Raw genomic sequence first — 576,716 nt, forward strand, 5'->3', positions numbered from 1 at the left:
GGCTTTGCAGATCAGAGTTCAGCCATCTGGGGAACTTGCTCAACTCTGCTCTCATTTCCAAAACTGCAGCATCAATTAAGTACACATCTGAAATTTTTTGGGATTTTTCTTGAAGCACTATGTCAAGGGGCTGATAAAAGAGACACTGTATTTTCTGATGCAGTAGAATCTTTTTCCTTCATATTCCACCACTGCTTGCTTGAATAGCAAATGGAAACAGGCTGAGAAAGATGTCTGAAATGACTCAGGGATGGTATTGCAGCTCTTGGGAGGATGCACTAACTTCTTGTGAGTGGGAGCATTAAATTTGCTTTCATGTCAGGGAAAGAATTGTGATCTATTATGGCCAGTGGTTGGAGTGGGAATGGTGTTTGGAAATTTTTAACATGAGCTCAATCCAAGAGGCAGAGAAGCTGAAGTTCAGGTGAAAATGGCTGACTGCCATATCAAACAGGCAGCCAAGGCAAGGGCATGATGAGAAAGAACCCACACTGCAAGATCCAAAATTCTTGCTGAAAATGGGTGCCTGCAATGAGGGCTGTGTAGACATGGGACAGATTAGAGCAGGTTTGTCAAGAGGGGAGGGTGAGCTGGGCAAGGGGAAGGCAGCATGAGGCGGGAATAAGAATGATGGAACCATAGACCTATGTATGGGCTGGGGCTAGTGGAAGGAATGGCACTGGGGCTAGAGGAAAAGACAGGAGTCAAAACTAAGCAATTGTCTGCAGTTGCTTGCTGCAGCTAAGAAATACGTTCACCTGTTGAGAGACTAGAGGATGTTTGATGGACAAACAAGCCATCAAGCTGGTGGTGCTATGCCGTTGTGGTTTATCTAGGACCTTTGGTCCTGGAACTATGCACTGGAGGGGGACAATAAGCCTGGAGGAGGCAATGCTTGAGGTTGTTTTCTTCTGGTTTGCCTTTGCTGGTGCTGTGGGGAGACGGCTTCAGTCCCTAGAGCTAGTGCTAGGCCTTCAAAGATCAACAGCCAGACCCCGAATATTAAAATATGCCTGATGCGACAAAGTCACTCTGGTTTCTGGTGCTGGTGCCTTTGAGGATCTAGGTTGCCTGTTTTGTCTGTGATCCCAAGACCTAAGCACAGATTTTTCAAGTGAGGAGTTTGAGGGATTTTTTTTTTTTCCACATAGTGCCCAAGGTGTGACACAGCTGCAGCTGCCTCCAGCATGTCAGGGGCTGGTGTTGGTTGGCTTGCAGGTAGTCCTTGCTAGCCAGGCTTATGAATGTGCTGCTGTTCCCTAATGAGACATCCTAACCACATTCCTAACTGGGAGGCATGACTGAACAGAATTAAGTAAGTCCTTGATTACAGGAATTTAGGACTTCTTCAAGGAAAATGTTCCATGTGAGACCTGTGGCATTTAACAAGCTTCCAAAACTTCAGAATGGCTTTCAGACAAACAACAAGAACAACAAAACAATAGCTAAGGTGTTTCATCACTTTAAAAAAAATTTTGTTTATGCAAATGCATTTTTAGTGCAAACACTCAAAACTGGGGTATGTCCCAGTTACTGGAGCCTTCTGACAGTGTTTTTCTTGTCTCAGTTAACTGAGGAAACATCAATGAACTGAACCTGGAGCAGCAAGAATCCATGCCTGCCTCCCCTGCAGGCAAGGGTAGGCTTAGATGCAGCCCCGGGAAACCAAAAGGCAGCCTTTGTGCTTTGTGTTGGTTTGTGCTAAGGGAGCAGGACAGAGATGTGTGACAGACCTTGTCCTAATAAAATATTGTTAAGGACTTGCTTTTTTCTTAGAAATTTTTTCTTCCTCCCTTGGGAAGCCTATAATTAGGAGTTGGAGGGGAAAGAAAAAATAAGCTGTTTATTTAGATGTAGAGGAATATTTCCAGTTCTCCACTGTAGCACTTAATTTTTTTTTTAGATATATCTATACACACACACACACACACACGTATGAGGCATGTCTGTGAATAGCTTTATAAAGCTCCTCAGGTAGAAGTAACAGATGAAATCTTTACCACCTAGAACTGGAGCATCTGTGTGTTAGTCTTCTGTGTGCTCTGCCTGCTGCTTAAAGTGAGTGTGATGAATCACATAGTGTCTGCAAATCACAGTATGGCTTAGGAGCCTGTGTCTCCAGTGAAAAGACAGTTGGACTTTGTTATCCAAGTTTTCTGGGCTTTCTTGTATTTTTATTACTAATCACGTGTTGAGAATTCCCTATTGTATTTTGTTATAAGCATTTCTTTGATAAACGTCCTGAGTCTTACCTAAGTGAATCCTGTGTTCTAGGAAAAATGGTTGCTTGATCATTTTAAAAAGATGCTAGAATTGATAATCAGCCAGAGTCTGAGACTAGCCCAAGTCATGAGAGCTTGGCAAACAGGCCAATTTTTCAGCAGAATGTAATGAGTGTTGAACAACATTGTTGGGATCAGTGCTGTGCTGTTAGAGATACAAAGTCTGATGCCAAGAAATGGTGCTTTTAGGCAGTGAAAGATGATGTATGCTGAATTTTAAGCACTTCTGCTGACCTACTGGGGAGAAAAAAAAATTTAAAAGCTGCCATAAATCCCTGTTCAGCAGAATAAAACTCAGCTATGAATTCATAGTTTGCATCGTGTTTCTGACTAGGGTTTAGGTCTTTGGGGCATGTAAATTGTGCTGTCAGTTTAGCTGTCCAGGATGTTCATATGTTAGGGAAAACCACTAAAACTCGTTAACATGAAAGTGTTTAACTATTGGGGGGGGGGGGGGGGGGGGGGGGGGTGCGAAGAAAAAAGGCAGCTCAAGGCACTACCAGTATGTTCCTTCAGCTATTTGAACATGGGAATGGTTAATGCCTCTGAAGTATGAGTGTAAGCAATCAGCTGTTTGCATACCCCAAAAATAATGCCTGACAGCACTAATTTATATTAACAATTAGCTATTACACTCTATAAAAGATAGAAGTTGATCTTAACATGTTAATCTCTATTTCAGAGATTTTTGTTTTCCAATACTCAGTTGGATTAGGAGGTACTATGCTGAGTTAGTCCTGGGGACACTTGGACAAAGACTAAAGGGATATTTTAAAAGGGAGAGTTTTGTATAGGTAATGTTCATTACAACAGATTTAGAAGCCAGGATTTGGTTTCTGCTCCTACTGAGTAGGAGTAGAAAGGAGGTAATGATAGCCCACTTTTGCAGGCTCTTCACAAGGTTTGCTGCTGCTTGAGCAGCTCACTGGTGCCTGTGTGGGCACTGCCTGTTTCAAAGGCATTCATCAGAACGGTCAAGCATTAACAGCTTCCACACTGTGCTGAAGCTCAGGTGCGTGTTTGGAAAGTAATTTTTTAATCTGTATGTCCTCCTACTATGTGATCAGTGTAATTACACAGGCAAAAACCTGTGTAAAGATTTTCTATATGGAAAAGGATTGACCTATTTAACAGCAGCATTGGGATTAATGACTACTATCAGGGTGAAGCAGAGGCTTGGAAGGATTTGATGGGGAAAGCCCATTAGTAATGAGCTTGCCAAGACTGCTGGAATATGATGGCTTCTCTTTCTCCACCAAAGCTCAGGTTGAGACCTGTGGTAATTCAGCCTCTAAACTGTGTTTTGGTGGACTTAATTTTCCCTCTCTCTTTTTTGGTAAAGGTAGCATTACAGAAGGCACCCTCAGCTCCTCAGGCAGAAAGACAGTTTTGAAACGGAAGCAGCAGTCTGAGCCACAGGACAAGTTCCAGAAGGGCGGTGGTCTGCAGGGCATTAATTCTTCATTTGAGGAAAGACAAGTAAACTCTACAAAGCAGTTGATAGTATAGACCTTTGGTAGGCTTCTTCCCAGCTCTCAAACATGGGTAACACTTGATTGTTCTTTCAGTCTTCAAAGATCAATGCAAACCTTTATTTTCTATAAATAATTTAATAAATACTTTTGTTTTACAATGATACAACAAATAACAAATTCATAGCAAATGAGTCACAAAGAATTTAGGATCAGTATACTTTAATAAGGTATCAGTGTCAAAATACATTTCCTTATCAAGTTAAAGTTCCCATACAGTTACAATATTGTCAATAAGAATTCAGCAATATAGATTATGAAATAATTATGATAAAAAGTATGATTAATATTAAGACATGGAATATTTTTTCAGAGTGTTTTAGTAAACTGTTAGGGTATAACATTTTTAATGCTGAAACTACACAAATAAGAAAGAGAAGAGCAGTATTCAAGTGTATTTAATCCTTTAAGCCTTAAGTCTGTGCCACTGCAAATCTGTCAAATCTGGATGGCCAATTTTCATCAGATGTTAATGCTTACAATTAATTTATTCACACAGTAATAATTTCACTTTATGAGTAGATTATTTTTGGTAATAAACTCTTTAAAGATTGCCTACAATAGGGAGTATATTTTTTTTACATCATGTACCCATAACAAAAGGTCTTCAGCTTTTCTACTGTGGTTAAGACTTGCTTTACACAGTGAAGTGCTCTATGAACCCAAGGCTCTCTCAATGCAAGTGTCAGTGCATGATATAAAGCAATTTTATACACCAGGCTTCAGCAGAGTCAGAAGTCTCCAAAAAACATTTTTGTTCCAAGTTCCTGGGCCAGATTTTTACCTTAGTACTTTGCCACTGTTTCATTTTCTTCAGTGAACATACAGTGATTTATACCAGTGGAGGAAACAAGATTGATCCCAACACAGATCTAAGTCCGTACATATTTTAAACTCAGAACTGCTCACCTGCCTTTTATTGTAATACTTTTTGCTGTTCAGAGACATAATTTAAACTTTGAAAGCATTCAAAGCCCTATTTTTCAAATATGTGCATGATAATTAATGATAGTTGGAAAGGAGCTCTGAAAATGTCTGGCTGCCTTTTAATGAATTTTTAGCTACTGATTAATGTAAGGCAAGTAAAAATGAGAGACCTCCCTGCTGGCTATTCATCTCACTATGCAATTCCTAATTCTTTTTGTTTAATTACAACTGAATTATCTTAATACACTGGGAAGTACTATTTTGAGATTTGTGGATTCAATATTGCAATTACATTGCCAGCTAACATATAAAATGAAAAAGGGTAACATTAATTAATCAGAGGTGTTAGTATGAGCCACTGCTCCAATTCCTGAAATATCAGCAACATCATAACAAATACTACAAGTTTCTAGCAGAAACAGCTCTTAAAGTAGTTGTGTCATAGATACAGCAAAAGTACCAAGAGATGATGAACAACTGACCCAGAGACAGATACTATTTAAAAAACAAATCTGTTTTTTTGTAAAAAATAAAGGCAACAACAAAGAACAAAACAAGAAACCTCAATGCAAACAAAAACACAGGTCTAAATCCTCCACTGGGGTAAATCTGTAGGACTCCCTTGGCTGTAGAGTTAAGCCAGGTTAAGGCAGCTGAGAATGTGGCTTGCTTCTGAGGGAAAAAAGCTTAAAACGTGCAACTTTCACAGATACCCACAAACATTGCATTTCACCATTCACATTTCTTTCAATGAAGTGTATAAAAATGAAGGAAAGGGATGGAAGGCAGAAGGCTGGGATTTTTCCTTAGTATGCTTTTCCAAAAGTTGTTAAAGTTACAATAAAATAAATGCTGGAAAATAGAAAGACTCAAAGGATTTTAATTTGGCAGATCAACAAAAAACGGTGGTTGGAGATCAAATTTGTTTCATTCATCTTTGGCAATAAAAATATATCTTTGCAGTACTGCAGCCAAAGTATCACATGATGAGGCATTTTATACCACAGCTTTTTATTAGCATGAAATTTGAAAAAAAAATTCAGAATATAAATTACAGGTAATGAGATAAGGGGAGGGTAATCAAACTCTCTAAACACCACTTTAATTGCAATAGAGAAAATACAGTAGATGTATTTCTTTAATATGAATAATAAAGTGAGTAACTTCAAAAGGCCACTATTTGGTAACGTGGACAGGTTCGATATCTAAGTAAAATCCTGTAAAAGTGTACTGGTATTAGAAATTGTCTACTTGCAAAAATATATTTAAAAACTGAAGCTGTTTTGGACAGTACAGGCCACGGAATCTCGCGGGGTCGCTCAGGTCGCCTGGTCCAGCGCTCGGAGCAGCGCGCTGCCCTGCAGCAGCGTCGAGCTGCCCAGCACAGGCACGTTCACCTCACAGTCATATCTTGTCAGCTCGGGCAGCAGGTAGGGCTCAAAGGAGGGCCCCAGCAGGCGACTGGTCATACCTGGAACACAGCAGTGAAGTGGGTTAAAGGTGCCGAGACCAGAAAGGGCACTTGCTTCCTCCCACCTCTTCTGTTTACGCCAGTTCCATTCTGTTTTTATGTCAATATGCCTTAAACCACCAGCAGTTCCAGGCGTCAGAGCAAGCTAGTGCTCTGTCCCTCAGTGAACTGCTGCAAGGGTGTCATACAAACAAGTGCAGTTTTTAACCTCCCTCCCCAAACTGAGATTGCTCTGAGAAAAACTGCGTTGGTGCAGATGAGGAAAGCGTTAGTAAAAGACATGGTTTCTGAATTGACACCACTCCTCTCATGTATTATAAAGAACAGACACACCCCTTTAACCCACAGACTTCCATATCAATGCTGCAGCAAAGTTGTTTAGTACAATGTAATAATCAGTTCCATTACAAGACAAGAGTATGGATGGAGGGCAACAGGACCTTCAAGATGAAAAAGTGTTAAGTTTAACTGAAATGAAGGGTAAAAATATTATAGTTTCACACTAAACCATAAAACTATTTTTTTTTGTGCTGTATTTTGACTTTTATCATCCTCCTTCCTTTCTTTTTCCATGAAAAAGAAATGTGGGCTTTTTTTCATTGAATCAGTATTGGAACAAAATGCCAACATTTTCCAATCTCTGTGTTGACAACTCTTACCTGATGCTTTATGAGCTGGCTGGGCACTGTAGTCCTGACAATGGGAACTGTAAAACAGAGGGGGAAATGCTCCTGCTTTCAAATTCTCACCCGGACCGTCACAGGTGGGTAGATGCTGCTGCTGCTGCTGCAGTTGATTCATTGGTTGGCTCAGACCTCTCGAGTTACAGAAAAACTCATCTGTTATTCCAATAGTAGGGAAAAAAAAGTTAAATTAAGCCAGTGTAATAATTATAGTAGATAATACTGATCCAAAACAAAGTGAACCTTGGTGTGATGGTGTTACAGCATGGGCAAATCTGCATCCATCACAAAGGAAGTCTAGAAGCAGCCCCAGCTCTAGCAGTAGTACTGCAGTCAAGATATGCTTGTGTAAGGAAAACACAGTGTTGTAGAGAAACAGTAGCTCTTCAGGCTCTGAGATATTCACACCTTGGACCAGCAGGAGGTAAACACAGCTCCATTAAGCTGATTTTTTTTTCCCTCCGAAGTGTGAGAACATACGTGAAACCAACTAAATGGTATTTACCAAATGTACCTTTAAATTGTTCAGCTTTTAGTGATACTTGATCTTTAATTTTACCTTAGTATAATATTTACAGAGCTTATTTGCATTTCCTTTTGAAAGAGCTTTTTTCCCTATTCAACCTGTCTTAAAATGGTGTTTCAATATGTAACATTGCAAAACCACTTTCTTTTGTCTTACCGGTAAGAACACTTGTGCTGAGAGACTTCTTTTCTGTTACCAAGGAATAGTTTTCCCCCTTGAGAAATTTCATTCTCTTCCACATTAAGTGAGATGGGTTAATGACAGATGGATCTCCCTAGAATGAGAAGGGAAGCAAAACAAACAATTACACTAATGACCATGGTGAGTCCAAAGCTGTGAAGGGGATGCATTTGTTGTGATTACCCCACTCAGCTGTTGCAAGGCTTGTTCTTCATAATCCAGTTGTCGCTTCAGTTTCAAACTGTTAGACAGAGCAAGTCTTGCTGGGTTTACATCTATGCCTCGTTGTCCAAAAGCATCCAGGGGCCTGTGGAGAGAGGAGATCTTTGTGAGTGCACAGGAAGGCAAATAGAAATAAGCTGGTTCATTTATACAGATTCTTCTTTCATTTAAAGACATTTAAGGTATCTGAGACTTGGCAGTGGACAGATCTCAAACATCAAATGTTTTTATTTCCTTTTATTAGTCATCCCACCATCTTTAGAAACTTCTGACATTTGGGATCAAAGACTTATGAAAGTTTAGCATAAACAGCCTCCAGGGATCTCCAGGCAGACAAAAAAAATACCGTGGAAAAGAAAATAATGTAATTCTTAAGAACTGGATTTGACAGCCATGCATGTCCCCTTGCCTTACATACTATGTATGAACACACGAGTTGTTGACCAGGGACAAACCCTTTCTTTGTCCCTATTCAGACACTGGCATTTCTACCAACAAGTAATCCCAAAAAGCAAACTGTACACTTCTGTGTTTTAAAACGACCATTGGTATTTCATGTAATTCCTGAACATGTCACTGTGAGCAACATTGAAAACTCAAGAACTGCAGAGAAATGTCTAGCTATGAGGCAACTTCTAGGACTGTGACCTCTGATATACATCTCATCACATACTGTTAGCATGTGCAAGAAAGCAAACAATAAGGTTGTTGAAAAAGACCCTGCAATTTAAGTCTTGACTGTAGTATTTATATATGCCAGCAATAATGTACTTTTATTTCTCTCTCTTCCCCATTTTCTGTTGTGCAGAAAATATATGCAAGGGAAGAAAGTACATGTGTGTCCCTGCTACTGCTACACCAGTGAGTCTTTTTGGTACTGCTCCTATATTGCATGAAGTCAAACATGCTTTGCAAAATTACTGGTGTAATTTTAACCAGACCAGCAGGAAATTCATTTGTGTATCCTTACAGGCAAAGAAAAATTATCCCACTTCTGCTTCCTCCAGACTCACTGCCACTGGGAGAGCACCACATTGATTTCCCCAGTGCCATAGTCTGATGCCTATCGCAACAAATTATTTCAGCTGAACTGAGAAAAATTAATTTTCAAGACTGCAACCCTTCTCATTTCCCAAAATATTTTCTGGGTAAATATACATAGTTATACCACAGAAACACATACCTTTTTTTATATATGGGCACCCTTTGAGAAGTTATTGGTGGGCCTGAGGGGGAACTTGATAGGGATCCTGAGTATTTATCCATGAGTCTCCATTTTGCAGGAACATATTCTAATGGGGGATCAGGTGGCCACTGGGTATTTGGTCTTCCTCCCATCGAAGACAGGGGAGTGCTGGCTTGGTTATGGTATGGTGGCAGTGATGACCTACTCATATTGTTGAAAAACACTGATGACAAGGACCCATGACCAGAGTTAATTTTTTCATTTGATAGCTGTGGGCAATATTTCTCTGGAAGGAACTGATTCTGTGAAGTAGGAGCGAGAGGCTGGAAGATGGTACTCATGCTACTTAGACTCTGCTGGGTATTTTGTGCACTTTCAGAGAGAGGACTTTCTTCTTGGCAGATGGGGCTGAGTTGGAAATCTTCTCCCTCCATAGGAATGTAAGGAGCCAATGTTTCAAGGTCCAGTTCATTAAAGTCAGTCTGTGCAAAGATAAAGTAAGTTCATAAAGAAAATGTAAGTTAGTAACAGCTGTGGCAGTTAGTGTGATATGGAATACTATTATATGCAAAGCTGAAAAAACACTGTAGGCCAAATTTACCTAATGAAACTGGCCAACTCTTGTGTAAAGACGTCTAATTTCTGTGCTAGCATACATGTTCATCATAACATCAGCAGCAAAATTAAGACAACAAACTGAAGGAAAAAACCTCCCAAAGGAGCAATATTTGTTAAAGCAGCTTGCATGCAGCCTCCAGCATCACTGTGATCTGAAGTAGATGTTGTTTCACTAAGCTTTGAATAACTTGTCTGCCAAGACTCTACAACATGTGGTGTGTAGTTCAACCTCAGGCTTTTTCATGTTAAAATAGAAAACACAGCTTTCTTATAATCCAGCTACATAAAAAAGGTGTCTAAAAATGTGAGGGTTGAAAAAATTTTGCCAGAAAGACACTATCACACTTGAATCTGTGGGTTTTTTCCCTTGGAGGACTAGTTATGCCCACATTCACTTCCCTTGGCATTTGACTGAACAGAGCTGAAAAGAAAGGATAATCGATGCTGGCTCCCCCAGTCAGCTCATAACACCCCTGCAACACTTTTATAACACTTGTTTTTCCCACCAAAGCAGCTGATGCAGTGGGACACATCTGAGCAAGCAGATGCTGAATCTGACAATACTGAAGTTTGCATGTGTAAAGTCTTGTAGTGAGTTTCATCCTGTGCCACACTTGTCTCCTATCTGTCCACTCTTTCTCTTGCTTTCATTTCTATGTCCAGACTTAGATGAAATTTCTTCAGAACACGGATTACAGCCTACGTAAGCCTGCAAACTGTGTTGGAAAATTGAAGTACCTAATTTGGGCCCCAGCACCCCAAACCTTCTGTAGGGTTAATATAAATGAGTGTCAGGTCTGTGCTTCCAATCAGTAGTGCCTGTTCCTTTCTCTCGACTATGAAGTATAAGCTTTTCACAAAGGCATTTTGATTAAGTATCTGAAGTTAAGTAGGCTGAATCAGGCCCACACCTTTTATTCACTAGGTCACTTGCTGTAATGTTGTAATAGTAGGTTTATTTATTTATAGGGGAAATTTCTACACTGTCATCATTATTAGAATGCAGGAGATGGAAACTGTGTGTTACTTTCTGTGCACATAATTTTCAAGTCTCTCTGAAAACATCCAAGAGGCAAAATAGGAAGCATATATCTGAGTTTTCATTTTGTAGTTAAAGGAGATATGTGCTATTAGGGGCATTCCTCCCTCGTTTGGTTGTTTTGCAAGAATTAGTTTATTTTGTTCTAGGAAGGATGTTTACTCATTAGTCATTTGGCTGGATTTAAAAACAAATTGCTGCTTATATTCCTTATCCCATCTACAGAAACCTCCAAGTTTTAAAAGGTCTCTGATGATCCTTTCTTCTTAGCAGTGCTACCACACTCCAAACTTTGTGTTTCAGAGAGTTAGGGACAGAGAATGACATGGCAGCTTTTGGAAGTGCACTGTTTTTTTATTATGCATCAAGGACTTGGTGTGCATGTGCAAATGCAGTTTAAATGCTGTATCCCAGTATCTGCACACACAACATGCAGCTGTACTGCCTACTAGCAGGAGACTGATCTTGGTCGCTTTTGGAAGAGATAGTTCATTACCTGGGAGGTGCACTGACTTTTTGATTCTGTGTCCATGGCAAAAAGTTTTTCTATCACCTCGATCTTAAGATCTTCATCCACAGAACTGTAATAATCTCCTGGACTGCTGGGCTGCATGGAAATAACAATTTGTTATAAGCAGGAAGACAACCACAGTATTGGCTTATCATCATGTCATTTACACCATGCTCTCAATCACTAACAGATCTGCCTACGAAAAGTGAATGGGCAGACAGTACATTTAGTGTGCTCACAACCCAAAACTGTCCACTACTATCAGAAGGTTTTCTCTGACACAAAATTGTCCGTACAAAACATAGGCACCCATTACAGGAACCTAGTTGTCATCCTATTTTAAATGTTTTTTGGCAACTTAGACCAGGAACAAGAAATGTACACCACTAAATACTTTTGTCAGTAAAGATGCTTAGCAATGCCTCCATGCTTTTGTTAAGACTGGATGACCTCTGGTAAGAGTGGTTCCAGCTCTTGGGCACTGCCATGGAAGCATGTTCATTTCTTCACTGGGAACTCCAAGGAGCTGCTCTCAAAAGCCTGACTTGGCTAAGCTTCCTGAAAGCTACAGCTTCTGCTTAACAAAAGGAGGATGGATCTGGGGCACACAATTTTACATTGGCTTTTTATATAAGGCTAACTCCATGAAAGGTGGTAGCATGTTCTCCTACTGGTTGTTTTACATGTTACAGTAATTACTGAGGGACAGCAGGGAGACAATGAGGACTGTAATGTGAAGCCAGGATATTGTTCCCATTTGATAGTTTTGCTATTAACTCTTAAAGCATGATGCAGTATAGGAAGAATAGAGATACGCTGGGCCTTGCTAATAAGCAGTGAGACAGGAGTGCCAACACAAAAATGTTGTCTACATATTTTGATGGGATTTTCATATAAAACATAGCATTTTTAAATGCTTTTTAAGCTCTTCTTACCGTGGAACAGCTACTGTTGCTGCTTGCACTTGGAGTACTGCTGCCAGGTGCAATCTGAGGCATCGTAAAGGATGGTATTGTCAATGTTTCACCTTGAGCAGGGTGGCTTTTCACTTCCACCGGCCATGCTTTGTTCGGTGTCAAAACAGCATTGGTGAAGGCAGGGGCTTCCTCAAACTTCTGTGTTCCTGGATGGGGTTTTTAACAATATTAATTGAATACTTTTAGCTGGTGCAGTGTTATGATGTAACTGCAGCTATTCATTAAAAGTAAACACTGCTCCTAGTTGCCATGACAATAAGTTGGCATAGACTTAATGAACGTTATTTAGTCAGCAAGAAAGCCTGATTCTGCTCTCATTCACAGAAATTTTCCACTGGTGTGAGCATGTGGGCTCTTTTAGCCATTACTCCCAGTTTGTACTCACAGCAAACAGACCTTGTCTATTAAGTTTCTAAATGTAGGCTCACATGTGGTTCTTTGTTGCACAAAAATAATTTATACAAATACTAACCAAAATCCAGGGAAATAATGGCATCACCAGGTGTTGGTGCCAGCTGAGCAAGTTCCTCTGGTTCTTCCTTTAGCTTAGTAAACAAGAAGTCACTCTTGTCTGTCGCAGGGATGCCGCTGTCATAGGCAGTGTTCATTGTCAGCAGGTGAGGCTTGAAGAGTGATTCTGTTTGGTCCATGGAGAACACAACATCGTTCTTCTCAATTTCACTAACGAGAGAATAGGTTTTAAGCATTTTGTACCATAGAGATGAAAGATGTGGATAAAGTAGGCAGGACGAACTCTCTGAAGCTGGGGCTACAGGAGCATTTTGGCCTCTGGGTTGCATGCCAGGCTCTTGAGAGGCGAGGCACAGTTCCAGCGTTGCTGAGCACCACTATTTCGGATGACGCAGAGAGTGTGGACAGGACTTCTGTGGGAATACTCAGGGCTTTGTTGCTCTGCTTTTTAAAGGGATGTAGTCAAGGCTGTAATGACCCAGACTATCACTCAAATAAGTATTTCCTATTTTGGCCCCAACTAGGACCAAAACAGCTTGAGTTTTGCCAAATGAAGGCAAAACTTCTGATTGGTCCCGATTTTTAAGGCTGTAAACAGCTTCTCCTAGCAACATACGATACAGTTACTACTTAGTTTTATCTCTTGGTCACAGCATTAGAAAAACAAAACACATTAGCAGTTGTGTTACACAAAAAAATCTTTGGTGCAGACCTTACACTCTGTTGGATGAACACAGCAGCCGCTCTGCAGAGGAGAAAGGCTGCGGTGTATTTCAACAGCACGGGTGGGAAGAGGCATGTCACATTGTTCATCGATGTCTAACATCAGTAAACAAGACTGAACAAACATGACTAAACTGATTTCAGAACAGCAACGCTGAATAAATAGACCCTTGAAAAGTTCCTCCGAATACTGTGATTCTCCAGCACGTGAATGCACACGCATTGTGGTGTGTCCCCTGAACCCACCTCAGCACGTAGTTGACGCAGACGATGCACTGGGGCTGCAGGTTTCGGGTATTGTAAATCACTGTTCCTTGGGTCTCCAGCCATACGTATCCCCCATGCTTGGCAAGCATCCGGTACTGGCCCGTCACTACTTGACCTTTTGTGCACACTGAGAAAAGGGGGCAGAGGTATAAATAATGCATCAGGACAGGAACGTGCAACATGTAATAATTGTTTTAAATACACCCACTTCTGAGTTTTAATTATGCGGAAGTGCATAAGGCATTTGTGGACAAGGGATTTGCTTAACTCTGGGGAAATTCAGCCATTTTAAAAACTAAAGGGGCTGTTCATTCGAGGCTTCTACTCAAGATTGAAAATTTGAATTCTGGCATTTGAGTTATTGAGATGGTCTGAATCTTCAGATCAGAATGAGGAATTAAAAAATTAAACACAGTATCTCAAATCCCAAAAGAATGCCTGCTGACTGCATGTTTCTTGAGTCCCTGTTGTAAAAGTGTCTCAGTCTGAGCTCTCAAAATTATGTGTAGAAAAGTGAATTTATTGAGGAAACTACAGTATCCTTATTTAGGTAATCAACAAATATAAAAATTAAGATGATTTAAAAGATATATTCACTAAGATTTTTTTTTTTAATTAACATCTTATGGTAGTAATATCACTCTTAAAAAGGTATAAAAATTAAGAATAGTAAACAGGACTGCTTTGTCTAGATAAAAATAAAAGCTGAACCACTACATTTCTCCCTCTGGTTGAATTATGTAGTTCCTCTGCAAGAGCTTGGAATTAGCAGCCTAGAAGAAACCAAGAAACAGGTTGCCATATCAAACAATATTTATTTAACTCTTTTTTTTTGAACTAGCCCATGTTTCTCAAATAATAAACTAACAATAGTAACAGCTTGGGTTTAAAGCTTCTAACTGTTTAAAGGGTCAAATCTGTAGCCCTGCTACCCTCCAGTATTTTTCAGTATTTGCAGAGAATGAGTTTTCAGTGTGGAGCTTTCAACTCCTGAGATGCAAGGTTTTATGATGTCCTGTCTGTTGTAATTCAAAACTGTGACTGAAGGAAAAATAATGTCAATCAATAACAAAAAAATTAGGGCTGGAGTAGACAAGCAGTACTTGCACTAACAAGAGTTTGTACTTGTAAGCAGACACAGTCACACTGAGTAGCAGCAGAAGTGGGAACTGGCTGAACTAAACCTTTGACTACACATTGGCGACCTTTCCTTTTAAACAGCTTTTACATCCAAAAGAACTGTGCCATCAAACTAATGCCCTAGAAATAATGCAATTTGACTCAGGAGGACTGGAAAATTGATACTGTGGTCTTTTTACAGAAAAACTCCTTGTGAATGTGGCCATTAAAGGAAGCTATTTATTGTCAGCCATACAAATGTACAAATCCAGGCCTGTGAAATACAACAACTGCTTTGCAGATAATTGTTGCTGTGTTTATCTTTCTATTTCTGAAGTTTGTTTGTTTTCTTCCTAGGAGTATTTAATCATCCTTCATTTAATTTATTTAGACAAAGTAGAACATTACTTTTATTGATTAAATACTTCTGGTGGAACAAAATCAAAAGACTTTCATTTCAAAGTGTTTTAGTGACTGGACTGTTCTGCTCTGCTTGTGAAACATAATTACACTGCTTCCTAATCATCAGCTCATCAATAAGAGTCACAGTGCAGGCGCCTGTTACGTTACAAAGAAGCTTTTTACTGCTTTAATCTTTATTATTATTATTATTCAAAGCATGTCATGTTCTGATATAATAAAGTACAGCAGAATCCCTCCATGGGGTAATCTCATAAATTACTAATACACTTGTAACTGCTGACTTCATTAACAATGCTACATTTAAGGTTCTGCCTTCAGAGTGAACTTCTCACTTCTCTCTTTATTTTTTTTACTTTTTATAAGGTATACTTTACCTATATCTGTACAGAACTTGTTACATGTCAGTGAAATGTGAATTTCCAATTATATTCTTTGTGTGGAGAGAAGGGGAAGGCGGGGATGAATTTAACAGAACACAAAACCATGATTCCCCTGGAAGGCTTGCTGAACTTCTGCTAACTGGTGGGCACTGTCAGAGTTGATAACTGCATTATTGTAAGGAGATACACGCTATACAAAGCATATTTCTAATAAAAATTACTGTTTAATAAATGCAAGTCTGCTGAACATTAATTTTAAGGTGGCTATTTCCACGTACAAAAGGACAATGGGAAAATGAGTAAGTTCTGTATAGTCACCAACATGGAAGAAAAAGTAAAATCAGCATTAAGCTCTATACCTGCTTGGTTACCCTGCATTGCACAGCATCTCAAGGGCACACATAATGGAATCCAGGCATCTTCTATTTGAAGGGTTTACCTGTGTTTTGTCAAGTCACAGCTTGCTGTCACTTTGTCTTTGTGGTTGTTCCCTGACTTGGTAAGAAGCCTGATGGTCCCAGAAGACATGGGAACTATTTATCTTAGGAAAAACTAAAGGGGTCGAATTTGCTGGCAATTTAAACTGATGGTTCTCTTGTAGGAAATCACATTTAGCACAGCAATAGACATTGGTCCTGTGCTTCCAGCAGTAAAAACTTAATCCATGCTGACCCTGTGCTATTATAAATCCTTGAACAGTTTGATCCTAAACATTTATAACCTGTGCAGTGCCTCGAGGACTTTTGCTGATGTAACACCACCCCTCTAAGACTTACTCTTGCCCTCATTCTGCTTCTTGATGAGACCCTGTAGCAAGTTTGTAGGACATGGTCCTTTTCCGTGGGCACAAATGGTATCTGGACAAACACCCTGCACTACAGGAGGGTAAGTGAATTGCTAGAATGAAGAGCAACATCTCTTAACGCCTGGTCACAGAAGGTACTAGAAACTCTCCAGAAATCTCTACATGGACAAGTAACTCAGTGCTCCCATTTCATTAACTAGATGGGGATAACCAGCACGTCTTGCTCACCCTCCGTTTCCTCTTACCAAATGGATTGCCAGCTTCCATTTTATTCCCTCCCTGGTAGTGTCCCATTCTTAGAAATCCAACTCAGTGATTCTAAAGCACCAGTGCAGCACACCCCCTGATTTCACAGGATGACTTTCAATAGCCCAGCACAGGATATTAACATCCTACCTATAAATATTACTCATCCATTTTTACTGGTACAAACACTAACATATTACCTAAGAAAAAAAATTAAAAATTACATTCCCAGGTAACTGTCACTGAGTATGGGCTGTCCTATTTTTTTCTTTTAAGCAGCTTTGGAAACAGAATGATTCATATGAACACTGTTTTACAGCATACAACTTTCATCACTGCCAAACACATTTTCAAAAGCATTTCAATTTAAAACTGTCCTGAATTTTTGCCATTGGAGCTAACCCCTTAAGGTCAGACAGCTATTCTTTACTGTAACCTTTCTCTGGGAAGTACAGAAATATTTGGTGGCCAATTCCCTATAGGCATGACCTAAGTCATGGGCTTTTGCCCGATGACAGAGGCCTTCATCACAGCAACTGCAAGGTGCATGTGGTTTGTTTTTTGATCTTGTATGTTCCAGTCTAGCTGCTTTGCTTTGTTTCTATTAAAAGAGCATCTGCAGAGGTTTTAGTGACATGCTGGTTAGAACTCTCCAATAAACTGGTTCAGGGGCCGTAACAGTCAAGGGTGATAAATGTCATTTGTACATTAATGTACTACCTTGTCTCCAGCCAAAGCACTAACTCTTAAGGACAGAGACTGAAGATTTAAATCCAATTATTTTAAGACACCTGATGTGAAAGAGATGGAAATTGTAACTGTGTGGCCTGCTGAAGAGAGGGATTTTGGATCTGATCTCTGCTCCTAGAATAATTCAGATACTTTAAGAATAGTTAAACTGGCACTTCCCATAGGTGTAACAATAACAAGAAGCAGCTGTTCCTGGCAATAGGTATTATTTGTATAATGAATATGCCTTTAAGAAAATCTCCTTGCACATCTACTTTGGATAGGGAAGATAGTTGTTATTTGGTAGCAAAAGAGAGACATTCAAAAAAACACTGCAATAAGCTCTTCCTATTTCCCTTCAGCTCTGTCTGCTGAATCCAGCAGCACATTAGAAGATAATCACAGAATGGCTTGGGATCTTTAAGGGACCTTAGAGATCACATAGTTCCAGTTCCTGTCATAGGCAGGGACACCTTCCACTAGACCAGGTTGCTCTGAGCCCTCTCCAACCTGGCCTGGAGCTCTTCCAGGAATGGGGCAGCCAAGCCTCTCTGGGCAACATGTTCCAGTGTCTCACCAACCTGACACTAAAGACTTTATTCCTAATATCTCACACAAACCCACCCTCTGTCAGTTTGAAGCCACTCCTCCTTGTCCTGTCACTACATGCTCTTGTAAATAGTCCCTTTCCATTTTTCCTGTAGGCTCCCTTCAGCTACAGAAGGGCACATTTAGGTCACCCCAATACCTTCTCTTTACTTTTTGAACAATCCCAGTTCACTTAACCACCAGGAACTGCCCTTCTCACCAGGCTAGAACTGCCTAACTCAGCTTTTCAAATTTTCAGCTGAACCTTGCACTATACCTTTGAGTGATTCTCCTCTTTAACATCCAAGTTTAGTTTTAATTATGGTGAAACCTAGACCCTGCTGGAAGGACCAGCAGCAGATTTCAGCTAAAAAAGCACAGTAACCTGGTGCAAACACTGCTCTTGGAGAGTATATGCACACAAAATGCACTTGTATTTTTAACTATGTATTGAGGCACCCACAATTTATGCTTTACATGCACACAAAAAAGAAAAATAAGAATGTGACTTACAGTTCTGATGACTCTTGGTCATACTCTCTGAGTCTAAGGCATGGTAGAACTCATATGCTGAACGACCCAGCAGCTCCTCTGGATGGTATCCAATCAACTCTGTTATTCTTGTTCAAAAAAAAAAACAGTAAGTATTTAAAATTCAGGTCACTGTAGCCTTATGCTTACATGTGCAGGGCAGCTATCAGCTCAAGTCCTTCAACTAACAGAATTTAAAAAGCAAAACATGAAATTCTAAGCTTCCAAACACATGAGGAGCTATAGATTACTTCTGATCACATTCTGAAATATCTCCACGTTCAGAATACACTGCCTTGTCCTACTACTGGAGTAAAAATTCCTAAGGATGTCAGTGTGTGCACTGCAAATTTTCCTATGCCTATTGCATACTATCTCTAAGAGAAGGTATTGATTTCTGTTACTGACAAAGTTTTCAAGATGCCCACTACATGCAGGAGCTCCCAACAACCACCATTCAGAATCAAATATGTGTGAGGGGTGTAGTGGTTGGTGGCACCAGGTTTAAAAGTATGTGTACATTTTAAAAACATACTCAAAAGGGTAAAATCACTACTTTGGGCACTCCATTTAATCAAATAAAAATGGCAGGTGAGAAACTCGGGGCAGTTAAAAGAAACAAAAATGCTCATCTACTTAAGTCTTTGCTCAATCATTTGAAAACTTTGGCATACAGATTAGGTTACCTGGGTGACTAATCCACAAACTAAGTAGGATTTTACACAAAGAAAGCTATGATCTCAAAAAGTAGACCTTTTTTCAGTCTTTTTGAGGCGAGGCAGGATTTCTCAAGTTCCTGAATCAAAGAAAATAGGTCATCAAACTGTGCAGATGATTTTCTCTAATGAGGGGGTGGAAGGAAAACACTCTATTTCAATTGAAAATACCATCACACACAGCTTTACAGGAAACTTGCTAAGTTTAAAACAGTACAATTCAAAAGCAAATACTATCTTCTGGTTTACAAGACAGTGACACTCTTGGATGAATCTTCCTACCTCTGAAATTTTTATAATAACCTGTAATAGAGAGAACAGCAGCAGAAAGGACATAAAGTGATTGTGAAGCTGTCATAAACTTTTAAAAGCTGGGAGGTTTAAAAGGAATGGTCACATCTTGCAGCACCTCACAGCCATCAGCAGAGGTGCCCAAGTTTTACACCATGTCATTAATTCACTCAAAATGGATTTATCTGCCACCACCATTTGATCTGTGGTGTTGCTACTTTTAAGAGGCATCCCCTTAAATACTCTTAAGAGGCATCAGATTTGTGTACTCCCTGGAAGGACAGCTTTGGCCCAGCCCTCTAGACACAAGCACATCTTTACAAGACAGACCTGTAAATACTGTAAAACATTCAGAGCAAGACCATGGCATTCATCTCCTGGGTCCCCCTCCAGCAAGGAAGGTGGGACTATTTTGTGTATGGCTTGAAAACCAAGGGATTGAGTCAGCTTTTCCCTGCCTCCACCTCCACAGAACTCTATAGCTTGTAGCCCCAGGACACCCTGGTTTTGTCACTCTGAAAACTATTCTCTGTCCTGATTTCCATGGAACAAACCTAGGTTTATAATTCTTTAGTTAAACAAAAGCTGTAGCTTGTATTGGGTTTCCCTCAAAAACTTACTCTTCTGTTTATGTTTCCAGTTTTATTTACATTTAAAATTAGATCAACAAAGGGGAAATGTTTGAATCCAGGTTTCAAAGAATTTTTTTACTCTCTTCGCTGACAAGCTTCTGAGCTTTTAAACTGCATCCCACTCAAATCTTTTTTTTCTGAAACCACAATTGTTTTTTCTTTATTATTGAAAAGTACTTCTCATAATGAATTGGTCGCCAAAGCTGAATCATCAGGAGAAAACAACAAATACTGAAGGAGCCCTAATAACATTAAGGCTCACAAAATACAGTTGCTGCTTGCCTTTACACGGCCAGCTGGGACACACCGGTGTAAGTGACCAGAGGCTTTTGCCAGTACCAGTGTAAATACACATGATCTTTAAAATCAGAAACTATGGCCTTCGGCCATATAATGGCACAATACCATAAAGCCATTTCAGTTAGTTTGGAGCTCACTGCAAGGGGAGGGATTTTAAAATTCAAGAATTTAAGTATTTATTCTTAATCCAGTCATTGGGGGCTGAGAGCCAAGTGGGAATTGAGCAGAGAGAAGAAAAACAAAATGAAGATAATGGGGAAAAAACCAGAAGCACCATGCACCCAGCAGCACCAGTGCAAATCCAAACTCACGTTACAGCCTTCGTGGAAGTCAGCAGTGGAACTGAGATCTCAGACAAAAAATACATGATACAGCAGGCTGAGGGACTGACTGTTCTCATACGGGAATTGTAATCTCTATGCAAAATTTATGTATTCCAGTCCTGTAATTCCCCTTCTCAAACTGCTCCTTGCTGTTCATAATGAGAACCCTCACTATAAAATTACTCTTCTTGTCATTCCATGGCACAGAATGACTTCTGGTGCAATCCTGCTGTGACAATATCAAATCTAATTAGATCTAATGTAATCTTGGATGGAAGTTAGCAAGTGGTGGGTTGATAGTGTCTTTTTGCTACAAGGAAACATGTACTACATGAAAAGATAAAAATAAGATATCAAAAAATTACCCACAAACCCCACAACACTGGCTAAGCTCTAAACCTATGCCTGGTAACAGTTAAATACTAATGAAGAGTAATTGTTTTAAAATAGTTACTTTAAAAAATAATGGTAAGTGGCTGAACAGCCTCTGTGCTCTCATTGATTGATCATCTGTTAACACTATTCAGATTCATTCCACTTCTCTCTGAAGACTCCTTGGGTTGACATGATTTTTTTAAAAAAATTGTAGAATGTACCATTTTCCCACTCACAAAACCCCCCTGAAACTGGCTGACAGTGTTTCCTAAAGACATTATTAAATACCACTATTAAATAAAAAACAGTCCCTCTCCAATAGTTGTTATCCCTACCCATTTTGGGTGCATAAATTGGCAGTTCAGAGCCTCCTTTATTCCTCCTGTGCTGCTGTGACCCTGAAAAGCTTAAAAAAATAATCTTGTAGGCTGCAGGCTGTGCAGGGCTGGAAATCATGTTAGTGTCTTTCATGTCACATTATGCACCAGGGTTGAAGTGGGCAGCTATCCCTATATCCATCACATCCATCCTGTGGCTCCTCTCCCAAGATGTTCATGGAAGAAGAATGGGCAAAGCCAAGAGCCTGACCAGCCCCTGGGCCAGGAGGCAGCGAGTGCTTTAGCACAGGTCCTTGCACTGACATCACCTGAGCATTACTTTGACGTTTGCCAGTGAGGTGCATCTTCTAAACTCTGTGTGTTCTCCACAGGAGCCTCTTAGCAACACAAAATGCCAAATGAGCACACAGAGGACTAAATGCAAAGGAAAAGGCATCCCATGGAGCTATGAGAAGGAGTACACAGCTAAGAAAGTCAGGGAAATGTCTACATCCCATAATACCAAAGGATGATTTACAAAACTAAGTTCAGGCACAAGACTTCTACTTTTGTTTAGGCACCAGACAGAAAATTGCTCTTTGTGCAAGCTGTGGAATGACAAAATTAGAAAACAAACTGTATGGTGGTTTTGGTTGGCATTCCTGTCATGGTAGGTTTTGTGTTTCCTTTGCATCTGTAGAATGCTAATTAGCAAGATAATAATAATTTTTTGTTGAAGATGACAGGTGGGCTGTGAGGCTGTTTATTCTCCTGTTACCAACTAGTTTCTGAGAACACAAATACCTTTGGGGGAATCTTAATTCTTTGCCAGACTAGCACTTCAGTTTTCAGAGCTAAACTTGTCATCATGATCTACAAAGGTCAAAATCTCAGAAAACACAGTGAAGAGGTAGGCAATAGCCATCTGCAGTAAGAGATCTGTCCTAAGTGCCAAGTGCCACCACTCAAGAGTGTTTTGAGCACTATTTTGGTTTCCCTTAAATATACAATATATATAAAGTATCTTAATATTGAATTTTTGGGACATGGAATAAAGGCAAATTTTGTGCTAAGGGTACACAATTATGAAACAAGCAATCAGAATCCTATTTCTAGGTTTGTACAACTTTGCCCTATTTCATCTCTTTGAGACATGGCAAAGCAATCAAAACTCACTGCTTTGAGGCTGCATGTCCTACAAGATGAGCTAGTTCAAGTATTTTTGTTTTTCTTAACAATTGTGCTTTTCTGTCCCTTTATAGGAGCACAAAGCTTTTTATTGTACACCATTTCTGGAGTTAAAATTGTATGGTAAGAACCATCAGGACTGAGAAGTCATGCTCTGTGAAAGACTGCTCTAATGTTTACTGCTTATAAAAAATAGCTGGGTCTATATTCATCAGGCCCTGTGTGGACTGTGTGAGTGAGGGTGTGTATCTCATAACAAAGTCTTTCTGTATTCAAACTGTTACCAAGTTATTGAAGTTAAATTGGTCTTGAGGGGAACAAACAAAACAAAGTTATACTTAAAGCAGAATGAGTTTTAAAAAAAGAGACAAAAAATAATAAAACCTAACACAGACACTATGCCTGGGGTAAAGCACGCTGTCAGCCTGCTAGAGCAGGCAGTGGGGCAGTCTTGCCAACTAACCACATTTCCTCTCAAAAATATTCAAGGCTGCTTCTACTCTAATCGTGGCCAATGGGAAAAAAAAAAACCAAAATGCAAAAAATCCTGTGACCCCTGGCCACCACTACTGAGCAGAATGGATGGCCTGATTAGGTCTATCTGCCCTGCACGGCAAAAAACACTACAAGTCTACATGAAAATCTTCACCAGGACCACCACTCCCACTCATTTTGTCTACCCAAATCAAGTTTTTGTTTTTAACAAAAGAACGAGGTCATGTTTTACTCTTAAATATGACATATACCAAAAATCTGTTTTGTCAAATATGGATTTTTGGCTTCAGATATCACCACTTCACTTGTCTCCATACTGCATTCCCCGAGCAGGAATTGAAAGGACAGGAGGTCCATTCAAATGCCTGTGTTCTCATTTAACTTAATAGTATTCCCCAAGTATAGGTGAAACAGCAAACTGACTTAAATCCTCCTCCAAAGTCCCTTCCCTGCATATTTCTTATTTACTGAGACATAACTGGAAACACAAAAAAACTCAAGTTTCCTCTCAGCTGGGCGCAGCCTGGATCCCACATGAATACTCATATGGGAAATCTAACTGGGTCCAACAGTATGGCATTGCATCTTCCTGCACTGTCCTATTCTGATTTACCATATATCCTCCACTGCTCCTTTTGTCTTCTTCAACTCTATCATTAAAATGTCCCAGTCAAGAAGAGGAAGAAAAGGATATATAACTAACTGTGTTTTGACTGATCAGGGAAATATGATCCCCCACGGCAAGCCATGCCTTCAAAGTAGGTGCAGATGACACCAAGGTAACAAAATTTCCCTTGTACAAATACATACCTTTTCTTCTGACTAAAACACCCTCACTGGCAATCCTTCCTGACAAAAAAAGCATTGTGCAGCTGAACTAAACCCCCACTTGGATTATTAAATTGTACCACTGATCAGCATTTCTGTATTACAGCTAAAACAATCCTTCCTGTAAACCACTTAGCCAAGGTAAGTAGAGCAAGGGAACAGCTTTAAATCACTCTCCAGGAATGGCTGAAGCAGATATTTAAGAAAACAACCCTTATTTATTACACATATCCATGAACCTTTCTCTACAGGCTCATCACCTTGCAAAAACTGTTTTAAGAATACAAACATATCCCACCTAACCACTGGCAAGTCATAGGCCCACATACATAATTTATTTTTGGAAGGCAAATTATATGGGCTAGTGTCTCACATGTTTTAAATGATGGCCAGTCTTGCCTGCTTCATATTACATCTACCCTATACCCTCCTAAGGAAAAGCCAACTAGTTTTTGCCACAAAATACTGTAAGGTACCAGCCTGTATTTTGCATGTTGCTTTGTGACAGAGAGAGACCGTGAGCTTTTCTAAGGAGATAATGCTCAGCAATCTGAGAGTTTCTTTGACTGAGTGCTTTGAAAAATAAAAACCTAATGCTCCCTGGAAGCAGACCTTTCCACACCAGCTGAACTGCAAGGAGGATACCAGGGTCTCTGCAGAAGCTTGGCAGAGGAGGCACACTGCCCTCAAATGATACCAGCCCTGTACTGGAAAGACACTGTCCCTTATGGAGCAATGAGCTGTGTCAGCCCTGCTGCATCCTGCAGAAAGGACAGAGGATGTAGAAAAGAGTTTTGGCACCTGACTGGCACATGCTGCCTTCCCTCCTCCGCTCCCCAGCATGGATTTACATTCTTGGCATGAGCTGCTCCTTCAATGCAATTTGTCTAGCAGCACCGAATTTGATAAGAACAGCTGAGTGTTCTGCATTTTTATATATCTAGTGATGTGTTGCCTGCTGGAGAGAAATCAACATCCCTCTTGAGACGGAAGCGACGGCCAGGTGGATCTGCTGTGAAGAACCTGAAAGGGTTGTGAGGTTTCCTCCTTCCCTGCCCTGGCTATCTTTTTTCAGCTTTACCACAATCTGAGTAACACAGGAATGAAACATCCAACCAAAACTATCTAGTAAAAGGTGTGCTACTTTGTAGTCTGGTTTTAGAGAAAAAAAAAATCTCAAAAATCCCTACAAGTTCAATCCTCCAGGGCAAGCTGTTGTATTTCACTGCCATGTGAAATATGTTCCCTGTAAATCAAATGCCCATTATTTAAGACAAGGCATAATATATCATTATTTTTAAAATAAGTATGGCTATATTTAATGGGATAGCATCAGTCCCTCTAATTCTCATTTATATTGGTTTATACATTAAGTCTTGCACAGCCATGTAAATGCTGCAATAAAGAAAAACCCTCTGCTATTCTCCTGTAGCCTGCCACTGAATGCCCCCAGTAATGCAGAGCACATTGAGTCACTACCATATAGTTGTTTCTCCCTCCAGCAGCAAAATCCTATTGATATCTCAATATTTTCATGAAAATATTAACAAGGGAAAAAGTCTGATTGCATCAGACTGATTACATCAGACACCATTTCTAGTTACTTGCTGCACTATTCTCAGAGAGGTCAGAAGGTCAGTCACAAGTTTCACACTTGCAATCTTGCTTTCATCCGCAGCTGCTAACACTCCAAGTTTATATGGCTGCTTCATCACATTGTTTAAAAAGATAATGTTACTCAGCAAAGTTTAAAAAATCCTCGGAAGGTTGAAGAAATCAACTAACATATTGGTCCTGTGAGTTTCTGCCTAAGTTGCAAGCATGCGTATAATCTCACTGATAACCGTCCAGGCCTCAGAGGTTGCTAGCATCTCTGAATTTCAGGAGACCAATTTCTTTGGCAGAAAATTTCATCTTAAATTCAGGGATGACCTCATAAACTTAAAACAAAACAAAACAAACCCCAAAGCCACAGCAGTTAAGGCAGGATTTTCTGGGCAAATGGAGGACAGGAGGACACTTCATGGGAAGGGATTTCTTGACTCGCTCGCATGCACAGAAGATGGTTATTGCAGTACATAGACAGGGAGAAGAGACAGATGGCATGAAATGCCATGGAGATCCCAGGACAAGTCAGGCAGGTGGAGACTAGAGGGATCTCCATTTATCTCCACTCAAGAGTGAAGTGTGGGCAGCAGAGAATCAGCCCCTTGCCTGATCCAAAGCCCTCCCCTCCCGTTCATTTGGTCACTAAAAGGTTCAGGGAGATAACCAATAAAGGCTGTTTGCTTTTCACTGAGCAAGAGGCTGCAACTCCATTTCAGAGCAGCAGGCACTCTGGATGCCTTGGCAATTCTTGGTTAATGTAGAGCATAAGGTACTTGCCAGCTGATAACTGCATCCTGGGCCAAGCCAACTGTGAAACAGTCCTTGACTAAGGTCCGTATGGCCATGGGACACGCTCTCTAAAACACGGGAACAAGTGTTGTGGCTCCAAGTTGCCTCATCTTCTGCCAGTAAAACTGAATTCCTCACTTGGCAGGACAAGGAAATACAGCAGGAATACAGTTTCACCCAAACTGAAATTTTGAGGTGGATTAAGTGAGCCACTAAATAGCCATTTTGGCAACAGGCAGCATTTCCTTCTAGTCCTTGCTTACCAGATCCACACAAGACATTTGGAAGAACTGCTTATTTTGTTCAAGAAGATATATAAACACCTCTGGAAATGAAAAACCAGTGGAGCATACCTGTCATCACAGTAGGTGAATTTCATGTCCATGCTATGGCGACTCAGGAAGGTCTTGCTGTCCAGGGGGATATCGATGTTTGAAGGGTGCTGAATAGGCTCGCACATTATTATAAGGCAGGTGAGAAGAGGCTCCTTATACCCACACAGAGTGTGAGGAGGGCAAGTGTTATACACTTTAACTTGTCCAGTGCAGTGCAAAACCTGAAATAACAAGAAACAAACTTAGGATGCACTTTCTCTCCACATCAAAATGTCTGTTAAAATCAAACCCACTTAATTTGGCTTAAATGTTGTACCTTCCATGTGGCAGACTTGAGGTTAACAGTTCTGCCTCTGTTGGTAACAGTGCATTTCATCCTCATGAAGAAGTCACGCTCAGTTGACATTTCTTTGCTTTTCTTTCCAAAGCCTGGCCCTGTATAAGGAAAAGCCGAATTAATTTTCTCATTTTCCTTCTTGATTTCTTCTACTGATAAGCATGAAGGATTCAACAGAATTAACAAACTAATTCTCAAGTAATTTACCAGCAGAGACCATCAAAGATGCAATGACCCTTGCAGAGCAGTTTGTAGAGCTCAGACCTTAAACTTTAAGTGGAACTTAAATAGGACTTTGTGTATTTTAAAGTTTATGTTTAGCTTGCAGCATGACTCTTTCCACAGCATTACAACTGAAAACATTATGCCTGTCTAAACTTGATGAAAGGAAAATACTAAACAAAGTTCCTTAGTACTATCATATTTAAGCAATATTTGGCAAAACAAAATGAATCCGCAAAACACTGAATAACAGTTAATGATTACTGTAGGAATGAAAATTCCTTTTACCAAACAGATCTCTACTGCTATCCATTTACTTCATTTGGTTATTTCAAAAACAAACAGGAACTTTTGTCATTATTACCATTTTTCAGACTCAGATTCTCTCTAATTTCTTCATGGTCACATGGATGAGTGAAGTCAAAAATGCTGTGTCCAGTGAGTTCCACCTGTGTGGAAGTAAGAGCTACACATAGCCAAATCAAAGCAGTAGCCAAATGAAAGCAACTGAAAGTATTTATCTGTTTTTAACTACAATTGAAATGGAACCAGTCACCGGTCATCGACAGGATGCTCACAGACACAAATCCCACGATGACCCTCCCTTTGTTTATCCTATACGTAACTCCTCATTTTCTCCCCAGAACAATTCTCTTATCTCTGAATTTGCACAGCGCAGCTAACAGTCAACACCACATTATTTTTGACACAGGAGAAAACTCCCAATCCACAGAGCAGAAAAGGGGGACCCAAAAGAGCAGCTCTATCCTCTCTGTCCTATAGTCTAAGGCACAAGTAGAATAAATGCCTTCTCATCTCCCCAGTAAGATCAAGGAAGGCAACTTTGCAGTCACCAAAGACACGACAACTTGATAGGAAGGGAGAGGGAACCTGCAACCTGTGATGTCTGCTGTGCAGGGTACCTGCCTGAGAAATAAGACATTTTATTTCCAGTCTTTTTTGCAGTGACACACAGCTGGGTTTTCTGCATTTAGATGTAAGAGTTTTTTCTATGAACTGTATTACAAAGATAGGAAAGTGTAAAGAAACAAGTTACCTGGGTAAGACCCATGTATTTGTTGACATTCTCTGACAAAAAGATCATGTCTCCATCCTGTGTCACCACGGCAATAAATCCCTCCAAAGCTTTCAGGTACAAGTTGTCCATCTGCTGGTCTGCCTCTAGTTCATTCTCATTGTCAGCACATACTGAGAAAAAAAAAAAAAGCAAAAAAAAGTATTGAAAGCTTTCAGCATCCCAGCCAGCGTTTTAAATGCAAGCATATCCGGTTATAAGGCGACAAAGTATTTTTCTGCTGTTAAAATTTCCTTTCAATAAACTTCTTCTGGTAGGGCCTTTTGAACAGCATATGAAAAGGATGCCCTAGGAAAGGCAGGAGATACTTCTAAATGTGCTGGCAAATGCAAGACCCTCTCTTCACCTTCAGCATGTCTCCGCAAGACGTGTTTCCAGTCACTAACACCTGCAGATGCAAATGACTGAAGTGCATCTTTATTTGTGCACGTTCTCTTGGCCCCTTGCAACATTTGTACCTCCTAACAGGCACAAGGTAGAGGGCAAGCCTTACAGAAGGTACATAAGTCTGTGCATCCCTAACAAAGACCTAACAGGACTCTTCCATCAGGTCAGGCTTTCTAAGAAGTTCAAATACAGCTCCTACAAAACATGCCTAAATAGATCTCTTCACTCAGTACAGACACACCTGTTAACATTGCTTTGAATAAAAAAAGTAGAAAACTCCCTTGACGTCATTCTGGGTAAATCTCTTTGTCACCCCCATAAATCTCAGTATTCCTTGGAAAACCACAGACGCATTTCACTGATTGATACCTACTTTTTCATTTGCAGACCTCAGAACTTCCTTTGCTCCACTCCACCAAAGTCTGACAAGTTTCATCACCTATCCACACTTCCCCTGTCTTGCAAGGAGAGCCTCAGACTCTCCGTCTGTCCTAGATGTTTGTCTATGCAGATTCATGAACACAGTGCACCTCACTAATTCCTGGGAGAGATATGCCACTGTTCAGCTGAAACCTAAGGCCATGCTAGAATATTAATTACAGCTATTTATTTTCTTGGTTACACATCTTCCTGGTACATTTTGGCTGCAGTGTGGCTACAGTCATTGTCACCGTGATGCCCTTGTCATGTGTGCTCCACATGGCCCATCTCATGCCATGGGAGGCAGCACCTGGCAAAACTGCAGGTGGGGAGGAAGGGGCAGGCACTGCTCCTCCTGATGCCAGTCACACAAATGCCCGTTTCCCTTCTATGCTTTTAAGCATGTCTCCGCTCCATGAATAATAAGCTGTCAGGGAATGACATGCAGACAGCTAGTATAGAAAAATTTCTATTTGTGTAGGAGCTGGCCAATTAATTTCTTGTTATGTTTTATGTGAAACTTCTGGAATTGTATTTTACAAAACCACTTATAGATATTGCATCCGGTCTGTGTACCTCAGACATGCTGTGGTGAGCTTATCTTTACAGTGTTGTCAGTTAGCCTGCACATTTGTGATCCATCATTGCAAATGCCATAGTAAGGCTCTGATCCTGAAGGGAAAAAGCACGTAGAAGAAGAAACACCCCCCCCCCCCCCCTTTATTATCTCAGAATAAGGAACAACCAACTCCAAGATACAGGGCCATGGGTAAGACCCATCTAGATCAAAGGTGCCCATGGAAGCACAGATGATGACAGAAGAGCTGAAGTGATTCTGCTCTCTGTGCTCCTTCCTGGTGGCACAAGAGCTCTCCAGGCTGGGCCCATCACCAATTTTGCTGTCCAAAGGCTCCAGCCATAATTGCATCAGCCTTACTTGCAAGAACAGCGGGACACCAACAAATTTCTTGGAGAAGTTGCTCCTCTTTGATGGTTTAATGTTGCAATTTCAGCTTACAGTTTTTGTTCTGTAGTACACATACTGTTAGCACTTGAGGAAAGTAATTACTTTGTTATTTTCCTCAATGAAAGAGCAGACTGATCATATTCCTTCATGTTTCTTGTTGAAATACTCATTTTGCTAGAAGTCTAGAAGCAGGAATAGGGCATTGCTTTGTAAAACATTACATGATTTGGGTTTGTTGCTTTTTTGAATAGGGAAGAGGCTGAGCCAAACTAGTGCAGTTTTTACTCTGAAGCACTGAAGAATGATGATTAAAGGATAAGTTTGATCTATACAGCTCCTGGAACTGCATCTGCTAGCACCTGAGGATGGACTGCAAGCAAACCACAAGAGGAATGAACATTCACAATGCAGAGCCTAGCAAGCACTGTTTGGAACAGGAAAGTGGTGACAAAAACGATGCTGGCTGCTGCTGCTGCATCCTCTTGCTCTTCAAAACACCCCTCCCTGGCAGTAGCCCATCATGCATCATCCAAACATGGGAAGAAATGGACTCAGCCCCAGAGCTATGGAGAGCACTTGGTTTATCACCCTTTGCCTCTCAACAAGACTGGTAGCAGGGAAGAGAAGATGCTCTCTGGGGATGGTCAGCACAGGCTGGGGATTTATCATTTCACGTCCCTGCACTGCAGTTCTGGTACACATGCAGGGGCCAGTTCCTCCTCAGTACAAAGCAAATGACTTCAGGAAATTACATCAGGACTACAATTTAAAATTCAGAAAATATACAATAATATATTTGAATAGTATGCACTTTGACCAAAATGACATTTAGGAAAGGAAAAAGAGGTAAGTGACCATCTGCTCCCAAGCTTGTTTCTGCTGTGTAAAGAATGTCAAGGGTCTTTTTTTACTTTTCCGGAAGCAAACAAACGGTTTATTCAGCAGGGATCATGGCTATAGCCCAAGACAATCAGCCAAGTGTGGGTTCAGAGAAAAAATGACTTTTCAGCTCTAACCCCAGACCCTCCTTTCCATTTTTTTTCCCAGCTCATTAAGTTTGCATAACAAAACATGACCATTCAAAGGCAGGAAGGCTATTCAAAGCATTTGTATTCTTAAATGCCTCCAACAGTGAAAGACAAACACTTTACTTGTATTATCAGATGATTAAATTTGCTTTTCCATGTATATAAATTATATTACTTATACAAACACACACAGAGAACATGGATCACTCACATCAGGGCTGCAGGTTCAAACCCTTAAGGTCTGAGCTGAGCACAGCGCTTAAAGATATAGTCAGCTTTAAAGCATGTGGTTACAGGGGTTTGTGGGATCAGAGTTCACTGTTTTTATTAAAATTATCTCCGTCCAGCTGGAGGCATCTGTGATGTGAATAGGGAGGATGGAGAGAAGATTGTTTGTGCTGCTGTGCAGCCCATCTAACCTAACCCAAAAGCACGACCAAGGTGTTTTGCAGACACACTCCACTGGTAACTCAATAAACCCCACTGCACCCCCTCCTTTTTCCTCAGCAGCCCGGCTACAGCAAGAAAGGGAAGCTGGCAGATACGAGTTTCTTGTAGTGCTTAATAGGGCATGCTCAGATTTCAAAGACGAGGAAACTGCGGGTGCTATCAGGCACATAAAGATGGGTGCCAAGTACCTCCAGAGCCACTCTGCTGCTGTTGCCCATCTATTCCTTGCCTGTCCCCCCTCAGCAGCTCCAGCACTGGGGAACACACCAAAGGTGCTCATGTCTTCCACTGTTCCCAGGTTCTTTGCAAACACAGCCCCAGAAGGTGTCACCTGTGCTAACCAGCTGAAGCAGATTAGCTACCTGAGGATCCTGAGTCTGCAGCAAAGAAATATGCTGGGCTGCACTGTGACAGCCCTGGTATGCCCTGTATCAGGTAACTTGGTATAATTATAGTAATACAAATAATTAATAGGGGTCCCTCCTATGGCTGCAGTGTCAGCATTAGAGCACATTCCCTTTCTCTTGTGGAAACCACTAGCTACTAATACACAGAAGATATACAAACTTTAGGAGACTGATGCACCAGTCATTGCCACTAGCAAAAAATTTTGCTTCAAAAAGAATGTATTTTGCAGATGCAAAACGAATAATGGCATGGCTACTGCAAACTCCTCCCTGAAATTCCTGTTGTGTTTCACTTCGCTTGAAATTGTCTTTGTTAATTTACCTTGGTGCTGAACTGGAGCATTAGCATAAGAAAATTCAGCTTCAGATGGAAAATATTTGAGAAAGCTGAGACCAAATGGAAGTGGGAAGTTAGCATGAGTAGGTGAGAGCAGAACTTCAACCCTGGGTTTCCAATAGGTCTGAGGTCACTTTACCAAGACAGCAGCACCTCATGTAGACTTGCCAGATTTTTGCAGGTCTTCAGGAATGGTAACAGTGGGACTCAGTTTATACTGGTTTTTAGGGGTTGGGGTTTTTTTTGTTTGTTTTTTTTGTTAACATTGCATTTCAAATAGCTGATAGCTAAATTTTGAAATAAGGATGTGTTTCTTGTTTTTTTCCTACAACTTTTTCCACCTACCCTCAGCTAAAGGGAGTACCTCAGTTCAGGCGCCATGACAGTGTAGCAGGGAGACCTGGCTGCAAATATGCCAGTTTAAATTAACAGCACACTCAGCAGAATGAAGTGCTGTAATATTGTTTTATTTATAATTAATAATATATATATTTTTATATATTATATATAATATATTTATATACATATTTTTATATATTATATAAAAATAATTTATCATTTGTAATATTAATTTAATAGTGTTGCTCATATTATGGCTACTTGATGGACCCCAGCCGAGATTCTGTTCATGAAATGCTGGAAAGCCTATACAGGAGGAGAATCCCTGTCTAGGGGAGACTGGGAGATGTCGAAACATGTCAAAAAGCCTTGTAAAACTGCTGCTGTGGCCTTCCTGGGATGACTGTCAGAGCTACAGGAGAACCAGGAACAGAGCAGTGGTGTCCCATGTCCCAACATTTGATGGGTCATCCACTGCTCACTTTGCCCCAAGTAAGTATTTCTTGAATTTTGATACAGTATTTTTCGGTCCATGCCTCAGTCTGTAGTAAATTTTGGTAAGTATTTGTTTTGACAAATTTTCTAATCACCAAATAGAATTTATTCATTGACAAAAAACTTTGAACTGTAATGGCAAATGCTTATTGCAGTGTTTATGATAGCCTTTTATGCTAAAAATAACTTTTGTAAACAAGCTTTGATTAATTCTCACTGTCAGGATGTGCACTGTTCCCAAGTTTAAGAACACTTTTTCCGTAGATGCTTGCTCATTTCCTTCAGTCCAACCTCTTGGAACGAGTCTGACGACTCAAAAATCAGGCTTCTCCTTAAAAGAAATAACTGTGCAGGTATAAACAACCTCCTAGAAAACATCCTGTAACTCCTCTCAACACCTTTGAGCTGACTCAAAGTGGTCTTTCTGGTCAGTTCAGAGGTAGACAATGATAAAAGGTGTTTCTACTGGAGGTCACATCATCACCCGAACAGAATTTTCCTGGGTTTGTCTCTTATCCTGGTTCCTATAAGTACCAGTAAATTGCTTGCATACTGTGCATAACTGATACCAGGCTACAGTTGCCATTCCAGAGGAGGGTTGTAAAACCTGCCTGACACCAGCAGGCAAAAGTTAGGGAAGATGTAACAGCAGCTTAATCCTGCATCAGAGAAGCTTTAAGACAAACTTGTCTCTTCCTGGTTTCTTGTTTTCCATCAAAGGAAAGTGACTGATTTTTCCCCCTTTTTTTCTGTCTTGACAGGGCAGTACATTCTGTTCAAGGGGATATTTTCAATGTGTTCAATAAAAACTTTCAATTTAGGGACATCAAGAAAAAGCTACTCTTAAACTTGAAGCTTCCTGAAGTGCTCTTATCTCCAAGTGCACAAGCAATCTTGGATAAAGAAAACACTTATGTTCGTGTTGTTTTGATTGCAGAGTTTGTATCTAGCCAAATCATTCAGATGTTGCTCCCAGGAACTTGGAGTCCTGCAGCCATCGGTGTTGAACATTGGGAATACAGCACCCCATCAGACCAGGTGTCAAGTCCCACAGGACCGACCTTTTGGTTCACCTTCCCTGAGAGGGGACATCACTTCAAGCAGCTGAAGCACTCAGCACCCAACTCACTCTCATTCCTAGCAGCATGGTTGGCATAAAACTATTTTTCCAATTCAATAAAAGCAACCAAGTAGACATGCTATTTTTAAAGCACTGTTTTATGCCACAATGGTCTGACATTAGAGGCAGCTTGTCCAGACATTCAAAAACAATGCCCACATGAGTTCTCCCTACAGTCTGTCCTCTCTCTTAAAAGCCTAGAGAAAAGCTATTTTTTCCCCTTCTGCTCCCTGCTGGCTTTCCGGCCCTGTTGTCTCCCTCCCTTGAAACCTTCACACTGGCTTCCTTGTGGCCTCCCTTCTCCCAAACAGCTTCCTGTCTGTATCCCTGTTCCCTCCCCATTTCTGCAGTCTGCCTGCACAAGAACAACTCCCAGCCAGTTTCCTTTGCTGGATTTCTGCACAGAAGAGACACTCGGGTGAGCACACAATTGGGACGGGATTAAGGCAAGCCCATAAAATCATCTTTGCCTGATTAGCCTGACTAAAAAGTCCATAGTTCTGGCACAGAGAAACTCACTGCACTAAAGAGTTCTGGTTCCTGTAACACATTTAGCATCAGCATGGTTCAAATAAACACTTAAAATTATTGGCACTGTGCATACAGGCTTCCTAAAATGGATTCCCCTCCTCATATTCAGACAAAAAGAGAACATCTGAGGCAGCCTTAGCAACTATCACAATTTTAGCTATTAACCAAGGCAGCCATTCTTCAGCAAAAGCCATTATTTCTCTTTTGCCATCTGTTAGCTCCCCAAAAAAGCATTAGCCTTATTTACTAGCTATACTATAAAATAATAGGGGAAGGTACTGCTAACAGTTTTTCTGACCACACTAAAGAATGTAAGATCCCAAATCCAAAAACTCCACTACTGATAAGCATCAGAATGTCTATTTTCAGCAGCAACTTTATGGGATCAAAACCTTTACTAGAAATGAGCAAAGAGCAGTTCTACATTTATCCCAAACATCTGAATGTGACGATGGCAAAATGTAATACGCCAACAGAATTAGGAGACATCTTGAAAAATATTTAAGATTATCATAATTGAATATTCCTACTTAGCATTCCAATTATACCGCGTACTGTTCTGTGCACAACATGGAAACAGTATTATAAAGCTATTGTTTCAGTTTGCTTCCTGTGATACTAATCTCAATCAGGCCGTCAGACGAACAGCCTGCATTTCTAAATGTTAAAGGCTTCCTCTCCAACATTCCCACACAGAATTGCCTACTGTGAAAATCAAAGGGAAACGTGTTACTAAGTAAAGAAGCAACTTTTATAAAGCAAAACCTGGTATTTTTTACCCTTTTGAACTCTGAGATATACAACCAGCTATTTCCTATTATGATAGGATACAAGGGCCAAGCTCAGGCCCTGCAACGCCTGCATGAGACGTGCACTCTGCGATCCAGAAATCGGGATTTTTCAAGGCACGTAGCAGGAGAGCTCTCAATGAGGGCTCAGATTCAGGGGCTCTGCCATTCACCTGCTGGAAGAATGTGGGCATAGATTTCCCTAGGTCTTGGCTTCCCAACAGATAAATGATCATTATGCAGACACAGCTAACAAAACAGCCTGAGTTACACATGTGAAAAGCCCTATTCCAACTCAGGGAATAATAGGAAAGGGCATGAGACACTTAATGCCAGTGGAGTGAGACTGGCAATTTGCCTATGGCAGTCTCCAAAATCCCCAAAATCCCACCTGGAGCATCAGCTTGCAGAAAGATGAGGGTACAGTCCTGGGAAAGGCTTTGTTCTCTCTGCCTCAGGCAAAATTGCCTTAAAACAGAGAGATATGTTTGAGAACCGTGCCCACAAACAGTAACACAAAATAAAATGTGGTGTGCTAGTAGGTTTTGATAAACTAAATAAGAAACAAGAAAAATGGTAATCAAGCAGTAGTTTTTTCTCCACCACATTTTGAAGCTTTTTTCCAAGCTGCAGCAAATGTCATCTCAGTGTCCAAATTACTGACAGAACAAGTACACCCACTTAACTCCAGTTTACAATTAGGTGTCCAGCCCAAATAATCAAAGCCATTTCAATAAGGACAACATAAAGCAAAGAGGGGATTTTCAGGCTGGAGTGAGCATTTGGTTCTATGCACTTCCACCTCCCCATTTCCCAGTTCATCCATTGAGAGATGACACAGTGTTCCCCACTCTCCCTGTCAGTCAAACCAGGCTTCTCAAATGCAACAGTGTATTTATGGTCAAATTCTTGGCTGCTAAACAGGCACACAAAACCCTTGCTGCAGCTTTGCTTGGGGCTCAGAAAGGGTCCAAAGCAAAAGCAAGAACAGAACAAGCATAAACATCACCCAAGCCCATTTTCCATCTTGTTTCACACTCGTCAAAACAGCACAAGCAGCAAATCTCTTGATCTGTGAGCCTCCAGCTGCATCAAAACCTACCACTCTGAATTAAACTGGACAGCCTTCTAGTGAAAGCCAGTGTCCTTATAAAGACTGACATTATTCAGAGGTCCACCAAGATTGGGACTTTAACTTATATGTTAGCTAAACCTAGAATAGTAGATGAGCAGCAGCCAAGGTTTACTGACTTGAGTTCTTTAATTATAATGTATTTTCATGATCAGAAAATAATATCCAAAATTTCCAGAAAATCCATCCTTTTAAAGTTCAGTTCCTCAGAATAGAAGCATCTGAGATTTTGAAAGCCTTATCTTTACCTCTGGTGCCTAAAGATGCAGTCATGGACAAATCTGCATTTTACTAACAACACAAATTTTAATGAGAGGATTTACTCCAAGTTAATATGTGGACTGAGGAAATGAGTGCATCAGATTTAAGGCTGAACAAATAATTAATATAGAGAAAGCATGAAATATTAAAGCACAGCTATCGCTACTGTAACATTTTATTTCCATATTCTTTTCTGCTGGGTACTGGGGGTACTTAAAGAAAATGCAAATTGTCTACATGAATCACATAATTTTTCAAACACCGTCACAGAAATATGTCTCAGAAATATCCTATCTTTATGTATATGTACAAATATTATACACATATACTGAACTGTCCACACTATCAAAGGAGTCTGAGCCTTAACACCATAGAAGCATCAAAATAAATGTACTAGTCAGTAGATTTTTTTCCTCACTGAGAAATGCAAATTCATTTGAAAAGTTCACTTTAATCTTAGCAGGTTAGCAAATATATTTTTCTGATGATGACTGCATCCAACTGTTTTGTCAATTTTCACAGGCACGCACATTACTTATATTATTGGTTACAGCCTCTCAGAAGTTTACTTTTCCTGTGGTGTTTCAGTCTCCAGTTCATGCCATATAAATATTTGAAAATTTGAGGCTGTGTTTTTATGATAAAGTTACTAACAAATTGTCTTTGTTTAAAGACATTTACCTATTTACGCAACTTTTTCAAGTATTAGTTACATGACACAATCAGAGATGATTTCCAAACACTGTTCAGCACATAAACTTTTCTTCCCACAGATGTACCTAAGAGCACATTCTAAAAGATAAAAATACCTACATTTTATACAGTAGGCTTCAGCAAAAGCCAAAAGTGCTACAAGAAATGACAAAGTGCACAGAAGCAGAACTGAATTTGCCATTATTTTTCAGACCAACCAACAACAAATTCGACTACAAAATGGGATGCTTCCTAATAACATTTTTTAAAATAATTGGTCTCATATGACTCAACTTTTCTGTTTAGAGGAAGTGCAATCGTGACCTTATTGGGAGTCTTGCCATTAATGAAGGAAAAGACAAAATTCTGGGGTTACCATTCATAAACAATGAAGGCATTGTTTTCTTAACGTATTCTCAACACTCATAGGTCACCGTGTGAAAGTTCTGGAAACATCAGTTGTTTTCATTGATCTTATGGGCTACTCAAGTCATGTATTTCCATCAAAGTGGTTATTCAAGCATAGGGGCAAAATAAGAATATTCCTAATTTTATCAGTTTGCACAGGCTATGAAAATTATGCTTTTTTCCTACTAATCCAACACAAGCAAAACTGATTGCATAGAATCCAGTCAAATCAAGTATTCAGAAGTTGTTTTAGCTATCTTAGTATATGTTTCAAACAAGGTTGTTTTCAAGTATGCTTGTTTCAAACAACCTACCTACTACTCTCTGCCAGTGGGTAACACAGTAACAATTACTTCTTTCAAACAAAGTACTGGACCTTCAGAGCATCCCAGCTGCTGTTCGAATGTGCAGGCACAAACACGCTTGCCACGCCAAATCAAAAATTGTTTCAGCACGGAAGCTTAAGGCGTATGTTTTAATGCTGATTAAACTCTTAAAAGCTCAAAATCTCGTAACTGAGATTAACAAACCGCGTTAAAGAGTTCTCAGAGGTTTTATTTAGAGAGGCAGAAAACCTGCACTAATTGTTATTTTGGTAACCCTGCAGTCAGAGAAGAGCATACATAATCTTACCAAGCTGCCATCAGCCAGACTGGACAATTAACTTCTTTTAGCCAGACCTTACCTGAAGACAAAAGCTTATGAGTCCGTAGGAAACTGATTGCCAGGCGCATTATGGATGCCTTGTCCAGGTGGGAACTGATGTTGTGAGGCAGGGGCAGCTCATGTGCCAGTTCATAGAAAACCTCGGTCTCTTTGCTTCTTCTGCATCTTGCTGCATCTCTTGATTTCTCCTTCCTCCGTTCGGAACTGCTCCTGATAGGTAAAGAAGAGAAAGGAAAAAGCATTTCTTGAAATGCAATTCACAACTTGTGAGGCATTTACAAGAGTGCACCTTCTCAGCAATGAATCCATTCTGTCAAGTGTTTGAAATCAATTGGCCAGGCTTTAACACCTACTTATGCCCTTTGAATGGGAATTAGGAGAGGACTGCCACAGCTGGAAAGGGCTCCCAATGTACATGAGTCAGCCTTGAACATGAAACAGCAAACTATTTCTGGCATTAAGGAGACATTAAAAGTAATTTTTTTTGTTTTTTTCATCTAAATTTACTTATTCTGGGACAGGGTGGCAATCCATTTTAAAGCTAGAATAATTATAGACATAGATACAACAATGTTGCAGAGTTTCAATGGCTGTACTCCACATTAAAATAAAAGCAGTAGTAGTAGAGTATCAAATTATGTTGGTCTAGAGAACTGTCTCAGGTCTTAATCCAGAAAACTTGTCCAGAAAGCCATCTTTCTTTGACCATGAAGGGCACAAAATAGAAAATACTGTTGCTTGCAAGATGGCCCTGACAGCCCTTCTTTGGAGAAGCTGTTCTAATTAAATCACCATCTCTCCACTGTCTATGAACATAGATTCCTTCTTGAGTAAAATAACACAACCAATAGAGCCAACTTTCTTCAAACTCCATGGAGAACAGAAGGGCAGGAAATAACAAAGGGGAAGACATTTTATGAAGCAAGTATGCAACTTAAAGCCACCAAGGGACATAAAGCTAAATTTAACATGTGAGAAGCACAAGGAATACATTTATAATGGCTCTGGGATAGGGCATTTTAAGAGTGAACTCTACTGACTCTAAGGTTCTTTAATGAAATACAATTCTTATTTCAGAACATGAAGCATCTGAATCCATTTAAAACCATGAGCCATTTCAACCCCACATGGCTCTGCTGATGCTCCAAGTTCCTACACTTGCACGACTTGAGGTTTTGCAGTTGAGGATCACACACCAACACAAAATACATTTCTTTCCAGGCCAACTCTTGCAGCAGTCCACCAGTACCAATTGACTGAGCACAGAACAGGGTGCTAAGTAGAACAGTTCCACTGTTTTTGCTGTTTTGGCTGCACGTTCATTTCTAGAATCACCAGCAGCACCTGTCTCCACTCTCAAGGCTCCCAAAAATGAAGCAGCTTATAACTTGATTTTTCCCAACATCAATATAAAGTAATGAGCCTATAAACTAAAAATGGAGCAACCAAAAAAACCCCACCCTATAAAGGAGTTTCAATAAATATATTTTGTCGCCTGAAGATTATGAGGAAAACAAGTATTAATTGCATTACTTAATTCTAGAAACTGTTTCAATCATATTTGGTCTCATGCAAAACTGCCTAAAATAGAAAAAAAGAGTATTAATCCATAGTAGAGTATTCTAAAGAAGATTACTGTTTCTTGAAGACCTAGACAGTCTGCAAAAGCTGCTAGCATTGAAACCACAGGAGGCTTCATAAATTAGTAAGAAGGAAGAACAGCCAGGACGTGCATTAAATGCCAAAAGTAAAGTCACAATAAGGTGTTTGCTGGGGCTCAACAAGGCTGGACACTCAACATCATCATTCAAAGCAGGAGGGAGCACACAACACACCAGCAGAACCCTTGTGCTGAAAAACACAAGAAGCTGGGCACATATGTGGGATCAGATAGGTGCTCACTAGTGGGTGTGCTAACAGGGCAAGGGGGCTCAAATTCTTACAGTATCTTCTCAAGATCAGTGATCAGCTGATCAGCCCTCAGCAAACCTCTTTCACAATTATTTTGCCCAAGGTGAATGTTTTATAACATTGTCTCTGTTACAGGAAGTGTGTTCTGGAGGAGATCTACACACATTTCAGTACACAATGTCAGGATCCAACTTCAATAATTATTTCAGGGGTATTGCTGAAGTGAACACCACCTAAGTTTGACTCTAAAGAAAATTCACAAGGTGACACTAACTCATTACTCTTCTCCTTGCCAAGTAAGTCATACTACATCCATGTGAAAAAAAAAAAAAAAGTCCCTTCTTACAACTACCTGAGAAGATACAAGAAAAAATACCCTGTGTTCTCCTGGGGCAGGTGGTGGCCACAGGAGAGCCATGTATAATACTTACACTGATGGTATTTTCAGAAACACATCTTGCTTTCTAAAGAAAAATGTGCCTACACAGATGCTAGATTGGAAACAAATCTCAGTTTCTAATTATACCAAGAAAATAAAAAGAGTTTAAGCAAAACAAAACCAAACAGTACAAGAACTATTTAGTATTTGTGAGCATTTCCCATTGTCGCTTGAAATGTATAACTTCAACCATAAATGTTTGAGCTCTGTTCTAAATCTAGAGGCCACAATTTTCACATTAGAACCAACTTGGGCAAAACAAGATCCAATCCCTCATTTTATTACGAAACCTTGGGAACCAAGGCCAAAGCCAGGTCACAATTTATACAGTAAAAACAGGTTGTATAAGACAGGGTCTCACAAGACACCACTGCAGCCACAAAGAAAAATATTTAGTTTTCTAACCTCTGTAAATATAATTTTGAAGTGTGGTTAATGAGACAAGCTGGTTTCAATAACCATGGGTTGCTCATGGCTTCTAATAGCTAACACTATGAGCAGAGAAAGATTTTCTATCTCTTACAGGTACTTTCCCTCAACACCACTTCTGACTGTCCTGCTGAGGTCCTCTGCAGAGAGACATCTCTGTTCATTACACACCTCACATGAGCTTTCTCACATCAGAAAACAAGGGGAGGAATCAGCCTGCCTGCTGCTTTCCTTTCTGCTCATCCATTATAATTTTAAATAAACAAACAACTTGCCCATTAACTGTTTCCCCTTGTGGCTTCCTGCACCTAAATCTTCCTCCCCATATCCCCTCACACAGCACACCCTTGAGTCCTGTTGCTATTGTAGCCATGGCAGTGTAAGCCCACCAAGACCCAAAATGCCCCATGCCATTTCCCCACTCAAGACCTCCATCTACGCTTGCTTGCTGTGCCTCCCAGGGATGTCCATGTCAAAGATGGTCATTCTGTGCTTACTTGCCCTGGTTGCAAAAAGACTCCCAAAATTGCAGCTGAGTGACAGAATTCTGCAAAAAGCAGTATTTTAATGGTTTTTGTTTGCAGACTGTAGGCCATATAATAATTCTCTCTGCAGTTACCCCCACATGATTAGCATTTCACCCTGGGTGAGGTTGGACAACCCATAGTTGGAGTGGTAAAGTGACTGCTCAGCAACCTGCGTGACTGAAGGCCAGGAAGAAAGAAAGGCTGACACTGAATCCTCTTCACACATTACCCAGGCAATAGAGAAGGGGCCTGGGCTCTAGCTAATTTATGAATCATTCCCTCCTAGCACATCAACCACCCACTTATGTGGCAGAAAGAGAGCACATGCGTACATCACCGCTTGGAGAAAGCAACGCAAGCAGAAACCTCGCTCACTCTGACAGATTTCTAAAAGTGCAGCGGGAAGAGCAGAGAAAGCCACCATAATTCAAGCCACCCATACGCTGGCCCAAAGCCCCAGGGTATTCCAAGGTAAGCCTCTGGGGAGCTCCTGGACACCTGCTCCTTCTGGAGTCCCAGTATCGGGCAGGATAAGACTCGACTAAGCTGCACATGCACCTTCACAATGCAATCACAGCATAACTGGTCCCAGTAAACCAAGAAAGGAATGGAGAAGCTTGAATTTCTTTTGGATATGGGAAAGCCAAGCTGAGGAATGGGCCTGGTGACTCCATTCAGGACTTGGCTACATAAAAGGTGGTGAGGAGACTTGAGAAGTAACAAGGGAGGTGCTGCCTCCCAACAAGGACTCTCCCAGGGCTTCTGGATGATGTGCTGGTGCTGCACTGCTTATGGGTGTGCAAGCCATTGGGAATGAAAGAGTTCTGGAGGCACAGACAGTTCTGTGACACAGAACACAAGTACAGCACTGTACCCTCCAGACAGCTGTTTACATGATTTCCCACTCCCTCCTGGTGGGTTTAGTTTGCACTCTGAAAATAGAATTTATGGGCCAACGCACATGAGAAAAGATGACAAACAACTGGCAACTGTTAGCGCTCCCAGGTGAAGCTTCCATATTTTAATGAGCAGTTCTCCATGCTCCTTCCTAGAATCCAAACACCAAACTAGTCCCAAGGGTACACCCATGCCCAGGAACAGAGCTCTTGATCCCACTGGGTGCAAACACTCCAGGTGATGCAGGAATGCCTTGCATGGATCCCAGGAGCCAGATTCCTATCTCTTTGCTCATGTTCGGCAGGCCCTTGCAACACAGCTTACTGAAATCAGCAGGAATGCCTGCAGACAAAGGTCTTGCACACCAGGGTGAAGATCATAATCTGACTTTCTGAAGCCTCTCTCACTGCAGGACTGGAAACTTCAGGGACAGCAATTTATCGGCAAAACCTGAAGCCCCACATAATCCATCTGGTTTAAACAATCCTGCACAACTACCATGTCACTTTAGGAATTACCTTCCCAGTGCCCACTGCTGTGACAGCTCTGGGCTCCAGCAGCCAGGAAAACAGCTGAAGCAGCCAGCCTCAGCCAGGGGCTGCACTGCTGCCACTGTCCTGCTGCAGCAACCTCAGAAGGTACCTGTGACCCAGCGACAGGAAGGATCAGCCCCACAAATAATGGGGCACACAGATCATCCCCCGCCTGGGAGCTTCAGCACACGGAGTCACTCACTGATCCCAAGTTTGCTTAGGCACCCACACGATCCTCCTCGGCTCAGCAGCCAGGGACTGAGCTGAGGTTTCAGTCCTGCTTCCACTGACTGTGACTGTATTCACTCTCTGCGGTTTCAACCCCACCAGTAATCCCTGCCCACCACCTCCACCCGTACACCTGCCTGTCCTTCCCACAGGCTGTTCCAACCCCCTCAAAGCCCTCGGTACCCACTCAGCTGATGAGGGTGCCAGGCAGTCAGCGTCAAGGGTCTTCCCTTCTGTCAAAGACATTGGTGGCCTCCTCTAAGCTGATGGAGGGGACTTGCCAGGACAGCAATCTTCTGCTTGGGGTTTTGCTGCTCTTCACAAGTCCATGTGGGTCGAAACTCAGGTTGTGTACACACATACACACACGCACGCTTGTTTAAGATTCAGCAGTGCAGCAACTGCACTGAATTACATTCCCACTGTGCAGGCTCCAGATCACAGAAGCTTTCAGAGAAACTGAAATGCACACCTTGCAGAAAAATATCTTGCAAGTAACCCGGTAGCTTTCAGTCGTACCTACACTCTGTGTGACACATCCAGACAGCACTTTGAATTATGCAGTTCAGACAGACCCGCTTGAGTTTACTTCATGATTTTGGTGACCCTTGGACTTTGCTTCAAACTGCCATGTGTGCAAGCCAGTAAAACAACAAGCATATTACTTTATATCCAATGGCTGGTTATTAATTGTTTCTAGCTTCAGCACTTTAAAGGTCAAGAATCCACAGTTAATTAAGTTGTCACATGAAATTTCTCTAGCAAATGCTCATTTTGAATGGTTTAGAGTTAAAGCATCAAATGCTAACTTGCAGAACAAGAAAAATACATTCTGTGACTGCAAAGATTAGAAAATTCTTTACTGATAAATGAAAAATCAGAGGCTTAGCATAAAAAAATTCAAACTAAAACCTGTAAAAACTCAATAAAATATTTCAACAGGCCGTACTACCTTAGATAACAAAAAATATTTATTTAAAACTATATAATCCATTTTTTGCTGAGTTTATATTTTGCATTACTTTCTATCTGCAAATCCCTAGTTGATTTGAACCAGAATAATAAAAAGGGAGTTTTGCTGACTGTGAGGTACTCCACAGCTATCTCAGAACCACACCACTTGACTGCTCCAGAGATGTACCTGCAGACACCAAGCAGCCAGCAGTCATGCTTACTTAGCCTTAAAATTCCTTTAAAAAGTATTTGTAACCATTCTACCTGACAAGCAGTTTATTCTGGAGGGCATGTTGTGCTTTTGAAAGCTCCCTCCCGTAAAGTAATAAAAGTGACCATCAGTAAATAAAAAGTGCTAGAAGCAGCAATTTACTCCCTCCCCATGAACTCAGGCCAAACTAGGAAAGCTGTGAAGGAAACCCATACACAGTGCCAGGCAGATCCCTCCTTATACCTCTTTCCAGTGAAAATAACTATTTCTAAAGCCTAAGAAGACACGAGATGCCCAGCTTCAGCAGAGCAGCAAGAGCAAAAGGAAGGGAAAGGACACAGAGTTATTTTTCAGGCAGATGCAAAAAACCCAAAACCAGTTTGAAATATGTGGAGTGCTCATGGAGGGCAAGTGCTAAAGCAGCATTGCTGCCCACTGGGATACAGTACCCAGTACACAGACAAAACAAACTCAAAGGACACCAAAATGGGGAATTTGTTAATAAAGGAAATGAAAGTTCGAAGGTAACAAGAAAGGCAACTAACAGAAAGGGCTATTACAAAAAAAAGGAAATTAAGTATCTTCCACCCTTCCTTTAAAGCTGACCTAACTTACATTAAGTCACCACAAGTTCTTTATCTTGTTTGAGGAATTTGTGTTTCTGTACATGTGAATTAAATAACAAATCCCTGCTAGTTCAGCAAAGCTTGGCACCTACTGCCATAGCAATATTGAGGCAATTCCTTCACCAAAGTTTAAAACCAACGGTGAGATGATAGGAAAATGAGAAAGCTGAGTGTCTCAGTGACAGAGAAGGGAAGAGTCTGCATTACGAGTGAGGAACGCCCATTCTCATTAGGATGCTTGGCACAACAATAGAGGATTTGGCTACTATACTTACAGTATCAAGAGATGAGACCTAAATGAATACCAAAAGTTTTCGTGCCTTCGAACATATTTATGATTCACTAAGTCCACATCACTCCAAGACCCTCACAGATGACAGTAACACAGCCAGGAGCAGGTTTTCTTTACAGGGGGTGAATTTATATGTACTTTAAAAACACACATAAGACTACCACTTCTCCAGTATCTGAACCTCTGATTGTACCTTTAGTCATAATAGTTAAAATGTATTGGGTTTGTATTTTATTTATTTTCATTAACATTCTTGGCACCGATTTCTGAAACAAAAATAAAAAAAACCCCAAAAAATGGTGTCACTAACACAAAAAGCATTACAGTTACACAGTTTTTAACTGTTTATTGCACTGGCATCTTTTTATAACACTAACTGTATTTAATGCAGCTACTAAAAGAAAAACACTTTGCAAGTGCAATTTAAGGTATCACTGTAAATACTGAAGTTATCACAGGGACTATATAGCACTTTGGAAGTTCAGTGTTGCAAACCTCACTGAGGCTGCAGAAGCACTGACATTTTTGAAAGCATTTAGGTTCACAATATGTCAACAGAGTCTGATAAATTTAATCATAGTAAGCAAAACAATGTCAAAGGATTTATGTTCTTCCTTTTTTCTCCAGTTTTATGAGTACCTTGAACAGAAAGATAAGTATTAGGATTTCGGCAGCCATTAATCTCTTCCTGGATTATTTTACGATGCTGAGAGTGCCAGCCTGTCCCGCAGTTGCCACGCCAGCACAAGCCTGGTACCTCAGAAGATGTGTCAAACACTTTGTGTCCGGGGCAAGGCACAGCCCCATGGAACCACCTGAGGCCCACAGCCTGCAGAGAAGATGCCAGGCTGCTGATCAGCTCTTAGAGCAGATAGTGGCACTGCCTTTTTGTCTATATTAGGGCTAGGTGACTTCAGTCTGGCTTCCTTTTCAGGAAGTGCAGTATCCTTCTCCAAGTCACTGCATGCTCAGAAAGCACCAATGCTGCTCACAGAGGGTCAAAACAGCTCTGGGTCACCTTCATAATGCTACAGCCCACATTTAAAACAGATCAGTGAAATACATCCTCCATCTTCTCAAATGTTAGGGACGTCTGGAAAGAAACATTTGACAGCTCAGTGGCCCTGCCAATCATCTCAGCTTAGGTCTTCCCTCCCCAGACTGGTTTTGTACTGCTCTGCTCCATCAAGACCATGGATTCCTCCCCTGTGGCAATCAACTCTGACACCAGCCAAAACAAGGCAAGCTTCAGGCCCAGCATCAAGCATTCTAAACAACACAACAGAAATGACTGTTTCAACACTGGCCAAAACTGAACCTGCTTTTAAATCAGTCAATTTTTTTTTTTTTTGTGGGTGATATCACGCTGCTTTTCTCTCCTGGAATCACACTGCAGCGGTGGGGATAAGGTTGGTTATGACAGTGCACAAACCCAGATGTCTATCAATTATCTGTGTTTGAGAGACTGCAGATCCTTATCTTGGGGCATTACTTGTAGCAATCAGTCAATTTTGACAGCTAATCCAGAGGTCCATACACATTGTTGCTCAAAGGCTCAGCAGGTATTGCTAAGATCTGTTTTCAGATAACCCAACTATTTACCTACTCTAAAAAACATATATGAAAGGATGTGCTTTATCTCTTCACCAGCGGGTTAAACCCCAAAGGTGAATGAAGCGCAGTTTGCAGGCTGGGGGAGGGCAGGTGGGCCCGAAGTTAAATTCAAATCCAGCCCCGTTTTTCGATGAGGCACTGACTGCATCCCCAGCCCATACCCAACCACAACCGGCATTATTTAAGATGGCACGACTGCAGGTAAACAGGGACAATTCTTCAATTAAGCTTTATTTCAAGCCTAAGGGACAATCATTGCCATTGCATTTCTTTGCTATCGGCGGTATGCTTCGGCCCCAAACCCACTCAACCATAAGCAGTTCAGAGAGCGCTGTTGACAAACCCCAAGTTTTATGATCTGACTTTGTGTTGTGCCTTGGGCAATACCCACCAACATTCATGGGGGCAAACCCTGGGGCTTCAGCAGGCTTGGACCAATAACTCAGGACATTTTAGCTCGTTGTGCTGGCACATTTGCTGACAGGTTCACACAAGGGGCCTTTGTGGGTAGAAACAATGAAAGAGGCCTGCACAGCACAGGAAAATGGGTGGTGACCACCAAGGGCTGGAAAAAAGCCTCTTTCAAAGAAAGGTCTTTGAAAACATTCATTATACCCCACCCAGCTATTTTCACTACAATATTTCAGTACATAAAAACAACACAGGGAAAATAAATAGCCCACCCTTCAATATGTTGTAGGTTGTCCAACCCCTGAAAAGAAATCAGCAAGCCATAAAGACGTAGAAATCTTCACCAAAAAGAGCCATGTAAGAGGCCATCCACCAAAATCTCTCCACACCACCTTTCTTCTCTCATGCATCTCCAGGCTCTCTATGTAAGCTGACTCAAATAGACATCCTCATTTCCAGTGTAAAATTGAAATTTAAAAGTGTATTGGCTAGTAAATACATGACAGTAAGCATTTATAGGGATTGAAAAGTAAACTGTATTGACACAATCAAAAACATTGCTATACAGTCCACTACAGTGCATTTCAGCTCCGATTTTTTCCCTACCAAATTTCAGCTAGAACTAATAAAATATTTCAGGTAAAACAACAGCCAGAGAGAAAGAAGCAATAAATAATCCTTAATTAAATGTGTCTCTGAAACCAGCAGACAGCTGCAAACTGGAAGCCAGTCTTTAGAGACCATGCTCTCACAGAGGCTTGTCTCCACCACAATCAGCAAAGTTTCCAACAGAGCAAAGATTGAGCAGGTGAAGGCCCCAGCCTTGGGAATACAGAAATAGCTCCTTCGCCTAAGGCTTTGGGCTGCTCTCTGATGATGCTCACTACAGCATCCTTACTCCTAAAGTTCTGTACGGGCAGCAGAGCACCGACAACAGAAATTCAGACACTTTGTGTCACTCTGTTTGAAGTATGAAGTCTCTGTGCTGGATGCTCTAAAGTTTGCAGTGGGGGCACATGCCAACACTGAATAAAATGTTTTGTCTCCCTTAGAGAACATTCAAAACACTCACTAAGATTATTTTGCAGCACTGTCTGTTACTAAGTCATGCTTTGTCCTCCCAAAGTGTCAAATCTTCAAATACTAAAGTTAAGAAAACAGATCTTGCAATAAAATCTGTATTAAATAATGCTGACCCTTCTTTACTTTTTGGATCTTAAACCCTTTTAACGTGCACTTGGTAATGATGGAAGTTAACGATTTCTCCTTCTCTATCTCTTGGCAATTTATCCATGGTAAGACGACGGATATCCAGAAAGACAGATTAAACAGCCATTTCTTTGGCAAGCAGGGAATAATAATTCCTGAAAATAACAATACAGATGCTCTAAATTTTGATCATTCCTTGTAACACAGCTTCCTCCACTTCCTGAAACCATGATCAAGTGCAGATTCTGAGGGCCAGACTACATTTTTCTCCCTCTGAGGTGTGGGTTTTGTCTGTACAAACATCCCAGGACACATCTCATTCTCAGCCCCTGCTTTCTCTTCGGAGGGCTGTTATTTTACACAGTAGCTCTTTAATTGTCTCTCTCCTCCTAACTAAGTCTTTGGGTAAAATGGAGCAGTGAGATAACTTTGCATGCTGTGATTTTGAGTTCTCATTAGTATTCAAAAGCCTGCCACTAGTTTAAGTCAATAAAAATCGAAATTTAGTAGCTTGAGCTCAGGTAAATTTTGTTCTTTGCTTACTACAAGGTAAAAGGATTGATACCAAAGGGTCAGACTACTTCAGCTACCTGGCCAGAAAAGCAGCAGTCACTTCAGCCAAGTTAGGCAATTCCTCTAAATTTACAGCTAAAATCAGAACCTGGAGTGATGTAACCCAGGGGCAATCAGTAACCCCAAAACACACACCTGGAAAAGTCCTGAGGAGTCTTCTCACTGCTGACCTGCCCCTCCCCACCCATGGTCGTGGCAGAAGCCAGAGGGACATCGAAACTCCAGTACTTGAGGAGGAAACAGTTGTGGCCTCTCAACACTCAACTGGAGTATTTCAAATATTTTAAAAATTAAGGCTTGGTTCTGTCGGGAATCAGCCGCTAGCTCCTCTGACACATCACCCTGAATAATTACTCACTGAACACTAACTTTCAAAGGGAACTGATATAAAGGCAGTCTGTATTGTAACACAAAGTAAATAACTAGATGCAGTCTCTTTTGGTGTTTCTTGCTTTATTGCTTCCCTGCTCCTACTGTCTACTAACTCCTAAACCACTATGTAGTTACAATTAAAAAAAAAAAACCAAAAAACAGTTACTCTGGGAAAAGGAAAAAAAATATATTACTAACATGAGAATCAGCAAAGCTAGGAAGCAATTCTGTACATATACAAAGGTAAATTCATATGGCCACATTTCTTTGTATTTTCTGGGTTTTACTTCAGAACTACAAATTAACATATGTGTATTTTGGCGTTATTCCTGTTGGAACTTTTAAGCAAACAAGGAACATATGCATACACTGTGCCTGATTCTCATCTCCACCATGGTCCCATCACCCCAAGAGGGAAAGGAGCAGGAGTTAGCTGTAATAAATTCTGTTTATGAAAAACATAGGTAAGAAGAACTCAATTCTTCCAGAAAAGAAACAAGACATTTTGTTTCATATGATGCCATCCATAATTGTCAGCTTACTTAACAACACATTACAACGAGGGAGGTCCTGGAGATCTATCAGAACTGTGCATCTGTCAGGGTGTGGTACCTCAATATTCACTGTTTTAATTCTAACTATACAGCAACCAAATTTCTGATGAGAATGTCCAAGATGCACATACTGAAATGCATGCAACTGGATCAGTACACACAGAAGTGGCTACAAGAGTTGTACAAAACAGATGGCATCTCCCAAGTCAGGAGTGAGGGTGCTCTCATCCCAGTAACTACCAACACTGTTTTGTAAACAGACTTTGTGCCTTCTTACAGTGGTTCTTGGAAAATAGTTTTTATTCTTCTCATCCTTTCCCTAAATTATGTAACTTAATCAACTGAACAGCACAATTTTCCAAAACCTAACTGCTTTCTCAGAAAAAGCAAAAATAAAAAAAAAAATGAAGGGAAAAAAATAAGAGAAGCTGCACTCGATGCCAAAAGTCATGGTTATTAGAAAACACAACTGGGATGGCACAGGGGCCAAAGCTGAGGTAGGCTGAGAAAGAACTGTATCACCACTTCTGCTGAAGTGCAGGGGAGGGCTGAGGCAGGCACAGAGAGAGCACCACGTCCGTATGTTGATACAAGCTGAATCCAAAAGGGAACACTGCTTCTCGTGCTAATGTATTCTTTTGAACTGTGTGTGTCTGCCAGTGCAGTTATAAAAATGTATTTACCCCTTCACAGACTTGGGAACAAAAAGTCCTTTAATACAGAATACAGAACATGAATAAATACTTAACTCTTTTACTGGTACAGCTTTATGCTACTGTGAAATACATTTAAGACTAAGGCATATGGAAAGCAAGAGTCATAATTAGAGAGCAAGGCACAGTAGATCTAATGCAGACAATCTAAGTTGTACAAATATGACTTAACTTGAGTCAATGGCCTATTTATAAAGTAACAAGCCTTGGAGAAATACACTTCATGTACACACTCCTTGTTTTAGTATACATTTTAAACAATTTTAAAAGCCGTTTTATTCATGACTGTATATAAAGATTATCTACATAAATTGCTCTCCCTTGCTCTGATTATCATTTCTTCATATAGATAATGGATTTTTACCAATTTCTGTTGATTTTGAAGAAAACTTGAAAACACTGGGAAAAATCTTCAAGGACTGTAAGACAACAGCCATTACCAGAACAAACCCATGTGGATGAATACTTTAACCACAGTTTCTCCACTTAAAAGGAAACCAATCTCTCAGATCACTAAGAATCAAACAGGCGATTTTCATGACTGATACTAAATAAAGTTTCGTTATCTACCAATAAATGTCTATCACAGCTGAGAACAGGCTGTTTAGCTTTAACGAACAAAAGCCTGGCAAAACCTTTCTAAAAACACAGTGAACAAAACCAATCTACAATGTAAGAAGAAAGAAGCTCTCCTCTAGCTGCTATATTTTCAATTAAGCTCCAACTCACATGAGGTAAGGCACAGATCTGCGCCTCTGCAGACACAGGGATTTTGTTCATTGTGATCACAGCATGTTTTATTAAAAACCTGAATGAAGATTCATTTCCCTGAAGCTTTAGCTTGCTAACAGCTCTGAGAGAAGGATGAATGACAGCATCAAACCTCATCAGCCCAGAAATGAAGAATGCCAACAACTCGTCTAGCCTGTAGATCAGAAATTGCAGGATTGACTTGAATTAATACAATTTAAATTGGAGCATTTCTTTAAAACAACAGTCTGACCAACTTAAGCAACTTTCAAGGATGGAGAACCACAGCCAACCCACTGCAACACTTAGAAACTTGCTCTACTGGTCAGTCACTTCCATTGTCAAAATATTTGTAGAGATTTTCTTTTTCCACCATTGTAATTTTTTTCTTACTGCCTATTTTTAAAGGCCTGAAGTTATTTTGGGCACACAGGTATACCAGCCCAATACCACTTCACTTCCAGTCTCTGTTTCATACTGTGAAAAACCTCCTAAGCAACAGCTCTTGCATCACTGCTATGTTCTGTGCAGAAACTAGGTGCAAATTCAAACCCAACATTTAACATGAGAAAACATCAGGCCAAGCAGGAAAGAGCAAAGAATTACAAAGTCGAGTTTGGCCAGAGGGGAGAGGAGAAGCAGAGAAACAAGCAAGATAAGCTGTGGGGTTTTGGGAGAAAAAAAACACACACACACACACACACACACACACACACACTCCCCACCCCAGTTCCCAGCAAATCCAGCATTTGCCTCTGGTGAAGGCTATTTCCCCTTCTGCCTTCCTCAGGTAGCAGCCACAGCAAGTCACTGCTCAGGTGCTCCCAGAGCCACTGCGCTCACTCGTGCTCACTGTCAGCACTCGCTGTGCTGGGCACAGACATTTCTACAGACTACAGGATTGTTCTGGACAGTAAAGACCAGGCAGCAGCTGAAAAGCCTGTTTCTGTGACCTCCCCCTTGCTAGTGTTTACATGGGAAGGATGGAATGCCATAGAGCATACCCTCTGAGGTACAGTTGACTAAAACAGCTTTGTAAAGCCAGTCTCAAAATATCTTTCTCACGTTTTTGGGAGATGCAGCTATTTAAATTATCATATTGAAATACTGAACTCCTCACTTCCTCGTTTTAGCATTAAAAACAAAACAGCAACGAAACAACAGAGAAAAACATGCTTGACATGACATGTCCCATGTCTGACCCATCTGATTCCTGCTCAGAGCAGGGATCCAATACTGACCCTCATCCCCACACACAAACAGGGGATCCAGGGAGAGGAGGGACAGCAAGAAACATCTGAAACTCCATCCAAACAGCTTGTACAAAGGAAGAGGACACAGAGGGAACACAGCAGAGTTCAGGATGAAGGACTAGCCCGTGATACTACACAGGCAAGGTCTCCCCTCCCAAGTGTTTCTCTGAGGAATCACATCACACCTGTCCCTGTGATAAATTCTTACCTCATCACACTAATTTAAATGGAGTTATCCTGACTTTCACCAATGGGAGACTGGAACACAACTGTTCAAAGTTTTATGTTTTCTTGTGTTGTTTTAATGCCAATAAACAGGAAATACTTTTCTCTCAGACTCTCTTGGGACATATGTCACTTCTTACATCAGATCAGCTATTAAGAAGCAGCGACTATTCTGCATGGGAAGGAACATCTAGATATCCACATCAGCTCTGGTTCTTGGCTACCGAGAAAGAAGGATGAAGGTTTAAAAGAGAAAGTAGGTGCAAAACTGTAGAAACAGTTTTAGGAAAAGTTTAAAAAAACCAAGGGCTCTGCAAGGGAAAAAAAGTAACTCTTTCTATAAGTCTATTACAGAAAACAATAGGAGGTTCACATAATTCCAGAGGCCATGAGAGAATGAATCTGTAACTAGACTGTGATATAGCATTTACAATGCCTCAACACAAATCTATTTCAGTAGAGAAAAAGAAATAAAACATTTAGGTGCATTTGAAATGAATACCATATTAAAAAGCAAGAAAGACCACAAACAGAGGTTCATTAAATGATGTTCTCTTCCACACAGAAGCCTGAAACACGGAGAGAACTGGAAACCAGATTTTTATCAAACCATCTCTGGAGGAAGTAGATAACACAAATCAGAAAATGGGATAAAGATTTGGGAGTGCCGTCAGCAGATTTAGGGAGAGGAAAGGGAAAGCACACAACCAAAAAAAAAAAATCCCATGAGTGTAGAAAGACTTCAAGAATATGGAAAACGTTTCCAAGTGCAGACCTAGAATTAGATAGAGAGGAGTCAAGAACTTTTCACCCTAAGTGTCTTGCTTCACAGAGGGGAAAAGGTGCAGGTGTGCCTGAAATACAGGAACATCTGGACTTTGTTAAATCCTAGTAATGCGAGCACTGATCATCTTAATTAACCAGGCTTTGAGAACTGTCAGGAGGACAAAGATTAATTCTGGTTAACTCCATGAATAACACTTTTTAAGAACAAAAGGGCTCAGCCTGCTCGGCAGCTTCATCAAGAAAGATACACTTCTTATTCCCACAGGCATACAGTAAAGAAGAGGAAAAGCAACTGCAGAAAAACTTTCTTTTAAAGATTAAAATGCACCTTCATACAAATATACATGACTGCAACTGTGCAGATACAACTCAGCCCTCAAAAAAACACCAAAACAACTCCACAACCCAAAACAACTAAAACTAGAATAAACCTCATGTCAGGATCTATTTTCTGTATGCTCAAGTATTTTTTTCCCATGTTTCTGCTCACAAGAATTCTTGCTGTATCCTCACCCATGGCAAGCTGCCATGGCTATCTGCTCAGTGAGCCCCAAGCATGGCATCCCTTGTGCATGGCAAGGCCACTGCCAGCCCTCTTCAGAAAGGTAAGTGCTCCCTGAGTGAGAACACCTGTCCTGTGAAACACAGTCCATTTCATTTATTGAAAAGTCTTTTCCAATCTGGCCTGAGTAAACTTCTTTTCATGGCCATCTGCCCAAATAACTCAGGTCTTACATGCTTTACCCCTGATCCAACTGCTCACCTAAACTACCTGAATCAGCTCATTTTCTAGTGTGCTTCTGGAACTCACATCACAGGCCAGGAGAAGTTAAGCCCTTGCATCCTCCTCCCTGGAGGTGAATTGGAAGTTCAAACTAGAGCTTACTCTGAGACTAGCTCTCAGCTGCCCTGAGGATTTCATTCTGTGTCTCCATCTGTATTACACACCGAGTTTTCATTAGAGATGCTGTTTTCCTATTTCCTTTCATGCTGCTGTTTCAGTAGTTTTGGGAGCTACCTCTCTATTTCACTCTGTCATCAGGGAACTGGGGACCATTTTCTGTAGTGGAACTGCTTTGTTCAACATCTATTCATACCTACAAGATCACAAATAAAGAAGCAAATATGCCAAACAGCAGAGTTTCCCCTGCATCTGCTTTGTACATTGGGATTCACACTCCTCAGTTTTGCTACTCCATTTCGCTCTCTCTCAGGAGTAAACACAGTGCCAACACATTACACTGCTTTGTTATCCAGCTGTAGTAATAGAGCTTTGATGTTACTCAAAGTCTAACGTCGTTGAAGCTGTGTTTAACACCCCATGAACAGAATCACCTTGTGTATCACATCCTGCCTGTCAGAAGCCAGAGCACACCTCGTACTCTACACTGCAAACAGACCTCTGCCACCATACCTTCAGGTTATTGCCCCAAATTTACACTTATATCAGTCAACTAGAATTTAGGGTTTCTTACGCTATGACATTGTCAGTACTCCTTTGTATTGCTATCTAAGTGTTATGCCACTAAGTTCACCTTTGAAGACAACTTTCACGTATTTGACCAGTATTGACCAAAAAAAATTTAGTTACTTGCTCTGCCATAAACACATTTTTAATAGCACACTACCCTTTTTTTCTAAGCACTTTGAAGCTGCAGAGGGAATAAAGCATTACCCACAGAATAGGCATAATACAGAAGCAATGCTCAAAGTATTATAACATTACACATTTCTAAAAACTGCATCGCCCCCAAAATATGCTAAGGCACTACACTACAATACAGACCCATATCGCTTACAAGAGTAACACAAAGGTTTTTGTCAGATAAAAGTACTTTAGAAAGTTCATACGTGTGATATTTTCTCCTCCATTACACATGAAAATATCATGACTTTAATGCATAGTAAAGTACTATAACAATACTACTTTTGCACATTGTATAAGCCTGGGCCTCTAAGGAATTATCTGACCATGACCAGCAACATTAGTTACTCTAGCCAATAATCTGCACAGCTACACACATGAAAATACTTTCCCCAGCTTTTCAGGTGCCACTGCCTTAGTTTTCAGGGTAAAGAGAGGGATACTTTACAGACTGTCTGGACCAACAAGACCTAGCCTTCCCAAGGATTACAGTCCTTGCAGTCACATAGCAGAACAGAAATTGGCAGCAATAGCTGGAGAAGGAGCTGGAGAAAGGGCAGGTATTTTGAAGGATAGTCAGAAGCAAGTCATTTAGGAATGTGAGAGGGTAACTGTCCTTGACATTTGCAAACTGGCAAGCACTGTACAGCAGTGCCCAGGCTGCAACTATAAAATACTTTAGGTACTGCAGCTAGAGTTTAGCAGTGGTTCCCTATTTGGTCAGTCAGAACTCAACGTCTTTAAATAAATACTTTTACAAACTATAAATGTACCAGAGAGCATGTGCAGCTTTTGCAAGACACTAAACATCCTTCACATACCCTGTGGCTAATATTTTATCCTGGACCCTGGCTACCAATTGTCAACGTGAAAAGAAGTCCAAGCATTCAAAAAATGGTGAGAGGTAAGTCTGGTTAACAAGAAAATTAGAAAATTTAAATGTCTGTAGATGTGCGTGCATTCACATACGTACACGTTAGAATCACCATGCACACACAAACACATGGGATTCAGAAGTCCTTGCCTTCCCATTTCTAAATTTTGTGAGCAACTGGGATACAACTTCAAACTTCTCTATCTTAAAACATTAAATAAAAAAAATAATAAAAAAAGAAGACACAGACATATAGAAAGACAAAGTATGTGTCTCACATCTGAAGATCAAGAATTAAGACCTTCACAGTAACATTTGTGTAACTCATGGTAGGAGCTACCAGTGCTGCAATGACAGAAATAATTTTCTCAGTTTTTGTTATTAGCAGACATATTCCTCAAGGTGAGATGGATAAAATTATACTGATAACTGCACTTCAAACTGTGCACAAACTTTGACTTTGTGATACTGTAGTAGAGAAAAAGAAGAGGAAAAAGTAGGAGTTGTCCCTCAGAAATTTACCAATGCCAGGATTCAGTATACCCATAATTTTATTGCCTGAAGCCTCTACTGAAAAGGTCCTTACTCTCCCGGGAAGGGGGAGAAGACAATAAAAACCAGAGGACAGAAGTAGGTTACAAGTAAACATTATCCATTTAAACTGCTAATGGCAAGCTCTGTTGTTATATTTTTATCAATGCTTTTTTTCAAATTACTTTTATCAGTGATAATTTAGCTTTTACTTCATTATCTGGCAGAGCAGACAAAAGGAAAACAGATTTGTTTTACAACAGCTCCAGCACTTGCTCTGTCCATTAACACTGACAGACGAAGGTAAATTAAAGCTCTTAGACCACATTTTCAGCATATGAGGCACTGAGTTCTGTGTCTAACCAATGTATTTCTAAAGGAGAACAGATTTAATGCTAATGTTTTTATTCTCTCCACACAGTTAATGCAAGTTTCTGTACTTTTTCATATTTCATATTTTTTTCTCCATTCAGTTCTGTGTGCTTCAAAAAAAACCATCTCAGAACAATCAGGGATATTTTAAACAAGGAAAATACTACATTTCAGTCAACTGAAGAGTGAAATAGCACTTTCCCTCCTTCCAGTTTTCTTAAGACCACAAAACCACAGAGAAGTTGTTCTTGATAAAAATAATAAATAAGTATAAAGAACCCTTGGAGGACTTAATTTTGTTCCAATGGTCTTCATCCTTTTTTTAGCAATGTTTTCAGCTATTCTACTTACTTCAGTAGAAGTAAACAGATTGCTTTATAACTTTCATCTAAAATAATAAACTTATTTATAGAAGCTAATGTAGCAAGCCAGCTGTTCCGGGCAAACAGTGGACTCTCCATTTAAATGATAGTTTAATGGCTTTGATTACAAACAATTTTGCAAGAAAAACAACAAAATATTACTGACTGCTGTAAAAGTGCAAGTCATTAGTAATAGCCATTCTAACTAAATAATACAGTCATTTTTTTATGAAATAGCCTTTCACTTGGACTTAACAAAAAAAGTCGTAATAGAAAACCAGAATTTCAAAGTCTGACCTGACAGTCAGATATTCTGGAATACTCTGAAGACTTCTTGTGTTTCCATTAATATATATATATATTCTTTAATTTTGGATATTTGGGATACACAACCCTCATCTCAAAGGCAATACATAATGTCAATACCAGTCGTTCAGTCTGAAACTGCTGCCAGAACCCGAGCATAAACATTTTCTAACATATAATGCAAAATTAAAAGCTAGTAACAAAGTATTTCAAAGAAAGAATATTCTACTTTGTGGAAGCAAAATAAAAGGAGTTCTGCGACCATAATTTATTGACTATTCAGGTTTGTGACAAATTACCCCAGTACTGTCAAATGTCTTTTCATTTTCTAATAAATCCCTCATTTTTCTCAGAATGAGATTTTTAAAAGTCTCAGATAGATTTAATTTAGTTTTTATGTCCCTTCAGCAAACATTACATGACCAATGACAAACAAATGTTACTGCTGGGGCAGGTCACATTGATGAAAATAGATTGATACTAGAGCACATGGAAATTTGAAAGACCAAGAAAATACTTCTTGGACTACCACCAAGGCAATTTTCAAGCACAAACATGAATATAATTTAATCTTTTTCATAGAAGCAGCCTTCACTACAGGGCTCCCAAAGAAATGACAAAAATGAAGCGTCAGAGTATGTATTTTTAAGGGGACCTTTACTGAGATGGGGGAGGAGGAAGAACGTGGTAGTTGAATATTTTTAACCAGCTTTCCAGAGATGAGTCTAAATCAAGCTCTTACGAATCTTCCCTGTCATAACCCACTACAGAGGTCAAAGGCTGAAGCTTTCCCAGAGGTTCACTGTGCACAACAAACACTAGAAGTTCCTTAAATTTAGTTTATATATAACAGCAAAAGTGCTGTGGCCAGTGACATCACATACAGTCCCATTAGTACTGAACAAGGCATAAGCAGGGCAGGTTAAAGCAGAAAATGGCCATGTTTTCAACTAGTCCTAGTACTCATGTCTGCACCAGTTAGTGCTCTTATACTCTTTAAAATGTGCTGTGAAAGGCTGACAAAACCAATCCCTTACTGCAGACACTGGACATGTTTTGCCACAAATAGTGTATTTTATTTCCTAATGTATTGCGATTATTTGTGAACTATTTTTAAGCTTTACAAAAGCACTTGGGGGTGCTCACTTTTGTTTTGTTTTGAGCAGAGATCCAGCGAATAATTTTGAGTAATTTGAGATTGTGAGCTCTGCAAGCTGGACTGGAGCAGTGAGTTCAACACCCTGCAGCTAACCTGGGGTATGCCTGGTGCGAGCTTGGTCACTTGGCCAGAGCTGAAGCCCTTGGCTCTCGTGCCAGGCATCTGACCTGTACACTATTTCATGCCTATAATTTATCTTCAAACAACATCGGGGAAATCGGTGGGAGAAGGAAGGCTGCTGGATGTGGGTGCTGAACTGTCTAGGAACCTGCCATTCCAACTGTGCTTAGGGCTCGCTCTTCTAATACTGTCTCCAGTCAACCAATAAAAGAAAATTAAAATGAAAGAAACCCAAACAAAAAGCCAACAAAACACTTCTCCTTGAACTTTTTGAAACACTTTAAAAAAATAAAAGAGTCAATATAATGGAGGTAGCTCCAGAAGAAGCTATCAGCGCAATCAAAAAGGCAAAGAGAAACTACTGAGTTTCAAGAGACATTGTCATCATCAGCAAGCTCAACATAAGGAGATATTTTTTTGCCCCAAGCTGTTCATACAGCACACACTGCTGGCGAAGAACAAAGTGACATTAATGATGCTGTTGCACGTACTGCGCAGCCTGACCAGCATCAGAAAAGTGTTGAAGAGCCTGAGGCCACCAGTCTCTTGCTCCACCAGGCGCTCTGTCTACAGCCACCCACCGCCTGCAACATCTGCTACAGGTTCTGCAGGAGCCAGCATCAAATACTTGAAGAAAGCTGAGTTTTCACAACATGATGCAAATGAGAATTTAGCTTCAGCTGGTTTGTGAATACAGCTGCTACCCATAAAGCTATCTTTTTTGTACTCAGGTCATCTGACATTACCATGCCCTACAAATATCTACAACTTGTTTGGCACATGATGTTTCAAAAACAAGAACAGCTTTGTAATTATGGTTTTGCTTTGCATATAAGTAGTGGTAACCATGAAATGTATTTAAGGTGATTTGCTGTATATGCAATTCTATCAAGCACATAAACATCCCTCTCCTAAACAGAGCCTACTTGCCTTCATTAACCATTCTGGTCTCCCCCCAGCTTTTTGGAGGGCTCATAACCATCTCTTCTCTTTGTCACTCCCTGCCTATGCTGGCACCCTCCTCTCTGTCAGTGCCTCACTCCTTCTCCTTTGATATCTCAAAAGTCTCCATCACAGACATTATGCTTTTAAAACAGTAACAGATGTGTAGAAGAGTTTCAGCATCTGAATATGCTAAGTGCCTTCAGTTCCTCAGTGAAGTCACCCTGCAGGAAGCAAATGCAAATTACTGACTTCTAGACATAAGGCACGGTCCTGAGGACCTTGTTATTAAATCATTAACCTTCACCTTTCATTTTACCTATGTTTTCAGTATTCAAATATTGCTTGAAATAGACAACCTTAGTACTTCCCCATGCTGCAATTTGTTACCAAATGCTTCACTCCAATGATTGAAAAGTGTCAAACAAATGAGAGTACCAGTTCTCAAGCAAAGAGAAAGCAGTTCAATAATTACTGCAAAAGTTAACAACGGTGTCCCCATAAAACCTTGCAAGAATCTGTTTATCATTCCTATGCAATCTCTAAACCAAGATTTTCAAAGAGCCCTAAATACCATTTTCTGTGCCTTCAAGGCTATGGCTCTGCACCCTACTGATGCTCCAGTTTATCAGAAGATGATGCTAACCAAGGCTGGTATCTTATCTCTGTAATCCCCCAGAGTTAGGCCAAGGCTAGTGTTGTGCTACAGGTATGTAAAAATGTGGTTTGCTGTGGAAACAACTAATGTAATTTGGTGAAAAGCCTGAATAACTGGTATGTAATAATTACAGTTGCTAGTATCAAATGTTTTCCTGAAAAAAAAAAGAAAAAAAAAAGAAAAAAGAAAAAAAGCAAACCATAATTGCCTAAGAGCCCCTATCTATTAAACATCAGGCTAAAACTTGGTTGATACATATATTAACATATTAGATATAAAACCATGAGACGTCTGGTCAAAAAGCATGTATAGCTACAGTGGGAGGGAGTTTCACTGTTGATTTGGATAGAAGGAAAGAAAATCTGGTTTGCCCCTTCATCAACCCTTTCTGTCCCCTTGGTGTACCCTTGCCTACCGAGGAATACACAGCAATATCCCTAGCAGGCAAGGTGAGAGGGTGATGTAGCCCAGCATCTTCCCATCAGCCCACTTCAATCAGCACACACTTCAAGGAGGACACAGAAAGCATTGACCCCAAGAAAGTCTGTTTGGTCAAACATCCACAGGGGCTACGGGTGGCTCTTGATGACTGAAGTCCAGCACACACCCCAGGCTCAGCAGAACCCTCTGAAACTGCAGAAAGCCAGCATGACGCTCAAGTGCCCAGAACTGCTCATCAGCCTTCACAGCTCCTGGTCCTGTCCTGCCAGCCCTCCCTTTGGGTCAGCAGCCTAAGCAGTCTCCTCAGGAGAAAGCCAAGCTGCTGAACAGAGCTCCCTCTCCAGGAAGGGCAGAGCCCCTTGGCTCCTTCCCAGCTCCCAGGCAGCATTGGTGCTGCAAATGCCACCTCCACCCAAAACACAGCCTCACCAAGCCTACAGGAGCTCTAGTAACAGCAAAAGGAAGCGCCTCTTGTCCTCTCTTAAAGCTCCCTTTGCATTAAGCTCTTCTTTCAAAAGTGCTCCCATACTTATTAAAGCAAACAAAAAAAAATTGTCGGTTTTTTTTTTTTCCTATTTAGAGAAACTGAAGTGTGAACACTGTGTAAGATGTTATCATTCTTTCTGGAACTTTTGCGTTAACATTTTGAAAAGGTGCATTGTCATAATTTTTATTGCACAGCACCATATACCCATCATACCCTAAGGCTTTGAAAAACTCAAACAAAAAAGCCAACAACAATTTTTTGCTATTCTGCTTGTTCTGACAGATCTGTCAACCAGGAACCTTTTCGGATCTCTATTTTCTGCAGTATGGCTAAAACTATACTTCCTCACCATAGCATATGCTGGAATTTAATGTTAATTTTACTGTTCTTTCATTTCACTTTTTCAAACCACACCTATTTAAGCTTTTTAAGCATACTTAAACATATAAACGAACTGTTGTTATTATACCTATCCTCTAAGAGGCTAGGTTTACTGAATTACTACATCAGGCAGTAGAAGAAGCTCTTCTAAAACTCCTGAGGTCCTCAGTGCTTAATGAGACTGGATTTTATAACATACATTAAAATTGTTGCTACACACCTACAGCATTCCCTCATGTGCACAGGTCCCTAATGACAGCATGCAAGTTACATTGCATGAAACACAGCGCGTAGTGTCACAAGGTTGGCTTTCCCTGCTGACAGACTACAACTTCTGGGCAAGTGCCATTAAAAAACTTTAAATCGTAAGAATAAACTAAAACAAATATTGGCAACTCTCTCAACAACAGTACCTGTATGAGAAGTCTCTCATTCCCCCCCTGCACACTGCCTGTGAAAGAGGTTCAAAGGTGTTGCCACTTTGCCAGCTACAGCATGCAGCTCACGAAAAGCACTCTAATGCTCTTTGGCACTGTGAGCGCAGCTGCATTTCTGCTGTTCCCAGTTAGCCTTTATACAGACTCTTCCCTGGATGAGAAGTCTATTCCTGCTCCTGTAAAAGTTCAGCCTGAGAAACACAAAGCAAGCTCTTCAGCTTCAGAAGGACCAGGCATGCAGGCTGAAAACGCTCTGTGTTAGGCGAGCTGCTCCCTTCTGCTTTATCTGTGAGCACAGGCATTTTGGCAGTGTGTATCTGCCCTAACACATCCTTCAGAGGAGAGCAGTATCTCCGCGCACCAAAAGCCGGGTGACGGAGGCTGCCGTAGCCCCAGAGATACCTATCGCCCCTCTCCTGTGGCAGGACACACATTGGATGGGCCATCGGTGTCCTTAACACAAGCCTACACGAAGCTCCAGGTGTGGCCACGTCCCCAGTGACGCGAGGGACACGGCGTTCCCGGCTCTGAACGCAGATTAGCGCGTACAGCTACACGTGCGTTTACTCGACCGAGATCCACGTTTAGAAACGGACACAAGGGAGCAACCTCAAGCTCTTTACTGGCAAAACTCCCACTGAATGCAGTGGGTATCTATCTGCCTGTACAGCTGAGGACTAAACCCTCAAACCTTTTCTGCAGTACCCATTTGCACATTTCTAAATCATCAAAGACAAAGCAAATATGCCCAGGTGACCATGGATCTCTCCAACACTTGGCTACATTTGAATTCAGAGAGCACACGTGCCTCTTTAACACTGCCAAAAGAAGGACTAAGGCTTAGCCCATCTTTTTTGAACAAGAGTTTCTATATTTTGTTATTCTACATGCAGAATAAATCTCTAAGTCTGACTTTATAAGGTAAAACAATTTTCCTGAGATCACTCAAAATGATGTACACAGGAGGAACATATACTTATTTTAAAAAAATGGACTGTCAGGTCCTAAAATATCTCTCTAACTGTTCCACCTGGAGAGAAAATCCATCTTTATTGAAGTGAACTGTTTTCTCCATCTGGCTGAGCAGTGCTCAGCCCAACACCTTTAGCAATTCTTACATGCCTTCCCCAATCTTAGGGCCAACTCCAGCATCAGCTTGCTTCTACCACACAATTCATATTTGTATGGCTTATCCAGGACTCCAAACCCATCACTGAGGAGCAAGCTTGTTGCTTTTCTCCATCACTGGCCAAAACACACGGGGGTTAACGTGGTTTATCTGGCAACCATGCTGCCAGACCTGTTTGGTCAAGCCATACTAGGATTTCTGGTTTTGCATCCATCGGTCAAAAATGCAGTATACATAACACACGTCCCCAAGAAGTGTTTGTATTCCCAATGCTATAAAATGGTTTGCTCAACATCAGTAGTATCACCACTCTATTACTCTGACAATTCTCCAAGTACGGTATTAATCGGACTTCAGCCACTAAAATGTTCCTGAGAACACAAGGTAAGAAAGGCTTTAGGCTGTAGTCTAGTTTAAGTGACCAGGAAAGCTCTAATAACACACATTAACCAGTAGAAGTTTATTTTCCACTAAATTAATCAGATTCAAAGACAGTGTTGCAAAAAGTCATGTGTAGGCAGTATGACATTTTATATGACAACTGGATAACCTGGATTCATGGAAAAGATGATGGTATGAGATAATTTAAACAGAATCTCACATAACTGTGATGACTAAGTCAATTCTAATGCTTTCCCTGTAAAAAGATTATTCTGTTTCTTCAAAGCAGATAGTATTTAACTGGAAGATGATACATGACCTGGGAACTATAACAGAAAAAAATCAGTACAGTCTATTGAGTAAATTTACAAACATATTGAAGTGATTATTTTATCATCTCTACTCTTCAGCTTTTCAAAGCCATGCCAGGAACCAGTTTGCCAAAGAAGATGGGTAACAGTTTGAAAATAGTGTTTAAACTTTGTATAAAGTGTCAAATTAGACAAATATCTTTCCAAAAACGAGTTACTGACAAAGCTCTGTAAATACACATAGTGTTTTACGTATAACTGCATGTGCAAACACCAATGCTTAGAAACAATCAGCACAGATGCAGTAACATGGCACAAGCTGCTATGAAATATACTTTCAAAACACAAATAATCTAGGCTAGTAAATAGTAAGCATTATTAAATACACTTGCTTCAACAGTAATGCAAAACTAATGTGTATTTAAACCACAGACAATTGCAGAAACAACTTGTGTGGAAGCATTAAAAAGCATCAGCATGAAAATACTGTTTTCTGAAACTCCTTCCTCAAACTCCTAGCACAGTCTTTAACACTCTGGATACCTGGAGCACGTTTTCAAGGCAAATGTAAGGACTTTTAACTGAGGGACTATTAGCAATAGAAAAATTTCAGAGCACTCTGAAAATTCGCTTTCATTGTGTGCTGCCACCCCACTCCTTAATTAGCACCAAAATTTGTTACAGAAATTGGAGTGACAGTGGCACGTATTTCAAAGGTGCAGTCAATCTGAAGTCGTGCCTCACACGCTTATCTCGTCACGAGGCTGCAGCAGCCAACTTTATTGCCTTCAGACATGTCGGCACTGACACACGCCCCTGCTGCCGGCGGTTTCCCCGTGGAAGGGTGCTTCCACTGGCGTCACCACCGGGACACCTCCCGCCACTGACATGGCTCGGCCGCACGTTTGCAGGACTGGCCTTTTAAAAAGTCGACCGTATAAACCAGGCAGTGACCAGAACGAGCCGCAGTTATACAAGAAGCAAGGAAATATTATGCAAGACCACAGGAAGTCAGAGGAGACAGCATTCTGGGCAGGCCTGGCAAGGAGTCTGTGTGAACTTCAGCTAACAAGCAAAGCTCGGTCATTGGCGCCAAATTCAGCAGAGAACATTCCCAGTGCTGCAGAGGATAACACTCCCCATGCTTTTGCCAGTGGGCTGCCTTCCAGGACGCCATGTACCTGATGAAATGCAGATAAACCCGGCTCTTACTTTTCGCCAAGTTTTCACTTATTTTTAAAATCTGAGGCATATTTTGGTGAAACACTTGTTAGAAGTGGCAAATGGTTTATTTTCATGGCTTTGCTGATAGATCACTTGCTCTTACACTCCCTGTAATTTCAACTACAGTAAGTGACCTACAAAGAAAATTATTGGCAGAAGCCTCATTTTTTCCACACATCTTGCCCATCTCTACCTCAAGGATCTCTGCTAATAGGATATGTGAGGATTATGGATTCCTTTTCCCTTGGCATTTTGGAATGACCTCTGAAAATACACTTGCTGCAAAAGGATGACACCCACCTTGGACATGACGCTACTATTTTAGTCTGTTCCAACGTCAAAAGTAATTGTTTTGGGGGTTTGTTTTGGCTGGGTTTTTTTTTTTCAGTTTTGAAAGCAATCTCACACAGGTCCTAATTGGAGAAGAAATCCATTAAAATGCAGCAAACTTAATTTCCCAAATGACTGAAAACATTTGCCTTAATTTGGTAAGCATTCATCATCTAGCAATACATGAATTCAGAGAGGTATTATGCTTTGTTCCAGGATTCACCTTTAAAACATCAGTGATAAAATGCTGGAGGTGAAAATCCAGTTCTAGGTTCACACATGCATACTGCCAAATAAGAAGCACAGCATGCAGAGTCTTACACAACACAAAACAATTACCAATTGTGATGAGATTAGACAAAGTGTTCTCAAGAGAATCTATTTTATGTTTGTAATCACCCTCAAAAAACACACAATAGCACTCTCCTTCCAGCAAATACGTAATACAAACAAAAACCAAACAGTAGTACTGCCTCGACTGGGGGAAGCGATTCTGAGAAGTATAACAGATCTTCAGTAGATACTGATTGCCAAAGCTAATGAACCAATTTTAAAAGTTTTCATCATTACCTTTGCTTATGGGAACAACAAAAATACAGCTCTTAACAGGAGATTCCCACCTCCAACACGGTTTGACATAAAAAGGTTCCCATAACCTACTGCTCTTGCAAAAATAATTAAACAAGCACTGCAACAACACAGGAAAGTGAAAATGTTATTGGTGACAATGCCTTCATTGTTACTGCCAGTATAACAATGCCCAAAATTAATCATAACCCTGACAATCAACACCAATGCACACACAGTTGGGCCTCTCCAGCCAAAACAGATCTTTCTACAGCCGGATCCAGAGTTAAAGCTGTTGAGAAATGCAGTTGTTTCTCCAGCTGAAGTCAGAGATTCTTGTCCAGCAGAAACAAGTCTAGCTGCACTTCCCAAGGCCTGAGTGAAGTATATGCATTGGTGGCTTTTAATGTGGCCAGTCTACAATAGCCCACAGTACTGAGTGTTAGTATTAATCACAGTAGCACAGCAGTTTCTTCATCCAAAACCAGTAAGCTGTAAGCACACTGAAAGGCTCAGAAACGCCCAGAGTAAGGAACAGCATTTTATCTGCATCTATTTCTGCCAAGTAGCAAGGCAAATAGCTGACAGTAAACTTTCAGAACACCACAAGGGTTAACTAGTGGAACACGCTACAAAAGCAACAAGATGCTATGCCAACAAGGGCACTAGCAAAAAAAGCACTTCTCCAGATTCCTCCAACTCCTGGTGTACCCTGGAACATGCGGCACAGCAAGCTGCAAGCATGTAGCTAGTAGCTGGCACCTGGACTTCTTCAGCCATAGGAAGTCTTTTGTCTCTACAGGGAAACAGACTTGCGACCAAAACTTTTCCCTGTAGCCATTACAACACCTACTCCCAGTTATTTAATACCCTTGAGATCTCTACAGCTCTATCAGAAATGGAGGTAGACACACTTACAACCATGTAAACCTTGATCCCTTAAGGAAACAAACTAGAAGAGGATAATTCATCTAATCACTGTCTCATAATCTATTAACATTTCTTTTGATTTCCAAGTAGTTCACTGAGCCATAATCCTTCTCCAAACTTCCTATATGCAATTCATATTCAGTTACAGCAAATTATAATATATTTACAACCACGAGCACAATGAGGTATTCACTTCCTCTTAGGTAGAGGGGGAGATGTTTTGACTCTCAGTAGCAAGCATACCTCTAGGTTGAGGCCTTTGATTTGTTTTCCTTCAGTACACTGATTTCATATTCCACAGCTTCACTAAAACATCTCCTGGTATGTGGGCAAACAGGGTGCACTGAAATACACTTTCCCACCAAATGTTCATTCTTACAAGTGTAAATCGGAACTGACTTCCTATACAAGTAAGAGTAAGAACAGATGCTTGTTTTACTTTCCTCACACCTGACAAAGTTATTTAATTTGCTTAATACACCAGGTAAGACCTGAAGTAAAATGAACATGAAACTCACTTTTAAGAGGGATGAAGGTTTATATCACACAGAGCTGAGATTTTATTTTCCTTAAAGGCATTTTCACAAAACAGTACCCAGAGGTCTAAGGCAGGAACTAAACTCAATTTTGATAGGAGGTCTAGACATTCTGGACATGGAATTTTTTTGGTACAAAAGCCAAAGCACTCCAACTGTTAATTAAGGCACAAAGAGAAACTTAGGAAACCAAACCAACAGGAGTGCACAGCTCAACAAATGACTCAGTAGGCTCTTTCCATGGCTGTAACCTACTCAATATGCAATATAACATGAAATCATTTTGTATTTGCACTGTATTCATCACATGACTCCCTCTGAAGGAATGCTCTGTAATGACTTCACCTTGGCAGTATTTCTTCTTAAAAGGTTTTAACAGGTCAGCTGGCAGACGGTCTTCTTTCAGCTCTGCCTTTAGGTGGACTTCTGTTCCACATTAGCCGTCACCACAACCAAAATCCCTGCTGTGACCTGCAACACAGACTTGTTCCCTGCTCTTTTTATTCCTCAGGTCAGAAGAGCTCTGAAAAGTTCCTATTTAAATAAGCACCACTTGCTGTCATCCGCTGCCCTTAAAATACTTAAGTGTCAGAAAGCAATAGTACTAGTCACTGTGGTTCATTGCTTCATATCTGCCGTTTGAGAAGCTGGAATTTAGTTACACCATGTTTACAGTGGCATTTGGGTTTGAGGGGTGGGGGATGTTGTCCTAAGATTTGGCAGGCAAAGGGAAAGAAGTGTTATACAGATAACATGGCTTCTTGCACTATCTTCTTCAGGGCCTGCGCACACAGTGTGCAAAGCTGCCAAGTCAGTCTAAAATGTTAGGCTTGTCTCACTGTCTCTTCTTTACACTAAACACTGTGTGGGCTCTGTCTTCAGGCCCACCCCAGGACCCGTACACAAGAGAAGCCTTAACTGAATGAAGATCCACAGGCTTCAGTCTCTGTGAATGAGATTGCATATGCTGACCTCTAAAACCATGTCACATTACCCCTGTGTGCCAGCACTCTTCTACTTTCTTACAGCTCTCAGTTCAAAGAAACTGAGAGCAAAAGATTGGTGGCTGAAACCCTGCTGAACTCCCCATCTGCAGAAAAGACAGGTTTTGTTGTGACTGTCAACCCTCTTTTTCACTCTTATTGCCCTGTGGGTTGCTCACCTCCCTGCCCCGTGATGAAATCTGAAAGAATAAGGGATTTTATCATCTCCGAGATGCTTTCAGGGTGTTGCAATCTCCTGTTGCCACCACCAACACCCCCACCTTCTCAATTGCTTGGGGCGTCTAAATTGCACCTGGATCTTATATGACAGGAGGACAAATTCAAAGGTGAAGTAAACGAAGGCTTAGGTCACCCATCAGCACGTGGGTGTAACCTACATATTGAGGGATAATATGGAGTCGTGCAGTAAAGAAAGCAATTAACTAGGTAATACAGGAGTGAGAGATAACCAAACTCCTTCCATCTGACAACCTCCTATTTAAGCATTTTCAAGTCAGGTTTATTCTACAAGCTTCTTGCCAACATATCTACTGCATTGTGTTAGGCATAGAAATAGAAAGTCCCTATTTTAAAAAGTTTACGGTTTAAATAAATAAGACACACAAAGGGTGGAAGGAAGGATGTACTACCATCCCAGTTTTCCAAACTGGGGAGCTAGGATAACTACAGCAACCAGTCACACCACATTGTCCAGGCTACATTATCAATGCAATGCCCAGCAGAACAAAGAGCTCAGCCAAGCAAGGGGATTTCAGAGAGGGTGTGGAAGGGAAAGGAGACAGAAGAAGCAACTGCAGAGACCAGACCCACTTGCTGAAGCTGTTGTTCAGCAGCCAGGTCAGCAAGAAGACACTACTTTCACAGCCAGCTCTACTGAGAGTGGTGAACAAGCTCAAGAGACTGAACCTAAAACATTATTTTATTCAGCTTCACTGCACTTTGGCCCAGTCTCCATGCCAGAGAGGCTTTGTTTGGGCCAGTCATGCAGCTGACAAACAAAAGTAGGGTTGGGGGGTTGGTTTTTCTTAAATGGGAAATAATGGCTGTTTCGAAACACCAGCATTAAGTTTCCCTCAAGATATCTGCACTTGCTTCTAGTTCATTTTCAAGCCAGCACATGCCTAAGCAAACGAGATAGTCCCCTTTTGTGAATCACTGGGAACATAAATACGGCTTTGCTGTTACGTAAAAAAGCCAATAGAAGCATTAAGACAACTTGAGCACAGAAAGGATGTTCCCATAAAACCGTCCCTCTGATTAGTAATGGCAATAAACACATCCTTTAAATCATTCACAAGGGAAAAAAACCCAAGAACCAGATTTATTAACACAAACTGATAATCTTACAGCTGCAGCACAAAAACAGCCCACCCGCAGCTGAACCAAGCTATGTTCCCTCAGTGAAATGTGACATCTTTCACCTAAACATGCACATAAAAGCGCTGCATTAAGCAATAGAGGGGGTCAACACCCCCAAATATCTGCCTTCCCTTAAAAGAGTAAATAACACTGTTTTCTTAAGACCAAGCATAATTATCTGTCTTGAGGCACTGGTTTCCTCCTCTGCAAGCAGAAGTCAGCCATCCCACATGCAAGTACTGGCAAATTCCAACTCTCTGCATTCTTCAATATGCAAGACAATCTTACAGGACAACGGGAATTGTGTCTCCCAGGTCAATATGGGGATAACTGGCAAAAGTAAACCAAGAGCCACTTTTGTCACGGTTTTCCTTTGTGACAGAGGAGGAATGAGAAAAAACAGCTGTAGGCAAAGCCTTGCTGTTCTTCCAAAGACTATATGGAGAAGGCAATACGCAGAGGCTATTCCAAAATACTCTCTACCTTCACTGAATCAGACAAATGCAGCTTTTCCAGAAAAATCATCAGGCAAAAACTATAGAAAAATACCAAAAGCACTTTCACCAATTTGCAGTCTTCTCTCACAGGTTATGAAACACAGTGTAGGCAACTGAGACCTTTAAAAAAAAAATAAAATCTAGGACTGGTGTATAGCTGTAACTGGCCACTGGATTTGTATTCCACAGAAATGCTGCCTAAAGAATCGTGGCATGACAAAGCCATTTAATGTTGAATTTCTTCTCACACATCCATGTAGGATGCTGACATTCCACAGATCACTCAAAAGCCATTTTTGTTCTAAGCAAACTTCCTACCAGCTTTAAGTCAATACTGGCCATAAATACCTAAGAGACTGAAGACACCTTGCCATCAGCTAATGAGTTTGTTATTTCATCATAAAGGCACACAAAAATCTAACCAGGAACAACAATGCTCACCATCTCAGAAGATACTCTGCTATTTGCAATGATTTTTGCAATACAAATTGCACAGACAGCTAAAACCTGGGCACATTCCTAGCAACATTCCCCATTTACAAGTGTAGAAATACTGAGTGGGGCGGTTTCTTAATGTCTGAAAAATCTTCGAAGTATTTTGACAATAAGTACCCAATAATACCTAGAATTTACTGGCAAAGAGAGTGATACAATTGTGAATGAACAGACAGGGCCTGAAGACCAACAGCAGCCAGAGAGTGTCCCAAACACAATGGGTGAATAGGACTGCTTTGTAGTTTATCATAGAAATGCAAGTACAAACAACTACAGCTGTGATACTAAGAGTTTAAGCACCTTTTTATGGCAGTAAATACCTTATATATGCTAATGGTGAAACAAAACACAAGGAATGTTCTTTAGAGCATACTTCCACCACCTTTATAAAAGCTGCCTAATAACCATCCCACTTCATACTTATTCCAGCTTATCACCTAAGCAAATTTTCATCTTACAAGAGCATGAATGTATGAAAAATATTATACAGTAAATTTTGACAACTTGCACCAAAATTATGAGCCCTTAATGTATTTCTTCCCATGCAGACTTAAAAAGGTTCATAAGGCTCCTTACACAAGAAATGAACACCAGCTTTCCCTTTCAAGAAGGGAAAAATAGGGCACATTTTTAAGATTTCATGAAACTTACTCAGGCCACTGAACTGGGTTTGTGAACTGAAACCATTCAGCAAACCACCATCTGTGTATGAAAGAATATATAAGGGATTCATAAGCTGACTACGTAAAGAAAACACGTGTACTAGGCCAAAGGTGGATATCACCTGGTATGACTATATTATTGTATCTGCTACTTAAAGCAATAGCTTTCCTGGGAAAGGCAAACATGTCTATCTCTCAGCATATGCAGGCAGGTTTTCAAGAATATGGCTCTGAAATTATCAGTCCTTTGAGAACAAGTTAGGAATTCTGTAAACATGCAGTTTTCATCTCTTCCATATTTTGACACGACATATTTGTCGTGACAGGAGCCAGTGAGGTGTTATGGAGGGCCTTCACTGCTATGTTTTCAATTATACTACAGTCTTTAAAAAGCTGTTCACATAACCAAAGCTGGAGAAGGAAGACCTTTGTCATTGCCAACTCAGACTTCCTGCCTAACCCAACCAAAGACGACTAAGTATTTTCATCAGACCTGGTAACTTGTCTAAGCAATTGCAGTTTTTGAAAGACTGGGACTGTTTTGAATTCAAGGCTTTAAGTAGTGAGGGCCTTGTAAATACTGTAAAAGGAATACCTAATGTTTTGGTTTAGCAGATAAACTTGAAGATTTCTCCTGAAAGGAAGACAGGAATCTGATTGAGGTCAAGCCACCAAACCAGACACATGTATGTGTGTGGTAGACTTTGGTACAGCTAAGATCCGGGAAAAAACCCTATTAAGTCTAACACCAAAAAAGAAAGACAAAGAAAAAAAAAATATTTAAATTAACAAGAGACTAATAATTACTTAAGTCTCATTCAAACAAATTTAAAACATCTAGTTTTCAATTAACAACATAGTGCAACACAAGAAACCTTATGAAAATTAAGCCAAATCTAAATGTTTCAGCAGTCTCCAATATGTCTTGAAAATTTCTCAACCCAATACTTTAATTTTAGTCTAGCTAAAACTAGAACACTAGCTTTTGTTTCCCTTTTGCTCTGGAAAATTATTTCCCAAGAAAATATTGGTTTTTACAGAAAATATTCACCAACTGCATCTGCAGCTTTCCCAGCAATGGGCTTGGTATCCCATTGTTCAAAATTTGCACTTCATATCTTACCTTCATTTGCCTAACTCTAACCAAATATATTCTGAAATATTAGATAATAAGCAACAAATATTTACAATAGATTAGGTTCATGTTTCAGTAGTTACAAATAATTTCTAAATTATCCCAGTAATCTTATTACACATACACCTTGCTTGCTATCAAGTGCTATAAGTTACACCCACATGATTCACCCATTAGGGGAGCTGCTCTGTTAAAAAAAAACCAAAAAAAACCCAAAACAAACAAACAAACAAAAAAAAACCCAACAAAACCCCAAAACCCAACCACACCGCCCTCCCAAAACAGTCACCATGCGCAATGGTCCCCATATCACTTCTAATTTTAGCTTTTCCTTAGATAACACAATTTCCTGAAACAAGAGACTGATCACACTCTTCTAGCTCCAAAATGTTGTTTTAAAAGTATTGTTATTTGTACAAGTAGTTCAAGGCGCACAATATTTCATATCCAGATATAAAGGGATGTTTCAGTGCTTCAGCCTTCTGTTCTGCCAGGACTGTGGGGAAGGAGGTGGAAACAACCAGGATTAACTTTGCACGGGGTGTGTTCAAGAATAAAAGAGGCAACAGAGAGCAGTGTAGGACCCTGCACTTACCACTGTTCACTCATATATATGAAAAAAACAAGCAAACAAATCCCAGCCAAATCCCATAAAAGTCCCGTTGTTCTCTCCACCAAATTCCTGCTTTATAGTCTGCCCAAATTCTGGCCTGAAGGTTTCATTCATTCAGGTCACAGCTGGGATTTAGGGACATAGCTCAAGAAGTAGGGACTGGAGGAATAGCCAGGCACAGGCAAGAAGCAGTTTGAGAGATGTTTCTTGTTGGAAACACCAATATGCTGCTGAAATCTATTTGACCAAACAGTCAGTTTGGTTCTACAGATTCTCCACAAATACTTGAGATTAAAACACACGCTACAAAATGTTTGTCTGAAAGCAAATCAGTGCATAAATACAAACAAGGCAGAGCAAAGCAGCATTTGTAACATGGGGAGTGGTTCAATATAATTATGTTAGGAAATACGAGGGGTTTCATCCCAGTTTTGTCCCACTTAAGAGCACAAACAAAATAAGAAAGTGTTTTTTTTTCTCCTGCCCAAATGCACTGAATTTGTTCATAAAGCTGCAATAAGCCAGTATTAATCATCCATCCACAGGTTAACATAAAGTAGGTGTAAAGTTTCTGAATTTTCCAGACAATCTTCTTGGAGGCAACACCCTAAACATTCCCCGAAGTCAAAAAAAATTGCTGATTCCACATATTAGCACACAGAGTGAGGGTCAAGACCAGGGCACCTCTTTGACTGAAGATCAGACATAAAAATCCAATGAAAGCAACTTTGCTTCTTGTCTGGCAAAACATTTGATAAGTTTCTATAGAATAAATATTAAATATTTCCTGGGTCATATAAAGCAATGGATAGAGAAGCATAATAGAGATGCTATCCAACTCCAAATGCTTTCTGATAACAGTCAAATAAATTAAATTACAAGTCTAACTGTTTTCAGGCCCAAATATGCCCATTTAATCAAAATTTATTATGGCAGATCTTGTTTCAGGTGAATTTTCTAGACCTAAATAAAGTCACAGAGGAAAGAACCAAAACCATAATTAGATTTGAGCTGAAGAAGTAAAGAGCATAATTAAGTGAGTTACTTTGGAACACTACTTATTTATTGGCCAACTGGCTTACTGTACTTCATTAAACTACTTTCCAAATACACAGTAAAATTTTTTCCCATTTAACAGACTTCAGAAAGAGTCTTCATGAAAAGCTCTGTAAATGTAAGAAAGAAGTTTATTTTTTTAATATAAGCAGTCAAGGTTTTATCCTCTCTAGATAGCTCTTTATTATATTGCGTCTCAAGCAAATTAAGCACAAGAATGATAAATGAGAAAAAAACCTGCCAGATGCATAATATTCATACTTGCACTTTCTCTTAATTTAAGAGAAGGGCTCTGTCAACTTTGTGCCAGCTACTAGGAGCAGAACTATTTATAACTATTAAGACATACACGTCACTACAAATATTGGAGTAATTAACACAATAGCATTGCACAAATAGCTTTAGCAGAATAAAACCATTCCATGTATTTAAATTATTTTTAAATACAATCTGCCTTTGCATTGCTCATTTCCTTACTCTAATGTTTATCCTAATAATACCAAAAAGTTGAACGATTGAAGAGTTCTGTCCCCACCACAACTAACAGCAGCTCCTGCTTGGAGCCTGAACACAAAAATACTTAATGTTTATGAATCCATCATAGCAAAAAATATTAGAGAAAGATATAGAGAGATCCATTTTTGATACTCACGATGGATCTCCTGAATTTGCAGCATAAATGCAAAACTGGTAATTAGCAGAGTACCTCAAATATGCAAAACATTCCTAATGACCTACAGAAGATAAATGTGACAGAAGATGCTGAGAAAAGGACATGACACAAAGATTGCATTATGAAGGGCCGACGGATTTTTAGCTTGCTCTAGGGCTAAATGCTAAACACAAGCAGAGCAAGCCCTTGGAGCATCTCTGTGAAACCCAAATCCTCAGATGCCCAGATCACTCTGGGAGGATAGTACAACACTGGGAGGCACTCACACTGCACACCATTCCCAAAGCAAAAGCCATTCAGTCTTCATCAAGCTGCAATACTTTGGCTCTATCAAGGTGAAACCGCAGGAGCTGGGCAGCAGAAGTCGAGAGCTCCCAACCAGGCCTGGTGGCGCAGCCAGAGCTCAGCCCAACCTCTGCTCCAGGTCCCTGCAGGCAAAGGCAGAGCTTTTGCCTCATCCCTGCACCCTTGGGCCACCCTCTGGTAGAAAAGCCAGCCAGTTGTAGAAATGCAGAAGGGGTATTTCCAAACAGAAGGGGCAAAACCAAACTAGGAGGGGTATGAGTGGCCAGGATCACTCCAAGACGACCTGCAAGCTATGAAGGGCCTGAATTTGTGGTGCTGAAAAGTAAATAGAAATTGCCTAATGTTAACACACCATAAGCATGTGCTAAACAGCCAATTTCAACAGACTGTTCACCAGGAATTCAGGAGATCACATTTCCTTTTGATAACTCCAAATAAGAAAAACAGCAAGGGCAGATGTAAACACAGAAGCAAATAAAATATGTGGGCTATGCATGGGGAGATGTTGAGAAATAATAAAACTTGAACAATCTGTTTTTACGAAGCTGGGTAACCTATTAAATAGTTTGCAAAGGAAAGTGTTCAAAGCTCCATCAGCTGAAGTACATAAAGTGAGGTTTAAAAGAATATAAGGACCAATCTGGGATGGCAAGAGAATTGACAAGATCATTGTCACCACCATCACGAAATAACAGGCAATAGGGAGCATACCTAGCAAAAGTGACACACAGAAAACATACTGGGGAGAACAAAACTGAGACTGAGTGTTTCTTGAAATCTGCAGTTTAAGACCTTGGCACATCCAAATGCTCACATTTCCTGACATCCAAATTATATCCATTACGAGAGAGCAACTACCTGAGCTCTGAGGAGCTGTGCCATGAGGGCAGTTTCCTCCTCCCGAGGAGGAGCAGCCAAGAGTGACCTCAGCTTGGCAAAACTACTCTCCTAAAGGAAAAGGGCAGTGAAAATTGAGGCACAAAACATCTCATTAGAGGGGCTCAACATCAAATAAAGCCCTAAGTAAAAGGGTAAATGAAAGCAGTCTATTACCTAGACAATAACTGGGGGCAATCCCATTTCTTTACTATCTGGACCAGAAGAAGTTAAACATGTTTATGTAACATTAGATGGTTATGGTCACAAAACATATTGTGTAATTACATGGGGACCAGTAGCTCAGAAACACCCTGAGCTGCAAAATTAGTTTATTTTCATACAACTTGAAAATAAACACAGAATTCCCCAAGTAACAACACAACTGAACAGGTGAAGCTAAATGATGCATACTTCTCAGTGGTACTTGACTTGTCCTGAGCCTGGTTTCAAACTTTTCTCAGACACCACAGTCCATCCAGAACCCTTCATTTAACACAGCATCCATTCCTAACAAAATAACTGTGTTATTAAAGACGTTAAGAAGAATAATCATATTAATCTCAGCTCTGTATCCTGGACTAACTTTGAATGTGGGAAATCAACCTACTGGAAGTGCCATAACATTCGTTCCAAATAAAGCAACTGCTCTTTTCAGCTGGCAAACAGAGCTTCAAATGAGGACCTGAGGATGTTCTTCAACTTAAGTGGACCATAAAGAGAGTTAAAGATTATCTTCCTTAGAACATTTAATTAACAGTAAGAGAACTGCTCCTCGACATAGTTTCAGAGCTGCCTGGAAATCTGGTAACACCGCCCCACCTTTTCTCCGTGAAAGTGATTTAAAAATGCTATTAGCAAGTTAGGTTAGAGATCCTAGCTGCATATCTGGATAGAGATCAAGCAAACAATACAGTGACTGTCGAACTCGAGGCAATAAACCTACTCTATAATAGTACCGGAAAATTAAGAAATCAAAACTACCTTGTTTCAACAGGCTACATAGGTACACCCCAGTAGGGATATCCACAGCACATGGACAGGGAGGCACAAGCCAGCTATCTGAATGCTCTCATATGACACTCTTCCCCGCTCTTCCACAAGCATTAATTTATGCAACAAGCCCATGAACCAGATAACAATTAGCCTACTTCTGAGAGAAACAGAAAAATTGTCACTGAATGTCACAATATTTAAAACTAGCGACAGAGTCAGGATCAGGGTTCAGACTTCAGTCCTGAGAAGCCTGTGTTGTAGCTGAAGAGTATTTCTACAAACCACTTCAGTGTGCTGTCCTGCAAGATTAGACAGCGCTCAATCCCTCACTGTGCTTGAAAGTAAGAGGTTAAAACTAAAGAGATTAAGAGTGCCCCATTAAAAAGAGGTGAGACAATGAATGCAGTGTATTTCCAATATATACACTATTTCGTCCTCTTGCCTTATAAACTAATAGAACACATTTTTATAACTACAGTGTACTACACTGTAAATTTTCATTTTTTCAGCAAAGACACAAAACATACGTATATTCTGTACACTGCACCCTATCTAGAAGAAAATACATTTAAGGTAACTGTTTAACCTTAATATGTTGGTGTCTGATAAAGTGAGGGAAACAGAACTATATGGAAAAGGTATGGTTTACAACACTATACCACCCCTATTACATCGTCATAGGGTGACTCAATAAAAAAAAGAAGCTATTACACAAACAAAAACCTAGAGTTTAAAGTTTACTGCAGCATCAACTGGAGAGTACGCATGACAAATAACAACATAAAATTCTTAAGTCTGTAAACCACATTGCTTATAAAGTGAATATATATAGCCAGAAAAGTAACCTGCGCTGATAATCGACGGATCCTTGTGACTGCCTGCTGTATAAAACAGACTGAATACATATCCTTTTACAAGGCTTCTCAGACCTTTAGTCACTTGCTTAGTTTTCCCCATGTTCATGCCCTCACTCATCCATAGGAATTGTTTATAGCTTTGGAGTAAAAGGCAGATAAACTCTTCTCTTAATCTCCACCTGTAACTTCTGGGTTATGGACAGCTGAGTTTTATTTTGACGTTTGTTTTCAAGAACCAACAAGAAAACACACTCTTTGATGAACTACAAAATCACCAGCGCGTTACTTTGATTCCCTCTGGAAGGGTGGCTCCGGCAGTGTAGGAATGTCCGGCTTTACATCCCTCTCGAAGGGCAGCAACAAACAAAGCGCTGGGCACTGCTGCTGGGGTTCTCGGCCCTCCGGGAAAACCCGCTGACAGCGGCGGAGCTCCACGAACCGCGGGAGATGCACCGCGGCCAGCGTCTCGGACTGGAGCGAGGAGGTGTCGACATATTTACACAGCCTGGCATTTTCATCCACACGACTTTAATTGTGAAACGCATTTTGCTAAGAGTGCTGCTACCTTCAAAACCCTCTTCCTCAGCTGAAGAACAGTCTCCTACTACCTCTGTCCTCGCTGACACCAAGCCCTGCCATGGCGTACATGGCAGTGGCCGCACACGGGCTGGCTGCCCTGCCTGCCAGGTGCACCTGCCCGCAGCCCGGCACGGCCGGGGGCCGCCTTGGCGGGGGCGGCTCCCGGGACAGGGGCTGCCCAGCTGGGCTCCCGGGACAGGGGCTGCCCAGCTGGGCTCCCGGCCGCCCGGAGCGCGGGTGACCCCACGGGGGCGCGGCGCTGCTCCCCTTTCCCTCTCCCCGCCCGGGCTGGGCGAACTCACTCACTCCCAACGCAGCCGGTCCGCGCTAAGGCTGCGGGTCGAGCCCTCGCACAAGAGCCTTGGCGGGGGAGGCGAGGCCGCGCCGTCCCGCCGGCACTGCCCCCTCGGCCCCTGCTCGGGGGCAGTCCCGCGGCCGAAGGGGGCAGCCGCAGGAGGAGAACGCAGCGGTCCGAGCAGCCCGGCGCCTCGCCCGCGGCCCCTCACCTTTTCTTCTCCTTGTCAGCTGTCATCGCGGCGGCTGCTGCCGGCTCCTGCGCCGCCTCTCGGGCCGGGGCGCGCTCAGCACCTGCCCGCGGGACGCGGGGCTCCGCGGGAGGCGGCGGTCGGGGAGCGGGCTCCGGTTCTGCCGGGTCGCCCCCGAGGCGGGCGTACAGTCTCAGGACACTGCCGAGGATTGTACGGCCCGCCCGGGGGAGGCGGTGGCGGCGGCGGCGGCTGCTGCGGCGGGACAGGAGCGACGCGGCGACGGGGCTGTGCAGCTCGGCGCCGCCCGCAGAAAGTTCTCACTTTAAACCTCGGGCCGCCGCTGGCCGCGGGGGCAGGGCCGGCCCCCTCCGCCCGGGACCCGGCCCGGCACGGCCCGGCCCCGCCGCCGCCGCCGCGCCCGCCAATGAGGGCCGGCGGGGCGCCCCGGGCTCCCCGCCCCCGGCACCGGCCCGGCCGGGGGTCAGCGGGGCCGCTCCGCTCCGCCAGCGCCGCTGCGGCGGCGGCGGGGCTCCCGCACACGGGCACCGGCCCTTCCGCCGCTCGCTTATGTTGTAGTTATTGAACTTTGTGGTTATTAAACTTTCTCGTCGTTCGTTCTTTCTTTCTTTTTTTTTTTTTTTTTTTTTTTCCCCCAAAAGCCGTATCTCCCCGCCGGTGCGGTCCGAGGGCCACCGCGGCACCTGCCCGGCGGCGGCGGAGCTGCCCGGGCACCGAGCGCTGCTCCCGCAAGCGGGGAGCCGCCCCGCCCTCGCCCCCTGGAGCGCCCCCCGTTCAGCCCGGGGCAGGGGGTGTTGGAAATACAAGTCTAAAATTACGACAATAAAAGCCGCAAGGACGGTGCGAGTCGCCGGAGCCATCGTAAGGGCGTGCGGGGCCGCCCCGCTCCGGCCCGGCTGAGCTCGGCCCGGGTCGCGCACGGAGGACAGGGAGTGTGGCGGCGGCTGGGTGCAGAGGGATGTGCAAGGAAGCAAGGGCTGTACTTTTGCCTCCCTGATGGGACTTCCTTCCTTTCTCTGTTTTTTTCGATTTTGTTTTCTGTATCGCGATGTATATTTCAATTCAGGTACTTTTAAAACTCGTGGTTTGATGACACATGGTGAAGCGAGTCTGTGGGAAGTGCCAAAGCTCATCTCATGCTAGCACCTGCTATGGCTTGCTGCAGTTAAGATAAATGTAAATAATAATAAAAAAAACCCTCTTGCTTTGATTTTCTGTTTATTTTACACCAAAGCAACTAACTTTCATAGACAAGGGATTATGAGAATTTTTCCCGATATTGCCTTTCAGCACAGTAGAAACTTCAGCCTTATCCTCATAGTCTCTAGGGCTTCCCTTACATTTTTATATCATGAACCAAATGCACATCTTTGCGTTAGGCTGCACGAGGTTTTCTTTATTTCTGGAAAATGGAAGTACTTTGGGCCACATGAGCCAAACAAGACTTATTTCTTGCTAATTCAAATTTGAGCCATTTCCCTATGCCATTTCAGAGGCTGGTTTGTATACAATGGGTCAGAGGGCGTTTTTCTTTTATACAGTATGAAAGTTTAAAGACATGCATTTGGGTTTGAATTTGCATATTCTGCTCTCAAGACTGAAAAGAGCTACACTTGCTTACACAGCAACAGCCTAATTATGTGGTAACAGTTGGGTTTTCTTCTTGTTATACGAGAGAACCTAAACAAAAGAAACCCACAAATATTTAAAACCTAAGTAAACTTAGTCAAACAGAATTTGTGTATGCAGGACTAAATTTAACCTTCTGGGAATACGAGAATGCAATAGGATCAAAGAACCAAGTCACTCATTTCCTAGATTAAATAGACCTCTTCGTCCTTCATTGATCTCTGCTGATGTCAATGCTCCTTGCTATATCTTAAAGCACTTCACTTGGATAAACAACTTGCCTTCAAAAATCAGACAAGAAAAGCACTCAAACTGACTAAATCTAAACTACCTAGTAAATTTCAATTATTTCACATCTACCTCATTGGCCAGACTCCTGTTGGCTGTGCCTACATGGACACGGTGTAGTTGGTTAACAGTGTAAATCTCTCACTCTGCAGGGCCTGAAGGTGCTTTGACAATGGGAGAATTCACATCTGAGAACCTCCACCCGTCCTGCCCTCCTCTGCACAGACAGGTTGGTGGGCTTCAGCACAGGTCAGTGCCCAGAAAAACGGGGATCTTGCTGCTGCATCAGGAAGGTGAAGCAAGCAAGACTGAGTGATTCTTACAACTCCCTTACAGCTTGAGTTCTTGAAGCTGTCTATACTATTAGTTCTGGCAAATGAGCTTCCCATCTTGAACGTGAAGAAAAATAGTCTCCTCTAGAGCTTACTCTAGTTATTAATTCACTCTCTTACCCAGGACTGTTCAGGGAGGAGAAGATCCAATGTATCTCTAATACCACTCTCAATTTATTAGATGTATTCTGTGGTGATAAGGGACCCCACAGCACCTTCAGGGAGTCTTGCTGGAGTTTCTCCTTGCTGAAGAACAATAGAGAGAATCACATAATTTAATTTTCAAATGCATCTCATTACTACTTTAATTTCCTTTGTGATGAGTCAGTATTTATTAACAGCAGTACCCACAGTAACGTGGACTTTCTCTAATCTTACACTACTCAGAAGCTTCGATAGCAACTACACCATTAGCGAGCACGTTTACTCTACAAATGTGCACTATTTAACCACAGAAGATACAGCTGCCAGAAAAGCCAAACAAAGCCTTAAAGTGGCAGTAAGCACACTTGGTCCTCTTGATTACTATCACCCTTTTCAAGGCTCTTTCCATTTCATATTCCTATGTTACTCCCTACATTTTACCTTGCATTTTCTACATTTTACACTTTGCTTAGTAGATAAAACTCAGATAAAATCTCATGGAAGGGGAGAAAGTGATCAAGAAACTTCATAAGCTGAACTTAGCAGGGGTTAAGTCCTTTTTTTCCTCCCCCATCAAAGATTTCAGCAATATCAACAGATGAGACTTCTTTACTTTTACTGGACAGAGAAAATACAAGCTGCTGTGTCTTATCCATTCCACTTTGGAAAATACTGGAGAAGATGACCCATGTTGTTCCTATGTGAATTATTCTAGAGATGCTATAGGGACACAAACTTTTTAATTTCTAAAAGCAGCCTGCAGGTTATGTATTTGAAAAGTCATTGACATCTGCCTTGATGTATCAGATGGGTTCTTGAAGGATCCTTCAAATCTAGAGGGGACCAGTTTATGTCAGCTGTGTCTGGACTAAACTCTGGGGAAAAGAGAGACTTACAAAAAAACCCCGGTGGTGTGAGAGTAACTTTAACGGCCCACACTGAAGTTTAAACTACACTGACAATCTAGGAAATCTGCACCAGGTAGTGACAGGGCCCCTGGTGCTCATGGGGAACACCCAAACAAGATGCTGGCAAGCTGCTGATTACTGCCACTTATTCTGAAACACACCGATGATTTAGGACCAGTTATACTGCATTGTTTTTTCCAAGGATATGCATATGTATGTAATCAACCATCCAAATCAGCACTTACACCAGTTTGAATGCGCATAGCCCTCATCAGCCAAGTGAAAGCACTTCTAGTACTCCGGTTTATGTATGCATGCTACTGGCACCTGTACTGACTGAAGAGTCTGGTAAAACAGAAGTTTAACACTGCTCAGCAATTAATGCTCCTGAGCAGTCAGTCAGAAGAAATTATGGATACTCCATCTCTTGCAAGGGAGGCATACTTTTTAAAATTAAAAGCAGCTCTTAAAAACAGATTATTGAGAGGATAAAGTGTTTTAGCTTCATTAATAATCCCTGTCTGATTTCTTTTTTTTCTGGCTCCTCAATACTGCAAAAGCAAAAAGTTGATATTTGTAATAACAAATAATGACATAATGGGAAAGGAAAGGGAGAAAAGAGAGCCCTGTTACTCAACACAGCTGATCCTTTGGAGGAAGGAGGCAGGATTCTTCACTTACTCACACCAGAGTAAGTTAAAGCCACAGAACATTTATTAAGCACGATACCAAACAAGACAGTGAAATTTCAAACTTCGAGTTAATTTGTTAGCAGGGGAAATGGGAAGCTTATGAAGAAGCATAGGTAGAATACAGAAGATCTACGAGAGGAAGCAGGGACTACTTGGGCTGAAATATTAAAAAAATATGCCTGACCCATGGGGGAAAATAATAATAATGAAGAAAAATAGAAACATACATATACATACAGGACACATAGAAATAAATGCCCTTACATACAAACAGATATTAAGAGTATCATATAGCAGCACTGCCTGTTGTCCTAGGCAGAAAGCAATACACATTCTATACTATACCATGGACTGGCCAGTCTAAAATGTAGTTTCGAGGGAATTAGATGTTAAGATGTTTTTGAGAGCTTCCAAATGCTGAGTACACCCCTTCAAGCAAGGCTTACAGATAAGCCCCAGCATTTTGAGACATTGATTACTTACAGACACATTCCAGACGTTTCAGCCATCATCACACTCTCATGAAAAAAAAGACACGATGTCCAAAATGTTGGGAATGTACCTGTAAATATTAAATGGCTTAAAATAACTCTGCTTATCTCTCTGCCTTTTTCAAAATGACATACTGAGGATGTCTTAGGCCTAACCCAAGGAAAGGTGGTCAAACAAAGTCTAATTAACACAGCAGTGTGTTGCAATTCAATCAGATTAAAAAGAAAACTCATGAAGTACACAGAAGCATGATATTGGAAAATATAATTTTGAAATTTTGGGAAACTTCAACCAAGAAACCAGGGAGAAAACAGATACAATCCAGCTTGTTAAATGGGGAAGGGTTTTGTTTTGTGTTTTCTTCTTGGCCTTCAATACCTTAGTATTTAGAAATATTATGGTTCCAAAGTGGTGTTTTCATTTAATTGCTCTGTACACAGTAAAAGCTGAACACATTTGCTAAACAGGACCCTGTCTCATCATGTAGAATGCTTACAAGATCCCAGCATATTAAGAAAAATCCTGAAGAGGAGTGAGGTTAATCTAGAAATATAGTTATTAATGGATGCATTTTGGTATAAAATGCAGTAAATTCCAATGTAATAACAATGAAGTATGAAGTGGATGCAGCCTTCACTTAATTTTTATAAATTCCTTTGCAATGTTTCTGAAAGTCAGGCACCCTACAGGAGTAATATTGATGATTGCCCCCTGTACCATTTCAACCTATTTACATCACCCTCTGCATCACCCACACGAGCTGTCAGCACTAGCGCTGGGCAGAAAAGGTCTGCAGCCTCTTGCTGCTCTCTGACAGCAGCTCGGAGGAGGAAATGTGGATGCAAGGTCAGAAGAACCATGTTTTACTCAAAGCCAGCAACGTTATCAGGAACATTTAGAAGGTGGGAAAGGTAAACGTGCTAGGTGGATTTTAAAAGCCAAATTTTGTAGCAATGTTTTTAGTACTAATTATCACCTATCCCCAAATCACCACAGAGGAGGAAGAGGAACCATATTAATAAGAGCAAAATCACTGCGTGTTGGATGATCGTTCAGAGAGAAGGGAAACTGTGATTGAAGATTTTTGCAATACTGAAGCTGATACCAATGCCTAGTAGTTAACATTCAGTCACTCATCAAATATTTATTTAGAGACTGTGTAATATGCCCTTTGCAGAACTTTGAGTTTTTAAAGAGAGCCAAGAGATTGTGGTTTTGGGGTGGTTTTTTTTTTTTTTTTTTTTTTTTTGGGTTTTTTTGGTTAGGTTCTTATTTTATTTTACAAACCTTAATACTACAGCACAGCTCTTAAATAATTTTAATCTCTGCCAATTACCTCTAGAGGGTTTGCATGGCACCTAAGTGATGCTCAATCTTATGGTGTCATTCTGTAGAGCACTGAATTTCCATCATAATCCCAATGAAAACTCAGTTTGGGGTGAAACTAAAGCAATAAGATCTCTTCATAATCCCAGCACTAAATTCTAATTTAAGACTAAACCAGGTAATTATATTTCAGATCTGGTTTTATTCTTATACAAGGACTAATTTACTTTTAAAAAGGTCATGAAAAATGTGTTTTTTAACAGTTCTTAAATTACCAATGTTCAACAAAGCCACTGAACCCATTAACCCTATGGACACTAGCTACCTGAAGAAGGTAACAAATTATTGCAAATATGCAAAGTAATCCTAAATTCTTCAGCCACTGCAATACTAAATGCCAAATCCCTGCCAAGGATATGACCTTTCTAGGGGCAGAAAATTTTCAGAAAAAGATAATGTCCTTATCACTACATCCTTTGAAATAATCACACATTACTGCTGAAGCTCTCTAACTTCTAGATACTTGTTTTTTTCTCCTAAAGGAAGGTTAGTTTTTAGGTAGGCGAGGTTCTTGGTAGTTAAAATTGCAGCCCAAAGGTGCTGCTGTACCACTCCCAAATATATCCTTGGTGCTCAGAAACCTTAAGTGACCTGAGGCAGTCATAGATCCTCACAGTGGATAACTGTAACCAAGTCTTCCTTTGCTCCCTCCAAGTCAGCGATGAAAACAAAATTTCCCTAAGGGTGTGACCTGTAGCAATGAGTCTAACTCAGTCCTCAGAGGCATCTGGGACAGCCTCCACCCACCCAGCACACTCCTGCTGTTCACCCGTGGCCTCCTAAAGGGCCCAGAGGTTACAGAAATCTGACTACCTATGGTACTAGTGAAGTTCACCTTTTGCCCTCTTTGCCTTGAAACTTGTGCTGTTTCTCAGAACCAGTCTAAAATTCATTTGGAACAGAGAGATGTGCTCCTGGGAGTATTTATAGGCTCTCAAGTAGAGAAAAGATGCAATATTGGTAACAGTACAGTAATTCACATACAGAAAAGGGGTTGGATAGCCATCCCCATTTTTCCCTCAAAGCCATTGTTGTGCTTTGTGTTTTCCTTCCGTGTCTATGGGCTCCATGCTTTGCATGAGGCATCTGTTATCCACAATGGCCCTGGCTGTGCATACTAAGGGATACTTCTTGTCATTACACTGTAATACATAATTTATGATGTGTCATTTCACCAAGGAAAAAGAAGTAGGAATAGGAGGAAACTGCAACTATTACATCCCAAGTAATTTACTTATGTGAAGAAATAGATTTAATTTAATTGCAAGTTGCTTTGATATGGGAATGGTTTAATATTCTCCAAACCCTTCACCCTTGGGTTTCAGTAGTCATAAGAATTAAAACAAGAAGGACCATTACAGCTTGCTCCAAATTAACATTAATGATGAACTCAAGACAATTTAATCTAGTAGTGAGTTTGCTCACAACACATACATTCAAATAAGAGTGCAACATCCTATTTTTGCATATTCAAAACCAATATTAAGCAGCAGCACACTAACAACGATAGTAAATTTTCACAAAGTGAGAGTTGGGGGCTATATAAATACCTTTACATAGTCACTGATTCCAAATTACTCTTCACATTGCTTCAGACAGCTACAGCCAAATTACAAATATCTGAAAATCCTGTTCAGCAACATGGTATCTGAGACACGGTTATAGATAGCTGGGGTTTTTTTTCTTCTTTCATTACCAGGGACAAAGGAGCTGGTCCAAATTTTCACACTGCCTTTCCAAAGTCTAAATTTATTTCAGAAAGTGCTGAAACCTCTTAATCTCCATCTCTAGCAAGTTTATTAAAGCTCCACATCTACCCACTATTTCAGAACAATTGTAAAACAGTGTTTGCTCAAGCTATGCGAGTTGTTGACTTACTGATTTTATGTGATGTGTCCTATAGACAAGGCAAGGGCAGCAGCCAAAGGAGAGAACAGTGTTTAGAACTTTTTATCCTCAGAGAGCAAGGCTTCGGGAAGATGGCTAAAACCTCCAATTACATTTTTCAAACAGCGGAGCATGTTAGACCAGTAAGGCCCAAAATCTCCGCCAGCCTGACAGGCTCAGCAGGTTTTCACCCTGAATTGTGTCACCAACTCAGAGACAAGAACAGCAGAGTCCCAGACAAGCCCTGCATCAGAAATGAATGACACATGAACCCCCCGTTCAAATTTTCAGAGATGCAGGTGGAAGTTTTGCTGCAAGAGTCCTCCAGAGCACCCATGCAAATTATGAAACTGAGAACAGGCCCTCCTGCCTACTCTCCCAATCAACACTAAAGGTATCTACAGCAGTCAATTTGAGAAATTTCTCATCATCAGCACAAGTTGCTTTCATTATGCTTAATGATCACTGATGGGATTTTCCACCAGTGATCCTTGAGTGTCCACAGTGACACCAGATTTCAATAAAATCATCTAGACACCAATTGCTGTTATAACAACAATTCAGCTCAAAACCATCCTGGATATTAAAGTTTCCTGGAAACTACCCATTTCCAAACACTGATTGCACAGAGACTCATCTAGTTACCCAGTTATATCCTTTATTAAAGTCTTTTGAGTTGTGTGATGTAATGCACCTGATCCTCAGCACAGCGTTGGAAAATCTGCACATATCACATTGTCAGAAAAATATAAAGGAATGAATAATTTGTAGCAATGTCCAAAGGCAAGGTAACAAAAAGGAATCAGTGTCCTACTTAAATAAATCATGCTTTGTCCTGAACACAGTAAAGAACTTAAGTTTCTAAGTCCTTCATTGACTGGATACTCATGATTTGGCTTAACACAGGATGCTGGCATTTTTCCATAGTTACACACACATAAATGACTTCAGCAGAGCTCTCCAACAAGCTAGATTAACTCAGTGTCCACACTGCTAATACTGCATTTACCTTGTACATAAATATTTTTTTTTACAATTTTTATCTACTTTTCATTTCTCTGTTTATGTTCTGTAGTTTTATCTCCTAAAAATGTTCTGGAAGCAAAGGTGCTTTGTGAATGGATGCTTTGTGATAGAAATAGTAATTTTTGCAATCTAAGTGCATGCAAATTCAACAGGAGCTTCTATTGAAATTAAAAGCTAGTTCACATTTAAAAAGTGATTCTTACCAGAAAATGCCCAATACCCCTACCATGCAACTTAAAAGAATGAAAACAGAGACAAGCCTGAACTATGAGTTCTGTCAGGAAGCTTTGAATTCTCTTCTGGTAAAACCTGGCAAACAAAAGAGAGAATTAATCTCCTGAGAGATAAGTAATTTAATTTTTTTTAAATAAATAACAGAGACAGATTATGAAGCACTGAAATGAAAAAGAGGTTGGAAACTGTGCTGCTCAGCTGCTGTCATGAAGCATGTAGTGTTACAGGCAAGTGTCAGAATCAAAGCAGGACTGGCAAGTACCAAGCTCAAAGGTTACTCTGTTTTCCTCTCACACTTATTTAGAATATCTTTCACTTTCTATCTGAGCTTTTTGGTCTGTGAACAGCAACAGGAATGGTTAGCTCCTATTAGCTTCAAACAGAAAGTGGGCTGTGAAATACTGGTTTTGTGATATGAAAAGTTCAGTCACAAAGAGGAAGAGGACGGGGCAAAAGAAAAGAGAAACACAAAGTACTGTTCAGGCTGAAAAAATATTCCATACCTTATAAATGGGTTTGGGATTATTTTTTCTATTGGAATTTCCCTTTTTTGCCCTGTGAAGTCAGAGTTAATTTTAATCTTCATGCTTTAGAAGATGTCCATGGAAATATCCTTCAAAAGATTTAGTTCTGCAATTCTGGGAAGTGTCTAACATGTCTCTTCCGGAGTAAGAGAGAATCAAGTGGGATTTTCAGCAGTTTGGGGTTATACCCAAGCTGGGAGGAAGCAAAGTGCTCTTTCCGCCCTTTCAGTCAAACTGAAAGGCTCCCATGGTTTTTGTCTGCTATCTGACACTGTCAGCGTTGTTTCCTTACTACTTGTTCTGCAGGAGTCTGCTGATTAAATTCTAGCTCCTTTCCCACTCCCAATTCTCACTGTTTGTCCTCCTTCCCTCCTTCTTCTCTCACAGACCCACCCCGGACTCCCCATCCACAGCTTTTTCCCCATGTCACTCTTCATCCATTTCTGAAACTGACAGTTCACTTTTACTCAAAATGCTCCATTTAAAGAGAGCCATTAAATCTAGTTGCCATAAATCCATAGATATAAGCCAATAAACCAGCATCACAGAGAAGTTTTATAGCATCTTTTAGATATTTCTTGGCGAGAATCCATCACAACTCATTAAATGCTCTCACTTCTTATCCTCTCAGTTAAAAGCCTACAATAAACATGAAATGTCCTGACTTCTATTTCCTATAACATGTTACACGTTTTTCAAAATCAATAGGAACTTTTTCAATTTCATTTCCTTTTGCCTGGGAGATATTCATGACCTGCAGTCTAGTTAGCTTCAATCCTTCTGACTGATTCTTCTGGCAGGTGTTTTCTCCCTGTGGCACAATACAAGCTGGTTTTTTGTGGCTTTTAATTTTTCCCAAATGGATCTCCTGGACCAACTGGAAAGTGCCATAAAAGTATCTCCTATGTAAAATACAGGGCAAGAGAGGTTCTATGCACATTGCCTGAAACACTTTACTTCATAAATTTAAGGATCACATTAGTCTTTACAGTTACAAACATACCTGATACTGAGGTTTGGTTTTAAACCTGTCTGTCACATGGGTTTAGTACACTCAGCATATTTTGCATTAAATCAGATTATTCTAGGTCCTAGTGCAAATAGTATATGGCATCAATTGAAATGTTCAGAAAATACTGCTTGAACACCCCTGATTTCTGGAAGAAAACTTCCAGAAAGGTTTTGGGTGGTGGGGACTATAGTGTGGTACCATATTCACCTGTTCATTCTTTACCAGTTTTTGTGTTAGTTGTTCTGTTTTCTTCCCCAGGATTAGACTATAATTTATCTTTCTAAAATTGCTAAGTCTAGGTCAAATCTCTTCATCTCTCTTTCATGGTTTCAAATACTTGTTTGTGGAGGAAATTACTATCTAAGAGACCCATCCAGCCAGTTATTCTGAAACTCTTAGATGCAAATCATTTCAGCCTGTCAATATGCAAGTCAAGAAACTCCTCTTCAGCATCCTGCTTTCTTATGAGTGATACTGAAACACTTGATTTCATCCTGCAATTTCTATATCACTGGACTTCTCTCAAATGCAACGCACAAATGTAAGTGTTCAGCCCTTTAGCATTACTGCTTATTCTTCTCTTTTTACATTCAAGTTAACTTATAACATTTTCTTAATTTGTATTTTTAAATCCCTTTCAGTCTGGACTCTACCATTCACAGTTCCATCAATGGCCATTTTTATTTGCTTTTGTTGCATGTTCTCGATCATTTACAGCCTTATCTGCATCAGTCATTAATTCTGCCTGCACTGGCAGCTTCATTACTGCAGATACCTGCAGTAGATTTTGAACAGCTATTGAGACTTCTTTTAAGAAAGTCTGAAGGAAAAAACAAGTGATGACTTCAGATCATCAATATCAACTGATCAAATGCCAAGGAATGCCTAAACATCAGAAAGCTTCTGCAAAAACAAAAGTAATCATCTGGTAATCATCATCTGCTGGGCAGAGGGCAAAACTGAGACTAAGATTTCTAGAGCAAAAGTCTTTCAAAGAGTGGCTGAGGGAGCTGAGGGGTTGTTTAGTCTGGAGAAAAGGAGGCTCAGGAGAGGCCTTATCACACTCTACAACTATCTAGAAGGAGGGTATAGCCAGGTGGGGGTTGGTGTCTTCTCCCAAACAAGATGCAATAGGGCAAGAGCAAATGGCCTCAAGCTGCAGCAGGGAAGGTTTAGATTGAATAATAGGAAAAATTTCTTTGTCAGAAGTGTTGCCGAACAGTGGAACAGGCTGCCCAGGGTAGAGGTGGAGTCACCATCCCTGCAGGTATCTGAAAGTCATTCACATGTGGCACTTGGGGACGTGGTTTAGTAGTAGATTTGGCAGTGTTAGATCTGTGGCTGGACTCAGTCATAATGGTCCTTTCCAACCTGAATGATTCTGTAATTCTATGAGACTTAAATTATATGGACTTAGATTTTAGTAATAATTAATAGGAGGAGTGAGCTGAGGATCCTTTCTTGAGGAGCTGCCTTTGGTCCTGGTTTTTCCCTTGCAGTTGGTAGGGGAAGGCAGAGATTCAGCAGTATGAAACTGGCAAGAGGTGTATAGGGCACTGCTCACAGACTTGTGTGAATGTAATAAAGTTAAAACATAATCAACAAACTTTTTTTTTTCCTCTATTAATCTTATAGTCAAAGAAGAATTACTGATATTATAATTACAAATATATCAGTATTTTCAAAGTTGCATCATCTCTCCTCCCTAGTGGTAGGTATCCACCTGGAAAAATGTGCTCAGTCCCTGGAGAAGTAACAACTTAAATAGCTCTGTAGCAAAAGGATTTGGCAAGAGACATCCAAACAGTTTACATATATCACTTGGTAAGTTTTCAAAAAGATGTTATGACATTCACGTAGAGTAACAAAGAGTAGTTCAGGTAAGTCAAGAGGTCTCTTTCCATCTATGCCCCTATGAAGTCAAGAACACTGAAATGTTTAGTTCTAATGTTAATATATTTACCGTTGATAAATTTTGCTTTAGAAGTAATTAAAATCTCAGTTTTCATTAAAACATATTTCTAAACCTCACTATTTCAGAGGAAAACTTGCAAAGATGACACAAGTGAAATACCACGAGTCAGGGAAAAAACAGCAGAGAGGAGAGACAAGAAAAGAAAATCCCAATGAACAGCAAAATAAGAAACCAGAGTGCGCCCTAATACACTTCAGAAAAACTGAATCAATTATCATGGCTCTTCACACACTTACTGGCAAAAATCTCTCCACCTGTGTTTTTCTGAAAGTAAGCAAATATGTTGAAGGAAGCCTTTTCCCCCTATTGTTTTCCAAGCAGCAATTTATGGAGAGAATTTCTTGGGCTACAGACCTGTGGAATCTAAAAATAATGTAAATATAATTCAGCTTATTTTTGCTACATGAAATGCACTATTGTATGGAGACAGTTTGTTAAAAGAAGAGGTTTCTGAGGCATTGAACTGGTGCTGGAACATCAGAAGAGCTATGCTCTTTTGTGCTTGTTGAAACAGGTGCTTGACAACTTCTAGCTTCTCTTCGAGTGAGCTGTGTGGTGGAGAACTGTACACACAGACAGGATGATCTGTCAGTGTTCTTTGCAGCCTTATCAAGGAATCTGGTTGTGTGTGTTGGAGTGGGCAAGCAGGCGAATTTCAAAGAGAGAATAATGCCAGAAATAACTGCATTAGATAACCCAACATTGAAATTATACCAACCCATGAATAACCAAGTTGAAATTGCCTGGTTTGCTGTGCTAGGGGTGTCAGTCAGGAGCCTGCCTACTTTATTGCTTACTCTTCTTTAGCATGCAATATTGGAAAAACAGTTTCCAAGGAAAGCAGCATGTGTCAGTGGATTATTTACGTAGGTGTAATGTCAACACCACTGAGGGGACCTTGCCTCCTGGTGATAGAACACCAGCCTTTGAGACCTCACAACTGGTTTCAGAGCGCCTTTGCCACAAAACTCCCAATGATGATTTTCCAGCTATGACTAATCTCATTACCAGCCACCACAGCAGGGAGCACATCTCTCTGTACTGTTGTAATGTGGCATGTTCTGGTCTCCTTTCAGGCTATTATTTATGATTTATTTTTGAATTCAGTGTATTTTGGGTCTTTATATTACTGCTGTCTCTTAATAATTATTACTGTCTCTTAATAATTATTACTGTCTCTTAATAAACATTTCTGTTCTCAAGTGTAAAAGATTTGAGATCTGGGAAGCAAAAATTCCATAACATTTTGCCGGAAGAAGAGCATTAAAGCTTTGATGTAAATAGCCACAGCCCCAGACTCCACCTGGTCCTGGATGCACAAGGAGCAGAGCCAGCGGAGGGAGGAAGCCTCTACAGCTGGGTTGAGAGGAGAATCCAAGGGAAGAAAAGGCAGCAGTTGTGCTCAATTGAAATGCACACTGCCTGCCAAGTTTTCTAACTGCACCAGGAAGTATTTTTTAATCAGTTAAAAAAAAAATAAATAAAAGGAGGGGGGAGGAGAATGGTTATTAGAAACAGGGTGACTTTATTATCTGGCATTTTCCTAGAAAGATAGATTTTCACTTAGAATATTGTTTTTAATACTTCCATTAGTAAGAAAAATTCTCAGGAGCAATATAATGCAGGTGTCTCATGGAAGGTTATCTCTTGTTTACAGTACATTTTGGTACTGTCTTTTAGGTGCTGAAACAGAGACAAACAGGCATCTAAATACGTGGTACTAGAGTTTGCAGAAGCTGTGAATTATTAACAATTTCCTGTCAACATTTACATTGTATTAATATGATTCATGTTGCACATCTGTCACACACATCCATTCAAAATAAGAAAAAAAAAATAGATTTATGGAGACTTACCTATGCTTACATGTCATCTTAGCTACTGTTAAGATGCAACAGGTGATATATTCACATATTACACCAGTTACTCTGCCTGAGGAACAGGTCCTCAGTCTCTGCAAGTTGTCTTGTAATCCTCAGCTACTAAAATGATCTTCATCACCCTATCACCTTTTTAAAAAGCCAATTTAATTTAGGTTTAAAAAGCCCAAATAGATGGAAAAAAAATTAAACTGATGCTTTATGACAATAATACTTTGTTCTTTTGATTTGTCTAATTTAGGACTATCTTTGAGTTTGTTTCCTTCCACAATCACCCAGTTATCATGGCAAGAGAAAGAGAATGCAGCTTTAACCACTTATTGAATGAAAATAATAGGTCAGAACATTCTTGTTGACTGCAGTGGGAGTAGATCAAACCTAAGTACTACACTGCAGGAACACAAATTCCACAAGCAGGCAGCAGTGGAATGCTGCCTGTTTGATGGGGCATACAGACAGTACTGGTCTGTATGCTCCATTAGCAGATACAGTTTTACACAAGACTTTTATTAATATGAGAGATTCTGACAGAGATATGGATTAATTCCATCATAACACTTTATTTCCAACTTTATAAATACAGAGGCTTTATCTAAAAGCAATGGCTTCCAATGGCAATACAGACTAAACCTTTGTTCATGTAAAGCATTAACACAAAGGTACAAATTAAGTTAGGTGTCTAGTGCATATGGCTACAGTATAAGAAGGCATTTTCTTCTTTATTTATTTCCATAAGTCTCCTTTGCAGAGGAAGGCTGAATGTATGCAGCTACTCAATTGCTGTAGATCAGGTGCCTCATTTAAAGTCAACAACCTCATGATAAATGAACTCAGTTCATTTACAATAGGTCAGAATTCCCTGCTATGGAAGAATTCAATTTAAATAACTTATACCTCAGTAAGTAAGACTGCTGTACAAACATGCATCTTCTTTCTCTACACCTCTTTGAACAAGTACCATAGGTTTCAGTTGTTTGTGGTGTTATAGGAAGGTTTGGGTTGGAAGGGACCTTAAAAATCATCTTGTTCCAGCACCACTGCCATTGGCAAGGACACCTTCCGCTAGACCAGGTTGTTCAAAGACCCATCCAACCTGACCTCAAACGCTCCCAGGGATGGGACATCCACAGCTTCTCCAAGCAACCCATTCCTGTGCCTCACCACTGTCATTAGGAATTTCTTCCTAATATGTAATCTAAACCTATGCTCTTCCAGTTTGATATGTAACCCAAGAAATCAATGGAAATCCCACAAGTATGCCTCAATATTATTTCTTTTGTATATCAATAATTTTATTTTTGCCCTATGTTTTATTTCAGTCTTCATTTGTGTTCATTAGACATATTTACCCTGGCTTACTTGTAGCAATGCCAAAAAAAGCATTACAATGTACCAGAGAGGTACATTGAACCAGAGTCTGCCTCCCACCAAAATGCCAAACTTTCTGCTTTTCAAAATGCACAAGTCTAAAATGCTGTTAGCAAGTTGGAGTCACACAAAGATACTTCAGGCAGAGGATCACCATATTTGGTAACTTTTATAGTTTATCCCAAAGCTTGGGGTATTTTGGCTGAAGAGGGACACTGACATTGGGTACTTATCTTATTCCCACCAATAGTAATTTATATCAACTAACTCCAAGAGCACCAAAATATCAGAGTTCTTACAAATACACTGATACTGTAAAAAGCTAATTGTGGGGTTTTATTTTTGGTTGCCTTTTTTGTTGTTGTTTTGTTTAAATCATGTGAATACATGGCAAAGAACAAAAAGACAGCACCCTTACAAAAATAGGAAGTGCACACACATTCTCCAGTAAAAATATGCACATTCTCCAATAAAAATCCACCTCCTAGAATTGTTGTCTTCTGTGTCATGAATCCTTTCTCTGGGGTCAACCATGGTTTGATTCAGTTATCTTCAAACCTTAATGCATGGAAGAAATTGTCAATTAAACTTTTTAAAGAATCTTTAATTCAACCACATTAGTCAAGGGAATGTCCTTTTAGGGCATGTGCCCACGGCAGATCAAAAGACTCAAAAAATCAATGAGATTTTTTAATGAATACTTTTAAAAATGTTAGTGAAGGGCTTATGGTGTGTAGCTATTCATCAGCAGTTTAAGAGACGGACTATCAGGCAGTAAAGTTAACAAGAGCTCTGGTGTGAGGCTGTCAGAAGAAGAGATTTGATAGTTCTGATGGGGGATAACCAATATGCTTGTGACTAGATAAGAGTATTGGCTGCTGTTAAATATTTTTACTACACCACAGGGGATTTTCTTTTATGGTGGGGTGTCTCTCACTCATCCATAGGAAAAGAAGCCCTTTTACCTCTTTGGAAGTACCTATCATTGCACACAGCAGAAACAACAGAATGAGGAATGTGCATGTATGAAAGTGTAAGGAATTAAAAAGGCCAGAGTTCTGTTCATCCCAACACCACCACACTTCTCAGCAAAGAGGGAGGTCCTTCCCTAGACCTCTTAACACCAGCAGCAAGGCAAACCAGCACACTTTACAGTACTTTTGAGATAGAAGAGCTGCCATCGGCTTCCATGCTTTCCAGGAGGTCCCAAATCTTAACCCAGCAAGGTGGTTTTGCTGCTTTCCAGGGAGCGCACATGAACCCCATTGGCAGACCCCTATCAGACTGACAAGACCTTGGTGGGGCAGCCACAGAGAAGGATTGCTCCTGAACAGATGCCAGCATCATCTCAGTCCTTTACATTCCATGATGGGATCTGTATTCACTTTTGGCCAGATCATTAACCAGACATGAAGAGGTAATACCTTCTTTATCCCTACATGAACAGAACAAGTAAGGGGCAATATATGGAGCATTTGGGGTAAAGATTACATTTTGGGTAGACCTATTCCTCATTTTCACAAGAATGTTCAGGGTCATCTGCACACAGGAGCTTGTGTATGTGTCTGCATTAGTATGTATGGTTGTGCTAGTTAAGTCAGGGTCATAAGCAACTATTTCACATTATAAGAGGAGAAAAAAATCACCACAAGAAAAGAAAAAATAAATACAGTTTTGAATTTAGAAAGGCCAGCTCACTTTGCTCTGCAGCATAAAGCACATGCTTCATCTTAAGTACATGAGCAATTCCAGTAACAACTCCTGCTGGAACACAAGTGTGCACTTCAGTGCTTGCACTTGGCTGGATCCTTAATTTCCAACTATTTCTCTAAAGACATTCCTTAAGCAAAGGGAAGTTGTAGGAAATCACCCGGTTTTTCATTACTGGGAAAAGTAAACAAGTGTAATTTCCCATTCTCTTATACATCTGGTTTTAAGAAAGTCTTGCTCTGATTCATGACATTTATTTCAAAAGAAATGCTTTCAGGCAAAGCAAAAACAATCTTTGTTTTAAAGAGGGAACAATACAAAATGGTATATTCACCTCTCTTTCAATAATAATTATTATTATTTTCAATAAGAATATTTTTATAAGAGTAAATAACCATATAATCAGTAACACTAGAATTCTAGGATCTCAGATTCTGTGTCAAGTCGTGTATGCAGCTGAAACTACAAGTGCCCTGAATGTCTCACGACCATGTGACATCCTTTCACAGGCCAACAGCTTCCTTTTCTGCCAGAAAAACACACTAAAGATTCATTTGGAGTGAGGAGCTTAATTCAAAGCTTTCCTTCCATGCTCCTGTGTGAGAGAGTGTACTTGCTACGAGGCAAGGCAGTAAGATATCTACATTTAAGAAGAGCATTTCAAATTTCAAATTTCAAAATGTGTATACCCTGAGCACTTCTAAGATGAATATAGAAGCTAGTTGGTAGGATGAAGCCCTGAAAATGATTAGGAGATAAGTTTTTTTAAAAAAACTATAAGGTAAGAAATGTAATAGCTGAGGTTCCAACACCAATTATCATCACTACTGTTACTTTCAAAAATCGTTTCTGAAAAATATATCACACTGACTGCCTACTGTGGGAACTGCTGAAGCCTCTGGAACTTTGGGAGCAGTGAGGGGGTGGATTGCTGCTAGTTACAGGACTGAGAATAAGTAATCAAACTGTGAGTGTGCCCAGGCTTTGTTATCAGCCCATGATTTCATGGTGACCCTTTATCCTTTCCTGTCTCTTTCCTTCTCCTCCCTTGATTAGCATATCACCCAATGTCAGGTTATGGACTCTTCAAGGGTGGAATACACCTTGCCATATTTTTTTTCCTGCAAGATGCCCAAAAGCATTTCCCAGAGAGATGAAGAGAACTCCCAGGGACTTCAGCTAGGTGGGATGCAGTCATTAGGCAGGAGACTCACATGCCTCAGTATTTGCTAAATATGTGCCATAAAATTGATTGGATATGCTGCTGTACTAATGTAGGTTTCCAGCTGGGTTACATGGGTTGGTTCTGCAACTTCCAGATGTATAGTCTTAGCCTTGCACTACCCTAAACTGGACCTTGTCTATAATTCATTAGCACTATTACTGTAGTATTTCAAAGCACATAGTTGGGCCTGCAAGTTATATTTTGAGTTCCTTGAGTACATAGCATTTAATAGTAATTATTCTGTAATAATTCTGTTTAAAATTATGCCGGCAATTCCTTACAAGCTGCTTTTTTTAATACCTTTTATTAAAAACTATGTGGTAAACTGATTCTCTCAGGACAGTCATAGGTAACTTTGGAAAAAGAACTGAATTCTAGGAACTCTGAGTTAAACAACATTCACTCAAGTGGCTAATGCTTTTTGAAAAAAAAAACAAAACACAGTGTCCACCCCTCCATATTTCTTCAAGCATAATTTGGTAACACTTTCTAGCACTACAGGAGAACTGCAGGGCCAGCACAGGAGAGGTACTGGAGGTCCAAAGGGGCTGAGATTGGTGTGGACCAGTCTTTTCCTCCTAGCCTCCCTCCCCTGTTACAAGAGCTGTCCCAAGAAGTAAGGCCTTGCTGCAGGAAAAATACTGTAGCTCCAAGGGACTAAATGTGATTATCTTACTGCTCATTACAGATGAGAAGTATTGTCTCCATCCAGTTTCCCACACCCATTCCTCTCTTACATTAAACTATTTCTATCAGCCACTTTAGCTTTCCTATGAAGACAGGCTGAGAGAGTTTGGAGCTGTTCAGCCTGGAGAAGGTTTTGGGGAAACCTTATAGCACCTTCCAGTACCTAAGGGGGAGAGCTGGAGAGGAACTTTTTACAAGGAAACATAGCAATAAGACAAGGGGAATGGCTTCAAACCAAAAGAGAATAAATTTAGATTAGATATTAGGAAAGAATTCTTTACTGTGAGGGTAGTGAGGCATTGGAGCAGCTTGCCCAGAGAAACTGTGGATGCTCCATCCCTGGGAGTGTTCAAGGCCAGGTTGGATAGGGCTTTAAGCAACCTGGTCTAGTGGAAGGTAGCCCTTGGAATTAGATGATCTTTAGGTCTCTTCCAACTCAAAACATTCTATGATTCACCCAGGAGGAAGCAAACTGAGAAAAAAAAAGCATGTGAAGTACATAAATTTGTGCTAGTATTGAAGCTGACTCATCTCTAAGAGCCCAAGCAGCCTGCAGCTGGTGCAGAGGAATGAGACAGACGTGTTCTTCTTTGTGGTTAAAGGATGCATCTGCTTATTCCACCCAGCTTCTCACCTACCTGAATGAAGGCACTCAAGGACTGTAGTTTGATTACTCCTAGGGCAGATATTGTGGGATCAAGGCTAAAACCCAACAACTGGCTAGTAATTCCATCTATTGCAACAAGAGCAGTACCAGAAGTTCCTGATGCTTGAGAGCATCTGTCTGCAGTTGCCTCCTCCACAGAAAGAGAAATAAACAGCCTTCTCTAAAGCTGAATGCTGGGGGGGAAAACATCACCACTTCTGTTAATTTTCTTAAGATCTTGCTTTTTTGAGCTCCCTGGGATACCTCAGGAAATGTGGGTTTCCTCATCCAAACCAGTCAGTCTTGTAAATTGGTACTGTAGAAACCAGCAGCGGGTGTGGTTAGCTCATAAAACCACTGGAGAAATAAACTGCGGAGGCTCTCTAGCAATGGGATCAGCGTTTAGGGCATGGGAGTAGCCACAGGCACCACAACCAATTCCCTTCTCTCCGAGGGGAAAACGATACCATCCCTGATCTCTAATCTAAATTGTCATACATCAACTACAAGCTGATCCCATACTAGCTAGCTGCCTTTCCAGCACTTGCCTGGAATTGCAGGCACATGGGACCACCACCCTGTGCCCCATGTCTCTCCCAAAAGGGGCAGAGAATCAGGGGACAGATGCCCTTTGTCCTGACAGGTAGTGCTGGGATTCAGTATCTATTTGAGCACACTTCAAGCCAGAGGAACAGTGCAAGAGCAGCAGCCTTGTCAAAGGGCACAACACTATTCCACCAGGCACACTGGAATAGAAAAGGTGGTTTTTTGTACATAAATCCTGAGACTGAAAAGGAGGATAGTTGTTGATAAGCTTTTGAAATTCAAAAGTGATCTTACCACAGAAAATCTGCACTGCTATGTAGTAGAATAGACATCTTGGGAGTTTCCCCTTGGGATCTTCTGCTAATGGGTGTGTGCTATAGATGGGCTGCCTCTAAGACTATAAAAAGGCTTGAGAAAGCTTGCTGCACCCTTGCTGGTACCTCAGTACACTTTGTCTGCTGACAAGCAGTAATGCAGCACAGGGCCTCTTCCACCATCACCTGCAAGTTTACTTCATTGCTTTGTGCTGCATTCATTCCTGGTCCTAAAGCATTTTCCACTTTGGACACTCTATCTATAAAACAGATTCTCATAAAACCCAAATATCTGAATGTGCTTCTATACAGAATTGGCTGAATGAATGAACTGAGAGTAGGTGAAAAAATCTAAAGGTACTCTATCTCAACAAGTCAAGCGTAAGAATTAACTGAAACCACAGTAAAAAAAGTTCACTTTTAGCGATTTACTGAATGCTATTTAATAGCTAAATTCACTTTCACACTGATTTAATAATGCAGTTATCACCTCTCTCTAAACAATGCTGTCACATACCTGAGAATAGGAGGTATTCAACTAGATTGTTGAGGCTGAAGACCACAGAACAGTTTGTCAATAGTTGTATAATTATTCCATCCTAACAAAAAAACTTTGTGTAGTTCAGTTTGAGCAGAAGGAAAAAAAAATAGCAGGACTCAGAAATGTCCTCATAGAACTCTGAGCCCCAGCTGGTATAAATCAATGAAGATCAGGATGCTTAATTTACACTTTTGCTGAGCAATACTGTAAGGATATGTCTAGAACAAAGCCAATGGCTTTAGTTAAGCCATACAGTATATGTGCAAGAAATGATGCTTCAGCTTCTCAAGTTTTTTTTGTTGAATGATCTCTTTGGGATCCATGGCAATATCATAATGTGTTTCCAGAAAAGGGATGAAGTTATGAAATACCAAATTTTGTCAGTATTTTTTTTAAAATTATATTGAAATCAGGTTTGAATGGCATCTTAACCATCGTTCACAGATATGTTGAACAGAAGAGAGCCAGAAAAGGGTTAGGAATAAGGACAACGTTAAATGGAATCAAACCTGGGAAAATATCAGCTGTACTCAGTGTTTGGAAGGAAAATAATTTGATAAATGTTTGTTAAAACACAGTAACATGGAAGTGTGAAATTCAGAGCTGGTCCTGTTTTATCCTGCAAAGATGTGTAATTTAAATTAAATTCCAGCAAGAGCCAATTTATCCCATGCAGTGAGATGAGGCACCACAACATGAGAACAAAATAATCAACAAGTTTAGTCTTTAGAAATCCTCATTCAGAAAGGGCAAGAAGTGTTTCTTTGCAAGGCCTGTGACAATCCAGCAGTGTTTTCATCTGAACTTTAGAAAGATGTAAACAAACATGAAGGACTTTGGACAAGAGTTTCAAAACAATAATGAGGTTGCAGGAACTGACTGAGACTTCTTCACAAGGGTAAACAAATGTATTCCAGTTGAGCAGTCTCCAGCAGCAGTGGAAGACAGACCTGGGAATTTTTGAGAGTCTACATCTAAAGTCCAAAGCATGAAGGTATTTACAGAAATACAAATCAAACCATGGGATAAAACTAATCACCAGAAAGTAAGGTCACAGGGAAAAGTATACCCCATAAAAAAGTGATTCTGATGTGAGACAAGTAGCCGGGAAAGCAGCTGCAGATCAGTTCAGATTAGCAGGTACTAACAACCAAATCTGATGGGGGCTATTTAATGGAATCACACATGGGTCCCGGGGAGCAGCACAACTAGCAAACTAAAAAGGACCTAAAGACAGACGTCTTGGTGTTCTTCAAATTAAAAGTATAAAGCATCTCCCTTCCTAAGTTTGTGACATAACAGCACCTTGATTATTTCAAACATCTAAATGCTTCACTAAATTTTTTGATCCACTAGTTTATGCAGAAGGCTCTTCCTCCTAGGAAAAACAAAAGGTTTGCTATGACTGATAAGGGAAAAACCTTTTGAGTTTATTAGTTCAGTTGCAAATCTATATAATTTAAGAATGAAGAAATCATTGGAATACAGCCGTCAGAGCATATCAATCACACTGTCAGCATCTAAGGCTTTTTGGGTTCACAGAAAGAGCAGACAAACACAGGGGAGAGGAGAACCTGTAATTTTGCTTTTTGCTATTCCTATGTCTATAAAACTGACTGAAGCAAACATCCACTTTTACTTGTTTTTGCATTTAATTACATTAGCACACATAGGCATATTACTGGATTGGTGTCTCATAGGGGAGTCACATCTTGGCAGGAACAAGAGACAACAAGTGTTTTCCAACTCTTAGATTTATGTCTTAGTGAAAACTGGCAATTTAATTCCTGCATCTTATTCTAGGTTAAAGCAAGCCCTAACTGTGGTCTAAATCTTGTTGTCTGTCAACTTTATGATGCACAAATACAACGTTTATTTTCTATATCCTTCCATTCATATTGGTGAGAACCATTTTACATCAAATCTTCCTCCAGTTTCTCTGTCCACTCCTAAACTTCATGTCCTTATCTATTTTCACTTTTGCTCTATTTTTTTCCTTCTCCTTAGGGAACAAACAGTAACTGAGGCACAGAAACTTTCCAGTTAAAGTTGTTTTCCCTTAGAAATTAAAATGATAGGGATTGGTAGGGGAAAAGGACCGCACAGTAGCAATTACGCTCATGTTGAGTACATCATTTGGTCTGTGTATTTTGGTTGCCTTCTGAAGGTCCTTTTATTTTAGCCCCAGGCCTACTTGGCTGCAGTAGGTCACTTGTTTCCGACAGCAATAAAAATAAAAAAAGAAGCGTCCCTGAAAGCAGCATTCTTTTTTTTTCCCCCCTGAGGATGTTGTTTTCTAGCCCATCTCAGTTTCCGGTTCCCATGAATCAGCTTGTCGCTGTTGTGTTTGGATTCACTGTGCCATAGGGAAATGTTAAAAGGCTTGCTTTCTTTGAAGGCAAAAGCAAGACAGCTGCTAATGGAAAGCCACCTTGATTTCCATGCTTTTGAAAAAACAAATCTTATTTTCCAACTTTTTTCTCCACTTGTACTTATTCCAGAAAAAACCCTGTTATCTTTTCTAAGATTTGAGAGGTATGGAAGGGCCAGGATTTGCTTTCTGCAGCATCTCACTTTCCCTATGGATGGTGCTGCTTTGCCAGGAGATCCTCACAAGGGTTTTGTCCATTGCAACCAGGATTTTGAGTAGTATGGTCCTGCCATGTCTAGGTAAGAGTGAGAGCTGGGCCAGACCATTTGCATCTTTGGATCCAACCCATCCCTCTCTGCTTCAAAGAGGGAGGTAAGGGCATAAGAGTACAAGTGGTAATAAAAGCCCATAGAATTGTTTCTCTGTGGCAACCATGGCTTGTGGAAAACACACAAATATATATAGTTACTCCATAGTCTTCAGTCATTACTCCAGGACATGAAATAAAAGGGATTTTTGTGCTTTTGTTTTGTTTTAGTATAGCCTCATTTAATAAGCTGAAATACCTGACCTTACTTCTGTTAGTCAACTGGAGTGGATGATCCAGTGAAGCCCCTTCCAAACTGACCCTAAAAAGCACCTGAAGTCTCAGTCCCCCATCTCAAATACCTTTGGGGCTTGGCTGATTTCTTTCCAGCTTGGCAAAGCAGTATTAAAAGGCAATAAAAGTCTTGGGAGTTATTTTTATTTGAGGGTTGGTTTGTTTGTGTGGGGTTTTTTTTTTTTTTTTGTTAGTATGTTTATGGGGGAGGGGCTTTGATTTGTTTGGGTTTTTTTGGTTTTTTATGTTTTCTTTTTTTTTTGTTTTTTTGGTTTTTTTTTAATTATGGCAGGATAGAGAAGAAAGATGAAAAGCAGATTCCTCCCTCCTCCGCTTTCCTGGGAAAAGCAGACAGATTTCTCATTTTTGAATGCTCTTTAGCAACAGCGCATATATCAACCAGCCTATTTCCTTCAGCTGTTTATGTCTGTGACTAAGATAAGTCAAAGACAGCAACTCTCACGCAACAGCCCCATTTTCCCCTCCTCAAGATGCCACCCTTTCTCCAGAGGGGCTCACACCCTGATCTAGCAGATTCCATGGGGAAGTAATGGCACTCCATAGCCACAGCTCCAAGCTTTGGAGCTCTCTGGAGCAACCAAAGATACACCCCATATTCCAAAGGAACCACAAAATCCACCCCCTTCTCCCCCTGAGAAATGGCTTAGATGAAACCTGGGAGAGCTACCACATACTTTGTGTTACTGGCATAGATAAGTTGCATTTTTTGCTGTAGTTTCATGCCAGAGACAGCTATTACAAGCTCTGGCAATCTTCCTCTCAAAAACAGCCACACGTAGTTCAGACTTCACAGGAACTCCACAGTGCTGTCATGCCCCAGAAGGTTTTCAACCCCGAGGACAGGTACAAGATTTAAAAGCAAGATTGGGCCCCAGTCAGCGGAATATCCAGGTTTCTAAGGGCACTATCTCACCCTGGGATGGCTTCTATGGACAGTTGGAGACACCCAGCCTGAGCTGCCCTCGGGGTGACAGGTGAGGAGCCCCAACTGCTGTGGCTGGCTCAGGATGCCTCCCCAGGGCTGTACTTAGTGTCAGCATCAGCCAGGCACCAAGCTGCCCCCCAGGTAAGTGGGTCAGAGATAGTGGGATCCCTCACCATAAGCCGATGTGCATTTCCACAAAGGAGCCACAGGTCCCACTTTGTATCTCTTTGCTTCCCCCTCCTTCCCCTGATGTGGGTTAAAACACAGCAGAGACTGAAAGGTTTAAGGTAGTTCTGCGTATTTATTCATGTACACATTTATCATTCAGGCAAAGCCCAATCCCTAAAAAAGTTCTTTCCCCTGACAGGCTGCACATGAGCATGGCACATTTAAGTGTGCTGTGCATTTGACTCACAGCAGCCCAGAGACTTTGGCTATCCTCTTAAATAATAGGCACTGTAGTGGCTGTGTATGTCTGGGACACTGTCCCTCTCCCATCTCAGTATCACAAAGCAGTATCACAGCTTATTTCACAGCTCCTTAACCTCATGTGCCAGGACTGAGTGACTTGCACGCTGCAGGTGTGCAGGGGAGCAGGGCTGTGGTGCAGCATGTCAGCTCAGAGCACATGGAATTCAGTGCCATCAGGTAGCTTAGGGGCAGGCAGGAAAAAAAAATCCAGGAGGTATTCTTCATGTTCCATCATTCACAGAAAGACTATGAATGCCTATTCTAAGAAAAATCCTATTTGTGCCCGTTCTGGGATCTCAATTTCCTCAGTCCTGCCTGCTTTCTCCTTAAAAAAAAAAAAAAGCCCCAAAACAAAAGTCGGCAGACTAGTGGCTGTACTGAGAAATAGTAAAAGGACAAACTGACACCTGGTTTCACAGAGTAGTATTTCATCGATCCCACACCAAAAAACCACACGTTGCACAAGGGCACAACTCTGCATGCAACGGAGGGCAGCACCACCAGGCTCACGCAGGCTGGCGCTGCTCCACAGAATTCCTGTAACCACTTGGAAAGGTTCAGAGCTGGTCCAGGACCCAACCAGGAGGTGCTTGCTTTGCCATGCAGCCAGTTTCGTGTGACAGGACTGCAGAAAAGCTGCACACCCTGCCCTGCTTCCTCTGCACGTGCAATTTTTTTGGGTGCTCTGCTGCTGGTCTGTGAGAAGAGCCCTGTCCTGGGCCATTGCATAGATCCTGCACAGAATCTGGTACTCCTGAGCTTGGGATGGCACCCCCAATGAAGGGTCTTGCTCCCAGCTGTGGCAGCAGCACCCTGCCAGCACTTACGGCATCTTCCAGTTCCAGCCTGCTGCATCACATACATGGCAGTATCCAACCCCTGCAGCCCTACCTGCAGACCCCTCAGACAAGGAAAGGCATCACCTTCTGGGTTGCAGGAAGCACAGGCTGGCCACACACTCTCCTTGTGAATTTCAGTTTATCTCCAGACCAGTGCTAATTACAATTTCTTTGTATGAGTACTCTCACACAGGCAGCATTTTGCTTATGAAAAATCAACAGAACCCAAATAACTGCAAAAATAGAATCAGATGCAATAACATCTTACATAAGCTTTAGTTAATAATAAACCCAATTCTACTCAAATCCTAGTGACTCTAGTCCTAATAGTGACAAGGTAGGAGACAACTATGGGAGTATAGTGAACCATTTCCCATGAAGTGATGAGATTATCCTTCTTGCATTTTGTGAATTGTTGATGAAGGAAAGGACATATTTGTGGTTTCTCTGTCCCATTAATTGGAATTGTTTTGGTAGCTTTAATCAAATATCTGATTTATCTGACTAATTGTATTACAGCACAGACTGATAAATTGTGTTTTACTGGGACTCAAAAGTTATAAATACAAACCAAGTAAAATTCTCAGCTGTCTTTCTCTAAAATAAATGATAAGACCCTTAAAAAAAAGTAGCATTACTACTATTGTTTGGCTAAATTGGGTCTGTTCTGGCTATCCTCATGCTTCTTGATTAGGCAAACTGGCCTTTATAAACAGTGTTTACTTCTGCCAAAGCACAACCTGTTTGATCAGAGAATAATCTGAACTTCTGATAAACTGGATTACCCATTTTGGAGCCCTTTGAACTAAGAAAATAGTAGTCTTCCCTCCTGCCCTTTAGTGATTGCAAGGGCCTGAAATACCCTCATAGAAGTTTAAAAAAGCTATTCAAGAGCAAGCTCTGGTCTGCCTGTTCCTCCTATTCAGGAGACATTATTTGAAGAAAGTGTTAAATGGATAATATTATCAGCCATACCTATCCTCTTCTGCTATGGAGACAGTCATGTTTCAGGGCAGGTTAGAGACAAAAAGGCACCCAAGTCTTCAATAGCTAAGTGACTAAGGACACACATTCCAGGAGCAAACAAAGGAAAGGAATTTAGATGCATTGAAATGCAATAGTCTCAACCTCAGTGATATCAACAAAGAACAAGCCCTATAAAGGAATTTGCAAGGTCATAACCTGGTAAGAAAATTCTTATTCCTTCTAGACACTGCCAGCTAGATTTTCAAGCTTCTCTAAAGCCTGTTGTGAATTAGACGTTGCTTCAAGTTTTTGGTGTCAGTAATACTATATGTGTGTTGATGCATCAGTTATACCTGTGTCTAATGCAAGTTATTTAGATATGTTTGTTAAAAGCAAAAACCCCCATCCACTTGTATATATCAGATCATCTGTTTCTCCTCAGTTTGATGACAGGTGTCCAACCTAGATGTTAACTACAGAGAATATTTCAAAAGCAAAGGCACTTTTTAGGGTAACTTTGAAGAGAGAAAGTAGTGTTCACTTTTCAATTGCAAGCAGAATTTCCATTAACATATTTGACCACATCTCTATTTTTATCTACTTCTACCTTTTCTGTTGTCTGCATACTTGGCGAGGCAAGGAGGATTTGTAGAAAGATAAAATTGAAGCATATGCTCTGACATAATGAGATACTCCCCTAATGTATGAAAATGTTAAAATTTATAACCTGTCTTAATAGTGACTTTTTTATTCGACATATCAAATTTCTTAGCTTTAACAACATTCTAACAGTTTTTTAGTGCTTTTTTAAACAAAAGAATGGGAATGCACTCATATAATGGGAAGAGCTACTGTCTAAAAGCCATTGCAGAGGAAGTGTCCAGATTCAGATGTGAGCAGTAGTGCTGCCATGGACATCCAGCAGAGTGGGAGCATGTATCACTGCATCCCAGCATGACCCTGAAAAAAGATATTTGACTGCTCAGGCCCAGTTTCTCAGTTTATGAAACAGGAATATTAATGTTTAACTACATTAATAAACCAACACCTATGCATTAATACCGAAAAGGCCATGGTGCTTCCATGTTAGAAATACAAATTAGTACATGGCAGCTCCTTTTAGAGTTTGACCATTTGATGTTCCCATTTAAAAAAAAAGTGTTTAAGAATGATACAAAACTGACACATGGCCTCACATGGAGGGTTATTTGGGGATCTAACATATCAAGGAGAAGGTCAGAAGTTAACTTGATTACAATCTACAGGTATTTATACAAAGAGAATAACTGTAACCAGAGGGCTCCGTCACCTAGACAAAGGCAAAACAGCCACTGCAAATTCTAAACACCCAAGGCTTCAAGGAACCAGCTGGAAGTAACAATGTTCAGATCAGGGCTGGAGAGAGTAAAGTTCTGAGACACACATTAGGTCACCGGGTTGCCTGCAGGCATCACTGGCCGAGGTCCCACATGCTTTATTTGCAGAGGGGTCAGATTAGACTTAATCTGAATGCATTCTTTCAGCCTCCATCTGGAATTTTTTTTTTTTTAAATGCACAAATTGAATTAAATATCCAAGTGGGCATCCTTATCCGAGGGCTGGCAATAACTCAAGATAAACTGAGATTGAAGCAATAACATATAATGTTACTGAAGTTTTCATTGCAAACACTTAAGTTGATAGCTTGAAAACATCAGCTCAACCTTTTAAAAAAGGTTTTCTTGGGGGTATGCGGGGGAAATAGGATGGCAATTTTTGCCAGAAAGGGCAGCAAGGATAGGAAACAGTCAAGGGCAGCCCCACAGTGCTCCAGTTGCTATGAGGGAGAGAGGGACAGGTAGGAAAAAGTTATTGTGAAGTCAAAAAACCTCAGGAACAGGAAGAAAGATTTCGTGTCAGCTATCTCACTGTGGAATTCTGCTTCTTTCACCTGTAAGCAGTCTGTCTTTCCTGATTTGGGACCTTTGTGTGGGAATGCATGAGAGCCTATTTGTTGTCCCTTGTCCTCTCATTTTGAGTAAAGATGGGTGATCAGGACTCACCAAATTTGAACAGACCAGTCTTTTTAGTAATTAATTAAGCTAGAAATAACTGCATGAGGTCAATAGCAGCAGGAAAAGACAATTGTTTTGGATCCATAATTGTTCCAAACAAAGTTTACCAAGCCTAGGAAATCAAAGCTCTGTACTGTCAGAAGATGCACTTATCTTTCCCAATCTCCTTTATCAAGACTCCAGCAACTACAAGGCAGCATCACCCTATACTGTAGGCAACTCTGAGAGGGTCTAGAAAATTTAAATCACAGCTGTAAGCAGGGATGAATTTGGATATTTACACCTTGCCTGTTATTTCTTCACATATCCCAAAACTGCAGCTAAGAACCATCTTCTAGATGTATATCCCCTTCTTCACACAGATAGTAATAATTCAAAAAAACCCAACCAAACAAAAAAATATCCTAAATATCAGAATCTCTCTCCTTTGAAGTTATATGTCTAAACAGATTGCCTTTCCATGAAAAGAAAACATTCAGACTTCAAATTAACCGGGGTTAAAGGAGTGCTCTGTTGGCATACAGGAAACTTGGGTTTAACCTCTCTTCTGTGTGATCTAGAACTTAAAACATGAACCTCTATCTTCTACATTCTGGAGGCCCAGGAGGTTGCCAGAACAGGCTAAAAGTAGTCTGGAGCAAATATTGGTAAAGATTATGTTGAAATTATGCACTGCCTGCAGTATCACATTCCCAAATGTCACATTATTTACTGTAAGCACCCATGAACTACATGTACTCTTATCTCCTGATTCAAAGGTAATTGGCTGCAGACACCAACAGAAACAAACCCAGAAATACAACATTATGTGATTTGCTGTTTACTTTCCATTGTTTACCAACACAGATCCATACCCAGCTGGCAAAGGATCTAGTTTGGGTTGTGCCTTTTTTTTTTTTTTTTTAATTTGTAGAAAAATTTAAGTTTGCAAAATCATATAACTTTTTGCTAAACCAGCAATAAATAAAAACATATTTAAACACTGAAATAATTCCCACTTAGAAGTCCAATTGACTCTGTAGCTATAAAAGCTATTAAATCAACCTTTTTTACATATTGCAATTACAACACCACTCCATGAAGAGTTTGGATGGAATCCTGGTGAGGGACGTGAGTGTCCCCACAGCATGTTTAGTCCCATTAAAAAGTTCTAGGAACTATTTCAGATGACATTTATGATACCAGGCCTCTTGTCAAAAATATCTCTTTCTAAATATTTCACAGAAATCAGTAGAACACCATTTCCAGGAGGTGTTTCAAATCAGCTTCAGTGGAAGCTGAGCACCTACTGGTCACTAGAAGACAAATCATTATCCACCTGAGAATCTCTCAGGTACAGGCTATTTGTGTTTCTACCACTGAAGGAAAAGGGCTTTCCTTGTTTTGGGGAGCACATTCATGTGTCCTATGAGTTTAGTAAAGCACAGACCAAGGCCTGTATTTTTTACTGTCCCTGCGCAACACATCCAAGATTGTCAGGACTCCAGAGGAACATAAATCTCATTCCTTAAAAGTGAAGTATACTTTACCTGAAAAAGGTGTTCTTGGTCTGTTGTGTACTTATTATTATGTGTAAAAAAGAGAGGAAGACAGATTGCAGGTTTTCTGTCACCCCTCTCCTTAGGCATCCAAGAGATACTGTTCTGCAGCAGCCCCAGGTCAGAAGGAACCAGGCATTTATCTCATCTGGCCCCAACTTCCCTGGTTCTGCTTTTCATCCACTCAGATGCCCAGTCCAACCATCTTGCTCTACTACACTAATGCAAAATCCCAAAATACATTTAGGACTGTTGAGTAGGGATGAACCCTACAGTTTCCCATTCAAATGGTTTAACTACAGAGGCCCATTCCCATTTGTTGTTGTGGTGGCAGGATTTTGACATGCAACACTTGTCAGGAGACATCCAGGGCTTTGTCCTTGGTAGCATGAGATGCCTGTTTGATCCCTGTAACACAGGGATGCAACGAAACTGGTTTTCATCACTTTATCCAAGACTATTCCTAACTCTCAGCTACTAAAAATGGATCAGAATTACTCCCACCACTTCTTCCACCACAGACCATATTGTAAGAGGAATCTCATCTCAATGGATGGCCAAATTTCTTTGCAGCTCTAGCTTTAATTGACCAGATGTCCTAGGATGAGTTTATGATGCTTGAATCCCCAACTGTCTGTTCTATTTATGCTGGACATTGAGTTCTGCACCTTCAAGTCTGGTTTCAAGAGGGAAGGGGAGGAAAAAAAGCCCAAAGTTTGTTTGCAGAAACTGGACTTGCTACCCCAAATCCTCCTCATGGACTGTGCAGCAGGGGTGGACAGTGGGAGAGAGCTCTCCTTTGCTGTTTAGTTGGTATTTTTTTTAGCTAGCTGAGGCAGAGGAGTTCCCCAGACTGTAGCTTTTCTTTTTCTTGGAACTGATTAGCCCTGCTCTGGACTGAAACCCCAAAAAGACCCACTGAGAGCTCACACCTGTGGCCCACTGGGGCTGGGACATGGTATTTTCCAGCACAGGAGGGACTGATAAGGGACTGAGAAAACTGAGCTACACTCCATGAAAAGGACTTTCTGAATTTGCCATCTCTTCTGAACAGCAAGAGGTTTTATTGTTTAATATTATTCTTTTTTCTTTTTTATTCTTGTGAATACTTTGCTTATTAAATAAACAGGTTTTTTTCCACTTTTCTCCAAGGAAATCTTTTCCTGAACCAGTTGGGGGAGGAGCCACTTGAATCTGCTTTCTAGAGGAACCCGTTTGGAAGCTTCCTCCCAAATTTGTCCTAAACCAGTACACCATATTTTGTGATTGGTAGGATTATGGACACACCCTGACACAGCATTTCTTAGCGACTGGATTTGCTAGGGAGATCACATTTAACAAGAGTTTATCTGTTCAGAGCTGAACACCCTCTGTGCTGAGCTGTGGCTACCAAAATACCTGGCACAGATATTTGGATTGCAGATAAAAAATTACAGAAGGTGGACATTAGAACACACAGTAGCCAAATGCCGTTGTTACTCAGTTGTGTTCCTTATCTTCCTTGTACCTTGACTAGTCCTAAAAGGAGCAGTTATTAGAAGAAATCACTCTCTTACCCAGTAGGGCTGCATTTCTGAGAGGGCAATGACATTTTGCAGCTGTTAAAAAAACCACTCTTGCCTTTGTCCAGTCAGATGAAGATAAAGAAATTCTCATGTTCTTGACAAAGCACGCTAACAAGCCTTGACAAGGGAGGAGAGTTGCCTTTCCAGACATTCAAGAGACACACTTGGTGAGTTTCTAGCATGACACAGACTGCTCTGCTGCTGTGATCACACCTCTGCGCTGAGATGTGACAGGCACATCTCTCAGCAGTGATACCGACTTCAGCAGCCTCTTGTCTCTTTTCCTCACTTTTTCATTTGCTCTTTGTTGCTCTCATTCCCATTACGGTGGTACATTTGCCCAAGCGGTTGTGCATCCAGCCAGGTGAGAACTGACTCGGGTTTAAAAGAGCCCATCAGAAAGGTCTGGCTTTAATGTGGGAGCATTTATAGATTGGCCTAGCCACCATCATTTAACTCTGTACCAGCAAAATGGGAACAGAAAATAAATGGGAGGATAAACAAGCTATCTCTGGGAAAGGTATGCCCAGTCTCTTTCCACAGCTTGCACCTTGCCCTCTGACTCTTGCTGCCACCCAGCCCTAAATGGTGTCAAATACCAGACAAGAAAAGGAGGAGATGTAGGTGGTGAGCTCTGGGTTATAAAGCTCTCAGTTATTCCCATCTCAGTTATTCCCATCAATAACTTCCAATCAGAAGTTATTCCCATCTTCCCATCCGAGAGGCAGAGCCCTCCTGCCTCTCAGTAGAGAAGACACACGGAGACTGTGAGCAGAGAACCTCTCTGTCTCCCCTCAGAGCCCCAGGGCCCCACCAAGTCCCTCTCCCTCTCATGCCACTCCAGTCCTATTTTGCAGAACCACACGAAGGGGCAATAAAGACAATCATTAAGATCTTCTTACCTCTGAATTTGTTCTCTACTTTACCTACTAATATTTTTTAATTCATCGAACAATGGACAAAGGTGGAGAGAGAGGAGTGAAGGGGCCCTGGTTCAGAAAAGTGTGTACATACCAAAATGAAGACTGCAAGTGACAAACCAAAGGTTCAAATGCATAATTAAAGAAAGTTCTCCTTATATCTCCAATCACCACATATGAACTTCCTGGTTTCAGGAGTGTTCACACTACAAATGAGCCACCCTTGCTCTTAAGTCACAGAAATACAGTCGTGTACCTTGAGACTAAGATAGAAAAGAAAATAAAATAAATGCATCACCAAGTGGCCCAAGAATCACTGAGAAAGCAGTTTGGAGTTTTAACTTTTTTTACACTTTTGATGTTTAGAAGGTGGGAAAAAAATGCAAGAGAAAAACCAGGCTGCTTAAAAGAGAAAGGAAATGAAAAGAGGTAGTATATAAAGCAAAGGATTGAATAAAAGATGAAACAAGGAAAGGAAAAAGACAATTCACAAGCCTCTCAGTAAAGCAATCAAAACCCACAAAGCTGAGTAAACATAAGCAATATTTAAAATGCAGTCTAGCATTTAGTTTGCATTTGAAATAAGGATGTCTGCGGAGTTTTCTTCTCAAATAATTTTGAGAAGTCTTACCTTAGGGGACTGGAATGTTTTAAATCTTAAAATCTTAATAAAGAATTTCAGGTGATACAAACAAAAAAAAAAAAAAACCAAACCAACAACCCAAACCACTAAAAGACTAAAAAGGCCCCAAAACAACCTGAACTAAGGAACAAAAAGAGTCCCTCAAGGAATAAGATGTTGTTACATCATTCTTCCAAAAGATAATCTCAAAGACTGTCAGAATGACAAAGACACACAGCTGAGATGTTTATTGACATTTAGTAAATGCTACTGCTCAGCTATATCTTCCTTTGAGTTAATTCTGTTTCATGAGCACAAGAATAGACAGAATTGACTTATAAAGAATAGTAAGAAGCTGAACATTTACATAGGCATAGACCAAGAAAAATAAATCTAAGTTGTTTTGCCTTTTAAATTCTCACTTCCTTGTATTTCGGTAGGGAGTTAAACTTGGAGGAAGTGGTGTGACTGTAAGAGAGGCTGCATCCATAAGCTCTCCATGACTCAGGGCACAGGAGTGCAAATCCTCTCTCACAGACTCCGATTTTACAGGCACTTTTGCAGCTGGAATAAGCCACCATCACCAGTTATAGAAGCCCTCCTCCCAGTGTCCTGCACAGCATCCCAGTGTAAGAGAACCGCTGGCCTCGGCCAGGTTGGGAAGTTGGCCTCTGTGTCACTGCCCAGTGACAGTACAGCACAAATTCCCTGGGTCACTGTGACGTGGATTCCTACACAGAGACATCCACATCTTCTCAAGTGCCAATCACCTCTAGAAGAAACTCAAGCAGTAAAAAGAAAAACATACAGGCAAAGAGGGCAGACTGAAACCCAGGTCCTGGCTTTTTCCTATGCTCCAGCTGATGGCAGCTTAGAACACTGGCTACTAAACCCCATTAACAGCAACTGCATGGGCAGACAACAAACAACCCAAGACAGGTCCATGAGAAGAGTTTCATTTATGTCTTGATGACTGTCTCTCCCACCCCAAGAACTATCACAGGCAATCCTATTAATTTCCTTATCCTTTCCACAGGCTCTCTGAGAAGGAGTGAAGCCCCTTGTTATTCAAATTAGTGACCCCTCACAAGTGCCTTCCTAGATCAGGAGCAAGCCCAGGCTTTAGTCATTTAGTCTTTTCTCATTGCAAATACTTCAGGGCAATCTACCACAGGTGCTACACCCACTCTGAGGACAACCACAGAGGCACAATCAAACATTTCACCTCCTCTTACAAGAGGGAAACCGTTGCAGTTAAACTAAGGATAAACCAAACAGAAATGAACCTTTGTTCATTCATTATATTTCAATCCTCCAAAGAGACAGAGAACTATCGGTAATAAATGTTTTTTCCAAATAGTTATGATGAAACACAGCCCTGCACATCCCACTTGTCTTTGCTTCTAACCTCCCCAGCCACCCTTTGCCTCTGTGGAACTGCTAAAACCCACAAAATCCTCATCTACCACCCTTTCCTCTGCTTTCTCATTATCTCCATGAGAAAGGGGCAAGAATAGGATTACTTTAGTGTCAGATCCCACCCCATAGGTTTTGCCCCTTTACAACTGAATTCATACAAAACAGCCTGACTTGCAGGGCTCAGTCTGGTTCAAAACACACAAAGGAATTTACCCAAGTTTTCCAGCCAACCAGAAGCCAAGATCAAGGAACAGATCTTCATAATTTACTATAAGGTCTATTTCTTGAAATGCAATTCAGTCTTCACCAGCTTCCCTTAATTTCACTTTTCAAATAAAAAGAACAGTTAAAAATAACCCTATGTGTCAACACATACTGAAATGAAATAGGAAGCCAGTTGCCTGTAACTAGGGTGAGAGACTGAAGGTTGTACATGCAGTAAAGCCTTCACACATTTGAGCTTTTTAGTACCACATGAGATTTCTTTATTACATATCAGTAAATTAATTTCATGACATAGCAATAAAGTAACTTTCCTTATTTTTACCATATTTTATCCCACCACAGAGCTCACAAAGCACAAGGCACCTTGTGCGTAACAATGATAACTACAATTTATTTTGGTTTTTGGAAATATGCACACAGCTGGCTCTTCAACAAAATCCAACACAACAGAAGCCTAAGATTTCTACAAGAAACAGTTGTGTTACAGACAGACCTGAACCCTCATACTTACTATTTCAGAAAAGCATTGGAAATCCTGAATGCTCATATAGACTATATGCAGTAGCAAGGAAATACCTCACACTTCAGGACTTTTACAGGGGAACGCAGATTTCTCCTGGCAGGTTCCAAAATTAAGCCATTTTTCCCAACAAAGGATGGATTTTACCAGATCCTGCATGAAGTATTCGTGTGTCCAAACGACATTTTTCCTCACCTTAAACTCATCCCTGACACCACCACCACCACCACCACTACAAAGACCAGCTGTAATTCTTGCTGCCTTACCTATATTCCTGCTGCAGACAGTCCCAGCACAGGGATGAGATGACACCATACCTCCTTCTGCCAAAGGACCTGACCACAGGACTTGGTCAGGGACACCACATCCCTCATTATCCACAGCTGCTGCTGGGGGCTTTGGCACAGCTCCTCCTGGCCCTGCAATCTCCACACTGCTGCTTAACACCCTGCATCTGAGACAAGAGCAAGGTTTCAGCCCTCCCTACCTGCCTCTTCAGGCCTGGAAACAAAAACCTCCCAAGCACAAGTGTAGGGAGAGGTGTCACCTCCGCAAGGAAAATTGCTACAGGTAGTAAAAATACTGAGTAGGGCAGTGATGTGTAAGGAGGGAAACAGCTTTAATTTGTAGAGGTTGAATGAGTCAATCACTAAGGGATTGAATGTAAAACCAGGAACACAACTTTTCCTTAGCATACAGGATGGTGGTGGTGGTGGTGAGATAGGCTGGAGAGCACCATATGCTCAGGTGATGTGGAATGCAGGGCATTTTGGGAGAAAATTAAACAGGGAGGGAAATAGAAGTGGAACCTCATTTCTGTTTTTTTCTCTGAAAGCTCTTCATCTCTCAGCTTCCCTCACCTGTTGTGATCTTTCTTCTATCAGAAAACCAGCCCGACTCTGCCAAAATCTGATTCCTGTACTGATGCTTTATCTTCCCAGATTACCTCTTACAGGAGGAATCAACTCTTGTTTTGTAAACACCACCTTCAAGATCCCTCTCAGCTCTGTGCAATGCACATTGAGCACTGCAGTGCACTGACAGTTCCTGGCTTTGAATCTACATTTACAATTACAGCCCCTCTATGCCTTCACCTTCTTTTTCTCTTCTACCTGCCTGCTCTTCTTTTGAGATTAGAAATAGACTTTGGGTAACTACCACGTTACCTAAAAATTTTGATCCCCCTCATGGTGGGATCCTGAGCTGCTGGGAAATATGGCTATCAGAGAATACAGACTACTGTTTCAAGGAGGCTGTGGTACTCTATTACCCATCAATCATATCTGGACTTGCAGCAGTTTTTTGTATTTTGACTTGTATTGGGAATAAGAGTCAAGTTCAGCAGAGATGTAAAGATTATTCTTCAGTTACAGGTTAGTCATTGAATAGTCAGTACAGTATTGTAGTTTTACTGCCCCTGTATTATGTGGGCATGAAACATCACAGGAAGCTCATGCCAGAGTAAAAGCCTGGAGAGAGAAAACTGAGGGCATGGAGAATTAACCTCAGGTTATTTCCAGGGTGGATGATACTGTGGACATTTCATGGACAGAATTGAAGCATCTGGAGCTGGCCTAAGTAAGGACTGCTAGATTTTGGCTCATATAACCAGCAGTTCCTTTGCTGTCTTTGTACACTACTTCAGAAATAGAAAGATGTGGTTTCTGAAGACACTCACTGCAGTGTCAGACACTGGAGGGTAATGATACAGACTGTGGAGCAGCAACTCTGAATCACTGAGAAGCAGCTGAATGGATGCTCACTTTGCCACTCCTAATTATCATTGCATACCACAAAAAAGAAAGAGATGACAACACATGCTTTTGAAAACATATCACCATAACTGTTGCCAGTCCTTCCTTTCCATTGTACTTACGCCTATGGTACACCTAACAATGAAATCATCTGTCACTTCAGCTATCCTCAGGAAAGAGAGTTGTATATATTCACACTGACATGTCAAGCAGCAAGCAAATTTGATGGATATCAGCAATGCTAATACTCACAATGAGAGGAAAAACCATGAACTTCTAGATCCTAGTAAAAAATTCCTTCTTTTTATAGCTTTCAAATTTCAATTGTCCAGAGAAAAGCACAGGAAGGTGAGAAAAATAAAAAGGTACATGACCAAGAACTCAATGGATAAGACACAATTAAGTCTTGGCAGAATGCCCCCAGGTACTGCAGTGCAGTACCATTGTTGAGGGCCACACTTACTCAGACAACTGAGCTCGCAGGTCTCGAGCAAGCACACCTCTTCTTTACTCTTCCCAGTGCAGGAATGTCACCAGTATTTTGAGTAGTGGCCCTGCTGCCCAGCTCTGCTGGGGACCTGCCCCTGTGAAGCAGGGACGTACTTGCCCTCACTCCGCTCAGGGCACGAGAGACGGGTTCATACACAGGGAAGGCAGACCTAAACACTCAAACCCTGCAAAGGAAGCAGCTGCTGGGCTTCCACCAGCAGCACAAACTGGCAGAAGGTGTAGCATGAATGACCCCTCAGGAAAACAGCCACCAGTCACTTATAAACAGCAGACCAAGTGCCAGAGTGCTCCTCATCCTCCTTTGAGCTGGGATAATAAATCAGTATTTTCCTCTTCTCATGGTTCCGAGAAAAAGGGAGAATTGTTGTGGAGTCTTGACCTTACTTCAGGAGCTGTGGGGAGGAGGGGTTGAAACAGTCCCTTTTCATCAAGTTCAGCTGCTTTTTGAGGGTTCTGGAGTGTATACAGCACAAGTACGTGAGGACTTGGGGCATGTGTATTTGAGACTTTCTGGTCATAAGTTTGAGGAATCACCTTAGAAGGACACTTTATCTGGCCTGTTCTTTATTTCCATGATATACAATACCATCAGGGGAACAAAGTCTTCACAATATGTTTTTTTTATTAGTAGTTGCAGTATCAATACAGATTTCTTAATTTAGAGGGAAGTTTGCAAGGCCAGTTTATCTCTTTCTACTGTGAATCTCAAAACACATCTCTCATCTCCAAAGAACAGCAGAGGACTGATCAGTAGTCACAGCAGCTACCAACAAAACCACAAGTATTTGGAGTAATTTTTTTTTCCCTCCTGTTTGCATAGATCTACTTTGAAAAAGATTTCAAAGACTTGATTAGTGTTTGGTCATTGGGCATCTGTGACAGAAGATGACTAAGTGAATCAGTAGTTCCTTTCACTTATAATCACTCATTGTGGGTGTTGGGTAGCATTTGCACAAACTGCTCTGAATTGTACATGGAAATCCTTTTATTGTACATGGAAACGAGCTTTCAAAGCAAACCGAGGGACAAATGCTGCTACTCAGAACACCCCTTAGCCTTCTCATCAAATCCCTCTTTGATATCCAAAGTGGTGTGTTCCAAGAGCACATGCTATTGGCTGGCTCACATGCAGGATTGTAATTTGGGTAAATCTGTTTTCCTTTAATGTACGTACTTTTTGCAGGGAAGAGGAAAAGGGGTTGTGGGGAAGAAAATGGGTGCAAGGTAGCAACACAAGGCAGAATGCCAGCATTTGCTTTCTTTACATGTTTGTACCTATTAAAACGTTTTGCCAAATCAAAGAGATGAATTACTGTACTGTTTTTGGAGGCTGATGCAACTCTTTTTGCTCTGAGTCTGCAGTCAGCTGGTATCATTTTGCAGGCTAGAAGAGCTGTGATTTACAGTCTGGGGGATATTAACAGTTGGATCACAAGTTTTGAAACTTTCAAAGCACAGCATTGAATGTTCTTTCAGGGTGTGTTTTGGCAGATGATGGTAGCCAAGAAAATTCATCCTGCCTTTCACCTCCATTAAATGTTGGCTGGTGGGTAACTAGTGCTCTGTGTTTACATTTATTCGGTTTTGGTTGTATCATCATTGTTCTGTGCTCCTGGAATGAAACAATTTCTTCTCTGCTCCTACTGTGAATCACACTGAATGAATTGTATTATCTCAGCCAAAGTCACAGCAGGCACTGGGTCAATGGGTAAAACTGCCCAACATAGGATGAAATCTCACTCAACAGCTCAATCTCCAGATGTCAACAAGAACTGGAGGGAAAAAAATAGAAGGACAAGGAAGGGACAAAATTAGGTTGAAGGGAAAAGAAATTAATAATCTCAGTGGTAAAACGGCCAGAAATGGACAAAACCCAACGCAAGGAACACACAGAACACTCAGAAAGTGTTTCTTACTTGAGTTTACACATTATTGAGGAGAATGGGCTGTAAATAGCTTAGTACTTCTGCAGAGCTCCTTGAAGCATTGAATTTCTCATCTTGTTTGCCTCCACTCCAGTGAATTTGAACTATAGTTTCTCCTCAAACCTGGGGATGCTGTGCACCTAATAGAGCAGGCTCTCAATTCTCTTGCTTGAAACAATTGGACCCAATTGTTTGGGATATTGCTTCCATCATCATACCAACCAAGGCTGTAGTTGAACTTTGGGCTGATGGCTTGCAAAGGGCTAGTAAATCCCCACGCCAGCCCATGGGTATTACAGAAGCATGCTCAGTTCTTTCAATATTGCTGCAGAGGTACAAACTGATCTATGACATCTGCCTGGAATCTCAAACTTTGAAAATTAATCAAAGAATGTCTGTTTGTTGAAAACAAACAAACAAAAACAACCACAAATCTCCTTTACTAAAATGCTATAGTTTTGTTTCCCCCATAATTTACTATTTCCACAGCCAACAGGTAGGATAGTGGGTCCTGATCTGAGCCACTTCTGCAAGTCTGTAAGATGCCTTTGGGAGACTGGCTAGGGCAGCAGTGATGTGCGTCTGTGGTCCCTAGCATAATTCTAGATTCTGGTCCCACTGTGAAGGCTATAGGGACTACACTGGCAGGTCACACCCAGTTGGGTGGGGTCATCAAGTGGGAAAAGAGTGGTTACTTCCCTGGAGGTAATCAAGGCTGCTTGCCTGAGGACAAGAGACTCTTTTCTGCAGCCACTGGAAATCTGGAATTCTTTCCTCACTTTTGTTAGGTGAATAGTTTTAACTTTCATATTTTAACTTAATTTACTATTGAATTTCCCCAAAAACTGGGTTTTCTTACTAGTTTTGTTGTTGTTGTTGTTTCTTTAACCTGCCTTTCAAGAACTGGATTTTACATCTCATTTCAATTGCTGTATTTGATCCACTACATTTTCAGCAACTGCATCCTATAATCCATCAGGCCAGCACTGATTTCAAGGACAACACCCCACTGATTCATCAGCATGGTTTCCTGCTGCACAGGATTGTCCCTTAGCTATTTCTCACCTTTGCAATGGTATCCCCTGAGCGTGTTTAGTTAAGGAATGGTAAGATGACTTGAGATGAAGTGCCTACTTCTGTCACCCCAATGAACAGTCCTTCTTCCTTCTACCACTTTGGCATTCCCAGTTTCATAACCGTACCACTTGCCTTCAGTTGTCTGGCATGCACTTGACCCTTTAATGAACTAATTTAGTCTTCTAAACTGGCAGAGTCCTGATTAATGAAAAAAGTGAATGGTCTCCTACTGGGTTAGTGAGCTGGAATGCCTCAAAAGAGACAGGGAATTGCCAGAGCCAGCACAAAGCCAGCAGTGCAAACAGGAAGCTCCAAGAGGCAGGAAGGGTGACTGCCCTCTGTGCAGGGAGTGTTAGATAGGCTCTACTGTAAATTGTAAATATGAGAGTGGGTGCAGATCTATACCATTTCCCTTAAGGGAATTTCAGGGACCTGATAAGCAAAGAGGAGGAATAGAATACAGCACTTTGCACATTTGGCAGACTTGAATCCCAACTCACAGTGCCCACAAAGTTGGGATCACATGGCTGAGAGCAGGGAGAGATCCCCACCTCTTTCAGCCATCATGGGCTGACAGGCTGGATTAGCTGTCACAGCACACTGCAACTACTAAGACCTTCTGGACTAAAAAACAAGATTTTGCCAAGTACCCCTTTTGTCAGCTTGATCCACCAGTAACATTATGCAGATTTTTTATTCTGAAAAACTGACCACTCAGAGAGAAGCCTGAATGTCAATAAATCATAATATACTCTAAATACTTGTTTTAGCCTTTATTTATATCATCTACCTAGAAATAAATTAGTTATTATATGGATCCCATATTTGGAGGGTTTTTTTCTTGTTTTGCTTTATTGCCTTTAATAGATTAAAAGCTTTTCTTGCATTGCTAAATGCACATGAAGGACAACACTGAAAAAACCCAGTGTGTCCATCTGGGGCAGCAACATGATGGCAGTGGGCTAACAGCCATAAACTGGTATTCTAAGTCTTTACCTGATAATATCTCTACCTTTTGTTGACATACGCAACACCAACATACACCACCAATAGCAGATTAATTCTATTTTATGCTAGAAGAATCCACCTCCACTTTTTTTTTTTGAGAAAACCCTGCTGTGCTCTCTGCCCTACATTTTTATCACATAGGCTATGAAACTTAGGTTTTCTACAGTGCTTCAAAAACATTGTGCTAGATTAAAAAATGATGCCCTCCTCCTGAAAAAGCTGAATGCAAGAGCTCAATGAACATACTTTTGGAAAGAAGATGGTGGCAGGGTTGTAATCCTCATGGAATAGACCATGTGGTCTATTCTCCATGGACATGAGAACCTTTGGGGTTTTATTTAGATGTGCCTCCAGTATAAGTCAAAGTGTGACCTATATGTGACCTTGGATGAGCTTTAAAGCAGATCACTCTTTACTCCTGGCTATGCAATCAGCAGCCACAATTCTCAGCTGATTTCCAGCTCCCTCCCTCAACTGCCAGGTTGATACCTGAACATGAAGCTGCCTTGCTGAAGTAAGAAGACCTATGCTAGTTATTCTAAAAGTAGTTTGCACTTCACATCCTTGAATCACAGTCATCCACTTTGAATGTTTCTTGTTCCCTCCTTCACATTTCCTCCTCCATCACCTTTCAGCAATCTTCTCTTTGATCACTGGAAACCACTCCAGACACAAGGCCACTATTCATTTTGGACGGCTACTGTGTCTTCTGTCTTTCCCATTCTCACCTACTTGCTTCTTCATCTTCCTCCAGTCATTAAAATATACATCCTGCTGTCCCACTCAGTTTTTTGAATTCCTCTGCTGATTTCCCATTTCATGCCAGAGGCAGCTTTGATGGCGTGTGTGCTCACCCCTGGCACTGCACAGCTGCCTGTGCTGGCCTGATAGCATGTTAACGAGGTGCTCATGCAAAACAGTCATGTCTGGTTTACAGATTTTCACCCGGAGCTCCGCACGGATGGGTGTTTTCCCAGCTGCTAGGCAGGAGATGGCCTCAGCTGTTTCCCCACAATCAGCAGCGCATCTCAAGGTCTTGCATTCTTCCACTTCCAGATTCTTTCACTGAGGGAAACATGTTTACTGCTAAGTACAATTTTGCCTTAGTAATGTATGGTTTCCAGCAGAATTCCTGGAATCTACTGTTTACAAGCAGGGTCAGAGGTTATAGAAATACTTTCAGTTTGCATGAGTAATATACCAGAAGGTTTTTGCCCATGCATAGTGTCTAAACTACATGACAACGGCATTTTTATTGGTGTTGATAACCTCCCTGGCTCTGAAATCTACTTGTTCAGCTGTGTGGGTGGTTCAAATTATTTCTAGACAGCTTAGTAATGAAAATTAGTACTCTCCACTCCTCTTCATCACCCAGACTTTTATTCCAATACAGGCAGGAATATTAACAAGAACAAAAACATCTCACATTTGAAGTCTTGCAGCTGGAGATCATCTCTCAGTGTATCAACCAAATAGATGATGGCAGCAATATCACCCAGTGCAAAATGCTCCTGCAGTGTGCTGTTTATATCACTGAGCAAGAACATCAGAAAGAGGATAATGTCAGTGAGCTGAGCCTCTTGGCAGCTCACCACTTGGTGCGGGCTTCCTTGAAGGCTAATGGCTGATAGTACAAAGGGGTGTATCGACAGGATGCTGTATGTAAATTGATGCCTTCTGGAGAAAGGAGATTCTGTCTGGCGGTGTTAAAAACTGATAGTTTAATGCTGCTTTTGTAGCCCTTCACCTTGTCAGAATATTGGTGTTTTGCACAGTTTTCTGTTTCTTCTTCCACCAAAGTCAGTACCTGTGCAGCTGCTGCCTGACCAAGGCAGCACTGGTGGCATGCAATGGGATGTATGGTCACAGCAATCTCGTATCTGTAGTGCAAGATGACAAATGCAATCAACAAGAGAAACTCACTGTAACATGACTTTGGGTCAGCACTTCTTGGCCCATGTTTGGTAGCCTGAACACACTGATGAATTTAGAAGGCTCTTTCTCCCAGCAGAAATGCTTTCAATGGGAACACACACCATAGACTGTATTTGAGAGTGCCCAAATGTAGAGTTTCATGATGACAGCTGCTTAGAATGCTGCCCCTATATTTGAAATTGGAGAAATGTGGTATAAACCCTGCTCTAGAACACCAATTCACCAGCGAGACAACTCAAGGAGGATGGATCTTGGGAATACCCAGGGGTGCAGGTCAGCAGCTAGAAGGCAGTGTTTGAGGGATTTTGTACAACCCTGTACTCTGGTAAAGCAGCATTATAAACCATGAACAGACATCAATCCAGCAGAATTTAAGATCTAGGAAGTCAAGCTTCTATCCTTTACAGAAGGATAATGAGAGTGCAGCTGCAATTTACTAGCATGCAAGGGGTTAGCATATAATTTAATAATAGAAAAATGTCTACACATTATTCCAGCAAGCAAAGATTAAAGGTCTTAAGTTAGCTTCTAAACAAGACAGCGATCCCCGCCCTAACATAAACATTTACCTATGTGAGATTTGCATAATCCCTTTGACCCTCAATCTCCTCATCTTTATCAACCATTATCATTATTTAGAAAAATGTGCCTCCACGGGCCTGATACCTTTGCCTACTTCTCACTGCTCATTAACCAAAAAATCAAGAGAAAATGTTTTTTTGATGTACCAAGATTCCAAGTAAATAGCTTTCCTAGAAAACAGAGGTTCTCAAGCTTTGCCTGGGTGTGCCCATTTCCATAAAAAGCTTATCCTATTGTAAAACAAAACTCCCTTATGCACAGAATCATAGAATGGCCTAGGTAGGAAGGTACCTCAAAGAAAATTTAATTCCAGATCCCCTGCCATGGGCAGGGACACTTTCCATGAGAACAGGTTGCTCAGGGTCCCATCCAACCTGGCCCTGAACACTTCCAGGGATGGGGCATCCAGAACTTCTCCAGGCAAGCTTTTTCAGTGACTCACCACTCTCACAGTAAAGAATTTCTTCCTAATATCAAATCTAAACCTGCTCTCTGTTAGCTGAAAGCCCTTAATCAACTGCTGTACCATAGTGGACATCACTGTTGACTGCAAAGAGGAAAGAAGGGGACTCCAAACCCTTTCACAGGAGACCACCAGCAGGTATTTACCAAAGCACAGTTTTGAAAACACCCTGTGCTTAGAAACACCAGGACAACTGGGGCACAGATGAGCTTCACCCATACTCTTTTCTTAGCATTTCTGCTGACTTTATACTAGCATAATAAGCAGCAAAACACCATTATGGCACCTAATTTCAGTTTGCTGATTAGCAAAATGGCCATAATAGCATTTGTCCCTTTGCACAATTTTGAAGCATCAAGCTCCAAACCATTTGTGTCAAAGAAAACCAGGAAGGTTGCCTAGGCAACTGTACTCATTTTTTTTGCTATGGGAAAGTGCAAGTAATAAGTGCACTTCTGACATTTAGACACATTTCTTCATATTGATGTTCCAGTCTCTTCATCTCTGGAACAGTCACCATCTAATGTCTGAGCAGAGGTGCATTTACTGTCACTCGAGGAGTATCTGGCCTATTCCTAAAAGGTTTCCAAGGGTACAGCTACATAAGATGACACAATTAACCTAATAGCTTGTGCAGTCCAAAAGCAGGACTTCCTTACTTTCCTCTCTGTGGCACCAATCCTAGATGCATGGCACCCCATGACAACATTTTGTCTTAAGAGGTCTGGAGGAATGAGAGTGTCCATCTGCACAGATGAGCTTCAGCCCAGCACTGACTCTTGATGTGACTACAAGTCTTATCTTCAAGCTGCTTCCTTCAGTGCACAAGTCACTAGATCAAACTGGTAGTGTTGAGCGGTGATGACAAGTGTATGCAATGCTTCAGTTCAGTTCCCAATCCAGTGCCCAGATCAGCAGTAGACTCCAGGTCAATGACTTTATTCCTAATAGATTTTTTTCCAAGGATTAAACATCTGTGTACAAAAGCTGAAGTTCTTTAATGCTTTTCCAAATTTTGGACAGTCTTGCATAATCGTTTCACAATATTTATAGTGGCAATTTGAGTTTCAACTTAAGCTGTTGCTCTTATCTCCTGATTCTACAGCAATGATGAGGTAAAAGGAAAGACAGAGTGGAAACTATTTTGGCACATAAGTGCACTTTCCCAATGTGTTAGGAAAACCTTTATCTTTCTCCCCTTCACTGTAGCTAACAGGTCAAAAGAAGGGATATTGTGTACTCCAGAACACAGTAGGAGCTTGTATTGATAGACGGGGAGTAGAGCATGTCCTGTATCTTGATTTTGGAAAAATATTTGTTGCGCACAATATAAGCAAGCTAGGGAAAGACAGTCTAAATATAGTTATTTATAGGGAGTATGAGAACAGCAGGAAAACCATACTGAGGTGATCATCAAAGCTTTACTGCTAAAAGGGAAGCCTGCACCAAGGAGCATTTTGCAAGCTGCTAAATTCCCAATTAACATATTTTCATTGTGTCCTGGACAGAACCTGTTTTGATTATGACTGGATGGTCAGACAGAAAATATGCACATTAGATTTACAACTGACACTAATCTGGGACAGCCTGTGAAATAATTGAGAGCAAACTTGGATTAAGAAAAAAAATGCAAAAAATGTAACAGAAAACAAAACAGAACACAGTACTCATTGTAACAATCCACACTGCATCCACAACTGAAAATTACATGTAATTCTACTCCCTGTGTTCGAAAGGGATACAGTAGAACTAGAAAAGACTCAGTGAAAGTTGATACAGATGACCAAAAATATGGGATGTGTCTTCATGAAGCTTGTTTTGACAGACAGGGCAATACTTTTCAGTCTGAAAGAGAAATGGCTGAGGGAGGACGTATCAGTGACCTATAAAATTGTGAGTGGCACGAAACAACGTGAATAGCAAAAAATGATTTATCCTCTTTCAAATAAAGACCCAGGCAGCATAAAATGGACTTGTGATATGATCAGAATAAACAAATAGAGGTAATTTTTAACATAATTGCTAGTTGAGCTCTGTAGCTTTCCCACAGAATGTTTTGCATGCCAGAAGTTGAGATTGTTCAAAAGTGATCATCAAAATTAATCAAAAGAAACTTTCGTATTGATTTCATCATGTGACTGACTAGACAACCAGGAGGCTAAAAATCTTTTTGATTATAAATGATCTGACAGCCCCTGTGTCTGGATGGTCACAGAAGCAGACAGATACTTCCTCCTGAGACTCCTTTCATGAACATTTAGTACCACATTTACAGCACGGATAGCCAATGAGACTGCAACTCTAAAGACTGTTGTCTTCCTAAATTCTGCAGTCCATCAGCAAGGATAAAAACTGTTCTTAATAAACATCAGTTTTACAGCATTACAAGAAAACATGATATGAATTGATCTGTTTGGAGACCAGTGATGCTTATTATTTGTGACATTAAGTTAAGCCTTCATATGCTTCTAAGGCTGCAACACACAGCTAGAACATCCAAGTTACACGATTGTTTAGCTGGTAAAATCTGTGTGATAATTATTATGCTAATGCTGTCAACACACAGGAACTGGAATATGCTCATGGGCACCAAACTTTGAGAAGACTCAGCATAAAGAAAAAAAGTGGATGTTTATGCCATAGCTGCAATTTGAACAGAAGACACAACTAAAAATTTTAATTTTTTTTTAAAGCTAGTTAGTATATCTACTACTTAGGTATACTAACTGGATGTGGTTAACTGGATTTACCGCCACAGTATGCTGATGGCTGATCTACCAAAGTTAAGAATTTCAGACCATGGAACTGGAAAATATTTAAGGTGCAAACTGAAAAATGATAAAATAATAAAATATTTCAGTCAGTGTCATATTGACAGATTAAGTTAAATAAATAATTTAATAAGCTCTATGACCTTTAACTAAATTTATGCATACGATTAATCCCTCTAAATCAATCCAATGAGAGACTAAAGCAGTGCAATGTATTTGTACTCAAAGTGCCCTACTGAAATGAGTTTTAACAATGCAGCTAAGCAGAATGCTGTGACTGGTCAGAACTCAGTGACTATAATGTAGCCAGTAAGCAGAAAAAAATATGTAAACTCACCTGCATGGGGTTTTTGAGGTAAATATTGTATTACCCAAGAAAAATAGTGATCATACACTGTTACCTGTGTTTTTCTTGGGAGTGTTTAGTGCTTCAAAGGTGAGGCTCTTGTTAGTAAATCCTTCCTTTGCAAAGTGTCCACTGCTAAAAGACAAGCTCATAAAATATTGTACAACACACTACATGAAAAATATTCATCCTTCATCTTTCTTTCTACCTCATTAGGAAATACTCAGGAAAACTTTGGGGGAAAAAATAAGATTTAACATCATTGTATTTATTAGGTTCCAAAACAATACACATTCACATCCTTTTGAATACAGTACATTTGGCACAGTAATAATGTTTACGATGAAATAACACTAATGAGTGGCAAGAGATTCAAATTACATCCATAAGAAAGAAATTCTGTACAAATAAATCCTCACAATAAAAAAAAAACCCCTACCCCCCAACTGAATACATTTTATATTTAGCCAGAACTATTCTGCACATAATTTAAAAAGAGGTAATTTTTAAGCCTTTTTGGAGAGAATTATTTTTCACCCTATGGAGAAAAATATATTTCCATTTTTAAAGTCTGTTTGGGAGGAAAACCAAGAAACAATGTATTCTTTATAATTAATTATTATTATTAATAATATTTTTGGCATTTTGTACTCATTTTACAAAGAAGGAACAGAAAAGATTCTACAGAACAGGCAGAAATGTAACAGAATGTCCTTTTTTAAGAGTTATGTTTAAAAAATGTTCAAGGTAACAGACAGACCACCTGATGTAAACCCGAGGCAGAGGATGTAACCATTTATAGGGAAGAAATATCTGCCCATGCAATATTTTCTATCCTTCACTTTTCTCTTAGCATCCTACCCAACACTGCAGGCACTGAGGCCTCTTGACATATGAACATTTGCTAATTATCTTCACGTTAGAAAGGGGAATACAGACTACATAGCTTGTGCACAATAGCTTTATGGGATGCTTTTATTCCTTCAAAATAAATGCTCAGAGTTCTGTGTAAAGGCCCCTTGTTGGACAAACAGTAGTGCACAATCCCATAACTTGCCTTCCAAGCAGTCTATTCACCCATGGGAAAGAGCGCCTTAGCATTGTGATCAGTTCTTGCCTGGATGTCAAAAGCTAACTGTGATGAGAAATAAACAGAGCCAGTGGCGAGACACAAATTGATGGGCAGCTCTACAATATATTTCTAACAGAGAAAGAAATTTAAACATTGAGATGATGCAATCATTAAGATGTTTCTGTGCTGGTACTCAGCTCCAGAAGTTAGTCTTTTCCCAGTACAAAAGATTACTGAAGATAAATTAAATTAAACTAAAGGCTTGATCCTTATTACACTTGTAGGCCAGACAACACATTAATTGATATATCATAATATTCAATATTTTGAAATAATCATAAGAATATATATAATAATTACACCTGAGTTTTAAAAACAAAACAAAATGGAACTGAATGGTGTCATCAGTAACAGGCTATGAGCAGCCAGACGCAAAACTGACACAAATGAACTCATCTGCTTGAGACCAAGATTATCTCTTAAAGACAATGATTCACACTTTGTCCACCACGATTTGTAACATTCCTTTCTCTTTCCCAGCTCTATCACGTCATAATAGAGTTGAAGAGAACTATACAAGAGATTTAGTATAGCTTAATATATGTCTACATCTTTTATAACAAAAACCTCATCTTTCTGACAGTAACTTGAACCAATACACATACAAGAGTATTGCACATGGACATTATTATAATTATTCTTTCATAGACTAACATTTTAATAGTATGCCTGAACATGCAGCAGTTGATACCTCTATATTCAATGAATTCCACAGGCCTTGCAGCAAACACTATATACAAAATCTCACCTGTACAAAAGGCAAAAAAGCTTCTTTAGTGCCACTTTGCCAATCACAAGTATATATATTTTTGTGCAGCTGGAAATCCATGTGCAACAATTAAAATGGATTCCAATGACCGCTCACTCAGTCCAGTAAAATATATAATAAAATGACCTCAGCAATACATGTACAAAAAAAGAAAATTAAAAAAAAAATTAAAACCAAACCAAATCACAGGGTACTCCTGGAAATATAGGTACATAACACTGTTAGCATATCTACAGGAGGTAACTTCACATTAGTAATATTGTCCACATGAGTTACCATTTCAATTCATACACAAAAAAAGGTATTAATTTACAACTTTCAATAATGTCAGTTTGTGAATGTCTGATCTTCAGTTTTTTTAACACATCTCCACATAATGCACGTGTAGCCTTATTTTGTGTCTTCTAAAAGCAGATTTCTCTTTAGATTTTAAACATAAAACTCAACAAACACAGTAGTATTATGGTTTTGTAGAAGTGTGCAAAAGTAACACACTGCTGAGAAAATAAATATAAATAAGAAATTATTTACCAACTTAGCTACTATGGAAAAGGCAAATTTATAATGTTTATAATTAATTTTTAATGTAAAATTAACTGTAAACATTTGCAAGCTTGCCATCACATTAATGGTTCATTTAAAAAGATATTAAATTTGGTAACATGGCTAGTACACCAAATTGTCTGAAAAACAGTAAAATGGCTTTATGTAGCTGAGTTAAAGTACTGTAGGGTTTTTATTCTTTAGCCCTTTAATATCTTTAATATCCATGTAGCATGTTTCTTGCTTTAAATAAAATTTCAGTTATCTTTTTGTCTCTTATTTCTAAGAGATTCCTGTATATTGTATGAGGAAATTCACTGAAAGCCTTAATTGATTTGCTTCTTTTTCTGGACAACTTCATAGTTTTTACCTCTCCACAACAAATTAATAATTGAGGATTACACCTCCATGAAGGCAGACTCTGCTTTCCAAAGAGCATCTGAGTACAGATCTCACCATAACCACTACTGCAGAAGAAACAGTTCTCACCTTCTTAGCTTATTTATATATGGTGATTACAGAATGTGGTCTGCTAAATTGCCTTCAATAGCATAGCTTCATTTTCTATGGGAAAGATGCAATTCCTCTGTGAATTCCTATGCTTAGGAATAAAAGAAAAGTTGCAAATATACGGCAGTGTGTTACATCCACAATTTCTGGTACAAGATTATTTTGCATTGCTTTGTGAAACAGAAATTAAGAGTGCTTTCAGGTCAGAAGACTAAAGGAAAAAAACAATAAATATATACTTTAACTTGGGATATGGGCTCAGGGTAAAAGAAGTAGTTCTTGATCTACTGAGTCTCAGTAATTTGACGATGTCTTCAGAATCACTTCTTGTAGCATCATTCATCCTTCAGCCTAATGTTGTCTATGGCAGTAGCTCTTCTCCAAAATAAGAGAAACCTTTAAATTCTTCTTGATTGATTTGTTTTATAATTGTCTCATCCACTAGTGTTAATACTGGTTCTTCTCGTGTAAAGTCTTGATCAAAGTTATTTACATCCCTTTTGGTTTTCTGAGAAGGAAAATATAAATAGGGTGAATGGTAAAACAGCACAATGAAATAAAAGGTGCTTCCCTCCTCTCCAACCCCCTGGAAAGGCTGAATTTTCTGGAATGATTGAAATAAAAGAGGAGCTACTTTACACAAATAATAACAGACATATGAGAGAAGCTACAGGAGCAAGAAATATAAATGAGTTTAGGAGAGGCCACAGAAGCAGTACTATAAATGAGGTCCCAGAGACTTGTGGTCTCTGACAGGTGAAGGAATAGCAGTATGATGATAAAGCAGGAAGCTGAGATCAGGTCTAGTTATAAAAAGGCTTTGGCATAGTAGGTGGTATGGCTGTTTCCTTTTGAATTTGAACACATTCATATCTCATTTCAGAGTCACAGAGTGAACTGATTTAATTGATTTCCCCCAAACACAGCTCAGTGCTTCAAATCTAAGTTAACCATTTCTTTACAACATTAAAAGTGATATAGGCTATACTCATGTTTAAAAATCTGAGGTAAAGCTTCCAGCAGCTCTCAATCCAAAACCTTGAGGTCAACATCGGCAACTCAGACTTCCTAATGCAGCCATATGTAATTTAGAGCACCATGCAAAATGTGAAATCCCATCTCCAGAAAAATCCAGCTCAGAACTCTTCTTTATTCCAATGGCATCAGGATTTTCCCATTCAAGCCTAAAGCACCTCACTCCTTCAGCAAAGTTGGGCCAACAAAGTGCAGCTGTGCATGTTCTGGGACAAGAGGTATTAAGAAAGACAGTCTTGGGGAGCCTGATTTGCTGTCCTCATGACACTCACAACAGTGACTGTATGTGACCACTTACTAGAAAAAAACACTCTAGGCTACAGCAGAAAATGTCCTCATGGTCATTCCTTTGAACCTTCAGTGTTCATGTTTTCCATGTTAGCAGCACATTTCAGACATGTACAGGTTCAAGGAATTGGAACAAACGTTTTTCTTTGTGATGTCTCTTTTGTCTTTGTGTCATGAAAACCAGTAATTACCTGGGTGATCCCTAATGGAGGCACACTGACACATTGAAAATGAGCTTTGTATTCCTCCTGCCCATGTCTGAGATTAAATGATACTGGAAATAGAACAGCTATTTCACTTGCAAAGTAAAACAATAAAATGACAAACTCATACTTCATCACAAAGTACATTAATATATTGCAAATGGGATATATACCACCTTTCAATGTAGGTAAACTTTTCTATAACATACATACATATATATATATATGTATATATATATATGCATATAAATGTATTTCATTCATCAGCTCTACTCAGACACTAAACAGTTTTCTTTCTCCCCATGTAAAACAGCCACAGCAACCTTCACCTACACTGTTTGTAAGAACTTTATAGATACAGGGAAAGAAATGTCTCTGTAAATGCAAGAGACTGTCATTGTAAACCAAGTACTTTCTAAGTGCAGAGAAACAAAATTCCACAACCTCTATCCACAGAATTTCATTAAAAGGAAAGAGATATGGACTTAACAAACATATGTATACATTTTTAAAAATATTGTTTACATTCCAATATTTACTTGGTACATAAAGACCAGACATGAAATGTATGACTCATGTAACTCTGAATTGCATAAGAGGCATGAGGGACATGGCTTTATGAGGTTTTTTCCAAGTAATTTGGGCAAACCCACCAAAATAAGAATGAAATTCTATCTCAGTTTTTTAAAAACATGACATTGCAACTGCATCTACATTCTTCTTGCTCTCCATGTCCTACCATGGTATTTTCACACACTCACACAGTTAATTTGTCACAGGAATACTCACTAAAGCAGAAGAAGGTAAGTGAGCATTTGCAAAAAGTAGAATTCAAATTCAGAACTGTAGCTACATGCAAAAGAAGTGAGACCCCCACACTTCTACCAGTAGCTATCAAGGGCAAATAAACTCCCGAGTAGCTGAAAACAAATAGAATATATATTATCCTCAGGTTTTCATACTGAACATATTTGTGAAAAGTATTCTCTCCTTGCTTAAGTTAAAAGAGTAAGATGAGAAACTTCTCAAAACCTATCAGGGGGAATTAATTCCCCATAGCTACTTATTCCAGAAATCACCAAGACTTGTGAAGGTGTTGGACAAAAAAGAGCACAGAAGAGTAGGTCTGAAACCAACATACACCAACATTGGTGTATGTAAATTCTATTGATTAAAAATAATTGTGCTGCCAGCAGGGAATCCCAAACACTTCTGAAACAACAACCAAAGGTATTTGCTTAGATTTAAAAGCCTACTGCATCTTAAAATATTACTTCAGGACCAAAGGATGAAAGAGAAGTTTTTACTTTCTCCGATTTATAAACAATTCCATGTAGTTTTGGCATAAATGTAAATCACCCAATTTATTAACAGGACAAGCATGGAGCAATCTACGATTGCAAGGATATGCTAACAGGTCTCTAACTAACCAGTTGATGAAGAGAGATTAAACAAATGAGAGAGAACGAAAGTGAGCAGATTAAGCCAAGGTAGCACTCATAACAAATGCTTCTTTTCAACAGAAAGATTTATTTGAGAAGCCCTCCTTAGCAACCTTCTTAGGCACTTTCTTCCTGAAGTTACGACTATTTTGCAAGGCTCCATTTGCTAAAACAAAACAGGTCTGGCCACATTTCTGCTACTATTGCTATTTTAATGTACTTGCACTGTGAATACTCTGCAGGCCAAGAGCATGAACCAACACACAGTTGCATCATGAGGGCTCAGGATGAAGGTATGAAGGGCTGTGCCTTTCTCCTAGCAGAGAAGCTGAGAAAAGAAGGAAGATCTGCAAGATAAGGAGAATATATGAAAGAAATAGAGTGGAGCTATTACCCGACTTTGAACATTTAAAAATCATGAAGATAAAAGGAAAAAATGTTTAGATTGGCTGCTAAATGCATAATTTAAAATGCAGTAATTAAATGGGTGGGATTATGTTTATTTAGCCTGCAGCTCCTAAGACTCTGGGACACATTATTTTAAACATTTCAAACTTTTTTCCAGGTAAGACTTTTCAATTTCAGATGACTGAGGAAACAACAGTAATAGGAAAGAAGAACACCCAAAACTACAGCTATTCTGCCAAACACACAGAAATTCCAGGAATTAGGTTTCAGATGCTCCTTTTTTTCTCTCTGGACTACCCAAGCATTTTGTCTTTAGCTACATGAGAGCAGGGGCACAGCAGCTACCCAAGAGCTTCCGACAGTAGGTGCCAAACTCCACACTGCACTGGCAATGACCAAAAATGACATAATTGCAACTCTAAATCTCATGAGAAAGATGGCTGCTCCACCAGAAGAACATCTCTGGTACTGAGAAGGAATAGTGACTGCCTCTCGTGCAGGACACGTGCTGACCATTTGATCTTTTGTTTTTCCCAGCAGTGTCAATGCTTCAGAGGTTTCCTGTCTGAGCAGTGACTGTGTGACTTAGGAGACGTGATCTGATTAGAAGTAACACTTGAACTAATAAACCCATATGACTACTACCCATCAAGGATGACAATTTTTAAGTCCAAATCATGTTTTATTCTATTCAAAGAGATAAAGATATCAGAAACTATAAAAGATTATCTCTTTTGTAGTTGGCCTGTACAATTTTGGGCAAAGAGCTATCAGGTTTTTGAGTCAAAATGCTTTTTATTCCTCAGATTTCTTCACATATTTATTAAAAGATGCTGTTAATAAACACACATTAAACAGTGGTTTTCTGAGCTGGTTTTGTTTCCACTGCCATTTCAATAAAACATTCAATTTCTACCTGCAGTTACAAACTGAAGCTTAAGAAAACCCCACTAAAATCTCTCTATTAAGCTTTCCAGTGTTGAGGATTACCAACCTTGTCTGTCAGTGATTATTAAATGACTTTATATCAATTTCAACAGTGAAAAAAGAAATTTAAGCTGATGTTCTTATCACTGAAAATACATTCAGAAAGTTAAAACTTGCCATTCCTTCCATTAATGACATGACCCAAATGTGAATGATGGGAGCCTTTGGTATTGAAAAGCCACAGAAATCCTTGCAAGAAGGCCCCTGACAGAGGGATGTTCCAAACCAGGGGACTCAGCAAAGTTTGGACAACTCATCAGATGTGTCATGAGACCAAGAAGCTCGGTGGACTCTCTTTGGCCTAATAAAGATTAAATTAACTCTCCAGTTTGGAGACATTAAGAAGTCTCTCTCTTTAGTCTGTTACTTATTTTCATTCAATTTGCAGAAAATCACTGAAACCCTTTCAAGTCCTTTGAAAGCTCTACAGCTCCCATAACTGTGCTGGCATTGTCTAGCAGCTTCAAAGGCTACTCAGAGGAGGTAAAAAACAGATGGAGGTGGTGGCTAGGAAGCAACCCTGCCATAAAGGACTGGGTTTTGTGTTTTAGTCTCACTGGCCTACAAATTCACAATATGCTGTTTAAACGTAACTATAGGAGTCTGCTGCAGCTTTTGGTGTGCACCTCCAGAGGCACAGGGTAGCAGGAATGGGACATGCAACATGAGTCACACCTTCTCATATGTATTACATAGTATCACTTAATTTTATCCAGAATTTTGCTTCAGTAAGTAATAAGTGATTCCCATGTTTGACACAGTATCATCAAGAAGAAATTCTTCAATCAGGATGATAAGAGCTCAAACATTTTGTATTTACCTCATCGCTGATAACATTTTCAGATTATATTTATCAAGACAAATGGAAACTCAGACATCAAACCAGTTGGTTTGAAGCGCAAGGTTATGTGGCTAACCTCACGTCACCATCCTCTCATTCACCTCTCCTCATTATGGTAACAAAAACCACAGCACATGCAGAGATCACTTTGCATCACTGATTGGATCTCTCTTCGTAAAGGTGTAGTAGTTTCTAAATATTTGTGACCAACTATCATGAGCACTCACTTTTGCACATAACTCATGCTATTTATAAAAAAATTCAGTATGCTATATTATTCAGAATATTTTAAAGGAAAGGTGCTAAGAAGCACAATACTTCAGGCCCGTCTTTCAGTTTATCCTCAGTATACCTCTTCACAGCTTCTTTCGCATGTCCTGAGAATCTGTATCAGTATTAGAAGTATTTCCTAGCTTGTCTGATTTCAGAAGATAAGAAATACATGTTATCAAAATAGCTTTATAAGTTCTTAAATTTTCTCAGCATGTTAATTGCTCTATTTGCATGTGGAAGAGTGACAACACATTTGCCATGAGCTGCAATATATTCAACTGAAGCTTATGATGACAAGAAGGCTTTTGAATCCAAGTAGCTTCTATAAGTATACCAACATTCATTACTTCCAAGCAGAGGCTGAGATCTCATTCTCTTAGGTTATGCTTTCATTAGAGGTAAAGGACACCACATTAGGTTAAAGTAGTGGGAAACCCCTCCACTCAATAAAGGTGTTAATAGTAAAGGTGAAGCAGTATTTGAAAAGCATGTCAACCTATGCAGTATGTATTTTAATCTGTTATGGAAGTACACAGATATTTAATAGACACCAAGCAAATTCACAAAACAGTGGATTTTAAAAGGAATCATTTGTGATGCACTAAACTGAAACCACATTTATATTGAAATGATATTCTCTTTCTTAGGAATGTGAAATGGGGAATAACCTAAACAATTGGGGGCATAAACATTTAATGACTCCATGGCCAGAATGCCAGCCTTTGTATTTCACTTTTACACAGACTTCCTCAAAACCAGAGCCTCCTTGAACCACCACCACCACAAAACAAACAGCAAAGCAAACAAAATCAAAGCTCTGCAGGTTCCCTGACAACCACCCTGTGTTTGTGGTCTGGGCAATGAACCTCTCCCAGCAGTCACTGTGACTCTTTGTCCTCTATGGACCTACTTGGGAATACTCATCACCATGAGTACACAGGATTTCACAGGAGCTTTGGGGGAGCTAAGCACCAGCTTTCCATCTGTGGTTAGTCCTTTGCTCTCAAAATCCATCATGTTCATCTTCACAGGGCTTGCTTCCATGAGGACTCAATTGTGACATAGAGCTATTGCACATTAGCTATGCTATGGTAGAATACATGGATTTTTTGAAGTGAAAAAGTGAATTCCTACAATACATCTTCTCCTTAAGGTAGGCTTCTTTGAGAGATTTAACCTCATGAGAAACAATTTAATATTTCTTCTTGAAGAGGGGAAGAAAGACAAGAAGAGAAAGTAATGGAACTATCATATGAAAATATCCTTCACATGCACAATGTGATTCCTATTGCAAACCTTATGATCTACTCTGCAGCGTAGATTTTATAAGTGTGTCTCTCTAATTCACATTATACTGGGAAGCTTCCACTGATATTCCCAGCTGCTCTAAGGTCATGAACAGCCATGTCACCTCCCCTCTTACATCCTGGCACACATTCAAGATGTGCCCATTTTCAGTTGTGTTTTCCTGAAACTGCATTTCCACCACTGTTATAGCAGCGTGACAGGAACCAGGGCTGGTGCATCTGTGACAATGTCCTGAACCACCTGCTGGTGAGTCCTCAAATACATGTGTAGAAGCCTTTTGGTCTTCCCGATCCCTAGCACTTTGGCACAGAGGACTATCCAGACAATGGAGCTGACTCGCAAAGAAGAGGAAAAACCGATCCAGGTTGGTAAGTTTAGGGCACGTATTCCTAGAATTTCAGTGGCTTCCAGGAGACATCCACAAAATCACTGATCCAAATATATATCCAAATATAAAATAACTGTGTACTGGCATGTAACCAGATACATTCTGTAAAAGATCGATAGATTTACTTTACTTTCCAGTCTTTAAGAAATCAGAAAGACAAGAAATAAATTGACTGTGATGTTAGTAAACCGATGAATGATGTAATGAGATATTTCAAGACACTCCATGTGTCCTGAATAAATACTGACTTTCCAATGTTTTATTCTGTCTACAGTCACCTATGCATTTATTTACAGGAAAGTACTACATTATGGAAACTTCCCTGATGATGACATGAAATTATATAGTAGTATCATGCAATTCTGAGCCATCCTCTATCAAGGAACCTTGACACGTGCACTGTGATGCTGGATGCAAAGAAACATCACAGCTTGAGAGGTAAGAGCAACACTTACAGTGGGAGCACAATTCCAAGACTCAGTTACACACTAAAATATTTCGCATGACAGGCCATAGAGTAGAATGCTACACAGTTTTTGGCAAGACTGCCTGCAGTTCTGGAAACTCATGCTCTTTGATGCTCTAGCTAATTAGTTTGACATGGATGATGCATATGACAGGCTTTCATACAGCAAAATGGTATAGCAGGTCTTACCTAAGACAAATGGAGAAAGCTACACAATGATGGCTGATTGCTAAGACTACTGAATTGTTAGAGATTGTATTTTTAAGTGCAATGTTCATTTTCAAGCCTTTGCAAAGACAGAGTAAAATAAAGATGTATGAGACTTTAGAAAGCAGCCGAGGATGCTGCCTTTTTTCTTTAACTAATCCACATACAAATCATAGGCTAAATAAAAGGCATTGAAGAACTATGCATGAATGCCTACTACTTCTGCATCTCAATACATCTTCTTTCCACCTTTTTTTCAGACCCTGTAACTGCTTCTTTTGGAACACAGTTTTATTCAAATAGTACAGTATGACACAGCAGAGTTTGTAGTGACATGACTTTAATTCTTGGTTTTGCTACTGATTTGCTTTGAGCTTGAGTAATTTTTCTCTTCATCATTCATCTAGTTTTCTTCCTATTTTTGTTCTTCTATCATTGTCTGCAATCTTCTGACTGTCTTTCACTTATGTGGCTTTTTGCACAGTGGGAACCCCATCTTGCTGGGAATTTGAGCTGTTAATGCAGACATGACGGCACAAACTCCCTTTCTTCTTGTTCTTGTCAGATATAAGCACAGTCTTCCAAAGAGTCATGGGCAGTCATGGTCTTCAAATCCTTCTTTTATGCACTCAATAATTAAGCCAAGAGAACAGTTGTTCTGTAGGTCCTTCACAAACATGAATATAGCATGCAAGGAACAAGATCTGTGATCAAGGCTTTTCTGTAAATATTTAGGCTGAGTGCTCCTCTCATCCCATGGGATTTAAGTATATGACTTCTGGAGCATGCTGTTGAGAGGACCAGTACAAGGTCTGTGCCTCCACAGTAACAAAATCTCTTATACCAGCACAGCAGCATAAAAAGAGGAAAGCAGCAGCTAATGAAATGCGAGGATTCCTTACCATGTGAAGGTGTCCTCCCTGTCCTACTACTGCAGGTAGGTAGCTACACATCAGCTGCTTCAGTCCTCCATCTGCCTAGTAGTGCATATGTCAAAGGAATTAAGTTTTGCACTAGTGTGCTGAGCTGTGAATACACGCACTGACAAATTTACTGCCCGTTTTGGGTGAACACCTTTGTAAGACCTAATGCTTGCATTAGCATAGTGTACTGCTAGTACAGAAAGTCCTGCATGAGAAATAAACCCAAAGCCAAAGCTCTTTTTCTACTGAGTGTTTACTGGACTCCAGCTGGGATGGGACTAGTCAGAAAAGGCCAGTCTTCAATGAGTCTTGACTTTTTTTTTTATAAATTCCACCTTCTGATAAAGAGACAGATGCTACTGCTTCTTAATCACCTGGTGTTTTTCCACTGGCTTTTACTGACATCAGAAACAGACCCTACTCAGGAATATTATATAATATCTACATGAATATAAAACCAAAATATTTCTGTGTGAATTCTTGAGAATGTACATAAGAATGCAAGTGAACATAATAAGATTATTTCACCTAATGGTTTTAATAACTTTATGAAAATTGCCCTGGAGATTAAAGTAGTCAGAAAGTGGAACAGAATTTGTGTTTTTCTGGGGAAGCCCAAAAAGAAAGCAAATACATTCTGGTTGCTTATCACGCTATCCCAAAGGGCACCACTTAACAATGTACACTTAACAGACAGTTATATGGACTTAATTATCCAGTATGAAAATATTTTAGTGCTATAAAATCAGGACTTAACAAAACCAAACAAATACTGATGGGTCCCCAGTACAGAATCAAAAGAAGCATAATATAAGTTGTTTAACTTATAAATATTTGGGAACCTGCAGTGCTGGGAAGTAGCCTTCAAACTTCAGTAATTCTAGTGTTATGGTAATCACATCTAAAAACAGCTGCTGGAGGCACTGACACTGAATATAATGAATAAAAAAAAAAACGAACAAAATCAGACTAACTGAATGAGAAATTCTGGGAAAAAAACACCTTGTACATTGAAAAAAAGCCAACACTGAAATCCCTTAAAAATACCAGGTCACTTACTTCTGATTACTCTAAGCTGCACATAGGCTCCTCAAAAGCTACACCTACATCTTGGGCAAACTTAGATGCTGCACAAAGTGCCAAGCTAGTTGAAGCTTTGAAAACCAAGATCCTTTACTTTGTTGAGGGAAGAGGCAGGAGTGTTCCAGGCTTCTCTGTCCTGCCCAGCCACTGGACTGATTGATCTGAGCTACGCTGCAGGCATAACTATGGTAATATTTGTTGTTCAAAGCTGCCTACAGCAAGAGCAGATGAGATCTTGAACTTCATTGCCTTAAAACAACCAATGCTCCTCAATCAGAAGCCACCTGGTTAACACTCAAACCCAGCAGCAGAAAAGTGTAACTTCTAGGAACTATCCGAAATTCAATATTCTGATTTTTGATACCCTGTGACAGGGGTAGCATGCAAAAAAAGTGTAGGAGTTTCACCATTAGACTGTCAGCAATAAAAAGTCTATCTCAAAAGTCCACATCCATTTTTCTTTAGTTTTTTTAAAGGATGTATGTTAACCATTTTGACAGTCTACCCCGTTTCTAAACTTTTTTTTTTTTTTGTATATCAGTATTAATCAACGCGGTCTCACTCTCAGAAGAAAGCCCAGTGTTTTCCTATGCCTGAAATGTCTGCAGCAAGTGGGAAACATCATGTGCAACGTGTAATAATGGTACATGAGGGTCTGAGGTCTCAAGATCACTCCCCAGTGTTTTGTCTAAGCAGTAACACTTCATGCAAAGGCATGCAGTATAGCCCCTTGCGTGCCCATCTGCTAAATGCTCATTGCCATGCACTGATGACTGAATGGAAATATATTATGAAACTGAAGGGACACCTCAAGGTTATTAGGCCTAAAAGTGGACCTACCTTGACATTTTCCCCATATTGAAGGCCTTACCTTAAAGAGGGACATTCACACTGAAGCAAACTTGAAAAGAGAGAACATTTATACAAAAAAGAAATTTACTTGGCCTGTAATTTCCTATGTTCCTTCTGGTGCTATTGAATGATACTGCATTTTACAGGATTTCTTCCCCACAGCGTAAAGGCAAAGTCATAATTCTGCATGGATGACGATACAATCTATTGTCACAAAAAAGTAGAGGCGTGCCAAAGAACCCCCACCAAAACAGTATCATGACTTCCCAACACCAGGTTAAAAATCTCTCATTTAAAAATAATAATAAAAAAATCTTTGCCTGTTATCACTCATGAAAATGAATCTGCAATTATAGAACTTATGTTTCAGGCTAACACACTGGAAAGTTTTCTCCAGAAACGTGGTCCCTCTTTAAGGATTCCAGCCATATTTCACAGTAAGCAGATGGTTGCTGCAGCAATTTGAACACACACCTCTCTAATTGAAGACATTTTTCGGAAGCCATTCAGTGCAGCACCTACCCATGGGGCAGGCGTGGCCTCTGCCTGTTTGCCTGTGCAAACAGCCCAGCTGCACTCTCCAGAGGTGCTGATTTGTATTTGCTACTTATTACCCAGCTTCTCATTTAGTCATAGGCAAAGGATTGCCAAAATTTTGCCAGTTTTTCATTCATTCAGCGGGGAGGGGGAAAAGAAAATTCATGGTACTCAGCAACTCCAGTTGTAACCCACAATCATTGGCTACGACTAGAATTTCATATTTGGGAATGACTTTATTTCAAACCTTTGCTGCAGTGCAAAACTGAAAGAGGACACATTGCTGGCATCCTTAAGTCAAGACTTAACAAGGGAGTTCAGGTTCACAAAGGAAACTGCATACAGACAATGTGGCTCAGATAGTGATAACTAAGGGGGGAGGGACTTCCATAATGGTTTATCATTATCTTAGAGCTACTGGAGCTGAGAAAGGTATAATTTGAGGCTGAGAGGAAATCTAACACTGAGGTCTGGTATAGCATGAGAACACTCTTCCAAGGGAAGTCCTAAGAATTCAGTCAATTTAAAAGCAGGCTGATCTTTAGCACTTGTTTTTGGACATTTCTCAGTTGTATTTTTTCACTGGCCCTTAACTTTGCTTGTGATTACCACAGAGGGGAAATGGAAGTGAGAAAAGATTAGGTGATGCAGCCTGGACCACATCATAGTTTCTAGAATATCTGGTGGAGGAAATTCTGTATTTTGCAATTCTTGGGTCTCTGGTTTTAGCTGCTAGACCAACTCTCTACCCTAGGAAGTCAGAACTGAAGAAGGAACATAGAATTATTCAGAAAATATTCTCAGTGATGTAACAACAGAAAGAAGCTGCAAAATGAATGGAGTCATATTAGATGAATAGGCCAGCAGCAGCTGTTGCTCCATAGTGCAAGATACAATTCTGCAATAGACTATTCCATTCATTTTGTCTCTAATGCTCTTGAGGAAAGTGAGCTTTTAGAATGGAAAACCAAAAAAATTATGAATGCATTGAGAAAATTAAAATAATGAATTGTTCTGTGAAAGCTGCATGTTGACAGTGAATCATTGTAATATGATTATTTTGTTAACTTTATCTCCATAAAGCCACACTATTAATGGATTGCCACAGGCACTGATAAAGCCATTAGTGATGAAACTTTGGCTTAATTGCTAGAAAGAAATACATATGGCAAACATCTGCTTTACCAGGCTTTGTATTACACTCTGGCTGACAGTTCTTCAGCTTTTTCATTTTGAGGGCATTTTAGATAGTGTCTCAAATTTTCCCAATCCTGACATGGACAACAGGGTAGATGAACGTGTCTAGTCTGTCTGTTTGAATGCACATTTGCAAGGGTTGACAGGGAAAAGTCAGTCTGGAAGGACAGGAGTGTGCCTGAAATAAGACTGTTCTTGATGCACAGTGCCTAAGAGCTTCCTCTGTCTCACAGCTCCTTGAAGCACATGGAGCCAGTGACCAAGGAATAAGAGAGTGATTTTACTCAGCCGGTCTAATTCTACAAAATCAAAAAGAAAGCCTTTGGGTGCACTGGAGCACGTCTCCCGTGAGGAAGGGCAAAGAGAGTTGAGGCTGTAAAGCCTGGAGAAGACTCCAGGGAGACCCTGTACTGTGGACTTTCAGTACTCAAAGGGGGCTTATAAGAAAGAAGAGGACAAACATTTTAGTAGGGCCTGTTACCATAGGAGAGGGTAATAGTTTTAAACTGAAAGTTGGTAGATTTAAACTAGATATAGGAAAGAAATTGCATACAGTGAGGACAGTGAAACATTGAACAGGTTGTTCAGATTGGTGAGAGAAGCCCCATTCCTGGAAATATTCAAGGACAGCCTGGATATGGCTCTGAGCAACCTGATATGACTGATTAGGCTTGCTGCAGAGGAGTTGGACTAGCTGACCTTTAAAGGTCCTTTCCAACCCACACTATTCTATGATTCTATTAAATTGATGCTCATATGAAGCTACCACTGACTTCAGCCAAATGAGTAACAAATCTGGGGCAGTGATTTTCCTCATTCCCTGACAAGAGGGACTGTGATACTGCACATCCTTTTGCCACTTGTGCACTTGTTTCTGGGCTTGACTGGCTGATGTTGCTGACCTGTCAGCAGGCCACAGGTTTACTCTGGAAAACCTACAGCTGGCCAGCTCTGCTCTCAGAAACAGCACAAAGAATTTCTTGGAGGGAACAGTAACAACATAAAATTAATTAATACATCAAAAAAAAAACCATCAAAGCCGAAGCAGTAATCTGCTTCAATGACTGTTTTTAATGCAGAGTTTGTATTTGGTATGGATAGACACAATCACCCCATCCTGCCACTAAGCAGGATCTACCACACTTACCACCACATTAATAACTTAGCTAAGAAATTGATTTACTGCACCATTGTTTTAATTTTGAAGATGGCAAATCCGATTTGAAAATGGAAATAACCAACTCAACCAGGCCAGGAATATAGCCATGGAAACAAAGAAAGATAGGGAGCAGAGAATCACTGAATGTTGCCAAGATATTTGTGGTTCTTGGGCAATAAATTATATTGCAAACCATAGCCTGGCCTTATGGCTAGGGATCGTGGATATTTCATTCTCCAAACGGGATAAAATTCCAGGAAGAATACATGCAAAAAATAGCTCAACAGAGGAATAAAATGCCTCAAAGGGTTTTCTGTCTCACAACAGTTGCTTTGGAGAAGAGATATATATCTATCTGCACTAAAATGGTACTTACTGCATATGCAATTGTATATTCATGACTGCATTCAGGGAAGAATAATATTACTCCGAGATTTTCAAGACAGGCTGTGAAGCACTAAGAATTAGGTTTTAAGAACAGTAAAAATGAACTTCAAAAGACACTGCAAAGTCACTGGAGCTTAGATGTAACCCGTATCTTCTGCCTAGCTGCTCAAAAGTTTGCTTGATTTCTAATGAGCTTGGTTTCCAGAGCTATGACTTTTTTTCTCCACTAGTTTAACGTTTAGAATAGCTCTACATGGAACACACTCTCAGTATAGTAAACCACAGTGTATATATATATATATATATGTAAAATTAATTTTACTGCTGAAAAGCCTCATGATCCTAGATTTATGAGAGGAAGAGTTGGTAGATAACATGCATCACAGGACTGAGCCCCAGTGCATTTTAACCCCTCTATATTGTCTATTCCAAGTCTTTAACTGCAGAAGCAAAGACCCTTCACAGCAGGTTTCAGAGCCACCAGATCTGCTTCCACTGTCTCTACCTAGGACAGCCTAGGATGGCACTTTTGTTACTGTTTAGCAATCTAAACCTCAGCTACTTGTGTGAGTCCTCTGCTCAGGGCACTCTTGCAAGCCTTCAAAAAAACATAGTCAGTTTTTCAAAATCCTTTTGGTAATTTTCACTCTAATGCTGGAGACAGGAAGAATTTTCAGCTTCCAAAGCATCATTAGAATAACCAAATCATGTACAAACTAGAAAGACATTAATGGTAGATTTCTGGTGTAATAAGGAACATAATTACATCCATCCACTGTGTGAATGAGATTTAAAAAAAACCAAAAAAACAAAAAAAGCCCACCCAAACAAACACCAAAAGAAAACCTTAAAAAGTCTGGCTAAAAAATAGCCATGCAGTGTTTTTTACCAAGCCCAGTTGAAAAATTCAGACTTAAGGCTGGCAGAGCTGAAGTCATGTACCCGAACCTTGGAGAAGCACAGGCCTGACAGTACCATGCAATATAGCTCCTCAGAACATTTATTATGACACAAAAAGGATGGCAGATAACAAAAGCAAACCATATGTTTGAGCAGAGTGAGGCAGAACAGAAGCAAAGCTTTTTCCACAGTAGCACCTCCATGACCTCCCTTGGCAGATTATTCCATTGTCTGATGGGACCTCAGTGTTTGACCATTTTCCCTAAAGACTTTATTTGCTCAGTGTCATCGCTTTACATCGCCTGGAGCTCTCCTCAACAAATTTTATGTATTCTTATATTTTGAAAATGTTTATGATATAATCATAAATATTCCCCCCTTAGTCATCTTACTGGTTGGTCAGAAAATAGAAGACTACCTGTGTAAATAAATGCATTCTTGCATGAGCAGAATTCTGTATGTGCATGCAAAACTCAGTTTAAAGGCACAGATGACTATATATGCATTGTACACTTATTTCCCCCAACACATATGTACACTCATATCACATGCAAGAATGTCTATTTTCTGACTAATAATCTGGCCTCTCTTTTCATAGGTCTTTTCATAGAACTAAGCCTTCCTCAAAACAAGAGTAAAATAATTTTTTTAATCCTCTCTTAACATTACAAGTCATTTTTAAATAATCGACAACCCTTTACTAATACTAGAAGATGTTAAAAAACATAAAACATTCCAAACACAGGCATTAGTTATGTTTTTTCCATTGTTATTCCACAGCTATGGAATAGTTACTTTTGTCAATATGAATCAATGAATCTCAATACTACACCCACAAGTGAATTTAGAGAAGAACTCTATATGTATATTCTAAAGTAGGTCTTATTTCATTAGTATTCACCTTCTTCCCTCTTCTCACAATTTTTCAAAGTGAGTGCAATCTGGTCTAGCTTGGCAAGTATACAAAATTACCTTTACAGCACTTGAAAATTACTGCCCTTAATTTCTTTGCCATTTCTGAAGTTGAATAATTAATAACATTTCATTCTTGTGATCTTCCCTCCAGCTTAGATCTATATCACACTTTACTTTCCAACTAATACATCATTCAGTTTTAAGAGGAAAAATAAAAATTTCAAGTATGAACTTGCTCAAAGATTGCTATACAACAATGAAATCCAAGCAACTGTAAAATTTATACACTTGGCACAAAACAGCTGATGGATCATAAACATGGATCATGAGGTATGCTCAAAGTTATCAGTAAAAGCTGATAGGACCCAGTCACTGGGGAAGATACTTTAGCGAGAGCAGACTGAGAACATGAAAATAATAAGAGATGCTTGTAACATGGAGTACATATTATCTGAATTTATCACTATTAAAAAAAATAAAAATAAAGCATTTATAAAAAAATAAATCCAAGCATACAGAACTACAAGACTGAAGAATCAAATCCGGTAGAATAAAGAAAGTTGGTAGATACAATATAGAAAGAAATAATAAGAAAATCCAACATTGGAGAAGTAGCCTGAAGAAAAATGAGCAGTAGTGTAAATAAAGATGTATAAAACCACCCAAACAATTACTAAGGAGCAAAGAGATGTCCTAAAATTATATGAATTTCAGACTACTCTGAAATAATCTGCAATCGCTGCTACTACTGGAACTGAAGGATTCAACTAAAATACCATTGAAGAAAGCAGAAAAGAGGAAAAGGAACAGAACAACAGGAATTAATGAAATAGGATTGGCTTTACAATATAACAGCAGTAAAATAATTACCAGAAAGAGAAAGAAACCCCACTGAGAAGGCATTTATATCAGCAATGAATAAAAATACCTGATATATGAAATGCCTCCTGACTTTTAAGGACTGCCACAGTGGGAGTACTTACAAAAATAATAAAAGCCTCATAAAAACACCTATTGTCAAAGGGACTGTGCATCTTGATCATGGAAGGAAAACAGCCAATAAACAGACTAGATGAAAGGAAACTGGAAATTAGATGTAGGCATAAAGTGAAAATAATTCTGCAGTAGCTCATCTTGATTTAAAAACAAAACATGGATGAATACTGAGGAAAGCAACAAAAATTACAGTGAGATGAAAGGCCAAATTCTTGTGAAAACAAGAAAAGACCTATACAGATGTAACTCAGCTGAACATAGACTTTGTCCAAGTGCTGCTATCTGAGAGCTGTGGAACCTGGCTGGAAAACTGTTAGGCACAGTACTGAACAGGTTCAGAGAGATACCAAAGGAGTTAATTTACACTTCCTGCAGCAGTGCAGAGACTTGTACATCAGCTCAGGCACCAGCTGCAACCTTGCCACACTTCCAGAGCAGGGTAAGGGACTGGCTGCACCCCCTCCAGCAGTGGGGCTGGCTCAGGCCTCCCTCTGCCTGGACACATGGCATTATAAGGTTTCCATTCCCCAACAAATCCATTAAGAAAACCTTCCTCGTGTGATAACATTACATCTCACTATTACTCCTAGAAAGGTGTTCACAAGGGCTTTCACTCACAGCTATCAATCCCTCTGTGCTTTTTCTGCACAGCTACAGAGAGAGAGAGAGATTTCCCCAAGAGTGGACTCAGAGGAGCTGCCTTGGGCTCCTGTTCCGGACTGTCAGCCCTGCTTTCACCAACTACACAAGGAACCTGGGAAATGCATCTCACTGCACTCAAAGCAAAGGTGTTACATGGAACATACAGCAATTCTTCAGAAACAGAGGGGACTTCTTCACCACTGAATTTAATTCAGGATTCAGAGTTGAGACCTAATGTTTCTTTTTGTTCATTTGTTTTGCTTTTTTGTTCATTTGTTTTTGCTTTGTAAACTATCTAAAGAAAAAAAGCAAACAAGTACCTTGACCATATTCACAGGCAAATCAAGCACTGTAATTAGGAAAGTACGAAATCAAAAGATGCAAATCAGTCTCAGAGGATTTATCATAAAGTTAGCCTCTTGCACTGTGTAAGCACAAAAATGACCACACAAATTCTGTGACATTTGGTTAATTGTAAGTATTTTTATCCAGAGGAAAACCAGAATAAGTAAAATATTTTTGAATGGTTTTCGTACTTTCTGCAGGTGGGGCTGCATTTAACAGATTTTTGTACTTTAAAATAGAAATACTTGGTTATTATCCAGGAAAATGTTAGTACATAAATTTATCTAATTATAATGTGTATTTCTTTCCCCCAAGAAGCTGTTATTTTTCAAGTTTCTTCACTTAAAATATTATTCCTTTTAAATTCTTGTCTGTGTTTTACTACAAAATCCAGTGGCCGTCAGCAACACAGAACTGTAAAGAATTCACACAGAAAGTATAGACAGTAGATATCAACTGAAATAAACTTTTCTTGCTATGGCATTTTTGAGAACACAGAATATAATTAGAACAGTGCCTTGAACTCTCTCATGGTTTATGTGGCTGAACATGAACATTTTTCTGTGCATTAGATTTATTCCTGACACTTACCTTCACAGAAAAAATGACAAAGAAATCTTCTCAGTGCTATTGTTACTATTTCGGCACTCAAAATACTGCATTAGGAAAATCTCATTTCTCAGAAAAGCCAGCAAGCAGAATTGCCAAACCGAGTTTTCTCTGAATGTTATACAAACTGTTACTTACAATCCGAGGTTTGAAGGGTGGCTTAATTTTCCTTTGTTCTAGGAGAACCCAGTCAATTTCCTTGAAAAATGGATGCTGCTTAATCGCATCTTCCCCATTTTGTGACGCCACACAGCCAAGTCTCTTGTTGGGATTTTTTGTCATGAACTACAGGGTGGGGAGGAAGAAGTGGGAAGGAGAAGTGGGAAAAGGTAAAACATGAATGGCAATACCTGGAAATCGTCAATTACAGACTGTAATTATTAAAGCCAAGTTTTTAGAGACAGTCCCCTTTCAAAAGATTATTTCTTCTGGCTCTCCAAATTTCAGAGGTTTCAGCCAAACTATAAGATTCTGAGACTCCAAACTGTAAATTTACTGCAAGAAACTCTTTCAGTTTATTGTTGAGACCTCTTAATTTCATCTGACTGGGAGTGCTAAAGGAATAGCTTCTCTTTCAGTGTATCTAGTTCCTGCATTAGTCAAAAATACTGAAGGAAAGAAATACAATCTTAAACCCTCCAGAGACAGAGTGATCAGTACCTGCAGAAAGCTTCCCCTGAGAATGGGAATGACATAACTTACACATTCTCTTTCATTTTTTTATATGATTAGTGTCAGCAAGTGAAACTAACTGGTCTCCCATGGTGTGGTAATTTATAAACTTCTCATGTTTCAACTATTACTACTCCTGTCAGGAAAAAGCTGTACAAATGGTGTAAGACATTGATATCAACTGATGGCAGATCATAATACTTTACCTGAATTTTCTCTGTTATTTTTTCCTTCTTTTATTAGCAATTGCTCTACTTATTTTCTAATTCGTGTGGACACAGAATCCTTGCAATTCAAGTAGCAGCAAATGCTGTTCTTATACACACAAACACATTATAGAATTAGCTCAATAGCTTTGATGTAACTTCATATTCAGCCATTATATAGCATTTTTAGATTTAGAAAAAAGCATACAAAGTAAACAAAATGTAATAATTGTTCAGTGCCTTTTCAACTCACATATCACATTAGTGTATACTTCAGTAGAAAAAAGAACCCGTAGAAAAAAAGCAGATCACTGTAATGTATGCCCTTGTTTTAGTAGTCCAGCTATTAGGTAAGTAGCTACTTAAGACCTTAGAATGACTTTAGATATCTAGGTCAACAATCCACAGAAGAATACTCTTGCTGTCATTTCAAAGGTACAACATAGAACAGCAAGGCAATTCTGTCTGTGGTTTCTGACACACACGCGCTGTTCTGAAGATGATCCTTCTCTTTGGTCTTGAGTTCAACTGCTCTGCAAGTTCTTCTGCAAGTGGGCAAGTCATATCTAAACTACAGGCAGTATTTTCTATAAGCAGGAGAAATAAAGGTTTTGAAAGGATTATTGTGCTTTGCTGAGGTCTCTTGAAAAACCACAAAATGCATTCCTACATTCCTCTGCTTTATTTCATCTCCAGGACTGGAGCAAGCAGGCCAGGAACCAGCAGCCACATGTATTGCAGAAACAGAACATGGAAACTACAGGATACGCTTTTTGTATCATATAATCCAGGTATCAAAGAAGTAAAATATGATCCTAGTATCTGCCATGTTTTATCTTTGTTTTAAACTGGAGACAGGGAAAGCATCTGGACATGTAATTTTTTAAGAAGCCCATGACATGAATTTGTGACTGGACAGTCCAGTTTAGTGCTCTACCTCACAAACTTCATGCAGCTTTGAAATGAATGAAAGAGAATGTATGTTAATAATGAATACTTAAAACAAAAATATCATATGCATATATAACGAAAAAAACCCAAACTTCTAAAGCAGACATTTAGTTCCATTAATTTAATCCCTTTCTATTTCTGAAGCAAAAGCTGACATTTATTCCTTGTTTATCACCAGCATCAATGCTGATGCAACTGTCAGGACAGATACAGCTGTTAACTGCACTCTGCTGAAGAGATGGTAGCAAATGGAGCTGACAGCCATAGCCATAAACCTTTTTATTTTCCCATGCTGAGACAGGAACCTTCTTCTCTGAAAGAAGAAGCCTTTTAGGATCAGCATTCCTACTGACTTAAGTGACAACAGGACAAAATGTTGCTTAGAGCCTGAATCAAGGATCATTTGGCTCCCAAAATTTTGCTTCTTGAAATAAATCACACAGCTTAAAAATAGAGTTCTGCTTCTGTAGCCAGAGATTGCCATCCCGGTACACAGGGAACACACACTGTAGAGACAACATTGCCTGGGAAGAAGCAGAGAGCCAATTTCAATGAAGAATTGTTTTCCTTATTGCACAGGAAAGAATTTAAATAGCAATTCCTGTCAATTCACAGAAACAGGACTAATAAGATGCGTGGATTTTCATGGGATAAACAACATGCTGCCTTGTAAAAATGAGCTTTAATATCATCCTCCGTGTTTTGTTGGAAATAACAGGAAAAGTGTTCCTTCAGAAAATAGGAAAATATTGTTACTTAATACAAGAGAATGTCTTCTTATTAAACTTTCCTTACATGGTGTTTGAAGGAGTGTAAAAATACAGTTTCAAAAGAATAAAACTCATGCCTCAAAGCACAATGTGAGGAAACGAAGTGTTCCAAAGTTAATCCCTTGCTACCATTCAGCACTAAAATACATAGACGTCTCTTTCTTCCCTCTGTTTTTCCTGTTCTTCATATGGACAAGCATCAGAAGAAGAACACAAGTTTCAAGCAGGTTTCACACCATAGATGTGTAGGCATCAGGTTGCTAACCATAAGGAAATGTGTTTTATTTGAGGTGTAAATTGCCACAGCTCCATTAAATTCTATCAATTGATGCCTAAAAGGCTATGACTACAGCAAGATACAGATCACCATTCTTACTATCAAAATGCAGGTCTAGGAAAAGAGTCTCAGAAAATTCTGTAGAAAAGCCAGCTTTAAAAGAGAATCCCCTGGACTACAAGGAAAATCAGGTGTAGGTACGAAAACTGACAACAGCCCTTCCTTTACAATGTACCAAAATAACCCCTGAGCTCTGGATATAAGCCTGAACTCTGCAGCTCAAGTCCATATATTTTAATTGCTGAAGTAAAATAATCAAAGGGTCTGGAAACAGAAATGGATGCAGGAAAGTATCATATGAACTAACAAAAAGTAGTCAGAAAGCTATTTGGGGGAGAAGGGAGAATAAGTATGGATAAATTATTACCAGCAGCAAAAAAATCCTCCATGTTCTCAATACAGTATCAAAAGAGATACTTTAGCAAACATCAGAGGTTAACTTTGACTTCTGCTTTGAATCACTGCTAGAGCACCTCTCTTGCTCACCTTGAAGGAGCCTGAAGACATTATAATCAAAAGGTCAAGATGAGAATTTCTGCAGAATGTGCTGTCCACTGGTGTTAAAAATCACCATTTGTTTATATTTAATATATATTTTCAAAATAACCTTGTATGAAGATCTCTGCAGGATTTTATACTACCAACTGCCTTCTTAATTGAAAGTCTCCCTTATTCTAGATGCTGAAAGTAAAATATGTGGAAAGGTAGAAATTTTCGAGTTTCAAAGATGGTGGCAAAATGGAATAAATAAAAACCAAGTTATTTTTTTAAACCAAAAAGCCTCCTCAGGTTTTCAAACTATGGGGATTGGCATACTGCTTCTGCATTGTTTTGCTTTTATTTTAGGATGATAGAATTTATGTCAGTGCCACAGTAATGAATGAAAACCTGACTTATAAACCTGACTTAATAAAAATATATATTCTTATATATGTTTAGATTTATAGTCTAAAAACTGAATTTGCCCAGTAGCACATACTGACTGATTTAAAAAACTGTGGCATTTGGTTGCTGACAAGTTGCTGTCAAGTCACCACTCATACTGAAAAATCCCAACGAGAACAGAAACAATCCCACTAAATTAAGACTGCCTATCACGTGAATTATAAAATAGAACATGCAGCTGTAAGTAAAGGACCTTCAACCCTTCTTGATGACAGGGGAAGAAAGGCAAAGAACAGGACATTTTGTAAGCAGGTAAAATAAAAAACATTGTTTCTTTAATTACGGAGTGCTTCTCCCATTCTGGTGATGGGAGTATGCAGCATATAAAGTGTCAAAGTGATAGCACAGTTCTAGCTGGTTGGATTTTCCCTGAAACATGAGTCTGCAGTACACAGATTTATACAGTGTACAACTGCATGGAATACAAACATTCTGTTCCTTTCCCACAAGCGGTGTAATTTATCCCAGGCCCCATTATCCTAATAGTGGCATTCTGAACTGTGCTTGAACTCCCAGTGGTGACTGCTCTCAACAACTTTCAGCAAATTCAGTTTTAATTAAGGAAAAAAAAAAAAAAAGCAACAACAAACCAACCCCTCAAAAACCCATGAGGAGGAAAGCAAATAATGGAAGACTCACTGCTTTTAAAATGCTGACAGCTTCTTTACTGAGCCAGACTGGATACAATACATCGTCATGAAGGATGGATTCAAAGAGATCATCTTCATTGTCAGCTTCAAAGGGGGGTTGTCCAGCCATCATTTCGTACATGAGAACACCCAGAGCCCACCAGTCCACAGATGGACCGTATTCTAGCTCCTGGAGGATCTAGCACAGAAAAAGAGATTGGATTGAAGAGACAAGTGAGACAACTGTCTCAGCTGCACGTTCTCTGTTTGAACATGATACAGCCCTTCTATGCCCCAGTGCCTAAGCAGGACAGAATCACACACTGACTTCAGTAACAGCAGGCAGGGATTCTTACCCATGCAATTTGCACTAACACAGCTAAGTGTCAATGAAATGTTGCTCTCAGAAGTACTGACAGAGTTTATCAGTCCCCTGAGTAAAACAGTTTGGCTTGTTAGCAAAAGAGCTGCATATCCTTCCAAGATGTTTAAAGCAGGTCACACTATAGGGGAAAAAAGATCACACATACAAAACAGACTGGTGGAAAATGTGAAACACTTCCTTGTCTCTATCTCGAACAAAACAAACTGTACCAGCTTCTAATGCTGCACAGAGATCATCTGAGAGATTTATTCTTGTCCTTTAGGCAGAGCTGAAGGAAGCCAAAAGCATTTTTGTTCAAGTTCCTTTTATAGCATTAAACTAGTGTACAATACATGGCTGTAGAACTCACTTTAATTGCACTTGCTTTCAGGAAAATCTGGCTACAACTTCTAAGGTGGCACAAGTTCAACCTTGTAGCAAATACCTTTAGTGGCAAGTAACAGGTTAGCACCATGGAGTTTCACAGTAGCACTTGGTGTTACAGAACCACTGTTGTGCCAGGAACAAGTTTAGTTCTTGTCTCCCTTTCACTGGAAAGAAGCTTGCAGCTTGGCTGCATTGGTTCAGCATGACAGGGAACCAGGGAAAGGGGAGTGGATGCTTGCTTAAGGTGAAGCTGGCTGCCTTAAAATGACTTAGAACAGCAACAAATCCACGAGCGCCTTACACAACACTTAACAGTGCAGTGAGAAATCCTCTGGTGAACTGCTTGGGCTTATAGTGCTGTAGTTGGGAATCAAGACCAATATAAAACCAAATCCAGTCTTAACATAAAAACAGAAATGAGTTTAACATTTGGATGCACAGGTCTGGATCCTAACAACATTCTTCACTGAAAGGAAATTGTATTTTATACCCAACGAATACAGAAAATTAGATGTATACTTTTCAAGTATTCTGGACATTCTTTGGAAATCAGATCCTGCTAAAGAAAAAGAAATTAAAACATATCACCATGGTGCAAGAGAGAAATGGAAGTGGGAGCTAAACTCCTGCAATTAAGATGACAAATTGGAAGCCTGAGTAGAAGTTCCTGGGTTCTTATTACTGCTTTATTTTCAGTAATAATGTTAAAAAAAATTTGTCAAAGGACTCAATTAGTGTACCAAATCAGAAAAAAATCAATACAAAGCAAAAACTAGCACCACACTGCTATTTATCTTCTTTCAATGCTGGAATAATTTTCAACCTGTGTAAGACACACATTTATGTTATGATAATTTCAAGATGATTCACACCTTATCAGTTGTGCTACCAAAGGTGGACAGCCATGAACACTAACAGTATGGGTTTATGATTTATTTTCTCTAATGAATAACATTTTCACCACTGCAAATTTATGTTTGATGAAAGACAAACCAACAACACTTTTCCATTAAACCTGCACACTGAATCTTCAAGATGCAGAGGTTACTAACTCAACTGAGCAAAGTCTGCCTAGCAGAATAACTGTCCAAATTGGTTCATTTAAGTCACTTTGAAATGCACCTCATATAATATTAAAATCCAGGATGTGTAAAAGCCACACAGCTCCCAGATATTTCATTTATCCAATGAACACCCTGAAATGTTGCCAACTAATATGCAGCATCTGTATCTAGTTTCCCTCTTTCTGTGCAAGTCTATGAAGCAGAACAAGCATAGTATCTTTCATTCACAGATATTTTAAAAAAGCAAAAATTATATTCCCACAAAGGCTGTAGGCAAAATGACACCAAACACATGGTTTCTTTGGTATAAAATATGTTCTTTTAAACCCCACTAAAAAATAACAATCACTTTTATAACTACTAAAGATTACTAAAATTGTAATGCTCAGTTGCATCTAGCACTTTAAAGGCTGCTGAAAATCATCATAATGATGCTGAGTCAGAAATGAGCAAATTGAGAAGAATAATTTTAATTTCAGGAAAAAAATACTAGAAAAACCACTCCTATCATCAAGGAATATGTGAGCAATAGAGTAACCATTTTCTGCAAGACTACCTAAGCACAACTGCAGCAGAGCCTAGTCTGCATCTTAAATGTTTTTATCTACATGCAAAGAGTGTCTAAAATTACACATGTAGCAGTCAGATGAATAAGAATATCTGTACTCTTAGTGCAGTGCAAAAAAATACCTCTGGAGCTATATAGTCAGGTGTGCCACAAAACGTCGTGGTGGTCACTCCATTCAGAATCCCTTCTTTGCACATCCCAAAGTCAGCCAGTTTACAGTGGCCTTCTGCATCCAGAAGAATATTGTCCAGTTTCAGGTCCCTGAAATACAAAGGCCTCAAATTAAATCAACTCTCAAATTTTGATCATGTGCTCTTGAATTTCATAATAAGCTATAGAATTTGACAAATAAATGGTTTCCCAAACATCACTGAAAAACTATCCTTCATTTGTGTGCATGAAAAATTGGTAGCAGTCACCAAACAGACCTAGTTAAAGGCAACAAAATAAAGAAGCAGGCAATTACAAGCATTTTTTAAGACCAAGCTTTTACTCTCTTTAGCTGCATGAAAGCAGAGCTTCTGTGTATTCAAGGCAGCATCAGTAAAGCCAGGGGAAGATCTCAATTTCTTATTTCTTACGGATTTATCATTCTGTCAATGAGAAATAGGTCAGTGAACCCATTCTGTATTTTTTGCATTAGCACTAAGCAAGGACTACCAATTTATCCATACTCAAGCATATGGGTTCAGTGAAGAGGTATTTTCAAACTTGGGTAACTTTGAATTTGATTCTTAATGTATAGTAACAATTCAAAGTTCAAATTGCAATGAGAGGGATGAAAAATGAAATTCCCATCCTTGGGAGCACTATTTTCTGTAGCTTAAGCCTGCTCAAAAATATCTTCACAGCAATATTTTGCATTCATTGTTAAATCACGTATCTTAGCAGCTGTTTCTGATCACTTGTTGTACAAATGTCTTTGTGTCAAAACCACACAATTGTCTGCTTATTAAATTGAGTCAGGTCAAAAAAAGGTTGAGAAAAGAATACCCACCTTTCCTGTCTTGCCCTCTGTGCATTTTCTATATATACCACTGATAGTTATTGCATGTTCCAGCACAATAGGTTCACCATTTAACTTACCTGCCACTTGCCTTAGACTTAATTGCAAAATTGCAAAAGGATCTGGAAAGTCAGGGTAGAAAAGAACTTTCACTTGCATGAACTCCACCCCCCCTGCCCAATTTAAAACCTCTTCATCATGTAGAAGTAATTACACAAACATAAAGCAAAGGGAAAAAAAAATCACACTTAAACTGCATGTATATCAAAAAAACATTTATTATTATATTTCTGTCTAAAAATAGACATTCTGTCAAGAAATTTCTCTTTTACGTATCTCTAATGTGTATTATGTATATATATATATAAATATATATATACCGTATTGTATGTATGAATGCAAAGAGATTTGAGAATCAAAAGCAGAACACATGCCTTTGGGTGAACTTGTCAACACTTTCTGATCAGAATTCTTTCTCCTTGAATAATTAGAGAAATTTCCTTCAGTTGAACTGATGAGGAAAAAAAATAGTCCGTGTATGTGTAGGCAAGTTCTAAATCAGAGAAGAGGAATAAAATCCCATGCCAGCCTCTGTAAATGAATTTCACCCCAAAAGCCTATGAAAAGACACAAGGTTTTTTCAAAAATCCTTTATGCCAACAAATTTGATCTGAGTGAGGGATGAGAAGCCCTCACCTTACTCAGATAATTTTTTCCAGAGAAATGTCTCCCTGTCAGATCCCTGCTTTCAGAACCACAGGTACCAAACATGGTGGAAGCATTTATGCACATTAATAGATTAAACAGCCCTTCAAAGCCTACAGTATGTTAAGAGTTTTTGTAGACATGTCCAAGGCTACAGTATGCTGGGATTTCCCCAGAAATGTTCTTTTCTGCCTCTCACACCAATTTCAGTTGGAGGATTTTAGGGGTTTTTTGGTTTTTTTTTTTTTTCCTTTTGATGCTTGTTAAACATCTTTTAACTTGCTGGCCCATATATTCCTCAAGCAGGTACATGGGCCAACATAAAAATCAGCTATTTCTGGGACACAGTGGACTTGCTACCCAAGGTCTGCATAATCTTTGCACATCTGCAATGATACATGTACAAATCAGATACTGAGAAACACTGGAGGAAGGACTTACTGTGCAAGTAGAGATAGGTTGTGTAATGTGCACGTTACAAAGTGGTTTGTGTGTGAAAGAAGTCTGACATGGCACAACAAAGTCATATTTACCTCAGGAACAGCAAAACCACTGCCTCCTACATAAACTAGTTTTGTCAGATAGGGTTTATGTGGCTGAAGTATACTCTGGCTGTAGAAATGTTCATTGCAAGCAATATCCCCTACATCACACTTTGCTATCTCTGGATCAGCTACGCTGCTCTTGCAGGTCCCCAGTGGTCACCCACGTATGGCCCCTTGGAGCAGACTACATATTTTATCATTCCTTAAAGTCATGAATTTCAGCAGTTCCTAAACAATCCAAGATCCAGCTGGCTGTAACATAACCCCCTATATATAACCATTCAAACCCTCAAGTAACCGTCCCTTCCTGCCTCTGGAAAGTGACTTGAAAGAATTGTCCAACATAATGCCAGGGCAAACATATCCACAGCTCTGCGTCCCCCCAGAAGAGGTCAAAGAAATGAAACAAAGCTCAAAAATCATGTGCCTTCCCAAAACTGCTCCTTCGGTGAACTGCCAGTGCTACAAAAAAAAAAAAGACCTGCATTCAAACATGACTACAAGAACATCAAATAGAATGTGATCATCAGGGTAAGGCTCTTGCAGATTCAAGAAAGAAACAAGATTGTAGCTGTAGCTTTGAACTTTCCAAGTGCAGTGTTATCTTGGATGTTCCTTAACTAAGGAAGAATACAAGCTATATTTCAAGAAGTCAAGATGTTCAGATAAAGAAATCAAAGTATAATTATATATGACATAATCTTGGAACCCCACTTACAGCCACCATCACAACAGACTGTTAGAAAGAAGTTCATAATACATGTAATTATGATAGGAACAGAAGAAATTCAAGAAGCTGCTTAGAAAAATGGATCCACCTTTATTAATTATTTTCAGTATTGTTTATGAGAAGACTCTTAAATTATTTCCCAGCTCTCATTGCAGGACTTCCCCATGCGGGTAGGTGACACACTGGAATTGTTAGGACCTAAAGTCATTTAACTTTCATTTAATGCCACCCATATGGGTAGCCATGGACTTGAATGGAGATACAGTCAATAATCTAGGAAACTCCTAAGCTAAGAAAAACCTCAACAGCAATAAAACACTAACAATAAGGCATCACATAATGGACAAGGACAAGATACCATTCTCTTTATTTCCTTAAGGATTTGTATAAGACAGAAAAATAGCAATAAAAAATTAACTTGACAGTGGAGAAACAGAACAAACAAACAGAGCCAAGAGAAAAACTAGGAAGAGTCTAATTGTTAAATTCCGACTACCTGTAAAGAATGACAATGAAATTGTAAGCCTGTCTGTAAAAGCACAAGTCAATTTAACTTCTTTACCATTTACCAATCTATAACCTTACTTGATAGAAGAAAAACATCTGAGACCCATTTATCAAGCCAAAGCAATGCAGTGAAGCCTATAAACCTCTTCAAAACTCTACTGAAGGCACTGAGGACATCAGCTTAATTACTCATGCATTAATGAAATGCAATACCAGTAGATTTGTGCTATCACAAAGTGCACCAGAATTTCAAAAGAAATTTGGAAGAGGCTAAAACAACAGTAGTATGACTCCCATCAAAGTACATATGGAAGGTTAAAAGGTAAGCTGGGAGTCTGCCAAAGTGCCAAATTCATAGCTAGACCACAAGATTATCATAGTCTATAAAAGTTGCAGCAAAAATCATTCTGTCAATTTACAGTTGTCATATTAAAAAAAAAAATAAACCAGGAAAAATACTCGTCAAACAAAAAAACCTCACCAAATCCCTCTAATTCTGCAACTTTGGAAAAATAAATCTTAGTTAACTAAATAAATATCAGAGTAGGAATAGATAATGTGCCATTTAACACCTCACAGGAAAAAAACCAAAACAAAACACAACAATCAAAACATACAGAGAAAAGAAAACAAATGAAACATTAAGAGAAAAAGAGTTGTCAGGGAAGCTTGTCCTTCCAGAGCATCAACCTCGTTGAAAAAATTTAAAACTTTAACTTTTAGACCTGTATTTCCCCAGAACTGTTCCAAGAAACAGCCATCTCTCCTACTCCTTCAAACATAAAGTACAGAGCCTTATCTGGAATGTAAAATAATTGTCTGTACAGATTGTTCCATTCTGATCCATTCTGTCTTTTATTTGTTTCTCGGATTTAGCGCCAGTTGTCTACCTCTGAATCGGAACATACCAAATAATAGTGTCAGATAGCTCAATGACAAAAAAGTCCATTAAATTCTTCTTTTTCTCATTTTACGTTCTCTTTGTAGCAAGTAAGAAAGCCATCTGTGTCTGACAAAATTAATTCCTACAACCTGAGTAATTAATTATGTGCAATTGCAAACAACCTAACCAGTTAAGCCAGGAGAGTCCTCAGATTTCTTGAATGCAGCAATGCGACATTAAGTTGTTTCTCTCCTTTGTTTTTTTGCCAAGATCCTTTTTAGAGTCACTTCAGTTGACTTAAGCAGTCATTGGATGAAATGTTGTGGGTTGGTGTTTTTTTTCTTTTTTTTTGGAGGCGGGGTAGGTTTCGTTCTGAGAAAGCTTTAAACAGAAATTTAAACCTTTAAACCTTGGTCCTTACTTCTGCATACCTGCCAGCATCACAATCACATCATAAGTTAGAATGATTGGCAGTATCTCAAGAAAGAATCAGGATTAGGAGTTAGGTTTGTGCAAGTTGGAACAGAAGAGGAGGCTAACTACAGGTAACCTGTGCGAAAACTTCTGAAATGTTCACTCCTTCCTCCACAGGCGAGTGCCAAGAGACACTGAGTGCCTTGGCTTCCTCCAAAGGCTCAGTGGATGAGTATTTCATAGGACTGGGTACTTAAAGTCCAAATCCCACTAGTAGCCAGAGAGATAAGCATCTGGTGTGAGTGGCACTGTGTGTCACAAGTGTCGTTTAGATAACACACCATTTTCTTGTTGAAAGTAAGGCAGTTAAACCATCAAGATGGGTTTGGACCAGTAAAATCAGAACGTCTGCCAAACATTAGTAACAGTAGTCTTTCAACACAGTAAATAGCAGTGACTAAATAAATACATATTTGAAGAACAAGATCACGCAGCTGAGAAATATGATCACAAGTTGGCAAGCAACCACATTACAGTGACGACTTTGCCACTTCTACTCTGACTGTTGTTTGAGCAACATTTCACAGAATGAAGCATAATAATTATTATGTACAAATAACAAGATTGGAAGCAGGAATATTTGTAAGGTAAAAGTTAAATTAAGCATTGTACCTTACTAAACATTTATAGAACATCAACATTCAGAAAGATGTGGAAGCAACAAAATCCTAAAGTATGGAACTACTGAACAACCACTTCTTTTTGGTGATTTTCAACTGCAATAAGCCCTTTCAATTGTGTATTTGAAACCACTGCCATTGTTCCCCTGCATGGAAAAATCACATCCTCTCTGCAGGCTTTAAATAGACAAACTGTTCACACAAGAAACCACAGAAGGTAAAAAGGAAACTTTGTACAACAACATGGAAAACCATCAGAATCATCCCCCAGTGTTACTGAAATTCATAACTGAAGACAATACGATCATAGCAATTATAATTTCAACAAGATTAGTTTTTTTATCTGTTTACTTAAGGTAAGACTTCTACATTCCTAGAAGTACTTTATTAGTTGCTCAGTGATATCCAAGTTGCTTTTGAGACAAAGATGCTTACCTACAATGTCTCATGTAGGTCTCTCATGTACCCAGCACAGATTTCCTCTGGTGTCCTTCAAATACTGATTACTGATGTATTAGGTTACAATTCTAACCAAGGTGAAATTATATATGGAACTAATCAGAAAACATAAAGGAAGGTCAAAAATTTAAAAGTTCTGATGTTAGCTTTTTTAGTGATTAGATCTCACTAAGTCTCAGTTTCCATACATAAACAGAACAGGACAGATATATTAGGGGACTGTACTTGCAGAGTAGATTCTTTTGTTGCTCTTTTAGTCACAACCCATCGGCAACCCTCTGCAACAGATCAGAGATAAATCGAAAAATTCAAACCATACCTACTAAGAAAACACAAACAAATAATATTTTTTTCCCCATCTGAAAACCTCTAAGGGCAAGAAGGAGCCCACACATTCTGAGGTTACTGAGTATAAACAGGCAATAATTGCAGTGTCACTGGGTATTAGGTCCTACAAGTGACCTCCCTTATCTATGGAGTAAAGAATAGGGGACACACTGGACTGTTCATGGCTGTGAGTGAATTCATGACTGTAGAACAGTTTGTGTTAGCAGAGAGGAAGTAGGGGGCTACCTGAGTGAGTCTAACAGTGAGAAAAAGATGGTGGAGCTGCTTTCGTTGTAGGATATCTCAGTTTTACCCGGGATTAATTGAAAGTCTTGGAATTTCTCTGCTTTGTTTTTGCATTGATGCATTAAGCAATTACTGAATTTATGATACAGTTTTTGTTACTGTTACATCACTTGATATCATCAAAGAATAAAGATAATGTAAAACACAAACATTGTAGTAGAATTGTGCTCAGTAATATACAGAAAAATCTGCTGTGCAGACTTGAAAATTTCTACTTTCCAGTGTCAAGTTTGGAATAAAGTGAATCCACCTTATTCTGATGTGTATCAGGGTGCATAATTGCTAATGGCAGATGAATTACTACCACAGACTTGGTTTCAAATAAAGCCAGAGATACTGTAATTCATTTTCATTGAGGAAAACAGTGATAGTTCAGACAGAAGGCTAGACATAAATGTGAAGTGTTGACTTTTAATGTGACCATAGTGACATTCTCTTGTCAGACACGTTCACTTTAAAAAAGACACACCTTTACCATCCTTATATAACAGTACATCCACCACCATGCCATTTGCATAAATGATTTGTGGACTAAGGGATGGCAGAGATGGGAGGAGGGATGTACAAGAAAGTTTTCCATCTACCCACCAAAGACATCAGAGGGAGACAAACACATGATCACTGTCTATGGCTCTGTAAACCCTCACAGCTACAAAACAAAAGAGAGGCTTGCAGATGTAAAACATCACCTCTCCAGCTGTGCTCACCATTGAGAAACCTTGCAGGTCAGCAAGGTCCCAAAACGGAAAAGAAGGCTGTATGTATTTACATGGTCTTAACTGTTTACTGATGTCTTAATGACATATTGAACAAGGGTTTAATATTCATTTCCAGCAGCTTAAGGAAATAAATTACTTTTATAATAGCAGAAAAACATTTTCTTTAAAATAATTTCTTTATATGGCTTTCTACTGGCTTTGACCATAACTTTATTACAATTGTCGGTAGCAGCTTAGGACATTACTGTGCCTGATCTGCTTATCTTTTTATGCTGGGTTTCCTTTAAATAATGTGCAGGCAAATAAATACATTGTACTTAACAGCTTTCCTTTGTATGACTTTTCCTTTTTTATTATTTTCACATTTTTATTTGTGAGCCTAAGTGAAATATATACAAGTTCAAATATGCATTATGTAAAACATTCTCTAAAATTGGCTAAACACAGAAGGGAGCGGTCTCTATTTCTCTTTCAAGAGAAGGTTGCCTTAGCATTCACATCATGTTACTTTATAAACCTCATCCTTCATGACTCCCACACCTGGGAATGCAACAATTTTTCCATGGGTCTGAGATAGGAATGTGATATAACACTACAATGCTGCCTCTTGACTTAGCTTATTGCCAAAGACTTGATTTAGACAAGCTTTTTGTAGGATCCTAGTGGCAACTCTCCCTTCCCATGGCCCACAGGCCTGGAATTTTTATACCAAATAAGAACTGCCACAAATGGACCTGGCTTCATATTAAGTCTATTGCACAGGACAACCAACCTGCCCCAGAAACTTGCAGTTGAACCAGATACCAAATTGTTTTCCCATTTTGTGAGATTTTACAAAACCTTTGTGGTTCTCTCTGGGTGAAAACTGTTCAGAGTTTTTTGTGAAAGTTAAGGGAAACAGCCCCCAGCCTGGTGCTCCAGCAAGGGACTGGCTCTGCATGGGGGCTGAGCTTCTTGCAGGTCCTGGTCCCCACCAACCCTGCAGAGTGGCCCAACAATAAGACTACCAGTAGTTCCCTCAAGGATTTTCTTCCTTCATTCTCACTCTCTCTACTTCAGTTTAAACCACCATTTTCTTACACTTTCCTTAAAAATTTCACCTGAAAAATTCTAAACTGGCTCTGCATATTCAGGGTGGGAACAAAAGAAATCTGTCCTAGTGCTAATGATATTTCATGTTTCAGCCTCCACTACAAAGCCCATGTGTTAAGTCATTGCTTAAAATGTAATGTGATAAACCTTGTCCTCACTGGCACCTTGGTGATCTCACTGAAGATGAAAGGTCCCCAGGCTTAGACAAGGACTGACTCAAACTGTGGTATGCTACTCTGTGAGGTTCAGTGCTCTTATTTTTGTATCTCAAATAACATAAAAATAAGATTGTGTATTGTAACAATAAGTTAGGTGGAGCGCAAACTAAAAGTGCCTACTATGTATGTCCATAATCCTTTTAAAGAAAACAATACTTAATCATTATTTGATAAAACCACTTGATGGAAGACAGTGAAAGGACAGTGTGGAGCTAGAAAAGCTTGTTAGATCAAGTTTTGAAAGCGCAGTTCTGAAAAAGTGTTACCAGAACCTTAGAGAGCAAATTTATCAGTAGACACCCTAATGAAGTTTGGATCTGCTCAAAAGTTTTTCTTTGAGCAAAAGCAGTGTTGTTTTTCTTCTTTTTTTTTTTCCTCAGTGACCTTAGTAGGTAGGATGACAAAATCATTACCATTTGAACAACAATAGAATACAAATCATACAAGCAGAAAGAAAAGAGCACTTGCATTTCAGGCACACAGTTTCTGTGTCTAGCCAAAAAGACTGAAATCCTTTCTTCTCTTTCCAACTTTTGACTGAAGCTTTCTTACACAGAGTAGGAAAACATGCACCAAATAAATGCATGCATATCTAGGTAGCACTTCACATTTCTGTAGCAGTTCTCATTGAGCTATCTCAGCAGTGAATCCTTGTAACTTAATAACCTACAACAAGGATCTTCTATCTTACACAGGTATCAGAAAAATCAGAATTAAAATATATATTGTAATCAACTCTGATTCCATTTACCTTAAGCACAAATGTAACTAGAGCTCTGAAACATTTTGCTCTGGTTTGAATTTTCTACCACATATTTTACAGGATTCTGACTAGATTTGTGACACCAGTCATAGGAGCTTAATTGAAGTACCATGATTTATTCCAGGTCCCTCCATGTCCATCTCCACAGACATCTTCCAGCAGATGATACAGAGAACATGTGGGCTGCACAGCTACCTAAAGCGTTCTGTCCTTCTCCACTGACTGTATATGTTCTCTAGGAGAAGCAGGATCCTAACTTGGAAGCTTCAGTTGTGCTCCTAAAGTTAGGTGAGATGAATCTGAGCCTTTGTGTACATTCAGTATAAGCTGTTTCCTGGCTTCCTTTATTCCAGATAGAGATTTCATTCAAATCAGTTGTAAAACTTCCATTTTTATAGTTAAAAGTCAAACAAAGGCAGGTTTCTTAAAAAGACCAACCTGCATTTATTTGTCTTGTCAGTCATGGCAGAATTGCCACAGACACAATTTTCTAGGCTTTTAAGTAATTCCCTCTACTAATTATTATTTTTTCTCCCTTAGGTCACATGGAGCTCTCCTGTGCAAAAACTCCCTACATGCATATCCATCAAAAAGCCAGACATCTAACTGCTCTGCTTTGACACACCAAATAAAGGGCTCCAAAGTATTATTCTACATTGTTTCAGGCACACAGAGAGAGTATTCCGAAAAAAAAAAAAAAAAAAACAACAATCCAGAAGAAAAGCTGCTACTGTAATCAGGCATGATTGAAGGCATTTCCTGTATTTTGCTATCAAACCAGTTGTTTTTTCCATTACATACTATAAGTGAACTTAGCAAGGTCAAGACACCAGAGAAAAACAGGATCAGAATATTTTTAATCAACTAAAGTTGAGTGCTTTAGTCTCTCTCTTTCAGTTGTTCAGCCCTGGATCTTATTCGACATCTCCCAACAAATTTCTTCCTTAAATCAGAAATACATAAAGCAGGTCAGTATGAATTTATGATTTAGCCAGTTGTTTTCAATGGCATTTAACTTGTTAGCCTTACACTTTCCCTAGCCTTAAGGTCAATCAACCTCATGCTGTGTAACAAGACCAATATTATTTTAATATAAGTCCAGCTGGGGAGATGGGCTTTCATTCCCAATCACAATACTGAGCAAAAAAACTTCCCTTGCTGGAAGCCTATAATTTCCACCATGATGACTATTAAGATTAAGTGAAAGTTCTGAAATTACTATTAAATGAAAGTTAAAGCTGCAATAGTATAGATAAATTTGATCCAATCTTATATATTGTTATCCTGCTGTCACAATAAACACAGATCTTTTTAAGGTGTATTGAACCCCCTGTCCTGGGCTCTGACCCTATTATTTTTGGAAAGAAAACGTCTTTATCTACCATGAATGCCAGATGACATTTTCCTTGTTAATGTAATACAAATGTCAACACCTGCCTTGGAAATGACCAATACCAAGCATATTGTTGAAGAAGGGAAAACCAGGCTGTGCTAAACCCAGCAATTCTACAGAGAAAGCTTCTGATGCTTCCAGCCATACGGAATTAGTAAGGAAAGAGACTTCAATATGGGTGGTAAATTGCAACAAGAGCCTAGACCTTTCTCCCAGAGAAAAGTTAACCTATGAAAGATGAGCACAGGCTGATGATCTGTTGCACCAGGAGTGCCAGGAACAGTTAAAAGGCTGTGCAGCATTAGAGATGCTGAAACGGAGCTAGTCAGGCAGTTTCTGTGGTGGACACCATAGACAAGGAGGCACCTTGGACCCTGGTGATGACCAAAAGCAGGGCTCTGCTTCATTCCCCACCCTCCAGCATTCCCATCAAAAACACATATGAAGTTTTAACAACTGTAGACACCTATGAGGAGCAAGGTCTACAAGGAGAAGCAGTACCAGCAGCATGCAGTGAAAAGAAATGAAGAAGACTCATAGTGGGTGACTCTCTGTTAAGGGGCACTGAGGTGCCCACCTGCCAGCCACTGGAGATGTGCTGCATGCAGGAACTAAGGCCTGGGATGCTGCCAAGAGGGTGCCATGAGTTGTCACGAACACACAGTACTCTCCCACTGCTACTGTCTTTCATGTAGGCACAAATGACATGGCAGGCTGGAACCTGGGCCACAATCAGGGAAGACTACAGAACCCTGAGAGGGCAAACAAAAGGTATTGGTGTAGACAAGTTATCCCTCCTTCTGTTTTAACATTTGGAGAAAAAGATTAAGCCAAAAATAGATGCATAATGCAAATCAACTTCTGGCTTTGTGTGTGGTACAGTGGTGAGGGTTTTGGTTTATGACAAATGGACACAGTTTAATGACTTTTAGTGTGTCAGGGAGAAATGGAACCCACCTGTCTAGAAGAGGCAAGGGAATCTTTGGTAGCGGGCTGGCTACTCTGGTGAGGTGGGCTGTAAACTGAAGGACTTAGCAGGTGGGGTCCAAAGTGGCAATACTCATGCCATTGCAGTGGGGAATAAACCACGCTAACCAGAGCAGAGACAAACATTCCTTAGCTGTCATCCAAGATGAGAAACAAAAGACCAGCCAACCATTTCAACTTTATGTACACCAGTGAATGCAGCCTGGGGAACAAACAGAACAAACACAAGGAACCAGAGCTCTGTGCCCAGTCAGAAAGTAGAAATAACTAAAACATGGGACAACTCACATGACTGGAGGACCATGATGGATGGGTACAGGCTGTCATATAAAGACAGGCAGGGAAGAAAAGGAGGAGGCATCCTGCTCTGCGTTAAGCAGAAGCCTGAATGTATAGAAGTCAGCTTCGGTGATTGTGGAAGCCCTATTGAATTCCTTTGGGGCAAGATCAAAATGGTTGTCTCCAATGGGGATCACAGAGTAGGCACCTGCTACTGACCTCCTAATCAAGAAAATAAGGCCAAAAAAGCAGTATTTGTGTTATTTAAAGCAAGCTTTAGGTCAACAGAACCTGACTCTCATGGATGACTTCAACTACCCATACATTTTTTTGAGAAACAATTTAGCAGCTTACATATCATCCATCCAACTCCTGGAATGCACAGAGAACTTCTTCCTCATACAAACATTAGACGCGCCAATCAGGAATGAGGCACTGCTGGGCTCACTACTCACAAACCAAGAAAACCTGGTTTGTAATATCTTCATCAGCGACAGCCTTGGCTGCAGTCATCACCATTTTATTGGACTTCGCAATCTGGCTGAGCACGCTGAAGCTTAGCACTAAAGGAAAAGTCTTAGGTTTTAGAAGAGCAAAATTCAGCTTGCACAGAGGTCGGTCAGTCAGGATTCCATGGGAAGCTTCCATTGACAAGAAAGGAACTAAGCTAGAGTGTTTCAAGCATGCTCTCCTGGAAATACAAAACCAGTTAATCTCCTTTAAAGGTAAGGAAAGTTGGCAGAGTTTCCCTTGGCTTAACTGTGAGCTTCTGAGTCTGCTCAGAAATCAAAAGAGATGTGTACCAGAGTTGGAAAAGGGGATGAATATCCATTAAGAAATACAAGGGCACTGCCAGGGTGTGCAGAGATGAAGTTTAAAAAGCAAAAACTGAGACTGAGTTTCGGACTGAGCTGAAACTGGACAGAGATGTCAAAAAACACAAGAAAGGGTTCTTCACGTACCTAAACAGCAAGCAGATATAGAAGCCAAAAATTCTTCTGTTAAAAAGGAAATGTTAATTAGTCATCAACAATACTGAAAATGCAGCGGTTCCCAAAACTTTCTTCACCTCTGTCTTCACCAGCACTGCTGGGCACCTGGTCTTGGGAACAAGAATCCACATTGATGAAAACACCCACCCACCGTCAGCAAAGGAGGAGTTGGTGTATAAAGCATTATAGGAGCTTGACCCCTACAAATCACTGGGCCCTGGCAATATTCACCCAAGGGTGTCAAGGAAGCTGGCTGGCATTGCTGCAAGGCTCTTCTCCATAATCTTTGAGAAGTCACGGAGATCCCAGAAGACTGGAAGAAGTCTAATGTCAACCCCATCTACAAGAAGGGCTAAAAGGAGGATCCAGAAAACTACAGGTTCATCAGTCTTAACTTTCAGGTCCTGGGAAAGTTATGGAACATATCCTCCTGGGACTATCACAAATCAGATGAAGTACATGATTGGAAAAGCTGTAATGGATTAGCCAAAAGCAGATTGTATGTGACACACCTGATGGCATTCAATGACAGAGCAATCTGCTCAGTTGAAGTGGGGCAAGTGGTGGACATTGTCAACCTGCATTTTGACAAGGCTTTGAATATGGCTTCCCACAGCTTTCTCCTAGAGAAACTGATTTGCTACAGCCAGGATGAGTCTGTGTGGCTCATGGGGAACTGGATGGCAGGACACACCCAGAGTGGTGGCAAATAGTTCCTTTTAGAACTGGAAGCTTGTCACAAGTGAGGTCCCCCCAGGGATCAATCCTGGTCTCGAGGCTGTTTAATATTTTCACAAGTGATCTGTGTGATGGGATCAAGTGTACCGTGATGAAGATTGATGTCCATACCAAGCTGAGTGGGGAAGTGGACACACTGGAAAAAGAACCACCCTGCAGGACGGTGGGTAGGCTGGTAGAGTGAGCTAACATTACAAAACTCAACAAAGACAAGTGTAAGGTTTTGCATCTAGGGAAACATAATCCAGGAGTGGAGCATAAACCAATATCTACCCAGCAAGGGAGCTGGCAGTCCTGTGAACAACAAGCTCAGTGTGAGAGAACAACGTGCTGCTGCAGCAAAGAAAGCAAACAGGACACTCAGCTGCATCAACAAGGGCACCACTATAAAGATTAGCAAAGGACTGAAAATCCTGCCATATGATGAAAGGCTCAGAGAACTGGGCTCTTCAGCCTTCAGAAGAGAAGGCTCAGTGGGGACCTTATCACCATGTCCCAGTATTTAAAAGGAACAAAGAAGTTAGATACTCACTTTTTACAAGAAATCACCATACATTACTCCTGGAGAGATTTCCATTAGACACAAGACGAACATTTTTCACAATGGGAAAAATCAGGCATTAACATAATCTCCCTGGTAAAGGGCAGGATCCCCCAACACTCTTAAGATTCAGCAGGAGAAGGTGCTGGGCCATCTTGTTTAGACAGTGCTTTTACCAAGAAAGTTTGGTTCAGATGATCCTTGGTTCCCCTTCCCACCTGACATGCCATCATTCTATGATTCCCAGCAGCTATGAAGAAAATTTGTGCTTTGGTCCAGTTCTGTTACCTAAATGAGAAGTCCAGGCTGCCTGAACACTGTAACAAGACTTAGAGGAACCTTATTATCCACCTGCTGAACACAGAAGGAAGCAATGAAAGCTATTCAGTGCTAATACAGACTATCTTCTTAATTCCAATATGGCTGTTTATTAAAAGGAAACTAATGCAAAGAAATCACCATTTCTCAGGGAAGGAACCAGACTGTCAGACTACTCAAGATGAGAACACACGGCAAACATGAAGAGCTTGTGAAATATTACTGTAAAATATTGTAAAATTTGCTGGCAAAAGTTACCACAAATCTTTTACATCCTCAATAATGCCTATTTTGTGCTTTTATCTGGAATAAATAGAACCACTATTAGACTCGGGGGAAAAGTGAAAACACAGGAGAGCAGGGAACCTATGTTACAACTTGAATTGGTCTTTTTCTTTCATTCCTTTGAATAAACATTATATACACTCTGCAAATTTTAAGGAAGGTGTTAAAAAAAAGGAAATATTTTAGTCTGGAAACCACAACACAGGACATACAATAAAATTGCCAAACTCAGGTGATTGGGAGCATATCCTGAGGAAGCCACTGATGCACCAGCATAAGACAACATTTCAGTACCTTTTCTAAACTAGCCAATACCCTCTGTACCTTAATGAAGCCAAGAAAGTATAAACGAGAAGGGTTGCTGAAGGCTTTTACATAAAATGTTTCTTTTTATAAAAGAAGCCAATTGATAGGAATCCTCTTCCCTATGTTCCCAAGGGTGTCCTTAGCAGGGAACAAACATAGCTCCCAGCAGTAAGTAGACTCTTGTTAAGCTACATATCATGTTTCCATGGAGAAAAATGCTTTCTTATTCAGAAAACAAAAACTCTGCAGTGAACTTTTGTACAGACGCTGATTTTTTTCCAGCCTCACTTTGGTCTTTTTATGGAAAGCATTTCCACAGTGGTGCCTGAAATATTACACAGAAAGGACTAAATAAATTATATAGTATAAATGAAATGATGTAACACATCAAGAATGTTGCTTCCAACAAAATATTTACTTATATGGAATCACTAGAAGAAAGATTTTAGTAATTTTTGCTTCTATTCTGATTTCAGTAGCATGGTTCACATGCCTAAACATGTTTTTAACCTATCACGTGGTCTGAACTTGGGAAGGGTACGTAGCCTCTTCATTTAAAACCTTTTCTAACCCTTTATTTGGGATCAAAACAGCAGCAGTCAACAGCAGTTTAACAGATCTCTGCAGAAATTCTTGTAAAAAACTGTGAGTTAAATTTCCTTTGTCCTTTAATTTTCTAAAAGAATTCTATTATACAGAGAAATTGTCTGCTCCAAAATTCTGTAGAGTTAACAATTTTCTATTATGTTTGATGGAAGATCACTGCAGTGGAGGGATTCTGGCAATTTAGAAGAATATTATTTGTCCATAAAGCATGAAGAAAATGCCTGAAACAATGGGAGTTACTTGCCCTTATATGTTGATCTATGCATAAATGAACTCGTAATGCTGCTTCTGGACAGAGGTCCTAGAATCTGATGGCTCAAAACCCAATTCTTGCTTTGATATGTAATTAAAAAGGCTATGTATGTTAATGCAGAAAACTATATTTTGTAAGATACTGTTTTAAAATTACAGTTGTGTAGCAAAATGAAATTACTTTTGCCCCCAACTTCTCCCAGAAAGCTGCACAAACATTTCTAGACAATCCTTTTATGTACAGGAAGTTTCAGCTCCAGCATTGTTTCCAATGTAGCTGCTGCAGCCTTCCCCCATCTCCTCCAGCAGAAAATGTACTTGGGAAAGATACTTTGGCTGTAGTGCCAACTTGTAACGTCACCACTTCAAATCTACTTATACAAGGCACCCCACGATTTTTAATTAATATGAATGCAATGGAAAGATGACTCATGGGTTACTCATGTGAAATAAAACATAGCATGACTTAGGAAATTTACAGTGTACTCACTTTTGCCAACATCAAGGTTAGGAGAGTGCGATTGCATTTTACCATCAGCTGTGAAGACAAGAGAGACTAACTACCAAGAGAAGCCAATAGTCCAGCCCAAATGCAAGAGAAATGCACTTCTGAATAAAGATTTGAGAGGCAAAAATATGATTTTAATCTCTAACATTTGGCACTTACTGGCTAGCCACTGCATGTAAATACTAACTTCAGTAGGATTATAATATTAACTATTGGTCAGTGGGGGCTGTTCTTGAACAGTTTTGTGAGCATGAAAAAAATTATTTTGGGCCTGATTAATTATGTTTGTAACTTCTGTATGCCCAGGCTCTTCTGAGATCTGCTAACCAGACTCTGTGTTCTGACAAGATCAGAAATTATCCCACAAAGCTCCCAGATAGCTATGTGGGCAAAGACTAGCAAGGAACCTAATTATAGAGCTTACACGTAAAGTTTAATTAAATTACAATGCACAATAAAGTATCTTTGCATACTTCTGACAGCCTTAAACTGAGCACACTGAGCACAATTTAACTCCATGGTAAAATTGGTTTTTCTTCTGTTATCAGAAAGAGGTTTTACCATAAATAAGAGACTTTTAAAGAAACAGTCTCTTATACACCAGATGGCGGCTTCTCTCCTGTCATAGTCATATTTACAACATATTTTTATTATATATATTCACATTTTGAATTTCAACTAAAAATGCATGAACAAATGAACCTCTGAGAAAGATAATGAAAATACTTTTCAAACTGAATGAGAGATGTAGGCTGCTAGGAGGGAGAGAAGTTATCTCTAAGCCATATATATAGGATACATTAAACTCACCATTGCCCAGCCTTGAAACAAATAAGGGTATTAGTTTACAGTCTCTGTAGCCAATTTACAGTACTGTGCTAAGACTTAATAGTGCAGAAAAAAAATATATTATGGGGCACTGTGATTCTCAGCTCATTAAATGATGACACAAAATACCCCATTAGCAATGATACTGCTCCACCTTTTCATCCTTTACTTTTCAGCCCCACACATCAATCCTTCCACTGTCTTCCTACCCCCATAATTCGGTTGCTGTAATTAGGCAAACATAGCTATGTTTTACTGCTTTTTAAATAGATTCTATTACATAAGGTGTATAAAAAAGAAACCCTATTATTATACATGTTATGGGCATAATTTTTTTTTATTTTAGTATAATCTCTCTTGGATTTGGTATATACAGACAATTGTTTTGCTCTAATTAAGAGCACACATATCTGAGCCAGGGAGAAAAGTCTGTAGTGGTAATGTGTTATATCAGATTTGTCATTGAATTGTTTCTGGCTTTATAAGCAATAGCTCACTGATATCAGTCAATTTTTTGTTGTTATTACTACACAGAGAATTTCCAGGATGCTGTTTCAAAATTTCTTCAAACCTCTTGCTCATGGACAAAACAACTACTCAATCTGCAGATGTTTTAGAAATTATGGTGAAATCCTCTTCCTCTTGGGACATCCACAGAAACCCCAAACCTTTGTCCTACTTTATGTGCAAGCATACCACTACCTCTGATCTAGAGCAGACAAAGTATTCCCTTCTTTTTCCCTTGTGAATTTTCAAAAGGTGAAAAGAGAACCTGCCTAAAACCCAAGCTTGTCCAAAGGGTTTCTTTCCCCTCTGCTTGGGGTGTTTCTCACTCAGTGTCTGTGGAAATTAGCTTAGAGGGTTTTGGCAGAGGCAGCTTCAACAAGCTTGCAGCAGAGTGCCTGTAGCCTTGTGCAAGGCATTTGCTGCTGAGCTGCTCTCTACTTCCCTCACGCACAATCTGAGGATCTTTTTATGCTAGGAGATATTTAAACACTTTGATATAAACGAGAATCAGAGCCTCTTGATAATAGTTATGGCCTCTCTGGACCCATTACAGATTATCATCAAATGAACTGGCAGGCATTTGGTATGCCTTTTATACCCTCAGCATACAGTACCATAAACACTTGCTGTCCTCTCACTGGTAGTTAAGTTCACACAGATACACACTCAGGCAGTTTCTTAAGTGCCAATTATTTTTGTTCTACAAGTACTCTGTTAGAGCTCTTTCAGCTTTATTGATATTTGAAAGCTTTTAAATATCCATTACCCTCTTAACTGACCATAGCAATTCCATCTGACTCTTTATTTGTGTTAGAATATATTTAGACATTTTTTAAAATGGGTCTTCATAGACCACAGGATCTCCCTTGGAAACCCTGTAATAAATCAAGTAAATACCTGGTGAAGTGCTATAATGTTTATATGTGACCATTCAATTTTATACTTTACAGCCCATGTTTTGAACACATAAAGTTCCTCTGTTCAGGTTAGTAGTGACTAAGCTTTCTTCAGTCAAGTTTTTGGGCACTGTTTCTGTATTACTCAGTTTCATACCACAGTGCACCCATAGTGACTGCTATACTGGCAACCTACTGTTGCCATCCCATCCTCCCCTTCCCTTGAAGGGGCAATCACATGCTCTAATACTGGAATACCTGTGAAGAATACTTTTACAATCACCACTGCCAAATCTACGCCAAAAAAGAAAAAAAAAATGCACACCACTGCATGTACTGTGTGTATTTGACAATGGCATTTTCTATGTCTCCCATACATCAGGAGAAGGAAATTGAAGCCTGGAGGAAAAAAGCATACATATGTCAATAACACCATTATTTTTGGCCTCTTACATTTATTTGCACTGTCTCTGTGTCTGCTGTTTTGTACAACTGACTATTGGAAAAAAATTCTTGAAGCAGGAAGTAAGAAGTGAAGACCCATGGGGTATATACATTGCAAGAAGTGCTGCTTGGGCTTCTCATAAGCCTCTCTTCTCAAAAGCTGGATGCCACTGTAAAAATGGCTTTTAATCTAAAACATTATACCCCCATCATAAGTGGTCTCGGGGGATTAAAATTCAGCTTGGTGGTGGGAGAAATTGTCTGTCCCTGGAGCCATTCACTGCTGGGTATATAACAGTGCAGAAACCACACAACCTCCCATCTCGGTAAAAGCTGGTCTTGGCATCACTGCTATTCCTGCTCCACATCTGCCTCCTCCACATGTACTCAATGCTGCTGAGATGATGAAGTCTCCTACTTATGATTACTTCTCCTACTGTTTGCTGCTCTGGGGAGCTGCTTGTTCAGGCTCTGTGACACAGTGGCAGCCAAGGAGAGTGACACGCATTACTGCTGGCACAAGAAAGGATTTATTATCACTCTGGCCTTGTTACCCCTCACCTTTCTGCTCATTTTCAGCACTGCCAGGGCCACCAGAACCATCTTGATCCACTTTCTGATTCCTTTGGTTAGATTGCACCTGGTCTTTCTTATGTAATCCTACCACTATTTATTTTGGTATCAGTAGAGATTTTGGTGCACTCCCCAAAATGCTTGGCTGTATTTGCTCTGTTTTAGTTTTTTAGGCCTAGTTACTTAGCCTCCTAGTGAACAATATTATTTCTGTTTTCTTCCATTTGAGTACAAACTGTCAGCTCAACAGACATTTTTGAAATTTTCAAAGGATTCCACGATAACTCAGTTATGTCAGCTTTTGGATTGGCTAAATTTTCATTTTCCATTGCCTTTTGCAGTGTTAAGCAAAAGAACATATGGTTTTTAAGAACATTGCCTTCTCAAATGTGATGATTTGCTTTTTTAAAATAAACATATTTTCTATCTAAGAAGTCAAACCAAGGTCCCAAATCACTCAGGAAGCTGCACATATCATTCACATGAACAGTCTCACAATCAAAATCAGCCTTTGAGAGTGATCTGCATGCAGGAACATTTTCTGGAGCAGTGTTTAAGTGATAAGCTCTTATACAAAAAGGAGGTGGATAAAAGGGGGGGTGGGAAGACGGGCAAAGAGAATAAACGTAAACCTTGAGCCAAAAATAGCAAAGTACTGGCCAAAAAAAAGAAGTTAAATGCAAATGTCTTTACTGAAGGGCATAATTTAAATTTTCCTTTAAGGTTGTTCATCATTTTTGTCATCACTATTAAAAAAACCCCAACTAAATATAGTTCCTTACTTGTTTTTATCTAATATTTTGCATTACTTCCCAACTTCACAGCTCAGAAAGCAGATTGTATCCTGGGCTGTGCCCAAAGCACTGTGGGCAGCAGGACAAGGAAGGGGATTTTGTCCCTTTACACCCCTCTGGTGAAACCCCACCTGCAGTGCTGCATCTGGCTCTTGGGTCCCCAACACAGGGAGGACATGGACCTGTTGGAGAGAGCCCACAGGAGGGCCACCAAGATGGTTAGAGGCACGGAGCATCTCTCCTGTGAGGAAAGGATGAGAGAATTACGATTGTGCAGCCTGGAAAAGAGAAGGCTTCAAAACGACATGACTGTGGCTTTCCAGTACCTGAAGGGAGCCTACAAGAAGGATGGGGAAAGACTATTTACAAGAGCACGTAATGACAGGACAAGGGGGAATGACTTTAAACTGCCAGTATTTTTAGATATTAGTAAGAAATTTTTTTACCATGAAGACAGTGAATCACTAGAATGAGTTGCCCAGTGAAGCTGTGGATGCCTCATGCCTGGAAGTTTTTAAGGCCAGGTTGGATGGGGCTCTGAGCAATCTGGTATAGGGGGAGGTGTCCCTGCCTATGGCAGGGAGTTGAAACTAGATGATCTTTAAGCACCCTTCCAACCCAAACGATTCTGTGGTTCCATTATTCAGTGATTCTTTGTTGAGTGAAGCATTTCAAGAGCACAACAAGATCTTTGGTAAAAGCCTATCACCTCAGAACCCCGTTTGCTGTGCACTTCTCTGCATTATTATGAAACTTCGGTAGGTGCATTCAATAGCACGCAAAAAAGGCAAAGCCTCACCCTTAACGTGACATCATTTCAACACCACTGCAACTGGGTTATAGAAATATTTTTCATTGTTTGAAGACAAATATGACTGAGGGGCACAGTAAAATTCAATCCTAAGTTTTGTCTGTTAGCAGCAGAATTACATGTAGGAAGCACCTTTAGATTTTTAATGCATTATGAGATAGAAAGCATTCCCTTTCTTCTGTTGGAAAATTGTTTGCAGAGTATGGTTTTGTTTGGAGCTAGTGTACATGATTCTACAGAAACAGCTCTGTGTCACAGCAATTTAGGAAAACTAATGGGTTTGTTCTGCACCAGTACAGCTCAGTTTCACATGTGCTGCAGCTCTACTGGATTTTTATTTTGTGTATGTTTCTCTGAGTTAAAATCTTCTTATCAAATGCTGAGAGATAACACACATTTCTTCCTGTTATAAAATAAAGACACAAACATCAATCATCTAAAATCAGTGACATTCACGCAGAAATAAATACAAATATGTTCTGTAACATTTCACTGCTATTATCTGTTGAGAGGCACTGTTGCCCTTTCTATAGAGGGTACCGGAACATGGCTGCCCTCAGAGGAATGTAAACTTGGCACTAACCCTGGCAGATTCCCACTCCCTGCTCATTCTCATTTAACATTAACTCACTCCTATACTGTTATCAGAAGGTAAAGGTCATAGCTTTATTTACACAATACAGCACTATACAAACGGTCATTAAACAAGAAAATCTTGCACCAAATAAACATGAAGCAAAAAAACAATGCTGACCTCTCTACCAAGAACTCCCCCTGGAAGTCATTCCCCAAATAAGGTCGATGGTGCTGGTCTATCCTTCTAAATATTAACTGCTCAGCACTGCCCCCCCACATACCCAACTCCCACGCAACAGCCAACTAAGGACGTTTTTATGTTCCAAACCCAGGAGAAATTTAGAAAGCATTCTACTGCTGGCAAGACCATGTGGCTCATATCCTATTCCCACAGCCTTTACTCATCCTTCCACAGCTGGAAACCTTGTCAAAGGCTCTCCTATACGACAGAGCCTTTAGCACAATACATAAGCTGGGCGGATGGCAGGGTGGACTCCCTTGGTCCGAATGCCAGAAGCCTGGGAACCAACTCTCCTTCCTGCTTCTCATCTCCCTCAGCTCCGCTGCTCTCCACCCCGGCCCACTGCCTTTTCCTGCGGGGAAGACATCCTGCTTATTTATGCATTTCATGACTGCTTCTCTGCCTAGATCCAGCAAGAAAAAGTGCAAAGAGGGCAGGAGGCCACTGACTAAAATCCCGTTGGAGTTCACGTTCACGTTTTAGAAACTAGACCAGGCAGAGCAGAGAGAGTGTGGATGTAGTCCAGGGCTCAAATCCGGCCAGGAGCATGGGTCAGGTGGCGTGGCTTGGGCAGCAGTCCCCGGAGACACAGGGACTCCAGACACACCTGCACAACTCACTCCTTGCTTCCTATTTTTACTGAAGGTGATGAAAATAGCTTGTTGCTCGCTTGGGCCAGAAGGAAACTGTGCCTTCTCTGTAGCAGACTGCTGCAACAGGCAGCTCATGTGGAGAGGACTTTGTGTTCATATTCCTATGCTTAGGTGTGAATATGCCAGTAAGGGTACAAGGTCTTGCCCTCTTTCATGGACCATAGCTAAAGCATCAATTCAACCTTTAACTATTTAGAGTTGCAATAAGATGATCTTTACATACTTAAATCAAAATTCTCCATGTCTAGTTTTGCTTAAAAAAAAAAATAATAGGGGGAGGGGAATTTTATTTGGCTGCTGCTGCCACTCAGAAATAACACAGTAAGGTAACTTGGGAGAATGATGACTTTTAACATGTTAACCACTGACCATGCAACATTTTCATCAGCATAAATATAACTCCTCATTACTCTGCCAAGGTTGCACTGAATCACACAACCACCAATGAAGTCACACTTTCTAAATAAATATTCTTATTTCACATAAAAACACACTAATGAAAGTGCTTTTAATTTTAGGTAGTTCTTCTTTCTGAAACACTGGTGTGTGCTGCCCTGATAAACAGGAATGCTGGGAAAATTGATCATCCAGGGAAAATTTCAGTTAGTGTTCAAACAAGTTCTTAGGGTAGTTGTGTATGGAAAAAGCCCAGAGGAACTCAAGGATTGGCATCAGTATATTTACATCCACATTTGCCTCAATTCAGTGTTAATAAATCCTTCATCATGACCAACATATTAATTACAGAGTGTAGAGAGCCTCAGAAAGCTCCAGCAAGTTATAGGTTGGGTTATTACTTCATATTGCTGAGGAACATAATAACCCACAGTTATGAATAAGGACTCCATCTTGACCAGGTGCTGCATGATTTGAAGGCAACATCTCACAGATCTTACACTTGAAAGCAAAATTAGTCAACATTAGTCAACCCAAAGCAGGTGACACTAATTTCCCAGTTAAGATATTTTTCATGCTTTCAGGTGAACTGAAATTGATACATTCAGTTTTTTTCTTTTGTATTTCAGAGAGAGCACTTGAATGATTCTGGAGAATAACACAGACCAAGCCACATGCAACTACTGAAACAGTGCTTATAGCTCACACAGTTATTTCCTAAATCGTGTATGAACTGGGGACACCGTCATTTATGTTCCTGAAGTGGTACCCCATTCCAGTGCTGACCTTCCTGCCTGGGGGGACAACAGTTCTTTGTAGGTATTTCAGGTCACAGCAGGTCACTTGTGTCACCTCACTTGAACTCCTACACTGCGAGCAGAGACAGCCACCCAGGTACTCCTGACCTCAGCCCAACAACTGCAAGTGAAACAAGAACATGCCACATTTACATGTATCTGCAGGAAGAGCACAGGAATGTCAAAATTCAGTACAAGAGGGGAGTACAGAACTTACTTAACACACAGTTTGTTGCACTTTCCCTACATGAAAATATATACAAATTTACATAGATATAATATATATTAATATATTATGGCTGACTTTAAGTACACTAGACTTAAGGGGCAGGTGACACTGAAGATAGTCAACGACCTTTCATCACCAAGTTCAAACTCCAGTCCAGCCCACAAGAAAAATCAAAATGAAATCCCTAGTCCTTAATTCCTGAATCTTGGATACATTTTTTCAAAGTGGTGCAATTGCAATTGCATAACACAAACAAGGACAAGTGCCAGAAAATGGGATTGAAACTTCTCTAGTGTCTGATTAATTCTACTTGTACTATCAGGCCCCAGCCTGACATGTGACTGAATAGCTGAATGCCAGATGAGAGAGGAAGGTGGCAGGGATAATGTAAATATTTTTATTAAGCTGTTGACGTGTTTTTGACACAACAGAAACATCACACCTTTAAAAATTCCACATTAAAATCATCCTAAAGTTTAACTATCACAGAAGACACATTTAGTTATGGGAATACCTTTACATATAAGAGTTGCGAGGTTCATCTTTACTTCCAACTTAAACTCAATAAGCATAAGGAGGATAAACATAAGGAAGATATATGTAATTCCAGTGAGCACGCTGGTTATTGGACAAGTCTGGGAACAACTGTTGGGACAGCTGCAAAGATGTGAACTCAGAGAATAATTTCTATTGCCAAACAGGGAGCTGCCTTTCTCTTTGAACTTCAGGGGAAATGAGGATAAACCAGTTATTACAAAAGATGATCATTTAGTATCATCATAGCACTTTCTAAAAACCTAACCAACAAGCCAAAGCATGAGCTAAAGCTAGTTATTTACTTCCAAAAATATAACTTTGTTTAGCTGCAAACAAATACTTCCACATACAAGACTGAAAAAAGATCAGAAGGTATAGCAGCTATTTTGAAACCTACATTTCCATCAAACATCTTAGTTTATTTATATATTCCCCACTTTCCTTGAAGTAGTGCCCACACAAGCAGCATTTCCCACTTTGGAGAATAACCATTAATTTCACACCACAATGTTTTTTCTAGAAATATAATTACACAGAAGACAAGTATTCTTTATTAAAATATCTGAAGGCATGTTAGGTAGTTATGACTGGTAGCTATTCAGGAGCAAAGGTTGTTTTCTTTTCCTTTTTTCTTTCCCTTTTCTTTCCTTGTTTGCCAACTAATAAGAGCCTTGGAGATGTAAAGGAGTGACTTGATCCCAATGCATTTTTAACATTGTAGTAAATAATGCAGAGAGGTATGGAATAATTAGGCTGAAACTGTTCTGTGCAAGACAACTATTCTTACACATGGTTGACATCAACAAATGCATTCTCCCAAGGCCTGACATATTGTGAAAGAATTGTGACATTTTACTGTGATTAATTATTTTAAAATAATTTCTAACTTCTTTCTTCTACTTGTATTTTACAGCGTAACTGGGATGCACATTTCACAAATATTTGAACTAGTATCTCACAGTCTGGAAAATGAGTTATTCTTACAGACATAGCTATGTCAAGATTCAAAAGCCTATGTCAAAACAAAATACAACTGAATCTGTTCCTAATTTCTTCCTGTTGCCTTCAATAGTTTATACTTCCATCCTACAACTCATGTTCTCCTGCGTCTTCTGATCATACACTCAGCATAAATGCTATTTACAAGTTCAGTGTCATATTCCAGCATGCATGTCAGACATGTCAGCATGTCTGATTCAAAAGTTGTGGGTACACTGTGAAGTTTAAATTATGAAACTTTGTCCCAGAATGACATTTCTCCTGTGATGGAAGCGTTCTGCTGACAAAGTCGTAGAAAGAACCCAGCACATGAAGTAATTGCTTTAAGCAATCCAGCTAGGAGCCAGTACCCAGCAGAAGGTACATACAGGGCAAGGGAAAAGAGAAAAGAAAGAATAGGGAGAGAAGATGATGTGAGTTGGGGCAGGATGGAAGCAGTAGATGGGGGTGAATGAATGCACATTCATATTAAGCAGGGAGATGTAATTCTATACCAATTCTTTCTTGCTGGTTCACAGAATACATTAAAATGACTGCTAATTACAAGGTGTCTAACTCCAGTTTCCAGGAGGAGCAAATTAGCTCTAGTATTTTATGGAAACAAATCCTCAAAATCCTTCACTTTTCAAAGTGACCAGCTTGTCTGTTTCCCTTATGACAGATCCTTATAAATTCTAAAGTTGCCACATTCTGTTATGTGAATGTACAAATACCTAGCTTTGGAAATAAATGCAGACAATGAATAGGAAATATGATATGGGCAGGCAAGGTAAGAAATGTGTTGGATCTTCAGCACTTGAAAACAAACCCATGTGAAGTGTCAGGACCAAAGGTACAACCCAGTATGCAAACATCATACCAGCTTTAATAAAAGACGGAGATTAAGAGCTGCAGCTAGCAAAGAGATTCATAAAGAAAACCAAAGTTTTGATGAAAAGACCACTTTCAAAGAGATTTACTTTCCTCAGAAGCTGTGATGTTCTGCTGTTTGCTATGTCTCTGGAAAGGAGACACCTTTAAGAAATTTGCCTTTGAATCCATTTGTATGTGGGAAAGCCAATTGTTTCTAATGGAACTTATCACTCAGCGCTGGTTACTAAACATTTAATATTTCCTTCTCAATTTCTAGTACTCTCAAGACCTGCCTTTAGATGAATCCAGGGATGTGACAAATTCTATATCCTTATCTTGATGTTTCTGCTCATTAAATCTGAGACTGCCTATCCCTGACATGAATACCTCAAATCAAAACTGATAACCTGAAAGAGGGTAGGAATATTAAGGGAAAAACAGAGCTCAGCTAGATCTGAAGAACTCAAGAGTTTTTACTAGACAGGACAGATTTATATTACAAAAACCTGTTAAATATGTTGCTTGTGAAAGCCTGAATTTATCTCAAGTTATAACAGGCTGCTAAAAACAAATAAAAACAGAAAGGAAGTGTGAAATGACAAGATAAAGGATTTAATAAACACATTAACATCAGGGTGAAATTTTTCAAAGCGAATCCTTGCTTTTAATAATAAAGCCTATCCCTAAATGCATTCTTCATCCCAGCACAACAATAATCACTTTTTTGTGTGTGTGCATGGGTGTTGAAGATTAGAGACTGGGGCCAGTGGGGGAGGTTCAAATAGATGCAGGGCACTTGAAAGCAAATCAGAATTGTCTCCAAAGAACCACTTCCTGCTAGTGACTGAGCCTTCACCCAAACAGGCAAGAGGAAGGGGCATAAGCAAAGCATTGCAAACGACCATCCCGATGGTATCGGAGTGGAGACAACTAAGACAAACAAACTCAGGAAGTGGCAGGGGGTTAGAAACTGAGAGGAAGTCTATGGCACAGAGAGGAAAGTGAAGAGATTGCACTGATTTGCAGAAAGGTCTCCTCTGGGTTGCACTGTGCCAAGCTTTTTCAAACCCACTTTATTTGGACTAGAACACAAAACTGGCACACACAGCTGGCGACTGCTGCAGAAGCTATTCAAATGTTAACATTCACAATGATAAACAGCTAAAAAAAAAGTTCTGTGTAAGCAAATTGGAACAAACAGCTAATCTAAAACTGGTTGCTAAGAGATGGAGGATTTCAGCCAAAACCATCCCAAAGCCCCAAGGATACTTTATTTTTGACCAAAAATGTACCTGTAGATGACGCCATGTTGGTGAAGAAACATGAGTGCTGATGTGACCTCTGCAGCATAAAAGCGGGATCGAGGTTCGTCAAATTTTCGTGAGCGCTGGATTTGAAACATTAGGTCTCCTCCATTTACATACTCCATGACGAAAAAGAGGCGGTCCTGAAATTAATTAAACGGTGCTATTTAGCTAATTTCTTTTAGTGACATAAAGGACTGTTTGAAGCTACACTTTAAATGACTGGAACATTTACATCAAGAAATAAAAGAAACTAATGCTATGATTCTGAAAAAGGAGAAAGCTGACAGCCCAAACCTACCAAACCTAAAGAAAATGAGGAGTCCCAAAGTGAGAAAAGAGAAAGAGGCAATCAAAATACTGTACTGAACAACACACTCACACTCTACCATCAACAAATACATATGAAATTATAATCAAGTTCATATAATAACTGAGATAGTTTAGTGATGTTATTTCTTTTATAATTCAGCCATGAAAACCATAGTTTTAGAAAATTTAGCTGTAATAACCCATGAAATGATAAGTCAATTTTTCCAACTACTGACAGGCTGCTGGGCAATTTTCAGTCTTTCTCCACTTCTCTCTTACCAGTTATTTTGCCTGCAAAGCATCTTCCCCATATAATGTAAAAATTATTTACAATTGTTAAGCTATAGAAACCAGTGCTGCTAATCTCAAACACGTATTTTTTTTAATTGATTCAAACCCTCATAATGAAATAGGATTGCATTATTAGAATACATATCAGGTTATTTCTATATTCTTCTAATGCTTATCACTTCCCTATTCAAGCTTTCAAACTTATTTCCACGTTGGAGGACTAGAAATGAATGCTCCTTGAGAATAGCAACTGAGATTCTCAGGCAGTCACACTATTAACCCAAAAGTTAAACATGTGTTGAAATAGAGCTGAAAATATCAGTAAATTAAACCCATGCTTGGCATCTTGAACCATTTATTATCAAAACTGGCAATGCAGGTAAAGGCATAAGGAAAGAAATTACATCTACTTGATACAATTTAGATAATTTTTTTAAGTGTTTCTTACAATTTTTCAGATTTTTCCCCAGTCTGTACAAATACCCCTACATCTTCCAACTTCTTGCCTGTTCACCCTTGGTGAATGCCTAGTCCACATTCCTTATTTCCTTACTCTTAATTATCTACAGCTATATGCACATGAGTTTAGTTAGAGGTGGATGTAATCCTGATGTGATGTGACAGACATTTCTTTCCCTGGTCACAAGATTGACAGGTGTGTGAGCATGGGACTTCACCTCTCTGCAGCTCTGATGTCACACTGCAGTTTGGCTCTAGCTCCTAGTGCCTGGTGTGCTGGGTTGAAGAAAAGGAGACAAGATATGACATTGCTTTGGACAAGGAAAAACAGCAGAAAGACCAAAGTTAATTAACCTCCCCCAAGTAAATCCAAGCCTGCAGATTACAAAGTTTATATATGTGAATCCAGAAATTCATAAATGTTTGTCATTTGTCTTTAATAATCTACTGTACAACTCAGAATCAGAGCACTGAAAAATACCCTTGAACTTAAGTGTGTGCGTTAATGCTGCTCATTAAGTGCCTAAAAGTTATACTTATCAGGGATGCTTCCTGGAGGAGGCTAGAAATGTTTGTCTGACATTTTTCTGATTACAGAAAGAGGATGCAGAAAAAAAACTTTATGCCTTTCCTCTTGTATCTTGGGAGCACAGACACTGCTGGACTGGATGAAATTTGGAAAGCCAGATGAACTGGCGTTCTTGGTAAGACATTGTTTAAGACTTCGGTACATTTTACAACATTTTTCTTACCATTCCCTAGGAAGGAAAACCCCCTGAAGAATAGCATCAAAGTTTCTGGCTGCATCACACACTCCAAAGAGCATTAATTCAGAGCCATGCCTTTGCTCTTTTTGTAATGCTCAGTACTGCTGATAGGAAATGTTCAAAATCATAGTGCAGACCTTCTGACATTAGCGTAGGGTTTAAGTATCACTCTCTTTGCCTCTTTAAGCAAAAATATGGGTCCTTGTGCTTTCTGTCTGATTTATCTTTGGAACCAGTAAGAATTATAGCCTTGCTTTTAAAAGAGAATCTGGTAGCTCTCAGATGGTCTTAGGATTTCGGAAGCTAGAGCTTAAGGATAACACCAATACAGTCAGGTTTGTGATGAAGTCAGTCAAAAGCACAGCTGTACTGCTCCTGGAACATAACGTAAGAGGATACAACATCTCTACAAAGAAGATGTGGGCACTGTCCTTTGTTAGGCTTCTCACTACTGCACCACAGACTGAGTATCTCTTAAGAGCATTTTCAAGTGCCCCTTTGCAGGTCTTTCCCTAAGATTATCTCACATGGTTACAGTTCAGGTATTCAAGCACAAAACCCTGGACTGCGGGCTGAAGAGATTACGACTAACACTTGGCTAAAGTAACTTCTGCTAACATTTCCTGAAATTGAACTTTCTTACACTGCTATTTTAACCTTTCTAAAGTCAACAGTCTGAACTTGAGTGGGATGAACAAGGAAAAACAAAGCTGCAATTCCCATTCTCCTGAGCAGCCATATTCATTCCCAATGTTGCTATCATTTTGCTGCACCCAAGACAAGGGGAAAACAAACAATGCTGATAGGAAGTGATGGTGCTGTGCCTTACAGCTGTGACTCCCAAATGGTGACCCTCAACTTGCCATTGAGCAGGGAGCTGCTGCTCCCAACAGGGATAACACCAGAAAAAGACTGATTTACACTATTGCATAGATGAGAGCCATTTCCTAACATGTCAGGATAGATAGATAGATAGATAGATAGATAGATAGATAGATAGATAGACAGACACGTTTCATTTTTTTCTCATATTAAATACTCAGTGTTTGATCCAAATGCATTTTGTGACATTCACTAAATGCCTAATTGCCAATTATTAATGTCAGAAACTGAGTTTAGTTAAAACTTCAAGTTCTTTTACTGTAGTTCAGTCTTTTTTAGGTTACTAACAGTTTAGCTAATTGAAATTTTAACCTGGACTCTTTAGCAGAGTATCATATCACCAGACAATCTGAACAAAAGGTTTAGCAGTATTCTCTGACCTGGACACTGATACCTATCAATCATCTCTCTCTTTCCTTTAAATATTCCTTTTTGTACACATCCCATCCTTAATTTGAAAGGGTATTTCTGACAGATTCTGCAGCTTACTTGACAATCTCATTAAAAATATACCTACTAAAAGCAGAATTAACAACTCAGTAATTGAATTTGTTCTGCTATTGAATTTTTCTGCTACATATCTATATTTCAAGTCACTTTTCCAGCTTTCCTCAATAAACATTTCAGTTTTCTGCTGGGAATTCACAGGTAAAAAAGTTTGAAAGTTCTGTTTTCTGTTTACAGTGAGTCTTGGAAAGCCCACTAGCATGGAGTAAACAGTAAGATGCACAACATGCACAAGTACACCAGACCAGAATCTCAATATCAGAAGGTATCTTTTTTTTTTGGATGAAATATATTCAGTCCCTATGGAAACTACCTTCTTAAAAGCACTCTCTGGTCCTCCTTTTTGGTCAGGACAATGATGTGATCAGCTGAGACTCATATTTACTTGAAAAGAAGATGCAGGAGAAGAGGGAATATTTTATGAAGAGGACCTGAGATTGACAAGTCCATATTTTTATTTCCATAACCTCCACAACAAACAACAGACACACAATTTTGATTTTTGCACTCAAACCTTTTTCGATATCTTTCATCAAAGGTTAATGTTCAAAATCCAGGTTGCCAACCCTCTGACTCCTTCCTTTCTGTCACAATGTAAGCACACACACAGACTGACCCAGTGAGACCTCTGGGCTCAATGCAGAGAGGATGAAACCCTCCCATTAGCAGTGAAATATCTGTATTGCCCTTGATTATATGTACCTTGTTACATGTACCACCAGGAGTTATTCAAACACTGAAGTGTGAGAGTATAAAGTAAACGCCCTTAAGAATTATACATTAAAGGACAACACAGTGTTTATTCAGTTAAAAATGAGATACAAGGTATGACTTTATTATCAATTGTGTTCCAAGAAAAAATTGAAAAGAAAAGGTTTGGTTTGGACTGCATGATTTTTGAACTTTGTTTTCTTAGCATTTGGGAAATATGTTTTGATGAATAAAATAAATGTAAAGCAGTCCTGGGAACTCTTTAATTATATAAACTGAAATAAAAGGCAAAATCACAAACAAAGACTTTACAGATTAATCCTCTCTTGGCACCAATAAAGCAAAAAAGTACTGCAAAGTAAGCTAATATGTTTTCTGAAGTAAAGTAAACTAATATGTTTTCTGAAGTAATTTGATTCTTTTTCAGAGTTTATTTTAGCCCTTAATCATACTGCTTTTCCTTGAATATCTCAAAAGATATGGTTGAATGAGAATACTTAAAATAACAAATGGAAACAAAAGCAGAGCACAGTGCATGAATAAGCGATTTTAAAAGAAAACTGGATATGAAATAAACAGGCTAGAACTAAAAAAAGGAGAAGTATGTTTAACTCTGTACTTCTGCAGTATTTTCTAACCATAAATGTAACTCTTATACTGGAATGCATAACAGTTACCTTAATATATCTATGATTTGAGTCTCACCTCTCAACTTTCTTAATTGAGAGTGTCCTACATGCTTTGTGTCATTTAAAATGGACACCAAAAGCAACTTTTTTCTAGTCTTTGTCCTTATCACTAAATGGAGGAGCTTACTAGTTAAACCAGAAATCTTGTTTCATCTCTCTCATTCCACTCCTTTAATTTTGTCCCAGTTTAATTTTTCATCCTTCTTGATATTTGAAATGGCCACCCCCTGCTTTACAGCAAATCCTTCTAACACTTCATGCTTTATTGTGTTTATTGCCATTCTCTGATTGTTAGTTTTATTTATAGGTTTTTTGTTTATAGCTGGCTATGTATTATGTGCACTCCCTGCCATTTTATATTTGCTTTGGTTTAGATGTTCTGTGTGTCACTAGACAGAAATGCTACCTTTTCTATTTGGAATATGGTACATGTTTTTAATTGGGAAAATGGGAGATTTCCAGAGACATCACTAGCAACAAAAATCTAAGGACATAACAGATTCAATCCAGCTCCTCTTTGTGGAGGTGTGATTAATGACCAAGACCTTCATGCTAGTAAGACCAGATAATCTTGCCAATCAGTTCTGATTTAACAGATGACACTATACAGCCTATTTGTTGTTTAGATGTGGAATAATACCATTGTTAAGGAACAAGCTTCTACGTAAACCCTGTATGAAAGGTTAGACATGGAGAGACTTTGATGTATTGTTTACATTAATTATTGTGTAGCTCTTAAGAGACTTTTAAAAAACTGCTATCAGTCATTAACCCATCTGTCCTTCATTTGTTTTCTAATTAAAATCTCATTAACATTAAATTGAAGTCTAAAGATAGACATAAACCCATGTACAATTATCACTTCAATCTGAAGAACACAAACTTTTTTTGCCTCTTTCAAATGAGTCCTAACAGCTGGGGGACCCAATATGCAGTTCAACACAGCCTCATTACTGAAACATTACAAAACATTAGAAAAATAAATACTGCAATCTATCTACCAGTTTCAAAACTGAGATGTGCATCCATGGCACAAGTCTGAGAACAAATATTTTCACTACTGTTTTTTGTCTCCCAGTTCAACTTTTATAGTACTTAAAATCATTCAGGAAAGGCAGTGAGCATGGACTCAAGCAAAATTCACAACTGATAAATCTTAGCAGCCTACTCCAACAACCCTTTTTTCTTTCATTTATGTTTTCATACAATTGGCTGTGAATAAATTCTTCCTGATTCTTACTAGTTCCCTAAATTAAGTTTTTTTGTATGAATACAGATTTTTCTCCCAATTTCAGAATATTACATTTGAATGAGATTTCTTCAGAGGCCCCTGAAAGTATCAAGGAAACCAACATATATCAAATACAGGTAAACATAAATATAATATAGTTCACATTCTAGTAGAGTACTACTACATAATGGAATATGTTTAGCCACTAAACTTGTTGCAAAACAAAAGTCAAACATACAACTTCTATTGCTCAAGAAGTCAGGTAAATATATCACCTTGGTATGCTCTGTAAGATGATATTTTATTCATGTCTTGCATGTATGGAATTCTTCTTCAACTAATATAAAACTGTGATTACTTAATTCTATTTAAACAGGATGCTCAAACAGTTTGTTTAAAATTACCTAAAACTACAGCAACTGTCCCACCCCTCAGAACTTAAATAAACATTTCCTGCTTCTGATGGAAATTGCACAGGCATACTGTATACAAAACTATGTGCAAACCTTCACCACCTTGTGACAAAGACTAACCAGGATGGCAGATTCATTTTCCACAATCCCAGCATTAGGAAGGACAAATACAAATCCAAGAGAAAAACCAGGTACAATACTAAAGAAAACAGTAAGAATCTCTCTCCTGTTCTTGTGATTCCTTTTTGAAGTTCACAGTAACAATCCCCAACAGGACACTATGACATCTTATCTGTCTCTGATTTCAGTGTTTATACTCAAGGTTAATTGTGTTGTTTTTCCTGTTTTGTACCAGGGCTTTCAAGGAATTCTAAATAAGAAGGGAACAATTTCTGTGAATCCTATATTTCTTGGAATAAATGACCTGTACATAGGAACTGCTATCTTAAATTTCACATGAGATATTTGCATCTTTCACTTAGCACAAAATTCACACGTTCAGATTTTGTATTAGAGGATTTTTTTTGTCAGCCTGACACTCCAAATTTCTCTCAAGCTGGTGAGTACTGTTATACTTAGGGTTTGTTGATCAGTTTTACTCATCTTTTCCCAGTAATTTCAAATTCTTTTTTTTTTGCCCTTGCAAGGATGGCCTCAAAGTTAAAACACAGACCAGAGAGAATCACAGAACCACACAAAACTGGATAAGGATGTCTTGGAAGATCATCTAGCTCATCCCACAGCTGACAGGCAGGATCAGTTGCACCTAACCTAAGGGGAACTAACCTTTTCGATGACTGCGAAGCAGTCTCTGGACACTGTAAGCCAGAGATGTAAAACTGTGAACCTGAACAGCCCTGCTGAATGGACTCAATTTGGCCCACAAGGTCCTAGAAGCATGAGCCTCTGCTAATCTGGTCTGCCAGAGGGCAAGTGGGTTTGTCTGCATTTCACTGCAGCGGAGTCTCATTTCTGCCAGAAATTCCCTGCTCCCTCTCAGTCCTCTTGTCACCAGCAAAAGCCAGTAGTGAATGATATTCCTCCTAGAACATACTCTGCCTTGCAGGTCAAAAAATTGTATCAGTTACTGAAAATAAACTGATCTTCTCTTAAAAATTACCACTGATAAGCACTCCTTCACCTCCTCTGGAAGTCTGTTTCAGTACTTGTAGAAGACACCACTGGGAACTCTTCCATGCTACAAACCATTTGCATTACTTCTAACCTTCCTCAGAGTTTCAATTCCTAGTTGTGCTGGAAGGTATATAGTACCTTTAGAGAAACAATTCTGTGTTTTCCACCTTTGTTTCTTATAAAAAGAAACAATTACTGTTTTTTCTCCATTTTACAAAACTGATTACAGAATATTCCTATTCCATTTATAGAAACCTCAGATATTATGTTAGTTGAGAGCCTGTGGGATAAAAACCACTTCTAAAGCCTTGAGAATGGTTTCAAGAATAGGCTGGCCTTTCTTGAGACTCTCAAAAATCTCTCTGTAGCTTATAATACCATACCATGTGAATGGCCAGAGAAAGCCACAAATCAAATGCAGGTAGTCTTCAAACATTGCTTTCAGAATCAGTATGGAGATTCTCAAATCCTTTACAGCATGTAAAGATTCTCAAATCCTCTACAGCGTTACTGTAAAGGCCTGTCTTGCACCATTTACTCAGCTATAATGTGAGTAGCTGGAAAGGGATTTTTTTTTTAAAGATGTTTGTCTGAGATCTCTGCCATAAAGCAGTCATGGAAAGTCACATTTGTCATGGGACATTTATGTTGTCTCCTTACGGAATACCTGTGGGTTCTGGAACAAAATGGGGTTCTTAACATGTTTTTCATGCCCATAACACATCCCATAGTACTAATCAACAAGGAAAATGGGGCTAGTGTTACGTATCTTGAGAGACATTGGCTGGCTTGGGTGAAGGACTTACTATGTGCAAGAAGTAGGTCACAGAGCCATGGAAGCAGCAAGTTAATGATTCAAAGCAGGAAATGTTATCCAGGACCCACCTATTCTTTGCAAAAAGTTCAAAGGACCATTAAATTTTACCTAGACCGCACTCAAGAAAAAAGTTTTAATGATGGCAGTTCCAAAGACATACCCAGCAATACTCTAAAACTGTCCAAAGTGAAGCCAGCCTGCTCTGAATTCACTGAGAGTGAAAACATGTGCCCTTTGTTTGTCACCCCAGCAATAATACTTCTAGAAAAGTTTAGTTGAAATGCTTCAATTATTGAAAGAGTCTAATACCACATTGCTGTGGCAAGCAAAATTCCCTGTTGTTGGCATCATTTTTGAGATGTACAGGTCTTCAACTGTACCATAAATGCTGGAATATGAGAAAGCATGGTTATGAATAAAATCTATATCCTAGACTCTGCAGCCAGACATAATCACAGATGAACAGACCTTTTTCCTATGCAATTTATGAACACCTGATCATGAACACAGTCTTCCTAATGTTTTCTCAGATAATGAATTTTGTCAGATTATTATCTGGACCAAATTTACTATGCATTGGATTAGCTGGTGTATCAGGCTCATACTAGGTCTAGTAAAAAGAAAATACCATCCAAAATTTAATTAATCCTGTTTTTTAAAAAAGATGAAATTTAGAGTAATTCAAGGTCACACAGAAACAGAAGGTGGAGATTTGCTGTCAGCCTGCTCTCCTCCACGGAGCTTTCATTTTACTCACTGAGAATATGACATAAAATTCTAGCTCTGAGTTGCCTGAATAGACAAAATTTTGTATTAAGATCCTAAAATATTATCATGTGAGAGCAAAAACGTTAATTTTTAAATTTTTTTTTTTACTTCCTTCCTCCTTTAAATTAAGAATTACAATTTTGGTTTTTGTTCTTCTTGGTGACTGAAGGATATTATACATTCTCCCCATGTGAATGTTTTCTATGTGACTAATATAATATAATATAATATAATATAATATAATAAATATAATATATCTCATTTTCTGACAGAGTACCTACAGAACTTAGTGGTGAGACTCTCTTTAGCTTAAACGGGGCTGAGATCAGGATTAAATGTTTAATACTGTAATATGCTGAATTTATTAGACAAGGGCATGCAATGAAAATGCTGAACAAATTATGTGCATTAACATTTCATCAGTTCAATCCCCTACCTTGTAACCTCAGAAATGAACGAAAATACTTCTGAACTTGGGAAGATCTTCAACCCCAAATTATCCTGGATGGAATATGTATTGTGTTGTCACTGGATTTTTCTGGGAGCTGGGGCAAACTTTTCAGTGTGCCCCCAGCTGCAGTGCTGGTAGCTGTGAGCTCCACACTGAGCCCAGGGAAGGGGCACTCCCTGGGTAGGAACCCTGCTCCCTGCCTGCCCCCTGAAAGAACAAGCAAGCTGCAAGAGCAAGAACCCCAGAAGGGTCCCAGCTGGTGGAATATGGTTCTTATGCCCTTCCTCTCATGTAAGGGAGAAACACAACTGGAATCCTCTGCAGAAATGGCATGTTTTGTAGTTCTAGTCACTTCAAAAGGGGTATCAAGTAGGAAAAGCTTCTCAGGCCATTTCCCTAATACCTCCATTTGATGACAGATAAGCTGTGAAAAGCGTCTCGTATGAAATTCTTTGATCTCATCTTCTTTTGGTGTTGTTTGGAAAAAAGAACTGTTCTGGTGAGATAATTTTAAAGACCTCTCATTTAATGGCCTGATGCACATGGCAGAAAATTATATCAAGCCTGTAAAATGTCATTATGCAGAAAATGTTACAATGTGCAGGCAGCTATTAATATTCCTTTGTTCTGATGCTTATAGGAAAAATATAAATACTGTCTTCCAAACAGGACTAACTATGAAGTTTGTGAAGCCACCTCAAAGCTCCTAGAACAACTTCTAACCTGTTTATATTCTGCCAAGGGGCTTAGAGATGGCACATGTCCTAGGTGTCTCCTCAGCTCCTACACTGGCTCTGGTACCTTCCTTGTCTTTGCAAATCCTGTTTTCTTACACTGTTTGAGCATCTAGTTTATGTCTTTGAGCACACAGAGCAAACATACCAGATGCTACAAAACTACTAGGCAACACTGGGGAATGCAGCCAGTTGGTCCAGCAGCATTGATATCAGAAGGAAAAGGAACACAGTTAAGGAAGACAATGAAAATGACAGGACAAATGAGTTTCCAGCAACGAGTTTCTCACAAATTATCCAGTATTGAAAAAAAACAAACCAAAAAACAAACAAACAAACAAACAAAAAAAACAAAAACCAACCAACCAACCAAAAAAAAACAAAAACCCAGAAAAACCCCAACCCAATCAGAAGTAACCAGCTGAGTGGACAAGTTCTTATATCACGCTCGTGACACAATGGCAACAGTGCTCTTTGTTTCTAGGAATTCAATCAGCTGCCTGAAAGGCAGAATTTGTCTTCTCAGATTTATACAATTGCCACTTGTGATCCTGCATAAATCTACAATGACTTTAGCAATGAGTTATTTGCATACAAGCTATCAAAAGTTGTCTGTTGAGAAATTACTTATAGTCACATATATCAGGACCAGGCATACTGAACCAAAATGGGCAGACTACAGCAGAAAGACACGAGGACATTTTATATTTAAATTTCTCAATTCACATTTTCAGAATTTGTTAAAAAAGAAAGCATAAATGCATAGGTATTTCCTCTCTCCCCATGCAAGAACAAATTCTTGCCATTGCACCAGACTATGAAAGAAGAGTTTCCTTGCATTACCGAATTTAGCACTGGGAATACCTGCTCCTCTTCCTAGCTCAGAATTCTACTTGCCCATGAGCAGAGTACTGAACAATGCAGAAGGAAAGAAGGCAAACAGGTGCAAAAAGTTATTCAAACATTTGTTATGTTATTCTGCATTTTAACTTGCCTAACAGGAGCTTGATATGAACACCAGTTAAGTTATTAAGTTATTAAGAAAGGAGTAAACCAGAATTCTCCAATAGCTTTCGAACTTCTTTCCTTGTAATGTGTAATGAGTGTTGGAAAAACTGTGATGCAGCAGGGCCAGCTTCTTCACATACTGCCTAGCTACTCCATTTATGATGCTCTATGTTTTACAGACATTTACTAGCAGATATTCTTTACTGGTTTTAAATTGTTATTTACATCCAAGTAAAAAAAGAGGGATGATGAAAAGAATGGTACTTCCTCCAAAGATTTTTTTTTTTTCCTGAAAAAGTGTAACTAAATGAAACTAGGAAAACAAAGTATGAGCATTAAAGTGATAGCTTTTACCAATTTCACTGTACAAGCTTCTTATTCTGATAATTTCACAGTCTGTACAAGTCGCTAATAATTAATGTTTCCATCAGAGTGCTCCTTTGCATGTTGCTCCTCATACTTCCTTACTCTTGCAACCAACTCACTTTGCACTAAGGAAAGAAAACCACCATGATCATTCACTGATGCACCTAGAAAAACACCGTATTTTGTATTCAGTGATTTTACACGAGTCAGAGCACAATAAAACATTCTCTGGCCCTTGTTTTAGGACTTGATTTTCTAATTTTTGTATATTAGACCAGGCCACTGACTCCTATGGGACCCTTTGTGAGATTAAGTGTTAAGGAACTGACTTACACTTTTAGAAAGTTTGTGACAGGGGAGGACAGGGAATCCTGTGCTCCATTCTAAAGAAGATGAATGAAGTATTTGGCAACATAAAGATACTCAGTACAGAGAAACAGCTCTTTGCATTATGTGAAGCATTTCAGTAATGTTCCCACGTACTTAAAAACGAAGGTCAGCCAGTGACAACAGTTGGTTCTAGCTTGACAACACAGCAAGAAACTTGTATTGCACTGTGATCATCCAGATGGAAAAATTTATATGAGATACTGTCATATCAGTTCACAAACTATGCCCTGGATGCCAGAAATAACTAAAAGTCTAGAGTTTACTTGAACATGATGTTCTGAATAGAAAAAGTAGTTGCATTTGTACTAACAAAACCTTCCTGAGGATTTTAATTTCCTTAAAATGAGACATTAGCATTGAGTAACTGTGTCCCTGCTCACATGAAAAAACCCAGCAGAGTTTGTTTTGTTGTTTTTACTAAAGAGACTTTCTTTCTGGGAACTTGGCTAAACCAAAACAAAATAATTATGACAGCAAAAATAAAGGTGTTGCTTTTCTGATGTAAGTTAAGAAATGTTTCCATTCAGAAATGTCTCATTCCAGATTTTTATTCAGGGCCTCTCTTTTCTTACAGGTATTGACTCACAGTACTCTGACAGGCACATTATCATACTGATGCTTATTTCCTCAAATTCAAGCTCAGTTCTTTATACTGGACACATAAAAAAAAATTCATCTTGAATATATATTATTGCTACCCGCCATAAAATGCCATAACAAGACAAATAAAATACCAACCTTCTGCTGATACTGCACTTAGTAACACAGACTAAAAGCTTCTCTGCACAAGTACTTGGTATATGCCAAGAAGGAATGGAATTAGGATGCACAGGGAGAAATAGAACAGCAAATAGACAAAGAAACATTACAAAAAGTGTTTGCAGGGTATCTGCTGCCTAACCTGAGTGAGTTGCAGCCTTTGCTGAATGCTGGAGCCACTGATGAAGTCTCAGGAACCAACCCCCTTTACTAAGCTCCAGGGGTTGCATGTTACATGACTTTTTACAGATGCCCAGCTTCCCACAGAGCAAGATTCAGCACACTGACTGCAGCAATGGAAGAAGAGATAGTCATCCACACTTTGGGAAGTGTGACCTTAGTTGAGACAGGATAACACAAAACTATCACTGAATCAAAACATGTAGGAAAAGAGAGACTCAAAGTTCCTAACTCCATGGCAACTGCAATGCCAGACACAAAACTATCCACTCTTTGTCTCCTCGTACATCACCTTTTTTCATTCCTAGGCTGTCCTAGATAACTAAACAGAGGTTAACATTAATTTAGTCATTAAATAATGATAATAATTAATTTAATCATTAAATAGTGGTAATATATAATAGTTTCTCAAGCTTTTCAGTGCTCTTACTGAAACCTTGCTGTGGAAACACGGCATCATCAAAATTCCCTTGTCATGGGGAGACAGAGATCAGTATGAAGAGCAGATCAGACAGAGCTTCTGTCCTGGGTAAATGTTCTGAGAAAATCCCTGTACAGCCTCTGTTGCTAAGCAGAAACCAGATAACCTGCTCTGCTAGAGAGCAGCTGCCAGAGAAGGAAAGTTAACCTTCATATGCACTCTCCCGTGCCTGTTGTACACACCACTGTTCCATCCACAGACTCAGTGTTTCATGCAGGAGAAATCCACGCAACACAAAGGGAGAATGAAATTATGACAATGAATAAAGACCAACAAAGTTAACATTAAACATGATTAATGCAAATTCAAATAGATACGTCTACTTCAAAATAACTAATATATGGAGAGCTTCTCCTATTTATTCAGAAGATGGTAAGATCAAAACATGGAGTGCTCCTGCATGAACTGCCACAAAGAGATGAGGACCATGACAGACTACCTCAATAAAGGACCCTCAGCTCTGCAGCCTCCAAAGTAGCACTTATATCCTTGCACTTACAGAATTGCTAACGATACAGTTCAGGGCCCTGAGGGCACTGCCAGGCCCCAGTGGCCCTGTCCAGTCTTCCCTGGGGAGGGACATCCCCTTAACATTGCATTTTGGACCAGCCCAGGGCTGTAGATGTACACTTGTGGCATCGGCTCTGTTCCATCCCCCAGCCTGCTGGGGGCTGTCACTGGACGCCCTGGCCAGCAGACAGCTCTGCTTGTCACATCTGGACCCCGTAGCTAGGTCTGCATTAGCTGGTGAGGGTGGCCTCTGCTGGGTCACACTCAGCCCCCAGTGCTCAGGCTTACTCTCACTGACAGGCTGTACCTATTTCCAAAGGCATGAATAAGTTTAAACCAATGGTGATTAAACACCCAAAAGAAAGCAATTATTGCTGGCACAACTTGATGCCCAGGAGCTTCAGGTACAGAAATATTTTCTCTCTGAAGCACAAGTGGTCCCCTGCATGACTTAATTACCAGCCAAGCTGCTTTTGGGCAAGACAGTGGAGGGACAGTGAGATTACTGTGTAGATGGCAAGTCCCTTTGAGGTTACAGATGAGAACTTTGGTCCAGATTGAGGAAGGCTGATCTCCCCTTAAAGACTCAGTAAAATGTTAGTAGCTTTAAAAAACAGATCAGCAAGTTTCCCCTGAAGCAAGGAGCAGGGACACACACAGTAAGGGATGCCATGAGGACATCACAAGTCACTGACCTCTGATTTGGGCAAAGCTTTTTGTGAGATCAGATTTACACCTGCTTCTTGGATCAGTGTGTGTATGGAGGCTTTGGGTTGCAAGTATTCACCAGGCAAATTCAGTGCATGCTGAAGCATGGCTAACTGAAATCATCAGTCCTGTGAATACATGCTTTCACCTTTTGAATATACATTTATTTTATTGATGAGGTCTCCAAATTGAGTTAAGTTTGCTAGCTGCTCAATGAATATCTATCTTCCTTTGTAGGAAAAGTCTTTTGATACACAGCGAACACAGACTTCAACTTATCTACTGCGTCTATAGTCTTTTTAAATTATCTAGAAACTGCTTCTTTGATTTGTTCTTTAGCTTGGTTAAAGGTTAAAAAGCTTTAGAGAACACAGCATTTATTGCAACATCAAAGATGATTACAGAATAGCCTGGCAGTTTACTTCTCTGCAGAATGCCCATAAAAATGAAAGATGTGTGCATAGGGAATTTGCAGAATGTGTTGCACTATAAGATAAACTGAAAAAGGAATTTGTATGTGCATGAATGCAATAAAGTTTCTAGTTTGACATTTACCGAAAAAAAAGTAATTGGTACCACTTCTTCTGTAAATCTAGAAGGAAAGATGTTTTTGAAAAATACTTAAAGAGATGACAGAATGGATCTAAGACAGAAAAGTTTCATTCCAGGTTAAATAGAAGATGCAACATGCTTCAAATCACAAGAGAGAACAATTACAAGGTGGAAACATTAAATTTACACTAGACTCTTGCTATTTCTACCATCACAAAGTTTTCGACAATCTGGTGCCATTACAAGCAGAGAATGCAACCAAACAGATGGGGCAAATTAACCTCAGAATCTGTCCATGGTTCATGAAGTTTACAAACATACCCTGCTCAACAATTTCAGTAAATAATAGAATTAAAGTCCCCTCAAAAATACCTTTTATTTATTTATCTCCAAGGAATGAAATGTAAACTTGCATAATGCAAACTCCAGTCCACTCTAAAGCTAAGTTACAGTGATATGTGCAGGACTCCTAGAGCAGAAAGTCCACTGCACAAAGGAGTGCAACAATATGAGTGAGATTAAATGCATCACAAAATGGTGAGATGAATGTGAAACTGCTATTTATCAAATCCTGCAATATTAGAACTGGGACCCTGTTAAGCAGCAAAATGGGCAAAAGAAGTGTTTCTTCATAGGAATTTGCTGCTGTAGCTGTGGAGGCAGACTGTACCAGCTGCTCCACATGTGAATTAGAAACATTTATGGACAACAGGTATGTAAGCAGATACTAAAAGGGATAAGATAGAATAGCACATTTTAACATCCTTCTACAACTCTGGATGCTGCTGGATTATGAAGGGAATAGACTACAGAGAGCAGCACATCCATGCCCACTCTAAATAATGTCTTTTACTGCATTGTGTCAGTACCAACAAAATGGATTAGACAGACCACTGCTCTTACTTGGTAGACACTTTTTATTCTCATGGGCTGCAAAACAAATTAAGTGATTTACATCCATTTACAAAGACATTCAGAAAATTGAACTTTTAAAATTATCATTATCCTAGCAAAGGCAGTAATGTACCTGAAGAGTAACTATATTACTATAATAATTATTTTAATAGAATCTGAAGGAGGATTCAAATTATGATTGCAGCAGCTTGAAAGAAGAATGACAGCCTAAAACATAAGGGTCATTTTTATTCTGGAAAAAAGAGTGAAGATTACCTTGTTTTGGGCTGTCAGGCTCTGAATATTTTTCATTTAGGATTCAAGGACTAATATCAAAGTGTGAAAATATTAAAACAAAAAGAATGAACAGAAGCTGTGTGTTTCAAGCCTTCAAACCCTGTAAAAGAATTACAAAGCCTTCTCCTCTACATCTATCAATGAACTGTCACATCTGCTAATGTGCAACAATTCAGATCAAATGTAAACATCGTGAAAAAACTTCACTGATCAAGCACAAGCTTTCATTAAAAGCCTGGGCTTTGAAGAATATAGTGGGATAATAAAAAAATAATAATCTCTTTTAGAATATCATGTTGTGAATAAAACTAATTATTGTTTCAAGCCTCCAATCAGATGGATTTATAGACTCTGCACCAATTGTAATGACAATTTGAATAGATTCACCTGCATAATGGGACCTTATATTTTTTCCCTGTACATATTTTCTGATCACACTGGAATACTAGGAACAAAGCCAGGGATGTACACCTAGGTATAGATTGATTTCAATCTGCAGGTTGAAATAAACAAACTATCCTGCCCCCAAAACCAGCTAACCAACCAAAAAAACCCCATCAGAAAATCCAGTTTACAAAAAAAAACCCAAAACCAAACAAAACCAACTAGTCTTTCAAAGTACAGTTATTCATTCAGATGGGAATTTTACACAGATTCATATGATGACATATTGAAACATTAGGGTTGCAAAAGATTATCCTCTGAAGAGAATACTTGAAACTGAAAAAAAACCAAACAAAACAAAACAAACAAAAAAACCAAAACCAAATAAAACCACCTTTGTTTCTGAAGTATTTTTTTAAATGCATGTATTTTGCTTTTCTAACATGGGATCACCATTAGCCACTTATTGTTCAGTGAAAAAAGTTGATGCTGACTCATAAAAAATGCTTCCATTCCCACATTTGGTGGGGTTTTTTTTGGGGTTTTTTTTTCATTATAAGTTTAAAGCCAAACACAACATATTTGTAACAAAACAACAAAATTTATTTCAGCTGCCAGAATTTAAGAAGTAAAACGAAAACACAGTGCCAGAGTAAGATCATAGCTTTCCATCTCTTTTTTTCTCTCATTATGTTTATTACCCCACTGCTAGAAACAGCTATTTCTGGCTATTACTTAGCTAGGAACCATTTCATTACTATATAACAAGTTTTTCTTAGGATGGTTTTGCTTTTCTGGCTTCAAAGTGTTTTCTGGTCCAATCACTCTGGTCTTGTTGTTATGGGTGTGAAGCAAGTCTGGGAGCAAGCACAGACAGCACTTAGGGATGTGCATTTTCTGAGGATATGTGCAGTGGTTCACATGTTGCATTAATGCTGGAATTCTACAAAATGTGAAAAGATTTTAAAAGTTCTTCAAGAGCAAAGCAGCACGGAAAATCTTCCCTATCTGGCAAGTCCAGTCGTAAGATGCCCTTTGCAGCAAAGCTGCCATCAGAATGAAGATGGTCCCTCTGCTCAAAGCAGGAAATAATTCCTTTATTTGAGTGTCATTTTAAGCACCACTTTTATGTCCTGTCTACTTATAAGTTTAACACGCAATTTACTATTACTGTAGAACCTGTTTTAGACTATTCATTTTCCAAGTCGTTTTCGTTTCTGGAATCAGTGCAGCACAGGGGTCAATTTCCCATTTAGTGTAAGTTACCAAGGATTCAGAGTCATCATAATCAGCTTCTTTTGCACTTTCTATATTATCCTTATTGGTGAGACAGCAGTCTTACTCTTACCAAGACAATAGTGAAAAAACAACTACTTTTACTAAACATGTTAAACTTTAAATTCCATAAACTCTACATCAATAAACCATAAAAACTGCAAAGTAGTTGATTTTGACCAAGTCTCAACAATATAATGCTCCACAAGTGACTGAAAGCAGATGCCCTTCTCTTCCAGCCACCAAACTTCAGTTAAATCCACCCTGCCAGAAAGAAAGTCTAAGTGTAATATCAAAGGTTTCCCCAAGAGCCCTAAAGGCAGTCTGGCAAAAATCACTAAGGGTCCATTCACCACCTGGTGATTGCAGGAGTGTGTTATTCTTCATCCTGCTCCTTCTAATGCCTCAAAGCAACCTCTTCACAGCAAGCAAAATAGGGATCTCGGACCTCCTCAAGGTCTGCTACATGAGATTCTACTACAGCATGGAAATAAAACCCAACCTAGGAAGATGCTATTTAGGCTTACTGTTACTAAATAATGAAAAAAGAAAAAAAAAAAAGAAAAAAAAAGGACAGGGGAAAAAGGACAGGACAGGACAGGACAGGACAGGACAGGACAGGAAAGGAAAGGACAGGAAAGGACAGGAAAGGACAGGAAAGGACAGGAAAGGACAGGAAAGGACAGGAAAGGACAGGAAAGGACAGGAAAGGACAGGAAAGGACAGGAAAGGACAGGAAAGGACAGGAAAGGACAGGAAAGGACAGGAAAGGACAGGAAAGGAAAGGACAGGAAAGGAAAGGACAGGAAAGGAAAGGAAAGGAAAGGACAGGAAAGGAAAGGAAAGGAAAGGAAAGGAAAGGAAAGGAAAGGAAAGGAAAGGAAAGGAAAGGAAAGGAAAGGAAAGGAAAGGAAAGGAAAGGAAAGGAAAGGAAAGGAAAGGAAAGGAAAGGAAAGGAAAGGAAAGGAAAGGAAAGGAAAGGAAAGGAAAGGGGAAAAGGAAAAGAAAAAAAGAAAAGGAAAAGAAAAAAAAGAAAAGAAAAAAAGAAGCCACTTAATTTTAATTATACAGAAAGTAGAGTATGTGATGGTTTAACAGAATGAGACAGGCTCAACCTGGCTTAAGTAATCATTTTTGCTAAACTCTGTGTCAGCCAGCAAAACAGGTCTTACCACTTTTTTCCCTGGTAAGGCTTGGAAGTTACCTCTTTTACTTTACTTAAATTTAGTCTTGTTTTATTGAAAAAAAATATTTATCATCCTGGACAGTGAATTGGTTGCTTCCAAGCGTTTCTTTCCATCACAACACAACGAGCTGCTGGACTTCTGCCAGGGTTCTTGGCTTATTGAAGGGACAAGGCGCTTAACCTTCCGAAAGGGGTGGCCATGGAAGTGTCCTGAGTTGCACTGTGCTCTCTGCAGCTTCATAGTGTTCCAGTGCTGGTTTATTTATGTCTTACCAGAGTAGAAAACATGCAAGTTTAAGTAAATTGAGGTCACAAGATGTAGTAAGCTTCTACAAATCTAACCCCAACATGGTATTAAGTTCTTGGCAAGCTTTTAGTGGTATGACCTCATATAAAAAAATAACCTATTCACTGGTATGAGCAAGTCAAAACTCTCTTGAATCAATGGATCTGTGATTACATGGACCTGCCATGAAGCTGATATATTGTGTTTAACAGCACTGGACACTGAACAAGTGAACTGCTATAGTACTGCTACTTGATACTATTGTCTATGTGCAAACATTAAGCTGAATAGGACAAAATACTGACTCAAGCCTTTATACAATACATAAATTGAAACTTCCTTTGAAGGTTAAGAAAATTATTTTCTCTGTTTTCTTTCATGCTTGCGATTTTATTACATTGATGAGGACTGGCAGCAAAACTGTCAAGATAACGAATAATTCTTTTTACTCTAACTAGACAGAGAAAATACTCTGACATGATTTGTTCTTTGGATGGAGAACGAGAACATTTCTATTCTATGCTAAATCAATCACTCCTTGTTTTTTCCACCTGTTTAAAACTTCACAAAGCTCTAAAAGCCTTTCAGTCTCATTGAATCCAAAAGAGAAAGAAAACCTTACTTCAAAAAAAACCCCATAAAATTACAAAAAAGTGAATTGTGTGAAACCTATAAGATTAGAAACAATAAGTTGAAACTAAGCACTCTGACAACACGACACTTACTTTCATTTTCTTCATCGGAGCACATTCAATTTCTTCTAATTCTATGACACTTTACTGAGATTCATATGATCAGTTATAAAGTTATGCCTACTTAGTATTTGCTCAGCTAGGAGAACACTAGATGATTCTTTTACTATAAATTCTTTCTCCTGGTACAAAAGGATAGTTGAGTTGCTGAAAGGATGGTAACCTTGTGATATTATTTATTTGGGGAGAGCTGCAGGCAGTAACAGGTTTACTCTCCAAGTGGAGTTACATTTTGAGGCAGGCTTTTTGTCATCTCAAATGAAGGAGAGAAGTGGCTTAGGAATAAACTTGTAGTACAGTATTTTCCACACCCAAGAAATTTCACTAATTATACAGTTAGACGTGGCATTACTGATTTCTTCGTGAACAGAAAATAACTTTCTTCTGTGTAGCAGAAGAAAACTAATATGTAAGGTTCAACAGCTACTACAGAGAGTAGTGTGGTGATGTGGTGCAGAGATGTGTGGTGAGACTACGCATCTCATCACTATCAGCTTAAACTGCAGAAATAAGAAAAGCACACAAAAATTTAAGTGAAATTTTATCCTGATTGCTGCTTTTCTTCTCAGTAGGCAGTATGCTTCAAGAATCACATATTTGGGGATCTAATCCCAAAGTGTCACACACTCTCTGAACAGTCCTGATTAAGCTACCAAATGCTCTGCAGCATTCTGGCAAGGTGAACCAACTTTTCTTCCATATGGAAAAACCAGGCAAATATTTTTCCTAACAAGTTATGTCATTCATTCCTACTTGCAGACTATCTCACAGGTGAGAGCCAGAGGAGTTCACTCTGATTTCCTGGTCTTGGCTCTCCTACAGTTAGCACATAGATTTGAACTATATTTCAATATTTCTAGATCATGCTTGATACAGCATTCTGGCAATTGGAAACTATTAACTTGATAGCTTCTATTTATGAATAGGCATCATCACTTAATTGACTGTGTTTCAAGAGTGATTTTGAGATTAAATAGAAAATGGGGATTTTTTTTTTTTCCTTTAAACTTTGCTTGCAAAGCTATCCTCTCATTTCTGGAAGTGTTCATGACACAGTCACTTGCTGTGCTGCCTTTCTTCTGGAGAGTTTAGTAGGTAAATTTTGAGAACTATTTATCTCTGAGATAATACATCACAGCAAACCTTTTTTTTAGAAACTATTTCTTTCTTACTGATTTTCACAGTTCTTTTCTTCCTAGATTTATTCCTCCCCGCCCCCCCCACCCCCCCCCCCCCCGCCCTTGTGAAACAGTTGGGGGAATGGCTAAAGAAAATAATATCAACACTTGTACCATCCATATATTTTATCACTGACCACAACATCAAGATGGTAGGTACTGATGAATTTGCACCTGGATTTGCCTCGTTTGGACAACTGACTTCAAATTATCAATGCTATAATGCAATATTAATCTGACAAAACCTTCTGTATAAAATAACTCCCAGTTATATAAAATAATACTTACATTTCTGTCATGCTGGATGCAAACACTGGAATTTTCATGACTTTTCAATCCCTTGTGCATTTGCTTAACTATCTTTTAGGAACTTGGCTTTAGGAAACAAAGTTTTAAAAATTTTCAAGTACAGCTCATATACAGCTCAAGAAATATTTTAAGAAAATCAGATCAGCAACATTAAAATACAGTGATTTCAAAATTAACAGATTGTTGGACAGGGCATTTTGGTTTATTTTTAGCCTTTGAGGAATATCAGAAAGACTTAAACATGGCTTCACTCCCCTCCCGTTTCAATGACAGTGCAACAGAGATGCACTTTAAATGGTAGCTCTGCACCCTATTTCCCACTGGCCAGGTGGGAACACCTTTCAGAAGTTTAGAAAAAGCAAGCTTGTTTTTTCATTTGGTTTGGCTTTTCGTTTTGTTCTGTTTTCTACAGATAAAGTTAAACTAACACTTTAGACAGCATTCTCAGGATTCCATGGGAGATACGAAGGAGGTCCTGTTGTGATTCTCTAGGAGAGATGTGAATTTAGAAACAGTGTCCTCAGGAGAAGATACAAACCCAACAGATGCCAGGACTGCGAACAATACTGTAAAGGACATGTGCTACAAATTTACAGCAAGCTCTCCTCCACACAAGTTTCTCATGTTACATATTATTAATTAAGAAAACACATAGAATGATGTCCCTCTTGAAAACACACAGAATGGTGGATATAATGAAACATCACATAAATATAAGATAAAATATATGTTTCTACACTGGAAACAACCACTTAAAAGATCTGGGAAAAGCCTTTAATTTTACCTCTCAGTTCCCTTGTCTCTAGATGTGATGATGTGACTAGGATGTGACAATAACACTTAAACTCTTCTGTCATCACATCATGAGCCATTAATCACACAACAGCACACACATTACTGAAATCACTCTGATAAAGAAATATATGGGAGGCTTCTGATATTGCTGTAGATTTCACTTTACTTGAGACTTACAACAGATTTAGCAAATCCAGTCAAGGTAAGCCAAGGAATAGCTTTCCCTGGAGAAAACAAACAGTATATCTATATGTGAAACTACTTAAAGACAAGAAGCAAATAAAGTAAGGGCCACATTATGTACCTCCCTGAAGTAAGTAAAATTGCATGCAGCAGTAAAGGCTGGATTCAGAGCTGAAGGACTAAGCTTGATTTACCACCACTGTTAATATACATATGCATACAAAAGGACATGGATCCCTCATAAATAAAAAACCCACACAACAATATGGAAAAGAGCATTACAGAAGCAAAGATTCAAAACCCAAGAAATTCCAGATTTAGGAATGTTTTATACCCTGATCTATTCCCCATCTGCCTCTTTAGACTGCAGCTTGATAGTGTTTACTTTTATGATGACTACATTTTCTTCTGAAGCCCCAGTTTATTAATACAGGAAAGCTTAAAGAAATAATGCAAAATACTGATTTTTAGATAAAGTATCCTAAACAAGGTATTGCACTGAGTATCACAGACACAGAAAAAGAGACCTCCTCTTTTACCACAGCAATCATCTGGAACAAAAATGCACATAATCATGGAATTAGGGAATGAACCATACTCCATACTCAGAAAGCTGAATTTTACAGGAAACTCAGTATAGCAGTGAATTTTCCAAAACTTGTGTTTGGCTGTGTGATCTTATCTTAGTGTTGCACAACACACTTTTGCAAACAGGTTATAGAGTTCATCTTTCTAAGCTGAGCATTTTAAGGCTTTAGTGATCAGCTTCTTTAAAAGTAGCTGCTTGAATATAGGAGGAAGCTATTAATATATTCTTTGCCAATAATTTCCTACTGGCTATATGTGTGGGTTAATCACAGGCCTAAAAACTTCTTGGGAGGTACCATGCAAATTCTCATATTAAAAATTCTAAAGTACAATATTTTTATACAGAATCTTCAGAGGCTTATATGGAGGAAGGAAAAATATTGCATGTTACAGTAGCAATGAAGGCAAGAGTAGGAAAGCTACAATTAATACCTTCCTAAAATTCCTCAGCACCTGAATTTCACCTTGCACTGCTCTGGGGATAGGAAAAAACCTCCAAAGGAAGGGAAACTGATCTTGGTGTGGCTGGCTAACATTAAGTCAACTTTAAAAGCTGTTGTCTATCATTTTGCCTCGTCAGCAGGTAGCTTGGTAGGGACTAGGTTTATGTCCTTGAAGGCATGCCCACCAATATCTGGGGACACATTACACTGGAGGTGCTGACGGAGAAGGGACATGTTTAACCTTGGCAGGGGGAAGAAGAGGAACTTAACAATAAGCAGTTTTCTTTTAAGCAGCAGCTGGTTTCTTGAACTTCACTTAAGCAGAGGAAGTAGCATCCAGCTGGGCTATTGCTATAACAAAGGCCCTCACTAGCACAGAAAAGGGGCTGGGCAGAAGAGGGAGGAAGAAAAAAAACAAGCCCAAGATGTGACTTGTTCTATAAGATATTTGTATGCCAGCTTAGTTTCTAGAAACTATTCATTACTGGAATCCCTTGCACTCTAAACTTTTTGCTGCAGAAATATGGAGAGTTTAAGCAATTTCAAAGTGTTGCAAAAATTGCTCCTGAGAAATAAAAAGCAACTAAATATCATGATGCTGCCTCATAGAAGAGGAATGTTTTTAGCACAAGCACCATTGTGGTGCCATGTAAGGAGATACACTCAGAGAAACTGCCTCCCCACCCCAGCTCCCCTGGATTCTTGGATATCTCAGCAACATTTATTTTATGTCGATCAAAAACAGAAGGAAAAAAATCAGGAGGGCTGGAGGGGACAAAAATTAATGCTCTGGCAGCTTTGAAGAGCTCAGAAGTCACTCTCTCCACCCAGAGGCAGTAATTCAGACACAACTGTTGGCTAGAAATTCGAACTCCTGAGTGATCTTCCCAAATATTGCTACATGTTACTCCTACATAGTCTAAGCCAAATCAAACCTACTAAGAGAGTAAAAAAAAAAATACTGAAAGATTGCCCGCTAAGAAATAGTCCTCGTATGAGAAGATAAAGTGTACATACATTCTAAAAATAAATGAAGATGATCTTTGCAGCCTGAAAGCAGCAGCCAAACCCCTGGCAGTCCCTGTCCAACAAAGTTCTTAAAAATCCATTGCAGAGGAGACTGCCAACTGTGCAGACAGGGTTTCATGTTTGAATGGAGCCTCTTCACAGATGGACACTGATCACTAATGGAAAAAGGATTACAAACTGAAGCACAGTTGGAGAACTGGCCAGGAAAGTCCCCTGAAGAAGAAATCTTGAAGCTCCTGGGCTCCTGTGGCAGCTTCTGTTGGTGATACAGGGATGTGATTTGTACTGCAGGTCACTATCACTAATTACACACGGGTGACTTTTAAAGCTCTAACAAAGGGGAAATAAAACAATGGTTTTCTGTGTTACTGTGATCTTCAATAAAACTCTGACGTAGCAACCATCAAAGTCAAGAAGTAACACAAGCAGTTCCCATTATCAAAATGAAAATGAGACATACCCCTCAAAATGCCCAGATTATTCTTGACTGTAATCCAGAAACTTCAAAGACAAAACACACAAGGACTGGAAGTCTGGATATCTACTAAAATAACCAATATAACCATTCAAGCAGGCTGCTCCCAAATATCAACAAGTTTTGTGTCCTGTGCATTGTAAGTGTGGAGTTCATATTCACATAATAGATTTTACAAGAGTTACAAATTAATGTGACATTGGTGGTGGCTTAATGACAGCTCTGACATTTATCTTTTGAGTCCAATTTCTCAGGTTGTAAAACATGTGTTATTCACCAAGAATGACTGGTCTGGTCTAACACATGTGCCATATTTTTCTGTAGTTCTGATGGCCTAAACACCAGTAAAAATTCTTATATATGGGTTTCATTTTGACACTCCTGCCTGTGATATTGATGTTAACACAAATATCTACAGTTACATACCATTTCTGTGAAATTATTCAGCAGCCAACGTGTCTGATACACAATGAGATTTCTCAGAACACTTTAACATACCTCTTAAGGCTAACCCTACATAAACTGCTTTTGCTATGCTCCCAAAAAAGGGTTTTGCAAATGCCCTGACTAATTCTCACATTAAGATTTGTTGGTGCTATCAAGGTAAGAGACTTTGTGGCTCTGGGCAGACTGATCAAGCTGATCAGTCACTGCTTTTCAGCATCTATGTGTCTGTGTGTGTTGTGCACATGAATGCATGATGGGTGGAATGGTCCCTTCTAAGCCTAAATTTTACTATGATTTTATGACCTGCTATTTGACATTAAAAAAAAGTTAAAATATGACAGATTTAAAATAAAACTGAGTCTGAGGACATAGAAAAAGCATGTGCAAATCAACAAGGGAACTTACAAATAGAGTTAATGAACAATTTAAAAGGTCAGTAAGTTTTACAAAAGTGCCATTATAGACCTTCAATACGCACACACAAAGAATTTGTTAACTGAAACTAAAAAACAGTTGTTCCTGTTTCTTCTCGCCTTTTGCATTATGGCAACATTAATGACAAACCTTTCCTTCTTTCACAGACCCCACAAAAGGAAATTCAAACACCCTTTACAAAGTGAAAAGACAGAAAGCAATTCTGACTCTAGCTGAGCAACGTGTGCGCACACAGATTTTTACAACATGCATAAATCCTAAATGGTTTTTAGCTCTATGAACTGACAATTTTCTAAATTACAGATAACGAATTCTGCAAGTCATATTTTGGCATACACATTTAATCTGTTAGACCCTGACCACATAAGAAAAAAACCAGAAAGTTTACAATAACTTCAATTTGACAAAGGGAAATTTACACAACTCCAGTTTTTGGAAGTCTATTTTTCAGAGAACTATACTGAAACTATTCTTTGTGTGTTTCTTGTCCACAGAGTATCTCTGCAAGTTTCTTTTCAGAGAATCAGATCCTAATTTTTGCTTGCATGACCCTATGCCACGGTTGGACTGCATAATGTTTTTCCTGCCACATAAGCATGTCTATAAGAAGCCCAAACAAGTTCAGAAATAGTTATATAACATTTTTTGCATTTTTGGGGACTATAATTAAAGCGATAAGATTATGGCAGAGATCCTAGAACAGATTAAGCACAGAATTCTATGATGAATGAAAGTTTGGGTCATTAAAAGTGCAAACCTAGATTTTTTTTTTCTTTAAACCACACTCAGTTCAACATGTACAACACAAAATTTTGCTCTTAACAAGCACCTTTAACAGGGATCAGCAAGAGTACTGAGGTACACATAAAGTTAAAACAAAAAATGGATCAAGAAAAAGACAAAAAAGACAAAATTTCTATTAGCAAGCCTGACTCAAAATGCCTGTGGTGTATCTAAAGTAGTTACATGCAAGGACATAGATCTAAGAAATTTACAGGAATCCTTAGGGAAAAAAAAAAATTCTAAGAAACTTCTTATGGAGATAACTTTGATGTACACAAGACCTCATCCACACTGAATTAATGTGAATCAATAGTTTCATAGATCTTGAAAGTTGTCTGAAGATAGAGCTTAATATTTACTTTAACATACCGAGTGCTGGAAATAGGAAGCTAAAAGACTCTGTGGTTGAAAAACTGGATGAAAACTCAAGCCATCTAGCCTCCAGCACGTACAGTGTTGGTTTCCAGCAAAAGGAAAGGAGCCTTTCTGCTGAAATGAACTACTCACAGATATAACATATCGACATATTTCTCTTAATACCGATAATTTCTCTGTGTTTTAAAAATCTGCCAGTGCTGTAACATAGAAAAGTAGCCCCATGACACCTGTGGTGACACTCCTCTTGCTGCATGATGACCAACAGGTATCATTTCCATGCATCATCAATCATAAGCCTTCAACACTGAGCCATCTTCTTCCCAGTGCCAAAGAGATTCAGTGGGGTTTATTGCAGTCCAAAGCACTTTTATGTGGGATTTGAACTATTTCTCTAGTACTTGGTTAAACAGGACCATTTAAAAAAATTCTTATATTAGTACCTATTAATGAATTTAAGTAGAACCCACATTTAAAATCATTGCCATGGATCTAGCTTTCATCTGATATGTGAATGTAGTCTTAATCAGAAAGATATATATGTGAAAATTCAAATTAACAAGATAAGTCAAGCTTTTGGGGAAAGTTAAAAAAATAGAAGGGCAAACTTCTTTAAGTAGTTCCTAATTTTAAAATCACAGCAGACATATTAAAAAAAAAAAGGTTTATGAAAATAACTAATATGTACATAGGTGAAGCTGGATGAACACTGTACTACCAGGACAGAAATATGTTCCAGAAAAAGCATATGGGCTTTGAGTGCACAAGTACACAAACAGGTTGCTGCACATGTTTTATACACACGGTTTGGCCAAAAAACCAGTGACAGATGAACTGGTTTCTGTCTCCTGAAACAAACTGTCCTGAATCCTTTTTTCTGATTTAGAACAGGAAGCAGAAATAATTTCAAAAATTTGTCAAGAGCGTGCACAAATACAACCTCATGATACATCGTCTAAACAGCCATTGCAAACTCTCCTGAGCATGCCTTTCAAATAACTTTGTCTATGCAACTTTCCTGTTTCACCCATTTCATCCCACAAACTACTGTAGCAGTGAGTAAGGCACCAAGTAAGTGTAGCCAGCAGGTTAAGACTTGTATCCATCTGACTGAGCCAGGTCTTGTTCAAACACAGGATGTCAAGACTGCAGACTTTAAACCAGCAGCTATGCACTTGGCAGTGATGCAAAGCAGAGCAGTGGTCAGAGAGCAGGGCTGATCCTGCCTAGAGAGCTCGCAGCCCTGTGAGAAGATAGTGACAGGCAGTCACAGGGGCTATCTCAGAAAGTTCAGGAAAAATTGCCTGAAGAAAAGAGAAGACACAAGGATGCGCAAGTTCCCAAAAGATCCATGTGTCTGGAGAGTGCTAACACCAGGCTACATTATTCTACAAATGCTCTGTGATCTCAAGCTGTTCTTCAAATTAAATGCAGCGTTTGATACACAGAAATCTACTGGCCATTTTTTCCCCTGTCCTTTAAAAATGCATGTTCAGATATTTTACATTCCATTTGGGATCAACCATTATAAACCCTCCACTGAATAGGTAACATACCACCTAATCCACATAATCTAACGCTGTGCAGAAGTGAAACAATTACTTCCAAAGACAGACATGGAAAATAACAGCATGTCACCTTAAGACTCTAATCAATTTATGTGTAACAGCTACTACTGAGGCTCCACTGACTACAAACACTAGACGAACAAACAAAATTTAAAAATCTACAAAAACCCAGAAATGAAACAGCAACTGCACATGCTGCTTGCATAGCTGGTGTGCCAAAAGCTGAATTTCTAACAGATGACAAAATGACACATCTCATCTGCAACACATACTTCTTTCTGGACACAGCAAAAAAATAAGAAGGCTAATGTTTCTGACCCTTCTGAAGTCAGGAGGAATATAACCACTATCTTCAAAAGGATCAAAACTGACCCACAAATCTTGTTTTCCATTCTCATGAGCAACTTAATAGCAATCATGAGAATAAAGAGTTTAGGATCACTTATAGCTGTAATCACCTTAGAAAACACCACTGTGAAAAACCTGCAGTTCGAATTTTCTTTTTACTCTTTTAAGAAGAAAATCCATTGCTGTCTGGATAGGCAGGGCTACACGGGATTTCTCAGCTGGATTACTGTCCCAGCAGTGAACTGCCACTGAGCAAAGTGACAGCCACCTCCACGCTTGCTGCCTCACAGGCACCACTGAGTATCAGGCAGGTTAGAGATCCTCAATGACACACAGATTATTTTTTGCTACTTCAGTTTTCAGCTCTAGCAGAAAACCGACTCAACTGGAATCAGATACAATGGACAGACTGGAAAGACCCAGCAAGGGGAAGAAGAGGGCAAGACATTCTCATCCTCCAGCAGCAACCCAGGCTCAGATCAGTGTGCACAGACCACTGCACTGCACTATTAATTGGTCAGAGTTCCAACCGCCTGGAATAAAAAATGTTTCATTTCTGTACAAACAGATCAACATTCTTTGCCTTTCAATTTTCCACCCCTCAACAGTTAATTTCACTTTTCAGCTTTACTGAATTAAAGGACATCACTAGTAAAACATACAAACAAAACCTGATTTCTCCATGCTATACAGCTTGGGCAATATCCTGAGAAAAGTTTTCAATGACTTCTACCTGCCTGTCAGATACAGGCTGAGTACACTTTCAGTATTCTTTCCATAAATATTCTCACCAGGTGACACACTGCATCTGTAAAATATTACAGCGCAGTCTAAAATCTATACAGTATCATCACACAGTATCCCACCTTCATCTTTGTGAGCCTAATCAAAAGCAAACTTAGTTCTATGACTTTTGGATCAAATCACAATTCCAGCGTAAAATTCTGTAGCATCAATTTACTATTCCATGCAAATGAGAATAATGTAAGGAATGTGAACTTTACTTTTAATATATGGCTTTAAAGACAGAACTTTCAGCACCCTTTTCTCAGTATCAAGGCTGGATGTAAGAAACATAAATTTTGCATTTTTGCAAACATGCAAAAATAATTGCATGTTTTGACAAGCAGTAAGTAAAAATGAAGAATATCTATAGACTCAGTTTTGTTTCTTACCTGTCAAAAAACCTCATCTGTAGAACAACAGTAAGTTTTAAAGTAGGTTCAATGGCATTTTATACTAAGAAAATAAGCAGAAATGGCTGGTGCCTTAGTGAGATCACAAGCATCAGCTATGAAAATGTCAATGGTATTTACAAACAGGGAAGTGATGGCAGCTTCATAATAGTCAAGAAGACATGGGAAACTCCTTTCAGGAATTTTTTTACAACACACATGCAAAGTTAAGGCAAAATTCCTTAAATAATGCATGAATAATGCATTCTCTTTAGATAATTCAAACAGGATTGTAATAAAAAAATGTATAAGAGCACCTGTAACAGGTATTTGGCAAATTTCTAAAAAAAACCCCTAGTAGTATCTAAGATTGCTGACACATATTCTCTCTTTATCCTTTCTGGAGGACAAATGTATTTAAATTTGAGGTTTTATAAAAATAAACAGGCTGTTTTTCTTTCCACTGTTAAGTGATTTTACTCTGAGCATCAGAAAGAAGTTTTTCAGGTAAGAAGTAATTTCAGGTTTTTCAATTTATTTATTTGCAATTAGATTTCAAACTGGAGTGTTCTGTCTGAAGCAGCAAAAATTTTCAGCATATTGAATAACGTAATACATAAACAACCTGTTGCTCACAGTTGTCAGTATCAAGAAAACAATAATTAGCAAACTGCAATTCTATAAAATCATAAAAGAAAAAAAATGGGCTGGAAAGGACCTTACAGATGATCTAGTTCTGATCCCTGTGCCAGGAACAGGGACACCTCCCACTAGACCAGGCTGCTCGATTAAAAAAAATTATGTCAAAGGATCACATAATTATTTTAAAAATAAGTAACAACCACCCCATGCAGTAATTTTTATTGCAGTTGTGGGGTTATGTGAAGGCAAAGAGAGGGCAAAGTCCCTATCTTTCTTAGTTCAGGATCAAAACCCACACAGAGGCCACAAGAGCTGAACTTAGACTCACACAGCAAGCCAGTAAAGAATGATGCAACCAGTGTCCGACAACTGACCAGATTTAAAAAGAAATCTCATGTTTTAGGAGAACAGGAACACCAGTGGGATATATTTTTCTTCATATGATTACAACATGTTGAACTCATAGTTTATATTTGCCCTACTGGTTTTACGTTGCACTTCTACAACTGTTCCTGGACTAAAACATGTCCAGGGAATAAAATATGCTGTAACCAAGGCCCAGGGTAATATTTCATTCTAAGAAAAAGTATATTAATCATTAAAAAATGTTCTCTGGAATTAGGAACAAAAGAGCAGTGGGAACAATTTGCACGAACTTAGCCTTTGTGATTCAGTAAATACACCAGCAGTGATTTGAACCTTCCCATTCAGTACTTTGTGGTTGTGCTAACCCAGCATTTCAAAGCAAACTTCAGTCCCACTGACACAATTTCCCATGTCTTTAGTTCCACAGGGGAGAGAAAGACTTTTTGAAAATTTCACCTACTTTCACCTCGAGGCTTCGTGAGACTCCTTTGAAGTTTATAACCTAAGGTTTCTACAGGACGAGGATTTACACAATTCAAAGGAGAGCTTTGAGGAATGCTCATGAATTACTACTTTTTAAATTAACAGACATCTATTCTTACAGGGAAAAGAAGGAAAAGCAAAAATAATTAAAAACCTCAGATTTTTTTTTTCCCTCAACAGATTATCACATTTTCAACCTTTTAAGTATTCTACTTCAACCATCCAATAATTTTACTTGTACTCTGCTTATCTTTCTGAGACCATCAGTAACTTGACAAAGGCAGTAACTTGCAAGCAAAACTTATGGGTAGGACCAAAAAATTATATAATCCTTCATTGTATCATGATAAGATCTGACAAACTTTTTTCCCCCCAGAGTTTCTTTATTCAAATATAACAGAATAAATTCAGCTTGCCAAGACATTATGTTCTCTCTGCTATTACTTGAATAATTTAATTTAGCATTTGTTTCAAGAACATTTTCAAAAAGAACCCATAAACTCATATGTCCTCTAACCTCTTCAAGCAGTAGCTTCCGCATTTCCTCAAAGAATGTAAACAACTTTAAAAACAACACACTACTAATGGATAAAACATTACTCTTCTCTGTACAAGGCCAGTAAATACACCCCCTTTCTGTCAATGATATTTACAGAAGGATGGTAACTGTGCAATCAGATAATGGTTAACAAATTTTAATGAAGTCTGCATTGGCTATCATATCTGAACTTGGTGGTATTTAGGTTCTGGGGAGCTTCCTGTGGCTTCTTAGACCCAAATCATCAGTCTAAATCCAGTTAAAAAGCAGAGTGAAACAATACTCTGATATTGGGTTACATATGTGGCTGAGATTACATGTTAGCCTAAGGGATATTTGAACCACTTCAAGTGTTTTATATAATAATACCACATTGAAGAGCACTGTAGAAAGCAGTTAATCTCCTTGGGCATATCACCCAGCAACAATTCTTTCCTAACTTTTCCCACAGATTCATGGCAAATTTCCAAAAGTTCAGAGGTTTGGTGAGTTTAAGCCTCTTTAGATTCAGATTCCTATCTAAAACTCCCTCATTTCTGATCCAGAAATTTCATTAGATATGATCTTCCCCTTTCTCATTATGCTAGAAAAGCTTTGCAAGCTTCCTTTCCTATTGCTGTTGCAGTACAGCAGTTGCCATTAAAGGACTTGTTCTTGAATACTGCAAGCATGAGAACATGTGGCACCAGGCTGAATGGGTGAGACTTCAGGAACATGACCACCAAGCTTCTCACATCTCAGTGCAACCAAAAAGGACCTACCAGGAGCTAATTACACCACAGAGCTATACAGAATTTTAAAGTCCTGAAGACAGACCCTCTTCCTGGCCAAATCTTATTTTTACTCTTTGATCATCTAAAAATACAATAAAGATTTCTTTCTAATTAACTTATCTTATAAAATTTGTCCTGTGCTGTACAGATCCATAAATAAATAATGTGTTGTATCCCTAAGTATAGCCAACACACTTGTTTTCCCTTCTGAAAGTTGCCTATACTCAATAATTTCTTCAAGAAATGCTCAGATAAATGTATTAAAAAGTGGCTGAATTAGGTTTTAAAAAGCTTTATTTCATTTTGGACTTGAAGATCCTTGTGGGTCCCTTCCATCTCAACACAGTCTGTGATACTGTGATTTCTACTTCAGAAATGCAACAAACACTGCAGACTGAAAATCTGAAAGAGGATGGCATCACTCTTTGGCATGCTTCTTAATTAAGTCTAATGCATTATGCATGATGCCCTTTTGGCTCTGGCATGGCATTGCCAGCTGTGGTTCACTGCTTATATTCCTGATTGGAAAGCACAAGATAGTGTAACACTTCTTTCTTTCTTTCAGTACCTTTCCTCTCAGCAATGGAAAAAGCAACTTGAGAAGTGTTCTATCAAATTTACTATGTACTGTTTACCTGCATTACAACATATAATACTTTTTCTATGTAATGTATGGATAACAAAACATTATGGACACGCATATTGAAATACTTGCAGAAAATCCCGAGTTATTTTTGATGCTTTGGGTTTCAGCTTTTATTTTTTTTTCAGAATCTCTGCTGCTTAGTGTGTAACTCTGAAACTTCATGTTAGGTGTCAGCAAGTTCTCTTCACAGGGTAATTAGACAAAACAATCCCTTCCTAGCTAGAGAAGCAAGGACAACTGATACCCAAAAAGCATAAATAATGGCTAAGGGAAAGGGGGCAAACCAGGGGGCTGAGACTTCATAGCCTGGGGCTGTGGTTGGATAATTGACCTCAATATGTAGACGAACCAAAACTCATAAAAGTGTAAAAACTCATGACCAGGATCCATCTTGGATTTGATTTGGGTATAGCCCTGGCCAGGCTCTTGCACTGCCCAAAGTGTATCCTTTCAATAAATACCTATACTATTCCTTTTGCTCTGTCTAGTCTTTGTTCCAGGTCAGCCTTTCCAGGCATCAGTTCTATCTGACAAACCTCAATCATTATTATAGTTGGCATTTCCAGGTGCTCAGACATATTATTTCACTACTCTAGAAGATGATGAAAATATAGCGCAGCTACCTTAGTTTTGAGATTTTTAATGGCATAGACAATACTTTCAGAAATATCACTGAAAAGAAAAAGTGCAAATATTTATACAGCATTGTAGGGCTGTCTGTTTGCAGGTGTGGTCTTAAGAGGATTTCTCCACTCCATGCGGGTGAACAAAATGCAACATTCACTAGCAGTTACATTTCCAAATAGCTTCTCACTTTTAACACCTACCACAAAAAGTATTATGTGCAAAGTGCCATCTGATTACATACAGACCTGCCATCTTTGGCTCAGAGAATGCCCAAGTTGTCTATCTCATGATATTGGGATAGTATTCTGGAAAAATGTCACGATATGCTTGACATTCTTCCTGGACATCTGCTTTGGCACTGTTAGAGACTGGGCCAGACATGCCATTGGTTGCTCTGCTCATTTGTCTTCATATGAGAACAGAACCACATTTGAACAGATTTTGGTTTTGTCTTTTCTTTGGCCCTTTATGCAAAACAGTTCTCAAAAGGGGATGAAAGGAATCGTGTAAGAGGTTTAAAATTCACATTTCAAGAGAAAAATACATGAGCACACAGAATTAATGAAAACCTATAAATAAATGCAAAAACCCTAGTCTACATATAACATTCCCTATTCAACATGTTTTCAGAACCCTTCCTGAAAATGAAGACCTTTATGAATATCCATTGATCTGTGTGAGTCCCATATACTACCTTATTTTGTTCTTAAAACGTGAGTTACCTGAGCCAGGCTTTTCCAATACCTATTGAAAGTCATCATTCATACACCTCTCTTCACTGTCTGGATTTCTGCACTTCTATAAATGCAACAGTGACCTTTAAATGCATTAATTGTATCTGCTTTGTTTTCCATACTTTCCTGTTTCCAGAACTTGATTAAGTTTTGGCAAAGTATATGCTTCACAAAGCTGAAAACACTGGCAATTCACAAGTATAAATTAATCAGACAACAGGAAACACTGTCCAAAATTCTGCTACCATTTAAACCATCTTAAACCCTCTGAAATGAGTAAAGCAGCACAGAAGAAAATAGTGTGTTTTATTTTCAGGTCATAGGGTTTTTTCTACAGCTCAGGAAGCAGTTTTTAGCAGAAAAATTCTGTGTGATTTTAATAAAGGGTTTCTGAAAACAGACAAGAGAAAATAAGTACCACCACAGACTTTACAAGAAACTACTTACCAGTAAGATCATTCCAAGTTAGTTATTTTGTGTGATTCTGTGAAGCTTCTTGGAAAAACTTATTTATAGAAGTTTATGAAATGGATCCCGTTCATCCTTCTATAGGCTGAAAGTTAAATACCTAAAAGGACAATTTGCCTTCTTGTGAACTTGGCAAGGTGCCCATACTCTGTAAAAAAGAGTTGCAACTGGGTCTTTCTTGGTTGTATTAAGGGTAAAATGGGGTGATCTCTCTAGATCACAACTTAAGATTATGGAAATGTGCAGACTTACTACCAGCTGGTTTATCCTCTACACTATCAAAGTAGCTAAGTCTGTATGTTAACCTTCAGAATGCATTCCATAAACACTCTTTGCATTGCTATGAACTACGTATGAATAAGCACAGCCAAGACTTGGAAGGAGTCTTTATTATTCAAGTTTCCTCAGTTCTGAACAATTACTTTTTAATGACTGATGAGTTTACAAGAAGAGAACAGAAAGCCTTAATGGTGAGATTCATTTTACCTATACATATTGTATAAATTTATGTTTACTGTTTCTTACTGTTTATGGAAATTGTATATACACTTCACACAGTATTTCAGCCCTGGTGAAGAGACTGTGGACTCACAGGCCCACAAGTGACACATCCCTCATTCTCCTCCAGAAAGACACTTCTCTTAAAGGCTGAGCTGACCTTACAGATCATCTTTGTCATTACTTTATGGAGATAGAACCCCCTGCTGAATACTTCTCAGCTTACAGAATGGCCTAGGGCTCCACTTATGTGGGAACACCAAGAGGTTCCCTACATGCTTCCCTATACCCAAGCATGAGATTGTGGACTGGGCATGGCTACTCTCGCACAGCCCACAGTAACTATGGGAGAAAATACCCTGCATCAAAAAGTTTTAGAAAAACTACTCACCCACAAGTGAGATAAAATGGCATGAACAGTAAAAAAAATAATCTGATGGCATGGTTTTGAGAAGAGGAGATAAAGCATACTTTAAGCTATACCCTAGCCAGGCTTGTCCCATTTGTCGTGTATGGAGCAAAAGACATGTTATGCCAAAACTACTCTGTGTAGATGCTAAAAAAAATATATGAAAATTTTACTGAAGTTGCAAAATGAAATGTTTTGTAAATTCCGCTTCATTCCCATGGTGAAATTCTCTTGGGTACAATTATAACTTACTAAGCTTACTGTTGTTACAAGAAAAAGTCATATTAAAGTGCCCAAATGAATTCCAAAGAGAATAATTTCCTGCATTTAGAAAAGAAGCAGTAGAAGAATCAAATTTTCTATGCAGTTTCCTTTTCCCTGACACTTCCTTTGGGGTGTGTTAGTTGCTTACTTGGAAGAGCGACACCTAACAAACACAATATAAAATGTCTCCCCACAATCTCTTGTGTGTCATGGGCTTTCTTTAAATAGCATTTAAAACAGTCAACTGGCATAAACAGGCATCCCAACAGCTACCCATGTGAGCATTACATTTTCACTTATTTTAAAGATAGGTATTGTTGCAAATTTATTTTTATCTTGAGTCCACTCAACTCAAATTGTGAATGGTGTTTTACGGCCATAAAATACAAGTAAAACCACAAAGGGTGCTTGGACAAGTGACCAGTGGGTCATGTACTTGGGTCTCTTTTGTCTAAATGAGGGAACCTACAACATCTGTGAGAATGGTCTCAGGATGTTGGTGCAGAGGAAGGACAGAAAGAAGATCACAGCACATGTCTGCAGAATGACAGATTCTGTTACAAATCAGTTAGGCACATTCCTTCCAAGCAATGCTGCCACAAGTGATAGTACCCTTATCCATCCCACTCTCCCAAAACAAAACTAAACTGAAAGCCACAGTACAGCTTTAACACAAAGGATTTCATTTAAAGCAGCAATATTGAATTATCCTGCTGGATACGGAACAGTACTGTGTTTCCACAAGAGCTGTAAGATTAAGAATGCCAGATCAGAAACCAACCAGAATGATGTTAACACAGCCATATCAGAAGATTATACAGAGATTTCATGGATCCAGTAAGTCAGGGGACTACTCCAGCTTGAAAGTCTGCTACCCCTTCATCCTGTTTGGATGACAGTATTCCTGTCTCCTCTAATCTCTGCTAAAAGACAGTGTACAAGACAGACAGATGTTCCAGGGAACTTACTGGCAAAGCATCTGGGTAGATGCTCTGAAAATTTCTCCCCTCGAGCATACCTCAACTGGAGAAACACACTTTTCCCAAGATCAGAAGTGTTTAATATGTAATTCCTGTCCAAGAGATATGAAAACAGAGCACCTTAAAGGCCTTTTAGCTCTACCTGTTATCCCAAAAACCTCCTGTCTGCACATGACCAGATCAGGATTAAAATCCTGACGTTGACTTTTATGCTTGGCTGCACTAAGATGTCATTAACACAGTGAACTACTGACATAGGTAACTCTAAAGCCCTAACATGCAGGCATGAGGACCAAGGTTATTAAAAAAAAAAAAAAAACAAAACAAATAAACAAACAAACAAAAAACAAAAAACCAAACAAACAAAACAAACAAACAAAAAAAAACAAACAAAAAAAACCACCCCAAAACAAAACCTCCAGCTTGCCCTACCTATTTCATGACGGCTGTTGCAGTGAATTCTGGCCACTATTCCAGGGATTGTCGAGACCTCAGCTGGTCACAGCAAAGCAATCCATGGAGCTGCAGCTGCAGCACTCACTTGCATACATGCAAACTAGGAACAAGCCCTAGCTTTGAGAGGGTGTGAAAGAGTCCTGTTCAGTTTGGGTGCTATATCACAAAAGAAAAATCCTTACTGTATGAAAGAGGAGCATTTAGACTCTTCTGACTGATGCTGGAGGAGCAATTTCTCCTGCAGGCTCTTGATAAGCCTGGCTGCTCTGCTAGCCTGACTTGAAGTTTAACACTAAAGGGACTAATGTGAACAATAAATCTTCAGTGAGCTAACCAGGCTTTAATAATCCTTCAAGAGCAGCTAGCAATAACTGAGCTGCATAATAGCAAGTTTCCCAAAATGGGGTCATCATGCTGGAAACAGGGCCTTGTGTGTGAGAGAGACAATGACTACAGTACTGAATCATCAGCTTCACTATTCCAACTATTCTTGACCATAGTGTCTACTTTCAGACAATGCACTGATCGTGGTCAGTGCATTCACACTGGGTCGTAGTCGCCAGTAAAGCCAAATTTAACATATACACAACATAAATTTCTGAAAAACCTTATTCTGCCAAGATTTTGTATATTTAAATAACTTATTAACTGTATGATAAATGAAACAACACCAGATACTATTCTACCTTGTAGTGCTTCAGAAAATACTCTGAAGAAAAAGTCAAAATCAGTATATTTTAATTTCTTATTATATGAACTGCCTGCATAAACCAGGATTTGGGAATACAAAAACACCTATTATTGTACATATTCTGTGTGTGTGCATATGTAGCAACATAGGTAAATAAAATACTTAAATTAGGTTTGAATGTAAATGTGTATAAATGTATATAAAAAGGTACCACAATAGAAACAGTATAAATAACATCACTCTATGCTGACCTACAATTTTATTCTACCTTTTTACCATAGTTAACATGTATATTTAAGGAACCTTTGTCAATAATTTTATATTTAAATTATATTAAATTATTTTAGTATTAAAATAGCTAAAAATATAGGGATTCATTTAGTGTTTTGTCTCACACGTACAAATCCACTGAAGCAGGGATAATAATGAACAGAATTGGACCCTAAAAAGTTCTAATTTGACACTAATCAGTAATAAAAGGCAATGCAAACTTGCGTTAAACTGATTACACCCATATAGCAATATCTGTATAATGGCTTTAGCTGCTTAGCAACAAAAGTACAAGAATACCAGATAAAATGGATTATAAAATCTGATTAGTCCCAGATGAATGTAACAGTGGCAAGTCATCTAGGTTAATTTGCACTGTATATCATGAATGACACTCCTCTGAGCTATAATGGCAGAAGACTTTTTTTTTTCTTGTACAAATACACATAAAAGAAACAAGACTTTATTTAACCTTACCAATGACAGTTTTGGTCACATACTACAGGGATTCTTCCTAAATTAACTTAGAAAACAAGAAGACTTAATAGAAATCGTAAGCACAACGATTCTCTTTCCCTTCTATCTTTTACACTTTATTACAAAATAAACCACTTTTAAAATGGAACTCCATTTTACACTTTTCCACTGGACTTGCAAATCGTTTTCAGAAATATTTAAATACAAGCCATAGTGGAAGGAAGACTAATTACTCTTGGTTTTTAGAGGGGTCTGATGCAGGAAGAGGTTCAGGGATTTTTCAGAGTAACAAAGGGACATCATGACAGCTGAAACAGAATAAAACATCCTGAATTACAGCTTCATAAACACCAGACTTCTAGCATTACTCTGAGTGTGCTAGGTACAGTGCAAACACCAGAAGGGAATATCACCTGAACCACAGAACTCGCAATCCAGGACAAAGCAGCAGTAAGCCACTAGGTAGCATACAACAGTTAAGGGACAAACATAAGTCACACCAGGGTCACCACAGCCCCTTCCTGATGTCCTGATGCCCTCCTGCCACCTCACGTGGCTGATCTCTACCTTACAACACCAGAACACAGGAAAGAAGTGAATGGTCTTGCAGGTCAGCCCCAGAGCTATGCTATGGATAGATACACTGATTTTAACACTGTAGGGAAGAGTAATGTTTCTATGGGTGGCATAAGTTTATTTACCTGTAGTAATTGACTTTCTCTACCCTTTATTTAACTCCTTGTTTCCTCTAAGAGAAAGAGCTATAATGTTGACTAAGGGTCCTAGAGTTCAGCAACTCAATCATTCAACAGGAACATTTCTGTGCACTAAAAATACTGTCTACTACATCTGTTGAACATAGTGTTATGAAAAGAGAAGGTGAGCACTATCTCCAAATATATCTGATTTTATGAAGTTGGATAAAAAAAATCAAATGGCAGATGTTAAAAAGCAGCAGCTCTCTACTCTTCTAGTTTTGAACCGAATTATCATAATAAAGCTTTCATTGACTTAAATAATTTAAACCTCATTTTATTTCTTAAGTATTTATTAGAATAATTCATTATAAATTACAGGGTGGGCACACACATGTGTATGCATCTCATAGGGAACAGGTCTAGAAAATTTCAAGTACTTATGAAGAAAGTTGACAGGGGTATAGGAGGAATGAAGCTACTTATATTTTCTAGACTTTTTCATAAAAAGCACTTTAATTCTCACAGAACATCCAACTGAATGAACACAAGGATGTCTTCAGAGAAAACATGTCTAGAAGCATTTAAATCCCCTTTGTCAGCCACCTGACTGAAGCATTATCCATAAAACCTCAGGTGTATACTGTTCCATAGCTGATCCCTGAAGCAGGGTATGAGCTTGGAGGCAAGAGGACACTGAAAAGGGGAACTGGGCAGCATCAGATTATTATCAGGTAAGATACTCCTTACTGTAAAATCAAGGGACCAACACATAGAAAAAGAGAAGATATGAGGAAAAGTGGAAACAAAATTAAACCCTGAAAAATGCCCTATGTTTCCTCAATGCCTTTATTGAGAAAACAATGCCTACACAATGAAGTCCTGAATAAACCAAAGATGATGATCAGCAAAGCTCAGTTATTACAAAAATGCTGCACCCTGTATATGAGGCCTTGGGCAGGTTTGACCATACCCTGGCAAAACAAGAAGGGAAATGCTGCCATAGCATAAAGAGTGTTGAAAAATAATATCCAAGGGTGACACAGTTTTACAAGATATGCTACACTAAAAGAGTTAAGTTCCTTCCACATACAAATCCAGATCAGCTGAGGCCCTGTCTGTAGATTTTACCTTCTTTCTGATGCGTAGGACTGGGTTGAGGAGCTCATTCCTCAAACTACTGCAGACAAAACACCCTGTGTCAGCTTTGCACACTTTATCCCAAGCTTTGGAACTCTCTCAACTTCAAGATCACTGAAAAATATTTCAAAACTATTCCTGAAGTACAATACTTGAAGATATTTTTTTTTAATAGATCTAAAATGTTGATGAGAGCAGGGGGCAGTGGTAGCTCATTTTTTGATGGGCTTAAAGCAAATTGGTTTGACAGAAGTTTGCTTTTGTATTAAGCAGGAACATAAAAAATATCAGTCCCAAGAATATTTCTTTAAAGAAAGGAAGCTAGATGGAATTGCTAAAAGAAATTAGATATATAAGGCTAAAACCACACTAGTGTATAATGTATGCTGCTGGTAGGCATTATTCAGCACAATTTCTGAATTCCAAAGTAATTTAAAATATTAACCCTTACTTGTCATGATAATTATAGATTCATTTAATAAGTGACACTAATGAAAAGTCTGCTCCATGTAAAAAATAAATAATACTGAAACACACTTACTGTAAAAAGCATATTAGGCAACTTTTCTGCAGTGTCTTCAGCTGATTACTGCAGGAAAACACTGCAGCATATAAAGTCAAACTTCTACATCTGCATTTTTGTGGAAGAGGAACAAAGCAAGTAATCTCATTACATAAAGACAGCCTCTGAGTGCTTTGACAATGAATACTGAGTCAATCGTCCCATTAAGTCAGGGTGTATACTACAAATATGCTCTACTTGAAATGTAAAATGTAATTCCAGCACGATAACTTCAGGGACCAGTTCTGCAAAGTACAGCTGCCATGCCATGGCACACAATAGCAGTGTCAGTAACTATATACTACTGTGGAACACACTTAAAACCTTTTGTACTACTGCCTTTGTCTCAATGAAGCTATTTTAACCACAGATTATGTTTGTTCAAGCAAGTTTTTCTGCCTGTTTTCCTCCTGAACCTGAGAAAGCCATTCAGTGACTAATTTACTTGGTACATTTTCATTTGTTGCCATTTATAAGTAACATGTACTTTTAGCAGGCCTACTGCTTTTGCTTTTTCATGTATTTTGGTATTTGGTATTTTCGTTCCTTTAGAAAGAGTTCTTTGTAAATTTTTCATAGGACACGCTCAAGAAAACCCTTCAATTTTTAAACTATGGCTGTTTAATTTCAATAGGTATCACTAGGTATAGTTTTGATTGTTTGATAAGAGACACTAGCCTAAGACTTTCAACTGTAAACCACTTCAGTATTAATTCCTCTGAGCTCAAGAAAAGTCAGAAACTACAGTTTCTCTCTGCTAAGAAGTCTGGGAAAAGAGAAGACAGTGAGAAGAACTTCTGAGTATCTTTGATGAATGCCTTTGGAGAGCAGGGAGGAAGGCAGAAAGTGTGGTACAAAAAGAGGGAAGCACAGACCAAAAACACAAAAGGAAAGGAATCTCCAGGAAATCAGAGGAGTAGCAGAAGAATCTTCAGTCATAATTTACTTAATGTACAACTGATCTTTACCAATGCTCTGACTATGAGTCACATCAGGCTGTTGATACATTTATTTATGCTCCAAGGAGTGCACTCAGTCCTAAAGGTCCCTTTTCTGTTCACAGAGTTTATACCTCACTCCATTACAATCTTTTAATCACTTCTTTCATCTGAAACAACATGCTTAATTCTAGTTATAAATTTTAAAATAATATGTTAAAACATTTTAAGAGTATGTTCACACATAACAAAAGTCTGAATGTGAAACACCCTCCACAGACCAATGTGGATGCCATCCTGCTTTGTGTGAACTTCAAAGCATATAAAATGCTAGCACATTTTGACTATTTTAAGAACTGCATAACCCTGTTAATTGCTTGCTGTTTCCAAATTCAGACCACTGTAATCTTGATCCTACTAGCCATTTTCTACGGCTTTCCCACTGCACTATTTATCTTTGCTGACAACTTTGCTAGGAGATGTTTTAGTCACAGCTTTTCTGCAATGCTACACCCAAGTACTGCACACTGGATGTTAAAAACACTTGTACTTAATTCAACAAATGATACACCCTATTAATGTACCAAAGAAACAGAAAATGGCACCTCAGTAGGTGCCAAACCTCCTCAGTAGGGGCCATTTTTGTGCATTTTATGCATGTGGGTTTTTAAATTTTTTTAACTCATTTACTGCCATCTCCTGGTACTTACAAGGTAATAGTAGTTATGCTTTTTAACAGCAGCCAGTACTCCTGTACACTACCAATAAAACGCTGAAAACTTACCAGAAATATTTTCAAAATATTGCTGTACTTTTTATGCTGTTTTCTTTCAGGCTGGAAATAGTAAATGTTATTCCTTGGGCAGAAGCTGGTAAAAGAGTCATATAGCTTACCTTTGTCTGGAAGCAGCAGTAAAGTTGTGTTAAATATGGATGTTTCCGTGCCAATGCCAGGATTCTCTTTTCTGTCATTGTACAGTCTACATCATCATCTTGGAGTATGACATCTTTCTTCAAGACTTTCACTGCATATACTTCATCTTTTCCTTTTAGCTCAGCTAACATTACCTAAACCAAAGAAAAATTCTTTTTACATATGAACAAGAGATGCCATAAATGCAGGGTTTCTTTTGAGTTTGCCTGCACTGAAAGCAGAAAGACAGTTGCATAAATGAAGGGTGGCATAACAATTGCCTAAATGAAGCTGCAGTTCAGAAAATAAAAAGTACAATAATTTTAGAAGCATATACCTCTGGTATTCTTCAAATTTGAAACAGAAGGTATCTGTTCTGTTTGTTAGTAAAGAATCTTAATGAGTACCTATCAGTGAGGTCTCAAAAACTAAACAAGGAAGGAAGTTGATGTAAAACATAATTTTATTTCCCACTTTTAACTCCCAATTCTGGTAGTGATATTTGAGTGTGATGGACTTTGTATACAATCCAAAGTTACCATTCCAGCTGCTTTCAAGTTGTTGATTTTAACTACTACTATTGTTTAAGGTTCAGGCCCTATACTCTGTTTAAGGTCAGTTCTGGCTAGGAGCCAGGATAATCTTCAGAGAAAGAATTAGAAAACAGGGACACAAAAGAACTGCTTCAGCCCTGTTCCCCTGCATGTGAAGTTCCCGTAATATCAAGGAAGGAAGAGTGTACTTCTGAAACAGATTCATATTTCAGTCCACCTCTTTGATTCCATGGTGCACAATAGTGTGGAAAAAAAAAAAAACAAAAAACTTACGAGCCCTGTAGACACAGCAATGCCCCTTCCACCCTCACCAATTCCCTACTGTGTGGAGGCATCAGGTGAGTCACATCTCTGCTGCTTACACTGTATTTTGGGCAGCTGTCTAAGCCCTGTCATATCTGAGTGGAAATGCTTTAGTTCTGCTTCCTCCAGTACTGAACACACCCACTGAGGAAAAACAAGTACATACAATGTTCTGTGAAGTAAGTAAACTTGAACTGAGAATTATCGGGAAAATGAATTAACCCCACAGCATTACTCCTGACCTGATTTTTCCTGCTTGACCACAAGCAATTTTGTTGAACAGTATGTAACTGCATGTCTGTGTGTCTTCATCAGCCATATCCAAAAATAATGAAACACCGACGTTTTGTTTCAAAAGGCTTGAACCTAGTCAACAAAATGAGCTACAGCACAGACAGGGCCAGCTCATCAGGAGACTGATACTTTTGATCTGTTGGGTAGAAGAAAGCCCCTAGGCTGGAAGCACTTTCTAAACGTCAATATAAACACTTCCAAATCAGTACAGTCAAAACCACTCCTGAAAACTAGCTTAAAAAAAGATAAAAGAAGAAAAGGGGAAAAAAAAGCTACCCACCTTGCCAAAGCTGCCTTTTCCTAATACTTTGATGAAGTTGAACTCTTCAAGACCTATTCGCTTGCTCTGGGCCTGTTTGACCTCCCCGTTTTCACCATTCTCCCCAGGTTTGTTAAGCTGGTTGTCTGTCGACGTGGTAGCTGCTGCTCTGTGCTCCTCTCCCCGGTTGTCAAAAGATAATGCTTTCCTAATGTTGTTTTCCAGCTCTTTGATTTCTGCAGAAATGTGAGGAAAAGTTAGTATTAACCAACCCTCAGACAACCAGCCTTCATTACTCTGTATCAATGTTGAGGGACAGTCATCATCTCTGAATGCTGTATTTAAGAGCATTCTGTGGTTAAGAATACATATTTAGTAAACTGCTTCTCTACCTTACAGTAACCAGCCAAACCCCTGCTCTAACAGGAAGGGTGGCCTTTTAAAATGAACTTAAGAGAACGACATATCCAAAACTTGAAAAATAAGTCAGAATAGTAGCCAAATAGTTGTTCTAGTGACTTTGGGTGTTCCTGTACCACAGAGAAGTACTTTGTTTTGAGTATCCCTATCTTCCTGTAGCACTTACTCATCTTCCCGCTTTAGTATTTTAAAGCTGTGTCTTCAAATGTTCAAAGCATAGTTGGGCGTCCCAGTCCTTGAAGTCAACATGAATGGAGCATCTTATTCGGCTCCAGCTGTTATCACACGCCTGCCAATAAAGTGTTTGACCACTTCCTAGTGCTGCTTCAAGCAGCAATTGTTCAGGTCTGCTAAATGGTTCTGAAGGTTTCTCAGTACTAAAATACAGAGAGTCCTGGTGACAAAAAGTCCTCAGGGTCTGCCCCGAGCTCCTGTATGGTACTTCTGCCTGATGGCCTTGGAAGCAACAACTTGACTGGGCAGCTAAAAAAGCCAAATTAAGAAAGAATTTGGACACATTATTTGTTCTTATTGTTTTAAGCAAAACATCAGATACTTTTAAAAATAATGATCTGATGAAAAAAATGTTTGTGAAACCAAAAGGTTGACAAATTTAAATCAGTTCTGGATTCAGATGTCACAGATTTCTGATTTTTATAAACAATTAGATCAGACTCAAAAAATGCTGCTGACATATACATTCTGTCAATCAGCTGCTCAGCTCAATGAAATCAGGCCACATCAGTGAAGATTAAAATGCCTGTGTCCAAATCTATGGATAAAATAAATTGCTGAAAGGAAACACCATTTTAAGAAGCCTCTAGAGACCACATGGACATGCTAGCACAGTCCGTCTGGATAGCAGTTTTCATTATTACAAATGTTCAACATAGAATTACAAGGAGCCAATTTTATCTCAAAAACTTATTAAAATATGGGCTTTCAGGTAAATAAAGGCTCTCTCTCAACCTCTCTCTCTCTGTGATACTACTTAAAATATCTTCCAGTATTACAACAGAATATATAACTTGCATAAATATATTTCGTTGAAAACGGCCCATGTACTAAACTTGAAAATATCTTAAGATGACTGCTTTATAATTTTCCCTTTAAATGCCACCTAATTTGACAGATTTAAATTAAATGAGAAGCAGGCCATTTTAAAAAAGATTTTACAGTTCATAACTTTAAATGCTTCCATTTCTAGTGGTAACTGCTTTGTTGATTTGCATCTACAGATGCTCACGATCATAGATTTATTTTTTATGAAAATGTATGACAAAATATGTTAGATAGGAAATAGAAAGATTTGTTTGACCTTGATCACATGGAGATGTTGGCGCTGATTTTGACCTATCTTCTTCTGATGATGCGCATCCCGGAACTGGTGGTTGAGTCTCTGCACCTGCAATTAGCTAAGAAAAATTCCAAAAGGGGTACTCAGCTCTGATCTTCCTGTGCCATGAGGAAATTTAATTCAACAACTTTAGTTCAAAAGCAGAATTATGAAGGAAAGTGGAGATCTTCTATCCCTATGGATTCTCACTGGCAGAACCTCAGCCATACAGCAGATGGCATCGCACGAAATGGAAGCCACAATACAAACAGAGAAAAAACAGGCAACTGAAAGACAAAGAGGTTCTTAAGATGAAATATACATAGTGTACATACCCAGTGAGTGGGAAAATTTTCAGAAGCCACTATAAGTCTATCTTCAAATTTATCCAGTAAATACATTCAACTATAACATATATCAGCACGCACTGCAAACTACACCTCACGTAGTGACAACATAACAACACCTTTTCCCAGGAGTGTCAGATCAATTAATTAATTCTCGAGTTTCCTAAGTTTATGTAACATTTTAAAACAGCATACAGGGGATCCCAGTGTGCAATAAGCCAGGAAAAGAACAGAAGCAACTGTCAATGTTTAAAGAAATTATGGCACAAATTGCCTATTTCTGAGAGACCGATGGGTCTGTTGTGACAATCATGCAAACAGAGATACAATGTGGGCCCATAATATGTGGGTCCATTCTCATCCAGGATACACATCATCACTTTAGGTATAACTCCATCAGTTTTGGATGTTCTTGGGGTGACCTATGCTTTTTATTTCTAGAACAGCCTGGTTATTCCCATAACAGGCATGATAACTCCAGAACAGTCATCTGGCAAACATTTCCTCTTCATGAGAATCAGCACATTGCTTGTTTATCAACATTTGCAACACTATGGAGGAGTAGTGCTGTCTGCCAATCAATCAATCAATTACTCAATGCCAATTCTAAGCCATAACAGGCATTTATGTTTTTAACTGTTGCCAGACATTGTCTCTCTGTCAAATTTCCTTCCTCAAAATTACAAAGGGGAAATCCTTCCAGAAATTACAGACTCCAGATCTGCAACATTGTACCAGGTCAGAAAAGTTCAGAACAGATGATTTACACTCACAAAACAAAACTCTAAGTCTTAGGTTTGTACTGAGGTATAAAAAAAATTACTGTGCAAGTCATTGGAGTAGGACTGCACCCCAACTAATAAAGTTATAATACAGTCATAATTATCTGAATTTTTTAATGTGACAATACATAGTAAAATTACCTTTTTCCTCCTCTGCCCACTATTAGTGATCTTATCTGGAGTGACTCCAAGATCTGCAAGAACTTTAGCTATGCCTCTAGCATCCACTCCACAGTTTGGTGCCACATTTGTTTCACAGCGTCGATGTACATTCATCTTGCAAACTGAAATGAAATGCAGAGCAATACAGTAAATTAAATACTATCTTGGCATGCATTTGCCTTACCTAAATCAGATCTTATTGGACCTATCAATAACTTTTTCAAATAAATACAAACTCAGTAGGAAAATGCTTAGCTGGATTTGAAGGGACACCTGAATGCTAATACAAAATTATTAACTTGATTATCATTCTTCTGATGTGATGATGTAGAACAGTACTTTCACACAGTGCCCAGAACAGACATGGGAACAAATGAAATTATTGAATGATCCTATAACTCTTAATTTAATTTGAATTAGAAGGAAAGTTGTTCAGAGCTTGGATTTTAACTATCCACTGTGGAAAGCAAAACATTAAATCCTTATGAATTATTACTTCTTACATTATTTTACTGAAGTAGATTAACTTCTAATGTAGGCAGCCATAAAACTGACAGTGCTTTAAGTTTTAATAAAAATTAAGGGTTGAACACCTACTTTATTTAGAAGGCAATCCTGTTACTAAGCTCTTTCCCCTAAATCTCCTATTATATTATTACAAGGAGAAAAGAAAAGGTTACTTTGCTTCCAGATTAAAGGGAAGAGGCAAGAGTACAGACCCATTAAAACTCGTGGAGGACGGATTTGTTAGGAGCAAATGACATATTTTATCTGAGACTTCAGTGCCCTCTTGTGGAGCAAGGTATAAAGAGAACACAGGTGCACGTGTGATTAAATCCTAGATTATTCTTCCATGGTTCAAATTCCTCACTTCTTTATTTTTTAGAGAAAAGGAAATTATAAAAATATATATTTATAAAGGTACATTTCACTATATTTTCAACAACAGCACTTTTATTTTACAGCCCTTTAAACAGAAAACAAACACATTTGCCTCTGAGACTATAACCAGACACTGTATCTGACCATAACCAGGTGCTTTAGAAAGTTGGTGACCTTCCTTTTTAAGTATGTTTCAGATCATAAGAAGAGAAAAAAGAAATTGCTAAACATGTTATTTTCAATGAATATATATTCAGTGACAAAACCTCAGCAGCAAGCAAAACGTTTGAGCTAGGATCCATAAAAGTGGACATGGAGGAGCCAAACTGCTTGAAATAGCAGGAAAATTTTGTACAGCCCAACTTCATTAATATATTTTGTAAGAAGATGCACAGGAACAAACAGTGCAAAAAACAAAAACTGGAAAAGAACAAAACTGTTACATGCTTCTCATGGTGTTAATAACCACATTAGGCAAGGAAGTACATCTCTGAAGAAGGGAGTCACTCAGCATTTGTTAAAGAGAGAAAGCCAAGCACAGAGAAAACAACATTTTCAGTTCAGATAAGTTCTAGATTTCATGCAGAAAACACTGCGTTTTTACAGGCAATAATTTTATGAACACGGAGACAGACGCTTTGCAATATTGTTTCTACACATCTGCTACACAGTATGAGATATAACAGTTATTTATTTATTTATTTATTTTTATTTATTATCCAGAAATAACCAAATAAGCAGTATGGTACTTGAGTTAGAATATGAAAGAGAACTCATGTATGCCTGGATCAGGTAGAAAGATATTATAGTTCTGGTTATAAAGAAGAAAAAAAGCCCAGATTTAATTGAAAAGTCTTCACTGAATGCATCTCCACCATAATTGAGACAGCATTTGAGCAAAATCTTCAACTGCTGCAAAGTAGCAGCATTTAGAGCCTAACATTTCCTCACTGTTCACTAGCTGGAACCAAAAGGGAAGTCTAACTGTATATAACTTTGCCATTAAAGAAATTTTCTTCCTTCCCTTGCTGCTCAGCAACCTGTGACATGAAACATCAGGTCTGACCTTCACCTACAGTTATGTGCCATCCTAAATACTGCAAAGGATGTGTTTTTATAGATAAGTTATTTATACATATATGCGCGACCCCATGTTTCTGCTGTTGAGAAGTGTACACAACATGATTTTTGTATTTATGAAGATGGATCTATCTATGCTTAAGGCATAACAAAATGGAAATGCTTATCATTCCACTAGGCACTACTTCCTAAGAACCTGATAATAATTTCCTTCATGGCATCATTTCCTTCCACCCCCAAATTGAAGTATTTTATTAACTATTTCTAAAATATTAATTTACTTTGCAATTGTTCATACTCTTTTCTCACCCATTATATAAATCTGCTTGAAACAATGAGATATGGAACCAAACATTTTTGACAACTAAAATGACACAAATGCACCTTCCAGCCATATTTTCCCATACATTTCCTGTACAGAGTACATAGTTCCTAAGTGGCAGAACATAGTGAAACCTTTATTTTCTGGAATAGAGGGGCTAAGCAGACCATTACAAAGGACAATTTAGCTGGGTATCAGAATACCTCATATTCTGGACATGGGCATACAGGACTGGTTCTACCTACTCTAACCAATACAGAATAGCAATTTTTGAAAATTGTATTAAAGGGAAAAGTAGCTGAAATACTGATGTGTGAAAAGTTTAACAAACCTGAAAACACAAAAGGCATATAAACTGAAGGTATGTAAATTGTCATGCTCCTAATTTTCTGTTAACTTCTAATATTCTGTGTGGCAATAAACCTACACAGGAGTGAGTGTAAAACATGTTTCTTAATGTCTGACTGCTGCATCTCTTAGTGACTGGTGTTGCCAAAAGGGTAAGGACCATGTTCTAACCATGATGGAAATCCTTACATTGCTCCACTACTTATTTTCTATTAATTTCTGTACATGCTGACACAGTGACTTGAAGTCTTTCCAAGTCTACAAGTCACACAAAGAAAAAGAAAAACTCTGAAGTGGTTGCCTTACCTTTGCATTGTAAACCTTGTCTCAAAAGACCCCAGAGCAAAGAACCACAGTGGTCACAGAAGGTGGGCACTTTGTAATTGTGAATGCTGAACTTGTGAGGCATGTTGACACTGAAACGCTGGGATCCCACTTGCTGAAAAAGGACAGCACAGCATATTTCATTTTAATTAATTTCCTTCCAATCGGTGTATCCTGAGGGCCTGTTGCATTTTGAAACCACACAGAATTCAAATGAGATGGAATAGATCTGTGCTCAGATGATGACCATTGCATTTGATATATTCCAACCCCAGAATTCTTTTCACTACTTTATCTGGGGAAAAGAGGGGGAAGGGCTGCTGTTGTCCAACAGATAAAGACCCAAGTCTACTTCCTAGTACTTTTGGGAACAACAAATACATAGCTATCAGTAAAGATCTCAATGTGGAAGGCAAGGAAGTCACTCCCAATTGTTTTAGGAACACGAGGCCAAACTAATACAGGACTAGAAAAAGAAATATATCATAAACCTTTACCTTTTCATATCCCACTCTTCTTTGGATTATGACAATGACAATGATAACCTGTTGTGTTCAGGGATTTCAAGGTATGATTACCTACTAATTAAAGGATGTCATTGATACATTTTCATAGCGACCAATGTACTGCAGGAGATTTATTTTTATGTTTTTCCTTCCCTTTTCTATTACCGCTGGCTTTTCTCCAGTGATCTAGTACCCCTTCTAAACAATGAGACCATCAGCAAAGTATGCAAGTCTCCACCAGTCTGGAGCCTGGGAATATAAACCTGCACAAGATTTTGTATATTCCTGTGAGTACTACACAAAACCAGCACTAGCCCCAACACAGTCCTTTATCACAATTTTATGCATGTGATCAGATTTTGGAGGTAATATACTGGTTGTGGACCAGACATTACAGAAAGATTCCAGTAAGGAAAATGCTAGTGAATTGCACAGAAAAAATGAGATCATGAGTTAGTGCCTCATTCATACTCATGTTGAAGATGAAAAAATAGATTACAACTCCCCTGTTACATACAACTCCAATTGTGACTTAAAGTTAGGCTTTACCAATCATATGAATGTAGATTTTTAACAAATGAAATTAAGAAATGTAGTTTTTCTGTGTGGCCAAGGAACTGTGATTACCCAAAGACCACCTCATCCAAGCCCGCGGTGGAAGAGAAAAGGCCCTTGCTGTTGCACAAAACAGGACAGTCAGAATACGTTTGCTTTTCTGTTGAAGCAAAAACTTCTGTGTGAAAAAAAAAAAAGGCATTCACTGTTTATACTCAAGGGCTAAAACTGAAAAGCGTAACTATATTTTGACAATTTGGATGTAGTCTTTGTTAAGGTGAGACTTTGCAAGCAAATTCTGGTCAATCTCTTACGTTGGTGCCAGATACCCACCCAAGCATCCCAGCTCTCCTATCAGCTGCTGATGGCTCAGCCACACAAAATGCAGCCAGGGGGATGAGGGATCCCAGCCTGTTTCTTCTGAATTAAACTGACAAGACTTTTATTAACTCAGAAATGAAGAGAATGTTAAAAATTAAAAGGAGTGGAAAGAGCCCTTGAAAACTTTGAGCTCAGATGTTACAAGAAGTAAAATAATTAGAAATAAATTTGTGTATGATAATTCCTATATAAATGAAACTGTGACAGCAATGTAGCATTCCAAAACAAAAGCTACACCACAAAATGACCAGAAGGGCACACAAAAGTCTGTAGCATCTATTGATTAAACAGAGGAGATGTCATTACTTTGAAGAGATCAAAGACAGGATTTTATATAGGAAAATTAATTTATAAACATTTACCTCATCATGAGTTTCCTGCTTTTTTAAGCCAGCACATTTTGTTATTATAAGTTCATGGCATCTCTTGTGAACTACACAAGTGCAAACTAGAATGACAAAAGCAGATAAAATAATTAGTTTTCATGAAGACGAATTTTAAAGCAGAAGTCTGATCTCAGAAGACTAGAACCACTGTGACTTGAAAGTGTGCAAGTGACTGGTGGTGATTTGGTGTAAACCAAAAAAGTTGGTTTACAAAGGCAGAAGATAATGGACTTTCAAAAGACCAAAGAATTTTAAGATAACTAAAGCATATCTGCTAAGTATTTAATCTGTAAAATGAAATGTTAACCTTCTGAAATGTTAACCATAATTTTTCTCGATTTTTATGTGATTTATTTATCTGATGAAGTCCATTATCTCCACATTACATGAGACACGACAGCAAGAACAATTCCTGCTTAAAAAGCTTCCAAAGGAAAACAGATATAAAGATAATTCATTGTAAAAGTCAAAAGAAAAGAAAAAAAGAGAACTCAGAATATTCTTTCTGTAACACATTATTGTAAGTTGACAGCAGTAAAAGGTTTCAGGAGGCAAAATCGTTTTCCTGATACATCCTGATACAAGAATACATCCTGATGACTTAATCAATGAATAACATTTGCAGATCTGACATAAGATAAACAATTATTAGGTCTATCATAATGTAAAATTCAAGGTCACTCAACAAAATAAAGCGCTCATAGTGAAGTAATGAATTTTACTTTCTCCAGTTTTGGTCATTGTTGTAAGAAAAAAACATTAGAACAGAAGCCAAGGTACCTCTCCAGGTACGTCTGTGTGTTAATACAGTAATTCTTATTATACCATGTAAAGCTCTATTTAAAAATTGGCATTTACTTATTTACTATGAGATTTCATCAAGTCTTTTGTAACTGAAAAATCATCACTAACTTGATAGTTTCTACTTGTTAGATGAGAATTAAGCACAAACACATCATCCCAAGAGGTGATTGCATAAAGAAGTAGGAGTACGAGAAATTGAGTTGAAAAATGGGAGAGGAAAATGAAGCACTTGTGCAGTCTTCGCTATAACTTTCTCAAATGATGACCTCTATAATTATCTCATCTATTTAAATTACAGTCTTCAGAATTACCTGCAATTTTTAAACACAGAATCTTAAGCAGAATAAAGAGCTCTCAATTTTAAAATGCAAGAACTGAAAAATGAAGAAGCTAACATCTGTAGATCTGGTTCCCTAGATGGATATACATGAAGAGATGTCTGGGATCTGATATTCAGGGCTATTAGATGAGGTCTTATTACATATATAATGCTAAAGACCAACAGTTTTGAAAAAAATTACTGTGACTTGGTGCAAAGACTGTATAACTTGTTGAGACAAACTTTATTCTGATCATCATGTGCTAAATTCTTATACAATTCATATACAATACCTGATAAAAATACCTTACTTCTTATAATAAATCTATTTAAACTGTCCTTATGTAGAATTTCTCTTACCTTGACACTGGTATCCCTGTTTTCCTATTACACCCCTGAAAAACAATAAAGTGTTTTAGAAAATGAAGAGGAAATACTTTTAAAAACACAAACATTTTTTCTTTCCCTTTACTGGATGTGCACATGTTTAAAGAAAAGCTCCTTATAACCAACTATCTGACAATTGCATGCCTGGACTAAGAACATTCCAGCTGCTGAGAGGTAGCAGGAAGGATGAGAGACCAATGAAGGCAGTCAGAAGTACAGACACATTTACTACACTGAAACAAAGCCAAAGGGTGCACAGAAAGGGGACAAACATCCAAGAGACCTCTAAATAGACAGATTGCATTTGTCAATATTGCTTGAAATCACCTTAGCCAACATAAAGCCTAACCCACAGGCACTTCTTAGAGGAATGCAGTTGAGTTCATGCACATTTCATATACATTTTACATTAAGAAAGACTGATTCATTACACACTCTTAAGAAATATTTACTGTCAATTACATCAGCTCTAACATGTAAATCAGTATCTCTAGGTCCCTTTGGAAAATATCCAGAGCTGCTAAAAAACAACTGAAAACTGAATGTCTGTACCCCTTCTCCCTATCTGAAAATTGAAAATACTCAAAATAATGTAAATAATTTCTAAAAGGGAGTTCTTGGTATACATCATAATAATAAAGACCGTGTACACTGAGCACCAAAATCTCTGTGTCATTAGAAGCATAATATACCCATATTCCATTAACTTTAGTTGGATGTAAAGGAGCTCTGCATTTCTTAGAAGAAAGATGGCGATTCTTAGTCACGTAACAAAGAATCCTGTCACTGTGACAAAATGTAAAGGTCTAATATTAAGTCTAAATCTCCACTTAGGCACTTACATAATAGTGGACTGGTTGTCTACCTGGAATTTAGTGCGCATTAGATAGGGAAATAAGGAACTTTGCAGCTCAAGGGAGAAGAACCACAAAGACAACCAATTCTAATACTTGTGATGGGAGTTTAACAGCCTTCTATTATCACCTGCAACACTGTTGACAGGTTAATGTCAAAATAAGGAGGAAAAGAACCACTGCTAGGCACCATTTCCACTTCAGCGAAACAGGAATGTTTCTAACCAACCTCCTGCTTGCTCCCCAACTCGAAGTTGCAAAGAAAGCAAAGCCAAAGTTACTCCATACCATATAAAGTCTCTGCAGTGTGAGCAATATGTTGGCTGTCTAAGGTAGGTGGCCATAAACTTGTGTCCATTAACCTGATGCACCCTGCGCCGCACGGCACCCTGGCGCTTCCTGGGGCGCATCCGTTCCCGGAACACACGCTCTTCATTGTCCTTGGGTGCTGAAACACAGGGAAAAACAATAAGCACTGGCTGTCATGGACACAAGTCCAGGGAAACTCAAATGCTACGCATAGGTAGACATTCTTCAAAAATAAAAATAGTCCTCTGTACCCTGCAGTGCAAAATAACTTCCTGAAGTTTTGGGTAATTTTAATTAATTTTCAGCATCAATTACCAGAGGGCAAAGGTTTTCATTGCCTAGTACAGGAACTTCTAGTTCTTCTAAAGCTTCATCTGTAAACTCAAGGTAAATTGGGATTAAGTCCTCTACACTTTATCAAGCACACACAACCTCTTAACAGTAATTATAGTTAGATTCTCCTAACAGCTCAGACTTTCACCTCACTTGATTTTTAGGAGAAGAAAAAGATCTCAACATGCCCATGTTCCTGTACACTCAGAAAATGTTGATACAAGTGCAAGATAGCTGACTAAAAGTGTGTATTATCAAGCAGAACAAAAAATTCCATCCAGAATTGACTACTTTGTAGAATTCCTGATTAAGATCTGAGCTTCAGACTCTAATAACTCACTGTGATACTAATACAGGCTCAGCAAAATGTTCAAGAGAAGGAAATAGTTCTTCTTAACAAATTCCTATTCTAACTGTATGTGAGATTTAATGACAGAGGAAGTATAAAATGAAGTTTATATAATTCAGAGTGAAAACATTTGGAAAAAAAATTCTTCAGAGTGTATTTGCTTTTTTTTGAGTTGTTTTTTTTTTTTTTTGAGAAGTATCATGAACAGCATCCTAATATTCTGTATGCATTAAGAAAAAGCTGAAGCTGAATTAACAACAAAGAACAGTTCACAATTATTAATGGAAGACAGATTTTACAAACATTCCCTGAGCCACTCATGCCTTGGCAAACTAGAATATAAGACTTGGAGGGGACCATATTCAGTCATCCATTGCCAACTGCATCTATGCACTCAATACTTTGCTGCATGTAACACTTGGATCTCTAGTTAACACTTGTCATTCTTTCAATTTCAGCTACTGTGAATCACTACAATGGCCTAAAAACACCAGCTTCAGTCTGATCCAATTTTTTCTGTACATGATTGAGTTATCCACACAACAGTATACAGTACCTAACAATAACACATATAAAATGCAAATGAGAACAACGAGAACAACTCAAGGTATAAAAGTCTCAAATTCTTTTACAAGCATTGAAATAAATCCGGGTTTTGAGGGTTGTGAATATAAAAGGCATTGATTAAAGAATTTCCAGAAAATTGTCTTAAATTAAGCCAATGGATTGTCATCTTGGGAAAAATAAAAGAGCACAGATGAACAAACGGAGACCAATGTGTTTCACTGCAGAGCAAAGGCTAAACTCCTTCACACCAGCAAATTTATTTATGCACAGAAGAGCCTAAGCTCCATACACATTAATGTTTTACAAACACTTCATACTCTGAGTCAGTTTTTGCCCTAAGATGACACATCTGTGGGATGGCCAGAGTGGCACTCCTCCATTCTAAAGTGAGCCCTGAGTAAATAAACACCACCTCATACACAGAGCTACCCCTTTATTTATGCTGAAGAACAACCAAAAAGCAATGGTTGTAGGTCGCCCTTCAATACAGAGATAAGAAATACCAAACAGTTTCCAATTATGTTTCTTTTTATGTTGTCAATTTTTTTTATTTTTAACTATTAAGCAAAACTAACATCTAATAAGCATCACAGCTCCTTAAGAGAATGTTTTTCAACTACTTGTTACATATTATTTGTCTTCCACAAAGAATATGCAACAAGTACTTGTAAATCCAACAAAAGATTTATTTTTCTAGCTTCTTGAACGATTTACTGACTTTACAGAGCTTCTGGAAGTCTTTTAAAAGCTATTACAGGAAATAATTCTATATTAACACATACCTGCTCTTTTGGTTATCATACAGATTGTAGACTTTGCTACAGTATGCACAGCCTGGATGTGAGAAAGTTAAAATCCAACTCATCTGGAAAGGTTTCCCCAAAAAATCCAACTCTTCTGGAAAGGTTTCCCAAAAAGTTGCCTCCTTACATGAAATGAGCAAGATCTTCTGACAGTGCACAATACACATCTGGTATGATATTCAGTCTACAGTACTGTTTTTTTCTGTTCTTTTCATCTTAAGTGCAATTCTTCACAGATAAAGCATTTGTAACTCCACAGAGCATGAAAATCCTCCTATTGTTTTGGCTACATAAACGCTACCATGACACTGGGGTTTTTTTGCTTGTCTGCTTTGTTTCTACCAACAAAGACTTAAAACTAATTTCACTGCATTAGTTTCAATTCTATATTTAATGCTTTAATGAAATTCCATTTTTCCCTTCTAGTACCTACAGGTACTAGGTAGGACAATCAAACATAATCCTTTTCAAAAATGCACTGACTTGAAAACAGACACAAGCAATACATCTGAAAGTATCAGATTAAGCTGCAGCCTCAATTATCAAAAAATCACTTCCACACAAACAGCATCACTGTGTGAGCAGGAACCTCTAACAGCACAAGAAAATGTAGTTTTCTTGGTCTATCTTGTCTAATGCTGGAGGTCCATTATCCAGCTGGCCTCAAACAGTCTCTGCAGTCACTAAAGACCAGCACTTGGCCAAATCCATGCACCATGCCCTGCTTTAGAGTTGAAATGCACAGATGATCTGCACGTTCCAGAGCACTGACTCTGCCACCACTTCACCTCCCATTATATCCTGTGGACAATCCCCACCTTGTCAGTCAGCAGAAGTATTCATTTAGAGGGCTTGGAGCAGCATAGAAGCATAGAATCATGGAATCATTACGATTGGAAAAGATCTCTAAGGTCTGTTGGTCCAGCCACTAACTCAGCACTGCCGAGGCCATGACTAAACCATGTCCCTAACTGCCACACCTACATGATGTCTTTTAAATATCTCCAAGGATGGTGATTTCCCCAGGCAGCCTGTTCTAAAGCATGACTACACAATTTGTTGAGAAATTTTTCCAAACTAGACCACCCCTGGTACAACTTGATAGCATTTCCTCTTCTACCAGTAGTTATTTGTGAGAAGACACCAACTCCCACATCACTCCACCCTCCTAGAGAGCAGAAAAGGTCTTTTCTTAGGCTCCTTTTCCCCAGGCTAAACAAGCATTTGACATTACAGTGCATCTGTAATGCCCACTGGATAACTAGACATGAGCCTTTCAACACAGGAGATGAAGTCACAAGAGAAATCAGCTCAAGCTTAACATTAACTTCAAGTTAACATTAAGTTCAGTCAAAACATCTTGCATAAGACTGGATTTTAGGAAAAAACCACCTTTTTACTGAAAAGCTGGTCAGGCATTGGAACAGGCAGCCAATGATGTGGTGGAGTCACCATTCCTGGAAGTGTTCAGAAAAAGTTCATATGGCACTTAAGTACATGGTTAAGTGCTGAACATGGAGGTGCTGGGTTAACAGGCAGACTTGATGACCTCAGAGGTCTTTTCCAACCTTAACAATCCTGTGATTCACACTGCTGTTTTGGGCCACAGGCATAAAATCAGGCAGGAACTGTCCCAGGTGACTCAGAAGCAGATGATCACATCTGTTCTGGCTCATACCCAGGGTTGTGAAGCACTTATTTCTAGCAGAAATCACAGTAGTCTATATTTAAATTAAAATCCATTTATCTCATACTGAACAGCCACACTAGAGATGTTAATTTATCTGTCTGAAGACACCTACTTCTGAAGGGAGCAACAGTGCTCTTCCCAAATATCATTTACAAGCAGAAAAGCAAAGATTAGAAACTGCTACCAGAAATCAGGGAATATTTGGGAAAACCCTCAAAATCTGTATGATATAGAAGACTAGTGTTTTCAATGCATTATTTTGAAAATACTAGCATTGCAAACAAAATTGGCCTTTTAAATATATTTGAAAAAGTCTTACAGACTAAGGTTCTAGAAAATACCATTAGCATACTGCCTACTGTACATGGTATTTCTATTCTTAGCAGAACAGTTAAAATTAAGTGAATTTTTCATAGTTAGAATATTAGCAAGTTTCAATATAAACAATTTCTCATGGTATTTCTACTAAATAGTCACAGAGGGATGTCGTTTCCTCAATAAAGGCTGTTTCTTTATGTAATGTACATTGTGTTCCTTGTTTTGGAGTCCTTCTGCCTTCTATACTATTCAGTTTATCTTTTTGAAATGCATTTCTTCCATTTTATTTTCAAAAGATGCAGTAAGAAATTATAATTTCCAACATGCTGTCGATGGAGCACATTGAGTTTCGTCTTCATATGATTGTACTTGAGAACTGGCAAATTTAGAACTAATTTTATTTCAAAACCATACCCAGCAATGCCACTGCTTCTTTTCACTGTAGCCAAGAGTAACTCTTGAGTTATTTGAAAAACAATAGCATATAATTGCTTTTATATACTCATATGTACATACATATGTAATGCCTACAATTTTAAAGGCTCAAAAGACTTGCAGGCTTAACTCCAAGCTCCAAGGGAAGTGCTATAAAAGTCACAACTATCTGGCATGAAAAATTGCACAAAACTCATAAATACATGCAAAATGAAACTGTCTGAACTACATTTAACACTGTTCATTGTGTAGTATCCATTAAGTATGAATTTTAAGTCATAACTTAAAAGTAATTTCTCAAAATTTAAAAGAAAGGAAAGTGATGCATAAGGCTTAGCAACCTTCTAAGGAAACAAGACTGGGGGAGGAAGACCTGTACACCAAATAACAAAGGCTCAACTGTGTCAGGTCTTGTTGCATGCTAAAACAGTTTCAGTATAAATGAGAAGGGCTCAACCTGGAGCACTAACTGCAACAAGATTACCTTGCATAGCCATTTCCATGTCTCAGCTTCAATGTTCTGAGTACTCACACAATTCTGACAACAACCAAAAAATGTGAAAAAAGTAAGGCAGAAAAAGAGCAGGAGAGCTTACACACAAATAGAGGGGATAGCCACCATTCTTCATTGCTGTTGAGGCTGATTTCTAAATGGGAACAATGCTGATCCCTTCTCTGAATCTGGAGGTGATTATTACCAGTCAGCATTTGTGGAAGAAAAACAAACAATGAATCTCTAGCTAAATGGCTTCTGCCCTATCAAAACCAAAGTGTGGGCCATGTACATCAGTAATGGGGCAACTGGTGGAGCTGCCATGTAACCCCTTGCAAGAGAACACTGACCCCCCTCAGGGCACTTCTGGAATAGGGGGATTTTCACCCATGGCATCTCCTGGCTGTCACACTGCTGTCATCCCTACCTTACAAGCACCATTCAGAAAGCTAGCTGGTTTAAGAACAACCTTGAGTAATTACACCTGAGTTTAACTGAACACCAAATGCAAAGGAACAATATTCGTACTAATCTCTCATTGCTGAAGATGAAAAATAACAGATTTTGTATCATATTTTAAGCCTGATCACTTTAACTAGTATGTATGTACTGAAATAGAGCTTTTTTTTTTTTTTAGCACTATATAGTGCCTAAACAGAGAAATAGATATTGATTGAAGCAGGAGAGGCAATTTGTCTAAAAATATGTTGGAAAGTGAGAAGGGGCAGAAATATCCAGGACTTCTCAGGATTCAGGATGGAGTGCAACCAGATCATTATGCATCAAAATAAGAACTCAAAGAATTATTCCCAAACTCTATTCTGGGCTTTACAGTAGAAGTATATATACTGTCATTGATATTTGTCCAGGCAGAAATCATTACAGGATTTTGCCTTTAAGACTTTAATCTATTTTAAAGGAAAAATAAAAAAAAAAAGTGAACCCAAACCAACAAAAACACGCCATGAACAAAAAGCTAAACACCCCCAAATATTTGAATTTCTATACCTGTTCTTTTGAAAGAGACTTGTTTAGTAGAAACACATGCAACAAAATTCTGTACCTTTTAGAGAAAAAAATAGTAAGGTAAAATGATATGATTTCATAAAGCTGTTACTGATGAGCACAGAAATTATGTAGATAGTTTACCAGTCATAGAAAGAGCATGAAATTTTTCAGTGTCCTTTTCTAGAAGAATTATTTACATCTAGATAATATTATTATATTAGTTTCCAGACTATTTCTTAAGGAACATACAGGTTTTCCTTACTGTATCTCAAATCTGCTTTAAGAGACCTGACAGGAAATTTCTTGCTTAATAGGAGAATCAAATCTTTCAACAACATCATATTGTTAACAAAAACAAAGATGCTGATTGCTACTAAAGAAATGAAAAATATGCTCACAGAATGGGTGAGTTTTAAAAGAGATATGTGTCTAGACATGTCTGCTAACACCAGCTATTTACTAAATTCACTGAAGAATAAATTCCATTTTAAAGTATATCAAGCCCAAATATGGTGGGTGGCTTTGTAGCATGGGCTGAGGCTCAAACGTATTTGCCTTCAAACACATGCTTACCTTCAAATGCCTAAATGCTTGTCTAAAAGACAAATTCTGCCTGTATGTATTTTAAAATTTCCCTTGACATGCACATAGATAGAGTTGATTTGGGCTGTGACAGGCACTTATTTTTGTTAGAGAACTCCAGTTACTTTCCTTTTCTTAAAAAAGAGCCCAAACCAAAACACCAATAGCACCATAAAGCTACATGATGATTACTTATACACGAATCAAAGGTTTTTTACATAATGATTATCGGGAGCACCTTCATAAGCACACCAAAAGCTGAAGGGACAACAGTAACTCCCCACATCTTTTCAAACAGAAATACTTCCTCATTCAATACACTTAATAAAGGAGAATTTAATGTCCCTAATTACTAAAGAGTCTCATAGATACTGATGGTCCAATTGCAATTTCAGTATACACAGAAGTCCAATTTAGTTTTCAGAAACATCCCAGCCTTGGTGGCTGGCAACAATTTGGACCAAGTGCTCAAAACCAGGAGTGAGGTACCTGAAGAGACTGGGTGAACCCCCAGGGTTGCCCCAGCTGCAGCCCATCCACTCAGCTGCAGCAGGGGCTGGGGTGAGGAGGGATTAGTTTCCATACCTGCTGGGACAAAATTTTCCTTTAAATAACTCAGACTTTTTGTAAGAAAGTCTTCACAATAAGCCCTCAAGTTTCTGCACTTTATCTCCATAATGCCCACGTAATTATTGACAATTTACACAAGACAAAAGTATTAACAACATGGAATTACAGATGGTCATCTCCAGTGACCATACAACACAGTTTAATAAATCTAATATTTAACTGACAGAATTCTGTTTTATAGGAACTGGACCACTGGTAGGGGGTGGATATAAATATGTGGTCCATTTCTTAGATCCCTGGGAGCTCACATGGATGATGGGGTACTGATCTCATTTTGGAAGGTGGATATAGCAATTTCTGTACTTAAACAGCTGTCAGACGCACAAAGAAAGCAAACCAGAGGCTGATCCCTCCTACTTCCTCTCAATTTCTTTATTGGTGACATTAATGATTTTAAGAAAAACGGTATTCCTGAAACAATGGAACAACTTGTAACTACAATTTACATATTACAATTTATTTGACAAAGGAAGTTATATCACTAGAAATACCACAGGGAATTTATCGCTGCATGGCAGGTTTTCTGAAAAGTGAATTTCACGTCTCAAAGCTTTTAGAACAAAGTTTCAACTTCTGAACCTTTTTCCACAACCCAAACATTAGTGCTTTTTCAGTTGTAAAGGAGATGTCGCAGGCAACAGGACCAAAAAAACCAAAAATTAATGCTAACTAAGGTTATTTCAGTCTTCAAGTCTTATTTTTCAGGAGGAACAAACAGCCTCACTCTAAACACAATGCCCTTATGTCAACAAATCTGCAATTGAAATTAAAGAACTGGAAATGCATTCTACATATGGCAAATACTAAAGCTATTATTCAGGAGAAAAAGCTTAGTCCATGACATTTAATGTGTCTATTCATGTCCTAACTAGTAATGTAAAGTAGTAATTTACAAAATGTAGAACAATTTTTGTGCCTTGACTTGATAAATTTGCAGGCAGAAAATTAAATTAGTTTGTGTCAGTAAGAATGAGATCATGCTGCTACAGTGTTAGTAAAGAGCAGTATTAGCAGCCTGGTGTTAGCATTGTTAGTGTAAAGCCCCTGACAGAACTAACAAGATGAAATACCTCACACTAAATCAACTACTTTCTAGAGCTAAAAAACCCCATCTTCTAAATTAAGGAACTACATATATAATACGACAGATTATTATTATAAGTTTCTTGTAACTGATCAAATGATTGTATTGATCAGAAAAGCTATCTTTGGGACTTCACGTCTCTGCCACCACTGCTGCAAGTCTCCCAACACATCCTGCAATTCCACTGCACCGCGCTCCTCGGAGCACGGCCAGCCCCTCGTGGTGGCAGTGGTGGTGGTGGGTGCTCTGGTGACACACACTCATAGACTGTGCTTTGTCTTCAGTGAAAGGAGGGGGGATGAGACAAACCATCACAGTCAGGGCTGCTGTGGGAGGTGAACTTCCACAGTGCTACACAGCCACAGCTTGTTCTAACAGAGCTCCAGGCTATGGAAGTATCCGCGGGGCCAAATGACCTCTCTGCAGGGTCAACACCTGAGCTGCTGGCCTTTGTCAGCTCCCTGGAAAGGAAACGGTGTTGTGATGTGAAGAAGGAAAACAAGCATTGTAAAAACTTCAGGACAAAGCTCTTTTCCCAGAGGTAACTATTAAACCAGACAGATCCCAAATGACACTATTTTAAGCAAGTGTTTGTGATAGATTAGAGAAGTTCAGCAGCCTCTTTATAATATTTGCAAAAGCTACATACATTATGATGAAACAGAACCTTGCATGACTGGGATTTCTAGTCTTTCAGAAGTTGTTTCTTAAATATTTGCTCAACCCCAGCTCTGTTCCTTTCCCACAGAATAACAGAAGCCCAAGTGACAGGCACTGAGAAGATTCCTGAGCTCAGTCCCCTGCACTAGGGAAGCGTCCCATGTACCTCAGGCATCCTCAGCTTTCATTTTTTTGATGGTTCTCAAAAATCTCCACTGAGGGAAATTCCACAACACACTCGTGTTTCTTGTTTCACTACTCTGGCAGGCAGGCTATTTTTCTAATATTCAACCTCAATCCTTTTGCAGTAAGTTATACTGGATGACTGATGGCACCCTGAAAAAGCAAGTTTTTTCCAGCACGGACACCACTGAAGTACCTGTAGCAAGACATCCATTACCCTGTGGATACCATGCAAAAGGCCAGAGACACAGCAAGATCTCACAGAAAAGAGGGCTGCAAAAATTTTGTATAATTCTCAGGCCACAGCAAGACAGAACTGCTTTGCACCACACAGGACCCTGTGGATATTCCAGTCACATGCTAGCTACAGAAAAGTCATGGTATCTGAAGACAAAAAAGGGAATGAAAATCACTTACTGCCTTAAGCTACTAAATCTCAAGGTTTTCTTTCTGATTCCATTTTCAAGATCCCCATCCTAATAGCAACAATTTGTTTCCATCCAAGCTTTGAAAAGTGTGTTACAAAGCACTCTTGTACTTAAATTTTCTGTATTAAAATTCCATATAACCACGTAAAGGATCTATGGGGCATAGCCAACATAGGTCTGAGAAGATGGCTTTCAAATCATGGTTTTATAGTGGCTGTACCCTCAGCAAGCTCAAGCCTGTGATATACATTACACAGATTCAAAGTACTTCGCAGTGGCAGTGAAGTCTTTCCTACAATTAGACAAGTGTTTTTGCTTTTTAAATTTTTTCTTTGTTTCTCAACTGCTTGCCCGTATCTTCCACAGGGCAGGGGAAGCCCACTGCAGAATTGACTGTGATTCAGAGAACCTCCCACAGCACCTACAGAATAACTGACACAGCCAGAGATTATATAGCAGCTTCCTTATCCCAAGCAGGAAGAATCCTTTCAGTTTGACTGATTTTGGTATAAAGTAAAAAGCACAGAATCCTCAATACTCTGCTCAAAATATGCTCATGAAAGTCGGAGGAAGCTTCACGGCAAGGGGAATAGCAGCGATTTATTAATATTTTATTTATGCAGACTTTTCTTCTTATACTTTCAGGTAGCTATAACACTATTCTTCAACTAATTAAAATAAAGACTTTAAAATTTGGAAATTACTTCTCCCTTACAAAAGTACTACAGCAGTAAGACACAAAGTAGCTGTACCTTCACGTAGGTAAACCCACTGATGAGACTGTAAAGGTTCTAATAAACAAAAGAGAATTTGACCCCAAGCAGCATGGCTTATTAAAACAAGGCAATCAAACCTTTGGATTCAATTTTTCACAACTCTACTGATGAATGGAACAAAACAAGTGAGAGATGGTACTGTTATGCCTCAAAAGGACTGTTCTCCAAAGCAGCTGTCACCAAAAAATAACATCTGACACAATTTTTCCATTTCTGGCCCAATATACAACCCATAACGCACTTCTTCCAGTGTTCCAACATGTCACTACTCTTCCTAGTTGACCTATTAGTAAGGACTATGTTATGACTATCTTGTCATCATCTACCAACAACCTCATCTTGCCTGCGTCGTAAGTGGGCAGTTCTTGCAATCAATTGCAAGAGACAAAACTCAGCAGCAAAAGAACTCCTTCCCTTTTTCCACTGTCTTTCTTGCAAACGTGGGAGGAATTTTCCTTATTCTGATTTCCCCCCCAGCACATAACAAAAGCTTAATTAAGAACATCTCTGACTCACAAGCAGTGCTATTAAAGCAACTCTCACATCTGTATCTTTCAACATTACATACATTACTACAAATTTCCACTCAGAAAACAGTAATAAACATCTTACATAAATCTTGAAACACTTGATATGATTTATTATCAGCATACTACTTTCACACCCCAGCTCAACAAAGCATCTCTGGATGTGACAATAAGAAAGAGCATATTAACCCTGCCATGGATTGCAATGGCTATTTTCCCATATTTAAAACACTGTTTGCCTGCCCTGAATGATGTTAATCCTGTGTATTTAATGCATGGTAAAAATGGACACACATGCTAAATAGTATGCGCTTTCTCTTTGCCAGGTTTATGAGGGAATTGCAGATGATGAGTCTGCATGTTGTCAGCAGAACCTGAATGTATTATACAGGTTTTTACTGGGGAGGTGATTGACACATGACAGGAACAAGGAGATGACCCCTTGTTCCCATCACGTATCCCCTCTTAATCTATCATTCCTGTCATGATGTCCTCTCATAACCTATTTTTGGCAGAGGAACCATTTGTCAGTGACAAGATTAAATAAGAGAAGCTTTAATGTCTTTCTCATTTGCTTTGGGTTTCAATATACAGAGTATTTTATTGTTCAAACACTATACAACAACAAAAAATAGAGCAATGAGGGGACATCAGAGTGTTAACTCATTCTAACTTGTTCTAGAAGGAATTGGGGTCCAACCATGCAGCTCCTACCATATCTATCACGTCCTCTGATTTGTAACATCAAATTGCTACCTATAAATATAATGCTGTTTTTTTGCAGGTCTTAATACAAAAGAACAGTAAAGGCATTTCTCTCAAGGTTCATGGGATTCCCAGAAAAATTTTGCAGCATATGAGGTTTTGTATAGTGTGCTTGCTGAAACACACATTACATGAGAACCCTGGCTCTTGTTAAATTAAGCAACACATATCTACCCCTCAGGTTATGGAGGAACGCTTGAAAAACGTGATGCAAATACCCACCCCAAATATATTATGGGAAATTGTGCTTTTCTCTCTACATTGGAAACATGAGTACAAATCAGTATGGGGCTCACATGGCAAGGTTTTGGTGGTGGTGGTAAGCTACAGGGGCAGATTCTGTGAGAACCTGCTAGAAGCTTTGCCTGTATCCACAATTGCCAGCTAGGTGCATGATGGACCCATGCTAGCTGAGGCCAAGCCCATCAGTGACAGGGGTAGTGCCTCTGGCTCTAAGTATTTAAGAACCACAGAAAAAACCCCACTGTGCAACAGCAAACAGAGAAAGGAGTAAGAATATGCAGGAGAAACAACGCTGTAGACAGCAAGTTCAGTGAAGAAGGAAGGGGAGAAGGTGCTTTAAGTGCCACAGCAAAGACTCCCCAGCAGCCCACACTGAAGACCATGGTGAGACAGCCTACTTCCCTATAGCCCAGGGAGGTTCACAGTGGAGCACAGATCCTGCACCTGCAGCCTATGGACAACACCACACTGGAGCAGGTGGATGCCTAAAGGAGGCTGTCAGCTCGTAAGAAGCCTGTGCTCAAGCAGGACCTCAGTAGGATGTGAAGACCCAGGCAAAAGAAGCACATGCTGAAGCAGGTTTGCTGGCAGGACTTGTGACCCTGTGGAAGGGACACATGCTGGAGCATTTTGTGAAGAACTTCAGCCAGTGTAAAAGATTCATGCTCTGCAAGTTCATGACAATCTCCCATGAGAGTGGCCCCATACCGGAGCAGTGGAAGAGTGTGAGGAGCCCACCCCCTGTGTATAAAAGAGCCCAAGAGAAGGTGTGCGATGAACTGATGCAACCCCCATTCCCTGTCCTGCTGTGCCACTGAAGGAGAGGACATAGAGGATTTGGGTCTTAAGCTGAGCCTGGAAAAACAGGAAGAGTGGGGAGAAGGTGTTCCAAGATCTGGATTTTATTTCTCATTATGCTTCTCTGATTTGATTTGCAATAAATGTAATTAATTTGCCCAAGTTAAGCATGTTTTGCCCTGAAAATACTCTCCCCACAGAGTCATGTCTCCCTGTCCTTATCTCAATCCATGAGCCTTTCGTAGTACTCTTCTCCTCTGTCCTGTTACAGAGGGGAGTGTCAGAGTGACTCTGTGGGCACCTGGCTGGGGTCAAGCCGCTGCAGCTGGACTAACTTTGTGTCTTACTGCATAATACACACACAGATAAAAGACAAGGCTCTGAGCTAAGTTCGGAAAGCATGCTTATTTCTAACTTTTGCAATATGTCTTTATATTCCAAAAGTCCTAGCTGCAAAGTTCATTTAGCCCTTATTCTCCAACATTTGGTAAAACAGATGTATTGGTGTCTTTCTTGTTTTCATTGATTTGGTGAGCATCTGGTTCACACTTTCACATGAAGTGCAAAGTGCTTCTGGCTAATGAAAATATGATGAACTAGCCACCTAATTTCTAACTGAGTCAGAATTTCAGAAAAATGTTGAAGCATCATCTGTTTGAAGGAATCCAATGGGACCTGAGCTGTTTTACCTGACCTATGGCAGATTAAGTATCTAATAAGTATACTCACAGAGGAAAAGAATTGGCAAAGAGCCTTTGAAGAGGCAACAGATGAGTTGATTGAGATGTCTTTTGTTTTTCATAGTTCTCTAAAATTGATGCAAAATTCAGGAATGCTTAAAAACTTACTGATGGAAGCAGCTGGCAAGTGAGAAGAGTGGGATGTTGGATGATGAGGTGACTTAGCATGGGAATTGAGAGGAAAAAAAAAGACCAAAACGGAATCTGACAGAGTTTTAAACCTCTCACTTTGGAGAACAAAACTCAGAAAAATGGGACGGAGCAATAGAAGGGAACACAGGACTGATGATGAAAGAGAGCACATCAGAGAATTCTCGCTTTCCTCCCTCTAGGACAAACTGTGAGCAAAGCAGCTCACGTCTGTCAATGACTCAAACTCCAAGGGCAATCTGAATTTAGAATTATTGTTAATCAATTGCTTTCCTTTCTACTCATTTGCTGTACAGAAAAGTTAACTCTCCTTATTACAGAAAGCTCATACACAAGAACTAGCAGATACACACGTACAGAGTTAGCTACAGAAAAGCTCTCAAGATCCATGCCTTTTCCACAGGGATCTAAATACCTGTCCTTACAGTATTCTAACAGATTGGATATTCTCATGACAAAAGAAAATATGTTAGACTTGCTAAGGTTTTCCCAAAGATATTGTCAATCAAATTCACTGAAACAACTAACTTTATAAACCCCACCACAGATGCTGTGTCTTCAGGTTCATAATAGTTAAAGCCAATTTAAACTATATTTATGCAGAAGAGCAGGCACAGAAAGTCAGCTTTTCTAGTTCTTCTCCTTCCACAAGTCACCTTTTGCTACTTCCTCACACAAAAAGCAGTTCAGTACTAACAAATGCCCTCAGCACTCACTGAAGGTTGACTTCCAAAATATATGTGAAGACTTCATATAAGAAACGTCTGCAAGAGAAAACCTGCTTCTAACAGTTCTTAAAACTGTAAGTCTTTCAAGAAAAATGCTTGTTAAACTCTGGGCTGTCTATCTGTATCTTGTATCTGAGAGAGAAAATAGAACTTTAAAAGAAAAAAAGAAAAAAACAACCTCTGAATTAGTTTCTTTTCTTCTTCAGAACAAAGATCAAATAAAATATTTCTCTGAGGTCCAAACAACTTTTCTCCATACTCCAGAAACTAAATCAGGCAATAAAAACAGAGACAAAACAACTCTAGGAATTATTGTAGATTTAATTTTTCTCTTCTTATTCCAGTGCTGTATCTGTTTTCCATTTAGCACTGACCCTGCCTTCACACCAGTGGTACTACCTTTGAATATTCTAAGGTGTTAGTAAGTTCCCCTAACACTGACAGCACAAAACTCATCTAGAAACCTGTGCACAGCACAAGGAGGATTGGGTCCAACCAAAATCTGTGCAGAGCCAAGAGAAGAACAAGAAGACTGTCTGCAGCACAAAGGACAACTATTTGTACGACTTAATGCTTTAAATGCATAGCCACATGAGGATAAGATCTATCTTTGGTTACAGCTCTACACTTACGCCAGAGAACAGAGACACACATAAAATCCAGGAGAATTTGGCTCAGTTTACTTACAGTAGAGATAAAAAAAGAAACCTTAATTGTCTGTGTCCAAACTGGAAAGATACAAAATGTTCTAGCAACTGTAAAAAACTAACCTCTAAAACTTCATTCCATTTATTGTTTTATTTATTAACAAGTCAAGAGATAGCAGACACTAGAAAAAAACCTTTCCTTAAAAAATTCTGGTCATAGCCTTATCTCAAAACCTTTCTGTCCTCCTTGCTTTGCCAGCACCTCTGCTCACATTCAACCACTACATAATTCATTTTAACATAGCCTTATCAGGCTGCTGAATAAGAATGTGAAAGTCAGCTGGCTATGAGCTGAAAAAAATATATTCAGTGTCTTCTTATTGCTGCTGTCACTGATTTAGCTGTTCCCATGGTAAACTTAAATACCACCACAGGAAGCTGTATCATCTATCAATTCAAAAGTTGCAAAGTGTGGTGGATGAAGATTTCATTTAACAGATCCCAGAACTGTCTGGTTGAAGGATGTAGCAGTTGAAAGCTGGAGACTGATTTTTTTTTTTTTATTTCTTTTTTTCAAACAACTCTGTATAATCTCAAGAATAAGACATATGGCAACACTTCCAAGTTGGTTTCAAAGAGATTTTGATTTCCCACTCACTTTCTCTCAGTGTGAATTACCTAAGAAGGTGTCAGAAGTTCCTTGAGAAAATCCTTTTTACACTGGTTGTCTTTAGAAAAAGAACCTCTAGAGAGAAGCTCCTTTAAAAAAATAAAACGAACCAAAAAAACCACAAAATCTCAAACAATTTTGCCTTCTCTATAGCTGGAGCCTCTAACTTGACTCTCCATGACACATCACAGCAGTCATGAAATAGTTTATTACAATTATTTTAATTCAGAAAAAATGTGCTTCCTTCTTGAGAAGGAGACAAAAACATCCTAAGAAAGAGATTATCCAACACACTAAAAAGATATTTTCACCATCAGAAACTGCATAAATAAGAGCTAATGTACCCTATGAAAACTCTTCCTTTAGTAACTATTGAAAAACAAAAATATATTCTTACATGTTGAAAATATTTCTCTATTTTTTTAAATAAAAATATATCTTTGCCATTAGCATAGAGTAGCCAAATAAAAATACTGAATGCATTTTAAGAAATACAAATGAGGGATGAAAGAAAAGCTAATTTAAACTAAATAAAAGCCACATTTATAATCTGACCTCTTCTTTATTCCACTTCTGGAAAACCATAACCAAAAGACTTTAACAAAGAGAGACAACATATAATGATGTTTTTTAATAAGCAGAGAAGAAATGCAAGTTAATAAGTAGGAAAAAAATGCTAGAAAATGGAAACACAGCATTCAAGATTTGAGCACTCCAAAAATCTCTTAAAAATAAGAACCTTCATTATGAATCCTCAGGATTTTTTAAAGCTCCCAGTAACACCCCTTCCAACACATGAAACCAAACCTTACAATTTGATGTATTTGGAACACACCCCTGAATCTGAAAATTTGATATCACACAGTGGATCTCAACCAGTCAATTGTCAATTACCAATTTTGTGATCCTGTATTTTTGGAACCACTACAACAAACTTAGGCTAGAAAGTATAGATTTTATAGGATACAGTGAAATTGTCTGCACCCAGCTGCACTAAAAATGTCTTACATCCTACATCCAAACCCAAAGGTATTCAGAATAGCTGCCTGCCTCTATTTGGGAACTTGGACCACATTGTGGAATCAGTTTGCTTACTCTCCTACATGCAAGAACATCATCTTAGTATACCCAATGCCCCTTGTTCCACAGTGGGGGAAAAAGTCATAGAAATAGGCCAAGAAAATTAGATGTCACTAAGTGATTTTCAGTCAGCCCACACAGAACATTAAGGGGAAGAAAGCATTCCTCTGAGCAAGCACTAGCACTATTATTAGCAGAATCTAGACTTACTTAAAACGATTATTCCTGTATCTATTCCAGCAAGTAACATAGATTACACTTGTCCCTTAGATGGAAAGACGGACACAAAATCATGAATATGATCCTCCCTCTGCTTTGTATTTATCTTTACCAGAAGGAATTAAAACAGGATAGAAAGTATTCCTGGAAATCAAGGGCAAAAATAAATCTGAGTTTAAGAGAAGCCAACTGAAACATTACGATTTTCATGCCAGAGCTGTGGTTTTGATGAAAACAAATTGTAAATTATTTAGAAAGAAGTAGAAAGCTGCAGCACAAATCAAAAGTAGCAGGATTCCAGTTTGAGCGCAGATATATCAGCAGATCATTGCTGCCTGCCATCAGTAACACAGGATTTGTGTGGCTCTACCATTGCACCAGAGGCATGTTTTGAATCACCATCAAAATAAACTGACTTGGGCATCTACAAATTTTTAAAATAACAGGACAATGACTAGATGCAAGGAGCACTTGCCTTCTGACCAGTGAAGACTCCTAGTTTTATTTGTATCACATTTCCCCCTTCCTTTCCTTCTCACAAATGTGCAGCTTCCTGCTGACATTACAGAACATCATCTGTCTGGTCATATCTGCAACAAGAGGGTGAACTCCACTGAAATACTCCAGGTAAGTTATCCTTTCTAACATGGTGCTTTACCACTGGTCCTAACACAGGAACTCTTTCAGCCCTCCACTAATTTCTTGAAGGGGCACTACCTCTAAAAAAATCTGTTTCCCCCCTCAGACACAAACCACGCATGCTAAAATACAATGGTCTTGGTCAGGGACCAACTCTGATGAACTGCCAGGAGTTTTGAGTTATATTGCTGTAAACTCACACAAAAGTAATCTGTCTCTGCACACATGAAATAAAGAAATGGTTCTCAGAAGAGCAGTTCTTTGAAACAGGTTTTTAAGATGCTTTATAGTTAACGCATAACAAAACTAATGCAAAAATCTCTCAGCAAGCATGAGACTTCTTTAAAAAATTAAAACAGAATTTTTCCTCCTATTTAAGATGAAGTAGCAGGTTATACTAGACTACAGTAATAAAGACTCATTTGTTAATTTTAAGAAACGATTTCTTTTTATTTATGTCCAGTGGTGTTATTCTTTCATGAAGTCTAACTCCTGAAAAATAGAATTTCTTGTACAATCAGTTTTTTCTTCTACCACTGTCAAACACCAGTTCTCCCTTTTCCTCCATTTCTGTGTCTTGGAAGAACAAAAGAATAGAAACCTATTTCTAAAAAACTACTTCTAAAACCCCACTTATAAAAGCTGGGATTTTACTTCCACTGAGTCAGTGATGACAGTCCCCTTCTCTTCCCCCTTTCCTCATCAAGGGCTAAGAAAACAGTTGGCATCAAAATTGACAAGATTTTCAGATACAATTTACAACATAATAGGTAGGCAGGCAGGCAGATAAATCAGACCATTTTTTAAATTTAGTGATTGTGGTTTACTGTGAAAGGAGGTATTTTTCATGAGAGAAGTTCAGGATTTTCTGGTTTATTTTTGGTTATCACATCTTTCTAGCAGATCATGATTCATTCACTAGCCTTCACGGGAGACCAGTGCACATTAGCATTTTTAAGCACAGTGCTTGCATAGTTTAAAACTCCTTTGCAGCAGTAAGATCAGACCTCCAGTGAAGGCTCAGCACTTCTCACCATGTATTACATCAACTTTACTAATGTGAAGTCTCTTCTGCAAGTGGGATACAACTTTCATTGCCACCTTTAACCTGGTCTGTTAAGCACAGGTGTAACTACTGGGCCTCTTGAACAAAACCATAACCAAAATTCATAAGAGGTAGGTACATTGTGTAGAAGTGTTTTGTTTTCTCCCTTGCAGAAAATATTCCTCTTAGTGCTTGAGGTTTTTCAAGCCTATTCAGTTTAGTGACAGCCCATGAATCAGTACTCTGCTTCCAACTGTTGCTGAATTACTAAGAATTGGAAGTAACATTTAGAAATTTTAAGAAAGGAACTTCTGAGAAAGGCAATTCCTAGGAAACAAGCCTGTCTAAATACTAAAGAAATACGTTAATGTTTAAAATGATAAAAGATAAATTCAAGTCAATCATTAAAGGAGCCATAAAAATCCTGAGCATTCTGAAAATAAGAAGATTTATAATCAAGACAAACCTTTGAACACAGCAATTCAAACATCCCATTATTCCAGTCTTCAAGCTGAACAGATCTTTCAGTCATAAGTCTAAAACCCATAAATATTCCATAGATTATAAGATCCCTGAAGAGTTTAAGACATGATCCAACATATAATTAGAAATTTCAGGAGCTCATTTTGCCTTGTGACAGTAATCTGGAACGAGGATGTATTTTATCATAACCATAAGTTGCACAGTGTGTCATTTTTTTAACTCATGTTACTTGTTCTAAGTAGCTCCAACATGCTACCTTCAGAAACTCACATAAATTCATGTATGCTCAGTATGGAAAGAGAGGAATTGTTTTTCCAGAAAAACATTCAAGGTAATTTTCAATTAAAAAAGTGTCAATTGCCATATTTAAAAAAAATTATTTAATGGATACAAGATTTCAGTTATTTGGGTTTTTGCCATCTAGTCATAAATAACCTGCCAAACTGACTTCAAGGAATGCTACAATGTACATGGAGAGACCACCTGAAAAACAATCAGAGAAGAATGAGATACAAAATATTAAATAAACTAATAAAAGAAGCTTCATTTATATTTAAGATGTTGTGTCACAGGCACATGACACTACAAGCTGTTATCAGTTGCACTGTTATCCTTTCACCTCCTTTAATGGGTTCCCTCTGCAGAGGGAACTGAATGTGGAGTTTGCTTCTCAAACATGGACTCCAGAATGAAAAAATATATTACTCTGCTGAGAAGGCTCATACCCAAAAAGCATTAATAAGCATATTATTTGTTTCAGGTGAATGTACTACCTTTTCCTTTCAGCAGAATTTACTTAAAGATTCTCTGAAGAATTGCTCCTGAACAGTTTTGTGACCTAGTTTAAAGAAAATGTAAAAGGACTGTATTTTTTGCTCTTTAAATCAAGGTTTTTTTTTGCATTTCCAAACGTTGCTGAATCGCTTTGGCCATGGTGCCTGTCCTTATCTGCCCAAGCAATACTCAGCAGTATGGAATTTGCTTCCAGTGTATGCTGAAAGTGCTAGCACTTTGCAAAAACCATTATTTCTTCAGCAAAGCATCTTTCATTGTATTTTACAAAACAGTTTTGAAACCTTTCAATATGCACACACAATGTCCATCTGCACAGTAGAAACGTACTCAAATGCATCCAAGAAAATCCTCAGAGGGTGCATGAGTCTATCAAAACATGACCTAAAAACATTCTACAATAGAACTCTGTTGATTAATACATGAATATAGGACCTAGTGCTTCAAGCACTAAGGAATGAGCACTGAGAATCAATTGCTAAGACTGCTCGTCTAAGAAGGTTTTTCTGAAGGTTTGAAAATCTGCAAAATCAATTAAAAGAATCAGGTTTTATTATTGAACATATTCTAACTACATTAACAGTAGAAGGGAGACAACTGAGCCTCAGAGGTAGCGCTCAGTAGAGTTAATAAAAAAAGAGCTAAGTGATTTAATTACACCTTTCAAATCTGCCTGCTCACACAGACCCCATACTTCGACATTCAAACTTAGTTTCATCCCTTCTACTAAAAATATCTTTTATTACAGGGGAGTAAAAGTAAAAAGCTTATTCAGAACAAAAATTATAATTTCAGACAATGCATGGTGTGAAAAGACATGTACCTTCCCATGTTAATGAGTATTTCAGTAGCAGCACAGCTTACGTAATAATCACGGGGTTTATGGCAGCTGGTTATTTTGACAAGAAATCTGAAGGAGCTGGGTGAAAATACCATGGAAAGAAGGAAAGAAAAGCAATAGGTCTGACAAGTAGTTACCCTTGCAAAAAGCATGCCAAGTCTGCTCTTCACTACCTAATTTTCATATTGAAAGTCCAATTTTGAATCCTATGAAGAGGTAAAAAGGGAATTTGCAGCAAAAAAATCTTTAGGAAACCATCTGCAAACATGTTTCTACAAATCTCTCCACTGAAATGGAAACTGTTAAACAGAGTGGACATACTCCATATTTTTAAGCAGAGACTAACTTTTTAATACATTGTAGTGAATGGGGAAAACAGAAACAAGGTTTAATCAGTACAGTTCAACCATGCTTTTGGACATTTTAATTTCAGTTCTGACAACAAAACTTGGTGACTAATAGTGTTCTCTAACATTAAAGACAGATCTTTATTGCTTTTTTTCAATAGGGGAAAAGGCTAAAGCAAAAAAATGTAATTTACAGTAAATCCCAGCAGATGAAACAATAATTATACTGAATAAAACGCTGTTTGTTTTTTTTTTCTAAACATGTTATTTGAAGTCAAACATTTACAAATGCTTGAATTGAAGTCAGACCATCAAAACCGAAACAGTTGTGATAGTTCATGGTTTGTTTTCATAGAAGCCACAGTGGTGCACCTCTGTTGAGATGGTTGTTGGTTCTGAGCAGCACAACCACATGGTGGCACAAGAACCAATATCTTGCTCAGGAGCTGCATTGCTCTGGGGAGGCCACACAACCTGACAGGTTTGCACAATAAATTATTTGCCCCTAATAACGATGATGAAAAACGGATTGGTTCAGGGTAACTCAGCCCTCAGGGCTGATAAAGGTACGTGTCTTCCCAGAGCAAACTGAATTGCTGCTTTATAGATTGAAAGTTTGTACAACTGGAAACTTCAATTTAAATTAAGATCAGATTATTTTATATCTAATTGTTAACAAAGTTTCAGGGAAAAAACCTCCAAACAGTGGTTTTGATGCCAGATTCAGCTTGAAAATTTGGAAAGCTCCGATTTGAAAACACATTAAAGATAACAGCATTTACTGAAAATTTTATATACCCACCCATAATTTTAAGATATTCTTTTTTAACACTATTAAAACAGATCACTCATTATTTTCTAGATTAGTAAGTAGGGCTCCAACTACCAGTCTGTTTTAAATTTCTCTCCTCTGTTTATACTATAGTAAGACCATGGCAGAATGGAATGTATTTCACCATGCACAAACCAGGAAGGCTTGTGCTCCTCAGCATCACCAGCCTGGGCAGAGCAGGGGCTGAAGAGACACAGCCATTCCCTGCCCTGCCCCAGCACAGCTCAGCATCACACCCCTGACATGAGCACCTGCACAGCGAGGAAACTATTCCCTTTCCTAGACTTGTGCACAGCCCTGCCACAACAATGACAAACAATTAACCTGCTAACCCAAAAGGATGATTCCTCAACGCGCCTGAAAGCTTTAGCAGCTTACTGCACTCAAGTGAAACCAGGCAGAAAATCTACTGAAGCAAAGCTCAAGGGAATACCTCCTGCAAAATATCTAAAATACACATATATGTATCTCATCAGCTTAAAAAAAAACAGGGTGTTTGGCAACTAAAACCAAGAATCCAACTAAATGGATCTTGCAGTCTTTTTATGCAGCTCCCTAAATGTAGCTCCTACTATTTACAGCCTTAAATAATTGCATATAATGCTTTTGCCTCTCAACAGAGATTTTTCTGCTCCTCAGTGTTTCCTGACAAAAATCAAAATGCCCTTAGTTAGACTGCAGCAAAATTAAAGAACGACTGATGACAGATGTACATCCCAGAACGCATGTTGATGATGATTTGTTATATTCATAGATACTAGTTGTCTGTAGCAAAATGATAATCATTGGAAGATTCTGGGTATGTTTATAAGAGGACAAAAAGACTGCACAAAGCTCCCCTCTTACAGGGAATGAAAAGTGTGTTTACATGGGCATTTCATCACAAATTAAGTGCGCCTCTGGGAAGCAAATCTTCTGATCATCCCTACCTATCATACTTTGCTCCACATTGCCAAATGCTCTCAGAGAGCACAAACCAGACCTTTTTCCAGCAAAACCAAGGCAGACAAGAGCTGCTCTAAAGTAAAACCCTCAAAGCACACATAGCATGGACACTGGATCTTCCAGCAGTGAAGCTTTGCCTTACAAGTCCAACCCCAGGGTGCTGGATGCTGAACTAATGCAGACCCACCAGACTCTGGGACAGTTTGAGATTCAAAAATGCAAAAAAATACTATTGTTGCTATCACAAATTATTTTGATGCTATCTCTTACGTGAATAGTTCATTGTGCCTGAAATGGTACATCTCATTATTTGTAACATATCGAAGTCTACTGAAACCAGAGAAAAGAACTTGTGCAGAACATTACTAAACACCTTTTCAATTAATACCGTTTAGTTATTTGAATACCCATGGCAGGTTACTAATTTCAGCAAGTTCAGTGACAAAAGCAAGCATTAACCCACATGAAAAATTACTGAAAATAATTTGGGAAATAGTTTTCTGTCCTTTCCATAAATCAGAACTACTACAAAATACTCAGGAGCAGAAAGCTACACTGGGAATCTATTATAAGTACTTTTGGAGAGCATATATGCATCATCAATGTCTGAGTGACAAAAGTTCATAATGGCAAATGGCTCTTAAGCTAGGTTCTGAGACATGCACTTAAACAAAATGCTAATGTTTTTCTTCCTGTGATTTTCTTCCAAGAAAATTTAAATTTGAAGAAAAGAAATATGTAACATCTAAAACATTAATTCAACATAACCAAAGGAAAACATATATATTAAATGGCTTTTCTATTCTGCTCAGCAGACATCACCATAGTAAAACATACTCATTATCAACTTCCCACTGTACATGATTCAGTTCTGTTTGACTGGTGTCATTTATAAGAGAACAAAACCTTGAATTTGTAGAAGTTGGAGTTTTTTTAAATTGATTTTTTTAAATTTAAAAATCAAATTTTAACTGATTTTTAGTATTTTCTACAAAAATTTGGATTTTAACTACCCTTGTGGAAAATGTCTCTCCTTACTAGATTATAGAATGAAATATAATACTTCAGCTTCTCTTTAGCTTTAATACCCTCATCCATTGCTATTTGCTTATACATCTACATTCCATCCAGGACTGAGGTGGCATTGCACCCCAACCACACACATGCATTAATAATTTAGACTGGAAAAGACCTTGAAAGGTCATCTGGCTGGGAGCCCATTCAAAACAGGACTAACCTCAAAGTCAGTCAGAGCTCACAGCACTCATTTGTATAGGCTCTCTGTTTCCCATTTGCAGCCTTATGACATACATCTGAATAATTCACAAGGTCTCAGATTTCTCTAGCCACCGTACTAGAATAACATTTGCACATAATTTGTAACTCGTGAAATATTTTACTAATGTTTATGCATCCCTTTGAAACCTTGCAACTAATATAAAAGCAAAAAGCATGTGAACAGAGGAAAACACAGAACTTTAATTTGAGAATGGCAGTTGAAGAAGCATTTAGATAGTCAGATGTATTCTCTAACTGAAAATGTTAAGGAAAAAGAAAAGTTATCTTAGATCTAAATTCCATGAAATCACATGACTAGAAAGCTGACTGCTGAACAGCAGCAATCCAAGCAGTGGTAGTAACTGGCCACAGAGAGCTGTTTCGTATTCAAATTCATAGAAAAAACCCCCCTCTGAGATTCTTGTTACAGAGTCATTTTAGACCATTATGAATCCATGCTGCCAGTAGAAGAAATAATCCTCTCCCTTGTCAATTCTGCAGGAGCATCACCTCTGTCTCCTGGCACTGTAGCCTGACAGGTTCAGTCAGGGCATCAACATGCCGAAAATCAGTGCAAGAAGGTCTAAGGAGAGAACCAACTTAGCTCTGACAGTTTACAGTACACATTTAAACAGTCTCATTTTCATTTCCCAGAACAATTCAGCATTAGGCTGCATGCTATTTTTCAGAATTTGTGACTTCCAACATGAAGCATAAGCATTCTCAAGATTCTCCAAAAGACACTGCAAATATGCCCTTTGTAAAAGGACAAACTAAGACGGTCATCGAGAAAACTATTAGCATATTAATATTAATTATATTATTAATTAGAGATGCAATTACATGTGCATAACTTTTACATAATTAAATGCTCTTACATTTGCATAGCCTCTGTCATATTGGACCATCACCAGCTAATTTCAAGTCTGTAATGCTGATGCCCCACTGTTCCCTTTTGCTCCAACAGAGGCCTGGAAAATCAAGATTCCCCCCTTTGAGACTAATATGTCGTCATATTTGAGATAATGGCTGGGGTGGTTCTTGCTGAAAAGCAGCATTTCCCAGCTCTGCTTTTCCTACCTTGCAAAGAGAGGAGGAATACTGCTTTTTCAAGATCACTTCTGTTTTTCAGCTGTTATTCACCCTTCCAAAAGCAGGAAAACCTTGGCTTGTCAGCCTCAGGATGGCAAAACACATTTTTTTGCACATGCTCCTGAGAAGATCTGAGCTAAACTTAGAGTCAAAATTTTACGAAGTCCTATCTGGCAGCACTCAGCTCCAAAATCAAAAAAACCTGATGTTGCCCTCTAGGTATCCAGCAAAAGCAGAGGCCCTGCAACCTGAATCCTAAACAAAACCAGGACCCTGCTATACATTATTTATATTTGGTAAGACCTGGTTGGACTAGTATCAAAGAGTACAGATTTTAAACTTACTTGTACGAATAAAAGGAAAACAGTCTCAAACTGGAAACTTCATATAACAGCCTGCATTATCAAACAGCCCCTTCCTGGCCTCAGTGCCCAAGCTGTTAAACTGCTCTTTAGTTGCAATATGGGAGAACTGCTGCAACTGCTTTTGATGCATCGAAAAATATTCTTTCAGCAGTCATGAAAGCCACAACTGTATCTATCCTTCCTGAGGTAAGGAAATTTCTGAGACTCACCGGTGAAACTGGGAGAGAACCTGTAAACTTGAATAAATTACTTTTAACAGACAAAGAAACATCAGTAACAGAAAATAATTTTAATCCAATTTCATCCCTTATGGCATTCTGGCTCTTACGGACAGATCCATATCTAAGCACCAATTTGGAAAAAAATGAAGCAAAGCAGCAGTTCCCAGAAATCCTTTATTATTTCAGTGGATTCAAACCTCTCCAGACAAAAAGTAAAGCTGGATTTGCTCTGCATTGTGAGTGAGAAACTCTTGCTTAAAGTGACAGAGAGGAAGAAAAATGGTACAGTTTGATGAATGATTTCTACCTACAGACGGCACTGGTAATTGCCATTCAGGAGCTTAAGCCTCCTTATCAGAGTGTTAGAAACAACTTCTCCACCCTGTACTAGGGAACTAACACAGCTTGCTCGTTTGGGCCAACTCCTTCTGTTTTCCATCTTCCAACCCCTTTAAAATTTCCCACCCCCCCCCCCCCAGCTGCATCACATTCCACACGTCTATCCCAAGACACCAGCCAAAAACAGAGGACAGAGTGCCAACACTTTGAAAGCTTAAAAGCTAGCAGAGCACAGCAGTTTTATCTACAAATGGGGCTTCTGCCTTTCAGAATGTTCATGCCTGGATTCCTCCCTCTGCTTTTGAGCCACACAGCAGTCATGGCTCTTTCTGTTCCTTCATTCACTCCAATTTGGTGCATTTTTTTCCACACCGCTTCTGGTGCACAGAATGGCATCCCAAATGTGGCCCAGATTCTGATTTAAATGCAATTTCAATCCCTAGGATACTTGGCTTCTAGAGCCAAGGCACCTCTGAAGGTAGAAAGCCAGACCTAAGAAACACTTGGCAAAGGAATGTGAATGAAATGAGATGGCTTGACTTGAATGTTCTCCCCTTGTTCAAAAAAAAAAGTTTTATTTCCTATTTATTCCAGAAAACAATTACAATGCAGAACTGAACTGCTCTGTTTACTGCAGCCTTCCAGTACTGTTAGATTGCAAATTGTTTGGGGAAACCAATAATGGAAGAGTTTATTACAATATCCTGCAGACATTCACAGAACATTTCAGCTAACATTATCAACTGTTTACTTGCCACATTTGCTATTGCAGACTGTTACTGGAGGACAGCAATTTTCTTTCTTTTAAGCCTAAGAGTAATTTCATTTAGCAATTTCCACCCTTTCTGCCATATGATATACTCCATGCCAAGGCACAAATACTAAATATGATAAAGACACTCTGGAGGGAGAGGCATGGTTGGAACCATGGAGGCAGAATAGTCAGCAACCAAAATTACCACCTTGGTCCAAAAGTTTCTTTCTTATTGCCCATCCTCACCCCCTCCCCCAAAGTGACACATTCTCATGATTCTTTAAGGCATTTTTTTTTTCCAAATACAAGAGTAAGCTGTGGCTGCTGTCACTCTCTGCCACAAATGGTTGGCTCATTTTTTTGATATGCTATATATGAACTAGTTCGTGAAGAAGCTGAAGCCCCCTGTACTGTCAGAACAGGAATTGGGGCCTTTGCTTTCTCAACACTCCCAAATTCAGCTTTTGGATCAAAGCAGACAGGACAAGTACTGTCACAACATCCTTTTGAAAAAGGGTAACAAGAACTTACTTGCTATGCAGTAAGCATAGCAAAACCCCCCTACACACTTACCAAAAGGAATACATTATTTTTTAAATTATATCTTTAAAGAAGCACTATTTTTGTTTCTAAAACTTCTCCTTTTCCCTGGTCTATGTTCACCTGTGAATCATTTACGCACCCACCCTTAACCTCAGATTGTCCTTTGGTGCTTGATATTTTTTGTGACTGCAGTAACACTGAAGTTTACAACAGTTCTAATGAAGATTCAATTCAAATCACCCTGATGATGCATCTTTCCTTATATTAGTATTACTGCTAACATCTGCAGAATTCTCAGAATAAGTTGGTGAAAACAGTGCCACAGGTTAGGAAAAACAGTGCCTTCAGCAGCAGTATACTTTGTTTTTCCTTATATCTATTTTACAGATGTAACTATTATTTTCATGGGTTCTTTATGAGGGGGGTGAGAGCCTTTCTTGAATAATCAAAATTTTAACCAGTTATGCACAAAGAACCTGTTTCTTTGGCCGAAAGAAGCCCATAATGGACAAAACATGCCAAAAAACAAACAGAAAAACCAGCCAGGATAGGTGGTCCCAGAACTTCTTGTGCCTGAGCACACTATGTGACAGATTTTTGTTGTTTATGTCCAGACTGAGAACAGAAAAAATGGAATATACACAATTTTTCCAAAATGAATTTGCCTCAGTTCCAGCAGGAATCAGAGCAATTACAGCTGCTCCTTGTCTTGTCTGGGAGTTGGACGAGGTATTCCGTTATTTGTAAATGATTATATAATACCTTGAAATAGCTTTCAAATCACTATCAACACATTAAATAGAGTTCATGAACTTGCTTTGTATCAATACAAAGAATACAGTTCAAGCCCATTCAGCCAACACACATACAAAATACCCTACATTATACATGTTAATTATTCATCCACAGCCTGCTGATCTAATGGAATAATTCTGCAAAGCAACACACAGGCTAAACATTTGCACATGCTCCCTCTCATTTTTAACAGTAAGAGAGGGAATTAGAATTCATTTCCAAAAAGATGTATAGGCTCTGTGAGGTATTATTGGATCTTTCATGTCTTTAGTCTTTGAGAAACTGGTTAACACACATAGAGCTCTGTACTCCCATAACGAGACCATCTTGGTTCTTTTGAGTTCATTGAAGGCTCATTCAGAAATCTTTCAGAGATATGAGGAGGGCTGGGACCATTACGGTGAGATTAATCATGCATTCCAAGAAGCAAATACCCATTACAAGTACCTCTCCTCCTCCTCCCCCCCTAACTATTGCTCATAGAAACCCAGACTCTTCCAGTATTTCTGTTTCTTCTATCCACATTTCTGTTAAAAGACACATTATGCTCATGCACAGAGGTATTGCTGTTAAAAACTCTTCATAATCACTATTAGTATTCCTTACTTATCTGTTTTTAAGGAGAACTTATTGTCTCAAGGTTTCATAAGGACTCTCACAAAAGCTAGCAAATCAACCTCCCCTGCTCATACCTGGCAAGAAAACCTCTAACTTCAGGAGAATCAAATTCAGTCATGGGAAACAGCAGTTCCTCCTGGTGCTCTGCACACCTGAGTACCAGGCTGGCAATCCAAGGGAGACCCATAATTCACCAAAGTTTTTACATGTTTAAATCCTTTTGTTTGCCATGGTGCCTGGGTTCCAGGATGCTCCCTGAGCCTAAAAGAAGAGATCCAGGTGAACAGCTGCTCTGTGGGCGACTTCAGGCAGTTCCAGGGGTTGTGCCATTCTGCTCAGGCTGGAGAGTCACATGAACCCAGCAGTGCTCCCATGGTGACACACACGACCACTGCTGCCACCCAGCCATCCCACAGCACTACCACAACACAACAACACAGAGTAAGCAGATGACCAAAGTGCTGTCTTCTACTAAATCAAAGCAAAGTATAGTTCCTTCTTTAGGTAGGGAAGGAATTGCTTTGAGATATTTTCTCTACAACATAAGGGCAGAAGTAAGAAGAGAAATAAAAAGAGAAGGATGGTTCAGTGGTTATCAACCTAACTGGGAAAAGAGGTACGAGGATTTTCTAAAGGCTATTAGTATCTATATTTGTCACTTGTCATATTCCAATTAAATTACTGGTAATAATGATAATATTTGTGCAGCAATTGTACTTCATGCAAAAGTTGGGCTCTTTTTGCCAGTGGATGACCTAAATTAACCACAGCTGGAAAGATGGCCATACAGCAGGAAAATCAGATTCTCAGGTCTCATTAAAGAATTCAGATTGCCAATAGACAACAGTGCTTGCCCCTTTGTGCGATTCACTTTCTTTGCTCCTTATTTTCCATAAAGAATATCTGCAAGTCTACAGAATCTTATATATAAACATACTTATTAGACTTGCCTACGTAATGAGTGCTGTTCCTCTGCTTTAAAGCTGCCACAAACTAAACTCCCTTGAGCAAGCACAGAAACCTCAGATTAGGTTAGTGCTGAAAAAACCCCTCTGCACTTACCTTCTTAAAAGCCAAGTCAGAGAGGACCTATGAGAAGGAAAGTTCTTGCAGAGATCTGCCACTGATAGCCAAGGAGGCTGCTGCTCACACAGCCCGCATGGAACTCCTTTCCAATGGAAAGCAATGATATGGGGGAAAAATCCATTCAGCACTCCTTGAAACCCATCAGTTCATATTGTCTGTCACTGCTTCCTCCTCACAGGAAGGACTTCCCAAATTCTTCCCCCTGCCCCAGCATGGGTCCCTTCCACAGAGTCACAAAGTCATGCCAGCACACCTGGGCTTCTCTTAACGTGGGTCCACAGGTCTTGCCAAGAGCCAGCTCCAGTCTGGGCTTCCCAAGCAGTTACAGCCTCCTTTAGGCATCTACCTGCTCCACCACGTACCTCCCTGGGCTGCAGGGACACAGCCTGCCCTGCCCTGGCCCTCACCAGAGCACAGAGCACCTCCTGCCCCTCCTCCTGCAATCGCCTTGGTGTCTGCAGACTTGCTCCTCTCACATATTTGCATGCCCCTCTCCATCTGCAAGTGTTCAGGTATTTTCTCCCTTTCTTAAACAGGTTACCCCAGAGGCACTGCCACCATCACAATCAGCTGTGAGCCCAGCCTTGGACAGAAATGGGTCTGTCACCATGCTGGCTGGAATTGGCTCTATTGGATGTAAGGGAGGCTTCCAGCATCTGCTCACAGAAGCTGCCCTTATAGGTCCCCTACTACCAAAATCTTGTCATGCATACACAATACAAAGCCTTAATTAGACATTAGATCTGTTGCCAGATCCTGCACGTAATTACACTACCAAGGAAATCCTTGTGCTGCAGACAATCACCGCAACTTTGGAAAAATGTTTCTAAAGAACGCAGCTGTGAAAATGTCTGCATTGAGCCCCATGTTTATGGGATGCTTCTTTCAGTTTGGAGTTTTGCACAGTAATCAAGCTTCGTCTGAAAAAAATAATAAAACCCCTTAAATCACATTTATGCATGTATGTTCTTCATATGTGGGCTGCTTTTTTCAAGCAGCCTCCCATATAAGCCACTGTACATACCTCCTAAAAACCAGGACACTTATCTCATATGCACATTTTTTAATCAAATTAGTTTGTATGACTGTGAGCAATAGTATTATTTGCTTAACTCAAAGTATGTTTCAGAAGTAATCTTTCAGTATTCCACTTTCAAGCCTGTCAACTCATAGTTTATCATTATCTTGGGTTTATCTGTAGCATCTCTGTTTATCTGTAGCATCTACAGCATTATAGTGTCATCAATAATTCTACTAAAATCACCAAAAACTAGTTCACATAAATTTGATTTGCTAAACTCATTTATATTGCTAAGGCAGCCAGAGGTCCAGGCAAAAAAAAGGAGATGCTCTATGGAAGGCCATTAATTTTAAAACACTGTCAAATCATCCTCAGCCTAATTTTCATTATTAATTTGTAAATAACTTCACTCTAAGCTGTAATCTTTCACGGAGTGCCATTTTTTAAACAAAACATGAGGCATCAAGACAAAAATGCAATGGGAACTTCTCCTAAGGAATCACCTTTCTAAAATTTCCTCACATCCCACTCTTTGAAAACTCATCCCTCTAACAGATGACTCTAAGCTTTTTCTTACCACTCAACTGTGCACTGCCTTGCTGGTGAGAAAAGGGAGATCCACAGCTCAGTATGACTGCAGAGGAGGGGCAGGGGAGATCCTCTGCTCTCTCTCACACTTCCTTGGGTGGGAAAGGAAATTGCCGAGTCCTTTGCTTGTGATTTCTCTGGCAGATAGGAGCCAGCAGAGACAGGAACCTAAAAAACCTGGCTTGTCTTCCCCCCCATCTGCAATGCCCCATGTCAAAGGATGCTGGTGTGCTGAGCTGCTGAGGCTGCTGCTCCTCAGATCCCCTCAAATCTTTATTTGGTTCCCTCAGGCTGGTCAGGCAGGTAAGAGTGATCTGCTCTGCATTGTCCTGTTCAGCATCCTTGCCATCCTTCCCCTTCTTTCAAACCCAGAGGATCAGACAAACCTGTCAAGTACATTTAAGAATATCAGCTATACCTGTATTTTGGTGAAGGATGCCATACACTGTGATGCACGATGACTTACGTTTTCTGACAAGACCTGTACATTGCTACATTACTATCTCCTCTTGAGATTTTACAACTTCTGCTATCAGTCTCTAGACATTGTGCTTCAGAGACCACAGTGTTGCAGAAGAGATCTGTATCTCCGTGTGAAATACAGACCTATGCTTAATATTCTCTTGGATTCAATTTGACATAAGGAGTAATTTTATTTTCACCAGCTTTTGAATGCATTAAAAAGAGTATTCTACAGGTATTCTGAAAGGTATCACAAAAAATACCTTTCATAAAAAAATGGAAAGGCATTGACTATGTCAAAAGTAGAAATATGAAAATTTAATTATTACATCAAATAAAGAACTCTGGTAAATTATTCAGACCTCCTAGAAAACAAAATATTTTGCCTTTTTCAAATGCCCTTAGGTCTTTTCCAAAGGAAAAAAAATGTAAGAGAACTTCCAGGGTTAACTATTTCCTCAAGCAATTTATTTAGTGCACACATGTGATAAATTTGGCTATAGCACAAATATATATACTTATAGATTAGCTCACATGCACAGCACCATGAGCCCAGATATGCATCTTATTTTCATCTATCTCCATCTTTTCTCCCCCACCCCAAGTCTGCTAGAAAAATATGAAGTATTAACAAGATTCTTCAAATGCAAAACAACCCAAACTGAAGTGAAAAAGCCTAAACCAGTTAACTGCATAATCATTGCAAAAATACTATATTTAGTATATGGAATGCAACAATTTTCCCATGTAATGACCATCAAATTGCTCAGAGATATGCTTGATAGTGATTATCTTTCAGGATAGAAAGTTTTCTCCACCATCTACAAGGATGGCATGAGTAACACAATAATTCCTCTATGTTTTATCTTTCTGCTGCCAATTAATGCCATTTTAAGAGACACAATCATAACAAAAATAAACAAAAGATGATCACCCATACATAGTATGATACTACTTGAAAGTGTGTCAATCCTACCTTTTTATTATTTTTCAGCAGAACATTTACTAGTAAAAGTTCCTATTAATACAAAGGAAGAATCAGACTGCTGTTTGTACCATCTTCTTTTTTACAAAAAGAATTTAAAACTTAGACTGGATTGGATAAAGGTAGCTCTGGATAATCTGGAAGCCTTCAGCAGCCAGTAGGTTCCAAACAATGCCTAGGAGTGATTTCAAGGGAAGGTATTTAAACAACTGAACAATCCCAGCCAGTTTATGATGCAATAAAGACATCTTGCTGTACAGAACGGAGGTAAATTAGCTAAAGGTAACAACTGTGTTTCAAGTTTTAAATTTCTTCATCCCATTTTATTGTTTTCTACCAAGGCCAGGGAACTTTTGGAGGTGGGTACTTCCACATACATTTGGGCCTTATTCTAGTTATTTATGTTCTGACCATCTACTTGAGCAAATCTAGGAAAAAAAAAAGCTTTAGACCACACACAGAGAAAAGACGTCTAATTAAACAGATCAACTGTTTAAATATGCATAACCTTTGAGATAACAGAGAAGGAAATTTTACTACTAGCAGCAAATGATCACAACTATTTGCATGGGGTGCTCCCTTCATTTTGGATAAATGTTCCCCTTTTCTTCACTCCAGCTAGAAACATACAGAGTGTGATCCTGTCCCTGGGCTAGGACAGACAGGCCATTTAGCTGAAGCTGTCTCCATTTCCTGCAAGATCATGGTCTGCTTTTTATCAGCACCAGGATCTCTGCCGCAAGAAAAGCATTTTATAATCCATAATGGTATTCTTTTAACATTTTCAGGTAGATATGAAAATTGATCTGAACTTGCAACCTTTACCCATCATGGTATATTGCCTTAGACTCTGGGGCTGGGCCAGACTGCCAGGGCATGATTTCATTAAGCTTCAGCAGCCTTTTGCAAAGCCTAGTTTATGACTGTGATAAATTGCTTTCTATATTTGTACATTAATAAGCAGATAACAGCTAAAGTCAGCATTACGGACAAAACTGTGTTTATGAACACTTATTTCCCTCAGAAATACTTACCTAACCTACCTAAACTCATCATAAGCATACATTTTAATTTCTAGACTAATCCTAGAAAGAGTAAGGAATTTAAAATGTTTCTCTTCATAGCCAAACATTTTAACCTGGTCTTTTTGTTTATTTGTATTGCAAGTGATAAAAGCTGCAGAGACTACAATCCAAACTCCAAGGAAACAATCACTGAGCACACATACTGCTGTATTCATCATCCTGATACCTGTGTGATCCTTGATGCTGTCCCAGACAAAGCCAGCTGCAAACCTTACCCAGAACACACTAAGGGGACACAGCTGATGCACTCTTTCAGCTTAATACTTACCAAGTATTCTAATTTCTTTTGTAGTTTGCCACATGTACTAACATCTCTCGAAAAATACAAGCTTTAAGTAAAGTTTGAGAGAATCAAATATCTTGAGGAATCTTAAAAAAAGAATTCCAGATCTTCAAAAGTTCAGCTAGCAACTCTTTGACCCAACACTTTTACAAGTGTTATTTAAGGATGTTAACGCATAAAAATATTTTTCCTACTCAAGAAGTAATAGCATTTCTCTGTTTTCAAACTTGCTTAGTGCAAATATTATCTTTTTAGCTTTCTAGCTTTCTCTTTCCATCATTTTGATCAATGAAGTCCATGCTTCTCACAAATGTCCTATAATTAATGGAATCAGCCTGAACAGCAAGTAGTGTAAATTTAGTGCCACACCAAGTTCAGTGTGATCTCAAAACACTCAAATATTTCTTCATCTCTACAATGAGAAAGGAATAAAAGCCAATGGTATATCCATGTAAGCATCAGATGGCATGGACATGGGACTTAGAGCAAGTTTATCGTTCAACCTTTCAGAAAGAAAGTAATGTGATTTATTCTATACATTAGTTATTATAATAAAAGAAAAAATAATGCAAGTAATGCATCTATATCCGCAGACACAGACACCTTGCCCACATAAGGAGACTTGTAGACAGCACCTTTGTCAGATTTCCCTATAGACTCCCAGAAGGGAGCCAAGACCTCAAGTGTGACTGCATCCATTCTACCAAATTTATTGGGACACAGTTTTATTTTAAGAGATAATTATGTGACATTGTAAAAGCATTGTCCTTTTAGTTAAAACAGTTGGCAGTTAAAATTATCTTGCAAAGAAATATACATTTGATGCATACTCTTTACTATATTGAAAAGGCCAGTATCTCGGCCTTTTTTATATTATTTCTTATACTTTAAATGAGAAGAGTAACTATCCTGCTATTTTTATAAAAAGTTCTTCCAGGATTTTTATTTTTAAAATTCTCCCTCTGCCACTTACTTTAAAAACTGTAGAATGATGAAGAATTAGCTGGAAGGAAAACTTCATGAGTCCCACTGAAGCAGTTTATTCTGGAACACCATTTATAGAAATGCCATTTTGTCATTTTTACCCTGAACAGAAACTGCGTGTGATATTTCCACCCTTATACACTCTCGGCTCATTATACTGTTGCCATAACAACAAAAAGCAGTACATGAAATTAGATCCCAATAAGATTCCAAGAAAATTAAGTTACAGCCTGCTAACGTGTCTCTTAGAGACTCATACAGTGAGCGAGAAACCAAATCTGCAAAGCTGGCAATGTGGGTAACTAATAATAGCCCCACAGGAGCTAATATCTCGTGAAGGGAATCAAAGAAAATCTGCCTTAGCCCATAACAAAGTAAGGAAAACCTGTGTCTCACACAGAGGCTATATGGATGGACACATTTAAGTCAGTGTTTTATCCAAGAGCTGCCCAAATACTGGATAGAAATACAGAATAATGGCTCCATGTGGTAGATTGTCAGACTATAGTTTGTCTGTGTGCAACTTATTCCCTAACTCTCAATGACTCCTACAGTCCAGCCTTTCTTTTCCAGATAATATACACAGCTGAAATCTTTAAACCTTTATAATTGTCTATGGCTGAAGACTGTATATAATTCATTTCTTTTGGACGCTGTTTTGATTTTGCAAAACAAAAGAAGTGAAATGAGCCCATGACTGGCTTCCTCTGAAAGGGACTTGGTCTTGACACAGAACCTACTGAGCTCCAGTGCTAAGCTAAGCTCTAACTCAAATAATTCTAGCCTTGCAGTGACTTGTAACACCATCACCACACACACTATAGTCAGGTTCAAAGGGTTTGACATGTGAAAAGAGATGTCTTGCCTCACTACAGCCTGCTTCTGTATCTGTTCAATAGTGACAGACAAGAGCACACCTAGCAATTTTAATGCAATTTAATAAAAATATTGCTAAGAAATTCATAAAACAGTAATGACCCTAGACCACGCTACCACTTTCTCTCTCTCTTTAACTTGTAATGGCAAGCAGCTGTACAGCTTTCCTCTGACTCACGAGGAACAGAGAAAAAAAAAAATATGGAGGTGCCCATGCCTCAATAAAAGGCATCATTCCTAAGAACTGATTTCCTTCTGGTACAAAGCATGTGTAGCTTTCCATTCAGCAAGGAACATCCTGCACTACGTACCTATCTATCTACAGGCCTCCAGTACTTGAGGACAGCAAACAAAATTCATCTTGCTTCAGATACCATAACACAAGATTTTCAACATCTCAAGGATGCAAGAAGTTACCTAGACAAAAAAAAAATAAAAAAATAAAAATAGTCTGAAGCTTAAGGTACACAGTATGATTTTTGTGGACAAATTCCTTTCAAAATATTTTTTTTCTGTCATTAATAATTGTCTATTACATAGCCATTATAATTAGTCAGGATGCAGTAAAGGAGTAAATGGGTATCCTGGGGAGAGACCAGCACTCAGAATATTTGCCTGTAGGGGACACATAACTAGCCACATTAAAGGACTGAAATCTAGGCATTCTGCCATAACTCACATGGCCTGAGCAGCTAACAAAAGCCTATATAAGTAAATAAGAAACTGAACTAAATGATACTGTCAAGGACAGAAACTCCAGAATTGCCATAGTAGCCACATTTTGGGTTGTATTGCACAAGCCCTTTCCTGTGCCTGGCACAGTCTCTTGTCCTGGTGAGGTTATGTAGCAAAGCAGACAAATCCTCCTCATTACCATACAGAGACAAGCAATTACTGTCTTTCAGCACCTGCTTTCTTCTTCAATTTGAATGAACAAGAAGGCAAAAGGGCAGACCATTCATGCCTCTGTCACAACCTTATTTCCACTTCAGACTCGATGACATAGAGGTGAACTAAAGTGACATCTTACTACAACACATGCCAGACATCTGTGTGGAACACTGAATTGCCATAGCAATAAAATCTTCATCTAACCCTGCTGGAAAATGGTTCTTCAAAGCATAAGAATCTACCAGTTTAGGAACATGCACTAGATTTCAAGTACGTACTTTATATCTTAAAGATCTGCTAACTTAGAGGTTTTTTGGAAGGACTAAATTCTATTTTAAAGCTTCCACCATCTTATTGTGTGTTGCTCCTAAACTTTAAAAAAGGACTCATTCATCAAATATTTGCTCACTCTAAATAATCCTACTACTTTAATAACCTTCACAAAAAGAGGCCTTGTCTACAAAAAGTAATTGTGAGCATTTAAACTGAAATATAGTTCCTTTAGTGATCGTTCAGGATTTGCTAATTTGCAACAGCAAATATGTAGAAAGAATCCCTAGTCTGATCCTACTGTGATGACCACAAAAGTGCATTTCTTCCCTAGTCCTTATAGGAATAGCAATCACGATATAAAGTACAATTATATAGCGTACATGCACATGAAAATACCTTTTACCAGCTACCCATATTAAACAGATTTAAGTAGAACAGCTTACATTTGAGTATGTAAGTACAGAGCACAAGAAAAGTAGTTTTCTTTTACACTGAAAGCCATCTTTAGGGATAACTTACTCCATGATGAGCCTAGGACATCAAGTCATGTGAAGGACAAAGAAATTCCTGCATTTAAATTTGAATGACTTGTAATAGTATTTGATATTATTAGGAAACACTGTCAGTCACCCATATCTGGATACAAGTATGGATTATAATCATTATTTAAAAAAATAATTCATTTTTCAAGCAATAAATAAGGAGAAGGGTCTATGTCCAAGAGCCCAAATGCAAATTCCAGCCTTCTGAAAACAAAGTAAGGTATTCGGCTGACAAAACAGACTTCGAAAGAGAAATATTCATCAGCAGGACATCAGAGTTTCTGTGGTCAAAACAAAACTGCTTTGTCCATAAGAACAGAGCAGGTCATTGCCATGGGTCAATCTGGCACATGGACCAGGCAAGCTGCGTAGAACAGGAATGGTGCAGAAAACACCCATTCCATTTCCAAGGCCAAGTCAGCATGGTTTCACTGCAGTCAGCTAAGAGGTTGGAAACACAAACAAATTGCTATGAAGTAAAATATGAACTCAAATTAACAATTTGTTAACACTCCAAAATAAATGAGATTTAAGAAATGAATGCTTGCATTAGGTCTGGAGCACGCAAACAGCAATCATCAGACATAACAAATAAGCAATAGAAAAAAAATTATAATCAGTACCTAATCCATCCCATCTGAAGAACATTTTATTTCTCTTTTAAATCATCACAATAGTTATAATGGTAAGCAAAATAACTTGAAACCGAAATAGGCTAAATGTCTGTAAGGACAACATACAGACAACATATACTTAAGTGATACTTCTTTTGATAAAGTGTTATTGATTTTATAACAAATTATTCCTTCAGTGTAGTGAGTAAGATACGAGGAAGAGGAGATGCTACAAAGTAGAGAATTCTAAATGCATGTGACTGCCTCAGCAATTCTTCAATAATATAAACTTCTACTGGAAAGAGATAGTTGCTACTCCTTGTAAAACAGATAATCCTCTCCAACTGACATGAGGCTGTTTTGCCTCATATCAATGCACTGTTTTAAATATCCCCAACAAAAACACAACATGTCCCCTCTCCCCTGCCCTCAGTTTTCTTGTTGCTTTAAATTTCAAGTCCATACAGATTTCAAATATCTTTTAATCTATTCATCACTTTAACAGATAAAAAACAGCAGACATACTGTTGGATAAAATGCTTGCAACTTGAACAAAGTCAAGATTCATAAATATCTGTACTGTTGCCATTCCTCCTGCAGGATTTTAAAAAAAGTCTGCTTGCTTATTGAACAAAATCTTGCAAATAGAATTTTCAAGATATTAAACCAACCATGGATAACTAAACTGAAGTTTTCACTTTTGTCTGGAGTTTTCAAATAGATGAAGGAAGAGTGTCACTTTAGTACTTGGAAACCTTTGAGAGAAAGCAGATCCTAAACAAAAAACTAAGAACAAAACCCCGCAAAATAAAAGTAAAATAATAAAAAGGCCACAGCACTTCAGTTTTTAAGTTTTGGGTTTTTCCCCTACAAAATTATCATAATTACTCTTAGACTGTGCAACTAAAACTAGATCTCTAGAGGTTAATAATCTAAATTTCTGTTCTTAATAAAATGTCATATCCGAAAAGATTCCACAATCTTCACCTGCCTGAAGCATCCTCAACTACACTGAAAAGGGAAAAAAAATTCACTAATAAACTGAATTGCACTGTGAGAGCAGCACTGATTTTCTCTACCTGTCTCCTTTGGTAAGGCCCAGAAATTGCTGATGGGAAAGACAGATGTTTAATTTTTAAAGTTTTATTGAATGTAGAACATATTAATGGTTAAACCTAACCTGTCTTTTCATAAGTGTGGTAAAGAGACCCAGTTCTTCTACCACCTTTATATATTTTGGGACTTAATTGTGTACCATCAATATTAATATTATTTGCTAAGAATCATCTTTCTAGTGGTTTCCAGCACTTCTACACTAAAGATGATTAAGCATAGCAAGGAAGCTGTAGAATAGGTAATATTAATACTGCATTGATCTTAAAAACTACACATTAGCAAGAGAAAAAATATTAAATGCCAATAGAAAAGGTACTGCTTAACGATTAACTTTATGACAACAAATTAAAATTCTATGCAGGAGAGCATTAACAGGCAATGAACTACTTCTACAACCTAAAACAGCAATCTACCAATAGTTAAACCAATACTTAAAATTACCAATACTTAAAACTACCAGTAATTAAACCTATTTCAAATCCAGTGAGAATGTTGAGGGAGTAAGTTGAAACTCAGTAAATCTTACCATAAGGAAGAGCAAGAGTAAGGGCAGCAGAAACTTGATGTCTCAAAAAGCACAGTTTAATTTTGATGTAATTTTTTTTTCCCTATCCGCTTTCTCAAATTGGAGAATGTAGAGAGTATACGACCCTGGTTTAAACAGAGAGCTTTCATGGTCCACTACAGGGTTGGTTGATTCTCAGAGAATGTTTATTGCTCTACACCTGAGAAAGCAGAAAGAACTTAATTCATACCTATCAGTGATTCTGAAGCCAAATCTTCTCCCTTAACAGCAGAACACAAAGTGATGCTGGTTTCTGAGACTATAAAAAAGCAAAAAATACACTTTCAATTTAATCTAAAATATATGCATGCTAGTTGGTACTTGGAAAGAAAGATACATTTTCCTACAATTTTACGGAATCTAGAATTAAGCAGCCATAGAGTTAACAAGATATTTTTAATTTTTTTCTCCAGAGCAACCATATAGAAACCTGTTAGACTGATTTTGAGAACTGTAACTAACAAAACAGTACCATCCCATCCATCCTTAATAAAAATTTTCATCACAGGTTCAAGTGAGTCTCAAATCAATTTTCATTCCTTACAATACTCATTTAAAAATAAAAAAAATAAGTTTTTTCCACAAATTGTCTGTAGGAAAACAGATTTGAGAACATCTATTTGCTGTGACTATAAATGAAGAATACGCAATTTAATACAAGTAGTATTTACTAGGATGAATAATTCCCACTTTCCTGAACTGTCTCCTCACAGTACATTTCCAACAGGACGACAGAAATTACCAGCTCTTCAGAACCACTACAGCTTTAATGACACCTTCAAGAGGGGGAAATCCAGTGCCTAGAGGACCACTCAACAGAAGGAATATAGTAATTCCTCCTACAGGCATGGAAGAAGAAAGCTCCCTGATTCTTTTGACATCTATTTTTTTTTCTTGCTAGTGCATTACATACTAGTGCATACAGTAAGAGGGTGAACTTTATATGTATTTCATATTAAATCTCCCCTGAGCCCTCAGGCTTGGGCTTATGGCTTATTAAGTGCTCCTGGAAATCCAGAGCGTTTAGCACTTCAGCGTATCTGAAAATAATCTTCTGAAAACCAAAATGTACGTCAAAAGATTACTCGGATCTCTTTTGGAAGCAATGGGCGCCACCTTACTATTTTGCATGTTTCAGGATATTGCTTTACAGGAAAGAAAAGGAATTGCAGGTGAAGCTGCTCCTGTAACAACATGTTCATCCAGACCGAATAGGTCTCCAGGCAAAGACTACTGCATGAGCATTTAATTATACTGCAGTATAATTACCTTGTAAATAACTTTCAATGGTTTTTATACATTGAAATCTCTGGATTTATAAATGTACCAATATTTTTCCTGTGACCAAATATTCTACAAGGTATCAGCCATACTGGCTAAGTATCTAATTTCCTGTGACTAGTTCTAAGAGTGGTTTCTTCTTGTTTTAACTGGAGCTCTCTCAAAACTTCTCTTGGGAAATATTTACTGAATATTGTAAACAATGCCATTATGTTTGTGCCAGCTATGCTCTTCAAACATTACTTTACTATGAAAACTAGTAATAATCTCCTGATGTATAGAAGCTCATTGCAGATTTTGCTATCCTTGTTTCAAGCCTACTCTGCACATGCAACAGCCAGTCAGAGTAATAAAAAGATCAATGTATTATTAAATTACTTGTTTAAAAATGTTTTGAATACTCTTGGCATTGTTGCTTCATCCTTTCTTAACATCATTTCGTATTTGTTCTTAATGCAGAGCAATGGAGTTGGCCTTGGAGTACCAGGTAACCGAGTCAAGGGGGTGAAAGACTGGTGTGTTAATCCAAGTCAACAGCCCCACTTTGGCTCTCAAATACCAGCAGAGGATTCCACTACTCTCCCTGCCCAGATATAATGCAGAGGACTAAGGAAAAGGCAGGGGAAGAACTTTCCCTGATCAGTTAATCTTCCGTAAAAAGACTAGGAAAAATATTCCTTGTGCTTAAAAAACATGTAAGGACTTCCTAAAGCTAGAGAAAAGCCGAACTTCCCATCTCTTGTGGAACCAACTTTCACTTATCAGAAAAACTGGACGATGAAGACTGCAGAATATGAGCTCAGCTAGAAACTTAAAAGTGAAATCAAAGTTCTGCAAATGTGCAAATATGACTAAGCAGATAGGGCCCATGAATCATCTTCCCTACCTCCTCATCAACTGAGCTATGATTGAGCAAAGTAGTACCATACAACTTCTGTACAAGTAAGTTAATTCAAATTACATTTAACTGAAATGAAGGAAGCTATTCACACCTCACAGCTATTGTTTTCGGCTCTCGTGTAAACTCAGGAAATAATTTCAACACTTCTGAAGCCCTTTTCATGTTTGGAATGTTTTCTTTGCAACTATTTGAAAGGCCTCAGAAAACTGCAAATATGCTACAAATATCAATATGAATTGTGTTCTATCTACTCCAAGCATCCTGCCTATTTGACTTCTGAAAATTGGATTGTTACACAAACAAATACTACAATTTTGCAAGCTTCTTCCATAATGCTGCTTTGCACTCAAGGACCTCAAATCACTTAAGGAAATGATCCTTAAAATTGTCATTTTAGGGAAATACACCTCTGACATTACTTCACTGTAAATAAAAAGATGGAACAAAACCTCTAAATACCCTAATTTTCCATCACCTACTTTTTTTTTCCTGGAATTTTATTGAAACTTCTATTATTGTTAACCACAGAACTGAATTTCACTTCATGATTTTAGTTCCAACTATGAGGCTTTCTAGCAATCTTATAATCCAGGCTCCTCTTTTTTTGGATCTTTCCCAACACACTGTTCATCACCACAGCAGAGTCAGGAGGAGCTGGAAGGACCACAAGAAAGAAGAAACTAATTTGCAGCAGCACAGTCGAGTAGAAGTTAAATGATATGAAGAAGCAGTCAGGATCTTTTTTGCATGAAAGTATACACACACAACGCCAATTTAAATCAGGCCTAGGAAGTGCACATTGTACATTCCCTGAAATTCATTACATTTTTCAGCAGTCAGCTCTATTAGACTAATGCAATAACACTGCCAGCCACCATGCATAAATCAAAAGTGGTATGATTGGATTTGTCTGCTCATTGCATTTTCAATTTGAATAATAGTCATTTTATTCAATTGAGAATATCTTTTTTCCTCTAAATACTCAACTGTTATATTTAGTTGGAACTTGGACAGCAGCTAAGGAGCAAGAGAACTGGCTATTTGTATTGGTACACAACCAAATTTCTAATTTTTGTGAGGTGCTCTACCTTGCTATAGCTCTATAAGGATAAAGTCTTATCCTCTTATGCTACTGCTATAAATACTACAGTCACTACAAAAACTTTGAATTGGCATAATTAGACTAAATTTTTCCAAATGTTTGGTTGCCAGTTTTGTAAGAAAAAGAGCGTTGTACTGGTCCAACAAGGATAGCAAGTACAATGTAAGCGCTTGTCTACATGGAGAAGTTGGAATGGCTGTTCCATAGCAGCTCCTACAGCACTTGCCCTTATTTCAGAAAAAGTGCTTTTTATATACATTAAGAAAGAGTAGAAGCCAAGGCCCTCTGAGGCTTTAGCTGTGTCAAGTATTACAACATTCATAAAGAGTCAATATGAAAGAGTTACTGTTTTTCAGTATCTACACCGGAGTATTTCATCAGGTTTTACTCTCTGCTCTCATTCCTTTCAGACAGACAGCTATTTAGTGATTTAAAGGGATTGATCAGGCTGAACTATGTTGCACATAAGAACAGGCACCAGAATCTGAACAGATGATTCAACCTTCTCATGAAGGAGACCCTTCCAGCCTGACTTCAGACAGGCCATTGGAACACTGCTGTAGTGGTTCACCATTGTTTCAGGGAATTTAACAGGGGGGGAAACCTGATGATTTATACTGCACAGAAAGGCAAAATTACTTCTATTTTAAATATCAATGAAATGCCATTATTAAAAGACAATAAAAAATAAAACCGTGCTGAAAATGAATTTAAGTGCTTATACTTAAAAAGCCCATGATATATTTAAATCTAACTTTTTTCTTCAAAAATTGTATATATAAGTAGACTGATATTTGTTCTGCCATCTAAAAAAGAGCAAACTGACATTTTAGTTTAGTTCATTCAATGTTTATATTGCCATCCTGTCACTTTCATTCCCCCCATTTTGCCACTGATATAAACGGGAAAAAAAGGATAAAAAAGAATTTAATTTCTTTTAAACCTTTGTAAAAGAAAGCTTATTTTTTCCTCAAAACTACCCCTTATATATAAAGGCAGGAAGAGCTGTTTTGCTTTTATGTTATCAGTTGCAGAGACATTTGATTTCTTTTTCTCCAGCTAATGAAACCATGCATGTACATTTTGAATCCAAGAGAAGCCAAGGGAAGAAGAGAGCAAAATCGCCTTGTCTATACTGCAAATAACTTTCTAATTTCTCAAAACTGTTAGCATTTCTAAGCATATGAAACAATAATCAAGCTAAATCCCTTTATTTTTTATGCTAAATAAAAGTGTTTGCTCTTTGCTGTGATTTTTCTGGAATCTTCAAATGGAGTCGCCCTTGGAGCATGGCCTGGGGCCTTAGAGGAAAACAAAATAATAAATGAAGCTAGGGAGTGCTGTGCTATGCACTGTTCTCTGCCAGCAAAGGCCAGGGCTTGGGCTGTGGTTATGGCCCCCCCAACATGCTGGAATGACCATCTGTAATTCACCATTCATAATTTAAATGGATGGGTTCCTCCTCCCCAGGACCTTGCTCACATGCACATACAAACCTGTGATTAAATGTGAACAACATCGTGAGCAGGTGATGCACAGGGGTGGAAGGGTTACACAGTTCTATCCAGATTGAATGCATTTTAGAAAATGGGGAGCAAATTCACAAAGAAATGTACATTATCATCAAAAGTGCAACCAATAGGTCACCAACTAAGTGTGAAAATAAGCATGCACTGGTGGTTTTTCTCACTCTGGTGGTGTACTGATAACCAACTTTGTTTTTTATGCTGTTATTTACAGAAACATGTGCAGAGGTTGGACAGCCCACCAGAGGGTTCCCAATATTTTTGTATTCAGGTTAAAAAAATGTTGATATTCACAACAACAACAAAAATCCTCTTGCTTCTAGAGGTTAGAGGATAAAAAACAGAATTAAAATATGGAAAATAACAGGCTATTATGATTATTTTAATAAGTCATCTGGTAGCTATAGATGCCATTTAAGAAAAGTTAAACATTTCCAAGTTTCACAGTCTACTTTACTGCCCATGTTCATAGATGTAGCACTCAACAAAACGGGTCAGAAACTGTGTGTGCCACCTGTAGGCATTTCAGTGAAATGAAAGGCCTAGGTACTGATTATATCATCAGGCATTCTGTCTCTCTGGAGAAGACCTAAAAACTACTTTTAAAAGAAATCTGAAGAATACCCTAAACCAAACACCAAGCCAACCAGCAACACCCACCCAACCACAACACCACTAAAACCCCCCAGGAAGGTAAAGGGAAACCTTATACAGGCCAACAAGGGTCTAATATTTACCTTCTGAGAAGCAGAACTGTCTGCAGAAGGAAAACAAAGCAAAATAACAGTGCGAGTCTGAGCAAAGCAGTGAAATGACACAGGCACACACAGAAACAGCTTTAAAGTCAGTGTGGTTAATTGTATTCCAGTTCACAAACTGACAGGAGCTGTTTGGTGACTGTAAAGATGAATATCCACATGAAAGGACTGAATGTCATGAATCAAAGGTAAAACAAATCCAATCACGTTATGGGATAGGAAAGATGGCATTTTCCAAATATTGCATGTGACAAAGCAGCAATCCCTGAGCTCCAGGTAGGTTACTGTGGGAGCAAAATCTCTCCAGCAATTTTAGCTGAAACAGGTCAAACAGCTAGGATTAAAAAGGCTGAGCCTATGTAGCAACACGACCACTTTGCCATCTCTTGCACTTTCACTGCAATTGTGGGCACACCCAATGGAAATTATCTGCCCAACAGTGATGGTGCAGCTTGTCGGAGATCCACAGAAAGCTGTAACATTCTGGAGCAAGTGAGCACCAATAGCAGAAAAAAAACCAGCTGAGGAATAAATACCTTTAAAGCCATGTATTTATGGTTCACTATTTGGGACTAATGAACACTGAAATGGCTCCTGTACAAGTTAAAACAACTGTTAATAAAACCATAGTAGGAATTTCAGAAGGCAGAATAAATTGGTTATAAAGGCATTTTTAATGCAGTTCACATTCCCAGCTTTCTATGAAAAGAAATAAAGGCAGTACAGAAACAGTTCGAAATACAAATAAACCATTTAATAAAGTTTATAAAAGAAACTAATAGAAATACAGCAAGATAAAAATATGTATTTTATTAAACTGTGTGCAAGAAAAAAAGCAACTTTTACACAGTTATTAATGGCAGCTTAAAATACACATGCACGTAAAAACTAGGGGACATCAAGCATGACACAGGGCAATGATGTTAATTTAGTGCTCCATTGTCAGAAGAGTGTGAAAAGAAATGGTTGAAAAATGATCTAGCAGATGTGATGCTGAGGGACACGGTTTAGTGGTGGATTTGGCAGTGCTGGGTTAATGGATGATCTCAATGGTCTTTTCCAGCCTAAAGGATTCTATGATTCTGTTTTTCTATACTCATAATCCTGGCAATCAAAAAAGGAAAATTCAAGTAATGAATGAACTTACAAGGTCTAGCATCGAACTATACAAATATGGTTCTAAATCAAAATTCTCAAGGCAATGCCAGACAGCAGAATACCTTCATGGTGCTACCAGGTGTTAGAGAGAAGCAGACTAATTCCAGATAGAAAAAGGTGAATATTATTTTTGAAAGTAAATACAGTTGTCAGAGTCTCTTGCCTTCAACTTTTGGCATCACTAATGAGACCAGCATAAGTAATACTGAAATTTGATGTAAAGAACTGTGATTGATACGAAGTTGAAATAAAAAATATTCCAAGAAGGACAGGCAGTGGCTGGGCCTCTATGAGACCATAACTCTCTGCCAAGTGTGAGATACTATCAGTGTCCAGCTGGACAGCACCTTCAGTAGGAGGACACTGCAAGATGGAGAAAATTATTGGTATTATCAGCTTGCATATTTGCTGTCATTTATAGCATCTCAGCACCGTTTGGAAGAAGCAAAAGGGCCCTTCTGCATTCCAACAATAACAAAAAAGGTATGATATCTCTAAAATAAATAAAAAACAAGAGTATTTACTACAGACTTCACCAAAACTAGTCAAGGTCACAGATTCTAGTGATGCTCTTTAACAAGAAATATTATGCAACACTACTCCTTTGTAATTCCAAACTTGTATCTCAAAACTGATATGCCTAGTTTCCCCTAAATGTCCCTTGCACAGTTCTCTGATGGCATGGGACTTGTGGCTGACAGTTTTCAGCCACACTGGTCTCATTTCAGTAAGGGTCAAAACAGGTCATATGCTGGAGAAGTTACAGCAACCGCCCTTTTTTTTTTTTTTAATCTACTTTTCCATAAACAGCAGAAAAATTTGGTGCTATGCCAAATAGTTATTTATAGATAACATTTATTCTTAGGTATTTATTTCAGTCAACAGAGAACAATTGCAGCCAAATGTACTTATTACTATCTGGAAATCTATTTTTTTTTAAGTATCCTCTGTCAATGTAACTTTTTTGTCACTCTAACTGCATTTGGCCTTCTATGCACATGCTTTATTAACCACATATGCTTCCACCACACTGGAACCTATGTGATTTATCCAAGTAAAAAAATGAAACCTTGAAGTTACTCCTCAGTTTTTACATTAAAAAATCCTACTTGCTCTGAGTATTGGTTTTCATAAATAAACACTAGGATAAAAAATGGGTCTCAGGATTTTGTACTGTGACTTGAGCAAGTTGGCCACTGCTGATTGAACCAAGATTTTTTACAAACCCTCTACACAGACATGGAATTTCAACTCCAAGCCATCCATCCCCATTGCTGAATGGGAAAGTCTGTGCCCTTCAACACTGTCAGCTTCTTACACAGGCAAAAGAGCATGAAATGAAAATTGTGCACTCTCCTTTCACAGACCAGAGCTTTTCACACTTAAAATGTTATCCTTCTGTCTCTCTTCTCTCACTTTATAAAGCATCAATTTCTCTTTACATTTTCTGCATCTTTCCCCTTATCATCTTCTGTCTGATTTGTCCCACTCTCAGGACAAGGCCTGAACTGACCTCAGTCTCCATATGTTTGCCAGTTATCTATTGACACATGTTCAGCTCAACCTCTGCAAGGTAAGAAATTTTTGTTTACTTCATTCTGCAGACTGATAGCTGCGCTGCAGATCTGATGATTGATTGCATAATCCAGCTGCAAGCGCCTGTGCTTGCAAACCGTAATACCAGTGCAACGTACTTCAGCCAGCACTCACATGTAAGCTATCAGCAGGGATTTTCAGAAGTTTCTGTGCTGCTTACAGGGCTCAGAGGGATGAAGCCATTACACCAAGCCCAGGCCAGAAGGGTGAAGTGGCACACAACTGTGGGCACGTGCAAAAACCAGCTTAATGCTCATGACGACTCAGAAAACCTTACAGATGCTTTTTCCCCTACTGAAAAGAGGGAATCATCAGGACAAAGGAGAAAAAAAACAAACAAAAAAACCAAAAACCACCACAAACCAAAAAACACACACCACTAATCAAAGAAAAAGTGAAAAGGTGACATAATTCCTCACAAAGTGAGGAATCCCACTGTTTTCACCAGCAGAATTTTTACCATTGTGTTTCAAACAACAGAGTGACATCACTGCCTTTAGAACCACTATGTGGGCAGAATGCAACACAAGCCATGTACAGTTTTTTCCCCATTGCAAATGCCATAATGGCTTTTCTATTATTTATAATAACTTAGAAAGGTCCAAAATGTTCTGATGTGGTTACTGGACCCATAATCTACCTAGGCCATTAACTGTTTCTCTGATTATGCCAAAATGCATCTCAATTCCCCATCTACCTCCTTGCTACAATTGCTTCATCAATATTCATAAGATCCAAGGGCTTGATATTGATTACGGCATCTAATGGACTCATTATGCAAAGTCATCGTGACCTCTGAAGCAATTCTGCTTTTGTGACTTACCTAGATGCTTACTCAAATTGTTTTGAGATATTGGTACCCACACAGGAGCAAGCAGAGCAGAACAAAACCCACCACAGGATGTTCAATTGATGATCCTCTGACAGGATCAACTTTTCCATGCTTGTATGAGATGTCACACCACCCTAAAAGCTCTACCACATTATCCTCGATTTAACAGGAGCCCTTGTTATCCTCCAGCAGAAAGAAGTAGTTAATATTAACTGATCATTATTAACATTCATTACAGAAAATCAATCTGATTGTGTTATAACCTCCTGCTACAGTCAGCTGGGTTATTCTGATATTTACATAATATTGAGCTCCTGCTAACCAAAACCGTGGTGGTTATATAACATCTTTCAATGTCATGGTGATTCTAGAAAAAAATCTATTCTGTTTATTACCACCAAGGTACCAAATAAATGCATTTGGCAAACAGTTTCTAATGGCAAATATTTTACTGCTTCATACATCCAACATTATTAGTGACAAGCATTCTTTTTTAAAAAGATAAGAACAAAACGAGGCAACTACATTGTAAATTCATCTTTTAGTCTCAAATCTAACTTTTTCTGGATGACTGATATTCATTAAGAACTCATAAAGACAGGCACAAATGACAACACTTGCATATGTTAAGAAACTTAAAGAGTAAAAATAAAAGACAAATTTTAGAGTAGGAATTAGGAATAGTATGTTAAACTAAAAAAAAAAAAAGTAGAAGAAAGAATGACCTAGGAAGGAGGTAAATACAGTATTGCTTGATTTATTTTTTTTAATAAAGTATCTGTAACTCAGAAACAAATATCTGGATTCAAGAATAATTTAGTAAAATATTACTGGTATAACTGCAGATACTGCATTATAGATAACAATGAAAATATTACTGGTAAGTTTTCTCCCAACTACATATGATTAAATCCAGATGGGAAAAAGTCACTACACCTACTTCTTCAGGTCATGTCCACACACCACCCCCCCCAATCTCCTTCCAATAACTTCTTGTGGATCGACTACTGTATATGTCAAAGTTACAACAACTGTCGAGCTGGCTCTTCCCTGCACTCTTGAATAATGTTTCTCTGTCAGGAAGTAAAGCTTTCATTTGAATTCGGATGGTTGAAATACAATTTGAAGCTCCAAAAATAATCTATTTGAAATATTATATATATAAATATTTACCAACAAAATGAACATATTATTCTGTTTATTGTGATCATACAATTAAAGCCTTTTTCAATAATCAAACACTTATCTTACAGCAGAACAGCTTTTTGATCACTTTGCTTTCAATCTTCTCCACTGAAAATTAATATAACCCCAAGATAAGCTTCATGTATTTCCAGTAATTTAGAGATACATTTCCCCTACACACATGTAAGTGAAAAATTAGGATCTCGAAAAAATGAAACCTTTTAATCAATTTGAAATCAATTCCAATGAGAAGCCTGAAGAAAGAAATGTCAGCATAGTCAGAAAGTAGAAGCAATAGATTACTCTCTGTGCATGTTATCAAGTGGATCTATATGGGATCTCCTTGGTTTAAAAAATAACTTCAGTAGCATTTTCATCCTTAGAGGGAAAACACAGCAGAACACAAGCATCTCATTCAGATTTTACTTTTGCTGCGTCTGCAGTTCTTCCCTAAGTAAAGGGGGAGCAAGATTGGAGTTGTGTTTGACCTATTTTGCACAGTACTATAGCTAGCTTTGTCAGAATTAGCTGAAACACACCTAAACATGATACAAACCAAAATACAGATTACCATAAAGTCATTATTTTCAATTTTCAGATCAAAACTAAATCTATATTATGCTGCAGGATAACAGAGCATGGCTTCAAAACAAGTGTTGACCTAGAGTAATTTGTAGGTTTCATTACACCACTCATATTTGGGAATGGCCTTAAACCAGCAAATTTTATCCTCATTCATAGATTTCTACTTCTTAAGCAAAATGATCTAAAAGGACAACATTTTTCCTCAGACAGGGAAGCAAAATTAAAAATTCAAAGCACATAATCTCACTCCGTTTCACAGCAACTCTGTTAGCACAAACCTAACACTGCAAAAATTTCAAAGGTAGAACTAAATAGAAAGCAATCATAAAAAACACAAATTATATGAATTCAGAACTCCAAACCCTCAGTCAGTATCTAGATGCGTGTTTGAAATGAGAGCATTTACACATGTAAATTGGCAGCTTGGATTTACAGACCTGCAAAAATGCATTTCCCAAATGTAACTAATATAGATGTGTTTGCTACTTAGCACATGATGGTCACTGTTCACACTTATATACAAGAACACTCATGTATATAAACCAAAGAATTCCAGTATCCTTATCACAGCTTAGTCTCTGGTAGATAACAAGCACTTTGCTGAGAGAATGTGGAGGGTTTGTAGGTAAACCTTGAGCACGTGCTGGAGCCTGGGTCACAGAGGACTGCACAAATTAGCAGCTCTAGACAGGGAGAGGTTGGGACCTTGCCCTTGAAGCTGGTCCAAGGGAGGAAAGAGCAGACCATGACTATGCAGCTCAGCTATGCACTGCCTTCCAAACAGGGCTGCCTTGGAGGAGCAGTCGGACGAGGGCGAGGAGCTATTCACTCTGAAAGGACTCACATCTAATCCCACGAGTCACAGAGACAAATCCAGTCTATTAATTTGGTTTTAAATGGAGCTCTTCACATTGTTTTTTCTAAGTCCTAAGTATTAAGACTTTTTTCTCCCCCAAGTAGCTAGGCAGGCCTATTTATTAATTATCCATCCTACCAATACTACCTAACATTTCAGGGTACTTCACTTAGGTCACATGTACATTAAAAATCTTAAACAGCTGCTGTGTTTAATTCTAAATATGAGCCTCCACTGCATTTGCCATGGAGACCACCACACCCTTGGGACAGAAAGGCTCCAAGTGTTTTGGAAGTTGCAGTGTAAATGCTGCAAAAACCCTGTAGCTTTATGAAGTTGCCAGACTTGATTTTGCACCTGCTAAAAGCCTATCAGCCTCCCTGACATCTTTCAGATGAAAAGAACACCAGCAGAATAAAAGCAAGACATATACACTCTACAAATGGCACTAATAGGAATCAAGAGGCAGGTCAGTATACTTCAAGATTCAGTAAAAACTTATTCCAGTTTGCCCCTGGTGATGATGACCACGGTTGTGGTTGTTTTGTTTAAAGAGACAATCACCAATCAATCCATAACTCAATGTTATTCCTCTCTCTGGGAAGCCATGCATCAGATAGAAGTAACAAAAGTGCCTGATGACAAACCTAAGTATTGTTCCACAAACCTGAACTGCCTGAAACATCAGTTCTGTGTTTCAGCCCTTTCAGAGGTGCTGAACACCTGTAAGATAAAGTTACAGTTCAAGGCTCAGTTCTAAAATTCTGCCTAGAGAAGCACGATGGCCAGCAGCTGCCAAGGTCAAAATTGCACCATGAGAATCAGTGTGAAACTGAACAGGATCTATGGAAATTTTTCCTATAGCAAAAAGGGACTTTGAAAAATTAGCTACATGGACAAAACCTTCCATCCACCTAAAACCAGATATTGCTGTTGCACAGTAACATCTAGAGTTGAATACAACAATCAGCATTAGAACTTTAAACGGTGTCATTTAATAAAAATTTATCCTGTTACCTTTAGTATTACATAGCTTTCAAACACCAAGATAATTTTGTCCTTTTAATAAAGGAGTTGTTAAAAAGAAAAAGTTTAATCAAAAGAGTAATAGGAATCATGTAAATTCTGATGGGGCTGGACTGTACAATCATCACAACTGTGAAAACAGCATAAAGAATCTGAAAGAAATTAACTTTCCATGGATACTTTTCAGCATACATGAATTTGATCAGTTAGTTGAATACTGTGATAATCCTATTTCTTCCAGTCTGCAGTTCCATGTAAATTCAATCCTATTTCAAAGATTTTTTATTTTAATCACCATGTACAGGTACCAAAGCAAAAAAATGTTGGTACCAAAAAAAAAAAAAAAAAAAAAAAAAAAAAAAAAAAAAAAAAAAAATCAGCTACATTTCAGTAAAATATGATCCAAAACCCCCTCAATGCTGAAAATTTAAATGACAGGTATGATGATAATGGTCTTGTTGGATGGATGCTCCACAGAAGAATACATGGATTTTGTTCCCTGCCTATTATTTTTTCTCCATGAGATGGGCAAGTCAAAGTCCTAGCAATGTAGCTGCATCCCAGAGCTCTCACTCGTCCTCTGATACATATGACAAGTACAGATCAGATATTCTTATCTCATGAGAAAGGATAATTTGTAGACTTTACGTGAGGTCTTCAAGATGGGCATGGTGGATCATTCAGTGTCAAAGACTAGACTACTACACTGAAATATGTGTTCTCAGTTCAGTGAAGTATGGCAAACTCTCAGGTCCCAGGAGCATTTGCCGGGGGACAGAGTGGCTTCAGGCCACAGACAAGGGGGCAAACTGTCTACCAGCAGATCCACGTCCAGCAGCAGTGATGAACCAGCAGCTGCACGATGTACAGAAGGGGACTATTAGGAAGAGCCTGTGTTTTTAACTCATATTTGCTTTGACAGAGTTTTGCTCAAAGTATGGAGTATTTTTTCAATAGTGCCTCCAAGGAGATTGGGGGGGGCGGGGGGGGGGGGAAGAGAAGGAAGAACAAAAACTAGAAAAACAGCAGATGAACTAAATGGAGATGCCCATGACAGGTAAAAGTGCTTCCATAAAAACTGCAACTACCAAAGTCTGCTTTCCTACTCATTTGATATGAATGGTCTCTAAGCACTTTTGAATCTTCCATAAAAGTCCTCCCTTCTCTACCAAGCCATTTATTTTTCACTGAGCTTGTAAGAACATCATCACCTCTGACACTTCATTTGCTCCATCACATTTGAAGTAAGCCAACAGGTCCCCAGAAGGAACAGTATCTTCTTCATTAGGAAGAAGAGACACAGAAAAATGAAACAGCTTTGCAGCTTTTTTTTCAAGGGGAGTGTGGGTTGTGGCATGAGGGAATGACATGCCAAGAATCTTGAGAGGCAGGAGGCACAAACAACATGGACTAGGCATAGAATTTTTTTTCCCAATCCACCTCTCAAGTTTTAATGAACTGTCATCATAGTGGTTTTGAATACTAAGTACCTGAGCATGAAGCATTTTTAGATCTCCTTTCGGAGTTCCCATATTTAGAACAGCACTGCCTGAAAAAAAATCAGGAAGTTTCTGCTCAAAAGTTCTTTTGTCAAAATGCAAAGCTGAGTGGAAACACCTATTTATAACAAATTCAGTTTAAAAAGCCACACACTAGGTTTAGTCGATATTACTCCAAAACCCCTTTAGAAAAAAAGGCTGGGAGAAGATGGGAAATAATGTTTTTTACAAAACTCTGCATTATTTGCAGAAACTTCCACATAAAATATTTTTTTGTCTGAAAACTCTCATAGAAAGAGAAAAAAAAAAGTATTTCCTGTCCAGTTTTGGCATCTTGCCTTTCAGTGACCAGTAATAACAGCCCAGTAAAAAAAAAGAGCACAACACACAGGATCCAAGTGTTTCCTCCAGATGCACCTGCAGATGTTCCTTTGCCTCAAATACAAGAGTCCTCTGTCTACTCAATCTCATCTTTGCAGGACGACAATTTGAAATAAATACATTTAGTTACATCAACAGGATCTGATTTTATCAACATTTTTGTTTCCTTCTATAAGTTATTCCACACAGAAGAGCATTCTGTGTGGAATAAAAGACAAGAAAATAGTGGTTTAGCCACAGCTTGTGTGTGATTGAAGGTAAGCCTAAAAAGTGACACTTCTGAAACTGAAATTTAAAACAAGGATAAAAATGAGAAAGGCAAACTAACCTTTTAAAGGACCTGCATTTTCTGTTAAGCATGCAACACTATTATACTGCTACATTTCACTGTCACTGAGAATGCCTTTGGCTAACACAGCACACATTGCAACGTGCTGATAAACAATTTTATTACGTTTAACCACGGCGATCCTTCCTGCAGATGCACAGGGAAAGGTGTCAGTCAAACTGCACTAGAACATCTTGCACTGGACTTACAATAATGGTTTTGCAGAGAGCCAAGAGGAAGCGTGCAGCTTTCAGCTGCATGGCTGCTCAGCTAGGGCTCCTCCCATTCCTGATTCCTGGTTTGCAGAATACTGGGAAACAACAGAAGCAAAAACATGAATGGTTTGTTTAAAGTAAAACATCCTCCAGCAAGAAACTCCACTGGGTTATTAGGCTCAACAAGCAGCTGGGCACTGAGTGCTATTGCGTATGAAAGGATAAGACAGAAAGGCTAAGACAGAAAGGCTCTTGGACAAACACAAGAGGGGTGTACAGCACCAAGAAACTACTGCAGTACAGAGAATCCTCATCTTCCACAAGCACAAACTGTGAAATGTTCTTAAACCAATGGCCGATACAAAGTTTGGGTGCATACTTTGTGTTCTGCCCTATTGCTGCACAGCTGTTTCTGTATAGCTGTCCAGAGAGGTGTCTAAAAAAGCAGCAGCACCAAATAACATGAAATGTAGACCCTGAAGTGAGCCCATATGCTGCATTCCTAGTTACCCTAACAGGTTTAGATAAAGCTCCCATCTAGGGGCTCATGGATTGTATTAGCCTATTCTTAACCATATCCAAGATAAATTAAGCAATAGCTTAACAGAAATAATGGAATTCTATTATTTAATACAGGATGCATGTTTTTTACATAATTGTTTTCAAAGTCACTATAGAAACACATAAGCAAAATGAAATGTGCATTCTGCGGTTTCTTAAAGGACATGTGCCATACTGGAAGGAGAAAATTACAGACTTATCTCCAGATACCACTAATAAACAATCACAGCTTCTCTATTTATATTTATATGCAGTTGGCTAAAATCTAATGGCACAGTGCATAGGAATTTTAAAGTATCTCACCAAGAAGCTAATTAATTTATTTGGCTGTCATCAACCAGTATGTGGATTTCCTCAGTGATACCCGACAGCAGACAGTCTCCGAGTGGATTCTCTGCCTCACTAGCTCCTTTTCCTTTGACTGACAGAGAGGAACACTCTGAACTACAAAAAAAAAAAATCTTATACACAGAATTAAAAATCATGTGAGATTTGCTAATTGTTAGTTTAACCAGTAAGGGCTAAGGAAAGAAATTCTGAAAGATTTAAGTATATTGCACGCCAACAGTTAAAACACAAAGAAATTATATTTCAAGGGATTTAGTCAGTATCTAAATGAAACTCTTTATGGCTTCCTGTACTTAATCAAAAATGAGTGAACAGTAGATGGAGGTCCCTTCTTAAACTATCTGTATTCTGGTTATGAAATCCAGTAACAAAACACAGAAAACCCAATTTTCCCCTACCACTATGGACAGTGTTTTAAGAGAAGTGGAAACTAAAGGTCACAGAGGATTTCATTCCTCCACGGCTCATTTTTTGTTCCATGCTGAATGTATCAGCAAGGGTGTTGTTTATAATGAAAGGGTTTTTAAAAATTGTTTGGTTTTGATGCATCCATGAGGAATTAGACCACCAACTAATTTCAGAGAGGCCACCCAAGTATTATTCCCTCAATACCAAAAGCAGAGATTATTTTTTAAAACTTTAAAATTTTGCTTTTGTCTACAGTGCTGATTGCAATTTAACACCACCAGAGATACAAGAATTTTGCTGTAAATCAGAGCAGACCTGCCCTGCATAAAAGCAAGGACTATTTAAAGACAAAACACAGAGCCATGATGGAATCCATGCATTCCATACAATGTTGACATCATGGTACAGTACACCCCAGAGTCCATTTTCCATGCCCCAGGCACACGCTCAACTGCCTTTTATCAGCACTATTAGTCATTAGCATGACAGCAATACAGGATGAAATCAGCATCCCTTACATCGTGTAGTTACCTTAAATGTCATCCAGCCACTGAAACACAGATGCCTGGAAAATTACTTGGAGCAATATTGAACTTTTGCTTGTGCTAGTGCATTTTTCAATTGATGGAAATGCATTAAGACAGTTAATCAATTACAAATCAAAATCCATTCCCTCTACTATTACTGGATGCAACTTTGCTCAGGTAAAAGCGTTATGGTTGAAATACTTTGAACTGAACATCAAGTGTATAAATTCTGAGTAACAAGAGCAAAACAAATTCCTCCAAAGAGTTCACCTATTTCAGACATAAACCTCTGTAGCTTTAAAAGATGTTTCAGCTATTTTCATAACCAATTGCTCTCTTCTTCCAGGAGTTTCCAGGTAGTGTACTATGAAAATGTGACTGTCCATATTTTCCATTACGGTGATAAGCATATGGATAAAAGACTTGTCCAATCAGAGCTCATTTAATGCACTACACTAAAACCATAATGTGGAGTATTTTATTAAAAAATTCAAATTTGCGCCCTTTAATTAAGCTGCTGCTTTTTCCTTATTTCTGTCACACAGGTGAGACACAGGATAAAGTATTTGATTTGCAACCCGTACATCAGCAATCCCCACTTGCCCTGCATGAATGAGGATCACAGCGCTCAATCCTGAAAAGTGGTTCAGTCATAATTTAATAGTTTTAAAATTAATCTCTTTCATGTCAATATTATTGCATGGCTTTATTACCCAGACTTGATTTTCTTCTCAAGGAGGTCATAGGTGAAGCACACTGTGGGTTCCACTGCATCTCTGAAGTGACCAAGTGCTAACAGAAACACCAAAAAGACTGCCTAGGGCTGATCCCGTGGGAAAACCTGTGCTGCAGATCGTTGTCGTGGCCTTCAAGCAGCAGCTGACAGGTTAGGCAAGCAGAGCAAATCAGAATCTGCACCAGCAGCTTTTCCTCTAAACTGACAGAGCAATTTGATATATTTCCTTCATCTGTGTGAGAAAATTAAAAATTTGCATTTTAAAATTATTGTAGTCTAGTTTGATATTATTCAGGGGTTTTGATTTGAGAGAACAGCTGATAGCCCTCCCTTAGAGAACTGAACCCAACCGCCAGTACCCAGCTCCCAAAAAAACAATTCTGGCTCATAATGTGCCATAGTTCGATTGCCTAAGGCAAAAAAAATAAAGAACTTGCTACTAGCTGGAAGCTCTGAAGTACTGCAATGAAAAAAAGATAAATAGAAATACCAACATTTCTAACTATATTTTCCTCCAGAATCAGAAAAGCTGTTTCTTGTTAACAAGAAGGATTTAAAAGGCTTCTGTCATATAGTATCTGACACAGATGTATCCATTAGTTTTATGTCATCTTTCTCTTGCTGACTGTCCAAGTTCAGGTTCCTACTATGGGCATCATGACAATCTCTACTCCAACATGCTCCAGACTCTGTGCAGCCGTAGCCGCTTGATTAATTTTCCATATATTTTATCCCTGTGGCAGTCCTATTTAATAACAATGCTCACATACAAACAGAATTGAGATGTGGGATAAATTGATGACGTGTCCAAAGTCACAAATACTTTTTTGCTGATGAAGCTTCCCGAGTTCTGTATTCACTGACCAGCCCACTAGCCTATAATCCTCCCAGCCTGGCAGCATCTCTGAACACATAAAACCAGATTTTCAAAACATGTAAAGCTCAAGCAATATATAAAGTGTACCATGATGATAAGAAATACCATATAAATGCAATTATTGCCATGCAGAGGAAACCTTGGCTGCTTTCCATATAAATGACATCAACAATAACAGCAGAAGGAATAGGCCATGGTATCAAGATTATAATTCATATAACATATTAATTCTAAATTACATAACCTCTTGCTCTGCAACTTGTTTGTAACACCATTTTTTTGATACCTCAAATAAGAGATGATAAACTAAAAACATCTTACATTATGTTTTGCTGCATAGTCAAGCGGCTGCTTAAATCTTAGTAATATTTTCATGCTCCTTACTTGCAGAAACAGTTAAAAACTTGCTTTGATTTTTTTATTTAGTTTTCAAATAAGTATTTTTGTGCTTTTGCCACATTGAACATAATTACTACTGGGCCATAAGCAGAAATAGGAAGCAAAAGGAAGTTACAAAACAGTCTTATTCTTTGGCAAGGTATTTAAATATTTTGATGCATCCGTCTCAAGACTGTCAATATTCAATAAAGGAAGCACTCATTTTGGATGTTTGTCACCAGCTGTGATGTAAATGCATGATGGACATAAGTTGCTTAGTTTTGTTTTTTTTTTTTTTTTTTCATTCAGAACAAGATTAATGTGGTGGGGGAAAGTAGGTGCAAAGTGAGGTTCTGGGATGTGTACTGATATTTAGGTGAGACCACCTGAAGCCAACCTAATTCGTCATTAGATATTTCACATGCTCTACTTAAGTGGTAAAATTTATTCTACCTAGGAATATTCCAGACAGGCAAAATGATAATCTAGACTAAAACTGCAGGTAACTCTGTCATTTGAACATAAAAGGAAGGTATGTTTAAACAGTGCTAATAAATATAGTAATACTGTGGTAACCATTATCAACTATTAACATGCTTGATAAAACCATAACAGGACTCCTCCTTTTTCTGATGCAATGTATCAAACACTAACATTTTCCTTGTATTCATGAGAAGTTTTTCAGTCATAAATTATTTCTTTAAATAACAAAAATACATCTATACGCACGTGTATACATGCACACTTTTTTTGAATGATGACAACAGCTTAGTCTAAATTTTCTTCATATTTACAAAGATGAATTCTGTTTTCTTAATTAGTGGTCTTTAAACAACAGTATCTCCTATTTAGCGTGTTTTTCCTATGGATTCTGTTTATGTTCTCAAAAGCAAAATGTGCAAGTGGCGTTTTGGATTGGCAGTCCCATGCATCACTATTTCTACATAAAGGCAAATTTATCCCTAGAATCTGTAATAAAATACAAACATTACAATTTGCAGTGGTTTTCTTTCCTGCTAAGGGTCAACTCCAAATAATAGACATCCACAGTCTCTCTGCCACAGTAAAGTCATGACTTCTCCCCAGAGCAGTTATATATTTCAGTGGTCTTTCCAAAACAAACCAGAGGAAAATCCATTCCGCTGTTCAACTGATTCTGTCTTCTATGTACGTACTTTTACTTATCCTAACTATAGCAAACTTTAAAAAGCCCAGCAAGGAAGGATTTACAGGAAATTACAGCTCCAAATCCTGATATCCAAGTGAGAATCAGTTTTGTCAGGGCAGGCACTTCAGATTTTGGCCTGCCTGCGCTTCTGGAGGCAAAGCTGGCAGGAAGTGGAAGGGGAAGCAACGCACTTGGGGCCAGGATAAGCTGCTCAGCAGGAAGCTAGGGAAGACAGCTACAAGCCAGTCAGCAAGATAATGAACACAATCCAACCTCCCAGTAACACGGAGAAAAAGAAGTTGGACTTTGATTTTTAGCTCCGAATTCAAACAATGCGATTAATGGTAGTCTGCTGTTTTCCTCCCATTGTAACAAGGCATAAAACAAGCTTTGTTTGGTTTAGCAAGAGAAGACACCACTTGTATGCACTGGTACCGAGAGCTGTGCATAATCGAGCCCCACACGAAGAAGCACAGGACAGATCAAGGTTTAGTGCCTACAGAGAAGAGAACAGGTGTGATTTCCGTAAATGAGTTAGGTGGTCATAGCTCAGGTAAATTAAGGAACATAAGGAGAACAAGCTCTATATTCACACTGATTTCTGTGGATAGGTGCTTGCTTCAAGAGATTATTTGCTTAACTGCTCCAACTTTTCCATTGGCATAACTGGAAGGAGCTACCAACAATAGCAACCACATGAAAAATGAATACAAAAAGTCTTTAAAAATAATAAAAAAGTTTTTCTTCACAATTACTGAGGTATTGTTCCACTTTCTTAGAAAACTACCTTCTGAAATGCTCCTGCTTGCACAGCTATGCAAAAGTAGCAGCAAATTTCCAAAAAGAGGACACTACAAGGATCCTTTTAAACTGGAAAAACATAATTTTTAACAGCACATTGATCTTTAACAGCTCATCTGTGATTAATCTACACCAACTGAAGTCCATCCTCAGTTGTTATTTGAGGAAGGACTACATGGGAAGAGAAAGAAAATATTTAGTTGGGTGCTATAAAAATAGGAAACTAGCAATAAGATTCAGATCCTACTGAATTTAACAATACCATTATTTAACTTTATTCTGAATCCTTAACAGAAACTTCCATTTTTTAACTAATTAAAAACCCCAACCATGTGTCTCCCAGAAACAGAGAAAAGAAGAATGAATAAAAGAAAACCCAACATCAATACCATAAAACTGAAGAAAGAGATTCCAGATGTTTAAAAGGCAGATTATTTTCTAAGTTTCTCTAAAGTAGGTAAGAAATTGAAAGGTTGGATTCTTTCCACATTGTCTTCCAACTATCTTACTGATGTAGAATTGTTTCAGTGGAACTGGGTTGCCTTCATTACAGGAGAAATACTGCATGCCTGATGCTGTCTAAACTGTTCAGACCAGAAATGCTACAACAATTTCAGTCTCAACTGTGCTATAGCAAATCCAACACTCTTTTAGTGTTTCATGCAGTCCTTCAATATCAGTAATTTTGGCAGTAGCAGCATTGTTAGAAGGAATCAGTATGAAACTATCACGTAAATACAACTGAGTGATGGTAGCTGTGACTGAACAGCATCTGGTGTTCGTGACTCAAAAAAGAATTTGGTAACATGATAGATCCATTTGAATACTGTATATGGTTAAAAGAGTTTGGGCAAAGAAATTAAGAAGATGCAAGTTCTCAGATACAACATTTATAGCCTGAGTGTCTGCCATATACACAGCAAAGGAAAACTGCTTTGACTACTCTTACTATGTAGGAATCAGGAGTTTTTTTCCCTAGTGAAAAAAAAAATATCACTGCAGAGAAACTGTGTAGAATGTATTGGACAGCTTTTCACAAGATTATTTGTAAATTACTTTCCTCCAAAGGCAGAAGAACTGAAATTAAATACTTTCCAATGCCTTCCATAATTCTTTCTAAATAGCTAAATAGGCATAGAAGAAAGATGTTTGTATTCCCTACCCTAAATTTCAGAGTTCCTATTCTCAGTTTGTCAGAACACACTGCGCCTGACAACTAAAGTGATCTGTCCTGTCAGTGGCAAGAGTTCCAATGATGCCTGCTGAGACACAGGAGAAAAACCACAGAAACATGGGCTCGTGCTATTTCACAGCTCATAGCCCAAGTCAGCCTTTCTGGAGCAATACAGAATTACAAAGCTGTAAATAACGAAGCAAAGAAACAGAAACATGGAAAGCTGGACCACATCCTAATGTGGCAAATGGCTTGGCTATCCTGCTGGAAACTCTGTGAGTTCCTTCAGAGAAGACAACAACTAAGATATTACTGCATGTGTAAAATCTCCCTCCCCTTTTCCCAGTTAAAAAAAAGTAGGAAAAGTACTTGAACAACATAGGATTTTCTTGCATAACTTAGTCAAACACTGAAGCACAAATAAGGGAAATGCTTAATCTACCTAAGGGGAGCTAAATAACTTTTAGTGAGCTATACATTCCTCTGAAATGACACTGCCAAACCCTCCAAAGCAGCATCTTAAGAAAACAAGAGATGTAATTTCTGGTACCGATTGTATCCCACAAAGACTACATGAGTAAGTCAAATCATGTAGAGTTTATTTATGCTCTCTAACAATAAAGACCCGGAATTAAAATTATTCTTTTAAAAAAAGCAAATCCAAACAGAAACAAACAAAACCAAGAAGGCAACAAACCCCAAACAAACTATAATTAAAGAATTTTAATCTTCAAGTGCTGAAATCATTAGTTAGTAGCGTCCTCATAAAATCATCTAGATTGGAAAAGACTTTTCAGATGTTGCATCCAATCACTAATCCGGCATTGCCAAGTCCACCACTAAACTTTGTCCCTAAGTGCTATATCTCCAGGGGTGGTGATTCAATCACTTTCCTGGACAGCATAGTTTGATGTACAAATTTTTCCCGATATCCAACTTAACCCCCCCCCCCCCCCCACCTCCCAGCACAACTTGAGTCAGCTTCCGTTTTGCTTTAATTTTGATAATTTAAAATCAGATTTGAAATCTAGTACACCACCACACATCGGGGGAAAAACCCCCAAAAGCTATTTTCTATTAATGGTGAATTTGCCACAGTGAAATGTAGAAGCTGAACTACTGACTAATAATTCCTGCATTTGTACACAGAGTATTATATTCAGTAAAATGCTCCAAGACAGGACTTTGAAAAAGGACCTGACTATAATTTAGTAACTACAGCCAGCAAAAAAAAAAACAAAAACAACAACAACAACAAAAAAAAAAACAGTAATGAACTCTTAAAACACATAACCCCTCCCCCAATCCAAAAATTTATTTAGCATTCTAAAACAGGGATAAATGCATTTTATTAAGTTCATTATATCACAAGAGTACTTTCTAGTCTTTCAGTGAAGAGTGCACAGTTAACTAAAGAGAAGATACAAATCCAAATCTCAAGTGCTTTTTCAGTCTTTATAAAGCTCTTTCTTTTAAGGAATGCTTCAACTTATATTAGCCTTGCAGCACAATAGACAGATATACTCCAGTTTTCCAGAGAAGTTTGCTAATGCACTGAAGAACTTGGCCCTAAGTCAGGATGGCAGATATACAAATCACTGCAGTTAACCAGACAGTCCCAGACTCAGAAACATTATAAAATAGGTTCATAATTTTTATTAATATTTAGCATTAATCTTACTTTGCCTGAAGTGCTGGATTTGCACAAGCCAGTGTATTTAATATAACAACTAAATATTTCTGTTCACTCCAAAAACTGAGCACACAAAACCTACATGCTCTAAAACAAGTATCTGTCATTGTGGATATTCACAAAATCTGCTACAATTATGGAGTGCATACAAATGAATTATAGAAAAAACCTCTTAGAATTGTTTATAAACTATAACTCTACTTTTCTTCAAAAACACTTCAAAGCATTTAAAAGTAAATCAAAATTTTACTCCACAAGCTGTTCTAAAAACAAAGTATATCCGATATTGAAACTCAAGTTGCTGTAGTTGGAAAAATAAAATAATTCCCCACTATTTAAATTTTATTTCCTGCCTTTGCAATCAATGAGTCCTTTTTACTCCTCTTTTTTTTTCTCTGATCAGCAGGTATGATGTGTTATTCTCGTGCTGACATTAATGAAGCACTGAAATATTTGTGAACTCTGCTTCTGAATATATTAAATATAATGCTAACTGAACATGTGGCAGTGCATTGCTGGTTTACTTATTCAACTTAAATGCAAAGGACTGTTTTTGTAAAATTAAGACCTCACCACTTGAGGCAAAGCATCAAGCCTGATCCTAAAATTTTGACCTCTGCCTGTGGACCTCTCTTCAGATGAGAGGAGAGTTCCACAGGAGATATCTGATTTTTACCAAACCCCAAATGAAGTCCTGACACAGGATTACCAGGAGAACTGGACTGTTAGATGGGCACTCCTTCAAACAGAACACAGGATGGTTTCGGATCTTTATCACATTACAGTTAACTATTACATCTATTACAGCTATTAAATCTAGGATTTGAAGAACCCTGACTGGAGTCTGAACGTGATTATACATGCACAGTTTCATTTTTCTGAAGTCTAAATAGGAAAAGTTCTTTTGTCCTTTCTCGCCTTACGATATTGCAGTGCAAATGCAAACAATTACATTGCTCTGAAAGGGAGAAGCACAGCTGCTTCCAGTATTTTAGGCAGAGATGAACAAATACCCTGGGTCACTTTTATCTACTACAGAATGCTCATGAACTGCAGTGGAAGAGGTTTCCTTTAAATAGCACCATTTGCAGCGCAGCAGACTTCCATGATGAAGTCAAACACTGCATGGAAGATTTTTTTGAAACACTGCATCTAATAAAGAAAAGCACATGCTTCAAAATTCACTGGAAAGATCTAGTTTCCAGGTACTGATCTAGGAATTATAATAAAGCAGTAAAATAAAAAAAGAGTATTTCTCAGTGTTCCTTTAATATAAATAAGATTTTTTTTTAAATCTCTTCTGTCTTGGAAGAAGGAGCCCTGCTGGTGCAAACTGGAGTTATTAAAACTCCTCAGGTTTATTCGGGTTAAGTATTTAGACCTAGATGTAATATTTGATCATTTATAAATGCTTAAGCTTAGTGTGTGCATGTACATTACAGAAGTATGATTTCTTAGAAATATACCTCATCCTTACTATACAAGAATTCAAGGATCTACACAGTATGTGATAGCTGCAAGACTAAAGTATCAAGCAGTTTGCTTGCTAAAGCTGCTAGTGCACATTAAAATTTATATTTTATGTTATTCCTGATATCTAGCATATATAATTCACTTTTTTGATAAATACATGGAAGAAATAGCGCAGAAATAATGAAAGCAAACTAAAGAATACAATGAAAAAAAAAGAGAAAGTAGCAGGCAGGGCTTGGAGTATGTATCTCAGCTTGCAATATTGCCCTTAGTACAGCACTTCTAAAAATTCAGAGAAATTATGAAAGGGCTTAATTTTCCTTTTTGGACATTGCAGCTTCCTTATAAAAACTCCAACTTGCAAGTGTTGCAAAGTTTACTCAGTCATTTTTAATTCCGGAGACTGCCTTTTACAGTGGCAAAACAATTTTTCCCGCCACAGGTACAGAACATAGATGAAAATGTTCAAATAGTTTAACCTTTCAAGACTATACTTAAAGAAGGCAGATTTTTGACACTCCAGCTGTTTATACTACTATTTTAAAAACAGCAGAAGACTTTCAGGCTATGTTGAAAGCAGTAGACATTCGGTTCATGACATTGACAGAACAAGTGAGTCTCTACAATTCACGATGCATGGAATAGCCAGGAACATTGTTAGCCAAGTCTTTATGCGTGCATTTTCTCATTTGTCCACCCCCTAAATGATTAATCAGAATAGATTATACCAAGGCCTTTTGCCTCAATTACTCTAAAAATAAACAGGTTTCACTATTGCTGGGAAACGAGGGTGAAGAGGAAAAAAGATCTATGCAGAGCATATTACTGCACCAGCAAAAGAATAGAGCAAAACACTAACATACCATGAAAGTAGAGATGATGTCTTTTATAAAGTACAACCCCACCTCTGCTCAAAAACTCTGATATTATATGCATTTTCCACATCACATCATGGTATACAGTGAGTGTTGGACTCACCCATGTTGCCTTGTATTGTGAAAGAGCTAGCCACACACAGACTTTGAAAAATATATTTATTTCAAAACTTACTACTAGTTCATGTTTCACTTATGTATGAAAACACCACTATAGCTTTAAAGTGATACATTTCTCCCGTTTTCTTCAAAAAGCACACTAGGCATAGGCAGTGATAAAATTAAACATTCCTATACCAAAGGGCCCTGCATGATTTTGTTAAAAAAACCCTCCCCAACATATGGAAATCAGAGCTTTTACTACATAAATGGAAAAGCGAGTGACAGCAGTTGGGAACATGGTATGTATATGAGTTTCAGTCCTTTTTCAGCCTAACACAGTTTTCCTTAAGCAAGTACAAACTCTTCCTGTACAATATAAAGGTGCCTTTAAGCCAAATTTTCTATCTGTGTCTTGCTCCCCTCAAAGCATTTATTTTGGCAAGTGGCTAAAAGCCTGCCAAGGAAAGGTCACTGATCTTTGCCTGAAAAGCTTGAGCCAGCTTTATACAGTAAGGGCTTAGTACAAACACACAATGCTTACCAGATGTTCAATCAGCTCACTGGATACAATCCAAGGGATGGCTATAAATCCACGGAGAGATGTTCGTTATGAAGGCATTTGCCACACAAAGTTAGATTTATATGAGCACCCTTTGGAGAACCTCTACACTGAGCAGTGCAGTTTAAAAGGCTCATGCACTAACAGACTGAACTGTCACCAAGAGCTGATTTGTGTGCGCGCAGATACCTTTAAAAGGAAATCTGGGGTTCAACTGTTAACCTGCAAGGTTCATTTTCCCAAATAAATGCCTGTGCCATTACTCAAGTTGGTATCAACTGGCAAGAGTCAAAATACTTAACACTAACTTCACTTAGACTCAAACACTTCTTCTTCCCAGGCTTTGCCATTATTGTCACTTGGGTAACAACACAAAAGAATCCATGACACCATGCTACCAATGGGTGAAATTTTGTCTCAGAAGAAATACATCACTACTGCACCAACAAGCAAATACACACCAGAGTCAGGTACTGCAGTTACGTACTGACATTAGCATATTCTAACACATTGGGAAAAACAAGAGATTTATTTGGAGTGGTTCATTTGAGATGAGAAAGTTGTCTGACTGAGCAATGCAACCTACATATCTCCACACTGGTATAAGTGCAATGCTTGGGAAGTTTGTTTGGTGGATTTTTCGTTTCACTGGTTAGTTGGCTTAATAAAAACAAACAAACTAGAAACTCAGTATCTGGATGTTTAAAGATGTCTTATAGCTGAAAAAAAAAAAAAGTCATAAAAGATAATAATTTCAAAAAGAAAAAAACCTTTTTTGTAATTTTTGTAATAAGCATCCACACATCAGCACTGGTGTATTTTAGGTTTAAACCAAACAAGACACAAGAGAAAAAGCATATTAGTAGCAGCTTTGTATTATCCCTCCTAACAGAAGAAGATAAAGGAATAGCAGAAGGAGAAAAATTTGCAAATCAGCTTGTTTCTTTGATTATAACCTTTTCCCTCAGTTATAGTTTGAATGAGTGCAGATTTGGTACTGAAGAAATGAAAACCTGAATGGGGAAAAGTAGTAAATCCCCAAACCCTATCTACATAAAACCAAAGCTTTAAAGGAAATAGGCTCTCAGTTGATACTCTACATAAGGAATTTTGAAAAAGAAGATTATGGTTAATTTTGTTGTTGTAAGGTTGTTTGTTGTTTTTCTATTCAAGCAGGGAAGCCAGCAGAAGGAAAGCCAAAAACCCAGTGTAGGACTCTACCTTTATCCAAGCTATTAATAAAAGGTGAAATTAGACCTTTAGACTGAAGTCCTTCTTACTGAGACTGGGCAGAGCAGAGCAACCAATGTGAGCCTGTTTTTTTCCTGACTGGATATTTTGCCCTACAGTAGGAAGAGAGAAAAGCTATACAATATTGACACTTCAAACCCTGTATCTCTCTCTGCACACAGTATTCTCTAGAACTTCTAGGGGAAGCTGCATTTGTAGAAGAGCTCTAACTTGCAAACCTACATGAGTCAAGAGACTGAAGACAAAAACCATCCAGTTAGCACTGCCAGTTTACCACTGTCCTGTTCATAAAGTTTCAGATTATTTTAACACCCAGGAAAAGCTCCAGCCTTGAGTCTAAAAAAAGTAACATTCAAGTGGCTTGCTGAGTCTCAGTAGTTTCCCAGACGTCAAACAGCATCCTTACTTCACAGATACTTTACATTTTACCAATGGAAGACTGCTTCCCCCAGTGCTACAACAGATCGTTTTATGCAGATCCTTTCTGCTTCACCTACAGCTCTGGAAAAGCTACAGAGGGTACTTAGGTCCCCCTGAGAGATCCATACCCTGACTAAACCACCGACTCTCCCCAGACTCCCTAGGGCTCTGCCTAAGATATTTCCAACGCCCAGCTTCTTCTCAAACATTAACATAAAGGAAAGTAAGACTATGCATGAGCTGAGTACTCAGTCAAATTTTGGGGGGCAAAATGGGAGATAAGGTTTTTAATAGTCACCCTATTATGACTGAGTCTTTTTCCCACATGATTACCAAAAGTGCATGGGGTGTTAAAAAATAGGCTCTCCATCCATTCTCATTTAAAAACAATCAGGCAAAAATAATCTAGTAAAGATGTAACATTTGCAACAAGTGGTTAAACCAGCAAAGAGAAAACTAATACAATACAGAAGGTTGACTCCTGTGCTGAAATCTTAAAATGCAGTTAACTTGCAGTAAAATGCTGTTGATTAACTTGAACCTTTCGAGAGAGATGCTATTGCCAGGAGGAAAAGCAAAGATGTACTACAGATACATCCCAATGAAGAGATCCATTAGTGGAAATAAAGAAAAATTTGTACCTTCTGAGAAGGTTTCCATGAAATTGAGAAATGCTTCCATAAAGAAAGGTGAGCTGCTACCAGAATATTCAGGTCTGAGGTCTAGCTACCAAGTCAATAACAAATTCTGTACAAACCCATGAATTCTTTCACTGCCTGTTCAGGACCCCAAGATCATCAGCTGATGGCTATGAGCAACTGACAAACGGCCTGTCAAAGTTGTATTTACAAGAGAAGATATTATCAAAAGAAACCACTACTCTTCAGTAACACAAATTCCTGAAACAACCAAGCAAAAATGCTCCCTGATTCAGACTTTGAGATTTCTGATTAAGCACTTTCCACTGTTCTCTGTTCCAACAGCGCCTGGCACAACCAGATCTCATTCACTGAGCCCTTACAGCACAAGAAGCATAATTAATGATGATGACAATGACAACTACAAGTACTTGAAGGAAAAGCACTGGCAAAGATACATTAGGAATTGTAGAGAAAGTTTTTATCCTGGGGGATATTTTCTGTGAACAGATTTTTGCAAAAGGATGGCACAATACAGAACAGAAATGTAATTTTTCTTGCTGTATCAATTTTACCAAAGTTGAATGCCTGAAACAAATTGTCTGGATATTTTGATTAACAAGCTGTATTTATGTTACAGATCTATCAAGTATGGGATAGAAAAATGGCAGTAAGAATCATTCTCTGCTTCTACTAATACTTTTTCATACAGACCTTCTGTCTTGACACACCAATCAACAATAACTACATTTGCAAACCTGAGAGCTTTGAAGTAAATAAACTAAGAATTGAAAAACCTCTTCCAAACTGATATATATTGAATTAAATGTTAAATACATAAACACATTAATTACAATATTATTAACACAATAATTACATGTTAAATTCATACTCTGGTGCAGTCAGAGTTCTAAGGAATTTTTTTGTTGGCTATTTCAATACAAAAAGGCCAGATAATATATGTAAAAATACATGTTGTCCATTCACAAAATATCATTACCTCAGCCAGTAGGCTTTATTATAAAGTATCACCTTATGTTATTCATCTTGTGCAACTCCAGTATCTTACAAGCAAATGAATCAAAAGATGACTGCATTAGAAGCTGTGGTATTTTACTACAATTCAACTGCCCACCCAAAAATGGGCGATTTGTGATTGCATAGAAAGACAATTCCATCATGCAAATTAGAACATCTAACAATGACAAATAATCATTACAATTGAGTAGACACAGAACATAGAAAAAGAGTCTTGAATAGTTCTAAAATTTGTATTGCGTGTTACCAATAATAAACTCAGTTAAGAAAAAATACTAACATGTCAAGGTCATGTCATTCTGAAGTTGTCCAGAGTTGATTTAATACTGACATATTTCAAATGGTGACTTAATTCTTAAGTTGTCAGAAAGCTACTGCAAGTGACTGTATATGTTTGTGTCCCACATAAACCAGTAATTCCATAGAAAGAAGAAACCTTCAATGACAAATGCAGCAGGCAGGTCACAAGCTGTTATATACAGCAGCACCTGTCTTTCAGTACATATAAAACTGACTTCGCTGAAAATGTTTTTAATCATTCCTCAGGCAATCCACCTCTCTTACCCACTTGCTGGCCATCTGTTACTCCAGTTTGTAAATCAAATCATTGTGTCATGATATTAGTTAAGTTTTAAGATTCAGCCTGCATTTGGATCTTAATCAGCTACACTGAAGCTCTTAAGTATTTCTCAAATAACTCAAAAAATTTTACTTAAAAAGCTGTATAAGAAGTAAAAGAAAAAGATGACAAAATAGATGGAAAGACTGGAACTGTACTTAATAGATGTAACTGCCAAAGCATGTTAATGAAACAGTTAGTGAGAGCACTTCAGTACAGAAATACTGCATACACTACAGCAACACTGAATTAATATAGAAAATCAATATGACCTTGAACAACAAGCAGCACTGAAGAAATAAATAAAGCAGCAAGTCTTGCAGATTCTCCTGCTCACTGACAGACTGATACACAGACACGTTTCTCCATAGCCCAGGCAGGAGTTAAAGATACAAGACTAAAAACCCGTGCAACCATTAGACCAAGTCTGCAAAGTAAGAGTATAAATACAATAGATTCTTTCCAAACTAATTCCTTTTTACAAACACTAGCCTATTATAAACTTTGTTTTTTCTTGTAACTGCACACATAAAGGGGAGTCACCAAATGTTTACTTAATAGCAGAATTGACTGATTACATGTTTGGCAAGACTAACAAACTATTTTGGTAGAATAACAACTGCAGCCACCCACATTTTGATTTGGCCTCCCAAAAGCAAGCTATCAGAAACGTTTAAGGATGCCATGTGCTTGCATATGGCACAGTATATATCTATATACCAAAGCTTGCATACGGTACAGTACATATCTATGTACCAAAGTCCAACAAATCTATGCAACAAATTCCAATTCATACTGTTGGTGCGTCAGGTTCCGAGAAGCCACGTTTGTTTGACCAAAGGGATTTGTTTTTGAAATAGCTCTTAAAGTTCTGGGCAGGCAGCTTCTTAAAACACTTAAAAACACTTAAAGAAACCCAATCAAAGTATTAAAATTATTTCTTAAAAAGTTATAAATAGAACTTTACTGGTTAACTGTTGCAGTTAATTGTTATTGTAATTTTAGGCTGTGAATAGACACCTTAGTGCACATCTGCATTTGGGAAGGTTCCACTGATACGGCTGCTTCCATTCACTGAAAACAAACATAGATTTACTCTATGTGCACAGACCAGTTTTAAATAATCTACAGAAGGCAAATAACCCTGCACATGAATTCTGGCAAAGGAAGTGCAAAGACATGACTCGCAGGTGTCACAGAAATACTGCTTACATAGTTTCAAATGGAGAATTAGAAAGACTTATTTTAAGAGCTGCTTTTTCACCCTCTTCCTATGTCAACATCACCAAAATTATATTGAAGAACTAATTTGGAAGCACAATATGGAAACCTTCGTGTTTTAGCAGAAAAATCTGAATCCTGACTTTTGAGAACATCACCTTCTGCGTGACAAACAGTTTATTTACCATTTTCTTTTCAGTATGTGGGCTGGAGAGTTTCTACTACAGAATTTACAGAAGATTGCTAAAATAAATAGTTACCATCTCTATCAGTGCATAAAGAAACATCCAGAAACTATAAGGAGGTTCCAAAACAAGATTAGTGTAAAAAGGTGATGATAAAAACACTCCTCTTGGGTTAGTTGTTGTTCTTGTAAGGGCTTTTTATGTAGCTTGCATTCCACTTCTCAGACTTTAGCATTTGTGTTTTCCAATCTTTTTCTGCTTTAAAGACTAGAACTGAATGGAAGCAAGTTCTAGAAAATTATTTTTTCAGAACAAATCTAAATTCCCTGAAATGTGAACAATCCATTGGAAACTTCAAGTAGCAAAGCCAGCAACTCTACTGTTCTTTCTATAGTTCCATATAATATTGGCCAGATGCTGATATTGCTATGCCAAGGTGGCTCTCAAGTCTGTCTCTGCCTATGGAGAGGCAGAAGTACTCTTTACCAGCCTTTGTAATCTGCCAGATTTCCATCTGTTCTGCACACCTAAGTTACACAAATCCATGAATGATTCAGTTTAGACAAAGTGGGGGGGGGAAGGGGGTGAAGCAACAGGAATTGTGTGCTTTTGTTGAGGAAGTCAGGTTATAACAATGAACTGTTTTCATTGTTTTGCCATACAAATGCAAATAGTGCAGAGGGATAAGCAATCTGGCAGCTGGGACTATGCAGCAACTGGATTTTAAGAGGTATATGGTAACAACATAAGCTTACTTTCAATTTATGTACCAATTTACTCACAAAATGGCTTGCTTGGAATATAGGGAGTTTTGCCTTTTAGAGGCAGTACAGTAGACAATAATGCTTTCTCCATACAAATGGATTGAACTAATCTTAAGTCAGTTGGACCAAAAGGGAGTTGGGTATCTGTCTGACAAAGCTTTTAGAAGTGCCAAATAACTGGAGCTACATTACTGATGGCTGGTAACTAGAAACCTGCTTATATCACATAGGAGAAACAAGTCCAATTTTCAGTACATAGCAATACAAGACAAGAGTGGTTGGTGAGTATAAAGTATGTTTTTGCAAGAAACATGCAACTTGATTGCTTCCTCCAGTTAAAATTGTTGCTGTGAGTATTTCTATTGACATAAATTGCCAATTTCCCCCCCTCCAAAACTGCAGATGAAATAGTGATAACCATTTATGCATCAAGAAAAGAATACCATGCACTCTTGCTATTCAAAGTGATGACTGAAAAAGCAAGGTCCTGGTTCAGAAATTTGGTCAATTTCAAGCAACCCTAGGCACTCAAAAGTGATACACCTAGTATAACTTTATATTCCTTTAATATTCAAGAAATACAGATCAACTAGAATGAACCGGCCCATTGAAATTCATAAAATACCTCTCGGATACATTCTTTACCTACATATATATGTGCATACACAGAAAATTAAAGAGGCATTTTTGAAACATGTGGAATAAGCTACTACCCATGTGATCTAGATGTTCCTGTTCACTACTCAAAGATGCACACAGTTTTTATGTTAAACTAGGTGCTTCAATATATTAACTAAATATCCAAAACTATTTAGGCCACAGTCCTAATAAAACAGTCCAATAATAGGATTTCACAGAATCACTACCAATGCTATAAAAATGGTTTACTGACAGTCGTACAAACCTGGTCTGCTTTTCTTTGTGACTAAAACTGGAACCCTCCTAGAGAGCTTTGCAATACTTATACACAACACTTTTACACAGTTTTACACATTTTACATTCCCTATTTAATTACATGGGAAAGCTCAAAAAATAAACAAGCTCTACTGCACTTTGTAAGAGCACCAGCTTCTCTAACTTCTACCAAATTCACCTCAATTAAATCCTCTTGGTCTTCGAGAGCTTCCCATAAGCATTTCATAAGCTGTTTTCCCTCAATGGCCTGTTTCCATTTGTGTGTTCCCCTGCAATATCACTGTACCAACACAAATTTCTTTCCAGGTACCTTTCAAGTGTCACCACCTAACAAAAGGAGACACTAGGACAGCCTTTTCTTACTTTGCTGTGTAAAAGGTTAGAGAGTTCCAAACAACTTTTAAAGAACAACATAACACCATTCTTCCTGCCCTTTGACAGTCAGACACACTTGAATGCATCTTGGGATGAAATAGTAACAGCAGGCTCACCTGGGTATCAATTAGCCATCAGTAAAAGATTATAAGAACATCTACCAGCCCTGTGACAATCACAACAATGCCTTTAACCACATTTCAGATGATCATTGTCATGCCACTCAGATATGTGGAAAGAGCTATTTAATTGATATTTTCTTCAATGTGCAGGAAGAAGAAAGTGGTAGGGCATCTCTCATGTAGGTACAAAAAAAAAAAAAAGGGCTATAGGATAAAGTTTGTTTTTAAAATTCAGGATTTATAGTAATGTGTTTTTGAAAGGTACTGCTAGTAGCTGTTCAGAGTGCAGCAATTCATTACAATGAACAGAAAGATAAATATGGTCTTCTGCTGTTTTGCCACTGTGCCAGGCAAAATAATTTCATTTCATAGCGATTTTAGTTTCAGCTCCTGTCAGGGTTCATGTGAATCTTCTTTATGTACTGTGAACCAACGATAACCTCATTTAACTGAACTCCATGAGCTACTGGGGGAGGCTGATCAAAGCTGACTGTTGGACATAATTTAAGATAATCAATCATCTAAGCCATTTCGGCAGATCAGGCTGTCACCAAGTGCATGACTAAGACACACACATTTGCTTCATCATAAATTATCTTATTCCTACCATGTATCACTTGACTCTTCTTAAAGTAAGCAGCTGAAAATTAATTTTAGAAATTTTCTTAAGAATACAATAAATACTTCTCTTCCATATTTGGGGCTTTTTTCCAACACATGTCCTAAAAATGAAAACACCTCATATAATTACAACATTCTGGTCATTACTGTACTTGAAATGGAAAAATACCAAATATTTGAAAAACTTAAAAAGCAAATCCTGTCCTTAATCTTTGATATCTTAGCCTTTCTACATACATAATGGTTAGTATTTTTCCAAAAATTAAAGAATTTTGAAGTTCCCTCTGGAAGTTAGTACTACTAAAATATGGTCATTTCATTATGATAATTTTAGCTGGTATTGTTACCATCAGTGAGAAACAGGGTAAGATGAAGTGCAACTGCTTATTGACTCAAAGGCAGATAAACAAAATGTGCTCATTTTAACTTGAGCTCATACAGATTTGAGGATATCAGCACACACCTCTTCTAATAATTTCATTGCAGAGACCCTTGGAGATTCCATTCATGAAAGAGTAAGATAAAATATTGAAAGTCCCTACCTTCACCTGATGATCCTGAAAGGTCTATGATGACATAGACTCTCCCTTCTGGCTCCAAGTCAATCTGTAATCAAGAAGAGAAAAAGAAAAAAAAATAAAACTTAGAATGGCTCCCAAAGCAAGTGACTGCACATGCAGGAAACAAGAAGTTTCCAAACCTCACAGAGTCAAGGTGCAGGCAGGACACATTCTTTACCAATACAGCCTCCTTTTGCAAAGAGGTGTTGAGGACCCTGCACCTTCACTGGAATAAAAAATAAGTGTGCACACTTGGAAAGTTTGAGCTCAGTGAATCTTACATTTCAAATATTTAATGTACTGTTCTGACATATTTGCACCACTATTTTCAAGAAAGTCAAAAAAGTGCCACAATTGAGCAACTTTTTTAACTGTCATTTATACTGAGCCCAGATACACAAATGTGGAAAACAACACTGTGACACAAGAGAGATCAGCTCTGGTCACAGAATGGGGGAAATGAACACACACAGCTCATACAGCCGGTTAACACGTGTTTATAATACCCCTTTTGTGTCCCCACTGGGAGAAGGAAATACACGCTTTAGCCTCTCTTTCTGAAACACAAAATTTGTTTCTTTTTAATTTGTTTATGTATAATATTTTAATATGATTAATTTTAATAATTGATATTTATATATAATATCTATAATATATTTTATTTTTTATTATGTTTATTATCCATTCTGGTGGATTTTAGGGAGTCTTTACCCATGTGGAGATCACCTGCACTCAGCATGAAATACAGGTGCTCAGTATCAAGCTGCGGTTTGAAATTCCAAGATTTCACAGACTATGAGAATTAGCTCCAGTAAGTTTAGGCACTCCAATGAAGAGCTTATTACAGATCTTCCTGCATTTTATCACAAGCTTCATCAGCAAATCTAAGTATTGCTGGATTTGAGTATCTTAATAGTACACAAAAAATTAAAACCTATTTTTGCTGCCACACATCTCTCAAACATAAACTAACTAAAACATTTTGTAATCAGTAGCTTCCGCTGTAATAACAGCTACTGTCACATGATTTCAGAGACTGAGTGATGTGACATTGTGTATGTTAATACTGCACTTTCAACCTATTTCAGTAGGAAAACCACACAGATAAGACTGCAAGGGGTCTTGTCTGCCAGGACCTGTCCTGTGTCCCAGCACTGCAGACAGGAGCTGGTGGTCGAGGAGGCACCAGGGCAGCCCCAGCCTGTCCATCAGCCCATGGCTGGGGATGGGGCAGGACAGGGCCAGAGCCAGGCAGGGATGTGCGCTCTGCTCTCACAGCAGAAAAAAGCCCAGAACCTGCCCAGTGCTTCTGCTGCTCTGAGGCAGCCACACACAGAGGTTGTGGCTGGGAACAGGCACTGTCCCCTCCATCCCCATGGCAGCCTCCTCTCCCCCAGCAGGGGAAGGTGACCTTGGCTTCCCTGCCAGCAAATGACAGCGAGCTGACCTCTGCTGTCACAAGGGACATCAGGGTGCAGCGCTAGGCAGCAGGAGGTGAGAAGCAGGAGATCACCAACTCACATCAATAACTTAGGAGACCAACCTGTTGGTCTTCACCAATTAGCGAGTAAATAAAGGGACACCAGAACACCCCAGCTGTGCTGGGCTTTGCCAGCCTACATTCAGTGGGTGGCCCCAAGGGGACACCTGCTTCGTCTCCAGGTTCCTCTCATCACCTGGGAGGACTTGACAGGAGAGGCTTTTCCCTCTCTTTCAGGACACGGTTGCTGAATGCATCAGGATGATGCAAGCTCCTCTTTCCACTGACCACTGTCCTTCAGGAGAGGGCCAAGAGAAGAGTTGATGTCATCAGACTGACGTATCAAGAAAATTATCTCAGCAGCTCTATTGCAAATAGACCAGGGGCTACTCAAAGGAAAGGAAAATGAAAGCATGGGTACCTGGTTTTTTATAAATAATAGTGTTGAATTTCCAAAAAAGACATTTTTAACAATTCCTGAATTGGCAGCATGAATTTTGTGAGGGAGTTTTTTGGGAGCTTCTAGCTTTTTGGGTTTTAAATAAAGCTGCTGATCTTGAAATACTGCTTCTCTCCCTTTGCCATTTTTAAATAAGAAAAATATTAGAAGATCAGAAGCACAGGTGCACGAATAGACTTTGATGTCTATGATGAGGGAGGCTTTTGAAAAACTGCTATAGCACTCAACAGATGGCTGTATTAAAGACAGACATGTCTGATGCTCTGTTTGCTTCAGCACTATACACTGTTTGGTTAAGCTTTCAGTAAAATACTTTATGCAGTTCAAATCCCAGCGTGCACGCATACACATAAACCCCCAGCAGAAGATTCTGGCATCTGGACAAGTTACTGACCACCATCACAAAGTCTCTGTTCTGCCCCTTTAATTACAAACAGCATTGGAAGCGACTCAGGAAAAAGACTGGAGGCCTGAAACCAAGTTTCCATTACTCAGCAATTGGACTGTTTCAATTTGCATTTTATTAGAAATGATGCTTAGTGATTTTGAATTGGAAATTTTGCTGATGCTCTAAGAAAAATGAACTATTTATAAAAGGAAGTCTCTTTTACAAAGAAAGCATGTTTCAATCTTCATACGTTCTAATGCCAGTAAGAATGGACATATTCTTATTTTTAGATTTATGAAATATCCACATTTCATTTCAGCGAATACTTGCACTGACAGTCTTATCATATGAATTAGTACTTTTGTCAGAAGCCAGCAGCTCAGCTGTCTCAGCTGACCTTACATATGAAATGGAACACCCCAACAAAAGCAGAATCCCCTAGACTGATTATTTGTCTTCCCCTGTCTGCTGATTGTCTATCTACCCCTTCTTTTCTTCTCTTTCATGTATCAAGCCAAACAGAGAAAGAAAAGGACTAATTCAATCTTAATTATTTATTAAAAATGTCTAACTTAATGCCTACAAACATAATGGCATAAATACCCATAAATGAGAACTTTTCAATCTGTGCATTAAGCTATGTTTAGATTCTGCAATACACTTTTACAAATAAGCAACAAAAGATGCATGAAGCAAAATGGAAACGTTCCCATGCATTTTTCACTGAATGCCATGAACATTATTGCATGAGAAATGCCCTCAGACATATGTAACCAGAAACAGAATGACTGGCCAAATTCAGCTGAACAGAACAGGCATCCTTGAATGCAATGGAAATAGTTTGATCACAGCAATTCTGATTCTGACCCTTCTCATTGACTCAAAATACTTCTCTGAAAGCAGCCTAGCTTTTATACGTGCAGAGAGAGCTTATGAGGAGACATCTACAAAACACGTTACTGTTCAAAAGGAAACATGAACAAGGTAAGATGTAAGCTAGGGATGGGACAGAGGAGTTGATACAAGAGCAGCTTTGCTGTAAGCAAGACACATTGCAAAATATGTGCCTTGCACACATCATATTTGCTACATGCAGCAGAAGATGTAACAACTATTACTGAGCAAAATCTTTGATCACCAAAACATTTTATCCTGTTACTGACCTGTGATATTGCTGTGACTTTTGCTGAAATACAGTTTTACCATGCGCAAGTAACGTTAATTAAAAAGGTAATTTAAACAACTTCTATATTGTTCATATAACAACATGAGACAGCATGCTGAGATGAGTACCATCATTGCTGGAAAGCAGCAAAGATAATCAAAAACTCCAGGCCTGAATAAAATCTATTAGTAGCCTGTCTCAGGGAACAAAAGGCAACCATCCATAAAACTAGACATACTTTCAGAGGAAAAATCCCATGCTGAAACCAAGGCCAAGCTTCAGCATATTGAAAGCATTTCTACAGTTTCACAGTCATTAATGGATTTTATTTTCAACACCCTTCTGAGAAAGTTCCCCATATACAACATGGGATACTCCCAAAGGCACAAGCTAGACTGAATGACTTTCTGGCAAGTCATACAAGAAGCCTATGGTTAAACAAGAAATGAACTCTGGTCTCTGGAGGCCCAGACTGCCCACTGGACCATTTCTCCTATTCCACAAGTTAGGCTTCACTTTTGTCAAGCAATACACATCCTGTCTACCAGCAGTATTAAATGCTACCAAGAAGTCTTTTTTTTTCCTCTTTTCTTTAGACAGCATTTATAGATACATATCAAGGATGAAATGTCTTTCTTTATTCAGATAATACTCATCATTTAATCAATACCAAACAAAGCATCCTGAAATATTTCTTTGCAGCATTTTCAATGGATCATAATTCTTGGGTAACCTGGAGTAATGCAAAATTTAATCAAACTATGCAGAAGATTGCAAAAGTGGTCCAGCTTTTCCTCAAGGGTTTTTTTTTTTTTTTTGTTTTGTTTGTTTTTGTTTGTTTTTTTAAAAGTCTTTAACTTTTAAGTGTTCTGAAAAGCTGAGCCCTAAACTTGGCTAGATTTTCACAATTTTCCTCCTCTCAGGTGTAAGACATTATTTCCCACCCCTAAAAATATAAAACTTAGAGGGAATTCTCTTAGACCAAGATTTTCTAAGGAAACCAAACACACTCTCTAATCTTAAAAGGATGAGGAATATTAGATTATGCTATGGAAATGCTTGTGTTGCATTGATGCGTCATATTTGACTATGAATCAGATTTTATGTACAGCCTGAATAATTCAATTGGCATTTGGGAGTGTTCTTTCCATTCCATTTGAAAGCATCAGCACAGATTTTGCGTGCTCTGTGGCACAAACTGAGACCTGTTGTGAGCAAACAACAAGCCACTGTCTTCAGTGGCTCAGTGTCCCGCTGCCACAGAGTTTCCTTTGATCACAACAGAGTCCATCAGCCACCTATGTTCCAACACAAAGACATCACCTTGAGATTTAGTGCACTGCACTCATTTAAAAGCCAACTTGTCTCAAGAGAAATTTAAGAACAGTCACTGACATAAATTCAGATTCGAAATAAAAAGTGAGTGGACAAAAGCATTTTTTCATGAGTGAAATTCCTAAAAGCAGAATGGTTGAGTAAGTTTTACTGTGATCTTCCTTAGCCAGACAGTATATGAAACACTGCAAAACCCCTTCAAACCTAAAGCTGTTGAGGATTTTGGCAACAGTATAAACCTAAATGGACTGTGCAAGCCACAGAAATAGAAAGAATTAAATCATAAAACCTGCTTTGCACCTCTTCTTGTGATGTTCTAGGATTATCTGATATTTGGGTAGCTTAAAGCATAAACCTCCAAGCACGGGATCAGTCACTGCAGATGGTTATTTGATTCGTGTCAGACCTGGGAAGTCAGTATGGTTTAACCCTTCCTGAGTGTAGCATAACAAAGTTCCTCGTTGAACACACAATTTCTCTGAGAGAAGGGAAGCAATTGTGCTTAAAGTGCCGATAGCTGCAAAGGCTGAAGGGGGATGGTTCCTCTGTCTGTTGTTTTTAGAGGTATTTACCAATTTTGGTAAATATTAATTCCATGAAAACGCATACAAAAATCAGAAAAGCTCTAAGCTAATAGAAAACAACTGGCAAGTCTGTGCTGGTCTTTTGTTCTTTAGCCACAAGATTTTTGTGCTTCAATTTAAATAGCCAATAGAGTACCAATTTTAACTTAATAGAAAAGCAAAAAATTAACAGTGATACTTCTGAATATAGCCAAAATGACTCCACCCCAAGTAATTTAAAAATGTTCAAATCCACCATGATGACTGGAACAGAAGCAAACTTTTGACCAAAGGAACAGCCAGATGTATGCTTAAACCTGCAAACTTGCCCCAGCATTTACACCTGAATCCCTGTCAAGCTCATCTGAAATGAACAGCTTTGCAATAAGCTCCCATAAGGTCAGCAAAATAGCTGAGCAATTGTTATTTACAAATAGTATCTGAAAATTAAGAAGTTTACACTTTACATGATTAATTACGTGAGTAAACTTGACTTTCAAAAGAAATTAGCCAGAAAACATACTAAGAAAACTTCCTTAGAATCTCCATTTACCTCCATGATGTTCTTCACCCCACCAGCCTCTTGCTCTTCTGGCAAAGGCAGCAGGAAAATTTGGAGTCAGTGCACTGCTACAATGTTCACAAATCTGCCTTTCATTATGAACATTACATATTTGATTATTATAATTAGAGAGAAACATAACACAGCTTGACGCATTGTAATTGACCACAATGATATACAAAAAGGTTCAGAAATTTTGGCCACAGGGGATTCTATCAATTATTTACTCATACTCAAAAGTCAACAAAAAACCATCAAACATCTTGCATGACCTACACAAAACATCAAACACTTTTCAGTGCCAGACACAGGCACTGACATAATACAGAACAGCAGCAGCCAGGGAGAAACAAGATTCAGCTGAAATAATCCACAGTATTCAGAAACCAACTCTAAAACAAGAATCTTTCCATTACTTAATAAAGCATTTACTGATGCTCAGCTGTGGTGTCCTGAATCACATGTGATGTGACCTTGGTCTCCCATGACCTGTTGTGCCTAAGGCCTCCCAGCACCAAAGAAGGAGCATTTCTGAAGGCATGGCGACACACGCACGTGTGCTCGAGCACAAGCACGTCTGCACTGTCAGACGTAACATACTCGTTTTTATGTATTAGAAGAGCTAACAACTTTTACAGACCACCGACCATTCCAGGCAGTCTGTGTGCAAACAGGTCCATGGAAACTCACTACCATGAGTGTTCCAGACACAAGTGTTTATTTAACCCAGTGTAGTTATTCTGATGATGGAAATGTGTTCCATCATCAAGCCTTATGAAGACAGAGGAATAAATCAAAGTGATTAGTATTTTTTAACTGTACCTACACTAGAAACAAAGTGGCATTATTTTAGCAATGGTAATGAAGATAAAAATACAAAGAACCTACACAAGCCAAGGGACAACGTGAAGCACAACGTGTAAGAGCTAGGTTAGACTGAGAAATGCCCAACTAGACTTTTTGAGTGAACAGACAGCAAAACCACCTACTGAATAAAAGCCTGCATAAAGCCTTTCTCTTGAAACATCTGATAAATGCATTTCAAGAAAGAAAAGAAACTCTTCAGAGCAAAAACACTTTCCCAAACAGATGGTTATTTGATTTAAGAATAAGGGAATTGCATTGTGTGGTTAAGGTCTGACCTGTAATTTCATCACAACGCTTTTCAAAATGCATTTCTTAATGCACTAGTGCAGTGGCACTCTCCAAACCACAGGGAAATAATTAACTGTCACAAAGTATTTAAAACATGTTTGTTGTCTTGGCTTACAGGCATTTTTTAGTCATGCTACAGAACTGCAACCAGAAGGGAAGTTACCTCACACCCAGCAATGAAGCACTGAGCAGAGAGTCAGGGCTGCTAAGGCAGAGTGGTTAGCCAATTACTACATGTTAAAAACTGATAAAGGCTATCAAATTATCTTACCACAGTACAATTTCAGACAACCACTTGCTCATATAGCAAAGCCAAACTCATAGGTGGTATATTTGTTCAGTCTCAGGAAGCACGTAAACATGATTGGAGTTTCTCCTAAATTACAATAGTAGTTCCTCCGAGTAGACAACTTCTCAACACTTTGCACCACCATCATGAAATATGTGTCTGTATAAAAGTAAGTACATGGATTGACTGGTAGTTTTTCCTGGCTGCATAAAACCGTTTTTGGTGGACTGCATAATTTTTCCTTTATTTCTTAAGTAATTCCCATATTTCCTTATGTCCTTTAAGCAAGAATTTCTGCCTGAAGATTTACAGACTAAGATACCAAAGCAATGCTACCTATTTCCTGTAAATATGTATTTCTTCTCTTTATTGTCAAAACACTCCTTTCTTGCACTCTCTTCCTGCCACACATACTATGGGAAGTCAAGGTAGTATACAGTAGGTAATACCCACATAGCATTTCTGTTAAGAAAGAATAAAGGAAATAACTGTGCTGATTTTTAGTTCTCACATCGGGGAAATTAACATCTGGAAGATCCAAAGCTTTGGTGTAACTAATTGATTTTCTTTTGTGTGTGTGTGTATTAGGTATCAATTAAAATTCTTCCTAAATAAGGTAAAATCCAAAGACAGGATATAAGTAAATCCAAGGAAATGGTGATATTAGATGATGTTAAGTTGATGTTCAGTTTACTCCTGACATTCCTATTCTAGTCCTCTGTAAGAAAAACAAACAAACCAAAAATACTACCAAAAAACCACCAACACCACTCAAAAAATTCAAACACCAAAAAAAATCCACTACAACCAAAAAAACCCCAAAACCCACAAAAAACAAAAACAAAAATTCTGGAACTTGCCTATGAATCAACTGCATTTCAAAACAAAGCTTAAGAACATCAAGGATACCTGGTTTGAGTAAAGCTTCCATCTGCCTTAAGAGTGAAGATCTTCCCATATATTAGAAAATAAATAAACCTTACACAAAACCCAAACAGCCCAAACTAGACAAACACTTCAGTATTAGTCTCAGATCCCTTCCACAAGAGGTTCACATTTTCAGCCTCTCAAACATTACTGTGCAATACCTGTCATGAACTTCTGAGAGAAGTCCAACTGGACTTACAGTCTTCAGTGAGCCAAGAAGGCAGCAGGGAATTGAATCCACTTCAGTTCAGCTCTAGCTCAGGCTCACTTTTAAGTAGAGCTGTGCTGGCTTTGTTTCAGCTAGCAACAAAACTCACATCTAGGTTTTGTTTTCAATTAAACCCCTCCACATTAAAACAACCACTACTGTTTATGGGTGTGAATTCAGTTCAGCTCTCCGGGAAGAAAGGCGAAAGGCCTTTCTTATCTGGAAGGCAAGCACATTAAATGTACTCTCCATTTGCATTCACAACAGACATTAATCCTCCATTAGGAAGTAAACAGCTCGAATCAATATGCTGCAGATGGACAAACTGTACTTCAATGACACTTGCTGGAACTTTTAAAAGAGCTTGTTGATGTGCAATGCCAGCATCGGCTGCAAGCCAGAGTGCATCAGCAGAGAGAAATAAAACTCTAAAAAATAAAATAGGTAAATTTTTACTCTTCTCTCTTGCCAATTTGATTTAGATATGAATCAAATTCCCTCTCCCCACAACCCTCAACTAAAGTGGCTAAAACTACAGAATCTGCAATTAGGATAGCCCCAGTGGTGTGCCCAGAGGTGCCTTTGATCTCAGAAACTGCCTATGAATGACTAAGTCCTTTCCCTCAAGTTTCCAGAAAATGAACAATATCTTATTTTTAAAAAGCACCTCTAGAAGCTATAAAGACTTTCCTGAAAATACCCCAGTATCCATGCTGTTCCTCCATCTGTGCAAAACCGGACTTTTAACATGACAAAATCCCTGACCTCCTTTGCAGTTTACCTTAGTGTACCTTTCATGAAATTTGGCTGGCAATCAACTTGTCAGCACTGTGCCACCACACACGGTGACTGACTTGAGTTTTTGTTTCAAGTCTCACCTTGGCACCCGAGGCCAAAGAAGAAGGTCACAGGGCTGGACTCTCTGACCTACCCAGATGGTTAAACTGCTCCGAGGCACTGCCAAAGAGGGGCAGCTCCATGGACTACTGCTAGGCAAGAAAAAAACAGCACTACTTCAAGAGGGCAGAACTAAAGAAAGCTGCAGAAATAAAATAATACAGGGTTTGAAATATCTTCAATTAAAAAGCACACGTGAATGAGAAGAATAAAGGATGTAGGGAAGGAGACATGGGAACACGCAGAGACAAAAATTATATATACAGCTCAGAAGTGGCATGAAGTTGTCACAAGGAAACAAAAGGAAGTAAAATAATATTTCAAGAACAAAGCTAAGCTAAAATTACTCTAAAAATTAATCTACAAGTTTTCTTTTGGAAATATTAGCCTCTTTTAACCTCCTTCTTAAATTTGAGAATGCTTCTCATTACTGTCTCAGCTGTCCTGCTATGTCAGAAGACACTGCTTTATCACAAACATAAGGGGTAAGCTTTAAAAAAGTAATAAAGAAATTTAAAACAGTTTTTCGATCAATACACCAAAACCATGCTGACTTAAGAGGTTTTATTATTAATCTAGGGAGCTGTAAGCTTGTAATTTGTTAACATAAAATCTCTCTTCATTTATCCTTGCAACTGATAATTTTAAATTTAAATTGATACATTTAAACTTAAATACAATTTAAAAAAATGTGTCTCCTTTCCCATTCAAGTCCACTACAGATAAATCTCTATTTTCAAGGAAAAACTGAAAACCAAAAAGGGAATTAGAGCCTTACAGAATTATCTAAGCTTGGGTTAGAAATGAGACTGCAAAAATATAATGAAAATATTTGTTTCCCAGTCACAAAAAAATTCCTCCACCAAACACAAAGATGAAAGCATGAATATACAAACTTCAAAAACTATAAATCAATGTTCTTATGCTGGGTTATGAAGATCGAAGAAAAAAAATTATGTCCTGCACAAATATTCTCCATGTCCTTTCACATATGTATCTATAAATTGAGTTTCTTTACAACAAACACTGACATTATAATAAACAAACACCACATGATATACAAACCACAATAGTTGTACAGAATTGGCATCAAGTATTTAAACAAAAGCATCCTTTCTGGAAATATCTCTCCTGCTTCCAGCCTGCCAAGAATCGCATTGATTTGGAGACTTGGATCAAGTTAAGTTCTAAAGAAATTTCAAAGCAGGAAACAGAAAAAAACGAAAATTAAACACAAGCCTCTTGCAAAACTCTCTCTGCTCCTTTAGCTTTTTTGATGTCTTCCTAAATGCTTGTTCAGCTTAGAATGAAAGCCTTCATTTTGCCCTCACACACTGTGGCACACACAAGTGCAACCATGATTACAGAAACTGTCTGCCAAGCAGATAAGTTCATCCTTTGCTATACTGAGCACATGCAGGAGCCCCAGGGCACGTTTACGGATGTCTGTAACAGTTGGGAACTAAATGCACCTCTTAAGTCTCAGTTCAATATCTAAACAGAAAGATCACTCCTGTTTTCTAAGGGAAAAGGGAATTTCGAATGTCTTGTAATAAATAAGCATTTTGCCAGTAAATGTGGCAGTTTCAAGCACGCAAAGTTATTCATGTGTTTGATCATGCAATCTCCCCCAAAAGAGTAAATTCAAGAATAGCACCAAAATATTTAAATTTCTTGAACAACTACCCAGAATTGGTAAAACATGTCTCAAATTTGAAAGAAAATGTAACCCCCCCAATGATATCTTATGTGCCTTCCTAAACCACATTGCCAGAGGAACTAAAAATTTTATTTCTATAAGGAAACATAATTAAGACATTTTCTACTTGGTTCTACTTCGTCCTGTGTTTAGAAAGTATCATGATAAGATCTTGACATACCATTTAATAATGCTAAGGAGTTTTTTCCAACATAGTTTTTGTGTTGCTCTGATATTTTATCCTCTGTTTAATCACCAGATTAGAAAGATTAATGAAGCTAATTCTGTTAACAAAATGGCTATCCTGAGGACTACAATTATCTGTGATTTGCTTGGACTTGCTCTGCAGCTTTAGCCATAACAAACCCAGACCAACTCCAAGATTTCTTGGATATCAGCTACAAAACACTTGGTTAAAACAGCTAAACAGAAACTGATATAGTTTGTTCTACCCATGTTTAAATGCAAAAAAAAAAAAAAAAAAAAATTTTAGTAACTTCCTATACCTTTATACACACTGTCAGGCAACCTATACTGCATGAAACAGTCCAGAATGCAACATCTTGAATACAGAGATTACAGAAAAGGAAATGGCAAAAATAGCCACTACTATTATTATGGTTCCTGAAAAGTTAGACGGCACAATCCACCAGCCAGAAGTGGAACACCAGGAATAGACACATCTCCAAAACTCCCTCAGAAAAAAAAATGCTCTGGTGCACGCAGCATTAAGTGGTTTTTTCTTAAGCATTTATTTTCATTTACTGGGGTGTTTTAAACAGAATTACATGTGGCATTCTCACATGTTAGATATGAATGTAATGTGAAAGATGCCTGTCAAACCTTTTAAAAACCTCATTCTTTCAGACATCCAGAAAGTTTTCCAGTCTTTTCTGGATTCAGGAAAAAAAACCAAAAAACCCCAACACAAAACAAACAAACAAACAAAAAGGAAACAAACAAAAAACCAAAACCAACCAAACAAACAAAACCACCAGCCCTGAGACTCAGTCTTTCTTGTATTGTAGTGATGGGATGTTCCTTTTTTAGTCCATGAGGAAACAGGAAGCATAGTCATTTACAGTTTTGTGCTTAGGAGAAAAATGACTATAATTCAAACCCTTCAAATGCATTTGGGGGGGAGATGGATTGGGTTTCTTTTAGGTTTTTTTTTTCTACCTTTTTTTTGTTTGTTTGTTTTGTATTTTTGTTTTCAGTTTTGAATACAAGAGTATTTACTATTTAGGTTTGAGTGATTTCTTTGCAAGAGCTCAGGATAGATTTCATACAGTCTGATAGAATTCCTGAAACGTAGCTCAAGGTATCTGAATAATTCTTGTTCACTTAGCTCTGTAAATTTTGTTCCAAATGCATAAGAGCCATCCAGTTCTGCTAATGGAAGGCACAGCATGCTGCCCACTTACTCTTGTATTGAACCAAGTAAGTAGAGCAAGGCTAACACCTGTCTTCCAAGAAAGGCTTTCAGTCTTTTCTGAAAATGTCTAGGGATGAACTATCTGCTACATCCTTTGCTAACTGGTTTCATCAGTTTAATATGAAAGAAAATATGCTGCCCATTTTAACCTGTCTGGATAGCCCTCAATTCTTGTATTACCCTTTCGAGATTCAAAAGCTCCTTATTTTTTTTAACATACCCAAATTAAGTAACCTCCCATTGTTCTTTTTATTTAAAGCAAACCAGTGAGCTCAGAGTCTCTCCCTGTAAAGAATTTTCTCCAGCATGTGAATGCTTTCAGAAATCCTACTGTGAACTCTGCTATTGACCTACTGGGTCACCCTGGGCAACAAACTTGATTCACCCTCCATGTGCCTATACCACCTTCTATTATTAGTCTTATTTAGAGTACAAATTCTAAAAAGTTCAGGCTTTCTTGAACACGTTTTAGGCCCTCGTGTTTCTACTATTATATGCACACTGGAGTTCTAAGCATGCTGCCATATGACCAACCTGAACTGCTAAACCCACTAGGAGTAATTAACAATTAGTGCAGCCCATTGATAGCCCTGCACGTAAACCTGCTGTGGTGCACCTATCTCTTCCCACAAAGCATGGAACCTTATCACTTGACTTACACAAAAAAATTTCCATTTGGGGTTTACAGCACGAGGCTTAGCAATTCTAATTCCACACAGAGAGGGCAGAGAAAGGTCTTGCACAGCAGGTCTAGCTGGCCTTCAGTACACTTTTTTCCCCTCAATTTCTTACCAGTTTTTAAAAATGTCGACCTCCCATAATCCTCCCATGTGCAGCCTACAGAAGAAGGAGGAATAATTTCACACCTGGGGGAAGTGTCATGAAAAATCTGTCAGCTGTAAGAAGGGTGGAGGCAGGCAGGATAGGCTTCCTCAGGAATGTATCTAAGTTTTGGATACTCTTGTTCCTCATTCCTCCACCACTGCTCTACAATTTCCAAAAGCATTATCCCACACAGCTTGCAGAAATCTCTGCCTTGGACAACCCTATCACCAAAACTTAATTGTATCCAGGTTTGTTTCAAACTCTCAAAGCATTCCGATCTGAGAAAAACTCAACAAGTGTTCTGAAATGGGAACTACATACTTAGATTTTCTACAAAAAAATAGAAACAGTTCCTTAAGACTTCCTGGACAGCAGGGACAGTCCCCTTGCTCCAGAAACTTCAAGGACAGAAGAGGCAGGAAAGTTAATTCTGTACTGGGGAAGAAAGTTTTTGTGGGGGTTTGGGGAAATGGAGGTGGGGAAGAACAGGAGGCCAGTGGCTGTTTGGTTTTGAGTGTTTCTGTTTTGCCTCTCTTCCCTGGCTTTTTAGGGCCATATATTTTCCTTACTAGCATTTGAGATGAAAATGATTAATGCATAAATATGACCTCGTTTACCATCTGGAACCCCTCTTTAAGTAAAGCTTTTCTGGGGAATCCAATAGATGTTCACGATGTCTGTGTAATATTGCAGAGTGAGTGAGTTGGACTGTTTCCATTCCTGATCCTCTGACCCTGTCCAATCTGTTGCTTGTGGCTCAGTCAAGTATGTTGCATTTTAACTTTCCCCAGGCATCGACACAGTTTCTCTTTTGGATTGTTTCAGATTTTGTTCTCTGCAAAGCAGCCAACTCTAAAAGTGCCTTCAGTTTATCCCCTTTCCAAACCACTCCTCCATCAAGGAAAACGGCTTCCTCTCTAAAAATTTAATGTATATATATATATACACACACATATATATATATATATATATACATTAAATTTATATACATATTTTTATACATAAAATATATATATATATACACATGGATGCAGGGTAATAAAGTTGCTAACTGTTGAATTTAGAGATGCAGGAGGATCCAGTAATGATGAAAGGATGACAATGTTAGCATTCTCAGAATCTGGCTCAAATAATACTTGGTATTCAGCCATGAAGATGTGACTGTTTCTCAGGAATCTGGTCATTTTTCTTATACTGTCCTTAGAAAAAAATAAAAATGAGAGATTGTGCAACTTTGCTGCTGAATTGCTTGTGTTCTGAACACAATTCCATTTTCCATACACCTGAGGAACTGCTGGGGAAACACTGCAAAGTTTTACTGTTAAAATTTCTTAAAAATTGGGTTAGCCAATGATCTTAATGTTGTGAAAATCTAATAAAAATTAGTTTAAATCTGAACCGTGACCTATTGTCATTTTCATCTTGGATCATTTCAAAAGAATAAAATATTTTTAAACCATGAACAGCCACAACAGTAAAACCTGAAACGTTACCAGGTACTTTAGAAATACTTTAATGGCAGTTTTTTCCACTTCAGGACAAAGGTGAGCACTGAACTCTGGCATCGAGGAGAGCTGCCACTCCTGAGACAGCCAGGATCCTACATACATCCAAGTGACATCTCTAAAACAGGTACACCCCAAAACACTCCAGAAGCAAGCAGAAGGAACAACCTGGCAGCCACACAGCACTGTGCTCATGCTCCTCACCCCTGAGCCCTGCACTCCTCAATTGTAGAGTTTCACGTAGACAAATGCAACTTTTCTGACTGCTGCAGTATATTTACCAGAATGAAAGGGAACTCCTTACTTCACTTTGTTCTCACTGCATGAACAATATCAAAGGAAGGAACTGGACCTCTCTGACTCAAAGTGTAAACTTACTACCAGACTAGTTTACTTGAATTTCTTTTGTTACCATTTAAATGGGATGAGGTTTCCATCCTCCTCGCAAATTCTGTTGTAAAATAAGCAGTGAAAACCACAAGCAGCAGCAAACATTAGCATTAAAAACAGAGAGAAAACAGGCTCTGGCTCCACGGGCACGATGCACAAATCTCACAAGCCTGAACAGGTAATTCAGCAAGAAAAGACAATATTGGAATAAAAGACAATATACACAACTCAGTTTGCAGCATTTTGAGAACTGACATTTTATCTGTAGAACCATCAGTTCTTAAGGATTTTTTTCAGGTACAAAATTAATCAAAAATGGATGAATAAATATTTCATTCAGAATTATCTTCATAATGTGTGGCTTTGATTTTATAACCATGAACCAAGGCACATTTTAAAAACATGCTTCTATATTATTAACATGCTGGAAATTAATTAACAGTTAATTCTGAGTGTTCAAGAAACAGCTCATTCTGGAACTCAGTCCATTTAACTTATATTAGAGCAACAACTACTTCAGATACCTCCTACTCTTGACTCTTGAGTTCCTACTTCATGGTAGCTTTTTATAGTAACTTGAGCAGTTATGTGAAAAGGTATTTATGCACCAAAATATTTCAGCAGCTAAGCATTAAATATATCACATTTAATTATCATTATGCATTTATTATTTTCCATAAAATCACATTTTCTGAGAGCTTTAAATCACTACTACTAATGTACCATGTTGATGTACCATGTTTTATTTACAGAGTAATTAAAAATGGCAATACCAAACAAACACAAGCATGGCTTCCTAGTCCTATGGCTAAGCAGGCAGAGCACACATCAAACCAAACTGAATGCTTTACTCTCACCCATTCATCTTCCTTGTACTTCCCCTTACTTTGTACATGAATCAGGATAACCACTGAGTTCACACTGCAAACATTTCTGAAAGCACTCGAGTTCGATGCCAGCCTAAGAGCTGTTGGGAAGGATCATATCCTGGAATGCTGGCAGCTTATGGCAGTGCTGCCCTCCACACCAAAGTGACCACAAACCTCCACCAGGGAAGGGAAAATGGAAAGCTACTGAAGCTGTCACTCAGGTCCTTCCAGGGAACTTGGAGATACTTCAAATTGAAAGATTGTTTTGAAGAACACAGCAACAGCAGTGGGCTTACTTGGCTGCAGTGTGGAAGTAATGACTAAATCAATCTTGAGTAATAAAACAACTTAACTTCAAAGATATTTCAAAGATAATGAGCTGTCCTAAACCTACCTAACTACCAAACCTCCTACTGACTGCAGTTTGTATCAGTCTGTCACTGCTGTCAGTGACTCTGACTCTCTTGCAGATAGCTCTAGCAAACCAAAGTTCAAAAAGCATCCAAATAATGTCTGGGCTCAGTCATCTAGAGGTTCAAAAAAAAAAAAAAAAAAAAAAGTCTGTCAGACCTCAAGGCTCCATGTTTACTAGAAACATATTTTGGGAGAGACAGAATAAAATTAAGCCCTGACAGTATTTTATTTCTCTCCTCTAAATCATCTCCTCTCATAACTACTTCTACTACCATTTCTACAGAAATGCTCCATGAAAAGAGATGCAGCCGATAAAAGCAGAATGAAAGACTGGCTTACTTCCCAAAGGGCATTTGGTCTCTGAGAAATCAGACACATAACAGAAAAACTACAGTCATATACCTCAGAGTTAGCCTCTTGAAAATACCTGGCCTTACAGATACAGTTATAAGCGTGCCCTTGCTCTTCTTTCTTATTCCACTGTTTGTGGTGCACTGACTTGACCAAGTCTCACTAAATGGATGACACAAAAAGAAAGATGCCCATGCAATGGATACTTTCATCCCCCAAGTTTATTACGAGCCACACACAGTCATCTCTGGAAAGCAGCATCAGAAGAACACAGAGTAGGTTTCAAAAGAGGGGAACTTCAGCAGGAAAGCTGAATAAAGTCCTATTTTAAGCTCAACAACAGAATCTTTAATATTGTTCCAATGCTGCCAGGCTCAGATCTGTCAGGAAAAAATACACAATACTTTTCCTTTTAAATTTTATTAGTTTTATTATTATTATCCAACTCAAAGAAGGAAGGTCTCAGCAGACCTCTGAGTGTGGCATTCTAAACCTAAGGCTTAATCAATTCTTTTACTCCTTCCACAGTTGCACTTATTGTACAAACTCTGACAAAAAATACCTTGGAGCTAAAAATGATCTGACATACTAATATAAAGTCTGTAAAGCAAGTTAAAAGTGAGGATTTCCGCTTTCTACTTGAAGAAAGCAAGATACTGAGCAGAGATATAAGATGTAGTTTGTACAAACTACATAACCCCCCTTCAAGTCCACAAATCTCTATCTGAAAAATTAATCCAGTTTTATATTATAGAAATTAATCCAAATTTAACTTGTATTTCCTACTTTTAAAACAGTTTACACAAACATGATTTTTGTTAAACTCCTCCAAGTTAGATAAATATAAATGAAGCTCCCACATAGAATAATCTTCAGAAATCATTACCAGTGTGAAAAAAACATTACTATTCTATGGGAGAATAAGGACTGAAAAAGGAAAAAACACTCAAAAGCACATGTAGAAGAATCACCCCACTTTGCTGTTATTTTCAGTCTTGCTCTCTTCTTGGAAATACTTGAACATTAAGGGTAAAATAACTAACCCTTGACTTCCACGCCTACAAGAAGCAGCTTTGTAGTCTGAGTAAGAAACTTGAACAGAGTGTTACTAGCTCAGCGTTATCTGGGACCCAAGGTGTACTCAGAGATGTTCAGAGACCACTGGCAGCATCCAACACCTTCGCTCCTACTGAATAAATTGGGCATTCACAGTATTGCTACTGGATGTCTTTGAAGCCTGCACCCAGGGCAAAAAGGGCTCCTCATGAATTTCTGTTATTCTCCCAACACAAGAGCAAATTGATGGAGGACCGAGGATGAGCAAATGAAAATAAGCAACAAAGATAGAAAAAATACTACCCCCTACAACTTCAAAGGGCACAGGAATATGGAACACCATGCACAAGCCAAGCACCTATTCCCAATACACAAAAATCCTGAAACTGAGAGATCTTTTTTCTTGTTCTTGGCAACTTCAGTTGTGGCACATTTTTGCCGTTTGCTATCACACAGTTTCTATGCAATCTACCTGATATTTATCAGCTTAGTACTATTATAAAAGTCAGTCTAAATTTTGGACTCTTGGCCAACGAAAGCATTACATCATCCATTAAGCCTCTCTTAAAAGAGTTCAGTCTCGATGTACCTACTAAAAACACATTAGAAATGAATTAAGATGCAAATCTGCTTGAGCCTTATTTGGCAGATGTAGGACTAAAAAGCTGGCACTGCAGCCTCTCTCCCCTTTGCATTCCTTTATTTCTGAGTTTTGGATAAGCAAAGAATTTTGGGTGGCTGTGTTACAAGTAAGAAGAATCAAGGAAGATGTCAAGAATTTTTCTGATGTTATTGTTGAAGAGACTTAAGACTAAGGCACTTGAAAATTAAATAAAATATACAACATGAAGAAACCCTTGCTTCCCTCAGGAGAAGGCTGTCGAGAAGTCTCCTATTACATGAAAAGAACACTGCGAACTTTTACTGGACCAACGTTATTTGACTCTTTCTACAGAAAACATGTTACATTTCCTGGCCTACCAAAACAGAGCCTGCTATACACCAAGTCTTTGATTTATACACCTGGAGCTGAGAATGCTCCCTTTACAAGAAGCCTGGTTTCCCCTAGGTTGCATGTTCTTTCTTGATGAATTGCCATGGAATTACCTATTGCTTTTGGGAACATCTGTTATTGTTCCATCTCTCAGAATCACATGCACACCCACTTCTAGTTGCCACATACATGAAAAGTTTTGAAACTTCTCTGTTCAGAGCATGTGTTAGGAAGAAAAAGCAGATTTTATAATCATGCTTCATCTTTGATATTGTTATAAGCTATCTACAACAAAGAGAAAGAAAATTCTTTCCAAGACTATTCATTGGGAGTAAAAATATATGAAAGAGAAAGAGCACTAATTTGGGCACACAGTGATCTCACAGGGTCTTAGATCATATTAATTAATCTGAATTTCAGCACAGATTCAACTGCTGAATTAATTCCTGATGTTTCCACACAAACTGAGCAGTTCTGTGTTTCAATGCTCTAGTCCCACATCAAGCATTAACTTAAGGAAAAAAAGTAACAAGAGGTAAACTTTATAAAGAAAAACATTTCATTATAAAGAAATCAAGTTATCTAGTCAACCACATCTTCAAAATATTCCACATGCTCCTTTTTCACAGACTGACTAAACCCTCTTAACATTATTTTAAAAGCAAGCAAGTATATTAATTGTGATTTTTTTTCACCTGTAGTACACAACAACAAATTGTCATTACCAGCTGTACAAAAGAGTCATCCTAAAAATCTAAAAATTTTTCAAAGAAATTTATGCTGTTGGTAGTAAAAAGTAAAGTAGGAATAAAAAAAAATAAATCTGCATTATACAAAACCTTCTATCCTACTACCACTTCTCCCCATAAAACACGGATCCTCATGTGAGATTTAAGACTAGCTGAAGAGTCACTGAGGCAGGGTATTTGATGAAGACTGTTCCAAATAACAGTAGCTGCAAAACACAACAGATCACCAGCTAGAAAAGAAAAGACTTCATTTAAGACCTTTATATCAGAAGACAGTATCTAATATACTACTCATGCAACCCTTCAACTACTAGCATGCTTGGATAAAGAAAATTAAAAGTATCGACATCCATAAACATCTACCTACCAAGTGATTTATCTACATTTGGACAGCTTTTACTTGAAATTAGCTGAGGCTAGCTTTCCAAAACATAACTTGAGGAATCAAGTACTCAAAATCTCCTGGATTATGTCTCCAAATCCTCAACACACCTTTGAAAAAGAATAAATGCAAACCAGCACTGAGTACCTGGGCCAGGAATATTGACCTTGTCATAAGCTGAATCAGGTGTTTGCAGTTCCAAGTCCAACTCTGCTGCCAACAGTCATTTCAGCTCAGGAGAGTGGCTCTGGCAAAGACAATGTAGGCTCTCAACAAGAGTAATGAGTTGTTATTTCTGCAGCAGTAATTCCGAAGGGTGCCTGTGAGAACTCTGAGCCCATCCAGCAGCTCCAGGATAAAAGATCCACCTCCTATCCTAGGGAACTTCAAGGGATAACAATCTGGTTTGGCATTGCAAGTAAACACTTTTGTTCCTTTCCTTGGAAATCATTCACAGGTTTCTGTTGCTTTGTTTCCTCAGGCTTGCAGTGTAAGGATTTATAAATTCCCACTGACGAGTTAGTGGATTTTGATTTTAGACATGGGATGAGAAAACGAATAGGAAATGTGGGAAAGAAAAAAAATGTAAAATATGTACTTTATCTTAAAAGGAAACAGGAGAAATTATTATACATTTCTTACCAGGAAACCAAAAGATACTCAAACCAGAATTCAAAACACTGGGGTGTTTTTCCCTGTTGTCTTTTGAGGACCAAACTCATAGCATATTAGAGTGCAAATCTATTCTACTACTTTCATGCTTAATGTACATTGGCTTTATCCATTTGAATGCTTTCTTATCATGTGCTCAAGCCTGATAGAACTGTAAAAAGAAAATGCTGTGATTTCAGCTGAAGAAAGCTTGTAACATCATATTCAGCAACACTTTTAAACTTGCAAGCAGAATTTCCTGAACTGCATGATACCTGGTACCAAGAGAGATGACAGAAGAAACATGGGGCATCAACATATGTGCATGAGAGAGTTTGTAAAGAAAGGATTTCCCTGTAACCTCACAGACCCTGCACACCATCTGTGGGGTGCATGTGCACACACAACACTCCTCCCCACCCTCCCATTCAGAACAATTGCTTTTCTAATAGCAGGAACAGTTTCTTCACAAAGAGCCTTTCTGCCAGAGCAGAGCTTGCATCTGGCCTGATTTAAGTCCTGTTACACTGGGAGGATGGAGGTTTAGTTTCAGGAAAACTAGAAAAAAAAAAAACTTATTTATACCAGTATGAACAGAACTGAGGATAGCATGGATGCCATCAGCAGCATGCAAATGTAGGAATGGACACACATAGCCCAGATTTCTTACTCTCACCAGGACCCATCACTCAAGGGCCATTACTAGTAAGGAGCCTGTCCTTTTTTACTCATCTCCACAACCTGTCGAGGCACTCCAACTAAAAAAGATTTTTTTTCCATTTTTATCTCTCAAGGAAGTACAACAGGATTTCTGAACATGCTGAGACAGTTTCTTAAAGACTCCCTGCTTGAAAAAGCAGACAATATGCAGTAAGCAGACTACACATGTGCCCCAGAAAATAACTGCTGACATTTATTTCTTTTTTATGAGTAAATATTAATGTGGGCCATTTGACAGTAAGTCTAGTTACATGACTAACCAAAAAAATCCCTCACAAACTTCCAGTTTGTTATGTGTCCAAATACCAAACTCCAGAGTGCTGTCAGTGTTTTAATTTTAAAATCTTGATTAAGATCACACCTTCCCCATAGTACTAACCTATGGAACAACAGTTATGAGTAGATGAAAAACTCACTTGCATATTATCAGCAGAACAGCAATTGCTAAAGACAACATGGTATCTTCCACAACTTTCTAAGACTTTTTCCAAATTCTAATTTATCACAACGATTAACAACAAAGAATATTTTGAGCATTACATGAGCTTTTGAAGGATGGTTAAATGATGCCATCTTCTTCATAAATCCTCATGTGTCTGTTATGTCCTGGGCCAATAAGTAACAGAATATGTTAAGGGAGTAGGAAAAAAATAAGCAAACAAAAAACCCTACGAAAAACACCAAACTGAATGAGCTTCATGAGCTTCCCCAAGTTCCTTCCCTAATTGACCCAAAATACTAATCTAAGAGATGAAACAAGGATAATTATCTTTTTCAGTGATGCAATGCTCCTATACATTTCAAAACTTGCAAGAGCCTAGTTCACATTTGCAACAGTCTTTGCACAACAGCTTTGTGCTACATCCTTCATCCACGTGGCTCTTTGATAGGGGTTTTTCCAAGTCTCACTGGATGACAAAGGGTTAAAAGAGGTTTTGAGAGCAGTTGGCTGATTTTGTGATGTTCTCCAGCAGCCTGAACAAACAGGAAGCCCGGATATGAGTGATAATTGTTAAATAAGAGCTCTTAAAACACCTGCTTAGCTCTGACTGCTAACTATTAAACCATTACAGCAAGTTAAAAACAAAATCCCCCAGAGAGATTTCCACCTGTTTTCCCCATCTATTTTATTGATTTATACAATAAAACATTCAGAAACACCCAGTGGAGCTGGAAGCATGACCCCCTCCATAAGCAAGCACAACCTGGAAAGCCCTCTTGCTCAAACACCCTCCCAAGGTGATATGGAGATTTGGCTTTTCACAGAAACGTACATTTTTAGTCAACTTGGTGTTTCTGAAGCTTCTACCCAAAGCCTTTTGGGTTTTTTTTTTCCCCCCAAATATGACTGTCTGTACTTCTTTCCTAGAGCAAATATGTATAGCCATTCACCCTACATTGTCAGAAAGTGCTTTTGCAGGAGTAGGCCATTTTGTAAGGCAATTAAAAAAGAAGGAAAGGATTTTCAGGTCCAAGCTGGAAAGGCGTGGACCTTCCCCGCCATTAACTTGGTAGAAAGGTCTCCTGCATTGTTAAAGTCAGGAATACTGCCAGAATTACAACTACTTAGTTTCACAAACCCTGCAAAATTAAAAGCAAAAACAAAAAAGAGCCCACCAAAAACCTACACAGAGAGAGCAGTCATTATTAGTATGGCTTCTTTGGACAAAGGAGTATGAGCACAACATAAAAGTCATAGCTTTTTTGGAATGGTGCCATGAGCGTTACCTCCACACACTCTGCCCTCTTTTTACTGATTTTTCTGAGAAGGTTACTCATGACCTTCAAAAATTGTCTTGCCTTTGATGCACTGCAACGATGATTCTATTCCGTGAAACCCATTATTCTTGAAAGAGAAGCAAAATTATTCACTATTTACAAGTCTGTATCTATCTTGTTTCTTAAGCAACCTTAACAAGCCAATTCTGATGATCAGGAAGAAAGTTATCCTCCCAAATTTTAAATAAATAAGCAGGTACATCAATAGGAAGCTAGGAGAAAAGGCAGCAATTCATCCAATTTAGAGGTGCTTTGTATATATCTGTTCAAAAATTCCTCAAGAATTATCTCATTTGAGACAAATACACTCTCAATACACACAAGGGTTTTTGCCACAAGTGGAAGTCAGATTTTTTTTGCAATTATATTCGTTTTCAACGAAAAAATAAAAGAGATACAATTTAAATTTCCTTTCTTCACCAACAAACAAGTTTATGGAAAGACGAAATGGAACAAAAAGCAGCAGATTATTCAAAAAATGTAAGCACCTCATCAGAACCTGACCATCAGTGGCACGTGCTTCTAAATCACCTTGGTGATGATGAGAATTCAAATTGTTATCCCTTTCCCCTTCTTATGAAAATTAATTATTTAGAACATTTCTGGTTATGTCTAAACTTCCATGGCAGTCATTTTCTAAAAAGTTATAAACTGGTAACTTTTCAGTAACATTACTCAATATCTGACTTAAAAGTTAGAATTTACAGTACATTTATTTTTGAAATTTCTGTTACCACAGCAACTTAGAAACAATCTATTAAACATTTGTGCTATCAGCCTAAACAGAACAACTTAAGCTACAACTCCCATCCCAAAACCTGTTGGCCCTGTCAAAGGTAAACATGAGACTAACACATCTACCACTTACCCTTCCCAGAAACAAAATAACTGAAAACTTTTCTAGTTTTAGTTGCATATACTCTGTCCCACCCAAAGCAAATGGAAAAGAGATAATAGGAACAGCTTTAATCTACAAACACAGAATAGTATAAAAAGTATAAATGGATTACTACCTGGTTAACTTCTTCAATAAAATTAGTTTTACTTTAAAATCCCTAATTTTCTCTCATGATTTTGTTTAATCTTTCCCATTATGAACATCTGAGCGGAAATCAGGTTTAAGAAAACACGTGGAACAGAGAGTTCCCAAATCACTGGTCTAAACACGCATTCAATTCCACGTGCCAGCCTGGAAAACCAAACATTTCGGTTTTATACTAACACAAGTCAGCCCTTGAAACGCCCAGCAATACCCAAGTGCTGCACTGTGCTGTTCTTTTAGCAGGCTGACACAGGACAGAAAGCCTCAGACACAAGACACTGGAGGAGAAGTTAAAGCTGTCTGTGAATGCTCTTAGAGACAGTGCTGCCCATTGGTCTCTACCTACTCCAGCCTAGCTGGGTCATCCATCTGCCTTGCACCACCACCTCCACACCAAGCCTCTGCCTGCTCATGGTGGATGTCCTCCAGCCACCAGGAATGAACTGCACGGTGCCAACTAGCCCCAGGTGGGCTGTTAGCAGCCCCCACCTCTGCAAGATGCTCCCACTGCTCTGCTAAGCCCTACAGTTGGATTGCTGGCAGCAGCTGTAGACTTTGGGGACTGAGGACTTTGCTCCTCACCTCCTCCTTGCCCTATGAGGCCAACCCACCCTACCCTCAGTAAGAAACAGTAACATCAGTGACTTGAACAAAACCCCAGAAATGAGCCTGGTTAATCTCCTTGAAAGCGTGAGCAGACATGCAGGCAAAGCTGGAATAGGTGAAAAATGCCCCTTAATTAAAACTGGCTAACACTTCAATATTATTATCTGATTCTGTATATTCTTTTCTGCATTATCTCAAGATTTTGTGTGGTAAATCAATCACGACAAACACAAATGTCTGTACCTTCTTTTTGCCACAGCAGTTGACATATTTAAATATATATTTGATGCTTTACAGCCACAGCAATATTTCTAAGTTTTGCTGTTCCAGTAGAGCACTCTCTGGTTTATTATATAACAATAACATTTTTCAACCCAATCTTCATTTCACTGAAGGTCTGCCTAGAGAAGGACAAACACTTTTAAAACTGCATTCTAACTCCTATTAGCCTGGTTACTTCAACATCGCCCACTGATTCCTGCTCAAATAAAACTCATGTGAGGCCACAAACTCTGCTAAAATAGAGCACCAAAACCAGCCCCAAAGCTCAAAGGAAGTAGACAGCATAACCCTGTGTCAGCTAGCACCAGTGTGTGTCCATCAGTAAATTATCTCATCTTTATTTGCTACAGTGCTAATTCATCTCAGGAATCAACATGCCCTGTTTGTTTGGGTTTTGCATATATATGGAACTAAGTTCTTCAATCCCTTCTCTACTCCATAATTTTTATATTAACAACTGACTTACTTGGGGAACTTCTCAAAAGACAAGAAAGATGACAGGATGCTTTTGAGCTTATATTAGCAAATGGTTTTCAGCACTGGACTAACAATAAATGAGTACTCTGAGGAGTAATCAAATTAAATTTATCAATACCAGTAAGAATGTAAAAATACAATCTGCTGCAGTAGAAATTAACCAGTTCAGAATTATCATGCACTTTCAAACTGCTATGCATTATTTTTACAAGTTGAAACTGCAGTCAACTCTTTTTTTATTAAAAAACTATTTCTTGCCATTTTGAAATTGCCATTCCCATTATGTGAGAATCAGAAGTTTCTCAAGAAGTTTGATTCTGCAGAAAAACCTTCAACCTCCAAGTTCACAAAGCTTTTCTAGTTCATGTCTTAGAGGACATAAAAAGCACATTATTAACTATTCCTCAGAACCCTGTGATTAAAAACAGGATGGACTGCTATGGCACAAAGAATTCCACAGAAGGATGTTATCCTTCAGAAAAATTATTTAAAAGATGGAAGTACCCCGCGATAATAAAATCCCCAAATATTTCCTACTTTTGTGCCATATTTATCTCTAAATCTGGAAGATTTTTGCCACAGATCGGTGCCATCTCCAGAGCGCCCAGTACTTCACTGTGATCCAGTCACATAGCACAGGAAGGTCAAATGAAGAAAAAACCCCAAAACATCACCTTTCTCAAACAATAATTGTCACTCTTGGAAATAACAATGAGATACTATGCCTTGCACTTCACCAAAAGGAAAAAATGTCCCAGTAGGGCATTCTCAGGTTGACAGGACTGCTTCTAATCAGAAGAGAAATCATTCCTGCTTCCATCCACCTCATTCAAGCCCTTCTCATATATCCATGGAATACATATGTTGAAGTGATCTAATGTGGAGAAAGCATCAACAGTATTTCATTTATAAGGTTAAAGTCTGACCTAACTTTAACCCCACAAAACATCAGTGGTATTCAAACGACTTCAGCTGCTGTTGAATGCAGGCAAAAGCTCATTAAATTTTGCATCAGCAACTACCCCAGCTTGGTTCACATATTGTTCTCCAAGTCTATCAGAAACAGCACGAGAATTTTGCAAATTGCCAGGCAGGCTATGGAGCAGGGTTAACCCCACCTTGATAACCAGCATTCAAAGTCCTTATCTCTGCTTTTAGCACCGGTATAGAACAGCATTCCTTTTCCACCCTCCCCCCACAGCACCATCCCTCTAATTGCCAGTGCTGTACTTAGCTTCAGCTGGAAGGGGAAAACTATTCAATCTAGCACTTTTACACAGAGGAGTGGTGTTTTATATTAAGCTCCCTGCTCTGCTAGGTTTCTGTCACAGCGTGTCCAGCTCAGGTTTACAGGCTGACAGATGTTGGTCAGGGGGACAGAGTTCCACTCAAAACTATCAAACATCCCCACTGATAAGAAAATGTGGCTCTCACTACCCTGCTAGTGAGTACCCATGGGAAATACTAATGGTCCTATTTCAGATCCTACTTCGCTTATGCCTTTCCACAAAACTCAACCTTGTAATAGTCTCTTGCCACTTTTACTGGAAACCTCACAGGAAAGATAAGATACTGCTGTTTGTGAAGGTTAACCTTAAGGTTATCAGGGCCCATGCAGCATAGCTTGACTAAACCTAAAAGCACTAGTATAAATATCAGTGAAAGGATGGCTAATGAGAATAAGAGTAAAAGGTACTCAGGTCAGAAAGTCATTTTGTGATGAAAAAGTTGAATGGTATTTGGGTTAAAACGATTTAAGCAAGGATGCAAATCAGGACTGGTGAGATGAAGCACAAAACTGCTTACTGGTGGGCCAAGAGAAGTTCTTTTAGTTAGGGCGAAGTTTTTAACAAAGTTATTTGTCAGTGGGAAGGGACCACAATACCATAAAGCACAGAGCTCCAGAACTCTTGCCCTCAGAGATTATAAACCCAAGAAGTTCTGTGGCCAGTGGCAGAAACAGCTCTCACAGCATAATTCTTAGGAGGCGTTGGAAAGCCATAAAGTCTACAACACATCTGCGAGACTGCATGTCTGTCTGTTATTTACATTCTGCATATTGAAACAATGCTTAATTTACAACCTCTACAATTTTTTTCCCAATAGGTACTCAAAAATCAGCCTTCAATTACCGTTAAGAAAATTCTTTCATAGAATTAAGACAGTTTACGTAGAGTCACAAGTGTGTAATTCCTTCCTGTCCATCTCATCAATATATTTACTGCTGTTATAGACCAAATCCTTCCCTTGCTGCTTCATTATTCACAGAAGAGACAGAGGATGCTCCTTGCCATTTATTTCTGCTGAACTACAAATACTGTGCTGGTTTTGAAATAGGTCCATGGGAGCAATAATAAGGAAAAGCCAATCGCTGAAAGCTGAAAAATAAGTGTAAGATAAAAGGACCATTATTCCAGAATCAATACCAGTGCTCCCTAAAAGGCGCTCTCCACGGAGGTAATCACATTTGCCGTGGTGGAGATGCAGCAGCTGCACGGCACAGAGGGTTTGCAGAGTGATGCTGGTTGCAGGAAGCAGTGAAGGGGTATTGGGGATGGCAGCAGGGCTGAAGGGAGGGAGTACCCAGGGCCACAGTATTGTTTGCTCAACCAAAGGCTACCTACCAAGGGTACTAAGGCTACCACACAGCTGAAAATCCCTGGCAGAAATCATTGAAAAGCTACTTCACAAGCTTGTAACCTATGGGATCTCAACACAATCTGTTTTGGTAAATTCAGCTCTTGCTCTGAATGCTGCTATTTGAAGACACCACTGAAATGAATAATTCTTTGGAGTTGAAATTTCTGTAAGTTTCTGCATAATTTTCATTTAATTTAGATATATTTACAAACTGTATTACACTCTCATTAAATACCTTCTGAAAATAAGAACCCGTGAATATACTATTCATGACACTATGACATACATACCAAGAATAGCAAGGCAAATTATTTTTTGTAAATTCTGTGGAATCAGACTTTTTGATAGCATAACAATTTCCCCGAATCACCTGAGATGGTAAGAAGATTCAGCTGTTATTACAGGAATTATTGATCCCATCTAGTAGAAAGCCATATGTACAAACTTGATGATATAGTTCTAGAAACAACCTCCACAATGTGTAGGAGTGGGTGGAAGGGAAGAGAGCTGGCAGGCATTTTCAGTTTTTTCTGTGAGATACAGGAGAACTAAGTCAGACAGGGAGAATTTGGAACATTTTCTCCAAAACAGCTCTAGGCAGCATTGTGAAGACTGATGGACATCTGTGAAGTCTGTGAGGATTCTTTGGGTCTGATTCTGAACCACAGCCCATCCAAGATGGAATACCACAGTACATGCACCAGAATAAGAAGCAGCTTAATTAAAACCTGCATGTAATTATTTATTGATGCAGAATTATTAGGTGCACTCGAAAGTAATCTTGAAAGTACTTGAAAAATAATACTTTAGAAATAGTTTTGCTCATGTTCATTTTTTACCTTTATATGGACAGCAATTCCACACTAAGAATACCAGACACATTTCAAGAGTTTTGTTTCTTTTTATCAAACATTTATAAGCAAGATTTTCACTCCACTTCTGAAGAACCAAGTCAGCAGAAAATCCAGTTTACAGCTAGTACTGCGGTTCAATCATCTTAAACTCAGCTGCCAATAAAACAAGGGATCAGGATGAAAAGCCTTTTAAGTCACTTAGTGTGAAGCCCTGAAAATGGATATGCTTAGTTACCTTTAATAACTGTTAAAATTCAGGACCCCCCCTTTAAAGCTCCAGAACACTTTTGTAACTTTCAAAATAACAATGGAACACAGACCACTCTCCTTATTTTGCAGTTGAATTAAAATGAATTCCATTTAACTACGTAAAGGCAGGTTTCCTTTTGTATTTCAGAGCACCTACCGGCAGGTGTTGCAATAGAACAAAGTTCAGAAGCCAAGTCCAAAATAACAGACAAACCAACCAATGTGCACATGGCAAACAACATTTAGAAAGATAGACCTGGCTTGCCAAAGAGACTTCAAATCACCTGTGAAAAGGAATGCCATTCACAACACTCTACATTGTGACCAACCTATACTCCTTAAGACTCTAGGATCAGTATAAAATATGGACTTAAGAGAAGTGAGAAAAGTTTCAGGCTGACTCCCCAAAGCTTCCCTGATATCAGCACTTTGTTATTGAGGTTCCTGCTAGCTCTGGCTTTTGGAAGTTCTCTCCATTGGCAGATATGTATCCAGCCTTCAATCTGCATACATCATATCTTGGAAAATATGTTCCCTGACCTCCCACTGATGGAATATTCTGAGATTCAAGTAGAAATTTTAACTGATTACAGGATACATAGAATGGAGTCAGGTTTTTGCTTGGAGATAGTGAAGTTTAAGTAACAAAGCAAAGATTGAAATTTTCTGGAAATTACAAAGTGAAAAGGAATAGTCATTAAGAGCAAAATATGCTAGCTATAGTATAAAGATCTTGTTGCTTGAATTTAATTATCCCTGGGCAAAAATTTGTGAGCAGCTCACAAATAAAAGACAAGTGTGAGCTCAAATTTTCTCTAAAAGGAAATGGAAGCGGAACAGGATTACTATTATTATTTCAGAAGGTAATTATTTATAGATATCTCATGCTAGCTATAATGTACAGATCTTTGTAATTCTAGAACTTAATGCCAAACTACTCATAGCAAAACCTTTAATATACTGAATGATCCCTGATATCCAATTTCTTCTCCCTGTCTTTCAGTGGAAGAAAAATTTTGTGGGCAATAGGCTAACATGGCTGCACACATTTGAAGAAATGTGGAAGGAAACTTCAAATGCATCATATTTAACTAAACAGCACAAAACCAGAAATACACAAATGTACAGTAAATACCAGGTTTCAAGTTGCATAACCTGTTTCCTTTTTTTTCCAAAGCAATCCAGCACTAACGTGAGATTTTTTTTCTCTTTCTTTTCTCCCAGTTTCAACAGCTATCCTCCAACCTACAAAACTGTCAGGATCAAAAGCCAGTATTGCAGATTTTCCTGGTAGCTGTGCTACAATTACATCTCTATACAGGAAGCTACGTACAGACTTCTCTATGGTTTACTAATTATTGCCAAGAGATAAATTTTGAGCCATCCTTAAAAGTTCCTCTCCTGTAATAAAAGAGAAGTGTTCTCTGTTGTACTATTTTTGCATCCCAGGTGTTCTGCTGGAGTCATTCCTTGGCACAGAGCACGGCTCTCTAGCTCCTTTACAGAGATGACTGCAACAGAACAGGACATGTTTTAATTTAGATTTTTATCTCTCAGGTTCATCAATGAAAATCCATTTACATGGCAAGTGGAAGGTAGCCCCTGTGATAGCCTCAAGTGTTCAACAGATGGACCTTGCCAAAAGAAAATATATGGGCAACATGACACATCAGCAGCAGGAGCACCCACGTACAGAAATTACAGTGAAAGCCAGACAAGTTCAATGCCTCCCACATTTCCTTCTGAAATTGAACATTCCAGTGTCAGCAAGCAAAAGCAAGCAAGGTGATAGATGTTTTTAAAAGCTGTGCCTATCATCCAGGCCAGATTCACTGGCACATGACACAACTGACAATTTGCAGCACAGCTGACTGGTGCTCCTTTCTGCCCCAGACAACAGCCAAGAGGAGCCATTTAAAGGAACTACTCATGGAGAAGAGTATAGGTGACAGAACAGGGTCCTGAGAAATTAAGAAGGCTGCATAGGAAATGTACTTATAACTAGATATCAAATAGGATGTACCATAAAAATACATGAAGTGCAATATAATTAGCCATTCCAAAGCTGCAGTAATTTTTCCTGTTTATATGGTTCATTTCTGGATCTTTTATTTCACATTATTATTCAGATCATCAGCTGTCTTAGCTATGTAATGTGTGTCCTTGCAGACATATAAGGAGCAGCAAGAGGATAACTACATGAATAGTAATGAGCTATGGAGCAATAATCAGGGAAGACAAATTTCAAAACAAAAGAGGGAGGGAGGATCTTTAAATAGCTAATACACCTGGAAAATACATGCTCAAGAAATCAAGGCCTTGGTTTTCCAAGCCATAAAATAAGGTAATTAAAGGAGAAATGCAATCCTATTTCCCTCTTCAACCAAAAAATGGTACTTTGGGGAAAAGGAAAACCACACCACCACCAAAGGGGAAAAAGTGTCCCTCATCTCAATTTTCAGTAGCAAATAAGAGAAAATGAGACTATTTGAGTTGCAGATGTTCCTAAGCTCTTGACAACACAATATTCACCCTGGGAAAGAGGTTATAAATAAGAAAAACACTCTAGAACCCTGCTATTCTCAGGCTTATTGAATAGTATTACATACCCCTTAAAATAACTTCAAGTGTATTTATTTGCATATGTAAATTAAGCTCAAACAACATTAGCAATGTAGCTCTAAAAGCATAGAGTGTAGGATGAATTGGAAAAGCTGTAGGAAAATTAAAAGGAAAAGTTAGGCAGATGGTCTTAGCTATATTTTGTTCTCTCTAAATAATGTTATTTTCCAGGATGTAGAATAACAAGGTAGTAACTTCAGAATAGCTGTGTCCTCTTAGAGAAAGAACAGCAAGGAGTGCAGACAAATTATTGTTGCTGCAACATATCCATAAATGTTTGCCAAATTTTGGGGGGAATAGCTCCTTAGAAATTCAGAGGGATTTAAAAAAAGGGATTGAAGAATGATTCCTCCTTTTATCAAGGCAATTCTTCTCTTTATACAGTACTAGCAAAAAACAAAAAAGATCTTTTTAAGTGATGCTACCAAGGAAAAATATGGCAAAGTGAATTAAAAACATACTTAGGAAATGCAATCAAAGTATTTTCCACACAGAAAAGCAGGAGAAATCAGATAATATAAACAGAAGAAATTTCAAAAAAATTCAAAACACTTTTACCTTTATTTTCCAAATTATGTAAAATTTGAAAATTGCAAGTATTTCTGTCAGCTCTGTCATAATAATGTATCAACACTTGCTGATTAATTCTAATTACCTTTTATCTTCTTAAAAAATATTTACTTTAACAAAGACTATTGGCTGCTGGCTAATTTTTTTCACATGCCTTATCAGCTTTGTTCTTCTCTTGGTTGCAGAGAATTAAAATTAAATACATTATTTTAGCATTTAAATATTTGTACTAGGAGAGACTCAGATTAGGAGAAGATGGTTTAGAAACCATGAAAACAGTACAGAAACATTGCTCTGAGAAGGAAAATCTGTTTCCTGCAGCAGTATTACTTCTGAAATATAAACCAATGTGATCACCCAGACTAAAGCACATCATCATCAATCAAGCCTGGATGACAACTGACAGTAAACAACACAGAGCCTTCACAGACTTTGTCCAGCAGAAGTTACAATCTACAAGAAATAAAATGACAGGAAGCACTGGGAAAGGCACCCAAAGAAACAACATGAAGGGTACAGGGTCATTATGAAAAGACACAAAGCCTGTAAGAAGGCTTAAGGCTACAGAGTTTAACCAGAGATTTTGAGGATGCAAGAGGGACTTGATGTGAAGCAGGGGAGTGCTTTGTTGAACCAGGAGGTCCATTCCCAGCTACAGGACAGCCTGATGCTGCAGGGCTAGAGAAACAAACAGAAAATGATGGACACCTGAACCTTGAATGCCGCCTAAACCGATTAAGCCAAAGGGTGATGACCCCACAGTTTGCACCAGTATCCAATACTGAGGCAGTCACTTGCTTTCTGTCTAATGCTCCACTTGTATGCCAGCCTTCCCCTTATTACTCCTCTCCTGCACTGATTATGAATACCAGACCCTAGTCCAAATTTTCTTAGTTTTACCTTTTGCACAGCACAAATAAAATATGAACGGTACCATCACTGTAACAAACATGGTTCTATAATAAATAACTCCCAATCACTTTGAAGTCCTGTTCCAAATAAAGGAAGCAAACATCACACAGTGCTTCTTATGGACAAGTTGGATCCCAAACATTGATCCCAAGCCAACTCAATACTTAGAACTCACAAATTCTCTCCATCCACAACCCTGGCCTTCCTGAATTATGCAATACATGGCTCACCCAATCACAAACAGTAAGGCAGGGCATCAGCAGCAATGCAGCACTGAACACAAAAACAGCTTGGCAATACCAATTGCCACTGATGAAACACAGACTAATATCCTCAAGCTAAGAAAGATGATTACGAGTCAAGAGTATTGAATATGATGAAAACACATGGACTGGCCTCTTTTCTGGATCATATAGGTTTTCTGAAAGGCAGGTAGCAATTTTCTTGACAGGAGATATGTAAAGCACTCTAGACTGAATTCAGTTCATTGCTGGAGGAGTGGGGAAAGAGAAGAAAGAGTTGCAACAGTGACAAGTGTCATAACCACCACTCTGTGAAATGTTCTGTGCTTTACAAGCAGAATGAAGTAGAGTTGTGTTAGTGATTTCTCTTTTAGCATTTTGATTCAAAACCACAGAGATTGGGCATGAGAATTAACTAAAACCATCACTAAAATGCCCTCAGAACTAATGCTTAGGTTTTTAGGACCCTGCATTGTTAAGCTGCAGACTGATGACTAAAGCATGAGATTAATTAAGTGCTATGATTAAACCCACAAAAAAAACCCTGCTACTTAGCCCATTCTGGCCAGCTGCAGTTTTGGAAGAAAAAGTGTAATAAGGCAACAAAAGCTGAATACAGTGTTACAAAGAAACAGAAAAAAAAAAAAAAAAAATTAATGAGGTGTCATCCTATGTCCATCTCTACAAACCCCCAGTGCACCCTGATCTGAAACAAAGTTGGGAAAAAGGGAGGAAAAAAAATTCTGAAAGTCATTTTATCCCAAACCTTCAGCCAAATCCTGCCTCCTGCTCTGTTTCACTGAGCATTTTCAATATGCTTTTGCACATATATACTAGAACACTTACAATGTACATTTTGCACAATGGCTTGAAAAACACTTATTTTTCTGATAGTCTTTATGGGTGTTAGAGAATTGGCATATTTAAAGGCTGACATTAATTTACATGTTGCAGAGGCACCGAAAAAGTAGCATCAGCCAGACAGACCATGGCATAGGAACATGACCTTGTGCTTCCTTTGACAGAGCACTTTAGAAAGCAGCTCAGAAAGAAGCACATTTAGATCTATACACCTGAAAAATACTTCTGATTTCCCAGCAATACAAGCAAGAGTAACTCCAGCAATAAAATAGCGAGGCTTTCTCCAGAGTTTGGGGAAAGAGAAGAAGAACTGCACCTTCATTAGAAACATTGGTGATGCCTCCAAGAGAACTGCTAAGTAAAAGGCATCTAGAGGGAGGAGCGTGACAGGTCAGAATCTTCACTCCCACTAGATGGCAATATTGGTTCTTTTGCAAGCACAAACTATGCTCTCATCGAAAGGAAACTGCAGTATTTTTCATGGTTCCCAAAGTTGCATTTTCTGTTTAAAAAAAATAATAACCCAACCCACGATTTATTGATCACGGGCATGGGGGGAAAGGAGACTGTAATTCATACAAGTTAGCCAACATATGCATTAAATCATAAATAAAGATTACAGTACCTCAAAAACACACTGAATGAATAATAAATGCAATATATGCTTTTAAGGCTCCTAGGCTTATAATTAGACCCCACATCAAATTAGATCTTCAATTTAATCCTTAACCACTATATCAGCAGGATGTGGCAATGGAAACAGCACATTTAAATCCTGCAGGAGAGAGCATCTCAATTTACTGTCAACCAACCCCCTGTAACATTAATCAGGAGCTAGAGCAGTATTAAAAACACTCCCAATTAAAGAGGACCCTAGGTCTAGCTGTCATGATCAGAGGGAGAGTTACTGATACCAGGTCCAGAAAGAGCACCCTGACTACATTAAAAAAAAAAAAAAAGTGAAATCTTGCAGTTTTTGAAAGAACCCAAATGTCTGCATGCATACACATGAATCAAAATGCATGAAGACATGTTTCCACATTTTTCAAACTGTTCTACAAACGAGACTTAAGGAAGTTTTTGTGTTAGCCTTAAAAATATTCAAGTAAGAATAGAGCTAACATAGAAACCTAGTGAAATCATCACTGAAGAATAAAAAAAAAAAAAAAATGTTCTTTCATAAAATGCTACAGCTTAAAAAAGAAAATGAATTTTCCATTGTGAACTGTTATAAAGAAACAGCCAGATGCCAGTCATCACGTTAATCCCTGTGTTTAACTCTGCCCTCTAGCACGGGCTCATCCTGAACACTGACTGCAGTGTGCAGGAGAGCCCAGCGACCCAGACACACGCAGCACTCCGAGGGAACCATGGTGCCCAGGGATTACAAACCCAGGACTTGGAAGAATCAAGGTCAAGGCTGCATACACTCACATTCCTGTGCTAATCAATTACCCCTACTTAAAACTGGAAGTTGAGAATGAAGCTTGGAAGAGTAAGTGTTTTATGAGTAAATCAGACACTAGAACAGGGGACATGTCAAAATACTGACCCCTGTTTTACAGCACTTTGTTCAAGAGACCCAGTTCTGGTAGAGCAGGATGCTGCCACAGTTTAATCACCTGCAGGAAGCTTATACTTTTGTTACAAACAAAAACACCAGCTCACAACCCCAGATCAGTCCTGACTCCTGAACTGAAGCTATTTCAGAACATGAGACAGACAGTCATTTAAGTTCTATTCATAATTTATTATTCTGCTTTGCCAGTAATCTCATTACACAACATTCACACAATTGAACAAAGCTTGATACAAAACCATTGCTTCAAGTCACTTCCCAGATACTTTCCAGTATTTCCAGTCTTGAACAAGGCCTTGGGGGGGAAAAAAAAAAAAGTGAAAACCTCAAAAGTGCCAAAAGCCAAGGAAAAATGTTTGGTAGTCGTTAACTGTTTCAATCTCAAAATACCTTACTCAAAGGTTTTGGAAGGCATTTTGCACATTATCAAAATATCTTCAAGTTACAATGTAACATTTTCTGGTAATGGTATGCTTTTTTCCAGAAAAAAAACTAATCTGTGATCAAAATCTTGTTTATGAAATTGACTTTTACTCTTCCTTTCCCCATCCTTTCTCCTCTCCTCTGGTTCATATTTGCTTAGCATATGATAGACAACAGAAGACAGTGTCTTCCTCTAGGAGCAGTAATACAGTCACACTACTTCCAAACAGCAGTCCAGACAGGGAGCAGAAATTACATTCAGGGTAACTCAAACTTGTTCTCTCCTTGGGCAATTTGATTCCCACCAAGGTCTGTCCACACAGACCGACATGCAAACTCACCCATCTCATTTAATGTGTTAAAAGTAGATCTCAAGAATATTGTATGATGTCCCAAGTATTCTTAGAAAGTTTTAAAATCTTCCAGGAACTAGGTTTCATGTGAATGAAAAATGTTAGTATTTGAGGAAGTTTTCATTTAGTGCTCCCTCACAAATTCCCCATTATCTGCAAAAGAAGTCCAAATCCTACAAGGCTGGCATCACAGCTTTTAACCACCAAAGCCAATGGCAGTTCATGAAACCATAATTGATAGCACCAGTCAGCTCCCTAAAAGTGATGGTATCAGATCTGTCCCAGTTTTGGGGTCTTCTTCAACAGTCATCAATCCCTTCATAAGGACAGGTAATACCTTAGAGAAGACACAACTTAAAGACCATATTGTATACAACAAAAGGGAAATGGTCTTGTCTCCAGCCCTTTATTTTCCATCAGCTGATGGTGCTACAGAAGATCACGCTCCAGTGAAGCACAGAGGCAGTGACATACTTTATGAAGCCCTGCTTCGTTAATGCTCATGAAAATGAGATTTATCATCAGTAACACCACTGGGTCACAATATGCCATCTGAAATGCAAATGTCATTCTGGACTGCAGTCAGACTAGGGGTGAAATACGCAGAAATTAATGAAGGTGACTCAAATGTACCCATGCAGATAATAAAAAGCTCAAACGCCCTCCTATGTAACACTGACTTTCCTCATTTCCCAAGGAGAGGATTCTGCAGGAGCTGTCAGCACTCTGCACAATGAAGCTGTAAGTGATACTGCCTATGCTGCTGTCACACAGCATTGCCCATTAGATGCTGTGTTATGCAGGTATTTATGATCCGTGGGTCTCTAATGAACCAACTGATGCTCCTCTGCTGCTTTTAAATGCATAAATCTCTTTTTCCTTGAGATTTGATTGTAACAATGGACTGGAATATTCAGGATGACATCAAACATCACCTGCAAAAATTTTTTTGTTTAGAATCCAAACTCATTGTGCTGGCATGCTCAATTCAAACATACCATGGAGACCAGCCCATTCTGAGTACATTAATTGCTGCAGACTGACCTAACTGCAATCTGTCCTCTTCCCTACCATGTAGCAACCATGTAGAACACCCACCCTCAGCTCACACAGTCATAGCTACTGTCTCTTCATAACATGTTAATAATACATTGCTCTCTTCGTTTGGTGATTAAGGCTTAGAGTCAAAACCCAGGCGCTTGGTAGTTGTGCCAAATATGTGATAATTTTGTTTTAAAGGCTAAGAACACCCACGGTGAATTGACTAAATTTGCCAAAATTAATATTTTATTCTCACAATAACCATATGCTATTCATTTCTACCTTAGCCTGAAAAGAGCCATTATAAATATAAAGATCTGAGTAAAAACATTTTCCAGCAAATTATAACAATTTATTGCACCAATGGAGAAGGGCAGGACAGAACCTGTGAGGTCAAAGAAAGTCAGTAAGCTTGACTTCAGAGAACTCATCAGAAAAAAAAAAAAATATCAAAAGTATTCCAAGCCCAAAACAAGAGCTTCCAAGAATGTAGGTGAGTAAGTCCCTTGGATCAGCTTGAAAACCGATCCAAGCAAAGTAGCAAAGAAAATCTTACCATACAGAGCTAAAACAGATTGGTCAGCACTAGGATAGAACTCTGCATGAGGGTCAAGTTTAAAAGCTCTGTGTCAGGTTTTACTGTATTGATACACAAAAGTAATGCAAAGATTGTCCAGACCCTTAAAGAACAGGCAAATCTAAACAGTGTTCCTTCCTTCCTTCAGCAAATGTAAACAGTTAAGGCAGAACCTGCTTCAGCTAATAGCCAGCAATCTTCCATCCAAGGTTTTCCTTCCCTGCTCTCCACAGAAAATCTCAGAGAGATAGAGTGCTTGAGAGGTGGGAGAGAGAGTTATGGAGAAAAAAGTTTATTCCCTACAGATATCCCAGCTCCAAAAATCCTTCCATGCAGTCATTTCTTGAACTGAAGGGAAAAGACCTGTCTTCTCACTGTCTGCATCCCCACACCTCCCACACATCAGGAACGGAGGACAGGAGGGTAGAAGCAAGAATTCCAGTGTTACCACTGCTAGACTCAGCAGTAAAATGCTCATTAACTTCAGCAAGGCCAGGATTTTATGCCAGATTCACAAACAAGTCGTTTATAAAACTCCAGAACAGGTCCCCAAACTATCCGTCAAGGAAAAAGCAAGAATCTGATGAGATATATTCCCCCAAGTCTGCTCTTTCTGTAAGAGGTTTTATTTTATTTGGCTCTAGCTGTAATGTATTGCTAAATGTCACTGTAAAACACAAAAAATATTCATTCATAAATATTCAGTAACATACTGAACTTACAATGAACTACACTGGCTGCAGCAGCAAATTTAACTCACAACACACAGAATCCTAGAAGCCACACATCTAGATCTAATTTATTTAGCTGCTGATAAGAAAACAGTTGCATGAAAATAAAGTGGGCCCTTGCTTTTAGAACTGCCTAGCACATCCTAGTACAACAGGCTGGTTGCCAAGCTTCGAGGAAGGCATTCCACTAACCTTCAAGACCTGAAGCTGTTGCCATAAACAACATTGGCTCTTTTACAGATGTGTCTCTCCAACAGATTCCCCCCCTACCTTCACAGTCCCTAAATTTGCTTTCTCTCCCCATCATATATGAAAAAATTCAGGCTCTTTATGAGGCAGAGAATCTTGTAAATGCAAGCACACCCTTAGAATATAGTAATGCCATTTTGGGGACATTTACAAACAAATACTGACTATACATGGCATATTCTCTGCTGCAGTTCTTTGACTGCAAGGCCTAAAATGTACAGGAATTAGCTCAACTGACAGCCTTCAGGTGTGCAACTTCAGCTGCCTAAGGACACAGAACTAAGATCTGAACAAGTCAGTCAATGACATCACGTTAGACTGAAAGGAAAAGTCTGTTACTCAATAACTGACTTTTTCTTAGTCCATGAGTATCCTTCTAGTCCAAGACTATGGACTGCCTGAATGCTTGCAAGGGAAAAAGATGCACCATCTCAAAATGGGGAGATTCATACTCTGAAAGCAGCATAAAATTAATGTTTCTATCATGTATAACAAGGCCTGGGTGACACGACCACAGAAAAAGCCAACAAAACAACCCCAAACAAATCCCAAGGCTCTATCCATTTATGTTCCAATCAGAGGATAGTACTTCCAACTACCATCCCTTCTGAGCCCCTGCTGAACAACTGTCACCGGAAGCAACACAGGCAAGTTGCTCACAGGAATACTAACATCTATTCCAGTAGCTAGAAAGTTTACTTTGCAGCTTATCAATTTGAGATACGTGCTCTGGTAGGCTCCTAAAATAGTCATAACAAGGTTTCAGCGATTTCACTCTACCAGAAAATACTGAATAATGATCTTATTTTGTTACTCTTCAAAGTGTTTCAACTTTTTCCAGCTGATAATGAAAAGTTATGAAGTTAGTGATGAAGATTCAGGGATAATAATAATGTATTAATTTACTGCAAAACAAAAGGAAGATCACTTTGCTTCTTAGTTGAGAATTTTCAGCTCTGCATTTCTGTTGCATCAGTAATAGTTTGGAAAGATGAGATTCACAACAGGTATAAATCAGTGCAACTCTAGCAAATTCCAGTGGAATTGCACCAAACTCCACATAGCATAAGCCATTCTCTGCAATTGCCAAAAAGGAGAGAATGGAATTCAGCTACAGAACGGTTTGGCTCACATTGTCCTCAAGGGGAAGAAAAAGCCCATATACAAACTTCTTCAAAACCAGGCAAAAAAAGGCAGGATAGAAAATGTTTAAAAGGCTGAGCCCAGTTTACTCAAGTGACTATTAGGGAGTTTCTGAACATATGAAAAGGAAAGGCATTTGATTTATAAATGTAAAGGCTAGAAGTGGAAATATTTCTCTAGCACTAGAAGAAATCTACCTGAAGATAAGCATAAAGCATAGGAAAATAGCAGCAGCAGTCATGATACAGTCACTAAAGGAAGCAGAGAAGTGCTTCCTTTTCAGCACTTACCATTGAAATGTAGAATACCTTTAGTAGCAATTTTTCCTAGAACAGTTTTTCAGGCATCTTATCCTACTTCACACATAGCCAAATCCCAGCCCCTAGTGAGAGTGCAGATGGCAAAGCTGAGGACTTAAGAAGGAAAAGAAAAATGATAGAAAATGAAATATTTGAGTCATAGCCCAAATTTCACATAAGACTTTTAAATTCCTTATTTTCCTGACTTGGAAGAATAGTTGGTTGCCTGTCTGCAGTCATTTTATACACACTACATTTATGTTCAGAGGTAGGTGAATAGAGAGGAGAGCTGGATTTTTAGAAAATGAAAAACAAAATTCTCCTTCATACAGCTTGGGTGTAAAGCTGAGGCTGCTGGTGGGGGGGCAGAGGGAGGAAGTGTGCAACCACTAGCAAGGCAGAAAGAGCATTTGCTGTATGCAGCAGTGATAGATACAATAAAAAGTCAAACTTCCGCTTTTGCAAGTGCACAAATTCAGTTTACTACGAGAATACAGAATCACAAAAAAGTTTCTCCCAGTTTAATTTGGCAGCCCCTCTGCTTTTTAACAGACTGCCTTTGAATGTGCTCCCTCCTAAAACCAGCCAAGTGAGCATTAGCACAGAACTGACCTAGCCACAAAGACCACCTCAACACACCTGTCTTCAAAGATATGCTCCAACACACAGCCCAGATCTTCTGTTTGACCTCTGAACCTTCTCCAGGCTAGCAGGGCTGTAAGAGAGCTGCCCTGCTGCAGAAGAGGAACACCTGGAACACAGATCTGCAGAGATGAGAACCTGTCTCTCTGAAGGTGAAGCAGCTGTCAGAGCGCACTGACTTCCACTCCACACTGAGCAATGCACTCCCAGGGTCAGCAGGCAGGGCTGCTCCAAAATCTGAAGGACCAGCAACAGCCTGCCAGACTTAAGGGAGTCCCTTCACCAAAGTAAGTGAAGCCAAGTATTCCTGCATGCTGGAACTAGCTCTTCTTTTGCAGGCTCTGCTAACTGCAGGTAGTTATGTTTTATGTAGAGGGTTACTCATTATTTTGCAAAATGGATCACCTCTCAGTTTAGTTGGCTATCTCTGACTTCAGGAAAAGAAATACTTCAATATTCTAAATACCTAATTTACTACTCCTCTACAAAAACAATCCTATTAACTGACAGTAAGATCCATGTTTTTTGCCTTTATGGTCAGACTTAAATTCATTGACACAGGAGAAGTGTTGAAACAAATTATCAGGAACAAACACTGCAACATCTGAACCACTATGAGAATTCCCAACAGAAATTCCTACTTGCATCTTTCAGCCAGTTGCCAATAATTATGCACCACTGCTTCTTGCCATATAAAAACTTAAATGAATGTCTTCTGTGAGGAACTCTGTCAAAAATTTTCTAAATGCCTACATTGTATCATCCTCTTAAGTCACTACTTCAGGGGGATATTCAACGCACTTCATTCAACTGGAAAACTCAGTCTTCCTCTGCACAAAACACAGTGATTTGACTTGTTCCATTAAGTATGCTTAAGCATTACAGAAAATTATTCAGATTATTCCATCCAGACTCAGTATTGTAGTTAATACATCATCTGATTGCAGGCACTTGGACTTGCCAAAAGAAACTCCAGTTAACTCAGTATGTCATCTGTAAGACACCCTTTCTAAAGAAAGAAGCAGCTGGAAGGCAATGCTTTAAAGGGGCTATGGGCATAAAAATGCTTTTTCACTTAGTTGGCTCCATCTGCTTGACAAGTTCTGAACAGATGCTCCATATCTTTCCAAATGTGTTTTACCAGTGACCAGAAAAGTCAATTTTTCAGCAGACAAAACATCAGCATCCAGAAGTGGAAAGCAACCCCTTCAAGTACTGCTCCCTTTGAACTGGAAAAGTTTGTACAAAAACAGATGCAACATTAACAGACACAGATATGGACCATTAAAATAAATTGAGGCTATTTTTGTTAAATCTGGAGAAGGGCTAGAAAGGTAAGGATATGGAATTGAGAAAAACAGGAAAAATTAGAAAACACCCTTAGGAGAAAGAAGGACAAGGCATTTGCTCTTCAGTTGTGGAGAAAAATGGGGTGTGACTATCAGCAATCTTCTGCTTGCTGGCCCAGCATTGGGCCTGGTTTGTCTTGTTTTGGGTTTATGTGAAAAAGTACCTGTCAGATCACCTACAAACAATGACAGAAAGGAAAACAGAATCACAGAATAAGCTGAGTCGGAAGGGACTCATCAGGACCATTGGTTCCAACTCCTGGTCCTGCATATGAGACCCCAAGAACCACACCATGTGTCTGAGAGCATTGTCCAAACGCTTCCTGAACTCTGCCAGGCTGGTGCTGTGACCACTTCTCTGGGACGCCCATTCCGGTGCCCAACCATTCTCTGGGTGAAGAATCATTACCTAATATCCAACCTAACCCTCCCTGACACAACTTCAGGCCATTCCCTCAGGTCCTGTCACTGGTCAGCAGAGAGGAGATTGGTGCCTGCCCCTCCTCTTCCCCTCATGAGGAGGGTCTAGCTGCAATGAGGGCTTCCCTCAGTCTCCTCTTCCCCCAGGCTGAACAGACCAAGTGACCTCACCTGCTCCTCACACAGCTTCCCTTTAAGATGCTTCACCATCCTTGCTGCCATCCTTAGGACACACTCCAATAGTTTAATATCCTTTTTATACTGTGGCACCCAGAACTGCCCCCAGCACTGGAGGTGAGGCTGCCCCAGCTCAGAGCAGAGCAGGACAATCCCCTCCCTTGCCTGGTTGGTGATGCTGTCCCTGATGTCCCCCAGGGTATGGCTGCCCTTCCTGGCTGCCAGGGCACTGCTGGCTCAGATTCACCTTGCCACTGACCTGGACCCCCAGGTCCCTTTCCCTGGCATTGTTTCCAATGTCTCATTCCCCGATCTGTCTATACATCCAGGATTGCCCTGTCCAAGGTGCAGAATCCAGCACTTCCCCTTTTTTTGAACTTCATCCAGTTAATGATTGTCCAGTCTTCTAATTTGCTAAGTCTCTCTGCAGGGCCTCTCTGTCTTTGAGTGAGTCAACAGCTCCTCCCTGTTTTGTATCATCTGCATACTTAACATCCCTTCAGTCCCCATCAAAATTGTTTATGGAGATGTTGGAGAACACAGGGCTGGGGTTGGAGCCCCGTGGAACCCGAATAGTGACGGGTTGCCAGTCCGATGGCACCCCATGCACTGTAACCCTCTGTGTCCAACTCATGAGCCAGCTGCTCACCCATCACATGATGCGTTTGCTCATGCAGCTGAATACTGGACATTTTGTCCAAAAGAATCCTGCAAGAGATGGTATCAGAAGCTTTCCTGGAATTCAGAAAGATTACATCTACTGTCCTTCCTTCATCCTTGTCACAAAAGAAAATCAGATCTGACAAAGCCTTTTCCCTCATGAAGCCATGCTGGTTGTGACCAGTAATAGCATTGTCCTTCAGGTGTTTTTCAATACTTCCCAGAACAATCTTCATAACCTTACCAGGCACTGAAGTGAGACTGATGGACCTGTAGTTTCCAGGGTTCTCCTTCAAGCCCTTCTTGAAAATCAGAACAATGTTCCCCAGCTTCCAGTGAACTGGGACCCCCCCAGATTCCCAAGACCATTGAAAAATATTTGAGAGGTTTCACAATTACATCAGCCAGCTCTTCAAGTATTCTGAGATTAATCCCACTACAGATTTACAGGGATTCAGTCAGAACAGCAGATCCCTCACAGTTTCAGGGTCAACTGGGAACTGAATATTCTCACAGTCCTGATCCTCCAGCTCAGGGCTCTTGGAGTCCTTCCGTCCATCAACATTGTTGAACACAGGGGCAAAGAAAGCATTAAACATCTCAGCCTTTTCATGTCCTTGGTTGAGGCGACCACCCCTATCCCATAAGGGGTTGATATAGTATCTGCACTGCCTTTTGCTCTTAAAAAATGATTAAGTTAATCTAGCAATAAATAAATTTAGTGTGCATGTTTCTGCCAATACCTCTATCTTGCATGTCTCTTCTTAAAGCAGAAACAAACACTCACCCAACAACATCACAGCCAGGTAACTTCTTTTCCAAACTAAGTGCCCACTTAGAGTAAAACATGCCAATTATCTAGCCATCTTCCTACCTGGAGGTCCACTATTTTCTTAAAAAAAACATGATCTTTTATGTTTACCTGCACCTCAAATTTTTTTTTACTTTGCCTTCCAGTGGTTAAATTGCACCTGTGTTACTCAGCCTTGTTGGTCAAGTTTGCTGTTTAATTCACCTTGGTCCCAGAGGTAGGATAAGGTCCTGCAGTTGGAAACAAGGTGAGTCAAGGATTTGCTCCAGGATGATCCCACACCCACCACTTCACATCTGCTCTACACATAAGGCACAGCAAACAAGGCTGGGAGCTCCCAAGGAAGATAAGAGTAGCCCAGCTGGGCTATTCCAGGAGTGGATGAGGACCAAGCTTCCCATTGTACAGAGTAAGAGTATAATGACAGGATAACACAAAACATTATTAACTGCCTCATTAGCTAGCAGGTGTTAACAGCTAAACTCTACCTTCAAGATCCAGATAATCACAGCTTATGGGTATTAAACAACAGTGATGATTTTTTAGCATTTTCATCTTCTAACAGTGAAAGAAAAAAATCTGTTAAACCTACAGAAATTACACTCAGAGTCTCATCTGCAGCTCTGCATGTGTCCCATCAGAGACTATACAACACAGCTCAAGGTTAAGAAAGCAAAAGTACAGTGAAGAGAAGAGATATTTTATCTGGACCTCAAGAGGTTAGGAAAATGGCACAACAAATTGCTGAAGTCCATATCAGCATTTTCTTTCATAGTGGACGTTGCCTTTTCCAGCACTAATCAGATCCTCCACAAAGGCAACCCATACCCAACAAAGCAGTTTTTAGAGAGGGCAGTTTTATGGCAGCAGCCTCTCAGGGTAGCCACAGTCCTAGCTGCAAGAGGCAGAAATTACTGCAATCCTGCTTCAGCCTGCAAAGGCGTTTTTTCACTATACTGAGCCAGACTTCATTCCCAGCCTCATAACCTAACTAGACAGATATTATGAAGTGTCTTCATGCTCATTTCTTTGTCCCATCTTCTCTTTAGTAATAGTAGGCTTTCAGAAGTATCTGCTCTCTGACAGGTTGTTCAGAATTTGATAGGAAAAAGGAGAGAAGGAGAGAGTGAAGGTGGTAGCAGAGAAGATACAGTGAGGTTAACTCCCAAACCCTCCCCATGTGCATATGGCAGAACATCCTACCGCTCTAGTAAAGCAAGATTTCAAGGGGCATACAGACAGGGTGAAAGACAGCTGTCTTAACAGAGGGTAACCTTTCATGTCCAAAGGAAATTTTCTTTAGTCACCTTTACTGTGTTAATATCTTCCACTGCAAATTTCAGTTTGGAGATTTTCCCAGTTCCAAGTATGAACCACAAGCCAAATTATTCACATTTTCAGGCTGCTACAGTAACTGGAGTCTTACAGTATATCAAACCCAGCAATTATTAATTATACCTGTTGCTCTAGCCTCACTGTCAAAATTCAGAGCTAAAGAGACAGTCATCCATTCCTACTAGTGTCTGAAACTGAAAAAATTTTTTCTTAAAAGAATAACTTAATCTCTCTGTATTCCGAAAGCCAAAGCGAACACAAAAGCACAAACAAAAAATCATGTTAAAATTATGACCACCAGAAACAGACTTTTGACCACTGGTTTGAAACAACTTTCTGTGGTTGCTGCACATGTAGCCACAGCAAACACAATAATGGCTGAGGTTTCTGGTGGTCAAAAGCAAAACACAAGCAATGACAAGAGTTTTCACATGGATACTGGGCATGAAATTACCCGTGCTTGGTAGCAGCCACATGGTAATTTTAGGTTGTTCAAAAAAGGCTCCCATTAAAGCAAAGTGACAGTCAAGCTGTGAGACTTGCACCTTATTTGTTGCACATTTTAAATTAATTTCTTATAAAATGCAACATTTCTTTGTTTACCTCGTACAGCTGGTTGATCTATACACAATGTTGATATACTGTGAAGTTCACACAAAATCGAATTACAGAAGCAGAGTCCTGTGCCTTTTGCCTCCAGCTGTAATGTACCATTGGTCTCATTTGCCATGAGAAAAAAAAGGCTTATATTTTCTTGTCAATACTCAGCAGTATGGAGCAACACCAGAGAAACAATTTCATAACCTCTCTTCTAATCCCCAATTCAAAGAAATCCAACAAATATTTGGAACCTGCACTCAGTCACCTGCTTCTCTGCCTCCTCCCATACCTGCTCACTACTGTACACTTTGAAAAGGTATGCATCCTTTCTGGAGAGGGAAGGCTGTTGTCTGTCCAACCATGTGCAGTAGTGCAATGTACATTTGAACGAGGCCACAAGGGACCAGACAATACATTTAAAAAAAAAAATTCGTATAATCTCTAGCTAAGACATCTTGCTTAACTGGAAACTAAAAAACCTGCAGACAAGGAATTTGGTCAGGTCTGCTATGAAGATGCAAGCTGTGTTTTGACTGTAACACACGTGTCAGATATACATATATGTAGGTATGTATGTATATTATAGTTAGAGACTATATCCTACTTCCCAAGGATTTCTGCATAAACTACAGAACCTGCACTCTGGGGGGTTATGCAATATATACAGCTGTGATAAGGCCTCCCAGCTTGACTTGAAGAGCTTAAACACTGAGATTCAAAATCATTTAATGAAGACGAAATATAAATTTCATCTTTAGTAAGCCTTCAGGAAGTACAACGTAATCCCTACATGCAAGCTGGTTGGTGAGTGACCTTGCTAAGCCATAGATAAATTTTATGTTGATTTAATTCTGCAAACACCACTTGCAATAGTTCTACATGAAAAGATTTAGAGCCTTGAAGACGTCATTGGAAAGGTTGCTCAGCGTCCAGATAACACCAAGGGCTCCTGTGCTGCTGACGGAGGGCTGTGATTCCCATCTGACCAGACAGCAGGTTTAGCAATTCACTGACCTCTCCATGTAAACAAGGTGCCAGAGTTAATTCTATCAAAGACAACACAGTGATAACAAACAGGCCTTAAATTTTCTAATTAAAAATTGCTTTCATACGGTAGAAGAGATGTGGCTGTAAATATCACACAGCAGTCACTTAACATGGCACATTAAGCAGACTGGTGGTCTATTTCATAATATACCCAGCCTGTTGCCAGTAACAACTGCTTTTCTAAAGAAGTAAGGTGTCTTTGTTAGGAACAATCACAACATCACCTCACTGGAAGAGGAGTAAATTCCTCCTAACACCAAGCCCTTGGCAATGGATGTATATTAATTAGCATTCCTATTTCACTAGGAATAGGGTAGGGGGAAGTTTTCCCTTTTTCATTAAATGAAAATTACACAGAGAGAGACTGAACATCAAACATCTGGCACAGTGCAGGAAAAGAACTGCAATGTAGCTACAGTGAAAAAATAAAGGATAACACAGGTGGTGTAAAAGACATTTCATGAAAAAGGCACATTAGAAGCCTACATGAATACTCTTCTCACTCCCAGTTTCAGTTTCAGGGTGGGTGAAATTAGACAGGGCTTCACTGAAAGAGGCTTTAGTATATATATTTTTCATTGTCTCTGTTCCCAAAAAATCTAATCATATTCCTATGAACAAAAATAATGCCAATACCCTGACTGGACTGATAATGCTGTTTTCACCAAAGACCAAGCATTACAAGTTATTCAATGAAATCATTATGAGACAGAAATACTTCACGGGATGCAGGTTGTCTTCCTTGTGTCTATGGCAACATACACTCTAGGATAGTATTCACACAGTCTTTTTTAGACATCTAAATTTGGTTGTCTGTGTTAGGCACCTACTTTCTCTATGAGACTAGTATAGAGATATTCACCTCTTTTCTGAGTTGTTCTGCAAAGGCACCCTCTGATTTACTGGCTCCAAAGGAAACCTTTTATCCCAGTTTAGTTCCTAAGTTCAACTCCTTAACGAACAAAGTCTGAGTACCTCTCCTGGCTGAATACCTGCATTACTACCTCTAATACTGAAGCTGTTCTTCTTGAAGTCAGTGCAGTTTACAAGGGACTGAACCTTATTTTTTACCAATTGCAACTGGAAAAGAAACAGTTCTTGTCATTACATTACCTTGCTGCACATATGTCATCCTTCAGCCCTAGAATTTTAGTTTGAACCTTTTCCTTGGCAATAAAGAAGAAACTCAAGTAGAAATTCAAAGAGAGGTTCAGGCTGTAGATGGGGAACAAACTTGACAAAAACCTCCTTCATCCTTCACATTTAACTTCCTTTATATTACCACTTCTTCGAGAGCCAAGAGATGCATTACCTGCCTAACATGAATAAAAATGCTTTCCATCTGTCTTATTCAGAAACTATCCCTACTGATGAAGCAGATACTGAGACCTATAGATAAAGCTCTAATGAAAGGTCTTATCTTCTCTTTTAAGCAAGGTCCAAGGTTTTTTAATAGGATAATAGAACATATTTTTTGTTATCTGCACTTCAGTTCCATCAGCCCAAAGGATAAAGCATAAGCTCCATTCTTTTCTTTAAGCCTTGCAATAAAAAAAGGCCATGCAGAACGAAGCACATACATTTTTATAAAAAATGCTCAATGCTTAGACAATCCTCTTCTGTTTCGCTCCAAAAAGTTTAATGCCCCTTGTTAATCTATATATTCTTTTATGTGTGTTCATCCTCATGGTACTTGAACATTGTATTAAATCAGAGACAAACAGTGCAACTTCCTGCGGCATAGCCAACCCACACTTGAGTTAGTTGGGAAAGCCACTGACTTAAAGCCATGTTCTGCTAATTTCTATGAGCTATTTTAATCAGCTACGTTTATTACTTTAGTGCCTGTATTACAGCAATCCCTAAGCAGACTTGCTTAATGTTGCAAAACCTCACACTGAATTTCAGCATGTAGTTTCCACTTCACCACATGAAGTTCCTCTTTTCACATCAAAGTTTGCAGCAGCACACCACAAACATCTCACATCCCAGTTTGGCTATCTGCCAATTAGTGGGATTCCTACACAAAAAAAAAAGGACTAGCAGCATTGCCCATCTGGCATGTGCAATCTCTCACCTACTTCTCTAACTTTCACCCTCCAGAGTACCAGCTTCCCAGGTTCCCTTCCTCTGCCTTTTAGTGTAGTGCTAAGGCCTAGAAATTACCAATGGAAAAGCCACCTTTTTTCCACTTGCCAACACCAGTTTTTCTCAATAATTGACGACTCACCACAGAAGGAAAGCATCATGCAGAAAGTGAGCTTCCTCTGTAAGCCATCCAATCTGAACCAGTTGCACTGAAACTGTTGATATTTTAAATCTCGTAACAAATCATAACTACAATACAAATCCTCTTTGCTCTAGGGATGAGACTTGCATGAACGGTATTACACATGTCACACGAATTTGCAAATGTCCCCAGAGAAAACTAAGACCCACTTTCCAGAATTTGTTGCGAAGAAAATTTGTCAGCCTGTACTGTTCAGAGCACCACCTAAATTGTCTTTATTATGGAGGGTCAATCAAAACTACATGTTTTCTGCGGTAGGAAAACATAGTCCCAGCATATCTGCACTGAAATAGATCTGACACTGTAGAAAAGAATCCCTGCTTACATAACCTAGGTTACTTAAAATATTGAGGAATCCAGGAAAAGATGGCTACAAGTACTGCAGAAAGTTCTGAAACAAGGATTATTATCAGTCTAAAATACAAATGCATAAATGAGTTAAAGCAGTCTGCCAACAGCTCCAACGTTGACATTTTAGCAAACACAACAATTACTTTTTCCATTCAACATATCCACACTCCTGTATGTTTCCAAGTGTTGTTTCATAATTAATCTAGAGGCTAAAAGTTTTATTCAACCTTGAATATTCAAGTTAAATTATGCTTTTCCTTATTTTACCACTAGTTTCTGTTTCTATACCCAATCCTTTTAAAAACTCAGATTAACTATTGGAAATGTATCTGTTTTGACCCATCATCTTCAAACCTGTTTTATTTGTAATTTTTCGTAATCCTTTACAGTAAAATTATTGCACACCAGGCAAATCCACTCATCCCAATCTACAACTTGCACAGTTCATGGCGGGAGTTCAGACAGTGACAAAACAATGGAAAAAGAACATCAGTCTTAGGCAAACTCACAGCAGAAAACTGATGCTAGGTTTTGTGCATTTTGGTGTTTACATGATTCCATTAGCTGTGTTGGTTGGAGCATGGTGCTGATAATGCCAAGGTCAAGGGTCTGATCCTTGTATGGACCATGAGCTTGGAGTTGGACTCAATCCTGAATCTCTTTCAAGTCAGACTATTCTGATTACGTGACTTGTAAGTAGAACCTAAAAACTAGAAGTCTCTGAACGACCCATGAAGGCAGTGCAGTAAGAGGGCAAATTGCACAAATTTAGACAAAGGCAAAAGGAGAAGGAACAATCTCTAACACAGAGGTTTGAGTTGAAAGCATGTTCTTTTCAGCCTGTCAGCTTTCTAACCAAGAAACTCATCTTTTTCATTCAGCATGCATACTGCCCAAAACACTCCAACAAATCAGATTTTGTGATCATTTTATAATATCTATTCTCTTCATAGGCACAGTCTCTTTCCAGAGAGGAGGGGATGGGAGAGATAGATACCAGTGTCAGGAAACCTTAATGCAAGGGGTTCTGCTCATATGATAGCAACCTTCATGGCATCCTGCTTCTAACTGAACCTACAGATGCTCTTTGATGAAAATGTGGGAGAGGACTTCCAACAGCAAATACCTGCAGGTGGTTTATCCACGCAATTATTTTCAGGATGAGCACAACTCGAAGCTACACTGATTTCCACTGCTCACTGGCTATTCAGCATGCCAGACCATTACCTCTGCAAGGACAACTTTTCAGAGTAGTGTTGTAGGTGAGTATCTCTTACTTGCACCTACATTAGGTCAGGGTTAATAAATCTTTACATATTTTAATCAAAAGCCTACCATGTGGGGATCCTTAAATTCTACTGCATTATCAAGTAAATGTGTGGTATGTCTCTATTTTCTTATTAAACTTGGTTTGCTCTTTTTCAGCCTGCAAAAATTACCAAGTGCTAAGATACCATGGTGATGGGAAAAACAAAAAACACCAAAACAGATTCTGTTTTCTGTAACTGAAATGCAAATTCCTTGTTTCACACAGGAAATTTTAGTCAGAATGACTGCATAGACACAAATCTTCACAAAGGTGAGTTTTGTGAATGAACAGTTAATGTATTGTAAAGTAAAGCTTTTTTCTCCACACATGCAAAGATTAAATAAACAAAGCGGCAATAGAAAAAATGAGAAAATTGTATATAAAAGTAGAATAAAATGGGACCAGGTCATATTAATCTTTGCAAGTAATAATGAAAAAGAAATACAAAGTGTTCAGAAAATTCCTGTGGCAGAACCATCATTGATTATACACTATGAATCATTTCTTTCTCCCAAACTGATGGAGGTTAGTCCTGTTGGTAACTTTCATAAGCATTTTCTGGGACCAGCAAAGCAAACAACATGTAATTCATCAACCATCTGCCTTTAAAATGACACAGTTATAATGCAAGCACAAAAAGCACCATGCAGACAAATCAAATGTAGTTACTTAGGAGAAAGGTCAAAGATCAATTCAGCATTAGTTCATTTGCGGCATTTTTAAAAAATGCTTTGGTCCACACAGCTACATGGAAACTTCAGCTTTTGGCTGTTTTTTTAATTTTTTTTTATTTTTATTTTTTTTTAAAGTTTCTAGCCTACAAGCTCCTGCCAGGAAGACCCAAGTTAGAAAACAAAAGAAACAAGTCTTACAAACTAAAAGATAAAAACTCTCCTAATTACTTAAAACTTACAATCTTTAATGTCATCACATGATCTTTGCAGTCTTAACTAAAAATTTGAGACCATGAACTAGAAGAAATATTAACATTAGTAATAATACTGGTAGTGATTAACACAATGCCATAACGTGCAAGCAAAATTGCCCTCCTCCATGACACAGTATTCATCCAGCAGCCATGCACATGGCCTTCAGTAGATAAAGTTAAACCTCCTTTACATTTCACCTGAACAAACAGGCAGCTGGAATAAGCAAAACTACAAAAACAGGCCACAAGGGAAAAGAATTGTCACTGCAAATTACTGAAAACACAAAGCTGAAGGAGCCTCGTGTGCCATCACCCCCCTTTATAAGGAAAACTTTCTTTTTCCAGTTGTTCAAATACAGTATTATTGCTACACTCCAACACGAAGTATCACACATGATGCTTTACATGCCAGCTCAGGGTCTCTGTGAATAGTTCAATACACAAAATAGTTTAGTATCTCATACCCTGTAGGTGGTAAATTATGAGGAACTTAAATATATTACAAGTCATGTCCAATATTGGTTTGCTCCAGACTTAGCTACACAGCTGTCAGCAGACAATCCACCAAATTTGCACCTCTGTTCCTGCAATTTTAACTGTCAAGCAGCATCTGCTAACTAGTTGAATCCCCTTAAGAAGGATTTATAATATTTTATCACATGAATTGAACATTTGATCATGTGGATTTCAGAGTAATACTCCTTTCGATTTGCACACAGCTTGAGAACACGTCAGATATTCCTTTCAAAATCTCTTGCCAACAAGTTATGAAAAATGGATTTTATTTCCGGCATCCTGGACTGTTACTGAAACAGAACAGAGTTTCAGCCTGCTATAAGAGTTTCCAGGATCCCAGATTTATCTCTCTATGTCCACACTTCTTGTTCCCTAGCAGCTTGTGCAACTTAGCAGTGATACAGCATAGGCTGTCAGTTCTGTACCCATCTGCAGTGGCGTTTTTAAGTCACTAATAAGACGACCTAATCAGCATCTGTTCTTGCTGTGCCTGTGTGTTGCTGTGATTCTTCTTATGATTTTTTTTTTCACTTGCAAAAACTGTTAAGTTCTAATACAACAGGCAAAAATGTGATTATTTTCAGAAGTAATACCTTGAAATTGTCTCAGTGAGTTCTAAATTACTGATATACTTTACTTGGCCCTACAAACAATAGGATAAATGCTCGTTTTACTTCTGATCCTTCATTTCCACCCTCTGTTTTCAGGAGAAGCTCTGTTGTACATACAGCATGCTACTACAATTCCTATTACAAGCAATTCTGGACATATTTGCATTTCTAGCTCGTCTGAACATTGAGTCAAAATTAATGGTACATTACATTAAATTGATAGGATTTCTTTTTCTTTACATAAATCCTGAGATAATCTTTGATATGGATCATAATTCCAGTACATGCTGAAGACAGAAAGCAAAAGAGAGTGCTTCCAAGAAGCAATGAAGATGTTGACATGCAGGCTGTAGGAGGAACAAACTCAGAACACCATGAAAGAGCACGTATGATAGAATGCCAACAGATGCAGGAAAGACAAATCCTACATGGCATTTACAAAGGTCCAACACACTATCACTGCAAATATACAGGCAAGGACAGCAGGCCAGACCCTGCCTCAAGGCAGGGGCAGTAAAGGCACCGCACATCACCATAGGCATGTCCAGCCTTCCAAAGTACAGCATGATCTCCCCTCCATCACTGAGGCACCCTAGCTGGTACTAAAGAGGAAGAAGAAGAAGGTAACCCACCAGCCACCTGCCCCCTCTCAAGCATCTGGTGCTAATATTTTGAAAGAGAGTCTTAAATTCAAAATCTCCAAACACATGAGCAAAATCATCTCCTTACCCACCCTGTGACAAATACCTCTGCCTTTGGCTGGATCTTTAGGACCTAAGTCTGGTAGCAGGGACTCAGATAACTCAGAAACCGAGCCTATTTTTCTTTTTCGCCTCAGAGGAGGTGTGTACAAAATTACATCATTAAATGTTCTTTTGGTTGTACCTCCTTAGCCGACTCAAACAGTGGTCAGTATATTGCACACTGACAACACAAAGAAATTATAAAAAGTTACAGTTGAGTATACAGAGCGCCTTTAACTTGTTCAGCATTGAAGGCAAAAGCACAGTCCACAACCTAAACAATGTAACCATGTATTCCTACAACCAGCAGAGCACAGCAATCAGCTCAAATCCTTGCAATGCAGTTGTATCATGATATATTTGCATTGAATGTCATGTTCCAAATTGGAACTGGCAAGCATCTCAGCTGCACACAACAATGCCATATGGAGTTACATCTGATACAGCTCGAGCAGAACTCCCTTCCTATCCAGAATACATCAAACAGTGCCACAGATAGGCTATGGCATTTAAATAGTAATAATGCGGATGCGAGGGCTAAATTAAAAGTGTGTTGCAGATTAGAAGCAATTTGCGCACCAAGATATAAAAAGGGATTTGCTGGCTTTTGGCAGCAGAACTTAAAGATATGTAAAGAAAAACATTTTACTTAATTACCTGTATGCCAACTTTCTGAACAGAATAATTTTAGGACTAAAGATGCATCAAAAATATTTGTGGAGATTAAAAAGACCAATGTGCAACAAAGACTTTGCTTCAAGTGGATAAGAGGAGCTGAGAATTAGAAGTTGTGCATCACATCAGAAAAGGGTGATGCGCCAGGCTGGCTGTCACAAACTGAAACTCCACTTCAAATACTGCATTAAAGCTCAACAGATGTTACTTTTGTGCTTTTGCAAATCAGGTTCACGGCTGATATCTTCCACTTGCACAAAGGGCAACTGAGATGTGTGTGTTCCCACCAATCAACATTGCTCAGGGGGAAAGAAAAGTAGCTCGAATCTCCAATTCTACTGCTTCTGCAGAATCTATAATTAATACAGTGACAGTACACTGTCACTCTCGGTGCAATTCAACCACTTGCTGTCAAGAAACTAGAAGATTATCAGTTGCAACCCATTGCAAGAACCAGATCAGACAGACATCAGGCAGAAGGACCCATGACTGTCCAGAACAGAGTTTGAGAGCTATACTGTCACTGGAGTCCTGTTAACAAGTGACCAGGCTGCCCATCGTTTCTTGGGCAATTGTTATTCCATGGAAGTGAGCAGTGTTGCACAACAAAACCCCAAAGTGCAGTCTTCCATAATAATGATACTATTACTTCTACAGGGGATCAGATTATTCTAGAAAGCCAGACAAACAAGCTTGTGGCCCAGGATCATTTGAAAAACTTTAGAGATTTATTCAAACTAGGATGTGGCATGATAAATAATTCAAAAACACTGCAATAGCTAAATATTTGATGGGTCAAATCCTGGAGGTTTCTCTTCAGCTCAGACTCACTAATGACTCCACTGAGAATGCAGGTTGAGTGAAAAGAGTGTAATTCCATCAGTAGTTCTCATTTCCGGGAGCACATTGATAACTACTGTTTGCAACCTTTCTTCTCTGAAGGTCTTCAAAGGTCAGAGCACTTCTAAGATGTCCTCTTCCACCAACACAGAAATAGGCACTTCTCAGCCCTTAAAGAAGGTGACCACCCTTAGTCTTGACCTGCTCTACAATGAAACGGGCCTTAGAGCAGAGTAAAACTGATTTTGCTGCTGTTTTTAGAGATCCCCAGATTATGCAATGACAAGAAAATGGTGCAGAGTTAAATTTTTCAAAGCGCCAAAGAAAAAAAAACAACAAAAACTTCAAGTCATTTCATAATTGGTATTAATGCTATAGCTTCAGGCATTCAAACCATTTGGAGCATTCAGAAAACACAAATATTATATTTTGCAAAGCACAGCGCGTCACATCCTGATTTGCCATGATGAAGCACAAACTGACCACTCTGAGGCACAGTCCAAGGGCCCAACCACCCAAACTCAGAGCGAAAACACCAAACGACAGCAGCAAACTACAACACCTTTCCAGTAACTTCATCCATGTCAGGGGCACCGAGTGCCTGGGTTGCTTCTGAGCAGCAGCCCCAGGCAGCAGTCAGCCTTAGCTCAGATGCACTTTGGCCACGCTGCTCACTAGTGCCAGTGGGATCGGTGCAGGAACCCCTGGAGACACCTTCACAAGCTAAGCTTTAAATCCCGAATCCAGATTTAATTTTTTTTTTCCCACTTGGGGACTCTAGAAATGCCCAAGAGATTGCTGTTCACTGCAGTTGTGCTGTTTGGTGACAACTTCTCATTTTTGAACAGCTCTCATCACATGCAGCCACACAACACAGAAAAGTGTAAAACTAAAAACTAATCTTCCAAGGGTGTTATTCTGACTTGGCGCAACAGCAGCAATACTTCATGCTTATGAGGATAGCTCATTATGAATTATGGGTGTGTTCAAGATTTTAGAAGTTTAAAAACATAATTCGTGCAAGAACTTTCAGTAATAAAGGATTCCATGACCTGCTAACTTCTCATGAAGAAAAATAGTGGAATAAAAGAAACTGCAATTTTCATGGGAATGTAAGCCAGGCTTTAAATCAAAAATATGCCAAGTCCAAGAAGGTGCTGGCACAAAGTTGATCAGGTGATTATTTGCACATATTTGGGGACTAATTGCATCATAAAATATGCATTAAATATAACTTGTCTGTGCATTAAATCCTTTTTGACATTCAAGTGGCTGTCATTGAACCATACCTCCTTGTGCAAATTTTAACTTCACTTACATGTAATACTAGTTCTGTGAAAGTAAGCGTAATCTGCAAATCTCACACAAGTTTTACCTTAAAATACTGGTCTTTGTTGCTGACATCTCCAATTTTGCTGACTGATGCAAAGACCAGACAGCCATGCTCAAAATCAACAAGATTTAATATTAAAGTATGTTAGTGTGTAGCTGCTGCTACATGAAAACACAGTATTTGTGCTTCCTGGTTATATATAACCAGACATTCCCTGACCTTAAACTGGAGGTAGGTCAAAGCTGTGATGCTCTGGCATGGCCAAGAGCATATACAAACTGAGGAAAACATAACAAGGGCCCAGTGGTCAAATTCTAACTTTTAACAGTGTATTAGGAGCAAGCAACAGCAAGTCAGAAAGTTTATGTGCCATTTAAAACCCTACTATGCTCAGGCAAGCAGTGCAAGCCTTTTCAAAAGCAGCTAATGATTTGGGATGGCTCATATACTAGCAACCTACTAGAAGAACTGAAATCATCTTGATTTCCAGAAAATGAACATTTACAATGTACTGAAAGATGTACCAATTTGCCAGCCAAGCTTTGGTCTACCAGCCACAAATTCCTGTACCTCAGGAGCAGTTAGATAATCACTACCACTCTCAGCTTTGTAAAGCACACCTTTAACATACATACCCAGATTTTTCTTTTTCCTTTCTCTCAGTGGTTTCAGAAGACTCAAAGTCCCTAGCAAGATTGGTGCGTGAATTTTAAAAAGCAGATGAACTAACATCAGCTACATTGGGAATCACAGCCCAGAAACACTAATAGCTTCTATTTTCCAGTATGGCTCTCATTTATCTCTGAGGTTAAATCACAAAATTTCCCAAATCTAGAATTTTAGTCACAAACTTCAGAAACCATGTTAGCATTTCATCAATTGATCAACTTCATCCTTCATTCAATCAATAAATCATCATTTAATTTCTATATATCATTAGCACATGTAATAAACTTATGTTGACATTTAATAGCACAGACTTCACTTTCTTCTGTTGCACTTTATAACTCCAGCTGCTATGCTGCAAGTATATTGATCTATGTTTATTAACCAATTAAATTTTCAAGGAACCTTAAGTGATTTAGATGTCACAGTCTTACTTGTAAAAAGAAACAACTGAAATGAACAGGACATATATAAGTGCAGATGATGAACTGCTCTTGCAGATCTCACCTGCAAATATCCTAAAAAGTTTTTGTTTTCTGCTCAGCCTTGCTGCAGTTTCCAGAAATGCTATGTAATAATTCCACTCCATTTCTTATCCTTTCATTAGCAGGATATTTGTATTACTACTTGCCCTCAAACCAAATTTGAAAGCATCATTAGACTGTGTAGGTGTTTGTACAGAGTTCAGAAAGAGGCAAAGGAAACTGCATCCTCTCTGTGTCACAGAAATCAGGCCCAAAATCCTATAAAAATCCTATAGAATCAAGCAGGGATGGTGCATTTGAGAAATCAAAAGTTATCTCTGAAAGTTGCAGAAATTAAACTGAAGTTGCTGATTTCTCAACTTGTGGGCATAAATACTTTTGATTACCAGTCTCATGTATTATTTTCACTTCCACGTGCATTAATTAATCTCTTTTGTCTTGGCAAAACCCCTCAGCATAATAATGACATGGTATGTGGACTCTGAGCAAGGAGGTACAGGGGGAAAAGGCATCTTTCCCTACAACCCACTTATCCTAAAAGAGAGAGGACAGTATTACCCTTATTAAACACAAATGTCCAAGGAAAAACAGAACCAAAAATTCGAGGAAAAAAAAAAAAAAATCACATAATATCACCTATTTAATTTATTCCTCTCTAACTAAGCAAGATCTGGTCTTCTTTGTTTTGGGTCTACATAAAACTAAACTATAAAAAAAAAAAAAACTATAAAAATGCATCTAACTACAGTTTTAGTATCAGCACACACATCCACAACCCTTCACTAAAGAAGATGGCCAAAGCCCAGGTCTTGCTCCCAAATGAAAGATAAAATCATTTGAGTGAAAGATTCTCAACAAACAAAAGGTAGCTGCTAGTTGCTTATTAAGGAGATAATGGCTAACAAGCAGGTAGGATTAAGCTGTGCAAAATCTGTTTGTTCTATTTTTAGAGTCTGCAGCCCTAGGCTGAATGCTGAGGTACTGAGAATTACGTGAATTATGCTAACATGGTCCACAGTTGCTTACTAGGCATGCTTCCTATTATCTAGACAGGATAAGTCTCTAAAAGAACATCTGTACAGACTGAATAAGAGCCAAGACCTCAGTGGATGATCCCGCTAACATTAACTTTTTGTTGAAATTATCTGGACTAGACATGCTGTAAGAAAACTAACAATTTGGAGGATGTTTCTTCCCAAAAGAAATTATTTTAAAAGATAGTTTAGAAATGCTAAATAAACAAACAAATTGCATTCTGTTCGCTTTTGGCAGGATGTAAAAGATAAATAAATCTGATCACGTGGAAAAGGAGCTGACTTCCAGTATAAATATATATTCTAATCTCTTTGTGTTATAAAAGAAGAAAACAAGTAGGATTTAGGTCATATCCTCCACCCTGTAGACCATTGAAAAGGTAGGCCCTGCGTCTGACTTCCAACACAGCCTCTCTCCTGGTCACTTCACATCTCCATGCTTTTCACCCCCGAGTCACAGCACAGGAGTGGCGATGCCACCGCTTCTCCCACAGGCACTTCTTTGTTCCAGGATTCTGAGCAGCACTTGTCACTGGGCACCTCTACCCAGATCACCCAGGTTATGTCTTGTTACACCTCAAGTTAGGACACAGCAGAAAAACAAAGCTCCTGAACCCAGGGTTTATACAAACTCTGGCAGGACTGATGAAATTCAGCTGGGTGCAACCTGGAGGAAGCCTTGGAAGAACCCAGAGACTGCCTAGACCCTGATAAGCAAACCACAAATGTTGCAACACAAGGACTAGAAAGAATCTATCACCTCCACCAGATAAGCATGTAAGAAAAGTACAGGACAAAAAAAAGAAGAAAAAGAGCTTTTCACTCTAAATAATCATCATGTTACATAAGGGAACAAACAAGTCTGGTGAGCTGAATTAAGTTTACTGGATTCCCAATTAATTGCTATCCCTACTTGCAGGCACAGAAAAATATAAAATAATTCTTTCTTCCACACTGGCTTCATAATACAATTTATTCATATGAAAAGGGTAAACAACAAAGATGCTTATTTTCATCTGTTACTTATGGGAATGCCTCCAAAAACACAAGCAAGTGCCTCTGAGCAACTCTGCACCCTTTTCCAACACTGCAGATGACACAGTTGATCCAAGATTTAAATTTCTAACACTGCAAAGCCAACTCTTCCCTGAGCTGGATTTGGAACAAAACCTTTACATCCAGAGGCAGAAGTTCAGGACAACATTTTGTAACACTTGGAACTGGTAATCATGTCCGTAGCCTTTATATCCAATGCTTACATTAATACCCATCTGCTCAGATGGCATGGTGCCTACTTTGAAGTCTGCTGAACCTGGTCTCCAGGACAGAGATGCCAAGAAGCTATACATTATTTTCATGGCAACACTGTGGAGACCATACACACTGCGGAGAGGGCCTTTGTCCTCCTCACCTACATGGAAGCACTGTTGTGAAAGAAGCTCACTGCATTTCTTTAAAAGACAGAAAAACACCAAAAAGTATGTAAAAGGTGACACGAAGACTACCTTGATGGTCTTCTGGCTGCCAATTAGACTGTGTTGCTGCAGCTATAATGAGAAGATAATACAATACAAAATACCAGTCACTGTCCTCCTCACTCTGCAAGTGGGCATAAGATGTAAAGGCAGAGATGAAAAGCTCACTAGCTATTACAGAAAAGAGAGCTAACAAGGGTCTGAATAGACATCAAAGCACCAGCTCCAAGGAACTGGTGCTCACAAGAAATGCATTTCTTAGGACTCTTTATGTCTGGCACTGTTTCTAGCAATCTGTTAACAAACATGGTACATGGGAAAAACACACACTTATGAGGGATTGCTTTTCAAGAACAATTCTAAACTTATGAATATGGAAAATTCTTAGCATAGTGAAATGGAAACAAGACCATGGTCTCCACATTATGTTAACTGATCCAAGCTCGAGTAGAAGCAATCTGAAACCTCAGACTTAAGGAATACTAAATGCAAGTGCACATGGTGGTTCACAATACAGAATGGCTAAGGAAACTAAGGGAACTTCTGGTGAAAGCAAAGATCATGGCACAGCAATGTCTGAATTTTGAAGCACACTGAAAAAAATGTAGTAAAATCTGTTAAATATTAAGGACATGTTTCAAGTAGGAATTCTAACAGTGAAGAGAAGAAAAACATGTCTCTCTGCATGAAATTCATTGGTCTTGTCAGATACACACACCAACAGCATCTGTGGCATCCTGTGAAATCACTCTTTTTAAATGGCATTTTGCAGATGAAACAATTTTTTGGCTCCAGACTTATGTAGTTTTTAACTGAACTTCATATCCACTCATATCTCCACACACACAAAGGGCTGACTAAAGCATCAACTGAATTTCATGCAATATGGGCATCAAATTAAAGAGAAAAACTAGGAAAAAACACCTGTGACTAAATGCTCATATGATCATAATTTTCTTAACAAAAACAGAAGCCCTAATCTAAGAACAATTATCTGTGCATCCAAAATTCAAAATACCATTTATAATCAACAATTACATCAATTAATTATTTTAGTGTTTAATAATTAAATTACTGTTACCACAAACAGTACATTCCATTTGCATCAGGTTGGACTATCTCTATGTGCCAGAGGAAGAGACCTTATCATCCACCACAGCCAGGTTTGGCAGAATTACCCTTCTGCCCACCAATGCAAGTCTCTCTCACTCTCTCTGCTCTTTGGGATCTTGGCCTAGACACATCCTGATAAGCAGACAACAATTCTTTTTTCCTATTGCATAGTTCCTTCCTACCAGACCTGGCTGTCCCTCACCATTATCTTTCCACCACCACATCTCAGAGCTGTATCTCCTGTCTCAGTGCTGCCAACTCCCACCTCTCCTCAGGGGCAGCCTTCCAGCTCCTGGGACTACCATGCCACAGCACAGGTTGCTGGATGGCTGGTTAGTCACACCTGGGAGAAGCTGTGAGTCCTTGTGCTAAAGGGCTACACCACAACATGCAAAGTTTGACTAATACCCACCTGTGGGAGCTGCAGGTGTAGAGTGACTATGAAACCATGTCCCAAGTCCCCAAAAATAAGACAAAGATAAAAAAAAAAAAAATTACTTGGGGGTGCCTCCTAGCAAAGGGTATGATCAGAGCAGTTCACTCTGCAATGAAATTAATTCAAAAGCTGAGCAGAGAAGTACTGACACACCTATATAGCAGCAGAGATGAGACAGTTAACCTTTAAATTTGGATTACTCCAATCCTCTTCAGATAAAACACATGGTGGTCCTTTGCCTACATGTCTGAACAACCACTCTTTCATTTAACACAAATTTATAGGATAAAGTATTTTCAGAATGGTGATAAACAAAGAAAAAAAAAAGAGATTGAAATTTTGTAAAACCAACACCTCTAAAGTACCAAGACAGATTCCTGAGAGATGAAAAGAATTAAAGATAGCCCAAATATCTGTGGCGGACTAGACAGGTTAAAAAAAAACCCAAAACACCAACCCAAATGTCCCATCCTGGATGGTCATGGACTAGATCATATCCCTACCATTACAATCAGGGCTAAAAACACTCCCTAATCCCAGAAACATCAATTATCTTAACAGGTAGCATGTACATACAGTACACTAAACAGTCTGAATTATTTCAACACTGTGACCATAGTCTGGGTACATTGTGTTCATAATTGACATTTGTCAAATTTTAAGAGAGGCTAAAAACAAAACACATCAGTAGCAAAAACATTTCAAAGATAAAAAACAATTTTTGTTCCAGCTTTCAGAGGTGACCAAAAACCAAACAACATGTGATTAATATCATTAAGCTAGGACAGAAACAAAGAACAGTACCTTCTTACAATTACACTAAGATACCAACACGCCAAATAGCCAACGATATAATGAACTATATTTTCTATATCCTAGGATTTTCCTATCTAGGTTGAATAAAACTATCATTTTCCATTCCCCAAACAAGCCTTCTATCCTGGCACACCATCAGGTGTAGAATACTGCCTTAATTCCTGACCTATGTGACTGGAAACTTCCTCCTAACGTTCAGTATTATTTTTACCTATGACTACTATAAAACTTGCCAAGTGTTAACATTACAATCATTCTTTGGTAACCAAGGTAGCTGCATGACTAACATCATTTAAGGCATGTTGAATGTAGTGATCCAGGAAAGTGGTGTGATTAACTCCATGTCAGCACCACTCACACTCCACTGACCAGTATGGAACCAGTTTGACTGGCAGTGAGATTTGGTGCAGATTCAGAAAGAGCTTGAACTCATTACTCTAGATTTGATATTACTTCCCGGGCCATAAAGATAGACTATAATGTTCTGGGGTTTTTTACAGTAGAAAATTCCAGCCTCACTCAGGATTTTGCTTGCAATTTTGGCACTTAACCAAACTCCTGTATTTATTTGAGCTATATAGAATTGCCTCTCCTGTGAAACTTTTGAGATGACAATGACAAGTTCCTAAAATTCTCAAGCAATTCTATGTTGGTTCCAGCTTGACTTGAGATGAAGTTCTGTTCAAGGCCCTGAATTTCTTACAATGATATTTAATACTATCTCATGTGATTGATTATAAATAAATAGCTTCCGACGCTATTTTAATTCTTAAAGATATTTTCAGCTGATTAAAAAAAGTAGAAAGAACTTTATTTTACAGATTCTTGACATTTAAAAACTACAGGACAGTTCTTTTGCTTTCTTCATTTGAAGAAATTCGATTAGCAAACACCTTAAAAAGTAGAAGCCAGAGACAACTCCTTCAGGACTGTCAATTTTTCGGTAGAAGAATCCTGTAAAAAGTTTCAAATAGGCAACTTCATTGCAGACTAATCATATCAGACTCTCTTTAAGAATATGGATCTTATTTATATTGGTTTTGGTAGAAGTTGTATTTCCTAACATGTACAGTACTTGATGAAATATTGTAAGCTAATTATTTAAATCACTTTTGTTAAAACAATGTTCTTATCTAAAAGAAAAATGTGCTGAATTTTTATTTCAAGGAAAAACTCTTTTAAAAAATTTCAAGGTTAAGGAAATTAAATAATATAAATATGCAAAAACATTTGGGGGTTATGTTCTTATCTAGACAGAATAATAATTATTCTAGCTTGAAATTGTCTTTAAACTGTGCTCTCTTTAGCTGACAAAGCACTTTCCCTGCTAAGGCAAAAAGCCTTGAATATTTTCCTTCCAGCTAGAAGACAATTTGGAGCTTCATGAAAACAGATGTGTGTGCAATGAAAAATATCCAAAAAATGGCTTCTTGTCCAGCCAACTGGTAGCAAATGTACCAAGAGGTTGAAAGCCCTTTCTATAACATGTTACAATATACTGTGACCACCTCAAATTCTCAAAGGCATTAGAGAGGCCTTAGAAGGAGATGCCCATCATCAGTTTTAAGATGTACTATTCTGCCTGGTTTTCCATATTTAAGATCTCAGAAATGTATTTTAAGGACAGTACAGTTGTCTTATAACTGTCATGAAAAAAGATAGCATATATAGTAATCATTGAGCTGTTACTGAAAATATCACAAGCTTCAAACAGCAACTACTTCTATATGACAAAGAAGCATCCTACATATGTTGTATAACCTTCCAAAACACATCTTATTTTTACATGTCATCTATTAAAAATCTAAGATTTTCATGAAATAATTTCATAGTAGTGAAATTTGCCATGAGAGCTATTGCATTACCACTACTCACATAATATTCCCTCTTCCTACACTTCAGTCCATAGTAGCTTTTGCATTCTGCACCGCTGCTCTGAATCCACACCACTGAATCCAATGAGACTATTGCTATTGGACCTACAAACATTTGATTTTGCACACAAATATGTACAATAAATACAGTGATTGCATAACAAGGTACAAATGTGACAGTGCAACAGAATAGCAACTGTAATTTCTACTCTAAGTACTTATTCCCTGTTGTGTTAATGTGTTGTTGGAGTTAGACATTACTGGAGCAATACACTAATTGAATCTCACAGTATTACAAATACTATTCTCTTACCTTTATTCAACAGCTCATCAGAAGTCAACAAGCCACACAGACACAAATGGAGCCCAAAAGGACTAGTACTATGACCTATGTTGTCATTCCTCAGAAAATGAAGATGTTGACCAATAATATTCTCTTATATTACATGCCAGCAGTAATAAAAATGTCTGACATACCATGCTGCATGTAAGTAGTTCGGATAGAAATGCTTGGAAGCTTTAAAAAAATTATTCATTTAATTAAACTACTGATTGTATCATTACACTGAGATAAACCCAGGAAAGAGCTTCCAGAATGTGTATCACAGGGCAAATGGGTTCCATACTAAATTTTTGGAGAGTGATTGTTATGTAACTGTTACAATTTACCAAGCCAAATTATATGAACTATGTATCTGGACTCCAAAAGAATCCAACTCCATACCAACTGTTTATGCAAATAACTGTTACTGTATTGTTTTACTCAAAGGAAATACTATAAAGATTAAACAGAGGAAATGCTAACACACTGCATACTTCTATTAATCTATTTTCCATCCAAAGTTTCACAGAGTACACCAAAATTGTCCCTAGGTGCCAGAAAATAAATGTAAAAATTAATATAATGAGATACCTCATTTACTACCTATCTTGCACATTCAAAAAGGAATTTCAAGCAGGAATTTGTAAACTCTGCCTTCTTGTTAGTTCAAAACAGTTTGAAAGTCGTGCAGCTACTACTTGGGTAAGGGTAATCATAGACAAGGGAGCTGCAATACTCAAACTTGTAAGAGTAAAGAAGGAACAAGTGGTGTGCCTTGGGCAACAGCTCTGCAGTTGCCCCAGGACTACAAGGGAACAAAAGTGGTTCCCCTGCTCTCTTTTGGCTGCCCGCAGAAAGCAGGAACACAGCACAGGCACCACCTGGCTTCAACCTCCCAGGCAGCAAACACAGGGCTTTGTGTGCACAGAATAAGTTGGAGAAACAAAACCATTAAAACTTTCAGTTCAGAGGACTATTTTAGCGACATTACTACTAGAACTGAATGTAATCTGCTGTGTTGGTATAAACCCAAGGTCTCCACTGCAAGCAAGTCTGTGTAAACACTCCACTATTTTTTGGCACCAAGTTATGGACTCCTACTCTGATTCCTCTCACTGCAGTTGTCAGACTTCTCTTAAGACAGCCAGCACAGGTCTTTTTCAAGTAAGTTAAGAAACACTTGTTATTGATTTAAATTATGATAGTTAATTTCTTGAAGGGTGAATCCTGCATCGCCAATAAAGTCAGTAGGAATATTTCCATGGGTTCATTCTACTCAAGACAATTTGACATGGAAAATATTAAATCATTTTATCTTATTAATAAGGATTTATTTAAATAAATAATTGACGTGGCCCTTCTGCTTTGAGAAGGACATCTGGGACAGAAATAACAAGCTACCTAGCAATGCATCTAATTTATTAGCTCAGTGATGATGAGTGCACCATTCTCTCCACATTTCTGCAAATTAGACTACTTTCAGGCATAGGTGTCCAGACAAACCCGACAGCTGTGAAACTTCCTAACAAAAAAAATTTAGACCCAGCTACATGTTAAATAAGAAAGAGTGGTGAAATGATGGTAAAGGGTGCTAAGGCACCCCAGCCAAACCTTATCTTGGGAACAGAATAGAAAAAGTTGACAGAAACATTCCTGAAAGAGCAACACAGAGGAGTGCTATAGCAGCAGCTTTCACTGAGTTTGCTTCCCAGAGAACCATGAGTTCAGACCAATGAAGGGAGTCCAGCGACACTCCACCAACAGCACAAACCCCAAAAATCTTTTTTGTTTCTGCTCTGCTCAGTTAAAGCACACAGGCAGCAGAAGCAATTTGTAACAACTTCTGTTTCCAGCTTCAAGATCCATTATTTCATGTTTACACCTTTTGTAGCTTCTTGTACGAAATACTGAAATTCCTAATAATTCAGTGGAAATTACGCATCAAATTCAGTGTCTACCATACTACTGCAGATGTTACTTTTCAGAAGAATAAGAAGTCCATTAACTGAAGTTCTCATTTGTTTGTGTTGGCAGGACTTCGATGCTGTTCTTTGATATAAAGGGGAAATAGCTGAAAAACTCTGTTTAAAGAATCTCACATAATTTTCAAGACAGGAAATAAAGAATATCTTAAAAATTATTTATGAGGGACTAGGTTACACCTAGAACAACAACAAAAAAAGTATCTCACCAATATCTCAGCATAACAAGTAACAAAGAAAGATTGCAGAATCCTTCCATATGAAAACTGGCAAAAATGAAGAGTGAAATCCTGATTCCACCGAGGTTCAGGCAAAACCAGCACTAATAAGATAACTCCATGAAACTTTGCTACTTATTTCACTGAAAACAGAATTTCACTCAGATTTTTTCTTTGAAAGAGTTAAACTCAAATTAATGGGGTACCTGGATTTTTATAGGAAGTTTCTACCAAAATAGTTCAGAATACAACAGTAGTAATTTTCAATTCATCATTCCTCATCAGTAATTTACAGCTTTACCATCCTAAAGGTTTAACACAGTCTTGCATGGATATATCTCACTTAGCATGTCCTATAGACCATCTCTTGCAGGGTACACATTCCTGCAAGCTCCACTGCTCACAAGCTAGCTTCACAAAAGACCTTGAATAAAGAAAAAGTACTGTAGGATAGCTTTTGAATGCAGCAACAGAGGTTTTGTGGCTGGGAAGAAGAGGCGAATGTGAAATGAAAGAAGCAGGTTACAAGCAATACACTTGGACCAAGGATAGAATGAAACAGGAGACAAACATCAACCCTTGACCAGGAGCACAGGAAGCAACACAGGCTTTATGCAGTGTCCCTAATGAGTAAATAACTTGCCTTTGAAGAAATAGTGGATCTGGTTGCAGTGTTCTTAGCAGTTGCCTTCCATGGACAAGACTGTCATACGAGCCAATTGAACTCGTAAGCTGCTATACAGGTCCAGCGAGGAACCTTAGGCATGTTACTCATTATTATCAGTAGAATTCAAAATCAATCCAGCTTCTGAAAGTTACATATGCATTTATGTTTGTTAGTATCATTACACACAGCTGCTTAATAACAAAAACCATAGTGTGTGTGAACACCAGAGTTTTCATGTAGAATTTTAAATGAAACCAGGAAAGAAGTCAAAATCACAGGCTGGACATCAAGCACTTCAACTCAGATTCTCAAGGTGAACAGATGGTGTTATCCTTTCCCAGGCCAGCAACAGTGCTGGAGATTCCCTTCATTGTTAAAAGATGCAAATTGAAGAAGAAATTAACCCAAGCTCTAGTGTGAACAACACTATCTTGAAAGAAGGTAATTGGCTTCCAAAAACAAAGGAAAAAAAACTATCAAGGTGTTGAGTCACAAGTGTAAAAGGTATTGGACTGGCAGCCTCAAAATTATTCAGAAGTTCAAATTATTTAAGGATGCAGCAAGTTTCTAGAGGTCACCATTTACTAAAAGTATCTACTTTTGGCACACAAGTATGAGATTCCAGCAAAATTAAAAGACCCTTCAATAAAAAAAATTATTACTTCCAGGTTAAATTCAAAATTAGGTAGTGTTACATACAGAAGCTTAAATCAGAAGACAATGTCATGCCATGTCATTATAGGGACTCACCTCTGCTTTCTGCACTATTTTAAAAGATTTGATTAGCTGAACTAGAAGATAAATACACAGGATTATTTGCAAGACATCCCTTTTCTGCAGGCACTACTCCTACAACCACTGACCACCATTTTTCTGTGGAAACATGCTTAGTAAGAATAGCCAAAACCCAAAGACTCAACTAGAACCTCTAAAGAAACAGCCCTGATTGGGTTAAACATGTTTATATTATGATCTTCACAAGAAAAAGAAGTAGTTCAGATACCTGACTGTGCTACTAGATATTTTTAATTATTCTTCCAGTTTGGTTTTGGCATATCTAAGCAAAGAAACACTGAACTACTGCACGAATAACTCAGCTTTACCAAAAAAATTACTCCTCTTCCTTCTTTTATGCAAGTTCTACAACCAACCAGTCAAAGCTGTACAGGACTTGGAAATAGGTCCTTCCAAGAGCACAACTAGAGTTTCAAGTGCCTAAAAGAAAAGACTACACATGTTACAGAGCGTGGTAAGATTATGCTCAGTCATCATGGCCACAAACTTACAATAACTCAATTCAAACAGACTAAATTAGAGGAGATGTGTAGACATTAATTGCATCGATATGTAATCCAGGAGAACAGAGATTTGCCTTCAGCACCCAATGAAAAACTTGCCAATGACTGTATTATTTGATTGTCTGATGTAAGGCTCTGACCTCTATCTCTCATGTAGACATCTGACTTCTGTGCAAAAAGCTGAATCCATCTCAAATCTCATCTGAACCTGCTGTTCTAGACATCCGCTTTGTCCATCACAGGCAGTAGAGTAATTTCAGCAAGAATTCTAACTGGTTACTGTTTGTATAACACTAAAGTAATGGATTTCTGTGCCCCCTGTAGTAACATCACACAGGCAAGTAACAGCAGAAATTGCAATATTCAACATCTTGGAATTTAATAGTGCTTCCTTAAATTGCTAGGGATGAATAAACCTCACACAGGCACCAACTAGACATTCCAGTTCATAAGACTAAAAGCACATCAGTGACAGACACAACTTGAAGAGGATTTTTGATACTTTGATGGGATTTTGTTCTGAAAGGAAACAACACATCTTCCTTCTTTCATATAGTTACTCCACCTGCCTTCGTGGTTTTGTTTTCCACCTCTTGTATTCTTCATATCCCAGTGTCAGAGAAGTCCATCACTTCACATCACTGAGAAAATCCAGATTTTATCAACATCATCTGATGGGATGAAATACATCAGCACCTTTGCCTTTGCTAATTTGTGCTTGGAACAGGTAACAGTGATTAAAGATGTATGAGACCTGGGTAATACTCAAGTTTTGTAAGTTAATCTCTTTCCACTCCCTTCCAAGTAAAATCATTAATAAAAACCACCCCAAAACCAGGTAACATCATTCACATATTTTTTGTGAAATACCTATTATAACAATCCCTTATTTTACTGTGCATTAAAGTGAAACCAACTGCCTTGGGGCAGAAGAGAAGAGCATTTTGCCCCCAGACAGTAACATGGTCAGACTACTCAGATGTAACACTGAACCCCACAGCCAGCATGAAACCCGGCCTTGAAAGTGCTCTCCTGCATGCCACTGAACCACTCCCATCACAAGCTCCTGGCCAGGAATGGTAATTCCACCCAGGACCTCATAAATACTTCTCCGGTGTAAATTAGGTGAAAATGGCAACATTCTACTGAAAAAAACTGCAACAGATCAATATTTCCAAAATAAGAACTGGATTAAGAAGAAAGTCCTGAGCAGATGGAATAAATAGCATAGACTAGAAGTCTCTGTTGATCTGGCTTTCTCCTGAACTTGGGAATGCAAACCATTAGCCTTGCTTTTTGGCACATTGCAGATGTGAAGTAAAAAAGCAAGCAAGCTACCTTTATACTAGCAACCTTTGTATTAGTCTCCAGGTAACCCTGACTGCCAAGGAATTTATAGCTTCATTCCATGGACAGTGAAGAGACACTAATGATTTATCAAGCAATCTTCAAGGTAAAATTCATCTTTCACACACATACCAGAACTCCCAAGTGTTTGACAAACTATACACCATGACATTTTATACATGAAGCAAAGTGCAAATATTCCTGCACCTCTCTAGGCTACTGACAACAGAGGTATTCTACCCATTAGTATCTAACCCCAACTGCTGAACCTCCTAAACCAGAGAAGTTTGTTTGTCTCTCGACTCTATAGCTAAAGAAAAAAAAAAGTAAGAAAAATATAATCCCATGCATGGAAATATTCCATCTGGTTAGATGCTGCCTGTGTATTTTAATTAAAATAACATACACTGTACATAATACCATATTTTAAAGACAACTGGACCCATACAGAATGAGCATTTATCATCTAACTTGGTCACACTGGTTAGGCTCACTGAACAATGGTTATATTGATAATACTATGCTGCAATCTGGTATAAGGTTTTCTAGGCACAATTTTAGGATGGCTACTTTAAAAGGAACAAAGACAGGCATCAACTAAAATTGTTCCCCTTCCAAAACAGTATCAATGCTATATTACAGTGCTATATTATGCAGTATTTCTCAACCCAAGCAAAACCTGAATTAATAATAGATAGACAGATGTAGTAAGAAAAGCATATTATGCACCAGTACTTTGCTACTTGGGCCTTGCAAATCAAAGAATATCCTCCTTCCAGTTTTATGTCACTGAAAGGCTTAAAAAGCTAAAGCAATTCTGGTAGAAATGAAGCAGTGGAAGGAAGCAGAGCATTAGCATTCACTTAAATCAGTCAAAGCCACACAACACATCAAAATCTATAGCGTGCGCTATCTGGCTTTGAAATTTGCTATACATAGAAAATAAACATTTTTTCCCATTTAGAGATTAAACACTTGCATTTTTAAAAAGTGCACTGGTCAGTACCCTTCTTCTAGTTCCTAAGACATTTAAAAACTCTGAAATTAACAGTGATGCAGTAGTCTTTACAATGAAAAACAAACACATTTGCTAATATCTTGCTCAAATTCTACCTATTCTATTCTGTTGTTTTTTTTATAAAAATCAGTCCTTAATTTCCAAAGAAGAGATGAATACAACTCTAAGGCTTGTTTTTCACTTGTCCTAACTTTTTAAAAAAGGTTTAAAGTAGTCCAAGTGACCATTGCAAAGAACTGTTCCAGTTCTTTGAACAAAAGTGCAAGCGATATTTCAAACTCATCCATCTCCATTGAAAGCAAATTTGGAAAGCTAAGTGGAAAAAGGTTAATCTTTCAGAAATCACACATCCCCACAAACAGGTGCTCTCACAAGGACAGCCAGGGAGGGAGGAGGGAGGACAGACTGTATAGTTCCTCAACAACTAGCATGAAGTTGGAACATAATACTAAAATGTTCATTACCATTACAAGTAACAGACAGCTCTGTAGGCTCTATGTCCTGAACTGGCCTCTCCCTTTCCTATCTTCCCCCATCACTCTGCTCCCCACAGCCACAGAGGGACTAAGGGATGGGTTCACTATCACTCCCCACTGCCAGGTAATTTAATTGTGTGCTCCAAGTGACCATGAGAGATGCTGGCTGTGCTTCCCCACTGTATTAGTTCCCACTTGTGACTTGCAGCAAGAGTACTCCTGACAGCAGCCACCCCTGTGTTTCCTCTCACTGGTTTCCTATGGGACAGCTTCAGCAGCCCCTACCACAGCAAGACTTCCTCTCAGAGTTCCTCTAAGCCCTTATAAAGGCAGATATCCTGGTGCAGTCAGAGGAAGAGTCTGTTTGGTAGCACTCTGCTTGTACCTTCAAAGCCTAAACTAGCTCTGGTTTGGGTCAATGTAGCTATTAACTCCACTTTCATAATTCCTTATTTTCCACCAACTGGCAACTTATTCTCATGTACAGATACTAAACAAAATATAAGGTAAATGGCTGCTTGTCTCTAAGTAAAACACTTGTTCAGTAAGAAATGTACTCCTTTTTTGTGCCATGATAGAATATCAAGGGATGAATTCACCATGGCACAAAAATAACAAGCAGCGCTCATCTTATTTCTCTTCTATGCATATTCAGGCTTTCCATGCTAAAAACTATAAAGCAAGATGAAAGGGCACATCTAACTCCAATCCAGCTATGCTTTATTCCTCCTAAACCTTTGGCTATGGATGAATAGCACTGAGTGGCATTTGAGATTTCCCTGCTCCCTCTGCACACCTGATTTGCTAACCCCGAAGCATGAAGCTGGCATAATTTTTGGAGGATTTTTAATTACTGTTCTGCCACAAATTAAATTATTTAAATCAGAGGGAGAAAAAAGGAGGTAGGATGGGAAAGCATATACACAAATCTCACTGCACTAACAAATACAATACTATTTGACAGACCATATGGCTGGCACAGTATTGTTCTTGGAAGAAAACCCTCAACATACCACAGAAGCCTTAGACAGGTTGAAAGCCCACCAGCCATCCTCATGCCTCCTTCCCTTTCTTCTCCCACAACTAAAAAAAGACTCAGAAAAAAAAAACAACAACAAACTCAGCTAGGCATAAAAACAAGTATTCGATGCACATCAAAAAGCATCAAGAAAAAAGAAAAAGAAAGCACAGTATTTGTGACTTGTGTGCCTACTAGTCAGCACGGCTCTCCTACAGGCAGGAACCTGGAGGATCATATTCTCCTGCTGTGGGTAAACCTCTGGGTGCCTGGCCAGTGCCTCCTCCTCCAACCTGCCAACCAACTCCCTCAGAGCCCTGGGCATAGCCAGAAGAAAGTGCCCTTGCTGAGAAATGGAAAATACAAGTTTTTCTTAAAGCTCCAGCTTCCTTCCAATAGCTCCACTCACTTTGGTGACCGAATGGCAGCCGCTCTTCCCAGCCGCCAGACCAACATCTCTGTCCGTATCTGCTCGCGACAGCAGAGACTCAACCGCAAGGGCATCTAAACCAAGTTTAGTCTCTGTCTGCCTGGTACAGCCAAGCAGATGGAGATGCTGGTCTCAAAGTTGTAGCTTCAGAGCAGTCCCACCAGGTTTTAAGACACATGTAAACGCAACTGCTGAGCGAGGGGGAATCAAACAGTCAGCATCTTACACAGCCAGGCCCGTATATGGATGTTCTTAATATGGCACTTGGTACTTCGCTACTAGAGACACATAAATATTTTATTTTTGGATTACAAGGGTTGCAAACAAGGTATGCCAACTAATGTCAAACAGAATAGCTTCACAAATTCCAGGAAAGTTATGTGCAACGTTTAGACAACACATACCCAACAACAGGCTTATTCGTAGTTACAGTAATAGGAGACGAGACATATACTCAAAATAAATGACCCCATTGGAAAATTCGAAGCACATTACTATAATTAAGCTAGAACATTTTCTGCAAAGTCATATGTAGACTTTTTTAAGTAAGTTCATATCTGTTCATAAATTTTGGTATTGAGACATCATAAACTTTATTCTTCCAACATGTTAAAGTACTATTTAGCGCTGTTCCTCAACATATTAGTTTTTAATTCTTTTAAAAACATTTTGGGTAAAACTAGCTGTCAAAAGCTTATTAACTACAATGACATAATATTGAATTCAAATATGTGTAACTCTTTTTAGCAACTAAGAAAAAGTACTATTAGGTACTATGTTTATACATATCCATCACACAGGGCATAGTACTGTCTCTGCAGGTATATGACTGTCCAAGCTCCTTCTTAAATTGCTAGTTCATCTTCAGTCTATGAATGAACTGGCTTATGATCAAAGATCTCTACTGATGGATGTGCCCTGTTACTGCACACGTGTCAGCCTCTACTATGGCACCTATGCCATACTCCCTTTTCCTAACCTACCTGAAAATCCCACAGGATTTCTCATTCATTAGGGTTTATCAGTTAAATCTATTTGAATCCACCACATTCACTAGTTTCTGGGAAATCATCTTCCTTAGAGGGAAAACTATTATCTATTTAACACATCCTATAGATAAAAATAATACAGGTTTTGCATAATTAGCAGCTGCAATAATTTTATAGGGAATTTGAAGTACAAAACTATTGTTTATTCATTTTCTTGCTCAAACAATGGAATATTGCTCAGTGATCTGTCACTGGCACACTTTTAAAATTAAACACCAGAAATAAATTCCCTTCGGTTAAATAAAATAATCCATCAAACAAAACAAAAGCAAAAAACAGAGCAATCTCAGCAACATATCCCATTTTCATCCTTATCTAGCTCTAGCCAACACCCACTTCCACAAAGAACTAGAAGAGAAAAGTAGGCCCTGCCGTATGTCCCGGAGGTTTGCAAATCTGGGCTGTTAAACAGCAGGAACTGGCAAATCCCCGAAGTGCAGAATCCTAAAAAAGACGCCTGCCAGAGACTTCCCTCTCCTACTCCAAAGAGACTCCAACTCAATGCTTTCCACAGCCTGCACCTCGGGTGAAGAGGCTGCATTTCTGCACGCATTTAACTGCAGCAATATTCAGTACCTGCACAAAATTGTTACACTCCACCACGGCTGAGCATGGCATCATACCTGCCATGCTCACAAACCACCTTCCCCCAGTTCTCAAACCAGACAGTTCCTAGGTGTTCTTTCACTGCCTTTAAATTGAAGGCAGAGAGTGAGAGAGAACACACAAAAGAAAGTGGTGGGGGAGGGAAAAAAAAAAAAAAAAAAAAAAAAAGAGTGAAAGCAAACATATACAAAAAATGCATGCAGAGCCAGATTTTTTTTTCACTGTGGAGTTTCAAATATTCACCACTCAAAATTCAAACCAGATTTTCAAGAACCTAGGTCCCAGTGGTTTCTATTGTGATAGTTAACAATTTGATAGTTAAACAGATTTTAACAATCTAATCAGTTATTTAGTTGACAGCTAATGAACTCTACTAAAAAGAAAAAAAAAAGCCCTCTTGCAACAAAACCACATTTCTTTGCACACAAAACATTTCAGCAAAAAGTCATGCTCTATATTTTGCAAGTCCTTGCTATCTATTTTAGAAAATACGAGAAAATCTCTCATAGCTGGGGCGCTTTTTTTCCCCTCAGTATGTCACTTTCCACACAGCTGTGAGAGGATGAATTGTGGCAGTGAAGTTCATGGTAAGGGTGAGATTTTGAGTAGAGGAATTCCTGTTCACTGAAGGTCATGCGTCAGAAATACCCTTTTCAGTGTATCAGGCTTTAAAAGGACAACACCTCACTTCCTGGTCTGAGCTGAATCTGCTGTGAATTTTCAAAATAACACTGATGTGTTTTTAGTGGTTCAGTTTGTAATGGCTAAATCTGCAATTAAAAACCCCCAAAGCCCAACAACAACAAAAACAAGGCTATCATCCTGTAGCTGGCTGCACTTAGTATGTCTGCTTGTGGTTTACTTGCAGAAAACTTTAATAACAGAGGAATTGCTTTATTTTAAGGAGCAGGGGGAAAGTAATATTTTCCCATTAAGATCTGTTCCTATTTATCTTCAGACACACTTCTGTGAGGAGGGAATATAAAGTACATTTTAGTTTTAATATTTATTTTATTTGCAAACCATTTCATTTTGTGCTTGAACACAGAGCAGAAAACAAAACAAACTCAGAGAGAAAAGAGAGCTATGACTATATTTTCTCCACCCATTGCCAAAAACACTACAAAGAATGGAAAAAAAACAATGTCTCACTTTAAGCCCCAGAACTGGTTAATCAAAGCAGTTGATGATCACACACAGCAGCTGGAAAAAAATACTCTTCTATCCATACTCATAACTGCTACCTCTGGCAGCCTCAGATAGAAAACAGGAACTGCCATGCTCCTGTCAGAGGTCTGCAGTGAGGAAATCTTCCAGCAACCCCCACAAAACACACCGAGCCAAGGTGCAAGAAACCTCCTAGTGGGCAGCTACCGAGTGACCAGAGCAGCAAGGACACAGCAGTGACCTGATCCCCTCAGCATCTATTTGGATGCATCATTACCTGAGGATGAATTATTAGCTGGGACTGGAGGTATCAGAAGAACCTACACAATTTTGTCATTAACATAATAAGGCCTTGGTGTCAAAGATACAGTTCTCTATATAAGCAAATTGCATAAGCCTTCCAGTGTGGAATAAGTTGGGTATAACCTAATAAACTTGCAATACATCTTGTGAGCATACTTTTGTGCCAGGTTATGGGATCACTACACTCAGATTGGTTCGTAAGACCCCAGTGGATTGTGCATGGTCTGTGATAAGCTTGTCATAGGCATTTTGACAAGAATATCGAGGCTCATCTATCTTATTACAAGTGACACACACTTCTCTGGGGTAATATTGAGGTACTTAAGACATTATGTGGGCTTTTTAGCCATTTCAATCCCAGATCTTCTGTTCCTCCTCTCCCTGCTCAGGCAATACTGCCTAGTAGGACCAGCAGCCCAGACAGTGCTGATTCACACTCTTCAGCAGAAAGCAAATGGGTGAGGAACTGAGCTTTACCACCTTCACTTAAGGGAAGAAGCACTCAGTTCCCACCAATCAGATCTCCAGATTAGCAGGTTTCAAAAAAAAAAATCTCAAAACAACAGTCCATATCCTTGTGCTCCACATTACCTTGAAGGAGCTTTTCCTCCCATGCAAGTTTCTCCTACCAGGTTTTCAACTGACCTGTCTCACAAAGATGGGTTTCACAGCCAATAGAGTGACCCAATCCAAACTAACCAACTTATCACTAGTTAGTCTTCTTCATGAGCTAGAACAGGAATAAGAGTCACAGAGAGTGTACCTCTTCACCCATCTTTTATTCCACAGATGCTGTGAAAAAGGAGGATATTTACCTGGACCTGTTAGTTCTTTAAAATACGGTGGGGGGAAGGGGAGGAAGCAGTGGAAGGAGGACAATAGGAACATTTAGCCACAATATTCAAAGCCAGCACAAGGTACTCTTAAAGCTCTACAGGCATCTGGACTGCCCTTCTGAAGCTGAGTCTGCAAGTCAAAAATATCACACAGTTACTCAAACTAAACAGACCTTTCCCGGCTTTTGATCCATATTGCTGCAGGAAAGCTGGTTTTATCTTCTGTTTCAAAATTAATTACTAATATTCGATAAATTTCTATGTGGTCTGTACAATGAAGAGGAAGATTTTGTCTGGTCTTTTCTCAGGCAGTCTGACACACATTTATTTTTACTCTGAGAACCAAGATATTCAAAGTACACTCTCCAAATGCTTCAGAGGAAGTTACCCTTATCAGTTGCTTTTAGAGAAGTCCTGTACACCACACATACTTGGGATCAAGAAGATGTAACATGAAGTCTATAACGTAAAAAAGGTCAAATATGCAACTACCAGCATAGCTCCCTTTCCAGCACTGCTTTGCAGTATTAAGATCATCCTTTAGGTAACTGGAAAAACACTGGCTACAAAATACTGTCTTATCCTAGATGGTGATGTCATGATTATGTAATATTATCCTCCAGAGATTACTGTATATTAAAGAATATGCTGTATTTCCCAGGCTTTTCCCTTGCATAACTTCCCAGGTGATTTGCATCATCAAACAATGGGAAACAAGGCTCTCCAGGCTTGACAGGATACTGCCTCCCCCTGCACAGGGACTTCTCTTGCTCACTCAGTTTGGGTTCATCTCCCTGCGGCCTCCCAGAAGATTTTACCAAACGCAAAGTGAAAAAAACTTGCCCTAGCAAACAATCCCCCACCCCAAAGGATCATGGCTCAGGATCTGTACTCCAGCTGTTTCCTGGGTGCTGTTAGTCCTGGGGAAAGGAGTCACTGTTTCTCTGCAGCACAAAGAAGGCTCTGAAGCCTCGTGATTAATTAAGCATGGTCAGCTTGACTCTCCTCAGGAGGAATGAGGAAACAGAGGTAGAAGAACCTGTTTGATGAAACTTTGAGCACTGAAGCCTGAGGCTGGAGCTTTGGTAGAACTGAACACTGTTTCTTTTTCTTCCCCTTTGCCTCCAATTTGTTTATAACCCTTATACTAGGAGGGTCAATGAGCATGCAAGTTCTAGTCGAGACACAGAAAACAGAGTAATCAACAAACCCTAGGAAAGTCATAATATAATCAATATCCCTTTGAAAAAAGGTAGTCCAAGCCTTCTACATAAGCAGATTTAGAATTTCAGGAAAAAAAAAAAATCCAAACCATTCTTCGTATCTGTCATGCTGTTAAAAACTTCAGTATTATTTCAGATAAGACTTTTACTTCTACATGCTACAATAACCAGATGCAAAAATTTTAGCCATTTTCTAACCATAATAGCAACAAATCATGAGAGGACTGAATCAGTCTGACTATAGTGTGTACATTTCTCAGTTCACGCTTAAGGCATATAGATTTCCTTGTATAACTTCTAAAAACTACTGTGAAGAAACAGTTTTCCCCTTAAGCATGACTAGCAGTGAAATCTCATTATACTCACCCTTGGTTCAAATAATGCCAACAATGACTGCAGTCACTGGTAGCAAATTAACCTCACAGGGATAGTAAAGTATGTGCTAGTGGAAGAGGAGGAATCTAGTCCAAACATCCTTTACAACCTCTCAATCTCCACGCAAAACATGGCATATTGAGATGTCCATACAACATGGAATGTTGAAAGTCAAAAATGCTAAATGTGAAGGGCTTTGCAATTCGTGTGAAATTGAAGAATTACACCAGTACATGCTTCTTTACCCAAAGGTCTTGATTGCACATTCAATACATTCATCAAATTGATAGCCACTTAAGACTCTACTGATGAATAGTACTACACCAATTTGGTGTTATTTTACTCTACATAAGGGAAAAAAAACATGTAAAAATGCTCCTAAACATGACAATAAAATTGAAGAAGGATCTTCCTTTCGTCAGTAATCATCTGGTATCTTGCTTCATACTCTTGATGTCTCATTTTCATATTAGAGTTCTAATTAGTACAGCAGACAAACAACGAAAATGTGAAAGCGATGCAGTCCCTGTAGATCAGCTTCTATCTTTACTCAAGTGCTGTACATGTCTGTGTACATACAGAGCACTGATGATAAGCACCACAAGCAATATTGGTAGTCAAAAAACCACTGACAGCAGTAACCTAATTTTACTTCGGAGGGTAGATCTAATCTCGAGACCTGATCCTGTCAGGAACCAAGAGCCATAAACTTACTGGAAATCAAGCAAGCTCAGCATTTCACTGAAGACACTCAGCACCTCACAGGTTCAAATCTATACTTTTTAAAAGCCACTTCCTATTTCTCTTTTGTTTACCCTGGCTTATCCTGAACAGTGAGGTTTTCCAACACAGAGATAACTTTGGAAATGATTACTCTTATATTCTTTGATGATTTCAAAAGGCAGGAAAGAATCTCTCCCCTTTCTGAGGGCCACCCAGCTGAAGCAAACAACATTATTTTTTTCAGGCACATTAATAGGAGCTAGTAATAACTGAGTTTCCTTGGCCTTGAAATACCTGACTGAATTTGCTTTTGTTCTTTCTCAGTAACATATTTCGTTCCTGTATCTGCTGTCACACAATGACATTTCAAACAACCCTAAAAGGGAGGCTGCCCAACAACTTCCAACCAACTTAATCTCTTCCTATGACACATTCACTGTCTTTATGTGTTTTATCCATTATACCTGTCTTACAAGTGGATGGAGCCACTGGGAAACAGTGTAACAAAGTAGGTCTTCAAATTAAGCTTTCCAATGATTAAATATGTTAACTGTAACTAAAGCTGCTACTAACCTCACTTTCTCCAGGAGAAAAAAAGGAACAAGGGAATACAGGAGCATTGGAGAATGGTACCTTCCCTAGATCCTAACAGTGAGAAAACAAAAAAAAAGACAAATTGAACATATACACCCAAATAAATGAAGATTAATTACTTCATCCTTTTGCACCCTCATTTACAACAGTTATTCTGAGCCAAAACTTCATTTATTTTTTTTTAATCAAACTAGGAGATTTGTTACATGCAACCTGTCAGCACAATTTCTTAATTCTGCTAAGAGCAGAAGTGAGGTACTTCTCAACTGAGGAGCTGCTAACAGCAACCAATGAATCAGGGATTAAAAGTACCACTGGGAAAAGAAGGTACAAGAGGGAAGTGGAACTGGAAAAGTAGTATCCCTTAGAATAACAGGATTAAAAGAAAAGACGACTAAGCCTGTGGGTTTGAAAATGCAAGCCCTGGGACATGAGCTCTGAGCTTCAGGACAGATGCAATTTGGGATGCAAAGGAATGACCTAGCTAAGTTGTTTGATTACAGCCCTTACCAGGAATCTGGTTTGTAAGCAGGGATAGTTTCAGTACAGCTGGGTACCCCTCCCATATGCTCTCTTTTCTGCTGTTCTGCAGCCTTAAGATGAACATCTAACATACTAGATCCATATTTTAAGAAGTGAGGTCACAGACTTTAACTTCATAATGGAGTGGTGATGACTGATAGGGTCTCACATTGTACAGTGGACCAGCCAACAATTTTAATAAACAAATATGTATTCATCTAGTATTCATTCAATTCCAGGACATATTCAAAACACTCTGTCGTAACAAAGATTATCCCTAACCAATGTTACTTATCCAGGAAGGTAAACCTGTGACACCAGGAGAATTTGTTATATATTTAGGCACCACGTCTTTTCATATCTGCCTAAAGAAAGAAAATTGTAGCTTCTCTGAGGTAAAAGTTGTCACAGCATTTTAAGCCTCCAGTATGAAATAAAGCTATTAACATACTCCCTTAAGCTGCTATTCTAATTCATTTTCATGAGCCACCTATACTTGAAAGATGAAGCAAATCCATCAGAACATTTTAAGGGCACTGGTTTCTTCCTGTAGATCACTGAGCAATGTACTGCAAAGTCAGTATCATATTTTGGATAGCCATAGAAATGTGTAAGTTGTAAGTAAAAGTACATTCTCCCCAACAGATGAAAACTGTAAGCAACTGAAGCTTTAAATTCATCACCTTTGCATACCAATGTCTCCAGCTTCATGTAATATCACATAATGAATATTCCCATCACTGACTACTTTTAATATGATGGACCTTAGAAATCCATGTTTCAACACTTTTTCTGTAACATCTGCACAATACCTTTTGGATAAAAGAAACTTAAGTGAAAAGCTTTATTACATACAAGACTAGATGTTAAATTCATACTGATCAGGGAAGGCAATGCTACAGACAACATCAGGAAACCAAGGAGAATTCCCCTTCTTCACTGTGAAAGGATGGTAATGGGCATGTTGTGTCCTTCTCCTCCTTCATCTGAGCTCCAAGCACACTAAATTATGACTGATTTTGCAAAGCAACAATAAGCAGCTAAACAAACACCCCCTTATTTCCCCAGAAGCTCTCTAAAATTCATGAAGCCCCAGTTGCTACAATCTGTTCCAAATTTTTCCCAACTGGGGTCAGTCCTGAAGCACAATATGTTAACCCCAAGCCATGTCAGCATATCCGGTGTAGTGAATCTGGCTTTTTCAAAACCAGGGACACCCTTGTGTAAACCACAGGCTAGCAGTCTGCCAGGCAGGCAACACCAATATAATCTCACTGCATGTGTTTTATAAACACACTCAGGTGTTGGGCTATCAGGCTTTGCTGCACTGCACAGCTGCTCCACAGCACACACCAGCTGTACTTACTCCCTCTTCACACCACTCCAGCTGGAAGATCCTAAGCCTTGCCACTCTTAGTAACAGAGACAAGACCCTAAAAACATAAAATTAAATGTTCTGTTTCCTTCAAATGACTGACTAAAATGGAAGTCCCCTTTGCTCCAAATTTAGTGCATGAACAATCAAACAACAAACACTTTGACTTGACATTTGGTCTGCTATCTTCTACCATATTAACTGCAGTTATGGGGCTGTAAGAAAATACACAAAATTCTACATTATGATGGCAACTTTCAAAGTTTCAAACTTTTCAAAACAATCCATTCTACATTAGCACATCTAACTCTTCCAGCCCTTTGACTGCTTATAAATATATACATATATATATATATATATATATATATATATATATATATTCATACCCAGGTAGGCTCAACACCAGAGGCATTCTGAATAATGCACACAGGATAACCCTCAGTGGTAATTTTTTCACTGGAATAGTAAAGCTGATGCTGCCCCCAACTAGTCATCCAGAGGAGCAGCTCAGCTTCCAACTACAGACTCTGCTTTGACAGACTGAAAACCTGGTTTTACAGATCCACACCGCTACAGAAAAAGCTCCAGTATCAAGAAGGCAGCATATTAGAGGCCCTGCATTTCTGTTTGTTTAATACAACTGAAGGGAAGCATCCCCACAATAAAGTGGTTGGAGAATTGAAACAGAAAAAAAAAAAATAAAACCTCTTCCAATCAAAACAAAAATCCATTAGATTACAAAAGGTAAGCTACAAGAAGGAAACATAAATGTAATGGTAAAAATCTTTCTTTTACAAAAATAAAAGGAGATATTGACAGATGAGGGAGAAACTTCAGGACAGAAAGAGGTATCTCTAGAAGGTATCAAGCAGAAACTTTATTTCACTAGTCTAGATCTCAGCCCCTGTGTCCCCACTGTAAAAATGAAACTGACACTTGCATTGCAAAATGGTGAGATTAAAACCACAATGCTTGTGCCATACTTCTGGGCAACATGGAGAAATCTCCATCCATTACGCTTCCTCTCAGGAATTCTGTTAAAATGACTATACTCAAGATTTTCCAGACTCAGATTATTTTGCTAATGAGTTTCATTACAACCTGAGACAGATAAGATCTATGTATCACTCTATGTAAATCAAAAGCAGACAAAGGCCTCTTCTGGAACCATGGATAGAAAAGGCTGAATTATTTATTTTATAAGCAGACTTTATACCTGAATTATGACTGAACGTTTGTCCCATTATTTCCATTACTGACATGCTCATTTGTCTGAAGGAATTATGTAAATGGAAATAAAGGCAATAATTAAAGAAGAAAGAGGAGATAACATGCTATATCACAGGTAGATGCAGGACAACTAAGTATGTAAAAACTTGCACGACCAGTTCATAGCATGCAAGATTATAATCAAGTTATTACACATTATCTCACAGCTTACACAAATTTCAGAAAATAATGTAATCAGGATCAGAAATACCTCATGTACTACGAAAATTAATTTACCAACCCCACCTGTTACCAGAAACACTAAGGAAAACCAGGCAGTGCTGATGATGGCTATTTTTTCGTTGATCTGTGTTGACATTTTGAAACTTTTAGTCAAATAAAGCCTACTGAAAAAAAAAAAAAAACCCTTATTTGTATGAACTGCTGTATTACAAAGTGGCTTCACTTTGTTGACCATCTGTCATATTTACATGTTCCTTGGTCTGGCACACAAGCTTCAGCCTCTTTCTCTGCTGACTCATGTGAATAAAAACACTCTCCCTTAACTCCTCAGTTAGACAACTATTGCTTCTCCAAGGGCCATCAAATACATTTTTTAAAAGTTAAAATAACACATAACTTATTTCTTTTGCATACTTCTGTCCTATAAAGTATAGGTTTTTATTTTGTTACACATTTTCCACGGCTTTTGCAAGCCACATCTCGCTTGATACATGTTATTGCACTCCAAAAGTGAGATTGTGATGTAAAATAAGAAAAACAAACTCCTGCAGGAAGAAACTATGAACTTTCTGTTTCTGCACAACCTCATGTTATCAAAGAGAAACTAATAACTCCCACATTCAAAACTGTCACACTGCCAGCATGTGTGCATCCATGCTCTGATGAGGTCTCAGCACTTCACTCCTGTCTCACTAAGATATCACTAGCATCAAGTACATTTTCATAAAATGTCTCCGAGACGTCACATTTTTTTGCATCGCAAAGTTCATTAACCGTGCATAAATCTTACAATAGAGGGGATCTGCAGAGCAGCACACTGCTGCTGGGAAGCAGATTTTGCTTACGAGTCTACAAACAGGGTGCAGGGCTGATTCACAGCTGCTGGAAGAGCTGCAAACTTTCTGGCACTTCTACAAAACATTTGGCCTGTAATTTGTCTTACTGATCACTGCTACAATTATGTCCAGGTCCCAAAGAGAAGAAGCCCATACAGTCCAGCAAGGAGACTGCTGTAAGAAGAAAAAGCTTCACCAGAGGTGCCCCCCCACTTCTCACTCTGCCTGCCTGCCCTTTCAGCCAGATGTTTGTTTTTTTAACCTCGGTTTTCCAGGAACAGCCTGAAAAACAAAATTACATTCTCACACTGCACATCTGATTTTAAACCTGATTTTTAAAAAGGGTAAACTTTAGAACACACTAGGGGTTTTGAAATCTTTATGGTATTAATGACACTGTTACAGTAAAACAGTGCTTGGCTGGCGAGCACACACATTTTAAACCAAACGTAACATATCAGAGACCGTCAGTTTCATGTCCAGAATACATTCAAGCAAGGCTAGACATCAGTTTCATTTAATTTGTTCAAATATCCAGTGATTTACTATAGTTTTATTACTTGTCAGCCAAAACAAAATTGTTAAGGTTTTGGGGGTTTTTCTTAGTTTAAAATCGCTCTGAACAGTATCACTTCCAAAACAACGCGTACTACCAAACTGAAAAGAAGGCTTGATGGTCAGACCTGACACTTCTGACTGAACACATCCACAAGCAGTTCACAGTGTACTCAGAAACTCATTCATACACAGTTTAGAAGCTGTGTTGACTGGATCTTTTACTCAGAGGGTGTTTGGGCATCAGAACAGGCTCTCCAGGGAATGGTCACAGCACCAAGACTCTCGGGCACGTGGTGATTCTTGGGTGACCCGGGCAGGGCCAGGAGCTGGACTTAGTTATCCTGATTGGTCCCTTCCTGATGAGCAGATTCTGTGATTCTATGACAACAGATACAACCACTCATGAAAAGTGAGCTAGATAACACTTTCAAAAGGCTGCTGAATCGGGAGCCTAAATTCTTCATGTCATTTCCACATTTAAAAAAATTAATGAAAAAATGTACAGTAGGTCTCAACTTGGAGAAATACATAAAGTTCCATATTAAATATAGAAGGAATTCAATTGATGCTGATGTAACTAGCTAGGAGCACAGAGAAATCAGTTTGTATGCAACTAAATCATACACATACTCTCAGTAGTTTCAGCAACAGAGAACACCATTCAAACTACCTATTAAAATCAATACAGGAACATCAGCTTTGAGTCTGTGTGCAAGACAACTTACCTCTATTCTCCAGTCATTAATAGAAAGCATTCGCTACAATCGGACAATTTTTGTTCAAGGCATATTGATTTTGCTTACTCACACATCTACTTATACACAAAACCAACACAGGAAAGTGTTTTTTTGTTTTTTGTCTGGGCTTTTTGCACTGTTCTGGGCTGTAATTAAAATATGCCAATTGCTCCTTATCTATTTTTGTTACTATACTACTATGGTAAAATGAACGCCCTCCAAAAAAGAATCACAATCCCATATTTCTGCTACATGTTATATCCTAGAAGGTAACATTATCCCCCACCCAAGGTTTCTTGCAACTAATGGGCAAAGCAGGCAAGAATGAGCATGGACTGGCAAGAAAAGAGAATGTAAAGAGATTACAGGAGCTTGTCTAGGTCATAGTGTCTGGGCTGTTCCTCAAATTGTTTACAGTAAGTTTAGCTGAACTTCTATTTTAAAACCTTTCACCCAGCTTTATTAAAATGCATATGCAAAGTTACTTCCTAAATATGACTACTAAAATAATATTATTTTTAAAGATATTATATGTATATATAATGTGCCTCTCTCTCTCTCTCTCTATATATATATATATATCTATAAATATATAAATATAGTAGTGCCTAACAGTCAGCAGAAAGAAGCCCAAGGTTTTTTCTTTTTAGGTGAAAAGCCTGTTTACTTTCTTCCAATTCAATGGATAACACTTCAAATAAACAGCCACGAGGTGTTAATAAAATTCTTTTTCCTCTTCCTTTCAGAGGCTTGGCATAGGTCTGAGAAACTGCTAGCAGGAACAGTAAAGGAGTGTGATAAAACTTAACATACCTTATCTCAGCCCAGTGACATTAGTATATACTACTATCCCTATATATCATATCTAAATTTGATTATGGTACTGCTAGTGGTCTAACCCACTTATCACTACAGAAAAAGGCTCTAATGTAATAATACAATACCAGCTTTCATTGAATTACACAGAAAAATCTTGTAGTTCCCTCAAACTGTGCAGTACCAAACATTCTTGAAGCTGTACAGACTAACAAAAAACTAGAAGTTTGGTAACCATGGACCAGATCATATGGGCTATCCCTCTAAACACATCAGCTCCTTCAAGACAAACACCACATTATGCAAAGTATCAGGAACTCCAACTATCTCTAGCAAAATTTCCACTATTGCCTCTCTCCTTGATGTTTTGAGTTAGGGACACCAAGCAAATCTGAGCTGATAGGCTGCTGCCCAACTAGCATTGCAGCTTTTCACACTGGTAAGCATTTTCCTAATATTTCTCTTAGCTTCCCCAGTCTGCCTTTTTGACTTGTGCTTGGACTGGAAGTTTTTGAAGACAGAAACCACCATTTCATGTTAATTAAAAATAAATTACTTAAAACAAGTAGGTATTTTCTGTGACTGGGAGTCCCTGAAAATCCCACAAGTCAGTACCAACTAAAATTTTTAATAGCATTCCCATTGCTTGGGAGAGTCCAGTTTTCAGGGATAGATCATGTTCCTACAACACCCCACTGAGTCTGCTCAAACCAGAGCATTTTGCCTGAAGTTCAACCTATGTATTACATTTATTCCTTCAAACACTTCAGTAGTATAACTAACTGGAAACTCAGTGCATCACTCCTTTCTGACTGAAAATAGCTGCTCCAACAGCCACGAGTATGATCAGCTCCCTGCTCCTTGCTGAGCAGCACAGCAGGGACATGCTCTGGATGACAGCAGCTGGGCAAATGCCACAGAGCTTCATAGACTGGGGAGGCTTCTGAGTCTTACTGACACGAGCATCTTACTGGTCCACCAGAGTGACAAAAAAAAGGGGCAGGAGCTGCACTGCTGGGAATAATAGCAATATGGATATAAGGGAAGCAATAACATGGAAAATGAAGGAAAGGTTACAACATCTGGGACTTGAGGACAAAGTGATAGTGGTGGATTAATGAGAAAAGTGGACAAAGAGGCCAAATGTCCAAGAGGTGCCAAGGCATTATGGGGTCACAAGGAATGAAAAGCAATGAAACTCAGAGGAAAAGAAAAAAAGATTCCTCAGTAACTCTAAAAAGAACCATGTGGGAGAGAAAACATAGTGGACACAGCATGAATGACTTTAAGCTTTTCCTTTTCCAATACATTCCCAGACATCATTTTCTAAGGTTATGGATCAATCTGACCTTGAAATAAAGGGAAGTTGACAGATGCCAGAAAGACTTATGCAATGAGTAAATATGGTCCCAGCAAGAAAACTGTACTTGAAATAGATCTCTGTAGAGATCTATAGCAGGACATTTTATTCACATAGCCTGCTAGCATTGAAAACACCAACATCATATTCACTATTGAAAAAGTTGCCCTATAATTTCTTGACCATCTTAAAGCCAGAACAGATAAAGAAAGATGGGGAATTGGCAGCATAAAGACAGACAGATGATAAAGAAGAAACTGAAGGAAAACAGGGAAGGACATTACTGTCTTGTTGGCTTTTAATCTGCGAAACAAAGCAAAGCAATTCCAGCCATTTCCTCATCACCTATGCAGAGGATGCATCAGTCTTCCCTTCATGTTTCCACCACTATTATATCTGCTGCATTGCTACAACATCACTTTCTAAATATACTTATAATATTAACATTGTCAAAGTCATCTATCTTTTAATGATATTTAAAAAGCCAATGTACCAAAGAACAGAATGTTCTAAATGCATAAGAAATCCCAGTCCCCCATAATAAGGGGCTTGTAACTTACTTATTTACTCTCAAATACTGAAAGATACTAAGCTGGAAACACTAAGTACTAGGTTTCCCTACTCTTCATTTAAAATACAGAGATACCAAAGGGGCTTGCTGTTCAAACAACACAGACATGAAATTTATTTGGTAACATCTAGCCATTATTCATGCTTTTTTGTTCCTGCCTGTGATGAAATTGCCCAGCAGGACACCAGAAACAAGCAAAATTATTCTATTGTCTGGAACAATCAAATCAGCTCAAGTTAGCCGATATAAGGCAGAAATGGATGCCTGCAAGCCTCCCATGGAATCAAACTCTGCCATTTTTTAATTTTAAGAGCTATGGTCTGACACTGCTGTTCCTCAACAATTCAAGCCCTACAGAGGTTCAGAGGGAAAAAAAAAACCTCCTAGAATTGTGTAGCATTTCCCTAGCACTGCTTCCAATAAAATAAACATTAAAACTCCTGTTTTACTTAGTGGGAACATTCCAATATCTCTAGGTTTCTCATCTGTGCTATTCAGAAATACGTGAAATCTTGGCTTCTGTAATGTCTGTTAAATCCCAGCAATGATACTTGAACATCATTTATATTTTTTAACTCTTGGAGGAATGCAAGTGAGAGGACACTCAGAAATCAACTTTACTAGCATTTCAAGCTACTGACTGAAAAATAATCAGAGCAGATAAGAATTCTGCAGATGTTCTTGCACCATATTCATTTGCATTTTCTTTACTAAAATACAGTGCAAAGTACGTAACTACCATGAAAGTTACCCAATCTCTAGAATGGCTTACTAGCATTAGAGTTGCAGTTTCATATTAATATTACTAAATATACTTTTAAAATTGTCCAGTGACTGCCTGCCAAACAGAAAAGTACTCAGAAACACAAAATCAAAACTTTTTGTCAACCTTCTGTAGTAACCACTACCCCCCCAAAATGGCTGAAACCCCTGTAACTTCTACAATTTGCATAACTCAAAAGGGCACACAAAATACCCCATTCTTCAGGCCTTGCTGTGGAAAAAAAGGTTTGTTAGCACAGCCCCCCCCAGCCCAAACTGTCAGTTTTCTAAGCTACCTTTGGACTTCTGATCATATTCTATATCCAGTACTTCCAGCCCTACCTTTCCACGTGAATGGAGGAAAAGTCTCTTCTCAGTCCTCTCAGACCACAAATATCCCATTAAGTGCATGCTCTATTGTTCCCAAACCCTCTCTTACCATGAGCTGCAAATGTCTTTCTCTTACAAGCTAATAGTTGGGGTGTGGGAAAGTACTAAGATAGTACTGGGTAAAGCAGAATTGAATTTAACCAGCCAGTTCCAAGCCAAAAAGCTCCTGTCTCTAATGTTTTAGAAACTGTATTCCAGTCTGCCTTCAAAATCTGAAAAACCTCAAAAAAGTTCATTTAAATAAAAGTTACGTACAGAGTGAAAACAAATCACATTTAGTTGCCAAGTTCTACAATTACAGTTAAAAATCAAATCCTCATTTTAGCAATATTTAAAGAATTATGGATATGGAAGACAGAAAATCAGTTTGATGCTAGAAAACAAAAACCAGACTTACATACACAAGACTTGCAGAAGAATAATCAGTGAAAAAAAAAAATACAAGTAAAGGATGTTGTTAACTGCTATTTATTCTCAGTTTCCCTTTGGAGCACAGGCACCTATTGAAGGAAGAATTCAAACTGGCCTGTATGCTATCCAGTGAACCCAGTGAGATCAGTGGTTTAGTCAGGACCATGATGTACTGCACAGCATCTGCAGAACCACCTGAGCCAGAATAATGACATGCACTGTCTTAAAGCTGGTACAAGAAGGAATTGCTTTCACTCCACTTGAACATTTCTTAAGAATCTAGATTTGAACTAGTACCTATGAAGTGGACTCTGATACTGATAGCTTTTTTCTAAAAAACACTTTCAACAGAGTTGAGCGGAATTATTTTCACTATGTAGAACTTGGACAGCAGAGGTACAACTAACACCAAAGCAGGTTCTAAGCATCAGCCCCTTATTATCTTATCAACTCTCATACCTTTTCTCTGTACTCTTTCCATAGGCAGCTCCACACAACACTGACTCTTTTCTCTCTTCCTTCTGCAGGACCAGCCTAACCCTGTCTGTCCCTCATAGGGCTTCTTACCCTTTCAGTCACTTGCACAGCCACCTGACCCTTCCTCCTCACAGCACAACCAACAGACTCCAACACTCTCAACCAGCTAACCCACTGTTTTGTAACACCCATCCTCCTTGGACATAGTTGTGACCTATTAGGGGCAAGGCTGTTCCCACTCTTTGGTAATAAGCACAGCTGCAATTTATCAGGGGTGAGTTTGACTTCAGCACCATCTCTAGTCTCTTACAATCAGTCCTCCTACATAACTTTGTATCAGTATTTGGTACTAGCAACAATAGGATGAGATTCAGATCAGTGGTGGGATCAGCTCCTGACCTGCAGCTATGATAATTCAGTGTTAAGTGAAATGCATGCTCCACTACACATTTTTCACGCCCCGAGCATTTTTTTTTTTTCAAATCTGAAGTGAGAATTCAAAAGCTAGACACTCAGCAAAGCAGGAAAAAAAAGTCCCCGAGTGGGTCAGTGATCACCATACGGCCTTCAACCAGTCAATTTGCCTATGCCAGCTCATCCCTGTCTCCTACACGTGTGGCTTTCTGTGTTGCCAAAGGGGCGGCTGGAGTACACGGTGCGGCAGCAACTATTCATTACCCTCCTCCAGGTTTCTACCCATGCCTCATCTCTTCCTTTCCCCACTTTGCCCTTTCTCTCTCTCTGCAGTAACAACAGCAGAGGCAGCATTTTCTCCCTCTATTGCCCTTCAGCAGACTGGGAAGCACTGCAGGTAAGCAGGAGCTGTTAGGAGAGAACATTTCTAGCAGGGAGTAGGAGTAGATTTATGCAGCTGTAGAAAGGGATTGATACAAGACAGTGGGTGAGCTGTGTGTGACTGTACCACATTCCCCAGCAGAGAGGGAAAAGAGAAGGGACAGGAGATGGACTGTGGGAGAAGGCAAGGAAGACCCCTATGTGTACAAAGTTCTGTCCAAAACCTCTCAGCTCCTCTTGACAGTCACTTGCCCTCATAATAAGAGTCCCTGTGAAACCCTGCTGAGCCCCTGTAGCTCTCTCAGCATTGCCCCACAAGCCTGACAGACCTTGCTCCATGACCACCTTGACATCCTGAAACCTCTCAAACAGGACCCCCACCAATTTCCCTTTCATTTCAACAAATATGATTCCAATAACAACTTTTCAGCAGCCCATGAACCACAGTTTAGATGAGATCTAAAGTTTTTGCAAGTGAAATCCTAGACCTTTCAACACCACAAGCACAAATAAATTCAATCATCAGATGAAAATAAAAATGAAAATATGCTACAGCCACTTTCTGCCAGCCCAGTGACAGCCCTCAGCAGTGCACGGCACAAGCAGAGGTGAACACACAGAGTGACCTGCACTACAATGATGACAATTCCATTCTCTGTCTGCCAGCTACAACAAATCACCTACTGACTGAAAGGAGTTCCCATTCCAACAGAAATGTCATTAAAAGAAGGAAGAAAAAACCCTAAAAGCACCTAAGTAGTCTTTCCATTTCATTCAGATTAGAAGCACTGGAAAGAGACAGTTATATTTCTCAAATCCATGGACAGCTCACAGGACCAAGGACTCTGAAGAGCTTTAATTCCTCCCCTGCTGCTGCCTTTCAAGTGACTTTCAAAGCTCAGATAACCTAGGTGTTTAACTGTATAAACTGCAACTTCTTCCCCACACCATTTCCTCTAAGTCATCACCCACTTGCTACTGAGATATTAGGTTAAATCATAATAAACTTGCTTCATGCAATGGTGGCACAGTTGCACAACTAACTTCACATTGGCAAAATGGAAATATGAAAGGATGCTTTCAAAAAAGTATCATGTTTTAAATTTAGATCTGAGGAAGCCGCAATGAAAGAAGAAAAATAACATGGAAGATATTTTAGCAAAGAAAAGCTCACTGAAATCTATGTGGTTTTTTTTTCCTGACAGCATTAGGGGTTTTTTTAAAGACAGCAGAAAATTAAATTTCTTTCATTAACCTAAATATAGCTGTAAATTATTTTCAGTGGAAATAGAGGCTTTTCTTTTTAATTTTTTTTTCTTTTTGTGATGTCCTCACTGATTTAGTGAGTTCTGCTACTCAGCCAGCAAAAGGATTTCTTAGGACAACTCAATAGGGTTTCTCATGTACAGCCAGGCTAATGGCTAAGACCCTTAGATGGAGTCTTTGGCATAGGTCCAATCATGCTGATTTCATCTGTCCTCAACTCTGGAAAGCGGACTTGAACTCAGAACCCATACTACCAATCATCCACACACATAAACATTGATCATGATAATTTGCAGGAGTGGAACCACACGGCTAAATATCATTGGAATTTTCCTTCCTGATCTCAATTCCACTGATTAAAATGTAGCTGCATTGCCAAGTCAAGTGAATCATTTACATATGCCACATGTAAGAAAACTAGATAAAAACACACTTTATCATTACCTGAATTACCTAATTAAAAAAAAAAATATATAGCCAGAGCTGTCAAGTTGCTAGTTTGTTTTTCAATAAGAAATTGCAAGTGGTTTATTGCTCTGTATTTTCTGTTTTTCAGAGCTCAAGTTCACTGGAATCCTCTTGAATACTCGGTGCCATTCTGTATGACATTTTCTGCGCTTACAAAAAGACTGAAATGCCATAAATCCAAAGCTCTCTTTAAAACTGCAGTGTATCCATGACTCAAAAAATCTGCAAAACTGACACTTTTACTGTGCTATGTCTGTATTGATGCACCACTGGAAAAGCAGCCATCTTTTTAATTGTCACTACACCTGTTTTAGAAACCTAAACAAGTATTTTCTATTGATCTTACCAAAGCCCCACAAAACTATGTATTTTGTTTAAAAGCTTTCATCCAGTCAAGTGTGAATCACTGTTTCATGCCACAACTTTGAATAATTTAAAAAAAATATATATATATAGATATATATAGATTCAGGGAGTATATGTATCATAAGGTTAAATGCAACTGCTGAACACTCTGTAGATGAAAGGAACCAGGATTTTGTTTATCTATCTGACTTGTATTAATAAAATAGACATTATCATGATTTCAAGCTTTGTACTTGTTTATCATTAGTGTTTCCACTGTAACCATGGCATCCGTATATAGCACAGGCCTAAGAGTGAGAAAAATATCCAGTATTTTCCTAAAAAACCCATCTGAGAAAAAAATACAAGGATTTGCACAATGGCAAAAGTAAATTCAAGTTTGGTGAGTTGGTTAAAATGAGAAACAGTTTCCTCTTAGGGGATAAAAACCCCAAAACATTTTGGACTTCTGACAAAAGCCTAGAAACCTAGAAACATAACCTTGACCCTTGCACAGATATTATAAAACAGATTCTGAAATTTCCTTAAAAAAATCCCCATGCAGTACCATATGAGATCAAAAACATTAAAGCTACTAATATGTTGACAAGACCTGTTCTCAGCACGTGAACATTTTCTCAACCCTTTTTTAATAGTGACAGTCCAGTCCTGCAAAAACTGTTGCATCATTCTGAAGGTAAGGAGGGGCAGCAGTGCAATTACTCTGACCACACTCAGCAAGTACTTGGTACTCAGTCCAACTTTCAGGACTGCTTAAAGGGAAACCCTCAAAATTGCATAAAAAGACTTGATGGTCTTCAAGTGCGTTTCAAGTGTGTAGGCTGCATTTATTTGATATTTCAGGCAGTAAGGAAGAATGGATTATTGTGATTGCTGGTTTTAATTTGCTTGTTACAGAGCTCAGAAAGAGTACTACAAAAATATCTGCCTTAAATGCCAAGAGTGAAATGAAGGAACTGGTCCTCTTATTAAACAGAACAAAACTGACTGTATCATACCAGATCTTAGCCCAGTGTTGGCTTAGGCCATGTGTATTTTCCTTGTAGTGTGAAACTCATTCACTTTTCAGACTACTCCTTTTTCAGGTTTTAATGTAGATTCCAGACACTGATGAAGATACCAATAAATCTATTTACTTCAGTATGGACTCTACAGAGATGTCATGGCCACAGGTCTTCTTGTAACTCAATGAAAAAAGACCCAAAACCAGTGTGATTTTGCAAGAGTCAGTTCTCTGAAGGTCTCTATCTGTTAATCCAATAAACACACTCAGTATTACAATTACAGCGACATACTCAGTAAATAGGAAGATTTTGAAAAGGGTAAAGCACAATCCTATAAATACTTTCCACCCCCCTTTATAACTGGGATGGGGGAGATGTGTATGCTGTCTATGTAGCATTGAACACAATCTAATGGGAGGATTTACAGTACAAAACAAGGTAAATGATGCTTCAGAAGCTGCATTATATTGAGCTGACCAGTTATGATCCACTGCCATGTCCTCGATTCTGTCACATCAACAGACTACAAGCATAGTCACTCCCTCATCTCCTCCCACCCACTGAATGCTGGACAGCAATGAATCCTGATGCAATAAAAGCCAGCGTTTATCTGATTCAGCTATCTAGTTCCTCACAGATCCTGTTTACAATGGACCTCAACCTGTTAAATTCCACTACTTATCTAGGGAATGTGTTCAGACATTTGAGTTCACCTTAAGCATCAGAGCCAGGATGCACCCCAGTCCCACCAAAATCCAAACTTGGGATCTGGAATCTGCAAGGTCCTTCCAGATCTGGTGGCAAACTCACAACACGTACCACGCACAAAAAGAACACACAAAATTATTATATTCTTTCACAAAAAATCTGTGCAGATTTCCTCATCCCACTGGTCTTAAAGATGAAACCTCACTTGATTTCAGGAGAGTCCCAACCTGATTATCATTCAATCCAGGTAAAAGACATCTGCAATACTGCTGCATTTGCCTTTTCCTGATATAGCTATTTTTTCCTATATCACCCACTTTTACCATTTAAGTTTACTAATGTGTAGCTTTTATAGAGCATCAAAATAATCTAGACCCTGATTATCACAATACAACACATATGTAGCAAAAATTAAAAATATTCTGAAGTCATAAACATAAAAGTTTTAACAGCAAAGTTCATCAGCTCCTAATCAGCATAAACAGAGTCTAATTACTTCATGCCCTTTCATCATTTCACCATCTCTACATCACTGCATTAAGCAAAGAAGCCCCAAAGAATACATAAAACTCAGACATATTAACCCCAGCTATTTTTCCTTTGGTCCTGGGTTCTTTGTCTGTTTGCCAAAAAAGTACTGGCTAGTATCCTTGACCATGACAAACAAATACATAAACAAATGAGCATATATAATTTCAGATGGGTGGTTGAGCAGGGCATACAGAAAATGAGATGATAGCTACTATTGTTTCATTTTACATCTCATTTAAAAGATATCCACCATTTAACTGTTTAACTGCAGAAATGTGAAACGTGCATATTCAGGTTTCCCGTATCTTCATTGTTTGATTGGCTTCCCCCTGTTAAATCACACTACCTGAGGATGTCAGAGCAATGTTTTTGTACTCCCACTGAGGCATGTTAGCCTCTGGGTCTTAAAGACGCTGTGAAAGCTGTTAAGACATGTTGTGTGTACAGACAACAGGATTTCTCTAGTTGGGCCCAAATTCCACTAGGACCCTTTCATCAGTCTTGAGCACTTGAAGAATCATTGCATTAGATCTACGCATAGAGGCGTCGATCATCTGGAGGAAGGAAGGAGGAGCATCAGTGTTGATGCAGTGAGCTCTCAAGTGACAGGAAGACCCTGAGGTGTCTCGTATCAGAGGTCAGGTCTGGATTTTTAAGGCTCATATTGCCAGGCTAACCAAGAGTAATTCACCCTGAAATGATAAAACTCATCTAAGCGCTGGATCTGCGTTCCGTGGTAATGTTTTGCACGGATGCATTTGTTTCAGGTTTTTCAGACTCAGTAAGACAACTAGATCTGTATTTATGTCACATAATTTCAGAAACTTGCATGGTAGCTACGTACCTCTTACTTAGATTGAGCATATTTTTCTTTCCTGCCTCACCTGTAGACCACATGCACTAGTTATATAGTAACCACGACTATCTCAGTATAACAAAGTGTGGAAATAATGAAAAGCCTTCAGAGGTATTACATGCCCTTGGCAACCTAGCTCTGCAAGACAGATGTTGCGTCCAGAGCCATGCCACTGAAAATCTTATGTACATGTATGTATCTACAGCGTGAACACTTACCCAGTCCTCGAAGTGACGGCTCCCGTTCTGCAGCAAGTCCTCAAACTGTATAGTGCAGTTAGCTACAAAATCGTCGTACCCGATGGGGGCATCATGGAAAACAGCCATCTCTATCTTCCTGCCATTACAAACGTCGGTGACAAATTCATCGTTCCAAGCAGGACTGTTGGTCTTTTGCTTGGTCGAGGTCTGCCCGATCCTGGAGTCGTCCACATTGAGGGCGATGTAAGGGTCCAGCAAAAAGGTCTGTGGCCTGGGACCCACCGCATGCCTCAGAGACCACGCCGTGGGTTTCAGATTCACCGCCTCGCAGATCTTGATTTTCAGCAAGCCATTGAAAACCACCATGGCTGGATAGCTGCACTTTTCCCGGGATCAAACACTCACTCAACGCACTCGCACCGAGAAGGAGGGAGGTCTCGCCAATAAATAGGAGGGCAGGGTCTGGGAGTGGGGGAGCAGGGTACGGTGCGGGTCTCTTCGCCTGGCTGCTGCTGTTACCTTTGATTATTTAGCCTTTGCTCTTGCGACACCCAGTGAATACATTTATTTTCTTGCCCGTGTTTCTAACGGAAAACAAGGGAGGGGGGCCGCCAGAGAGGGGGAGGCGGCCGCGGCCGCAGGAACCCCCGAATGCAATCAAAACCCGAGCATAATCAATCCAGGGGGTAAGCAAGAACCTTCTCCCTTCACCCTGACCATAATCCTGGATCAGTCCTCGCAGAGGAAGCAGAGCCGCGATCCCGGGTTCCCGCACACGCCAGTCCTGCCCGTGCGCCGCACAACAATACACACACACGCACACACACACGCACACACACGGATCAGAAACACCGGCCGACCCACCAGCCCTGCCTACCGCACAGCCTGTGCTCAGCAAACATCCACCCGGGAACCTTCCATCCGCGCCGCCGCCCGCAGCCGCCCGTCCTGCGTCGCCGCCGCTTGCTGCTCCGCCGCCGCCAAGGCCGAGGACCCAGCGGAGCGACCCCCGCGCATGGGGGGGCGCCGGCAGCGGAGCGGCCCGCGCGGGTCTCGGCGGGCTCCGGCTGGGCGGCCGCCGCCCTGGCGATGGGCAGAGCCGCCGCCGCCGCCTCCCGCCCGCCCCCCGCCCGCCGCCTCCCCTCGGCCGCCGCCGGCCGCCTCCCTCCGCGCAGCCCCCGCCCGCTGCCGGTGCCGCTCCGCCGCTCGCTCCAGCGCAGGAAATGCGCAAAAGACGTCAGTGTGTGTGTGTGTATGTGTGGGGCGAGTGAGCGGCGGCAGCCCCGGCCGTGCGTGATGTGTTTGAGTGTAGAAAGTTTTGCCTGTTGGGGGAGCAGCGCGGCCGCCGCCAGCCGGGAACGGCGGCGGGGGTCGCGCTGCCCGGGCTGGGTTTGCCTCTCCTCCACACCCGCCGGGCGGCTTTCCGCCGGGGACACTGCCCGCCCCGGCCCCACGCCTCCTCCGCCTCCTCCTCCTCCTCACAGAATAAAGTGGTGAACGAAACGTGGATAAAGCACCCCCGGACGCCGTCCTCCCCGACCGCCTTTATTAACGTGCTTGACCACCAAGATCCTGCCCAGACCGGGACCACCACTCACACCGCGCCGGGCGCTTCTGGCGCCGTGGTGCCGGCGGACGCCCCTTCCCGCAGGGCTTCCCGCCCCTCGCCCTTCTCTCCGCGATCTCCGGGATGTCTCTGCCCGCGCCTGACGGGCAGCGAACTCCGCCGCCCCCGCCCTGCCCCGCCGCCCGACAGCGCCGAGCCCCGGTCCGCGTCTCCGCCACCCCCGCCCGCCGCGGCAGCGGCACAGACAGCGCTACGTCAGCGGGGGCCGGGCCGGGCCGGAGGAAGAGTTTCCCCGCGGTGTGCGAGCGCCGGGAAGTGCCGAGCGCCGCCAGGGGAAGCCGCCTCCCGGGGCCCGCCGGGCCCGGCCCGGCCCGCGGCCGCCCTTCCCCCGGCAGGGAGGCGCTGCCTGGGTCGGGACAGAAGTCGCCCGTTTGCCGCCCGACGCCCCGCGGCGGTGGGGCACTGCCAGCCCCTTTGTCTGCCGCGATGATCACCTGGCCCGTGCCTGCCCCACCTCAACCCGCGGCGCCTCCCCGCTGCTCCGAGCTGACGCTGAGCGGGAGACCGCAGGCCGGCGGTCACCACTGCCTTGCAAGCGTACTGAAAAGGGAAAAACAACACAACAACAACAGCAGCAAAAAACAAACTTAAAAAAAAAACTTCTGAAAGGGTAAATGGGTGTGCGCACTGTGTTCTTGAACGTTATCTGCACGTCATGAAAGATTTCAGTCATTTTTCATCACCAAATACCCTATGAAATAGCCGTGAAGCTACATGCAGTCTGACTTTCTCCTCCTCAGAACAAACGTGCTCGAGATCTGGGTGGTTTCCCATGGTGAAAATTATTACTGCCTTAGTTATTTTTAGCCCCTGATTTTGCCTTTGTGTGTGTGTGCTTGTGTTGAGAAATTCACCAGGAAATGGATGGACTTTGCCCTTCGATGGGATTTGAGTTCGCTGTAACATCACAAGAGAAAAGGTATCAGTCCTGGCACCCGGGAGAGTGGCTGGGGTGCTTCGAAGAATCAGCCACAGCAGAAAGAAGCTGGATTGCCTGGAACCAGTTGAATAATGACATAAAAGATGAGCACCCAGTCCTTGATCTGGACCTGACTGGAGAGGAAAGAACAGATAATTATGGATTTCTGCAGATAATGGCTCAGGAGGCAGGTGTTATATTTGGAACTAATGAAACAGCTCCAGTATCTGTGCTTCCAGAGCAGCTTCCAGATAGGAGATACAGTACTAATGAAGCCAGTGGGTCACAAGAGCATTCATGTATGTTAATGGAAGACAGACTTTCTGGTGCCTGTTGCCACTTAGTCTCCTAGTCAAAATAGAAGTACAGTAAAATCACCATGTTCATTATCATCTTGACAATCTCCAAGCAGAATCGTTTGATACAAAGCTGTGGTATGCAGCCAATTATGAGAAAGGTCTTCCTTTGCAATTCAGCCTTTCCCGGGCTCGCTGCAGCCATGATACATCTATCAGATTACTTTTGTAAGACCATGCTCGCAGGCCCCACCAGAAATACATGAAGGACCTGCTCCTTTCCTCCCAGCCCCATTCACTAGCTGATGCATATAGTACTATATATTTAGCTATATGATCTTACATTTAGTGTGTGAGAAAGAACACTATAATTAAATATTTTGTCTGGGTATCTTTGTGTTTCTTCTCAGTAAGGGCAATGTAAATAGTATGCTCCGTTTCCTTAGATACATTCTGGAAAACATGAAAGCCAAACTGATAGACTGTTTAATTTTTTTTTCCTGGCTATTTTTAGAGAATTGCAACTGTATATATTCTGTATGCCCAAGGTAAGTAAACAGAGTCTCCATGGTGAGTTTAATGACCTAGCATCTCTCTGAGATTACACATGGATATTATGAAAGTCTGAATAAATACAGTCATTATTAACACAGCATACAAAATAATAAATACACCTTATATCTGGCTAATTACGTACACAGTCTACTGCCTACCTCGCTAGGCCCTGATTCCTAATTTGAGCCATCTGCACTTTTCCATGCACTGAAGCAAGCTAAAGTTTGGTTTCACAAATAATTTCTCATAAGAATAAATGTCTGCTTGCATGAACAGCGATTTACAAGCTCACTTAGGCAGCTCCAGCCTTACAGTGCTTAGGAAAATACAAGTATCTTGCACAGTTTTAATTTTAGAGATTTTTTTTTAATTATATTTTGGAAAAGCATGTCTATGTCAATACTGAACTTTTATCACTAAGCAGCATCTTTCTAGTTCGCGTTTGTGATTGGACCTCTGCCCTCAGATACCCCTATTTATTAAATTCACCACTCTCCTGGGGTTTTTGGAGGTTGCCCCTTGTACCATGTGGTTCATGCGTTTGTTGTTCTATACATTAAAAGTTCTTTATTTTTTGGGTGACCCCATCATTCCCATCTCTCTATTTACAGACTTCCTGGCTGGACCAGTCCCAGTATCTCTGTCTGTCAACAGTGATAGAACAATATTCTTAAAATCCAGTAATTCAGATACACAGAGCAATATTTCTGTTCTATTTCTGTGCATATGGAAGGATTTGGTTCTTTAAGACCTGAAGATAAAATAGCAAAAGCTATTCTATTTTGCACAGGGAGGTCTAAAGAGGGAGATGCAGTGCTTGCAGTATTTCTCCTGCAGAAGGGCAGCAAGAAGTATTCCAGATGCATTTCTGTACTCTGTTACAAAGGCTGCAGCAGCACACCATGGCCTGAAGTTTTATTATGTTTTAGCTATTTTTCCCAGTTGTGTTTGTTTTGGTGGTTTTTTTTAATACATGAAGAGTCTACAGGGTATCTAGATTCAGGACTGGTTAAGGTGATCTGTCTACTCTTCAGAAATAACTTTTGCAGGTAGAAGACCCTCTGTTCAGCGCTCTGAGAGCAAGCAGCCTTTTTATCGGGGCTGCTCTCAGTGTGTGCTGCTCGACTGGAAAAGGAAAAGACCCCCAAGAGATCATAAAAACACAGGCTAATTGCATCAGCTTCTATTTTCATTCTTACTTTAGGAAAGAGACTACATCAACCTGAAAAGGGATAGCAGCAATGGCACCGCCAGCACCCAGTCACTTGCAGACAGCAGCTTCCCAATGCAGGGCTTTACTGCCGCAAATCCCTTTTAGGTTGCTCCTGCCCTGTTGCAGGTAGTGGCTTTGGCAGAGGCGAGGTGGGACGAGGAAGCTATATAGGCAGTCTGTAATCTCAGACAGCCCCTGACCTTTCCTTGGCCTGTGCATCCTCCATAGCTCTGTGGAGAAACAGCACTATCTGCTGGAGAGAGGATGTAAAGTCCTGCCTGGAGTCGCATTTGCCATAATTCTATTATTGCAGCCACAATTGCAACTAGGTTTGAGGTGTTGTTGCTCCAGATTGATTGATTGTTTAGCTGCATTTTCAAGAGGATTTATTTTTATAGCCACATTAGTTCTTAAAATTTATTCAAACATTGGAGAAAAGGCAGCAATTTTTCAGGCTTTCTCAAGTTCAGCAATATGAAAGGAGAGGAGATATTGTGTAGCTTTGTTATTAAAAGGAGCATCACTTCTTAGAGATATACTGAACTGATAGACAAGGAATAAGATCAGGCTTGAATGCCAGAGAGAATTTTGGAAGCACCATTATGTAAAAAATGAAATGTAAGCCAGACCATCCCTTCATTATAGGCCCTGTGAAAACTGAGGAATTTTGAATCCACTCTGGACAAGAATATATTCCAAGCGTATGAAGACACTCACCAGTATGAGCATATCCACTGAATTCCTTTGAACTTAATGGATATGCTTATGCAAGTGCAATAGTTGGGTGTTCGTAGAGTCAGTCCCTTCCTGGCAAGAAATCAAAGATTGCTGTCAAATGCTGACTATTTTTGAAAGCCAAATTATTATTTAGTATCTAATTTTGGAGGCACAGATATGAAAAAAGCATCCTCAAGAGAATTTTCACTCCTGTCATGATGCAAATGATCTTTCAGGTATACCAATAGCTAATCCATCTTTTCTAAAAATAAAGACCAGTCTCAGTGAGCTTGGTCCAGCCTCCAATTCCATTCCAAGGTTTCCTTTGTGTCCAGCCAATTTCCTACTAATTTATTCTTCACTCCCAAAATATGTACCTGAGAAAGTTACTTAAGGCACTCCCAATGCTCCCTGTGAAATGTCTCAGCATAAGGGATCTTGTCAATATGTGATTAATTAGGTCTCCAACTCTCTCTCTAGTGTAATTATACTTTTGGTAGTCCTCCCAAACTCTTCTGAAGAACATAGTGAACACTAGCTGAGTGTGTTAGATTTCACTAGGAATAAATCTCCCAGAGTACATCTGCATGGATTTGGAACTTTAAGGTGCATGGTTCTGGTGGGCATGGTGACATAGTGGCTTCTATCAGTGCAGTGTCTACCAGCCCACCTGTTCTCAGGTATGCACCTGGTTTGCTAGCCAAGACTGAGCCCCATGATATCATACCTATCCAGCAGTTCTTATTTGAACTAGATAGATCACAGCCAGTTTAAGCATATCTGCATGTGCATACCTTTCCAGTTGCAGAACATATGGTTAGGTCACTTCTAGGCTAGAGATTTCTGGCTCAGGCAGGGCTGTAGACCAGTATGATCTCAGACAAACACAGCTGTGCCAGGGACTCTCACCACTGTGGGAGCAGTTGTTAGTATTTTACTGCTTGTGGATGGTGATTATTTTAAAATTGAAATAAAAAGTTTTAGCACTGTACATCTTTCTGGTAAAATATAATGGAACTTCTATACACACCCCAAGTATAAAAATAGGCTTCCACTTCATCTCCTACATGTCTCCTCTCAACCTTCACATGAACATGCTGACAGCATTTACCGTGGGTTTTCCATTTGCAGGACTGTTACTATTCTATACAAGGAATTGCTGAAAAAACTTCTGAAGAGTAAAACCAAGCTCTGGTCTGTTCCTGGTTTATCAGCCCTCATCTTGAGAATTTACACCAGGTGTCTGGGGCAGGGAAACTTGGAGTTACCCAGCATTGCTCAGGACTATAATACAAGTCTGTTGCTATCCAGACTCAGTGATTAGATTGTCATAGCTGAAAGTAATTTCGGTACAGTTACAAGGAAAGAATTCTGGAATGGATCAGGATTCAAGAGACAACCCCCTACCCTAGGTCAGCCTTTCCACACACACGACGTGAGCCTTGGAAGATATTTTTTCTGAGTACAGTTCACTGTTTGCATCAAGACTAGAAGAGGACAGGAACATGAAGGTCAGTCTTACCTTTCCAGGCTGTTGCTTTCTTGAGCAGCACATAGAAAAAACCCATAGTGTATATGCTGCTTGAATGAGTGATTTTGTATTGTATTGAAAAAACAAACTAAACCAATGATGCACAGTAAGTAGGGAAAAGGACCGGTCTTTTCCTTCCTTTCTTCTCTACCAGCTACACAATTTCAGGCAAGTAGCAAACACAGTCTAGTGGTGAATGTGATTCCTTTCATGATAGAAAAGCTGGCCAATGGGTTGTTACGGCCCCCTGAGGCTGGACACCCAATATATGTTGGGGTCAGCAGTCAATTGCCCATGCTTCTCTTGGCTTTTGCTGGTTTTATTTCTTCCATATAGTACCAAAGTATTGTTGCTTTTAAAAACTCTTCATAATTTGAGGCGGACTTCCCCAAAAGAAACTGTCAAGGGATCTGAGCGTATTTGCCTCCAGAAAATTGAATTGTTCCTCTCGCACACTACAGGAATGGAAGCCACATAATACATGGCAGGACATAGCATACCAGGCTAGAAGGGTTTACTGTTCTGCTGATCTATTTGGTGTGAGTACACCAGAAGAAATTTGAAAAAGTAAAGGAAGCTCCAGGTCTGGGCAGCTTGATATTGACATGCCTAGCCATCAGCAGATACAGTAATGTTTCCAGAGAATAGTGGCAGTGTGTATGTACTTTATTGAAGCATTGCTAGCATTCATCCTACTGTCTTACTCTGAACACTGGGCAGGATTTGGAGCACCTGCCACCAATATGTGTGACACAATTGATAAGTTGCAGGGGAGTAATAAGTGTGCCCAAAGTATAACTCTCATTACCAGCTTCTGTTATTTTTTATTTATCATTTTAAATTATGCACACTATTGGTTCAGTAGTATCAATGAAATGTAAAATTAATAGGCTTTTCAAAATAAAAGGTAGTATCACTGCTTTACAACACAGAGGAGTGAGAAAGAGAATGACTAAATGGCTGTGTTTTGGAAGTACCTGAGAATTTTGAGTGGTTTAATTGCAAAATATCTGACTGGAGATATTTTTGGTATCTCAAGTTAAGTGAACAATTTTCAGAATTTATCCCTAATCACTGCTTAAACTCTCATATGAAGTCATTAAAAGAGTCACTAATAAAACCAGTATGTTGTTATTCTCAGAGGCTTCCTCCAGCCTTTTCCCATGGTAGTATTCAAGAAGTGAAACTTTGTAAAATTGGTAAAGGTAGAGTAAAGATGTGATGCAATGATTTACAGTATTGGTGTGCTGTCATTCAGGACATGTAGGATATGCTGAGCTGTATTTTTTACTGGCTTCATTAATAAGCTACAATGATGGCCAAAGCCTAAAAAGACCTATATTTATGTGCATAACACTATACAATATGAATCATCAGGATTCAGGATTCTTTAGGAGACTTATTCCTGTGTATGTCCTTGGAGAGCTAAAATGTAGTACACAGGTTCACAAATATTTATATTTATGTCTTTGAAGTTGCTAAAGCCTACTTCCATTTTCAAGTATAGGTGGCAGTTTCAGCTTTAGAAGGTCCTGGACAGTCCAGCAATGGTTGTGGAGGAGTGTCGGTGCTGGGTGAAACCTTTGAGGTGTGGACTGACAGAGATGGCTTTTCCCATGAAAAAAATGATGTTTAATGGGCCTCTACTGGAAAACAAAGAATAGAAAACCGTTGACCACTAAACTGCCATGACTCATGACTTTGGAGTTTACAAACAGAATAAAGACACAAAGGATTAACAGGTCATAATTACTCCTCAATAGTTTATTTTATTTTATTTTTATTTTTTCTTCTTATGTTTGTGGGTGTGTTTTTAAGTCTGTCTACTCATTTTTTTTCCTGCATTTACATGCTTTGAACATACCCATCTAACTATATTTCCAACTAAGAGCTTCATCTCTTTTTCTTAGTGTTTTCTGCTCTGGATTTTAGAAGCTTTTAATAATCCAAAGAATGTATTCCTTCAGCGTAATCCCACTTTGCTGTAACAGCACAAGAGGGACAGAAAGCAGAAGATGTGATCCCACAGCAGAAGACTTCTAACAAGACAGGGCATGATCCCCTCCCATTACATACAGGTAATAGGGAATTTCTGAGTCTCAGCAAAGCACTAGATGTCTGAGTTAGTGCTACCTAATTAGTAATTACACCTCTGTAACCTCATAGTTACCTACAAAACTTTCACACATCTATCCTCAAAGCAGCCTCTTCACTTTAATACTTTCATTTTGGGATATGATAGCTATTCTCTAAAGGCAAAGAAAAATCTCTGTTTATCAAATAACTTTTAAAATATATCCTTTATCATAAATATTCCTGCTTTTGGACATGTAAGGTATTTGAGGGAAAAAAGAAAGTACCACTGACTACAAATTTTCAGTACCTGAAACCAATTTAGGTTTTAACTGAAAATAATCTGTCGTGGAATTTAAAGTTTTAATATGATTGCCAGTTAGGTTGGTTGTTGGCTTGTTTTTGTTTTGTTGGGGTTTTCTTATGGAAAGCAGACACTCCAAAAGAAATGGGTGAGAATTTATTTGCTTCATCTAAATCTCATATGAATACATCAGTTATTTCTTGTTATATTAATTTAAATGAACTAGTAGAAGTATACTTGCCCTAATGCTGCTCTTGTAAAGTCAAATAGGTAACTGATCCAAAGGAATCAAATCTAGGGCTGCTGACTCTTAGATAGTCCAAGATGGGATAAGTTGTAACTGGCTTTTTTCCCCCCAGGTAGTTAATTTAAAAGTTTAAATTAGATTAGTCACAGTGTTTCTTTGAAAAAAAGTAAAATATTAATAAAACCATTGTGGAGTTTTTTGTTTGTTTAGATCATAACTATCAAAGTAGGTTGATAGAAGAGATATGTCATAATTATAAAGACACTGCACTTTTCTGAAGTATTTTTCATGTAAACTGTTTCCCCTTTCTTATATTAATATAGCTGAAGGAGCCCCTTGGGATATCTTCAATATCCATGGTTTAAACATTCTGTCTGAGTCTGAGGAATCCAGTATTGTTCACCCTTCTAATGCAAAGTGAAAAGAATTTGTTGCATCTAGAGTTCTAGATATGATGCTTAAAAAAGCAGCAAAGAAAAAGTTATGTTTCTGCTTATGAATAACTCCCCTATTTTTTAGATATTACAGTCCCCACACCTTCATTCTTCATAAATTACTAAAAGTATCTATTTTATTTATTTATATTATATATTACATTTAAATGTTTAAAATGTTTAAAATGAGGTATTTTCCTCAATAAATCCTTTTCCAGCTTTGTTTATCATCTCTCTCTAAAAGGACAGAAACTGACAGTTTCAAATATACTAAGATATCTAAATATTACAGTTCTGGTGTCCAAGGATGATGATGCCAAGATTGTGAAGCAAAGCCCCCATTGTACTTAGCACTCTGGAAAGGTCCAGAACTGTACTGAAGTATAACAGATTTAAATAACTAATTTAAAGTGACCTCTATTTCATATTTTTTGAAAGAGCTCAGATGTCTTCTGCTGATTCAGAAACTTATCTGATTTTTGGGTCCACGTGAATATCTATCATGAAAACAGACAAGCAGAAATGAGAGGGAGTTCAAATATTTAGAGTCTGGCTTTGAGTAAAAACCACTGAATCTTAGCTCATCCATCAGTTCATTAATGGAACAGTTCAGGTCTTTCACTGAAACCCAATACTCTGTACTTTGGGAATACGAGTCCACTGATGAGAGACAGCATTCACAAAGGTGTTTGAAGTTGGCAAGCTGTGACATGTTGCCACTCGCCTCTTCCCATAAGGACAGTGCATCACACTGTAGAAAATAAAATCTGGATGGTTTTCTTTTCCTTCTTGATTATTAGTGGATTGCATGAAGTGGATGATAACATATTTATTGCAAGCTGTCTGAAATACCCTTTATGGGGATTTTTTTCCCTAGCTTTGCAGGTGAGTGATTATTTATCTCAGGAGGCAACATATACTGCTATCACAGCTGTTCAGAATCCATGAAGCTTTGTAGTGAAGCATATGGGCAGGTTAAAAGTGTGTCTGTAACTGTAGCAAAGTGCTTCAGATTAAAAAAGGACGTGTTGTGCATACAGCCTTTTCTGAACTGGATCTCCATTTGACATAAGTGAGTTTAGGGAACTTCAGCTGCAGGTAGGGCAGACTAAGCAGCAGCAAGTTACTGCACTGGAAGGGTGCAATTACTGCAGTTGAAAGGCACAAATGCTCCATCCTCAATAGATGGGAAACACTGGATTTATTTATACTGCATGATTAAAGTAAATGTTCCTGGGAATTGTCCTGGGTAGGAATGTTCTCTAGATTTGTCCTTCAAACAGCTGTTCAACATACCTGTTCCTATCCTGCTTTACAAGACAGCATTCCAAAGTTTTCTGAGAAAGGCAAATAAAAATTTATTTAATTCTACAGAAGGTCCTTCCAAACACCACATGAAACTCACTCCGTGCCATCTTCAATGGGCCAAGCACTGGGACCTGCATCTTTCTGTTTCTTTTCACTTTCCCGCTAATTTTTTTTTTTCCCCACAGAGATACCTTATGGGAAAGTGTTTCTCAAACTGGGTGGAAGAGCTCCATCTAGGTACACACACATCTACTACACTCCAGTAGTGGGAGTGCTCTTTGGTATTGTGTGTACTTGCCACTGGGATACTTTAGTGGCACTGGGTTATTGTCCATCAACAATTATTTCTGTTGTTACAGAAGCAACACTGCTGAAGTATGGGTTGTTGCTTAATGTCATCTTGTTTGACAACAAGTTGAGAACACAAATATCTGCATTTTTGGAGGAGCTGATGTTGAACTGCTGCAAACGTATTAAAATAAAGAGACACAAAACAAAAAAGTTAATACAATTTTGTTTCCCACAATGATTCTTTCTTGTTCCCTGCTTTCTTGTCATGCTACTGTCAGGTCTAATAACATAGGTGTCAACTTCTACTCTGAATTATCTTCAGAGTTTGTCTTGTGGATCTTTTTGGCAGTGAAATCTTCAATAACAGCCTGTCCAAGATACAATGGAGCGTCACCCTGCTTTTTCAGTTATAACAGATTTATTCCAGTTCTGCTCCTGTTCATTCAGAATCTTGTAAGGATTTGTGTAGGTTTTTGCCTAAAACAACATACTGGTTACTCTCATTTATCCCTGTTTGCATAAACTCATGCTGTTGATTTTCACTTTCCTAGGCAGCCCATCCCCACACCACCTACAATGGCTCCTTCCAAACAAGATGTCAACACCTTTCTCTGATCACTGACTCCTGGAGCAGGAAAACTCCTTTCTTATGTTCTAATTCAAGTACAGAAGGGTTTTTCCTGTGTCCTGTCCATATGCCTAATAGCTCCCTGAAGGGATTTGCCCATCTGCCCATTGGGCTTCATGCTCAAAGCTCTCTTTTACTGTGGCACCTTACAAATATACACAATAACTGCCTGTTTTTACTTCTATCTACGGCTTGCTATATAGGATCCTGCTCCCTCACAGCAGCTTCCAGTTCTTATGATAGTATGGACACAACAATAAGGACCAAATCAGGAGAAGGTATTTCATAGCAATGGAATATTGTTCTTCTGAGAGGTCCAAAACCAGCTTATAGTACAAAACCAGCTTCACCTGAATAATGTCAGATTAGGAAAGAAAAAATAAGGGACTTTGAAACTCTTATATAGGTGCCCTCTATACTTCTCACTTGTAAAATTGTTAAATCCCTACTAAAAATATATAAAAGATGAGCAGCAGGCTTTCTAATTTTACTAGCTGTAGTAAGCAAAACTCCCACAGTTCATGGGTAATAACTCTTCAGTGAATGGCAGAGATCACTGTAAAACTACCTTCAAAGTATTTAACTGGTGCCTTTTCCTAAAGCAGCATGGTATTCAAGCTATTTAATATCACCTTCCCTCTCAAAAATGGATGACACATTTATTAAGATATATCACTTCTGATCTGATATTACATTAATTTATCTCACTTCTACTACCTATAACTGCCATTCAAAAGAGACTATTTTTAAAGAGTGAGGGTTTCAAATTAATATCGCCTAAAAATTCATCCAAATGCCCTGGAGAACCTGAAGCCATTATTATACCCATATAAATCCTAACTATAATGTAAGATAAACAAATAATTGCATGGCAGTATATTTGGTGAAATGACTGTACTTTTCTTCACTAATGAAGGGTGAAGTGGCCAGCTAAAATGAGAACAAAGCAGCTAATGGAAAAGCACTTTATTTAGGAATGTGAGGAAGTACAATATGCCACACATATCCTAAATTAAGTCTTGTGGCATAGCAGAGCAATGACTGCAAAGTCATCATGTATATAAGGGTGAGAGTTGGCAAATAACTGTGTTGGAAGCTCAAAGTTTCCCTTTAATCTTCTAATGTGTTCACTGGTATTTTATTTACAGAAGCAATTCCTTCTGGCTATATATAGTTAGCTACTGTAATAGTTATTTTACAGAAGTAGCAACTGAATTTCATTTGTCAACATTCTCCATTCACTGGAATTTTTGGAACTTCTTGTCAGAGAATGAATGACCTGCAATGCTGCAGGATAACTGAGAGAAATACAAGCAACCATTTTCTAGGCCTTCTAGTACTATTAAAGCTGAGGTTGCCATGTAACAGCTTTTTTTTTTCACCTAACAACATTGGTTTAAATTTAGCAAAATTGACACATTACATATGTTTATGTTACTTCCAAAATGTTGGCCCCATTACAAAACACTGTGCACACTTCGAACTGAGCAGATATCGAGACTGAGTCTGCAAGGCTGATGGCAGTTGTTTAAAACAATGGTCCCTAGGATTGCTAACAGAGCCATTTTCCAAGTATTTTTAACAAAACTGCAGGCTGCCATGCTAGTGAAAATACTGACACAAACCAAAAGCAAGCTCTAACTTCTCCTGGGGAAGGCAGAAAGGCTGAATCTAAAAACACAGCAGCCTGCAGCCAGGAGCTGCATCTTTTTCTCATTTAGGATCAGACTAATCCATCTCCAGCTGCAGCTCTGCTGAAGACAGTGGAATTTCAGGCGGGTGATAAAGGCCTTAAGTGGCTCTTATTTTCATCTTTACTGTTGTGTGGATTTGACCACACACATACAAGCCCTCTTTTGGATTTGAAAGAATTAACTTGCTTTCGAGGATGGGAAAAGAGGAGATGATGACTGAGGATGAAAGTTCTCCAAATAATGATCTGCATCAGGATATCTAGTACTGCAGCTGCATTTTGACTACATATAAAGTTTCTTGATTCAAAATTACCCACAGGTTGCTTGGTTAGAAATGTTTATGTATGCCTGTATAACCTGTTGTGCCAGTAACAGATCTGCAGTGAACAGAGCAAAGAGCAGAGTCTTAGTGTCTGGGCACTGACTGGAACTGGACAAAATTTTTCTGGAAGAAATTTCCCTGTAAAATCTGACATGTTTATCCATCTCCTCTATGTGCAAATGCCAGAGCATATCACAGTCATTGTTTATCCTCACACATGTTATTAGTAGCCCCTTTTAACAATGAGGAGCCAAGGCACAAAAAAAGAGTCACTTGTCGAAGGTCACACAGGACATCTGTAGCAGAGGAGGAAATTGAGTCTGAGATCCAGATTTATGTTCCCTAGAATTAATCCCTTTTCATAGTTTGCCAAAAGCATATGATCTATTTGCAGGCACTTAAGTAGCTATTTGAACAGACAGGAATAATGGACATGTTTTGAGGCTCCTCCACTTGCCAGCATCATCTTTTCAAAAATGATGGATTCAGTCCTTCTGTAACAAGATGTGTGGACTTGTGACTATTGGAAGTCTTGACCTGTGTGCTTCTGCAGAGTCAGCAGAGGAAACTCGAGACTCTGATTTGCCTTTGAGGCATCCTTTCTAATCCCTCACAGAGAAAACTGACAGGCATATGCACACATATATATATGTATATAAATATATATATATGTATGTGTATACATAGATATGGGGTAAAATAAAGTGGATAAATCCTATTATATTGATAATAGTACTGGAATAATGAGGTTTGATTTTCATTTGGTTGGAATGGGTTCAATGGTCTAACTTTGAGTGAAGGATTTTACTTCTGATTCTCCCAAATTTCTTTTCCCAGAAAACTCTTGCAGCCCAGAAGAAATTTACTGTCATTCTGAGCATGCTTGTTTACACAAATCAGAAATGATCTCTGCAGAAGTAGAATTCCATCTGGCAATCCCTAAACCACCTTTGCTTCTGATTCTGAAGAGACCTTCTCTTTGAAATAAATGCATGCAATAACCCAGGAACAATAGCTTACACTTCAGTCCAAACATCCTTTGCACCTATTAGCTTCCTTCCAAGACTTAATTATTTTTTCACTCTCTTACATGTCTAGACTGGACATATGAGCATGTAACAGAACTTCAGGAGTAATTCTACAAAAGGGTTGCTGGATCAGCTGGGAAAAGAGCTACCCTATTTTCCTGTCAGCGGCTGTATATTTAACTGTTCATCTATGGAATACCAATGCATTTTGAAGGTGCTGGTACAGTTCTCTATGTTTGCAGAAAGTATGTATTTGTCTGTGCCTTTGTCCTTCACAACAGGGAAACAACAAGGTTGTGAGGGTAAACACCAGGACTTTCTGGAGCAATTCAGAAACTCTTCAAACACACTCTGAAAATATCATCCTTTCTTTCTGGTAGGAAAAAGAAATTGAGGTGCTGTTGAAGCAAAGGGGTTTTTTTTGGATAGTTTATTTTGTTGTTATTTTTTTTTATTTGGTTGGGGTTTTTGGTGTTTTTTTTGTTGTTTTGTTTTTGTGTTTGTTTGTTTGTTTGTTTTGGGCAGATACTCTGATATCCGTATTGTTTGCAAAAAATCTTTGCTAATTAATTGGGAAATTACTGCTTTTTCTTCTGCAAGGCCATTCAGACAAGTGCAGACAGACACAAGCAAACTCTGCTCACACTCTGAGCTGTCCAGACTTTGCAAGCTTCTGTCTGGAAGATGTAGAGTCATGCTTATATGGCACTATGCCCAAAATAACATACCCTGCCTCTCAGCAGTGCTCATTAGCTTAGGTTCATGTAGTTATCTTGCTTCTGGACTGGGGCCTTCCGGTGTCTGACAAGCCAAGTGCGCTGGCGGAGTTCTCCTGCCTCTCTGGCCTCCTCGATGTACATATACCTCTATGTCATTACACGTTGTCATTTTTTGTTGAGAAATGGACTGTTAAAAATCACTGACTCTCTTCTCCCAGTCACACACCTAAGGAAACTTTTGTCAGCCTGCCAAGATGATAAAAACACATGAGGATCTCATGGTTCAGCTCATACTACCACCACCAAAGCAGCAGTAATGGTTGCAGAAGCAGCTAACTCACAAGCTGCCAGAGCACTGAGGTAGGAAACAGAAGTATGGATTACATTCTGTAAGAAACCTGAGTACAGACCATCTGACCTTCAGCACTTACTGCAACATGGCCAAGAACCAGACTGCACTCTCACAGCAGAAGTAACCCAGCATCTGCCCCCAATGACAAGTTTTTGGGAACACTGTGAAGGACTGAATTTTCTCTAGTTCTCAAGGAGGAGAGAGTGAGACCCAGCAGATTGCCCCACTGGTTCATCTTCCTGACATTTAAGGCAGTGTGAATTTTCCAAATCCCAGAAAAAGAGAATAAGATGCAGCTATGCTGAGTTTATTCCCCCAACCACTGTTAGGACCCACAGTCCCTCACCCTACATTAAAATGACAAGTTTGACTGGTTTTATGTTGAACTGTGGCTACTGTGGAAAAGACACAGGTTTCAATCCTCACTGGTAATATAGGGTACGAGACACTAACTCAATCTAACTTTTGCCTGCCTATCAGATGTAGAAAATTGCACTCTATAATACAAGAATGCTGCTGAGAATTCAGTGGGAAGGACTCAGTGGGTTGCTCAGTGGGACTCAATTGAGGCTGCTCATCAGATTTTTATTCTGCCTCCTTGTGGTTATTTTACTACACTGGTCTCACAGTTTCCCACGGGATGTCTCCATTCATCAACAAATACTTGTACAAAGGGCAGTAAATAGATTACACAGGGAGCTCTAAACAAGGCTTGTTGCTTAGTTTTACACCTTAAATAATACTCTTCAAATGTAAGAGCAGGCTTGGCTTGTGTTGCGACCTCCTTGAAAACCCAGTGTGGTTCCATGGGCCAGCCCCTGAGTGGATATTCATCCAATCGGATATCAATCCATCCAAGTGGATATTAATCCATCCTAGATTCCACCTACGCTGCAGACGTGTGATTGGTCAAAGGAGCATGGCAGCGTGGAGGCCTCGACCGGTGAGATGATCAGGTGAAGTTTGAACCGCCTATAAAGGGGAGCCTCCATGGCTGGAGCGTCCCTGTTGTCCTGAAGAAGCTGAGGGGTGTGCCGTGTCTGTCTCCAGCCCTTCACCCACCACACCACGGCCACAAGCACCGCGAGTTAATTTGAACACAGCTTTTAAAAAACCCCATATGAGGCATGTATATTTGTACGATAGCATTTACGCTAATACGTATGGACGTGAGGTTTTACTATGGCTATAACTCGAGTGTCTTTTGCAAGCAAGTAGATGCTTCTTTTGTGCCGCTCGCAGAGTGCTAGGAAGCTGAGCGGCTTGGAGCTGCAGCTCTGTTAGCAGGGCCTGTTAGTTTTGAGGTTAAGTGCTTCATCACAAGATATGACTGCACAGCTTTTGCCCAGCACAGAACACACAAGGATCTTTATCTTGTAGATGGACCCATGTACATACCTTTTGCTGAAGCTTTTAAAGCTGAGCTTGAGAAAACATTTTATTGAGGGCAATACTGGAATAGACTGACACTTAAGTCCTTCTGAAACAAGAAGGGTAATCTGTGCTTAAACTTAGTACTATACTTTAATCTGCTTTTTAACTAGTTTGCTATCCTGAACAGAGATAAACATGAGCACATGCTTTCCCGAGTGGAACTCTGAAAACATTTACGTGTAGCAGCCCAGACATTGATTTATTGGTGTCAATTCTAGCCCTTATCAAAGAACAGTAACACAAAGAACAAGCCTTACCTCTAGGAAATGAGAAGTTATTTTACTTTGCAACTATACTGCATTACATTAGAAAGTCAAGCCTACACATGTGAGAGAGGAAAAGCTGTTGTATGATTCAACTGATTTTACTGTAAATTATCCAGATTAGGGAGTTTCAAATTTTGTACACTTGGATTTACCTGTGGTTGGTTCTTTTGTGCTGAACTCAGAAATAATTGGGTAAATGTCTTTTTAAAGGCTTAGAGAAATGTTTGTCTTAATCTTTTGCAGCAGGGGTCACTATAAACAAATCTACAAAAACCTGCCAGCTTACGATACATATGCCAGAACAGACAGAAAAGTTACTGATTAGTTACTGATAAGGAACGGTGTCACCATAGGCAAGCATGAGAAAGGAACCCAAACATTTATATATAGGTAATTTCTTTTAAATCAGTTTTACAGGCTTAGCCTATCCTTACAAGAACAGTGACCTAATTTCAAACTATTAATAGAAGTAAAGTTGACTGCATGATATGTACTTAGACACAGGAATTTTAATGCAGTGCATCAAAGGAGTCAGATGACACAGGCAGTATTTTTATATTCTACATGAAGTTGCACTCTAAGTATTACAAAATTTAATCAGACCAAGTCTTTAAATGTGACATTTAAGGTATTTATAGTTGCAATCTTTTGTCCTTAGTTACATAGTGCACTGAGTTCCTATACTTATTTAAAGGTTGTTTTGGCATAAGAGTAGAATCTGATCTGAAATATAAAGAATCAGAACCTTTTCTGTTATAAATAACAACGTTTCATCCAAAAAACTGATGATCTCCTATCTCCTATGAATACTCCCTATACTAAACTACCTTTTCCTCAGCTCTTACTAGAACAAAACTCCAGGTGAATCAGCCCTGAGCCTGCAAACACTTGCACACTTGATCACTTGAAATATGTGAACAGTCCTCTTGAGGGCTGTGAGTCAGATCCTCAGCTTGTGTAAATCACAGACCCTATTTAAATCAGCAGAGCTGTAAGTTTATATCAGCTGAAAATTTGGCACCAGAGATACAGCCCCATGCATAAAGACAAGTGTGTGCATAAGTCTTTCTCCAGGCCTCTGAAAGCTAAAGAAATCAGGTAAACTCCATGCAGAGAGAGACTGCATTAAACATTATTGTGTTTAAAATCATTCCAGGCTGTTAAACATGCATTTATTATAAAGTCAAGATGAAAAATTATGAATTATTTAAGTTTATAGCACCTTAGTTACATTTAAGATATTGCTGTTCCAAGGCTAGAGAACAGCTGGCTCGTAGTTATGACCACAAGTTACAAATATTTATGAAACAAAGCAGAAGACCTTTTAGGGTAATGGGAGCTCGAAAGGCAGCTTTAATGTAGCAGTGTGCTTGCTTCATGCTTCTGGTGATGGCTCCAGAAGCCAGCACCCAGTAAACTTTTTGCATGAGATATGGACTTCACAGGATCCTCGAGGATGTGAGCACTAACTTAGAAGATATGGATGAAAAAGAAATAGGTGTAGACACTGCAGGGAAACATAAATTTAGATAGATTTTTAAGGCAGAAACCTAACCTTTGGATACATTTTCCAGAACTTGTGTGCAAATGCTTTTAAGGAGAAACAGTGCAAATTGTAGTGTGCATGGGTAAAGAACACGAGCATCCTATGTATATTGGGATCTACACGTTCCTATCTACTCTGGGGGCTGAAAGGGCAATGTATTTATTTCTGCGTCTTCTGCAGCCACCTTCGACACAGTATCTCAGCTTCACACAACGACGACCTCTGCTTCCCAACTCTCCTGTGAGAAAACCCTTCTTGGCCAACACCTTTCGGACTCCCATTAACGCAGAGCCGAACCGGGACATTTCAACAGCGCCGCTCTTTGTCCCTGATTTAAGAGAAAGGCGGCTGATGCTCTCGCCCTGGGGCAGCCTCGGGGTCGCTGGTCCTCAGCCCCGCGGCCCTCAAGGATCCCGGGGCCGCTCCCGGGGCGGTGTGAGGGGCGGTGTGAGGGGCGGTGTGAGGGGCGGTGTGAGGGGCGGTGTGAGGGGCGGTGTGAGGGGCGGTGCGGGCAGTGTGAGGGGCGGTGTGAGGGGCGGTGTGAGGGGCGGTGTGAGGGGCGGTGTGAGGGGCGGTGCGGGCAGTGTGAGGGGCGGTGTGAGGGGCGGTGCGGGCGGCGGTGTGAGGGGCGGTGCGGGCGGTGTGAGGGGCGGTGTGAGGGGCGGTGCGGGCGGTGTGAGGGGCGGTGTGAGGGGCGGTGCGGGCAGTGTGAGGGGCGGTGTGAGGGGCGGTGTGAGGGGCGGTGCGGGCAGTGTGAGGGGCGGTGTGAGGGGCGGTGCGGGCAGTGTGAGGGGCGGTGTGAGGGGCGGTGTCTCCACCTCGCCCCGGCCCGGCCCGGCCCTGCCGCACTTCCTGCGGCGCCGTTTCCGCCTCCTCCCCGCGGCGCGTCGGGCGGCTGAGTCCGCCGCGGTTGTGCTGGCGGCCCTTTCAAACGCGGCAGCCGGCGGCAGCAGGGGGTAACGAGTGGGGGAGCTGCCCGCCTCTCGCTGGGACCGGGCCGGGGGTGAAGCAGGGCAAGCAGCGGCGGCGTCCGTGCCACTCCGCAGCGCCCGGCGAGCGGGGGGTTAGCTCTTTTCTCGGTTGTTCAGGAGGAAACGAGCCTGTTCTTGCCCCCATTGCCCGGGGAGAGAGGTGCCCGACCCCTGCGAGGGGGTGAGCGGGACAGCGGATGCGGGCGGGCACCCCGGGCTAGGCTGGGGCGGGGCAGCTGGAAGGGACAGGGAAGCGATGGAGAGGTGGCTCGTTCCCGTGGTTTTCCCACGAAGCTGATGCCTTTTCCAGGCGGCGAGGGTGACATGCAGCTCTGTTAGCCCGTCCTCTTGAACGTCGTCAACTTAGCTGAACAAATCAGGGTGTCGCCAGGGAGAGAATAAGGTTTTGAAGTATCGGTCATGTTTCTGGGCTGAAAAGCAGCGATTTGGGGTGGTAGTGAGTCACCATACAACAAACAGTGCTTTGCGCACAACTCCCCTTGTACCTTCAAGCCTCCAAAATGAGTGTTTTGGTGTGATAAACTCTGCTGTGGCTGTAGAAGAGATGTGCATGTCCATGCAGAAGAGATGTGGGTCTCCCATATCCCTTTGGGAGTGAAGACATCACGTTTAATGAAGCAGGATGGTTGTGTTTCTGTGGGGCTGGTTTGGTGGACTGGAGAAAAGGACTAACTACACCAGATGTAGCTGTCGCTGCATCAGAAGCAGTATCCCCTGATTTTGGAAAATGTCTTCATTAGTGGTTTGAGATAAGTGCATTAAGGAGAATGCGTGAAAAGTGTTTGTGTCCTCCCTTTCTTGAGCAGACCTCTTCTGACTCATTTACAGGGTGCTGTGTAACATGGGTTGGTTGTTCCTTTTCCTCAGTGGTACCCTAGAATAGGCTAGAATGCACCTTCTAGGGGCACAATCTGATTAGCTTTGAGGACTGTTTTGGTGTATGTGTGTAGCCTGTATGTCTCTGTGTTTCTTTGCGATTCTAATTTTCCAGTTAGTGCTGGAGGCCCCTAAATTATATCTGCAATTCTGTCCTTAGGCATGCCTAACTGGCTTTGTACAGGAAGAGACTTGGAAATCTGCACTAGCTTCTCTGAGCAAAAATTTCTGGGAGTTCTCCAAGGTTTTAATCTCAAGAGGATTACAGTGAGTTGGATTTATATTTTGAACTACAAGTCAGTTGACTTATCTCTCCAAGATAAAAACCTGGAGAGACAGAAAGATTTCCATTCAAGTCCCTACCATACAAGACTTTCCATACAAGCCTGCATAGAATCTTTCCCCCTTGTTGCTGACTGTAATCTTGCTTTTTGATTTTTCCTTAGAATGTTATTGCAGTGGAGGTATCTTAAAATGATGAGCAAAATCAACCTGTTGAGAATCTCCTTATAATTATTGAAGTGGGCCATTCTGCTTCTACTAACAAAGGTCCAAAATTCCCTTGTCATATGGGATTGCTATAGTGCTCTTTTTGTTGTGCCCCAGGTGCTTCATGTTGCAAGTGCTGATTTGGCTAGTATTGTTAGACTTAAGAAGCTAAAATGCACAGTTCTGTTATTCTTGCTGGTTTATTTGTGATAGAAAAGTAGAGGCTGTAGAGCAAAGTTTGAGGAGCTTCCTGCATAGAGGGATCCCTGTTTTGTATGGAGTGTGCTGCTTTGGATTAGCAGAAAAAAAGGTTCTGAAGTTTCTGTGTGCTTTACGGCTTGCCAGGACTTTTTGCAGTTACTGAAATGAAATTAATTTCTGAGTGTATTTGTGATGGTGGTGTGTTTTGGGTTGTTTGTTTGTTGTTGTTTGGTTTGGGTTTTTTTAATACTGTGCCTTCAGGTAGGAAAATCTATTAGAATTATTTCTGAATCTGAAAGTTGTTGCTCTATTGATGTAATTTTAAAAGAGGTGTGTGCTTGTGCAGGGGCTTTTTTGGGAGGGAGTGTTGAGCAAATGGTAGGGAGTGAGAATTTTTAAACTGTTATTAAACTTCTCTTTCTGCAGCAGTTGCTTATGCCACTGGCATTCACATAAGAAGCAATTTATTTTTAGTGGGTTGTGCCTTTGCATGTATGTGGAGATTGAAGAAAACAGCAGTCTCTAAATGAGGTTTGGATTGCTCCTTAACATTATAAGGTCTTTAAAACCTCAATATACTTATATTCTGTGTGCAGCCTAGACCTGTTTGATGAGAGGGACCAGAGAAACTATTATTCCTTGCTTTATGTTTTGTGCATACCCATATTAAGATTCTGTGCAGTAAAAGATGAGAGCTGCTTGGTCAGTCTTTATTCCTTGTGTGGCCTGACCCCTGACTACAGTAGCCTTATTTTAATGAGTAGCTCACAGGCAGGGAGAAGTGTACTTTTTGCAGCCATCCAAATTGTGATGTGGAGCTCTGCATTCGATGCAGAGGACAGAAATGGTGGTGATGGGAAAAATAAGTAGCAACGAAACTGATGCCTATTTTTTTGGAGAGTGGACCTAGCAGATATATTTATCTACCATAGCACTTTTTAAAATAGTTTCAGCTCTTCTTCACTGCACAACACAGTAGCTCTGTGAATTTATTATTTACCTGGAAAGTACTTCAGAACAACATACCATAACTGCTGAGTTTTGTGGAGAAGCCAGGCCTTAGTGAAGGATGAATGTGTTTCAAGCAGTGGTGCTTCATGCTGCCCTTTGGGGCATGTTCAAGCAGGCAAGTTTTGATTCCCTTGAACAGAGGATCAAGGGTCTAATGTGAAGATTCAACATTAGGGTTTCAGCCTGTCTTACAGAAGCAAATGATCTACAAATCTGTACACAGACAGATTTGAAATGTAGCAGCAGTCAGGAGCTTAAATGTTTGGGCAAAGCCAAAGTTTCCAGGGCCTAGCTCATGTTGCCTGCCGTGGAAGTAAAATACTTGTTGGTGAGATAAGTATGAACTGTTTTTCTTAAAGAACAGCATTGTCAGAATTTAAAAGGTTGCTGGCAGTGTACATAAAATAAGAAAAGGTGTGTTATTTGATGGTTACTGGCCAGAAGTTTACTAGCCTCAGGTGTGAGAATAGCTGCTAGAACAAAGCTGGTTGAATTTCAGTATGACAATTGGGAAGCTGGTGAAATCCTGAACAGAGTGGCTGGATAACTTGTGCACAATTCTGGATGCTGTGTGTGTACTTCCTTCAGCTGATAAGGAACAAGCACTCTAAACATCTGAGATACATCTGTAATAAGGTACAGCAAAAGTGAATACAGATACAGGAAGGGAAAATGACCTGACTGGACATACAGGTTACTTTTATTTTTCAGCTTTGTAATTGGCTCTTTCACAGCTGTGGGATTCTTCTGGATTTGGAAGGTTTCTTCTTTTGGGTTTGGATTTGGAAGGTTTCTTTCCTCGGGGTAGAAGCCAGCTCTCACTTGGAATATGGTTAACTGGAGCTGACAGGGAAGGAAGTGTTAAAGGCGGTTTTCCCACTGAGGCCCGTCTATCTGGAAAATATAATAGGAGATAAGTGGCCAACTTCACAGTGGCTTGATCCCAGCATGCTGTGGGAGGGTGAATAAAGCTGTTCCCAGTTCCCTCAACACTCGAAGCAGGAGATGTGGGGAGCTGTATCCCTACTGAAGCGGAGCATGGAGCTGGCAGTAGTTTACTGAGTGCCTCGTGATGCAGTCAGTGCTGTAGATGCCCCATGTGGAGCTTAACAGTGTTTGCCTTTGCTGTTTCTTGAGTCTTCCTGCCTCACTTCAGGGACTGTCTCCAAGCTTGTTGTCTGTATTAGTTATCTCTCATCATCAGTGGCATTTAGACTTTTTACTTTTTCATCCTCTTCCCTGCCTCCCCCTCCACAGTGAATCACAGAAGGGCTGTTTTTCTTAGTCATTAAATGTAGGTGTTTGCACACCCCAGCACAGGCGGATCTGGAGGAAAATTTAGCAGACAGCTGTCTGGCAATTTGAAATTAAACAAGAAGTACTTTTGTGGGTTCTAATTAAAAAAAATTATAAACAAAAAGTATATATGTGGTAGCTATAAGATTCTTTCCTACAGATATGAAGTACAGTTTGTTGTATTCATTATGAAAATGGGAGGTGGTTATAATTTGACCCCACCTTGCAGTGGAAATAAGATTTTTTTAGTTTTTTTTTCCTTTGTGATACCCCATGCTTGATATTTATCTTACTTTTTTTTTTTTTGGTTTTGGCTTTTATTTTGAGCTGTAGAACTCTATTTTGTCTTCTGACCACAGCTTAGCTGTTCATGGACAATTACTAAGAAACTCATCTTCTTCTGCAGCTATGGGGAGTTAGATAGGTCACCAGTATCGGATATCAGTAAATGCAAGTAAGTTTATAAACCAAGCATTACTCTTGCCATAATCTTACTTAACATAACAACATGAATGTTGAAATTTTGAGACCCTCGGCCACTTGAGGTGAGAGGGGAAATACTAGCAATAAAAAAGGACCTTCCAGATGAGATTTTCCTTTTACCTGGGCTTCTGGGTGGGCTTCAGAACTTTCATGGTGTATGCTGAATGTTGCAAACTGGCAGGGATATTTAGAGTGGTGTTACTTAGTAGGGGCAGCACTGACTTAAGGTGAAAGGCCCTGTTTATTGGTCCTTTCCTTCTTACTTGCAGTGATTTAATGGCTACCCATGAAGAAGCCAGTTAGAATGTTTAAAAACTGATCACTTTCCTAGAATACCCACCTAGCTGGGTTAGCTGAAAAGAAGCATGAAGTGTCCCAGTGCTTTCAAAAGAGTGGATCAGGGATCCATCTGGCTTGGATGTTACCAAGCTTTGGAAATCTTGGTGTTTAATATTTTTTTATATATTCACACATTGAAGTATGAAATAAAAATGGAAAAATTATTTTCATGCCTCTGAAATAATGTGAATAAATAAGTAATTAATTCAGAGCTGTGATAATGACTGTTCAGGTATAAAGAGCAAAGGAACACAGAGGAGCAGACTAGCTGGATGAGTCTGGGAGTGTCTCAGAACTGACAGTGAAAAGTCACCTGGGAAGCTGATAAGGTGAGTAATATTTTTTTGTGTTCTTGGGAGATGTGTTTTTCTGTGGTAGATGTGTGTTCCAGCCAGTCACATCATGGAGCAGCACAGAAATGCTGACCTGTTACTGACCAAGACTGTAGCTCCATGAAGGTGTTTTGCAAGTGAGCCAATGGTGCTTTTTGATGTGCTCCTCAATAGTGCTCCTTCCACTGCAGTGCTGAAAATTGTCACCTAAATTTTTGTGCTGCTTTACAAGGAAAAATTGTTTGAAAGCCATTCATAACAAGTGTGTTCTAGTGCTTGAACAGAGGCCAGAATGAAGTTGGATTAAAGGGCGTTTTGCCCTTGGGTTAAATGGCACTTTGGAAAATGCTTATCTGGTTTGTATTGTGCAAACATGGTACTTTAAGGTTCCTGTTGCAGTGGTAAGGCTGGATCAAAGGTCAAGGTATAAAAATATGAAGAATGATGAAATTGTACCAGATATAAATAAAATATGCTTATGAATTTTGTACTAATTGAAATAAATTACAAGTTTTTTTTTTTTCTTTTCAAGTTTTTTAAATTTTCTGGCAGATAAAATGTTGAGGATACCTAACATTTTTAACTAAGACTGGTAAACATGATTATTAAAATTGATGGGTCCAACCACAAAAATTCTGTAACTGTTTAACTGAAATACAGCTATTGTAGGTATGACTCTTGGGTTGGGAGAAAGTGTATGCCTTCCCTTTTGGTAAAGTATAAATTTTCTATGTTCTAATGAGCAGCTCATTCAAAATAACACCTTTTATTGTGCATGCAAGCAACAGGTAGTCTTTAAATGTAAAAATATAGCTTAAAACTGACAGTTGCCTTGTCTTGTCCCATCAAAACCACACAGTGAGCTCACTCTACTAGATTTTAATTTGGCTTGCTATGCTTTTTAAATGGATGGAGGAAAGACTGGCATACTCTATGACAGCCAATAAAACAAGAGAACCAGTACCCTTTTTGTTAGAAAGCTTTACATGCAAGCCAAATAGTTACCCCCATATGAAGAGAAAAATAGCTTGACAGGTTATAGTGCTGGGTTCTTTGCTCAGTTGAAAAGATTGTTGAATGTGTGCTGCTGTGGCCTAAATTCTTGGATACTGAGGAAACTTAACTTGCTCTAGAGGAAACTTTTGTGGTTGCTGAAGACATTATTAGGACACATTTGACAGTGAGCTGAAGAGAACACAGCTGCAACCAAATGTTATGTTTCTCTCTTCTTTCCTCTGTTTCAGATGTCATCTCAACCAAGGAGGGTGAAATCTGTAGCCAAAGCCCCTGCATCAGAAGAACTACCTTCATTTCTTAATTCGTAAGATCATTTTTTTCCTCAGGATTTTTTTAAAGGTTTATGCTTAGCATGAGCAATTGCATAAGAATATTATAAAATGCAAATTACTTAGGCTTCTTCATGCTCATAAAGAAGATAGGATGAAACCAAATTGCCAGTTGTCCAAAAAGAATCATGTGAATTATGTGTGTATACATCATAAAATGTGGTAGATTGTTTAAACCATTAACTCTGCAGCAGTGTGAAAGACCTGTATCTCTGTTGAGTCTCTCTACCTTTCTGTTAATTTTTCCAGTTCACTTTTTTTCATACCAAAAACTATTCAGACTGGCTCACTTAGGTATTTTTTTTTTATTTTTCTCATAAGCAATATTGTTGATTCATTTGTTTTTCAGGACCTCTGAATCAGAGGAGGAAGAGGAGGAGGAGGAATGGGAGCCAAAAAGCAAAATTGCCAGGAGACCTCGCTTGCCAAAGAAAACTGAGGCAAAAACTAGGGAAGCTGCTGCTCCACGGTCAACTGTGGCCAGGAAAATGGTTAAGAAGGTAGCAGTGAAAGAGGAAATGGTGAGTGTCTATAAGCGAGAGACATTTCGTTACTGTTCTTGGCAAGTAACATGAACAGTTTTTCCAACTCTGATTGCCTGAGTCTCATCAGCTGATACAATTCCACTGTTCCTGTGAGCGTTCGGCATGTTGGATAAACGTGGCATTGGATTTGTATTAAAGTGTCTGTGATCTGAGGGTCCTCCTTGAGAACTTTGGCCATTGATAATAGGATATGGTTTTCCCTGAAGATCCTTCGACAATGTAAATAGATAAATGCCTCTGTTCTTTCTGTAATATCTTTGGTTTTGGTATTGCACCTTTGATGTCTTCTACCTTTTCGCTGTCTGAGTACCACAAAAAAAGGCAGCCTGTGCTTACATTTCCTTGCACAGCTGTCCAATCCAGTAAGGGTTGCAGCTTTATTATTATTAATATAAAGTGCAGTTATAATGAAAATTAGATACATCTGTCAACTATTAACATCTGAGATCACATCGTACCAGAAGCCAGTCCTTCTGACTTCTGAAGATGATCTCTGGAGAAAGTCAATAAAGAATGTGTGGCTTGTCCAAGGTTAAACTGTATCTTGGCAGACCAGATCTCAGTTCCAGTTCCCATGCTGGGATCCTAACACCTCAGAAGTGCTTCCCTTTCATGCTGTTTCATTTTTTTGTTAACATGAATGGAGGCAAAGATAGTAGGTCAGTGTCTTCTGAAGGAAGGTCCTGTTAAATTCCTGACAGAATAATTTTATTTTATCTAAATAAGAGGTCTGCTGTGCGTGTTTATATTGTTTCATCCATGCAAGATACATTTCAGGTTACTTGATTTCTGGATTGGCATTTTGCTGCCAGAGATATTACTTGGGAAAATGTTGTCTGGTAGCAAGTCTTTTTGGAGTTTAAATTAAATGTTGGACCACTTCGTGACGCTCAGTGCTTAATATGGTTTTAATGTCTTTTTGGCAGGACGTATCCTTGCCTATTGCACCTGTAGAAGAAAGTAAAATGCAGCTTCTAAAACCTAAGGAAGAAAGTGCAGACACTAAATCAAAAAGTTTAAATCAAAAGCCAGAAGTGCCTAAGAAAATAGAAATCAATTCATTCCAAGGGAAGAACCAAAACAGTTTAGTGAGTAATGAAAAACCCTCAACAAGTGTTCCTGTAGTGAAACAAGAGAAATGTGAAGAGGAGTTTGCATTTGATGAACCGCCCTCTAAGAAGATTAAGTTGAATGCGTGTCCTGAAGGAAAGCCAGTTAAAAATCTGGGAGGCAACAAAATAAAAGAAGAATTTGAAATGAACTGGGATATTGTACAGGTATGAGATCTTTTCCTTTTCTGAGGTACCAATGAAACTACTTCCTGCACTTAGAATCTTAAACATACAGTTTGTCCACTGAAGTTGTCATTTAACTTCTGCTTAGGTTGTCTTCAATGTGTATAAATATAGATGCCTGGTTGGTAACTGTTAAAATGTCCAACTTACTTTGACATCATTCTGGTGACTTTGGCTGTCCTTAGTACAGAGCTTGCCTCTAACAGTTTGCATGGTTCTCATGTATGAGCACATGGATTTTTATTTTTTTTTGAAACTCCCACAGGAAGGGATGCTGACAGATTTGGCATGTTCGTGTGTAGTTTTACAACTTAATATTTAGTCAGTGTGGATCATTTAGTTGCAGAGATCCATTTGAGAGTTTTTATCAGTTTATGGTTCCATGAGGAAGGAGATTTGCATTCCTCACATAACAGTGACAACAAAGGAGATATCATCTTGGTTTTAGTGGGATTTTAACTTTGAAGCCATTCAGGTGGAGGCAGTTTTAGCATAGCTCTTGTGCTGGAAGCCTGGGTGTGATCATGCAAGATTTTAATATGAATAGAATGGGAATGGATAGGACATACTGTATTCATCGTCCTTAGTTTAGTTTGCTTAAGAAAGCTGTAAAATTTTGTGGGTTTCTCACGTATTTCTGGAAGTACATATGGAGAATTTGATCCTTGTGTGTGCTCTAAAAGGAGTGAATATGATTTTGCAGGTGTTGTTACATTTTTAGGCTTCAGAATGAAACTTTTGGAAGGCTTTTTTATCAGCTTTGTATAGTAACTGCTGTAGTGAAGTGCAAACAAATCACAATGGCTGAAATGTTACTAGGATAAGCTGCTTGAATAGGGTGTCAGTGATTCAATATTGGTACACTATAACTTTAGGAAGCTCAATTTGTGCAAAATCGTGTTTAACTTTACAAGGCTTGGTTTGTCTTGAAACTGTCAGTAGCATCACTAGTTTCCTGTTATTGGTTGGGTGGGATTTGGATCAACTTTGGCTTTGTGGGTTTTGTTTGTTTAGCTGAACTATGAAGTATGTCAGTGTTGACTTAAAAAAAAATTCCAGTTTTTCTGAGTTGCTGTGTACAGTTGATGGTCTTTTTTGTTTTATAATTTTGGTTTGATGTTTTTTCTTCCTTGTCTCTTTATTTTTTTTTTCTCAAGACATACTGCTTCCTGCATTTTTTACTGAGGCTACAAGTTTCTAGAAACATTGGTTGCTGCATGTCTTGCTAAAATACTGGGTGTGGTAGCTGGATGCATGAAAAGCCTGACATCCTGTATTGGGGAGGACAGTAGTCTCTGCTGGCCAGTGAAATGTTCTGGACGTGGTTTTGAATGTTGAATGAGAAGCTATTTAAAGCAATCTGCCATCCTTCTTAAATGTGTTTGGTTGTTGTGTTTGGGTTTTTTCTCTCCTTTGACAGGCCTTGTCAGAAATGACAAATGTTGAACCATGGGTATGCGCAAACTTAGTTTGGCTCTTTCAAGAAGAAAACACAATTCCTTTTATTGCTCGGTACCGGAAAGAGCTCATCAATAACCTGGAGGCCGATGCCTTGCGAGAAGTGCAGCACACATTGGAAGAGCTACGGTAAGTGAGTCAACAGCTCAAGGAAGGGATCTGGCTGGGAGGTGAGTAACAACTGGCTCCTGCTCCTGTCCCTCTTGTTTTACCTCTTTGTACACACTACAGCTGTAAAGGAAAACTAATAAAGAAAAAAAGTTTTAAACTGAGGTAATTATGTTTATTACATCTCTGGGGCTTTGTTGGGTTTTTTGGGAGGTTTGGTTTTGGTGTTTAGTTTTGTTTTTTTTTTCTCTGGGTAACAAGAAATCCAGAGTTACTAATTGCCAAAGAAAAACTAGCATTTTAATTTCTTTGCAGTTTATTAAAACTGCACAGAAAAACTTATGCTACAAGAGTAGGTAATAGCTGTTGGAAATACGTAGCATGATGAGATGGAAGCTCTACTCTAAAAAGAATCACTAAGAGCCCCTTGGCTCCCTGCCTGGATCAGGGAAGCTTCTGAAGAGCCCTTCTTAGGTTGGAGTGTACCAGGAGATGAGGTTAAACTCTCCCAGACCACTGCAGGAAAGAAATGATCAACAAAGCTTATTGTGGCAGTGGATGAGGCTGCTTTCATTCCATCTTACTTTTGAGTGGATCTGTGTTCTTGAGGTGGCAAGGGAACAGACTGGTCAGCTGTTCTGTCAGCTTGGTGTTGTCCTCCTGGTACTCCCTGTGCACCCCTACCAAGAAATTCTTGCCAAGGAGGGAAGGTAGCCTGACAGAGTTCTTGTCTGAACAAGTAATTAAATAATAACAAAACAGCTTTGCTGCTTGTGGTTGCTCCCATGTATCTTACTGAAGATGTAGGAATTTAAATCTGGTAGCCTGTACTTCATGCTGCAGAGCTATCTTGATGTGAATTGCATCTGTAAGAGCTCATCAGTGTGGATTTATTCTAGGGCCTATTTATTTGGCTTACAGGCCAGTAATATTAAAGAAGTGTGTGGAGCACCAATACTATCAGTGTTACTTGATGATTTTTCTTAAAGCTACCACAGGATATTTTGAGTTTTGAAGTAACTGAAGAGAGAGAAAAATGGTTAGAAACTTTTGAATTATCAACTTGGCTTGTTGAAGATTAGCATGAGCTACAATTTCCAGGGGTTTCAGAGAGTTTTAGCAGTGTAATATACAAGGTCACAATCAGTATACATTTTAATTCACTGTGAAATGTGGCAGTTAACGTTAATCTCTTGCATTTTAGTACTGTTGCAAGGAAGACACATATGATGATACAGAAGTTGAAGAAAGAAGGAAAGTTATCCAATTCCCTTTTAAAAGGATTGCTAAATTGCAGAACTTTGGAAGAATTAGACCATGTGGTCAGTACTATAGTCCTTTTCAGATCAACCTTAGTTTAAATGCAATCTTGCTAACTAACTAGTGCATAATGTCAAGTGCACAGCACGGTTGAAATACTTCCCTGCTTTTTAATAATAGTTTTTGTTTTATTTGTTCTTTTTGTTGTAAGTCTGCACCTTACAAAACTGGGAGTAAAGGTACCAAAGCACAGAGGGCCAAGCAGTTGGGATTAGAACCTGCTGCTCTCTCCCTCCTGCAGAATCCTATGGAACTCAATCTCTTTTCTTACATTAGACCAAATACCAAAGGTAAGTGCCCTGCTTCTTTGGGCAGTAATGTTCTAAATGTGTGAAAAGATTTTAAAAGGGAAATTACTTTAATTGTTTTGATGTTGCTGGAAGTTAGGCAACTACTTTAAATTCAGCAGTGCTTTTAGCAACGTGTGGTAACATGTTAACACGTTTAATGTCTCTCCAACCTTTCCTTTCTTTGTATTGTAAACAGTAATGATTATGGTATAGAAATGACCTAAATCTGGAGACCTCATAATTGACATCTGTATTTACTGGTAAGAGAGAGGGAACCACACCACACACCTGAGACCTTTCCATTGTTTTACTTGAATTCCTGAAGATTCAATGCTGGTTGTACAAGAGGCTTAGGCTCATACTCTGTACTGAAGGAAATGTTACCCTGCAAAGCATATCTTGATAAAAACTGGCCTAGGGGATTGGGAATGAACAGGAGAGTTTGTGTCTGAATGACAGTAGGGTTTGGAGAAGATGTAATTTCTGAAATTTGAGCAAGAACTTTTAACATTTATGATTGTCACATATAGACTGCAGAATTGCATGTCTTTGTGGATGTAGTTATGGGTGGATCTGTAGGGGGCAATCTCTGACAATAAAATATGAAGATTTCTGCAGCCTTCTGTATGATGTTAAAATAGAGATGTGCTTCTATTCTTCCCTGTCCCAACACATACTTTTTGAATTTCAGCATAAAGGTACTGAACCTCCTTAGTAATGCTGACTCTTGCTTTTCCCACTTCAGTTTACTTAAATATTACTAACAAAATTTGCTAATTTTGCAATGAAAATTAGTTACCAAATATCCTGGTTATTAAATTACTGCATTTTAACATATGTCATTACTTCATACAGAAGTGTATTGCAGCCATATGTCTGACTATTTTGGTGCAGTATAAAGAGCCAAAATAAAATTTTCGCTGTGAAAGTTCAGATAAATTATTTAGAGTATATTCAAAAGGAAGTGCTATTTGTTGCACTGTAAACATTAGTTTTTGAAAACCAGTACACCTATTTTTAATTCTATGCTAAAAATAATGCTACTTAGGTTTATATAATGGTCTGCTTTTGAAAGACATCAGAAGTTATATACATCTATGAACTGGGTCACTTGTATCACCTTGGGAGCTAGTTTGACAGCTTATATACAACTTGAGATCAGAGGGATTTTTTTTTTTTAAAAGGAATGATCTGCTTGCAGTACAGGAAAGTTTTTATCAAATCTTAATATTTGGTTCTTTAAAATTCTCAGTGTTTTTTCAACTTATCCTAAAAATAAACTGAAATTAAAAAAAAAGGCAGTTCATGTTTCAAGGCCCAAAGTTTGAAAGTTAAAAGAACAGGCCAACCAGAGAACTTTGTTCTTCTTTTTAGTTGTATGCATGGTGAAAAATTTCTATGATTACACAAGCACGTGCTGGTGGACCCAGTAAAGTGACTGTGTGAGTGGTGCTTTTGAATGGGAACTTTCTGATTATTTCTTAAATTCTGACTTGTTTGGGCCTATGCTAACTCGCTCAAATCATCTACTTGAGTGTCTCAGTCCATGTTCAGTATGATGCATATCTTCAAATTCCCTTAGCTTTGTGTTCTGACATCACTTCTACCATAAAAAATAGTAACTCATAGATGTAAGGATCCAAAATTTACAACTTCTGATATGTTTAGACATTTAATGATGTATTCTTATTCTGACTTTTTTTTTTCTTTCTGGCAGGTAAGTTTAATTTCCTTGTCTTAAAAAGGAGCAAGATATTTTTTTTTTATAGTGTGGAACTTTACTACCTAATGAGAAGGAGGGTTCTGGGTTAAATGAGTGGGTAGACCTGTTAAAATGGTGTAAATGAAGCTGTCCATGAGGCAGCAGAGTGAACAGCAGCATTGTCTGTTGTGTTGAAGGGACAGTTAATGCTGCATCTGCCTGCTTTTAGGATTCTTGCCGTTTGCTCTGAAGCATTCATTACTGACTCTTGCTAGAAGCAGAACTAGATGTATTGAATTAAAATACAAGATGTCTGTTTTATTTCATTATCTCTGCTTCTGGTCTAATTCAATCCCTTTGCTGAGGACAATTATGTGCTTCCTCTTCTGGCCATTTGAAGGAAAGAATGGATTCTGCGTGTTGGAAATTAACTGTATGATTCTGTTATCTCTCCAGAGATATGAGGACATTTATAACTGCATGTCTTTGAAGACATTTTATAACTTCAGTGTTTCATAGGGGAGGTCGATGGTACCCTGACCTCAAAAGTGTTGTGCAAACTCCTGCTACAATACAGTGGAAATATAAAACTATTCCACAGAGAAGACAGGATTACCTGCAAAGAATTTTAGGCAGTTTTCAATAGCAAAATATGTAGACTTCTGCTGTAGTTGCTCACTTTATTAAAACCTCAAAAATTTAATTTTTTCAAAAATTTTATTTAAATATCTAATTTTACTGTGGCACTATTTACATCACAAATGTCAAGATTTGTTAGCGTCAACGTAAAAAAATTTTTCTCTAATTTTAATATAATTTTGACATATGATAATGCTTTGGTCACTTCAGGCTCATTAAAAATAGTTTCAGATCTTTTGGAAGGGAAGCTTTAGTTGATAAAAAAATTAAATTACTTAGGATTCTTTAAAACCTTTGCAAGTCAGATACCTTTAATCAGTTTCCTTTCAGCTTGCATATGTTTTCTTAGTGCTTGTGCAGTTATGTAATTTTACTAGTTTTTTTCTATAATTATTAACTGTATATTATAGTGACTGTGTATTCTATAATTATTTTTTTCTAAGGGCTTGCAAATATCCAAGAAGTAGAGGCTGGAGTGCAGCATATTTTAGCAGACATCTTTGCTAAAGATAAAGATACCCTGGATTTTATCAGGAAATTGTGAGTTTCATTCTTATATTCTAAACTTTCTTGCTTACATGGTAAAATGCAGTCTCCTAGTGGCAGATACAGGACTTTTCCGTAGTGATGTGAAAATGGTGTTCCAGTGGGATGGAATTGGGGCCATTCCTGTGCATGTCCATTAGCCCTTCTGCCTGTCTGGCTGTCAGGGCAGTAGCCATCTGCTGTGAGTGTGGCATGATGCTGTAACTCCCAAAGAATGAAAAACTCTGTGCTTTGCCCTATGTATAGTAGATCTTCCTTGCAGTTAGTGATCCATAAGGGAGTTTTTCCTCCTTGCACTTTGTTCAAGCTGTAACTCTTCAGGAGCGAATCTGCTTAAGCTCTTGCTCCGATAGCTGACTTGACACCAGTCAGTGTAACTAGTGTGCAGTGATGATTGATTTTGGCAATGGTAGCCAATAAGGCAAACAAATATGACTGTTTTTAAAGCAGGACTCACTGAGCCTGTAATTGTGTTAGATGAATTTAAGTTTTCTTGCATTACCCAACTTCAGTGTTGTCATGTTTGGGGAGTTGGTGTGACAGGGCAGTAGTCACTTGTTATTTTATTTTGTCTGCTCTGTGCCGTCTGAAGAGCAGAGAAGTGAGTTATTAAAGGACATGCTCCAATTCAGGAATGTGCAGAGTTGTTTTGAATCAGTAATGTGATGATTTCAATGAAGGGGGTTGGTTTGTAAGGGATGTGCTGTCACTGCCTGACTGTCCCTTTGATTATTTTGACCACTGGAAGTTCTTTAGTAGAATACTCAGTGCTTTACAGATGAATCCTCTTAATCTGAAGTGTTTTGTATGTATGATAAGCATGAGGAGCATTCAGGCTTGACTGTCATTTTTTTTGCAACTTCCCCAAATTTGTTGTGTGAAATTGAACCCGTAACTGAAATGTGGGTGGTAGCTTTTGAGTCTCCATTCCCTTGAGGAGGAGGGCTGTGATCAGTTTTTTCTGCTTGAATGTCTTCTCTTGGTATGTTACACTCAGAACACATTGTCACCTCAGCATGAAGTTATGTCATCCAGTTCTGCAGGTAATTAGAGTTAGCATCACTTGTTATTGAGCTGATTCCAAACTTCATTTTTATTTGATCTATGCTGTAATGACTTGTTACAAGTTACTTGCTAAAATACCTTATAAATACCTGATTTTCTTCTATTCAGATGCCAGCAAAGGTACATTTCCATCCAGTCAACATTGGCAAAAGTGTCATCCAAAAATGGAAGTGAAAAAGATATTGATAAATTTCAACTGTACCATGAGTTTTCTTGTAATATAAAGAATATTCAGCATCATCAGGTACCACTTGAAATTTTAATTTTTTTTTCTTAGAATTTTAACTGTAGTAAATGTTGCTTTGATTTTTAATTTTGTTGCTTAAAACTAAAGGCTTTTTTTTTCCTTTACAGTTATCAGAGGTAATAGAGGCTTTCAAATTCTTGAAATGCAAAAATAAGCTCTTGATCTCTGTTTTAAGAAACAGAGCAAAGGTCTGCTTTTCAGTGCCCCAAAAATGGGTCTTGCAAGTCATCATTTTTCCCTTTTGTGAAGCATTTTCAGGTATCCTAAACCCCAAGCTTAGACTTGTATAACTAAAGAATAAAATACAAAGAAAGGAGGGCTGAAGCAAACTTAGTAGCTGATGACAAGCTGCTGACTTGACAGCTAGGCTATCCCTATTACTGAAGTTCAAAGGCAGAAGTGTGTTGCACTCAATGCATCTGTCAAGACCTCTGCACTAATTCATAACTAACCACCAAGTGAATTGTCTCTTGTTTTACTTACCATCACCTATCTTAAAAATAAACCCAACAAAAAACCAGTTAAAAAATTAAACAAAAATCCTAAACCCAAAACAAACTATAGTATCACAGAAGACAGACCACTTATATACTTCGAACTAGAACTGTCCTTTTCCTTTAGAAGACCCTGATATGCTCTTAGTTTTTCTGTGCTTTCTGTGTTAAACCAGTGTATTTTGAATTTAAAAAGGGTTAATTTATTGCCAAAAGAAATTTCACAACATGGGCAGGCTAATTTTTAAGCTGTTTTCCCCACTTCCAATATGAAAGGTGAAAGACTAAATAGCTACTGTTGATTTCAGTAGGCTGGTCTTGCATAGATGTTTGAAGAGGTACCTGTGGTTTTTCTCTTTGTAATTAGCATGTGACAATTTACTGTATTTATATTGATAGTTATTTGGTGAAAAGTTGTTTCTAGGGTGTCTGGAAAAGTTGGTAGAGCAATCTATAGGCTGTTGTGGTAACATTGACAAAGACTGGTGGATTCATCATGTTATGATGTACAGATTCTTTTGTGTCCTTTTTTGCTTAAGGAATACTTGAGCTGAACCAAGGAGTACCGATTTTACCTGCACTCACAGTGGTGAATACCACGATGTTCACTCAGTGCATGTTGCATAAGTGTTTCCTGGGATGATGGTATGATTTAGTTCTTGTCCAAGGCATCAATTTTTTTACTAAAGGAGAACTGTTGCTTAGCTACAGCGAGGGATAAAAACTATTTCTCAAACCTGGTCAGCACTGTTTTTTATCCAGGATGTGTCCTTAGTTTGTCCATTTGTTGTTAAGATTATCTCGATCTGCTTTGGTTGATTCTTCCCTGTGGCTGCTAACCTGAATACCTCTTTCTTTACCCATTCTTGCTCTCCAGTAATAGGCACTGATTGTGCAGCAGGCAGTCCTGTAATCATGGGATGGTTTTGCAGTGTGAGTTGTAGAAGTCTGAGTTGCTTGTGCTTCAGGGAGGTTTCGTGGTTCAAGGTGTGACAGGGCTCTCTCCACTAGTTGAGCAAAAAATGCGTTTTATGATAGCTTCTGACAAGTAAAATTTGCTGTTTTGTAAATATACTGTAACTTTTCATGTTTGTTTTTGTTTTTTGGGTTCTTTCTTCATTTTTCAGTTTCTGTATTTCTCCCTTTTGTATTTTGATAATGAAATAAGGAGAGAATATTTTTTCTTAATCTTCCATTTCTTCATTAAATTTAAACCCTGGTATTGTACTATTGGAAGTCTTTCTCATCTTCATTTTCTTTGTTACTTGACCTTATTCCCCTACTGATGCAAATTGCCATTTTTTAATGTCTTTATTTTCTTGGGTTATGACCATCCTTTTCAATACCTAACAGGCTTTATTTTATTCCTTTGCCTAAGACTGTGAAGACTTTGTGCATTTAAAAACTGGTAAAATATATTCTTGAAGAATAGGTTTCAAGATGTCTTTAAGAGAAGGAATTCTCTGGTTTGGCTTGAGATTATTAAAAGAAGCTTATACCTGAAAAAGATAGGAAAGCCTGAACCTCAGAGTGATTTATACAGTTTACTAATCCCCCAGAACTTCAGGTTAAATAGGTGTGTTTGAAGAACAGTTATAAAACTTAACTGCTTTGAAGACCTCTACTGTTATTGTGGCTGCACACAGACAAATGTTCTGAATGCCTTTAGGTAGAGGCAAAAGTCAGCTTTAAATCACCTCTTTCCAGAGTTCCAAACACGAGATTCCATAAAATACTGTACTGAAACTTGTCATCACCTGAGTATGGAGGTGCAAGTGATCTTAAAGACCTGGACACAGCCCTCACTCTGCTCTGGCTGAGATGTGAGTATAGGAGGTGCACAGTAGCCTGGCATGTTACCTGTAGGACAGCAAGCTGTGCCTTTGTGGCCAAAGCCCTGGCAGCTGTGAGTGTGCCTTGCAGGGTGTATTGCAGTGAGTTAAAGTGCTGTGCAGTAAGCTGTGCTGTAGCTTGGTTCTGCTGTAGGTCTGGATTACTTCCTGTGCCACTGTCATTTTCTCCACTGAGACACGTCATTTTGTCTTGTTTGTGTCCTGAGTTAATCAGGACGGGCATGGAGTCAGGTTGTTTGAAAAAGTTAAAATACTGAAACTGTAATGAGGAAAAAACCCTTTGTTTTAGTCAGCTTTAAAAGCTGACTCTAGATTTTGACATGGTCAGATATCCTGTGGGTGTTTCCAGCTGGAATGTTTTGCTAGCGGGAGGTTCAGTCACAGCTTCTTCTTTGGCATCAAGGAGAACCTGACTGGGCTCTGTTAGGACATAGCTGAGAAGCAGTACCAACACTGTCAAAACTGAGGGAAAAAAAAATCTTTCAAGAGTTTATTCGAATTTTTGATTAATTGTAAACAGTTCAGTGTTTGTGTACTTCTTGAGGTTGCTTTCCTGTATTTGGAGATGACTGAAATAGTGTGAGGAAAACAATAAAATGTAGCATTTGAGGCAAGTGCTCTATTTTCAATCTCATACTTAAAAAGGAATTGGAAATTAAAGTCCTTGGCAAAGCATACAGAACTTATTCTGTGAGTTTAAGTCAACATGCAATGTATAAGAGAGCTGTGTAATAAGAAGCATGTTGTATTTTTATCATAAACAGAATAAGGTTTGATGAATCTTGTGACTGGATCATATCGTTCTTGCTTTCTCTGAAAAATGTATATTGTTTCTAACAATCCTTGCACTGGATCTGTTCCAATCTCATATAAAAAGTCTTTTTCCAGAAATGAAGACTGCTTTGTGACTAGAATAGCCAGATTTTAACCTGCTGCTTAAAAAAAACAAGCTAAACAAAAAGAGCTTTATTATATTAGAGAGAGAAATTGAGTAATTCCATTCTTAATTGAAGATTTGTTGCATGATAATTCTTCTCTGAATGCATCACTTAGAACAGGATAGGCAGATTATTTGAGAATAAAAATATAAATAATATTAGTGACTTCATGAACAGCTGGTTTAAGTTCAGGTGACTGACACATTCTGCAGATGGAGTGACAGGAAACAAAATGTGATGCAAATATTGACCCTGCTGACAGCCCGCTGAATGATGACATTATAATTCTATCACATATATTCTCTCTTGTGAGCATCACTTTGATTTCATTTTAACTTGACATTTAGCTTTCTCTCATTTTAAAAAATAAAATCAGAATAAATGCAAAAGCATTTGATTTGTTAAAATGTGTCTTTCTAATTTCTATGTGAAAACATTTGCTCTGGCAGTCAGGGTACCAGATGCTATAATATTTCACATGCAATCTTTATTATTAGCTTTGTTGTTCAATGATATGTCAGGCCTGGTATGTCACAGGAGCAGTAAGGCTGAGGAATATAAATTGGTACTATGTCCTGGAGTCATTTTAAACCATTGTATTTAACATATGTGACATGTCTGAGTTAGCTAGTGATTGAATTAAAGTTCATGATTGACACAGAATGCTCTGTTGTGACAGTGCTCAGGGCCTGCTACATACAGCAACATGTGTAGTCATACAGGAATGTCAGTTTTGAATAGGGTTTTGGGTTTTTTTTGTATTTTTCTACTTTAAAATACTCGGGAAGGAAAAATAAAATCTAAAGATGTGGATTTTATTTGCTTCTGAGTATTATTCTGTTTCTAAAATCTGCAGGTCAGTGAGTTTTCTTAGTATGAAGGTGAACTTTGTGTCTCCATAGTGAGATTAGACTAGCAGGTATCTACCAGAGTCCTTGAGGATCCACCACTTGTGTTGTGATTCTGGTTTTAAATGTAGAGTCGCAGACTTAGATTTCAAATTGAACTGTGTGTGCAGGTAGCACATATGCAACCAAATTTAGCTTTAGATCGTGACTGGGCAGTTATGTGCACAAGACTGTCAGAAGTACATGCACATAGTTTAAGGCTGGAGTGTTACTGTAAAGAGAGTTTGCATCCTTTTCTGCTATCTGTGAGCTAGGCATGAATAACTTAATTCATCCTCTTTGAAATTAAGCTGGGTGCCTTTGTGTCACAAGTTCTGATTCATAATGAATTATAAATTTGGATTAATAATGGGAAGAAAAATGGAATCTGAAGCATAGGAATAACTTTTTCTGTTTCTAATGTCTAGTTCTGATAGGAGTCACCCTTCAGTTAGTTTCTTGAGTTTTAATTTGGGTAATGAAATAAGATTATTCCACCACCAAAATTCATGGTGTCTTGCCTAATAAGTGTGTTTAAGATTGAACTGGATCCTGAGATTGCAGACTTCAGGAAAAACATACTATTTGTGATGCCATGGCATGATTTAATCTATGTTTAAATTGTGGATGTTATCTGTACGCCCTAGTACTCTGTGAACTGATTTACTGTACCACCATCCTGATTTGCTACAGAATGTCAAGCAAGCGCATACACAAATGTTGATAAGTTTATCTTTTGGATATTTTGTGTGTCATCTGTCTCTGCCATTTATGTTTGCACTCAGATTCTGGCCATTAACCGAGGGGAAAATCTGAAGATCCTGACAGTGAAGGTCAACATTCCTGACGGGGTGAAGAATGAATTCTGTTGGTGGTGTGTCAATGAAAGGTCTGCATGGATACATATTCTTACAGAAATCTCTTTTTTCTATAGACAGCTGCATACTGAAGTGTACTTCATATGTCTTGTTACATTAGGAGAACAAATTAAACAAATATTTATTAGATTAGATGAAATTAGCAAGTGGATAATTCTTACTCTATTTCCAGCTGCTGTAGCATTATGCTGAAAAGATCATGCCTTGGGCTATATTTGCAAGTTCTGGCACCATTCTTCAAGCAATTGAATGTTTTTAAAACATATGCAAAGGCTGGTGAAATGTGAATATATATTCAAATTGTGGTATGCATCACATCCAGTAGCCTTTACTGAAAGAACTTTGTAGAATCCAATAGAGTATACTCTAAACTTGGAAAAATAGCTTCATATGCCCTATTGCAATGATTAAATAGGTCTGTGTCAGATTTTAGATCTGTGAAGTACATAACTTCAGGTTTCATAAATGTAAGGAATTACATGTTTAAAAGGAACTTAATGGATTTAACAGACAAGCTTAAATGAAAGTGCTTTCAATGAATAACATAATATTATGTGAACCATCTCTTGAATTTTTATCTCTCTTTAAGTTAGAAAACTGGACTGTAAAAACCAGATTTTTTTTTTTTCTTACTGATCTGTTCATATAAGTTGTCTGGTTTTTTTAAGCCTGTGTTAGCATTGCATGATTTTCAAGGTCTTTTGCAAAAGTTTAGGTTAACTATAGGGGATTTTGTGCAATATGTATGTCAGTTTTTTTTGTGGAAACTGTACTGTGGTGTCCTCTGTTGGAGAATATTGTGATCCAAACTGTGCATCTTCCTTGCATGTATAAAAGATTACTTTCTTAGTTTAAGATATTGGGCATTGTTCTGCTGGTGTCTTAGAAACTCCTTCCTTTGCTTCCTAAAAATGACTAACCAAAAGGAAGGAAAAAAAAATAGGAAGAAATGCACCTCTTAATGTATGAAATTGAATACAGTGATACTGCTTTAGCATGTATTTCTTTTTCACAATAAGTCCAAGAAATGACTGTGGTAAACATATTCCTTTTTGTTGTAGAAATTTAATAGGGCTGCTTCCCTCTGAAAGGGTAGAATAGGGCTCTGAAAGTATTAAAATACTTTTTCGGCCAGATACTATTATTCTTAGATTATATTATGCTAAGTAACCTTTGTTTTCCAGGAAAGTGTTAGGAGTCATAAACACACCTCTTTGTTTCTAGTTTTAGTTACCTGTAACAGAATTTCTGTCCTCTCCTCAAGATGTATATTCTGGCAGAACATAGCTGTCAGTCTTGTTTTACTGCATCTATGATGGAATTTGGAAGCACTGTGGACCACAAATAATGGAACAGCTTGTCACTGCTACACAAATAGAAATGGGGTGTAAATTGAGATACTTTTGGTCGATTACCCTTTTGTGAGTCATCCTGCGATAGGAAGAATATTGACCTTGGAAATGAATACTTACTGATACTTAGCACTCATAAGGCTCTATATGCTTATGGCTTTTTACTGTTTAAGGACACTTTTCCACCGTTAGAAAACTCCTGAAGGAATGGTTTTAGTAGATCTTTGTGCATTAACATCGAAGATGGATTCTGATCTTCCTCCTTAGATTGACAACTGTGTTATCAAACTGACAAATACTAAATGTGTATTTTGCCCTGCAAGCTCTGAAATGACTGTCCAGGGGTGGAATTTACATTATTTTCATTGCATTGATTTGCTGGTTAGAGCAGAAGGTTAATAACTTCTTTTTTTGAGTCAATGGTTTCAAAACTTTGCAAGGGTTATAACTGATTTGCTAGACATCACACACACAATCAGTTGCAGAACCAAAATGCCAGCTTGCTACAGAGCTTGGCCAGTATTTTAGCCACAAAACAGTATCACTGCTGCCTAGTGGATTAGTAGCAAATACTCTGAACTTTGTGTTCTTCTGAGACAGATTTTTTAGCATTTAATGCTCCTGCAGTAGAAAGTGAGTTTGGAAGACTAGAGTTCCTTGTTGCATTGAGCACTGTGTAGATGCTGTCTAAGAATATTGTAAAATTTTTTGCAAGTACAGAATGTTTACCTAGCCTGTATAAGCATCTGCTTCCTTGCAATTTGTGTTTGTGTAGAAAACTCAGGAATATCCTTATGCCTGGCCCTATGGATTGTATTTTTCCCCAGAAAATGGCATCTCTCTGGCTTGAGAGGGAATCTACTACCATTAACACTAGAGCTCTACTAGTCCCAAAGACTTTGTTCTGAAATTGAACACAGAAAAATGGTTAGTGACAGAGCCAGAGAGGGGCTGCTTAGCTGGCTTTGAGTGTTGGAGTTGTTCCTTGGGATGGCGTGAGAGTTTGTTCCCAGATGGGATTGCAGCCTTAAAAATGAAATTTAATGTTTGATGTTATTTCAGTTTCCAGTCAGAATTCTCAGATCCTGTGTGAACTCCATGGCACAAGCCTTAAAGACTTACTTTGTCTGTGGTCACTAACTTGGTACATGTTTTATGTAGTGTCTTGGAGGAACACAAAGCTCTGCTGTTTGTCTTTCAGGTATAAAAGCCTAGCTGACCCTTGTGTGGTATTAGAACTGTGAGCAACTTCTCATTCCAATCATGTTTAACTCATTATTTAGTTGCTTAATTATTGTAGTAATTCTGGAATTTATAAGATTTAACAATGTAGAAGCCTTTTTGGAAAATTCCTTTTTTATCTAGCTGTTTGCATGTGTTTTTAAAATATTTATTTTATTTTTCTTCCGATCTTTTGCAGATGGAAACCAAAACAATTTTTAAAACCGGAATTTATGAGGCTGTTCCAGAGTTCTGTAGAGGATGCATATAAACGCCTTATATATCCTCTTCTCTGTAGGGAATTCAGGTAAACCTGGAGTAAATCTGTATTTTCATATTACTGGGGTTTTTTTTGTTTTTTGGTTTTTTTTTTTAGCAATTCTCTCCGCAGTGTTTTGTTAGACTTATCATTTATCTGTTTGAAAATATCAGCATGTTTCTAATGCTCTGTGCTTACAGAATAAACAAACTGTGGTCTTGGTTCTATAGATATAATTACTGATCCTATACAGTTTTGGCTACGGTAGAGAAATGATCTTTCTGTGAAGACATTTTACATGCTGATATGCTAGATACTCATACATGTATCTAATAAAGTACAATTTAGAACTGTATTATCATGATAGTTATATCTTTATTTTTGTAATAACATAAACCATGATGTTACTGAATTTTCCCAGCATCTCTTCTTGTGTGATAGCAATAGTACCGTTAGTGACACTGTTCTGACTCTTTTACCTGTCTAATGGAACTCAGTGAAGTATTGTTAGGGTTGGAAACACCCCTTTTGTTTGCCAGCTGCATTTTGTGGCAAACTAATTAGAGTGTTAGTCTGATACTATTTTGTGAGTATTGTGATGTCTCTAGAAAAGTCAGTAGTAATGACGTCATTTGATATCATGTCACTTGTTAAGATCTGTAATATTGTTCTATATTTAAAGGGAATTTAAAACTCAGTATCAAATAAGCATGAATTAAATAATGTATATCGTGGTGTAGTATAGGAGTTTACCACATAGTGGAAATTATTGAATTTGTCAATTAAAAGCATTATCTTAGTAGCCAACAGTACTTACGGTCTGATTCTTCAGTACCAGAGAAGCTCCTCAAAACTTGCCATGCTTCATTCTGGCAAGGCTATCTCATATGTTAATGCTTTCTTGAGGTAGTTGAAAATGAATTTTATTGAAGAGACTCTTTCTTGGACCAGAAATGTTGAAATTATTTGTATCAAAATGATATACCTAGTACCTAAAATCAGCAACCACATTGTGAAATGTGTTTCTTCTGTACCTTCTTGGGTGTGCTTTTGTGTTTGAATTGGAGTTGTTTTCCTGACACCTTTTCATGAACATAACTGCAAGAATGATCTGTGTTCTACCTCTCTGAAAAGAACCCTCAGCTCAAGATTTTAACAGCATGTATTTCTAGTGGCTTTTGAGGTTCTTCACTGCAGTATGTTTTGTTTGCTTATTGCTTTGCAAGCAATATTTCTTCACCGCTTTTAATTAGTGTGCCTTTCTTGTTTCTTGGAATTTCACAGATTTCTAGAAACACTGAGTTCACTTGTTGTTTTGTGACCACAATACGTGTAGCTACCATAGGGGAGGCATTGTGTCTATTGTGGTCAAAATGGTGGAGAGTTCATTTGTTGGCTTCTGTCACGTGGAAGTGAAAATGGTTGTCATTCCTAGCCATCTCTGCAATCAAACTTCTTTAAAATAAAGAGAAAATACCTACTTTTTAGTGGGGTTAGGTTTTAAGAGAACTAAGCAACCTTAGATGTAGGGATGCTTCAAGGCTCTTTGGTTGTGGTTTTTTTCAGTGATTTGTAGGACAGGACTGTTGTGGCCTGTGTTGTATGTAGCACTTTGAGGACTGCTGGAGTAGTAGGTTGCTGAAGGTTTTCTGTTCTATTAATCAAAAGGGGAAAAAAAAAAGGCTTCCTGCCCTGCTACTTATTAGATGTAGCTCACGAGTAATCAATGAAAAGAATATGAAGCTTGCTGCCAGCTCCTGAGGGGATGTGTGCTTAGGTTCACTCTTAGTGGTGTTGCATGATTGGTGGAGTTTGGATAGGAGAATGTGAAACCTCTCCTATAAAGAGGAACTCAAAGCACCTGACAGCATTCTGATCCCTGACCACTTAACCCTTATCCTCCTCCTATTTTCTTTCCGGACACACCAGGAGCTGTTTTTCCTGACTCGTGCAAAGGGCTGCTAAAGTATTCAATAGCTCCTTTTAGCATTAATATTTCCAACCCACCTCCTGCTGCTTTTTTTTTTTATTATTATCATTAAATGTTGGAACAGAAAGTTTCCAAGAATGTATTGAAGTTGCTGGTGCTCCTAGTGATCAGAAGAAGAATGAAACTTGCCAGCAAGACGATTACCTTATTTATCATTTAATTTCCTTTCTTCCATTCTGTCAAATATAATTTCTTGTATCTGGTATAATAATGTCCAGTGTTGCTTTTGGCTCTTTGAACTACATTTTAACTTGCTGCAGTACTGCATGGAATGATTCCATCAGGGATTTTCATGCAAGTGATGTGGCATGGGTATATTATTTTAATGGATAATCCTTTCATAACTTTCCATGCTTTCTTGCAGAGAGCACTCTCTCTCCTCTGTCTTCAGGGACACAAACATTTCTCTGTATATCTTGTTTCACACCTGAAGCTAGTTTGCAGGTGTTTTTTCACAGAAATGATTGCATCTCAGACTGTACATGGAAATGGGGAATTTTAAATCTCAGTTTAAAAACTGAATCTTAGAACATTGAATATAGAAGCTAATAGGTCATGATTAGGTTATTTGCTTTCTTTACAATGCACCTATTAGTGATACACAGTCTGAGTGCTTTGTAGATTTCAAGGGAGGAGCTTGGAGTCCTGACTTGATTGATATTTTTTCATAAAGTAAGAACTGAAGAGTTTTGAGGTTTATTTGTTTGTTTGTTTGTTTTTTCCAAAATAGCCATTTTTCTTGTATTTAGAGAGAATGACTCCTCTCTGCCTTTTATCTCTGCCATATTAATGAGAACTGTCTTAAATTTGAAAAGCATGGATCTGGACATCTTGCCATTTGGATGAAGCCAGTAATACACTGAAAAAGAGAAAGATATTGGATTGGTTTGGGTAGCTTGATGGGTTTATTTTTCTTTTTGTTTTTTTCTAAAGGATCAAATTATTACACCAAATTGGAAATTAAGTTCACTCCTTCAGACAGTAGATCATGTAATTGATACAAGTGTTGAGTAAGAGACAGAGAAAAAAGATGTCTATATTTGAAATTTTAAAATACATAATATTACGTAGTAGAAAGGACATTCCCCCTACACACCTGGCAATTTCAGTAACATTTCCTGTTACTGTAAAAATTGCTATATATCCATGCCAATTTTGAACACGATTTCCATAAGGCTGACATAACTGATAGCATGTGTTTAGGGGCAACTTTAATTCCTACACAAGCCTCCCTTCTTAGATGGAAGGGAATTCCTTCTTAGGAATTTACACTGTGGTAGAACTTGGCCTTGTGGGTAGCTGGGATCCTGTATCTTTGGGATAGATGGAACAATGGAACTTGGCCTGTCTTTGTACAAAGCCTCTGGTCCAAGGGCATTCCCTTCTCTTGTCTACAAGCCACTTTTAACCTTCATTTGCATACATGGGTGACTGGTTGATTCTCTGTTATGTGTGTATATAGAAGATCCATACTTCTATGAGGCTGAGGTATTTGCTTTTGTTTTCTCTAGTCTCTTATAAGTGGCATCTAATTGTTCTCTCTCTGGACTCTCCCTTGAAGAAGCTTGTTCTGTGGTTTAGATTTATTTTTTTTTTTAGAGAACTGAAAAACAGGAGAAGAATGCTGTAAGACTCATCAAGAAATGGAATGGCAACTGAAATGCACTGGAATGAGTGTAAAAATATACTTTCAAGGGGAAGTAGTTATCTTTTTAGAAGTAAAACTATTAGCTCTGAGCTATCCTGCCACAGGAGAGGCGCTTTGGCAGCGTGAAAGGTAGCTCCACATGAATGTTAAGTGCTAGAAGATAAGGTTATTTAGTTAAGCAATAAAGACAAAGAATCATTGATTTATTTGGCCTGTATTTCGAATATTGTTGTTCATTTTGGTCCACTCACATGGGGAGGGGGATAGGAAGTAGGAAAACAATTGACTGGAACTGGAAAAGGCCCAGTGAAGGGCAGTGAGGAATGAAATAATTTCTCTGGAAGGAAAAAGAATGGCTACACTATGACTACAACTTGGAAAAGGGAGGACTTAGAGTTAAATGATGTGTGAAGAGTGAAACAAGGTTTTTAGGGATAAATTTTTACTCCCCTGCAGTATAAGGCTTAGGGGAGCATAATTAAAAGAATCAGTTTCCAACCAAAAGGTGGCAGCTATTTACACAGTTTGTGATGGACTGCAAAAGTCGCTGCCAACAGACTCCACTGATGAAAGAAATATATCTTCAGGAGGAGATTGGATAGTTAAGCGAGAGCTCTATTGCAAGCTAGTAAGGAGACAAGTCATGCCAAGCCCGGGAAATACTCTGGAAGCAGTTGGAGGCTAGGACAAGATGATGGAACAGATGCTGGTGCTGCTCTATCAGCTGCTTAGGCAGCTGCTTGGAGAAAGACCTGGAGAGAGAATACTGGGATAGAGGGACAACTTAGCTGAACTGGTGCAGCCAGTTTGGTGGTGATATGCAGAGTGTCTGCTCTTTGCTGAGGGCACGTTTGAACTAAGGAGCCTTAAAATGCATGTATGCTCTTCGCCATCTCACTTGTAGTTGTGTCTGTGATTATCTCATCTACCCGATGCAGAAATAAAGAGTGCATGGATGAAAGGGAGCCTTTTGCTGTTGCACACTTCCCTAGGAAATGTTCAATCAGTAATGTGTAAAAGAGGATCTAGACCTCTCTCTGGACTACTTTACAAATGAGGGACAGTGAGGACTCACTAGTTCTTCCTGTACCACTGTGGGATGAGACAGGGCTGAGCTGGTTGATTGGTTGGATCCTGAGCAAATTCAAGTCAGGCTTTTGAGTTCTTCCACAACCAAAAACTCAAAACAGCATCATATTCCATCATGTCAAATGGCCCTTATGAAGGTTGTCCTTGAACTATGTGTAGCCTACTTGTGCTGTGCATTGATTGACCTAAAAAACTTAAGTAATTGTCCCTGTCCCATTCTGATAGGGTTAGTTAACTGTAATGCAAGTTTTTGCCATTCTGTAGAAAACTGATAAACAGAGATAACAGGTTTTTTTCAGTGATAGGTAAAAAGAAAAGGAGGATAAGGGCACTGGCTACATTTTAATGAAGGCTTTACTGGATTGCTTTTGACTCCCTAATTATTGGAGTAACTGACAATGTAATGCATATGCATGTGGTAATGAGTACCTGCAAAAGAAAAAGAAATTAGTGAGGTGATGAATATTTTTGTACCCATAACTCTTTCAGGTTTTTTTTTTGTTTGTTGTTGTTGTTGTTTTTGTTTGTTTGTTTTTGTTTTGAAAAGTGCCATACCATGACAAAAATACTTGTCCTTGTCAGTCATTGTCTTGCTGGCACATATGGCAAATATGACATCATGCATCTTTTACATCTTCACTCAACAAGGCTAATTTGTTTCTTGTAAGACTCTGCAGTAAGTGTTTGTGCTTCAAGTTCTAAGTTAGTCCCTGCTGCACTACCTCACATGACTTGGAAAGAAAGGGGACACTGTGGCCCCAGCAGCTTTACAGTTAGGTTCTGAGGAATCAGAATACCCTCGAGAAAAAGCTCAAGTCTTCATGCTTCTGTAATGTCTGTTGAATGAAGTAATCCAAAGACAAAATTAAATGCCGCAGGAGTCATGGTCTGTTAGCAATTAGTTGGAGGGATCCTTCCAGCTTCTCTCTGGTACTTCTCAGTGTAAGCCATCACCCTTTTTCTGTTGGGTTGTGATTTTTCTCTAGAACTCTGAAGTTATGATGAATTTGATCCATGCTTCCTTGAAATCCACTCTTCTTTATAATTAGTATCAGCTTTGAAAGGAAGCTGTTCTTTGCTCAAAATTGAGTTGATGTTTGAATGGTAGTTGGTGAGTACACATTCTCACAAGTGTTTCTCTTGTACTTATGTTGACCTACTTTCTTAGAATAAGAATGAGATGATACAGCTGATCCTTTTGGAACAGGTGTCAACAACTTGATTTGAATTGTAACACTTAATTAAAGATGATGGAAACATGAATGGAACAAGCCTTACAACTTTGGAACAATAAATAAGTGTATTTAAAAGCTAATTGAAATATTTTTTTTTTCCCCATTTCCATCCCTCTAAGGTCCAAGTTGACATCTGATGCAGAGAAAGAGTCTGTGATGATGTTTGGGAGAAATCTCCGTCAGCTGCTTCTGACCAGCCCTGTGAGGGGCCGTGTTTTGATGGGAGTAGATCCTGGCTACAAACATGGATGCAAGTTGGCAATTATTTCACCAACCAGTAAGTTTTAATTCCAAACATTTTTGGAAGGACTGATAAAAACATACTCATTTATAGTAAAGATAGTTTCAAAACCTACTTTTTAATCAATTTTTTTTGTGAAACTTTTAGTGTTTTCCACACATCCTGCTGTATAAATTCCTTTTTTCAGCTAGCTTAAGGTTAAGTTTCTGGCACCTGGATTCCAGGGACTTCCTTGGTGTTATTGCTGCTCTCTTAAATAGAATTTAAAATGCCTTCTGTCTTCCTGAATGCAGGTTTAAATTATTTGCCGCTCAGTAGTTGGCTAAGAGAACACCTGGCATTTTTATTGTTTAACAAAGAATTTGAATTTAAATACTTTCTATAATACTGCTTTTTTCATGGCTAATATCTTGGACATCTGGACACCTTTTCAGCCCTTTTTGTTCATGTGCTTAAGTATGTCAGAAGTTAAGTATGTGCTTAAGAAGTCAGAAACACTGTTCCTGCAAATATTCTTTGTTCACATATGGAACAGAGCCTTTCCACTTTGTCCTAGTCTGTTCAGGTGATACACACCTCTTTAGGCCTATGCAAAAACTATTTTTTTCCTTTTATTTTGTTGTTGCTTTTTGCCTAATAATATATCCACCCCAGGAGAGTGTAAAGAAAGGTGTGTTCTGTAGAAGGCAATAAAGGTGAGGTAAATGATTATGAGCTTTCATTGCACCATTAGATATCAGTTCTAGTTAATACAGTTCTTTCCAAATGGGACAGATGGGATGATAAGAGCTAGCACTGGAATTCTAGAACTCCTGTATTGCAAGTCCTTAGACTTTCTAATTTTCATTACTCTTTACTGGATTTGTAAATTATACTACACTGAAACAATAAATCTTTTATAGTAAATTGCTGTTTTTCTCTTTGATATAATACATTATATTTGCAACTAGGTTTAGGTGCTCATTACTTCTTATGTCAATATGCCTACAGGGAACTACAAAGTGTATTAACTTATTTTTCTTTGCCAGCCAAAGCATTCTTGTCCTATGCCCACTATGCATTTCTTCTAAATGGACATAAAGATCAAAGGGAAAAAATGGCTTATTGCGAAGCTTTGTTTGTGAATCATCAAAGTAACTTCAGTAGTTCTGCTGGATATAACTTTTGGACTTTTGTAGGTTTAATCAAATGGCTTTGTATTTCATTGTAGGTCAGATACTCCATACTGATGTAGTTTACTTGCATTCTGGTCAAGGATTTCGTGAAGCTGAGAAGATCAAGAGGCTTCTGCTGCAGTACAAGTATGCTAAAGAAACTTCATTTATTGCTCTTTCTTGCCAAACAAAATGAAAGTCTTCACTATAGATAAACTTGATTTTGAGTGCAATAAGAATTCTAGTGATTTAACTGGAGGTTTTTTTTTTTCTTTAGTCTAGTTCAGAGCTTGCTTTTTCTTATGTGTTCATGCTTTTGCAGTACATATATGTTAGAAGCAGATGAAATCAAGCCATGGCTGTGAGTATGGCTTCATGCTATGAATGTATTCCTGTAAAACTCTGTTAATCTATTTATTTTTTAGAACAGAAATTAGCATTCAGCTAAGAAATAAGTTTAGCCTTCTTGTTTTTACCCGTCTCCACCCCCAAATCACTCATCAGTCTTTCCCTGTTCCAAAAACCACATTAAGTTTTGGTAGAGTTTTGTCAAGCAAAGGAAATCCCGCAAAGGTAGATCTCCAGATGGAATTACAAACAGGGGCAGCATGATTAAAAGTTTGTGTCCAACTGTGTCTGTGGACAGACATCTGGTATACTGAGTCAGCTGCTGAATTGCCACAGCATACAGTCCAGTTTTTCTGTCAGCATTAGATTGGCTTTAAACAAGGTGATTTGGTGGCTGGCTGTGGTGTGGGCAGTCAGAGGGAATGACCTTGCAAGCTGTTGGAAACTATGATATTCCCATTAAGGAATGAAGATGCTGATTGCTTTGGCTTCTGTTCTTTTTCATGACTCATACCAGATGAGGGAAATATGAGGTGAAGGTGTATGAGGACTATAAATAACATTGCATTTATTAATATGAAGTATCATTTTTTTATTTTCTGCTTATATTACCACTTGTAATCCCATTACAAATAAGTTGAAGTTTTTGATTCATCTCATGAACTGTCACATTGAAAACCTGTTAAACACATCATGTTGCTTCTAGGAATGTTTCCCCATTACATCTGGGCCTTTTGTTATCTAAAATCAGATCTATTGGTCACTGTGGTGGATTGAATACTATGCATGAAGAGGTATAAAAGAATATTTAAGAATAATTGTTTGGTTTTTTTAACCCACACAAAGCTGCAGCACTGTTGTGATTGGCAATGGAACGGCCTGCAGAGAAACAGAAGCTTACTTTGCTGACTTAATTATGAAGAAATATTTTGCACCACTGGATGTTGTTTACTGGTAAGATCCCTTTGCTGGGATATGATTCATTTGTTCAGCATATTTTAACTTAACAGGTAGTTTTAGATGTAACTTTTGAATTGCTGCCTTGTCTGTATTTTGAGTCAGGCTTGACCCAACGTTCTAGCCAAAGAAAACTGGTTGTAGCTCTTTGAGGCATGACAGTAGTTATCCTGAGTCAGTAAGGGAGACCCACTGGAGCATTTTTTTTTCTTTCTAAGGTTTACTCTGTTGCTATTATTGTAACAAAGTATGTGAGTATATAGCAACACTAACAGCTAAGGACCCTTTTGACATTGTGCATTTATTTCTTGGTAAATGAGGTTTAATTGCACCTGATAAAACTTCTGTTGTCTGAGGCATGGAATGCTTGCTAATCCTATGGGAATTAAATGATGTGGAAATAAATATTGTGTTAATACCAAGTGGAGAGTAGTGAAAAATTTATCCTTTTCAGACTTCAAATTTTATCCATTAGTTTGTTGAATTTGAGCTAAAGTATTCTTTTGTTGGTTTGATGGAAACTGTATTATATCACTTTGTTTTCTATCATGCAGAACTGCATTACTCTCTTTTTTTTAAATTCCCGCCTTTATTTTTTTCTAAAGTATTTTTTTTTGTGATTTACCTTGGATTATCTTTTGTGCTGACCTTTAACAACAGTGCTTAGTTTTTTAGTCTTAGCATATTGAAATAAGTCTTCTATATTTTTAAGAAGGTTATGGCCTTTTGCCATTCAAACTATTATATACATTTAAAGGTGCCTTTTTTCATAAATTAGGAAGTGGCCTTACAGATACATAACAAAAGTGTTATTTCTACAAACTTACAGTGTGATCCCTCTTGCTCTTTGTTTCTAAATTTGCACAAGATTCCATTCTTAAATCACTCTTTTATTCCAGGAGGTGTAGTAAAGGTTTTTTAATTGTAATTGTAATTGTTTGCCAAGGGAAGAGGCTATTCAAGCTTCTGGAAAATTAGGCATCCTCTCTACTGAATCCAATGCAAAACCACAATGTTTTATGACTGTAGGAAGTGTAAAACACTTCATACTGTGTGGGTTTTGGCAAACGCTTAATTACACTATTGTTCACTTAATGTAGCTTAAAAGTTCATTATGTTGCTCTAAGCACTTTGTCTGAAATAGTGGTTTTGTTTATTTATTGATCATATACTAGTTTACACAGAAAGATTTTGTATAATATTGTGATTTGGGTTTTTTCCCCCCCCACTGTGTTTACCTCATCTGATTGAAAATTTTATCACCTTGAACTATAAACAGGGTGAAAATATTCAAAGTAGTACTTAAGTAACCAAGTTCTTGGAACTGATAAAAGCTCTTGTGTAATAGGAATTAGTATAAATATAAGATAGAAGTAAGGTTAACAATTTGTTGCTTTCTCTAGTAATGACCAATAATTTTTTAACCTTTCACATTCTCCAAAACTCCTGATAGCAAAAATCTGTAATGCAGTTGTTTAACTTGACATGTTATATCCTGAAGATTAACATAATCAAAAATATTTTTCTTTATATATTTATGTTGTTAATGGTTTTTTTGTGTTGTGCTCAAATGGCAGATTGCTAAAGAGCTAGTCCATACTTCAGAATTTGTGTGCAGAACTGTGAGGTACTGCATGTTAAAGCAATGTGATTTTTTTTTTTCTTCATGCTGTAGGTGACATCTGGGGCTCTTGAACTTTGTATACTCCTGTGTGTGTGAATTTATGTATGTGTGTTTATTTACAGGCTGCATTTTGCAGTGCTTGTCTCTCTTCACATTTTGTCAGTCTGTACTGAGTTTTTTTCATGAAGATTAGGGTTCCCATAAACCCTTTCCTGATAAACCAGTTTCATGTACATCTCATTGTTTTATCAAGTGTTGGGGTTTCCAAGCCATACTGCTGAATCCTGAAAGGTAGCTACTTTATCCTTTCTAGCTCCAGAAAGCATTAATCTCCTTGGTACAACGAGTCCAGCCATCTAACCCCCACTTCTGATAATCCAGTGAAATGCCTGGGATTTGTCAGTCAGAGTTAAAAAAGGTGATGCTAAATGAGGAACAATTAGTACAGTGTTACTGTTTGAGCAATAGGTGACAGTAGGTTTACATTGGGATAACTATACCTTTTGAGGGGAATTGTGAAAGGTGACTTGGAAGAATATGCTCTTCTGATCCTCTTCTTTTTAAATAGTAAAGTTCTCCAGAGTATGTGCTTTCAGATCACAAACAGCTTTTCTGCTTCCATGTTCAAAGTCTTCCCTAGATTAGGTGTTTTCTCATGATAGGGTTGTTTTTTTTTTTAAAGTATGAGGACTTCGTTTATACATAGGCTGAATACAGGTATCTCATCAGTTGTGTGGAAACCTGTGTATGCTTTTGGATGAAATGGTCTTTATGAATCATTTTCAGTTAAAATCTATAAAAAAAAAACTCAGCCGTTGTTGAAACAGTTAATTCTTAAAGAAGGCCTGCTTCAGCAGGTTGCAGTGTTAAGTAAAGGATGGATCTGCTAATCAATATGGTGTTTGAACTGTGGGGAAAACAAAGCAACAAAGAACCCCAAACAAAACAAAACTACCTAAACCCCCAAGAACACAAAAAAACCCCATCCAGTACTTGAACTCTGACAATGATGAGTCAGTTGCATCTAACATGATACCATTTCCCAAGCCTTCAGCTTCTCATAGGGATGCACTGAGCTGCATCAAGGTGGAAATCCTTGCCCAGAAAAACACATCAGCTCGTTGCTGTGTGCAAGTTTTAGAGAATTACTAATTGTATCTGCATTGAATTTTTTTTCCTTAAAGGAGTCCAAATGTAAAGGAGCTTGGCAGATGAGGTTGGATTGTTTTATAGTGCTTTAAAAGCAAAACTCTCAACATAAGCTGTTGTTCAGAAAGGTGGCTGATGGGTAGGTATTGATTTGACTTCCTTGGGAAATATTAGCAGTGAAGAATAGGATCAGGAATGATTATAAAAAAAATTAAAATCTGTTTGTACTTTTCCATGCAGTTTATCATATAGAGCTTAGAATCATTCATTTCCAGGGAAATGAGGCAATAATAGAATATGTAATTTCAGAAAGGTGTGTACAGCTGATGCACACACAAATAATGAAGGCTAAAGTTAATATATGAAAAACAAGTGGTTAAAATAAAAAATACTTTGAAATGACAAATATCAGCTGTGTAGAGTTTTACTGAAATTTTCCAAAGAGAAGACAAATCAGTGAAGACAGCAGTAGGAAATGAGGCATATGGCATGATTTTTTCATGTGGCTTTAAAACCTGTCTGGACTCAGCTTGACAATTTTTGATTTAAAGCAAATATTTTTCACTATTTTTGTAACTAACATGCTTTCAGATAGCTACATCCAACCTAAATAACTACAGGACTTTATTTTAATTTTTTTTTTAAATGTAGTTTCCTTTTTAGAGCTGTGTTTATTGACTTAGATTAGGATTGGACTAGAGCCAGGGACAGTCATATCTAGTCTTTGGGTTTTTGGTTACAAATCAGTTTTTGTTACAAGGTTCAATAAATATTCTTGATTATTTATGTTGGTTCTATTGTGAGTTCTTGCCAAAGACACATTGTATTATAACCAAAACAGATGTTCTAGTTTAGACAAGTGTATTTGTTTTAACAGGACCAGAAATGTAAATGAAACAACATTGTGTTCAGCATTAACATGGCAGATGATGAACTTTAAGGATTTCATTGGCCTTTTTGAATTAAATGAAACTCTTGAAAAAATATTTCAAGAATCTGTGGTTTTTTTTGATTGCTGTCAATTTGAGGCATCTTGGAAATGTAAGCTATCAGAATGACAGGTGAACTATGCTAAAGCAGGACAAAACAAACAGCTCAATCCTTGTATTTGGCAAAATCGAATCACAATTTCTCTTTCAACCTCAATGGTTTTATTGTCATAATACAAGCATTCTTACTGGTCTGACTCTGCTTATGTGCCTGCTGCATTAATGCACACTCAGAATCAAGTATTTCAGCTTGTATTTAAAAGTAAGTTTGATTAGTGTCAGGAATTGTCAATTGTTTTCAACATGCAGCCTAGAATGCAGCCAGGCAAGTGTACTTTGTGTTGTTGTTTAGATGGGTTGGTGTTTAATTTGTCTAATTGGTTTTAAACTTGATGCAAAATCCTGTTCTGCCACACAACAAAATCTTTTCTTACTCTCAAGACTTTATAAGCAATGTAATTAATAATTTGCTGCTGTTTAAGTTCAAACACTTCTGTACTGTGACAAATAGGGGAAAGTCTGTAATGTCTTGTAAAGTTCTCATTGGGTTTTCTTTAATGCTTAAATTGTCTGCTTTAGAGTACTTAGAAATGTTCTGCTAAGGTAGAATAGGGTTGTAATACCTTTTGAAGTTGGACCTTGGTGGCAAGAAATTGATTTAGAAATGTTTGTTCTATGGGGTTTTAGGTCCACTTGTATTTTATAGGTGTCTGCACATGCTTTAAATATCCTTTTCAATTTAAATGTGTGTTTTATGTTGTTGAATATCTACATTATGCGCTCTCAGCTTTAACAAATGCCACTTTCAAGTTCCATGCCTCTACATTTCTAATGTTACACTAGCTTAATTCCCATTACTTTTCTGCTTCATAGCACTCGCAGTTTGAAAAGGACCTAACATTTGGGTTCACATTATGATAATTAGGTTTCAAAGCAGTGTGGGGGGATTAAGATGTCTGAAGTCTAGTTGCCGAATAAAGTTCAGAACTACTTGTAAAACTTGTTTGAGTGGTTAACAGAAGTGGTTTTATTTATTCAGTGCTCATGCAGCATTAATCCGTATTTCATCAGGTACCCACAGTGCTGTAACTCTAGATATGACCTTGGGACTTAATTTACCCCATCTCAGTTTTCCTTATTAATGTGCCATGAAAGAGGTACATGAAAGATAGCCAACTTCAAAGCACCTTTTCAAATAAAGTGGTTGATATGAATCCTCTGGTATTTAACATTGTCTGTCAAATGTTTCAGCTGGTTTGCATCCTTTTACAAGCCATTGCTTGCTGCATTAATGCAGTTGTTTCAAGTCTGTTGAGAGTATGAAGGGGGGTAGGGATATGGGAAACTTTATTCCTATTTATTTTTGATTGTGTTTCCTTTAAGCTGTTATTTTTGTCTGTTAAGCTATATAACTCTCTTGATGACACATTTATGTATGCACTCCTACACACCTTAGGTCATTAGTTGTCTGATCCAGAAGGTGGAAAGTAGTTTGGAAAGTTTTGGCTAAAGGAGTACATATTCAGTGGAAACAATGCACACATCTGAAATGTGCACTGAGGAACCTTTGTTCTGCTTTTGTCTCCTTCAAGCTCTAGTGGAGCCATGAGAAGTCCTAAACAATGAAGAACTACTTTGAGGAACAAGCAGGTTTAAAATGTGTGTGAAGAAGACAGTCAATGAAAACATTTTAAATTATGTAGCGATTTTTAGCCAAACTGTCTTTCGTCCCTTACTAAAAAGTTACATTCTGTTGTGATTTTTTTTTACCACAGCTGAATGATTGTGCATACTTCAAATGGAAAACCGTTTTGCATGTACTTATATTTAGAGGAGACAGTCCTGTAAGTTGGAACCTCACTCTGCATAGAGGTGGCTTCCTCCTCCTACTCTTTGTTCTTCATAACTTGGGTAGTAATTTATCTATTGTTCATACAACATGGACTGGAAAGAGTGTCTGCATTTAAAATAGGATCCAGTGCTTGTTCCTGGTGTATCCATAGACTGGGATCTATGTTGAGATGGACCCATAATATATTCAAAATGGGAAATTCAGAGGTCATCTTTGCCTTTGAGGCAGGGATTCACCTCTGCCCCAGCTGTAGGCACCCACACCATCCCTAGCTGTGTTTTTCTGAGGGGAGGGAAGGAAATAGGTGAGCAGTGAAATTGTGGTGGAGCAGGTAAAACAGGAGATGGTAACTTCTGGCTTGCATAGCATGAATTTGAAACTTTTTGAAGAAAACTGTATAAACTATACACTTGATAATTACGGAGCTGTTTTTTATATTTCAGAGAAATAATTCATGGTTTCCAGGATGTGAACAAGGAGTAATTGGAACTGTTTCAATGTAGTTAAAGAGATTATTAATTCCTCTAAGTTCAGAAAAAGAGTAAGTGGCATATGGAGTCTAGATTTCAGTCGTGAAGCATGGGGTCAGGAAGCAAACTAGTGAAAAAAATCTGATTTTGAAGGAAAAAGTCAATTTTTCCAGAGCACTGGGTCATGTTATTTGACTTGCATCCAAGGAATCTGTGGTAAAACAGTCTGCGGGGAGAAAGTTTAGTGCAACTTCCCTTCTATGTTTTCTCTTTCTAAGAGTTGTTATAAGTTATGCATTCTCAGTATGTAAATCTCTTCAGGACTTTAAGACATACTAAACAAGTAGAAGAAATGGAAGATTTTAGGATGAAAACCCACTAAACTTATGGCAACGTGGCTAAGGGCAGTAATGCATTATTTTCAGTTAGAAATATGCTGATCTCAAATATACTTCTGCAAATCAAATAATTACAGTGAGAAATTGAACATGATAAATTCTTTCCCTCCTTTTTCTCACAGAGAAGCCATTTATATTTGGGATTGCAAAATGAATTATGTTTTTGCTTTTGTGTGCCCCACTGAGCAGTAATTTGAACATAGGCTGTTTTCTTGTAGATCTTTGTTATTTTCAGATTCATGAAACATCTTTTTTTAATGATAATCATCTTTAAAAATCATCTGTATTGCATACAACAGAAGTCAGGTGAAAAGGGAAAACCCTCCAAAAATTATTGCAAACACAAAACAGGAAGTTGTTGAAAAGGTGAGAGGTTGAGAGACACCAGAGAAAGAAGATGGAGTGAGCAAGAGCTACCATTTCTGCCCAGAGTGTGGCCATCAGTTCCCCTGGGGGCAGTTTTGACATGATTGTATTGCGTGCAGTATGTTTGTAGAGCAAGACTAGGAGTTGTCGTAGAACTCAAGACAAAATCATAGTCTTAATTTAAATGTACAGCACAGGACTAGTAAAACTATACTGTGAGTAGGGCGTTTTATCTTTTGGATGTGTTTGACTTTATTAGTAGACATCTTTAAAAGTATTACAGCTTCACATTGTGTGCTGGTCAGTGTTTGAAATGCAATCCCTTTTCTTAAGGGCTTTCTGTGATAACAAGTTCATCTGCCCTAAAGTCTCTTGTTCAAGGCTTTTTCCAAAGCCCAGAAATAAGAAACTTTTAATAAATTTAAGGATCTGAAATTTCCTGGATTGCTCCAGTCAAACAAAGGAGAGTAACAAAGATGGTGAAAGGCCTTGAGGTGAAGCTGTAGGAGGAACAGCTGAGGTCGCTTGGGCTGTTCAGCCTGGAGGAGACTGAGGGGAGACCTCACTGCAGTTGAACTTCCTCATGAGGGGAAGAGGAGGGACAGGCACTGATGTCTTCCCTCTCATGACCAGTGACCGGACTTGAGGAAATGGCCTGAAGCTGAGTTGGGAGGTTTAGGTTGGATATTAGGAAAAGGTTCTTTATCTAGAGGGTGTTTGAGTGCTGGAACAGGCTCCACAGGGAATGGTCACAGCACCAAGCCTGCCACAGTTCAAGATATGTTTGGATACAATACTCTAAAGCACATGATGTGATTCTTGGGGATGGTTCTGTGCAGAGCCAGGAGTAGGACTTGATGTTCCTTGCAGGTCCCTCTCAACTCAGCTTGTTCTCGGAAAGTAAACCAGTTAGTTTCTGTCTCTGGTATTTCTGAGGAGGCAAGTTACATAACAGGACAAAGTGAAGCTTTTTATTTTAGACTAAAATGATTTAGATTATTATTTCATGTGGTTACAACTTCTGAGGTTTTTTTGTGCTTTTTGGTCAACACCACAAGGTTCTTACCAGTGTAATATCATAGAAACCAAGTTCTTACTTAGCTTAACGAACATAACACAAGACAATAGTATAAAATGCCCACTTCTCCCATAACTCCTGTGTTTATTTGGTTCAACTTCCTTTATTCTCTCAATTGTTACCAAACCACTCTTCGTTGCTGTTGTCATGCTCTTAACATGTCTGCAGTATCAGTAGAGCTACCAAAGGATGGAGCTTTAAAATCAGTGTGAAAGGCTCTGTGCAGGTCTCAGCACTCTCTGCCATCCTGTTCTTGGCAGGAGAAGGCAAGGAGCCTGTTGTTAAGAGGTGTCTGAGTGGTTGCCAGGGTCAAGGAATGGCTCAAGGATTGCAAGAAGCTTGAGGAAGTGGTGCAGAAAGAATAAGTGCAGTCAGGGAATAAGGGGCATGGCACTTTGAAGGTGCTTCCTCTGGACAGACACACTCTAAAGTACAGCCTGTGGAAACTTTGTACAGCTGTGACCTCATTTGAGCTGTGTGTTCCTTGCCTGTTCAGTGCAGCAGGTTATGACAAGAGCAAGTTCCTGATCATTTTTGAGCATGAATGGGTGGTGTTCAGTCCAAGCTTAAAATCGAGGTTTGCACTTCAGCTGAAAAATGACCTAATGACATATTGCTTCTCAGACTGAGCATTGGACAAGACTCCTAACAGCAGTACATGGGAGTTTTTTTCCAATACTAAGTTTATTAATTTCTTTTTAAGGTGGAGTGAGCTAAATACCCTTTTTTATGTATCTCCAGAGTGTGTTTGAAAATGCTTTCTATTCATCATAAGGCATGGAAGGTTAGGATTTGACCCATTAGTGTGAGGTCCCACATGAAGAAAATGAGTGAAGCTTTAATAATCCAAGCCTTAATTGTTCCAAACTTGGTATTGATACTAATTTCAAACAAACCAGAAAAGCTTAGGCTTTCAGGTAAGCTGCTGCAGCAGCTTTTTAAGAGCTTCCAAGATGAGCATGTATGGTTCTGTAGTTTCAGGTGGCTTTTTTTTTTCCTTTGAAGTAGCATGTGTGGTCAACCTCAATTTCTGTCATAGTGGAAATGGAATGTAGTGAAATTTGGATGTTACCAGATAGAGAAGATTGAGGGTAAGTAACTGAGCTGAATAGTGATTCTTTGATGTATTTATGATTTGCAGATCATTGAAATTTACTGATGGCCATGTTTAAAAAAATCACTCCAGAGACTAAGCCCACTTGGAGTGGGCTTTGTTCTTCCATGTCCTGTTTCAAATATCTTGGAAGTAGCCTGTGAATCACAGGTTGAAAACCATTGGGTTTGGACCTGAAAGTAACACAATGTACAAAGTACTTTAAATAGATTAAATCATCCTTCTCGTTTGTATTTGTAGAACTTCAGTTATGGGTATTTAATTATGGAAAATTGGGATGTGGTTCTTGTTATCCATGTGTGCATTTTAAGCTGCTGATCTTCACCAATTGCATAGATGAAATGGAATTGCTCCACACTAGTATGGTATTGTCATGCTAACAACAAAATCTTGGATACTGGAAGTGAATGTGAATTAAAATCATTAACATGTTAATTTATGTTTTGTGTCAGTATGGTCTTTCTAAAATAAATGATGCTTGTGGCATTTGGGATATTACTCTACTATACATAAGAGACTCAGGAACATTCATGTGTTTTAAGTGATTGTGTCATAAAATAGCTATTGGTAATTGGCAATTGGTAAATTTTCACTGGTAAAGATTGAGAAATTTCATTTAGGCTCCTTATTATGTAAAGAGGCCCCAACAGGAGTTATTTGTGAAATCCCATCAGGAGTTAATTTAAATGGAAGCATGCAAATATAGTGTGATTAATAGACCATCCAGATTAAAACTATATAATTGCAAGATGATTTGTAATGTACTGAGTGTTATTGGACAGTCAGAGCTGGTTGTATATTTGGATAGCGTTTTGTCTTCAAGTAGGCATTCTGTAAGAACATAATGGAGAAGTAAGCGCTTTTCCATTCATGTGAGTTTGCCAGTAACATGTTTTTATTTAAGCTGAGATTCTGCCAAACTTCATACCTGTTCATTTGTAAAACCACATTTGCTATTCTGCATTTCAGCTCTTACTGGGCTTCCTTTATTGTTGCGAGATGAGATATATATAGATGTACTAATTTATTTAAACTCACTGTGCTATTATCTTTGATGCTGATAGCAGAAGCTTAGGCACTTAAATTACATTCAGCTGCCAGACATCAGATATCTTAATTTCAGTTTCTTTTCAGTCTTGTCTGTCAGAGAGGTACCTTGGGGATGAAATTTTTCATCCTAGGTCATAAATGCTCTCATTAGTGGGGAAAAGTTTCTTTATTCTTTGGCATATCAATACTGTTGAAATCTGGTAAAAATGTTTGTGGGCAGATCCTAGGTTTAGATAGAAATCTCCCCCAAAAATATTTTCAGGGTTTTTTAAAGTAGTAAACCTCAGGAAACTGCTTCCTGTACTACTGCGAACAAGTTCCCCCAGTATTAGAAGAGCAACTGGTACAACCTTTGATTTAAACCCAAAAAAGACAAAATGTCTTGGATTTTACAAAGATTTGAAAATTGGACATTTATGACCTCTAGGTGTCTAATAGCCCAAGAATCTTCCAGACCTGAGTAGCAAATGCAATGTGTCTGTCAGTAAAGCAAGAAATCTTTCTTTCTACAGTTAGCTGAAATTGCAATTTCTCTTCCTGATTTCAGGCTGTCGGCTCTTAGAGGCTGTTGGCAGTGCAGGAGTGAATGATGCCCATGTTGCATTTTCCCTCAGAGTAATTTTGTATGATGCTGAAACTGGGAGTAATGCTTGCCTGGACTCACTTAACTTTTCTTATCAACAAAGTACATAGCAGTCTTAAGAGCTCCATGAATGACATTGAAAGAAGCCACAGCAACAGGAGATACTTCATCGCACTTCGGCTTTTTTCAGGGCACGAGAGGCAGAGAATATAGACATGCTGTGTGTCTCAAAGAGACTTGGAGTAGGTTATTTGGGTTTGAAAAGGGATTAGATTTAGATGGCTGGAGTGTCATGTGGTTGTAACTGAAGGTGCCTTTTGAGGATGATTCCTTTCTATAACTGAATCCCAGCAGTTTTGTCAATGATAAGTGGACAGAGGGACAAATGATCTGTTTGTCATGGTGACTGATGTGGAGGTGAGACAGCGCTCCTGAAAGGAGCACTTTCAAAATGCACGAGCTGCATGAAGCATCTTCTTCAGTACCCATCCCTCCTGCAGCAACAATGAGCAAGTGCAGGGGAGAGGGCAGAGAGGAGAGTGTGATGTTGGCTTTCTTCTTCCTTTTCAGTTCTGGGGCCAGGCTGGTGTTGCTTTGGGTGACTCTCTGCACGGTTGTAAATGTAATCACATCCATCTAGCAGTTATGCATGTTTAGATATTTTCCTTTCCTTATAATACCTAATGCTCCTGAAAGTAATTTTATTGCTCATGTAGATGTAACACTTTTGCTTGAATCCTATTTGCAATTGCAGCTAATATCAGTTTCTAATTAAATCAGAATGTTTTTGTGTAGCAGCAAATACTATTCAAGCTGCTCTGCCGTCTATGGATGCTTCTAAATAAAAAGCCTGGAGGTGGGGGTGATGATGTCTCTCTATAAGCACTTATTGCTTATAATAAATTGGCTTTTCACATAAAACTTCTCTTCTCAAACCTAATTAACTTTTATATTTTCTAAAACGTCTTTGGCAGCCAAGGCAACATGCCTACTGCCTGTTCAGTTTGTTTATTGGGTTGAACTAGAACTAACATTCATGTAGAATACATTGTGACATTTGAATTTGATGTAAATGTTTCAGGGAAACATGCATCCTCTGTGGGTGATTCTCTTGTCACCGTTATGATGTTGTACAGTAAATATGCTTTGTAAGTGGGCTTTCAGTAAAATAAGTGATGCATTTGTTGCTTGTTCCTGGTCTGATTTTCCTCATAATATAAAATCACAGCTCCAAGTCACTTTTTTAAAAAAAATAAAGTTATTTTCTAGATATTTGTCATTTTTATGTAAATCAAACTGGATATTCCTGTGTTACTTCTCAGTGCTTATCTCTCTGCAAAAGGAAATGTTAACTCAAATTTTTTGCTGTAAGGGTAGATAGAAAGAGACATTGTCAATTTGAATGTTTTAAAATGCAATAACTTTGATATAATGATACAGTATCTTTTTAATATATCCTGTTTTTCTAGCTAACAAGAACAGTAAAAAGACTTTTAAAGGAATGTCTATCTCCTTTTAAAGGAATGTGTAAGGCTCTCCTATTGACTATTCCTCCTGTTAAGCCCTGCTCCTGTAGGGAAATGGCTGTGCAATCATCTTGCTTGTTTGTATCTGAGTGTCCACAGGCACTTGGTGCTGCCTTGGTTGTAGCTTTCTCCTTGGGGGAGCTGGTTGATGATCTCATGGCCTTTCTGGAGAAGACCTCTCACTGGAAAGTCTGACCGCATTATCAGCAGATTGAGCGAGAGGAAATTGTTTTTCCTCTTACTGGCTTCTCTTTGGTAAAGCAGTTGCAGTAGACTGTAGGTTACTGGACTTCTTACACTAACAGGAATAATGTTTTCTGATTGAGACAAAATTTTAAGCCTGGGATTGTTCTGGTGCTATGTGAGAAGAAAAAAGTGGTGGCACCTAATTCAAAGCAGATTCTATTCAGTTTTATGGTCTGTAGGAAATTTCTTCCAGGTTTTTATAAAGACACAGATGAAATGCTGATTTGTGTCAATATATTTTATTTAGTATGCGATGCATAAAATGAGAAATTAATTAATTTTGGTTCAACTGTAAATATTAGCATTATGAAGCAAAGCTAGTCTGTGGTTCATATTAGGTCATGATAAAATAAAATCTATAATTAGTGCAGGGAACTTTGTATGAGATGCTTTCTTCATGTAAATTGTCTGTGGTTATCTGAAATACCAGTTCTAGCACTCAATACAGATGGAAATCAAAGTGATTACAACAGGTCTTGTCAGAATTTTAATGGCATATGTATGGTTTGAGTTCATGCCTATTCCTTATTTATAAAGTATTTGTAGGTTAGTTTCCATTTTATTTAATGACAGAATACAAGTTTGGGGTTTCTTCTTTAGCATGCCACACTTCATATAGTTAGATTGCATAAATCACATCTTGCATGTGATGATGGCGATATTGTGAACCTTTATGAATTTCAGAAGAAGTCAAAACTTGGGGCTTGTGAAATGTGTTTGTTCTAGTTCTAAGGGTTTGATTAAATTCAAATCCAGGACATGCCAGTTTGTGGTATTAGTAATCTTAAAACATTATTTATTTATTTTTAAAGAAAATGTATCAACATCTTGACAGAATTCTGAACCTACCCATCTGTGGCAAATTCTGTAAAATAATTTCAAACATATAGTTTACAAATAATTACATGGCATTTTAAGATTAAATCCCCCTTCATGCAAATTTATTTAAAAAATGGTAGTGGCAGTTTGACTCTTGATACTAAAATCTACACTAGCAATTCTTGAACATAACCTGGATCTGAATGTAGCTGAAGTTTTGTTTGTGCTTAGGCTGGGGAGCCTATCCTTCCTTTTTGGGGCTAAGGGGAATATCTAGTGCTTGTGCCTTGTTCTTTTGGTGGAGGAGCAGCCTGTTAGCCCATCTCTGCAGTGGATGTAGGAAATCCTGTCAGCCTCATACCCCGCTGCCCGGTCCAAGCCACGGGCTGGTCCCGTACGGATCCCGGCTGAGATGTTGCACGTGGTGATGCTGGTGTGCGAACACGAGCCTCGCCCCGCTCTGGCTCAGGGCCCTGGGCATGCTGACAGCAGTGGCCTGGCTTCCAGGGGCAAGCTGAGGACAAGGCTTGGCTCTGCCACCTCCTGCGGTAGCCAGCGGAGCGGAGCAGGCACCCGGGGGCAGGAGATGCTGCTGTGTTGTATTAAAGGGTGCTGCGTATCCCACCCTGGCATATGTTCTCCATAACTCCCCTAGGAGCTGTCTGCGTCAAACAGAGCCCTCCAGGCCCTGCACTGCTGTGCTGCCATGGAGTCTCTCTCAGATAACCTCTGTCCTCATCTGGACAATTATTGTTTTAATATTGTGCTGTCTCTCCCATAGCCCTGATCTCCAAATTGTTGTTTTGTTGTTAATTTTCTTTAAAGTAACAGCTGTTAATTATCAGCTGCAAGAATAGTCTTAACAGTTTAACATCAGACAGTGGAAATTAAGTGGGCCTGCTCTGTTCCTGCTGGAATCAGCAGGGCACATATTTCCATTAATTTAATTTTCAAACAATTTCATGTTTTCTTTTTGCTTACAGCATTTGAGGAAGCTGCGGTTGTTTAGTGAGTTCTCAGTGCAGAACTGTTTTTGAAAATGGAGTTTTGACTCTTAAAACATCAATTTATTTATGCCCCACTCTTCCAGGGCAAGCATGTTCTTTTCTGAAGTGTAATAAGGTGCTAAATTTTTGAACTGCCATTAAAAAATCCTTTGAACTTCAGCTTAATACTATCAAAACATCAAGTCTTAGAGGATCCAAATGTACTTGTTAATATGTAATATGTTTTAGAGTTTCTGTTCATGGAAATATTTGAAACTTGACTGGACACAGCCCTGACCAACTTGCTCTGATGCTCCCTGCTTTGAGTGCGAGTGTTGGATCAATCAATCTCCAAAGGTGATTGTGCTTGTGATTCAACTATTGTGATTCCAAGCATTCAGCAGTTTCCAAAAGCTGAAAGAATCATTCAAAGACACTCACTCTTCATTGGTAGCTTGTCTTGCAGGATCTAGGCATGAGAATATTGAGCAATCCAGAGAAGTAGGTGTAGGATAGATGCTCATTGCCCACATGGCAGGGTAGAAAAACTGAGTGTGAATTTCTTGGTACAAGCTTTGGCATCTGTGAGAGAAAACAGCATAATTATATTTGAAAAGGATGAGTCGCCCATTTAGTTTTGTTAGTGCCTTTATTTAACATAATGTAACTGACCTACGGCTTCTCCAATGTTTCTGAGAGACTTTCCCACTATAAAGTAGGGTGGGGATGAAAAAGAGGGGCAATAAATACATGTTCTAATAAAAAAATACATGTTCCAAGATGTTCTTCTGCAAAATGTGTTGTTGGGCTCACAAGTAATTAGATGTATAAATGTGTTAATGCACATTCACACTATTGTAAGGAATTCTATTGCTAGAATTGTAGTTGATTATTTAAGTGCTTATAGCATATCTATGGAGAATCATTTTGAAAATTGTGGTTTAAAGCAGGACGTAAAATTAGCTGCATTTTTGTGATTTAGTAGGTGTAAGGATCTCTTAAAAACTAGAAAGCCATCTTATCCTGTGCTTAGGTATTTGGATAACTAATAAAACAAAGAGGCTATAGTTGGGGTTTTCTTTGCAAGTCTAAAAATAATTTGTTAGAAATAAAGCATGAGAACTTTCTGTCCAGGACATTTTTTTTTTTTTAAGTGTTTGTAACTGAATGAAAAATGTCTTTTTAAATGAAGTGGTCTTTCAGCATATGTTTATGCCAGTTCTAATGATACTACTCATGGAAAGTCTACTGTGTGGATTTGTCACAACCTAAGGGAACACATTTTTCTCTTTTAAGAGAAGGGGAAAAACAAATACAGCACTATCTAACTGAACTTTTATGTCACTAATTCCATTATTTATTTCACTAATTCTATTTTTGTCAGTTCCCCCCCCCCCCCCCTTTTTTTTGGTTACAGTCTTACGAAAGGAGTTTGTTGTCTGTAAAAACACGCAACTCATTAATCTGTTTCAAGTGTGTGGGAATTTGTTCGTTGCTTATATTTGTGGTTTTTTTTCACAGAGGTTGATACCTACTTCTCTTTATAAAACAAAATGAATGAGAGGGTGTTCACTGTTGTAAATGGTTAAAGGATAAAATATGATATACCTAAGGTGTAGCTTACTTTCATTTGGAGATATTTTATTCAGATCTCTTACTGTAGATGCCCAGCGATTACATATGAGAGAAGTAAAATAATAATATTTAAAACTATGACAATGAGGAGACCAGAGAAGTCACGGTAGAACCATAGAGACCTAAAAAGAGAAGAATGAGTAATTTAATAACAAGGCACTCAATCTACTTATGTTGCTCTACAGACATTTGAGTACATCTTCCTGCCTTTAAATCTGTCTGAGGAAAGTAACTGAGCTGTTAAAAGTGCTTGTTAAGGTAAAATAAGCTGCAGCTGATTTTTTTTATTGTTTTAGTTTCACATGAAAAATGTTACCTTTTTCTGAAGAATGAGTAACCTACTCTTTTTCTTAACTTTCTTGTTTGAATTTTTTTCCCTCTCTGTTGCTATAATCCTTTGTATACAGTAATGCAGCAGTTAGTTCATAGGGATTAATAGATTTTTCTGGAAACACTAAACTAGTGCCTCAGTTTTACAACCTTTTTCCAATGAAGAAAAATACTTTCCTTGATGGGCAGAATGGGACACTTCATGATAAGTGTCAGTTTCGAATGGTTATGAAATAGACCACAGGCAAATATCAAGGGAACTGTATTGTCCTGTATTAAAACAAAAAAAAGAAACCCGCAGCAAATGAGTACTTTAAAAATTATAAATGCACTGTCATGATTTAATTTGTAGAAGTGATTTTTGAAAGGTAGAAGCATATAATTTTGATTGGGTCTGCATGAAGCACTTTCACTTTATATAACACTTGTCTTGCGTATATTGAGCTGGAAAATAAACTAATACACTCATTAGGTGAATGAGTTTACCTTCGCCTTCTGTAAACCAAAAGAGATTTATTTTTTTTTTAGTAAACTAAAAATAAACTACATGGCTAGAAAGACGTGGAAAGAATACTCTTTCTTAGTATTTAATGCCTCAAAGAATTTTTCCTGCCAGCATTTATTCTGATTCCAGAACTCTTAATTTACTTTGAGTTTCTCTCTGTGGAAAACCTGGGTACTTCAGAGTTCAGTAAGCTGTGCCAAGAAGTGTCTGTAGGTTAAAAATACTTCATATGAAGTCTTTGGATACAGCCTCACTGTTAGGAGGCATGGGGAGGGAGCAGAGGATCTCTGATTGCCTGCCTTTATGCAGAGGCTTTGTACATTGGCCCTGGTAGAAGGGATATAATTGACTCTATCTTTCCCTCCTGGACCTGTGCTAAGGACTGGGTTGGGCTAGTAAGGAGAGATTGAGGTCTAAAACCAGTGGTATAGTAGGAAAGCACAGAGGGGGAACAGAATAAAGCCTGTCTCTGGCCAAAGCTACAGGTCAGAATTTTGCATGAATCAAGGCTGTGGAGGCAGCACAGCAGCACTGGCTGGGCTCCCTCCCAATTGCCCAGAGTGAGCATTAAAGAAAATGACAGTTGCTGGAGGTGCCGTTCTCCAGAGGCATTTTCCTCCATATGCTGTGGTCTTGTCCAGTTATGCTCCACTCTGGGGACAAAGTCTCCCTGAGAGTTAATGTGACTCTAAGCTCCAGCCTTTGGTCTGGATTAACTAAGTGCATTTTAGACACAGCAGTTGCTGCATCTGTGTTGCTCGTTCTAACAGATAAAAATGGTTTGCAAGAGCCATTTTAGCACGGGAATGCCATGATCTTGTAGCCTTTCTAGGTAATTTCAAACTGACTATTCATATGTGATGCTTCTTGATGCTGTTTTATTTGGTTAAATCTGAATGCTCTATCAAGTTCACTGACAAATAAATCCATTGAGAGATCTGTATTCACTCACGAACCTGATGGACTCTTCTCAGTCAATAATTTGTTTTCTTGAATGACCTGTGTCCCACAGAAGGGTGAAGTGGGTATGACAGTGTATGCAATAGGGAAATGTTTTGGCTTAAAAATTAAATAGGCTTTAGTCAGACATTTTTCTCTGATTTTTATAAATCATCAGTGACAATGCCAAATACAGGTGGTACTAGTAAGGTCTAGGTATTTCTTTGTAGGCAGGAATATTTTTTTAAACAAGTCTTGTTTCCACAACCTTGGTATTTGATAATGCTTTAGCTTGAATTATTATGCATGAGATGAACTACCAGGATTCGGGGTTTACCCCTTGCCTCTGCTGCTTTTAAAAACAGCCAGGATAGATGTTACTTCTGCTAAGATCTTGTGTGGCTGGAAATGGACTGGGTGAAACACCAGCTTTAGCCATGTGCTACCACTGCCGGGATTTCTGTTTGGCTGAGCTGAGCACAAGCTGCTGACAGGACAGGGTTGGTGACAACCTTCTGCTCTGGAACTTGCAGAGTCCTTTGGTTTGCTGTGTTTCGTGGTGTTGAGTTAAGCTTGTCTTCACCAGATGCTTGAGAACTGTGAGGGACAGGGGTTAAAAAAGGCTGCTTATTGGGCTCTTCAGTGGGGAACAGTTTTTATAGGCTTTTTGGAGAGCATCATCATCTTTTTGGACTGTGCCATGGTTTCTAATGTGCGTCTAGGTGATTTCATTTCAAGATTGTCAATAAAGGTATGAAATGTAAGTGTTTACATCGCCTAGCGTGTCTCTTCTTTTTGAAGCCTGACGACTAAAATCGGTTGTTTCTTTGTCTCCCAGTGCTTCCCTCCTTGGTAGAAAAAAGTTAGGTAAAATCCTGTCAGTGTTTGACTACTTTTGTTTTGATCCTGTATGTACAGTTTGTTCCCCTGAATTCACTGGGATAATTTAGTTGAGCAAAACTGTTGAGCACTGACATAATTGGTCTTGAAATTGCCAAGTATATTCATAAAGAACATACCTACTTTCATGCCTGTTACATTTTAAAAGCAGATGCTAGGACTTTCATTTCCTAGGTCAGTCCTAAAGGCTTTTTTACCTGCTTTTAATGATAATTGATTATAGATAGGTAACTTTTGAATATATTTGAATACAACCATTTTTCATTTATACTGCTTGGAATTGTTGCTGTTGTGTGGTAATCACATAAAATGTGCTTCTTTTGACTAAAACTTTTCCTCTTGCATTAAGGTAATGTTGATTCTGCAACATTATCCACGTTTTCACAATTTCTTTCCTTGGCGTTGCTGCAGCAAGGAGATGAGCAGTAGCTAATTTTTCTCTGAAGTTCCTACTGTACTGCATAGTTTAAAGTAAAAATTACTTGACTGCTTTTTAGTTGGATGGTTAACTTGGAAGTATATTTTTGGACCTGAAGCTCAGATTTTAAAGCTCTGTGCAAGAGCAGAAAGGAGCTTCAACTCCCGCTGCTTTATGAGCAATGACAGCACTTGTTTTTTGAAACTGTCAATGGAAGTGGTGGGGGCAGTCACAGGTGACTGTCACCTTCAGTCTTGAGACATGCCACCCTCGGTCTTTCACTTTTCACTGCAGACATGGGACGTGTATTTCTTCTGGGGATGAATCCACAGCACCAGTTTTGTTCTGATAACAGCATCTGGCACTAGATTGATTTAACAGGCTCTGAGGTTTGCTCTTTTCAGATATGCGCTTGTACGGCAGCTTCTATGCAGCTCTGACATGGCCACACGCTACTGTTGTTTTTTCTGCCTCCTAGCACCACGTGTGAAGCTAAAGCTCTTTGACACCTGCCATTTGGACCCTTTTCTTACTGAAAAATGTCATCGTTTTCAGACAAGATGAAGACAGATATCATTCTTCCCTTTACAGGGATGTGCTGAGGGCATGGTTCATACACAGCTGAATAAAGGATTCCAGACTGGAGCTATACAGTTAGTTTTATTAGTTTAGTATGGTAACTAGTTCTTGATTTGGGAGTTCACAGAGAGTTTTCTTGTTAACAGACACTGAGGAATTCTTGCATTTTATCTGTTCTTGAATGACTATAATTTGGTATTTCAAACTATTTATTTTTGTATGTTGTTCTTCATCTGAAAGACTGTACATCCATTCTGTAGGGAAGTTTAGTTATGCATAAGCATACTAGAAAAATTGGGAAACACTGTGTCATTGTAAGAGTGTTATTTTAAGATACATAATTTTTAATGCTCTGAAGCAACAATATCAACACTGCTTAGAGTATCTTGCTAAAGATGGATTGAAACAGGCCTAATTCTTTCTTCTTGAGTAGGTTCTAAAAATCTGTACTGTCTACCAGGAAAGCTATCAGCTTAACTGATGGTTAAATATCATTTGTGGCTGAACAGGAGAGAAATAATTCCTACTATAAGGATGATTACCTTGAACTTCTGTCACTTAAGCAGCTGCTTGATAAGGTGTTTATTTATTAAGTCCCTGCTGTGGGGTCAGTAAGCTGTTTCAAATGTAGGGTTTGTAACTGAAAGAGGTTATGTTCTTCTGTGTTGTAATCTGCTGCAAAACTGAGTCCCTGGTATGAAGTAATACAGTAGTTTTTAATTTACAAAGTATATTGAGTTGGTCAAGAGCAAATTCCTTTCTTTGGCATAATTTCCAGCAAATTTCATAAGATACAGAGCAAATTCATACATGGCTAGAAACACTGACTTTTTTTTTTCTGTTCTGACTTCAAAATGCTAGTTGTAAGCAGGAATTCACCTATTTTCTATGGAAACTTACAGAATGCAACTGAGCAACTGTGTGGAGTCTGTTTCACTGCTTATCATTTGGTGTGCTCTCTGAAGACTCTTTGTGGGGTTAAATCCCTGTGTGTTTGGGAGCTCTGAAGCAGTAGCTGTACTTTCAGGCTTATGGTTACCCTCCTGCATCTAACTGAACAGCTGCAACTGAGTCACTATGAGCTTTTTTCTAATACTTTTGCTAAAGATGACTATAACAGCTTTGTCTAATTTGACTGATTTTTGAAAGAGGGACTGTCATATAAACAACACTTTTATAGCGTGTAGTATCTAAAAGTTTTGAGTGAAGCAATGGAAATTTGATGAACGCTCCTTTCCCATCTAATGGTGTTTTTGTTATTAAATATATTTTATGATGAAAATATGTCCCAGGTTTTTATTTATTGTTAACATTTAAAGCTAATTCTTTATACTATTTAAAAAACAGATTAATTGGATGCTTTTTGCCTTGATTCTATTGAATAATGATTGCTTTCTAGTATGATCCTTTTTCATGATCCTGCCATCTTCCTTTGCTATACCACTAATTTATTGGTGATGGGGAAACACCGGATTATCAATCTTATCTATAAGAATGAACAGGCTTTTTCAAATCTTTTTATTATTTGAATACATCATTCAGTGTATATCACAATGTTTTAATCTTGAACTTCCATGATTTATGTTCTTTATTGAAAAAAAGCAATTGCATAGCTGTGTCAGAGCCAGGGTCTGTCAGTCCTGGTGTCCTGTTGTTCCTGTGGCAAAGCACGTGTGGCTGCACAAATCACAGCCCAGCCTGTGCTGTGCTGCAGGATCCTGCTGGCCACAGTCACCACCACAGCAGAAGGAATTGTGCTGTGCACAACGCAGAGGTGCTGGAGTGTTTGTGTGCCCAAACATGAGTTGCTAGGAGGGGCAGACAGCTCTGCCTTTGGTAACAGTGAGGAGTTGAAGGGGCTGCTAAAGTAGCTTTTGCCATGTGCAACGTCCTGCTTGACAGGAGCAGAAAGAGCAAAACAAGTCAAAATGCAAAGAGGAGCTTGCATTTCCTGTGAAAAGCTTTCTCCATCTCCCCTAGGTGGTTGTCATTAGTCATCGAAAATGGGTGTGCAGGGATACATGTAACAACCGATGCAGGCATCCTATTTTTGCAGTGTAAATCTCAACCCTTTGGGGTGTTAGGTTCTTCAGGAACTAGTTGTGACTTCTCTGTTTCCAGTAAGGCCCAATGGGTTCCTCATTTGTGAAGTAGCACAATCTTCTTTTGAGTATGTACTTCTTTGCCTTCTCTGCCCCTTCTTAGTTGGTTTTAATCATAACACCTGGAAACATAATTAAAGCTTGATGCATTCTAGCAGAGTGTCTGAATGCAGTGTTCTTTTCTAGAGAGTATTTTGTAGTTTTATTTCATTTTATTTTTCCTTCCCGGGTGATTAATAACCAAATTATTGTAGCAAATAACACTGAATAAACCTTTGACTCTTTTTTTACTGTTGTACTTCATGAGAGCCTCTGGCTTTTGCAGCCACAATTTTATGAAGAATATATTTATCAATAAATATATAACAAGTTGGGTTAGAGAAATTAGCCACAATTACTAAATTATGATTGTGAAGGGAGTTTTTCTGGCAGATCATCATTTTATGGCCAAATATGAAAATCTTGGCCCACTTTGAATTTGACATACTCTTTGCTTTTAGAGTGACCAGGATTTTCTTCCAAGTGGTAAACACCAGACTTTTCATTGTACTGGTGTTGTTTCTTAAAATGTTATTTTAAAGGATTGAAGTTGCAGATCAGGGATTTGGACGTTGTAGGAACAGCAAGTTAGGTAAAGTTGGATGAAGTTGCTTTTTGTTTCTCTGTAGGTTATTAATCCAGTTCTGCATTTGATTGTAGGGAAATGACTTCAATGTCATATAGAAATCTGAAATGTTGGTAAGATTCATGGAAATGTCAGGAAGGTGCATTTGTCTTTAAACCCACAAATGTCTAGCCTGATACATCTTTGTTATATATATATATTAGATGTTTTACATAGCTTTGAAAAGGTTTACAGTGAAAACTTACTACGTAAGAAAACTTGCAAATTTTAAAAATTGTGAATTAGTTAAACTACTGTTGTTACCTAGCTGGTTATATGTAATATTTATACATTTTTGTAGGTATGTAATAGCTTTGAATTTAAAAAAAAAATAAATTGCAAGTATTCTTAGATTTTATTTTTTTACATTTTACAATAAAGGTTCTTTCTCCTGTAAAAACTAGGAGATGGAAAATCTGAATGTTTTCAGAATCAAATAATCTTTTCAGACCAAATAGTTAATACTTATTTAAGCTGAGTAAGAAAACAGCTTGCTTTAGTAGATGTTAAAAGACTCCTGAAAGTATTTAGGATGTAGGTGGCATGGTCTCTAGCATAAAGCTGAGAGCCCACCAGGTGGTGCTGGTGGAATACATTTAATGTTGCCTTAGCTACTTAAAGTGTGTCTTAACTGTGAATGAGACGAGTGCAGTACAGGAAAACCTAGTACAGGAAAACCTGCAACAAGCCAGTTTGAACATCTGAAACGAATGCACTGTAATATTGTATAGTAGCTTTGTGATTTGGGCACTCTTAATTATTAAAAATTGCACGTAGATGCTGAGGAAAAACACCTTATCCGTAGGATGGCTGACGTGGGATGCACAGTATGGAGGCATAATACCAGATCCTTTACCTGCTTTTTTGTTAATTCAAAGAGAAGTTTGAGGCTTGTTCATTCATGTCCTAGAAGCATATTTTATAATATCATGTGCTTATTTACCTAATGCATACTGACATTAAAAAACAAAATATTTTTTGGCTAAAGCTGTTTTAACTGTTTAGATTCGGTCAGAATCTTTCCTCCTAAGAAACATACAATAATGAAGGTCTCATTATGGGGCCAATTCTTTTGGTATCATCTATTAAGTGACTTAAAAAGTCAAAATAGAAACAAATTCTGAAGATTTGCAAGATTTTAATACCATTTCACCAGCTCTGATGAAGTTTTTTATTTTTGACTCATTTGGGAATTATGTCCATTAGTTTGGAGTAAATTTCTATTGCCTACACATTTGAGCATGTTTGGTTTTCTCTTAATGTGCCCTGACATAAAATATATATATATATATATATATATATATATATATATATATATATATATATGTATGTATGTATGTAATTTCAAAGACACAATGTGGAGCATTTAGCAACATTAAATTAGCTTAAATTGTCTATAAAGCCATCACCCTTTTCAAGAGAATGATGAGAATTTGGAAAACTTACAAAATGTCAGTGAACCAAAGTGACTGTCTCCTGTTTAGTGAAAAATTAAAATCCAGAACAACTGCTGACAATCCCTAAAGCTTGTAATTTTAATATTAGTTTTTTAGTGTTCTGACCTAGTTTCAGCATTCTGTATGGCATTGTCCCATTAGTAACTACCTCACTGTAGCCATATCAAACCATGTGATGGCCACTAATAGTTTTGTAAAAGTTTGGTTGTTTGTTGCTGAATGAACCTGAGAATGGTTTCTTTGGAGTGTGTGGCCTTACACGTTTAATCTGGGTAAAAGATTTATTTAACGTCTGGGTTTTGCTGTCTTGGGCACAGCAGTGTGAGGTTCTACATAAGTGGAAATTCTTGCTCCCCTTTTCCACATCTGCTACACCAAATACTTCAGAGAATAACTGCATGCATATGCCAAAGAATCTCAGAGTGGATCTCAAGTATCCAGTGCATGATGCTTCTGAAGGTGCTTTTTTGCATCTTGTTCTCTTTATTGAGTTTGTTTTTTTTTACTTGGTTTCCCCCTTCTCCTCTCGCCAGTATATGCTTTTGCTCTTGAGGAAAGGAAATATGCTTTTTTCAAATGTCTGTCTCCTATCCTGAGTTTTAATTTTATCTACTCATTTTAGCAAGGAATTTTTTTGCTGCCTACCTTAAAATCTGGCACAAGTCACATATTACCATAGAATGACAGTGTTAGTGCAATCCTTCTGCTTCAGCAAATCATCAGTGTATTATTAATGAGAAACATTAAAATGTCGAGTGTGTTGAAATTCCCATCAAGGTCACATCAGGTTTTTTTACTGCAGAAAATACCAGGAGAGGATCAAGCAATAGGCTGTGTTCAGTAGTGCAGTTTATAGTACAGCACTATAAAAATGACTGCAAAACACTGATTTTTTTTTTAATCTAAAATTATATTACTCTGTATTATCAGTGTATTAAATTTAAAAATGGCATGTGGTGGGCTAATGTTTGAGATCTGTTGGAATATGAAGATTGAAGAGAGATTAGTTAAAAGCTGTTGGAAGTGTGTGCTCATGTGTGGTTTTTTGGAAGCAATATCCAGAAAGGGAGCACTTGCCAGATGCTGCCTTTATAAGGTGTGAACAGGTTAAAAAATATGTTCTGCAGCATTGTTCTTTAAATTACTCGTTCATCAGAGAAATCAGTTTTATGAGTCTTCTGTCAACATCTTTATGTTCAGCAGTTAGGTTTTTGTGATACAATCTTGTTTCTGAGCACTGCGATGGGAATGTTTTATGAATGTCATTTATAGTGAAGGAGTGCTCATAATACTGAATCTTTTTGAAAGATCATGAAATAGTTTCATTTTCACTTGCCCTGTTCACCTGGTCTGAGGATTTTTTTGCTCTGTTTGAATGGGTCTGGAGTTATATTAATTTTAAAGATAACAGGGTTTTATTCTCTGTATTTATTGAAAGATCCAGTCTGTTTATACTACTGTTTTTTAGAGATTGGGGTAGCTTTATAATCTGACTTGTGTGTGCAGCACTCTACCAAATTCCTGTTTTGACTGGGGAAGAGGGGAATCTGTCAAAAAAACAGTAAGAAATTCATACCTTTTGTGTTTTCATTTTACACTGTTTTCTGTTAGTGTGCTTGGAACATTGAATGGGAGTATATTTAACCTCTGAGCTGTTCTCCAGCTTTTTCTAAAAGGAGGGGCTTCTAAGTATCAGTTTCTTTATTTAAAAATTTTACCTAATAAATGTTTCTAAAAGGAAAATTTATAGTCGAATTTTAAAACAATATAAAGCAAAGTTATGGTTTTTTGCTGAAAGGTCTGTTTCTTAAGGTCTTTTGTTTCTCTCCTTATGGCAAATATTAGATTATGTTAAAAGTGGAATAGTAAAAGTAAAAACAGTTCTGAAACTGATAGTATTAACCTCCAGTGCAGTAGCTGTATGATGCCATAATTATCAACGTGAAATTCCAGTTCTGTTGAAATTATTTGAAGAAATATACCATTGATTCAGTGATGTGAGAATATCACAGCTGAAAATAAACTTAGACTGTGAATACTTGATTGCAGTTTTCTCTTGAGTGGAACTAGAGAACTTGAGGGGCTTTTAATTATGTTTTTGATTTGAATTGCTGAGTTTATCATCATTACTGAATGAGTTTGAGGTGTATGGTAGATACATGAACTGTAGTTTAAGTTCCAGAAGACAAGCAATGTGTTTTTCTTTGGGGATGGCGGTGGGAGCCGGGAGAAGACGGTATTGAATGCTGCTGAGAAGGGAGCTGCAGCTCTGCGGCTCAGTCTCTATCAGCTTGAGGCTTTATGAGTGTTTTAGGGCAGCTGGCTTGAGGCAATGTGTGTGCACACTCCTGGCTTGTATTCAAGTGATACTTGAATGATAGATTTTAGAACGTAGGTGTTTTGAATCAAATTGTCAGGTAGGTTTAGTTTTGTTCATGGAAGCTGGCTTGCCTATTTATTTCTGGTAACACTTGTTTTTTGTATTCATTTTCTCTCCTCTTGTAAAGATTGAGACAGGGACTGAGATTGTGTGTGTATTTATAAGGGCAGAATTGATAAAGAATCAATGTTGCAGGTCAGGGAAGGATGTTTTGGTTGAAATAGAGATTTTCCTTTTTACTGACTTACTTTTGTAAGCATTTGTTTTATTCAAAACCTGAGGCTTTAAAAGAAATCTAAATATTCACTTAGGTCATTTGCCAAGTCTTTTACATGTCTTGTTCAGTTTTGTGCTCTTTTACATATTTGCCATTTTATTTTTCAGCATTGCCAATGAAGCGGGAGCATCGATCTACAGTGTCAGTCCAGAAGCGTCCAAGGAAATGCCAGACCTAGACCCTAACCTAAGAAGTGCAGGTATGAAGAGCATTTAATTTTATCACATTTCAACTTGGAGCTCAAGTCTCAGTTCTCAGACTGTTTTGTTTATATTATTAAATGTAATAATAGCCAAAACTAGAAAAAAAGTTTTGGATATTCTGTTTCTAAACCTTAATTATTCTGTCATTTCACAACTGAAGTCCTAGGTGTGCAAATGAATGACATCATCTTCTACTAATGCCTGTATTGTAAAGATCCTTGTGGAGGTATTCCTTCAGCAGGCTGGTGCAGGAGAATTTATAGTGATGAACAGAACCAATGAATTGCATGAACTTTCACAGTTGCAAATGTCTGTGCCCACAGGGGCTTGACCTTCCCTCTTCTCTTCTGTGTGTACATAAATATCTCTAGCAATAATTAAACCATTAAAGGGCTGGAAAAACAATGTAGAACTAGAACAGATAATTTAAAGGTGTGCATTTGTTGCAAGCACTGGAGTCTTCAAGTGGCTGAATACAGTTTTCAAGAAATACGGTTTAGGTTTTGTTTTTAGAAAGTTACCTACTTCAGCATAAATGTCACTGAGGTCTAACACAGCGATTGGAAATGTGCAAGTGTTGCCACTATTATAATTTTCAGTGTTTGGTTAAAGAGTGGTCTTCAAAGATCAGATTGCTAGCAGCTCTGTCCGTGTCTGAATTCTGCTCATGGATTTGTTTTATTCGGAGACAGCTGTAAGAGCAGATTTGAGGTTATTTTTGTACTACTTCACTTACATATTTTTAATTGTATCTTACTGTATTTTTTTTTATCTACTTCAGGGTTTTGGGGTTTTTTTTGTTCTTAGATTTTCTGCAGTTTCCTGTCACAATCAATCAAATCTAGCGTATTGGAAAATGCAGCAACATTCATATACAGAAATTTTCCAGTCAAAATTATAATGTTGTTAAATTAAATGTTTTTTTAGCAGGTTACTGGCCTGGAAATCCTTTGGAGGGTATAGATCAGCAGAAAAGAATTCAGGGGTAAAACTCCATAGAATTCCCCATGTTTCCCTTTTCTCTTATTTCCATGAAGGGGAAAGTGTTAACTGGAAGTTACAATGAATGTTTTTACAGGAATATTCTTGGAATATCTATATCAGCCCTTCCATTTTCAGGATAGGTCTCTAGCTTCTTTTTGCTTGCCTCCCTTTTCCCTGCCTGTGAACAGACTCCATTGTGAATATTTCTTCCCTGGGCCACACAGGTTTTAAATGTGTCGTGGTATGGCCAGAGCAAATACAAGGCATGTGACATTTCTGTGCTTGTGACAGTAACACTAGCTTTCCCTTGGGCCACAGTTTTTTTATGGTGTGGATGTATTAAATACAGGTTTAAAGTTTATGTAAATGAGCAAAAAACATAGAAAGGGAGGCAATCTAGTTATTACCATTATGCCTTTCCAGATGTACATTTCTCATTTTCTCCAAAATTAGTTTTTCAACACTTCAGACACTTTTATTTAGTGTTGTGCATCAAATAGAGTAAATTAAAATCAAATTTTTATTACATGATCAATTCCAATATTAATTACTTACAGTTCATAAATTGCTCCATTATTACTAGGATTTTCTTCAGATGCTGTTGCATCTGGTTTTAAAAGCATCAGCAATTTTAACATGCCACAGCAGTACCACAGAGTGGATAGAAGTTGAAGAAGGGTAGGATAGAAATTGAAAAAGAATTGCCTAGTTCCATGGATGTTGGCTGTTATGAAGCTGACAGCTAGAACTATGTTACAATCAAGGTATTCTAGAAGTTTAAGTCTTTCTTCTTGACATCTTTTGGTGTCAATTTGTAATTAGCTGTGCTAAATCTGTGAATGTTTTCTTGAAGTTGAGTGTAAAAATGGGGCATAACATTGGAGGGAAGCATTAACTGATGTTTGAGGCTTTTTCAGACTTTTTTCTTGACTAGCTTACTTGTGTAGTTTCAATTTACTTTAATTTGCAGCATACAGAAAAGTGACATTGTGTCAAAGCTGACTTGCTTTTTATTTTAATTGTTGTGTTACATCATGTCAGCTTCTGTGCTTACATGATAGCATTTAGTACATTAAAGGAAGCTGACAGCTGCATGATGAAGTGTGACATTTATAGTTAAAATAAAAGGTACAGCTGACGTGAGATATCTGTGATCTTAACGCTATTTGCCACTTTAACATTTTTCTCAACAAAACTTTATAGAAGGGTTTGTGAATGACACAGGCCTGTGTTTGTCCATTGGGTACATACATGTAAAATATTAAATAATAGATGTTATATGAGAGCTTTCTCATCTCTGTACTACTTGCAGTGCTGTTTAGCAACTGTCTGTAGTCAGTGTTTGCTTTATACAGAGAAATAGAAGATACCAGTCCTGATGGAAAAATTAGCTGAATAGTTTCTCCTTGGCTGAGTGTCCTATCTAAGGGAAAACCAGCAACCTTCAGCGTTTCTTGGGGGTGCTAATTAAAGGTATTAGTTAATCCAAGGTCTCAACTGGGTTGTTTTTTTTCTGCTTTGAGCTGTCTTTGAAGGTCATGGATGACATGAGTTTGTAAAAAATGATTGAGGAAGAACTCTTTTAAAACCAATGGTATATATACAAACTGAAAGTTTTAATAATTATCTATACAGCACTTTTAGCCAAAATTGCACTTGCTTTATAAAAAAAAGAAAAAATGCTCTTTTTAAAACAATTTTCTATTATCTACAGTATGGAGAATGAAATAGGGTCTTTCCAACTTTAGAAGTGTCCTGAATATTTCATGAAAGTGCAGAAGCTTCTGTACTGCTACTACAATTCCTATAAAATCTTGTGGAGTGGGACTCAGCTAAGCAGATAGTAAAGAACTTGATGAAACCTAGTTACTTGTGTTTGAGTAGAGTGAGAAGGTATATATCCTCTTCTGACAGTCATTGTAGGATTAATGAGCAGAACAGCTATTTCTCAGCCTCACAGAATTAGGAGATAAGAGGCTTATAGGCCACAGCAATAAAAGGATTTCCTACGTGATAGGCTGAGGAAGTTCAGCTGCAGCAGATTAGGAGGGCTCTGCCTAGAGAGCAAGCCACTGGAGTTCAGTAATGGGGGGTTTTGGATGAAGCTGCAATAGGATTGCAGTCTGACAGAGAAGGGAGTGCAAGGCTTTATTGAATTCTTCTCAGAAGTTGTGTCCAAGGATAGATACCCTTGAGATCTGAGGGGTGGGAGTTTTTGTAGGCAAGAATGGAGACAGTGAAACGAGAACTTTGCAAGCTGGGAATGTTGATCACCTTTGTGAAGTTTATTAATATAAACATCTACCAAGGCTCTGTGACTGCCAGCTCTGAGGCTGCAATGAGGAATTGGTAATGAGGGAGCTGAGGCTGAGTTCTATTTCTGCCCTGGCATGTGTCCTCTGGCCACCCTCATGAAGAAGCAGTTAAAATGTTTCATTTGGTAGAGTTTTCAAAGCTGTCAAATTATTTTAATTTTTCGTTGTTCTGTTCATTTGTTTGTTCTGTTTGTTTGTTTTTATTTCATATATTTTCTGACCTGGCATCAGTATACCACTTTATGTTTAGCCTTTTGTTTGTTTTTATTCATGACAGCTTCAAATAAGAGTTACGCACTTGAACTTGCCTGTAAAATCTTCTGGTTTGCTCTGGGTCTCTGCGATTGAGGTTTATTTGTGCCTTTTTTCAATGCAAAGCCAGGATGCAAGTTTTCCTTAGAAGCAGTTGTAAGTAGCAGTTTACCGGGCCTGGTACTTTGCCTTGGAAGTTTAACAGTAATTCACTTGCCATTAGTTACCTTTCATTGCTAGAGCATATGAGATGACTGTCTCAGTGTGGTCTTCTTTGTAGAAGAAAAAAAATTAAACTCAGCAATGACAGGCATTTCTCGCTCAGACAAATGAGCTCTGTGACAGTCTGTGCTAACCTGGGTTTAGTTGCTGTCACTGGGCCTGTGAATCCTGCAATTCAGTGATTTTCCAAAGATACTGTTGTATTACTTCCATCCTACTCTGTATAGTTTTGCCCAAGGTTTTATTTTGTTGTGCAGAACCTGTATTCCTAATAAAAATAAGCTTTATGGGATAAAAAAATTAAGGATGTCAGTACAGGTGTCAACATGCACACTATTCCAGGCTTTTTTTTTTTCTCTGTGCTTCTCCACTTCTACACCCCCTTCTTGCAAATGATTTTTTGTTTGAGCAAGTTTGGCTATACAAAAGGGGAATACTGTAGAGGAACAGGTGAAGTACATAGAAAGTATAAGCACATAGAACTTGTGTTGAAGGAATGTGACACTGGAACATGGAATTTATGTAATTTCTGGATGCCTTGGAGCTCTTTAAGGTATGGCCAACTAGTGGAGGTTTTATTGTCCATCGTATAAGGAAGATATAGGATTTACAAGTTGTTTGGCTTGTGGTCACAAAGAATTTTTCTTTTGCTGCCTCTCCACCTCTTGGATACCATAATTAAACGAATGTTGCTTAATAACTAAGAGTCAGAGGAAACTGATGCACTCTAGTGAAACAGTGGCCTGATGGTAGAGAATTGCTGTGAAGCAGTAGTCATGCTGGGATTTTACTCTCGTTTCAATATACACTGTTATATAAATGAGAAATGTCTTCATTTCATTAAATTGATGCATTACCTTTCCTTTTGAGATGACTGTTCTAACAAATAAGTAATCTTTTCTTTCTTTCACTACTTAAAAAGTAAAATAAACAGGGGAGAAAGGGCTGTTTTTTCAGATGCCATGTTTGTGTAACCACTTGTTAGAAGAGATGTCATGTTAAACCTCTCTATTTTATTGTCATACCTTATGCAATCATACACACTTGATTTTTAATTTGCAATTCTGTGTTTAGATGCTGAAATAAGAGCAACATACCTGGGCTTGTCTAATGCAACAGCTCTATGAAATGTGCATTTTCCTCTTGGACAAGAAGGACTGGGGCTCTGCCAAGGGCACATAGTTGTCACCCAGTTAGGAAAGCAACAAAGGTAGATAAAATATTCCCTAGAGCTACATTTTTTGAAGATTCGGAAAGCAAACAGGGCAAGCATGTATCATGCTGCATGCACAGGTATGATTCAGTATGCAAACTGTGTTGTTTCTAAGGGGTGTATTCATAGGGTAAGAAAGAATCTGAGAGAGCCAAAGGTCACACAGCACAGCTTGCCTTAGCATTGTCAAATCCCATCTGCTTGTCTCCTCTCCACAGGGCAGAACACATTGCATTACTGTAAGCTCAAAGTTCAGCACACCACTTGCACTTTTCCTTGCAAAAGAAAGCCTTGTAGGCTTTGAGGGCTTGTTAGGACTTTCAGACTGTTGTGCTACAGGGTTTCATTCCCTGGGGTCCTCTTAGAGACATAGAGTTCAGAGCTGTCATACTGGCCAGCAAGTAGAAGGTAGAGATTGGAAAAAATGTAATTTCTTTTGACTTTATCTTAAGGAAAGTATAACAATTTGATGATTAGATGTGTGGGACATAGTGCCTGGATGTCTACTTGAGCTAATTTCTTCATCTTCTTGAAAGAGCACTGCTCCCCTTTGGCTATTCAGGAGAGAAGGTCATTTTTCAAAAACTTTGTTTTATTTAGTCCTACGGTTAAAACATTCACACTACTGTCTAAGTGGAAGCTTTCTTCTACAGCTAGTTGGAGAGAATTGGTGAAAGTTCCACAAGCTTTCAGAAGGGAAAGTAAACTCTGGATTCTCATGCATTAAAACTTTTTATTTCAGCCCAATGTTTAGTTGGGTGGTGTGTAATTAGAGCAGTGTGAAATTAAATCATATTTCGTTTCTCATCTGTTGTCTTCTGCAGCATTTAAAAATGAATTTTATTGTACTTTTGGAAGGATGGAAAAAGGAGAACCACACTTTAGTGATGAACATGCAGTGCTTAGAAGCAAAAAGTGTAGTGAACAGCAATAGGATGTTAAAGATGGAACATGTTAATGATAGAGATATTAATAAACTAAAATAATGGTAATAGCAATAATTAATTCTTAATTAATAGTGTTAATATAAGTAATTAGTAATAGGAACAGGAGGGTCTTGTTACTTTTCTCCCCATAGGACCCAGTTCCTACTATTGAGCAGAAGCTCATCTCAAGGTGTGGGCTAGGCTTTACAGTTTAAACAGAAATTATATGGAATCTGTCCTTCTATAGGAAATAAAAACAGTCCCTAACTGCAGATAGTCTGGAAATGGCTGAGCCTCTCCCACTTGGGTGTGAACATGTGCCTGCACCAGGATATTGAGAAATACAGAGATGGGCTTAAATTGCCAAAACCAGTAACACAATCCTGAATGGGTTTTTACACTGATTTTAGAGATGTTTGTAGTCTTGTAGTTTTCTTGTTGTTCTAGACAAGAATCTAGTGTTTTCTAACCTATGTAAATTCCAGGGTATGTGGGAGAGGTGGTATATAATCATTAACCTCCTGCTTACTGGCACTGTATTTCCACTAAAGCTGTAGAGCTGAGGAGTTCAGTGTCCTGCTACCTGCAAGTTTTACGTGCTCTGGTCCAGCCCCTTTCCCTTAGCATAAAAGGGCTATCAAAACCATTCACATCCCCCCTTTTGGTGTAACTCTATGCTTGTGTTGTGTTTGTCTGTTTCCTTGTGAAGGCTTTGTTGCTTCCTTGAAGCATGGAGCTAGAGGAATGACCAGTACCAGGATGCTCTTCAATTCAAGGAGCTTTGATTTCCTTTTAATACTGGGATTTGATGTGCTATTTGCCAAAGCTGCTTTTCTTACTACAGGCATAGGAAAGAACGTTCCTATCACTTACAAAGGGTTAATATCCAGATGACTAGCTCTTGTTAAGATTAGAACTTCAAGTCATTCTTAACTTCTAGTACTAATAGTAATCAATGGCATAATGATGCAGTTAGTATCAGCAGTGTGATTGTGAAGATACCACATTTTATCTATCTTTTAAGCTGAGCAGTTGGGGAAAAGTTTTATCGGGGTTTATACCATCTTCTGAGATGAACTCATTTCTGTGACAGAAAAATCACATCAGGCTTCAATTAAATTATTATATGTCCCTTATCTCATCTTGGATAAAAATGGATACTATCCTGTGCTACAGAAATTACTAATGCTTGAGAAAAGTGTTTTTGAGAGTGTTTCTAAGAAAAAATACTGACTTAAAAAAGCTGCCTTGTAATATTTACTTGTCGAAGTTTTCTCTTTAAACATATTTCTAACTTTCTTGTTGTGTTCAACCCATCTCTTTTAAAGATTTTTTTTTTTTGGTAATAAATAAGTAGAATATTGTCATTCATTATTTCATTAATCTTAGGCAAATAACAGATTATCAGTTTTATGGAGTTAAAAGTAAACTAAAATGTAACCTTTTTAAAACAAAAACCTGCTCACTTGCTACAGAAGAGCTTTGGATGAAATGCAGCTGTTGAACAGTTGCTTAAAATAAATTGCATACTTTAAACCCACCGAGAAGATATATGAGGATTCAAAACTGTGTCACAAATCCTGACCTACTGAGAAAGAATGCTTAATGAAAAGACTACTGTACGTTTCACTGTATCCTTTGCAAGGAGGGTGAAATTCAGGTCAACAGGATAGAAAGCTTCCAGGACTCAGGAAACCTGAACAATCGATCACTGAGTAAACATTATTGCAGATACTTATGGGGAGTAATTGATCTTGAACACAATAATAGGCTTTATTAAAGGATTTTAAAAGTTGTAATGTTTCCATATCTACTCTGCTATGATATATTGACAGTAATTACTTACACATTTGTGAGTTAGTCCTTGATTACCTTATTTTTTTATTTCATTGACACTGAAGTTTTAACCCAGACTTTTGAGGCGGGAAGGTTAAATTAAAATAGAGGGTGGATGAGTTACTTAGATGTTATAGTAGCATGTCTCAGCAAGAATGAAATGCTAAGTTTTTATAATGAAGATACAAAATGTTCTCATTTATGACAAAATTTAAGTCATCATAGCTCGTGGGTGCCATATATTTATTTGTGAAGCATTTATAAAACTATCTACTGCTTTCACATCTGGAAGCTTCACATTTTTTCAAAGCACAAAACAAATGCTCCTACTCGTGGGGTAGCTAAGCTGTCACAATTATTGACTCAGACACATTTTAATCCTTATGTGAAGATGTGTTTAAAAGGAGGAATGCCATCATCCTGGACTTCTGGCCAAAAGTGTTTTTCTGCTTACAGTGTTAAGCAACATTTGAATACTGCTGTAACTGAAAGAAATCGAAACTTTTTTGTTCTTCTACCCATAAGCATTCCTTATTTTCACTCTTTCCTTATCTAAGCCATTAAGCTCTTGCTGTATGGTGTGGCTCTTATATGAAGCAGGGAAAAAAGAGAACATTTCAATATGCAATTGTACGAAGAAGTTGGCAGCCTGCCCCTAAAGTTGGCACAATACTTGAAACCATAATAAATTTCATCTAGTTGACAAGATTTTCACCTGCCCTTGTACCCTAAATAGTCTGCATGTCTGATTTGGGTCTTAATCATTGCCTTAGACCTGGTCCATTACTGAAGGGGAGGCAGGTAGCCAAAGAAGTTAGCACTATTTCAGCAAGATATTGATATAACAAAATAGTGATTTTTTTTTTTTTTTTCTTAGGGCTGGCAGCTGATATACTCCTTGTCATACCATGCAGGCAAACAGTAAGGCTGCTGTTGTTTTGGCCCTTCACTGTTGAGTGTGGCAAGTTTTTTCTGTCTTAGTCTGAAAATAATTAGCCTGCAAACTATTATGACTATTCCTGAGTGAAAACTCTACTTTGTGATTTGTGTGAAAAATGCTATTGCTTGTTGTGGAAGTTACTAGAGAAACAAAGTTATGTGATGAATATTTGAAGAAAATAGTCTTAATTTTAGATTTCTCCATTTGAAATTAGTGATTTGATCTTTAAGACAGGAGTAGCCACATAATTAGGTATGTTTACTGGTTCATGAGGGCATACCTGCTTATTAGCCATTAGGAAACAAAACATTTTAGTGTAATTCCTCACTTTCTATGAAGATCAGACAGAGATTGCCATGAGCTGTGCAAGCAACTCTTAAGGATGATTTTTGCCCACCACAATGACATCATCACTGACACACAAACATACTTTACTGTCTGCTGGGTTTGTCTTGTCAAATAACCAAAGTATGGAGTGAGATAGACTTCCAAGCAATTAAACTTCTTTTTTAATGAAAGGGCAGAATATGTCTTATCTAATGACAAAACAGGATTACAGCAAATATGCTTGCTGTAATCTTATTTATTTTTCATTGCACTTGCACGTGAAGTACATCTACGCTCAAGTCAGAGGACCACCTACACCATTCTGTCCTTTCAAGTGACAGTTTTACAAAAATTTGTTGAAACACAGCACAGTATGTTGCTTTCCAAGGGTTGCAATAATATTTTTATCCTAATTCACAACTCCAAGCTTTGCATTTATGGGGTGTGCAAGTCTTGTGGTGATTTTCAAATAGAGGGTCATGTCATCCTGATGTTAATAGCCTGTTTCATATTGATAGGGTTTTTTTTCCACATTTTACATTAACTAGCATGTTTTAATAAAGGTATATCTCAAACCTTTTATGTTTGGTTGTGCTGATAACTTTTGAGAAATCTGATTTTCTCATTTTGCCCTGCATGCCATGGTACAGTTTACATCATTTTGGTTGGGCAAAGTGAGGAATACCTTAGTATCTACAGAAGTAAGAATGCGTTACCTATTTCATTGTTGGTTTTCTGAAAATGCATGATTTCTAAAATGTGCCCAGTGTAAAATAGTAGAAAATTAAAAACAAGTTTTATAGTCTTGATTTGGTTTTTAAGAAGAAGATGCCAGACCATCAGGTTTTACTGTCTCTGCTCCATGGTAGTAGACCTCACACTTCTGCAGAGCCCTCATGATTTCAGTAGTACTCTGCCTATGTTGAGACTCCAGCCACTTGGATCAAATGGCCAGACTGGAGCCTCATTGCCCCCCCCCAGAAATCCATCTATGGTAGTGTGTAACTACTCCAGCAAAAAAATAAATGGGTTTGCCTGTACAAGAGGCAGTAGGTGTTGATCTTCATTGAATTTTTGTCTAGAGAGAATGTGGACAATTCTTGCATTTTTCCTACTGTGCTCTCTTTTATTTATTAACTGGAAAAGTTCTGGAGTGAAATTGAGGCTTTAGTGGGAATTAGGCAGGTCAGCTATCCTGCTGGTGTTGACTGTAGGAGCTGCATCCCTTAATTGTGTAACTGACTGTTAGTTGATCTTCCTGCTTCAATATTGTAACTATTAGGCCTGATCCAGGAAAGCACTTAAATGTCTGTGTAACTTTATGCGTGTGAATAGTTGTACTTGTTCCACTGGGAATTCTGTCATGCATCTGTGCTGAAGTGCTTTGCTGGATCAGGTCCTATGCCTCCACTGGAAACCTCCTAGGGATATGACAGCATTGTCAACCAAGCTAATATGACAAAAAGAGTCTAAATTTTACTTTTTAATTGAAAGTTCCCAAGAGAAAGCTGTGCTTGGAAAATTCCTTTATCAACCTATCTACACAGTTGTCTGTTTTTAAAAGATACAATGAAAGGAGATGTGAACAGTGAGTGGTATTTGCTCTCAGCTTATCTAAAATATAACTTTTGAAATGTTTTGTCATTAGATAGAACTAAAAGAAATATCTCCAGAACACTGTATTAAAGAAGCTAAGTTTAATGATCGTTGCAGAAGGACAAATATGGTCTGTATGCATAGGTATCAGTGCATTCAGGAGAAGTACATCTTTGTGTTTTCTGGTTTGGATCAATATTGCTTTCATTGGTGTTTGTTTCACGTTGGTTGTTAGGTGGTGGGTGACTGGTATTTCGAAGTAATTAATATGAATTATTGTTAAAGAAAGCATTTCTGCAGTGAGCTATACTCGTGTAAGTGATAACTGGGTTTTTTTGGGGTTTTTTTTTTTTTACAAGAAGGCATACATGATTGTCTTTGAATTCAGAACTTCTCTATCAGAGACGCAGGCATATCAGATGTCACCAGCACAGTGCTTTCTGAGCCTAGCTAGCAAACTGCCTTTGTCAGCATGTTAAAATGGATATTAGAGGATATGAAAAGTCCTGCATGACCGAGCAGTGAACTTCGTGTTAACTGTACATTTAACAGTACAAATCTTTCCAAGTGAAGTCTCTAGTGCAGCATTTAATTGATAAACTTTGCAGTTGTGGTTTGAGGAGCCTGCATATCTCTGGCTACTGTTTTGGCTTCATGTACAAATGTTTAGTCAAGTCCTTCTGTGAAATGCTGTGAAACCTTTAATACCCTGCAGTAGTGATGGTTGCTGTTTAAATTAGGCTGCAAGGATGATTAAGAACTGGGGCACATTTCATAAAAGAGAAAACTGGAAATGCTCAGCATGGAGGAGGCTCAGGGGGATCTTAATAAGGGTCTTAAGTACCTGATGGAAGGGAATGAGGAAAAGAGCAGCAGATCCTTCTCAGTAGAGCTTACTGTTAGGACAAGAGGCAATGGGCACAGACTGCAAGACAGCAAATTCAATCTGAACACAAGAAAACATTTACCTGTTGTTAGGGTGGCCCAACTCTGGAATGGATTGACCAGATAGGTTATCAAGTCTCCACCCAGCTGGACATGATCTGGGGCAACCTGCTACAGCAAGCCCTGTTTCAGCAGGGGCTTTAGACAAGGCAGCCTGTGTTCTCCAGAGGTGTGTCCAACCTAAACACTTCTGTGAGTGAATGCATTGCTTCTGTGATGCAGTAAAAGGGCTTATAGTTTATTATTTATACATGTGATAATTATAACCATGTTCATGTTTTCATACATGTATATGTATGTGTGAGATCAGCTGGTGAACATTGGAGATACTTCCAGTATTCCTGTTTTAGGACTGTGACCAAACCACTGTGCATATATATATATATATATATATATATATATATATATATATATTTACTCCTGAATCCTGTCTGCTCTTCCTCTAACCCCCTCCTGACTTGCTTAAAAATGCTTTTAAATGTAAAACACTGTTGAAATGACTAGTGCCCTGTGGGGTTGATTCTGGACATAGCTTTTAAAGACCCTCAACATTCTTTGGTCCCACTTTTCTTACTCTTGCACAAGTGCATGTGGTAGAAAAAACAACCTTAGCCACAAGGCTGGGTATTGTTATGTCTGTTTTTGGAGGTGTTTATTTTATTTTAATTTTAGAGTTGGGAATTTTTTTTTTGTTGTTAGGGTTGTTTTTTTTTTAGGATCTTTGGTCCTTATTTGGAAAGATTTTTTGGAATACCTCTAAACACTTTTTTTTTTTGTAAATGTTTACTTCACTAGCTAGAATGAATGTTCTAAGAGTGCTAATCCAGCTCACCTGTTCTATCTTAAGTCAGGAGGAAAAAAAGAATTTATAGATGTAATACTGATAGATAGAACTCTTCTAGTTTCTTTTATGTGGGAGGGAGCACAGTTGCAAATACTGAATACTACCCAGTATCTGCAGAACCAGACCAAGTTTATGAATTGACATTTGGAAATATGCTTTTTCTTCTGAGATTTTGGTAAGCAAATGTTTTATCAATAAATACAGCCTTCAAAAATGCAGTCTTGATTCAACATTTGGATTTAGAAGACCAAAGATTCTTCCCATATGCTCTTAAGAGCATTAGAAATGTTGGAAATTGCTTTTGTTTTCCTAAATGTGGTTATAAGAGTGACAGATTGCAAATTGATGTGTTTTGGTGTGCAGCTTAGATTAGTAAAGTCCAAGAACCATTTTCAAAGTGAACACTGAATTTGATGGTTGAATTAGATTAATATAAAATACTGTATTAGACAAGTCTGTGAACAGATACTGTTTTCTTTTAAATGTTTGTTTCTTTGTATCTGTCATTTCAGGTTAAAGGTTCTTAGAGAATTGAATGCTAAATGTTACATATGTGTTTAGTGTGGATACAAAGGGAAAATACTATGTACGTGGTTTTACTTATTAACTCTGTGGCTCAGAAAAACTTTTTAAATGTCACGATTACAGTTTAAAATGTCCCTAGGTCTTTACTAGAATTATTCAAATAGAAAGTTCGATTAATGTACATGTGATGTCCTTGTCTAACAATAGAAAAGGATTCTGCTATATTATGATTTCCAGGTTAAAAAAAAAATATATATAGAAGGTATGAAGAAAATCCCAAAACACCTTAGCAAAAACAATCACATGATTCAGGTTTTTCAGAGAGAAGTGATAGCTGTTTTCTAATTCTGTTTTTCAGTTTCCATAGCTAGACGCGTCCAAGACCCATTAGCTGAGCTAGTGAAAATTGAGCCCAAACACCTAGGAGTTGGAATGTATCAGGTAAGATAATACATATCATTTAATCTAAGTAATTTGTCATGATATAGAGAAGCACCAAAATGCTGCTTTATATTTGTCAAGTAGTTACGTCTCCTTTAAAATGTTTTTGGAGTTGATGGAATGATAATAAATACTTAAAAGTCATAAACTGCCTTTTTAAAAATCTCTACTTTTAATGATTGTGACTGAGACTGAAATGGCTGTAGCCAGATGTATAGTCTATTAAAAACATCAAATCAGACAGGTAACCTGATCTGTAAAGCTTTCTCTTTTTCTGTATTGTTACAGCAATGGGGTTTTAACTCTTTGTGTAAAATACAATGACATATTGATCTTTCATTTACAAGCCATTAATTAGTACTATTAGGTGCATTCCTTCTTAGAAGTTTGTAATAAAAGGGTTTGTTTTGAAGTTTTTCATTTAGTAAAGCTGAATTGGAAAATGTTTGACAATTGTGATTTTTTAATACCTTTTTCTAGGTTATTTATAAAACTTTTACTTTCCAAGTTTCTTTACAAAGAGCATTATGTTAAGAAATGGTACTAAGTTATTGTCAGTTTGTAGCATATTGGCATTGAATCAGGAAAGCATTTATGCATACGCTTAAGTCCCACCAAATAAAGAAGAAAAAAAAAAAGAATTCTCTTGAAAATATGGCATGTGCTTTTCTTTGTGTTTTTGAAACTATAGAATGTGAGTAAATTTCAAAGACTACAGCAGAATTGAGAACAGAAAGCATAGAACTGTCTGGATCTGTTCTTTCAGGTCAGCTAATGAGTGTTAATGGGATAGAATACAATTAGCAGCCTAGAATCCCTTGCTGCCACTGCTAAAGGTGGCATGACAAAGAGAAGGTGTTATGAAAATCTTCCAAGAAATGTATGTCCTGTTTTGTTTTTACAGAACTGAGGTCAGCATCTTAGTTGATTAAAGTAGAATTCAGAACTGCTTTTACAAGTCCTACTTGTATTACCACAGATGATAGAATTTATTCATGTTGCTTGCTAACTGCAAACTTAATGGTAAATCTAACTTAAATAATCTTCTGGTATCAATTATACCACACTCTTTGAGGGAAATTGTATTGAAGGGCTGAAACACTGTAGATTTCTTTAACATATGTGTCTGGGTTTCAGTAAAAATGTGCTGTAATGATGGCAGCTATATATACAGGTGTGGTCGGTCATCTGGCAAAAAGAAGAACTTCAGTCTGAAGTGTAATTGGTTTCCTTACTTGTGGAGACCCGGGCTTTAATTTAGAGCAGTAGCAGTGATATGTTGAAACAAAAATAATGACAAGTGATACAGATTTTTGTTCATCCTTGCTTTAAGGAGACATACTAAAAAGAAAATGGAACCTTGAAATGCTACGTCAGCATTTAGAGAAGTTGACTGATTTTTTAAAGCAGTTCCAATAGTTCCAAGATGGAATATTTTTCTGTTTACAGTATACTGTGAATTCTTAAGTACTAGGCACTTGTATTGCTATGTCTAGAATATATTGATTTAAATGCACACCATCTCCTGTGGCCCATGTGGACATTGTACAAGCATACATCTAAACAAAAAGACATGGAATTGGTGGTGGTCATATGGTTTGGGGATCATTATAAGATGAATGTTACAATGAACAGTATTGCAGTAGCTCACTGCAGTCTCAGAGACTGCAGCTGCTGTCATTTACTTTTCGTTCATTGAGAGAAAGGTAAGTACCATGTTCCTGGCCCTCCCAGAGAAGCTTCTTGATCCACTACAGGTGTGTTGTGAGTAAATGCCCAACGGTGTTATTTGTTATTGTCCAAATTGGTTAGATGAAAAGTTTCGGAGAAATAAATCCTAGAAGCCCAGGATAGAAGTAGACCTCAAATATGGTTAATTCCCAGCTATATGCATTTTTAATTCTTGTCGTGGTTTGAATAAATCTGAGGTAGATACACATCCTGTTGGAATCCTTAAGAATCACCACAGATGCTATAGCATGCTTGTTCAAAGATAGATAAGTTTCTCAAGTGCTGGATCTTTGTGATGTTACTGAAAGCAAATTTGCACTCTTGAAAACAAAATCAGAAGGTCTGCTGCACTTTGGGCATGACAGCTTTCTTGTGGCACAGGGAAGAAATGGGAGGAGAAGAGGAATTGAGATTTTCTCTCTTGTCTTCCTTTTAGAGACAGCCACTTGCTGGTGTCTCAGAGGACAGGTATGGAAAAAGATGTTTCATTATACAGAGAGTCCCAGAGTAATGGCTGATATAATCTTTTGGATAAGGAGTATTTCAGGTAAAGAATTTTATAATATCCAGGGCAACTTGAAAGGTCATATTGCATTTTAATTTATAATCTAAATACTGACTGTAGCTTTTTATTAATTTCTGTGGGGAAATACACAGTGGGCAGTCTAGATCAGAAAAATACTGCAGTCTTTTCACAGAAGCAGTTGCTTTCTTAGCCTATTGTAACTTTAAACCTGGCATTTAAATATGACCTTTCCTTTCTTAAACACCCCAAAACTGATATTTAAGAACCTGGCAAATCCAGGTTTTGGCATTCTTGTCCTGAAAGAGGGGTAGTGATTAGTCTGTCATTGATTAGCCAGTGGCAGGCTGAGTATGTGCTGCTGCCCATGACCACGGAAGCCATATAGCACAAGTGACATGGTGGTTTCTCGAGGGATGGTTGCACACTCACTGTGTGTTGATCACAGTGTGAACTCCCTGAGGGGATGGTCCTGCCTTTTCTGTTACTCCTACCCGAGTGCCCCAATCTTTTTGTGCTGTTGGTAATGACTACCTGATGTCCTGGGTTGGCATAACAGAGCAGTGCACAGCTTGCTGGGGAGTGGATCTGGGGCAGCTGCCTTCACAGCAGCCTGAGTGACCTGGGACATGGCCTCTGTCAGTTTAGGATAGCCAGAGGTCCCAAACTACTCTACTTGAAAGGTAGTGGCAGAGACAATTTCTGTCCTCTCTCAGAGGTTGAAGTGGGAGACTGGTGAAGCAGAATCTGCCTGATGATGTCGGTAGCTTTTGTCATGCAGCTGTGGTACAAGACCATTGTGTGTTCAGCTGAGTGACCCCCTTGGGCAGGAGGTGCTCTGCTGCTATCAGCAATGATAACAGTGCTACAGGAAAGTGAAGTAGTCATGTGCTAAATCCATTGCTCACAATATGAGCTCTCCCAAACTCTGTGGAGTGTGTGCCACACAAACAGAACTGAGTGAAGGGGCTGCATCTTCTCCAGTTGCTACTTCCGTGGGATTTTGGATCTCTCCCATCTGGTCTCTTGGTATTTAGTGTGCATGTCTGGGAGAATATTGGTGTTCTCTAGTTTTTCTAATGCAGCTTTTCCAAGCAAATCTGCTCATCTGGATGTGGATACTTCAGATATGGAATTGCAGGTTCCCAAGTAGCAGATAGGTGTAAATTGAGTCCCCATCATCTGGGATTTGTTTACTTATTTTAGATGAAAAAAAATTTGAAACTTGAACTTGGCCACCTGCTTTTATTCTCATTTCAATTTATGATTGTGAGTTTGTGCACTGCCAAGAAAATCAGGTTTGTCAGAGAAAAATAAACAGGCCCCAGATCTCCTAACAGGTATTTCCTTAAACAAAGAGAAGCACAACCTGATTTATTAGAGCTTCTCTCAGACTAAATTCCAATTGCCTAAAGGTCCTTGTCTTCTATCATCTTTATCTCATTAGGAAAATTGTTCTTTCCTCACAGACAGGAATCTAGCCAAAATTAATTTATCACCTTCAGGCCATATTAGTATGATTTCTTCTGTAGTTGAACATGAAGATGATGCCCAGATTCTGCCTGATACAGGATATGCCATGTCACCTCCCCATGCCAGTTCAAAGCTAAATATCTATTCAGGGAGAAGCAGTTAGTGGCTCAAGATTTTATTATACTGTACACTGAGTTTTGGCGATGAATTACCATTGCAGTTGTAATGATCTTGGAAGATACAGATAAGTGCTGAGAACAAAGCTGCTTCACAAAGGTTGTGGTTAGGGAATTGAATTTCAGAGCAAAGAAAATTAATAAGAAGACAAAAAATCTTTACTCTCAAATAAAAACCTTACTTTTCAGAAGTGGGTGAAGTAGGACTAAGCATAAACTTTCATCATATTAAAGAGGGGAATTAAATTAATATAATTTTAAAACATGAAAATCTGAATTTGTGTTATAAGGCAGAGAAATGAGAAATAGAGCTGAAGGAATATGTTAAGTTTGGTTGGTCTTTTGATGTTCATTTTATGTATAAAATCCCTGTGACCTAAAAAGCCCCAGTAAACCAGTCACCTCTAGAGAAAGAGTTAGATGGAGGTGGTCAAACACATCTGTAGCCTATGAACAAAATATGTGATCTGTGTTGTAGAATTAGAATTCTTGACAAATTCTGTGTAATATTAAAAAGTGTGCATGATTTCTGATCTTGAAAAAGCAGCTTCCTATTCAGTCTTCATAATTTTGGGAGTCCAAAAATCTGTTCATAATCTGTTTTTAGGTGGTAACATCTTCACTGTTCAACATGTGTGGAAAATTATCATCCTAAAAGACTGTAAGGGATCATATATGTAGTTCCGTGACCTCTGAAGTGGGACAATACTTGATTACAGATTTGTCTGGAACATTTTTTGTCAAATAAAATCTATCAACAATACTCTTAAGTAGCATTCTCTCAAGGGAAAAAAAAAAAAAGGAGATTGGGCTAATTCTTGGTTTGTTTCCTATATAAGGAAGGAGTGTTTCATCAAGCCTAATCAGGGTGTCTGATAATAACTGAATCTGGAAATGTCTTTTTTGTCCTTCTTTCCATGTTCCTTTCCATGGTCCTCTATTTGTTGGAGTGCTTTGGTTTTGCATTTGATTATTGCCTGCAGGACATTTTATTGTTTCAGTTTCAATTTGATATTCCTTCTAGGTTTGAGTTTTTCCCCCAAAGATGGGTATGTTTTGGTAAATGACAGTGCAGCTTTAGAGAATGCTTTTATTCAGATGCGCTTTCTCTTACTTATGGCATTGCAGTTATAAACCACTTTAAAATCCACAGCTAGCTAGTTAATAGTGAGGCATCTCACTGCAGGTTGTGTCTCAGTTGGAAAGGAAGGAGTTTCTTTCTTTCTCCTAGAAGTCTGTGTAAAATACTGTCTGCTATTGCAGGCCATCCTTGCCTGGGTCCTTCCTTCCTTGTCTCAGGGCCAGTGAGGGGCAATGGACTGACAGTGGTGGAAGGATGTTACCGACCTCTCCTGCATGTGTCTGAAATTGCATGTAACCCTTCTCGTTTGTTGCATTCTTCAGTTGTCTTCCACTCTCAAAAGATGTCTGTGGATGGCATCATCACTGATGATGCTGAGATTTTTTTACCTCCAGGTGGTCCCTCTGCAGCAGGAGGGTTGTTAACCCTCCTGTTGTGAGTTGTAGTATTAACCTCTTTTGACAGCAGTACTACATAAAATTTTATTCCTCTGGTGAACACCCATCATGCGTATTATTTGCTTGAGACAATGTGACTGTATATCTGATGCTATGTGGATATCTGGGAGTGGAACTATAACAGCATTTTGAAAATACGGGGATCAAAAGGGGAGACCTCATGGATACCTCTAAGTGTAATAGTATGACCAGGTATAACTGGGTTAACCTGATTCAGCTGTGGGCTGAAAAAACTCTCTGCGTTATTTCTGTTGTCTTTACTGCAACAGAACCTGGCTTGTACCTTTCACTGCAGGTATTTTTTAGCCTGTTCTTACAAAACCCCAGCAAACAGAACTTGGTAGCTTTGTTTGGGTAATGCAAATGTTGTATTGTTTCTCTAGTAATGGAAACTGTGATTGCAAACGAGTTGTTAAAATCCAAACATTGGTCATCTCGAAGAATCAAGGTTTTGAGAAAACCTCTATCTTCTTTTTTCCTTCGAATAGATACACAGTTTTTAATGGTGAAATATGAGACTTTGTATCCTTCTTGGTGTCTGATTTTGGTTATATCTTCTTCCTGTAGTGCACTTTTGTTTAATAGCGTGGAAAAAAGCACTGGAACTGATTGTTTTTCCAGTCAGGAGAATATGTTTTTCACTGAATATTGAAGAAGTTTATTTCACTTCTTTCTTTATTTTGGGGGCATTTCTTGATTAACCCACAGAGTATACGAGTAGTTAGGAGTGTTACTTGGATAGCATAGGAGAATCGCTCATGTATGATGTGAGAGTATAAATGATTTTTTTTTTTTAAACCTCTGAGGTGAGATTGTCAAAACAGCCTCCAACTTGAACTTGCTGTATTAAGCTTATTAAAACAAGTTTGTGTGGGTTCACAACTTATATTTTTGATTAAGAAAATGGAGTGTCTTACTAGGTGAGCAGTGCTTTATTTTGTGTGATTCACATAGCTCCTGTGGAAACACAGTTCAGCAGGAATGTTGTTTGCAGGTCAGAATTGTAGGTTGCAGGTTTCAACATCCAATTGAACAGCCTGTCTACAAAAGGCTTCAGCATTCCTTCTGTATTACTATACTGAATATACACACACAGTTCAGCAAAGAACTGAACTTCCTTGGATAACACTGGAATTTCATGAGCTTGTTTATGGTTTTCTGTACTTAAATTGAAGTGGTTGCCTACAGAGCCTTTGCTTAAGCAAAGCAAAGAGAATACCAATATTCAGTTATGTGTATCTTAGAGTAATCAGTTTAGTAATAAATGTAAATCTCTCCTTTTTGGCAGTATATGGCAGCTGGTTGCTTATGGATGTACCTTAAGTTGAAAAACCTAATAAAAGGCGTTATGCTAGTGAACTGGAATCTGACTGAAATGAAAGAAACTGGCTATACTTATATAAATTTTAAAAATAGGCTAAAGGATATGTTGCTGTTATTGTAAATTAAAAAGAAAAAAAAAAGTAACTGGGCAACTTCTGGGCTGCTTCTGTATTGAATCTCATCTCTGAATAAACTCACTGGGACTTTAAAGACAGGGACAAGCAGGATAGTATTTCACTGTGCTCTTAGCTCTGCTCCTCAACAAAGGAAACTTAAACCTCTCCTGTGAACCTGTAGTCTCCTGCAAAGAGATTGTTGCTGAATGCTTTTCCGCATACTGCTAGGGATTGCTTGTCTTGAAATTTGTGGAAAAGGGAGGGAAGTACTCAAGATTTTAAGGTTTACAAAAACTTTTTTAGGGACAGGGTGTGGTGGCTGTACCTGTAAAATGTTAAGAGTAGTCCAAAAATGCAGTGTCTTGCCAATAAGGAAAAAGATGTATTTATTTCTTTACTTAAATGGATATGTAGGCTGGTGAATAGGTTTGTGCTTCATACAGGATTTTTAGCACTGGGCAAGTTATGGAATCCTTAATTTTCCTGTAGTCATGATGAAATATTAGCTCTATGAAGAAAGCAGTAAAAAAATCATGTGCTCTTTGCCCAGCATTATTTTTAGAGTAAATTATGAGCTTTTTCATTTTGAAAAGTAAAACCCTGTGAACCAAGCCATCTGACATCCAATGGGAGCAAAGTCTTTGCAAACAGCTTTGCCAGGGACAGGTAATAACCCCATAATGTTTTGGATGCTTCCCCACCCCACTGAAGTAGGTGCGCAAAACTTAGGAATGCTTTCCAAGTAAGTTACGCCTCTGGCAAGTTTGTGTAATTTAATCTTCAGCAGCAGTTCTGCTGACTGCCAGGAGTGGTTTATATATCCTGTAACTTGGCAGTCTATGTGGTTGCATCTACCTATTCTCTGGCTGGCAAAGAGAAATCAAATGTTCTGCCAGCAAAGCACAATAAACTTTTGCTAGGCTATTACAGCCTTTTGCAACAAAGCAAAGGCATATAGAAAGAAATAACTGTTGTGTTATTAGTTATTATAGCTAGTACACTATATTTACTGGCATCTCCAGGAAAACATGCCAGCTCAGTGAGGTGAGATGCTGCCCCTTTAAGGAAATGAAGGAAAATGCGTGCATGTGTATTTACAAAGAGTGCAAGAGCACAGTGGTATCACCCCATCTGCACATGTCACTCATGAAGCTGCCAGTGGACTGCATCTCCTTTTGCTGCTGTCACCAAAAATGCACTGTGGACAGCATTTGAAAACTTGTCAGAGATGTGTCTTTGTAAGCAACTTGAACTGCAGGTAAATCTTGGACATTACTGCTAATAATCCCCCTGTCACACTGCCGCTGTTTATTGTTAGAGAGTTTGTGCCTGCTTATGTGGGCTTTTACAGAGCTGCTGAGGTTGTAGGAAAAGTAGGGAAGCTCCAGGAGTGTTAGTGTACTGAGGTGGGATGATCTAAGGGTGTTGATAGGAAACAGCTGCTGGACAGATTTGCCCTCCCTGTCAGTTTGTTTCTGATTTCTTAATTACCAGTTCTCTTGGCAGAAATTTGTTAGGAAGCTTTTTGTCACCATATGACAACAGACTTGTGATTCGTGCTGTAATAGGGTTAAAGTGCTATGTGTTACTGTTCATGAAAAATAGGTGTAAAGGTTGTTTATTTCCAGACCTCCATAAAAGCAGCACATAGAAAGTCATGAACAGGATTGCCTGGATATAGGGTACCCTGTCTGCAAGCCTGTTTATTATTTCTGTTTGATTTCTTTTTTCCACTTTTGTAAATGTACTTGGGCAGATCTAACTTAAACATACGCAGGTCACCTGAGTGGAGATCCACTCAGGCAGATTAAAGTCTTTGAAAGACTGTTTTGATGAGGGAGCCAAGTGGCAAGAGGAGCAAAATGGGAGCTGTGAGGCTGGGATCCTGCAAATATGCTTAATACGGTTTCTCTGTGCATTGGATTGCAAAAACATTGTAGACTAAAAGTTGAAATAGAAAATAGGATGATGAAGTCTGTCTTTTTAAAAGTATTTTGATTGAACAGCTTCTGAAATGTGTGAGATGCTGTTGGGTTTCCTGTTTGCATCTCAAGTGTTAAATAATTGTAAGTGAAACTACACAAGTTTAGCATTGAAGAATTGTTCAGCTTCTTTCATCTAAGTTTCAGTTAAATTTTCATAACTGAAGTTCTTTACATTTTTGAGCCAGTCTTAAAAATACTACAGTAAAACACAGCCAGAGAGCTGCACATTACTTATAGCACTACCTGAACCCATTATGAGCGGTTGGTGTTTGTGAATTTGTTTTTCGATCCCAGTCATCTTTTATGTGAAGTAAGTTAATTTATAGGATGTTCTGTTATGAATTGTATTCAGATTTTAATATAAATATTATAATGATAAAATTGTTCAAACTATTACCACAGTAAAAAGCATCTCTTTAGTATCTAAAGTCAGGTAAAAGTAGCAGTAGGGATGTGAATCACTTGCTTTGAATGTGTGTGGGGGCCAGTTTAAACATTGCAAATGTAAATATTATTTGTTGGTGGAATTCCATAGTCACTGCTTGCTGTGCAGTGGTCATCTGTTGCATCTGTTGTTTTGGTTTCATGAATTAACAGTATATTCATTTGACTCATAAGAAAAAAATACTATGGTGCTTTTGAGTGATTCCATGTGAGTTTGTAGCACAGCAGGTGTTGATTTGATACCCAAAAATCTGCAATCAGCAGTAAGTTTGTGCTTTCGTTCAGTAGGAGAACAGAAGTGGTAATTAAAATTCTTATGATACTCTAAAACCATAAATGGTTTGCTAATGCATATGGTTTGATCTGTTGGTATTAAATGAAGTGAGAACTTGATGTTTTGCAATGAAATACATAAAATAATTATTGTTATGTAGTTTGAACAAATATCAAATTATGGAATACTGCAAGAATTCTCTCTTATGCTTACTTAAGCTATGGATTTCTTTTTCTCATTAACTCTCTACTATAAAATGTAAGTAACTGATAAAATTAATACAGTATGTTAATGTACGTATTTTTTTAATATTCAACCTGTGATCAAATTTTTCTTCTCTTGAAGAAGAAGATGAACTTAAATTGATGTAGGAGGAACTTAAGTTAGTGTTGATGTTCCTCATGATAATTTTGTGACAATTATGTCCTTCAACAGACATGGCTGAAAATTGTAGTCTTTTTTCACTGACACAATGTAGCATGCAAAGTTTCTCTGATGTTTTGTAATTTGTTGCTTTTTAGATTTTTATCCTCCTAATAACACTTATCCTAACAAACAATTTTGAAAAAATCATTTTAGAAACTAAAATCATGTTTCACTAGACAGTGATTAATATCGGTGACCTTTATTTTTGTATCAGGAACATAAATATACACTTTTTTCTGTGTCAGTCATTGTCTAAGATTTCATCTTTGTTCTGCTTTCCATTACATACCATGAATTATATGAAATTAATTTAATCGCTACTCCAAACAGAAATTAAATGTGCCCTAATCCAGAGTTACGTTGTTTGCTTTTACAACTGTAAGTCATAAGTAATTAATTTTCCTTGGAAAATTAATTCACTTACCATTCCCAGTAGCATCATATGTTGACACAGGGTTATAGATAGTTTAATATTTTTGTTCAGCATGTTGGCTTCAACTTTGGAAGACCTTAAAGCAAAACAAATTCAAATTTACTCAACTGTATATAATTCAGGGTTATTTAAAGTGAATGTTGTCCTTATTGCTGTCAACCAGCTGATGATGATGATTCTAAAATTATATTCAGTCTTCCAGAAAACAGAAGTCTATGGACATATGTAATTTATTTTTTCAAAAGCAAAAAGAACTGTTTCATATCATGCATTTGGATAACAGGACCACTGGAATGCCATCAGTAGTAGAAAAATTTAGCTCCATGGAGAACATAACTATATATTACAAAGCCTTGGGCTAAGAAGCTCTGTTTTTCCACATGCCTCACGTTGCTTGAGATATTTGTAGGATTCATTACTCCTGTTGCACTCAGAAATTTCCTAAGTTGCCTTACTTTGGTATGTTGTTTTATTTTCTATGTAGTAATGGAAAGAAGGGCATCACATTGCAATTCCAAAGGGCACCATGGGCACTTGTGTGGGTGGCCCTGTTGCCCACAGCTGACTGTCCTTCATAAATGGCATTGAGTGGTGGGGGCCAGAAGTCTTCTGGAATGAGGCAGGCAGCTTTTAAGTCTAATCTTTAAAGTTTGCCAGGAGGCTCTCTTTTCTTTTTTCTTTTTTTTTTTAAATTCTGTGCGGCTCCCTAAAACATGGTGTTTATTACTTTGGTTTATTTTTATTTATTTAAGTCTCCCAGGTGAAACTGCAGTGATGGCAGTGTTGCAGTTCAAACAAGCAAGGCTTATTTTATAAATGTCCCTTTGTGAGTTGGTGGCTGCATTTTGCTTGAATGCAGGGGGTCGGTATCAGTGGCACTTAATTTAAAATTTTGGAGGTGGAAAGTAGAAATTGACATTTAATTCCAGTGTAAAGTTACTGCTAGAACAGGCATGAAAATATTATTGCATTAGCAATCACAGGAAGAAAATAAACTGTGAGCACATTAACAATATACAGTCCTATGACAATATTGTATAAAATAGAGCAGTAGATAGAAAACAATAATTTTTAAGATGCTTTTTTCTTCACAATACATTTTATTAAGTAGACAGTGTACAGAAAAAGTACTCAACTAGTAGAAGTAGGCACTTCTAATAGTGCCTAAAGGTAAATTTTTCTGTGCGTAGTAAAGTTGTGCATAGATAAATTTTCTCACGTATCTCTTATACATGCTTATGTGTATATGCCACACTGGTGAATGTGTTGACAGAGATCTCTATTAAATTCTCTATTTGTTGCCTTCAAATTCAATTATCTTGAGCTTCCCTAGCCTATGTAAGATTTTTAGTGCTGCTTTGCATATCTATTAATATAAGAGGTCTCAGTAACTACTGCTGGCTGTTTCATTATTACAGCTAAGCTACATAAAAAAGGCTTCACCATGATGCATAAAAATACAAAGTGTCCTGCAAAAAAAAATCTGGTGAATTGAGTTTAGTCTCATAGTTCTTGCCAGTCATGTCTATAAGTGAAGCTGTGTCCTACCCACTGCACCAAGATGTTCTTGTGCTCCTTACCCGCGATGCCATCTTGAATGAAGTGCAACTCCTGCGAAGTTGCAATTCCTGTGCATTTCTTCATTTTCACCTACCCTGTGATAGGGTGTACTTCCCATCTCAGGAAAATGAGAAGCAAGAGCCAGTTCTAGCCTTTTCTTATCCTTCTTGCTGATTGCAGGTCTGAGAGCCGGAGGCTCAGGATACCCGTTCCACTGTATCAGCATTCTCTTTAGTTACCCTTCTGTCCTACTCTTATCTCTAGGTACTGCATGTAACAATGTGTTGCCTAAGAAAAATCTTGGGAGCCAACCAAAAGCTGTTGCTGTTCCTACAACTTTCTTGGCAGCGAGAGTTTGTGTTTTTGTTGGGAATATCCTCATTCATTTTATGATGACAGTGATTGTCTAAATTTGTAAGAAAAATGATGATAAAACATTTATTGTTTAAAAAAAAATCTGCAGAAACTATTTCTTCAGGCAGAATTTATATTTTGAACTTCACTGTAGTTTTGGATTAGATAATTTGGAGTTGGCACCAATTCTGAGCTATGGAGTACAATAGCAAAAATCCCAAAACACTTGAACAAATGTGTACAGTGTCTCCTAGTGTAAGTGCCTGGCTCTTCGGAGGCCACCAAGAAGTCTACAGTGATTGACGTGCATTCTGGCAAAGCATTTTTTTCTCTTCCTCACATCCCCCCAGCCCCCCCGCAACAGTGTTGCAGTCAGTCAAACTGCATAGACAAAGCTGAGTGAATACCAGTTTCCCCAGTACAGGGGCTATTTTTTCAGGAAGTCTAACTCAAACCAGATGTTTTGCTTAGACCTAGAGTTTGTTGCTGCCAAGCATCTCATCAGAGGTCAGAGTTCTGGGCTCAGGGCCCTGCTAGAATTCTTTCACAAATTGCTATTCGGTGAGGTTTTAATCCTAATGGAAAGAATAATGTGCTTGTAAAATCTGCAGTTATTACAAACACAGTATACATATTGTGGACTTCAAATGACTACATATTTCATTCCCATAAACAGGGAATGCAGATGAGTGCAGTGTGTAATAGTTTTAGACATTCAAACTTAAACCAAGTATATAGTTTATACTACTGTTAACCGTTTGCATTCTTAACACTCCTGTAAAATGAATAGTAATCTTGACTAACAATTGGCAGCTTGAAGCAAAACAAAATGGAAAAAAATCTACAGCATGTTTTCACTAGTAAGCTGTTTCCTGAAGTAAATAGTAAATGCTTTTGAGAATGTTCAAAAACACTCTGCTTGCTAAAGCACTAGTTTGTTTCGTTCTTTCTTTTTTCTGTCTCAGCTTTTAAATGATTTGGTAGCAGCATTTTATGATCAAATTAATCTTGCTTCAACTATTTTTTCATATTGCTAATTATTCACCCCAGAACCTCAGACTTAAGTGTATACATTCCAGCTTACTTAAAAACAAATGTTGATGATACAAAGTGATAAGCACAAGATTTAATGATAAGAAATCTCACTGTATTTTTTTGTCCTCTTTTTGGGAGCAGTATTGATACATTTCTATTGTGCTGAAGTGAACTTTGAGTGTGAAAAAAAAAATTCTAAGGTAACTGGTAATGTGCTGCAGCCTGCTGCTAGAGAAATGCTTATTACAGTGTAATATGTATATATTCAGTGCAATATGAAGATTAAGATTTGGGATATCAGAAATTAATGTATTCTATAGAAAGCACTACTCTAGTGTGAAATTGGATGATGTAACTGATACGTCAGTACAGTCAGGTTATAGTGATTAAGTTGTTTCAGTTTATGCTGTGTATCATCTTATTTTTCAGTGAGTGCTGCTGAAGAATTGTATGTTATTTCCAACTCTTCAAACTCTTAAGGTTTTAAGTATGTTTGATTTTTTACATTTCATGTAACTGTGCTGTCTCATTGCATCCCCATTTGTGATATTTATGTAACTTGTAAATGTGTTTTCAGTTTGGTGGAAAGCATTACTTAAGGTAAAGGGATCACTCAAAGGAATTAACCATTTTCTCATTTGTGTGATGATCATACTGATAGTCATGCTGGAAGGAGATAAATAGGTATAAGGCACTATGTTTATGTTAATACTTTAAATTCTGAGACATGCTAAGGTGTTCATCTGCTGTGCAATTTATTCTTTTATTACTTGTTTATAATAAGAAAAATGGATAATGATACTACACTGCAGGTGTTACCTTTTGGAAAGGGGAATCTTATATACTAGTTTAACTCTTCACTAAGTCTTCCTGTTGACTAAATTTGTTTCATGACATTGAATATGGAGATTTGTGAAACAAATTACTGCTATATCGGTCCAGTTGTTGAATAAGAAATTGATGAAGCCCATATTTGGAATCAGATTCATTTTCAGCAGATTCATTTTCAGATATGGTATGCATCTTTAAGATGGTAGAGAAAGTGGCTTTGTTTGTGCCATATTCTGCAGAAAGGAGAATGTGGACAAAGTGATTTTGGTAAGCTGTCTTTCTATTATAATGTACACTTGTATTATAATGTTTTTCCCTTGGTTTATTGAATTAATATGACTTATTTGTGTTTATATGTCCAGAAGTGAATAGGAAAACCTGTGTTTTCTTGGTGGGTAGATCATAAGTTTTAACTTCACTCTGTTAGGATCTGCATTTTTATCAACTGAGAGCAGTTCACTTGTTTACTAAACACATGAACCCTCAAAAAGAGTTAAGAGTGCAAATTGGATGATCTTAGTGCAGGCTGTTGCCTCAAGGTGAGAAAGCCAATATTAAACATGCAATGAAATTAATACATACAACCTAATCATTCAGATACAATGAGAGAAAGTGGAGACAAACTGCAGTCTTATAGGAGAAGCTTTTTCATATTAATGACTTTCCATTTGCCAATAATTCTGTCATTTGTAACTTGAATCATTCATCACCCCTGCAAATGGCTCTTTCAAGACATTATTTGCAATTTTGTCTTGTGTTTTTGTCCTTGATGTTGTGAAAATGACCGTCTACTGTTACAGGAATGAAAAGAGATCTCATTCAAACATCTTTTGTGTTTCCACTTTCAGTGAAAAATGTTTTTCAAACCTGCAGCTGGTTATTTCTGCAGGAGTTCCCACTTATATTCAGGTTTGATTGACATTTTGAAATGGCAGCTTTTCATGAAAAGCTGTTAACTTGTAGAATTTGGTTATGGTACTAAGACAGACTGACTTTGTTCTGCTGTTGGGGCCTGTCCAACCTAAACACAACCCTGCATCTGAATTTAATAGTGCTACTCAGCACAGGGAGTGCAAGCTTTTTTTCTTTTTTAATTTTTTCTTTTCTGTTTTTTTTTTTTAACACTCTTGCTTCTGATGTGTTTTTGAACCTGACCTGATAAGTACTCATCCTGATAGCTTCTCTGTCAGTAATTGGATTAATTGGCATCTCCCTTTTTTGCTCTCCTGGGCTAGCTAGGAGAAGCTAGGTTGTGTTATCATTTCAGTGATGGAATATATTTTCATTTTACATGACGAAAATAAGTGGAAAATGTTTTTTAATGACTGTACAAATACTACAGTGTCTGTCTTAAGATAAAAATTACTAACTGCAGCCTTTTTTATTATTATTTGGTTTTCAAATTTTGGGTATGAGGAAAAGCATATGGTAGTAACAATTTTTCTGACCATGCATTACTGATATAATTTCTAGTCAAAAACTGAGAAAGCAGCACATAACACAAATATTCTGCTGTTGACTTTACTGAGTTGGTCTTTAATAGAATGTTGAAAGTAGGAAAGAGAGAGTCATTATGCAAAATCAGTTTCCCTGTGAGTTTCTTGCCAGGCTTCTAAATCAGGATATGAAGTACCCATATGTATTAGCTGAGAAGGAAGAGGAGTATTTTTAACTTTGAAAGAGTTTATTATTTATGTAAGGGTATTGAAAAAAGTAGCGATGGAAGCATCCCAGCATCTGTCCCTGGATGGATGGCTTTACTTGAGTGTGAGAAGTAAAACACAGGAAGATATTTGGGGTTTTCCACAGGTTATCTGTACAGTCCTGTAAGAGTAAATTTGTGTGATTTGTATTTGGGAGCATTTGAGTCTTGTTTTCTAAACACGTGAGTGCAATTGATTACAAGTAATTGCAAGTTTTTGAGCTGTTGATAGGTTAAAAATACATTATTTTCTATATACCATAGTTAGAATTTCTGATCAACTGTTCTTTTACCTGCTTAATTGCTTTTATAAAACCTTCCCTGTAGATTTGCAATTGCCCGTGGTGGTACACAAATTGATATATTCATCCAACCCTATGCCTGTAGTTTGTTTAGTTGCTGAGGTGGTAATGTGAAATATGTCCTGCATATATCTCCTGGGATGTTTGTGATCTGGCACTGGTACAGCCACATTTTAGCTAATATTAAAAACCATGGGACTTCTTGCGGTGAAATAAAATACTATTTGCTTCATCCTTTTCTTTGAAACGATCTAGACTAAGTGAAAGTGAATGTTTTCTCAGGTGCCTGTTCTGTAGTTTCTAAATTTTAAAATGAATTTTTGAACCCCAACCAGAAGATAAACTTTGTTGATGAACCAATGTTTACAGTTCTGTTCCATAATTTTGTGTGAATGCTTGTGAGCTTCATGGGGACATTCAAAATAAAAGCATTCTAGTTGCCACCTAGACATTGTTAAGAGCTAATGCATGTCACCACTTTTTCCTGCAAGCAAAGGCAGGATACATGGGTACAAGCTTTTTGATATACCCTTAAGGTCACTGTGAAATAGTAGACCAATTGAATTAAATGGCAAACTGCCCACTGACTTCAAATGGAGCCAGAATTTTGCCCTTTATCTCTATCAAGCCCTAAGGGCAAGCAGATTTCATTCTTAAACAGCCCCGATGTGGCAGTGCTTCAAAGGAAAGTTGAGTTGTTGTGAAGTTGGACCCAAACAGTGCAAAATGCAGAGGGAAGTACTGGGACCTTGACCTGCACTTGGAAGTATGGGGGCTGCAGGTAAATGGCTGCTGTCCCATTGGATGCAGGGAAACATGACTACCCTTTGTGACATGCTGTCTGCCATGTCATTTGCTGCAGAAACACATTCTCTTCATGTGTTACTGACAGCAAATACACATTTTTCATGCAAAAATAAGGGAATGCAGAGAACAGGCGAGACTAACCAAGATGCTGTTGCTTCACACTATTCCCGTGCATAGTAGCCCAGGTTGGATTTTTCTTTTAACTCCTCAGCAATACGACTAAACATTTAAAATAGGTTGGGTTTTTTACTTAATTACCTATTTAATGGTAACTTTGGTAATCCTTCTTTAGCAATCTGTGGTAAATTTTCAGTAATGTGTATGGTCATTCCATGTGACGTCATTTTTTTGTTGTTTTTTTAAAGAAGGGTGTGTTAAAACAGAATGTTTATCAAATTATGGACTGAAACACTGTGATTAGCAATCACAGGAATCTTGGCTTGCAAGTCAAAATTTTAATGGAAAACATTAGTTTCAGCCAGGTAAGCATACCTGGCTTCAGGGTACTCAAACTCATTTGTTTTACAAGAACAAGTGTTGTTCTTATTTGTAGTAGTTTAAGCACTGTGTGTTATTATTACAGAGAAAAAAATAAAAATTCTTTGGTGAACCTTGATTTTTATCTGGAGTTGACACATTTGTCTAGGCAGAGAAATTAAGTAGCCTTGTGACTGTTTTTATTTTGTATTTTTGTTTTGTTTTGGTTTTTGTTTTTGTTTGTTTTTTGTTTGTTTTTTTTCCCTGTAATTAATTGTTTTAAGTGATGGTACTTTATATCAATTTTACTTTCTCAACTTGTATAGAAACATGCTGTAAATGAAAATTCATGTACCTGTTTGCTTCCTTAAGATTAGCATAAGTTTGGACATCACAAAAACCTTGGAGTAGGTGGGTGGATAATCTGGACAATCTCTCTAAATATTAAAACCCTCCCCATCTATTTGAGTATTTTTTCTCCAGCCTTTATTCCTGCTGTATAGTTGTCCTTAATTTTATTTTAATTTGTCTGATGGATTTAATAAACAAGAGAGGGGAATTAAAGGAATTATTTTTTTTGTTACGTCCTCTTAAATTTCTGTCTCTGTGGTGAAAGAAGTCAGTGGCAAATCCATTTATTCCTAGATTATAAAGGCTATTTTTAATCCTAATTAAGGCTGTTCCTTATCATGCTGTCATGCTTGTCTTAGTGTAAGTTGTCAGGGACCTCTTCCTCTGCAACTGCTTCTCTCTATGGTGCTGTAGTAAAGCTGTGTTGATGGATGTTATGCATATACGTTGTGATGAATGAATATGTGAGGGATATCTCATGAAAATGTGGTCCTGCCATAGCTTTTCCTTGCTTTCCCAAGGGCCATTGTTAGAAGTACTTTATTCTGAGTAGTGCTGTTACAGAACCCAGGTATTTTGCTGGAAGATCTTATAAGCATGGAAGAGAAGGGTCACGGAGCAGTTATTGACTTGAACTGTGTGCAAAATAGTATGTCCATGCTCTTTAATTTTGTAGCATTCCTTCCCTCTGTGTGCATGTCATTAGAATGTCTTTCTCTGTTATCACATCCTGAGATCTGATCCAGCATTGCTATTAGTAGGTACCGTATAATTTCCCAGCTCTATTTAAGAAGGCATTATGCTTCTTCCACAATCTTTTCAGAAAAGCCAGTGTCCGAAGTAAATGGCATGTCTTAATGTCCTGTTGGGATTAGTTTTTCAGGGCTTTGGAAAGTAGTTTGCTAAGGCTTCTATCTCTAGGAGTGTCTGCATCCTGAGTGAGATACCTTTCAGAATGTGGGGTGTTTGCCATGAGTATGTTTTTGCTTGTTTTTCTTGTCCTATGACTAGGAAGAATAGAAAATATATTAATATATAAACTCTTTAAAGATACTTTCTGAATGCTTTCTGAAACCTTTGAACCAGTTGAAAATAAAAGTAAATTCTAGGCAAATGCAATAGTCTTCTGAAAATGGCAGCATGGATGTCTGGTGTCTGAAGAGACAGTAGGCTGGAGCTACGGTATTACAACACTCTTGTATGTGACAAAAGAACTTTGTTGCTGAAATTTCAGACTGCTGTGTAATAAGTTTTGCAAAGCAAACTTTTTGTGCTTGTTTTGTGTTAGTAGCTATTGATAATGTTCTGAAGCTGCAGCTCTCCAAGAGAACTTTCACTGTCTGTGACTTAGACAAAATTTCAGATTAAGAAAATGCATATTTTAGCACAATGAGGTGCAGCATGTACAGGTGGAAAAAGGAAGAAATTAAACTTCCTTGGAAAATCTGATGAGGTGTCCATTTATTTTCTGAAGCTTTGGAACTGAATGATGGAGAAGAGACAGTACTTGAGGAACATATCTGTGCATAAGGCATTATAAAGAGCATCACTTGTATGTCCCAAGTGTAAATTTCAAAATATCTGCTGCAGCTAGAAGCATTTTGTCTTCTGTTGAGAAGTAATTATTTCTCTCATTTGGTCTGGCATCATCTGTGTGCACGTATGTGCAATTCTTTCTTTCATTTTCCTAACTTATCTATTTTTCCATATACTTTGGACCAGTTTTCTGTACCTCATACTTAGAAGTGTTTGCTATGCGTGTAGCTTGAACAACTTAGATGTTTGTTTCCCATTCTCCTTTAGACGCATGCATGAAATAATGAAAATGTGTTCCTCCCAAGTCCTACTTAACTTAAAAGGAAAGAAAACAAAACAGCAGAAACAAAGAAAGAAGAAATCCCGCCAATCTCCAAAACAAAGTACAAGCAATTTTAATTTTTTTAATGTACTTTGTTTTACAAAGACAGTGTCTTAGGAATATGCTTGACTGAAACAGTGTTGGAGGCATTTGTCCTATTTGGTTGTACATGTGAGGTGGTCTAGTTGATGTTGCTCGAAGTTAAGAGCAACAGAAGAACTTGGCAATCAGTTTTTGAAGACGCTTTTCCCACTACTAGGATTTGACTGAGTATTAAATAGATTTTTTTCCAACTTCTTGTCCAGACCTTAAATCTGAGGGGACAGATAAGTTAGTCTGAGGCGACAGCATAGTTGCATCCAAATCTTGATTCCTACTTGAAAATAACTTATGAAAAAGGGCAGACTTAATTTTTATCCATGAACTGATGTAATTGCTTCCTCTGGAAGAGGATATAACGGGTTCAGTTACAGCACTTTTTTTACTCCTATTGTAATAAATAAGACAGTGGTTTGATGAGAAACGGTTGTTAGCTCTAAATATCCTTTACTTTAGAAGCTGTGTTTTAATGATTTTGTTCTGATACATGGACAGCTGAAAACAAAAAACACTTGTAAGCTGTCCCTGGTCCAAGCAATCAGCAAACACAGCAATCAATACATGAACATTATAAAATATTGGAGAAGCAAAATGTGTACTGTTCGCTTCTGGATAATGATGCTTGGGTTGTAGTCAGGAAATGAAGAATTGTGATCCTTTCTGGTTCATTTACTTATTTTTTTGTTTAAGAGAAAATCACTAAGTTCTTGGGGGTTTGATTTGTCATCTGTGAAACTGGGATTGTTTTCAGGTACCTGTATCGAAGTAGTGTGAAGTTGAAAGGTTCTGCAATGTGTGTGTGACTGTGGCAGGGGAGGTTATTACTATTCTAATTTTAGAATAGCCTAGCAAAACCAGACCTGTTTCTGTAAGCAAATATCTCCCAGAAGTTCTGTCACCTACAGGTCATAGTAGTCTGAGTAAAATACACCACAAACCCAAAAGTCACCACTTAGTATCTCTGTAGTACCAGCTGTGCATTTTCTGCCACTGAAAGTTTGGAAGAAGTTGAGTACTTCTGATGTCTTACGAAGTGACTTCAGAGTTTTTGAGAATGCATTGTAACATGCAGATTTTCTAGACTCCTAGGAGCTACATTTTCCTCTTCACATTCTTGACTGTCTGTGTTTTTAAAGAGTAAAAAATAGAGTGGTTGTCTTAAACTTTTCTTCTAATCTACCTTCATGTTTTTGTCTTCCTCAAACTTCTCTTTGTTTTTGCAGTCATATGGAAAGCTAATTATTATTCTAAGTCTGCTGGTCTATCTACCACAGAAGTGTGTATCTGTGGGATTGTCTTTGGGCACAAGAATTGTCTTTGAACCTTGGTGGTACACACCAAATCTTTGTGTGGCCAAGACTCTCATCCTCTTATATCTCGTTCTAAGATAAATTTGCAGTTTGGGAATGGCATTAACTGTCCATGTAACCTCCTTTCACAGGGGAGGGGTGATGTTGCTTGGGCCAAAGTTAGTGATGCCGAGTCTTCAGGCAACCTGTCTTCTCCACCACAACAGTATTTGAATTAGCTCCGCTCTTTGCATCAGCTTTCCCAGCCATGTGCTTTAGAACTTAGTACAGGACTTGTACATGAGCTTCTTTGCCAATATTTGTGTGTTCCAGAAGAGAAAGATTGGCCATAGCTGATCTAAGGTGTCTCAGTTATCTAATTTTCTATCAGAGCAACTGCTGACTTATATCAAAAGCTTGATGCCCTGATGTAGGTTACTTAGAACAACTGTCTTTCAGTGTTCTTAAAATACAAATTCTCTACAAAAAAAAAGAACACTGAATAACAATTTTTTTCATATTTTAAAATTCTCGATTATTTTAGTGTAGTTAATAATCTGCTGAAGCTGATACACATTGAACAAGCCTGTCTAATGTTTGATTGATTCATCTGCTGCCTCATCACTTAACTCCCAGTGCTGCAAAGCACAGATAAAAGTGCTACTGAACTTCTGTCCTTAATTGATGTAAAGGGACATCAGCCAATGATTTCAATGGAGCCTTGATTCTGGAAGTCATAAGTAATCTGCAAGTGGTGAGAGGCAAATAGCAGTGCTGCAAAATCAGAGGTGATTTTAGTTCTCCTCTTGCTCAGTGATATACTGGCTTAGAGTTGCAAATGTTTGTACAAGTAGAGAACTCTATTCCCACTACTTACAAATGTCATTAAAATTGAGCCAGTAGTTGCCTTTTGGACAAATTTTTTTTATAATCAGAATTCATAATGATACCTGATTTTAAGAGTATGTTTTATCAGAGTTTCTAAAGTATTAGGTTTTAATTTTTTTAATACTTCATTTCTAACTTTATTTTTGTGTTTCCCCAAGGTTGCTTAAAATTTCATTTAAGTTAGATCAATTATGAAATAAAAGATTTTTCAAGGGAAATAGAGGTCAGTTCTAAAAATTAATGCTTCCGTGATCCGATCACAGATTTACAATTAATATATTCATATATGCAATAGTTAAAAGCTCTGACTTGGTAAGTATCTTGTTAACTTTATAAGTTTGTAATAGTAGTGCAATTATTATTTACAGACTCTACATTAGAGTATACCTAAGAAACTTTGTTCTAAACATTTTTGTAAATTTGTTGCACTACAAAATTATCTATTATTCTACACGTTTAAAAATACTGTGGTTTTTTAATGTTTTAAAGAAAACTGCTGAAGAAATTACCAGATCTTGAATATAAGGAAGGACTATGTTATAAGGGCACAGATCACAGTTTTAGTCAGGGATACTGGTATAATAAGTGTTCTTTGATTTGTGCTTTTTTCCTTCTACTTGCTGAGATCTTATTTGAATAAAAATGTGTCTATTGCAAGAGTACTCAATTGCTGTTTTTATGTATGGGGTAGTACATGTAGTGTTCTAGTTTATGCCATTCCACTGTCTCATTTTGATGTCTCACTTTTTATATTATGCTGATTATATTAGCAGTAACAGTCAGTGGTGATGGTGGTTCTGAAATGTTGCTTGGTTTTGAGAATGACAGAAATGTTTGTGTTCTTGTTTACTTGTAAAAATTGTCATTGAGAACATTTTAGTGCAACGTCAGCTAACACGTTTATGCAGCTAATTTGTTATTGAGACCTGTCAACTTTTCAACCTCCTATGTGCAAACACTTTGTTAGTGCTATATGTGTAATAGGAAAAGTACTAAATACATTTTTAATGCAAATTTTCATAAGCTTAGGGCAGAGCACATTTCTGAGAAGTCATAAGCTTACTATATCATAGTGACTTTTTTGCCAATTGCTTACTTATTCTTTTTCTTTAAATATACCTTGCTGTTATATGTGAGTGGTGCTGAAATTGCTTGCATTTTTCAAAGATGTGAATGACACAATGGATTCTTATGTACTCTGCCTGTCAAATCCATAACTACTGCTAACTGAGTTAACTTCTGTTTTTCCACATGTTCCCTGGTTTTCTGTCAGCTTTCAGTCTTCCACGGGTCATTCAGTAAACATGCTTTTGAGTGACTTTTTTTAGTTGCCATTTGTCAATCACACTTATTTTCTCTGCTTTTTAGTAAGCAGAGAAAATAAGCTTCCTTTATTTGGGTTTGGCTGTCTTCTGCATGACAGTGTCTTGCATTCTGTTTCATTCCTAGCTCCTTTTTGCTTTTAGCTAGGCTATGGAAGAGCTTGGGAATCAAGGGGAAAGGAGTGTCTGGTTAAAGTAAAGGAAGAGCCAAATAGAAGAGAGGAAGATAGCAGCAGGATTTGCAAGAGTTCTTTAAGCATATTCAATTTGAGCTGATACTTAAAAAAAGGTGGGGACTGGAGTTGGAGTGTTGAGCAAATTTGAATTACCTTAAAGCTTTTTTCAGCTAGCATTTTCAGGAGGTGGTGTCACCTTAAAAGAAAACTTTTTTTTTTTCTTCTTAATTGTATCTTGACTATTTCTATATAATTTCTAATTCTGTGAGGTGTGGGACTAAAAAGCTATTCAATGTAATTCTTTGGCATCTACATTTTTTCTAATGAGGGAAGGGATGTGCCTTTGTATTAAATATATTCTCAGTGCATTGCTGATATTAATCACCTGATGTAGCAGTTGATAAGTGTGTATACTAAATTTGAGGAAGCCAGTGAGAGCAAGAAATTTCTTATATGAGACATCTAGGGTACAATAAAATATGCATCAGCTTTACTGATCTTTCTTTTATAGAGAATACCCTTAAATGAATTTGGTTTTTGTTGTAGTTTTTAATAAGAATTCAAGTACCACATTCCTCATTAGAGAACCCCAACATGTCTTCAGGAGAGCTGAAAGAACCGTGTATATTTATGTAGCCTCTTGCCAAGCTTCTCATGTCCTCTGGGGACTCCTTTTGCTCTGGCTAAGGCTGGTGGGAACACTCTACCCAGGAGCTGCTGTTCCTCACCCTTCTGCTGCAGGGCGACACGTGGTCACTGATTTCAGACTAAGCAAAACTCCCACACTCACCTGGGCTTTTTAACTTCTATCTTCTCTCTCCGTTAGTGCAATCTCTTTCTTCGTTTTCTTCTCTTATCCTTCAGCAGTCTTCAGGAAAATCTTCGGCTGAATGTGTTGCCTTTCAACCATGTGATCTATGAAGCTCCACTGCTGATGGTCCTTGCTTTATCTTTCTGCAGTATTGCAGGATATCCCCTGTATTTGTAGAGCTTTAAGAGCCCCCAAGTACATGTTTGGATTGAAAATGAAGTGCAAAGCTTTCTACCTATAGTAATTTGGATTTTTACCTTTGCTATTTATTGGCAAAAATGTCTCTGAAATCTCCATGAATCATGTAGTTGTTTATAATTGAAATTTATATTGCTGCTCCTTAGTCACGTAACAATATGCATTGGAGAAAACTTGTACCTGCTCTGGAAAGAGGAAGATGTTTTTGGGTATACATTTTCTGCTAACTTGCTCATGTCACAGAAGAAGCTAACTTTAGAAATAAGACTTGTCAGTGATGGGACCGAATTTGTATAACAAGCTTGGCAGTATTACTGCTTCTCTTAGGACACAAGCACAAGTCAATATAAGATAAATTCCAGCAATTTGCAAGTGACTCAAAGCATTTACATGATTTTTGTTTTCTTACTTTTTTAAATGTTAGAGCTTAAAGACTTTGGTTTTGTTTTTATAATTTTCTTTGAAAATCTAAATCCATTTCTTTCTCCTGGGGTATTTCAGTAATAGTAATATGCTGTTAAAATAAACAGAATTTGGATTTTTAAACAAGAAGCAAATCAGAGTTAAGTACATAGGATAACAATATATCCTATAACAATATAGCATTTGGAGAAACCACAAATAATCTTCAAAAGAAATTCAAAAGAAATTAGATCCTTTTATCAAACATCAGAGGGTAAGTTTGCTTTCTTAGAATCTAACTGGAGGGGATTTTCCAGAGGATGTTAGAGATGAAAACCCCAATCCTGAACTTTCCAACTTTTCCACCTGACATGTAAGGTATAGTTTTAATTTTTTTTCTAATTCTGGACATGAAAAGGTGCTTCTCCTTAGATTATTTCTGTTACTTTAGTCCTGCTGTACTTAAGGATTTGTTATGAATGCATTTTACTTTTGTGGTTTCACAAGAATTTGAAATGAAGCTGATCATATATAGGTTACAGCACTAGTAATGTTTTTCTGTTTTTTAAAATTTTAAACACATTGCCATGGATTGAGTCTCTGTAAAATAATACAGTTTTGAACTTTGCTTAGGATGTGTTGTCCCACCTAATTTCTCTTTCCGTAAAAGTCATTGAGTTTGCACTCTGAGAGTTATGCCACTCTTTAAAGAAAAAAAACAGTATTTTTAAGAGGCATGTTGTCTGGTTGCACATGCCAATATTAAAATTCATGGATACAGAAGTTAATAGTAGCTACCAACAAAATAATGTTTTATGAAGTGTTAGAAGTCTTTCAGGACTCAATCAAACAAAAAAAAAAAAGGTTAAATTGCATTTGCTTCGTTGAAGGCTGACTTTTGGATTCAAAGGACAAGTGAGGTATAACTTGGTCAAAACCCAAAATAGATTGTCTGGCACACAGCTCATTCTTATTTAGAATTAATATTGACCTTGTTATAGTCCTGTAATGCTGAGCCTGGGTCAAGAATCTGCAGGTTTCTGCCCAGACTTGAGAACTCATCCCCTCCCCACAGCTTTCTAACCAGCATCATTAGGTCATGTCTGCACTACATTTGTAGGCTCTGCAGGGTACAAATAATTCCTGCTTGACAGTGTTGGAAGGTGCCTTGCTTGGCTCTTGGGCATTGTAAAGTAATAATGACGCACAGGCCAATTGTGTTGATGTCGACTAATGTTTGTAAATGGAAGATAATTATTTCCGAATTGCTGTGCATTGCGGTAGAATTTTAAGCTGTCTGAATTTGTCTTTCAGATAGATATGCAATCATACCATCCCTCGTGAAATTATGATTTTATAGGGAACCAGGAAAACGTTACCAAATACATTTTAATTTTGTGTCATATAATTACTATTATTTTTAGTGTTGTGTGGAGGTTAGTATTGTGGGGGGTTTTTTTTGGAGTTGCCAAAAGTAAAGAGCTTGGAGTTGTAATTTACTTGTATGTAAAAGCTGCCCATTCTAGTCTAGCACTGGTAATTTAGTGTTCAGGCAAAGTTAGGGTGCTGATCCACCATCCGTGGACATGAGCACATTGGCTAAGTGCAGCCTCCAGGCTTCATGTGAGCACTGGCTCTTTGACTTGATAGATTTGCCTCACTGATGACAGATGTATTTTTACGGCGTCTGTACTGGTGCACTGCTAGAAATAACTGAGCTCAGAGGCTATTTAAAATACTGCCTTCCTTTTGTGTACATCAACAGGCTTTTGAAACTGCAAAAGGGATTTCAGTTACAGTTGAGGGAGCACCATCACAAGGAACAGATAGGTTTTTAGTAATGTTAATTATTTCCAGTGGGTATTTGTAACTCTTGAAACTGAGCGAAACAACAATCCTTGTTCTCTGCTGCATACCATATGGCAAGAAAAGATAGCTGAAGTATTGGGTCATAATGACAGGACAGAACCATCATGTGCGTAGTAGACAGGTGTTCTTAAACACCTTCAGGAGTAAACATTTTGTGCTGTGATTGATGAAAGTATCTGAAATGAAGTTATATTCATTCTTAGGTTTGGTGTTTGTTTTTGTTTGTTTTTTGGTTTTTTTGGGTTTTTTTTGGTGGGTTTGCAGAATGGTTGTTTTGAAATTTGTGGTATTTTTTTCTAGTAATTTTAACAAGTTTGCCACTAACTAATCTGAGCAGTAATTGTGACCAGAGATCTAAATAGCTGCCCTTGATTTTCTTCCATGTTCGTGAATGTAAGTCATATTTGGGATACTCTTCATAAAAATATTAGAGAAATGTAATGTTTGAATTTCATTTACTGATTGACAGTTCTTTACTGTAGCAGTTTCAATTAGTCAAGTAATTTTCTGCGTCTTGTTCCCTGGTGCACTTGGTAACTCCTTAGAAAACAAATACCGCAATATGGTTACAGTTCCAGATACTTCTTAGGACAGATTAATTTCTATTGTCTTCCACACAAGAAGCTCAAACCAAACAAATGTGTAAGTTCTTGCTAATACTATCTGTGAAGCAAGGTGGCTTTGCTTTCTGGAGAGTGATGATGAACAGAAGTTTTGCATTGGACAACCCACAGTTTGTGGCAAGCTCTTCTGCTGGCCTTAGTTTCCATAAGTTGGGAGTATTGTATCGATCCTTTTGGAGATCATAATATAAAATTAAGTGTTCTGCTTGAGATCTACTGTTACAGTAAATATTTTAATGGCAGCCATTTCTGAGTATCCTTTAAGTAAAACTTTGGCCAGTAAATTCAGGATGATATTTGAATGTCACACCAAAGGATGTCCTCCTACTTGTTGGACATAGCTGTGATAGCACCCTACGTGCTTGGCTATGAGCTTAAAGGCTATACTGAACAGTTTCAGTAAGGACACCCTCATTCATTGGGGTGTATTCAGAGTCAGTGCTATTTTCAAGTGTTTTATTTAGAAGGATTTGCAGGGGATCAGCTGATGCAATGATCAGTGGTATGCGGAGGGGTTGTCAGAGACTGTGCAACATCAAGTTCTGCATAAACTCACTTTGGAAGCAGCCTGGCATTTTAGACTTGGACTTTACTTGTTCAGGTTGTATTCTGATGCACTTAATGCAACAGTTCATCATTTCTGTCTTTACAAACCTGTTGTAGGGAATGAGGAGCAGGGTATATATGTGCCTGTAGTGTCTGACTCATTTGATGCCACCCCAGTGCATGTAAATAGCACACTGAAGTATATAGCATCATCTAACCTCTAATATTTGAGAAGATCAGTGAAACTGTTGGAAGAGTGGAAAATGCACTTTACTTTAAACCTTTCTGAAGTGTAACCTTTGGGCAGTAGGAAGTCTTGGCAATGATACTGAGATAATAACATTTTACTTCTTTTAGGAACTAAATATGTAACATTTCTCTGTGCCTTGTTTCAGTGTAAAGAAGGGTGTAAAAATGTCTTCCTTATAACCAAAGGAAGCTTTGATGATCAGTAGCTACATCTTGGGAAGCAGGTTTGCCATCTGGAAGGCTTTCCTGGCTTTTACAACTTCACATCATTCAACGTTTCTTGCTTCAGTGAGGTACTGGTAGCTTAGGGGTTGTTTTATGCTTATCCTGTTCTGTCACATCTGCCTGTTCACTTCATCTGTGCCTTCACATGCGTGCTGTGATGTCCATTCCAAGTCACGTGACTCTTACGTGTTGAAGCAATAAGGAACAACTTGTACATGTCTTGTTTTGCTTTTTTTTAATGATGACTGTCAAACAGAAATAAAGTTAAGATGCAAGTCATCTTTGAGAGACCTGAGAACTTTTTGTTTTCTTGGTAAGAGAAAAAGAGACAGTTAAGTAATATAGTTTTTCCCTAGATGTATTGTATCTCATGAATTTTACTTAAACTATTGGAATCAAAAGCTCAGGTCTTTAGATAAATGTCAACGGTGCATTTGAAAATGAGGTTGTGTGAGCACTGTCATTTCTTCCCTTAGCAGATATGTTTTAGGGTGTTTATCTTTTGACTGGGACAGGTCCTTTCCTTGATTTTTGGGGAATATAGTAGCCTGAATTCCTATATAGGTTCACTTTCTGCCAGCTGGAAATAAAGCTTTTGTTGAATCAAGTCACTTCCAAGGAATTCCTTAAAAAGGTTAGACCAGATTAATGGATTTCCTTCTTTGTTATATCCTATGCTATAAGGCATTGTAGAGAATAATCATCATCATCTAAAGGAATGGATCTGAAACTTGGGGAAGCAGCAGTCTACATATCTCTTTGCCACAGACTCTATATTCAGAGCAGTTGTCTAGAGCAAGATATTTTTTTAGAGGTGGCCAAGAACTGCTATAGTTAATAGAATTTGTTAATCTAACTTTTGAAACTGTATCATAATCAACTTGCAAGTACTTTGGAGTCAGTAGCCTTCCTAGAAGCAGAAAGAAATTGTCCTCTGCATTTTTTTTTACTGTATGCCTTCCTTTGTCACAATCAACATTAAAAAAAAAAATTAGGATCTTCCAGTGACCCTCAAATAAAATGTTTAGTGAAAAACCTAGCCTGGTATTTGGCAGCTGTACTTGGCAAAGAGAAGATGTGGGTGTTGTTTCTCAATATTTTATTTTTGTTCTTGTGCTGTGTTATGTAAATGCATCCTTGCATGAGTGTGCGTATGAGCTGGAAGCCTCTAGCTCTACTATATTATATGGCTGATGCCAGGAGGAAGAGGGAATATATTCCTCACTGAGAGAAGCTATATCTTCAGTAAGTCAGAAAAATGAAACATAAGGAAACATAAGACCTATTTTAAGGGTATGGGGGTTTTTTGTTTGTGTCTTTATTCAAAAATAAGCTATTATGTTGCAGTAATGATGCTTTAAGTTTTTATTTATTGAAAGGCCTTCAAAGGATGCACCTTGGGCAGTACGAGAGCCAGGCCATGGCTACAGCCAAGACAGATGCTGGGCCATGAGTTTTCACACTTCTATAAGTTTTGGTCCATTGGCTTACTGGGGTTAATTGTCCAATTACAGCATCAGGTTATGAAGTCCCGTCCTAGTTTGCTCTTCTCAGTTTGCTGTTGTTTATACTTTTGGAGTTTAAAGCTGCAACGGTCTCGTTGATTCTTGGGCTGAAAGAGGATTATTTTGTCTAACTAAACTGTGGAGAGAACTTGCTAACGCTGTAGAGTTTAGTTTAGAGTTAGATACTAATGTAGTACAGAATCTGGAAAATGTGAAAGCTAAAACTTAAGGCATCAGTAGCAATGCATTAGTAAGTGGAAACTGATGTTTGATCTGCCAAGTGTACAAGCAAGCTTTCTGGCTATGAGACCAAGGACATGTGCAAATGCCAGTACTTATGTGTCTACATGGTGTTTTGCACACAAAATTAATATAGGAAGAGTAATAATGGCAAAATATGAGCTTTGTGTTTGTAAGTAACTTTACTATATATCACATCATGAAAATGCATTCCATTACCATTGCCTTAAATAGGGAGCTATGAAATGCATTGCCTGAAATTTTATGACTGCCTCAGTTATTAACCACTGCTTAATGAACTACCCATGTTAGTAGATTGGGATTGATGCTATTGGCATGTTAAATTTAACCGTGAAATCTTTAAAAGATCTGAATGGTTTAGAATGTAAAACAAAGTAATGGATGAAGTGTTTGGTGCCTTGGCTTGGATCCAGCTTGATGTCCTGAATGAATGCATCATGAAACCACAACAGATCAACCCAGATTTACATGAGTGATGCAGAAGAGCCCTGAAGCTAAGCCAACATAGTGATTGAATTAGCTCCTGCATTTAGAGAGGCTTCTCCCTCCAGGTCAGACTTCTAAGCACTGATGGGCTTGTGTGGGGAACTCGAAGTTACAGGCTGAAGTATGCTTACATTTGGGAGGAAAAGAAATATTAGAGCTTTAGAACTTTTACCTTTGACAAGTGTGACTGATTTTTTTTTTTTTTTGGGGGGGGAAAAGGGGGAAACACTGTGAACATTTCCATTAGTGGTGCTTTGGTCAAGGGCCTGCCAATCTTCCCAGAAATATCTGTTCAAAATTTGAAACATTTTGTTTCAACATGGAGTTGATAAGTACCTTATGTATTGCCCACCTTCTTACAGTACATCACCTTTTCTTTTAGTAAATAATTACTGTAGTGTGGTGCTCATAAATGGGACTGTTTTGCAAATATCTGTGTACTGGTGCAAAAGTACAGCATTTGTGATCTCTTATCTACTTTTTTTTAAAAAGAAATGATTTTATAGGTAAATAAATATCTGATTAAAGGCAAGACATGGTGGATGACCAGAAACATTGCTCTTTTTGAGTAATTATGTTTTTAATAAAGTTTTGTTTTTACAAGATGCAGGGAAATAGTTATTAAAGAACAATACTGGGAAATGAAGTGTGTCTTTATTCTAGAAATCTGCATAATGACAAAGACGTTTCAAAGAGATACTGGGGACATTTTAAGAACTGTATTCTATAATTCATGTTTTTAACTTGTACCCTCACATAAGATACTAAGTTCTAGCAGCTATTTGATTGATGTTACTGCTATATGCAGTTCCTGTTTATCTGTACCTCAATACTGCAGTAACCAGGTATCTCCATTTTTGTTTCTCAGCACGATGTATCACAGACTTTGCTCAAAGCAACTCTGGATAGCGTGGTTGAAGAGTGTGTCAGCTTTGTAGGAGTTGATATTAACATCTGCTCAGAAATACTATTAAGGTAAGTGAAACATTTTCCTATTCCAGTAATTACATGGCTCTGGATCACAGAGTCTCTGTTTAGTCTGCCATCTGACTCAAGCTCAGCTGGAGCAAATGGTTCTTGTGTTAAACTTCCAGTTACATAAAAATGACACAGTAAGACAGTATTTCACTGAATCATTAAGAGTCGGGTCTTAAGGATATGTGTGATTCTCCAGGGTAAAACTATTCTTCAGAGAAAAATAGATACTTAAAAATTTTGAGCCAACACTGCAATTTTAGAAAAATGTGATATAAGTAATATGTATTTTTACATGGAGAAAGGCATTTTCAAATGTACTTTGTATCTTAGAAGGTATTTTTATAGGTACTTCTAAGTGGAACAGGTTGTAAAACTTGGGCGAGGGAAGGAGAACAGGGAAGATTTAAGGGGAAACTTGAAAAATTTATCCCCTTTTCTACTGTTTGTTTTTTTTTGTTTTTTTTTTGTTAAGTAGTTATGCTGTGTTTACTTGAAGAATGTTCTGGACTTTATTTTTCATGGTTAGAAACTAAAAGCTCATTCTCTCTTGAGTGTGTAGAATTCAGTAATGTTTAGGCAACAAACTCTCAGAAGAGCAAAAGTGCTGCTGTCATAGTAGGAGGGGAAGGAAAAGAATATCCATAATTTTCTGTCCGTATTCTTCCATAGTATTACTGTCCATAATCAGTAATGAAAATTATATTTGGTATAAAATTTAGGAATAATGCATTCTTGCTAGCTCTGTGTTGTAATTTTTTGGCCCATTAGTGTCTTTCTTAAAACCATCTTTCCATATTTTGGAAGAGGCTCTGTCTTCTTTTTGGTTTTCTACTTTCATGTTCATTCTCTGCGTATCCAATCCCTAGCTGGTCTCTGAGTTCTTCTTTCTTACATGCTTTCAGATTTAGATCAGCTTTTAGGGAGAAAACAAGTGGAAAGCAAGGTACCTAAATGACAAATGAATCTTTCATTCATAGAATCAACAAAATAGAATCATAGAATAAGCTGAGTTGGAATGAACAGCTATATTGTCCACTTCAGCAGGAAGCATTAGCCTGAGATGCTACTGTGCCTCCACAGAACTGAATGTGGGATAACCCTGTCCAGACAGGGCTACAGGTGGTGACCACATTGTGTATTTTGTGTGGTCTAATTAACCTGGCTTGCAATTGCTCAAGTCTGCTGTTCCGTGTAGATGTGTTATGTTTCCTTCAGACATCCAGTGTGTGAGACTGTCACTCTAGTTAGATTGCAGCCTGAGCAGAGCTTTTTGTTTCTGTTTGTAGTTTCTGATATGTCAAATACACTTCTTGACACAAAGTACACAGGGAGGGGGTGACAGTGCTACGGTATTTGTGTTACTGCTGGGTATTATGCTTGAAAGACTTGAGATCATCAGTGGAAAATTCTGTCAACTGTGTAATGTTCCTTTGTCAGTGCAACTAAGCTGGATTTCTCAATGTTTCTCAGAAATTTTTGAAGAAAATTCCATTCCTAATGATTAATATTCTGTCTCTGGTTAAAGGTGTGTCCCTCTAATTTCCTTCTGAGCTTTTACCAACTTTGGACTGTTTTTTTAACTTTTGCTTGAGAATGAAAATAGTGGAAAGATTTTTTTTCTTTTTTCCCTGAGATTTTATGACTCTTGCTGGGTTTGCTGGTGGTGTTTTTCTAGAATCAGTTAATGCTGTTCCACAAACAGGTCACTCACTACTGCTGCTGCCTACATAAAGCAATGGCATCATATACAGAGCCTGATGTGTGACATTTCCTTCATTAGTGCCATGAATAACTCCCCACAAGAGCTCTTTTCTCTCTTTTTATGATTAACATACTCCACACGTAGAAAGTTTTACTCAATGTACATACAAAAAGTGTGCAGAAACCCCACTGCTTCTTAAAGGAACCTGGCTAACTGCTGTTGCACTTCACAGGTAAGTTCTTGGCTAGGTCCAAGTTGCCCTCAGAACAAGTCATACAGCTTGTTCCCAGCTGCTTTTTACTTCAAGAAGAAAGAAAGGAATCAAGCTTTGTGGATCAGTTCAGTTGTTTGAGGAAGACAAGCTGCTCCCAGCCACTCTTCTTCTGCATAGTAGACATGAGCCCTTCATGTTGGGGCAAGGTGTTTCAGTCCCATTGGAAGAGCTGACAGGAGGCTGTTCTTACAGGAACAATTTATCTGTTCTGAACCCTCCTCCCACGCTGTTTCCTGAAGAGGGCAGCTGGGGGCAGGCTGTAAGACATGACAAATTGAATTGGCATTACGGAAATAGGCAACAGATCATAAATTACATATCCCTGGCTTACTAGTTAGGCATGTACAGAAGTGGATTGCTGTACTAAGTTTTCTTGACTTGAGTGGATTCCTTCTACGGAACTAAGAGAAGGGATCCTTTTTCTGACAATGCCTTTGGTCTGGAAGTCTATTTGCTAATTTCTTAAAGTTTTGTAAACCACATTTTCTATCAGAATGTGTATCCTTGCAATGAGTAGCACTTGTAGTAATGACTGTTCAATGGTAATAAAAGTATTTGGTAAATTTTCTCTTAGACATATTGCAGGACTGAATACTAACAGGGCTAAAAATATAATTGAATGGCGAGAGAAGAACGGACCATTTATAAACCGAGAACAGCTCAAAGAAGTTAAAGGTTTGGGTCCCAAAACCTTCCAACAGTGTGCTGGTTTCATCAGATTCAATCAAGAATATATAAAGACTTTTTGCAGGTAATAGAGATTTTAACTGTTCTGATTAAATTGACTGAAATGAAATGAGACGACTTTCCCCTTTTGTGCTTTGTATTTATGCTTGAGACCTAGGAATCCTAGTCCATTGTGATCTGAAAGACAACGAATTAACTTGTTAAAGTCCATGGTTGAAGATAGTTCTTCCTCTGAATAGTCATGGCTTGTCAGCCTAGTCCTCAAAGTCAGAGTTTTGATAAATATGTAAGCTTAATTTAAACTTTTGCCACTGGATTGGTAAAAAAAGATTGTCATGCAACACTGTTGTGATCTGAGATATTAAACCTTTAGTCTTGTTTTCCAGGCATAATAGAGCAATCTGTAAATTAATTAAATTAATATGGTAAAGGTTATTCTGCAGAACTTAATGGTAGTAAACTAGTGCAGATTTTTGGGGTTTCAATTTCATTACCTGGAGAGAGGAAGTTGATTGAGTAGGTGCCTAGATCAAACTGTGTCTCCTGTATGTTGTACTCCTGTACCTAGCAAGTGTGGTGTGACTGTCTTCTGTCTGAAATACGTGAGGCCTTTTCCCAAGTCCAGTTTGTCAACAGTGTGTTATCTTCTTCCCTGTCATCTCATTCCCTGATTCTGTACCAAGTCTTTTCTCTTTCAGCCCTTCATAGTGCTCCTCTTGACCTTTCCGCAGCTGAAAATGCCCGTTCTAGCACCATGTCTCTTCTCCTGTCTTTTCCCATTTCTCTTTCCAAAATAAAGAACTAAGGAAGGGCATGGCAGTAGCACCATCCCCACACTTTTGCCTCTGTCTCTTCTCAAAGAAGTATTTTCCTGGTAGGCACATGCTATTTTTTAGCCAACGCAGTGCTCAGAAGCAACACTCTTTTCCCAGTTGCTGCTGGCTGAACAGCACACGTGTAACTTCCAGGCAGGACATGGGCACATAGGGCCTGGCTTTCTGCCCGGGTGGAAGGTATACAGATTGGTTGCCCATCTGGCAGAGAGGCATAGGCTGAAGGCCAAATGGTGCTCGCTGTAAGCACCAGAAGACCAAAGAAATTGCTTCCAAAGCTCTCTATGATTGATAGGTCTTACCTCGTACAGATCTGTTCCAGTTTCTCTAGTTTATGCTGCAATACAACCAGTGAAATAATGTTGATGGCTCTATTTTCCCCCCACAAATGTTCACTGCTAAAATGTGAACATTTGTTTTGGGTTTTTTTAACCTTCCTGGAACATGATTCTGATGTTAGTCAGATTCCATAAAACTTGGGAACACTGTATAACCTGAGAAATAGATTTTGAGGCCAAAGTAAAGCTCTAACACCACTGCCTTCACAACACTTCTTGTGGGTCCTGGTGACATAACCGGAGGCTTTTGAAATTAACTTGGAGGTCTCATTTTTATCCTTTCTAATAATTTTGATGACTTTAGGTTGTTGTGTGAAATAATTTTTGTGCTTTTTACTTGAAATTTAACAAACAGTGCTTATTTTAAAAATTGATATGCAAAGAGGAAGATATGTTTCCATTCCTGCCAACAGCTGATAAGTGGAGCCCAAAATGCCACTGCTGGTTTCAGGTCCTTCAATGCCTTCTCTTTTCTCCTCCAAAAGCACGAACCACTTGTGATTTAGCAAAAAAAAAAAAAAAAAAACCACAAAGAGGTATGAAAGGAGCATTTGCAGTAGGAATAATTTGATGCCTTTAATTTGTCCTGATAATTTTTTTTTTGTTTGAGGGAAACTTCAGGGGAAAATATGTGTTGGTTTTGTGTGTGGACACTGGGCCAGAAACATCTTCATTGAGAATGACTTGACCATTTTTGATTTCTGGCAGTAATAAGAAAAATGAACTTGGAAGTCGTGTACTTTTGACTAAAGCAGGTGCACTGGGAAAAAAGAAGAGTAAACTAACGTCATGTGCCTCACAGCAGCCTAATCCTTTGGACCAAACTTGTATTCATCCTGAGTCTTATAACATTGCAATGAGGTAAGTGATGGGAAAGTTTTTGAACCATTGACACCATCAATTTATAAAATGAAAATACTGATTTTTCTGACAACAGCCTGCTCAGCCATTTGAGACAGGAATATTTATATTGCTTTGAAGCTTTCACCCCTTTCTTCAAGAAGGAGGTGTGCTTGGGATATATGTGAGTGTGTCATTACTATGGGCCTTTAAAATTAAATTTTGATATTGCAAGATCTAATTAAGATGTATATATAATTTTCCAAATACACAAATAGTATGATTGTTTTACTAAGTGGCTAAAAGAAGACAATGGTTTATGTATATGTCAGAAAAAAGTAATTAGGAATCCATGTGTGCCTCTTGAAATACTACTGTAAGCTGTGATCTTTTCTATCAGCAGCCCTGGTTGAAATTGGACTCTCCTTTTCCTCCTCAGAAAACATTATCTCCTACCATAAATGGGTGCATATTTATTTTTCAACTGATTTTTACTGAACAGGTTCTTTTCTTAACAAGTACTGGAGCTAATTTTACCAGTAGTCAGTTGCTTTAAGATTCTTATGATCTCTGTTGAGAATATTATGCCTGGACAAACAAACTTGTGGTTCCTGTTTTATAACCAAAACCATCTTTAAACCTCAAAGAGAGATGAAGAATTTCTGAATTTACAAAGCTTGACTTTCTTGCCTAAAAAAGTCATACAGGACCTTGCATTTTTAGGAGACCTTCCCTTCAGTGTCTACTCTGTTCTTTCTTCCTATCCATAGGTCTCCATGCTTTCCTTCTGCTAGGCATGCAGTGAACTTTTGTTTCCATCCTCTCCCTGCCTCAGTTCATTCTTCTTTGTGCCTGATTCTAGGGCCCACTGTGCAATTTCCTGGTAGTCTATTGCAGTTATGCACTGTGTAGATAATTTTGGTTTCTCCTTTTCCATGACCTTTTCCCTTTCTTTCTTTCTTACACATCAACATTTGTTGTAAAGTCCCTGCCCTGTGTAGCTGTGGGGAAGAAAACATCAGTCAAGGTCCTGATCTTAATGGTTTTACGTTTAGTAGGTGGTTTGTAGGGTGAGCAGCTTGGTCACCCTAACTGGAGATTATTCAATGTAGGTGAGTCAATATGAAAAACAAAAATATATTGGTTATTCAAAAATAATTTTGATTTTTCAATATTGAATTCCATTCCATTTAAATTTTAAGTACACAGATTTTAGTTTTTAGCTTTCCAGCCCTGGCACACTAATGTCACTAGTAAAGTGGTCACAGTACTACCAGCCTTGCTTAAAGCCTGATGTGGACAGATTGTTTTAGAGAGCAGAGAAGTATATGCAGTTAATGGTGGAATACTACAGTAATTTCCCTATGTAAAATATTTTCACAAAGGTTGGTCAGAAAATAAAGAGTTGTGACTTTGTTTCAAAAGCAGCACAGGTTACTTTTATATGCAAAGTGGTAAGTGGGAGTATTACTGCATAGGGTAGAACAGATATTCACATACAGCTATAATTGTATAATTTTAGTAGGTATCACAGATCATATAATTATGATTTGAAATTTGACTGGCATCCCACCACTTGCACTATTTAACAAAGAATATAATTAAAAAGTTATTGAGCACAGTTTTTACATCTCATCCAAGACATTGGTTTGAGCCCAAAGCTTATTATGCATGTTCCAGCGAGGGAGCTGGCACCTATTGCACAGCCAACACTACTTAGAAGGTGCCTTGCTGGGTCTTAAAACACACACAGCTTCAGACTCAGATTTCAATTGCTTCTAAGCCCATGCAGAAGTGTTACATGGCTGAAGACCAGTATTAGTCTATCTCATCGTCTCTCTTTGGTTAATGCAAGCATTTTATAACAGATTTCCAGCAATGCTGTTTTTTGTTCTCTTGTTTCTCACCAAACACTTCGCTGTCCTAGACGGAATTTTCACATGAGGTATTTAGGTCTATGCTCATGTCATGGATATTGTACCATACAGGATTTTGTTGTGGGTTTTTTGTTTGGTTAGTTATTTTTGGGTTTTGTTCATTTGTTTTTTAATGCAGAAGAATGTAAGTTGATTACAAAGCAAATATAAAACAACAATTAAAACATCTGCTAATGTAACACCGAAACTAGCATAGCATCTCTCTCTGTAAATAATTGCATCAGTCTTTTCTTCATCCTTTTGACTTTCTCTGTTGTCTTACTTTTTACATTTATAGTACCTCTGCACATAGTATGAAAGGGGGTAAAACAAGTCTCCAGGTGCTTCCTGTGAATGTACTTTATGGACAATAGTATTTGTATTTTAATTTTTTTTCCTTGAAAGTGTGTGAAATATGAAGGCGATAACTTTCATGGTATAGATTGCATGACTGTGCAGCAACTCGATGTCATAAAATGGTGTGGGGGCAAGGGCAAATATCTTTACTATTTTTTCATGGCGAATAACTGTTTTGAGAAAAGAAAATACAGCTCTGCAGCAAACTGACAAAAGCCAAGATGTGTAGTATTAAAAATTGACACTGATGATATAAGGGCTAAATATAAACCAGACATCCTCCTCTGAAGCAACTAATGCTATAATTTAGCAATGATTATATATTTAAAATGTATTTTCAAAAGAAGCTGCTAAGACCTGCTAAGTTTCTCAGAACTTAGGAAAACAGCTTTCCAAACCATTTTTCCTGCCTGAGTATGAATTAAGAAAATAATTTAATAGGAATTCCAACTAGGAATTCCAATCCATGGAGGATTCAATCCAAGGCTTATCAGGGATGTAGGTGAGTTTTGCTGACAGGCAGTGGATGGGACTGGGCTTGCAATTCCCTTTTTCTGAGCTTATGTTCATGAGAAACCTTTTGAGAGCCTGAAGATCAAGTCATGTTCAGGGTAGTGGTTGGAGGTATCTTATGGAATTTAGCCAGTCTGAAAGTCTTTCTACAGTGCAAGAATTAAACTAGGTTAAAACCTAATTGATAATTCTTATGACTTAAGATAAAATGCATGAGAAAAATTGAAACTGTTTGATGTAGATTAGAATTGGTATTTAATAATAAAGTTTTTTAAATAACATGTCTTAATGAGTTCTGTTGCTCTAATGCTATCAGAATATTTCTTCTTTTTCTGTGCTTACACTGAATATTGTTAGGGAGTGTGTCAAGTTCACAGGTGGCTCTGTGCTGCCAAATGGCAGAATTGTGTTGAATATGACCAAGTTGATCAAAAATCCAGTATTACATACCTCTTACCACAAAAATGAAAATGTATGGAATAGCTGCTACATAAGTGAATCATAAAGGCTTCCTCATGCAATGCCTACCACATCTTGCTATGAGAAAGTAGCTTCTGAAAGTTTTATTGGATTAAAAGTTTTCATGGAAAATTACATTTATTTTTAAATGAAATAAGATGGTGATTTTTTTATCCACTGCTTATAGCCAAATTACTCAAAGGCAGCAGTCTACATTGCAGATTTATGACATGCAAAATTGTCAGGTTTTAAAACAATGTTTTTGAGGGATAGAAATTTACCAAAATTTGAAACCACTAATTTTCTTTTTCGGGACTATTTTGTAGCTTGAAAAGCCAATCCATTAAAGAAAAATATGGTTAAAATAATTACTCCCAAGTGGTGACTTTGGTTGCCAAACTTCAGGCTGGAGCCAATTTTTAGGGCTGATTTAGAAAAATAGGGTTTTTATAATGGAAACACTGATGTAATCTTTACTACAGTGGCACAAATGGTGCTGGTATGATTGATTTATGGCATTTAAGTATCTTAAGTTAAAATCTGTACAATTTCTGTAAAATAATTGGAAAATATCCTACTAGTGATTTAACATGCTCTGCAGAAGACCAAAGCATTTTTGTTCATGGTTTCCACACTGTCAAAGCTTGGCTTTGTCATGTGCAGTGATCAAGCTTATGAACACCTCTAAATATTATGAATCGGAATTTCCAAAAAGCTAAATAAAAACCTCAAAACTTTATAGACAGCCTATTTTCCTGCAAAGCAGAACCATGCTTTAAGTTTTTGAAAAGTCTATATGTGAAAACCAGTTTATAGTGGCAGAATCTTCTACATACAATTAATACAATATGTAGAGTATATCCAATTTCTTGGTATGTATTGTTAAAGAATTGGTAGAAAAACCAAGGAAACGTTTAGGAAGTCCCCAGAAGTTACAACCTGGTTATGCTTATAAACCAAAATGTTGTAAAGAAAATGCAATGTTTTTCCTTTGTTCTATCAGTCTTCAGAGTGCAATTGGTTTCATTTTAACTGAATTTTAACATTTGCTGACTTTTTTATTTAAATCCCATTAAAATGCTTTTTGCAAAAGGTTGGCACTCAGAATGTGTTCTTGCTGCTCACAGATTGCAGCATCTGGCAGGTTGTATTTTAGCCTGACCGAGAAATACAAATTTTGGCCAGTGTAAAATATCTAAAGCTGTAACTTAGAATAATAGAGGTGGGGATCTTCCTTGGCCGATTACCCAGGTTTAGGACCTTGCCTGGTAGAGACCAGTCCTGCACACCGTGGTTGGTTATGCTTTTAGAGAAGTTTTTGACATACTGGGCAGAGTCGCTTGCAGTGAGGATTCATGTCTTGCCATTCTCTGTGTATTGATAATGCTGCTTGATATCTTCAGCAGGAGTTCAAAGTCCCAAGGGAATTCAGCAAGCACACATTCATGGACTTTTACTTCACTGAAATGAAACACTTTGATTTGGCGTTCATTTTGGCAAGATGTTTGTGTTGATAGCAGTTTATATTCAATTATAGGCCAGTCAGTCATATTTCACATATCCCTGGTGTTTCTTGTACTCTGCATAGGTGGATGTAGCAGCTGATCCATAGTTTCTCATTTGCTGTGCTGATAAGCTGCATTTGCTGAATTTGAAGACAAGTACTGGCACATAAGAAAATGCAGAAGAAAAACTGTTGATGAGGCCACAGAAATAAAGATTTTTGTCTCCTGCCCTATATGCAACTGGAAGCTTGTCCTTTGGTACCATTTCCAGCTCACTGGCAGGCTGGCTTGCCTCTGTCCAGATCCCCTAGTTGTTACCAAGCAACTGAGGCAATGCTTAAGGGGAATAGAAATCAAGGAGAGAATTCTTAATTACTATGGTATTTGAGGAATAAAAACTAGTTGTTGTGTTCTATTTAATAGTGCAGTCTACATGTGAATATTTTTACAGGGGGATAGGAATTACTGTGGTAGGAGACTTCTCCTTACAAAGATAACAGAAATATCTGTTGTCCACTTGAATGAGACTGTACTTGCATATGCACACATGTGTTGGTATTCAAGTTATTTGATGTGCAGACTAATGCTTAATAAAATCTTACATTTTGGGGCTTTTTAAAAAAAACTTTAAAATGTTTAACTTAGTCAGTTCATGAACCTTTATGACTATCTCCAATAGCCAATGTCCAGCCCTGATTAAGGAGAACATTTGCAGAATTGTGGCCATTAAATATAAAAAATAACTGTTCATATTCATCACTTTAGAAGGCCAATTCATTCACAGGTTTTACTGTCACTTAGCTGGATTTTTAGAGGGCATGTTTTTGAAAGTTACCTTGTCAGTAAGCAGAAGAACAGAAAAAGCTTTGACCGCCAATTGCCATCCAATAAAGACAATTTAAAACTTTAATATGTTGTGAAATGCAGTTAACCCAAATGATTAGAAAAACTTGGAAATAATGGGGAAATATATGCTCCATTTACGCTATAAATACTAGACCCATCAATCAAATGGTATTTTTAATTTGCTGAAATTTTTGGAACTTACATAACTTCCCACTCATTGCATTTAGGAAAAAAAATATTGGTCAAAACCCCCACAAGACCTTTTTAATGGAATTTTCTCCTTTTAGTGTAGTATACTAGTTCTTTGTGGATAACTAATCATGTTTCACTATTTTGTGTCTCGGGTTGCACTCCAGTTACGTGATATATCAGTAGTCATGAGAACAACCAACAGCAGCGTGCCTAATGGTATGGGAGCAAAGTGGCTTTGCTGCAGTGGAACTGTGTCTGAATTTCTGTTCTCATTTAGAAACTCATTATTTCTTAAAATTTATAAGTCCAGAATTTCATAAACTGAGTGCTATCTGCATGCAATCAAATAATCTACATTATTAATAATTTATGCATTTGAAGAAAAACATATTGGTTGAACAACTTTGTCTGGCTAAACCATTTAAGTAGTTTTAGATATATTTAGCTGTCAGTCTCCAGCAATTAATTACAGAAGGTAATGCACAAATGCTGTTTGATACATAGTCTTCCTTGGTAACCAAAAATTGAGGATCCGTATCACTTGTGGGAACAAGAGCAGTCAACATCTGCATTATACAAGTACTGCTTTTGCACTTCAAAACATTACTAAAACATTAATGTCTGCATAATTTAAGCTTGTTGCTGTCATGAATGTACGTTTTACCTAACAAAGTGCAAGCTAATGCAGAGTTGTTTTGTTTTCAGAGTGATTATGTTGCTTTACCATTAATTCATGTGTGCACTGTGACAAGATGTAATGGCATATCATGTTGCTTTAATGTAATGAATCCAGTACTCCCAGCTCTTAAGTCATGTTGCTGGAAATGATTACACAAAACAGAAATGACTGTGACTAAAGCCCTTGCAAAGCTTTAGGACTCCTGCACATTATAAGAAGCTTTTTGGGGGGCAGTTAGAGTAACTTCTTAATAATTTACTGTAGGCTTCCCTTGGTAAAATTTCTAGTGTTTTCTGACTATTTTTTGCATTCCAGTGAAATTTACATTATCTTTTAAGCATTGCAAGGGCTGTGCTATAATTTTGTGCAGATGTGTATGTTAAGTGAACATGATGTGCTTATTTGTTACATTTATGCTACTTTTCTTTCTTTCTTTATCTGGATAAGATGGATGAAATTATGTATTAAATAAAAACATCAGTCATTTATCCATGACCATTCTCTGCAGGTCCTGTAAGACTGCAAAGATTGCTTTTAAAACAAAGGTGATTGCAAAGCTTTCTGAGTATTCTCTCAAACTCAAAACCATAAAACTCAAAGTTCTAAACTGTTTAAATTTCACCCTGTTCTTCCTAAGACTCTGGCAGCTTTTATCTAAGTTGATGCACCTTGAGCAGAAAGTTCATTCACATACTCAGCATTTGAAGAAGTAAGGGTAATATATCTTATAAGAATGATGTCACTTCAGAAAAAAAAAAGTCTCATCTTCTCCATTTCTATTAACTTTTCTTTAGATTTTGTCTTTCTAGTAGATAAACATAGTACCTGAACTACTGCAATGTATTATTTATTTCACATGTGTAGCCAGGAAAATATTTTAAGGACTTTCATTTTTGCACAGATCATTCATATTCTTATGTTGTGCTGCTGGAGCTGTTTACAAATTGCATGAGTGAGATATTTCAAGGATTGCAATGAGATGGTTTAACATTAAGTTCAGAATATTTAAATTGAGGGAAACCTCTTTTTTCCCCCCTTAGCCATGTCTGAGTGTTACTACCAACTATGTCTTTTTTTCTTATCTGACTTCAAAATAATTCTTGAAGGAATTTTTTCTTTGTTTTTTTAATAAGGAGAAAATTAACTTTGTTCTTAGCAATGACATTTTAAAATAGAAATTATCAGTATGTGCACCACTGTTCAGTCAGAGAGTTGTGCTTTATATTGATTTTCTTTTTTAGTCCAAGAACCCTCAGGCTCTGTTCATTTGAGTAAAAATTATGTATTAAATTTATAATTAGATTCAATGCTGTTTCTAAAACTTAGCTGTACCTGCAATCACTAAGTTACTTTAATTTGAAAATACTTTATTGTATAGGTTTTACCAAAACCTGTTCTAAAATGATGATAGAAATAATACTGCTTCTTAAAAGAGTATTTCTTCTCTGCATAAATGCATGCTGGGCTTTGTTACAGTGCTCTGTTTTGCCTGTGATATATAGCCCATAATTCTGAAGTATTCTTAATAAAATGTCCAATTTTTAGAACGTTGCAATTCTGTAGAAGTCGGAGGGACTTCTCATTTGCTTAGACTTGGGCACGTGTTTAAGTATCATCTTCAGGTGGAGCCAAAATTTTACTGTGGGCAGTAACCACAGTAATAAGTTATTTACACAAGTTGTTATTGATAACATGAGATGTAAACCTACCACCCTTGCCTAGATGAGGAATCCTTTTTAATTTCTGCTAAATGCTTTGGGATGTCCAGAGGGAGGCGGTTGCAGGGGAAGGAGCCAGGGGCTGAGCACCTTTCATGAATTGTGCTTGAAGGCGCAGGCACTTAGGTTGTGTCCTGTTTTGGACTGGTGTTCTTTCCAGCCTCGTGCACGTAACACTGTTCATTCTATTGCATTATCTACACATGTGATATCTTTGTATGTAACAGGGCTTTTTTTAATATACCTTAGTGGCTGTTCTATGTGGTTGCACTTATTAGTGGTGAAACCCACCCTGTGATCAATTCACAAAGTCAACACGCTACTGCAAAATCCTAATGGTGAGAAAATGTTACTTGGAAATACTCAAGCTGAGTTTCAATTTGAAGTGAAATAAAGCCAAGTGCGTGAATGTCAGCAAACTTGTTTATGGGGGTGGGTGGTAAAGCATACATTATTTAGAAGGTTGAGTCATGAGGCTGGTCGGGTTAGTCATGTTACATCTGGCACGTCAGTCAAAGCTGCGGCAGCTGCTGCCTGTCACTAGTGCTCTGGTGGGGCGCATTGTCCAGTGGTAGCAGCCAGCAGCCCCCAGCAGTCTGGGGAGGAACACTTCACCTGGGCCTGGGCTCATTTTCAGCGTTATCATTGTAACCGCTTCTGGGACTCCTTTACAAAAGAAGGTGGTTTTGTTTCGTGGAACATTTGATATTTTTAATGTTCACATAGTAGTGGTGAGGTTTGTTAGTTTACAGAAAAAAAGTTTGCACTTACAAAATATTATAAAATAAATATTCAAAAATATATTATTTATAAAAATGTAAAATATTATCAAACTTTTTGCATCTGTTTTGCAATGTACTTTTGCTTCCAAACCACCTTAAGCTACTTCAAAAAGTGATATAAATCAATATGCCATCAAAGCAAAATTCAGTGAATATGGAGAACAGCACGATCCCCTGAGTCCTTATTAATTTTCATAATGCGTTGCCACATGAAAGATGTGTATCCACTGAAAAAAATAGTGGAAATTATATTTATCACTACTAAGTGCAAATCTCTGTGTTTGAGTTACCAGTACACTAAAGTCACTATGCTTGTACTTGAATTCAGTCAGAAGTTCTGACAGTTGTAACAGATGTCCTCCTTTAGCAAAACTAATGGACATTTTTCAGTGAAGCTTATGCTCAAAGTTGATTTTTGTGATTTACTGGAAGTTGCTTTAATTATGTCTCTTCAATTTATATTTTGTCCAAAACTAATTTAGTTTTGTATTTCAATCTATGTAACTGTCTATTGCTCACCACCCAGAGCAATCTCGGTTCCTCTGGGTTAGAAAGAGGAAACAACAAAACAAAACCAAAATCCCTCTGTTCTGACAAAAGAAATACTAGCCTCAGATTTTGATAAAAGCACAGCATGTATTTTGGCAGGGTTAAGGAGGTTGAGTACTGGGATCTTTTGCTTGCTTATAGAGCTGGAATGTCTCCCACCAAGTTCAGGGCATGAACCTGCTGGTCAGCTCTTCTTTTGAGACTTGTAGTTTGCACCTGTTGTGAAGCAGGATAAGGAGAGGAAAAAGGAATCTCTTTTAGGAATCTGGAAGGAATGTTTATTCAGACTCTGGAAGACAGGAACAGTAATTCTACCTGCCTGCTGTGGTGGAGAGCATGCAAAAAAAAAAAAAAATTTTACTTCCTGCCAACAATAAGGGGCATGATAAAGCAGGGTAGATGAGGCTTATTCTTGGTGAGATGCAGATCATAGTGGAGATCACATGCCAGGGCATAATTATTTAAAATTATTTATTTTTATTTATTTTCAAATTTTTAGATACCAGTCCAAATGTGTCTCAGTCTGCAGTGTGTGTATGTATGTGACAATAAGGAAAGATAAGGATGTTTGTGTTGTGTTTTGACTTTGACTTAATGTTTACCTAGTGCCTGAAAAACTAATTGTTCTTAATCATGAAGTTCACAGACAAGAGAAGTATTTTATGCCAAGTTTTTCTTAAGTTGGTTTAAAGATTCTTTGTACTAGTTTAATATTTTGAGTATTCATTGTTGCTTTACTAAATTGTCATTCATTCTAATCTGAATGAGAGTGACAATTACAATAACACTGTTGTAGAATGCTCACTGATTTTTAGGGAGCTTTTATGGCAAAAGATCTTTCAGTAATAAGGAAATTCAGTTTTATTGTGAGATAAAATAATTGATTTGAGAAGATATTTTAATTTCATTTTATTATTTTGCTTCTAGTTTTGCAATCTGTTCTAGAAGATATACATATACAGATAGACTCTAAGTTTCCATTTGTGTCAGACCAGTGATGAGTTGAGAGGACATACACTTGAAAAACTGTTCATATATTTTATCTGAAGTTTTGTTCATGTATCAATGAAAAAATAATAGAGCAAAGGTTCAGTTCTCACTAAAGGATGCTACAAATCTTTTTATCTTTCTTTGTACTTCCTAGATTTTTATCTCTCATTGGAGGAAATGCAAATGACATAGGAAAATCCGATATGCAGCAAAAGGTGAATGTGGTAATTCAAAAGGAAGGGCTGGAAGGCACAGCCAAAAGGCTCAATACCACTGTGCACACGCTGCAGCTGATCATTGATGGTCTCACTCAGCCTGAAGGCTACGACATCCGAACAGGTAACCCTCAGTTTGGAAGGTTGTAATCTCAGTTTGCTTGAGATACATATCACTTATGCAGTTGTAAAATAGCACATTTTCTTCTTCTAAAATCAGTAGTAGGTTTTCATGGACACGTAACTCCTTTTCTTTTTTCAGTCAAGGTAAAGGCTATATCATAGTCAGATGTTCATTTTCAGTTTCGTAGGTAAGGAGTGTGAATCCTGTCTTAAATCATGGCATTTTCAGTCATAGGAAGGGGAGTTGTGTGGCTGTTAACAAATGAAATAATTTCAATATGTTGACTCTACTGATTGTAGTGATACTGAACAGTTTGAGGTAGAGGAAAAGAAAGATGAAGTAAAACATCTGGGGATGCTGTTGTGTAATCAAACTTACAGCTGGATTCTCTTACAACAGCAGGAGATAAAGGTAGATAGCAAATATGCAGGCTTGTAATGGCAAACAATAAATGTATGCTTAAAAAACAGCCAAACCAACATTTCTGTTCCTCTTTTTTAGTTCATTAATAGTTTCCATGCTTATTTTTTAAATATTCCCCACTAGTGATCTTGAAAACAGGTATTTTCTGTGCCTCAATTGGTTCTGGTGATCTCACATCTAAATTAGAGTAAGATAGACTACTAACATAGGAAGACATAAAAACAAAAGAGAATCTTCAGTGGAAATATTCATATTCTGCTCATCTAGGACATTCAGTATTACTTTAGAGAGACTCTGTGGCTAGAAAAGGCAGCCTAGTAGCCTTATGTATGGATGGATTTCTCCATCACGAGTTGTTCCCATAGGCTGCAGTTCTTCATGAACTGCTCCAACATGGGTCGCTTCCATGGAGTGAAGTCCTTTAGAAACAGACTTTCATTGTTCCCTAATGAGGTCACAAGTCCAGCCAGAAAACCTGCTCCAATGTGGGCTTCCCACAGGGTCACACCCTTCTTTGCGGCATCCACTTGTTCTAGTGTAGGGCCCTCCATGAGCTGCAGGGGAATCTCAGCTCTGGCATCTGGAGCTCTTCCTCCTTCTTCCCTTGGTGTCTGCAGAGCTGTTCCTGTCTGATATGGTTGCTTCTCTCTCCCAGGCTGCAATTGTTGCACAGTTTTTTGGTTTTTTTTCTTTTTAAAATATTTTATCCCAGAGGCACTTACCACCATTGTTAATGGCTTGACCTTGGACAGCAGTGAATCTGTTGGACACAGGCAAAGCTGCAGAAGCCACTGCTCACAGTAGCCCATACACACACCTACCAAAACATTGCTGTGCAAAGCCGATACAGATCCACAGACTTTTATTAAATTAAGACAAATTCCAGTGCATTTTAGCTATAAACTTTTTCAGGCTGAATTTTATTTGTCAAAAGCAAACAGAGAAAAATTATTGCAGTTCTGATTTGGTGGTGATCCTTGTGGAAAATCTCAGTCCTTATTATATCTTGGAAAGGGCAAACAATAGGAAATAGTTGAAAGAGAAGTTGTTGAGATGGCTCAGAAGAGTTTTCTGCAGAATCAGAGTGGTAGTGAAATAAGAGTTTAAAAAAAATCTATCTGTGCCCTTAAATGCAGAATGTGAACATTAATATCCCAGTATAACCTCTGCTTATGATCATGCTTCTCTGATTTTCAAGTTGTCGGTGCAAAGCAGCACTGTGATAAAGCTCATAGGATGTCATGGTGCAGATGAACAGCAAGCCAAAGAGCAGTGCATTGCTGTCTTTTCTTTTGGTATGTGATGAAACTGAAATAATGAAATCTTCCTGTGAATGTGTAGAAATTTCTACAGGAGTAGAACTTCATGTATAATTGATGTAGCTCGAGTCACCTCAAGTATTTTCACCCTCCCAGAAAATTTCAACAATATCTCAGTCACTGCCTGCTGTACAACACGCTTCTGATTCCCTTATAGTTCCATAACACAGAATTCAGTATGCATGCTATTTCAATAATCTAAATCTTTTAAAATTATTGACAAAATATAAGAAACAAGTTGTTTATCACAAATGGGTCTTTATTTAAGAATGTACAGACAGCAGTATTTGGACCTAAGAGCTACCTTGGGATGATTTACTAATTAGAAACTATAATCTGGAAACAACTCTTAGAAACCCTTTTTCTCTAGAGTCTTATTTGTGTTTCTTGTTTCCCATAACAGACTTCGATAAACCTGACTTCAAGAGAAGCATAGTCTGCTTTGAAGACTTAAGTGCTGGTGCTGTTTTGACTGGAAAAGTTGAAAATGCAACACCATTTGGAGTTTTTGTTGATATTGGTGTGGGAAAAGCAGGTTTGATTCCAGTGCGAAGCATAACAGAAGCAAAACTCTCTAAATTGAAGAAGAGAAGAAGTCTGGGCCTAGGTCCTGGAGAAAGAGTGGAAGTTAAAGTACTTAATGTTGATATTGCTCGACTGAGGATAACATTGGATCTTATTCGTGTTTTATGAGAGGGGTTTCAGTAATTGAGCTTGACTTTAAAGGATAAGTAATGTCAGCAAGGTTATGGAGACTCAGGCATTTACTAAATATTGCAAATGAGCACATTTTGAAACCTTCAGCGCCTTTTTTTTAATTTTTATTTTTTAGTTTTACAGTTTTCAATTTTACCACATTTCTTGAATCTTTCTGTTAATAATTGTTGGAACAGTTTTTTGGATTACCTCCAAGCAACCTTGTTATTTTGTCTGCAGTGCAAATGAGGTTCCATTGGGCTGTCAGACAGATCTCTTTTCTGTTGTCTGTGCAATATTTGCTGTCTTTATCTTCAGTTAGTACTGCACGACCAGACATATCTATAGCTCCCCTCCCAAAAAAACAGCCATTCAGTTTGCCTGTTTTCTGGTTGACAGTCTAAAAGAAGGCTCCTAGTGGTAGGGAAAAAAGTGCTCTTTTCAAGTTAAGTGGTAATGATTAAGTGGTAATAACGTATCAAAAGTAGACTGAGGAAAAAGCATCTGCTAAAACTGTTGGTAGTTCAGAAATAGTTACCTTTAATTTATTTGACCAACATTATTAGGTCTGTTTACCTCTTATTATTTTTGCTTGTTCAGTTGTCATGGCTTAGCACAATTGGCTGTACCTTGCAGTTTAAGGAACTTTGCTCCAAGGTGTCAAAGACATTTGTGTTGTTCTGTACTTCTGCAAAATAAAAGCATTTCTGTCCATTTTTTTCTCAGTGTACTGGTTCTACAAGTGATTTAACAGTCCTAGTTGTCTTTCTTTCCAACCCATGCTTAATCATTAACACTTTGAATGCTCACTGTTTCCTGCTAGGAGTGCCTAGCACAGGAGGTTTGTTTCTTCTAACTAGAGACTTCTTTGTCTTCTAGCTAAAGATAAAACCACTTGATTTTATGGTATTTTGGTCGTGTTTCAAAGGATTTACCTCTTGAGCCAAGTTTACACAGGACAGGTGCACTGGAAGATGAGTTTCCAGCAACAGCAGATACAGATATGTAGCCTTTCCAGGGAGTTTTTGGTGTGTTGGGCATTTATTCCGTTGTTGTCATAAAACTTGCCTGTAAGTTGGCAGGAGCTCTAGTCTGCAACAATTGAGCCCAAGTGTACTATAGCAAGTGTCAAACATCTTCCATGACAAGTTTTCTAACTACAAATGTCCAAGTAGCTGCTGGCACAGGGTCTATGCATGAGTTAGGAAAAGGTTAGCATGGTTTAATCTCCCAGCTCTGTGCTTTAGTTTTCAAAATGATGAGCCAGCTGTAGACAGTATATTTTGGAGATTAAAGAATCATTTAGCAGGTGGAAAAAAGGAAGACAGATCTTACTAGCTTCACTGCATTTGTCCACTGAAGGAAAAACAACCATTTTCTATTATGTTAATGTCAGCGCAAGTTGGAATCATGTTTTGCAGGCCTTTTGAAATTTTTCTGTAGTACTTCTGCAAGGTAGATTGTCTTGTTATGAAATTAGAAACTGTAATGCCATGTTACTATCTTGGAAAACAGAGATGTAAAGCAAAGAAGTTGAAATTATTTTTTTTTTTCTCCAGGTGATACATTCACTTACAGTAGTATGTCCATCAGTAGAAAGATTTAAGTTGTGTTAAACTTGATATGTGACCTTTGCAGTATCTAAGCACTTAGCAAATTAACTGGATTTGCTTGGCCTTTTCGAAGGAGGAAATAAACTTGATTTCCTGAAGTTCAGTTTAGTGAATAATATAAATAGTATTTTCTCTTTCTGTGGTATTTTGTTTGTTATTGAAATTAATTTTTTTAATCCATAATATTGTGAGGACTGTAGCATCTTTTGCATATTTTGTGTATGTCTCTTGGATTATCAGTATATTCTCTAAATGCAAGACATCTTGAGACTATTTTCTCTCACTGTTAATTCACAGGAGGCATTTTGCCTACTCAGAGGACTGACCCACCATTCAGTGTACATACTCATAAGTAGTTTGCTTTCTCCATAGAGGAACTCAGAAGCTTATCCTGTGTCATCACAGGGACTGTAGGAGAATATCATGTCTCTCTTCAAATTTTTTTAACCATGCCAAAATGGGAAGTATATGACTTCATGTCGTATGTCTTACATGTCTGCAGCTCTGCAAATGTAATCCCATTATTTGTCAGCTAGTGCAGAGCCTTAACTACTTCCCACCAGAATATTTTTCCATTGCAATTTCTTTTTTTCTTTGCCAGAACACAGCAGTTAAAAGAGCCCAGTGAGAGTCTAACAAGGATGAATATGCATACATATGAACTTCTCAGGTTTTGTCAGATCTTTAGAGATTTCAAAATAATTTCTTCTTAATCTAATCCTCAGTTTTTATCTTGAGTTCTTGTGGTGTTCAGATTTCTGATATCAAAGCATCACAACTGTTTCCTTTAATTCATCTCCCTGCTTAGTTTCTGGACCAAGACATTATTTTATTCTTTTTACTGGATGGATGCTTTTTCCCATTTGAAATGCTGTCCAATCTTTGGAACAGATTCAGTACTGCTTAATGGTGATACCTTCAAAATTTTGAACAAACAAACCTACCCCTCCTTCCTCCTGATCTTAGTTAATTGCTTCAAAGTACAGTTTCTCAGAAGAATTAATACAAGTCTTAGAGTCTCACTAAAAATTCTACTTTTGCCTTAAGCTGTAGATTCCAAGGCATCTACACACCTTGTAGTGTAGTTCCACCTCTCCCCAGAGAGAAAATCCAGCCCCTTGATCTTGGATGGCAGTCTGCCTTTTTAGTCCCACCTTCACTCAAGTAGACTGGTATTTTGCAATCACCTTCCACTGATATACAGACTCATAAGAAGATCTTCTAAAGATTTCCTGTGTTTCAGATATTACACAAAGGAGAAGAATTCTTCTACTAAGCAAGATGGCACTTGAATGCCTGGCTGTGGTAATGCAAAACAAGAGTTTAAAAGAAGCCATTTGTTTTGGTTTTATTCCTGCCTCAGGCAAATTTAGACAGCATATATCAATTTTCCAGAAACTTGTCAACCTCAGGAATGATTTAGTATGCTGTTAAACATAATAAAATCAATAGGAAAACAAATAGAATTTCCATGAGGAGCAGACGTTTGGAGAAGCTGGTCCATATGGCATATAGACACGCTGGAATTTGGGCTTTGTGGGGTACTCGTGTTAAAAAAACTGCATACCATGGGAAAGTAATGCATAATTCAGGAGAACAAATAATCTAACAGCTTTGTGGTAGTGTGTCTTGAACTTGGTGTCTGTATTTATTTAACAACAAATACACTTAGAGGCTCTATGCCTGGAAGCTAGAAACCAATCATGAATCATATTTGCCTAATCTCAGAGCTTTCTATAAGGAGCCTTACCCACTTATGAAGCAAGTGATGATTGAGTTTTCAGTTCAGCCTGAATAGCACCTTGCTTTTCTAGACTTCCTGAGGGTAGCTTATGTACCTACTTAACTCTGCTTAAGGACATCCAGCTTCAAGACTATCAATCCTGTAAAACAGCGGAAGGAACTAGTTGGTAATCCTAGTCCATGCTACTCTGTGTCTCCCTTTTATGCAAGGTTTCAGAAAGGGCTGTGAGGGAGTTCATGTGTCTCCAGGGCTAAGTAAAGGTTGGGCAAGTCAGTAATTCCACTCCTTCCCATTAGAGACCACCTAAAGGTTTGACAGCACCTCTACTGGTCCAAACGTTTCCTCACCCGCCTCATGGGCATGTAGAAGCTGTAACTGTTTAGAAGTGTTTCATTTTGAAAAATCCTTTTGAATCCATACTCTATAAAGCTTCACAAGTAAATGATGTGTCTGTGTTTCTCACAGCAAACCTCAGTGACTAGTTTATAGAGAACTTCAATTGCCTGTTTCCACTTGAGCCTCTAAATGGTCCCTCTGGTGGATGTTGTAACTCTGTGCTGGCTACAGGTACCTCCTGCCAGGAGGCTGTTGGAAATCAGTGTTTACTGACAAGTATTTCTAGGAGCTGACCATCTATAATCCACATTAGAATTTTGGTTGGGTGTTTTTTCAGATGAATATAAGTCACTCATAACAGCAACTGATGACAATTTGTAGACACCTGGAGTTGAACAGCAAATCATAACAAGTGTATGTATTGCACCACAACCTTTGCTACAGTTTGTGCAAGCTGGAAATAGCAAAATTCTGCAACTTGGAAATAACAAAATTCTTCAGTCTGGGAGGGACCAGTGCAGGAGCATTGCTTCTGTGTGAGCTTCCATGGTGGGGATTTTAATCAAGTCTATTGGGTTTCATGCTGTTTCTATAACTGTTAGATCTCCTGTGAGTATTTTCTAGCTGCATCAAGAGTCCTAAGAGATTCTGCATGCTTTGAAAGTGAGAGAGGACTCGTGGCTATGTCCCGATCAGGATGAGTCATCCCACTGAAAACTGTAAATCTAACCAGAAGTTCAGGGTAGAGCACTCAAATCTCATCTCACATGCTCTCTGTCCCTGACTAAAAGCTGACAGAGGTTTGAAATTTATCACCTTGCCCCTTGTTTCACTAGTTAGAGCTTTTACCTTATTTGACTTCTAGAACTGAAAAACACTAAGGCATGTTCAACACAGCAGACCAGTTGATAATATTAGAAATTTTTGTTTTGTCTCCCTCTCTTGTTCTCCAGAAGAAAAAACAAAGAGAGGAGCATTTAGTAAACTATGACTTCTTTAGGTTTATTAAACCTGGTTGATTTCAGGTTTTTAATTGAGACATGTTTCTTAAGCAGGAATCAGGAGACCAGCACATCATAAAAGTTAATCAGTGTTATTTTCTCGTCTTATGGACCTGTTTATCCTACTACACTTATATGTTACTAAATGAAAAGTGCTTTCAGTATGCAATCATCTAAGCTGGAGTTTTGCATTCTCATGTCTCAATGACAGTTACATTTCAAGGAACGACTGACTTTATTTGTGGTCAAGCAGAGAATTTTTTGCATGTGACTCACAATGAGGTATGTGGAAATAATGTCATGAGAGGAATTGTTATGCTTGAGGGTCATTTAGAAAGACCAAATGAAAGTGAAATCTTAGGAAAGTACTTTCACCTCAGAATTAAATGTGTGGAATATCTTGGCAGAGAAGGAGAACTGCCACATACCAGAGGCTGGATGTTGGCACTGTGACTGCTATTTGTGTGATGAGGAAAGGAAGGGCAGGAAATGGAGGGATTTGGGGAAGAACATCCTGCAAGATGTAAATAGTCTTATGGGAGTGAAGTTAAGATGATGAAATGCGAATGGCAGTAATGTAATGGTAATGTAGTAATAGTGGAATCTGAGCCTGGTTGTCTCTTGCTTCCTGTACCTCCCATGAAGGTAAAAAATAAGCATAACTATTTGTTATAGCTAATGGAAATTGCATATCTCATGTCAGTGCATATTGTAACTGAAGAATAGTATGGAACGAATTGGCTTTAAGAGGGACAAACACAAAATATGTGCTCTTAATTGATTTCTTTCTCATTTGCCAGTGTTACTGTTTCTAGCTATTGGGAGTAGATCAGTCCTTGCTCCTCATCAGCACTTCTGGCTGAGAGAATGCAGCTGTCATGTGTGACATATGTGTTGTCCGTCGACATATGGCAGGGGGAACCAACAGAATTTTTATCATTTATACCCAGAAGGAAGAGTCCTTGAAAGACTCTTTTGTCATAGCTTTCTTTGATCCCTTGAAATTACCGTGTGGCTATATTTAGTGCGTGGGGGTAGATGCAGAGCCAACCAAAAGCTGAAAATAGCAGAAAATCCAGCTATTTGTATACTGGGTCAAATTCATTTCCAAGAGCACACAGCCTCAGTGATTTAAGATCTCTTCTGATGATTCACTTTTTATGTAAGCACATGCTTGTTAGGTTCTTTGTTTGCCTGAAATGCAGTTTTTCCTAGTGTGCTCTCTATCTGAGATAGTTATTCAGTTTTAAATTTGAGCCTGTTCTCAAGGTATTGTCACTTTTGGGCTGTCCAGTTTAAAACTGTCCAAAGGAGTCCAGACGTGTTAATCTTCAGTATGTTTTCCGAGGCCTTGTGTTTTCTGCGACACAAAATTAGTCATAATGTAAGAGCTCAAAGAAACATTATCCAATATTTGCTGTTCATGGAGTCTTAGTATTTTGTGTCTGATGATATGTGGTCACTCTTCATGGAAAAAGGAGGGTTGGCATAGCTTATAAAGTGAATTTCAAATTTTGTGTCATTCATTAAGCTTATAGAATTTTGTGTCATTCAAAATGACAGGAAATTAAAATGTCTGCCTTGGCAGTAGGAAGTCCTGGACAGTCTTTGGCACAGTTGTTTCCCTTATTTTGGAGTATTAAGCTTCTCACTTGGATTAAGTTGTAGTAATGTGATATTTTTGGGAACCGGTGTCTCTTGTGTGATAATCTGGCCCTTTTTAGAGACCAGCAAAACAACAGCAAAAAAATTCCCACCTATGGGAGTGGAGGTTCAGCTCATCTCCAAAACCAAGGTTGCCCACAGTTAAAACCTTCTGAAACAGTTTTTCAGTTGAGAGAGGGCTGGCTTCCTCAGCTCTTCCCTCTTGTCTTTGTTGAACCACAATATCACTGGTTTATCAAAATTTTTCTTTGCTAGTCTTTTTTTCTTGTGTTTTTTTTTTTTTCCTAATCCTGATCTGCAGTGAGTTATTCACATCTAGGGAAACCAGAGTGCTACAGAGCTTTGTTTTCAAATGTAAGTGCAATTTCATTATTTCAGCCTATGTTCTATGTCCTTTAGGTGTAATTTGTATCTGGGTTTGTTGTGAGAAATACTAGAACACTTCCCATATAATCCAGGTGACAGTTACAGTATTGACTAATTTTGTGGCTATTGTATCACAACTGTGTGGGAAGGCAGTAGTACTCCACAGACTCACTGTCTATTCAAGGAGAACTTTGTGGTATTTTATGATTTTCAAATGTGGAAAAAGTTAATAAAGGATCAGAGGAGTGCCCATCCTCTACATGAAACAAGGCATGGGTTCCATGGGAGAAGTGTTAACATGATGACCTCATCTGAGGCAATGTGGCCTGTGGATAGGCTTAGTGCCTATCTATAGCATAACTGGAAGTCAAGGATAAGGATAAATTCCATTTTCTCTAGCCCCCTTCAAGCATTTCTGTCCTTTCCTGGAATGTTCTTTAAACAAGAGACTAAAGACTGTGCAAAAGCAGAAGGTAAGAGAGCAGTCCTGAGTCCAGTCCCAGTGGACTCAATCTGATTCCATCACAGGCATCTTGGTACAGGATCCCTTTTGCAAGATTGAGTCCCTTTTTAAAACCCATTTGGTAATGTTACCCAACAGAAGCTAACGATTGTATCCTGTGTATGAAAAAGAAAGAAATGGGGGAAATCACCAACTAAACATGCCCACTGTCAGTGAATTGGGATTTCAGTTGGACCCAAACTGGACTGTGACTGTTAAAATGGAATTTACACGAAGGTGGTGAGTCTGTGTATGGGTGATTTCTGTGTTTTGGGAATATCAGCTCCCTTGTCAAATCCACACAAGCTAATGATATTGGGCTGTAAAATTAGTGTTGATCACGACATTAGTGTTGTTGCATTTCAAACTGAAGCTTTTCTGGTCATAACAAAATGGAGGCAGACTTTATTAACTTTGTTTTAGATGTAAGCAGTTTCAACATTCCAGGAGCTCCCTTTTATTTTTATGACTACAAAAACATACAAGTGTGGCTGAAAATGAATGTCTAATATATTAATTGCAGAGCAAAACTATAAATATGTGTGACATCTTTATTCCATTATTTTATTTCTGTTTGTAAACTATGCTCATCAATTAATCTATTTTGTATATTTCTGGCTGAATGCTGGCAGAACAGACATAGATATGCCTAGGAATGGACATGTAATAAACAAGCTATGCAGAGTTTTAAAATATGTATTTCTGTGATCTTAGGATGGTTTTGGTCAGAAGAACTTCACTCTGCAGACCAACAGGCCAAATAATATTTTTTCATGTTTCATTAGGCTGAGGGTAACAGGTTCATAGTTTTCTACTGGTGCAGAAAACAATGTTTTAGGTTTTGTTTTGCTTAGAAATATTTTTGGAAATGACTTATTTTAAGGATTATTTAAACAAAGGTGCACCTTACTTACAGTACCATATACTTTAGATTCTCTGGGTGATTTTCTGAATATTTCTTTTATCCATCCAGTTGCATTAACACTTGTAAAATGCCAGTGTTGCATACTTCTCTTCCTAAGGGAGCAAAGATCACTTCAGCAGCAAAAATTTTAAAAAGGGAGAGGGGAGAGGCAAGCGGCCCAGGTTTGCTGTGCAATTTAGGTGTGTGCAATGTCCTTGCTGTATCCTGCAGAAACACTTTTTTTATTATTTCATTCAAACCAATTCAAACTACTTCATTAAAATAATTCTTGAAGGAGCTTATACCAATGAACAAGTAGAATGTTATCAATGGAACAGACATTGACTGTTCATCATGGCTGGTATATATTGCTTTGTCTAACAACTCGCCCCAGCAGACTTACAATTGTGTTCTCTCTGAAGACTCTCCCAGCTGCAAGGCCTGATTGACGGAATCTGTGGGCAGATGCACTTGCCAGACTCCAATAAAGATGGGGCCTTGGGAACATCTAAGGCAATTATTGACGGGCAGCAATCCACTAATCAGACAATTTCAAAATTAATCCCACAGTCCCTTACTGTATTAGCTTTCCTTCTTGTTTGTATTTATACAGCAAATTCATGACTTCAGTGAATACTCTCCCTTCCAGCCCAATTATGTATCTCTGAGGGTATTAAATTAAAAACAGAAGAAATATTGAAAGTGGCTTGCAATTAGTTTCTTTAAAAAGTGGTGTGGCACTTGGAGGCTGGGGTTCATAATATGATGCTTGATAATAAAAGTAAACAGGATTTTTTTTTCTCATACAAGTAAGGCAAGTATTCCTAATATGCCCTGTTATAAAGCAGCTTATATATAATGAGAGGGGAGAAAAGTGATTTGATTTTGGAGTTTAATTGTATCTTCATAAAATTCTTCTACAATAACTGACAAATCCACAGTGTCTCCAAATAACATAAGCAGATTTTGCGTTGTGCATTTTGGTTTATCTTTCCCTTGTTTTATTCTGATAACTTTATAATACAAAATTGCATTGGATTTGATTGTCACCTGTCTTTTAAATGAAGATTGATCCAAAATGAACATTTCTTTCTTGGGGAAATATAGAACCATCTTCATGGTGTAACTGTTCAAATGTGAGTCACTGCCTGAAGTCCTTTGTTGTGTACTGTGTATGTCATTCTTTAAAATTTGGAAATCTGATGCCTGCAATGACAGAAGGATTATTTCTGCAGATCTGAAGTTGAATGTAGAATTTCCTATTTTTATTATTAAAAATGGGCTACCAACAATAGACATCACCTCAAAGGCATTAGTTTTCATCTTTGCATTGCTGATTACTATTGGATTGAACAGTGAGAGCATTGTGCATTTCTGCTGTTTCCCACGTGTATTTTCTTTTATTCATGATCAGTTTGCTTTCAAATACACAGGAATGCAAAAGAAATGCAACTAATCCATTGGAAATCAGTGGGTGAACTCAGTGAACATGTGGGTTGGAGAGTTGATGGTGCTGTGCTGACTGTAAAAGGAGTAGAAAATATTTCCAAGTTGAGCATACATTTCCAAGTGGTGAGGCAGAGATTCTACTTTAGAGGCTTAGGCTCAAACTCATTCCTGGGTAACTTTGGTGGGTTCAGCCACTTTCTATGTATCTCAAATTCCCATCTGTACGGCTTCAAGATTTCCATACTTGAATGAGTGAGTGCTGGGGGGAAAAAAATGTTATGTGCAAGCTTTATTAAAATTATAGAATTTTTATAATTTTCAAGTAAAAATGATAAATCTTTAAGGGACAGAAGCACTGGTTAACTTTGATCCTTTTAGTAATTGTTTGTGGAGCTGATGAACATAAAGTTATGCACATATAAGATCATAAACTACTTTGAACAAAAGAATTTGAAAAGTATCCATTTTGGCCTGTTGTAATAAGTCACAAGTTTGAATGGATTCACAGACATGGAGGACACGTGAGGCAAGAGTCATACCATGGGTAAACTTTTTGTGGATTACCTGAGTGGTTTATTGAACTCTCTTTCCAGAGCTATGCAGCGTTTTGTCATGAAGAATGGGTAAATTAATGCACTTGTTTTGTTGGTTATATTTAGACAAGAAGGCAAGGCTCAGGAAGCACAAGGGTACAAGTTCCTGTAAGCTTCTTTTATACTTCAGTATTTAGCAATGTGCCTGTGATGATGCCAAGCTGGTTTTCCTTGTGCAAGCAAAACCCAGGATGGAGCTACTGGTAGGCCTTGTTTTATATTACTTTTATTTGATTTATTGCAGAAGTTGTTAACACCCCATAGTTCTTTGAATAAAATAAAACAAGAAAACCTATAAGGCTCAGCAGCAATATAAGCGAGGGAGACTTTCACCTTCATTATGAACTAATTCAGGTTCTGATTACCTGGGGATTAACACCTCCGTATGTAACAAAAGATGCATTCTGTGAGTAAGAAGCTCCATAAGGTAACAGCTCATGCAATTTGACATACTTCAAATCTAGCTCAAGACAAAAATGTCAAGTGGGAGGCTAGCAAACAGAAAAGATTATCCAGGTTTCCACCCATCCTTCTGAAGACCTCTCTTAAAACCTATCAATTCATCAAGCAGTTTCCATATGAAATTATTAAAAAGGGATTTAAAATTCACAGATCCTCTTAAGAAAAAGGTAATTGATGAATTAAGGTCACCACTCAGTGATATTGATGGAGCTTTGCCTTTTAGTAAGGGGCTGAGTTTGGCAGTTTCTGAAATGCCTTCCGAGCTAAATAGTATTTTAGTGAATGAGGACAGTTCTTCAATCCACATCTGCCTAGAGGGATCCTCCTTAGACACGGGTGCAGTTCAATTTCCCTGCTTATGCTGCAGCTCAGGCAAGTGATCATGCTTTTCTTTGTGGGCATTCCTTTGTCTTCATTTTATATGTGCAGGTGGATTCAGACCAGGGCCTTTACATACACCACCAGCTGGTGACACCTTTTGGCTATGGTTGACCTGGGTTAAGGTAGAACTGATGACCAAAAAGTGAAACTTGATGTTGCCAAAGCCTGAGGATATTTGTTGCCCTTTAGGGATTGCTGGTTCTAAAGCAGCAGCAATTAGGTTTTTGTGGCACAATAAACAAAAATAGAAAGTGCGTTCATATGGATAATGTAAAGATTAAAGCCCCCTTGCACTCTCAGCTGCACACTGAATAGCTTGGGTTTTTATATGCTTTTGTATGGGAGGGCTGCGTAACATGACCCTCCAGTTGAAAGGATGCAGAATTGCTATACTCCCATCTGGATTATTACATTCAATTTAGGCCACATGAACTCCTGTGCTGAAGGTGTACATCTAAGAAAGTGGTTGTGAATTGAGCGTGACTTGCATAAAAGAGCAAGTTGCACCTATTTGTGCTTGAAAACCATCTGCTTTTAGTTAAAATCACAGTTGGCTTGCCAGCCAGCTATGGGGGCCCCATCTTCTTTTCTGTATCACCCCACATTCACATGCTTAATATACTAGTAATTTTATTATGGAGCTGTGGTCAAGACTCTGTGGCTAAGGTTGCAACCAGGTTCTTTTATAAGTTCTGTTTTTTGTCTGCCCCACTAGAGCTTTCACTAGGAAAATTGACTTGAAAATTGGCAACATTCACTCTGTATTTCGTATCCATATATTTACATTCTCAAGTATGTTTAATTGTCCTGCTCCCTGCTTTACTATTCTTTCAACTTCAATGTTAATTGTTAAAATTAAAATTAAGCCTTTCTTGGTGTCTTTTAATTACAATCAAGCCCAAGGCAGTCAGGTTATTATGACCACTGCCTATAACACCGTTCTCAGTTGTGGCCCTCAGTTGCCTTGTTATGGCTTATTTGTAGACTGGATGCTCTTTGACTTTTTGTTGAATTTGTTTGAGTATGTTTGAGTATATATGAGGGTCCTGAACTACAACTCAAGCCTTTTCCTACTACTGCCATTAAAAAAGTGGCAATAAATATCCAAACAATTTATAGATGCAACCTGACTCCAGCTGAAGCTGATGGTAGAATTTCCAACATCAGCAGGAATGGGGCACCTGTGACTCTCCTTTTGTAAAAGATCGTGGGTGCTACCTCACCCTACTATCTAAGCTAAACTGGTGAACTTCTCCAAGTACTGTTTCCTTACCATTTTAAAAATTGTAATCATTATTTTTGGCAAGATACTGAGTCTGCACACTTGAGCGTAGGGAACATGTGTGTATCAGCATCGATCACTTATAATTGACAAAGGTTTTTTTTGGAAACAGTACTGAATTTGTAGAAGTGTGATTTGAATAGTTCCTTGTTTTCTGTTTTAATCTACTTTTCTCATCACTTTTAATATGAAAATCCATCCTTGCTCACAGGAGTTAAGTAGTGTTAGAGGATTTGCAAGCAGTCAGTTGACTTTGGCATCTTAGTGTGTGTTCCAAAGAGGATATGTGGATTAAAGCAGGGTGACCAAGTCTCAATTTAAAATGCGGTACCTGTTGTTATTCCAGAGGAGGAGATTTTTCCTAAGCAGTCTGGTCCAATTTCATGCAATTTCTGACTAATTATTTCTGATTGCATGTAGGAAAGCTGTTTAGGATCCTATATCCAAAAGTGACTTAACACCATCCAGGCCTCTAAGTGACATGTTCACACTCAGCACCCTCAGTGTATGATTAATTATTTAAATTGAATCAGGATCTTCTAAGTCCTCTACAGTTTCTTTTTGTTTTCAGAGTTTTACCTAGATTCTGTAAGTACATAAGCTCTGTAGTCAGCGAGGTTTAAAACTGATAGAAGAGCCAAAATTATCTGCAAAAAACGAGTTGTTTGATATTTTCAAAAGAGATTTGATGAAGGTCAAACATTGAAAACCAAAGGGAAAAACAAGTCTGCTGCTAGAAAAGACCCTATTAAAAATAGGACTAAGAGGGTGGTGGTCACAATGGTAAGGAGATATAAGTCTGAAACTAAATGTGGAGTGTGGAATGTGACTTGTTTTCAGGCAAAGGCAGAATGGATAGACATGGATAGTCCTATGAATGTTAGTTGGTCTATAATCCTTATTTTGAAAAAAAAAATCAATCTTTTTAAAAAGCATGTAGATTTTTTGCCCTTTTCACTGACATATTTGACATATTCGTTATCCCTTTTGTACAAATTTCTTGGATTTGCAATGCATTAATCATTCTTAATGTAAAGTGCAGTATCCTTGCCTCTAAAGTATAAATTCACATCCACTTGGGGAAAACATCTCGTCCCTCCTTCTAACAGAAAGAATACAGTTCTACTATGTGATAAAGAAGTTGTGTCTGAGAAGTCTTTGTGAAGTCAATTGTCTGAAAAGCATAGCACTTAATCTGCCAGTAGTACCTGTCAAAAGCAGGGTCTGACTTACATATTTTTGTTATCAGAGGAACCACAGTATAACTGCAGCTTCTAGCTTTGAACCGGTCATGGTATTACTAGTGATGCAACAACAAGTTGCACTTATCAGAGAAATTTTGGAAGTGCTTTGGTCTGCAGTTGTAGCTGGATGATTCCAGAAATCTCTCTTGACCAAGGAATTGGAGAAGTACATAGAAATTGTCTGTTCTGACTTGAATTAGTACAGCTAAATAACAAAACTCTCTGGAAAGGCCTTTCTCAGATATGGTGTCATTCACTCTTCTGGTTTGAGAGGGATTATAAAGTAATACTGTACTGTTACCAGCCTAGTGATTGAGCTGGTATATTTCCTGTCAAATTTTGCTTTGTTTTATTAAATATGGGAAGTCTTAACATATTCCTTGAGAGCAAAAGTCTTTGGAAACCAAGAATGTGGGGTATCTTTACTGCATACCCACCACAGAGAGTTGTCACCGGTCTATACACTGCAGAGAAGATTTAAGATGGACAAATCTCTTTAAATATCTGGCTTTTTAGAAGGCTGCACAGTGGCATCTGCCCTGTTGGTTTATTTGCCTGTATTGCAGTTGTAAACTTAGTGGTACATATATTATAATTCATGTAATTTAGTATGGTGCTGTTTACTGACTTCATGCAATATATATCGGTTTTAAAAAATCACTCATATTATGTTTAAATGCTAATAGAGTGAAATCCCTTAGCAGTCAAAGGAATTAGCCCACATATGAGTGAAATACCAAGGCAGGTCTTGTTATTTTTATGAAACTCTGAATAATATAAGTATCCAATTGATAAAATTTTATTAAAGCTGACAGCCCTTAAGTGATCTAAGTGGTAAATATTGAAATGAAGTTTCAACAACACTGCAGTACCAAGGGAGGCCTAAGGCAGTAATAAGGATTAAACAATGATTTAATGTTGCTCCTTGGGGGTAGGGATTGTTGTTTGAATGGAGAGCAAAAGCTCACTTCCTTCTAAATAATTAAACTGTGATTTGAGAAATTGATCTAAGGTAGTTGTAGTGGTTTGTTAAGTCCGAAAGAGATAAATGAAGGCAAAGTGTCCTGGGGCAAGGGGAAGTCAGGGGAGAGTAGTGAAGAGATAGTTTTGCAGGATAGATTCATGACAAGTGTCCCTCGGGAAGGGGGAAGCTGGCAATGAGCATATTTTATCTTTTATTTGTAATGTAAACAGACTTGTGCTGCCTGAGGGTGGGTAATAGCTAATGAGCAGGGGGTTTCCGTGGGGTGCAGATTTTATTAGCACAGCTTATAAAAAATGGAGTTAAATTAAAAATGCAATGTCTTCCAGATAATCCGATAATCAGTGGTGCTACAGGGAGCACCTCCACCTAAGCAGAGTGAGTATATTAGCATATGCATGTAAAATTTCCAAACAATTTGTTCAGCAGTTTTGGTGAGCTGAATGGCTTTCTCATTTTCACAGCAGAAGGAAGCAGATTTCACATAATAGGGCTGATTATTTTGGGCTGTTTTAGGAGTGTAGGAATTTTGTAATGTGTTTTGGATCTGTCATTTGTATATAACCAGTGGGATACTTGGCCAGAGATCTGCTCATCATATATGCCTCTTGGGTGATGGTTACAAATGAGATGACAGCTAGGATGGTGGTAGAGATGGGATAGAAGGGGAAAAAGGGAGAGAGAAAACTCTGCCTAATTAGATAATTGCTTGTGGTAATTCCCTTGGGATTAATATGATACCCAACCCTGAATTGTCCTAGACAACCAATGCAGAGCTTCCAAAACTCTGGTGGATGTTTTCCAACTAACCACCCCTCTCAGTCTGTATGTACATAACACTCTTTAGAAACAAAATTAAATTGAGTCAGCATCCTAGAAAACACTGAAATTCCCTCTATTACTGGAAAAGAATGTCTGCGTTCAATCCAGGCCTTCAGGTGTAGATACAAATAGGCAGGGTATGTCAGAATAATGTATTTAGGCACGAAGAAGGAGGAGCAAGTCGAGGCATCAGGAGCCCCTGAGAACACATGCACTGTCAAAATCTTGTGACTACCACTGCTATGCCTCCGCTTTTCTCAGCACTCGAGGCAAAGCTCAGAAGGTAAATTGAATGCAGAACATGAATGGCAAAAGTCTTCTAGAACTTCAGTATTAAGATATCATCTGTAGTTTTCAGTAATAAGAAAGGTTATTCCAAGCATTTGTGGTTATCAGGGACTTTGGGACATACTGAAACAGGAAGAATTAACAGAAGTGTCCTTGTCTATCTTTCTCCAGACTCTAAGACCTGGGGCTAGTAGTGTTAAAGCTGAGGTTGCACAGTCAGAAACATGTCTGGTCTCACCTGCTCCTCTCTGTGCAATAAACTGAAGAATTGGAAGTGAAGTCAAACCATACAAACAGATAAGTGTGTATAAAACAATTTTTTTGGAGCATGTTTTACGTTGCTCTATTTTGTATGCACATTACCATAATTAGGGGAAAGCTTTGCGACCACCTGGTATACAATTGACTTGATTGTTCCCAGCTCCTCAGGCTAGGAGAGAGAAGAGGTTGTACCATGATCAAACAATCCTTGCTGTTATTTACTGATGGCTTTCCATAAGTGGCAGGCAGGTTGCAAGTTCTCGTGTACATAATTCCTTAGAGTGCACCCCTTGGTACACTGAAGGGTGCACTCCAGCTGTCTCAGTTTGGGTGTTTACCAATAGTTCAGTCTGATGATTGGAATCCATCATGTGTCTGTACTCATCCTCTGTCAGAAGGAATGAAAAGTAGATAGGATATTATGTTTTGGTACATTCATTTGTCAGATTGAGTTTGGTTTTGCATGTGGACATGTTGCTTTATATTTCTGTTGGAGAACACAAGGCAGAAGAAATGTCTTGCAGTCAGAGTCAGAAGATGGTAGAACTAAGTCTCAGGAAACAGGTTTATCTTTGCCCTGGGAGTTCATTCCATTGAACCCATCACTAAGAAGACTTCTGTCTCCTGAGGAGGCAAACTCTGCTTTATGGAGACCTCCATTGTATGAGAGAAGGGATACACACCTGAGGTTTTTAGGAAGCCCTTTGAGGAGATGAATGGGAAATCCTGAACATAATTCAAGTTCTGTGGAAGGCCAGGGTAGGGAGCTGGGACAGGGCTGATGTGCCTATGGTAGTTCGTCTTAGTGAGGAGGTGTCATCACAGCATCAATGAGCTTGGAAGGCACCACTGGAGAATGTCTAGTGCAGTCTCCTTGCTCAGAGCAGTGACGTGTTCAGGGCCATGTATTTTAGTGCATCAGCTGCAGTTTCCAGCTAAGTACTCTCTGTGTAGGTATCTAGTCCAAACTTGAGGGAAGGATGGTGTAGTTCAATGACATTATCCTGCTAGGATAAACTAACAGGGTAATGATAGAAGCACTACTTTGCTATTACATTTCACGAGTATGTGAAATACCAGAGTATTTCTAAGACATGGGACTAACTAAAATCAAATACTTTAAGCTAGCTTCCTCTGCCCCCCCATGGGTACCCATGACCAGATATTCACCAATGAGCTTATCCTACGTATTGGGATTGTTGGTAGTGTTTGGGTTGTCAGTTCAGCTGATTTTGAAAAGGAACAATTGTCAAAAATGAATAAGTGAGGCAATCTTCAATTAAAAAATTATATTCTAATCCTCTAGAGAGCCAAGACATCAATCTATTTCAGTTAACCAGAACTGTGCTGAGGTTAAATTTAGAGCTGTGCCTAGGCCAAGGCCTGAGATATCTTCTCTATGAAGATAGTATTTTACATTTGAACTTCTGTAAGAATGCAGTTCAAATTTTTTGATATATCATAACATAGCATTCCACAATTTATTTGGGGAGAAGATTGCTTTTAGGTTATCGGGTGGTGCACATCACTAATAGAAACATACATTTTGACTGACTATTTACTTACCAGGGTGTCAGTAGACAGTTCCATTCCTGCCTTTGCCTTATGCTTCCTGAAGAACCATCATGCAAGTCACATGTCTATCCAGGCTTCCATCTGCCATATCTGCACCAGTACTAAGAGCAATGCCTTTCTTACTACTTTTTTAATCTGACTACTGTGTTTAGATTATCACCTCTTCAGGGCAGCAAGTGCTCTGTTCCCTGCATCTGCAATGGAGCCAGACTGAAAGCTTGGAAATAAATGTGAAGAGCTTTGTCACTGTTGGCTTAGAACACATTTTTGCCATGGTCAGATTTCTTACAACAGTTTGTTTTCATGGCAAACATTGCTATGTTTTGACTTAAATATAGCAAAATCTTCAACATGATGAAATGGCAAAAAATGTCACAGTTCATCATGCTACAAAGTATAAACAATCATCAAACAGGTGAAAAATACATTAAAGAAGAATAAAACTTCAAACAGGTTTTAAGTAGTTCACTTTTATGTTTTAATAGCTCTTTAGGAGCCTATAAATAAAAAGTCAATTGGATTTCAGAGTTGTTTCCATAGTTATATTACACACAGGGAGTATTCAATAAAACAAATCTTTTATTTAGTTCCTGACAGGTAATTAAAATGTGCCTCTGCATTTTCCTGTATGTTACTGTAGGAACTAATATCAAAGATTTCTAGAGTTTACAAGTATTCACAAATGTATTGAAACTTAATTTTATCTTTTGGGCTGAAAACTTGGTGCTAACTGGAAGCCTTTAGTTAGTGGAAAGTTTGAATCCTGTTTGGCATTCTAAGCCTAACATTTCTTTTTTACTACAAAAATTTATACTCTCAGCTTCAAAGATCTTGAGTCCCATTTGCACATTTTTCAAAGTAATAGATAGTGGACAAAGCCAAATACGTAGAAAAACAGCTACTAGAAGCAGAACAAATTTAGAGAAAAAGAAAAAAGATTGTTAAATTCCTGAAAATATTTAGGGGATGGGGAGAAGATGCTCATGAATGTTAAAGTACTATGATTTTTTTAAATTCTTATTTGTCAATTAAGTTGTTTTTATTTCAAGTGTCTGAGACTTTTCTAGGTATTGTTCCACAAAGGACCATTCAGTTCTGCAGTCTCTTCAATATATATACTTTTAGAAGTTTTAGAAGACAGCACCTGTGAATGTCTCAAAAAAAAAAGCAAGAGAGACACTTCTCTTTACTGCTGACATGCAACCTGGGTCAGTATGGCTAAATCAGAAACTTTCAGTCTTTGTGTTTTTACAGGATTGTATATGGTGGCACCATGGGGTTGGATTTCACAGCTGGGGATCATATAAAGAATAAGCTGCATTTTACCAGGCTTACGGTTTTTTTTCTATGCATACCGTTGTATTCTCTTGCCCCTGCAATATTTTGGTACTCACTATAGAATGGTGATCAATATATCTACCAGAATCTGTATCAAAATGCCTAAATCACTCACTCACACAGGAAGCTACCTCTGTGCTATTCTTTGTGTATCTCCCAGGCATGGAGGAAAATTGTCTTAGGAAGTGCTTTATCAATTAAACTGATTAGGAACTAAGCTAATAATAATGATTGGCCATAGCTTGGCATGTGCTAACTGTGTGATGTGTTTCTTACACCTGCTTTGTCATTTTGGCTACAATTGCCTGACTGCATGGATAACCAACTACCTAGTTCTTTGTGGGTGCCAAGCATTGGCCGTCCTCCCTATGGTTATCTAAAATCACTGTAATTTTTCTTTGATCTGGCATACTTAAGGAAATATACAAATCTTCGTGTGTGTTGGGTGGATCTTCCTGTTAGTACCACCATGCTGTATTCCACAGTTCTGGGCCAGCTCGGTGCTATTGGGGGATGTTTGATGGGCACAGAATCTGGGGGTCCTGGGGTCATGAGAGACACTGCTGGATAAAACAGGGTTTTCTAACACAGTATGGGAATGCTGACGAAGAGACTTTTGCCTTCCAGATGGCCATGTCTAAACAGAGGCAGCAGTTGTGCAAAGGGGCAGGATATCAACTTCCCAAGGGTTGCCAGCTTGGACTGTTGAGTGTTGCAGGTCTGTTGAGTAACGTGACAAGCTATAGCTATCACTTTACACACAAATGCATCTCAGTTCCTTGCTGAGGCTTGACATCAGGCAACAGGCTTATGTTTTATGAGTATTAAAATGTCATAGCTTTAGTACTAACTTGTACTATTTCTGGTATAACTCCCCCGCCCTCGCTTCTTCTTTTATGTTAGAGTTAGAAGAATAGTTGCAATCTTTATTGTCCCTTAAAAATGAGCTTGGAGACATTATTGTAAAACTTTGGTAATCTCAACAGAATGATAAGATTTGCAGTATTACTGATGGGCTCAGCTAAACCAATAAAATCCTAGAAAAAAGCCCTAAGCTGCAGGAATTTGCAGGGATTTATGAGTTTTTGGCACAATTGAGAGTAACTGTTTCCATGAATGGCCGTTTTTATCAAAAAAGAAAAAATTGACTTATGTAGCACAAAATGCTTGCTAGGGTGGAAAAAGTCCTACTTTCTGGATTACTCTTGTCTCTATATGTTTTCAAAGCTAGTCACACTGAGTAATTCATCTGTTTATTACCAAAATATTGTATTTACAGCATTCATAAATACGGCTCTT

General features: G+C 38.5%; 3 protein-coding genes across 3 annotated transcripts; 1 reads left to right on the forward strand and 2 right to left on the reverse strand.

Moving 5' to 3' along the window:
• Positions 1-3,870: 3,870 nt before the first annotated feature.
• Positions 3,871-43,927, reverse strand: EPAS1 (endothelial PAS domain protein 1). Its single transcript, XM_062490362.1, has 16 exons — positions 43,869-43,927; positions 38,737-38,927; positions 28,250-28,401; positions 27,557-27,641; positions 26,950-27,068; positions 26,652-26,854; positions 18,419-18,525; positions 13,595-13,742; positions 12,627-12,835; positions 12,113-12,300; positions 11,163-11,273; positions 9,007-9,491; positions 7,785-7,908; positions 7,578-7,695; positions 6,872-7,051; positions 3,871-6,212 (listed from the first exon to the last, which is right to left on the reverse strand). The coding sequence occupies exons 1-16, from the start codon at positions 43,925-43,927 to the stop codon at positions 6,061-6,063; spliced, it is 2,631 nt and encodes an 876-aa protein (XP_062346346.1). The 3' UTR covers positions 3,871-6,060.
• Positions 43,928-132,150: 88,223 nt separating this feature from the next.
• Positions 132,151-414,738, reverse strand: PRKCE (protein kinase C epsilon). Its single transcript, XM_062489237.1, has 15 exons — positions 414,391-414,738; positions 316,706-316,769; positions 240,858-241,017; positions 239,689-239,723; positions 238,182-238,267; positions 236,360-236,492; positions 233,401-233,543; positions 232,113-232,209; positions 230,396-230,610; positions 228,946-229,119; positions 185,058-185,212; positions 157,196-157,334; positions 154,701-154,889; positions 150,319-150,465; positions 132,151-132,297 (listed from the first exon to the last, which is right to left on the reverse strand). The coding sequence occupies exons 1-15, from the start codon at positions 414,736-414,738 to the stop codon at positions 132,151-132,153; spliced, it is 2,232 nt and encodes a 743-aa protein (XP_062345221.1).
• Positions 414,739-441,139: 26,401 nt separating this feature from the next.
• On the forward strand, positions 441,140-557,186 carry SRBD1 (S1 RNA binding domain 1). Its single transcript, XM_062489239.1, has 20 exons — positions 441,140-441,216; positions 441,591-441,762; positions 442,713-443,063; positions 444,502-444,668; positions 445,852-445,969; positions 446,119-446,257; positions 449,042-449,138; positions 450,318-450,453; positions 455,414-455,517; positions 458,279-458,386; positions 464,420-464,577; positions 465,752-465,842; positions 466,890-466,997; positions 493,544-493,635; positions 506,923-507,005; positions 538,543-538,649; positions 541,203-541,379; positions 543,195-543,347; positions 553,987-554,171; positions 556,317-557,186. Exons 1-20 carry the CDS (start codon positions 441,140-441,142, stop codon positions 556,604-556,606), a joined length of 2,913 nt encoding a protein of 970 aa, XP_062345223.1. The 3' UTR covers positions 556,607-557,186.
• Positions 557,187-576,716: the final 19,530 nt, after the last annotated feature.

The sequence above is a fragment of the Cinclus cinclus genome, chromosome 3, assembly GCF_963662255.1.
Source record: "Cinclus cinclus chromosome 3, bCinCin1.1, whole genome shotgun sequence".
Taxonomy (NCBI): domain Eukaryota; kingdom Metazoa; phylum Chordata; class Aves; order Passeriformes; family Cinclidae; genus Cinclus; species Cinclus cinclus.

Coding starts and splice junctions, on each gene's coding strand:
- PRKCE (XM_062489237.1), bottom strand. CDS start 414,738: ATGGTGGTTTTCAATGGCTTGCTGAAAATCAAGATCTGCGAGGCGGTG. Junction 230,611..232,112: donor AACATCTCCATGTGATCAAG/GTCAAACAAATC, acceptor ACATTTCTGCAG/AAATCAAAGAGCTGGAAAAC. Junction 185,213..228,945: donor ACTGCTGCTTCCAGACAAAG/GTAAGCTATATG, acceptor AATTAATTTCAG/GACCGCCTCTTTTTCGTCAT.
- SRBD1 (XM_062489239.1), top strand. CDS start 441,140: ATGTCATCTCAACCAAGGAGGGTGAAATCTGTAGCCAAAGCCCCTGCA. Junction 446,258..449,041: donor CATTAGACCAAATACCAAAG/GTAAGTGCCCTG, acceptor TTTTTTTCTAAG/GGCTTGCAAATATCCAAGAA. Junction 541,380..543,194: donor TATATAAAGACTTTTTGCAG/GTAATAGAGATT, acceptor GATTTCTGGCAG/TAATAAGAAAAATGAACTTG.
- EPAS1 (XM_062490362.1), bottom strand. CDS start 43,927: ATGTCTTTGACAGAAGGGAAGACCCTTGACGCTGACTGCCTGGCACCC. Junction 28,402..38,736: donor TCATAAGCTTTTGTCTTCAG/GTAAGGTCTGGC, acceptor TTTTTTTCTCAG/TATGTGCTGACAATGAGAAT. Junction 12,301..12,626: donor CATTATTTCCCTGGATTTTG/GTTAGTATTTGT, acceptor AACCCCATCCAG/GAACACAGAAGTTTGAGGAA.